Source organism: Desmodus rotundus, chromosome 6 (genome assembly GCF_022682495.2).
Source record: "Desmodus rotundus isolate HL8 chromosome 6, HLdesRot8A.1, whole genome shotgun sequence".
Lineage (NCBI taxonomy): Eukaryota > Metazoa > Chordata > Mammalia > Chiroptera > Phyllostomidae > Desmodus > Desmodus rotundus.
Genome location: NC_071392.1, coordinates 10,167,192 through 10,680,422, shown reverse-complemented (window position 1 = coordinate 10,680,422; position 513,231 = coordinate 10,167,192). Strand labels below are relative to the sequence as shown.

The 513,231-nt window shown below is 45.6% G+C and overlaps 5 protein-coding genes and 1 non-coding gene across 9 annotated transcripts; 4 read left to right on the top strand and 2 right to left on the bottom strand.

Annotated features, from left to right (window-relative positions):
• The first annotated feature begins 31,263 nt into the window (after nt 1-31,263).
• CHN2 (chimerin 2) lies at nt 31,264-284,546 on the top strand. Of its 2 annotated transcripts, XM_053926776.2 has the most exons (14): nt 31,264-31,400; nt 35,781-35,937; nt 165,213-165,251; nt 174,267-174,322; nt 195,407-195,438; nt 198,217-198,330; nt 200,271-200,556; nt 252,494-252,571; nt 267,666-267,750; nt 270,706-270,879; nt 274,642-274,719; nt 276,894-277,031; nt 278,654-278,759; nt 281,366-284,546. In XM_053926776.2, exons 2-14 carry the CDS (start codon nt 35,934-35,936, stop codon nt 281,535-281,537), a joined length of 1,362 nt encoding a protein of 453 aa, XP_053782751.1. In that variant the 5' UTR covers nt 31,264-31,400; nt 35,781-35,933; the 3' UTR covers nt 281,538-284,546. The 2 variants fall into 2 exon arrangements, with proteins under 2 accessions (XP_053782751.1, XP_024418642.2); XM_024562874.3 differs by lacking the exon at nt 35,781-35,937 and having other exon boundaries at nt 31,267-31,400; nt 281,366-284,545.
• An 8,044-nt stretch (nt 284,547-292,590) lies between these two features.
• On the top strand, nt 292,591-296,193 carry PRR15 (proline rich 15). The gene is made up of 2 exons (XM_024563038.4): nt 292,591-293,245; nt 295,006-296,193. Exon 2 carries the CDS (start codon nt 295,152-295,154, stop codon nt 295,575-295,577), a length of 426 nt encoding a protein of 141 aa, XP_024418806.1. The 5' UTR covers nt 292,591-293,245; nt 295,006-295,151; the 3' UTR covers nt 295,578-296,193.
• A 72,259-nt stretch (nt 296,194-368,452) lies between these two features.
• On the top strand, nt 368,453-440,974 carry WIPF3 (WAS/WASL interacting protein family member 3). 3 transcript variants are annotated; one of them, XM_053926936.2, is made up of 9 exons: nt 368,460-369,163; nt 392,439-392,588; nt 420,961-421,093; nt 423,174-423,305; nt 428,287-429,051; nt 430,759-430,908; nt 431,833-431,934; nt 436,561-436,637; nt 438,769-440,974. In XM_053926936.2, exons 2-9 carry the CDS (start codon nt 392,496-392,498, stop codon nt 438,790-438,792), a joined length of 1,476 nt encoding a protein of 491 aa, XP_053782911.1. In that variant the 5' UTR covers nt 368,460-369,163; nt 392,439-392,495; the 3' UTR covers nt 438,793-440,974. The 3 variants fall into 3 exon arrangements, with proteins under 3 accessions (XP_053782910.1, XP_053782909.1, XP_053782911.1); XM_053926935.2 differs by lacking the exons at nt 436,561-436,637; nt 438,769-440,974 and adding an exon at nt 436,372-436,522 and having other exon boundaries at nt 368,453-369,163; XM_053926934.2 differs by lacking the exon at nt 436,561-436,637 and having other exon boundaries at nt 368,457-369,163.
• Nucleotides 440,975-441,958: 984 nt separating this feature from the next.
• On the bottom strand, nt 441,959-495,660 carry SCRN1 (secernin 1). Its single transcript, XM_053926903.2, has 8 exons — nt 495,211-495,660; nt 474,722-474,881; nt 463,433-463,614; nt 458,124-458,326; nt 456,105-456,299; nt 453,812-453,977; nt 448,248-448,428; nt 441,959-445,854 (listed from the first exon to the last, which is right to left on the bottom strand). Exons 2-8 carry the CDS (start codon nt 474,878-474,880, stop codon nt 445,696-445,698), a joined length of 1,245 nt encoding a protein of 414 aa, XP_053782878.1. The 5' UTR covers nt 474,881; nt 495,211-495,660; the 3' UTR covers nt 441,959-445,695.
• LOC112307038 (U6 spliceosomal RNA) lies at nt 487,177-487,279 on the top strand. Its single transcript, XR_002975007.2, has one exon. It is a non-coding gene; the product is annotated as a U6 spliceosomal RNA (small nuclear RNA).
• Nucleotides 495,661-501,315: 5,655 nt separating the features above from the next.
• On the bottom strand, nt 501,316-513,011 carry FKBP14 (FKBP prolyl isomerase 14). The gene is made up of 4 exons (XM_024563040.3): nt 512,645-513,011; nt 510,035-510,186; nt 506,857-506,984; nt 501,316-504,490 (listed from the first exon to the last, which is right to left on the bottom strand). Exons 1-4 carry the CDS (start codon nt 512,839-512,841, stop codon nt 504,332-504,334), a joined length of 636 nt encoding a protein of 211 aa, XP_024418808.2. The 5' UTR covers nt 512,842-513,011; the 3' UTR covers nt 501,316-504,331.
• Between the last annotated feature and the right edge of the window lie 220 nt (nt 513,012-513,231).

Sequence of the window (513,231 nt, the reverse complement as noted above, 5' to 3'; positions counted from 1 at the left end):
TTTTGACAACGGAATGTGGACAAATGCTGTTACCATCCTAGGAATCGAAAGGCTTTGCAGCTTCTGTTTCGAGACCACCACCATGTGACTACCACGCCAAGAAGCCAGTGCGGCCCCAGGAGAGTGAGGGGTTCCATGCAGGAGAACATCCCAGAGACAGCAGCAGCCCCCGGGGCGAGAAGCCTTTGCCACTTCCCAGTTCAGCAGCCCCTCCAGCTGAGTGCAGCTGCCTGAGTGAGCCCAGGTGAAATTGGCAGCCGAGAGGCCCAACCAATCAGAGGGAAAAAAACCCAAATCACTGTTGTTTCTAGCCACTTTCGTTAGTTATACAACCAAGGCCACCTTTAGCACTGACTCTGTGACCTGAAACAAACTACTTACCGTCCCTGTGTCTCAGTTTTTCCTGCATACGCACTTTATTGGGCTGAGACGAGGACTATAGGAGAAGCTACATGCAGATCGCTGGCCCCGAGCATATGCAGCCACCACTGGTCACCGTGACACATCGTCATACCCGTCTCTTTACGGAGAGACGTATGTGGGTGGGAAAAACATTTCCTTTAAGACCAGCATCAGCCCACCCTTGTTAAACCATTAAATAAACTAGGTATAACCTTCCCCCATTGACAAATAGACTTTCATTATGAACCAAAAGGCCAAGTTCAAATTCCTGGATGATCTACACCTAGTAAATATGGTGGTGCACGAAAGCTGGTTGCCAGCCCCTGGTCTGCAGCCACCCCTACTTTTCCAGCAAAGCTCCAGCCCCAGTGGGGAACCTCAGTCCACCTCCCGGAAGCAGCCATGGCCCTGCCTACCTCTTTGGCCTAGGAACGTGCACACCAATTGCACTGTCATCTGCTATGGGAGTATAGACATTGCAGGCGACCCTGCTGGTGTGCAGGCCCTTGAAGGAGGCCTGGTGCCATTTGGGGAGGCAGGCTGGGGATCCTGGGTACTCAGAACAAGGTTTGGTGAGGCATGGTTTTGGGGGCAGGGTGAACACTGGGCGCAGCTCCACAGTTACCTCAATCTCTGGGGAGGAGTGGGCCAGAGGGGGTGCCGGCCAAGATGCGGGTGCTGGGCAATGGCCCCTTTGGCCTAAGCGCAAGGACAGCTACTGGCCAAGGAATACCTGCACCCAAAACGCAGCCACTTAAAATGAAAACCAAACCGGGTTTTACAGTACCAATGAGACGAATCGTTCGTCAGTGTACTTACGCAAAAGCAAGGTGCTGCAGAAGTCTTACTGAGCTTTTCATAACTTCAGAGGTGAATGCTGCAGCTTACAAAAAGCATCATTTGAAAGTTTAATTAAATGTATTTTACACTTACTTAGTGTTGTGCATGTTGGGTAACACATCAAAACATTTTTTTGTTTCAGTTTCCAAGTGAAAAATGGCATACCTTGACTGAAAGAAAAAAAATACAATTACATTTATTCAACTAATTAAAACCTAAGAGTCAAAAGAAGGAAGCTTTCAAATGACAGTTTTGAAAGTTGGTAGCATTTATACTTCTGAAATAATTAAAGCTTAAAGCTGCACTAATATATTTGGGACACCCAAGTGTGTGTGTGGCTCACCTTTATTTCAATGTTTAATATTAGAAGCACTTGGGGGCTTTATGCGGAAGTTTATGATGTTTTTGTGACCAGAAATAGGCTGTAGGAACTTAATTCTTGTTTCTATCAATTAGCCTATGGTAAAATTGGTTTCATAATACTTTGTGTCTCTTCGGGCCTGGTTTCCAGGAACCTAGAGACAACATTAAGTAAGGACTTAGTGTAGTCAGAATGAAAATCTTATTTCTTACTATGAGATGTGGTCAAAATAGCTTGAAAGCTACTGCACTGGAGGCCTTCTAAATTTTTTTAGAAAGATAGATATATTTCTTATTTTTCTTTCCACGAGTATAATACATGATTATTATAGAAATGGGAGGATATGCAAAAAGATCAGATGAAAATCCCGCTGTGACCAAATGATGTATTTCTGTCTAATCTTTTATCTATACAAATATGTGTAGCAAACAAAATTGGAATCATATTATATGGAATTATTTATCCTGCTTTTAGCAGTTAGCATTATATCCCAATTATTTTCACCGGTTATTAATTCAAAACCATAATCTTAATGACTGCGTAATGTTCAATCATAGGAATGTACTAGAATTTATTCAACCATTTTCCAACATCTGATCATTTGGGTTGCTTCCAATTTTTCCTTATTAATTCACTAAGAAATATCCTCTTGTAAAATATTATGTGCATCTGATTACTTCCTTAGGAAAGAAACATCTGGAATGCAGAATTACTGATTCAGAGGGTCTTTGGAAGGTTATCTAGGTTCAAAGACGAGAACTGTTCACAAAGCATTTTACTTTGCTGGGTGCAAGCTTGCGGGGTGGTGGCTGAGCTGGGGGTGGGGTGGCAACTGTGGGGAGGAGCGGAGTCGGCAGAGTCCAGTCAAAACAAGCCCTGCGAAAGACGGTGAGGGCTTGGCCCAAGTGTGTGGTAGGCAGGCTCTCTATTAGCCCTAACAAAATATTACAAACTGGGGGATTTGAAACAACAGAAATTTCTTCTCTTGCAGCCCTGGAGAAGTCTGAAACCAAGGTGTTGGCTGTGTTGATCTCCCTGCAGAGGCTCTGGGGGGAGCCCTTCCTTAGCCTTACCCAGCCCCGCCAAGTCCCTGGCCTTCCTTTGCCTTGAAGTTGCATCACTCCAACCTCTGTCTTTACATGGCTTTTCTCTCTGGGTATGTCTCCGCATGTCTTCTCTCCACCTTAGGCCCCCAGGCATCGCATTTAGGGCCTACCCGAACCCAGTCTGACCTCATCCTAACTCATTGCATCTGCAAAGACCCTATTTCCAAACCAGGTCCGGTTTTGAGGTTCTGGTGGGCACGAATTTTGAGGAAGACACTATTCAAAGAATATACAATATTGACAGGTATTTAGATGCACTGAGAGGATTTGGGGACAGATAAACGTGGGTTGGACAAAGAGGATTAGTCTATAGATTTTCATTAAATAATACTCGTCCTATCTTTCTTAACATCTGTTCTCCAGTGGACTGTGGCTTCTGAAGAAGCACATCTGGAGAAGCCATGGGCAGATTCTGTTCAGAGGCCATGCCACAGGGCGGGAGGTCACCTGCATGGTGTGCTCCCAGCCTGACTGCGCAGACACCATTGGCGGCAGCATGGGAGACACGATTTTGGTCTTTCGTAAGAGGCACCTGTACAGTTTGCCCTTGAATAACAGAGGGTGAGGTGTGCCAACCCTACTCACTGCATGCAGCCAAAAATGCCCATATAACTTTTGACTCTCCAGAAACTTGTCATCTTTTGGTGTCAGGGGGGCATGGGTCCTAGGACCCCCAGAGACACCAAATCTGTGGATGTTCAAATCCCCTGCGTAAAATGGTGTAGAACGGTGCATACAGTTGGTCCTCCACATCCAGAGATTTTCAACTTCAGACCGAAAATACTGTTTTCAATCTGTGGTTGGTTGAATATGTAGATGTGACACCCGGGGTCACAGAAGGTGGATTGTATATTTATTGAAAAAAATGCCCATATAAACGGACCCACGCAGTTCACAGTTATGTTGTTCAAGGGTCCATTGCATTTTTTCTCAGCATTACTAGCCAATTTTGGCATAGTTGGCCAAATAGTTCTAATACTTTAAAAAGTATTTCTTTAAATACTTTATGGTCTCCCCAAGTGACCATAACTACAGCAAACTGTTGAAGGATCAAAATATATAACTTATGGAGGAAAATCCAATTTCTGGAAATAATATTTTTAGTCCCTTTTTTTTGTACTGCAAGTAGTCAAAGACAGGCAAAAGAATGGCTTTGCAAAAAGATTGGTTAAGTCTTCCTCTCTGATTGGCTCTCTGAAAACAAAGCTTTGAAATTGTCAGCTTGAGTAACCCAGATGGTCTCTGGTTCCACCAATCCTCCTTGTGTTCTCTACACTTAGGTATTCGGGGATGTTCTTCTTGAAACCCTGGTGGTTCAGAGAAAGAGTTGGATTTGCATTTAGATCTAGAACCTGCCATCTGGTGACTTCAAGCAAGTTACCTGATTGTAGATTTCCCATCCATTTACGGTAAAAGAACATTAGCTACCTTGCAGTGTGATTACAAGGGTGAAATGAGAAAATGGACCTAAAGTGCTTGTCATTCAGCATGGGCTAAATAAATGGTAGCTATACTAATGATCATGGCAGTCTGTGAGATTTCAGGCCATGACTGTCATTCTTTTGAACGGTGTCACCCAAGATACTGAATTGCATCCTCTCCTCCGTTTTTTTCCATTGTATTTAGACACCACAGTAAAGCATGCCGTTGGCTCACCCGTGGCCACAGCTTTTCAGTGTGCCTCATATTCCAGTTAAGATGCAGAGAACAACTGTTTACATGTCTTGACCAGGTAAGTACAATTCCAATCGTCTACGTTTGGAGATTTGATTTTGCATTCACATGCTTACAGAAAGACATTGTGCTATGCAAAAGGGAGAGGAGAGTGAATCCAGCTGAGGAGACCCCGCATCTGCTCTGCACCTTGACCGCAGCTTTGAGAAGTAGGCGGAGAAGGTGGTGACCCTGCTGTAAGACAGATGCGTGCCCTGATACCCTTATGGAGGGGCTTTAGTCTCCTTACACTTAGAAAGGAAGGGCCACCTCCTAAGACTCGCCGAGGGCTGCAGACTCGGGAAGTTGTGGATAATTACATGGTAATTATTTAGAATAAGTGCTTTCACTCCCAGCATGATTATCCTTCCCTGGGTTGCTTGCCTCTGTGTGCCTGCTTGATGTAGCGAAACAATGTCCAAATTAATCTTAGTCTTTGTAAGTGAACCTCTTCTTCTCTGAAGATCCAGCACCCTTCGACAGCAGGTGTTAAGCCTTTCTTACAAAAGACATATTTTCAGTTTTCGTTGGATATAAAGAAAGCCAGGATACAAGACTTTGGTGGATTGAGGGTGAATTATAGGTTTAATATAGACTTGGCCTCTCAGGACAGCAGAGCTAACCCTGTGTAAGACTGTGAGGAATAATCACAGCAAAACTTTGCCGGGCTTCAAGGTTTGCTGCACGCTTTTCATATACATCATCTCTTAATTTTCATATGAGCCCTGCAAGGTGTTATCATGAGCCTGCCTGTGCGCCCTGATTAAGGGCACAGCATGGTTTTAGGAGTCGACTGATAGGGGTTTGAATCCCAGCTCAGCCACTCATTAGCTGTGTGACCTTTGCCAGGTTAATTGTCTTTCTAAGCCTTAGCCTTCTCCTATATGGAAAGAGGACAGCCCTACAGGGGCTGACCTGAGCATTTAAGGAAACCACATGTAAAACAGGTAGCACAACGCCTGGCCCATAGCAAGCAGGCCATTCATTTGTTGAAGGCAAGAAATTTATAAATGATAAACGGAGATCAAAGAAACTAAGAAGGTGAAATGACATGTGATGTCTCCTCTTTGTCTTTTATTCCAGTTTTATTTTCCTCTAATTCAAATAGTGGTTTGTCCAGGTGCTCTATTTGCTAATGAAACATTATGCCTATGACTAAGTGCATTGTTCAAAGCAGAGTTGACCTAGGAAAGTGACTCTACTTTTCTGGTCCTATAGCCTCTTGTGGGCTTCAAGAACGTCAGGAACGAAGCAATATCACCACATAAAGAATACAGATAAAATAGGCGAATAGTAGACTTCAGCAGGAATGCTGAAGTGATTACATAAAACCACTTGTTGCTTTTCTATGCATGGCGGTTCAGGCTAACTGTGGGGACCTTCCTTCTCAAGTGACTTCTCTGGATTTAATGGACTCCCCCTTGAATTTGGGGTGGTTACACTGCAGAACGCAATGGTTGGAAAGAGGATGCACTAGACCAAGTCCCAGGTCTCTTCCTTCTCTATTACCTGTCCCTGTCTACCGCCTGTCTCTCAACCTTGGTTTCCCCACCTGAAAGCGAAGGCTGTAACAACCCATCTACGCTAAACACCCTCACTACCCATCTCACCCCAGAGTGTGGCGATGACTAAATGGGCTGAGGACTGTGATGCAGTAGGTAAATGACAGAGCGTATGTCGTGTGTGGCACAGTGATCACCAAAGTTATGTCATTTGCCTGTGCTTAGTCTGTTCCCTTCCACCCCTCCCGGACATCTGTCAGCAGGAAGAGTAGAAAAGGAGCAATCCTGTCCCCTTCTCAGAAGAACTCAGCACCACATTCTGAAATTCTGGGCTTCTTTGCACTAGGACGATCAGAAAAGCCAAGAACTTAATTTTTCCTCTTTTTGTACACCAATTACTAATGTCTTCCAGAAATTTTTTGACCAAAGCAAGCACACAAAACAAAATACAGTCAACCTCGTTATCTGCAGTTCCATACTTGCAAATTCATGTCCATGGATAACAGGGCCTTCTGAATTCCTCACCCAAATGTCTACAAGCCCACTTCCAGAGCCAGGAAAGAGGGTCCAGAAGCAGCCACGTGCTTTTTCCTCCAGAGCAGACCAAGTAGTCACCCTTTGCAACGGGTTAGGAAACTTACTTTTACATTCAACCTTGGGGTTCCCCCCCCCCTTTAACTCTAAAGAGGGTGATAGGGTAGAACAATGAAGCATGCTGAGATGGAAGAGAGTTTAGGTAACCTATACAAGGTTATTCCTAGACCTCAGAGAGAGGCAATCTGGAAATCATGTATTTCCTTTGAGTTTGTTTGACAGGGAAATCTTTTATATCTTCTCTTCCCAGACTAGACTATTTTTTCCTCTGTAAATTCTCACATGGCATGTCACCTTCCTTGCAAATCAGTTGCAATGTTATTATATCTCAGTATTAGTTTCCATGTTCTAAAAGTGACCAAACAAATCATCATGATTAAATGCCATGAATTAAGCTTGTTACTTCTCTAAAGCTGATATGGAGGATACATTTGAATTAGAAAATTATCAGTCTAAGCCACTGTATCACCAAGTCACCTCCAAAATATGTATAAGGCTCTACCTCTGAAAAAAAGAAGTTCAATTCTATCTAAAGACAATGATCTAATTAAATAACCAGCCACAGCTCATCTGACTTCATTTGGGTTGAAATTTTGCCCTGAGGCATCCGAGAGTAAGACATCTCTTATAAAGGTCATCGGTGAGAGAACCTTTGCATTTTTTCCTTTAGATGTCTATAAGCTCTAATTAAACATGCATTTAGTGATGTGATTTTTGATCAGGGAGCTTTTTGCTAGTACAGAAGTGACTATTACTGTCTGGCATACCTTACCCAAGGCATCATGTTAAATTTTCAGATTTATCTGTTCTGCGTAGCTAAAGACAAAATCCACGAAGCCGTAATTTTGATTTAAAGCTAATAATTATTTTATACATCTCGGGAAGGATGCTGCCCTGTGTTCTCAAGATAAAATCTTGTGGCTGCCAGTAGCTGACACCTCGAATTTTAACACGAGAAAGGACATCTAGCAAACATCAAAACCAAAGTTACCCTTACAGCTTCATTCTCTTTTCACACAGCTGTGCGCTCTCCCCACTGTTGCTGCCAGCAGGCAGAAATCTCACCTATGGAAAGGAAGCCAGCATCCGCATGGTGCTGACAAATCGAAGGGAAATGAAAAGGCTTGATGGTTGCTGAATTTTACCCCTCTTTCTTTCCAAAAGAAGAATCATGAAGAGCTTCCTTTTCTCCCACATAACATCCTAATCACCCACATATGCAGTCTACACAGCAGCTACCCACAACTCTGTCTGGGAAGGGGAAAAAAATGAGATGTGGTCCCTCCCCCACTCCCACCCCGCCACACCCAGGGGAACCTGTCGCTAGTGAACCCTTAATCTCCGAGACTGCTGTGGGACTGAACAGTGCTACCCCAGTCAGTGCCCAGGCCCTGCGGGTGTACGGAGCCGCACAGCTTGTGGTAAACTGCTATCCATTGTTCTCTATATTTAGAACTTCTCTAGAGAAATGCATTATCTCAGTCACTAAGCTGAAAGCTGCTTAAAGTTGGTTTTGCACATTTATTCAGTTCGCTCTATGCACCCTTCACTCGCCTTGCTTAAAAAATAATTCAGGTTGACACACAACTACTGAATAGTTTGCAGAAGTGCAAACTATTGAAATATCACCTCATGGAAAATTGACTATGATTTGCATTTTGCTAATCCTGGAGCAGGTCAAAATGTTATTGCTCTCTCTTCTCAATAGTGTTTCATTGAAGGTAAATGCTACTCCCTTCCAACAGTGAAAAGCCACTCGATGACCTGAATAAGATCTGGTGATAGGAAGCGTATTTTCAGTAATACTGAACTCATTTTTCTGCCAGAACAAATTAGTCAGTAGCTATCGAGTATGTCACAGAGGTTTTCGAGAGGCACTTAGGAAGATGCTAAAAAAAAAATCTTTTTATGTAGATTATTAGAAATGTCATGGTGCTAATGTAAAACGCTATGATAATCTTTCTGTTTTACTCTTCCCTGCTATAATACCATTTCTCATTTACAATTCTGGTCCTACAAGGGAAGGTGCCTTTTGAAAATGGTTCCAAAAAGAAACAGAAAGAAAATTTTACAATTTAACTCACAAAAGGCAGGATGGAGGGGAAATCAAATGATGGAGGCAAAGATGCAATTGAATGTTTTTCTGAGTTCCTGTCTCTGTGGAAAACTAAGTAAGAAAAGGGGAGCAGGCTGGATTCATAGGAAGCTTTCCTTAGACTAGCGTATGTTAAAAATAGGAGTTCCTGAATGAATGAATGGCTAAATGGATGGATGGATGAATAGATGGATGAATGGATAAATGAACAAAGGAGTGAATGGCTATGACCAGGGATTTTCTTCCTTCACTACCCTTTGGCATTTTCAGGAAAAGCAGTTTACAGCTCACCCATGACCTCTTGGCACCAAGTTTGCACCAGCATGTAAGAGAGCACACAATTGCTACCTTTCTGGGCAGTTGAGGAGATCGAGTAAGATGATGTGAATGAAGAATCCATCAAAGTTTACCAGTGAGGGAAAAACGCTCTCCCACACCGCCTCCACGACCCATTTTCTGGAGTGGAGAGTTGACTGTGCGCTTTAGGGACAATATATGCATGTCCTCCAACTCTCTGTCATAACTGGAGTTATCAGGCATGGCCATGGAGTCGACAGTTTAATATCAAAGTGTTCCCTCGGGTTTTGCTCGGCCCTCTTGGCTTCTACTCAAACGTCAAAAAGATTATTAGAAGCAGTATTTGTGATATCATCCTGTTTTAAATGTTTACAGATGCTTAACTCTTAGAAGATACTTTCAACATTCCAACAGTTTTTAATTCTAAGTGTGAACCTTCCTTTGGGGGCTTTTGTTTTGTTCTGATAGTAAAAACTACCAGAGGAATGTGACTTAAACCTGATTTCCATATGAGATATTCTCCAGCAATCAACTATGTGGTTATTTCATGAGCAAACACACTTTACCTGAGGGAATGTGCTGGAAGAGAAAATCAAAACCAAGCTGCCCATGTGCAATTCCATTAAATCATTAGAATCATTAGGTAGCTCTTCATTGTTTGCGAGCTTTGTTCTCGTGCTGGGCCGCAGGGCGTGAGGAGCTGTCCCAGAGCTGATGAGAAGAGCCTCCTGCAGACACCTGCAAGCAGAGTTCTTAACGTCCAGGGACTGCAGACGGCAGACCTGCGCTGGATCTTGGGCGTCATTCTCTTCAGCTGCCTCAATGTGCAGAAGAGGAAACTGAGCGCAGAAGAGGTTAAATGGGTTTTCCAACGTCCACAGCGGGGTAGAGGAGGAGTCAAGGTTAAGCGCCAGATCTCTACAGCATCCAGACACACAGGCCGATCTGGTCCTGAGGGTGGGCAGAATTACTCTGGACTGATGTGCTTTGGCTGGTGGAATCGGAAAACTACCTGGGTTGATAGTTGCTTCGGATAGAATAATCACCTATTCCTTTTTAAAAAGTAGAGCATGTGAAGCGGGTTTTATCTAGTGACAGATCATGTCTCGTCATCGATCTTGGTCCCAGGTGGTGTGACGTGCATTTTGTCTGTATGTCATACAGACAAACTGCCAACGACTGCTACCTTCAGACTAACAATTTAGAAACAATTTAGCAATTCGAAATCATTAATTCACCTTTTGAAAATGCAATTTGGCCACAATAAATGTCTCCTTTAAAGGAGCAGAACATGAAACCTGTGAATGGCTTGATGAAACTGATTATTTAGAATTTAAGAAGCTGGAAGCTGGAAGGGATCACGCAGGTTAGCTAAACCAGCCCTTTGTTTTACAAAAAGAAAAAGAAGAAAAAGGAAACTGAGGCCCATTGAGCTTGCGATGAGTGGCACAGCTGGGATGTGCGGGAGAGCATACAGACTGCTCTCCTGCCCTGTACAAGTGAGAAGGCCCACTCAGAGAGCGTCCGGAGAGAATCGGAGTGCCTTCGTCCGGGTCAGGAAAGACCTGTTAATGAGACAATAAGCAAAAATAAAATTAAGGGGATTTATCTTGAATTACATCAAAGTCTCCGTTTGGTGTCAGATGTAAAATGGCAAAGAAATATGACGTCCACATCAGTGGGAACTGGGGAGACGAGCATTCAGATGTTCTCACCTTTGTTTGAAAGGGAAGCAATGGCTCGCTTCCCAGATGTGTGAGGACCTCTCTCTCAGGGAAGGGTTGCGGGGGTGCCCATGTTTCTAGAGGGCTAGAGGCAGGGAAGGTACCAAAAATGCAGTCCCTCTGGAGTGAGAAACGGGGTGTCTAATCTTAGGCACATTCTTCCCACGGGTGTTCTCAAGGCTCTCCTTCACCTCCTTCAAGATTTTGCTCAATTTTCCCCTTCTCAGAGAGACGTCCCGACCACCCTACTGCACCTAGCCCACAGTGCGCATCCCAGGACTACCAATCCCGTTTACCCTGCTCTATCTACTTTCCACAGCACTTGGCATCTGCTAACTTACTGCGTAATTTGCTTATTGTTATGCTGAACTGAAGGTCATGGGAACATGCAATTTCTGTGGGTTTTGCTCACTAATGTTTGCACATGCCCGGGACAGTGGCTGACATATAATAGGTTCTCAATAAATATTTGTAGGAGTTAATAAATGGTCGCCCCATGACGTTCTTTGGGCTGTTGAAAGTGCACACCTTTTTCTACTCCTCAGCAGTGGTCACCGTCTTCTGCCTGGACATGTCCTGTCCGTAAGCACACAGTAAGGTGGATAGCTGGGCCACATCATTACCTTGTCTTGCAGAAAGATAAAAATTGTTTCCTTTTGGCTCTCTAATAATGAAAGCTCACTTTCTTAGTACTTGTGTGATTTCTCAGCCCTCGTAAATATGTTTGCATGTTTCAATCCTACTCTGTTTGCTACCTCCTGTACTCGGTTTTCCTACAATGTGTATTAAGCACACACAATGTGAGAAATTGGTGCCAGGCATTAGTGACTGCAGGCAAGCAGTCCCTCCTGGAACTTATTAGACTAGTTCCTCTAACTCCCTGATAGCCCCGCTGTCAATTCTTCTGCACTTCTCAGGTGCCGACAAGGTTACTTGTTTATCCATCAGTCATTCCCATTCCCACGTGCCTTCTCAGTTTAGTCTGGGCAACAGCGTGCGAGGAGCTGAGTCATGTTTGACTCTGGTCAGTCATGGCAACCCCTCTTTTTCCCCTTTGTCAGTGGCTAGCCTACTAGCCGCCGGTAACCCCGTCCTGGTCAGTGAACTGTAGTAAGAATTCTAGTGGAAGGCTTGGGATAGGTGTTTTTTGTTTTTTTTTTTTTCCCCTGTTAAAAGCTAGGGAAAGTGCAGCAATCATCATTCCAAGTCCCAACCCCTTGCTTCTTAATTTGGATGGTGTGCTGTGGGAATGTGATGTCCAGTGCTGTGGTAGCCATCTCATGACCGTGAGGAAATATCATCACGTGTGCATTACAGATGGCAGAGACGAAGGGCTGAAGGCACCTGGGATCTCAATGAGATTGTTGAGCCAACAAAATCCACTCTGAGACCATTCTATCTCCTGACTTACTGATCACATCCAAATGATACTTCTTTTTTTTTTTACAGTATAAAATTTTTATATTTAGAATTAGCCAGGTGGACCCAGTTTAGATGATCCCTATTTTATTGGCAGCATCCAAAGCATCCTAGTCTGGAGCCAATTGAACATATGCCTTCTTCTCTCCATCAGGCCTGATCAGGGTGTTGACCTCGGCCACGTCAGCTCTCCTGGCCCCTTATTCCATGGTTGTCTGGCAGGGATGTATGCTGGTTGTCCCTTTGATGCTTGTATTTGACCTTGTCAAATCCAGAGGTCCCAGACTTCCTGCTGAATCCCATTCAGCAGGAGCCTTACAGCATAGAGGGGTTTCTCTGAGCTCTTAAACCTGGGTCTAATGTGTTTTGGGGGCCACCTTATGTTTAACAGCTGATTGCTTGTGGCACTATTGAAACTCTTCCTTTATTTTAACATCTGATATGTTTCATACAATCTTTATTACCAGAGCAACTCCAGGGAAGAGCAAATCTTCAAACACAAGATTTTAACATGCCTCCTGTATTTGTCAGGGGTCAAGGGAGAGAAAGGGAGAGAAAGGGAGAGATTATGAGGAATTGGTTCATGCAGTTATGGAGGCTGAGAAGTCCCACGACCTGCGTCTGTAAATTAGAGACCCAGAGAAGCTGGTGGTATATTTTAGTCCAAGTCCAAAGGCCTGAGAACCAGGGGAGCCAATGTTATAAACCCCAGTCCCCAGGCAGAAGATGAGATGAGCTGCCCTAGCTCAAGCAGTGAGGCAGGAAAAAAGGGACAAATTCCTCCACCTTTTGTTCTATTCAGGATTTCAAGATGTTACAGGACTAAAGGGGTCCATTTGCTTGTGCTCATCAACACCCGATAAGGCATGAACAGGAGCTTGCAGCCAAGAAAACAAGGGTTTAGTTTTAGGAAGCAGCCAATGCCCAGAATCACAGGTGAGCTGATGCTCAAAGATCTGGCTCCCTGCTGGCTTCCAGGGGATGGGTTACTGACAGGGATCCCGGCCCGCAGGATCCGGGGTTGTGGCAGCAATAGACAAATACACACGGACTACAGAAATCCTGTGGAGTAAAAGGGACGGCATGGCCACTCTCTAAGTGAGAGAGGGGGAGAGGGCTAGACAGAGCCCAAGAGAGAGACAGCCGACCTGCACCTGGACAGGCTTTTATTGCTTTTCTGGGCACATTACATTGAGGATGGTCCTCATTTACTATGCACAGATTCACCACAGGTGATTACCTTTTATGGACAACAAAGGACAGAATACTGCTAATTACTTCAAAGAAAAGGATGTTACAGCTCAAGGGGGAAACTGCTCACATTCCATACTTGGGAGGTTTAGCACAGACTTTAGGAAGTTAAAGATACTCTCAGTAAACATTTGCTGCCTCAGGGTGAGGGATTTTTAGCAAGAGCAAGTCTCATAGCAGTCTACGTACAATGCAGGCCTGATTTCCCATGGGAGAACCTGTCCACCTGTCCGTGGGCATGGGTCCTGTCCACCAACCTCGCTCCCAACTGGCTTTCCCGAGTTGGGGCTGGGCCACATTTCCCACGCTTAGAACGGTTCCCCATAGGTTACACAGGAGAAAAATCGCTAATCGTGGTGACTAAGGTAGGTAGGGCTATGGTCAGGGACATGGTCTCTCCTGATTGGTTGGCACTGGGGTAGGGGGTGACTGAACAATGCATCTGGTCCTGATGTCAGCCATGGAGAGCTTCGTCAGTTTCACTGCTTTCTGGGCCTGGAGTTGAAATACAACTGAGGCCTAAATGTTGTCTCTAGTTCCACCAAATCTCTGTCTCTGGGGTCAGCAGACCCAAAGCTTTGTTCTTAAGATGAGTAGATGCGGATCGGAACCTCGTTCTGAAGGCTTAATGATTAAGGGGGTGGACATGCAAGGGAGAGGGAGGCAGGTAAGTCGGGGTGCTGGATGAGGCCAGTTTGAATCAAAAGGAAACAAAGGAGAAAGGTCTATTTAAAAAATGAAGTTTCTCCCTGTTTACAAAGGGATTGGATGATGCTCAGTCACGCTTGAGAGGGCAACCTCCTGAATCCACCCATTCAAATTCGATCCTAATCTGGAAACACCTTCTCAGACAGACACACCCAGAACCAGTTTCATCCGGGCAGCCATTGGCCCACTCAAATTGACACATAAAATAACCCTCACACCTTCCTTCAGGCAATGTTCCTTTTATCTGTATTGCTAATAAAACGTGTTCTATTTGATCTTGAAGGCTTGCCCTTCCTTTAATTAATTTTGGCTACTATAAATGGTATTGTTTATTGTTCACTCATATTGTTCATATTTTCTCCAATTGTTCCTCTGATGGCTCATTTAAGTAACTTGCCCCTACCCTCACTTTACATACTGGTTTTTGCATAGTCAGTGAATATTTTGCAGAAAGGCAAACTATTACATGACAAACATATGTCATCTAGTATGAGTTCCGGAGCTCAAGGAATGCTTCTGAGTGACTTTCTGTAATGTCTAACCTCAGGCAAAACCAACTTACACTGCTCTGTGACTCTCCTGATCACACTGTTCTAATGCACACGGAGCCACATTCCTCTTACTGAAAACAACTGTTTACGAGGTGTGTCAATCAAGATGAAAGGTGCGGAGCACAGTGAACTGCTGGTTTGGTTCTCCCTTCTGACTCCTGACTGCATCACCCGCTGCTTACACATGCACTGTTCCTTCTCCTGAAGTAAGTGGTGCTGACACCACCTCATAAGCTTCCTGCTGCCTTCTTTCTGCCCCATTCTAGGAAACCAAAAAGCCCTTAGGAGCGCCCAAGGGATTTCACAGGTCTGTGAGAACTACCTGTTAATTGGGCTTGGTTATTCTGTGGGGATATCATCCAACATAATACATACCTAATGGAATAACCACAGCATTAGCCAGTTCAGAGCCCCAGGGCTGAGCTTGCCGAAGAAAGCACCACACCCCGAATAAGCAAACAGGGTGGGGATCCCAGAGGTGGATGCATTTACCCAGAATGCTCCTCAGTGCAGCCCCAAGGTTTTTATTGGGGGTCTTCTATGTATAGAGTGTAAGGTCAGAGACTTTTTCCGCATTTGGGCAGGAAAGACAAGCTCTATAACCTTAATTGATGCTATTTAATCAAATACCACAGACTAAATATCAGCCAAGAGACAAACAATTCAGAGCGGAGACCTAGTTGTAGTTGAATCCAGGCATGTGATGAAATTCGTAAAACTATCAGTGTGTCCCCAGATAATATACTTATATTTTCCCACATAAACACATGCCAACAAGGACTAGGCCTTAGTCTCAAGCCAATATCAAGTTCAAATGCTAATACTACCATTTTAAAGATGGCCATTCCTTGATTTGGAAAGTAAGAATGTGGTTCTTTTTGTCAAGGGCCATTGTCTCCAGGGTGTGTATTGTGACAAATAGACAGGAAAACGAAAAGGTTCTGTACACCGACAGTGCAGAATAACCAACTGGTGTGACTCCTTTTCCAGTCACAGTTATTAAGATTTCTTTTTAAGGTACAGATGTCCGATCAGAACCAGTCTTCTGGATGAAGGGAGTGATACTCCTTTGAACTATAATTTAAGGGGTACCCATAAAAGGATGCTCAGTCCAAAATGTCTTCTCCACATCCATATCACAGTGCCTGATACTCACTATACACCCTTGGGAGCTAGGGTGTCTCCCAAGTTTCCGTCTCTCATTGTTTCAATGAGAAAGGTAACGCGTGAGCATGTTAGTCAACACTCTCATCTTGTGTAGGATTTTCCATGGCTTCCTGTGCCCTTCCAGAGTCCTAGGGGTTTGAGTGGAAGACAGGAGTGGGGAGGACACAGCTAAAACCTGAGGTTTTCCTCGGGAAGGTCTAAAGGTGAAGATACCTCGGAGGAGGAGGCCTGTTACGTTCCAGGCATCATGCTTGAGGCCATCAAGATAATTCCTAGAATATTCCTGGCAAGCTAAGGACACTGGTATTTTAACAGCCAAGCCTCTGACAGTGGCCAGGAATAAAACCAAACTTAAACAAAAGTTCGTTGTTGTTGTTTTAAGTTACATAAGTAAAAAGTCTAGGCTATGTGTTCCCAGGGGTAACGGGATCTGGGCTTGACCTATGCATTCATAATCTCTTACCTTTCTTTCTTCTGAGTTATCTTTATTCTCAGGCAGATTCTCTCCTCTACACGGGATCTTCAGGTTTCCTTGGCCCCTACTTTGGTTTGCCAACTCAAGAGGGAAAATATACTCTCTCGCCCAGCATTCTTATCAATCCCAAATGGAGCTTATAACAGACTTGGACTGGCCCTGCTCAGCCCTGTATTCACCTCTGTAGTGGTGCTTCCTGGACCATCACGAGGACACATGAAAGCACTGGAATACCTGGGTAGAGTTGGTACAGACAGAAGCACCCAGGGAGCAATAAGAGACATGAAGATAGGCGGATGTTAGTTTCCTAGTGGCGCTGTAACAAATCACCATACATCTAATGGCTTTAAGCAACACAGGTAGATGACTTCATAGTCCTGTGGGTCATAAGTCTGATATGGTCTTACCAAGTTAAAATCAAGGTGTCTGTCTGTAGGGATGTACTTTTTCTCAAGGCTCCAGGGAAGAGTCTGTTTCCTTGCTTATGCAGGGGTGTTGGTAGAACTTCGTTCTGTGTGGTCGTAGGACTGAGGTCTTCATTTCTTTGCTGCCTGTTGGTCATGGTCCCTCTCAGCTTCCAGAGGCTGCCTGCATTGCTCTATCCTGGCATCTTTCATCTTCAGTCAGCAACAGTGAATCAAGTCCCTATCTTGTTTTGAATCTCTCCTGCCTCTTCTTCCATTGGATTTGTCTGCCTGTAGCTGGGAAAGGGTCTTCGATTTTAAGTACTTATTTGATTATATTGGACCCACTTGGATAATCTAGAATAATCTCATTTTAAGATCTATAACTTTCATCACATCGACAAAGTCCTTTTGGCCATGCAAAGTAACATATTTACAGATTCTAGGGATAAGGACTGTATGATTAACCCTTGCTTTTTACTCAACTCTGTGCTTTCACTCCCATTGGACAAGTTCTTGGTTGAATAACCTGTTCCCAGGATGAGGGTCACTAACACAGACAATGAATCAGTGAATCACAGGTGTCCAGCTGGTGCACATCACGTGATAACACCTGAGTGGGAAGAATGGACCCCAGTGGGACCTGCCTGACTCTGCTTCAGCTCCCCTCCCCTCACTCCCATTTCCCAGCCTCAAGAGAAACTTCACGTCCACACTCCCCCATAGGAATTTTTCCCCTCTAGAATTCCCACCAACTCCCTATGTGGATCGCTGGCTTAACCAGAGTTGTTGAGATGGGTTTTGAGTCAGGAGCCTGCCATCCCCTCAGGTTGCCGGCATTTAAAATAAGCCACTTTCCTTCTTACTAGCACCTGTCCATGAGTTTGGCTTTCATGGTGGCAGGCAGGCCAGCCTGTGGGGACATTTTTTTCTGGTTTCAGGATAAAGACATGTTTAGGGGCTCATTTTCTGGCCTGCCAGAAAGAGATGGGAAAATGTCAAAAACTACTGAATCCATCATTTTTAAAGAGTGAAGCAGTTTTAACTGAAGCAAACCCTCATATACATCTCCTCCAAGGGGAACTTAAAAGCCAACTTGGGAGGAAGCCCCTCAATTCCTATATTCTTGACTGCAAAGAATAATCACCTTTATCTGAGAAGGCTGTTCTCAACTGAGTACTCAGTGTGGGCCGTGCAGGCGAAAACACTCATGGAATGAGAAGCAGGAAGGAAACAAGTAACTATCTAGTAGCCAGATCAGCCAACTCAGATGTAGGGTCAGCTAGATCATGCTAATATCCTTGGATAATGTTGCCACCTTAATGGAACCCGAGAATTCCTGCAGTGATCCGGTCCTTTACTGAAACATCTTACTGTAGATCCTTAAAACTCAGCCCCACATTCTCTTCAGGATCCAGTCCCATTGAGATGTCTGTACCACAAGTACTATAGGCATATTGGCTGGTATCTGTTAGATGATTTGTTGTAGCTAGTTGATCAACTCTGGGCCCAGGAATCCTCTGACCTCTAGCCTTAGGCTAACCACTGGTTGTAAGCTTGGTGTCTCAAGTTTACCTTAGTATGCTGCAACAGCAATCTGTTTCTCAGTCTGTCTATCTATCCATCTCTCTCTCTCTCTATCCTATCATCATGTAACCACATATTCAACATTTGCGAAAAAACCTTTTTTTTGTCAAAAAGAACCAAGCTTTCAGATTCAAGAAAACTCTCAAAATCAATTTTATTTCTCTTGCACTTGGAAAATTAATTTTATATTATTTATGTTAACACCCTCCAGATAAATTGAAGTGTTTGAGTATTTATGAAAAGCTTAGTAAAGTCAGTCTTTTACATGAATGGATTCCATTTTTAAATGTTAACAATTTTCACATTAATCATTGCTTTTTGACTATGCAACCATCTAATCAACAACTGCAAGAATCATTAACAAGAAAAAAGTGAATTATTAAAATGTTAACCTTGTAAATCATTTTTTAACTTTTGTTTATGGCTATCTGAGAGGAGCTTTTCTGCTGTATATCATCCCAAAAGTGCTGAGCTAGAGAGTTTTCTCTTTTTTTAAATGCATGCCTAGGCTTACAGAAAAATACGGAAAGTTCTCTGAGGCCAGCAAAATAAGACAGCAGGAACCCAGAGAGGCAGTGGGCCCTGCAGCTGGCATCGATCGCCCTGAAGGCTCTGCCAGGTGCTCATGACTTTGAGCGTTGGCCCTACGTTCAGTGACCATGCACTTGATCCTTCATGGTGCTTGTGAAGTGAAAGGTGGTATGGTTAAGTATACACTGAAAATTCCACTCTCTCTTGGGGTGGGGAATGCCTTGAGATAATGTCACTCCCATCCTAACAACAAGGAGATGCTTAACAGTGTACAAAACCGTAGGCTCATCAGAGAGCTGAGGTCACATGACCAGGAAATGAAATTTCAAAGAGTAAAAAGTGCCCCCTAGTGAGAGTCAAGGCCCATGAATTTTATTTTATTTTTTTATGTTTGATGGTGCATCGGAACAAGAGGCAGCTGTCATAGAGTGGGGAAGAAGAAATTTTTTAAAAATTTCTAAAGGCTGAGTATGTACTAGTATATCAGTTTAGAATAACTGGGGGCTCCAGACACAAGGGAAGTTTCTACCCACTCCCAAGCTCTTCTCCGTGGTCTGCAAGATCAAAAGGCTGGAGAGAGCCCCTCTTGGTAGCACGGGTGCAGGAGTCACGGCCGCTGTGCCCTGATGCCCCTCTCACAGGAAGCAGAAATTTTAAGCTGGCGGCAAGAAGCAGCAAAGCTTCTGGCGTCCTGCATTGCTGCAGAGGTAGAAGCAAAGCCATCTCTGTGTAGGAAGGACAGCACACTCTTCTTCCCACATTCGGTGTTCAGGCAAAGATGTACTGTTTCTGGGGAAAGGATAGAAGCAAAAGCCCCCCACCCTGGGGAGAGACGGTGAAAGTCTTTGCGCCCAAATGCTGCACCAAGGGAGAGTAAATATTCCCTAGTACTGGGGAAGAGGCAGGAAACGATCTTGACAAGGGAACCTGTCCCTGCAGTCCAGCTCATCCGCCTCGCAGGGCACAGAGCAGGATGGGACAGGGTGGAGGCTGGGCTTGGGAGAAGCAGAAAGAAAATACCCAGCATAAGGTTAAAAATTGTGAGAGACAATCAAAATTATGGAACAAGAGGCTGTGGAAAACAACCCAACAGACTTGAACAATAATGAAATGAAATCATAAAAATGAAAAATCAAAGTTACACATTCAACTCAATTGATAAACAGCAGATGGGATACATGACTATTTAGCTGATGGATACCCAGCAGGAGAGAAAACTAGTGTGGAGTACGCCATGTCTGGGAACCTCTCACGCTGCGCAGCCGCTGGCCCTGCCATCAACACGGCCAACGTACAGCAGGCCAGCTCACAGAAGGAGGCGGGAAGCCACCTACCATGTATGTGCCAGGGTTTCCATTCCAGCATAATTCACAAAAAGTGGAAACTGCGGAACAATTTAAATTTCAATGAACAGAGGAGTCGTGAATTAAATGATCGCCATTTTAAAATCACATTAAGAATTTGTGATGGCGTGAGGAAATATTCATACAACTTCACTCCAAAATGGAGGTAGCTTTCTGTCTCCAATTATACAAATAACATAAAAGCATTTAAACAATTGCACAACATAGAAAAAGTAAAGTAGTCAGAGTCATTTCAACACACGAAGACAGGCACTTCTGATAGAGTCTTCACAAAGCTTTTCCACGTGTACGTTCAGAGTCCTACATAGGGTAAACGGCCAAAAGCAGACTGCTAAACTGCTCATCCCCACCAGGAGAAAAAAAGGCAACAAATTAGCAAAGTACTTATTCATGCTTCTGGCAATGGAGATGATTTTTTTTCTTTCGCTTATCCCTTTTTTTGCCTCATGTCTACAGATAGCATGATTACTTTGTAAGAAAAGCATCTTAAGTAACATAAATGCTGTACATGATTTGATATTGAGCTAACTTATGACTTTCTTTCATTGCTTTGAACACAGACTATAAAAAATAGACACATTCCTTTTGCAACATGAGAAATAACACTCATTAATCACTTTGCCATATTCCTCTTAATGAAGACTTGCAAATGCACGTGCGAACAAGCTGAACCTCTATTACGAGACTGTGACAGGGAGCTCCGCGGAGAAGAAGGCAATGACAGCGTTTGAAACACAGGGGGGCAGAGAAAGCTTAGCGGCGGGGGAAGATTTTTATTTCGAACACCTTACAAAAATTGTCCGAAGTTGACAGTGTTCTAACAATAGCACAATAAGATCACAAACAGCGTCAGGAGACAAAAGCAAGTCACAGTGACTTGACACGTGGAGCACGGCAGGTAAGAATGAGGATGTACACGTTGTAATACTGTTCAGACTTCCCCTGAGTCCGCCAGATCATCACATTCAAATGCTGCTCCATTTCAGCCACTGGGGCCTACGCCTCAGCCTACTCTCATCCAGTATCGCTCAGTTCCACATTCAAAGACTTTGTCCACACGATTCTATACATGCACATGTCTAGAAATACAAATTGAGTAAACTCAGCATTCCCCAAGATCATTAACGTTCCAGGGACAAGGCCTGAATGTCCCCATAAGGTTCTTGATGTAACGGTCCCAAAGAGAATTGGAGCTAGACTTACAGAAAAGTAAATGCCTCGGACAGGGCAGAAGAGAATGTCAGACAGCGTCCTCCGGTGGTAATTCTGTTCCTGCTCCGCTGTGTGGAAAAGCAGGACAGCCCGCTGCTGTAAACGGCTGGGGAAACCAGAACAGAGAGAAACGCTCAGTTGGATTCTACAAACATTTTTGTAATGTTATTATAGAAAAGGTCTGGGGAGTTAGGGAAGGGAGGTGTAAAAAAATGGCAAAACACCACCACTGCCTTCCAGAACCTTCCCATTGTCTGAGAGAGCCAAGTAGAAAGATGAGACCAAAACATGGTGGAGGTTCCTAAATGGCTGGATCGGTGGTATAAACACAGGGAGAGGAGGATAAAAGGACAGTCTCCGAGAGAGGGGCTGTGGTCACTATTAGAGTGGCCATGCAAAGCAGCGGCTGTGGACCGGCACCAGCAGGAGCTGGTGAGAGATGCAGACACTCGGCCACCACCCCCGGAACTCCTGAATCAGGATCTCTGAGGGCAGGGCCCGGTTTTCACGGCTGTCCAGGCAGGGGTTGGTGGCGCTACAGCTGGAGATGCAGCATTGCTGTGAAGTACGGACACTTGTGATGTAAGCAGACACGATCCTTCCTGCTGTTCATTTGATAACACACAGCTTTAAAACCAATGATCATTGTGTGCATGCTCACTAGGGGAAAATTAGAAAATCTGGAGGAATAGAAAACCCTTATGAATTATTAGTCACAGTTCTCCAGTGAAACAGAACCAATAAGATATATACATACACATATACACATATATTCGTATTAACATCAATGCACATTGGCTCCCACCTACTCCTTTATATGTGGAGGCTCATGGAGGCTGGTAAGTCCCAGGTCTGCAGTGTGAGACAGCACGCTAGAGACCTAGAAAAGCTGATGGTTTATTTCCAGGCCACGGGCAGGAAAAGAGTTGATGTCCCAGTCTGAAGGCTGTCAGGAAGAATTCTCTCTCACTGAGCAGAGGGCCAGTATTTTTGGCCTAGTCAGACCTTCAACTGATTGGGTGGGGCCCACCCACATCAGGGAGAACAGTCTGCTTTACTTGGTTCGCTGATTTAAATGTTAATCTCATCCAAAAACACCTTCACAGAAACACCCAGTACAATGTTTTGCTAAATATATGGGCACCCCATGGCCCAGTCAAGTTGATACATACAATTAAACATCATACCTGAATGAACCTTGGTAAACATTTTGATCCATTTAACTTGCCACCTGCTGAAATTCAACCTTGGGGAATGGGAATGCATGTAATTGAGGACAAACTAGTTTGGGTGCAAAGAGTCAGCTAAACTGCCATTATAGCTCTCTGCTCTGCCACCATGGGAAGCAGAAGACAGGTGTGTTCACCTCTGATACCACCTCTTTCTGTCCAAGGGAACAAGGGTTTCATTTTCATATATTCATCTCACACAAGAAGTTGAGGGTTTTCTTTCCCCAAAGCAATTTTTCTGGCTGTGGTGTGAAATATATCTCTGGCATAAACATCACCCTTCGACTCCATCTGAGCTGAAAATCCCACTTCTAATCTTCTTTCTGATTGAGAAACGGTAGAGGGGATATGTGGGGAACATCTGCCTGGCTGACAGCTGGCTGCTCCTCTGGGAGCGGCCCTAAAGTAAGTGCAGATTGTTTATGCTTATCCATCGAGAAGTATATTTTTAAAATCATAATGTGGACTATAATTTGAAACAGAACTGCCCCTCCGCTGATTGGAAAATTTTGTCGTGACGTTAGGTTATAGGCTATTTTCTCACATCATGATGGCTGTGCTTACAGAATCTTATAAAAGCTCTGACAAGAATTTGATTCTCTCTCCTTCCTTTGTGACCAGAGAGTCCTGGAAAATCACGGGGCAGCGTGGACCCTCGCCGTTCCCAGTCGACTCCTTCGACAGTATAATCTCTAAATTTCATTTGTCCCAGAAGTGGTTTCCAAACCGAATCAGCACATCGGAGTCGCCTGGGAGTTAGAGAGATACTGCTGTTTGGTTCCCATCCACGGAGATTTCGATCTGATTGTTCTGGGGATGCCATCTGGGCTCTGGGTTTCTAAAAGCCTTTGGGTGACTCTTATGTGCAGCCAGAGTTGTGAACCATTGCCTTAGGGACCTTGTTATTGCCAAGTGTGGCGATGTGACATCGGTATCACCTGGGAGGTTGTTAGAAATGCAGAATTGGGGCCTGACCCACACCTGCTGAATCCGAACCTGTGTTTTAACAAGACTGCCAGCTATTCTGTAGACCCATTAAAGGTTGCACATTGCCCTGTCCTATGAATTGGTTTTCCTCTTGGTATTAAAATCAACCTTTGAAATAGGGAACCTCACTCAGGTAAAAATAGTTATTTGGGTTAATGAATTCTAACAGGTGTTCAAAGCACCTTTTGATTAAGTCAAGAAGTGAAAGTTCTGTTTATGGAACTTCCCGAATCTGGAAGCTGGGTAGGGCAGAGTCATGACCTGGAGCTTTCTGGGTTCCTTGAAATCCCGTCACCTGGGTAAATGCCTTCTTAGTCACCCTAACACTGCACCTGTCCCTGCCTAGGCCCCTGGAGTCAGAACACAAGTCCTGTGTGCTCTCCAGAGCCTGGCCTGCAAAAAGGTCTGCGTTTTAGGCAAGGAAATGACAGTGTCCTTCTAGGTCCAAGTAGGAAAACATGTAAGGAACATAAGACGTCATTTCTCATTCAAGAAAAGGCTGCAACAGGAAAATGTTTGCCAAAAAGGTAGGAAAAAACCTTCAAGCAAAAACTAAAGGGTAAATTTTCTTTTATCATATTATGAAAAGTGTCAGCCGAAGCTGGGGTCGGATGGATACCTGTGGTCCTGATAAGTTATTTACCCTCTCGTTTTTTGGTTTTGTAACCAAATACAGTGACAACGAGAATACCTACCACTAGGGGCGTCGTGCATGTTAATTAAGATGCAACCTAAGTTTTCTGGCCTCGGTTTCCCGAAAGGAAAAGGAGTTCCTGATTCTCACCTCATCATTGCTGTGAGTACATGATGGTGTGTGCCGAGTGCCTGGCTCACAGTGAATGATTAGCACACGGAAGGTGATTTTTCTGTATCACTAGTGGCAGGAAGCGCGCCGAGAGTGGTGATAAAATTAACGGCAGCAGTAATCGTCATCCAGCGTTGGTTTTCTCCCCTTTTTCTCCTACGGGGCCAAGTTTGGCAGAGAGATGGAGTAACCTGCCGACACTCTTTCACAGGATCCTACTTTCAAATTCTACAAGGACTCTTATCCATGCGGGCTTGGGGGAATGTCCCAACGGAGGCATTACCTACTTGTGTGTATGGTGTGTGTGCCAGCACACGTGTGTGTGTGTGTCAGAGAGAGGGAGAGGGGGAGTGAGAGGGAGGGGGAGAGAGAAACTTGAGTGTACCTTTTCATATTCCACACCCTACTCCTCGGAGATTCTGAAACACTCTGCCGGCCCAGCCACATCAACTTGCTCCCCAGGAGCTGCTACAATTATAAAATACTTGCTGTGATTAATATTATTGAATACACTAATGCCATTGTCTTTTACATTTAAAAAATGAGGTATTATCTTCATTTTAAGGAGACTGAGAATGAGAAAAAGTTAAGTTCCCAGTCCAAGGTCACCAGGTGGTATGTGGCAGAGTCGGACTTTGAACTGGGACTTGTCTGCAAAACCCAGGCCTCTCTCCTATGTCCTAGTACAGGTGACATAACAGAGGGTTGGCAGGTAGAGATGAAATTACTTTTGCATCAGACTACTATTCTTCCAGACTACTCTGGGAATGGGGAAGTAAGCGCACTGTGCTTTGCTCTAAGGAACGGACTCACAGCTTCTAACTGGGCTTTTGTGCGGCAGACATTGTATCACATGTACTGTTTCATTCGGTCCTCACAAACTCTGGGAAGTTGGTGTTATTAACCCCATTTAAAAGATCAGGAAACGAAGATTAAGTAACTTGCTCAAGGTCACATAGTGACTAAATGATGAACTAGAACTGAACAAGGTCTGTCTGACTCCATAGATACACTTTTCCGAAATCACTTCTTCGTGCCTGGTTTTACAAACAAATCTACAATACAGGATGGGGCAAGAGTAGGTTTACAGTTGTGAGTACAGACTTTATTCTTTTTTTAATAAATCCTTACCCAAGGGCATGCTTATTGATCTTAGAGAGAGGGGAGGGGAGGGAGAGATAGAGAAAGAGAGGGAAAGAATCGATGTGAGAGAGAAATGTCGATAGGTTGCCTCTCTTCTGTACCCCGACCAGGGACAAACCTACAACCCAGGCATGTGCCCTGACCAGAAATTGAACCCATGACCTTTTGGGTTATAGGAGGACACTCCACCAACTGAGCCACACTGGCCAGGGTGATTTTTGTATTATGTGTGAAATATTGTATTATTTGCCATAAGAATGACTGTGAACCTACTTTTTGCCCCACCTTGTATTTGCAAAAGGCCAACATGTGTTTCTAAAGCAGAAGATTGGCCCAGATATTGTGTCAGTTGGCTTTCCTACAATGCCATTTACCCTCCCTTCTTAAAAAGATTTAAAAAAAAAGGTTTTCCTTTTTCGTTGTTGTCGAATCTATAGCCGCCACAGGCAAAGGAATGAAAATAATGATTCAGGACTTTTTCGGGGGGGTGAAGGCGCAGAACATTCAGAGTATTCACTTGGTTCCCTGAGCTGACAAGCTCAGCCTGTGAATGGGAAGATTCTAGTTATCCAGAAATAGACTTTGAGGCTTAATTTGGGAGGGGTTTTTTGTGTTTTTTTTTAAAACCCACTGAAATGGACAATACCTACCTGTATAATTTCTAAGTAGAGGCCATTTCTGAGCCTTGTCCCAGCGGAAATGTGTTCGTCTCAGCAAGGTGGGCAGGGATCAAACTTTGCTGAGTGAATTAATGAATGCATAAATGAACAGACAGCAGAGAGTCAAGCCATTGGACACTTTTGTGGAAGTGAATTCGGATAATGCGAGAGAAGCCAGAGGGGCCCGGAGACCTGATAAACAAACTCACCACCGCACACTTTGCCCAGAGCAGACTTACTGCTCTCTTCACTTTAGTTTATCCTAGGTTTCTCTCAGATTGTTGAGGGAAGAACAGATTTTTGTAATCCCGAACGTCAGGGAGCAAAGCCAGAAGATGCAATATGCCGAAGACAGCATATTCAATGAGTTTCTGAACTCTACCTCAAGTCCCTGAACTCTGATATTCTTTTTCTTCAGGAAGAAGTACCCTCCTTTATTTCTCTCTGTCTGGCTGGTTTTCGAGTCAAAGAGATTGTAGCTGATGGCGAGGCATAGGTATGCATGGGTGTGGGTGTCTGATCCCTGCAAGTTAAGTGGCCAAACAGGAAACTCAGGGCAATACCCCTGGACCCTCCACAAGTCAGAGATGTAGGAACACCTGTGCTTGTTGCGTGTGTGGCCACTAGGGGGCCCCAGCAGCAGGCGATGTGAGCTGGGAATTGGGTAGCTGAGGCGGCCTCCCTTTGTCTGCACCCCAGGTGTGGGCTCCTTTTGTTCAGAGGCAGGGCTGCTGCTTGCGGTGACTGAGCTGTCTGCTGGGTAACCCCACCCCGGATCGTCTGCCCACCTAGTTGAGGGGAAAGGAGTCTTTCTCAGCTTCTGCCTCTAGTTACGCCTGACGTTATCTCAAAGAGCCAATGTTTTCTCTTGAGTGGGACTAGGCATCTTTGTGTTTAGAAACACGGCTGAAACTACAAAGGGAAATATTTCTCACTCCAACAAAGAGTGTATCGATGTTGAGAAATTGATGGCGAAAGGACCAGTTTTCAGGGGAGAGTGGAGTATTTGCCATAAAATATTTAAAGCTAGTTGACAAACAGCCCCACTAGTCTCCTGTGAATGCCAGCCACTGGATTAATCTTGAAAGTAAGGAATATTTCATTCTGTGCTTAGCACAGAGGAAAGGCGCGACCTTCACAAACACCCCAGAGGGCCTGAGCCCTGGGAGCCCAGCTCCGGCCACAGTCCCTGCATTCACCCTGCGGTGTTTTCACGTCTGCTTTTAAGCTTCAAAGGAACAGCGAAGCAAAAATAAACAAATTACAGGAGCATTACAGCTACTCTGTAAACAATAAGTGCGGGGAGCTGGAACAGCCGGGGATGGGGGTGGGGAGTGGGGATTGCAAACGTGCACACCAGCAAAATTTTATTCTTCTGTTTTCACCATTTGTCTGTGTTGTTGTTCACAGCAAAGGAGTGTCCTGACACACACACCAACTTGTTTGTGCCCCGGCTCTGTTACTCAGATGTGACATGTTATTGGCTTCCTTCAGGGCCACGTATGGAGTACCTTCTGAGCACCTACTGTGTGCAACCGTGGTCGAGAACACAAAGGCTGGTCAGACAAGGATTCGGCCCCCTGGAAGCTTTTAATGGAGTAGGGGGATAAAGTATGTTCCCAAGTTACCAGTAAAATGAGACAGCATCTGCCAATTGCAAGCAGAGAAAGCACGAGGGGGATTCAACAGGAGAGCTGCTGCCTTGGGGACCAGGGAAGATGCTCCTCGAAGGTGCCTTCCACTTGAACCTCACAATAACAGAGGGTGCCTGGCAGGGAGGATTCGGGAAAGGGCTGGAGCTGCCAGCCTCAGGTGGGATGGGCACAGTGACCAGGGGTTGCATTTGTGAAGGAGAGAACAGGACGTACGTTTGGAAAGGGAAGGGTGGAAGACTCTAAATGCTAAATTGGTCTGAGAGCTAAAGCCAATTGTAATTTCCAATCCTAAATAGACCAAATTATCAACACAACTTCTTTCATCTCATAAGCCTTTTAATATTTGAAGAAAAAAGGTATAAATGTCTTAAAAAATTCTTTTTGAAGAGACTTAAGATCTTTGTAGCACCTATATGCCCTTTTCCATCAGCAAATAGGCATTACCGAGAATTAATGCCATACATGAATGAGTAAAGTATGTGAGCTATTTTTTTTACTGTTTCTTTTGGAAAAATGCTTTGGGCGGTCCACACACAGGCTCCTGAGCCTTTGGGGAAGGGGGTTAGATATTTCTTCAGCCACCTCCTGCTCATTTACTGATATTAAACGTCTGCGAGGAGCGGCAAGAGCTTTATGCCTCTGAATCCAAGGAAAAGATAGTAAGCAATCAGCCTGCTTAGTTTTCCCCATTGGTTACGGCTTCAAAAATCCAAATTGCAGAGCAACCTTCAGATTTTAGTTCCAAACCTGGAGCTTTTCACGTGTTCTTCAAAATAATGGACTTCGGAGTTGCCATCCACCCCTACCCACAAACTAAGCCTCTCCAGTCATCCCATTTCTTTTTAACAATTACATTTGTTATCTTTATGTCCTTCTTCTGGCCCTTGGACCCAGTGGGAAAACATTCGTCTGTTTTATTCTACACCTGCACATCACAGGGTGCCTTGGTGGTGCCTTCACAGCAAGCACCCCTCTTTCCCTCCCCTTCATCTATCAACTGGGGGTAATAAAAATAATCCACTTCACAGGGCCATACTGTACTTTCTCTAACTAACAACGCGACAGCTCTGTAAAGGTAACTGTTGCCACCCAGACTGCAGAAATAGAATCTGGCATCCCTTTGTGAGACTTCTGAGATGGGTAATGAAACCTGTTGCTCAATTTGGGCCAAGAAAGATATTAACACCGGGCCAAAGATTAGACATTTCCCCCTCGTAGAATGAGTCACTGCTGATTATTTATCTCCAGTTGCAATGGAGAAAGCAAAAGTGCAAACTGTGGATTCAGCCTAAACTATGTCAGGCACACTGTGGCATTACAATGATCAACCCATTTAACCTTCCCAACACCCTGCGTAAGAGGACTGGTTGCAGGTGGAGAAACTAGGGCTCAGTGGGTGTAGATAATTTGCTCAAGATCCCATAGTTAATGAGAGGCAGAACCAGAGTTTGAAACCAGATGTCGTTTTCTTTAAAATGCAGATGGTGACAACCAGGTGACAGCCAAGTTATATTGTTGCCCATCTAAAGATCTGGAGGGACACATCGATTTCTTGTCACACGAGTAGATGTTGTCTTTGATCAGAAGAACTCTGGGAAAACAGGAAGTTCCATTCAGATAGAGAGGTCAAGGTTGTGGTGGGCCATGTGTTCCCGAATGGCCGGCTCCAGCTTAGGTTGCATCAGGGCTGCATGGCACAAAAAAAGAAAGATGGGGGAGGGGGGACAGTGAGGAGGGTCAGGAGGATTCAGTCCAAAGTGACTGCAGTGTGTGCATGAGCTCTCAACTATTCGCCAAGCTGCATTAAAAAAAAAAAAAAAAAAAGCCGTATTGGGAAGATAGACTGGGATGGCATCCTGGAGGGAATTTTTAAAGAATACTTTAAATCAACTAGAAAATGTGACATGGGTGCACAGTGTGATTATTCAACATTTATTATTCACTGTGTGTTAGGTGCTTGGTTGATGTGACCCCCTAGGTCTGGCTGCTGCTGTTCCTGTGTCACTCCTAATAATTTTTAAACTGACTATGTCCTTTTAACCGTATTTTTCAAAATTGAACTTCCCCAATGTGAACACTCTCCACTTTGCTACATAATGAGAGTACTTTCATTCCTTTAATGTTTGCTTTTCCCTTTGATCTAACAATTTCTGTTCAAATTTCACAGTTTTCTGTTGCTTCGGGATTGAAAGAACCCATTACCCTGCTGGGAGCTTGAAATAGACTTAAAAAAAAATCTGCATGGTATTTCCTCCCAGTGAAATTAATTTAGGTTTAAATACAGGGGGAAAGGGACACACCTCATGCTCCAGTCTCTGCCTGGCTCGTACACCTGAGCAGTCAGTTCCTCATTCTGAAAAGCACAGTCAGACCTGTGGATAGCCAGTCTCCTGTCTTTGTGCAGATCCTTTGCAAGACAAAGTCAAAGAACCTCCTTCTCTTTGACACTCCGCTTTGTGTGGGCATGAGGACATATTTGGACCGTCTCTATTTCTATGAAGGCCAACCTCATATACCCCATGGACCCGTCACGCACTGCCCATGGCTGGGGTACTTAAGTGCAGCTGGATTATTTTGCTGTGTGTTTTGAGGGTGTTTTAGAAAACTTACCTTCTTGCAGGACTGGGACCATCAGCTCCAGAGCAACAAAGGACAATTTGAAGGGCAGGGGAAGAAGCGCTCCACAGTCGCTTGGCATCCCAGGCCCCCTTCTGCCTAACAACGTGTCCTTAGTGACCCCGCCTTCGCCCTCCCTTTTCCACCCCAGCCCTCTCACTGCTCTCCTTAGTCTGGCCAGGCGCAGAGAGCCCCAACACCTTCCCCCCACTCCTCACTGCCAGTCGCCTTCAAACCCTTGGAGCGGCGCCGCGCGCTCGCCCCGCTCCCCCCGGCGGCCTCCCCAGCGCTTAGGGAACCTGCTCCCTGGTCCAATGTCCTCCCGCCCGCTGCACGCGGTCTCCCCCTCCAGCCCCCGACGCAGGAGCTGTCAAGCCCGCCGCAGCTGAACGAGCCCCCGAACTCCCGCGTCTCCTCTCCTTCCTTTGTGTGCGCGCGAGCGGAGTTGGGGCGGAGGGAAAAGGGGGAGGTCGCTCTGTCTGTCCGTCTCCCGCTGGCTTTGCCCCGGCTGCTTCAAGTGCCTCTGGGAAGGCAGGAGCCGAGGGGAGGGTGCGGGTAGCTGGCGGGGTGACTCGGGGACGCCCCGGAGCCCTGGTCCCGGCTGTGCGCTGTGAAGTGCTAACCGCAGCTGGGGCTCGGCTGAAGTCACTAGCGGTCCGCTCTGCCCGCCCCTTGGCCTCCCTCCGCTCCCACCTACCTACCGCCCAACACCCGGAGAAAAGCGGTGCAAAGGCGCGGAGAGGGACGGAAACCACAAATAAATAGCGGCGGCGGCAGCGCGTCATCTGGCGGAGCAGGAAGTGCAGGCAGAGTCCGGAGGCTGGTGCTCTCTGCGCGTCCCCAGGACTTTGCCATGGGCTGGGGGCCGCGGAGGCTGGGAGCAGCCGGGCGAGGGCAGCGCAGGCTGCATCCGCACCGGGGCTGAGCGTGCAGCGACGCGCGGGGCGCGCGGAGATGGCAGCGTCCAGCAACTCCAGCCTGTCCGGCTCCTCGGTGTCCTCCGGTGAGTTTCAGCCTGCGGGGCGCGGCTGCCGCGCTGGGTCTCTCGCCCGCGCCCTGGGATGGATAGAACCTACCTGTGGCCGCCCTGCCCGCTCTACCAGAGTGAGAGCAGGCGTCCGGCGTGGCACTTGTTTATTCTGCCAGCACCCTCGGTGCCACAGCACCTCCGTGCCTGACATCTGACAGCGCAGAGGTGGGCGAGCGGTGGCGCCCGTAGTATGCGGACACGGGCGTTCTGGGGAATTGGGGAGCAGCATGGAGAAGCGAAAGGAGCAGGGCAGGCTCTCACTTTTCTGGCGCAGCTGGAACAGGGGCTGGCGGAGCGTGAAAGGTTGGGGTGACGCTGGGCGCCCCGACCCGCTTGCAATTTCGCTCCACTACGCTAGATGCCCAAATTCAAGGCAAAGGGGAGCAAACCCTCGCTCCTCGCAGACTTGATTTTCTTTGTTTGTTTCAGAAATTAGCTCCGTGGAGAGACACGCTTGGGGCATGGGTTTGAGATGGAAGTGATGAAGGGATTGTGTCCTTCTGGTCCTGATTGAAGCCAGTTAGGGAACGGGAGGTCGAGCCCAGCCTCTGACAATTTGCCTGGTTATACAAGTGTGTGTGTGTGTGTGTGTGTGTGTGTGTGTGTGAGAGAGAGAGAGAGAGAGAGAGAGAGAGAGAGAGAGAGGGAGATTGAGATTGATTTTCCCTGTGTGGCCTCTTGGAATACGCTCTGTAATTTCACTTTCCAGGCATACATTCCCCCCCCCCCCCGCCCCCAAGTGCAACTGAGCAAAGGAAGGGCTTCTTTCAGCTTTTCTATGGTTGATCAGCGGGTCTAATTGAAGAGAAAAAAAATTCTAATGAACCTGAAGGAGCAGAAATCAATAGAAGCACCCCCACTGGTTTCTGAGTATGACAGGCTTCTAGTCACAATGATGCATTAGGTAGAATTCTTCTACCTCTTTGGTCACTGTAAACTTTAATGACAAACCGTCAAGGGATATCTGATAAGACATTTAGTGTCCTATACCGTATTCAGGGCTCTTGAAGTCCCAATGGAAATACTCAGGATATTAATATTGTATCAATTCCTATTGTGTATTATTTTTTATTACCCAAAATTAAACTCAAAGAAAGAAACATCTTGTTGGAGACATCGAACAGCCAGCCAGGCATCCAGGAACCATGTCTGTAGATGTGTGACTAATTAAATCATAAATGCAAGGTGAATTCGACTACGGTTCCATTGTGATGTGCCACAAGAGGATCACTTGAAAGCCATCTGTTACCTTTTTTGGCAGGTTGAGTTCCAGGGAAACGGCACTTCCTTGCTTGATCACTGCCAACTAACCAAGAGCACAGTGCTGTTAGGCGTACAGATAGTTCAGGTTTCTCGTAGTGGCAGCCAATGGGACAGAACCGTCATATCTTATTAAGAACAGCAACAAGTTGACCGCCTGTGGTTTTAATTCTGAGAACTCAGCAAATGCTACAGCTTATTTTTAGCATCCTCAACCCACTGCTGCTGCCTTTCGGTTCATTTTGGTTGACTAACATTGAATTTGAAATACAGTGCTGTTGGCTCTCGATTAGCATATGGTTTATCCCTCCTCTCAAAACTTCCCACTTGGAAAATCAACTCAAGAGGGAGAGGTGGCGAAAGGAGAGAAGAATGGAGAAAGGGCCAGAAAGCAGTTGTTTTGCCTGACTCACTGATGGCATGAATTACAGGTGATGTAGCATCTGAATTTTCAGGCCTTGGTGTAGCATAAGAAATCTCATTGAAAAACCTAACTCAGCCTTAGGAAGAACACGTGGGTTTGAAGCAGCAGTACTTACAGGCTTTAAATGATGGTAATTGCTTTGCAGACAGGCTAGAGATGCTTGCGATGGTTCTCTTTCTTGCTCAGCTACCACTGTTTTAAATCCTAATGGAAACTGAAGAGATATGTGAAAGCTGAAATTCAGAGAGTGGGCACGCATATATTATTTGATGTGAATCAACCTGGGCACAAGCTTACATTGTCTATTTCACCAATTAATCAGGCACTTTGTCTTGAAAAATAATGAGAACTGTAGTTCTCTTTTTAAACACACTTCTCAAGGTGTGAATCATGAATAATTCAGATGACACGAGCAATTCACACCTGCGAGAGGTGTTGGGCAGGAAAGAATAGAGCCTGTTTGTGGTGGCAGCTGGGTTCTCCCAGGCAAAGGTCAGAATCTGAGCGATGAGGGCACTCCATCAACCAGTCACCATTTTGGAGGGCCTACTATGTACCAGGCAGTAAGTCATAAACCTCAGCTTCAAGAAGGGTAAGCATGAAAAATAATTTGGGGATCCTCCTACCTCTGAAGTTCTGTGATTATTGTCCTTGAGTTCTGGTTCCACCAGTTGGGTAACTCGGGGTGAATTATTTAACTTCTTTGAACCTCGATTTTCCACAAATGAGGCAAATGCTAATAATAGGACCTGCTTCTTAGGAGTATTATTGGGATTAAATGAGATGATGTGTGTAGAGCATTTAACACAGGGTGTACTTGATGTGAATAAACTTTGCTCCTTGGAGGAATGAAAAAAAAAAAACTGGCTCAGACGTTAGGTGCAGAAATAAGTCCAACACACGTAAAATCTGCCTCTTATAGTGCATGTTATATTTGATCTTGAGTTTTGGGCTCCATTAAACAAGCATTTATTCAGTGTCTGTTAGGTTTCAGGCATAGCCCCAAGTGTTGGGAATGGAAAGGTGAATCAAGATCCTTTCCCTCACCCTCCAGCAGCAGGGGTGGACAGGCCGATATCAATCTGTGTTCCAGCCGGATGAGGTGAAGTATGTGGAGGAGAGAGCAGGGAAGAGAGGGTGACCTCAGTTTAGAGGGGTCAGTGGAGGTGACCTATGATTCAGCCTTGAAGCATGAGTAGGATTTTTCCAGAAAGCAGAAAAGGGGGGAGGCATTTCAGGAAGAGGAAAAAGCTTAGGCAAGGGCCTGGAGATGAAGTTCATGACCTAGTTTTCAACTTCCTTTCTTAGGGCTATTGATCTTTCTCCCCCCAGCGATTCCTGTTCTCTGCACGGTTAAGCTTGCAGGGCCACGAGCAGCACGGCGCACAGAGCTGCCGGCCACTCCCTGCTGCTGCTGATGTAGGAGGCTTCCTTTCCGTTCCAGTACCAGTGGGTTTACTAACACAGCTTTGGACACCTTAGGACGCATTTGGACAATTGAGCGCTGAAAAATGGTTGGTTCCGTAGTGACCAGCCTAGGGGGAGGTGAACTCGAACAGCACGGTTAAAGCTCTCTCAGAGAGGTAGCTGTGGAAGATTTAGGTTGGGCTGTGTTCGCCCAAAGAGTAAAGATCTAATCATTTCTTTGGTATTGAGCCCCGAATCTGGCTTCCCTGAGAACAGGTTCACACTTGCCACTGTGGAACCGCACAACACACGTGTGTCATTTTGTCTGTGTCACCAAGCGAGACACAACGAATGAAATAATCAGGTTAAAATTAATTTTGAGATACATTTTTAGAGAACTCTTTAGAAATTTTCTTCTGGAATATTCAATTACATGTACAAGAAATCGCTTTGCCTTTGTTTTAATGATAACTGCTGGTAATTAAATTTCACAATCACCTAGATTGGCAGGAAGGTTTGATTACCTTTATTTTTAGTCCCTATTTTTAAGCCTTTAATCTAGCCTGTGATTATATTCTGAAGTAAACTGTGGTTGATTTGCAAAAATAGTTTTCTTAATCATCATGGCGTATAGTTGCTTTTATAATTGAAATAAAAACTTCTTGCATAGAGTAATGTGATGGCCAAATGGATAATTGCACAAAGAAAACAACTCAAGTAAAGTAATAAGTAAAGAAGCTATGAGATGTTTTCCCATAACTGAACTATACAAAAATATATATATATGTATATATTAAAGGGACCTCCGGATAAGAAGTTGTTAAGATTTTGAGAACATAAACACACTGTATTATAGCATTGAAATCAAGGTAGACTTTTTCAATTAAAATGCAAATGAAGAAGGGTAAAAACCAGTATTAGGTGCAGTTATCAAAACTTACGTGGGAAAAGAACATTCCTGAATGGACTGAAGGAGTTCCTTCACCAGATTCTATGCAACAGTAACGTGGGCTAAGAAAATACAGTTGTCCCTTGGTACCGACTGGGGATTCCAGGACCCCTGTGGGTACCAATTCAAGGATGCTCAGTCCCTCATATAAAATGGTGTAGGTCAGCGCATACAGGCAGTCCTCCACATCCATGGATACAGAGGCCTGGCTGGACTGCATGGGTGTTGATCCTAGAGATGAAACATAGGAATTTTCATTCTGTATTATTGGAGGGCCACAACCGGTGACATACACAAATCTTTATATTTCTAGGTGCAGAAGGTAAACCCGAAGTATAAAAATGCTACCAGTACTTACATATGTGTAATCAGAAGCTCCATGTATCCAACACTACAAAACAGAGGGTGTCTTTGTTGAAACAGGAGTCTGCTTCTGGACATTTGGATTCTTCAGAACTATTCAGTTATGTGTAAGAGTGATTTCTTTACCTGTGTTTTAGTGATACCTACTGGTAACTTAATATCATAATCACCTCGAGTGGCCAGAATGTTTGATTACCAAGAAAAAAACATGATTTCAATAAAAAACTCAAATAAGAAAAATCACAGAGCTAAAGTGAACCGCTGAGAGAAATCGTTCACTCAGATGCACAGTATTGCTCCTTACAGTCTTCCTGGTGACCTTTCCACACCTCGTGTTAACTTATTAGAGTTTCGCTGTCCATTTGAGGTAACGCAGATGAACCCGAGGACATAGAATCAGAGGAGAGGAGGTCTTTCTTCAACACGACAGCATGTCTGTTGTGTTTGCTGAGGGCCCACTGACCTGTGTACTTTTGCAAAAGTGCCAGATTCCCCCCACTGCCACCAACCCTATGGAGTGTTTTGAATGGCCCTGTCACTTGGTAAGCTTTTAGAGGGCATGGAAAGCAGGTATCTTCTGAGGCCAGTCCGTGCAGGGTTGAACTGGATGCTGCGTCCTCTGAGCTGCCACCTGGGGCCTGGCCCCAGTGTCAGTCCTGCTGGGGGCCACCTGCTCTTCCGTGGGGTCTCCTGTTTTGGGACAATGGTAAAAATAACCAGATGCTGTGTTTGGAAAACCTGCACATGAGCTATGTCACACTGGTGTGTTCTGCAAAAGAGTTTTCTGCCAGAAAATTGAGATTTCTGCCAATTAGTTAGATATAAAGAGCGAGCCGTGGACCTAGTGATGAACTTATGATTAATAGCATCTGTCTACCACCCACCAATAATTTCTCTTTGATGAAGATATTTGCATTCTATGGCTCCTGAAATATGTCACTTAATTTCTAAAATGAATGGCTTGCCTTCCTTCCTTCCTTCCTTCCTTCCTTCCTTCGTTCCTACCATCCTTCCTTCTTTCCTTTTTCCTTCTTTCCTTTTTTTCCTTTTGCCTCCCTCCTTCCTTTTCTCTTTTCCTTTTCTCACCTGCTATTATGTTGGTCAAATGTCTATTAGAGATTTCTTTTTCATAAATCCTGCATTTGGTCTACTTTACTGTTAATAATTTCCAACTCTCGAAAGCACCTTCTGGCTTCTCCTTCCTTTTTCTCAGTGGGAGAGGAAGCCGGTAGTCTGTTTCTCACCTGGCTTCCAGTCAGAGGGTTAAGGTGGATACCTGAACCTCAGGTGTGGCTGGTTGGTGTGATAAAACACACTCATGTATCTCAAAGTTACTAACAAAAGCAGAGGTTTATTTAAAGTCTCCATGGCGAGAGGAAAACGCGGTCGGGAATGTGCTGGCCCCACACGCGGAGCCCCTGTGGCTGTCTGCTGGGGTCTGAGGCTGCAGACCTGGCATGGGTGCGCTGCCAAGTGTTGATCAAACTTTTTCAACTGCGCACCCAGGGAGAGCCATCCGCCAGCTGCTTGCGCAAAGAGCCTGCTTTCCCCTCATTTATTATTAATCGGACATCTTTGTGGGGGCCACTCTTTGACGATAGCCTTTACCGTATGGTCTCATTATAGCACTGCCTTGCTTCAACAATATGGCCTATCAAAGTCACCCACCTGCAGCCCATTCCCTATAGAACCTCGGCAGTGTACAGCGTTCTTTTAAATCATCCAACGTCTACGTTCCCATAGACACTCTCTAATAAAGGTGTGCAGTGAATAATAGCCTTATTTAAAATACTGTGATCACTTCACGGGCCTGAGGTTCCGTTGGTTAGAGGTCTGCAATTGAGATATCCCCTACACACTGTGCAGGCTGCCAGTCACCCCTTGCCTTGGCGGGCCTGCAGGGGAGAGCACTTCTCCGAGAGGAGAAGCTGGATGCCAGGAGCAGCCTGGCAGAATCAGCTAGATCTGTGGAAACAGTTTGCTTCCTCGAGCTGGTGAGCCATCCCATGTTCTGAAATGTGTTTTCATCAGAGGTCGCAGTAAGAGTCAGGAGAAGATCTGGACACTTAAGCCTTTAGCCAGAGCATTGAACATCAAAGGCCTTCACCAAGGCCTTTGAACCCTCAGAGCCCTCACACCCTTAACTGGGGCCCTTGAGCTCTTAACCAAGGCTCCCACACCCTTAACACAGGCACTTACACCAGACACTTCGCCAAGCCCTGCAACTAGCTAGCTGTGTGGTCTTGGATGAAACTAGCCTCTCTGAGCCTCAAACACCTCTCTGCAAACTGCGGCTGTGACAGCCTGTTTCCTGGGGTGGATGCGAGTGCTAACAGAGGTGACTGAAGCACGGCTTCCCACAGACTTGGCCTGCATGTCTCCTCACAGATGCCACTCCTCTCCCTTCCCTTCCTCCTTCCCTTAGCATCTCTGAGCCCCAGCGCATGTGGCTATAAACCAGAAACAGCCATATCTGACGAATTTATTCCACAGGGTTGCCATTCTCGAAGCACTGTTTGGGAAAATGCTTACAAGCTGTGAAAGCAACTAGCAGTGCTGAATGGCTGCTTCGTGTCATTCTGTTTACATCGTCGCATGGGATTCTCACAATATTTCTCTGAGGTTGACATTATATCCTGTTTGGCAAACAAAGAAATAGGTTCAGAAAGGGCTTGGATTTAAGGTGCTAAGATTAAAATATCTTCTTAATTTCAAAGACCATTCTTTTCCTTCCTAAGGGGTTAGTTTGTTTCTTTCTCTGTTGTGAAAGTTTTTGACATCAAAGTTGAAGGCTGAGCTAGATGTTCCTGGTTAACAGAGAAAACACAGTGATGCAGTTGGTGCTCAGGGCCAGAAGTTATTCAGATGCTCGCTCAGCCCGACCAAGGCTTATTCTCTCCAGTGTTGTGACCTGGCAGGTGTTACCAAGTTATTGCTCTGCCGAGAGAACACCTAGGGCATCAGACTTGTGGGAAACTCTACTTAATAGTATTGCCAGGTGAAGGGTGCATAGGTGTTCATTGCACCACTCTTTTTAAGATTTTATTTACTTTTAGAGAGAGGGGAAGGGAGGAAGAAAGAGAGGGAAAGATACATTGATGTGAGAAAGAAACATTGATCGCTTCTTCTCACTCACACTCTGACTGGGGACCAAATCTGCAACCTAAGCATGTGCCCTGACCAGGAATCTAACTGGCGGCCTTTCAGTTTGCAGGGTGATGCCCAACCAACTGAGCCACACCAGTCAGGGCTGCACTATTCTTGCAATGAAAATTTTACTGAAAATTGCTTAAATGAAAGAAAAAACACAAGGGGGGAAAAGAATGGCAGTACTTTGCATTCAGTTGACTGTCTTCACAGGAGTTTGAACAGGACTCCATTGTGGGTGAGCACATGGAGTCTCGCCATCACCAGATGAAACTCCCAGACTCTGAGTGTTCAGGCAGCAGAGTATATGTTTTTTAGCTTCCATCCTAAGTGGAAAAGTAAAGGAACCGAAGTTACGGAAGGAGTTCAGATAGACCTCACACAATTCCTACCTAAGAATTATTTTTCTCCGAGCTGGATTGACTCTACATTTCCTTGTCAGGTTAGCATGAGGTGGGACCTTGGAGGTTGCTTGGTGGATTCCAACCTTGTACAAGTAAGAAACTCAGGGCCCAGGGAACCCCAGGCGCTGGCCAGAGCCATTCAGCTAGTCGGTGGCGGGGCTGCAGCTGGACCTGTTTTCTAGGACCCACGCTCTCAGAACATTAATTCTCCATTTCTCTTCCTGGCTCATGCAACAGAGGAGCATCATCCTTCGAGAATTTCTTGCAGACATTTTTCCTGTCTGACTTCATAGAGGCTATTCTGCTTAATTATTTAATGTCTTTAAAAAATAAGTCATAAAGTGCTTTGTATTTTAAATGGGCCTTACATCTCAAGGCTGCTGGGCCGATGGAGGCACGAAGACTCCTGTGACCTAGGGCCTGCTGTCCCCCTGTATTCAGCTGTGCTGTTCAGTATGGTAGCCACTAGCCACATGTAGCCATTTCAATTTAAATTTAACCAGTTCAGTTCCCCAACGGCCATAGACACATTTCAAGTACTCAATTGTACATGTGGCCAGTGGCTGCTGTATCAGACCATCAGAAATAGAACATTCCCATCATTTTGCAGAAGATTCTGTTGGGCAGCTCTGGTGTACAGGGTTAGTAGCTCTAAGACTGGGACCTACTGGTGTAAAATTAATACACTAAGGATGGGAAATTTGATAGAATGTTCTCCCAATTCCTGTGTTTGCTCCTCGTGCTGCTTAGGTTATATTTTACTGATTTTGCAAATCTGCTTTTCTTTTACAAAAGTAATTTTTCATAACTTTGAGGGAAACTGTGGAATGACAGTTGGAGGATGCAGTTGGGGAGAGTAATTAAAATGTTTATAAACTTTCCTAATTCTGAAATTTGATTCAAGCTTTAAAAAAAGGTCTATAGTTTCCCTACTGGTGGCCCCATTTCTTTATGAAATAACCCCCAGTGAGCTGTAATTTCACCCTTAAAGAGGAAAAAATGCCCATGTCCAGAAGAAGTTTGGATCTTATCATTGCATCTCTTCCAAAACAACATCAAGAAAACGGGAGAACTGTGAATATGTGGACTGAGGTTGCTAGAGGCATATCCACGCCATACTATTGGAAAGAGATTTTCTCCCAACTTGGCTATCAGCAAATCATTGGCCTCGACGTTGTTTGCTCCTGCCAAAGGCCCACATATGGGGCAAAGCAAATGCACACTGCTTTTAGAAAATAAAGTTAGCATTTGGAATTTCAGCACTTTTAATTGGGGGAAAATGCATGCAAATGAGATGCAAGAACATGACAGTTCCCAAGAAAAGGAAGCTGCCTCCTCCTTGAACTTCTGTTATCATCGCAAGTGCAACAAAAAAGTTGGAAAGGTAGGAGGGATTGCCGATGTGTCTAGCAGCTGTTGAGAAAGAGGTGGATGCCGAGGCTGTTGGGCTCAGAAACCAGGACCGTCAGAGGACTGTGGCACGCATGGCGTGTTCACTATTGCCATAACTCAGATCATACATTTAGGGCAGTTTGAATCACAGGATCACTTGGCTGATACCCTTATGCAATGCTGTCTCATCGATGGCCCAGCCCCGGATTTCACGGCACCCCGTCATTGCCCTTTGTACCCTCAGTCCTGGCCGACCGCTATCTTCTTCACGGCAGCAGGACCTAGCACTTCCTTATGATTTCGGTCAACGCCACACTAACATCCTGAACTGTTTTTCTTACGTAATTTTGCTGCCAAAGAATAAACCTGACGGATCAATGTTAGGATGTCAAGTAAACAGGAAGCAAGGCCTGTGGTTTTGTGCGTAAATCTTCTGTGGCGTCTACCAGGGTGTGGGGTCTGCCCCACTGAACCGCAAGGGGCTGCTTCTCCAGCCTTAGGCCCGCACTGCCCAGTACGGTAGCCAGATGGGCCCTGAAGCCCCGGAAGTGTGGCGAGTCCGAGCGGAGATGTGCTTCAGGGTGAACCACACCCCCGAGTCGAAGACTTAGTACAAAACAAAAAGGCAATTCCAAATATTACAGTGACTGTATGTTGAAATGATAACACTTGTTGGATAGTAGGGCAAAGAAAATTAGTTAAAACTTTATTTCACCTCTTTAAAATGTTTAATGTAACTATTAGAAATATTTAAAATTACCTATGTGACTCATATTATATTTGCATTCGAGAGCACAGGTCTGGATGACTATAGTGAGAATGTTCTAGCCTTTATCACAGACTCCATCCTACAGAACCTGCTGATTCACCGACCAGTGGCTCCCACGGTTGCAGCCCTGTCCACTTTCCTAGACGGGCGGAACCTTACCCTCCCTCTGCCGAGGCCCAGTTCAGCCTCACTTCTCAGGTCCCTGTTTGTTTTAGGCCCAGACATTAGAGCTGTCTGTCATTTTCCTGGGTCTGTATAAGGAAGTCAAAATGAAATCCTATAGAGAGGGACCAGTTGGGGCTTTTATCAGATTCTTACTTATATAGGCTTGGTGCTTTGCTTTTGTTTTTTGCTTCAGCATAATTCTAGACTTTCCATATTTACTTGTTAGATTTAGGTACACCCTTCCCTCCAAAGAAAGCCTGAAGTCCTGCAATGCTACGAAGTTGGAGAGAGACGCTGAGAGAATAAGGAGCTCATTTTTCTCCTGATCTGTGCAAAGAATTTCTGTGTGATAGTCTTGGCACCAAGGCTTCTTGATGTGAATATGTGTATGTGTAGACACTTACACGCATGTGTTTGTGTGCAGGCATGCATGTGTCTGTTTTCGTGTGTTTCTCTATATATGTATACACAGAAAGCAGAAGTGGATTAGGTTTCAAACAGAAGTTATTTCTAACCAAATATATTACATATAAATTAATACCAAGGGAAATGAAAAGTCAAGCCCAGCATTCCTTTTAGTAATATAAGAATTCATTTGGGATTGTGCTAATGATATGTAGTTATTAATACACATAATTTGGCTGCCTAATATTGATTTAAGTTGCTCATTGAAATTCACTTTATTATAGGAAAAATTAGCCATTCTGTTTTACAGTGTTCGTCCCTGTAGACCGTGAGACGGTTAAACCATGGTTATTGGGTAAATAATACAATTTCTCTGACTTTCATATGCAAAGAGAACATTACTATGTCTCCTTCAGGAAGTGCCCTGTAAATTGTTAGCCTCTGGTTGAGACCTGCTGAGTTGAAGCCAGGTGTCCCCTCTGTTATCTCCCCAGCTGGTGACCAACGTCCAGGATTGAAGGTGCTCTTGGCCACCAGGGCACATTTTTCTTCTGTGTGACGTTAATATGCCTGAGGGTTGAACCTTGTCCTCGTGAGAGCCCTTTTTCCCTTAAAAATATGAATTCTGCCTTGGAGGAAAAGGCAGTTCCTGGGGACTTTGCAAACTCTCTTGGTAGAGAATCGGATTCAGATCCGGAACGGAACCACAGAAAATCCCAGGCAGGTACAAACAGAAGACAGGATTTTGAATTAGACAATGTAGTTTGGCATAAGAACATGGTAGTTGCCACAGCACCTATTTGGTTCTATATTCCAACCTCAGTAATAGCACTAAAGGGTATTTTATAAAAATGCACAGCAGCCTGTCAGGAAGAGGCGCCCAGCACACGTCTTATCTTTCGTAAATCGTCAAGTGTAAATCTGTCATTCAGGAATCCATGGGAACATGTTTCCAAGTCCGTACGTTGTTTGAGCTGGTGCCCCCTCTTTGGGTGTTAAGTTCCATTCATTTTCTGTCCCCAGAGTGGCCTGCTGTTTCTTTCTATCGCGTTACATTTAATTCTCTGAAACTTACTTCCAACATTGGTGTGGGGGGTTTGTACATGTGGGTTCATCTGACCCCTGGGCTTCCAGGTCAGGCTTGTGGGACCTGTGCTGGGGAGTTGGGGACCTGCTGGCTGTGCTCGCTTGAGCCTCTCTGCATTTCCATTTTCCCATCTGAAAAACGGCATAATAGTACTTGTTGAGAGAATCAAATGGGGTAGTGTCTGTGAAAGAAACTTGCAAATTGAAAACCTGTGAACAAAATATAAAAATGTCTGGTCTCGTGAAGTTCCCCTCCTAATGGAGATGCTCCGCAGGTTCCTTTCTGGGTGATCCATGACCACTCAGACTTCACCATCTTCTAGGACCACTGCAAAAATCTCCCCTAAGTACAGCCCTTTGCTGTTGTTGCCCAGCCTTTCAGAACCTGGAAGTGTAACCCCACCAGTTTGGAATTTCCCTGCTGAGAGCCAGACTCCACCACGCATCCCACATTCCCATCAACATGTAAAATTAGCCAGACAAATCCCTCACCCAAAGGGACACCACTGCTTGTACTTCCCAAGCCAGAGGGGTGGCTCTTCTTAAATTATACTTAATGATGTAACATTCAATATATGTAAATGAGTATCTGTGACACATACATGTTATGAAGTGCAGTAACATCACTCATAAAAAAAAAAGCAAATAAAAAGCTGCCACCTAGCCTAGGATCATTATCTACCCTTGCATCTTCCCAGATACTTTGCTCCCTTGCCTTTCGCATCTTCCCAAAATAACTGCTACTTTAAAATATCTGCTTGTTACTCCCTTGGTTTCTCTTCTCTCTTCACATAATTTTATCGCTACAATACATGTCTCATGAGAACAGACGTTTTTGTATGTTTTGTGTTCTGCCGAACCCTAGTGCCTAGAGTAGTGTCTGGCATGCAGTAGGCACTCAATAACTGAGTGTTGAGTGGGTGAGTGTGTTTCTGTCTCAAGCACTCCATTGTGGGAATGAGGCTACAGCCCCTCCTTTAGTCTGGTATGTAAATCAGTTCCGTAAGGACCCCATCGCTGATTCACATTAGTCACGTGTCTTTAATGATTTTTAGAAAATCAGTTTTTTAAAATTATGATACGGATTATTTGTACTTTGTTGCAGTTGGAGACTCCTAATAAAGTCACATGGGCTTTTGGGGACCAGGACTTCTTTTTAAACTTGATTTGTAGTTCATGAGCACTTTTCAAGAGTAAATAATGAACACTTAAGGAAGAAAGAAGTAAAACTAGAGCCCAACAGAGAGAGCTTCAGAGAAAGTTTTGAAAAGCGAGACAGTACACGTAGCACCATGGGGCTGCGCCTTGCAAACATTAAGCTAAGAGCGAGAAGACAGTCACAGAAGACCACATGGCGTGCGATTCCACTCACGTGAGATGGCCAGAAGAGGCCGGTCACAGAGACGGGAAGTAGATGGGCTGCTTCCTAGGGCTGGGAGGCTGGGAGGGAAACCCGGGTGATGGCTAATGGCTGTGGGTTCCTTTTGGTGATGAATTGTTCTAAGATTGGTTGTGGCGATGGTTGCACATGTCTATGAATAGACCAAAAGGCACTGAATTGTGCACTTTTAAACAGGTGACTTGTTGGGTATGTGAATTCTATCTCAATAAAGCTGTTATTTAAGAGGCAAAAAAAGAAAAATATTGATATAGTAGGAATGAGACGGTGAAAAGGCCGTACAGGGAGCAGACAGGAAAAGCACCCGCAGATCAAGTCCTTCCTGGACCGGACGTAATCAGACAAGCCACACTCACTCCACAGTCCTTGGTATCTCGATCAATACATGGGGGTACCCCTCCTTTCCCCATTTCTGCTTCCACATTTGTCTTCTGCTGCTGCCAGCCCCTGACGTCCTGAGGAGGTTCCATGGAGACGTGTTTCTATGGCTGGCTTGTAGGGTCAGCTCAGCCTTCCCCAGCTTCCCCCAATGGCTGCCAAATCCTGGTGCTGGACAAAGCAATGAATGCATTTCTCATGACTAGTTAATTAGATTTTTATGCAGCTTTTCAAGCCCTGGGAACAAGTCTTATGCACTCACCGTGGAATGTAAGTCATCCGGGCACCAAGTTTCCGTCTGCGTATCTGGTGTTGCTGCGTGTTATTGGCACAGCGGTTCTTCTTTGCTGCCTTGGTATGGCCCACCCGATGGATGCATGTGCAGACCTTGCCAGGGGTGTCATCTGCTGCCACTTTTGGTGTTTCTAATCAAAGAGCTGACACCCTTTGAGCGTGTCAGATGACAGTATGGCACTGTGAATGCTTTGTTAGAAAGACTGAAGTATCACGCAGGTACAGCTGTCTTGAATGTTCTCGTGGTGTTTACTTTGATCCTGAACTAGTAAAGAAAAATGCACTCGATCAGACCTTAAATATGAATATTATAAATGAAACTTTCTAAAACCACATAAAGTTCACTATAATGAATCCCATCCATAGACATTTTTAAAAGACCTACGGGTTTTGAGCGCCGGGTTGGTGTGGAATGCCCCTTCCCCCCAGGTTTGGAGTCTTCTAGAGCAAGACACACTTTCTGTAGATTGGAGGCTGATCTGGCCCTGGTGGGGAGCTTGTGGAGATCAAGACTGGTGTCTTCGGGGAGCACAGTCCCCTGGGTGGCTGCTTTTATGGGCAGATGTCAATCTTCAACGTCCTGTATGCATTTATAGGGTGGCTGGCTCCCCCTCGCACTGTTCAGAAGGCCCGTCTGCCTTCTGTCAGTGACAATGAAGATAAGTACCCCCCAAAATACAGGTCATTACCCATTTGTGGGAGTAGGAAGGCAAGGCAAGTACAGAACTGTCTTCCTTAGTTCTTCCTTAGGCTCCCATTTGCAGTATTTTCCTGGCACCCAGAGGAGGAAGTGGATATGGGTGACATTGGATGTGTTGTGTCCTCCGTCAGGGGAAATCTGGCTGTCCCAGGTTTCCTAGGACAACAGCACACATGGGCAAGGCATTGGGCCTTGTGCTGGCCTCTGCATCTGCCCCAACACCACACTCCCGGTGTGGATTCTGTCCCTGGGTTCTCCCACTTCCTAATGTCACAGGCTGAGCTTTCCCTAACAAAAGATGCACTGTCCCTGAGGCCTGATGTTCACGTGGCTGTTCTCATGCTGACACCAACATGCAAAACACATTGACATCTCCTCACTTCCTGACCAGAGCATTCCAGGGTGTAATTATCATATGCGGTAGGATTCTTCTACCGCAAATACGGAAAACCCTAAGAAGTGGGAGATCGGAACGCCATACACAGAGACATCTGATGCTGTCTGCTTCCCTGCAGTTCTCCGGGCTCTGCCCTCTCGGTGGAAGGGCCTTGTTCCCACACAAGAAAAGTGGAGAGTGAGAAAACTGTTCTCAGAAGTGCCCCATCCCCCCAGCAGATTTCTCCTGGCCTCACTGGCCACAGTTTCGTCACACGATCATCTGTGAACCAATCACTGGCAGGGGAATAGGATGTCCATGATGTACTCAGTCTCGTCATGACTTCCTTCCTGTAATGGGAGTGATGTCAGAGTCTCGGAAGGGGTGAGCACCCCTGACTGCTTCAGGTTCTGTGAAGGAGGAAGGAGGACCCAAGAGCGTGCCCCACAGGTATGTCATGAATGTCCTCACCCCTGGATTCTCTAAAGCCACCACAGAAACACTGTGCATTCTAAGAAACCTGGCTTCTGCTGGGCGAAGGACTCTCAGTCCAGTGGAGAACCAAGCAATTGCCCCCCACTCCCTCTGTGATAACATTCACTCCCTGACAAAAATAGTTTTGCTTCCCTTCCGAATCAAGGCGACGGACAGCTTTTCCTGATGTGTTGTTTTCACTGCTTAGCGCTTTAAGGTTTGAAGCACTTTCTTTTATGGTTATGGAAAGATACAGAGCCATCCATTCAACATTAGACAGATTCTTTCATTCTAACGGAAAGTAGGACAGTGGGGTTGGGAGGTTTTGATTCTTGACTGATTTTAACATGCTCAGGTCCTGGTGTCAGAATTGTTTCATAAGAAATTCACGGAATAATGGTAGATGATTCAGCCACTCCTGGTTGCTATGGCAAGGAATTTTTAAAGCTTTGATTTGTGAGGAATAGTGATGATCATTAGCAGCTCTTTGTTTTTGAAACAGAGAGCCCTGCAAATGGCCACGGCCTGAGTGGAATAAATGATTGGCAACCCACTGGAGAAAGAATCTCAGGGTCTAGATAAGCAAAGAGGACAGGCAGAACTCTTTGGAAAGTAGGTTCCTGCTGTTCATTTTTATGGCGGGATTTTTATTTGAAGATTATTGGACAAGGAGTCCTGTGACTCAGGGCTATGCTAGTTTCAGCTCAGGATTTGCTGTTCACATGGCCTGGGGCAAGTGACACTATCACTGTGCAACTTTTGAGCCTCATCTGTAGAATTATTAGGTAGCGCCGGATCATCCCTGAGGGACTTGAAATTTTATGAGTTTCTGGCTCAGCCTGTTTTCTCTTGCCAATTTATGGTGCCTTGCTGCCACCCCAAGGGAACGACCCTCCCTCCCCGCACACACACTTCTCATACCAATTATCTTTGGCACCATTGGTTCTAGGTGCCAGGTCTGTAAGATGTGAAGAGCTGCTATTGGGGGCCTGTGCGACACCCACCTTTCCAATGTCACTCTAAACAAGCCCAGGGATAGCTCACCTCGCTCTAGGGCAGTTTTATACAAGCACCTTGGAATATGACTCACACTAAGAAACATATTTTACATCACAGCCCAACAGAGACACACACACATCATGTACACACATGTAGTCCAATGGGTATTTATTCAGTATTTACCAGTGAGCAAAACAGACAAAAATTCTGGTCCTCATGGGGTTTCTGAATATAGAGACAATAAACAAAAGAAACAATTTGTAATTTATTTATGTATATAAAGTATGTGCATCACTATTATGTGTGATAATGATGTATATAACTTATAATTTCTATAATAAATGAAAAAGCAGTAAGTTCTAAGGAGACAATAAAGGAAGGAGGGAGGGAGGAAATGCAGGGGTTCTTCTGAACATTAAATTGTGTGGTCAGGGAAGGCCTTATGGAGAAGAGGCCATTCGATGGCGAGGGAGCCAGCATGCAGACATCAGGAGAAAGAGCATCCCAGACAGAGGGAACAGCAATGACGAAAGCTCAGATGCCAGAGTGTGCCTGGCATGTTCCAGGCAATAGAAACGAGGCCCGTGGGACTGACATGAGTAAGGGGTGAATTGAGCTGAGCAGTAAAGAAGGGGCACATCACAATGGGCCTTGGAGGCCACTGTAAATGCTCTGGTTTCTACACTGAGGGAGAAACCTTGGCCCTGGAAGGTTCTAGAAGAGTGCCATGATCTAATGTCTGTTTTCACAGAGCCGCTCTGGCTAGCCACAAATACGGCATGTGCACACAGGCCTCTTGAAAGAGAGGGACTCTTTAAAAAAAAAATACCGCTTACTGGATATGATTACTGTTATCTCATGCACACACTCATGCGCAAACCCATGTGCGCGCGCACACACAGGCACTGGTTCCCCCTTTTTAGCTCAATCAGCAAGGTCTCTGTGCATTAATCTGAGAAAGGAAACACAAGTGACTTTAATGGAATGAAGCTGTGGTCATGCTTTCTCGCTCCTGATTCTGAAGAAGGTATTTCTAAGCCCCGCCAAAACCCTCATTGAAGAATTATTTTCTTACTTTCAAAAACAAGTCATTCAATCCTATTCCCTTTTGGCCCTTTTATTTCTCCATCAGTATGGCCTCCTTTTCTGTGGCTCTTGACCGATCAATGGTATGCACGTTGAGAGAAATGGCCTGGGTCTTAGTGTCTTCCTACCACCCAGGCGCTGAAATTGGTCCCGGTACACAGTAGTCCTCAAACTTTTGTTTTTACTTCCGTTTTTAAATGCAGAATTGGAGTACCGCCTCCTTGGCCCTCTGGCCCATCACTCCTTTGGCCATATGTTGGCCAAACCTCATTGCGACCTGACTTTTCTAGGAAGCTTCGTCCCTACCAGGATGGAAAACTTCCTGGGTCAGTATTGATGACTCCTGGGCAGCGGTGCTCAAGTTAATCTCGCTTCTTCCAGAGCAGTTTTTGTCCCTTCTGTCCCCTGAGCTTGTTGTTATTCTCAGTCAGCAGGGCATGATGTTTGTCTTCCTGGGCTGTCTGCCCTAACTGCCACCAATTCATTGACCAGAGACTGGTTTCACATGGGCTGCATTACCAAAAGCATCGTCACTTGTGAACGTGTCTAAGGGTCATGATTTCAGATGTAGGTTAAGTAAATATGGTTATGTTTGAGTATATAGTATATCCTCACCCAGTGTGAGTATCCCTTTACTATTATTCACCCAAATATTTTATGTGAAACATTGGGAAGGGAGGTGGCAATACTCTGAGCCTTATTCTTCTCATCCTTGCTCTCTCCGTCCTTTCCCCCTTCTCTCTTCCGTAAACACTGAGTGCCTACTTGGTACTGCCAGCATGGGTGCCCCTTGGAGGGACATAAAGAGATAGAAAGCAACCCCTTTGTAACTGATTGTTCAGAGTCTGTCCCAAGGGCATCAACACCCCATAAAGACAGGGAGCCTCAGGTCACCAGCCAGGAGTAGGGGGCCTGCACATCCTAGCTTTTCATCAGCACCTTTCAGATGAATGACTGAAAGGAGACATAAACCTCACCAAAAAGGAGTTTACTGTCCAAAGGCCTATAATGACTGTGGACTTCCTGGAACTTTGTAGCACTTATAAAGTTTTTTATCAGTTATAAATATTTATAGTTCAAAAGTCTTCTCTTAAATTGTTACTCCTTTGGAACACTATCTTCTGCGATTTTGGTCCCTTCTTGAAGATGCCAGAATTTTCACACGGGGGGTCCTTCCAAAGGGCGGCACAGGTAGGGCCTCTTGACGGAAAACAAGAAGGCTGAACGGGAGGCCAGGCCCTTCACTCTCTGCCTCTCCTGGCCCGTGGCGTTCTAGCTAGAGGAGCACTCCCAGCTTCTCTGTTCTCTCTGGTTCTGCAAATGTCACAATCTCAGAGGCCTCCCGGATGTCCTGATTACGGGTTTTGTTTCGCCTGGAGGCAGGCCTGTCGTTGTAATTCCTTACCATGAGGAAAGCGTTTTTAAAACCAGCACATGAGTCCAAGTCTGTTATCCAAAGTTTTTTTCTTCTCTCTGAGTTACAATTTTACCTTCCTGCTGTGCCAGGAGACTGTTGCTACCTGGTTAAACAGGAATTTGAAATAATTGTTGCTCTGTTATTCCAGGGCAAGGATTTGCTCTGGTGGAAAGTAATGTGTGTGTGTGTGTGTGTGTGTGTGTGTGTGTGTGTGTGAGAATGTGAATGTCTATGTATGTGGGTGTGCCCGTGAGTTGCTGAGTGTATACATGTATGTGTCTGTTGTGTCTGTGTGCCAGTGTATATGTGTGACTTTGTGGTATGTGGGACAGAAATGTGTGTATTTGTGTCATAAGGTAGATTCAGTTTCCAGGGGAAAGAAAGCTTTCAGAGGGCCCTAGCCTGTGGGACAAATTTTTAGCTACTATCTTTTCTTTTAGTTTTAAATTACTTATCATATCCTTGAGTGACTGATTCTAAACATGAAAGATCCTTTTGAGAGAGTCGAGATGATATCATTGAATATTTTAATGGTTACATATAATTAATCTTATTATATAAACCAATTATTTTTAATCCCCAGTTGGAATTTATAACCAAGCCTAAGTAATTCTTCCTTGTAACGACTGACAAGCCATAGAGTCAAAATCTCAGAAAAGCAGCTATTTGGGGGGTTGGAACATTTTTTTTTTAAATAGGCATTTTAGTTGCTGAGAGAGTCCTTGTAGATTTCCTTCAACATTAAAAAAGCAAGAGGAAGAGGAAATTACAATTAATAGTCTTAAAATTCCAATTAATCCCTCCAATAGTGATTAATTTCCAGAGACATGGAGCCTCTGCCGTGTGTCTGAGAGAACGAGAAAGACAATTAGGATTGGGGAAACTGGTAAAGGACGCTCGGGTGGCTGGGATCCCCGGCAGCCTGACTGGCTGCGCTAGGATTCACATCATAATAGACAAGGCTGGAAGCCTGCCCAGAGCTCTGTCTAGCGCTGGCTGTTCTTCATGGGACAGCAAACACATCCATTTGGAAACCCACTGACCACGTTTCCCAAAACCGTCTTTTGCCTCTTCATGGAAAAGCTCAAGTGAGATCCGTTGTCCAGTTAGAGGGCTTTCTTTGTCACCTTTCAGCTCATCTTTTGGCTGGGATGTTGGCCTCTGCCCTGCTTTGTGCCTGCTTCACTCTTGGGGCTCCCTCCTCTCCTTGCCAATCAAGATCCCAGCAAGCTGGTTCAAGTCTAAGGTAGTGGATGCTTTAAATTTCTGAGGCCACTGGTGCAGCCTGGAAATCACAAGGACAACTGATGCATCAATGTGTTCCTCTATAAAGGCAAAATAATACCATTGCCATGTTGGGGGGGGTGTAATTTATTGAGGATGGAATAAATTGAAACAAAGGGAAAATTAGCATGTCCTCATAGAGCTGGCTATTCTTATGAAAATTATACTTATTTTAGCATTGAAATGCTAAATTCAAATTAGAGTGGATTTAGCGTTAAGTCACTTGGAACTTACTTCATGTACCTGACGTTTTAATTACATGGTAAGGAAGATGGTGTTAAACTTTTACAGTAGTGTGGCTTTTTCCCTGCTTTCTCTCCCCAGTCCAGTACTTATTGCGGGGGCTGGGGGGACCCTGCAGAGAATGAGGAGTAAACATCACAGTCCCTTGAACTTCTAAATAATATGCAGCACTACACAGAAATAATGTAAGTGAACTCACCATTTGCGGTCAGCTGGAAAACTTAACTTTCAGAGGGATGTGACCAGCTATACTGACCTAGAAAACTAAATAAGCAGTTTGCAAAATCTGGTTGATGCATATAATTATTTTTATATTATCTCAGGCTGTGCCTTGCAAAGAGCAAACCACAGTAGTTATCCGACCTATTGCGCTGCCACTGCCTTTTCGCCAACGCAGTAATTATGGAAGACTCAGCATGTTTTCCCCTAACTGCGTGGGGGACAGGCCTTCACTTCAGTAGCGCCGGTGCTGGAAGCTGCTCAAGTGCTCTGTCCTGTCTCAGTCACAGTGGAAGAGAAGCCTGCGGTCGGGACCAGCGGCAACCTTTACGGCCTGGGAGGGCCAGTGGGAAAGGCAAAGAGTTTGGCACTTTTATCCGCTGAAACAATGTCTTGAAAATGGTGATATATCAGATAGTGTTAATGAACATAGCAGGTTAATCTTCAAAATGGGAGAGTCCTAACAATGCCTTTCCTTTGAATGTAAATATTTAGTGGGCATATAGGTTACAGGATGTCTTGAGGCTCCAAGGCTCTTGAAGTTCTTCCTTCAGTTCCTTGGAGCGAGTGAGAATGATTTCCTTTAGACTGTATGTATGCATGACTCTCAGGGTATCTGCATGAAAGACACATTTCTGATCATTCGCTGTCTCAGCTTCATCCCCGGGGGGTAGGCGGAATGCGGTTGGTCACCTGAGTGTGAATTAACGCTCCGGAGTGCAGGAAGGTGTGTGTCTCTGCTTGGAGCCGAAGGAACAGGCAGTAAGCAGTTCAATCAGGACACCCTGGACAGCTTATCATCCTGATTAGCCAGCGTTGCAATTAGAAGACATTTAATTTTCATTTAAAACATGAAAGTGACTGGTGAAGTTTAGATATTATGAGAAGTAGGCTTAGCCTGTAGTTTTAACCCTCTTCATCTTAATTAAAAAGTAGGCAACTCAAGGGAAGCAATGAATGGAAATTAATTACAAAGCTGTAGAGGTGACTTTAGTCTTATTCGGGATAGTGACACCCCTCCCACCTACCCGGCACCCTGACCCCTGCCAGCAGAGCAGCACCTTCTGTTCTCAGCTGCAGAGTCGGAGCTGGTCCTTCTTATGTTTGTGCCGAGCAGAAGTCGTGCTCGGTGGAGGCAGGCAGAGGACTGCTGCAATCACACAGTAATGCTGTGAAAAGGTAACGTCCTATTAAGATACACTTTTTAAAGTCAAGTTGTAATACAGGCAGGTAGATATAACCCATCTACTCAGGCCTTCCCATGAAACACTGATGTGTCATTACTTCTGTTCCCCGAATTAACCGCTTTCTGGCTTTCTCACCATAGGTTCATTTTGTCTGTTTTGAATTTTATGTGCATAGCACCCCGCACGCATTATGCACTTCTCTACTGTTGGCTATCTAGAGCATTCACTCAACATTATGTCTTGAGATTCATCGCTATGTTGCATCTACCAGTGGTTCATTCGGTGTCACTGTTGCAGAATACTCCAATTTCTACATATGTGCATCTGCTTACACATTCTGCTGTTCATGGCTCTTGGGTTGTCTGCTGTTGGTCCTCCTACAAAAACTTCTGCTATGCGTATTCTTGCATGTGCACGTATGAACACTGTCTGCTAGGTACGTGTCTGCATGTGGAATTGTTAGGTCTTGGGCTATGTATATAGTCAATTACAAGATACCACCAAATGGTTTTCCAGAGTACTTTTGCGAGTTCGTACTTCCACCCAGCAGTGTATGAAAACTCCAGTTGTGACCTATCAATACCAATCCCAGACCCCTTTGCTTGGTGACTTAAAACCCTGTTGACTTGGTTCTCTAAAACTCGCTGGGCAGTAAAATCCATGCTTTTCTATTTCAAGAACCAGAAGCTTTTCATCAAGGAAAAGGTAATTACATTTGACTAGACTGTTAAAACCACTGCAGCAGCTGAAGCAGCAAATAAGCCCAAGGGGGAGAGAGTTCCCAGGGATGGCCCCAAGTCACATCACCCTAAGGGCCAAGTAACTGAAAGAGAACAATTAGGTGGAATCGCTGTCCCAATTAAGAAGTCCTTACGTCTTTTTTTTTTTTAATTATTTTTCAGTGACAGTTGACCTTCAGTATTCTGTGAGTTTCAGGTGTACAGCATAGTGGTTAGACATTTATATAACCTCCAAAGTCGTTGCCCTGATAAGTCTCCCACCCACCTGACACCATACCCAGCCATTACAGTATTACAGACTCTATTCCCTAGGCTGTACTTACACCCCCATGACTATTTGTAACTACCAACTCATACTTCTTAGTCCCTTCCCCTTTCTCACCCCTTCCCCTTTCTCACCCCGGCCCCCAGCTCCGTCCCATCTGGCAACCATCAGTCTGTTCTCTGTATCCATGAGAGTTAGTGTTCTGCTTGTTTGTTTATTTTGTTTTATGGATTCCACATATAAGTGAAATTATATGGTATTCATCTTCCTCTGTCTGACTTACTTCGTTCAGCATAATACCCTCTCCGTCCATCCGTGTTGTTGCAAATGATAAGGTTGCATTCTTCTTTTTTTCTAATAGTTCATTTTTTATTGTATTTTTTTCCATTATCATACCCTCTTCCACCTTCGCCCACTCCCCTCCCCCCTGCAATCACCACACTTCCTTCTTAATCATTAACTTAATTCTTTTTTTCCACTGGAAATTTTCCAGTTCTGAAAAACTATGAAGCGATTCCTGATTAGATGACGCTAAATGTGAACTCAGTAAATACAATAAAAACGATAGGCATTTAGGCCATGGTCAGATACCACTAAGTTTTAACTAAAGTATAATATATACCTCAGTAACATGACTTAATTATGATAATAAGAAACCTCACAATGCAATTTTTTTTTCTGTTTGTTGAATGCACAGGCTGTGTTTATTTCTAACACCCTGCATTGCTTAAGGAAAAGTCACAGAAAGAACATGGGAAGCCATTTCTGTTGTTAGTAACTTTACATGATCCCAAGTCACTTCATGTCTTTGTCTCAGTTTTAAGTACGTGCAAGAACTGGGGAACATTGTGTCTTTGCTGTTTACCAAAATGGTTATTGTGAGAAGCAATAGAAATGCCCACCACAGCTAAGCCATATGGAGATTTAGAGTGAAAGCATTTTCCACATATCTCCACATCTATATTTAAAATAATATTAGCATTGGGAAAGTGCTACTCAAAAGCAAAGTGTTTTTTTCACATGATAGTCTTATTTGTTACGCATGTTATGTCAGAGGCAGGCCCAGTGCCGTATAGTCTATAAGTACATCTTGCTCATTCTCCTTTGCCTTAGCAGAAAGGAATGGAGAGGATGATTCATAATGAGTAAAACACATATCATCTCCTGGAGATAGAAAATGAGGATAAAGGCAGATTTCCATTTGGGAGAATTTATTTTGGCTTTGGAAGTAATTTAAAATGGCTATTCCCTCTGCTGGCAGTTGTAGCCTGCCTGAGTTGACACCTCCATTTTCAATCACAGCAAGATTGCTTTTAGTTGCTGGGAATTGCCAAAGCCAGAGCTCTGAAATCCTGAAACGGAGCCCTTTTCAAACTCCTTCTAGATTCAAAGCAGATGGAATAAGAATATGATCTTCTTTGCTGATTATCATCATACACTTTACTCGTTATTTACATTAATCCATAATTTGTCTAACTCAAGAGGGGAGAGATAGGGCCTAATTATCATATAACACAGTAGGACATGGCAGATTAGCCCAAAAAAGATGTTAGCTATCAAATATGCAAAATGTATCATAAAGTAGCGGTTGCACTTTTATATACGAGATCTAAGAAAGACATTATTATGTATTATGTTCCTAGATCAGTCAACCAACTCCAATACATGGAGAACCCGTGTATGGGCGTGCTGGTTTGCCTTCTGCCTGGCCAGTCTGTATGGAGATATGCACATATATGTTTAGAGCAAAATCTCCCAAGATTCTCTGTGTAAAACTGAGTGAGAGTCTTGCATCTCTTTTGCTTGCCTATCCTAATTTTCCATAACATGGAAATTCTAGCCCAGGAGCACTGCAAAGCTGGTGATCCTTGCTACATCTGCAGGGCAGAACGAGACTGAAGCTGATCACCTGCTGTGAGCTCTTTGAGTCCCATTTTAAGGAGTCTCCACGCATCACTGGAAAAGGTGACTTAGCTCCCATGGGGGACAGTTATAACTATTGAGTGGGTGTTATAGTCCCTGAGCTTTAACTGTAGTTAAACTGTAGTTAAAGTATTATCTCAGATGTTTCTTACAAGCCGTGGGATTAGGGCTTTATTAATAAAACTCCCCAAACAGTATTTGCTCTGTGTCATTCTACTTGAGATGATAAATAGGGTAGAATTAAACTAACACTGAAAGATTACTTATCTTATAATTAAGAACATCAGATAAGAATGAATTTTGAATTTATAGCAGTTTCTGGGTTGGCCAGGGAGCCATATTAAATAGCTTCTCTTTTTTAAAAACTATCTTTTGAGACATAAATTCTCTGTGTGTGGGGTGGGGGGGAACATAGAACAATGAGCTGTCTTCTCTCAATAGATTGCCCATAGTGTTCCAAATGCTATGAAAAATGAAGGGAAATTTAACATTTTTAAATGATCTTTCAGAACTCTATTATTATGAGTGGGGAAGATAAACTAAAGTGCTGAAGCATTTAGACTTTTTGGAAACTTCCATGACATAAGCTAGGTAAATCTGGGAAGGGCCAGCCCACAGAGCATGGCCGCCTGAAAGACAAGTAGGAGTCATTGATTTGCGCCGTCAGCCTGAAAGGCACTGCATGCAATGTGACTTCTAGAAAAGAAAACTGGACAATATTTCCTGACATGAAGACAGTTGCTATCTTAGTTTTTCCTTGCAAATGTCACAGAGGTTTATCCTGTTTATTAACTATCCACAGTGGCCCTGGCATCAGTGTGGGTCTATCTGTGTATTTTAAGATACTGGCTCAAACATCGTATGTTCTTAAGTAAAGCAGAGTTGAACAATCCCTCAATGCTGTTAAAGTATAAAAATCAGTTCATACAAATCAGAACCAAATTCAGACCAATTTTACCTATATGTTTAGGTGTGATTTTCAGGTTTTCTCTGGAATTATCCAGGGGGATATTAATTTTGCATTTACCTTTCTCCATGTATGCCCAAAATAATTAACGTGAAGAAGATAATTTTATTGTAAGGATAGAGATGAGATATTGATGACCCAAAGTTTCTTCGTTTCCCCTAACGTGAATTTCTTAAACGGGTCTTTACTTTTCTCCTCTACCAAGTGCAGAATGTAGGAGGCTGCAGGAGGCCGTGAAATGTGCAGAGGGTACTCGAGTTTTCAGAAGCAAGCTGTATTGCCTGCCTACGAGCAGTGTCAACCGTTTCGCACTGATGAAAGGAGTGATAGGGGTTCCGCTCTCTCACTCCTTAGATCTGCGATGAGATGTGACACAATGCCGGCGTTTGTTGGACTTTCTAGCACCGCACACCGTCAGGGCTCAGTTCAGCGTTAGGACAGATTGTGACTGTTGGCGGAGTCAGTGGGTCTTGTTTCCCCATCGGCTCCCATGACAGCATCCCACGGCAGCAGCAGCTTCTGAGGCAATGTCTCCATGCCTTGCTGGGTGGGCACTGTAGCCCACATCAAACCCTCAACTTCTCTATTTTCATACTTTTTTGACTTGGAGTCCCTTTCCCAACTCAGAGCTCTCCTTTCCACCGCGAGCCACTTACATTCTATTAAGATGCTCTTTGTCCCATAAAGATGGAGCTATTAGTTCCTTCCCAAGGGTTGTCTACTGTCCAGTGTGATTCCCAATTCTTGTGGCAAAAGTCCCAGTTTTCTCATGGGTACCCACTTGTTCTAACTCCCTCACCCGTACAAGCCTGGAGCTTCTGAGGGTGGCTTGTGCCTCCAGCTTTGCTGAGAAGATCTTCAGGAATTGGGCCAGAAAGGGTGCATGACTCCATGGGAACTGTCAACTGTTGGCTCTGGCTTTTGCTTGCCAGATTTAAATGGTATCATCTTGTGCTCATCACCGGGGACCCGAGACAGACCGCACTGCTGTGGTCACAGGGCTGAGAGATGGACAGCTGAGTGCTGATTCAGGCTGTCTGGACCTGAATCCGGTGTGGTCAAAGTTCCACCTGGTCTTTTAGCTGCAACAGCTTTTTTGCTTTTTTATTTTTTTTTAGCTTGAATCTGTTGGTATTAGGGCTTCTGTCATCTGTCACTGGCAACAGATATGACCCTAAGTAATATAAGCCTGGCATCTACAGTCCAAGTTCAAAGGAATTTCACTTCTTCTTTGTTTTATCTTGGGTGTTCCTATGAATACATCAAGGCTGCAAATGCTTTATTCACCCATGGGTGCCAGCACCCACCAAGATTATTGTTGAATTTGAGGCCTCAGGTTGTACAATAAATCAATTTTCAACTTTCTCTCTATATTTAAATGCTAAACATGGTATCAAGTTGCTTAAAACAAGGGTATGACCAAGTCTTTGCTTCTAATTCACAGAAAACCTACTTAAATATATATACACACAAAAAGTAAATATATTGATGTACATATGTGTGTGCATATATATACACATGTACGGTAATATAAATATATACACGTGTGTGCATGTGTTATACCAGAAGAATGAGTAGGCCAATACATTTTATTCATTTCACTTGTGACATTTAAAAAACCAGCTTTCCCACTGGGCAATAACAGGAAGTAAAAACACCAAGGGAGAGAATTTGACGTGATCAAAGTCCAAGATGATTTGGCTGCAGGCACAGTAGTAAAGGGGGGTGGTTTGTCTCCTATGACCCCAGGTTTCAAGCAGGCCAATCCACCCACATACCTCAGGGCGAGGTGCCAGGTGAGTGAGTCTCTGGCCCCGGTGCCCTGTTCTCCTTCCTGAACTCTCATTTCACGCCCACTCTTCTTCTCGCTCCCGCTCTGGGCCAGGTTGGCCTGATTTCCAGGCAGAGTGACGTGCTTCCTTTCCAGCCCAATGGCTCAAGGGAGGAATCGATATCCAGCTTTAACCCTGAAAGCTCTCAGGGCCCCTAGCCTGGTCTGACCAGTTCCTGTCTACCTCTTGGCCTCCCCCGGGGCTGGGGAGGCCCCTTCAGTCTTCCTCCCAAGAGGCAGGTGGGGTGAGGAAGAAGGTTGAGATGAAAGAGTTAACAGAAAAAGGACACAGAGAGTGTGGTCCCACGCACATCTTTACCTTTTTAGCATAACATTTCCCATTGGCAGAAAAGATGAAGGAGCCAAGCATATGGCATATGCTTCCCAGTGCACCAGATTGTAATATTATACACTTGGATAGTACAGCCATAAACATATGTAAACATTGGGATGTTTTGCTACAAAGGGGAAAAAAAAAGCCCCAATGATGTATCATCCTAATGAGCTGATTACGGAGATCAATTAATTATATTCTCAAGATCTAGATACAAAGGATGGCACCCACTCCAGAGACATGCTACAGTAAGGACGATAGTATTTCCCATTGGGGTTGAGTGTCACTGTTTGCTGCAGCTGGTTTTTAGAGATGAGAATCCTAGGACTGGAAGACCCCTTAGATCAGGGATGGGAAAACTACAGCCTACTGGCCAAATCCCGCCTGCCACCTGTTGCGGTAAATACAGTGTTACTGGAACCCAGCCACACCCAAGCACTTAAGTATCGTCTGTGGCCTTCACACACACCGGCAGGACTGAGTGCTTCGGATAGTGATTATAGGTCTACTTTACTTTAGGAGGCAATCTAAAGTCATTTGTCTATTTTCTCGGGAAAGTATTTGCCCAGTGAGTAAAGATTTTTAGGGATGAAGAGTACATTGTCTCACTGTATTCCAACTCTTAGTTACCGACAATTCTTTGTAAAGATAACTAACCTAAATTTTTCACAATAGAATATAAACCCAATTTCTTTTCTTTTATCTTTAGTTCAGTTATTTTTGTCTTAGCTGCTCGACGAAAGATTTTCATAGATTTAAAAACCATCGAATGGCTCACATTGGCTTTCCCCTCCTTTTAACATTTCTCAACCGTGACTCTTTTTGACTTGTCTATGAAATCTCTTCCATTCCTTGTAATGACATTTCTTTATTATACTGAGAACTGGACATTTTCCTGATAATATTTACCTAGTACGAAGTACATGTAGGTGTGTAACCAGTTTGCATCTCAAAGCCTCCTGTGAGGCCAGCTAGTATGTCTGTGATGTGCATTTTGTGGTTGAGAAGCAGTGAGGCTCAGCAGGTTAAGTGTCCGGCCCGGGGTGGCGCAGGCAGGAGTTGATGAACCTCTTCTAGTTTACCTTGCTTCCTAACGAGCCGGCAGGAGGACAGGTAACCGTTCCAGTAAGCCGGATCACACGTGCCTGGCACAATGCAGTGCTTGCTTCGGAAGGAATATTCTGTCCTTCACTGGGTGTCTGCGCTCTCAACTTCAACTCAAAGTTGGTTGTATGTGGAGCCAGCGAGAAGTGGGTCTTTGCTATTTGAATATTGTCACTGTTCTTTGGCCACAGCAAACAGGTTATGTGTTAGCAGAAGGGCTGGAGACGAGTGTGGTTAAATTAACCAAACTCCATCACCGGTGGGAGAAAAGGTGTGTGCTTTGGGGGACAAGGGTGTGCAATGACGTCATCCTTCTATACAAAGGGCAATAGTGTCTACACGTCTTTTCTTTGTTTGCTTTCCTCTGCTGATGTCCCGAATTTAGTAGTCTCGTTTGCCAAAATTACCTTGATTTTGCAGTCTACCTTTCCAGATATTCTCTGCTATCTTTCCTCAACACCATTTGGTGTTCACATGAAATTCTTCTCTCATGTTAAGCAACAGGAAAAAACAAGTATCTCAATAACAATATGTAGGCCTCAGCCAGGTGCAAATACGGCCCAGGGGCACTGCCGTGGGAGTAGGAAAACACAGTCCTGACTGCACTTGGGGGGATGTTTTCCAACTTATTTATTTTAGCCCTTTAGATGTTTCTTCGGAGACCAAATTAGAGCTCTGGAACTCCCTTTAGCACTTTAGGTTATTGGTTACAGGATTTAAGGGAGATGTAAGCTGCTTCTTGAACATTCTGCATTTTTAGTTAAATTTAAGTGTTTCCTCTTTTCCTCGTGCGTTGCTGGTTGTTCACCTTCTTATCACAGTGCGCAATCAGTCTCCTAGGTGCACAGACCGTCTTACTAATTGAGTTCCTTGTGGTGTGTCTTTAGTTATTGCAGCTTAAGTATTTATTTTTATTACAATAATTTTAGTCAATCATGTGAAGCGTAAACCACTTGTCCTTACACAAACAACAGCAGCTTTTCCCTCCAGCATCTTCGTTTCTGAATCCCGTAATGTCTAGTGATTGTGTGAGGAGCAGAAAGGATGCAGAGGCCAGAGGGGAGATTCGGCTTTGGGCTTGTAAACGGGTTGGTAAACCTAGGATGTTTTAGGAGGACGTCCCTGGGAAAGAATAGGTTCAGGACCTTGCTATCAATTTTATTGTCAGAATTTGAGTGAGATGGGACTTTAGGAATTTCTCTTGCCTTAAAGCCCTTTCTTCCATGCTTCCTTTAAAAGCTACTTCAAAAAAAACAAAAACAAAAACAAAACCCAACCTTTCCTTTGTTTCCCTAAACTTTTTCCTAGTTTTGTGACCAGCTCTTATTCTCTCACCTTGTCAGATTTTTTCTCACCCTTTTACACGTACAGCCAGGAAATGTCCCCAATTACTCTCCCACATCTGGGCTGCTTTCTCCCTCAGTGAAACAATATACTCCGCTCTCCTGTTCAGTTGTTTTTACTCCTGTAGAAATCCATTCAACAGATACGATTTCCATGTCTGAGAAGCAGTGCCCCTTAAACTTTGCAGACTTAATTTCAGGTCTGCAGACAACACGGGTGACCTGACATTTATTTCTATCTGAGAAGGGAAGGCATCCTCTTCCTATGGCTGGGGTGTGGCAGAGGCCGCCCTTCCCACCCGAGCTGAGCGCGAACATACCCCCTGCCTGTCCACTCACGTTCGCTGGAGTTGCCCAAGGTCCCCTGGGTGCAGGATGCCGTTAATCTGCAGGCTTCTTTCTAAACTGGAATTGATACACCCTCTGAAAACTTCAGTTATTTTTATGGCACATGTTATCTTAAAGGAACAGTGGTGACAATGACTGTTCATGGACTGTTGTCATTGAATCACCCCCATGTGTCTATAATGTAATCCAGTCTTTTTAACATTCCTCATTATAACTTACCTTAATTTCCATTATCCTTTTTTAATGTTTGGGGGTTTTTTTGTTTGAAGGTTTTCATTATTTCTACAACTTATGTTGTTTGGTTTACCCAGTTAATGTTCTTTTTTCTTCAAGTTTCCTCAATGTTCCGTTAAAGAACAAAGTAATCATGGAGATTTAGAGCTTGGGTTCCAGAGGCTGGGTGGCTGCGTTTCAACCCCAACCTGCCACCAAACTGGTTGTGCCAACTGTCTCTTGGTGCCTCGGGTTCCATTTCTCTAAAATGATGGGGTGGTTGCAAGATTAAGGGGGTTGAGTGATACCGCATGTTTGGAAAGGAGCCTGGGAGGTAGTTAGTGCTCTACAATGGCAGCTATTCGCACCATCTCCGTTGTAATCTTCGGAGAGTAAGGACTGAGTGAAAACCAGCTCATCCTCAGAATCCCTTACAAAACCTTGCTCTAGAAGTGGGTACTCAAAGAACACACTAAGAACTTGGTAGGCAGAATAGTATCCTCCCCCACCCCAAGATGTCCACATCCTAATCTCTGGAACCTGTGATTCCTTATATCACACGGCAAGAGGGACTTAAGGTTGCGGGTGGAATTAAGGTTGCTGGCAGCCTGGAGGAGCTGGAAAGGGCAAGGAAATGGATTGTCTTTTCCCTGGAGCCTCCAGAAGAAAAACGTCCCTGCCAACACCTTGGCTTTAGCCCATGGACACCTGTTTCAGGCTTCTGAGCTTCAGAACTGTCATATAATAAATTCGTGTTGTTCTAAGCAACCCAGTATCAGTAATTTGTTAGAGCAGCAGTCGGAAGCTAATACAGTGACCATCGGACTAAATAAAGATTAATTATTTGAGGCAATGACACCAGAGAAAGACACGAATGTAAGAAACGATGTTATCAAGACATACAGGCTGGAGCCGTTTCTTAGAGCAGTGGATTTTAAGCCTTTCTTTGTCAGACTTATTCCATTAAGACCTCTCAGATGCACATCAATTAGTTTTGCATCAAATTGTGTGGGGTCCACAACCCGCCCTGAAGCCCCCCATCAAGTGGGCTTTATATGCCCCTAGGTCTACATGGGATTTGGGAAGGCAGCCGTTGTCAGGCTGTCAGGGATGAGCCCAGGAAAACCCACCACTGCCCTGCCAGACTGTCCGGTGCTCAGAGGTTCTCTGAGTGGCTGAAGGCTCTGGGAATGAACTTCAATGCTGTCAGGAAATTAAGAAACAGGGGCCCCTTTTAGTCACATTGGAAGTTTAGAACCTTATTATATATTTCCCAGTCTCTGGTGACAGCACTGTGTCACAAGTCACATGATCCTTCTATACTTACATTCTCCATTTTTAGGAAAGATTTCTCACTAGCAGAGTAAGCACACTGGTATTTAAAAAGTGTTTGAAAGCTGAGGTCACGTTAGAGTGATGGTTACTCTTACTACAGCGTCTGTCCAAGGCCTCATTCGCTTCGCAGCAGCCATGAAGACAGATTTGTCTCCGTATCCATGGAAGTGCTAAGTTTTAGGAGAGAGCATAGGCGCTCTGACTGCTAGTAGGATTTCATTCATTCATTCGATAAGGGGTTTTTTTTTTAGTATTTTTTAATCTTTTTATCCCCCTTATACCCTCTTCAACCTCCCTCCACCCCTCTCCACCCTCCCCTGCCAGCGTCACCACACTGTGGTCTGTGTCTGTAAGTTTTCTTTTTCCCCCATTTGCTCAATCTCTCTATCACACCCCACCTGAGCTAAGGCCAACTAAATTCCAGGCATAGCACGATGGTGGAGGGATGCCAGTGATAGAGAAGTTGGCCATACACCCTGTTCTCCAGGAGCCTACGGTCTTCTTCTGATCTTTGTTAAAAGGTAGAGACCCCTTGCAGGTATGGTTTAAATGTCTCAGCCACTCTGCCCTTTATACTGCATGAGTTTATCAGATCAGGTCTTGAAAATAAGCTTTCTGGGGAGGAGAGTAGGTTAGAAGAAGTACAATAAGAGCCTGGGGGTGGGGGAGGAAGAGTAGGAATTCTGTAAGAAGTAAGAGCAGCCTGGGGCCAGTGAGTAATACCTTGACTCATCTTGGATTTCTCTTCCAGTGGGTCAAGACTATTTAGAAGTCCCTGTAAAGAGTGTGTAAGTGACAGAGAGGGTGTGGGAGGGCCACAGGCGGTCCGTGTGACTGCCCAGACCTGGTTGGAGGTCTATCTTTGTGACTCAGCGCATTCCTGGTTTGCACTGATAGACTGGCATTTTTAGCAGGGCTCTTTTCAAGGTTACTCCGTTGCAGCCTGTGAAGAGCGGTCACTGTATGAGCTGGGACTTCACCAACAACTTCAAAACCTTAGCCTGGCTCCTGGAACACCTAGGACATTCTCAACCAGGATTTCACGAAGGCCTAGAGGTGGGAATGAGAGACAGTCATGCATTCGTTTCCTATTGCTGTTGTAACAAATCACCACAAATCTAGTGGCTTAAAACAACACCACCTTACCATCTTCTAGTTCTCGGTGGTCCTAACTCTAAAACAGGCTGGCAGAGCCGAGTGACTTCGGACGGCCCTAGGGGAGAATCTTTCTTCTTGCTTTCTCAGCCTCTAGCGGCTGCCCACCTTGCATGACTCCTGTCTCTGCAGCACTCCGGCCTGGGTCTTCCCTTTTCCCCTCCTGCCTCCCTCCTCTGACGGCTCTTCCGGTTATATTGCGCCACCCCCCCACCACCCCACCCCGGGTAATCTAGGATAATCTCCCCATCTCAGAATCCTTAACTTAATCACATCTACAAAATCCCTTTTGCCCTGTTAAGTAACAGATTCACTGATTCCAGGGATTAAGACGGGACATCTCGGGGGCCATTATCCTGCCCACGACAAGGGGTCGAGGGTAACAGTACCCAAACAGCCCAAGGGCTTCCCTACACGCTTTCCTCACGACACCTCAGCCCCATGCGGTTTTGCAGCCAGATAAACCTTTATAATCCCAAGATGGCACATTTTCCATTTTCCAATATAATGTACGTGAAAGAAAATGTTCTGATGTGATTAGAATTAGCAATGCCTTATCTCAGCTTTGGCTCAGTGGGGAGTAGGTGGAAACCTGCCGATTTCCAGGCTCAGTGCCTTGCCTCTGCAGGTCTGTAAATTCCTCCTCAGATTCCTGACTCTTCCAGTAACTCCCCCTCCCATTGCCTTTCAGCGTGTGCCTGGGACCGCACTTTTGGACGGACACGACAGGCCATTTCAACCTGTGTTTGCCTAAAGCTGTCCTAAAACTTTCAGCTTTGTGTTCTCAGAGTTAGGCGTCATCCTGAAGCTTTATATATTTTTTATCCAGATAACTTCAAAAGTCTGGTGGAAAAGAGAAAGAAGAAAAATTACCTCCGTGGAGCCAGGGCCTTTGCCAAAAACTTTTCCGGGTTCCTTTCTGCCTAATAACTACACTCCAGGTGAAAGCCAAGAGGAAAGCAGGTCTCACGGCCAAGCCTGAGAGTAGGAGGTCCGCCGGGAGCCGAGAGATTGGGCTGTGGGGCTGGAAGCCTCAGGACTAGGACGTGAAAGTTCCAAAGCCAGAGAAGCAAAAGATGCGAAAAGGAGGCCAGTGGGAGAAAGAGGGGCTGAATAAAGTGTGGTGCCGATCAGACACGGCCTGTGCATGAGCAGTCCGAGGCCCAGTGTCGTTTGCGTAGGATTCCGAGGGGCCTGGGCAGGAGCTAGCAGCAGCAGGCGGCCTTCTTACTGCACAGCAGTGCATGTTATCACCACTCCAGCATTTGAACCTCCGTCACTCACGCACAACGCACTTTTAAAATGAAAGCTTGAGGCCTATTGTGTGTATTATCCTCGAATGGAATGTTGTCGGGCAGACTACCAAATATTTTTTCCCACTGGGAATGATCAGATGTAAGTATGCTATTAAAGTATAGACTATGTATAAAGGCACTTATTTACCAAATATTTGTTGATCATCCAATATTTATTGAACTCTGCGCCGAGGGTTCTTCTAGGCGCTGGAGATACAGTGCTGAACATGACACATTGGAGCCCTGTCTTTGAGGAGCTTATATTCTAGCTGGGAGTGAGTGACGGACAGCAACAAAAACAGGTGACGTTCGGGGAAGGAAAGCTAGGCAAGAACGGGATGTGCAGTCTTGAGGGGGGTTGAGCTGAGCCGGGTGACCAGGGAGGGCCTTCCTGCCACAGAGACATTTTAGTTAAGTGTGAAGGAGGTGGGGGGCGATTAGTGCATACCTGTGGGGGAGGAGCATCCTAGACAGGGGGCGGCAAGCCCAAAGACCCTGAAGTGGGGTGTGCGGGGAGCATTCAAAGAGGCCTGTGCGGCTGGAGTCTCGTGAGCAGGGGAGGGGTGGTAAGAGATGAAGGTGGCTGTGTGAGTGGAGGGTGGTTCACAGGTCATGGGACAGCTTGTCGATCTCACCAGGGGCTCTGTCACTCTAATGACTGGGAAATTGTTGGGAGATGCTGAGCAGTACAAGGACGTGCCCTGGCTTTTATTTCCACATGAACGTTCTGGCCTCTGTGTTGAGAACGGACCGCAGGGCAGACAGGCAGAATTAAGGGCAGCATGTAGCAGGGTATGCCAATAACCTAGGAGAAAAATGATGGCGTGGGCCAGAGTGATAGCAGTGGGGTTGGTGACACAGGGTTGAATTCTGGGGAAGTTTTGAAGATAGAGCTCAAACAGGATTGGCTGACAGACAAGACAGGGGAGTGAAAGAAGGTAGAGTCAGGGGTGACATCGAAGCTGTTGTCCTGAGCAACTGGGAGAATGGATGGAGGCACGTGAACTGCGATGGGTAAGATGGCAGGAAGAGCAGGCTTGGAATCGATGGTTCAGTGTGGACAGACTCATTAGACATGTCGAGCAGGCAGCTGGATGTATAGGTCTGCAATTCAGAAGGGAGGTTCTGGCTGCAGGTATAAATTTATATTTATGCAAATGCATACCATAAAGCCATCAGTTCTGGTCTCCATGGTCACACTTCCTAAAAATCTTTCATTCTAGCCTCTTCTTGTCATTGGTTTTCCCAGCAACCCCCAACTTTGGCCTAAGTAACTAAGATCTTATGAAAAGCTCTTGTCCCCTTGTTTTGAAGTGTTTTTCCTTATATTCCAGTCTCATTCCTTCACTTCCCATCTCCTTCTCTCAATGCTTGAACTCCCTCGTTGAGCCTCGCCCGGAAGTTGCAGACTCAGTTGCACAGTGCCCAGGCAGTTAAAGTAATTGAGCACGCTGGGGAGTGTGGTGAACTGCAGAACACATGCCCCACCTACAGAGGGCAGCACCGTTTGGCTCCCTCCACGTACTCCTATCAGGGAGGGAGACCCCACTGTTGCCTGTTGTTCTAAAAATTAAGCCAGAAATCTAGATTTTTAAATGGGAAGTTCTCCTAATTTTTCAACGTTGGCAACTAACTCACACATTTTTCAAGACTGTGGGCCAAACAAAATATATCTGGGGACCAAATCCAGTCCGCAGGCAGCCAGCCTTTTACCACTGAGGAGCTGTTGGGCAGGCCGACTGGCTGGGCTTGGGGTTTGGCCCCTGGACAGAACCTCTTGGATTGCCCGCTTTGGTTTCCCCTAGTGGAGGCAAAGGACCCAAATCACCCACCCTAGGGAGGTTCCCAAGGGACATTGTTTCCAGAGCCTGGCTTCTAAGGGTCTTGCTTTTCTGGAAAGGAAGACAAGCCAGCTTCCCTAGGACCTCCCCGAAGAATATTTTGTGTCCTGGTCTCCTTTATGCTCTTCTCCCCTGATACTGCATCGCACTTCAAAAGTGGAATGAGTATTGATTCCATTTCATAGGCGCGCGAGAGGTAGAGACTATTGAATCAGTACCCATGTCTTAAATGCTTGATGGTGGAAGAAGATTGCAAAATAGCAGCGGAATGACAATTTGAAGGAGAAAGTAAATCTCAGGGCAGGCAGAAGCCACTGTATGTTTTCTCAACAATTATATATATTGAATATTTGCTAGGTGCCAGTTCTTTTACTATGTGCTTTGTGTACAGAAAAAGAATAAATCATGGTCTGCTCCTGAAAGAGTCACAGTAGAGGAGACAAATATGAAAAGAAGAAAAGGTAGCGGTGTGAAAGAGCCACAGAGCAAAGGCCAGGAGTGCAGGGAGGGGCAAAAATTGTTTTTAAAAAAAAGGGCATTCTGGAGGCAGGGATAGCTGGGCCAAGTTTTGCAAAATGAAGAGGTAGACGGTTGGGGCAAAGCATTCTAGAAAAATAAGTAGCACGTGCAAGGTTTCAGGGGATGGAGCAACAAGTAGTTAAGGACCTTTAGCCGTTGCAAGATCTTAAAGTGAGGTGGAAAGGTCAAAGGCTGGTATGAGGGGACAGGGTAGGAGAGTGCCAGGAGCCAGGTCCTGAAGGGCTTTGTCACAGTGGAGGAAAGAGAGACCAGTGTTTTCCCACCTTCACTTGTGGATTGCTGTGACAAGCAGGATCTTGGTTGAGAGGCAAACAATGAAAATCCCATCTCTTCCAACAAAATTTATGCCAAGAGGAGAGCTGCTATCAATTTGAAGCCACTTAAAAGGGGAATTGATATAATCTTCATTAGTTCCCTTACGACTTTGTGCTGTTCATTTGAGACATGGACTGTAATGATAATATCAAGCTCTTATATGGTGTTTACTCCACTAGGCACTGGCCCCAGGGCTCTGTGTGTGGATGCATTCATACAACTCCCTGAATTCTCAAAACCTCCCGAAGAAGTGGTCAGTCCCGATGTAGTGAAGTGACTTGTCCAAGGTCATGTAGCTTGTAAGTGACGGAGGAGGAACTTAGGCAGGCTGCCACTAGAATCCTCAGCCTTGACTATTCTGCACACTCTAGTCTGCCATGCATGGCCTTTCTCACCAGAGGCTTCGAAGGCAGACAGCAAATGTCCAAGAACCAGAGACGGGGCTTCTGTGTGTGTATCCAACCATCTTGCTGGCATTGGTTGGGAGTAACAATTACAAATGCAAGTAGTCAGAGAACCTGTCTTAATTCAAAGGGCAGTGAGAGCTTCCCATTTACTAGGGCTGCTTCTGCTCGTTGCTGGTTTTGATGCCACTAACATATTTATCTGAAATAGTGCAGCCCATGGCTGCATCATTCCAGGCCATCAGTAATTCGTCTTGGTGGAAACAGAATAGGTCTCTCAGGACTTTCAGTGATTCCCTTCAAGAACTCTGGAGGGCTGGGTTCAGGTGGGAAGACCCTCTAAAGAGAGTAAGTATCCATTGTGTTCAAAAAGCACTGCATTTCTCTTTGATGCTTATTGTGCATTAGTTAAGAGCATTCTGGGATGAAGAAAGGCCTAAGTTTAAATGCTGAAATCCTGAAGTGAGATTCTTTAATTATCTGGAAAAATCTGCAGCACTGCCTTATCTTCTTTTAAAAAAGAAGGGCCGTGGGGGGGGGGGGGGCGGGGAGGACGAAGGGAAGAAAAGAAGTGAAAGAATCAGATGGTGTTTCTGTGAAGAAAGCAGTAATTGCTGTTCCCAGGGTGAGTGCTTGTCTTTTTATAGCATGGCGGCTTTTTTTTCCCTTTTGGAAATGGACTCCAGACCTTCCACACGTGTTAAAAATGTTCCCATGTACAGAAAAACAAATTCATTTTCATCAATGACTTTATTGTTTACATAATCAACAAACAAGCATGGAAATAAATATCACTGAGGGATATCTGTAAAAATTTTAAGTAGACATATCTTGTGTTTTCTGTGAAGTGGCTTAGTTATTTTAAAAGTTCCACTGTAATCTAATAAGTCAATTACTATTTTTACTATATGGTAAGGGGAGGAAATTACTTTTCAGAGAACAAAACTGTTTTTTGTTAAATGCTATAGATAAACACAAAATCCAAAAACAACAGCCTTTAAAAATGTGCTACTGCACTGGCTGGGGTGGCTCAGTGGGATGAGTGCCGGCCTGTGAACCAAAGGGTTGCCAGTTCGATTCCCAGTCGGGGCACATGCCTGGGTTGGGTTGTGGGCCAGATCCCCAGCTGGAGGCATGTGAGAGGCAACCACACATTGGTGTTTCTTTCCCTCTCTTTCTCCCTCCCTTCCCTTCTCTCTAAAAATAAAGAAAGAAAATCTTCTTAAAAAATGTACTGTTCATGTCCATGTGTCTAATTTTTCATAGACCAAATCCCATTTCTGGCATTTTCCACACTTGAGTCCACTGCGGTCTGCCTAACACACGTGCGTGCACTTCACTATGGGCTGCAGGTGTAATTCTGAAAAGTTATATACAAAGCAGAGTTTCCTAAGTTGAATCATTTTAAATGCACTCACATAAAAAGGTCTCCTTGCTTGAAGGGGGTTTTATGGGAGTCCTTCTGGGAAATGAATGAAACATTTCAGTATCCCTATTTCAGATTTCAGTATTAGTTTACCCTAAAGTAGGCATGCTTGTATTTGCAAGTAACATATTTTTACATTGTGTATGTTATGCAGATTCTTAGTTAGAAGGGTCTTAAAATACTCCAGACATTTACTTGCAATATATGTGCAGGTAGGAGTTAATCACTCGTTGGGTTGGAACAAATTACAACAGAGAGACAGTCAGAATTTCCCTGAGCCTCCAGGCTAGCGAGGAAAGCAGATCCCAAATTCCCACCTTCGTTGTTAGTGTGCTTGCTAGTCTATGCTTTCCATCCAAAATCACAGAATTGACATGTCTGAAGTTAATTGCATTTCATCGCTGTCACAGGTCTATTTTTAGATGCCTAAAGTGCACCCAGGTCGAACTACCCAGGCAGGGTCCAGCGGGATCTGAACATTCAGTGCCTCTTTTTTAAAAAGAAGTTGCCCCGAGGAACAGCACACTGGATTGTTCTATTGTTAACACTAAGGAGGGAACTTCCTGATTTTTTTTTCTTCATTTTTATTTAGTGGTTTCTAAACTCGAAAGGAAACTTTGAATGGTGCTTAATTTTAAGACTATGGGTTAATATATTATTTTCTTTCCCACACCCTCTTTCCCTGCCATATCGTAAGTGGTGTGTTTGCTTATTTATGCTCTTGTGCTCTCATTTCCGAGGCTGGGATTTCCCCTTCTTCTTGGTGGTAACGTTGATGCAGAAGAGAAACTGCTGGGGAGAGAAGGCAGCCCAGAGAGCAGAGGTGGCTGTGGCTAACCACTCTCATTGGCTGGAGACGAAAAACGTCTGAGACTATGGAGGACAGATTCACCTCTCACACAGAGGGACACAGTACCCAAGGGATGGAGTCCTCCCGGGTCATTTCCGTTATCCTCTGTAAGAATTCCAAAGCAAGCATTTTTTTTTAATTTTATTTTTCAGTTACAGTTGCATTCCACATTATTTTGTATTAGTTTCAGGTGTACAACATCGGGGTTAGACAATCATGTACTTTATAAAGTGTTGCCTCTGATATTTCCAGTACCCACCTGGCACCACCCATACTTATTACAACATCACTGACTATATGCCCTGTGCTGTACTTTACATCCCCGTGACTACCTCTTAATCCTTCCACCTTTTTCATCCAGCCCTCCAAGCCCTGTCCCCGCTGTTCTTGTATTAAGGCAGCAAGGATGAGTCTGACAGGTTGGCTGATAGATTTCACCTCCAGACTCAGCGCAGCCAACTGGCAGAGACCAGAAGGCCGTGTTGAGGAAGGTGAGGCCTGCACTCGGTAGGGAAGAGTGCCCTGATCAATTAGAAATGTCTGCCTTGGGTGAGGGATAAGGATCAGCATATACCTCATATGCCATATATTGTCATCTCCCTGCGATGGGTGTTCCAGCTCCTGATTAACAATTAGGAAACTAGCTTGTTCATCCCAGTTCTGTCCCTAATGCACAGTGTAACTTTGAGCAAGTTACCTTCCCTTGGCCTTGCTTTCCTGGTCTCTCAAGAGGAGTGGACTGCATCAACATTCCAGGTCTCAGCTTGACCCCAGGCCAGGCACTCAAGGCTGTCCATTGGCTGTAAATGCTGAATCTTCATCTTGGCCTGAGGTCTCTTTCAGTCTGACCTTAAATTACTCTTCAGGCCATGTCTTACTGGCCGGGCCAGATACCCATGGTTTCTCAAACATGCTCCACACTTTTCTATCTTGATCTCTTTTCTTTAGTAATCTCCCTAAATGTAGTGCCTCTGCCTTCCCCGCTTCTCTGCTCATCAAAATCCTACTCAGTTTTTTGGATTCTGACCCTCATAAAACCCTCTCCCGTGTAAAACCTTTCATACTCGGCAGCCTATTCCATCCGGCTATGCATTTGCCGAGTTGCCTGCAGATCCTGCCCCGAATTCGTGACAGGCAAGATCTGTGTTTCATTCATTCACTGTCTGTAGATGCTCTTCAATGTCTAACTAGGCTAGCAAATTGTAGTAAACATTTCTTTAAAGAGAAAAACAAACCCAAGGACCAGTGGTAGAAATAAAGTGGCAGGGAGAGTCATTCAAGTCAACACGTACTTCGTTCCTGTGCAATTCGAGCAAAACAGGATGGCAGGTATTTCAGGGGACAAGTAAGAGTGAGAAATAGTCTCTGTCTTCAAGGAGCTTGTGGCACCATCATCATCATCATATCTTCCGTGTATTTAATGCATATTCTTTACCACATCCTTTGCCTACATCCTAAATTCTTAGAACAACCCTGCAAGGAATTACCACTTCTATTTTACCGGTAAGAAAGCAAGGCCCAGAGAGTTTAAGGGATTTGTCCAAGGCCACAGAGCTGACATAAGGAGATGACTGGCTTCAGAACCTGTGCTAATCGTTGTGTATGATGTTGCCCCTCTAGCGAGCTGTCTATGACAAGGACGGGCAGTTCCCGGAGCACACTCTACTTCCTCCTCTTCCAACCTTTGCTCTGCTCTTCAGGTCACTTGGAATGCTCGCCACTCCCTCCCCTGTAAGCTCCTGGAAATCGCTCTCCATGCTTCAGATACATCTCAGATATCTCCCTTGTGAAGTTGTTCCTGCCTCACCATTGACACTGGGCCCCTGATACGTGGGACTCTCTACTCATGTGTAAAGTGAATGCAATGATGCCAATTTCATCTCTTTCTTTTATTTCAAAGGTTCTAAGGGTACAGTAAGACCATATAATGAAAAGTGACCAGAGAATTCTGTTCCATTTGGCAAATGTCTGTTCAGCACTTGGCAAGGCCTCGGAAGCAGACAGAGGGAGACTCTGCCAGCATTAGAACAACTGTTCTCTGCTTTACAGGAGGCCAGCTGTGGTGACACCCACGATGAGGTCACCGTCTGGGATTCAGGTTGCGTGGAGAGAATGACTTCTTGCCTTGGGCAGAAGCAGAGAGGTTCCCAGAGTTCTCTTGTCCTCTTCCTGGTCCTGGTCCAAGCAGCCCGGAGGGGACTGGGGAGATAAGCGCTGGGGAGGAGCTGCAGAGTCTCAGAAGGAACTTATTTGCTGGGAGTGGCAAAACCAGAGTAGGTTTCTGGAAGAGTGTCAGAGCCTGTTCCATCTACCCAGGGGTGAAGGGTCAAAGTCAGGCCAATTTTCACCTACTTTATAGTCATTGATCTTCTTGTGAGTAAGTGGTGAGGCTGGTATATGGTCTCTATGTCTTCCACTGGGCCAATGATCCACTGCTTGCCAGCGCTGTGGATGCAAATGCAAACTGGCCAAAAAGCAGCTCACATAACTTGAGTACAGCATCACATATCACGTCTGGGTGATGATGGTAGGGTATACTCGTGCTGCTAGTGACCAGGGGAAGGAGCAGTCTCTTGTGCCTAGGAGTGTCTGAGAGAATGCCAAAGAACTGGTGACACTCTTGCCTGGACCTGAAAGATGAATCGGTCCAGGTGAAAACGGGATTGGGGAGGGGTGGGCTAGGGAACTCCAGGAAGAGGGAACAGCAAATTCAGAGACAGCGCAGGCGAGCATAGCGGGAGCTGGTGAGTGCTGGCCTGTGGTTTGGTAAGAACACAAATTCAGGATTTTCTCTTTCAAATATTGCTGATATTTATGCAAATAGCGCCGTCACCCAAAGATGCCAGAACAGGCGTCTCCTCCCTGAAACATCAGGCGCCCAGGCCTGCTGTCACAGCCTTCTTCCTCCCTCTCCATTATTTATGAAAGTGGCTGCCAACTCCCTCCGGAGAACAAGTGCCCGTTTGTCCTGTGACCACATGCTTCCCCAGCCTTCTGCCCAAGGCCAGCCTGCCCTGCTTCCTGCGCTCAGCTTGCCAGCAGCATGCTGGCTGCTGCACTGCATGCAGGGGCGCCTCTCATTGGACCCTGCCTGCTCGGGGCCTAGACGGACCCAGAATGTGTTTGTTCTCCCCCTTATAAGGATTGCCAGCCCCCGAGTTACAGAAAAAACAAACAAACAAAAGCCATCCTGCCCCAGATAGTGCATCACAAGTCCTGACCTTTTACTAGCCAGTCTTGACCTTCATTGTGTCGCAGCCTGAGCCACTGAGACAGGAGTGTTGACACTGTTCTATTGTTTCCTCTGCCAGCTTTCCCTTTCTGTGGCTTTGCTTTCCAATGAAAACAAAGCAAAACAAAAGTCAAACAAACGCCAAATCCTTCCCAACTCTTAATCCTCAGGTGGTCAATGTTACGGGTTTTTTTCTGTCGTTGTCTTTAGTGAAGACGTGATTTTTATGGAAAAAGCGCTATTGCGTGCGGGCCCATGTGCGTGCCCTACCTCATTCAGGCCTCTGTGCCTGAGAGGAACCAGTGCCCTTGTCTGCAAGAGCAGAGCCAGCAGGGGGGAGCATGGGGGGCTGGAGGGCTCAGGCCCTGTCCATTGCAGCGAAAGTACAGTCACGGGATCTGACTTTGGTGCAGATGATGGGAGGGAGTCTGGCCGGGCACCTGGGTGGTGAGGTCTGGAGGGTCTGGGGATACAGCAGTAGAGCAGGCAGTGGTGATATCAGCAAGAAGAGACACTGGTACCCAACCCAAGGCCTGAGCTCCAGGATGGCCACCTGGAGCACTGGGCCCTGTAGTCAGACCTGCCTCCAGGTGACTCGCCTACAAATTTGTATCTTTCTTCTGTCTCCAGCTCACTAGCCAAGGCTCCCCCAGTTGTCTCTAGTGTCTGTTTGTCCCTCTCCCCTTCTGCTGTTGTGATTTGAGTGCAGGCCCACGTCTCCCCCAGATTACCATCTTTGGCCTCTTGATGGGTTAATTCCCTGCCTGGAGTCTCTTGTCATCGCATCTGCCTTTTGGACCATGGCCAGATGTCCTTCCCCGACACGGTCTGATCATATTATTCACTCACCCCCAGGTCTTCGGTGGTCCCTACACTCTGAAGCCTGTGGTCTGGCTCGCCTCTCACACCACTTCCTGTCCCATTCTCCATGAGGATGGACCGCTTCTTGGGCTCTGGATATTTCTGGAGACCCCCCCTCTCATCTCCTCGTCCAGTGACTCTCCTAGGGCGATTGCTACACACAATGTCTCAGGCTCTACCTTGAGGACTCTCACCAGTACATTGGGGGCTGGAGTATGAACACTTCATGTTTGAAACTCTGGTCCCTGTGACTGTGGATGAGCCAGGTTTGGGGACCAGAGCCTTCATCATACCTCCCCTGGTGTGTTCCCTTTCATCACCAGAACTCTACCTGGCCTTCGGCATCCAGATCGGATTTCTCTTCCTCCTCGAAGAGCTGCATGAGCTCAGCAGTCAGAATGATTCTTCACCCCATAGGTTGGTGCCGTGACCCTTCTGCCCTATGCTGTTCATCTTCCCCCGGCTTAATTATAATTTGCTCGAATACAGGGGTACATTTTATCCACCCCTGTGTATTTTACAGCTTCCAGGAAACCAACTTATATTTCACAACTGCTTGGATGTGAAAGAGATGCAATCAAATAACCCAGTAAAAGTATATAGATATTTTCACTTATGCGATGTTTCATATCCACAAGAAAAAAAAGGAAGCTGTCTCAGTATTGGTAGTGGCATAGATACCTACAATCAACTCTGTTTTCTAAATATTTAGAAAGGAGATTTTAAACAAGTAGCACTTGTCATTGTTAAACCTTGTACAAGAGTTCTTCCCTCCCACTGGCTTGCCTGATGGAGAGAGTACAAGGCTTTTCTGAACGTGCCTATATTGCCAAGGCTTCACTGATGTAACCTGATATATAATGTAAGGTTTATGATTTTATTGTCCACCTGTAATTTCTTTTCCTGTGATATTTGCTTTTTGTTCACCAGTAGAAATACCAGTTAGCTCACCAGTTAGCTTATTCTCTTAACAGACATAGTTTTAGGACTTTCTGTGAGATGAAAGGAAGACTTGAGGAGTCATCTGTTTATAGCTTTTATAGCAACACCTTTATTGATGTGGTCCCATTTTTTAATATCCTTTTATCTGCATTGCAAAAAATGAAATTATATATCCATTACCAAAATTAGGTAGGAGATTTATTAGATTAGAAGTGCTTTCGTCCTAATCTTTAAGTGACCAAAAGGTTCTTCTTTGATAATTCTATAAGAGAGTTAAAATTCCTTTTGATTTCAAAATGTTACAGGCAGGAGACTAACCTAGTTATAGGTTTCTCTGACATAAGGTGGGCGTGTTTCAGGGAACCCAGCAACGCCAACAGAGATTTCTGATTCGGAAAGGAGACACGAGCCCCACATGAATTGTGGCATGACTCATTAAGGGGTATAAAAATACTTTACAAGTAACGCAACATTTGAGACGTCAAACTCTGATTACCTTTTAAACCTTAAGATGCTTCCTCCTATGAAGATTCTCCCTGCTCCCCCTCACCTTTTTACTTCTGCATGCATGAAACTTCTTTACAATTTAGTACCATTTTTATTGCACATTCATTACAGGCAAGGCTGTCAAAATTAAACAAAAATACTAAAACTAATCAACAAACATTTCTTATGTATCTACTGTGCAGGATGCTTTGCAAAGGGTTGTGATTTCACGTAAAGTACCTCTGATAAGACCACTTTTAGGGATGTTACAGGAATGAGATGTAGTATTGATAAACACCTACCACAGTGACTGCTGGTTGAATGCTAGGTAGTGTTTGTGTAGCATGAGTGTAGAATTTCAGAGAAAATGAGTTAAGACAACCAGACATAGCAGTGATGTCTGGCTAAGCAGAGGCTTCACTCTCCCCTCAGGGTTCTAAGACTCACATGAAGAGAAATATGTCAGTCTGTGTAAACTGTGGAGGTTTATTTTCAACTCTGGAAAGTGAAGCCAAAATTGGAACTAGTAAGGTTTTCATCATAAAAATAGAACCTAATTATATATAAATCCAGACAATACTTAGACTTAGTATGTGGACCTTTAAGATAATTGTTATCTTAAAGATTCAAGCAATGAAAATTAGGTGACAGTGGCTTGTTTTATTTGCTCTTTGAAGGTGCTGAATTTTGTATCTATCTCAGGAATCTTCCATGCTGTAGACAGAGGGTTAAACACAAACTCATTTTCTTCACCCACCTAGACAGCTGTAGAAGCACCCTGAGTAAAGGCTCTGGCAGTGGGTTGAATAGTGGCCCTCCCCTGTCTGCCAAATTCGCATCTACCCGGAACCTCAGAAGGTGACCTGGTTTGGGAATAGAGTCTTTGTGGACGTAATAGTGAGATGAGAGCCTACTGATTAGCATGGTTCCTAAATCCACTCTGACCGGTGTCCTTGCAAAAAGAGTAGACACAGAGAGGCACAGGACAGAGGCCACATGAAGATGGAGGCAGAGATCGGAATGATGCTGCCACAGCGAAGGAACACCAAGGATTGGCCTCAACCACCAGAGGTCGAGAGAGGCAAGGAAGGATTCCTCCCTAGAGCCTCCAGAGGAGCATGAACCTGTTGGCACATTGAATTTGGACTTCTAGCCTCTAGCTCTGTGAAAGAATAAAGTCCTATTCTTCTAAGCCAGCACATTTGTGGTTGTAACACAGCCACTTATCATCAGTCCACTTGATGCACTGATGTAGTATTTTCTGTTCTTAGAGCTGGCATAGTAAAACCTATCCCACAAGTTTACATGAAGATTACATGGCATAGTCTATGTACAAGTATTTGATAATGCTTTTTGTCTCAAATTATGTTCTTAGGCACCAAAGTGCTACCCCTTGTGTAACGTGAGATTTTAGCTTGTATAGGACCATCCAAAAAATGTAAGTGGCATCTTTGAGGCAATTTCCCATCATGGGAAATATTTAAGTAGTCTTAGTCATGCAGAATGTTGAAGACAGTGTATCAGTTAGAGATTATGTTTGAGTCCAAGTAACAAAAACCCTGCTACAGTGGCTTAACCAAATAGGGATTAACCAACAAAGTTCTCACATGAGATTTCCTGAATTATGCCTCCTGGGCTACGATGGAAGCCCCAGGATGCTGTCAAGAACTGAGGCTCCTTCTCTCTTTCTTCCTCACCATCGTTACATGTCCTTCATTCTTGCTGCCTGAATGGGCTGCCCTCCCTCCTGCTCCACATGCTCATTCCATTAGGAAGAAGGTGGCCCAAATTAAGAAAGCAAAAATTTTCCAGAAATCCTCAGCACATTCAATTGAATTCTCATTAGTGAGAACTGGGTCACATGACCTCTCCTACATGTGAGGATGTCTAGGAAATTTGGTTTTGAGCTGGGCTCATTGCTGCTGCCCTGACATTGTGTTGTGAGGAAGCAGAGGACAATGGATTTCAGGTAGCTAATTAACAGCGTCTGCCATCAAGGGGTTCTGAAGTAGGCATGACATTGGACTAGATGAGCCCTTCCAACCATAAGACGCTGTTAATAGATCACATCCTACTCTCAGGGTGTTAACAGTTTATATTGGAGGCAGGTTCTGGAGTTGGCTCTGTGGGTTTGCATTCCAGATCATCCTGATCGTGGATGACTGACTGATCCTCTCTAGGCCTTAGTTCCTTCATCTGTAAAACCTGGATGCTAACATCCACTTCAGACTGTTATTTTGAGGATGATATGAATTAAATATTCAGAATGTTAATTACAATGCCTGGCACTGGTAGATGCTAAATAAATGTAGCTGTTCTTTTTCTACTAGATGGTAAGCTCCACGAAGGCAGGGACGGTGCCTCGCGTGTTCTCCGTGACCACCTCGGTGCCTACTGCATCGTCATTCTTTAACAGATTTTGTTAAGTGAATGGGTGGACGGGACCACCAGGGCTAATGCCCATAGAGAGTGCTCAGAATAACTGAGATTTGTCACTTCTCACATGAGGTTTTCGTGCATGTATCTGAAGCACCTTCTGTAAATCTGAGGTGGGGATACTCTGCATTAAAAGAGAAGAATGAAGGAGTAAGGATAAGGAGTTGCCTTGATTGGTGGTTTTAGTTGCATACTTTTGTTTGCTTGTTTCAATTTTAGCCATTTTAGTGGGTAGGTGGTGGATTCTCAAAATGCTTATTATTTGCACTAATGATGTTGAAGAGCTTCTTATATGCTTATTAGTCAATTGTGTGCCCTCTTATGTAAAGTACTTCCTGAATATTTTACTGATTTTTAATTGGATTATATAACTTATTTCTGATTTTTTGGATTTCTTGATGTGTTCAGCATACAAGTGCTTTCTTGGATATATGTATTACAAATAGGTTCTCCCTCTCTTTGCCTTGCCTTTTCATATTCTAATGATTAAATTCAAATGCAAATTCAAATTTCTTCAGACCATAAAAAAAAAAAAAGAAACCACTCTAACAAATTTAAGCTGAAAATGGTTTATTATAAGGTACCAAGAACTTTAAAGAACCAGCACCGTCTGGCAGTAACTCCATTGCCATCACCACTGACACTCAGCTTTGGTGCCACCAGGCACTGGACATAAGAATCTCTGCCATAGCTGTTCTGGACAAATCACACACACCAGATGTATAGGAAACCAATCTCCCTGTAAAACGACTGCTCAACACTGCCTCCTCCCAAATCTCCTGTTATTGGGTCTGCCCAGTGTCTAGGTCACGTGTTAGACCAGTAGCTGCAAGGGAACCTGGGAAATGTAGTTTTTAGCCTTTTAGTCTCTGTAGTCCAGGCAGGTTTACTGAAAGGGGATTGGGAAATGCCTCAGCTAGCTTAATGCACAGTGTCTAGCACAGCAGTCATTTTGAATAGCTATGTGCAATTGTCCCATCCAGACAGCCGATAGGCCACAGAGGATTGAGGCCTGTGGGGGAGGAACTGGAAGACCAGAGGAACCTAGGAAAGAGTTCAGACCCACAGGCCCCAGGAGCCTGCAGAGCAGGCACCCAGACATTGACAGTGTGTTGCAGATTGGAGGGCATGGTCATCGGGGGAGAGGAGGGCAGATATAGCTTCCCTAGCATGCAGGGGTGACTTGTGTGCAGAGGGAGACCTGCTTCACCATTGCCTTTTCCAAGTCAGTGTCCCATGTGCTCAGCTGCTGATAGACGTGTGGCTCCAGCCAGGGCCAGCAGGTTCACCTCACTGCCCAGCCTGCCCCATCCATTCCAACAAAGCAGGGAAGACAAATGAGTGCTTTATGGGCCAGCTGTGCAGTTGTGGCTCCTGTGGCCTGGTCTGCATGGCCCTCCAGCTGGTCCTAAAACTTAGGCTGTGGGAAGGACTAATCAGGAGGTGAGGAAGAGGAAGAGCAACTTCCACACCAAAGAGCTTTAGGCCTGTGCCTCCCAAGCATAACGTTGGGAGGAAGAAGCTGAGTGATCTTTAGAAAATAAAACAAAGCAAAACAGAAACTTGGTTGGGGGTGTGCTTCTCCTTGCTCTTCTTCCCTTTTGCTGTTCTTTTCAGTTTAAGTTGTGTTTTGTAGGCTGTGTGATGTAGGCAAGATGATGGCAAGTTGGGTAATTCAAGTTCAGAAAGGATCTGTTAGAGAAAAAATACCACCAAAAAAAACCCCAAACAAAAGAACAACCACCCAGCCGTGATTTATTCCCTGCTCTACCTTTTATTTATTCTTCTTTGTAGGTCTTGTCGAGGATTTGACTGATTTACTGACATCAGTTTTTTTCTCTGCACACTGCATCTATCTCAGGTATACCTTCTGTAAAGACAGAATCTATAAATGCAAACTTGCAGTATGCAAAAACCATTTTCTGATTCAGTTTAGTGCTATTAAATGCAATCAGAAGGTACCAAGCATCTTACTGGAACTGTCTTCCAAGTGTAACCTAATCCAATTTACCTTTCCTTTGGTATTTAAGTTCCTGACAGCTGGAACAGACATTTCTCAGAGCAGTTCGGCTTGTAACAGGTGCCTTTTTCATTCTCTGCTTTGTTCATCTCCTGTTAACAGCTGGGTGTGATGTTCCCGTGAGCCTGACCCACTGAGTTATGGTCAGTTCTAGACATTGAGATGCAGTCGTATCAGAAATGATCACTTGATCCCAGTGTCACGAGTGTGTCAGCTGTGTGTTGGGTGAGCAAATGAGACACAGCCCTGTCCTCCAGCCCACGGCAACGTCTCGCTCTATTTTAGAATCACAGAATCATGGGATCATGTGAGAACACTTTATCTCTAATAAACCTGGAGTTCAATGACTCATACCCACATGATTTTAGTGGTTTTTTTCCTCAGTTGAAAGTGTTCTTTTTTAAGAAGAAGTTAGCACATAAACATTCAAAAGGAGGGGTAAAGTCATTTTCCATTCTTTCAGTTTGAACACAATTACAATATTTTAACTCTCACCATTCGGTTTTGAAGTTATGTCTTGCAGCATGCCTCTGGGTGATTTAATTATCTGCTTCTGATCTCATCGCAAAGAAATGGTGGAAGCCTGGGGGGAAATCTCTTCATTCCCTGCTATCTTCTGCTAAGAAGCTGGTGCTCGTGGATCATTTGCTCCAGGAATTATTTTAAAGCCCATTTTCTATTTAACATAAATTATAGTTGCATTAGGCTGATCTGGCAAAGATGCTCTTTGATGATCTTTTTTGAGCTGGACAGGTGAGCTCCAGTGTAGGGAAACTGCAACATAAGTCAATGCTGTGGCCTCTGAAGATGAACTGACACCCCTTGACACAACTCTAATCAAAAGACTTTCTAATAATAGGGAGTTCTGGCTGCAAACCCCTTTTTCACTGGGGAAAAAAAGCCAAAGGAGTAGATGTGCTATTTCTGGGAGCCAAAGCCACCCAGGTAGGGATGGGTTTTCTTCAAATACATCCCAAGTAAAAGAAGTAGATTTCCTTGAGAGCCTTTGATGATAAAGGCTGGGACTGCCAACTGGCCTTGCCATTCAAAGCCTGCTCTGCTTTCCCAGGCTGTCTGGCCTGAAACTCAGATGCCCGAGCCTTTGTTTATTCATCTGTTGTCTTTTCACGCATCTTCTTTGACCACATCTGAGCGCCATGAATGAGTGACGGCCAACCCTCACTGAAGTCTCTAAGTGTGGTCCAGCCCAGCCCTAACTTCCATTTGCCGTGGTTATATCACTGTCTCCTCCTCTGTATATCTTTAAATCACCACGTTGATGGCATGCTGTCATCTTAAATACAACGCGTGTAAACAGACCTCATAGCCTGTCTCACCGTCCATCTCAATGGTCTGCGCAGTGGTGGCAATAGCCCTGTTCTGCTTGTCCCTCATGCTCCAACTCTTCTGTTCCTTGTCCTTCACCAGCCTCTCTGAGTTTTTCTTCCTTCTCACTGGGAACAAAATATGTTTATAGTCTTCTCTATTTTTGCTTTATTGAGGTTTGACCGCCATAGAGCATTATGCTAGTTTTAGCTATACAACATAATGATTCGAGAATTTAAGGGCTTTTAATTTAAAACTTAAGTACTTTATGAAATTTGTTCTTTTATAAAGTAGTGTCAGTGTGATAGAGTCACTTTCCCTCACTGGCACTATTTTTATGCTCAAATTCATGGGATTCAGTCACCATGCAGAGAGGGACACCAGTTATGCTTTGGAAGCTCTTTCTGCCACTGAGAGAAGACCATTGGAACAAGGTAGGGGAGGGGAGGCCTGCACAAGTGGTGACCCTCTGACATGGGATCAGCACCCAGGGCTCCCAGCCTCCATCCCTGGATGTTGGTCTGTCAACCAGCTTTCCTTATAAAAAGCACAGCCATTGGCTGGCTCTGAATCTCAACTTTTCCCTCTTACCGCCCTTAGCCTTCAAGAGTTTGGGGTTTTGTTTTCAGGTGAACATTTTATTCAGCAGCACAGTTTCCCAGCTGGGTAATTTTAGACACCAGACTTGTTCTATCTGGTGATGTAATGTGGTTTCTCCCAATGGCAGAGGCAAGAGGAAACATATCCTTTGTTCCACTCATCATGTTTGATTCTGACAAATGTAACTTACAATGTCAGCTAGAAATAATCCCCAATTAATAAACCACTTTGCAATTGTATTCTACTTTTCCTTCTAATACACTCTGAGAGAAAAGTTAGAACATGATTTCTTTCAAATCATTTTTTATTAATGCTCAGATATGTTGTCTCCATTTTCCCACCACCACTTTCCCTCACCCCACCCACCTCCACCTCCCACCCTCAATCCTACCCCCTTTGGCTTTGTCCACGTGTCCTTTACACATGTTCATTGATGACCCTTTCCTTTCTTATCCCCTATTATTTCCCTCCTCCCTCCCCTCTGGTTACTATCAGTTTGTTCTTAATTTCAAAGAACATGATTTCTTAATGTGGACATCTGAAATGACCCATTCTAAGAAAACTCAAAGAGAAATTCTGCAGGAAATATTGATCCCTCTTACCCAACCCCCACAGCCAATCAATTATCAATTATAATAGCAGATGTCCTTCATGAAATGTCTTCAGAAACTCTCTATCCAGCTGGCCTTTTCCTTTTCTTATGGTTTATACGTCATCTCAGTATTCTCTCAACATCTCATTCATGAAGACAGAAACAGAGGCCCAAGGGGTTTAGAAACTTGCTCAAGGTCAGATAGCTCACTTGATACCAGGCCTGGATCTGAGCTCCGGTCCTCAGGCTGCAGAGCTGCTGTCTGTACTACATTCACTGTCTCCCCAGCTTGAAGAAGCTCTGTCACGTCTGCCTTTGCTAGTTCTTCCACACCATCTCCACACCCAATGACAGCAGGTAGGAGCATCACTACTTCTCACCGAGAGGACTGTGATTTCCTCCCAGCAGGGCTTGGTCTCCGGGTGTTCCCTTTTGTAACCTGGAGTTCCCACTTACCACTTGAGCTCAATTTCCCTAAAGAGCCACAAGTATCATTCCTCCACTCCCATATTTTTGGGGAGTATCTGCCAAAATATACAGTGATATATTTTTCCTCTCAAAAAATTATTCCTTAGAACATAGCACTTTTAAAAAAAATTGAGTCCCTACAAAGTCTTTTGCTGTAACTAAAACTATGGTTCAGTTATTTTCTTTGAACCACAAACGCTGTTCGGGCAAGAAACATTGGCTTGAAGTTACCTGGAGCAAATACCAGCATTGGATGCTCAGAGAGGTCATCTAACGGGGTGACTGTAAAAAGGAAGCAAGTTTGCACAGCTTCCGTGATTATTCCTGGGCGCTGCCCTCATAGAAGTGCGCATTAGATGTCATTGTACACAAGCCTTTCCCTGTTATTTTGAAAAGCAGTGAAGTGGTGATCACTTATTTTGTGGAGCTCATGAATACTTATCTTCAATCAAACATAAGCTGGTGCCATGTTCTATGAATGCACTGTGGGGGCTGGCGTAACACTTCCAGTGAAAGCATCGCACACAGATTCTGAAGTGCTTTGTCTCAAGTTGCCTACCTGTGGAGATGGTGCGCCCCGGAAGTCTGTTAAATGATTCAGAAAGGGACGCTAATGGTGGCCAAGATACTGTTGACAGAGACGTCAAGAGTTGAATAAAATTGTTGCAAAAAAGGAACTAAAAAAGCAATATTTCTAAATATATTATCTAATACAATGTGATTTTGAGTATGCAAATATAAGTTAAATATTATAAGTGGGAAAGTTAACTATTTCATTTTTAGCCATAAAAGTTTCTGTATTCAAACTGACTGAAAAACCTTTCTCCTTGGTTTGTCATCGAGAGAAAGGGCAGTTCCTTTCTTTTTAGGGTCACCTTATGGTCCTCACTGAACAGTGTGCTACTCACAGAAAATCAGATACAGGCCCTGGGCACAAATGACCCTGGAGAGAAGTGTAACAGCCGCTGTGGCCACAAAACGTCATCAAATCTAGTGGCATACAACCAGCATTTTGTTGGGTTCATGGATTCTGTGGATCAGGAATTCTAGAAAGGTACAAAAGGGACAACTTGGTTCTACTCCTTGATATTTGGGGCCTCAGCTGGGAAGGCTTGAAGGCTCAGCTGAAACCATTTATGGGTGACTTTGCTCACTGGCACTGGGCTTCCTCACAGCATGGCGGCCGTACAGTGGTCAGACTGCTCACGTGATGTCTCAGGGCTCCCAGCACACAGTTCCATCGAACAAAGTAGAAGTTGCCTTGCGTTTTTCTGACCTGGCTTTTTTTCTGATGAGACTACCCATTGTTACTCCTGCTTTTTAGTGACAAGCCAGTCATAAGTCTGTCCAGATACAGGGGGAGGAGACCTAGACTGCACCCCTCAGGGCTAGGGGAGGAGCATAAATATCACACTGAAAGAGATCACGCTGGATGAGAAACAGTGCTGTGGCCATTTCTGGAAAATACGATCTGCCCCAAATGATTTTGGCAGGCCCATACCTAGGAAACATAGAACAAGTGCTATCAAGTTCAAGGAAAATTATTTCTAGATAAGGCTTGGGCAAGGGAGAGAGGGTAGGATGGGGACATTTGGAAAAGTAGTAGTAAGAACAGGATACAGAATTAATGAGAACAAGGCAACTGGATGACAATGTGGGGTTAGGGAGAGAGTTGGCTGGATGTTTTGGAGTCTGGATGTTGGGGAAGCGGGTGTGCCTCACACAAACAGGGAACAGCGGCAGACAGGCGTATGTGGGAAGGAGGAGGCTGAGATCAGAGAAGGAGGTCCAGTAGGTGTTCATGCCAGCACATACAGTGTCTAAAACCCCATGTCCTCCAGGCAGCCTCTGCACACATCGCTGCCCTGACATACCTGTGACACACATACCTCTTGTGGTTCATCCTAATGGCTGCTTCCGTGGGGCTTTCTGGCCTTGCCCCCCCCCATACCTCTCCCGTGGTATCTCCCCCAGGCCTGTGTTCCAGCAGAGGGTGCTTGGCTGTTTCACGGGTCTTGCTGCTCTGCTCTTAAACCATCTCCAACTCCATTATTTGAGCCATGCATAGCATTTGACTCTCACCACCCTCTTCTGAAACTCTCCCATCCCTTGACTTCAGTCGTCTTTCCCCCTACCTCCCTGGGATGGCTCCTTTGTTTTTTAGCTGGCTTATTATTTGTTGGTGGTCCCTGGGCTTCCTCTGTGGCTATTGCTCCACTGAATTCTGCGCTCAGCACCTGAAAATGGTCTTCTAGTGGACCGTGGGTCCCTGCAAAGGGATGTAAATTTTGTGAGCATGTGTGAGTAGTTACACATGTCTAGGATATGATCTGTAGCTTCATCACATTTTCAAAGTGGTCTCTGATTCAAGAAAAATGAAAATGCTGAGACCCACTGCTTTCTGCATATTTATTCCATGGCTTCAAATTGATATTCAGCCCCTATCACTCCCTTAAACTCTAAGATCCCTCCTTGGCCACACTTGAGGCTTTTTATGGAAGCTTAAAGAAATACTGATGATCAGGGCTCAACCTGAGACCAATTGAATCAGAATCCTGGGCAGGGAGTACAAGGGGTAATACATTTCAAAGGAAGTGTTAACCCTGCTTTGTCAGTCACAGAGATAACCCCCTGGTTAATACTTTAAACTACTTTGTCTTTATTGGGCTAAAATAGGTTACACCACCTTAAAGACAGCCGAATTATATCAGGATTAGACTGTCAGTTTAGATGTCAAAGATCTAGATTTCCTTTTGAAATCAGTGTAGAGAATAGATTGAATATAATTGTTTTCTTTGGGTTGACTTTATTTAGCTCCCTCTTTCTCCTTTGCTTAATTGCTGCTTTTATTTTTGTCTGTTAAAGTGAGCCTTCCTTACAAAACAAGAAAGTAGGTTTTTGTGGGTAGTTTGCAGTCTCACAAAATGGAAAGATTCCCGGAGATGGATGGGGAAGATGGTCGTACATTGGTGTGGGTGTGCCCAATGCCACTGAACTGCACGCTTAAACATGGTTAAGATGGTACAGCTGATGGAATATGTATTTTACCACCATCTTAAAAAATAATAAAACATTTAAATATGACAATTGTTAACAGCAAAAAAATAAAAAGGCGATTAGATTTAGATGGAATGAATCAGTGGCCTTTTTAAAGGAGAGTGTTGTTGCCCAGCACAAATTCAATCCATTGAGAAATAACACCAAAACTATTTCTCTCAAATCTCAGTGAAATCAAGAGGGTGGAAAGTAGCTGTTATGGAGAATTCCACACATAGGCAAAAAGTACTAGAAAAATCCGTTTCTGCCCAATTCAATTGATGGTAACTAGGCCTTAACTTTTCTGTCCCCCTTTAATACTTATTTCCAAGACAAAACATTAAAAATCCCATATTTGATACAGCTCTAGTAATATAAGGACCAACATAATTCCCGAAGACATTCAGCTACAGTGGATACATTTAAAGAGTGAGCAAGAAATCGCACAGTAGACTGGATTCCCTGTAGTTTGAGTGGTGTGATGGATAAACTCACAGAATTTGGAGCCAGAATACCTGGCTTTTAATCCAAACTCCACTGTCAATTATCAGTGTGATCTGGGGGCTGTACTCAGTTTCCTCGCCCATCACATGGGTACCATCCTCACAGAATTACATGAGCTAATGCACATAAAGCACTCAGGACAGAGCCCAGAGCTTTTATTCCCCATCACACTGAGAGTCAGGTGGTTCTGATTCAGCAAACGTTGTCTGAGTGTTGATGGCACATGGCTGAAGAGTCACAAAACAGCGTGAAACAGACTCTCCTTTGAGAACCCCCAAGATGCCACTCCCTCCCCTTCTCTGAGGTGTCATGGCTATTTTGTCTGCAGACGGAGTTCCTGATGCTCCCCCAGTTCTGTCAGTTTTTCCTGTCTCCACAGCCTATTCATTCATTTATTCAGCTTCATGTTTTCTGAAGCCCCGAGTTGCCTCCTGACTGTGCCGTGTCCCTGCTTCCTCTGGGTGCCCTCTGGAAGCTGCACTGTGTGGGGCCCCCCACGTCCTTTCAGCCTTATACTGACAGAACATGTTCATGTTCGTCCCAGTAAATGAATTTTTGAGTCTTAGGGTTTCTGACTGAAGTTGGTTATTCCTCTTCTCATCCACTGATGGTTTGAAAGAAAGTTCAAATAAAGGATGGGCTGTAGGTCATGATAGCGTGAAAGGATTTGCAGAATGATAGTGATCTTACCAAAAGATGTCTCAGAACCTCACTGAAATTCCATGGTGACAAAAGAGAGCAAAAGTAAAAGAAGTTGTGGAGTAACTGGGACACAAGGCAAGAATGAAAGCAGTGCTGAGGAAGCCACCATTTCCATCCGGGGAAGAGGAGGCAGCAGTCACAGAGGTGAAATCACACTGACAACGTGATACCAAAGAAGAGGGCATGATTTTTAATTGGATTGTTTGTGAAATACTACTCAGCCAGAAAAAAGGAGGAAATCTTACATCTTACTTTTTGTGACTGCATGGAAGGACCTGGAGAGTGTTATGCTAAGTGAAATAAGCCAGTCGGAGAAAGACAAATACTATATGATTTCACTTACATGTGGAATCCAATGAACAACATAAACTAACCAAGAAAATAGAAACAGACTCATAGGCACAGAAAACAGACTGATGGCTATCAGAGGGAGGGGGTTTAGGGAGCTGGGTGAAAAAGGTGAAAGAATTAAGCAAAACCAAACAAGCACCCAAGCTCATAGACACGGGGGAGCAAAGAGCAAGACAGAAGAGGGCAAAACTTTTGCTTGCTCTTCTGGACTACACTGACCAAACTCACTGTCGTGAAATCCCTTGAAACATGATCTGTTCTGAGTTTTACTTCTACTCCCTTAAGGATCCTGGCTGTGATGCAAAACAGGCTGTTAATTAACAGAGATTTATAAACTTCTTGAGAGATGTGAGTAGGCAGTGGAGACTCCTAGAGCAAAGACGAGATGATTAAATAAAAACCTTCTCTGACTAGGGTAGATGTATGTATTGTACCTGCCTTATCATTCTCCAGATTCAGTGCTTTCCTTCGGATGGGAGGAGACTTCACAAGATAAATGAGACAAGGGGAGCCTCTGGGTCCAAGACTGCAGTAGACTGGCCCTCCCTGTAGCAGGCAGGGAGGAGAATCCTGCAGTCTGGGTGGTGAGTGACAGCCGAAGAATAGAGAAGTTTGATGCCAGCTATACTAAATACAAAGGATATCTTTTGCCCTAGTGGATGAGTATAAAACCATAAAGAAAAGACTTAAGTTTTGAGTCAACTTATAAAATCTGTTTTAAATGGTAAAAAGTTGACTGCGTCATGAGTGAAGCCTCACCTCAAAAAGGCCCAACTCAGATATTCTTCATGGTTGTGTAACATATTGCCCAAGGGACTGCCCAGAACTGTGTGTCTTCTACAAAGCCAACAGCCAATGCACTTATGGTCTGAGATCTCCAAGCAGAGTTTCCTAGGAAACGGAGCCACTGTTAGGCCTTCCCCACTGAGTACCCACCAGAAGGCCTGGTCCAAAGAGGGAGACTCAGTATTTCCTTCTTTCCTACCTTTTCCTCTCCCCCCTCTCTCTATCCCTCAGAAGTGTCTAAAGAATGGATGATCCAAATAAGACACTGCATGGGCGATATTATTACCTGGAAATAGAAAGAATGTATTTGCTAAATCATGAATTGACCATATTGTCTGTCAGATGGACCTACAAGAAAAGTTTTTGAAATTGTCCATGTTTGGGAAAAAAATCCATGACCTGTGTTTCCAATAATGGTCATTTCAGTGTGTAGTGGGATGGTGGGGGACAGTAGGGGTGGGGGGACTCCAGCATTTATTGACCATTTGCATGCAACAGATTGTGTGCAAGTTTGAAATGCATTACTTAATGCTAATGAGCCCTCTCCTGTGGCAGGCATTCCCCCATTTCACAGTTGAGGGAACCGAGGTTTGGGAAGGACTCTGCTTTACTCAGGGTCACTTAGCCAGGGAGCATGGCAGTAGGTTTTGAGCCCAGGTCCACTCCTCGATTCTTTCCACTACAGCCCATCTTCAGCATGAGTGACAGGTCTGTTCTGAGCACTTCCCGCCTTCCCCCTCCCTCCCATTGCTTCCTACCCAAACTGCTGCCCACATAACAACAACAAGAACTAGACTCCCTTCCAGAAAGCCTTCACCACTCCCAGCAGCGACATCCCTTACACCCAGCCTGGGCCTCAGTGACAATCTTTTGAAAAGCAACAAATCGACTGTTTGGCCCTTCTGTGTTTCAGATGAAAAGCTAAAGTCATTTTTTGTTTGAAGCCCTGCCCATTTCTTAATGGAAAGACTCAATATGGATCAGAGAGCTTCTTTCCCTTTGATGCATTCCTACCTGGCTCAAGCTCCACCCCCCGCCTCAGTTTCCATGGCCCTTAGAACACTTGTACTTATTTGGCATTTCTCACCAGTGCCTTCTGGTCCTTCCTGTATTTCTCCCTGGATGACATGTCATTGAGATGCTCTTTGCAAACAACCAGGACCTTCTGTACCATGGGCACTAAGTGCACATTTCTCAATGCTTTATTAAAGGATACCAAAGCAAACTACTTGTCTCCAGGGAGAAACTTGAGGCGCGTGGGTCCAAGCATCCAAAATAGGGCACTGCTACCCTTTTGCATTTTCTCTAGTTCTCCAGGGCTTGGGATGTCACTGTGTCCCTGTTCTGGGAACCTGGTGTTCATTGCCTACGAGAACAGTTTCAGCTGAGTCAAGCCACAGAGCCCTCCCCATGCCACAGGACAGGAGAGACCTAAGCATTCTGGTCTGTGTGCCAGGACTACCCAGCCCGTGGTCTGGCTGCTCTGTAATTCGGATGACTGTCCTTGAAGCAGGACAGCCAAAGCAGCATCCTGCCGGTAACGGTAATGAGATTTTGTAGCAAAGTCCCCAGTCAGGCAGGGCAAAGAGGGATTCCGCCAAGTTATTGATTGGTGTTGTGTTGAGAAGCTTGCATGTTTTATGCTGAAACCTTTTTCTTCTTTCTTCCCTGCATATTTCTCCTCTGTTTGTTATCAGACAGAAGTCCTTTTGAGTATCTTCTTTATTTTATTTGCTCAGTTAAAACCTTAGAATTGGCCCTGGCCAGCGTAGCTCAGTGGATTGAGAGTGGGCTGTGAACCAAAGGGTCACCAGTTAGATTCCCAGTCAGGGCACATATCCAGTGGGAGTCAAACACTGATATTTCTCTCCCTCTCTTTCTCCCTCCCTCCCCCTCTTTAAAAATAAATAAATAAAATCTTTAAAAAAAAACCCTAGAATTAAAGATTGGGAAATAATTATGCATATTTAACATATGCAATTGGCTCAAATGTTTCATCCATCTTGATAACATAGAGGGAAATAAAAATTATTTGTTGATGTGTCAGTCATTTGTAATATTTTTTCATCTTTTGTGTTTCATGCCATGTAAAAAAAAATAGTGTCTTCCTGTGTACCAGCATTGCCTAAAGAATGTTTTTTAAATAAAAATTATTCACTGCTCCATACATTTTCATTTCCTCTTAGTCTTTGCATTTGGAAGATAGTACTCTCTAGGCAGCTTGGAAGATAATAACAGAGGTGAGAATGTGTGGATGCTTCTGCACCAGTCCCCAGGGCGGGCTTTCCCAGGGTGGAATGCCGTGGGGAGCCCATCTGGCTGGGGAAATTGGGAGCTGCCAGCCCGTAATCTTCTGTGCTAAATTGGGGCTGGGGCCACAGATGGCAGCACAACAGCTGGGCTGCTGGGAGTCAGTCCCCGCACATGGCTTTGCTCCCCACAGCCATCTGCAGGGCCCGCCCCCTAAGCAGGATGCCTGGCGGACGGGAGTCTGAACTTCCTCCTGGTGGCTTAAAGGAAGCACCTTGATTCACTCAGCTGGGCTGCAGTTGGATAATCAGGAGTTAGCTTTTTATAGATGGCATTGGCTTGGGCTTTTTAGTCTTAAATTTTTTAGAGACCAGTTCTTGAGATGACACACAGGACCATAAATTAAAAGGACTGAGGATATCAGCCAAATGGAGAAAACAGTCCTCTGTCAGGGCCCTGAGCCTTGTGGCTCCTGTTCTTGTTCTGTTCCACTCGGTGCCTGTTAAACTTCACACCAAAACCATTTCAACAGCTTCCCGGCCCTCCTTCGTGCCCTGGCTCGTCAGATGGGGTAATCCCACCTGTCTTACCTACTTCACAGGATTGTTCTGGGGATCAGAGAAGCTAACGTAAGTGCTCGGTTCTCTGTCAAACCATTTAAATGCAGTGCACGGAAGGATTAAGAAACAGTCTCTGGTGTGTGTCTCTGTCTCTAATCCTCTTCCTCTCCTGAATTATGGCCTCAATCATAAATACTTCCTGAGAAGAACAATCACTATCATTTGCTCAGTACTCTTTATGTGCCAGGCACTGAGTGAAATGCTTTACCGGCATTGTTTTATTTACTCCTCATGGCAACCTTGCTGGCTGGTGCTCTGACAGCTTCTGGCCCCCTGAGCACTGGGCTCCGAAACCCTGTTGCTCTTCTGGAAAAGCCCATGCACCTCCCTTCAGGCTGCTTTCTACGTGAAGGAGCCACATTCTTCATTTTCAAATGGGACACTTTTAAAATGATTTAAAATTTTATCAGTTGAATCATTTTTTCGATGTTTGAGTGTGCCGTAAGACCAGAAAGCATGCAATCGTGGTTATGGTGGAGGGGGGGAGGGGAAGGGGGAAGAGAGAGAGATCATGCTGGAAAACAGAAAGGGAGAGTAGGGGAGGGAGGGAAAAAAAGAGAGAATGTACGACAGAGAGAAAAAGATACAAATTTCTGGGTGTGTGTGATAGGAAAGTGATTTTCTAATATTTTATATGCAGATAATTCTTAAGAGCATACAAGTAATTAGTTAATGGGCTTTTGATGTTCATAGTGCTGCAGGAGATGTCCAAGTACATGATCTTGATAATCCTCATAAAAGATGCTTAAAGTGAGACAGTTCCCAGAATTTCAAAATTCCGCTGAACAGAAATGTTTGTGGCGGAGGTGGGGCGGAAGAGGGATGGGGAGTGGAGTGAGAAGGGGAAGGAGGTAAGTGAAAGGGCTTCAGAGAACACTTTCTGCACAGGTGTCCTTTTAGTCGTCTCCTTTGTCCTCATGTATCAAGTGCAATTGAACTTGGGCGGCCACAGGCCCCTTGCCTGACTCGGCAGCAGGCAGACAAGCTTCAGCCATGGCTGCTGCCTGCGTGGAGTGAAAACCCTGTGGTTGCTTCTGGCTGTGTTGAATAAGCAGATGATGATTAGCAGCCCATTTTCACATAGAACTTTATGACTCCAGAGCCGATTTTAAAGATGAAGCATTTTGCAATTCAAAAATGTTCCAAGTCCCTTTCCACTTCTCAGAGGGCCCCTGGGCTGGGTGTCCATTTGGCTGGATGCCTCCAAGAGCCTCGAAGGTAAATCCTTCCTGGGATCAGCACATCACCAAGTCAGGCATGAAGGTTGTAGTTTGGTAGGAAATGAGGTTCTTTCTGCTGCAGCCAACAATTGAATTCAAGGTTAAGAAATCAAATTTATAAAGAAGAAACCAAAAGCAGCTCTTCTTGCAGAATCAATTCTTGTACTTCAGACATTGGTTATCCAGTCTTGTGAATTATTTAGGGTATTTGTTTCTATGCTTTCTTTAGCGGCTTTGCTTTTCCATATTGCACACTTTCATTGCCTCTAGAAAACTGGCGAGGTAGGAGACATGAATTAAAACTCATCCGATTGTTATGCTGCTAATGAGCAGCTCCTGCAGGGTAGGTAGGGAGCATTTGTTATGAATCTTTGCACTTCTCCCCACCAGCACTTTCCACAGGTGTCCAGGAGGAGCTCAGTGGTTGTCGATAGGTGGATTGGATTGAAGTGAATATTTTACCGTGATTTTCAGGAGAGAGATGGAGACGGGCCTCCAGCTTTGTTTGTAAGGAAGGGTCCTGAGGTCCCTGCAGAGAAAGTGGTCCTGACTGTGGCATTGGTGTCAGTCATAGTGTTTTACATACACAGAGGGAAACATTTGATCTTTATGGCAATGGCCACTGATGGATGGGCGGGCATCTCCTGCCCCTCATCATGGACACAGGGCTCCCTCCCAGTCTCTGTAGCCCAGGCTCAGTGTTGTCTCTGACCCCCCGGGTCTAGATCCAGCTCCCTCCTGTTGTCACTGCACAGATGTGCAGTCCCGGCCCGAGCCCTGGTCCTGGCATTTGTTGATTGTTAATTGATGGTCCAGGCAGAGCAGCAGTCCTCACATGTCTCTGGACAATGTGTGATTGAGAACGGAGGCTGAGAAAAGCCACTCTCAGTGCCTTGCCAGAGAGAACTAGCACTGTGAACCTCTTGGGCCTGTGCCATGGGCAGAACAAAGACATTTCGATAGTAAGGATTTGGACCAAGGCAGGTGATAAGGCGACTAAGGAGAGAACCTACACCCAGGTCCAAGGAAGTAATGGGTGAGTCTCTAGCAGGTGAATACGTGGCTGCTGAGCTGGAGAAGGAAGAAACGCTCCCCTTGAGGGAGAAATAGAGTTACCAGAGGCTTCCAGGTCAGTGTTTCTCAAGCTTTTGGGGCTCAGGACCTCATTATCTTCCTAAAATTATGGAGGGCCCCAAATGCTTTCATGTGGGTTAGAGCAATATTTACCATAGTAGAAATTAAAACTGAGAAATATGATTTCAGTAGAAATTAAAACTAGAAAAATAATTTATGAGTTTATTTCAAACAATATGCCAATTATATTTTAATGTAAATTATTTTTTTTTAAATCTGTTTTTCAGAAATAATTAGTGAGAATAGTCTCATTATTTTACTTGCTGCAAATTTCTTTAATGCCTGGCTTAATGAGAGATGGTTGGGTCCTCTTATCTGCTTGTTCATTCAGTCTGTTGCCACATCCTATGTTATATATCTTCTGGAAGACTCAACTGTACACTTGAGAGAGAATGAGAGTGAATAAGTCAAATAACATCTTAGCATTTTATGGAAATAGCTTTGACCTCTCAGACCCCAGGGACACCCAGGGTTCCCCAGACCATCCTTTGAGAGCTGCCTCCCCAGGTGTAAAGTCCTCCAAACTTGCCTTTCTCTGTGCTTGATATGCAACCCTCTCATACGATGACATTTCTATATTAGCAGAAAGGGGGTATGGTGAGCCAAGCCGGTAATCCTTTTGAAAGCTTTGCCATTTGAACAGCGCACACGAACATTCCACAGGCATCACAGAGACAGGCTAGAAGACTGATTTTGAATGACCTGTTGGTCAGTCTGGCCAAGTTCTTGCTCATTGACTAGCAAACAAGATAATCCAGGGCATGAGACAGTCGCCTTTCTATGCTTTTTAAATGTGAACCTGAAATTGCAGGAGCTCCCCTTAGCCTGGACAACACAGACTTTCCCCCGCTCTCCACAGTTTCCGAAAGCTTTCTAATAGAGCAGCAGCTGCTCCACAGCCTCTCTGAGCCTCGTGTTTCCAGGGCCCTGGGGTCGCCTAAATCTGCTTTCCAAGTGACCAATAATGAGGCAGCCGACATGGCTGGTACCTCCTGGGCAGTACGGACTCATCTCACTGCATTGTAACTCCACTCGTCCACACTAATCAGGACAGTGACAGAGCAGTGACACTAGCAAGATGGATGTGAATGGAAGCCACGCTTCATAAAAGGTTGTGACGTAGCTTCACTCGGGCCCAGCCTGGGCCCGCAAAGGAAGGGCAGTGGCCACAGGCAGTATGTAGCCAAGGTGAAGATCAAAGGCTAAGATGAAACAAAGCACATGTTTATGTTGTTCTAAAGCAGCAGCCTCCTTTTTAAAGCGGCCAGGGAAATCTTCAGCTTCATTCTCTGTCCTTTGGGAAAACTACACGCATCAGCGCTCTGGCCTCCCCTCAACCGGCAGAGGGATGGTCTCTGTAGATTCTGTTACAATCACACAATTTTACAGAGAGAGTTTTATAGACAGCTTGACATCATCCAGGGTGGAGGAAAGGGTGTGTGTGTGTGTCTGTGTAAGCAAGGTGCAGTGTAGGGACAGTGCCACCATTGCAAAGGCCCATGGGTGTTGTCTCTCCTCGTCCCCTACCAACCCCAGCTGTAGCAGTACCACCCTATGGTGGAATGATCCAGTTCTCCTTATCTCTGTGATTCCTGTCGCCTCGGGTAGTTACTTAACCTCTCTGTATCTCACTTTCCCCTTCTGGAAAAATGAGCATAAAATAACATGTATCTCATGGGTTGTTTTGAAAATTGAAAGATATGTACACAGAAGCTTCCTAAAACAGTGTACAATGCATAGAAAACACAAAATAATTGTTAGTAATAATAATAACGGCAATAATAATGACTATTATTATTTGACATCTCTGAAACTCAGTTCCTATACCTCAAAAGCATATTTTCCAGGTCGGTGTGGGGATTAAGGTAGAGAATATATGGTTGAGTCCAGGAGAAAATGTCAAGGGCCATGAAACGTAAGGAACTATATTTGGGGGGCAAGTCAACAGAACAAGACAGTTTTTATTCTGTGGTGTTTTCCCATGTGTGAAACCTCAGGTCTTGAGCAGTAACACGTGATTTTTCTGCCATCCTGAAACTAGGGTGGTTAATTTTGATGAAGTGAATATATATAGTAACAACCAGAGAAACAGCAATATAATCACAACCAGTAACAATAATTAGTACCTAGGGAGTGTTTATCTTGAGCCAGCAATGAGCTAAGTACTTTACACGTAATATATTGTCTCACTTCTCAGCACAGTCCTTTGATGAAGGTGCTGTTATCATTCCCAGTTTGCAGATGAGGAAAATGAGGTTGAGAATTCACCAAGGGCCACTCAGGTAGCACACGGCCAGGCCAGGACTGAGCCCAGGCACGCTGGTTCCCCACTCAGTTCTTGGCCAGTGGAGTAGCAGGGCTGAAGGTGGCAGCAGTGGACGCAGACACATCCTAGTATGAGTTCAACAGGCTACAGAGTCATGCTCTGCAGGCAAAAGAATGATATCTTTTGTGTTCTTTAGATAAGATAAAAGATATGAGGTTTGATCATCAGTATTTGGGGAGAGGAAGTGGCTGTCTCTTTGGTGAGTAAATTGCTGATCCCACCTAATGTAGAGATTGAAACCAGAGTGGAGTTTTGCAATGGGGGATCAGACGCAAGACTCTAAGAGCTCCCCAAGGAGCAGCCAAGAGGGACAGTGTCAGGAGGAGTCTGGGACAGAAATCCATAAGGATTCTCAAAGGACCCCGAGACCCTGGGAAAAAGCATGCAGGATCTAACCCAATGGGCGAGCCCCAGGCATGAGGTGGAACCTTTGAGGGCAGAGAGAGGCAGGTTTCTCTGTGACTGGAAGCAATCCCACGGGTCACGGATATGTTTTCCCTGTCTCAGCCCAGCACAGTTTGATGGAATAAGATTATGCCACAGCACAGACACACTGACTTCTCGTGGGGATTCTGTATAATCCAGGAGCATAGAACGGGAGCTTTAGAGTCAGAGAGACCTGAGTTCAGATCTCAGTTCTGCCACTTAAAAGCTGTATGGCTGTGAGAGTACTTAATTCTCTCAACATTCATAGGATGGTTGTACAGATTGAATAAGAAATTACATGTGAAGAAATCACTCAGCACTTTATAAGCCCCCACTAAGTGGAAACGATTTGTATCGTTGTTACTCTTATAATGAGAACGTCCCACTGGCCGGTCACTGGGTTTTCTAGCTGTGTTGAGTGGTTGACCCTCACCCATTGTTTGACCCCCAGCTATTGTAGAACATAATACATGACCCCAGTTTTAGGCACAGGGCTCCATGGGTATGTGCCTGGGGTGGTGCTAAGCTTTCCTTCCTTACACATGTATTATGTTTAGGATGCTATTAGCCAGGCTTTTCTGGAACTGGTCTCTTAACTTGATCCCGTTCTAGCCCAAGCCATAAACCAGTATGCAGTCACGCCCCTGGGTCAGTCAGCTAATGCTGTGGCCAACTGAGGAGGTTTACCATTTCCTAATTTGGTGAGTCACCAAACCCTGCTAGGGCTCCTAGGCACTCTGGTCCTGCATTTGAGGGGCCACTCATCCTTGTACCAGAGGAGAGAGGTTACTAATTCTCACAAGAGCCAGGCCGGTTTGTGAAGTGCAGGGACCGCCTTTCCTGACCAGTGCAGGTCATAAGCTGAGCCAAGAGTCCCAGAGATTTTGCTGCATGCATGCCCTTCACTTCTTAATCGAATGGTCAAGGTACAGAAATTGTTGGAGCATCTCTAGAGGCCAGCTTGAGTACCCAACGAAGAAATTCTCTGTGCATAGCAGACCAGAGCCCTCCTGTGTTACCTGGGTACCAGTTTGGAAGAGTATGGTAGACTCTCAAACCCAGACTGGCACAGAGGCAGAGCCAAGGTGGGCAGGAAGCAGGCACCCATAGCTGTGCCACAGCCCCAGTGTGTGATCCAAGCAGCAGGATTTGCGGTATGGTGTGCAGGTCTCTAACAAGCATTTCCCAGGAGCTACCAGAGGATTGCAAAGACTCTGGCATCCAGAATGTGAGCCAGGGCCAGAAATGGGGAGTCCCAGGAGTAGGGGAGATGTGGGCAGAGTGTAGCCATGGGGCATCTCTTGGGCTCTCCTGGACCTACCCCTGCCCACACCAGCTGGAATTCAGGTCATTGCACATGTGCAGTGACTTTTCCCAGCAGCACCTTCAAGTCGTGGCTCAGTTTCTGACATGAACATCTCTCTTTGGGCACCACATGTGGCAGCCCCGAGAGCTTGTCCAGCTCCTCCAACTGCTGCTTGCTCTAAGCCAGGATGAGGTCAGCAGCCTCTCAGCCCATCTCTTGCCCATCCCCTGTTCTAGCTACCATTTATGAAATGCGGTCATATGCCAGGCACACTGCTGAGCGTTCTACATGCATTCTTCCTCTTAATCCTCCTATCAACCCTAGGCTGTCGGTGTTGTTATGCCCATTTTGTAGATGGAGAAACTGAGGTGTAGAAGGCTTGAGCTGTTCAGGTCAGATAGCTAGTAAGTGACAGAGTCAGGATGCAAAGTAGGCCTTTCTGTTCCCAACGCCCAAGCTCTGAACCACCCTTCTCGGTGACTTAGCCAGCTGAGATGGAAACTGATTCTGTGGTTTGTTTAGCCGGTTCTCAGAGAGGCTGCACAGGCTGGACCAGTGGTTTGCAACCTTGGCCACACACTTGCACCACCTGGGAAGCTTTAGAAAGTACTCCTGCCTGGCTCTTGCCACCAGAGATTCTTATTTCAGTTGGGCTGAAGTACACCCCGGGCATTTCCTGAATCAATGGTTGGCAAACTTTTTTTGTAAAGTCCAGATAAAACACACTGAAGGCTTTGCAGGCCATGTGGTCTTTGTCACAGCTACTCAACTCTGCCTTCATAGACCAAAAGAAGCCATGGACAACATGTGAACAAATGATCATGGCTGTGTTTCAATAAAAGTTTATTTATGAAAATAGGTGGCTGGCTGGAATGGGCCCGTAAGCCATAGTTTGCCCATGACTGATCTAGTCAGGCAGCTCATTCACAGGTTCTGCCATCGCCAGTGAGAGCTCATCTTGCTTCTATGGATCTGGCTTCGGTGATGTCTTGGGAGGGAACCCCCCGGGTCCCTCTAGACCCTCCAATTCTCTGAGCCTTCACAGGCTCAGTGGTGTTGGCCCAGTCACTGTGGCCGAGCTTCTCCGACGGGCTCTTTTTGGTCGAGAACTCCACTCACCCCCTGGGTCTGAAATCCTGCCATGAACCATCACCTGTTTGGCAGGGGTCCCGTCTGGCTCGCTTGTCCTTATCCATGAGGAGTTAAAATTACCCCCCTTGGTCTTGGCTGGCAGCCAGGTCCTCTGTAATTAGGAGGAATATCTGGACCCGCAAGGCTGCCACCTGTCTGGTAGGAGGACTGCCCTGTGTGAGCATGCCTCCCCTTGCTGGCAGCCCCCCAAGGCTTGTTTCCTTTCGGAGCCTTCCCCTGGGGAGGTCTGGACCCTAGCCCCTCCTCACCCAGAGTCACATTTCCTTCCCTACCCTTGTGCTTGTAGCTTGAGTAATAGTATCTTTTTGCTGGAGGAATTCAGTATATCAATTAAATTTCTTTGATGGGATATCAATGTAGCATTTCTGAAATTGTGGCTTGTGATTACAGACGTTCCTCTCTACTTGTGGTGGGATTACATCCCAATAAACCCATTGTAAGTTGAAAATGCCTTAAGTTGAAATCAGCTCCTTTAATAATTAATGTTTATCACAATTGATTATCATATCTTAGCACTCCAAATTAAAAGACTGAAAATCTGTGTTAAAAAATGCATTTAACACACGTAACCTGCCAAACACGATAGCTCAGCCTCACTTAAGTGTGTTCAGAACACTCACAAGTGTCCTGCACTTGGGCACTTACCTTGAGTTTCGTGTCAAGAATCATCGCTTTTCTTTTCTTCTCTCCGGAAGCTGGAGACACGGACCAGTGTTTTGCAGATGTCAGGGGGTGAGAACGTAAAGCACAACATCTAAAACAGCTGACCACAGGGGGCACTGTAGAGCATGGAGTGCTGGCCCACGTGATCATGGGGCTGACTGGGGCTTATGCTCACTGCCTCTGCCCAGCATCATGGGAGAGGGTAGCCCCGCTTATCACTAGCCCAGAAAAGAGATCACAATTCAGATTTGAAATGTGGTTTCTATTGAACGTGTATCATTTATGCATCATCATAATGTCAAAAAAGGGAAAGCAGAGCATCCTAAGTTGCAGACTCTCCATATTTACAAAGTCAAAAGGGCAACTGGAAAATGAGCTGCTGAAAGGCTTGTGGTGATTGGAATGATGCCCCAACCCACTAAAAATATAAAAACTAAAGCATGTGTTTCATTCCTTATCTTCCCTCGTATGTCAGCTGTCCTTGGTAATGGGGTGTAGAGACACCACGAAAACGCCAGACTGAAAGGACACTTAGTGTAGGTGGCACCTGAGATATTAACAGTTTATGTACACAAAGTGTCTTTCTAGTTAGTTGTTCACACATCAGAATGCATTTGTCCAGCAAACACTTATTGAGACCCTAATTTGTCCACATGTCAGGGACACAGGATAAGGCTTGCGTCCTTGCTTGAGAGAGACTGTCACACAGACAAATAACTACAAAACCTTATCAGAAGAGCTGTCAGAGAGGCGGGTGCTCAGCTCTCTGGGTGGATAGGTGGGAGTGGAAGGCTTCCGGGAAAGGCTTTCCCAAGGGGCGGGAGGTGCGTTGTTTGCATAAGGTTCCCCACCTGGAACACAGGAGGACAGGCATTCGTGGGTCTGCATGCCCAAGGCAGGAATGTGGTGTGGTTTCGGGATTCGAGCGGTTCACGGGGCAGAGTGGGGGAGCTGAGTCCGGGAAGTGGCAGAGGGACTTGTGAACCAGTCTGGAGGCCCCAGCTTTAATGGCTGGCATGGGCCAATAGAAGGCTTTTGAGTGGGGGAGTAACACAATCCAGTTTCCGTTTTAGGAAGGTCTTCTGGTAGTGGTGGGGATCCTGAATCGGGGTGGGGAGTAAGGAAGGAAGTGGGGTTGTTGGAAAAATAAAGCGCTCCTGAACTAAGAACGTGGAAACTAGGGTGGAAAGGAGTGGGAAGTATGATTACACATAGGGGGCAGAATTGATTGGGTAATGAAGGCAAGTGAGGAGGAGCTTGTTGTGATTAAAAATACAGAAGAAGGGCGGTGGCTTAGAGGGAAGCTAAGGAAGTAGGTTTGGGTCGGTTGGGTTTGCAGGGTCTAAGGAACATACAGTTGGAGTTACCCACTAGGCTGTGGGTATTGGGGGCTGGAATTCGAGAGGGAGGGTGGAGGTAAAAATGATGCATAGGTGGTAATTAAATCCATGGAAGCGAATGAGTTCACCCCAAGAGCATGGGAAGGGAAATGGGAAGGGGAAGCGATGGAAGGGGAGGGGAGGAGAAGGGAGGGGAACAGTTCTACAGCAGAAACCCAACGGCACACCAGCACTTAAGGCACTGAGTGGAGGGAGAGCCAGCAGAGCTGAGAGCCTTTCTGGGCGCATCAGTGACGACGGGGACAGCAGTGACTAGAGCGCAGGGACCGAGTTACACCTGAGACTAAAATAAGATGGACAACCGGATGAGCTATAGTATATTTTGAACACCCTGTGAACCTTGCCATTATTCCTACCATTCAGGATATGAGATTCCATTCGTTTGTTCCTTCATTTATTAATTGAGCAAATATTCTACTGAGCACAAGGCACTCTACTGGGCACAGGGTGGAGACCTGGTTCTTCTGCTCTGTTGCTTACAGCTTAGAAGAGAAGACAGATGTCTGGCAATAAACTTGGAAACAGATGTTTTCATGAAAACAGTGATGCAGTTACATGGAAAAGGTGACCCCTTAGATCCCTGCCCAGCTGCGGCCTCTAAGAGATGTGTATCAGCTGTGAGTTTGATGTGGGGAGGTGCCTTGCATCTTATCTCCCCTTAAGCACAGAGGGCCTCGGGGCAGTGCTGTGTCCTGGCCCACACACCTTGTGATGCCACAGTCTATTGACTATCAGAGGGCGACGGCTGATGGCTTCTGCTGCCTGGGCGCTGGGGGTGGCTGGGGTGGCAGGGATGCTCCCTGGACTAGCTCCCCACCTCTTCCATCAGCCTTGAAGAGGAGGCTGGGTTGACTCACTGCCGCACAATGGAACAGGTCGGAATGGGAGCTCTGATGTCACTGGGTTTTCAGCGGGCACTGAAGATGTAACTGGTAATGGGTGTCAGCTCATTTGTCTGTACAAGCCGTCTGCACCGTACTGTGTTCATTAGGGCTGCTTCTTGTGTTTGTTTTGAAAACTCTGTTTCACGTTGGAGTTAGGTGGTAGGCAGGAGAAAAAACACTAATTAAGTCTCTTATTGAGACAGCGCCTCAGTTCAGTCAACAGATTGCTAGTGAGACAACTCCTCAGCTCTACTCAAGAGTCTTCCCCTGTGTACCTACTGTGTGCAGGCATGGGCTGAAATGCGTCGTATTTGGAAATCCTGCTGACAGCCACAGCTGTGTTGGCTCTTTACGTTGACTTCGGCAGACCGAAATTGCTTTGCCTTTATCTCCCTGTGCTAGCCTCTCATTACGGTTTCATTGGCAAACTAGATTGCAAACCAGGAGTGATTCACATTGAACCATAGAAGGGTTCCTGAAAATTGTTTTTGAAAATGAATTGTTATAAAATGAATAATGTTTTAACCATGCTAGGGGATTTTTCTATTAAAAGGAAATTCTGATGCTGAATTGTTTTGAAAGGCGAAACACTATTTTCTAATTTATCTGTTTGGTAAAGGAGAATGTTTAACCTAAAGGGAAAATAAGTCAAAATTTAATAACTGTAGGAATTGGAAAAAAAAACATTTTTAAGAGCTCACGAGTAGTGAATACTAACAAAAAGAACCCGTGCTATGATGATCACATGACAGAACGTTAGCTGATCTGAAGGAAAGGCATAGTCTTATTTGCTGGGCTGATAATAGCAAATCTTGCCAGTGTAAAAACTAAGAATAATAAGAGAAGCAATAGAGAAAGGAGAAAAAGATTGGGGAAAAAAACAGAGAATAGGAAGGGAAATGGCAGGTGGTGGACACCCAGGTGGCAGAGGAGATTAAAGCCAAACAGTGAAAGTGGCAGCAGATAGGGCAGCTGGCCCATAGGACAGAAAACAGAAGCCTCCTCTCCACGAACCTGGGTACTTGACCCACTTTAGCAGCTCCTGCCTGTGAACACATTGACTGTAGGGTGTCTGACCCCCACTGGCTTCAGTCATTCCTAAGGATACCTTGTATTCCTGCACAACAGCACCTTACAGTTCTCCCTGGGTGCTAACCCGGTGCCAGGTTCCTGTTGTAACTGCTGTGGGTATTAACTCCCTGAGTGCCTGACTGTCTACTAACTCATTATCCCCACTTTATAGATGACATAACTGAGTTACAGAGGGGCCAAGCAGGCTGCCCAGTATCAGAATAGGAGTAGAGAAGCTACATGTGGCTGGCAGAATTCTAAGATAGCCCCCCTAGTTCCTGCCTCTTGTGTACACACCCTGGGGGATCCCCGGCCCTCCAGTGTTGACAGGACTTGTGAAGACGATGGGATTTCACTCTGCTTAACTAGGTTACATTATACAGCAAGGAAGAAGGGACTTTGAAGATATATGCAAGGTTCCACATCACTTGATTTGGAGCTATTCAAAAGGGAGGTTTTCCTGGGAGGGCCTGACCTAATCAGTGAGCCTTCTATAAGAGGGTCCAGACCTTCCCTGAAGGAAGAGAATCAAAGCAAGGGATTATCTGCTGACCTTAAAGAACCCAACAGCCATTTCTGAAAGCTTATGGAGGGGGTCACATGGCAAGAATCTCTGAGAGTGGCCTTAGGAGCTAAAAGGGGTCCCTGGCCAACGGCTCCCAAGGAAGTAAGGAGCTCAGTCACTAGCCTCATCAGGGAAATGAATTCTGCCAGTTGGGAAGAAGACCCAGAGCTGAAGGGAGGAACACGTCCAGCTGACACCTTGCTTCCAGTCTTGCGAGGCCCTGCCCTGAGCAGCCCTCTAGTAGCTGTGTGCTGGTAAGTGCTTCTTGTCTAAGCCACTAGGGTTGTGTGAATTTCCTAGGCAACGATAAGAAACTAATACACTATGATTTGAACCCCGTGAATCTGGTGGCAGCGTTCATGTTTCCCCACCACTCCAGTCTGCATCTTAGGAGAAGTCCCACCTCAAAACTATTCGTTCCTGGAACTTCAAGGTCAAAGAGGATGTGCTCCAATAAACCCAATAAACCATCTGATCTTTATATTTCCCTCTACAGTATCCTTGTCATCTCCTGACCTCTGTGTGAATGCCTCCCTAAGCTTTTCTTTCCACCCGGGCACCGTTCCTTTGGAAAGTCTTCTTTCCGTTACATTAAAATCTGCTCCCCGGTGCGTCCCGTTGTTGGTCTAGGTTCAGCCACAGGTGATAACACAGAACAAATGCAACCCTTCTTTCGCGGGACAGCTTATCATATCATTAAAGATAGTCCTAGTGTTTCATATGAGCCTACTTTCCAGGCAAAACATCTCCATGACCTAAGGAGAGTTTCCAGTCCCTTCCCCATACTGAGCTTCAGGTTGCCTGGGTTTCTCTCAGAGTAAGGCCAGGAAATGAGCATTGAGCCCTTGGCGTGGTCTGCTTCCCATAAAACGCAGCATGCCAGACAAACCACAGTCTGCTTGTTCCATTTCCACCAAGGAGGCATTAGCCCACATTAGTGTTCTGGCAACCACAGCACCGAGTTGACTCATACCACAAGTACAGTCAACCAAAGCTCTCTGCACACACCCGACGGCTGCTCAGGTGCGTCTCCACAGTCACAGACGTGTGTGTGTTTATTTTAACCTGGACGTGGGCTTAACTTTCCTCACGTTCCGTCTCATCAGGGATCTGGCATGTATCTTGCCTGGTCCAGATTGTGTCACCAACAGTATTGCTGTCCTTCCCCGCATCACCTCAGCTCTCAGTTTGATCAGTAGGCCATAAATATCCTCACTGAGGTTACTGACAGCATTTTGGAAGTGGACAGGGCTGAGGTCAGAGCCCTCTGGCACCGTGTTGATGGCCCACGTCCGGGGTTTGGGTCCTTCAAACATCACAAATCCAACCAATTGTATCACCCATTGGCTGTCATCCAACTCATGAAGGTACCCTCAGAAATGTAATGAAATATTTCCTGGAGTCCAGGTATGGGGTGTTGAGCCCAGTTCCCTGACCCCCGAGCCAGGAGGTCACCGTATGTCTCCTCCAGGCTGTACATCACACCCACCCATCTGCAGTGTGGTCCCCCTTAGACAAACAACATTTCCTCTTGCGACTCCACTCTCTGTCAACTTCTTATTTCCACTCGGATTTCCAAGGGAAAAGATCAAGACTATTTAGAGGATAAGAGTAAACTTTGGGGTACCTAAAAGGTGGAGGTGGGACTCATCTTTATTTCAGAGGACGAGCCCATCCTGTGTTTTATAAGAAGTGGGGTAGGGGCTCTGGTGCGAAAATCAGGACAAACTGAGGGGCGTGCAGTTAACAAGGTCTGCATGTGGGGATGGGGTGGGGAGGGAGATGGAGTGATAACGCTGAGGATGGTTCTGTATGTGCCACCGGGTGAAGGTAAACGCCAGTGTCTTCTGCAGCATCAGCCCTTTTTTTGCCTGTCCTTTTGTCCTTCCTCTGACAGCCACGTGCCTCACAAGGCAAGGTGAAAACTCAGACGTACCTTGGAGAGTGGGGGCCATGGTCCTCAGCAGCACCAGGAACAGCCTCTGCTCTGTATGGGATCTTGGGAAGGGTGAGCTCCAATATCCACCCAAACGTGAAGACTCTCTGATTCTACAGTTCACTGAGAAATCATAAAACTGATGTGAATGGTCTCGGCAGAGGTAGTCCATGATTTCACAATTGTCCTATCTTGGCTCATTTCTTTCACATACCTTTCCCTTTTTTAAAAAATGAAAGTTGCCACAAGTCTTACCAAATGTGTATAATACCTGAAGACCAAGAGCTTCTATTGGATTATTGAGAAAAGTACTTTAATTATCACAGTGAACTTTGACAATGTAGTGTTCACCCACCATTTTTGCCGCCCAGTGTTCATTCACTGTCTTTAGTAACTATTCCAGTTTTTCTGCAGGAGGAGGTCTACTCACCTCTATTTCTGTCCATTTATTCTGGTGGAGTTGACTCCACATTCTTCTCCATGCAGATGTGTGACCTAGGTTTGGCCAATCAGAACATTCCATTCCTGAAGGATTTGTTCAAGCCAATGAGATCCAGAGAGACTTTTAAACTACAAATTTTGGAAAAGAAACCCATGGTCTTTTTTGCTCAACTTGAAACTGTCAGGTTTTGAGGCTCAGGCTGTTGTAGCTATCTGCTTCGAGGAGGGGAGAATCTCAAAGAGAATGGAAACAGATGAAAAGGAGATCAAAAAAAAGTACAAAACTAGATTCTGGTGATATGAGGAGGCAGTGATTAAAATCTAGACTCTGGAGCCAGATTGTTTGAGTCTGAAATGCTCTGTCATCTACTAACAAGGTCATTCAAGACAAGGTCACTCAAGACAGTTGGTCTGTGCACATCAGTTTCCTTATCTGGGAAGTGAGAATCATTATATCTGCCTGCGGAGTTGTTGTGGGAATTAGGTGAGTCATGTGAGGTGCCCAGAACAGGATCCAGCCTTCAGTATGGACCACACAACCGTCAGTCATCATTTGAGCTCTGTGTGCAGCCATGCCTGAAATGAGACTCACTTCCTGATGTTTCCGTTCTAAGAACAATGTATTTATTCTCTTTTTGTGTCAGCCAATTTTGTTGTGTTGTCTTCCCCCTTAACCCAAAGAGTCGCAACTGGTAGATTCAGTGAAATCGAACGCTTATTCAGTTTTAAGTTTTGACTTTTTCCATGAGACTAAGATAAAAAAATAATCCCAAGTCAGATATTTTTTCCCTCATTTAACCAGAGATGACTATGATGTTGGAACAGCCTAATTCCTTCTCCTTTTCATCTTCTTGGATGCATTTGTTTCCAGGCTACTTTTCAGAATTTCTTTTAAAATGCTGCATGTCATTATTACTAAGAAAACTCGGAACATTGTCATTAGATTTTCATAGCGAGCTTATGTTTTACCTCCTTTATCCCAAATCATAAAATATTCTAAAATGTCGATATAATAGAAAATACTCATTTAGGGTAGAGGGTAGCTGGCTGGGGCTATGGGTGCAAACATAGAACGGGGAGCAAATCAGAAAAGCTGGGGCTCAACCTTGACCTCAGCACCTACCCCATTTGTGGTCTTGGACAAGTCGTTCTCTTCGGAGCCTGGTCTGTAAAACAGGCAACATGACACCTGACATCCCTTCCTTATGGATTTTGAACTCATAAAAACTTCCTTATGCACCTTAAACAATATCTTTAACTTTCTCTGCGGTTGAAATGGTGGCAAGAAAATTAGAAAAAAAATAAATCTTAATGAGGTCCATCTGTATTTTGTGATTATCTTAGAATTTATAGTATATATTCCAAGGTTTTCCCTCTGTTTTTCTTTTGTATCTGAGAGGTTTCGTTTTGTCTTTTTCCTGTTTTCTTCTCTCTAAAGAAAGATGGTCTTCTCCCCAAGTCCTCACTGTCCTTGATACTCAACAAGGATCTTGGCCACTTCAGCTGAGAAGGGCAGCAGAGGCCCTGGGCCTCTAGCGAGCTTTAATTAGCAGGCAGCACGGAGAGAGGAACAATAAGGAGCCAGAATAGAAAACAAACAGTAAACTAGAGAGAACAGGGACAAAGACACAGACACAAAGCAAATGACTAGAATTAGCTCAGGGGGCTGGGAAGAGAAAAGCCAGAAGTATGTTATTCTGCCTTTTCTTGGAATGTAAAGCCAGGCTTGACATGTAGTGGGCACTAGGTGGGTATTTGTGGAGTCGGGGAGCGAGGAGGCGAGTGACGAATAGATGTGAGCGAGCATTTGGCTATGTGTGGAGACACTTCATCCTGCCAATGCAACTAGCCCAGGGACAGCCGAGGAAGAAAATAACAAAAGAAAACGCAGGGTACCAATGTACCGAGGCAGAACGCATTTTCCAGTGCAGACGCGAAAGTATCGGAGCTCTCGAATGAGGAACGTGGTGACATTTGAGAAAGCCTCTAAGCTTCCTGCTAAACCAAACCGATGCATTTGTTTTTGAAATGTGGTGTTTATTTGCAAGGAAGCATTCATCTCATGCCCCACTCTTTGGCTTTTAGGTTGGACTTAATTAAAAAAGCTGTAGCATCTTTGAGTCCAATTTCCTCCTTTCACATAGCATCTGTCCCTGACAGCTTGTGTGAGGCTCAGCCACTTGTTGAGGCTGAGGCTAGGGGAGGAAATGACAGGGGAGCGGCGAGGTGGACAGACGCCTCTTGTTGGAGGTGGCACTCTGCTTCTGCACGGCCCAGTCACATGCTTCGGAAGCTTCTGGGTTTAGGCAAGGCAACAGATGTCCCCGAGAGGGGATGCTGGCAGCCCCACAAGGGCCAGCAGGACGGAGGATAGGCATGAGTGAGCTAATGGGAGAGCTTTTGCTTGTGCCCTCTGCTCAGAAGTGAAAAACAGGCCAAAATCTGATAGGAGCAAATTCGAGAGCTGAACAGAGGGTGGGGGCATAGAGGAAACACTTGGAATGAACTTTACCCAGAGGGAAAACCTGACTGTTTCCTAAGACAAACATGCCCTATGCTTTCCCTATTCAAATAGATAGCAAGGAGGAGGAAAGTGCATCCTGGGGTTGGCTTTGCCTGTAGATATGGCCCTGTTTTGCTTTGCAAAGCGTAGCTACTCATTTATGCCTTTTACCTGGAGGTTTGGTTTTGAGTGTGACTAAGAAAGAGAACCGAAGCTTTCTCCCCTTGGGTCTGTCACTCTCATTTATCAAGACAGGCCTGTCAGTAAACCCAGGCAAACCTGCAACCCATTTGGAACAACTAATTAAGTCTGTGGTAAGCAAGGTCTTACAGAGGGAGCATGCACTTAACCCATTTTCTGTCTGGTGTTTTTAGGGGTGCTTTTAAAGTAGTTTGTTTGAAGAAGTTCAAGGGAGAAGAATGTAGTTCTTTGGAGACTTTATTCTTAGTTTACAGAAATCTTTTGAAATTGCTTCGGCCCTTATATTGAGTATTGCTCCTGGTATTATTACCTGGAAATTCCCTAACCGCTGTGCTGTGTTATAACACAAGGCTCAAGCCTCATTCAACCCAGTAAGTGCTGGGGGTTTGTTCCCTTTCTGGGGTTTTGCTTGTTTCCCCTTTGGGCCCCCACTCTCTCTGTCCCCAAAGATGTTCTGGCTGCATTTTGTTGCTGGACAGTCCCAGTTGCTTTGACGCAAAGACAACCAACCTTGTGACTCATCCCACTTGTAGTACACGCGTGTAGTTCAAGCCTTGTTCTTTGTGGTTCCGTGGGTACTTGAATCTCTGCTGCTGTTCCCATGGTCTTGCCCGAAGAATACAGTCAGCCTGACTGCTGAGCAGATTGTCACAGATCCATGGGAGAAGGCCATCTCTAGGCCACACTATGGCTTACACACCAACATCCCAACATGTCTAGAAAGCAAGTAAGGTCAGGAACCATATGGACGCATTTGGCCTGGCAGACTTTCAGTGAGACGTGGGTGCCACCAAGAATCATGTTTGGTCGCTTTTACTGACCCATCTCCACTTACACCAGTAATAAGAGGTGCCTGTGGACAAATCAGAACGAAGTGCAGATGAGCAAAAAGGACAAGCTCCCTGAAAAAACTACAGTAGAAATAATCATATAAATCTTTTGATGTATATACTTCTAATTTTCTTCTATGTGCATACATACATGTAAAGATACAGTTTCTTTTTATAAAAACATGGTCAGACCATTCATATTAATTTTATTTCAAAATTCACTGTGTCCACATTTCCCTGTCTTTAAGTACTTGACATCATTTTTCATGGCTACACATAGTTTAATTGCATGGATGGAACTTGTATTTTTTAACCAGTCGCCTCTTGCTAAACATTTAGGTTGATTCAAGTTTTCCTTTCAAATAGACCATGCTGTGATGAACATTCTTGTAGCTCAGCCATTATGTATCTTTGACTGTTTCTTTAGCACAGAATTCTAGAAGTTTGTTTGGACAGCCACTTGCCATGATTCTTATAGGAACCTGTCTCACATATGTGTCCTTTAGGATGGCATAGAACACCCGGGTGACAAAAGTTAGCAGCTACTGCTTCCCGAATCAGACCTAAGATAAAGAAAGAGAAGAAAGGGATTTCCGCCTTCTACTCTCTGGGACATTTTTGTGCATATTATTTCCTGTTATAAACTTGAAAGGAAGGAACTGGGACCCTCCTTATATATTGGTTGTTCCGAGCCCTCAGTATTGGATTAAATATGTTTAACACAGGCCTTGTGAATGACCAGGAACGGACATTTCTTATAACGACACTTCCACCTGGCTATGCATGTACCTCCTTTATCTGTAAGAATGTAACTCTGTGTTGTGGGAGGCAGAGGAGTGAGAGGAAGAACAGTTCTCTTAGTTCTTCTCTGTGTTGGATAGCAATGCATGTATTTGATACGCCGAGGAGAGCTGCTATAAAATGCAGACCAATAGTGTTTCGCTGGAGAATAGGAAACAGTGACGATGGAGTGGTCTGAGCAACCTTTCAATCCATTTATCAAAAGAGCTTCTAATGGAATTCTCATTTCAAGGGAGGTCAAGCACTAATAAATATTGAGAAAAGAAAGTTAAAAGGACATCAAGTTAATATTTTACTATCCAGTCTTTGATCGTGGAAAGCTTGAAATATTTTGCCACACACATTTTGTGATTTATTGATTCATTCCTGACAATTGGCTTATTGGAACAGACACAGATGCCTAGCTTTTAACTACTGCTTCAATTTCTATAATGCTTTACGGTGCCAGCGGATTTTTATGTATTCTCTGGCATCATTTATTGATATCGCCACAGTTCTAGAATAGTCCTTGCTAGTTAAAAACTGGATTATTGTCAGTGAAAGCAGCTCTAATGTTATTGATGTCTGGGTTAAATGCTGTAATAACATCTCTTGGTTTTGTTGTATTCATTTGGAGGGAAAACAGTAAGCCCTGTGCTTCATGGGCTCTCCCACACTTTCCTATATTCAAAATACATTAAGAATCTGATCATTTTCCCACCTCCATTGCTACCACTCTGGTCCCTGAAAAAAAAAGCCCCAAAACATCTCGTCTCCATCCCAAATTATTGTAGTAACCTCCTAACTGGCCTCCCAGTTTCCTCCTTTGCCTCCCTGTATTCTGAACCCAGAAGCCAAAGGGAGTTCCTAAAAAGTAGGTGAATGTAAGTCAGATCAGGACCTGGCCGGGTAGCTCGGTGGGTTACAGTGCCATCCCGACACGCCAAGGTTGTGGGTTCGATCCCCAGTCAAAGCACATACAGGAATCAACCAATGAATGCATCAATATGTGGAACAACAAATCTCTGTCTCTCTCTCTCTCTGCCCCCCTCCCTCCTTCTCCTTTTAAATTAAAAATAATGTACATCAGATCATGGTCCATCCCCTCCTTGCTCAGACCCTGCGTGACTCACCCTCATCTTTCTCCTCCCGTTCTTTCCATTCTTTCCCTTTTTAGCTGCCCAACCCCCTCCCCCAGCAGCTTTATTGAGATAAAATTGACCAATAACACTGTGCAAGTTTAAGGTCTACAACATGGTGATTGTATATACATGTATATTGTGAAATGATTACCGCAATGTTAGTAACACTTATGACATCACAGTTACCTTGTGTGTGTGTGTGTGTGTGTGTGTGTGTGTGTGTGTGGACATTTAAGATCCACTCTCTTAGCAAGTTTTCAGTATACACTACAGGATGGTAACTATGGTCACTATGCTGTTGGTTTCCATGAGTTTGACTTTTTTTAGATCTCACATATCAATGAGATAAGTAGCACTTTTTGTTCTGTCTGACTTATTTCACTCAGCATAATGCCCTCAAGATTCATCCACACTGTCGAGAATGCCAGGGTTTTCTTTTTATGGCTGACTAATATTCCATTGAGTATCGATAAACCACATTTTCTTTATCCATTCGTCCGTCAGGGGACACTTCAGTTGTTTCCATATCTTAGCTACTGTGAATAATGCTACAAGTAGGGGGCAGACATCTCTTCAAGATAGTGATTTTGTTTTATTTTTCAGCTATATACCCAGAAATGGAATTGCTGGATCACATGGCACTTTTATTTTTAATTTTTGAGGAATCTTCATTTTGTTTTCCATAGTTACAGTACCAGTTTACATTCTCACCAATAGTAGACAAAGGTTTCTTTTTTGCTACATCCTCACCAACACTTTTCTGCTTTTTGATGACAGCCATTCTAACAGGTGTGAGGTGAAATCTGGTTGTGGCTTCGATTTGCATTTCCCTGATGACATGGAGCTTTCTCATGTACCTGTTGGCCATTTTCATGCCTTCCTTGGAAACACATCTGTTCCGGTCCTTTGCTCATTTTATAATCACATGATTTGCCTTTCTGCTATTGAGTTGTGTAAGTTCCTTATATAAAAACAACTTCCTGCCAGCATTTTCTTGTCCGGTGATGACTGTTTCTCTACTCCCTCTTCAGCAAAACACTTCGTTGTCCATTTTTTTTTTGTTCCCACTCTGCCTCGAATTCCTGAGGCTCATCTCTCCAACTAACGCCTCCAGGCGGAGTCACCAGCAACCTCTACAGCATTAACTTCCAGACTCCATTCTCAGTCCCCACCTTACTCGGCCTCTTTGCCGCATCTGCTCATGTTGATCACTAGCTTCCTCCACCACGACACATTTTCTTCTCTCTGCTCCCACAATCCGCACTCTACTAACAGTCCTCCTGCTCCAGACTCCCGATTGCTGCTACTTCTCTGTCCTTACACCTCCCTGCTCTCCCGCTCCTTCCCTCGGCTCCAGGCCCACTGGTCTTCTTGTGATTTCTCAGCCATGCCAGGTGCATGTCAGGGACTTCGCACTTGCTCTTTCTGCTGCCACAGATGCTCTTCTCCTACATATCTGCTTGGATCTCCCCACTTCTCTTCCTTCAGGTGTTAGCTCAATGTCGCCGGTGCTACCTATGTCTTCTTCCTGCTCCTTTTCCCTGCAGCACAGCTCGTCATCTGGCTTGCTGTTTTCCTTGTTTCATTTATTGTCAGTCTCCACCCACTAGACTGTAAGCTCCATGGGAGTTGAGGGGTGATCTTTTGTGTTTTCTACCATATCCCTGATGCCTAGAACAGAGCCTGGGGCAAGATAGGTGCTCAATAGATATTTGTTAAATGAATGATGAACGTTCTTGATATTGTTAGTAATGTGCTTGGAGAGATTCTTCAGTGGAACCACTTGAGTCTCATCCCTTATAGAAATTTAAATGATTTGTAGTTTTCTTATAATTATCTGCCTTGGGAAAAACAAGGGTGTTTTGGAAGGTTGTTTACAAGGGTGAACAAGGGTGTTTAAGGAAGGCAAAATCATGCCTTCCTTATTTTGCCAGCCTTTCTGTGTACACAGAAACACTACTTCAAAACTTTAATTCCAAGTATAATCTTTAGAGTCGGTCTCATAAGCACTTCAAGAAGGTGCCATCTTTGTGTCAAACTGAAAGACAAGGGCAGAAGCAGAGAAGTTGCAGAGAGCTTGCTTTAATGGGCCTTGTGTTGACTCAGGCACATTGGAAGTGCAGGTTGAGAGAGCACTGAGACCTCCTGCCTGTCTTTGGCGCCTCCAACTGAAGTGGAAACCCCAAAGGTTACAAGGTCCAATTCCCCATGAATACTGGGGTACATGCACACACCTGTGTTATTCCCCTCCCTGCCTCTTCCCAAGTATTGTTTTCTTTTTCCAAAAATACCTTCTCCTCTATTTGTGCCTGCTGATTCCCATCAAGGACCAGCACAAATGCAGACTTGTGTGCAAAGCCTGCCAGTCAGCCTGGACTCCCCCATGGACTGTGTTGCTAGAATAGCCAGCTGCCATATACCTCCACTTAGCTGTGAACATGGAGACACAGACACACACAGACACACACATAGGTGCAATACACAGGCACACACGGGCTTACAATAGCACATACATGCATACTGAGAGCAAGGGTTGTATTTTACTTTTCTGGTGTTTTCTACATGTAGACATGCCTTGGACAATGAAGGCACTCAATAGAGTTAGAATTGTGGTAAAATGGACACAAACCCTTTTTCATCAGGTTTAAGGTCATTCCTATAATTCCCCTTCTGCTGGGTATTTCCCTTTTTCTCCTGTTTTCTGCCCAGTTGGACACCCTGAAGAGAAAGCACTTGTGCACCACACCCAAGCCTCCTACTTCACCCAGAGCACCCCGCGCTTGTCCGTGTGCCCTCGGACAAGTCTGCAGACAGAGGCTGGAGGGTGGTCCTATTCTTGTTTGGCAGAGGAGAAAACAGGGTAAGCAACTTCCACAGATGGTCCTACAACACAGAGCTGGATTTCAACCTCCGCATTTCTGAAATGCTAGTTTAGGGGCCTAAAAATGTTATGGTGTCTATACCATGCCAGTTCTTGATCAGACACTACACAAGCAGAAATCTCTGGAGTTAAGAAAAATAGATGAAACCACAGCAATCCATTCATGGTTAGGGAGGATTCTTGAGGCTTTTTCTACCAATATTGCACCTGGTTGCTTAGATGAATCCCAGGGATACTCGCTATTGAGCTTACGTACCCGTCTCTTCTCATGACATTTGTTGTACGGCCAGGAAAAGTGAACACCAGAGAAGCAGACTACTGACTCATGCAGATCTGGCCTCCTTACCATCACTGCCTTTGCCAGCAGAAAGGATTAGGCAGATTAGCAACGGGCCGGCCTGGAGCCAGCAGGGTCTTGTGGGAGGCCTCACTGATGTCTGAGTCGTTGGCCATGGGGTCCCAGAGGAGGCAAAGTTGGCCTGATCTTGGCTGAGCTGTCCATGAGCTCTGCGTGCTGGAAATAGTCCATGTGGAAGAAAAATGTGTTGGGAGTGAGAAGCCCACATTTAGAATTACTCTAAAAAGGGGAGGGTCTGTTCCTGTTGAATCACCTTCTTAAAAATCTAGTTATACCAAATGTGTTTCATTAAACGTAGCCTAAAGTGCTGTATTTGTAAGGATTCCCAATGATGTTGTGTAAATAATCTGTATTTTGCCAAGCGCTATGGAGTATAACAAGAGAGAGCTGTTGGGCACTGCAGAGGGGCTGAGAGGTGCCACCATGAGAGCACTTGTCTAATGGATGCTAACTCTGGCCTGCAGGTGTGTGCCTCCCACGGGGCTGGGCTTCTTTCCATTGCACACTTCAGAAAAATGCTTCTTTCCATGGTTTCTGTGTCCTCCATTGAAAAAGTGAGGGATGAAAGAGATAAAGTGCTCTAAATCTATTTAGCAGCCCCAAGAGGCATAATGGGGGGCAGGTATTTAGGGAGGTTCTGATGAGTTACCTTGCAGAGGTACATAGTGACTTATAACACATCCACCCTCCTTGCGATACTCTGCCACTAGCCTGATTTTGTGCCCAAAGGTGCCTCTGAGACAGAATCTGGACTGGAGATGAGATTTGTGCTTGGGAGCCCTGAAAACCCAGGGGGGTGCGCCATTAATGGCTCCTCTGGATTAAGAAGGGGCATCTATCTCTAGAATATTCTTAAATTTAAAAGCCAGAAAGTATCTCAATTGCAATGGATTCTTATTTTAGCTGATGTAAGGAAGACCATTAAGCTTTCTACATATATCCTCAAAGGAATCTTAAAAGCTACTGTGGCAGATCACTATAGTAATGGTCCCTAAATAAGTCAGACTTCCTGTGTTCACACACAAAAGGGAAGGGGCCTCTGTCCTAGAGAACATCTCTAGTAGTGATTTGTGGGGATGCCCGTTACCACGAGAGAACACACTCACTCTTGTTTCAGCTGAAGGCTTGTTTATCATGTGTGTTTGACATGATTCACATAAATGAAGACATTCCTGAGCTCACAGGTAGTGCTGTCCAGAGACCATAGCGAAGGGTGCACCGCCAGGCTGAGCTTCATTTTTGTGAATGCTTTATATTTTTCTAGCACTTTCAGGACTTCCTGTCTCCCTGATACAGCAACACTGGTTTTGTCTCTTGCTAGCTTTGCTTCCTTTTGACCAGATGTCGAATGAGGTTGGAGCCATCACCGTTTTTAGTAGACTTGAGATCATAGAAGGCAGACAGGGGAAGCATGGCATGTATTTAATGTATTTAATTATTATTGCACATAACTCAAAATTCTGGCTTTTTGTAAGCATAAAGTGAGGTTGTTGATACTTCTGGATACAGCATGATAATTCCTGTATTTCGTTGAGATTTTATTAGGTAGGAGGCATGGGGGACTGAGATACACACACAAATAACTGATACACAGAGCAGAAAGTGACAAGCATTTTAAGAGACAAATCAAGACCTCTCCTTGAGAGTATAGATGAGAGCCTGAGTCTCTGAGAAGGAGAAATGGAGGAGGTGGAGAAAACAGCAGGAGAGAAGACTTGGAGGAAGGAATACAGACGGAAGCCAGTGGGAGTAGGTTTCCCGAAGACTCGAAAACTCGGGGCACAAGAGGGACAGGAGCACAAGTTAGGCCAGAAACAAAGGTGGGGGTCAGATTACGGAATGTCTTGCATGTCAAGTTAGGGAGGGTGCGCTTGCGAGGGGATGCGATGGTAAGGAGTGATGAGCGAGACTGGAGGCAAGACACCGAAACAAAAGTTGATGACATCTTGAACCAGAGCATTTCTAGAAAACAGAGAAGAGTGTGTGGCAAGAAATACCCTGAAAGGAGAAGAGACAGGAACTGGGCATTGATGAAATATGAGAAACCAGGGTGAGCTGGTGAGAGGAAGTAGGAAGAAGGTCAGGTCAGGTGGCTCGCTGGGGCACGCAGGCTCTCCCTGGGCCTTTGGCATTGGCTCTGAATGGATCATCTCCAGGAAACAGTGCCCCTTTACTCTCTTTCTCAACGTTGAGTGATGCAGCGTCATATTTTGAGCCAACAAAATAATATGATGAGTTAAAATGGTAGAGTTAAAAAGACAAGAAAGGAGTGATTCATTTTTCAGACATGAAGAGTTTCTCCTTTTCAAACACCACCAAAACATGAAACTCTGTAGTAGATAAATTAGCAGGTAATGATTTGAATAACAAAAGGAATCTTTTCCAAAAGCTTTTCTTCAGGGAGTCTTTAATTAGTAAGCACCTTGTCTTCACTCACTTAAAGTATGTGTTGTCTGGAGGCATTTGATGAAACACAGGAGCAAGCTTGTTGCATAAAGCATGATATTCCTTAGAGCTACACATTACCCATCTCCTGTGTCACCTTTGGGTTGCACGGGAGTCCTTCACCTGTTCCTATGATGTGCTGCAGCATTAGGGGCTGCCTCAGTCATTTGCCCAGGCACAACATGAGACACCCGCCTCCGCCGCCCGGCATCTCACCCTCTCCCTCAGAGAGCAGTGCCCCTGCTTTCCCATTTCGCAGTTCTTCTGGAGAGTTTCCTTGATCCACTCCTCTCTGGGCTCTGCCTGGGGGTGGGTGGGGGCTGGGGCCACCTCTCAGGGACCCTCCAGCCTTTAACACCTTTCTACCGCCTTCCTACTGGTCTGCTGCCTTCCCTCTGCCAATGGACTTTATCAGAGCCTCTGCTTACTTAATACCCATTCTCTCACATCTTTAGCCCATTCCAGGACCCAGGATTTTGAAATAGAAAAGAATCGATTTCTTTGTTTTCCACCATTAAGCTGTGTCATCCCTTCTCTCAAAGGTGATGAAAGCAGTCGTCCTGGCTGATGGAATGAGCAAGGGTCACTGGGCATAGGGACAAAATACAAAACAAAAAGCCACCTGGGTTAGTATTTCAAAAGATTCTCCTAACTGTAATGCTTCAAATCCATGGTTTAACAGAAGTTCAGGGACAGTAGAGGACATAAATTAGTGAACCAAACAAAATCCCCAGGTGACTAAAACCTTGTCCCTTGGTGTCCCTGGGAGATTTATACCATGCAAGGCATAACTGAGAGCTAAGAAACCAAGAATGACTGACGGAGCAAATATAAAAACATTCCAAGAGGCTTAGCCAAGCACCATGCATAGTGAGGGATACCTTATAACTCAACAGAGGGGAAGGTTGTAAAATGTGAGCAAGTGAAGAATAACTTTCTGGATTAATCTGCTTTGGAAATCAGATTTTCATGTTTTAGGGTAAAATGGAATATTCTTATAAAATACTGTGAAAATGGAGCCATTTTACTCTCAGTGTTGGCTGAGCCCCTGATACAGCAAATGCATCTTTTCAAGGCTCGAGAAAGACCCCGCAAGGGAGTGGAAAGTCACACACACAAGCCTCTCTGTGACTGCTGACCCCTCCCCTACACTGCAGGTGCAGCAAGGTGAAGAATTAGAATTTCAGAACAACCTGTGTGCTGGACTCAAAACGTCGTCCTCTCCAATAAAGATAGGAAGTGAGCCTGCCTCTGTCTTCAAGCCCGCGGTCCACATTTTGGAGGACGCAGCAGGGTCTGACTCACTGCTTGCGAACCTCAAGGGCAGGTTGCTCTCAGGCCATCATCTTGGAGGCCCGTTGTCAGGGGATTTAGAATTTGTCAGGGCAGAGGATGCTTATACGCAGGGTTTTCTTCAATGAAGACTATAAATGTATTTTCCCTTCCTTATGATTTTCTTAATTAAATTTTCTTTTCTCTAGCTTACTTGATTGTAAGATACATACAATGTATGTGTTAATCAACTATTTATGTTCTCAGCTAGGCTTCTGGTCAACAGCAGGCTATTAGTAGTTAAGTTCTGGGGGAGTGGAAAGTTCTCGCTCAGATTTTCAAAGGTGTTGGGGGTTGGTGTGCTGCTGTTGTTAGCCCCGAGCTGTTCGGTGGTACTTTAAACAGTTGTACTTAGGCCACCTAAGTCATCTTTTAGCAGAAATCCAGTAAGACCTTTCCCACCTCTCTTTCCCCTCCACCCAGCTCTGGAGGAACCTGGCACCTCAGCAGGCAAGATGAAGGAAGAAGGAGAAAAGGGCAGGAGAGGAAAAAGACTTCTGCCACCTCTGGCAGCCAGCCAGGCACAGCCTGAGCCCGGAAATGGGGGAAGCTGTAACTTTGGATAGGGTTTCATACGTCATTATGCTGGACCCAACATATCAATTACCCCGTGCTGTGTTTTGTGAGCGGGGTTGCTGGCAAACTCACTCCCTAGAAGCAATCTGACAGATGTGGTGTTCACCCTGAATTTCTTTCAGGGCAAGGGAAGAGTTAACTAGAATAAAGGTAAAGTTTGAACAATGGGAAACAAAAATAAAGTAGCTTATAGTCCTTGAATTTTGCTTGTTCAGAATAATAGTTACATATATTAAGGTTTCAAAGAGATACAAAATATCTGTATCCAACAAATATTATTGAGCTCATACTATGCTCAGCAATCCTGTTAGGAGCCCCAGAAGGAACACATAAAAAGAACCCCCTTTATCTGCAGTTCCTTTTCCCCGTGCTGAAAATCATAGAATAATTATTCAACTCCCAGCATTTCCACATGGGTAGTTTCTTCTGTGACAAAGATAAATTTTGGGGTTTTTTTTTCTGTTTTGTCAGTTACCCTGATTTATTACAAAGCTTGTGATTCATAAGAAAAAAAATTGCATTTGTTAAATCTTAGATGCATGATAAAATGGAAGTGGAGTCTATAGACGGATAATTTTTGGAGATCCAGTAATCAAAGCAATTGTAGTTAGCTATTTGGTTTGCACTGCACAGAATGTAAAGTCTGATAAAGTTTACTGGTGGAGCAAGCCACATGGCCTACCCAGAAAGTAACTCTTCACAGCCAGATTTTATTCTTCTGGATAAGAAAGCACATCCATATCATGTGGGTCTCTGTTGACTGACTTCCCTTCATTTCCCCCTTCCTCCTCTGGTTCCTGTGCAATTCTTCCCCATTTCCCTTCCCCTCCTATATCGATTCTCCTCTTTCTTTGTCCTTTCTCTTTTTTCTCTCCCTTTTCCTCTACCCCCACCTCCTCAAATCATTTTAGAAACATACTTGAATCTTATTGTGTATGAGATTTCTGTGTTTGTATCTGAACGGTTCATAGCTACTTGGGAAAAATGCAAAATCGGTTTCAAGCAAACATCTCAGAATGTTTCCGGTACTGTGATTTGCTTTCGATCCCGTTGTGAGTGAGGCCTCCTTTAGGATTTGGTTGGAGGCTAGTATGTAAGTATTCATTGATTTTGTCGGTAGCACACAACGAGAGCCAATAAATCTTTGGTCCCCAAAATAGCTGCGTCTTAAGAAGCAGATTTGAAAGCATCATATTGCTTTATCAGTTTCCTGGGAGGGTGTTTCACACTGAAAAACTGTAGTCAGGTAAGCCTTTCCTGGGAAGTTAATCATTAGTATCTCCTGAAAATGGAACTACTGGCATCGTGTAAAGGAAAGAAGAATGTTCTGATTAATTAATTTGTTCAATAACAACAACAACAAAAAAGAGAGAGTCTACAAAACCAAAAGTGTAGAAGGAGGGATGGTGATGGGAAGACAAAAGCCCCGTATGCTGTATCACTAAAGAGAGTGTGGATTGCCAGGGAAGTGAGTATAAAGCGGGGACTTAGCAGGAAAGGTGATCCTGGTGCTACGAGAAAGAACAACGTGGTAGACCAGATGCTGCGTGAACAGCTCCATCCTTGACCTGTGACAGATCCAACCTCCACGAGCAACCATCCATGGAATCTTGTGTCCGAGGTGATTTTCCAAGTGTTTTGTTCATTATTTAATGTCATGGCAGACCACTTAATCCAGGATAATTGATATGTCAGAATAGCTCCCAACTCCCTCCTGTCCCAGTAGCTTTGTTAGCTTCCTTGAGGAATGACAGGGGAATGTAATCAGGCCAGCTCCAGTGGAATTGCTCTGGGCGATTTGCATTCTGCCGAGTTGCCAGATTTCTGTCCTCAACACAACAATGAGCTTCTCCCTCCAGAGGTCTGAAGCGAGTGTATAATCATTAGTCCTCTGTGTCTTAGATGTGGTTGGTGATGTTCAGGCCCCCTCAGTCTTAAGAATATAATTCTATTGTGATGACATTTTTAAAGAGTCAGCCCTAAACCCACATTGTGGAGGCAGCAGGAAAGGGGTGTACCCAGAGACGTCATACTAATCAATGCTCACTGTCTCTCTTTCGACTAATTCGTTTGACCAGGTCTAGGAAACTGAGACTTGAGCAGCCCAGTTTTTTTCATTCTAATTGCCCTCAATCCAGAATCACTCAAATAATTGGGGCTGGGGGGAGGGGGTGGGGGGCTGCCTGCAACCTCTTTTACACATTTTGAAAAACCTAATTAAAAAATCTAAATTAAGATCATTATTTGTAACTGCAACCTGTCCATGTGTTGTTACATGGCAAAGGGGAAGTGAGGCTGCTGATGGAATTAAATTTGCTAATCAACTCACCTCCAGAAAGGGGGATTATCCTGGATTATCTGGGTGGGTCCAATGTAATCAGGAAAGCCTTTTTAAGTAAAAGAGGGAAGCAAGGATGGTAGAGTCAGAGAAAGATCTGAGCATGTTCTGTGGTTGGCGTCTGAAGACAGAGGAAGGGGCCATGAGCCAAGCATGCTGGCTGCTTCTAGGAAAAGGCAAGGAAACAGACTCTTCCCTAGAACCTCCCGAAGGAACCCAGTCCTGCAGACACCTTGATTGCAGCCCAAAGCGGCCCTTTTGAAATTTGACCTCCTCAACTATATGCTAATAAATTTATGTTGTTTTAAGCAATTAAATTTGTGGTAATTTATTATAGCAGCAATAGGAAACTAATACACTTAGTGTTACATCCTTTGGATTTTGGTCATTTAAGTAAACCACTGCATGGTAGCTACGGGGTACCCTGGCCTACAAATAACTGTATTGGAGGAGTTGTAAAAGTATGGAGGAAATAGAGTAAGCCCGAGCTCCTTGCCGTTGTCTCCAAGTATCTCCCTTAGCTGCCCCTCCTGTCACTCCAGCCTGACCTCATATTATTTCTTCACTCACCTGGCTCCAGCCCCTCCAGCTTTCTGTCTGTTTCTCAGACTTCCTGCCTTGGCCGTTGGTTCATGCTGTTTCCTCTGCCTTAAATCCCTTATTCCAGGTCTCCCCACAGCTGACTTTTTTGCATCCTTCAGACCTTAATGCATCTCACCCTCCTCTGTTATTCAGAATATGTGTCACTCACAACTCCAAATCTCACAGCCCAGTGTGGTTGGTGTTTGTGGGTGTGAAGCAGAGGTAAAAATGGGGACTCGCCCGTGTTCCACACGGCCACCAACCCATTCCATCGCACGACCCCTCTATTCTCTTGGCCTTCTCGGAACCCTCTACAGGATCATCCACTCTAACCTGATGAGAAATAAGGAATGTGTGGAGGATTGCTTAGATCAGGCCTGAAAGTAGGAACCATCACTTGTGCCCCCAGCCCACGTGAGCCCACCTAGATGCGAGGGGCTGCACATGCAGCCTTCCTGTGTGCCCAGGAGGAGAATTCGCCCTCTGGATGGCTAGTGGCTCTGTTGTGCCTCTTCTCAGAGAAGCCTCTTATAACCACCCTAAGCAGGTCTGCCTTGTTATTCTCATGGTGGCCTCTTCCATCCCACAGCACTTCCTCCTTCATGGTTTATTTGCCTTTTTGTTAATTATGTTTTCCCCACAGTCCAGGGCTGCGTAAGGACGGGATTTTCTGTTTTGCTCATGACTGTATGCATGATACCTGGCAATGCCGTGTCTTGCACAGTATAGATTACCAATCAGTAATAATCAATGTGTGCTAATGGCTGAGCCAATGATCCAATGAATGAATGAATAGAAAACAGCTTATTGAGAGAGTGTCCACTATTATGGCAAAGACAGGACAAATAGCTCATGGCCTTTTACAATAATAAATTTGAAGAAGTACCCAAAATCTTTCTTTAAAGTTAAAAATAGTTGAGCTTGGACAAAGGTTCAAAAAGTGTTTGGTATGGCGCTGTTCTTATTTGATTTTAGCCCAATTTAACTTAAGTTCAGTTCTCCAGATGAGTGGATTGGGGAGGAGCAGCGTTCTTTTAAAATTGCTCCTCTGTATTTCTGACCTGGGTGTGGACCCCTTCAGACTCACTCCTCATTTGTCTGCCCCTTTTCTGCTCTCAGAAGCTAAACCATTTGCTCTTTCCACCTTCCTCTATCAATATGTTCATAGTGGCCCAGGAGACTGAAGAATGCCATCTCAGATGACTGAGTTTTGGGTTTTTTTTTTTTACCTCAACTCCCCTTTTTCTTCTCATTGTCACTCTCCTATCTTGGCTCAGCCTGTGCTAGAAGTGTATGCCAGGATGATAAGCCAAATGCTCAACCCAAGGCTTCCCTGCTCACCCCAGCTGGACACAGCAGAGGCCTACCCAACTGGGCTCACTGGCGCTGCTCTGGCTCTGGCATGGCCCTGGACTGGCTGGGCTATATTGACTGCAGCAGAGTGAGGGGCCAGAGTGCTGATTCCTGGAACCACTAGCCAAGCAGGATGGCCCTCCCTCAAATGGGATTCTCCCTCCCCATTCTGTCTCCCATGGGCCAGGCACATGGCATTTACAGGGTGGGGGGACCAAGGGCTGGTGGTCAGGGTAGTTCCTGTGACGAGTACTATCAACCACTTTGTGCATTCACTTCACTTTCTTGCCTCATTTCAGTGTTATTATGCAGATAAAACACATGAACACGAACACTAAAACCAAGCATGTGTGCAAAGATGTATCAACAGAAATGTTCAGTAATAGAAAAATATGGAAGCGACTTAAATGTTCACATAAGGGAATAGCTAAAAATAAATTATGATGCATCCATATAACGAAATACTTGAACATCATTAAAACTGATCATGTAAGAGAATAGTAAATGACTTACCAGCGTGTTCACATTTAATTTTTTTTAAATCCGGAGATAAAGCAGTGGACACTGTATGGTACCATTTTGCAATTAAAAGATTTTTTTAATCTATAATATATAAATAATACAAAGGATAAAGATCCAAACGGGGTGGTTATTGTGGGAAATGGGGAGATAAGTGAATTTTTCTCTTATTCTTAGTGCCCAGTGGTATTTTTTAAATTTTTCTGTAATGAAAACATTTTTGATTGAAACAGGACATAAAAATATAAAATGTTATTTTACAAATTAGATGACAAAATCCTAAAAAACCCTTGTCTATAAAACATGACTCCTGACAGAAAACTTAGAGAACAAAACAAGCCCCTGAAGGGCAACCAGATGCTCAACGCCCTGCGTTTCTGCCTCTGTCCCCCACCCTCATCCCAGATCCTTTCTCTCACTTTCCCTCCTCCACTCGGAAGAAGTGGTGCAGGGTCCTTAGCATCTGTGGTCTTCACTCCCTCCATCACATTCCCAGCCCTATTGCTTTGGTTTAGCCCTCTGTCGTCTTCTGGAGGGACGTCAGGCCTCCAGCCTTTGCTCACACTGTTACCCATTGTACTGTCTTGTCCTTCCCATGACCTGGCAAATGGGGTGCAGCTCAGGAGATGCAGCTCAAAGGACACGTGTTCTCTTGGAGTCTCTCCTGACACTCTCCTGGACAAGGGTCCAGAACTGACCCTTATTCTTTGTTCCGAACCCTCTCGTAGAAGCTTAACATCTCTATTGCACCTGATCGAGGTGTGATCGACATGTAAAAGCTGCATATGTTCAATACATATAACTCAATGGGCTTGTGAGTAAGTATACTCCTGGGAAACCCTCCCCACCATCAAGGCCATAGTCATTCGAACCCATCACCTCTCAAAGTTTCCTCTGCCCCCTTTGTCATTATTCTCTTTTTTATTAAAAGTTTTGACCCTCACTTTGTACCAGGTATTTTTCACTTCCTCTATAAGAATTCATACAATCCTTGCAAAATCCCCACGAGCACTGTCGCCCCTCATTACCAGTGAGAGAACTGAGGCACAGAGAGGATAAGTAACCTGTCCAAGGCATCACAGGTAGAAACTGGAAGAAGGGGGTCCAACGTAGGTCATGTGGCTCTAGTATCTCTGCCCTTAACCTATGTATGTGCTGCTGCTGCTTATACTCCTGTGGCCTTGCACATGTCTCTCTACCCTACCACGTTGTGGCGGAAGAGCCACGTCTTAAATGGGTCTTTATTTCTTGGATGCCAAGCCTGGGGGCTGGCACATATCGATCTCATCATAAATATTGACATGACTATTTACGCAATAAGTGTCTATCGAGCACCCACTGCAGGCCAGGCATTGTTTTAAACACCTGAAACATTGTACATAAGTAATGCAACAGATCGAGATTCCTGTCTGCAGCGGGAGTGCAACGGTGACAGAGTCCAGTAAAAATGTCAATGACAGTTGGGTAAATAATTCAGGTATTATTTAGATGACATTTTTACTTTTTTCATATCTGGGCCTCACTAAATTACATTTTAAATTTGGGATATAATTTGAGGCAACTACAGTGCTGGAAATTAATACAATCCTTCATTTGTCATACCACAGCTCTGCAACTGATCAAATGTAAGTGATGCTTCTCGATGCTTTGAAACATATTTTTTTGAAACTTCAATGCATATCTGAAAATATATTCTTTCTCTCATGCTTGATCCTCTTCTTTCTTGCTCATCTCTTTTTACTTTTTTTCTTTTCTCCCCCTATTCTCCTGTGAAACAGGTTCAATGCCCCCTGCTGCTTCCTCCCTCACTCCACTTCTTCATTTCCTTTTCCCTTTACTTTGCCAATTTCCTATTTTTGAACAGTTGATCAAAACTCATACAGACAATATGATTCTCTTTTTCAACCCGTATGGTAAAGGTGGTGAGCGATTAATCTGACCAAAATGTGTGTCTTCAAGGACTGTGGATCTCATCTGAGGGCAGAAGAAAGAAAAGCGGCTAACTTTAGAGGTCAGAGCAACCTCGTGGTATAGAAATTATTTTCACTTTATTAATAACAAAGCATACTCAAAAGGATTAATTGTCTAAAGTCACCAAAGTAATAAAGAATGTGTAGAAAAACATGTTCTTCAACATCGTGTTGCTTACCCCCTTATATAGATAGAAGGGAATACTGAAAAAATATTCCCTTCTCCTGCTTGAAGAATGCTTTTTTCTGGGGTCTCATTCATTAAAATGAAATGGAAGTATTAAGAAACTCAGACTGTTCCCAAATAATGGCATTATTTTAAAACAAATGGAGTCTTACAGGAATATAAATAACCGATTATACTTGCAAAACACTGACTTAAAAATGTACCACCAGAATATGCTATTTCTTCATTTATTTCCTCCCCACACTCCAATCTCCACGATGGAAATTACTCATTCCATTGATCCTAAATTCTAATGGGCATCGTGTGACCAAAGAAAGCCTCTGCATTTATCAATAGTGTCCCTGCACCCCGAGCAATTATGCAGCCCTGGTTTCCAGAACATTATCTTTTGTAGGTATTATTTACATCAAACTCTGTCCCCAAATATGGTCGATATTCCTGTAACTCTGTTAGTCCACTTGGTTCTCTAGCCGTTCACAGTTGGACTTGAGCCGGGCTGAATCAGCTCACATCTCCAAGGACCTGCTCACTGCCGAGCCCAAGTCTTTCCCCCAGCCTAGCGCTCCTCAGCCCTCCTCAGATCCATACAGTTCCTGGGGTAAGGCTTATGTTCGGATTTCCCCCAGGAACAGATTGTCACACTTTAAGAAAGGTCGGAGGAGAAATACCCAAAGCCCCAGCCTCTGGGTTAGCCAATGTGAACCCAAACTGGGAGACTCCCCTAAAGTAGAGGGACCCTGGAAAGGTGGGGAAATCTTCGCAAAGCAGACATGCAAATGATTTGGTGGCTGCGCTCCCAGAGGTGTCAAGTCACTCTCAGAAAACCACAGACACTCCCTTAGTCCCCCACTGCTCCCTGCCATCCTCTGCTGAGCACCCCACCAAGTGCTAAGGGAGGAACGTGCCTCATGTGAGGGAACCGCTGCGCTCTGGCAAAGCAACCCATTTAGAAAAACGCTGTCCTTAGGACCATAGTACTTGGCTGAGCTGGAAGGGGAAGGTTAAACTTCCTGAGCACGAGACCATTCATTCCTGTGGTGCTTCACTCGGGGAAAATTTCTCCGAGAAACTCTCATTGATGCCTTCATCCTTGATCTCTCCTTCCTCTCCACACCCTTATTCCTCTATGTTGGGGACTTAAGTAGTTTTGGGGGCATAACTCACCATGAGGGGTTGTTATTTATAGAAATTGTACACAATGTAGGAGCGAGTCAGAGTCTCAACATTCTGTCCAGCGGGTGCCATTCCCTGTTTTACTATAGAGTCATTCTGCCCAGTGCCTTCTTGGAACCCCCTTTTCCATCTCTTATGCTTAGTGCTCATCAATAGATAAACTGTTAATTAATGTTAATTAGTGTTAGCCTGGGACAATACGATGCAGCAATTCCACTTGGGGGTATATACCCAAAAGAATGGAAAGCAGGACCTCACCGAGGTGTTTGTACACTCGTGTCTGTAGCAGCATTATTTACAATAGCCAAAAGGTGGGAGCAGTCTGGACCCATCAGCATATGACTTGATAAACAAGCTATATGAGCTATATACACACAGTGGAATAGTATGCAGCCTTCAAAAGGAAGACTATTCTGATACCTGCTATAACATGGATGAACCCTGAGGACGTTATGCTAAGTGAAATAAGCCAGTCACAAAAAGACACATACTGTGCCACTCCACTTCTGTGAGGTGTCTGGAGCAGTGACATTCACAAACACAGGAAGCAGAATTCTGGTTGCCAGGGGCTGGGGGGGGAGAGGGAATGAGGAGTTGGTGTTTGATGGGTACAGAGTTTTAGTTTTACAAAGTGAAAAGAATTTTGGAGATTGGCTATACAACAACATGAATGTATTTAATCAACACTACTAAACTGTACAATTGAACATGGTTAAGATGATACATTTTATGGTCTGTGTATTTTAATCCAGTGAAAAATAAAATGAAATTGGAAACTATTAACATAGGAAGAGGAAGGGGAAAGTTATACCACCAATTTAAAAAATTCTAAAAACTCACTGTCAATTATTTGCCAGTGATGAGTATATATAGTATCCTGGAGCTAAGAGCCAGGAAGGATAATAAAGACCAACCCAGTGTGATTCTTGTCCCCAGGGAGATGTTGGTATGGTCTGGGAGATGAGACACGTGCAGAATATTAACTCAGTGAAAATTCCCAGTTTTTGTTAGGTGGGAGGTAGAGCACTTGAGATGACCATTTAAGGTGAACTAGAAGGATAGATAGGAATCTAATGCCAAGTAGAAATATTTTGCCTGCTCTTGCACTGAAGGATAACTTATTAAGGCTTTACTGTCTTTCATTTTTCTGGATTCTTAGAAACTGCTTTGAGACGGAAGAATCCCAGGTATTCCCTCCATAAAGTGTCACTTGATTAAGTCAACACTGGGAGTTTATGTTGGCAAGAGATTCTAATCCACCAGCCCCTCAGAGCTCATTACAATTTTAAACACCAGCACTCTCAATAGAGAGCTCAACCTTACTGTAATTTCATATTCAGTTGTACAAGTATTGTACAGTTTCCTGAATTCGTGTGAAATTAGGATTTTTATCGTGTTCTTACTTTTTCACACATTTCTACTTTTTTGATACCCTGGAAGCAAATGTTGTAGGTGAGGTACCTGATACATGTATGCTTTTAAGTCAAGAACCTTTGTATAGTTGTGAAATGCTTTACTTTTTGATGGGTATATCTGAAAAAGAGAATATGTCCAAATTGCCTGCCAAAGCGTGCTTGTTTTGATCTGCTTCGTCTTTCTCACCTTTGGCAGGCTAGCACAAAGATTGCCATTTCTCTCCTGTCTGATCCTAGGAAGAAGCTTGCTGAATCATAAGAGTCCTAACTTCAGGCTGAAGGTGAAAACAGTTCCTTCAGGGAATAACGTATAGGTACAGTCTGCAGAGTTAAGCTGATAAACGATGACATTGCATTAGGAGGTTACAATAATAGGATCGCCTTAAATTAAGCTCTCGGGATGAGTAAAATAAACCTATTACTGTGAGGTTCACCTCAGCCTAGTAAAATGCCTGGCATACCAGAGGTTCTGGAAAAATGTCAAGTTGATGCCATAAAAAATGGGGTATTCTGATAATATAGTGATATATTTGAGAGCTATTATATATAATTCACTTTTTTCATTCAACAAATATTTATCAACTTCTCACTTTATGTTGGGCACTATCCTAGGATACTTGCATTATGAAACTTCTAACAATTTGAACACACAGAAGGCTATGACATTCAACACCATTCAGTCAGTGTAGCACAAAGGCCACCTGTGGGTGGACGAGGCAGACTGGATCCGGGCTACTCATGCGACGGGCAAGTTTTCCCAATGAACGGGACCCAGTGCACAGCTGCCAGTGTGCCCCTCGGATCACATGAGCTCCTGGCCACACTCAGCTCCAAAATTCTGTAACTCTTAATGTTCCTTTGATGATTTAGAAGATGCAGGGTCTTTCAGGTCCCCAGAGTTGTCAATATGAAAATCGTTACTATTAAGCCCATTTTATTTTACCTTTCTGATCATTTAGACCAGGGGTGTCAAACTCATTTTCACCGAGGGCCACAGCAGCCTCGCGGTTGCCTTCAAAGGGCCAGATGTAATTTTAGGACTGTATAAATGTAACTACTCCTTAACTAGGGGCAAGGAGCTCAGTGCTGCTGCTGGGTAGAAACAAGATGCCGGGCCGAATAAAACAAGGTGGAGGGCCGAATTCGGCCACAGGACTTGTGTTTGCCACCTGTACTTTAGACTTTGGATAAAAAGGAATTTTGGCCATATATAAACATATATATATATTCCAGCAGAAGTAATGCCTGCTTGAGGGTAATTTGTAAGGTAATAATAAGGGTACAATAATTTATAGTTTTAATTTGAACATTTTACCTTAAATGTCATATGGTGTACTTGAGTGTGATATTGTTACATTACAGAATTGCAGAATTGATTTTTTAATAAAAGATTTTGGAATAAAAAAGGGGCGCTATTTGTGCCAGATGCTGTGCACGTGTGTGCACATATATAATAAAGTCAGGTTGCTATGGTCTGCATATTTGTGTTCCCCCTACCACCAGCAAATTCACCTGTTGTAACCCTGACATCAGTGAGATGGCATTCGGAGGGGGGACTTGGGTCATGAGGGTAGAGCCCTCATGGACGGGATGGCTGCCCTTCTGAAAGAGGCCCCCGTGGAGCTCCCCTGCCCCGTCTGGTGTATGAGGACACAATGAGAGGTCTGCAGCCCTGACACAGACCCTCGCCTGACCATGCTGGCGTCCTGTGCCGGGACTGACAGTCTCTAGAACTGTGAAAAATGAATTTCTGTTGTTTATAAGCTACCCCATCTGGGATATTTTGTTATAGCAGCCCGAAGGGATTGAGACACAGGTATTACAAGTTATTAGGTATAAATTGACATACCTTTGTAATCATTTTCTTCTATCATTTCAGGTTAGGCGACTTGCTTCTCTTCACTAGAGATAAATAGAGAGAGAGAACAATTTGCATAGTATGAGTTGACTGTAGTGCATTTTACTACTCTTAGTAGTGAAAAAGCCTGGTTAGAATCACACATTCACCGTGACACCTATTTTCTGATGCTATGCAATCCTTAGAAATTGTTGGGGAAGACGCAATTATCCAAAATGCTGGGTTACTTGGTGTGTAGTTGCCTACTATGGCACTTTAATACTGATGGCTAGTTTCCAGGCAGAGTGGAATGTAGCCAGAGCTGCTGCTCCTATGTGATACCAAACTTTTCTGAACTCATACAAAGAAATGTGATTTTTGCCACAACGTTAGGGTTATACTTACAACTTGCCAAAGCAAATAGCTCAGCTTTCATGGAGTATGAAGTTTCTCCAGCTAACCTTGGTATATTCTTTGTGTGTGCCGGGGAGAAGTTACTTGTGTGTTTTGGGGGGCGGGGGGAGGGGAATCATGTGACCCCTGGAGCTCTGTAAGCGATTATTTGCTCTGCTAATAAAAAAGTGTTTTGTTGCTATAAAAAGGGGTGTCGGTAGCCTGAAAATAGGTTTCGATTTGGACATTGTACTAGAGTTCTGGGAAAACATACTGTTCTTTTGAATTTCTAAACAATAATAATTTGTTTAAGACATTTGCACAGTCATGATAAGTCACACATCTTGATAAGAAAGCCTTGCACTGGCAGAGCATCTGTAGAACGACCACTACACAGACAGCGAGCACGGTTATGCTTAAATTAAATTAAGTAGGCACCCAGGGATAGGCGTAGAGAGAGAAGGAAGAAGTAACTGAAGCAGCAAATAGTCTGAGGCCCAGAAATGGAAATGTGTGTATATTCTGCAAATTTAAAAGTCATTTGGTGTCATGAACTATTTTATTGATATCTTGGGAGTTTTGAAGAAGCGCAATGAAAATGTAATGAAACAACTATGGAAAGAAACCGATATATGCATCAAAATTGAGGAGGGAATCTCTTTGTCTATGGCACTTTGGAACCAAAGGGTATAGGAACCTAGACTTTGGCTACTCGAAGTGTGGTCTGTGGACCAGGAACATTCAGCATCCTGGGAACTCGATAGACATCAGAAGGCAAAGCCCTATTCTAGCCCTGCTGAGCCAGAATCTGCATCACACAAAGTCTCCAGGTGACGTACATGCATGTTGAAGTTGAAGACACACTGCCCTGCAGTGGTTGTAAAGTTCATTCATTCATTTATTCATTCACTCGCCAAATATTTTTTGGAGCCTCTTCCCGGAGCCCGACATTGATTAAACAATAGGAGGTGGAGATGGTGACAAATAAGAGTAAGACACAGGCCCTGTACTCAAAGAGCACATTGGAGTGGCCCGTATGAGATATTAAGAGTTACTAGGACTTGTGCTTGACTGTGGGACGCCAGGGTCAGGAACGTGGTGATGGCCCAGTGTCAGCCCCAAGCACCTGAGGTCGGCAGTGTGTGTACAGCAGACTGGGAGGTAAAAGAGGGTGTCTAGCCTGGCAGCATTGAATTTTAAGGCAGCTGTGGAATTGCAGGTGGAAATGTCTAGTAGGCGGTTGGAGTTCAGAGTTGGGGTCATCAAAGAAAGGCTGCAAACCAAATCTTGCCCTCCCTTTGTTTTTGCAAATAAAGTTTTATTGGAACACAGCCACACTCATGGTTTACATATTGTCTGTGGCTGCTTTCACATTCAAAAGGCAGGGTTGTTGAGTAGGTGCACCAGTGACCACATGGCTCACAAAGCTTAAAATATTTTCTTTCCAGCCTTGTCCAGGGAAAGTTTGCTGGCTCCTTCCCTAGAACCTACTGGAAAGGTCTGGGTTAGAGGCATCTGTCTGGAATTCATAACAGCCAAGAGGGTGGATGAGACCATCCTGGGAGGATGCACAGTGAGGAGAGAAAAGGGCAAGGTCATGGCCCCAACACAGACACGACCTCATGTGCTTCCTGCGTCTCGGGTGGTTCCCCGGCCATTCAAATTCTTTTATTTTTTTTCCTGATAACTTTTGTAATAGTTATTATTTTCTGCCTTGGCCCTTGTAAATTCATTAAGCCAAGAAGCCTGCACTGGTTCCGTGAGCCATTCTGTGTGTATACTATAACCCTACTAATTTAGCAGTTTCTGTATAGTGACAACTTACACCTTTCAGTGAAAGCTGCGAGTAACATAATAGGTTGGGCATCATTAACAGTGAAGAACCTCATCTCCTTGTGAAATAGAAGGGAAGAATCTTCTTTCCTCAAAATTGTTTTGCCTGATTCCAGTGGCTGTCAGGGCTGTACAGAGACAGCTACAGCTCCTGCAAAAGCCCTGTCCCTGTCATGTGGTACCAAAACAGTGGGGACCACAGGCTGACATGTCCCCAGGCTTTGCCCCGTTGTGAGGCTGCCATTGCCCTCAGGTTCCTGAGAAGAGGGTGAGACTGAGGGTCGCTGAGAAGGGGAAGCAGGATGCTTCTAGAGCAGGAAATGGTTTAGGGCATACAAACGGAAGTGTGTGTTTGAAATCTGAAAGTGTAAAAGCCGCTCAGTGCCATATACTCTTGTGCGCTTCTCAGGAGGGGTGCGGAGGTCTTTGTGCATGGCATGTTTTCCTGGAATCCCCAATGAGAAGAAAAGGATCCGGACCTCCGTTCCTAGCCCACCTTTATTAGAAAAGTAACACAGCTCATGCTAAGTCCTGGGCTCCAAGGTGAGATTGAGTGGTTTCTGCAGGTTGAGGTGGGGAGGGGAAAACAGGGAGCCAGAAGTCAGCCCAGCACCTTCATGCTGGGTGCAGAAGTTCAACTGTCACCTTAGTTTTCTACTGGCATGAAAGTGTTCTCTGCATCCTCTGGTGCCCAGCACGGTGGGTGGTGCCTTCACAGCATCCTCTAGTTTCCCATCCTGGTAGACACCCTTCGGATATAACCTTGCTGCTGAAATTGTTGTTTTTGATTTGAAGCAAAGGGCTTACTTCTGAGAAACTCTCGTAGCTTGTCTGATGACCCTAGAAGATAGCACTGGGGCAGCATGAGATTGTAGTCTGCATCAGAGGCACTGCGTCTGTGTGCGTTTCTCTACAGTGCCTGCGAGGGCCTGTGCACGACACCACGGGGTTGGGTTTACAGAGCCGGCTGCGGCTCATCAGAGCAGCTCTTTACTCTGCAACCGAATGGCACCAAGCTCTTGGTCACCTCTTGCTCGTCCAGTATGAATGAGCCAGTATTGCAATGCCCAGTTCCTTTGTGTGGCCGCCCCTCCCCCACGCTCACCAGCCCCTGTCTTTAGGTTATTTCTGCATTTCTGTCACTCTCAACTAAAGAGCAGAGTGTTGATGAGTGGGTTAAGGATCAATATTTAGCAAGTTATGATGAGTAATGGTGAGCATCTTTTAGTGTGTCTGTTGGCCATCTGTAGGTCCTCTTTGAAGAAATGTCTCTTTGTGTCCTGTCCATTTTTAAATCAGATTTTTTTAATGTTGAGCTATATGAGTTCTTCACATGTTTTTGATATTAACCCCTCTTCAAGTATATCATTTGCAAATATCTCCTCCCATTCAATAGGTTGCCATTCCATTTTGTTGGTGGTTTCCTTTGTGGTGCAAAAGATTTTTAGCTTGATGCAGGCCCATTTGTTTATTTTTACTTTGATCATCTTTGCCCTAGGAGACATATCCAAAAAAGATATTGCTAAGACCAATGTCAAAGAAGTTATTGCCTGTTTTTCCTTGTAGGAGTTTCATGGTTTCAGATCCATTTAAGTCTTTAATCCATATTGAGTTTGTTTTTGTGTTTGGTGTAAGAAAGTGATCTAAGTTTCATTTTTTATGTATCTGTCCAATTCTCCCATTACCTGTTATTGAAGAGACTGTCTTTATCTCATTGTGTATTCTTGCCTTCTTTATCATAGATTAATATCAATTATAATTAAAAAATAAATCAAAACAAGAAACGAAGTCAGAGTGAAGTAAATGGTTAGAAGCTTAGCATCATGTGAGTGGAAGAGGTAGGATTTAAGCACTGGTTTCAGCAATCCATCCCACAGGCTCTGTTAGAGTTCACCTGAGTTTGTAGCTATAATTTCCACATTTTTCAGTGTTTACACCCCCCTTTTACTACTGGCAATAAATTAAGAAAAGTTTAAACAACGAAAAAACTTTAGCGCCCTGCCCAGGTAACTAGGTTGGCTGGAGCGTCATCCCCATGTGCCCGGGTTGTGGTCCAATCTCTGGTTGGGGCCTATACAGGGGGCAACCAATGAGTACGTGAATGAGTGGAGCAACAAACCAATATTTCTCTTTCTCTCTCTCTTCCTCTCACCCTAAAAAAAAAGGTTAGTGAGGAATGGGGCTCAGCATTTCAACATTTTACACACTGAACACTTCCTGTCCTCTTAGTGGGTTTGTCCTATGGAAGTAATGGAGGTTTAGGGAAGTTAAATAATTTGCAAAGTGATAGAGCTGCGTTAAAATGACATCTTGTGTATCAGACTAGAAGCAAGACTCCTAAACATCATGTCAATCAACAGTGTGAACTTGGCATGCTGAAGATTTGAGTCCCAGCACCCCTACACGGTGCCTCAGATTTTTGCAGTTTCTGCCCCAAAGGAAGACATCCATTTGTCACTTCCCTCCCCTATGGTTCAGACACACTGTGAACCAGGGGTGACAGAACCCTGTGGCTTAGAACAACAAGGCCGTCCTCCCAAAGGTTAACCAAGATAGCTTTTGCCCGGCATCCCTGCCAGTGTGTGACTGTACATTTTCTGCAACTTTATTCTAAAGAAACTTCTCTTTTTTGAAAGAAAGTCAAGTAAATATTAAAGGAACATCAAAACCAAGAGAGCAACTTCTAGAATATGGCCACTTTCCTCACTAACATCTAACAGCCAGGGGGATCCCAGACCCCAGTTGAAAGAGTAATATTAATGACTACTCCCAAATTTTTACTAGTTATAAAAAACTGTCTTGCCCATTTCCCTGGGGTCCTGTTCTCTTTCTTCCAGTGCTCTCTGATTTGCTCCCTCCAGGCCGAGAAAGACTCAATCTGTTGGATGTTTGCCCTCTCCCTCCAGCCTGCAATGCACAGCTTTTTCCTGTCACCTCACATCCCGTGTGCAGGGGGCCATCTGCTGAATCCATAGGGACCACAATGGTTCCATCATAACTTCTCCAACGCCACAATCTAAGCGCTTAAAATGAGACCCACTGCTGAGAGCAGTTAGGTAAATTTCTCAGGGGACAAAGTGGCTTCTTTTAAAGCTTGCTTGAGAATAATATTACTTTACCGTTATCTCTTTTACGAAACCATCTAGGGGAGATCCTTACAGATCATTAGCAGTTCCAGCGCAATGCTCCACTGGTGGAAAATTGTGGACTTTTTCTGCAGAAATTATGTTTCTGGGTTCTCTGTGCATTTCATTTATGCATGCTTTCCTAATTTCGCCTTCTGGAGTGGACAGCCCAACATCTGGAATAGAGAGGGGATTGACTTTGACCACCAAGCTAAGGGCTTCCTGCGCTCTGGAACGTGGACAGTGCAGTGGCCGTGAAGCACACACCGGGGGCCAAGGACTCGTAGGTTAGCTCAGCGATTTCCAACCGTGTGCTGCAAGAGTTTTTAAAACACACAACACCTGACTGTTTAGTCAGGGGCACTGGCCTCTTTTCCCTTAGATGGTCAAATAAAAAATGATAAGAGCCAACACAACAGTAGCAGTCCAGTGTAAGTGAATCAAAAAATATACCTATTTTCTATCAGATTGGCAAAAAAATATCTTTTTTGGTGTGCCACAGAATTTTAGTAATTAGTTTATGTGTGCCATGAGATGAAAAAGGTTGAAAATTGCTGGATTAGCTGATGTAGTCCCCACAACTCTCCTCTGAAAGAGGAGGTGCTCCTATGATGCCCATTTTGTAGATGGGGAAACCAGGCACAGAGCTGTTGATTAACTGGCCCAAAGTCACACAGTTCATAGGCAGTAGATATGGGATTTGAACCCAGGATTGGAACTACTGGACTAGTTTCAGAGGCTGCTCCCACTGCCTTCTATACCTCCTAACACAAAGACAAGGAAGGTGTAGCCCTTCCTTTACACGTCTCACAGATGACTCAGAGAGGCATTTGCCAATCCAACTGAAGGCATACTGCGTTAAACACCACAGTAGAAACATCAAATAGAGTGTTCTTAAGCCCCGGATATTTTCCTGTGGTGTTAAAAAGCCATTTTTAGAATGGCTTTTCATCCCAGAGAATTATCAACCCCTCAGATAATTGAGGAAAATGAGGTAAAGTGAGAAGAAGTGTTCTATCCAAGCCATCTTCTCCTTACAATTTGCCACTGAAAAGGGTCAAATGGCTTTTCTTACCTTGCTTCCTAACAGCTCTGCCTGTCTCCATCAGTGAGTCCCTGCCTTTCCTGGAGCCAAAAGTTCTCATCCGTGCCTGATTACTTTTGCTGTCAAATGCTTTTTAACGGGGACAGCGCCATGCAGAAAGGTGCAATGTGACTTTTCCCATTAAAATAGAGATTGGGAAAGAACCAGATTCCAAATCCCAGATTCCCATCAGGATGGAGCACCCATTGCCAAATCTTCTCAAGTTGCCCCAGCTATAACACAGGCAAAATAAAACATGCTTCCTCCTCCTCCTCCTCACCTGGTGGGAGTATTTTGAAGATAAAAGGCAATAATTGATGTGAAAATGCACTGGTTCCATAGATGAAAGCTCGGTGTAGTCCTAACCTGTCATTAAACCAGCTTTATTGGGATTTCGATAGGGTTCTGTGGCTCATAGAACTAGGTCTTTCGGCTGGTAGCGTGAAGTCTCAGGGCTTTCATGTTCCAGAAAAGGTGTGTTTGCTGTAAATAAAGTCGAGTTAACACTATTCAAGTCGGGCACAGCTTAGAGTCAGGGATGGACGTGCCCCCATTTGGGAAGCACTGTCGGCCATGCTTGAAAGCCTCCTGTGATGGGGACCTCTCTGCCCCCTGACCTGGAGACCGTTAGAACGTGCCTCCCTTGGACTGGTACTAATTCTGTTTCTCTGCAGTCTCGAACTACGGACACACCTCATTTTATTGCACTTCGCTGTATTGTGATTCACAGATACTGTCTTTTCTTACAAATTGGAGGCCGGACTGTCCACCAGCAAAAGATTATGATTTGTTTTATTGTGATACCTACTTTATTGCCGTGGTCAGGAACCGAACCCGCACCATCTCTGGGGTCTGCCTGTACACTGAACACGTCCACATCTGGCCCTTCAGCTGTTTGAAGACATACGCCACACTCACCCAGGGACATCGCTAACCCAGCTTCCTTCAACCGTGTCTCACATGATGAGGTTTTATTTTTTTAAAACTTTATTTATTTTTAGAGAGAGGGGAAGGGAAGGAGAAAGAGAGGGAGAGAAACATCGATGTGAGAGACAAACATTGTTTGCCTCCTACATGTGCCCCAACCGGGACTAAACCAGCAACCTAGGCATGTGCCCTGACCAGGAATCGAACCCGTGACCTTTTGCTTTGTGGTTCGACACCCAACCAACTGAGCCACATTGGTCAGGGCCATGATGGGGTTTTAAATACTCTCATTCTACTCATTCTCCTCCAGATATATATATATCATAGTTCCTCACCAGTCCTGTAGAGTGTGGCCCAGAGCCACACATACCTCTCCAGGTGGTCTGACCAAAGCAGATGGCCCCTTATCACTCTGTTAGCACAGCCTGAGGTCAGAGTCTCCTTGCAGCTTCCTCACACCGTGGTAACAGCTACTGAAGTTCCACTGATTCCCTCTCTGCGTCTGTGTCACAGGTACCCCTGCTAAGTTGTGTGTCCTCAACACTGGCAATGATTTTTTTTTTTAATTTTTGGCAAAATGTTACATTGATCTTTCTTAAGTGAAATTCTATTGAATTTGGTGCCAGGTTATACAGATCTTTTAAAATCCACATTTTTCCATCTAAAGTATTAGCTACCCATCCCAGGTGGTAATTCAAGCTTCTGAGTCTTCATTCCAGAAAGAATGAAGGCCATACTTTTTGAAACTATGTTACGTGCAATTAGATTTCTTGTATATAGACAGTTTTGATAAGAATGCTTGCTTTTGGTTAAACCATTAATGAAAATATTGCCTAGGATAAGGCCAAGAAATATTTTTCTATCAGCTAATTTGTGGCATTTGTAATTGTCAGTCATCAAGTTATTTATCTGGTTACTGTCCTGTGTTTTATAACCTTGCCCCAAAATTCTTTGCAGAAATCCCTCCTGTTGGCTTCATTTTCTCTGATACCCCAAGCTTGCGACTTTATTCTGGAAAGAAATGACTGGCATTAGTATGGTTCAAGTTGTTCTTAGTGGGACTGGGCTGGCTCCTATGGCAGCACCATTATCAATTTCCTGTACAATGCATCCCATCTATAATTTCTGGGATCTTTGTCCAGCTCAACCACCTATTTCTCAGAGAACTTTCCTTTTCTCTCCTTGAAAATGTAGAGATGGTTGCCTAGCGCCTTGCTCCTGACTGACTCTCACGGAGCACATCTTTCTCAAAGACTGTTCATTCAGTTGCAGATTTCCTCCAAGCTCTCAGTGCAGTTAGTCCCGGTGTAGCAGCTAGGTGATCTGTCCTACCCCCACCTCGGATTGTTTCCTTTTTGTAATTTGTGATTTGTCCTTTGCAATCCAAAGGCCGGTCTCCTTGGCAAGGAAGCCAGTGGCATTTGGCAAAGGAGTTGCGCCTCTTTTTGATGTAAGTCAGCATCACACCATGGATAGCAGGCAGTTGACTCAGGCCTTCTTTGATGTTCTGGCTCTGAGCCACACTCAATTCCTTTCAATGCTACTTTCTGTTTTTAAGGGACACTTACGAAAATGGAAATGCCTCTGAAAAGTGTTGCTAAGCTGACTAAGCCTCTGCAGCTTTAGGGATGAGGGCAGCTTTTAAGGGAAAACACCCTTAGCTGCTCACTTACGGCTGGCTGAAATATTTGACCTTCCTAGGACACTACTTGGCCAAAGCCTGTTTCATTTTGCGGGGAATGTTCCATTCCTGAAGTAGTGCTTGCAGGAACTAAAGGGAGAAGAGGTGTAGCAGAGAGAGATGTGGGTTGGAAGTTAGGAGACCTGAGTCATATTCCCAGGATCTGCTTCTCAATAGGCTCAGAGACCTTAGTATCTATCTCTATGGAACGAGAAGTTTCGATTATCTTAAATTCCCCTGTACTGTCATTCCCAGCATGATTCTGTGATACTTTATCTTAATCCAACCTTATCTTTTCCATCATAATTAGCTCTGTATCCTGTATGCAAGTTATGCTACTTCTCTGGATCTTCATTTCCTCAATTATAAAGAGAGAGGAATGATTAATTCTTAGGTTTTCTAAATGAGCGTGGCTCACAGAAGCCTGGGGAGAAGCAGGATGGGGTGTGGAAGAGGAACTTCCTGTCCCCCTTCCTCCCTGTTCAGCCAGAACAACTCAATACTTACCAACTGGTCTTCAGCATAAGCTTACATTCTGAGAAAGGTTGTGGTTGTTGATGCTTTGTTTTGTTTTTTCCTACTATTGAATGTACCTTAGTGCACGTCCCTATGGTATAATACCATAAGTGACTCTGGAGCTCCCATCTAGCTGAAAAACTCAAATTAAGCTCCTTGAGAGCAGAGATCAAGACTTGTCATTTTATCTTCATTACCCTTCATAGAATCTGAAGTATAGTAGATCTTCAGCAAATGCTTGTTACATAAATATCTAAGGATACTGATGATCATTATTAATGAGCCCTTATTCCATGCTGGCACTCAGTGCTTTAGTGGGTTACCATGATTAACCCTAAATTAAACCTATGCGGTAGATAGTATTTTTGTCCCGTGTGGCAGATGCCTCAGTGGAAGGACTAAGGCTTGAGTTGAGAAAAGGCAATTGGACATACAGTGGTACCTCGGTACTCATCGTTAATTCATCCAGAATCCGTGATGAGTGCCGAAAGTGACGGGTGCCGAGCTGTTCAGCAGCTATTGTGAGACCGATGTGTCGACCTCTGTTTCAGCAAGAGAGAGGCTTGCCGAGTGCTGAGAGAGCACTGAGTGCTGAAACTTTTTTTTCCTCGTCAAAATGCAACAAATACAGGGTTTGAGGAGTTCTGAAGCCCATGACTACTGAGGTATGACTGTGTATTAAAACCAAGGCTTTTAATCACCTTTGAACTTGGCCTTGTTTCTGTCCATAGGATAGACATACTAAGTAAGACCAAGGAAGAGGAAGCTGAAAAGCCAGGCCCACGGAGGCGGGGGGGGGGGGGGTCAATCTGAAGATAATACTGAGGTGTGGGAGTCGGGAGAGGGATGCAAGGAATGTAAGAAAAGGCTCAGATGTGAGGGAGAAGATTAATTCCATCGATGTGCGTTCCCCCGGCAGTAGCATCAGCACCACCCAAGTCCTTTTCAGAAATCTGAATTCTCAGGCCCGATCCCAGACCTTCTGAATTGGAAAAGCTGGAGGCGAGGCGCCGAAGTTTGTGTGTTTAATGAGCTCTCCAGGGAGCTCTGATGCACGCTCACATGTCAGCGAACCGCTGCTGTGGACCAGCTTCAGGGACTCTGGTTCTACCTCAAAGTATAGTGGACTTTCTGGTGTTCTCGCTGTGGGAATAAAGTTCTCAATCTACACCACTATTTCCCTCTTTGATATTTTTAAGATGAGGCTAGAAAAGAAGTTTGCTTGGACTAAGGGACTATCAGACTCCTTTCTACCTTCTCTTCAGCCTGTAACCTGAGGCCCATCGCTTAACTCTTGGTTCTTGGCCTGTAAAATGCGGTAATGATGGCTCGCCCCTTTACTTCGACAGCCAGAGAAACGTGTAATTAGTGGTTGCGCGGGCCCAGAGCGCCGTATAAATACTGTATGTTCGGGACCAGTTTATGACCTCAAATGCCGCCTACAACCTAACACCTCTCTGCTGAATTGTCGATTTTCAAGTTTATTTCAAAGTTTGATATTGGCACTTATTTTTTATTCATCCTTCAGCCCAAAATTAAGTGTGTGTATGTGCTTGCTTCAACCTTCCAGGGAAAGTGGGTAAGAAAAACAAAATAGAAAATCAGGACCGTCTGAGAAAATAACCTCTCATGCATAATATCTGATGGGCCGTCAGACGTGGGTTCTATCAGAATGGCTTCTGCAGAAATTTTGAACAGGAAGTAGAGAGAGAGAGAGAGACCTCGTAGGCATATAGATGCCCGAGGTAACACTGGCTCTTTGAGATTCCAAGCCAAGACTATTTAAAGACAGTTTATCTTGTGCAAAATTTTCATTTCTGCTCATCTTTCTAAGCGTAACCCCCCCTTTACCTACTTGGGACCTAGAAGTCTGAATAATATTTTCTATGTGGTCATTCTTCATTTGACTTAGGCAAATAGTTCCTTTTTAGGCAAGACTGCTTGTCCTATGTATACACTCATTTTAGATTAGATTTACAAGGGTACGGGCTAGCTTGTTTTACTCTAGTGTAAAATTTTTTCTTTCCCCTTAATCTTAAGAAGATGAATGGCCAAAAAGACCCAGATGGAGACTCACACCAAAAAAAGCATCTCATTTGAGAGTTTGACTCGGGTTGAATTTATATGGAGGATACAAATTTGGATATATAAGCAAAGATATGTGTGTAAAAGAGTCTTTTATACCAACAGTGTGGTAGGAAGAAAAAATTAAAAAACGTGAACCAACTGTAGTTTTTATTTTGTATATTATAACTGTAATATTGGAGCATAATTACTGGACAGGGAATAAAACCTTCATGCTTTCATTATCACTTCCTTACATTTTAAGTTATAAACTATTACTGAATTAAAAAATATAAAAAACAACAAGAAAGGGATCACTTAGACCCTGAATCAACTCACTTATTCATAAACCGAGTTTCAAATAAACAGGGTTTGTTCTCCACGTGACTTATGCGGGGAGTCAAATGCTTATAACAGCCTAACATAACACGTTGAGACATGTTTTCATCATTGGAAATAAGAAAGAAACGCAGCCATCTGCTAATGGAGACAAAAGTTCTGCAATAAAACTAGCAGCTGCTGTCATTTCTGAGGACACATTTCTCCATGCCTGGAGAGCCAGCCATGGTGCTTACACGTCACTCAGGGTGCCATTAATTCATGTGGATTACCTGGGAAGTCCTGTTTGCCCCGCAAGGGAGGAATCTGTTTAGAAGTTGGTCTAACTTTACACCTGCCTGGGGCTATTCGTTGCAGACTGAAATGTTTCCTTTTCAAGTCCAAATCAGTGGCAGTGAATTGGACAACTGGTTCCCCCTGCAAGGGGCAGAAAGAGAGAAGAGAAAGAGAAAGAGGCTGCCGTCTTTGAAAAGACACTGGCCAAACCCAGGAATGGCTTCTTCCTGCACCAAGGCTTCGTGGCGATTTGCTCCGCACTACAGTGAGAAGACATCGTAGCAAGTCTGGTCAGCTGTGAGGGTGGACAACAAGTGGAAAGGGAAAGTTAACTCCCCATCTTCCACGCTGGCACATAAGCCTCCAGAGGAGTCAAGAAGACTGGTCAACCTCCTCATAGAAGATGGTCTGGCCAGAGATGTTTTCTGATTACCTACCTTCTCTGGGCTTGTCTTTTCTTATTAAGCATAAATTATTTGTTTCAACATTTCCGAAATGGCTCTAAGAAGGTCGATACCAATGTGGCGAGGAAAGGGAATATCCTTTAGTGCCCTTCCCATGGCGCGTACTTCCTGTCAGCTCAGTAATAATTCACGTATAGCATCTGTTTAAGCTGCAGAAACGTATCAGGAAATATGTGCATTTAATCATTGTTTGCATGATTCTGAAGCCTTTTAGTATTGTAATGTTTAGTCGGCAAACCTCTGCCATAAAGAATGTTGTTTGATTGAATTAGGTAATGTAAAGGTTCCCCCTTGTAATTTTTAAAACAGGAACTGTTGCTCTATGTGTATAAAAGAGAAGAAATGTTTTTAGAGGAGAAATGTTTGTCTTCAGGGATCTGGATGACAGTTTCCTGGGGTTCTTCTTTTTTCTGAACTCCCAGAGCCTTCACTGTCTTGGCTATTCATTTCTCACCTTTCAGCGTCTGCTTTCATTCTCCTTTTTTTGCCCTAACCTGGCCAGACTATAAACTCTTTGAAGGTAAGCATCATCTTCTATATTTCTTTATTTCTCGGTAGCTTGTCAGGCAGTTGTAACAAAATCATATGTGTGTGATCACATTTCGTGACCGAACCCATTTCGTGAGTGGGTTCCAACTCATTCTACTTGACTAACATGAAGTCATCTGGAAATGAGTATGTTTGCCAGTCTCTGTTCTAAACGGCCCTGACCTCATTCAGCGCAATGGGCTGTGGTCAATTACTTCGGCTGTGGGCTGCTGAGGGATAAGACGGTCTGGGTATTACACCTAAAGAGCCTGATCTGAGCCAGTGTTACTGGACTGAAGGTTCGGATTGGGACATTTCCGTGTGAGTATAGTGGGGAATTGTTACCACTTTGAGAACCTCCCTCAATTCGAGAACATAAGAAAGAGAGGGTAGCCCTCTTAGATGGATAGTTATTTATTCATTCTAATTAACAAAGGCTTAATGAAGGTGGCCTTTCTGAAACTCGTTTCTGGAATTTAAGTTTGGTCCCAGGTTGACCTTTAAGAAGCTAACTCATGTTCTTGGTTGGTTGGTTGTGTGTGTCTGAAAAACAGAGGAATCAATTTAGTATCTAAGGCGTATCATTTAAATTCCTAGAAACCCCATAATTGTAGGTTTGTGGCATGCATATTATATGCAGAAAAGAAAAATAGTCCAATAAAGTATGAGGCCCTGCTATGCTGAGAATACATCACAAAAGAGTAAAGGGGGGGGGGTGTCGGTGATGTTATCATTTTTATTTTTAGAAAAACCAAGGGCTCAGATGAGAGCTTCCTTACATTGGCTCAGCTTAGAAGGGGTATGTGGTATAGGATGGGAAGTTTATTATAGATGTGAAATTATGCAGTACATATCAAGGGTAAATGTTTATTCTTTTTCTAAATTTAACCCACCAACATTTAAATGTTGCAGTTGGAAGTGAACTTGCTGGTTGGGACTGTGTGCTTGAAATTCTGCCTTCATCACCATGTGGATCAGAGGCTGAGCTGTGGAAACTGTGGAAAGATACCCAGGGCCCGTCCTCCCCTTTGGGCAGCATAGTTGGCTCCAGTTTATAAAAAGCGAGTCAGAAGTCTCTGTGAAAATAAGTGACCTTAGTCTTGTTCAGGTCTCGTTTCGGGGTGTTTTAGCCTTTTTCTATGGTCTGGGGGATGCTAGATTTCTGTCAGGGACCTGGCAGGGGACAGAAGGCACACTCAGCCAGAATGTGGAAGAGAAGTTATGAAGGGACTCATTTCCAGAGGTGTAAATTGGCCAAGAGAACCAAGAGATTCTGAAGCATCTAAGGGTTGCCCCCTGTGGGAAGCTGCGCCCTCTCCTGGGCCTGCAGCGGCAACGGGAGGAACCCGTGTTCCTGGAGTCTGGGGACAGTCAGAGACCCAGGACAGGAGTGGTACAGTGGTAGTCGCGGAGGGCCACACCCGCTGCCTGTACTGCAGCAGCAGAGCGGGCAGAGACTGAAGACCCCAGAGCCTCTCTCCCCCATGCCCACGCCTCCCATGGACTGAACCCAATCGGAACCCAGGAGCGAGGGAGTCAGTGCGGTTTGCAGGAGTTAACCTCCCCTGCACACACATCGGGAGCCCCCCGCCCCCCCCCCCCCCCCCCCCCCGCCCCGAGAGGCAGAGAGCACTCTGGTCAGAGTCCATTCTTCCTTCGAAACAGGGGTTAGCAGCACAGTGAGTTTTCATTGGATTGGCTGGGGGAGAGGGCACGTACGTGGTGGCAGAAAGAAGAGAAGGAAAAATCCGTTAAAGGAGAAAATGAACAGCCACCAGGGGTAGTGGTCCGGAGCACTTGTGCTGGAGCAGGGCTCCCCAGGTATGGCCCCCAGCACCAGCTGCGCTGTCTGGGGCGAATTTCTCCCGCAGGCTCCATCTGCATTTTTTAAAGGAGGGATCATGTCTACCTGGTGAGGCTTTGGGGGCGGGAGCTGAAATGAAATGCTAAGTGTAAAGTTCTTGGCCTGTTACATAGCACGGAGGAAATAGAGCTGCTAGCTGCTAATCCACCTGACAGAGAGGAAGCTCAGTCTTGGCTCTGGTCCTGTCTCAGGAGACATCTTTCCTTCTGCACCAGGAGCAGAATGTGGGTGAGGATAAGGCGTGAGTATTCGTGTTCATTAAATGGGAGTGTGGGCTGCCGTGGGCTGAGTAGCACCCACTCTCCCCTCTCTCCTTAGAGCTGAATGTGGGACTTGCTTATGTCTCAGACGGAGCTAGCTTGTGGGGCAGGGAAATAGGAGGCAGAGAAAGTAACTAAAGAAGAATGTGTGCTTGTTCCTCCCAAGCCAGGGTTTGGCCAGGGTACTCAGGGCAACAGCAGTGGTGGGTGGGTGGGGGGATAGCGAGCTGACACGCCCTGGCCCTGTGTGCACATTCTCCACCGCCATCCCACACCAGGTCCCGACCCAGTCTCTTCTGAGCCTGCAGTCTCCGTAGCTTCATGTTGGGACTGTCGCTGAAGGAGTTACGGGGCCCTGCTCAGAATCAGGCTCGGCAACAAAACCACTCTTCACACAAGAGGTGACAGAGTGAGTGGAAGAGATGCAAGCAACTAAGAGCAGATCAAGAAGAAATTGGGGTTTCTTGAGGAAAGAAAAAGATGCCCTTTAAGAATCTCAAGGGGGACCTGAGTCTTCTAAGGTAGCTGGCTTTCCATGATTTTGTGTAGTTTTTAAAATCAAAACTGGAAACAAGTTGGATGAACAGGATGGAGCTAGCAGACTTGGGAATTAAGGGCAGAATTCTGTTCTAAATTTATGAAATCCTGGCATGGTTTTCTACTGAACACATTCTATTTCTACCACTCGCCTTTTCCTGGCTGATTTTTTCTCTAGCCCCAGACTTCTTTCGGGCTTTTCCATTTATGCCTCCCCCCCGGCCCCCCAAGCCCACCGACGAGCCAGCGGCTGCCGAGGCAGGGCCTTTAATAGCAATGATCTCTGTATTTTCAGCAGTCGGGGATAAGATCAGGGAGGAGATGAGGGTGTGTGAGCTGGTGAGACAGGACTAGGTGATGCTAAAAATACACCGCGCTATGGGGCTGGCAGTCCTTGACATTTGGAAGATTACCTGCTTTTGACAATCAGCAGATTTGACCACCCTGCTATAAGGAAGAATTAAAACCCATCTAAAAAGCCACGTGATAAATACATTTAATCTCAGTTACTATTTCACCACACAAGATGAGCATGCAAAATTTCGACAGATCGAGTTGTGACCATTTGATATCATAAAACCACAAGAGCGAGGAATTAGAAACATTCTTCTTGTAATTCTATTTGGAAAGAAATGGCTGCAGAAAATGTCCATCAGATTGCATGTTTGTCACGTAACTGTCCCCTAAGTGTAGGGTCAAAAAAGATTAGGGTCAAAGGACTGGAGTGGAATGAGAATGTCCAGTGCGGAAACAGCCCAGTATGTGCCCACAGGAAGCCTGTGCGTGGAGGTAACTGTATGCATATTGGCTATATATCCCCAACGCAGTATTGATGCCTTGAGTCATTTACCCTGGATGACAGATAAGTTATCTTAATCAGTGGACACCTTTACTCTACATTACTGTCATAGCTTTGAAAATGGCAGTGATACAAAATGCATTTAGAAAGGTATCTGAAATTCCATAATAAAAACCTCACGGGGTGGTCGAGGTCAGAGTGTGTCCTCTTTCTGGAACCATCTATCCAGTGCAGTGGTGCTCCCAGGAGGGGAACAGCAGGGCACTCCAGCACTCTCTGTCTCTATGACTAAAGCCTATTGGAGTGTAACCGATGAATTCTGAAAGTAGAACCAATGCTGAAAAAGCCGAAGGTTGCCAATGAAAACCCTACAGACAGCTCTTGCTGAAGGCTGAGCCTCTTGACCTAGCGAATTATCACTGGTTTGGTTCAAGTGGTCTGTTAGCGCCCGGAGGAACACTCGCTTCCTGCCAGAGGGTACGAAGCCTCAGCCGTGAGAAGCTCCCCTGAGTGCCTGGACCCAGATATTGGGGATAAAGGACTTTTTACTGTGTTATTTCAGGGCCCTAAATCTAGTCATTTCTGGCTGCTTTCTTTGCTTTTTCCTTTCCCAGTTTCTTGGGTTCTGACAGCCAAATTGTAGCCACACTAGTTAGTGGTTGGTATCGGAGTGCAGCTCTGTCAGGTACGGTGCCCTGGAAATCCTGGCTAGGGAGGAGACTTCTAACACGCTCGATTGTTCTTTTCCTTTTCCTTTTTAATCCCATCAGCCAGCTTGTGACTGGTCACCTGGACCTTGCAAACAGAAATGCTTCGCCTCGCTGGAACTTTGCACTGACTTGCACCGAAAATATGGTGCTGAAATAGACATCCTGGAGGAGAATCTGATTTTTTCTGTACTGTGCTAGTAATGATCACTTAGTTGGCCAATCACGCAAGCATTTATTGAGCACCTGGAGTGTACAAAGCTCCACTGTGAGAGGTGCTGAAGGGAGGAAAGCTACAGGGGCATATTGGGGTTTGGAGACACTAGATTAGCTTTCTACTGAGGTTCATGCCTTGCTTTCATTGAGCTGAAGGCCAGAGAGCACTCACTGGGAGCAACAGTGGTGGGGCTTCCACCCTGAGCAGCAAGGGTTAATAGGGCTCCTGCCTAGCAGACAAGGCCAGCAGACAGGTTGCCCTTGAAGAATTTCCCTGTGACCCACTCACTTCTCAGCCCTTGACCCCACCTGACAGATCGCAAGCTGCCCCTCCACCCAAAGTCTGCCCGTCCCTCTTTTCTCTGTCTGTGCGTTACAGACAGGGTTTTGTTAGGGCCCAGACTCCCAATGGAAACAATTAGCTAGTCTTTGCGAGAAAACACTCTGTCAGAAATGCTCAGTGCACAAACCAACAAGTCTCCTTCCTCCTCAAAATGCTTGAAGTGAACCCAATGTCACAGCTTGTTCCTTGTAACCTCTACCTGGCTTCCCTCCCCGTGACACAGAGCCCAGCAAACTCCTACTCATCCTTCACCGCCCAGCTCCAGCGGCACCTCCTCTGCGCAGACTTCCCCCTCACCCCACCAGGGCCCTGGTTCCTGCCTTTGGGCACCCACGGTTCTCACACGCACCCCTCGCATGCACTCTGTTCAGTTACATTCCCTCTGGAAGCGGGAGCAGCTTGAGGCCATCCTTTCCTACTCACCCATATGTGCCCGGCGTCTAACTTGGGCTCAGGAACAGAGAGGCAGGTAAATCTTTGTAAAGAGACAAATTAGGAAATTGACAAGTGATCTTTTATGAAGGCACAGGTGTGTAAATATCCAATTCCTCCTTATGACAATGCTGCTGAAAATAGATAAACAGAGGTTACACGTACAAACAGCCTCAGCCAGGAGGGTAATATCAAGGAAAGATTTGTTTTAGTATTTGGTCTTTGATTCTGGAAGCAGGAACTTTCACATACTGCGATTAGGAAGATAAAGGTACCCCTGTGCAAACAACCAGAGGACACGAGTCTCCCACAGGCAGATGGCACAGCTGTCCCCAGGGCTGCGAAGGGGCAAGCTGAGATAACAGCGGGGCGTGAAGGGGGCTATTCTTCTTGTTCTGTTACATAATATAAATACTTTCTCTTTCAGGAATCCTTGGGACCCCTTGTCGCATGCCTTATTCTTGACCCTTTAATTATAGAATGGCTGATGCTGTCACCGCCCTGCCACAGGGGAGACAGGAAGACTTTCCTTCCTGCATACCTTTGTTCAAGCCTTTGGCACAAAAGCAATAAATACACACTCAGGCAGGAGTTTAATACTGAGCTTTAAATTAGCATCTTGCAGGTCATGAAGGATCAGTTTGAGTCTTCACCCTTGTTTTTCCTGCTTCCTGTGCTGTTTTTGTTGCCTTGTGGTGTGTGGTTGGTGAGATTTCCGAAGTGTTGCTAATGCATGAGTTTGTGATCGTTAGAAATATCATCTCTGCAAGAAGTTATTTTTAAAGCAAGTGGTAAGAAACCAGAGAGCACAGAAAAACCAAACTTGAGGCTCTTCAAGTCCCAGCACCAGCGGCAGCCCCGCTAGACAACCTGGCGAGGCCCCATCAATGTTCACTTGGCTTATAGGATTAGGCAAGCTTTAGGCTGGTTAGAGATAAAGACAGAAGTGGTTTTATCTTGGATCTGAGTGAACAGGTTTGACATGGTGAAGCAAATGTACGTAATTCCTGGGATGACATACAATGAGATAGGTCAGCCTTCCCAGCATGACCATTGGGTGAACATATTGTTTTTATAGGGTACTAGTTGGTCAGCTCTGAGCAAGGTATGATCCCCTTTGGGCCTCTGGTTTGATATCTGTAAAACGGTGCTGTTTGAATATCCCACGTGATAATACATATGAAGGCCCATGATGTGGCAGGGCTTAGTAGGAGAGGCAGGATTTTATAATAGAAAAGGCATGATTTTCAGAATTGGACAGACCTAGAAACAAATACTCATCTCTGCTACTTACTAACTTGGTGATTCTGAGCAACTTCACTATTTTCAGTTTACTCGTACAATGCTTGCTATGAATATTAAATGAGATGGCATGTATAAGCCTGAAGAACACAGAGTAAGGAAAGCTTGCCAATAGAAGTTAACACATACGTACTTATATTTATGATACATGCCTCAAATTATGTTTCAGAAAGGAGGGTGTCCTCTTACATTTTATTTGTATACAACATCTCTCATATTGTTGGGTTTCTCTTTCGGTTACCTTATTTTCAACCCCCCGTTAGCTACTTTCTGGAAAAGACACACTAGACCTGGAATTACCTTAATGAATGATAGTTTTGCCCCCTTGTAGAGGTGCCTGAGTGGAATTCTTTTTTAAAAGGAAGCTACAAAACTTAACCCAGAATAGTCATAATTACAAATGTTAAGTGGAATCGTAAATGATCCATCCTTTCAAAGGTCATTTTCTTCTTTCAAATACCCTAAAAGGGCATACAGTAGAGACCAAGGCTCCCTGCCTCTGCTGACCATCCTGGGACAGACACAGCTCCGGCAGGTTCTCGCAGAGCCGCCTGTGCTGCGCCTGCCCTTAAAACTTCGCGTCTTCGAGAGCTTTCCACATCGGGCGCCTCATTCCTTTCAGCACCTTCTAAACCGACTCTTGAATGATCACTTTATTATTTAATTTGTGTTTTACATTAATTAATAATTTTAGCTTTGCAGTTTACAGTCGATTTTTAAAAATTGTTCAGTTACAGTTGACATTCAATATTATATTAGTTTCAGGTGTACAGCATAGTGGTTCGACATTTGTATAACTTGCGGAGCGATCCCCCCATAAGTCTACTTCCCACCTGGCACCATACATACCTATTGTGATACTATTCACTATGTTTCTATGCTGTACTTCACATTCCCGTGACTACTTTGTAACTACTAGTTTGTAAGTTTTAATCCCTGCACCTTTCCCACCCGCACCCCACCTCCCCCCTCCCCTCTGGCAGCCATCAGTTTCTTCTTTGTATCTGCAGTTGTATTTGCTAATATATGCAAGCTATGGACCAGGGCATGCTTGGAGCTGTCTCATTGACAGCTCGGGACTGTTTTTCTATGGTTGACTTTTTATGGAAGTATAGTTGTCATACCATATTATATGAGTTTCAGGTGTACAACATAGTTATTCAACCTAAAGATCCCTCCAAGAAGCAGTATCGCCGGTGGTTATGTTGCGCAGGCCACCTGCAGGAAGATGACAAGCCAGCTGCTGTCATGCCATGTGAACAGGTGTCAGTGGCTGGAGAACACGCTCAGCAACAGCGTCACGCCTGGGTGCTAAAATGTTTTTGATCTGGAAAGGCTGAGGAGAAAGCCAGTGTGATGTGCCTTGGGAAAAACTGTCTTAGACAACTCAAAAAGTGACAAAGATACACAGAGAGGATTTAAATTAAGTTGTTCCACTAAATGTGTGTGAATTGATGAAAGCGCCATCTCTAAATTTGTGTGTTATTTTATACTGGATTTTAATTATGCATGTATAAATGAATTAAATATTATGAGGAGATACCTATGATTTCATTGATATTCCTAAAGGTTTGTGTATTGAAAAGCCATTCTGGGAGGATTGTCTTATTAGGGAAATAGAGGCTGCATTCTGCTGCGGGTTGTTTGGGGTCCCGCTCCCCTCCGCCAGCATTTAGCAGTCCTATTCTAAACAAATAGGAATCAGACAAAGTAAAGCAGGCATGGGCTAAAATGTTACCTTTATTAGGGAGGGCAGACAGGAGGGTTGTTAGCTAGGTACTTGCTAAAGCCATCGAACCCTGGAATTAAACAGGCTTATCTGTACCCCAGGTACTGCAGGGCTGAACCACTGTTTGTTGCCAGACTGGTGTCTAGTTGGTAAGCTAGGCCTAAGCATGGGCTGAATATTTCTTTTGATAATGAAACTGGGGAAGAGTCATACATAGTACCCTTGAGGAAGAAGGGCAGGGATAGATGGATGGATGGAGAAAGGGACAGAGAGATGGAGGGAGAAGGGAAGGGAAGGAAGACCATAGGAGAGGGAAGGAAGGAAGGAGGGAGGGAGGGGGTATTTCAGGTAGTGAGGTTTTAGTTAGTTAGTTAGTTAGTTATTTGTTTATTTTTATTCTAAAAAAAGCAGAACACTGAATAATGTCGTGGCTTTTCCTACCCCTCTAGACCTGTTTCTACACTGAGGCAGACCAGAAAAAAGAAAGAGCCAAACATCTCACTTTAGCTTCTGCACTGTTGATTCCTCTATGGGACCAAGGCCACAGGGAGAAGACCCCACTGGTGCTGAAGCAAACCAGATCTGGATTTGAATTCTACTTTTCCACTAACTGTGCGACTGTGGGCAAATGACTTCATCTCTTTGAGTTTTAGTTTCTTTCATCTCTAGGAGATAAAAATACATACCTTACCTGACCTCCACTATATGCTTCCTTAGCACACTGAACTTTGTCTATCACCAAACCTTCCATAGTTTATTGTAATAGTTTAATGTTTATTTGCCTTCATTGCTAGACTGAAGACACTTTGAAAGCAGGGACTGAGTTTGCCTTGCTCACGGCTATACCTTTATCATGTAGCAAAGTGCCTGACCTGTAAATGTTTGCTGAAAGGGTGGATGGATGGATGGATGGATGGATGGGTGGGTGGGTGGGTGGCTGGATGGATGGTTGGGTGGATCAGTGGATGGATGGGGAGAAATACGGATGAATGAATGGAAGGGTGTATGAGTGGGGGGTGGGTAGATGGGTGAGTGGATAGGTGGATGGTTGGATGGGTGGAAGGGTAGATGAATGGAGAGAAGAATGGGTGAATGGATAGATGGAGGGATAGATGGGTAGGTATGTGGAGAGATGATTCAGGATAATTGTAAAAACTAGAGATAATGTCTATGTATCACATACCAGGCATTTTTTAATTCCTTTCCAATTTGATAGAAGGCCTCACTTTCTCTCCTATCTCTGCACTAGGATCCCCTCTATTTGACTCTGAATATAATGCAGCCAACAAAACCGTCTTTCTTTGCCAGTATTTCCATTGCCAGGACCATGATTTATGAGCTGTTTTCACGAGCGCTATCTGTCACTGCCACAGCCACTGTACACCCGAGGAGACGCAAATGCCCACAGTAAGCTCAAGACACAGAAAGAAAGACATAGGAAAAGAAAGGGCCTTCTCTAAACGGCAGGACTAGACAGCTGGCTGGAAGTACACCTAAGTTGTCTTCTCTAAGGAAGAAGACATCTCTTTTTTCAGGAAGGAGATGAATAAAAGAATAATTAGCAGGAAATGCTGAGTGAAATAATCTCTTTCCTCTCCATTACTGTGGCACTTTTCAAGATAACCTTGCTATAGAATGTGCCTTTCTACCTTACGTTAGGCTCACACGCCAGGAGTCAGATGTTCAGCAGGCAGGCAGGCAGTGCTTGCCGAATGAATGAATGGGTTGAAGTCTTTATTTCCTCTCCTGACTGATTCCCTGCGGTTAGTGTCGGCATCTTGTCTTTATATCTACACCCGTGTCTAGTGCAATATTTGATGCCAAGGAAGCTGTAAGCTCTAGGTAAATATTTGTTGGATGAATAAATGAATGCCCGAAAAGCTTTTGGAAGAAAGCCAGGAAGACATTCCTCTGATGAAAAGAATTTGTAAGGAGGCAGGCCAATGCTGGAAGGGAGAGTAGGGGGCGGGGGCGGGGGGGGAAGAGAAACAGTGCTCTGGGCTGAATGAATGGAAGTGGTAGGTGTGTGTTTTAACGAAGTAGCAGTGGAGGAAGTGTGTGGATGATAACAGAGGAAATGATCTTCCAGGCAAGCAGCTCCATCATGTTGGGAGGAACCCACAGGTTGTAGAAACGTAGGACCAGGAAGCTAAGAGGGAGAGGGCCCTCGAAGAGAAGGAGACCCAGGACCTGGGGCAAGGGGTTTGTCAAGGAATAATGACATCCAAATTAGAGTGCCTGTTTTTCATCAGTCTCGATGCCTTGTCCCCCTTTATCAGAAAGAGATGCTCACCTCCATGTCACTCCCCAAAGAGTTGTTTACACCCACGAGTTCTGTTTTCACAACTTCCATTCACCCTTCATCTCACTTCTCTGTGGCTTCCACCCACCCACCCTCCATCGCAGAGCCGTGGAACTCTCCTCGTTGCTGAAGCAGTGGGGCCATGTGCTTGTCTCTCATCACATGGACAGGTTCTGAAACTGATCACCACTTCTCCCTTTTCAATTGTCTCTCACCTTGCCTTTCATCTCACCTCATCTCACACTTTCTCTCTTATCGCTCTGGTATCTACTCATTCTCATCTCCTTCTCAGCCCTTAACTGTTGGTGCTTCTTGGGAGTTGAGTCAAAGGTCTTCTTTCTTCGCCCTGAACACCTATCCTGGATCACGTCATCTACTCCAGTGGCTACAGTCACCATCAGTGTGTTAGGGCTTCCATTTCTAGATCTCCAGCCCAGATCTCTCTTCTGAGCCCTGAGCCTCTTAGAGGTGTTCACTTGGCTGTCCCATAGACCTCTCTTTCCAACAGGAAAAAGCCAAGCACCTTGCCATCTGCCAAACCTGCTTCTCCTCTGGTTTGTCCTGTTTCTATGGGTAACATCACTATCTATGCAGTTGCTGATACCCAAAACCATTTTTCTTCTGTCTAGGCCAGAATTCATTTTCTCTCCTATCCTTCTCTGTTCATACTCAGTTTGTCACCAAGTCCTATAAATTCTATCTCCTCAATGTCTTCCAAATCCATCCCACTGGCTCCATCTCCAATGCCACCATTTGAGTTCAGACGACCAGTGTCACCAGCCTGGGGTACTGCCCAGCTCCCTGATTGGTAACCCCCCATCTTCCCTCCCTCCTGTGTTCTCTTCCTCCATCCAGTCTTACACAGCAACTGGATTGATCTTTCTAAACTACAACTGGATGCTGTGTCCTCCTTGCTTACATTTCTTTTTCCTTCTAGAGCAAAAGTAAGCCCTTCACATGGTTTTAAATCCCTTAATTCTCTGCCCCCTTCTTGCCTGTCTAATTTTTTTTAATTTATTTATTTCTTTATTTATAGAGGAAAAGGGAGGGAGAAAGAAAGAGAGAGAAACATCAATGTGTAGTTGCCTTTCTTGCGCCCCCCCACTGAGGTCTTGGCCTGCAACCCAGGCATGTGCCCTGACTGGGAATTGAACCAACGACCCTTGGTTCTCAAGCCAGCACTCAATCCACTGAGCCACACCAGCCAGGGCAGCCTCCCTAATTTAATTCCTAGCCACTCTGAAACCTACACACACACACACGTGTGCACACATGCACATACATACAATATAGTCTCTCTGTTTCAGCCAGCAGGCCAAAACACTTCTAGCCCTCAATGCCATGTTTTACCTTGCTTTTGGCTCTGACAGGCCACACGTCAGTCTGTGAATGATGCTTCCTGAGCCCATTTGCCCACAAAGGCACCCTTGCCTTTGGCCACTGCAGTAATGCCCGAGTGACAGAATACCTCTTTGACTAAGCTTAATGTCCTGGAAGCTACTCATGCTTTTCAGACTGCGGGGACCACAGGCCTTGCTGTTAGACTCCACTTCTCCGAAACTACTCTTGAAGAAGCCTTGGACAAGGCTGCTCCAGGCCAGAGGTAACTGGCCGAGGCAGGGGGAGGGGCCCAGTTGCCCCAGACCCCACTCAGCCATCCAAACTTTGGGAAGTTCTGCCATGGACATTCCTCTTATACACCCTATTGCCTCCTTACTTGTTTATATCCCTCAACAGAATGCACCTTTTGAGTCAGGGAGCAATACCTGTCTTTCACTTGCCTACTCTTTATTGAGCACCTATTATATCCTGGAATAAAACAGCCAGGGTCATCCAGTTGCTCTGTTTGTGCCCAGCCATGCACCTGCTTTTTCCTAATTTATAAAAGGTACTCTGTAGGCTAAGGGAGACCCAGACATCAGAAAACAAGATAAATGAGGTTCTTGCTATCACAGTGCTCTCTGTCTAGCCTGGGGAGACAAAATACAAACAAAGAAATATATAAGCACAAAGCTAAAACATCCAGACAGTGAAAAAGCTCTGCAAAGCATCAAAGAGGGTCTCTGGAAGACAGCTTTAGGGCGGATGGTCCGGGGAGTGTCTCTGAGCAGCCAGAATGCTGAAGCTGATACCCAGATGGTAAGGAAGCTAGCCATGTGGAAATCAGAGGCAAGAGACTCTGAGATCTCCAAGACTGACCTTGTGTATGCAGGGACCCAAAGAAAGGCCACATTGGTTCAGGTATAGTGGGCAAGAGGGGAGACAAACTAGGTGTCCAGGGAGAGGTGGCCAGGGGCTAGATCATGCAGAGCTTCGTAAGCCTACCTGCCTTGCTCACTCAGGCGTACACAGGGCCTGACTCATTGTATTTATTCAATAAATACCTTTGGAGGGGAACAATCTCATGATGCCTCTGCACACAGTGTAAGTGGCCCAGAACAGAAGCTCCATGTGGCCCCGGTGCCCTCTAGTGACCATAAACTCCAGCCAAGACCCCTTGATGGCTTCATTGCCTTTAGAAAAATCTCAGCTGAGCCTGGTCCTTGGGGCCCAGCCTGAGGTCCCAGGAGTAGTTTCTGGAATTTGTCTTGTGAACTACTCTCTGCACAGAGGACTAAATCAGTTATAAAATCCCCGTTAGGAGATCTGCAATCAGATGCATGTCAGGCCTTCAGTCCCTGCCCAAGCAGCGGTTTCCAAGGAGAATACATGGATGTGTAATTTCTCGGGGGGAGCCTGGGGACCCTGCAGAGGTGACAAACACTGGAACACACTTCTGTATTCCTTAGCTAGTGCGACAGCGGGAAAGCTCCGTAACAACCTTAACAACTCACTATTCTGCCTCTGTGAGGATGACCTCCAGGCCATGTCATACTCAGGTGGGGCACCCTGGGACTGGAACACCCCGACAAGACCACAGCCACAGGCCACATGCTCTGGCCCCTCCCGTACTTCCGAAGACCCAAGCCTGGGCGTAGGTATGGGTCTAGGACACGCCGCAGTGTATGCACCAATACAACACACTCCTCATGCTGGGGGTGCTCACTTTCCTTTGGATTCCAACCCATTTGGACCCATCAAGCTGATCACCCAACATATCCTGAACTGTCACCTCTTTGTGAGGCAGTCCCTTGCCTGATTGAAAACCTGTTTCCACCCAACTTCCCTGGAAAAAAGCCACGAACTGCAGCCCACTTGCAAATGTGTGCATCCGTAGATCAAAAGTGACGGCAGAGACCTGGCTCTTCTGGAGAAGGGACGGCAGAGCAGAGACCCCGTCCTTGTACCTGATCCCCAACCCATCCCTCCGGTACATTGTGCCGCTTCATTTGAAATATTCTTCAAGATGGGTCATCTCCAACTTCCGTGGTAGATCATTCTCCAAACTGGTGAATCTCTTACTCGTCTCCTTTTCCAAAGCTCTGGCACGTATTTTTCTGTTCCTCTAGTCATACTCCACTGAGCCATGTGAAGGAATCTGGCTCTCCTAATGTTTACAGGTATTTCCTCTTTGGTTGTCACTTACCCAAGTGTAGCACATGGCGTTCTCTAATTTTTCTTCATTAATCAGTCTCCACATTCCTTCACACCTGCTCCTCAGGTGGTTCCAGCAAATCGACATATTTCTAGAGCTGGAAATGTCTGGGAGAACAGAGCCTCCAGCCGCGACCACCAGGCCCGCAAGGCACCGGGGGGTTTTCACCTCACTGGGAGGCCACGATGTCCGTCCACAGTTTCCCTCCCAGGAGCCTCTGCGCCTCCTTTGCCCTCTCTGCACGTCCATACTTAGTCTCTCTGTGCACTTGCAAATTCAGTCTTACAGGCATCAGAAATTCAACTCTATTCTGATAGCAGCCCGTGTTGTGAGGGCGGCGTAACAGGCCCGCTTTCATTCACACTGTTGAGAGGCCCGACTGATACCTCTTTTTGAAGGCCATTTAACGATCGGTTTTAAAATAAAAAATGCACCGACCCTTCACCCAGCAGTTCCACTTCTCAGAATCTATATTATACACGTAACATATCAGTGCAGCATTGTTTCCAAGAATTGAAAAATTGCCTAAATGTCCCCCGGTTGGAAATCATGACATAAATGAATTACATCCATTTTGGTGTATTTATAGAATGGAAGATCAAGCCACAGTTTGAAACAACAACAACACAGGTCTAATGTGTACTCACATGGAAAATTGCCTAAGAAATATCATTAAGTTCCAAAGTAAATTGCAGAACAGTATATACAATTATGAAGCCATTTATAGGGCAAATCTGGAAGGATTCACATAAATCTATTAATGGTAATTTTCTAGAACATACATTTATTTAACTGGGCTTTTTCTATTTTTCAACGTTTAGTGCATCTTTTATGTTTAGTAAAACAATCGAGGTAGTAAATTAGTTTTGCCACGCTCTGGGTCTTCATCACAGAACAGGTGCCCGCTGTTGCCCCTTCTGTCCTCTCTGGGGGCCTTGGACACTGAAGAGCTTTTCTGTGTCCTGAGCCCAGAATTCTTTATCTTCCCCCACAGCTCAGAGTGGCTGCTCTGTCTCTTCAGGGCTTATACTTTAGCACATACGGTTTACTCAAGAAACCCTATGGTCTATTTTATGGAAAATTTTTTGGTGAAAAAGCTTTTCACCACAACTTTTAACTTTTTGTTTTGTACGTTCAGGTTCTTCATGGATTTTTACATTTAAGTGGCCTTATTTCCTGTTCTTACAAAGTTTTGATCATTTTCTAAGCATCTTTTTTCCCTTCGCCCCCTCTGCAATGAGAGGAGACCCCTGCTCCCCAGCCTGCTTAGAGTTTCTCATTAACGTTTCTTTCACAGAATTTTCAAAAGAGAGCCATGGGAGGCAGGCATGGCCCTTTGCCCGTCTCTTCTCTGGGCCTCCCTTGGCTCTTCCTGCAGTAACCCTGGGCGCATTGAGTGTGTCATTATGAGAAAATATAACGTAGTTTTACATTTCATTTTTAAGGTGGTGATTTATTTAGGCAGCCTGTTAAAAAGAAACCACTTAGCACTCCCATTAACTTATCTCTCTTGCATTTAAATTTTTATACAAACAATATGAACAGAAACATTTAAAATGCAGGTGAGCAAAGAAGAAAAAATAGAACTCACTTCTATTTTCACCATCAGGTGTAGCAACTGGTAATAATTGGCTTTACAGCCTCATAGATCATTTCTATGTATATAAATATTTATCTTTTCTTAAAAAAGACATGTTTAATCAATTATTTTGCAATCTGATTTGTTTGATACGTAATGTAGCATGAATATTTTTCTATGTCATTAAAATTGATAACATAAATAGCAAACAGAGTTTATTAGAGGCCAGACACCAGAGCATTTTATATATGTTAACCCACCCTATCTTCACGACATACTATATGTTGGGTAGTACTATTACTTCCATGTTACAGGCAAAAAAACTGAGGCACAGAGAGAGGACGTAACTTGCCTAAGGCCACACAGCTGATGAGTGACAGAGCTGGTTTTGAACCCAGATGGTCTAGCTCCAGAGACCACGCCCTTGACCACGAAGCTCTGATCCACACCATCATTTTCGTGGTTATAGTATATAATCATTTACGTAACCACTCCCTTTTCCAGTGGCTGTTAGATTCACTATTACACACAAAGCGTGTTCGCATGTTCATCATTGCTCACGTGTTCAGTTACGACCTTAGTTGAAATTCCATGAACAGAATTGCTGTATCACAGAGTTTACATAGTTTTCCAAGTTTGGATACATATTAGTCAACATTTTTAAGCAATATATTTTCTAAACCTTTTTAGCCCTTATAATGCATTGTTTCTTTCAAAAAATGTGTAACTGTCTTCTGGGTTGAATAATCATTTTTTTCTCAGAACATAGAGCTTCTGTTCTACCTCCTCTCCCTTCTTTCTGCATTATACCCATTTTCTCAAGTGTTTAACAAAATAATGCAGCTTCCCAAAGCATCAGGCCCGATGCTTTGGCACTGCCAGCGTCTTGCATCTCCTGGACTTGAGCCATTAGATGGGGGTATATGCAGAGATGGGATTCAGTTAATTTGATTTGATGTCAATTTCTATGCTGTTCATTTTCTTTCTTTCCTCTCTATTTTGTTTTTTCTTTCACGTTTCATGAGAATTGAAGTAACAAATCTGCCATATATTTTTTTCTTGATTTCAATGTATGTAAATTAGGGCAGCCTGCCTGTCAAGGATGACGGATGTGTCAGAGGCCTGGAAGGCGGGGCTCCCTGCTCTAGTCCCACCTCTGCCTCTCACTTGTTTTATGGCCTTGAGAAAGCTCTTAATCACCTGCCTTTCCTTTTCCCCATTTGTCAAATGAGGAAGGGGAACTAAATGACCTAGAAAACCTATTTCAGGTTTTTTTTAAAAAGAAGCATCAGGCCATCCAAGAGTAAACTAGATTTTTGAAAAATTTTGTGTGAAACTGGGGCAAATGTGCATGTTGGTGGGGCAGTGCTGGGGCAGCTGAAGATTTGTTTCAACACATTAAAAATATTTCGTGCCTTGTCACTTGACCAAGGTCTCCTGCCCATGCACTTCGGTGGTTCAGGAAGCATGTCTCTAAGACCCAGATAATTATAGTTCTTCCACTGAAGCATGACAAATGGCCTCTCGCTCCGAATTCCTTATGGGAAAGAAGAACCTTCCATGACAACAGCGCCGGCACTTAATTACAGGCTCCAGATCCAGATGCGAGATTGGAGATAGTCATTGGCTGCCGTCAAGGGGGAGGAGACAAGGGCATGAGGTCACCTGGGAAGAGCCAGGACAGGGTGAGGTAGCTGTGACAACATTTGTGGGGCTTCACTGGGAACTTGCTGTTTGCCAGCTTCTGTCCCAAGAACTTTATATACATCATCTCACTTAATTTCCACAATGACCCTAAGAGGTGATGAGGTAGGTGCTTTATTTTTTTCTGTTTCATAAAGATGAGTACTGGGAGGCTCTTTAAAGAAGCTAAAGGACCTGCTTCAAGTTAGTTGTCAAAGGTGAGAGTTGAACCCGAAAGTGCATTCATTTATTTAACACACACTTTGTGAATGTCTGGTGTGTGCCAGGTCCCCTCCTAAGGGCTGGGGATGCACAAGCGAATGAGACAAAGTTCCTGCTTCGGTGAAGTTTGGCTTATGGTGGGATGAGACCAGAAACAACAAGTCAACGAATAAATAAGTTCAGATGGCACTGAGTGCTGTGACGGGGAGGGACAGGGAAGCCCCCGGAGGTGGCATTTGAGCTGAGTCCTACGTGATGGAGCACGTCAACCTGACAGAGATCTGCTGGAGAGCTTTTTACGTGGAGGGTCCACGGAGAAAAGGCAGGGGCCCGGAAGAGCATGTCTTGTTCTAGGGAAGGGAAGTGCGGTTGATGATAGATGAAAAAGGGGAAAATGTCTGCAATGAAGTCGGGAGGTGGACCAAGACCAGATGACACAGGGCCTTGAAGGCCACAGTATGATGTTTGTGCTTTATTCCAAAAGCAGAGGAGCGACATTGGAGAATTTAAGCTAGGGAGCATTGTATTCTCTAGTCTGTATAGGCAGTGTTCTTCGCCTCTCTGTCACGCTGCCAACCAGGAGCAACCGAAGGTGATTGACTGTTTACCCGCAGCCTAAACGGAAGTCAGAAAGTGAGGAGCCAGTGTTTCAGTTGCAACAAAAGTCTAGGCTTTTTACAGAACAACGTGACTGAAATGGACGGTGACAGGCCATCTCTTCGGAACTTCTGACTCTATGTAAGGAGACCTTAGGAATTCCAAGTTGAGCATCTGAACTATGTTTTAAAACCTACATAAAGGAGACTGCTTCTTATTTGGGGACCTTCCCCCAACATGCAGAGAGTTGTACCCTAGGTTTGGAACATTCTTGACCATTCTTGGTCAGGGGGTTGGGCTCACATCATGGAGTAAATCTCAGCCAAATTAACAAGACATGGCAGCTTTGGGTACATGCCACCTCAGGGATTCACATTCCTAGGCAATTTGATACGTGTGTGTTTGTGGATCTTTATCTTTGAAAAATGTTTTCGGAGGTGCCATCAACAATTTAACATATAATATCTGGCTTTTGGGTAAGATGACATTGTATGGAGAGTTCTAGAATTTAATATAAACTTGGCAACTTAATTTATTTTCTTTGAATGTTCTTTATAAAGAAACACTCATGTTAACCCATTAAAATCGGTTCATGTAAGGCCTGGCCAGGTGGCTCAGTTTGTTGGAGCATTGTCCCACACACCAAAAGGTTGCGGGTTCAATTCCCAGGCAGGGCACTTACCTGGGCTGAGGGCTCCATTCCTGGTTGGGACGTGTACAGAATGCAACTGATCAATGTTCCTCTCTCACACTGATGCTTCTCTCTGTCTCTCTCTCTCTCCCTTCCTCTCTCCCTAAAATCAATAAACATATCTTTGGGTGAGGATTTAAAAAATTGCTTTTTCTAAAATATAGGATAAGAGTAATTGCTTTTATTGCTTAAAAACTCATTATTTTAAGATACTGTCTATTACTTTGATGCAAGTATTAGGAATTTTGCTTTATTCAGCAAACTAAGTTTGAATAACAACCTAAACCTTTATTAATGCACTGTTTGCGTGTGGGTGTGGTTCTCCGTCAGTACTTTCTGACAGTGCCAGCCTAACAGTACAGATTAATTTGAATGAAACTACCTCTGGAAGCATTTAGTTGTGTCTGTGTTAGGGAGGGCTCCAGGGAGCAAGATATTAATTGTGGGAGAATTTAATTTAAGCTACACATGTGTAATTGAGTAGGATTTGGGGATGTTCATCACTTTTGAATGAGGTTTTATTTATAAATAACATATTTGTTTCTCAGGAGGGGAAAAATTCTCAAACTCTCTTATGCATGAGGTTTGCAGAGTTCTGTTCCTCATGAAACTAGCGCAGGATGGTAGTACAAGGACAAGGGCAGTGTCGAGGTGGCTGGGTGTGGCTGAGGGCTGGCCGGGAGACAAAGGCAGAGCTTCTAGCTAAGGGTGCTTAAGGTTTCCGCAGACCTACAGTCTGTGATTTGGGGGAAAAGATTTTTCCCCCTGGTGGTTTAAGCTGGAGTGTGTCCTCCCAGGCCTCAGCTGCAAGCTCAGAAGGACGCTAATAACGCCATCAGAACTGTAAATTCAGCAGTCAGCACGGGGGCTGCTGAGTCAACTGAACAAGCAGATTTTCTCCCATCATCTGTGCGTTCGCTCGCTGGATCACATGTGCACCCTCTCCATCTCATGGCGACTCTTCCACCCCGACACTCCCGATTGCAGAGAGGTTTTCTGGAAACCTCCTACACCCTGGATTGGAGTAAATCTGAGGAGGTGATGCGATTCCAGGTGAATCGTCAGAGTCTGCACTGTCAGGCCACATCTTTTCGGAGTGGGCCGAGTTGCAGGACTTCCCCGATTTAATATTTAACACACTTGCCACTTTGCGTCTTGCCCTCAAGGCTTAATAAATGGGCTAAAGGCCTGATTGGAAGCTGTGAGATAAATTATATGTTTATTATGCCATGTTAAGTAAATACTGTTTGAAAGGATTACTAGAGGGTACAATCAAGTTAATTGCTTTAAAAATCTTTTTTGATTTACGGGGCTCTAGGAAGATTGATTCTGTCACACTACGCGACCAGAAGACAGTGGTGTTGGGCCCGCCAGGGCTGCCTCGCACATTGCGTCCCTCCTGCCTGGACTGTCCCAGAAATGAGTGCAGGGCCCCTGACACCAAATGCAAGCATGGCTGACAGACTGTTGTTCCTCCAGAGAAGACACATGCTGACAGTTTGACGTTCAGGCTGACGGTTTGATTTCTTTCTTTTCATTCCAGATGCTGAAGAGTACCAGCCTCCAATATGGAAATCCTACCGTGAGTACCTGCGGCGGGAACCCCCCACCCCAGAAGTCTTTAGCAGGCCTGCCCTGTGAAGAGCTCTCGCCAGGGGTTTAGTGCACACAAGCAGCCCCATCTCACAGCGCCGAAAACCCACGTCTTTGTTTTTCCACTGAGGAGACACACTGGTCACAGAGGTCTGGGAAATGACCTGCTCTCCTGGCCAGGACCCGCAAGAGCGGGCTGCCTGTGACCCACTTCAGGGATGCTGAAAAATATGTTTTTTTAAAAAAGATGCCTTTGATTTTGATCCTTCCTTCCTTCCTTCCTTCCTTCCTTCCTTCCTTCCTTCCTTCCTTCCTTTCTTCCTTTCTTTCTTTCTCTTTCTCTTTTCTTTTGCACAGTTGGTCAGCCAGGGTAAATGTGTTGAGTTCTGTGAATTATGTTCCTGGCCAATATCACATGGCTATAAGATCATAGGACATTTACCACAAGCAAATTAGCAGATAGCAAAGAATAATGTTTGGCCACCAAAGGTGACTCCCCAGAAGCAGAGGTCATTGTCTGGTCATCAGTCACCTTTCAGCTTTCTGTTCTTAATATCCTCTACCCGACTACATACTTCTCTGGTGAGAGGGGGAAGGAGTGTGGTAGCTGGAAACCCACTGTGCTGAGAGCCTGGGGACAGAGGTCCTTGTTCAGGGCCTGCTTCTAGACAGCAGTAAAAAATAATTATTACTATAGTTATGGATGTTGCTGGTGTTTCTACTGCCCGAGGAGACCTGCCGTGGGCCAGCCACTGTGCTAGCTACGTGCCCGAACTCTTAAATTCTCACTGCAGCCCAGAGCAATGGGCTCCATCATTGCCCCCCATTTCACTCACATACAGGGAACCGCAGCCTCAGGGAGCTTCAGGAACTTTGTGAAGGTTTACAAAAAGCCTTGGAGTGACATTCAGCATGGAAGCCAGGAGCAAGCCTGACCACAGCCTGCCGGTTTCCAAGACTTTTTTTCTTTCTATTTAAAATTATATATATACACATACACACATACGCGGACACATAATATACTTATGTATTTATGTTACAAAAGCAATAGAAAGCTGCATAAAAGACAACCATCAGAGAAATACATCAAGCTGAGAGTAAGGATTTCCCATAATCCACAAACCAGCCCTCTCCCTATAGTTCTCTCCTCTTTCCCAGGAGCTGACCCATTGCCAAGTGTGAAAGGTGTAGCCTTCCAAGTATTTCAAATACCCTGCCCAACACGAAGGCATTTCTGTTGTTGATGCTTCCCTTTGTAAAAAATGGGTTTATATTATACTTGGTGTCCTTCACCTTTCTTGTTTCACTTTGCAAATATCTTCTATCTTTCGTGTCAGCATATAAACAGCATTTCATTCTTCATTACAGGAGTCTGTTCCTCCATCTGTGAAATAAAGGGCTTGTGCTGGGTCTCTAAGGGCCCTTCCAACCTACTGTTCTGCTTTCTGATCTCCTATTTTAAAAGCCAGTGCTAATGACTCAGTAATTGGATGTTTTTGTTTGTTTGTTTCCTAATGGAGTGTGAAGTGCTCTGACAGTAAATCAACAGAATATCTGTGTGAGAGGTATTGGGTGTTCCATGACTTACCTTGCTGCCTTGCACACTGGCTTGCATACATTAACTACCTAATAAATATTTGTTGAGTGAATGCCCTGGCAGAGAGGTTTACTGAAGCGAAAAGATGGCATTGGCTCAATTTCATTTCACCTTTGGCTGAGAGACCTGGGGCCACCCCACATAGCCCTTGAAAACACTCTGTGTCCTAAGGAAAGTAAAACGTCCTTAGTGACTGCATGCTCGCAATATCAACTTTACCATAGAGTATTTATTTTAAGTTTGGTTTTTGGATCTAACCAAGTTTGTTTGTTTTTTTTTTTTAATTTGCTCCAGAATCATAAAAGTGTATATGCAGAAGGGGTGGTTGTGGCTACTTAATATAAAGCTAATGACATTGAAGAGGTTCCTCTCTATTGTACGCAACCAGCAGTCGGCCAGGCTCACTTGAGGGAGTCTAGCGATGTGGGATTCCGAAATGGAGGGGAGTTCGCTGTCAGCAGTGCCGTCCATGGCATCAAAACCTCATTGGCCAGAGGCCTACAGAGCACCACCAGAAAGAACTCCCTTTTGTTTGTCCTGATCCATAAATTGTTTCAGTGTGGGCCTTGGACCACTTATCAACTCATCTGACAATGCTATGCCCAAGTTCATGCTTCTCCATCTTATTCCCAAGATTAGCATCCACTCATTTGGTCTTTCAGCAAACATGCAGTGAGCACCTTTTGAATATTCGGATGAGTATTAGGAATCAACAATGAACAAAATGTGGTCCATACTTGCCTCCAATTTACAGTCTCGTAAGAGAGACAGATGTACACCAATCAATTTAAACACAAATGGATTTTAAGAACAATGTACACTCCTCTACCTCCTGAAATTAGAGAGGACTCTATAGAAGGGGTTAAATTTGCAGGTAGGTCTTGAAAGATAAATAGGGGAGGGGATGTGAGGGCTTGAAGAACTCCATGAGATACATTTTAATCTTCAGATACACTAAAATTATAGCAGTTTCCTGATCTGAAAATCCAGCACACCTATCAGAATATGAAATTTGTTTTGTTTTAAATAACTTCTTGGTAAATACATTCTGAATCTCAGGAATCACCAAACCTTTCTCTTTAAAATACTCACAAAGCATCCTTTGAGAGATTCATTTTAAATATCAATGTCAAACTCACTAGCATATTATTTATGAAAGCCACATTTCTTGATCACACATATTTTTTAAAACTCAGGAGATTATTCAGTATTTTGAAATCTCTCATATTTACTGGATGCCATACATTTTCACCTGTTATAGGACTTGGTTTAAAAATTAATTATTTGAAATGATTCCAGAAGTATGTAGACCTGTTTTTGCTCTCACCTGTCACCTATTGTTGGCCATTAACTTTGACTTATCTGCTATCAGATTCTTATTATGAAGCATTAATCTTAAGCATGATATTTTTCCTAAAAGAAAATCAGTCCACTTCATAATGATCCACTTTAAGAAGCTGTTTCTAAGTCTTAATACTATGCTCTTAATTGCAATGCTCTTGGTTGCAAGTAACAGAATATTCCAATCAACCACAGTGACCGACGGAAATGAAAAGTCCAGAGAAAGTGGCTTCAGGCATGATGTGTTCCAACCACTCAAAGGGGCATTACCAGAACCCCGTGTGCATCTCTTCCTCTCCAGGCTCTCCTTTCCTGGGAGGCTCCACTATTAGCAGGCCCCTTCGTGGTTCCTGGAGAGCTGCCAGCAGCACCCGGGCTACCACTGTGATTTAAGAGCAGCAGGCGGAGAGGCAGTCTACTTTCTTCACACTCCAAGAGGAGTGTTAGAGTTGAGTCTCAGCCCTGACTGGCTTGAGTCTCCAATCCTGACCACACCACTGTGGTCAGAGCTGGGACATGCTACCTGCCCTGAACCCATCAAACTCAGGGGGAGATCAGTCCTGGATAATCCACGTGACTGGAAAATTTGGAGTACTGTTGGAACAGGGAAGATGGATATGCATGTTGGGAAGACAACCACCGATGTCTGACTTAGAAATTTAGAAGAGTAAGGAACCTTAGAAATCACCTCTCAATATTTTACATAGAGTAGATTGTTCATGCATTCGTTTTTTCATTCATTCTTTCATCAAATGCATATTAAGTCTTTGCCTGAAGCCAGACAGCAGGCTTGGAACTGTGCAGCCACAAGTATGTATAAGACTGAGTCTTGTCTCAAAGAACCAGGATGCCCCATGATGTCCCTTAAGTTCCTTCTCTTCCTCTCTCCCTTTCTTAAGAGCTAATGCTATCCCTTACTGGGCTGACCCATAGGATTAATCTTGTCCCAGAGTATCATGTAACTGCAGCTAGTTCTTAATTCTCAAGACCAAACCCCAAAATGTTAATGAAGTAACTGTGAGGAAAGCTATTGCTTTGAATTCTCAAGAGAGTAAAGGTATTTTTAAGTTTGCTTAAAAAAAAAAAAAAAAGAGCCACGTTCTAAACTTTCAACCAGAGCTATACAAAGTGCATGCTTTCATCAGATAAGTTCAAAAGCCCACCTCCATGGGTACGCTTTGAAAGATTCTACTTTTTAGAAGGCCGAGTGCCAATTAAGTGGCAGATGCTGCGGGTGACAGCTGTCCGAGGACACCGTCCTGTGCAGAAGGTCAAGCAGTCGTAGCTCGTGCATATTTTTCAACAAGGGAGTTTGGAACTTCAAACCCTTTGTCCACAGAGCCCCGGCATCAGACTCGTGTGGGGAGCATGTTTATAATCACCGTGCTTCGGCCCTGCCCTAGACTGTGGAATCAGAAGAGTCAGGGAGGGGGCCTGCGATTTACCTTGCCCTGCAGGTGCTTCCTGGGCACACCTGTGCCTGAGACCCCCTGCTTCCAGTGTGCACACAGGCTCCTCCTCGGGCTTCTCACAGTGCCATCGGATAGGAAAAGTGCTCCATCCCCCAAAGACCGGTCCTTCTGTTGGCCAGATGCTGCCTTCACACAGCAGGGTGGAGGCGGGGTCAAGCCAAGAAGACATCGAAGGAGCTATTGTTCTTACTCACACCATGAGTTTGTTTCCGTGAAAACTGGGAAGACGGGCAGTGAGCAGGGTGGTACTGGCTCAGTGTCAGAAGCCAGTGACTAGCTTCAACTCCTGGCTCCCATGCCTTCTTTAGAAACAAGCAGCTGTTAGAGGACGCCCCTGCAGGGTCTCTTAGGTGACAGTGGGTCTACACTGGGCTTCACTGTCACCCAGCCCACAGGCTTCCATTTGGCATCCACGGGGACTGGGTGGATTCTGTTTCCAGAGGAGGGCAAGTCAAGTTTCCTTACTGAAGGAAAAGTAAAACATTCTGTCGATGAGCTCTGGATTTCTCAATCGGCTTCAAGCTTCTGGGGGGTGCCGAGAATCCCATTTATCACCTCCACGTTCCTCAGTGACACCCCCTACCCCACGTTCACCAAACAGTTTATTCCAGTGCTGAGCATTCTCTCCAATGCTGCAGAGGGCCCAGGGCTGGGCAGCAGAAGCATCCATCGCACTGCCTCTTAGCTCAGAGAATCGCCCAAGAAGTGACATATAGTATTGCACTTTGCTTGTGAAATGTATTAGTTGAACAAAGAAAATTCTAGAAATGACTCTTTAAGGCAACGTCGCACTTCAGTTTTATGAAATGTGCCTCAGAGACTTTTTCACGGATGTTTGTTTTGTTACAGCTAATCCTGAAAAGAAAGGACTGTGGCTCTCACTTGAAGCTAACATGGGTTTTAGGGCCCCCTTATTTTATATGGCTGCTATTGCCATTGCTTGCTATCTCATTATCTGTATGTAATACAGATGGCAGGCAGGCTTCTTGCCTATTCGTCCATCTCTACTGCTTGGAACAGCACCAAGCAGATCTCGTGGGCCCTGAGCTCTGCTCCCTGAGACATGGCAATCAGGTGCTGATGTGACCGATCGGAGACCAGGAGGGAGAGGTGGCATCCCTGGCTTGAGGGGTTTGCAGAGACCCCCTCCACATCACCCCTGGCTTGGACTATTTCCATTGTGAGACTGGAGAGCAACAGCATTTCTCTTTATTAAATCTCCGAGGGTCCCAGCTATAGGCTTTGCCTGGTGACACAGCAGAGAAACTGTCCAGAATATTCCTTCACTTGTATCCTGTGTGACTGTTAACGGCATCTCCATCTCTCAGCCATTCAGTTTGTGATCAGGTCCTGTCCGTCCTCCTCTGCAGTCAACTCACCGTCCCTTCTGCCTTTCTGCCAGTGTTAGCTTCACTCCCACCTTCCCCATCGCCTTTCTGTCCACCTAAAACACTGTCCTCTCCCACTTCCCTGCCTCCCCACTCTGACCCTTCTTCCGTGAGGCACAGAGCAGTGGCCTCCCCTCCCCCTGTGCACTGAACTGTCCCACACAGCTTTGAAAAGGACATTCGGGGCCCCTTGCCGGATTGGCAGAGTGGGTATCATCAGGGATGATGGATTCTGGAATCTGTATTTTTATAGCAGCTGGTGAGGCTAAAAAATGCACACCGTGGAATCTGGAAAGTGGCTTTTAAATTTTGATTCCATCATATCATCTGTGTGAACTTGAGCTTGTTCAAAGGGTAGCATCTTTACTGCTTTATCAGTGAGAGGGGGATGACAGGTATCCCGGGGGTTGGTTGGGAAGATTAAATGAGAATGTGTAGATGAAGGTGTCTGACACACAGTAGGTGTCCAGGAAATGTCAGCTTCTATTATTCTGAATAGTCTTATTGTTATTATCATTATTCAGAAACAGACCTGGTCATGTCACCTCCCTGCTCAACACACGTCACTGCCTCCCCATTGCAGACAGAAGAACATCCCTGTCCCTTAGCGTGGCTTTCAGGGTTGCGTGGCACATGGCCTCCTCCCACATCTGCCCATCCTGGTGCAACAGACACTGTGGACTATCACCGGCCAATCAGCACATTATTTCCTTTCCCTTCGGGGGCTCTTTCCTCTATCTGTAACCCCTTCTCTGTTCTGTACCTCTGATCCTTCAAGGAGAGCTGTGTTTCTCCTCCATTGAAGTGCCTGGCCCACCCTGGTTTTATTTTTCCACATGCGCCTCCCTCACTGGATCAGAATCTCCCTGAAGGCGTGGACTGTGAACCGTTAGTCACTGGATGCGGTTCATTTGTTCACCAAATATGCATTAAGTACCTTCCATGTGCCAAGTGCTGTTCTGGGCTGGGGGTGCCGCGATGCGCAAAGCCCCTGCCCTCAAGGGGCTTACCCTATAGTCAAGGGAGAGGATATGCAAAAGCAATAGTGTTAATGGTGAGGAGTACCGGGGAGAAACATGAAACAGTGTAAGGGAGCAGAGGGATGGGATGGAATGTTATCCCCAAGCAGGCAAGCCAGGGAAGACTGGGACGGAGAATGAGAGCCGATCTTGGGAAAGACCCATCCAGGCGGTATGAACAGCAAGGGCAAAGGCCCTAAGGCATAAGAAACTAAACCAGGGTTTTAGGATCAAACGGAGACATTTTAGCTGATGCCCTGGGCCAAACAGGTAATTTCTCTACACTTGTTTCCTCACTACAAAACGAGAATGGCAATGATACAATGTTGTTTTCTCTGAGTTCTCCGGATGTTTTCATCAAAACAGTTTCTGGCACGTGACAGGCACTCAGGATGCTGGTTTCCGTCTCCTTTCCCTCCTTCTCCATTCATCCTCAAAACCTCCACATAATGCTGACGATGGTTCCTGGCCTATAGCAGATGTTCAGATATTTTCTGATATAATTTGCAAAGGCACACTTAGCTAAAAATGCTTCTCTTGTAACATATGTACTTCCTGTGTCCCCTTGAAGGGAGATGTTAAAAACGGTGTCCACAAAGCTGTTGGCGCCATGCCCCCCCCGACCCCGCCCAGAACTGTTGGTTTCAAGAGGCACTGACAGTGGGCAGAGAAGAGGGGCAGGATTCTCTGGATAGGGTTCTGCAATTGCCCTGGCCTCTGCACTCATTAACAACATCCTGCTAAAAAAGCAGTTAGTGGGGGGGACTCCAGAGCAGTAAAGGAGGCCCTCTCGTGACTTAAGGAGAGCCGAGCCCCTACTGAGCAAGTCCGCAACGTGGCCACAGTTAGTTCTGTATCTTTGGCCAACTCTTCCTCATGTTCCCTCTTTAACAAGAAGCCTTCTCTGACTCTCTCTCCATACATGGGTACTCAAGCATCGTCATCAGCAAGGGGCAACTGAAGCTCAGACATGTGGCACATTAAACACCGACCAGAGGGTCACATGGGTTCCTCTCTGTGTCGAAGTTGGGGAGTCTACCCTGAGCCAGGCAAGAAAGTGACCACGCTGTGCTGAAGATCTTGGGGAGCTGTGATGACAGAACCTATCCCATTGCTTCCATCCCTGTTTCTGCACAGTCCTCTCCCCTTCAGTTACATTTTCTTCTTCTTTTTTTTAGACCTCAGGTTAAACCAGAAATTTCTGCTTCTGTTTTTGCATTTTCTAGACTTTATATGGTCGCGTTTTTAACTTTTCAAAGATTTATACCATCTAAAATTAATTCTTCCCTCTCAAGATTCTGAAGATAACATCCACTGTGTTTGTTTTTAACTTCTGTTTCCATGGAAGTAGAACCCATTAGGTACCTGCACAGGCTGGTTTTCCTCTACAAGAAATAAGCAGGCTAGCTGAGCAGCAAAAATCATTTGTTATCGTCTGAAAAAAAGTACAAAGAGGAGCCTGATAAATTGTACTTTCCTATTTAATTACCTGCTTTCCTCCATGCCCAAGACTGAAAGTCTGTCTTTAAAGCAGGATATAAGAGAGTTATTATTTAAGATATGAAAGGACCCAAGAGAAAGGAATGACAATGGGTGGGAAATAGTCAAACAGATGAGAATCCATGGTGATGGGCAGGACAGAAAGGAAACTCGTGAAAAAAGCCATGACTTGGGCCTCCATTCACTCACAGAGTCGGTTGCGTCTTTGTCCGCAACGGTAGCATTTCAGAGAATGACACTCCTTTTCAGTGCCCGCCTCTCCCTGCTGTGTCCGGCACTATCAGCATTTAATTCAGGAAGCCTCCTATATGATCTTTCCCCTTAGATACTCAAGAGTAGAATTTTCATCTTTACAACGGGAGAATTTTAGTCGTTATCTAGTCTTCCAAGAAAGCCATAAAATGAACAATGCCAGGAACAATTAGGAAACTAAATTGGCCTTATAAGAATAAAAAAATCAATTTTGCCAGTTTACATCCACAGCAACTAATTTCCATATAAATGATCTGACTTTATTCAGTCTAAAAATGGGCTTGTCTGCTCTTTGTTTTTTTGTTTTGTTTTGTTTGTTTGTTTGAAATATTTGCCATTTTGGAGATGTACATAGATGGAACTATTTGAAGGCATGGTGGTATGTGTTGCCATTTTCTAATCATAATTAACTTTTTCTGTTGTTGTTTCTGGCAGTGTATCAGTTACAGCAAGAGGCCCCGCGTCCCAAGAGGATCGTTTGTTCTGGGGAGGTCAGTGCTCAGCTATTTCCAATACACCTTGTTAAATATGATGAATGTCAGCGCCAGGCTGTTTTTGGAGGGCTGTCGGGTTTCCTGGGAGTGGATTTCTATTAACGTTTGTTACAGTGTCACCAAATTGAACATCTTAATCTATATTTTGAAGACAGGTGTTATTTTAAAAATACTAACTTGGAATCAAACGTCTCGCGTTTTTAACCAATGCAGGGGCAGAGTGTGCATCTGTTATAAACTCCCCCAAAACATGTCTGTTGGTTGTTTTCCTTGTTCCTGCTATTTTGATTCTTTTATCTTTTATCTTTTTTTTTTTTTTTATGGAGCGCTTCCAACAGAGAAAAGACAGAGAATAATAAATTTCTGGGCACTGGCAGCACCTATATGTGGCAAACCTTTACACTTCGTTATAACGAGTTGACATTTAAAAAAGAAATCCCTGCAAGAAAAGTGACTTTTATTCTTGGAGAAAAGTGACTTTTATTCTTGGAGATAAGCTTGAGCAATATGTCCACTCGTAGAACAGCTGACCAGCCCCCCAAACTCTCCCTAGCAGCTCCTTCCCTAATCAGTCTCTTATCATCTGGGATGCCTGCAGGGTTTGAAAGGCAATACTCAGGCTTGATTTTTCTGTATGGACCAGTTTCTTCAACAGCCAAACTAATATCTTTCCAACAATGGTCCAAGGGCCCTTGCTTATTTTTGTTATTATGACTTTGATTAAATGGAGAGTAGCAGATACCTTCAAAAGGGTCACGTCTGCCTTATGGGAGGTGGGGGTTGGGGGCTCCAGTTCCAACACTCGAGAGATTCATTCTTGAACATCAGTTCTTGGGGGCAGACTGGCCGGGTCTGGTATTGAACCTGCCTCAGACTTAGGTGCCCACACCCAGAGCCAACTCTCACCAGTTAATGAATGTGTCCGCATAAAATTTTACTTCTGTTGAGGGGCATTAAATCTCACCAAGTAATCTGAATTTTAATGCAGAATAAACACTCTCATCCCAGGAATATAGCTGGAGGGGAGAAGATGTCTGACCCTTAAGCAAATCTCCAGGATGAAGTTACATTTTTATTTGGTCGTCTGATCTTGTCCTGTCACTAACCCTGCTGACTGGTGTCCCTTCGTCGTTCCATAATATCCAAATAAGAAAAGAAGAGCATAAATACAGAAATCTTAGCAAGATGCCTTAATTAGGGTGTTTTGGGGGAGAATTAAGAAACAAGTTGTTAAAAATTCCTTCAGTCCCTAGCAGCTCTAAATACTTTACATTAGTATTTCTCCATCAGAAATAACATAGCCATGTGTAGGGAACTAGAAGAGTTTAAACGTCTCCATGAAGAAAGTGTTTGTAAATTTATTGTACAGCTAAGGTCCCTTCCTGGGAGTATAAATAAAAAGTCGCCAGGCAAGGTTAGGTACCAGAAACCCAAGGGTGTAGTAAATATCCGTGTGTTCGTTTATTCAACAAATATATACGGCAGCCTGCTCTGCTCCGACTTTGCTCTAGGTGCTGGGAATGCAGCAGAGAGTTTGGCAATGGGTACTTGGAGTGTCATATGAAAAGAGAACAAAATCGGGATGTATGTAATAAAGCTGTATTTAAGAGTTTACTTCTGTGTGTGAGTGTGTGTGTGTGTGTGTGTGTAAAGAGAGAAAGGGAGAGAGAAGAGAGGAAGAAGGAAAGAGAAAGAGAGAGAGAGAGAGGCATCTTTGTGTCTCCGAATCCTTGAAACCATGCCAGTAGTCCTAGAAGCAGGTGTGATGTTACAGTGGAAATGGGTGGATTCAGATTAGCTTCATGGGAGCTCTTCCTAGGGTTCAGTTGAGACTCCAGACATCCAGCGGGCTGAAGGTCCACCTTAGCTCTCTTTAATGATACGTACTTGCGTGGGAAGCAAACGCCACCGATGCCTTAGCAAAGCAGAGCTGTGTGCACAGCCACCACGGGCTCTGAGGGAAGGGCCTGGTGTGTGTGCAGCTTCTTTACTCTCTTGTCTGTCTGTTAAACCAAACTTCCCGCCTGATAAAGGAACATGACCTTTATCAATGTGACTCAGTAACAAGCTATGCCTGGTCCTGGTCGGTGCCAGATGCACAGCTAGCTCGCCTCCAGAAATTCCACATCCCATTTCCGCCACGACACCGAGCCTGAAATGGATATCCGTTAGCTCCGTTAGCTCCGTTCCCTCGGCGGGCAGCACGGGGCCCATCCAGCCAGGCAGGTGTCAGGCAACAAAGGGTAGAGTGTTCTAGACGACCAGGTGCTGCTTAGATGAGTGCCAGCAGGAGTGGCTTCAGTTCCCTTTGTCCTCCTGTGTGACATTAACTGCAAATAATTCCTGCCCAGATTGCCCGGCCTCTCAGGACGTGGCCTCCTTGAGTAAAGGCACGACCTCCTCTTGGATGTGGGAGAAACCATCGATCCTGCCGCAGACGATGTTTGAGCAAACGCCTCTGCCTGGTCACACACCCTCCTGCTCGGGGGACGTGCCTAATGAAGACAGAAAGCCTTTCGGTTTGAGTGTGTGGCCAGGGAGATGGAAGCTTTAGTACCACGTTTACATAAAGGCTATTTCTTTTAATCAATGCGCTAGGATTTTCTACATCTTTGCCGTCTCACCCCTTAGCTGGCTATTGAACCTATGTTTTCCTTTATACACAGTCCGCTCTCAGTCTTAGTCCTCAGCGCCACCCCTGCCCCTGGCAAGCCTGCCCAGCTGTGTTACTCCAACACACCCAACCTCTTTTGTTTCTCTGATGACTGATAACCTCCCAGCTCTGGGCCTCTCTCTAGCTAGGATCCTCCCACTGGGTGTGATAAATCCCCACCCGAGGGCCCCAAGTGAGTCTGCAGTCACAGAGACCTGGACACCATCACCCCAGGGTACAGACGACGGCCAATCTGGCTTGAAAGCTGGGTGTCGATCAACAGCTACCAACTACCTACTGGTCTTTGCTGGGTAACTGGGTGTGTCAAGGGTATACACTGATTCCACAGGCAAAATGCAACAAGCTCCACACACCCAGGCCGGGGAGCCGGCTGCAGAGTTAGCAGGACTGTTTCTGAATCTTTGCTCTAGCCCTTTCTGGGTCCCTGACTCAGAGCCAAGCGCCTACTGTCTCAGAGGAATTAAGGTCAGACATCTACCTGGCAGGGTGCTAGAAGTGGAATATATGCATCAAGTGTGGAGAATGGCGCCCGGCACTTAACACACCTGGCCCCTAACAGGTGCTTGGCATTCACAGTTCATAGAGGGCTCAGAAACCTGTGAACAGGTTCTGAGACAGACACTAGGGGCAGAGTCAGAGCAACAACAGCGTTTTTCTGAATGTGAGCACAGAAAAGGGTAGTGATCAAGGACAAAGCAAGATGCCTGGGTGGGGAGTTAGACCACCAGGGGAAAAGGTTCTGAGGATGGGGAACAGAAGGTACAGGCAGCTGAACAACGGCTCTGGCGCTGGTGCAGCCAGGTAGGGTCAGGTCCCGCAATAACTGTTCATTGTTTTCTTGAGATTCATTGCTGTAAATTAATTGAGCAGCCGTGGCACCTGGCACTCCACTGGCATTTCCTGAGTGCTCCTTGCCAAGAGCTTCAAAACATCATCCAGTGTGAAAAATTCTCACCTGCCCTTTCGTCAACGATCAATCAGTCATCCCGTAAGCGTTTATTAATTACCACGTGTGTCTGGGTGGTCTGCCAGGAACTGTGCAGAACACTGATGCCCGAATTTGTATCTCTAGCTGAGACCTCTCCCCTGGGCTCCGAGCACCTCACTCTATCTACTTGACCTTGTCACGCAGCTGTCCCATGGGCCACCTCGAGCCTAACATTCAAAATAGAACATGACCCCACTCTATTACATGGCTCCTAACGTCAGCAACTGGGATGCCTCTCTTCCTCCCCCTCCCCCTTTTCTCTTAGCAATCATCAAATTTACCTCCAAGTATATCTAGCATTTGCCCTCTCTCTTCCATCTCCCTGACTGACATGTAGTTTGGGCCATGAGCATTTCTTGCCTGGATTATTGCAGGTCAGCAGTCTCTTGCCTTATCTTTCTGCTTCCACTCTTGGTACTTACCCTGCAGCCCAGTCTCTCTCTCTCTCACACACACACACACACACACGCACACACACACATACTCCATTCACCACACACGCGCACACACACATACTCCATTCACCACACAGAAGCCCAAGTCATCATTGTTAAATACAAATCCAACAAGCAGTTGTCACTGCTCTTTATTTTTTTTTTAAGATTTTATGTATTTTTAGAGAGAGAGGAAGGGAAGGAGAAAGAGGGAGAGGAACATCAATGTACAGTTGCCTCTTGCACACCCCCTACTGGGGACCTGGCTTGCAACCCAGGCACGTGCCCTGACAGGGAATTGAACCAGTGACCCTTTGGTTTGCAGGCCCACGCTCAATCCACTGAGCTACATCAGCCAGGGTGCTCTTTAAGTACAAGCAAGACCTCTAGCTATGCCTGTGAGCCATGGTTGGCTCCTGCCTTTATTTGTCACCGCCTTGTCTAGACCGTTCTTCTCAGCGTGCCGCCTCTCAGCCCAACTAGCTTTTGCTCTTATTCCTCAAACATATTGCAGTGCTGCTACCTCAGGGCCTTTGCATTTGCTCTTGGCCTGGATGGCCTTTCGTCTGGTCAGGTTTTCTTCATGTCCAGGCTTCAGATCAAACTTCACCTAAGAACAGAAGCCCTTCCCAAACCCCATAAAAACCAGCACCTACAGAACTCCTCTGTCACATCACCCCGTGTATTTTGCTCATAGAACTTAATACGCTCTCCAATATACTTTCTTGTCATATTTGGTTGTTTACTTGTTGCTTGCGCATTTCCCCTTAGGAGAATACAAGCGCCAGAGACTTGATTGGTCCCAATAATAAGTCCTCCCTTCCCTAGCATTGAGCACCGTGCCAAGGGGCCAAGGGCAATTGGCATATACGTGGTAAAATGATGGGGGAAAAAAAAGGATAGAAACTGCTAACATAAGAAATTTAGAATTCTCAAACCATTACTAATACATATCAGATTTCCTCAATGCTGTTATTAGGCTAGTGAGTTGGGCTTTTGGCAGTCAAGCTTCTTACTTAAACACTGACTAAGATTGTTTCCTGGAACAGTCCAAATTTCTGTTTGGCCTTTTGGAAAGGCCGAATGTCAAGATTCACTTGCATGGCTGATGTAAAGTCAAGTTGTACTAGAGTCACCTAAAGCATACACAGAAATTCTGTTGTGGCTATAAATGATTTTGCCGTCTTTTGCCTTCCTTATTCAATATTGCTGTAGCGGACATGAGATTATAAAAAGCAATTTCTAAAAAGGGAAATCAATTACATGCGATTATTTTAAATCGCTCTCCATTTTATGCAGCTTCACTTCCCTGCCATAGAATAATCTACTTTTGAAAAGCTTTTTTTGTTTGTTTTGTTTTTAGTGCAGAAGTGGACTGTAGAACTGAGGTCTCTGGCCCTCGAGAGCAGAACCAGCATCCTTTCTTGAAGGTCAGAGGTTAAGCCCAGTACAGGTGATAGTGGCCTAAACTGCAGCAATATCTCATTTTACCTCCTAGTGAATTGTACTCATTTTTTAAATACCACTTTAAATGCCCTCTCTTACTGTGCATTCTCCCTAGTTTTTGGTTTTCCTAAATATCTACCCAATTCACTCTCTTCTACCTTTACTTGTAAAAACTGCTCTTTTAAGCCTGACAACAGTATGTCATTTTATCATTATTCTTTAAGAATGCTGGTTCATTTTGCCTAGACTGCAATGTCTTGTAGTCACGTAGGCTTTGGGCATGTCTTGAAGATCTTCACAAGCCCCACTGATTGATGTGCCCTTCTCCACTGACTCAGTACACACTGGACCACAGAGTTAACGTCACCTCCTGACTTGGGGTGCTGAGCACATGATGCAACATACAGATGATGCGCCAAAAAATCGTGCACCCGAAACCTACATAATTTTCTTAACCAAAGTCACCCCAAAACATTCAATTAATAAAATGAAATCAAGTAAACTCCGAGGGGATTTCCACTATTGTATAATCCTCTGCCCTTTCTTTTATCCATTGAAAATAAGTGTTTTTAAACAAATGTGCATTTGAGGGAACATGAAAACTGCTGATTCTAAATATTGAGACATGCTATTCTCTCAAGTAATGACCTTGACCCTATAAGCCACAAACGAAACTCCAGCCCATTGCCTTTTAATTGGCGTTCACGGGTAGGAATCAGAAGGCTATTTCTTCCCTGGTAAGAAATATTTCTCTTCATCATAGACTTTCTCCACTGGTCTACCCCCACCCCGCCCCCGTGCTACTGACGCAGCCTGGAGTAAACGATTTTCCCGTCACTATTTCCCCCAGGCTTTCATGTCCCTTCCTGATGCAGGCAGCTTTTTGCTTTGTCCTGAGCTGGACTGGCTTTGGTTGTAGAGACCTCCTGTACTAAAGGGGGAACCCTAGCAAAACCCACGTGAGAAAAACGAGTGTAGACATTTCTTTCACTGGAGGAAAGTTTTGTGGTTTTATATTTTTACATTCTGTTGACAAGTGCCGTGACCTACCAAAATGCAGGACCCTCCCCAGGAGAATGGCCTCTCTTGGGCATACTCTGAACAACTTCTAATGTAATGTAGACTTTGCGTGTGTGCACCCAGACAATGCTGAGTCATTTCCAAGGTGACGTGAGCAGGGGGTAAGGGCTCTTGGGGACAGGCTGCTTTAGAATTCAGAGGCTCCGAGCCTCTGAATCGAGGGACAGGTAGCCTGAGGTGGGCAGGGCCACCAAAACCCAGAAGTGGAAGTTTTCTCCCTAAAACAGAATAAGGGAAAAGAAGGGGACATTAAACAGTAGTGGATAATAAGTACAGTGTCTTGAGGCACTTTTTTCATCTCTCTGGGTGATTTTTATTTCTTAAATTCTAACTTGAAGATGTATATTTCCTTATGTAATTACTAGAGATAAACTACTGGGCAGTTAGTTGTTTTAGTAAAACACAACCACCACCACCAATAGCCTCGTGGATTACGACACATGCTCCGTTATCCTTGGCTGGCCTCTGATGCCATCCCCCGAGGTACCATCACTCACTGATGGGGTGGGAGTGGGCGCTGGTCCAGACTTGGACACAGTGGTGAGGAGGAGGTGTTGGTGTTTGAAGGGCCAACCTCACACCTCCAAACCGGAAGCAAACACCACACTCCCACAGTGACTGCTGTGTGAGCTCCCTAGAGTACCTGCTCTGTGACTCAGAGAGGTCAGGTTCAATAAAAGTTCAGGTGTGACCAGGACCATCCGGGAAAAGAATGAGGTGCTGGGCTCACTAGTGAGGTTTGAAAGACATGCTTCACATTTTACTTCCCTGGTTAAACGCTAACTAAGAAATAATGCTGATAAAAAGCAGGTTACACTTTGCTCCAGGCAAGCCATGTCTCCTAGGGTAATGGGACCTGGCTGACCAAGCAGTGAGACATTTGAGAACAGAGTTATAACCTTGACTTTCCATCAGAAAAATGTAAATGGTGCAATCTCAGACCAGCCCAGTTTTAATATGACTACCCTGAGTGATATTGCCTGATGATTTACTTGTCATCAGCCTTTTAATTGCAATGAGAACTGACACATAGGGAGTCCTTATGTGCCCTGAGCACCAGGTTAAGAGCTTTACATATGTTAGTCTTCAGAACAGTCCCATGGGACTCTTGTTGTACCTCTTGTTTCACAAAAGAAAATGAGACAAGCAGCACAGGACAGGTATAGCCACAGTCAAACCCAGAGCAAACCCAGGACTGGGCTTCTAACCCAGTGATTCTCAAAAGTGCTTCCAGGACTAGAAGCTATGGAATCACCTGGGAACATGTCAGAGATGCAGGTTCTCTGGCCCACCCCGACCTGCTGAAGCACAGACTCAGAGTTGGGGCCCAGCAACCTGGGTGTTAAGAAGCCCTGCCGGTGACCCTGACCGCTGCGCAAGTGCGAGGACCACTGTCGGAACCACTGCTCTCACTCCTTCTGCTTTCTGTTTCCGACTCCCTCCCCTGGGCCCTCAGGTAGAAGAATCAAGACGTTTGTCTGCTGATGAATCTTACTGTTTGCCCTGCGCAGTGCTAGGCTTTTCCTGGACTTCCCAGTATGGGATGCCAAGTCATCCCATAGACGCACAGGACATTTTTCTAGATGTACTTCCTCCTCGATGTTATTTTCCACCCTTTACCAATATTTGCCTTTGCTTTCCTTCTTCGCTCTGTCCAGCTTTCCCACACCCTCGTACGTTGCAGAGGCCAACTATGAATCCTTGTACAAATATGGTCAGTGCTTAATTTATCCTGGTTTCCTACACCCACCTTCCAGTTTGTTATACTTCATTGTGTTGTGTTTGCATTACTAATTAACAAAAATATTCAAATTCAGTTATAAAATGATTCATACCCATGTTTGTTCGTATTCAGTAGATACTATGATGAGCTGCAGCTTTTTAAAGAGGTTCTCTTTATCTTGTGACTGTTCACACATCCTTGCTAGATGTATTTTTGCTTATAATGGACCTTTGTATAAATAAAAATACCAAATCTATTGTCATCATGTCAGGAATATTTTAAATTATATTACTCTTCTCCAAGTGCTCATCCCTTCATTCAGTGGGTCATCTGTGTACTTAATGAGCATTTCTCAGTTCAGGGGGGTAGGTGACCTATTTGCTAATAAAAGTCAGGCCAGGCCAGGTGCTCTCCTGGTCCCGCCTCCTTGCCTCAGTCTACCACTCCCCTCATCGTCTCCAGGCTGACACTGACTGAGCCGTTGGCAATCAGTTGCCTTTGGCTCTATCCCTTCACAAATCATTGTCTCTCTTGACATTAGCTCTAATATACTGTGTCTCCTTGTCTTGTTGGACAAAATAGCAAGCTTTGCTTGAGCGATGGTATCTCTTTCTTCCTTCTTATTTACATGGACAATGTCATCTCTCCATCTACTGTAGAAGGAAATTAAATAGCCTTGGCACAGCCCAACAAAGGCATATTGGTTGCCATCCAGCATGCTGTGTCCTCCTAGGTAATTACACATCGATTTTTTGACGAACAGTTCTTGTATCTCCCTGGTCTATCTCCCAAGTCTGTAATTACACTTTGCTGGTTGTCCCTTTGCTCTGCTGTGGTCCTCAGGGTTCCATGACTTCTCAAAGACCATGCTTAATCACGCTGGAGCAACCACTTTCTACGTGAGGGTGCGGGCCGGATCCTCTAGTGTTTCGGTATTCTCAGTTGTGTAACAAAATAATTCAACCACTTTCTGCCTTAGTTCATTTTCATTTTTTAAGCTGGCATCGTTACGCCGTAGATGAAAAATTAATGATTTTTTTCTCCCGGTGCAGTAAGAGATGGAAGGGCACAGACACAAAGAGATGATTTGACCCGCCATTAAATGAAAAGACATTTGGGGCATTGGCAAGCTCTCAGTTCTGAGCTAACTATAAGACATTCTGATTTTTGAGAATGGACTCACGTTTGTTCGTCTAGAAGGCTTTGGCACACGATAGCCTGCCGACTACTTTCGTGAGTAAAATTTTATTAGAACACAGCAATGCTCATTCCTTTGCATGTTGTCTACGGCCGCTTTCCTGCTCCCAGTGGCAGCAAGCTGAGCACTTGAGACAGGTCCTCAAAGTCCTAAGTGCAGGGTGAGGCAAGAGTAGGTGTGCAGTGCTGAGTATGCGAAACGGAGTTTATTCTTGCATTGTTCTTTATTAATCATTGTACCATTTTCCAGATGAACGACCATAAGCCTGCTTTGCCCCACCCTGTGTTTACTATCTAACCCTCGCCAGAAAGTTTGCTGACCCCTAGCCGTGCGCTAAAGTAACTTTGAAGAGGGAGTTGATACATGTAAAGCTCAGAGTAGTGCCTGGCATTTATATATTGGAAGTATTGGTCCTTAATTTTTATCTTTTCCAAAGCACTAGATAAATGTTGGGGGGGGGGGAATTTTAGACCTTTAATTTAGGTTGAATGTGATCCCAAGGCATTTTAAGAAGTGCTTTGGCCTTCATATTTCACCTGTGAATTGATGAAAGAGGCCAAGGCAGGTACAACAAGCAGGTGTTCCTTCAACTGCTTTGTCACTGTCACTGTCTCCCTGTCCAGAAACAGCGGCCTGTTAGGAAAGGTGGCATAGCACTCCATAAGCAGGAAATGAAAGAGGTAGGTGGAATCTGTTTATTTGGGAACACATCTGAACATGTAAACTAAACTCCCTTTCATTTCAAGAACAAAGCTGGTGTTACTCTCCTATTAAAAGTCCACATGGTATTGAATTCAGATTAATGATGTGTACGCCGAAAGAGTGCTATGTCTGGTCCTTACTGTGAAATACTCCAAAACAAAAAGTTGATTCGTGGGTGTCTAGAGGGATGAATAGGTATTCCATAAAGCAGATATAGTAAATGTTACAGAATGTAGGTGGTATGGATACAGGTGTTTGCAGTAAAAGTCTTTAATTCTTTCTGCTGTATGAAAATGGTCATAACAAAAAGTCAGGAAGGAAGAGCAAAGATTGTTCTTGTGTGTAAGCAGCCTGTGTTCTGGCCGAGGGAATGAAAACCGTCCTCTGGATGCACAGCCCCAAGCGGCCAGAGGGTGTCCCGAGGACAATGCTGCTAGAAGCACCCTAAGTCTAGCTCAAGAATTTCTAACAAGGAATGATTTGTCAGAAGAAGAATTTGAGAACAAAGACAAACATTAATAAGGCACTTTCACTCTTATTTATTGCGATGTTGGGAATTATTTTCGGAGTGCCTGTTACAGAATTGCTACATTAGACAATATTTTTAAAGAATAGAGGAGAGGATTCTGGATCTTACAGCACCAGAAACTGGGTTTCAACCCTAAATCTGGGGCTAGCCCTGCGTAGGACTGTGGGCAAATGAATTTACCACGCTGAGTTGCAGCCTTCTCAGCTGCAAGAAGGAGGCAAAGACATGTATTCCATCTTCCCGGAGGAGGAATAAATGGTAAAGCATTCTAAAAGCCACGGAGATCTCTCCGGACATTGAGTCCTCGTTGGGAGCGATATTACCCCGAAGGCAGGGAAATTTGTTTTTGAGGGGCGGGCAAAAAACATCATACTTATTTAATGTATAAAGCACAGGTATACATGTAGAACATAAACAGATACACAGTCTATCTATAGTGTTAACATTTTATTGGGGAGAGATGGTTAGGGAGGGAAAAAAGTATGTAAAAGGGTCTGTAGGAGGCCATAATGCAAATACAATTGAGAACATTTCTTTAGACAATCTTTAATTTCTATCATCCCCCACCAAGTCCTGTTCCCCTTTCTTTTTCTCTTGGTACTGTAGATTAATTTTTTTTAGATGTTATTTATTTATTTTTAGAGAGGGGAAGGGAGGGAGAAAGAGAGGGAGAGAAGCAACAGTGTGTGGTTGCCTCTAGTGCACCCCACCCCTCTACTCGGGGCCTGGTCTGCAACCCAGGCATGTGCCCTGACTGGGAATCGAACTGGTGACCTTTTGGTTCTCAGGCTGGCACTCAATCCACTGAGCCACACCAGCCAGGGCCGTAGATTAATTTTATTCATCAGTCTGAGTTCAGATATTTGAATACTTACATTGAACACTTACATTTGAATACTCTTACATTTCTAAAAAAGGGAAGGAAAAAAACTGGGGAGAAGAATGAGAATGATGGCTGTTTTTTGCCTTTTTCAAAGTATGGAGTATCACTTAACCCCAAAACCATTAAGCTTTACAGGAAGGAATTTACTGACAAGAATGAGGAATTAAATGAGTGTACTCACCCAATCTCTTTTTTCCCCTGGAAACTTAATGGTAGCATTTCTTTTCTCTTGATTTGATTTGATTCTATTGGGTACTTCAAGCTCTTTCAGTCTGAGAGGTATGTAGAGAATTTAAAGAGAGTTCCAAGGAGAATAATGAAGATGAATTAAGAATTAACAAGGTTTATATAGTGTGAGGAAGAACAGGCCACCAGGTGGAACAGAGGTGGCTTTTAATGGTGGAAACCTTATCTTATAGAGAATGTTCTTAGGTTCTCCTTGGCACTGAAGACCAAAGAAAGGGTGAAAGTGTATTTTTAAGCAAGAAGAATATGAGTTAGAGATTAAGGTAAAAGTTCTGTCTGAGATTAAATTCTGGATTTTGATTCTTTTCTATGACTTTTTTAAAATAAGGTGCTTGTCTATAAGAAGTATCAGGAGGATGGACAGATGGACCAACCCCATTTGATTCTCCTGCCTGGTGAGAAACCAGCCAGGCGCCCCAGCCAATATGGCCTCTGTGGGCTTTGGTTTGATGAGAGGAAAGAGCCATTGTACCTGGAACTGTGGCCTCAGGGTGCCAGAGGGTGATTACAAAACGTTAGGCAAGAAAGTGCCAGGGCAGAGCCAGAGTAGTACCCCTAACTGAGTTGTCCAGTCAAGGAGAGCCTGAGGTGGGTGCTGGGAGCCAACCCATGGAGCCAAGGAATCAGTGCCAAGGAAGATGCAGTGATGAAGCCTGGTCAACGTGAGCTCCTGGGAAGATGCTCCGGGCCAGCTGGAGAGGTGCTGGTGCTGCCCTTGGCTAAGCTTTGGGTTGTTTCTGGAAGCCTACTGTGTGAATGGATCAAAGCCACGTAGGGCTCCTAGGAAGACGATCGTTCTTCTCTCCATGTTTTGAAACTGCTGCCCAAAGTTGTGGTTCCCGGTCCTGGGTGTGTGTCAGAATCCCCTATGGAGCGAGCTACACCTTCCAGCCCTGCCGGCTCCAGCCCTGGAGATCGGGACTTAATGGGAATGCCACTCAGGAGTCTGTTGTGAACAACAGAAACTAAATCTGGCTAAATTTATGTTTAAAAAAGAGACAGAGGTTGGTTGGAAGGCTCTGAAGAAATTTGCTGGACAGAGAGGAAAGCTGAACAGGCAGGGGCTTTGGGAAGGGAGTGTGGAGCAGGCATCTCCGGGGTCCAGGAAGCAGGACGATGCACGTCTGGGCAGCAGAGTGCGATGATTAGGGGCCCGTGCTTTAGGAAAGCAGAGCCTGCTTTTCCACTCTGCTGCTCTGTGCCTCCGTTGGCCCTTTGGAAATGGGTATGATCAATCGTACCTATTGAGTAGTCATGAGGATTGAATGGGTTAATATATGTAAAGAAAGTTCTTAGAACAATGCTTGGCCCATATTACATTTTTAAATAATTATTGGCAACTACAATTGTTGCTGTTACCCTCTGCCATGTGCATGAATCAACTCTAACAGTTTCTCTTAATAGTTTTTCTTCTGCAAATTCAAGGGATAGAGCAGCCCAGTGGCTTATGTTGGCTCACATGTTCATGCCTTGCTAGAGAATTTGCAGGGCCTTGATTAGCAGAGTCACTGACTACAAGGCGAGGTCATTCCCTGTTGTCTACAGACTTCACTCTTTGGAAATAACAGGAACCTGGGAGGGGAGCTGGTTTTGTCATCTGTCTTAAAGACATAAAGCATCAGGTGTGAGCCGCCAGGACTGCCAAGATTTTCAGGGAGGCCCCCTTTGAAATTTCATTAAGCCCAGAAAGGAGGTGTAGGCCCATTAGCAGATCTGTCTTTCAAATAATCTATTACTATCATTAAAGCTGAGCTCTCTACAAGATATGCTGTTGAGTGCCGGGCAACAGAGATGAAAAGAGAGGAGTCCTTCCCTGTAGGAGCACATGTTTAGATATCACAAAGACTAACCATCCCAATCCCGGTAAGCTCATGGCCCTGACTCAGGCTTTATAAAGTTCAGGAAATAATACTTGAGCTGGTGGGAGGCAGCCAGGAAAGATTTTCCCAAGATGGCATTGTTTTACTTCTTATTTTTAAGATCAGTGAGATTTTGCCAAGTTCGGGCATAGATGGTTGGAGAGCAAGTATTAGAATTCCAAACAGAAGAAATACCCTGCCCAGAGAATGGCTTACATGTATGTGTGACCAGGAGTGTTTCAGGAACGACAAGGAGGTCTGTAGTAGGAACATAAAGAATTAGGGAATGAGGATGTGGCCAGGGCAAGAGTGTGTGTGCTAACAACGTATTCTGGATTCACAAGCAAAGCCATGTTGGGAAGATCCTGTACACCCTTCATTTATTCATTCAGTGAATATTTATTGAGCACTTTCTATGTGCCAGCTCTGTTCTAGATTCAACAGTAAGCACAACACAAAAATCTCTGCCATTGTGTAATTTTCATTTGAATGGGAGACAAAAAATAAATCCCACAAGTAAAATATGTAATATCTCAGATGATGGTCAATGTAGTGGAAAAAAATAAGCCAGAGAAGAGAGATGGGACATACCAAGGAGAGGAAGTACCACTTTTAAGTAGAGTAGTCTGGAAAGGTCCCACAAAGTTATATAGGTTTGACCACATGGCAATGGGGAGTCAGCGAACAATTTTGAGCGATGAGCAACACGATGAGACTTGCATGTTTGGACCTCAGTGTGAAAGAAAAATCAGAGGGTGATAAAAGTACAGACAGGGAGACCTGGGGAAAGCCTATTTCAGGGGTCCAGGTGAATACATAGCCCAGGAAACATGGAGAGAAAGAGACCACTTCAAGAGTAATTAAGAAATTACATACAATGAAAAAGACTTCCTGGCAGATTGCCAGTGGGGGTGGGAGAAAGGAAGGAATCTGGAATGACAGTTTCTAGTTTGGGCACCGGGTGGGTGATGCCCTGGGCCGTACCACTCACAGGGACGAGGAGTGAAAGAGGCTGGTCACTGGTTGTGATGGACAGATCTTCCTGTAACAGTCAACCCACCAGGTCTCCAGAATGGGCACGCTGAGGGGTTCAACAATTTGGAGATCAGCACATCTGTTACAGCAGAATGAATGTTTTCCATGAGTGCGTCATCTCCCTTGTCCCTTGGACAATGTCCCTTCCTCTTGGTGTGGGAGAAGATTGTGGGCTTTGGTTTGGATTCCATCTCCATGCTTCTGTGAGATCTTCAAGTACTGTGGTCATGGGGACCTTCATCTCCTCAATGCAGAATGTCAGTCCCTATGTGACTTGCCTGTTGGGAAAACTAGGAGCACACACTGAAGGCACATGTTAAATGTTGGCTCCTCCTCTGCTCCTCCTGGGTCCTGTCCTCACCCGGGTTCTGGATCAGGGTCAGCAGGTATGAATTTGGAGAGAAGCAGAACCGGGAACAAAGGGCAAAATGTGCGCGGCGTGGGTATTTGCACGAGTGTGCGTCCGAGTGCAGTTGCCCTTCCATTATTTTTCAAATCCAAATTAGGGAAATTCACCTTCTTGTATGATGGTTCTGTGTCTACTTTTTTATAAATGAAACCTAGGAAATCAGGATATCACTGCGTTATTGGGCAGCCATTCAGACGGTTCTTTAGCACCCGGGGTATCCTTGGTGACCTGGGGTAGCCATGAGTGGTAGAAACTTTGTTTCCAACTCAGGGATCAAGGCAAACTTTCAAAGCAATATGCTGCGAGGTATGGAGTTCCATAGCAGGAAGGGATTTGAACACGAGTCCCTGTGTGTGTGTATTGTGGTTGATTACACCCAAGAAATAACTTTTTCTTTAGCATCTTTTATAGTTTACATTGTTTACAGATTTTCCAAGGGGAAACTCCCTTATTAAACTTACTAAGATATGATGAGTCTACTCAGTTTTGTATTTATCCAAGTAGTTGTAGGTATTTCTGTCTTAAAAGCTACTTTTTAAAATTATCAATATTATAAAAAATATTTTCTCTTACCTTCCTTTTACTCCATTTTATGTATTTAAAGTATTTGTTGCTTGTTTGAATTTTGGTCCAAAAACAATGTTTTTCTTTAAATCTTCCCTGGGAATACCCAGGACTGCAAAGTTCCTTTAGTCTAAAGCAGTCTTTCTCAGCCTCAGCTCTGTCGACTCTTTGGGTGGGACAGTTCCTCATTTGGGGAGGCTGTCCCGGGCACTGGAGGGCACTTACCAACCAGCGCTCTGGGACCTTACGTTCCACGTGCCTGCAGCACCTTCCCTGGTTGTGACAATGAAAACTGTAGATGTTGCCTAGTCCCCCCAGGGAACAAAAGCACCTCCCCTCCCGGTAGAGAACCACTGGTCTAAGAAAAGTCTTCTTTGTGTTTGCTCCCCTAAGGTATCACGATTTGAAAACCAATAATCCCTGGAAAAATCTGAGGGCAGGGGCAAAGAGAGCAGAGAACAAACCAGTCAATGGGAACTGCCTTGGTCCTGCTCACCTGTACGTTAGCAGGATGGCGACCGGAGGTTACAAAGGGCCTGGCTTGTGTGCGTTTACAGAGCTTCGCAAAGCCGTCGGGAACCTTGTCAGGAGATTTACTGCAAAAGACTGGCCCGTAGAATTTTGGGTGATATATTCCAATCAAGACAGAAGGAATTCACCTCATTAGTGCCCCTTCAGAATTCTGGAAACCTTAAAGTAGTGCCATGAGGAAAAATAAGGCCTTAGATTCTCGATGGAGAGAAACAGGAGATTTTAAAGTTTGCTTCATTTTCATTCTATGCTACACGCTTTGACTCCAAGGATGTGCATTTCAGTCCTTGCATTTTCCTTTTTTTCAATAGAGGACTTTGATTTCTAATTAGAAGGGAATTAGCCATATTTACTTTTTTGGATGAAATCACCCCAGTATCACCAATACAAAGCCCCCCATCAAAAGCCTTTTCTCCGTATTTGATCTGTATCTGAGAAAATCCAGACGTCTAGCTGCCCTGTGTAGGAGGGTGCTAAATTGGGTTTTTAAATTACTTCTGTTAAGTAAAAACTTAACATACACCAGCTGCTGAGAGATTATAAAAGCTTTGTTTTTTTTAATCATTGGAAACCTTGTTTTCAGAGGACTCACAATATTCTTTAAGTGTCTTTGTGTGGGATATGGAAGAATTTGCGTTTCTAGGCAACGATAATCTGACTATAAAGCAAATTCATTTAAGGGTTGCGTTTCCCGTTTGTCACTCTGCAGCTCTCACCCTACTGCTTCTTTCAAGGTTTGCAAAATGCTGGGAATTCTTTCTAAAATTAGGAGAATACACCAGAAGAGGAACCAGGTAGCGTGGAATACAGGTACTTCTAAATATCAGAGAAATAGTTAAAAGACCCAAAATATTCCCCCATGTAGGTAAACTTATCCCAAGTTCTCACTTGTTAACTCATTGATAGAATTCAGTTCATGAAAAGAGTTTTTAAGCTGTTCAATCCTAGTAAAGAAAACTCAAGGACAATTCGGACAATCAAATATTTAAGCAAAGTGTAGAATTTGGCTCAAATATTCCATAGCCAATGGAGTAACTGACATTGGCTGATACGTGCCCTGCAGAAGCAGGAAGCACGGGAGTGAGGAGGGTATGTGTGCTGGTCTGAAGCCAGTTAGTAGCTCTGTGGCCTCACGCTAATGACTTAGTGGCTCTCTGCAAAAGACTAGCGCTCACTTACCTCCCAGTGTTGTTTGGAGACTTAAACAAGATAAAGACGGGGAACCCTGGCACAGAGTTGGTCCTCGGTGAATGTGAACCTATTACCACGGCATTCCAAGCCTCAGCGTTTTTATATGCATTATCTCATGGAATCTTCGAAACAGCCTTATTAAAATAGGACATTTTTATATCTCCAGTTTTATTGGAAATTGAGGAAAATGAGATGCAAAGAAGTTTAATAAGCTACTCAGGGTCACACAGCAATTGCATTGACAGCGGGGCTCCGCATTCACAACCCTTGTCTCGTTCTGCAGACGCACAGTGAGCTCAGGCGTGCCTTGCCCTGCGGACCCTTGCTGTTGCAAACAGGGGGCTTGTGCTCTAACAACTTACGAAATGTTTTAGCCCCAGCCCTTCTCCCTGGTAAAAACCTGCCAAAACCAGTTCTCGTGCACCTGGCAGCTTCTCAGCCTCTAGGGTGCAAATGACCCCCTTCCAAGTGCCGGTTCTGTATTTCAGACAAGCTTCAAGTCATGCCAACGCCGCTGGGCCCGCACCACCCTCTGAGCAGCTAGAGGCCGCTAGAAGGGGCGAGGGGGGCCTCACCCATATCTCAGCATTCTCCTGATTGACCTTGTGTTTGAGTATATTGGACATAGAGCCACAATTTTCCTCACGTTGTCCCCCGGGGATTTAGCCTGTTAGTAGTGTTTAGGCTGCCCGGTACTTGGGGGCACTACCAACTCAAATGTTTCACATCTTCCATAGTATTATTTCATTGTTTATTTTTATTACAGTACATGCTCCGCGTAGAAGCAAATAAAATTCCGATGCTATTCAGCAGTCGACTGCACATGACCCTACCTGTTAACGATGCCATTAAGTGTTCACAATGATGTTATTGGTGTTTATTTTACATGAATATTATGCAGAAATTCTTATGCAGATTGTTATATAGCTATTCAAAAGCATGTTAGTAATATTTGGGGAACTGATAGTTTGGACTGCTTCGTCTGGATTTAAGGACACCTTGAAAAAATGTGGATGTTCTAGGACTTAAAGTAAGCTCCTGGAGTGGTTCAAAGCATAGCGAAGTGTGGAGATTGAGACTGTGTAGACTCCTGTGAGCAAAAAGTTTGGGAAAAGGAAGAGGGTTCTTGTTTGTTTAGTTTTTCTCCCAGCCATTATTTCCCTTTCACCTTAACCAGGATCGCTGCTCAACCAAGGGAAAGAGTAGCAGGGAACCAAGGGAAAGATTGCTATGGAAACAGCCCCCCGCCCAGGGGAGCTGCTAGACGGCCACCGCCTCTGTCTTCGCCTTCTCATACTCTTTCCACCGTTCGACTCCCCCTACGTAGGGCTGCCAGACTTGGAAGAGACAAAAACAGGCTGTGTAGTTACATTTGAATTTCTAACAAACGAAGAATAATGTTTTAGTGCACGAGTATGTCTGGTGCACTATTTGGGACCTGCTCCAGGTGCAGTCCGTCCCACACAATGCCCTGCTCTTGTTTTAATTCCTCATGGTTTTCATGTGGGGATTTGTCCCTCAATGAGATCCAACTGTCCTGTAGGCAGGGTCTTACTGGGTATCCTTAAAGGCACCATAAATATTGACTTCCCTATTTGGGGACCTATGTTAGATTTCCCAAGTACTTCCCCCTGCTGCAAGTGCAGAACACTCCCCCCCCACCCCCCACCCCGCCCAGGTCCTTAGACCTTTCCTCTCACACCTGGGAGGCCACTTCTTCACCAGCAATGACAGGGCTTTGCACCGAGTCCTCAGGATCGTTAGCGTGCCATCTATTCTTGCGATTGATTGATGAACTAAACGCAATTTGTTGTCTTAAGGGTCAAATAAATTCAACATTTGTTAACTAGTTACCTGCATGCCAGAAGTCAGTGGTAGGTTCTATCTGCCGTGCAACCCATCTGGGAAGTTACATTAGTCTTCCCTGTTGGGGAGATAAGAGGAGAGCAAAGGGAAATGGGGTATACCAGAAGCTACACCCACATTTGCAAATGTGTGTCCTGGGTCAGACAAAAGGATGGAAATGAATTTGTCCTTATAGATAGGGAATCACTTTAAAACTTGGAATACTGACTCTCAAAGAATAGAGAGATGTGTTGCCCACTGTACAGCGGCCCCTCCACTGGCTTATCTAATCCTACACTTCCTCTCTGCCAGGCTGATGTTGCAGTCACGTACCTACAGTAGCATAAAAGTAAGAAAGAATTTTGCAAGCTATCAGAATGATAGAAATGACAGAGTGTTCACCTCCTAGGAAAAAGCTTTCCAGCACGGAGAGTAATGGTACACATCAGGTAACAAGGTGACTTTTACACACTTTGGGCTTCTGTTAATGATATTTCTTTTAGATCTTCCTTTGTAAATGATTCAAGGCAGGCTTTAAACCTTAAAGATTGAGAGTTCTGAATGCCCCTTTCTCGGTTCATTGCTTTTCAAGTGTGAAAAGCACAGATGAGTGAGCACATATTTAGAAGTGCCTAGATGAGTAGTGTTGTGCTGGCCGGGCTTGTCCAAGCAGGCTTGTGGATGGGGTCCTCAGATTCCTGGCTCCCCCTTTCGGAGCCTTTTCCTCTAGCCCGTAGCTCCCTACAGCCCACGAAGTTCCCTTGCATCCTTTGGAGAGTGGACGCGGGCCAGGAAACTGCTCAGTCCCTTGAAATCCCACCTCTTTGCCTACCTGTGACCCCTGCAGGGACAACTCTCCATGTGACTGTAGACAGAAATTACTATAAACAAAACAACTGCAGACTCGGGTTCGACTCTAGGAAATAAACACCAGCTCGCTGTCCTAACCATCAATGAAAATTCATCACTTAATGTGGCTCCATGGTGTTTTCGGTGTCCCTGGCGTTAGACTAGAACAAAATCTGAATGTGAGAATTCATGTTCATTTCTCCCCATGAACACCAGAAACAAAGTTCTTGTGAAAGTAGATTATTCCGTACGGATGAAAATTTGATGTGATATCCCCAAGGCAGAAGTTGTGATTGGCACATCTTTCCTGGAATGCTTGTGATGTTCGGTGGAGTCATAAATCTTGTCCTCTGTGTCTGGTGTCAGGAAAATTTTTAGCTCATTAACCACTTGTTGAAAAAGTAAGAATGTTAGACTATTAGTTTTATCTGGAGAGAGAGCAAAGTAAAGTTATTTTTAATCCAGGTGAACTCCTCATTTTTATTGTAAATACATGAAGAAACAAGTGGATGGAGATTAAAATAAATGCTCGTGTTTTATTCATGCTAAAAATATTTATTTTATTCTTCAGGATGAAGCCTTGTAATATCTTTATAAATTCCTTAATATTAAAATAAGCATCAATTTGTTTCCTTTGAAAATTCTTTTATTAGGCGATTGGGTTTGGGTGAGGAATGAGCCAAATGCTTAGAGAAATATGATGATTCTAGAACATTCCTATTCCAGACAGTGAAATGTGTTCATTAACTCTGTAATTCATGGGCCTCTGATTTGGGAAACAAAAACTGTAATAAAATTACTACCAGAACTCTAGCTCTATCTATTGGAGTAGCGTTTTTATCTATCTGATTTGAATTCAAATGCATTATTAATATTTTTCTTCTTTTTAATATAGGTGGAAAACAGACCAAAATATTATGGAAGAGAGTATGTATTATGCTATTCTTTGTTTTAATAATGTAATAAGTAGTCACTTCATATGTCATCTAAATGTACATATTAAAATTTTTCTAACATAGGATCTTCATCAAATACCCATTGTGTGAGAGTTTAACAATAACGATAAATGCAGTCAGGCCCCTTTGTATTGCACTTTCTTTATAATGCTCAGGCGCTTGGCTTCTCTGGCTGTGGGTGGGAGACTAGCTCCTGCTACACTTCTCTCCACAAAAGAGCCACTGAGCCTCTGTTCTCAGCCCCTGAGTGCTGGGCAAGTGTGTGAAATGTAAAACAGCATTTTCCACAACTGAGACTTTGTATTCTATTTCATTTGCTATCTCAGTATTCTATAACCCTTTAGGGTGTCAAAGATCGCAAACTGTAGCTGAACTCCTTCCTTTCATGTACCCCAGGAAATGCAATACTCAAGAAAGTCACCCCCATGTCCCTGCAGCCTCATAAAACCAAAATGATCATTTCTCTTGGCTTGGCTTACTTAGCCAAATTGCCTTAATACCATCATTATTATTTCCTCCAGTTTCTTCTTGTTTTGCTTTACCTTCTCGGAAACCTTCTGCAAAGCGAACGCACGTTATTATTCGGTCTTTAAGTCCGTGGCCTGGAAATCAGCTGGCAGGGGCAGGCAGGACGATCAGAGAGGGGCAGCCATCAACTCAACTCACGTTTCTTCCGCAGCCAACCTGCAGGGCGTTAGAGTCAAAGCCTCTTTCAAGTCCACCTCCCAAGCTCTCCCAGCCAATGCAAAGCCTTCTTCCTCAATTCCCTTACCCATCACAGCTTCATCTTCGTGATTAATGACCCTCTTATTTGTCCCAGCCCCCGGCCACTTCTTAATTGCCATGGCTGCGTTTTGGACCCTTTCTTCCTGACCCTGGGAATTGAGCGGGCACCTCTGGAGTACCTGCGGGAACGCTGGCCTCCGCTCTCGCCCATTCCCGTGGCCCTAACATCCCTAATGTCTAGCTTAGTTAGTTATATGCCTTTTTTTCCCTTTTAATATGCTGATCTGGATTTTGCTCACAGAAAGCACAATTAATAAAACAAGAGAAAATGAAACCTACATATACTTCCCACACTGTCGTACATGAATTCCAAAGGAACTCCATTTATTGTGCAGTTTTTTTGCATAAAAATATTGTTGAGTAACTCTCTTTTTCTCATCCTCTAACCCCAAACCATTTAAATTCTATAGTGGGAGGGGACCCAGGAAACATTTTTCTTAACCATGGAAAAGAAACATGTATTAGAGGGCAATTCGCTTCAAAACTTCAGAGTCTGGGTTTCCCTTCCTTTTTTCAAAATGAAAGGGTTTGTTTGTTGCATCCATTCAAAAAGTAACACATGCACTATTCAGGAAGCATATTTTTTTTTTCCTGGAAGGAAACACAAAACAACTGTTGACAATGTTACCTTTAGGGAAAGAGAATGTTTACTTCTGTACTGTTTACATGTTTATTTTGTTTATGTCTTTAATTTAACTTTTGAATTTTGAATTTTCCCACTTTACATAGGTATTATTTTTATTCTTAAAAAGTTGGTAAATTAATACCTTCTAATTTGAGAAAATTAGGAACTACAGGAATCTAGACCTTGCAAAACGCGCCCTGCCCCGCCCCCCCATACACACACTGAGCAAGACCGTGGGGAATTTTTTTCCCTTCACCTCTTTCTTTCCAGTCTCTGGGCACACTTGCTTTTCACAAATTGGGATCATAAGATATACACATCATAGATATTTTTAAATCCATGACTGGGTCTTCAGATTCACAAAACCATAATTTTCTTTTTTTGAACAATTGAGTGTATTTGGTTCTTGACACTTTACATCGGCTGCTGGCCATTTTAAACATGGTGATCCAAGAGAATTAAAAGTTACTACTTTTAGGTTAACTACCTGTTTGAGATTTTCTTCCACCCCTGAAAGTGACATGGGATAGGAGCATCAGATCCCTGTGCCCTCCTCTGTGTGCCTCGTCCTGCAGTGGTCGCCCCCTGCCCTGCCCCACCCTGGCCCGTGGTCACATGGTCAGACTGTGTCCTGAATATCCCAGCCTCCACACTCTTGTGGCACCAGCTTTGCCCCTTTTGGCTCCAGTGCGGGAAACTTCCTAATGTCCAATGTCCTCCCCACACTCCCCGTCTTTTCTTCGCATTCCTGGGGGAAAGCAAAACAAAACTTTCTCAACAACTTCCCTCTCTCCATTCTCCCTTTCCCCTTCCAGGAAGGAACATCATTCAAACACATCACTAAACTATTGCTCTCAAAATTTAAAGAAATGGAAGAACGTTGATTATAGCTGGCTATTTTTCCAGAGAATGAGCCTCTAAAATTAACACCCCACACCTGAAGTAAGCAGGGTGATAATCAATAAGAGGTTATTTGCAATCGGGATAATATATAGTTCTCTGTGTTACAGCAGAGATCTAAACTGGTAATTGCTCTTTTGTTATTCCCGATGGTTTAAAAAGAGGCCATAACCTGGCATTTTGTTTCCACCTTAATTCTCAGTTTGGGCACAGAGACAGGTAGACTGCCTTTGTTCATCACGTTTGACTTCCTGAATGCTTGTTCTCTGCTTGGGTGCGTGCTGAGAGGCAGGGCCAAGTGTATCTTTAAGATACCCGGCAGTCACTCCAGTTTCCTTCCAAGGGGGGGGCAGAGATTCTGGGTGGCCCAGCCATCTCTTTGTGGTCCATGCTTTGGGTGGGGTCTGTTCGGAACAACATGGTCTCCTGTGTCCTCAGGTTTCACGGGATCATTTCCCGGGAGCAGGCTGACGAGCTGCTCGGAGGCGTGGAGGGCGCCTACATTCTCAGAGAAAGCCAGCGCCAGCCGGGATGCTACACGTTAGCTCTAAGGTGAGCCCGACTTCGCCCACTGTTGCACTCGCCTTACAAGTGACTTCACTCATTTTTCCCCCACTTTAAAATTGCTGTAAAATACACATAGCATGACATTTACCATTTTGACCACTTTTTGAAATGTACTATCAGTGGTTTTAAGTATATTCTCAATGTTGTACAACCGTCTCCACTACCCATTTTGGGACTTTTTATCCTCCTGAACAGAAACTCTGAACCTATTAAGCAATTACTTCACATCCCACCCACTTATTTTTTGTCTTCACTTGGTTTAAAAAGCACCAGCCACGGGTTAGAGGCCGCTGCATTTCCTGGGCCACGGGCGTTATCAGTAGGCTGGACACTAGGTTCTGCACACACACCAGCAGGCTGGTGCTCCTGTGGCCAATCTGCTTGAGACATGGAGCCAGCCGAGGGGCCCCGGCAGTTCTTGTGAAAAGTCCCCGCCTTGTTTTTGGCGTTCTCTCAGGGATCACAATGACCCAAGGGACTCCCTGTGCACTCACGATGCTCCGTCTCCATGCCAGCAAGCAATAGCGGCCGAGTTCTCACAAGCCTTTTACCACAAAATCCCAAGTATCAAAAATCACAGTACCTGAAAGGCAGGGCATTCGCTGCCCTTCTGTAACCTGGGTCAAGTATTTTATGTCATTTGATCCTCACAACAGTCCTCGGAGGTTTGGGAAGGTATCCAAAAAATCCATTTTATGAACTCTTCAGAGCTGGAAAGACCCCAATCCATCGAGGGAATGGTATCCATAGAAACATGTCCCTGCCCAGCCCACAAAGGTGTGTTCAGTGCACCATCTCTATTGTGTCTGTGGAAAGAGACTTTCCAAGTTGCAAGCGGGGCTGGCTAGTTGCATGTCTTCCGTGATGTCCTTATAGGGAAGTACTTCAAAAGCTATCAAGTGCATTAGGTATGCACAGAATTTGCCTACCAGCACCCCAGCCGCAGGAGCTGGCAGTCCCAGTGGGGAACCAGGCAGGAGCTACAAGCTATAGGACAGAGGCCAAGAGGGGCAGCCAGTATTAAAGGGAGAGGATGCTGGAAGTTGGATCCCTGGGACGCTGGCAGTGGTGGCTCAGGCAGGGGGCTTGGCACAGTCCCCTCATTTCCCTTCAGCTGGACTAGCTGGGCTGGGAGGCACGAGGGCTCCACCGGTGGAGGTCAAAGCTGTAACAAGAAGGGGACATCAGGGCCAGTGGTGGCTGCTTCCCTTGCAGAGGTAATTGCCCAGGTTGGGGAAGGGATTGTGGGGCATCGCTAGTTCCCATTAAGAAACTTTATAAGTAGGATATGTTTGTAAATCAGTTGCTACCAGCACACCGTGACTTTTATAAATGAGAATGATAGGGACCTGATGGCCTTAGTGATTTCTAGGATTAAATGACACCATATGACAGGCTGGGGCAAATCCCATCTTTGCCTCTTTCTGGGGTATAGCCTCAAGCAGGTAGCCCATCTCTTCAAGTCTCACTTTTCCCAGGTATAAAACAGGGATACTGATTATACTTGTCTCACAGGGTCTCTATGAAAACTGAGTGGAGCCCTGACTGGTGTAGCTCAATGGATTGAGTGCGGGCCTGCAAACCAAAGGGTCGCCAGTTCGATTCCCAGTCAGGGCACATGCCTGAATTGCAGGCCAGGTCCCCAGTTGGGAACATCAGAGAGGCAGCCACACGTTGATGTTTCTCTCCCTCTCTTTCTCCCTCCCTTCCCCTCTCTCTAAAAAGAAATAAATAAAATCTTTTAAAATAAACACACTCACTTAAAAAAAAGAAAGAAAGAAAGAAAACTAAATGGAGGAAAATCCAGGTCAAGTGCTCAGCCCAGTGCCTTGCATGCAGTACACGCTCAGAACAATGCTGGCGGCTACTGTTCTCCCCCAGTCCCATTTCTGACCCTGCTGTGATGCCCCGCTCTCTCGCGGCAGGTTTGGAAACCAGACCTTAAACTACAGGCTCTTCTACGACGGAAAACACTTTGTGGGCGAGAAGAGGTTTGAATCAATTCACGACCTGGTCACAGATGGCTTGATAACACTGTACATAGAAACAAAAGCCTCCGAATACATTTCCAAAATGACAACGAACCCTATCTACGAGCACATCGGCTATGCCACTCTGCTCCGAGAAAAGGTTTCCCGAAGGCTGAGTAGGTCTAAAAACGAGTCCAGGAAAATGAGCGTCACAAACGAAGAACACGCCACAGTCGATAAGGTAGGATGCGCGTGGGACAGAAACCGTCGCTCTGTTTTTAATCGATGCTGAAAAACCAGGTGGCTAGTTATATATATGACTTGCCAAAATGTGGGAGGAAACCCACCCCCACTGGAAGAATTCTAGAATACTAGTGTTATAAGGGACCTTAGAAATCTTCCACTTCGACCCCCTCATTTTACAGACGAGGAAACCGAGGCCCAGAGGTGTGCAGTGATTTGCCCCGACTCATACAGTCAGGTCCAGCACTACCACAAATAATAATTCCAAATGACTCCATTCGGAATTTGAAAAGGAAAAAAAAAAACCTCCAGTAATGTGTTCAGATGAAAAGAGTCACTTGTTTTAATTGCCAGTAGAGGCCGTGCTGGCTCCGCCTCGGGCGCCCCCCGCTGGCCAAGCGTTCATGTGCTGTTTGCGTGGGCTTCTCTTAGGGCTGGGGACCCTGCGGCTCCGCAGGCCAGGGAGGTGGCCTTTCCTGGGTCACAGGTTTTACTGACAGAGATGGGAGACTTGTCGGTGATGACGGCTATCTCTGGGAGACTTAGAGGCACAGGCTGTCTTTTCCCCCAAAGCAAGAGCGATAAGCCCAGGGAGGATGAAAAACTCCTCCGTGGAGCTGTTAGAGGTGGGCAGGTCGGGCGGGAGGCGGTGGAAGATCTGATTTTCCTCTCCGGTAAGTTAAGTTGCGGTGCGTTTGGAAGAGGCCACCACAGTGTGCTGGCAGATTTTTTGGATGTGTCCCTTCAGGAACCATCTGCTTTGCCTGATCTTCTCTGTTTTCCACTGAAAGAAAGTGACAGCCGGCCACGCCAGTCAGCCCCCACTGGGTCTGTGCTGAGCGCAGCTCCCAGGCGAGCTGGGATGGGGCACATATAAATGAATGGGGCAGGACCCTGAGCACTGCCTCTTCTGGTGGTCGCTAATCCTTGATTAAACCGGCACAGCGCCCCTCCTCCCCAGGGGTCCATTGTTAGCGGGAAGCAAGGGAAGCAAGGGTTGGGCTTGGGCTTTGGCTTTGGCTTTGGCAATGGAGATGCACCAGGAAGCACATGAGGAAGGGGGGCGCAGGGGACAGCCCAGTCCTGTTAGCAGACAAGGGGATGATTTTAATTGATTTGCTAATTGAGTTTGAGAGCCTTGGAGAACCTTCCCCAGAATCACATCAGTTGAGCAGCTGGCCCATGAAAAAATCATTTGCCTTTTTTTTTATAACTCCAGTGTCTCTAAAGCACCTGTTTATTCTTTTACAAGTAATTGATTTGGGAAATGGTGGGGTTTCTGATTGTTTACCTTTTAATGAAAGAGAATGAGGACTGGAGTCCCAACTTTCAGAATTTGTTCCAGTTCTGGCAAGAGCCATTTTTCAGTCTGTTTGCAAAATCTGTTCCAAAGTAATTTAGAACAGAAAGTCTGCACACTGACCTCCCCGGCCATGACAAATCAGAAGATGAATTGTAAAATAAACCTCTGAAGCAGAGTTGATATTTCTGAATCGGAGAGTAATGCCGCCCAAAGAGCAATCTGTTACAACCGCAAACTGCACGCGAGGATGTTTCCAGGGAGAGAGAGGCGTGTGGAGTGTGGATTTGGGATGAGAGTTCGGAGCCTGGGCATTGGAATCCTTGTTTCTAGATCCTTGTTCTCCCCCGAGAGGCAGTTTTGGTCAATGACACCCATATCTCTAGATGATACTTCTGTAAGGAAACTCGTGTGACGAAATACGTCCTTCACTACAAACCATCTTGTCCTGTGTTTACTTATTACATTTAAATGTTGGAGGAAATGAATCGTCAGATTACAGAGCCCTCTGAATGAGCCACCAGGAAAAGGTACGGAAGTGTTGGAGGAAGGAGTCCAAACTCAGTGAAGAGTTTGCTGGACCGGAGTCCAGGGTGCAGATTTTCTTGGCCACGAATGATGTACAATGTATGGCTTTCCTGGGGGACACTCTGAACGCTGGGTCTGGTCACTTGCTGGGGGTCACTCATTTTATTAGTGGGTTTGTTAAGTAAGTTGGAACAGATACATCTATTTCTCTGACCTGTATTGACAAGCAGGGTTATTAAAAGTCTCAGTCTTGCCAGAAATTCTATTTCCCTGAAGGGCAGGTCAGTGGGCCGTTGCCATGGAGGCAGGGACCAGAAAAGAGGTGGCAGAGACTTGAATGGATTGACCGAGAAGTGCCTGGGGCTCCTGTCTGCCCCGGTGTTGGTGTGTCTTGAAGGTTTTAATGTTTGGTATGTGTAGGTTTCCTAAGATTTCTCAAATCCAGACAGCCCTGCATTTCATTTTCCAGTGTTCTTAAACTCGGTTTGCCCATTTATTTATCGGTCATTTCTGAATGAATCCAGAGAAACCGGGTTATCTGTAAATCCAAGAATACTAACAGTGTTAATTGGCAGAAAAGTTATTACCTACTCCATTGGATTTGAGTGGTTTCCCGACTTATCTCCTGTCAAGGTGGTTAGCAGTGAACTTGACTTTAATAACTGTCGCTGAGGCAGAGAGATGGGGAGGGTGCGAAAAAGGAAAAAGTTGTGCTAGTTAGCCAATAGCGTTCTGTTTTCTTCCAGATTCTTCGTATAATTGATTTTGAAAACATTATAGTATGCAAGAGCCATCACTTGGAACATTTCATTAGAATGGTTGTTGCCCAGTGTGGTTTCATTTATAAAATTCATTTCAAAATTTACTCCATGGATGGGGTATGTGCTGATCTCCAGAAAGGGCGTGATCAGCACTGTAAGAACACCAGTATTTAACATTTGTTCAGACACTCGTGGTTCGTGAACAGACCTTGCATCTGTGAAACGATTGCCCTTTCATCCTTGGAACAACCTCACAAGCACGTGGGACAGGAATCCCCATCCCCATTGTGTTGGGAACCCCGGCTTTCCAGCTCCCAGTTCAGAGCTTCTTGAGTCTACAGAGCAGCTAGGCCTCCATTGGTTCTTATTACTGAAAGCAAAATCCTCGCTTCTGACCATCCAAGGCCAATTTGTGCTAAATACCACGTGGTAATTATATGATCTGCTTTGGGAAATACACTGCTGTTCCCAGCTATCCAAACTAAACTGTTGTGTAAGGTATAGCCTACTGAATCATATATACGGGACAACAATGTTTCCAACGACACGTTTCTATTAAATAAATCTGGTTCTCCGTGGTAAATTGCGTTTGATTTACGGGAGAAAAGCCATCTGCACCCCTGATATAATAAAAGCTCATTTGAGAATATGTTTTCTTACCAGTTTATTTATTTTACTATTGTTTGTCATTTTCAAAGTTAGAAAATAACCTCAATGCCCATCGGCGGGGGACTTCTGAGGTCAGTGATGATACAGCTGTGTAGAGCACAGGAAAGAGTGAGGAGACTCAGGTGGGCTGGAACGGAAAGAGGATCTGGGGTTATTCAGGGACAAAAGGAACTCACAACAGAGGGTGTGTAGTATGGCTTTCTTGTACATGTCTTTTTCTGGCCAAATCACAAACTACCCGCTGGAGGATGTAAGAGCTAGTTCTGTTGGTTGCTGTGGGAGGGAGGGGCGTCTGAGGGGTAAGTGGGTGAAGGGGACACCTCCCGAGACTGTCGCACACTCTGAATTCCAAACCGTGATGAATGCAGTGCCCTGTTCCCAAACAAAATAAGAAGAAAGAATGGGTTATGTCTTCAGTTCACACACGTTAAAGCAAACCCTCAGCAAACATCTTCTCTGCCCCACATCTCTCTCTCATACACACACGCGGACATGTGCACACAGAGCAGCGTGAGTTCCAACCCCCGGGACCCTGGGCCCAGGCTGTCTTTCTCATCCCGGCTCACTGGCCCCCCCGCCCATCCTGATGGCTTTCTTCTCCCACTTGTCCATGGGGCGTTAGCACAGAGTCTCTGTTTAACAGCCTTTTACCAGAGGTTGGGGGCTGGATGAGGCGCGTGATAGCACAGGACCAAAAGGACCCAGTAAAGAGTGCCATGTGACGGTCCCTGGAAATTAGCTGGCTGTTGCTTCCTCACTGGCCTTGCCCCTCACCCACCGATGGTCCCTTCAGCTGTGCTCCCCTGGGACCCTTCCCAGCCCCCCCCCCCCCGTTTTCCACGCCCCTCCCTCACCCCAACTCACCTCTCTCGAGCTGCCAAGGACCAACTCCCAGGGTCCCCTTGCCTCCCTCTGGCAACAAGGAAGCCTCTTAGGCTTCTGCCTGCCCCGCCGTGGGAACAGGAGTGCCTTCAGCCTGGTGGGGCATCCGCCTGTACAGATGAGCTGTTCGGGGAGAACTGATCCTTCCTCAACCTACCATGTTTTTCTCTTTTGAAATAATTATTTTCTTTACATCCGGGGCGATCCTTTCATTGTTTACTTCACTATGTCCACCCTCTGAACCCACTGGCCCGCCAGAGCCCTTTGCCTAATCCCGATACTAGATTTTCGGCCTTTGTCCTGGAGCAGCAGGGCGTGCCGGCTGACTGAGAGCTCAGCCACTGTGGGTCGTGCTCAGGCTGGGGCTGCCCTGGAAGCAGACCTGCCCCAAGGGTCTGGTGCCTCCTGATTTGGGGAGGTGCCCTGGGAGCAGGAGGGAGAGGCTGGGAGAGGGAGCAGGCAGGGGAAGCAAGTAGCGATGCATGTTATTGAGCCGGGGCCCCTCCCAGGACCGGAATGGTGCCTAAGAGCAACTGAAGGAGAGCTTGCTTATCCACCGCCTCCTGTCCTCTGTTGGCTGAGGGGGCTGCGAGCTGTTAAGTCTTTCCCACACCAGGCTGCACATGCAGAGCCAGCTGGGCGCCCACGGCATCCTGGGCGGAAAGTTCGAGAGGGCAAGTGCTGCAGCAGGTGGCGAGGGGCACGGGAGAAAGTGGCCGAAACACCCACCACCGCCCAGCCTGCCTTCCGCTGCTGGCCTCCCTTACTGTCCTGTGGTCCCCAGACATCCTGTGCCCCTCACATCCACCCTCTGTGCCCGCTGTCTGAAGTGCCCCGCTCCTGTGATCTGCTGGCCCCTGTTCACCCTTTAGAGTCCAGCAGAGCCTCTTTCGTAGAGCCCGCTGGCACTCACCCTGCCTCGCCCGCCCTGAAGGAAGCGCTGCCCCAGCTCACAGCTACCCCCGAGGCTCACACCTAACCTTCAGGATAACTTAACCTGCTGCCTCGTAGGTGGTCCTCCAAGAGTGGCCCTCGGGGACCAGCAGCATCAGCATCCCCTGGGAGGCTGATTGGACATGCACCTCTGGATCAGGACCTCTGGGGGCAGCACCTGGTGGTCTGCCTCCAGGTGGCTCCTCGTGTGCCCAAGTTTGAGAGCCTGTGGTTCAGCTACCTCTCTCGTTCCCCAGGAGTTGACCATTTGGAGGCCCAGGTCACTCCTCAGACTATTCCTGAGTCTGAAGCCCAGCACACAAGGGCCTCGGTAGAGTAAACACCACCAAGTGAAGAGCAGATGGGTGACTTAGAAAATGGAGCAGATTGCCTCACAGTCACCCTAAGGAATAGTGCGTCTCTGATACACCCCGGTGGCGTGTCAGCATCTCCTACCCCTGCTCTCTGAGCAGCTGCACCCTCCCCCCGCTAAAATCTGACTCCCCACGGCATCGTGAGAAGCTAGGGCCTGGGGAGAAGAGGGTCTTGGAGGCCACCTTGTGCAGCCCAGGTGTTTTACACACCAGGAAACCAAGGCACCCTGCTCAGTAGTGTGGAGCATTTCAAAGACATCTAGAGGCCACGAAGGCTCAGAAAGGAGAAAAATGTGCTCAAGTAACCTGCCAGTCACAAGTTCTCTTAAACTGAAAGTCTTCAAGGAATGCAAGTTGTATCTATAGGACTCGGGAGTGAATGACTGAAAAGTGAGAAATGAATTCAGATGGTGGTTCATCTAGAAGGTGTCCCAGCCGTCCAGACCAGCAGGAATCGGAAGTATCACTCACTGGGGTTTTGAGGAGAGTCTGATTAACAAGGGACTTCTCCCAGGGCCTGGCAGTGGTGGACACAGTGTCCTCCCCAGAGCTGAAGGGACCAGAGGAAGACACCGGGGTCACTAGAGTCTGATGAGAGCTGGGATGGAGGCTCCCATAAAAGGGGAGCTCCCCAGGAGGGGGCTGTCACAGGACAGGGACCCCACAGTCAAGTGAGGTTCCCGCCCTGCAGCCAGTGACCAGCTGCCCCACCCAAGACCTCCTGCTTATATCTCCCATTGGACTAACCCCCTCCCCCTGGAAGCCAGAGGACAGAGGCATCAGGGATACAGTCCTTAGAGGTCCGTCTCCCCACCAGGGGTGAAAGCAGGACAGAGAATGAATTGGGGAGAGGGGCTCCGTGGCAGAGAACAGCCAAGGCAGGGAGTAACGAGAACAAAAATGTGTGCCGCGCAATTCGACTGCACTGTGTGTTAGCCTTATTCTAACATCAAGTTCATCAGGTCGGAAGCCACTCGTGCATGTTCAGGCATTCATGCAAGCTGTCAGGGAGGAAGCTCTTCTCCCGGATGGCCCCTCAGTGTGCTGTGGCGGAAGGGATCTTGGTCCTGGGGGCTGGAGGGCTGTTGTGACTTCATTAAGGACAGTTGATTGACCAAGCAGAGGCGCTGCATTCATTTGCCAAAGAGCGAGCCCGAACTGTTCACGTAGAAAGCAGTGAGCCGCTGAAAAAGACCTGCTCCCATTACAGGGCCCGGCAAACCTGTGGATGAGCCCCTCAGGAGGTCCCTTGGAAATGATATGTAACTGACATAACCAGCCTTTTCTCGGGAGTCAGGGACAAATGAAGACGGGCATAACTTGGCTAGTAGGAGTGACAGGTACAGTAATGACTCTGGCCATCCATCTTCAGCTGCACACAGAGTCGTAAAGGCGAATGGGATGTAATGCTGTAAGAATGGATTTGAACTTAGATTACATTTGCTCATGCAACCAGGTTTCCCCGAGCAGTTATCTGAGATCACAATCCCCTGATGGGGCGGGATTTATCACGCAGTGTGAAAAACAGCTCATGGTGAGGCCAGGTTCTCAAACTGGCTGCAGGTTAGAATCATCCAGGGAGCTTTTAAAAAATACCATTGGTTGCTCCTCCTGATTTATTGAATCGAAGGGGCCCCAATCCCCGCCCCGCATGACATTCAGGCAGCTTTATTTTGAAGGTTCTCTGGTTGATTCTAATGGTCTCAGCCTCTGGTTAGAGGAAAGGTCGGATGGGGAAGTGAGGTTACCAGGTACTTGGGGGAGCGTCGTTGTTTAAAGATGCCTGTTTCACCTTCTCTAATGCCTTTTCTGTTTATGGGAATCTTTTATGTTCTCATTTAGACCCTGGCATTCTTTCCCTACCTCTGCCTACACACAAGTCCTCCGTGAAAATACTGTACACTCTGGTGAGTCTGGTTACCTGAATTGACTCAGAGGCTTGCTTTACTCCTTTTTTCTGGCTGCTTCTCCCGGACTATTGGCTCAAGTTTAAATGATGAGGGGAAATTAACTGGAATAGGATTAAGAGAATATACTGATGGAACAAGGGAACAGGAGTGTCTCTTCCTTAGGGGCCAGCTGGTGGGTCTTAATGACATTTGTAGGACTATGGTTTTCACCCTGCACTGCCCACTGGAATATACTGGGGGGTTTTCAAAAACACAGATGACTAGCTACACCAGCCCTCACCCACCCTGGCTGCTGAAAATCAGACTTCACGCCTTGAGATAAGGCCTGGGCATCTGGATTTTAGGTGCTGCAGTGATACTGATATGTACCTGATGCTGAGACTCCCTGCTATAGAAGAATAATTAAAGATGACTTATCTTTTATCAGAAAGCTGCTCTTTTTACCAATCCCCCACTATCAGTGGTCTCAAGGCTAGAGCTTTACACAAACAAAAAGAAAGTTATCTTAATACATTCAGTGTGTGTCTGAATAAAATAGGCCAAACCCTCCTTGTTGGTTTCCCTCCAAAATCTCTCCAGAAACGGAATTTTGAGACCGGCAGCACTTGCCTGTCTTTTCTATGAAAGCAGTGCCATCTAGTGGTCGAAAGGCGAGTTACATGCGACAATCTCAAAGGACCACAGATGTGGGAGTAATGAGCAGGAACAAATTTGCAGCAATGAATCCATCGAATCCTCCCGCTTCCTCGGGTTTTATAGCACAGATCACGCTGTGCAATGGCTAGGGGGTGTCTCTTTTGTATTTCATGCTCATTCTTTGCATAAGCAGGTGGGCAGCTCTGCCAGCCTGGCTGCTTGGCGGTAAATATGGTCTCGATGATCTGATTCACTGGCGTTCTGGTCCAGAGGTGCCCAGACTTCTTGGCATCAGAGCCCTTTTATTCTTTGTGAGATTACCGATACCCCAAATAGCTTTTATTTATGTGGGTTACAGCTATTGGTATTTACTGTATAGAAGGTAAAATGGAGAAAACATTAAATATTTATTCTTTTAAATGTGACAGTAATAATTCCATTAGGTGTTTGTGTAAATAACATATTTTGTGAAAAAATAAGTCCATTTTCTGAAATGGAAAAAAACCCAGTAAGAATAGTGGCATTGTTTTGCATCTTTGTAAATCTCTTTAGTGTCTGGCTTACTACCCAACAGCTGGGTTCCCACATCTGCTTCTGTATTCAATCTGTGCTGACATACTGTTTGGTTTGAGGTATAGGGAGATGCTCCATCCTCACACAGGTGTGCCACTGGAAAAAGAAGAATGTTTCTTATAGCCTTTTTAGGTAACTGTGATTGTTACTATTTTCTACCACAGAACAACCACTTAAACAACACTTAAAGGCGAGTTTCAATGCCAATCAGTGGAAGAGACAATTAGTAAAAGTAGTTTTTGACACCGCGGCCTCTCTGACAGGATCTTGGGGTCCCCTGAACATTGGTGGGCCACACTTTGAGAAGCGGTGCTCTAGGTGGACATTTGATGGGTGAAAAGCGCACTCTTGGGAGAAGCTTACATTTGTATGTCTTCAGGGAGGTGTTTGGGAAGAAGTGTTGTGCCATTTCTTGTCACCTTTGACTGCGGGAGGTAAATGCCTCTGTCCCCTGGGACTGCTGTCTACCTGTAGAGACCACAGTGTTTGCCCTGATTATGGCTGCAGAGCTCTTCCCGAGCCCCCTAGAACCTAGCTACCCTCTTCTAGAAATGGCATCGGAGCCACCATCCCTCCTTCTCTCAGTGTACGTGCTTCTGATGGAGTCAACCTGTCCACGGACCCCAGAGGTGGGTCTGTGGCTCGAGGCTAACCCAGGGGGTCACATTTCCCCAGCTACTGTGGGTGTTTCCAGGATAGGCCTACGGTCAAGTCAGAGCCAATGAAACCAGTAGGTTCTCACTGTGAGTCAAGGAAAGGCGGCCTTTTGCCCTTTTCCTGCGGGGCTGGATTCAACAGGAAGTAGGTCTGGATGGCTGAAGCCTTCTGGTTCCCACATAGAGCAGAGAAGTGCAGCCTGGAAATGGAGAGAAACTGAGTCCTGAGGACTGTGAGCCTCTGCGGAAGCTGCCCTGGGGCCTGCTGCCCTCTGCCAGATGGTGTGGTGAGGTTAGTCTATTCATTCCCATTGGCCTTTTCACATGGCAGCGGGAATGTTTGCGTTCCGTGGAGACACCTGCAGTCTTAATAATCAGAACACTCTGACTCACCCCACCCCCATGACGCCCTCCACCCCCTTCCCCTGCACTCACTGCTCACCTTACCCCTCACCATGGTTGAGAAAGCTCAGGTATTCCAAGTAGGGTTCATTTTCATTTTAATTGACCAGCCCACGCTCTCCCTCTTTAACATGGAAATGTCAAATTAGAAAAAGGGACATCTAGAGTTTACTAAAACAAGTAGGCATGTAGTACCTAGATTACCAGGCAGACATGGGAAGCACCCCAAAACCACTTCCGGTGTGCGTCTCACCATCTTTGTCCCCTGGCTCTAAGGAAGTGTGTTTTTAGACTCTTAATAATAATATTCACATAATGAAGATGAAGGCAGTATGTTAAAGCATCCTATGAAATCTGATCCACCAGATTTTTCTCTATTCATGATATTGCCATAAAACCTCTTTTTAAAAAAAAAAAAAAAAATGGAAAGAAACATCGCCCCATCTGCAGGGTTGGGTCTGGCCGGGGATCCCGCGTGAGACCTCCCAGGTTATCAGTAAAACAGATGACAGACGTTGGAAACCTGCAGACCGTGCAGAAAGAAAGGTCAGAATCCTGTCTGCAGTCTTCGTGCATTAAAGCTTCGTCTGTACGGGTTTGTGGGCTTCCCCGGTCCACTGTGGGGAAGAGGTGGGTTTTGTTTTCTGAATGATTTCCATTGACATTCACGGAAATGGGATTGTCAAGGCTACAGAGCAGGTTACTTGTTTTCGTGGGCACGGGAACAGGTTGCAGACCCCGCATGACTCATGTCTCCATCAGGAGCGGTCTGGCTGGGTTTTATGGTGATCGTGTATTAATATACCGGCTGCTTTTGTCTCTCCTTACACAGAATCACTTTGAAGTTTCCAGAAAGTTAATATTTCACTTTGTACCTAGTCCTCACTTAGGAAGCTAATGGAGCCCAACCATCTGAAGAGTGAGTTAAAGTTTACAAATGCAGCTTTTACTGTTCTTATGTGATTTGGTGGCTTAAAAAATTATGAAGGACTCAAATCACTGTCATTTGCAAAAGATCCTTCTTTAATATTCAAATTGACAGTCAGAAATAAGACACAAGATTATGAGGAATGCAAGACCCAACACGCCCTTAACTGAATAAGAGCAGTTATATTTTATCACAGAATACATAAATCCATGTAAAGCAATTGATTAGATAAGGGGCTTTTATTATTTTGAATCCTGAGTGATTTGTGACTTTAAGAAAGTTATAATTACAAAAAAAAAATCTCACTTTACCAGCCATGGCATACTTTGTCATCCATCATAAACCTACGTTATTTTACTCCACTTCACAGCAATCTTTACGTTTCAGTTTCCTGTGCTTTACCAGCAAGGAAGCTTGGGAGGCCCAGTGATTTGCCCAGGGTCATAGTACTAGTAGCTGCAGGTCCTGTCTCTAGTAACTCATTTAACTCCAAAGCTGCTGCCCCTCCCACCCTACCGCACTGACGAGGAAACAGATTTGCTTTGTGTTTAAGTAAAAGCTTCTAAACAAAACAGCACAAAGGGAATTGTCTTCCTCCTCAAATACCAGGACCCAGGCCTCTCTGTGGGAGGATTCGAACCAGCTTCTGCTCCTGACTAATTTGTTCTAATGCAGAAATACCTATGGCTACGGGTGTGAGTGACAGACAAGCATGCCTACCTCTGTGATTTCTACAGGAAAATCCCTGTGCGCATCTTTAGCCAGGGGCTATATGAATTTTAAAAGGATTTGGCAATAATGTAAAGCTCCAAATACCTTCACTAAATCCCAAAGTGAGAGCTATGAAATGCATGTCTTGTGCAACATGCCTGTATCTCACTTACCCAACTATGAAGGAACAAATGGGGAAGAAAGGACATTAAAACCACAGTTATCCTCGTGAGCATTAGAAAGTAGCACATGACCTGGTCCCCACCCCCATCCCTGCCCCCTAGGTAGCTGTGAAACACCAGCTGAACTCTGGGATTCTAAAGTGATGTTCATGGAGTTTTTAAGTCACTGGATGTTTGTCTTCCAGTAAGTTAAAAGTAAAATTCCACGAGGTTACTAGCACTCACTGAACTTACCCACGATCACCCAGCTGGTGAGTGAGCTGGAACCCGGCCCCGGCCACCCTGACTTGAAAGGCTGTTCAAGAGCTTTCTGGCTACCTGAGAGTAGACACCTTGAGGTGGCTTGCCAGCTCTTTCATGATGCTGTCCCCTTGCCCCGTCGCCCCGCACACAGATGCACACATCTCTTTGCCCTCCCCCAGCTGTGTGCCAGAGTCGGCCATACTGTGGTCATTTTCTGAGCACACCAGCTGGTTTCACTCCCGCAGCCTTTACCTAGCATCTTCCAGCTCTTTGCCGTGTTCCTCCCGTCCTCTCACCCCGCCAGCCCCCTGCTCTGACTGAGGGAGCCCTACCTGTCTTTATAGGCCATGCATTCATCTTTCTAGAACTTATGTCTCTAGCAGCAACTCAAGCTTTCAGACGTAAGAGCCAAAGTTCTCAGCCTGCTTCGGACGGCCAGGCATTCCTGACCTGCAAAGTCCTCCTCGCCCCGAAACAGTCTACCTGGACGTGTCTTCCTTTGGTCACCCCTCTGTGGCTTAGGTATAACTCTGACTGCACACTGGGGGGCTGTACAGGATGGTTCATTCACTCATTCACTCATTCGTTCATTTTTTAAATCACAATCATATTGCAGTGTTCACACATAATAAAACAATAGTTCCTTAATGTCATGTTTGACTGTTCCTAATTGTCTCAAAATATCTTATTTACAATTGAGTTGTTTGACACAAGATTCAAACAAGGTCGCTTTGATTTGGTGGCTGTCTCTTCAGGCTCTCCATCATTCATTCTTAACTGTTAATAATTAATAATAATTAAATATTCATTGAGCACCTTGTCTGTGCCAAGGACTCTTCTTTGCAAAGCTGGCCAGTCAGACATACAGCGACCAGCTGGGGGTGGGCCAGTGTCACAAGCACAGTTGGGGAACCCTGGGTCTTTGCTAGAGAATTAAGGATGATCCCCTTCCTTTTTCAAGAGGACCGTTAGAGCATTTCTAGCCTTGGTTTATGAGCCAAGACACTGCCCTTTCTTTTGTTCTGGTGCTAAGTTGGGTACAGTTCTCATTTCCTACAGCCAAAAGAGCTCTAATGGAGTCCCAAGGGAAAGCAGGCCCATGTCTGGTCAAGAAGAGCCATCTAGAGCTGGGAGGCAGGCGGGCAGAGGCTGGTCACAGGGCAGTGTAGACTCTTGGCAGATGAGAGGGTCAGTAGGGGACGGGCGGCTGAAGGGAAGGGTGAGCTTGAGGAGGGCCCTTAAAGCAGGCTGGGGCATCGGGACTTGATGCCTAAAAGCGTGAGGAGCTGCCAGAGGATCGGTGGTGGCGTGGAGGATGGATTGGAGGGTGGACGGGAGTGGAGAGAAACCAGGGCCCTGAGGGGGCAGATGCAGCAAGTCTGAGGCATCTACATTTTTAGTTTCAGAAGCCAATAGCTGTTGGCAAGTGTTAAAAAGCCCACCTTTTCTATTTTCAAATGATGACACTATTACCAAAGCTAATTATCATCCTCCTCTTCTTAATTTCAGAAAGCCTAGGTTTGGTAATCGGTGTTCACAAGTTGTTCCAAGTTTGGGGTGTAAGGCGAGAGTTAAAAGCTTATTAGTGCTATTCTGCACACGCATTGGCTACCGCAGAACCTCATCAAACCAATGGGCTCATCTGTGCAAGACATGACCTGCTACCCTCCAAAGCCCTCTGCCAGCGTCCCTTAAATACACACTCCGAAGAAGTGTTTGTTAAGTGAATTAACGTTTGTATTCTTCCCTCGTTTCATCTCCACCAGCGAAGAAAGGGAATGGATGCCTTTCTTAGAAGAGCTGTGGACTTGAAAAATAATATTGAATTTGGTAATAAAATAAAAACATTCATTAACCTGGGCTCCACAAGACCTAACCTTTAATTGCTGCAAAAAAAATTACCTACTAATTAAATAGTTTAGAGGATATTGAAATGGAAGTGATTACTACTTAAGAGAGCAAAGGTTTTCTTCCGACTCAGTGAGAGCACGCAGCTAAAAGTGCAGTGGGAAGAGGTCAGCCATGTTTGGACTGCCAATCGCGTTTTCTGTAGCCTGCTGGGTCTCACCTTCCAGCATGCCCGAGCGTCCCCAGGAAGGTTTGTTCATACACAGCTCTCCTGCCCAACCCCCATCACTGCTGACACAGGACATCTGGGCTGGGGCCGGGCTTCCTGGGAGAGGAGGGGGCTGCTGGTCCAGGGCCCACCCGTTGAAACCACAGGTCCCATCAGTAGATTCCTTCATGGGTCCAGTCAGTAGAGTAGGGTGGTTTTAACTATGTAAGGCCACTCTGGAACAGGGCAAATGTGATAGTTGATTGATTCTATATATAATTATTATATATTATGATATATTTTAGATAATATATTATAGACAATTATATATACTATATCATATTATATAGAATAATCATATATAATTAACTCTGGAACTAGGGCAGAATAGTAGTCGATTGGTATGTTATATATTACATACCATCCACTAACTATATATTGGTAGTATATTGTCTATAACATATAATGTTACACATTATTAATGAACCGTTGTGTCGCCCTAGCATCAGAGTGAAGTATTACAATGTTGCATGTGTGTGTGTGTGTGTGTGTGTAGGCATTGGGTTGGCCAGCATTTCCAGCAGTGTCCATCCCTGCTCCCCTAGAATGTAAGCAAACTGCACGGTAGGTGTTAAGTGTTCATTGCTTCTGTGTGACCTGCTCCCTCCTGTGACGGCCTAGGTACAGGACAGAGGTTGAGAGCGTGGGCTCCAGGGCCGGTGGCTGTGTGGCCCTTGACAAGCCACCTAACTCCCTGTGTCTCGGTTTCCACGGGTGGCAGTAACCCTAACCACCTGCCCGGGAGGTCGGGAGCAGCGGCTGTGTGAGGTGATGGTGCGGGAGCAGTCCCTGACCGGAGATGGGCTTATATAAGATGAACCTGTGTTTCTCCCTGCACCCTGCGCCCTGAGCCCACTGTGCACCTTCCCACCACGCCACCGGGTCGTACCTCACTGTGTGAGCCCCTGTGCCAGGGCACTCCCACCCTCCTACAGGCTCCTGCCCCGCCACTCCCCCACCCTGCCCCCATCTCTGCGACATTGAGGTACTAGGTTCCCTTCATCCCCTGAGATGCAGAGCAAGTCATTGACCCAAGGAAGGAATTGTCAGGCTCCCCGTGGCCTCTCCTGAAGCCTCCTCCCCACTTCTGTGTGCCCCTTAGCATGTCACCTGCACCTTCTTTAGAGCCCTGGCTGCACCCTGCTGGGGCTTGTTCCTTGTTGGTCCCCCTGCAGGGCTGTGGACCACACAGGCTGCAGGCCTGTGCCTCACGCTGTGGAATCATGGACCTCTGTGCCTGCGAGGCTCTGAATGTTTGTTCCCGCGCTAAAGGAAGGCAAGGAAGAGACGGAAGGATGGGTGGAAGGAAAGGGTTGTCCCAAGGTGCTCATTGTCTGAGTAACAATGCTGTAACTTTTTGAACTAGGGGAAAATCCATTCTGTAAAACCTAGAAATGATTTAGGTTGAACCACATGAAACTGTTGATTTTTTTTAATTTATTTATTTTTAGAGAAAGGGGAAGGGAGGGGGAAAGAGAGAGGAGAGAAACATCAAGGTGAAAGAGAAACATTAATCAGTTGCCTCCCGTGCGCCCCCAACCAAAGCCCTGGCCCACAACCCAGGCATGTGCCCTGACCGGGAATTGAACCGGTGACCTTTGCTTTGCTGGACAACACCCAACCCACTGAGCCTCACCAGCCAGGGCAAAACTGTTAATCTTTCATAGATTTTTTTTTTCCCTACAAAAAAAGGCAATTTCATATGGTTCAAATTAATAGCTATTTAATATGAGTGCTTTTGAACCCTGGTGAGCATGACAAAGTTGCACGTGCTCAGAGCCCACTTGGCGCTATGACTACCCATCAGTAGTCTGGGACAAGCATGCTGATGGAGTAAAGCCCGGGATTCTGAAGGGCTGGACAGGAGGGTTTATCAGAGCAATGGTATGCATCGGCACTAGGTGGCAGGTCTTTTTAAATTTTCTGAGCTCTGGTGACTATTACACCATTCGTGGGTGTGTGTGTGTGTTTGTGTGGGTGTGTGTGTGTGTGTGAGAGAGAGAGAGAGAGAGAGAGATGTCTGTAGAAAACTCCAAATTGGCTGTCAAGGACAGACAGCCTGAGGTTTGTCTGTTAGAGTTAGCTCGTTTGAAATGATCTCCCCCGTTCTATACCCAGCACAGTGTTCTGAACCTGCCACCGAATTAAAACTCAATCTAGAGGCGCAGATGGGCCCAACACCTTTCTTGGCCTTTCAACAAAGGTCAACCTGGGTGCATTTCTCTTGCATAGGAATCTTCCTGCCGTTGTCACCAGGGGCTGGTCCACTGCCAGCCTGAGGACCTGCTGCAGAGCCGGTGCTCAGGGCTGGACAGGAGAGCTTCATTCTGCTCAAGGGCGGGCTCCCCAAGTTCTCGATGAGCCGCTCCCCCCATCTGCCTGCCTTTGGGCTATTTTGCTGCTTCTTAGACATGTTGCCAGAGACAAGGCTTTGGAAGGGAGGGGAAGTCAGGACAGAGCTGGTAAAGGTTTTGTACGCAGAGGAAGTTGAGGCCAGTGGTTAAGAACTCCCTGGGTTTCAGGTAGGGTGCTCCCTGCTCCCTAACCACACAAAAGGGACGTGACTGTTGAGACAACCAGAGTGTGTTAGTGACCGTGCCTCTTCCAGCTTTATTTCGTCATCTCCAGAGGAGAAGGTCTCCCAGTGACTAATTTTGGCAAGAACATTTAAGCTCAGAGAAGGTGAGCCGAAGATTAAAAATAACCCTTTGAGGAAAAAATGCTCAGAAATGTATATGGATAGAATGTATGCAGATCCCAGTGAAGGCAGGTACATGCCTGTGAGTCTGAACTGCACAGGAAGGTGATGGGGAAGGTAAGCGAAGGAGGTGAGTCCAACACCTGGCCCATGGTCTGTATGCGAACATCTCTCATCATTGCCACGGCCACCTTAAAAAGAAAAGAGCTTGGACTTTGGATGGTAAATACACAATGCAATATACAGATAATGCATTACAGAATTATATACCTAAGACCTATGTAATTGTATTACCCAATGTCATTCCAATAAATTTAATAAAAAATAAAAGGAAAAGCAAACCAAAGTGTCGCTGAGTTGCAGTCCAGGTCCCCAGTTGGGGGTGTACGAGAGGCAACCACACATTGATGTTTCTCTCCCTCTCTTTCTCCCTCCCTTCCCCTCGCTCTAAAAATAAAAATAAATAAATAACCTTTAAAAATATATAAAAAAGAAAACAGCTATTTAAAAACTGGCCATTGTTCTGATCTTTTCTTTTAGAAGAGAAGACCTAAAGAGCTTCGGGAAAGTAGAAGTCTTTTTAAACTGAAGCTCTGTCTGGTGAGCAGAATGCAGAGCGTCCAGTGTTGGGTGGTCAATAACACAGAGACTGCTGAATAGGGCTGTGTTTTATGCCACGTATGGACATAAAATTCCCTCCTGTGGCTGAAAAAATATGCAGTGTTCTCCTCTGAAACGTCTATATCCAACTTCTTTTAAATCAGTGAGTATTAAAGGTCAGACTTCATGTTCTATTTGTATTAGTTTCCCAAGTGAGGATTTTTTTAAGTGACTTTCTCTTTGGGGATATATTTGTTAGTGTTTATTTTAAACATGTTTTCAGCCCTTCCTTGCTGTAGTTGATGTGTTTTCAAAAGAATGGTGCACCGTTAAGACCGTTAGGGACAGAGAGGTACAATTAAGAGCACGGACTGAAGAGGAACCTCAGTTCCAGGGTCAGCTCTGTCTCTTCAGTCTGTGTGGCCTGGGGTGCGTCATCTAACCTCTTCCAGCCAGAGCGTCCCCTTGAGTGACACTGTGTATGTGAAGTACATTCAGGTGCAGCCGCTGGCACCTGCCAGGTCTGCTGCAAATCCCAGCCACTAGCACATGCGAGTTGAGAAGGCAGTTCCGGAAGCTCACTAAAAAGTGAGGTCTCTGACTGAGTGGTGTTCCCCACGTGGCTAAGGTCAAATCTGACAGGTGTTTCCAGGTCTAACAGATGGCCTGTCTCTCTGGCCATTGGCATAATGCAACGGACTCTTCACTGCTGGAGAAATAGTCCAGCTGAGATTTTCCTCCATTGATTAAAAAAAAAATACGAGGAGGGGTAGGATGCTTCACATCGTTACTGATGTTTTCAAAAAGGAACATTTCCTGCGAAAACCCAAAGCCATTAGGAACTGCTTGCTTTACACCTATAAGCGCTTTGGAATCTTGCAGTGTTTTCATGAGATGTTAAGGCTGTTACGTGTGGCCAAAGAAATGTGTATTTGGCAAAGAAAAATAGCTTCCTTTTGGGCAGGACTTCTCAGTAGTGTCCTGCAGGCCAGGAATCTCCCAAAAGGATCAGAGAATTAGTAGTTCCCACCTCATTTGCCCACAGGACACTCTCAGGGCTGAGCACCTCTCGAGATTGGTGTTCTGAGAGTACACTTTGAGGAAAATGGGACCAAAGGAAATGGAAACTAGAGGAAAGATTTCCATGTTTAAGGGTCTGCTTGGTAAATTACACTGTTATGGTTCCCTTTTACCTATTTGCCTTGTTAATTCCACTCCCTTTGTCAGCCTGCCACAGGCCATGTTCTTGACTTTGACCTGTCCATACAAGGCCACAGCTATCAATGTATTGTACAGAATGTTATGGCAATGATCTTGGTACTGAAATAGGAGCACCAAGGAGACGCCTTAAGTTTCCAGGATCATAGAACTTCGATACGCGGAATGGAGAGAAGAAGGCAGTGATACTGGCATTTATTTTATGTTTGCTATGTATCATGTTACATAAAAAATGTGGCCCTACATGTGTATCACAAATGCCTTGTCTAGTGTTTTCCAAGAGCAATAATATTTGGCTAAACAAGATGCAAACAGCTTCAAAAAATTTCAGAAGTGTAACACGAGCTTACTTTGCCTTAGTAGTTGAGAATTTGGCAGAGACTTATCTGAAGGAGCAGAGCATTTGGCCAAAGTAAAAGACAGGCTATCAGTCTTCTTAGAACCCAACCCAATCAGGTGATTAAACACGAGTGAAATGTTCTGTAAACATTCCTGACCCCTTTTGAAACCAACAGTGAGGGACGGCTGGAGCTAGATTGAGAGCTTCTTTTTGTTTTGATGTTTTGGTTTGGTTTTGGTTTGGTTTTCCTTTGACATCTTGTACCACTCATATAACATCTGCTTTATAAGGTGAGAAATTGATAGTCTTTGACAACTTACATAACGGCTCGGCCATCTTACACTTTTTGGAACTAAGCAGGACTCACACACACACACACACACACACACACACACTCCTATCTCAGGGTTCCGTTGCCTAGAGTGTGCAATTAACTGCTATAACACTAAAACTTTGAGATCAAAACTTGGGTGTTATTAGCATAGGCTTAGATAAAATTGCAGGGTGGATATTTGATTTTTAAATTTGTTGTGACTAGATTAAATTTATATGTTTACATTAAACATAAATGTGAAAATTTATATGTAACAGTAACGCTGTGAGTGCACGCTCATCTAGTTCAAACCCTTGCATAAGTAGCATGTTGTGTGATGATTCACAACTGTGACCTTGGTGTTGTATGTTTTGTGCTGTAATTTATTGGACTTAGGTATAAGACCTCAGTTAGAAAGATAAGCATGCTGTTCCTGGGAGAAAGTAAATCCACTTTGTGATTCTCCCCTTTATTATTTCTATTTTGCTTAAAAAGAAGCAAACATTGCATAGGATATATAGTTTAATGTTTTCTTAGGGTTTAAAGGTGGCAATTCTTTGTAAGTAACAGGGTTCAGCTAACAGATTTCAACCTTCAGGTCGCTGCTTGTTTCCTTGACAGAAAGGACAAGGTGGGTGGTTTCAGGATGGGTTGGGGCAATGGTTTCATCGCAGACCCAGCCTCTTTCTATTCCTCATCTACCAACATCACCAGATGGCCTTGCCTCTCCACCTGGTCAACAAGTGCCCAGTAAGATCACTGTTTCATCACAGGCATCACATGACAATGCCCAAAGCAGAGAGCAAGGGACATGACAGAAAAAAAAGAGACTTCTCCACTCCTCCCTTCACAGGAGAAAATGTCTTCCCAGCAGACTTCCCATCACGTCTCACTGGCCAGGACAGATCCCAGGCCTGCCCATAGACCAAAGGGAACGCAAAGGAACTGGCTTGGACCAGTCTTGATCGATTTCCTGAATCGGAGCACATTGCTGCCCAAACCAGATCAGGGCCCTGTTGACAACTGAGAAGAAGGGTAGCCAGCCCAAGTGTGTGGGGTGTTTGAAACAGGCACAACACACACAGCAGGTGATCACAATGCGCCTGCCCAGTCACCATCCTTACGACCAGGGAGTGTTCTCCTGCGATAGCACCTCTGTCATGGCCCCTGACTCTTCTAGCCACGTGCCACTGACAGAAAGCCCTACCCATCCCTTTTGATCTCCAAGCACAGTCATTTTTAATAACTAGGATTCCCAGTTCTGAATAATGGTAGAAAATCCAAAGATAGGATAGCGCTACGTGTCTCCGTCCAGCCGTGGCAGACATAGAAGGTGCCTACTGCCTGGCAGACTATTACCAGCCTCTCTCCCTCCTCTCTCGTTCGCCAGCCCACCGCCCACAGGGTAGGCGTGCAGGGACAGGGGGGCTCTTATTTCACTGGTATCATAGAAGCCTCCACACTCCCTGGGCCTAGTAGGTGCATCTGGGGGCTCTTAGGAGGCTGCCCCACTGGGTCCCCCTACTGCCGTTACTGTGACACAGGTCACGCCAGAGTGACCATGTAACTCGTCCTCCAAACCAGACAGTGAAAGTGAGAGAATGGGGTGGGGGCAGGGGAATGGCCATCATGTTTCCAGGCCAGCAGTCCAGAACTGGGACCATCCAGTCTTGGGGGCCATCGAGGGGAACGGTCACATGTTCACCCCAGCAGTGCACATGCGCCCCCAGCGGACACCTCCCCCTTGTCCCTGCTCCTCCTCTGTCCCTCCACAAAGAACCCTCTTTTCTTTCTTTCTTTCTTTCTTTTTTTTTGTTCTTAAAATATGGATTGTTTTCATTTTATCTTATAAAGGTGAAATTTTACTATTTTATATTTCTTCTCTTGAGGAAAATTAGCTTTGGGGGAAAGCACCATTAACGTTTCTTTATGACTTTTTTCAATTTTGGTTTACGTTCAGTGTGATTCTGTGGTAGTTTCGGGTGTGCGGCATATGTTGTACGCTAATACTCAGCTGTCACGTGCTTGACAGAGTGGTCTCCCCGATATTTCCAGCACCCACCTGCCCCCGTACATAGTTATTACAATACTGTTGACTGTGTTCCCTGCGCTGTCCTTTCCATCCCTGTGACTGCTCTGTAACCACCAGTCTGTACTTCTCAATCCCTTCCCCTTTTTGCCCAGTCCCTCCCCACTCCCACCCCCACCCCCAACTCTCTTTTTGAGTTCCCTTAGCCTTGCAGGTGATCCCGAAGGCCTGAATTTGAAAAAGCCCTAGACAACCCTCCTTGCTGCGTGACCCACTCTGGTCCGAAGGTAACACTTACCCATGGCCCACTGAGTTGGGTGGAAATGCTGTTTCCTCCAAATCCAGCCTTCTAACCCCACCCCGTGGGCCCGTGGCCACAGGGTCTCACACTGAGGCTGCCCAGTTGGGTGGCCATCAGTCACAGAACCCTATGTGACATGACTGCAGGACGCATGGGTTTGGGGCCCATGGCTGACTTGGCCAAAACTCTCCCCAGGAACCCTTCCCCAGCGTTCCAACATCAGCACCCCGTCTTTGCACCCTGAGGGTCTGAGTGTGGGGTCCGAGAGTTGCGTGCCCTGGCTCCTCTGGCACTCTGCCTTTAGGTGGTTTGCCTGGCTTTGAAATTCCATCTCGGTTCCTAAAGAGCAACATTCAGGAATAACATCCTGAGCCAGAAGCATGACTTCTGTGTTGGGCTGTAACGCTCTGCTGTCCCAAAGGCCGCTGCAGCGGCAGGGCTGCAAGTCTGTCCGTGAATGGCCCCAGGCTTACAAGTTTCCTAGTCTAGTGTTCGCTCTTCGCTTCCGGCTGTCAGCTCTGAACTCCCACCACCGGCACTGCCTCTCCCCATAAATTCATTGTGTCTAGTCTGCTGGCCAGGGCAACCCAGAAAGAAATGAAGCTTTTCAAGAGCAGCCAAGTAAAGGGTTCTCATGCAGAAATCCACGTGTTTACTCATCCACCACGTCAGAAGTCTGGCGCATCTCATTCCTCAGAGGTGCCCTCTCCTGCCTCTTCCTTTGTGCTCGGGATACATGAAGCTGTTGGAACTCTAACCACCAGAGAATCAAGGCAGAATTGCAACACAGTGCCTTGCCCAAGATGCAAATAGGTCCACAAGAATGTTGCTAACATCCTCGTGTACATAAGCGTGCGTGGATAAATTCGTTCTGCTCTTCAGCCTGGGAGCCTATCAGAGCCGATGGGAAGGCTGCCTGTACGAATGTGGGTCTGGGAGTGTGGCCACTGTATGTGCTGGAAGGAGCCAACATTATTAGTAATACTTAAGGAAATATGATAGACTTCTCTGTGCCCATCCGCCAACCAGACCAATATTTAACTGATATTTTTAAACTGGAGAGCAGCAGACCAAAAGTATATATAAAATCATATTCCCGAGAATATTTTGGATTAGCTGTGCATCGTGGGTAATCCTCACTTATCTCTTGTTTTTGTTCGTAAGGAGGGTATTTTCAGCAGCTATACCTGGCCTTTCGGACTATAATTATGTTTTTCTCTTGAGCTATAATTTGGCTGCTGCCACCAGAAGAGAAAGGCTTGTGTGGAGTCAGAGCCGACGCCCGGGAGGCTGGCTGACAGCTCTGTGCTCCTCGTGTGTAGAGAGACGGCCCCAAAAGCGGTTCCGGGAAAGAGCTGCCGCTCCTGCACAGACCGAGGAGGAGCCAGCCCGTTCGGGGGCTGTGCTTCATTTAGTGCCATTTCTCCGACGCGGTGTGACATCGGCAAGTGTTTAGTGTGCACCTCTAGCCATGAGTGCTGGGTGCTGCGTGCTGCGGGGGTGGATTTTTTTAAGTGTACTTTGGTGAGAAAGTGATTCGAACACAAAGGAGTCAAGTTCAAGCAATAGTTAACTTATGGTCGGTGGTGATAGTAAGGTCTGGACACCCAAGAAGGGCCTTTGGGGTATCGAGGAAAGTCTTGCAAGTGAAATGAGATTTGAAAGGTGTGTGGCGAGCTTTTTGGAGAATCACTTCCAGCAGGAAATTCCAGAAACTTTCCCATTAACCCAATCTAGTGGCTAGTGGCCTACATTCTGAATAAGTAGCTGTATATTTCAGGGATAAGGCCACTGAGACACAATGTTAGCATCTGAGTTCTGGGTTTCCTGTGTCTGGTCCTTTTACTTATAGGCACATGATACCTTCTTTTATCAAAGGATAGGATTGTGATACCTTTTTCCTTGTTTTCTAAGCTTTCCATATTTTCCTCCCTCAGAACATTAACAGCTTCTGATATGCCCAGAACTTCACAATATCATGTGCAATTTGGGCCTTGGATTTTTTAGCTCTAAGCGACTCCTTAGAAGCGTATCAGTGGTGTCTCAGGTCGGAGATGGTCCCCAGTGAGTGGAGGACGTCCCAACTCTCCCTCCGGAAGCACATCACAGCTTTATCTGAACTCTTTTACTAGTTTGTGCTTCAGCCTGTCTACGCCCTGCCACACCACTTCCCTGCCTAAACGCATCCTCCGCCAGCCTGATGTGAGCCAGGCTCCCGGACATATCCTGTAAGATGCTCCACGACGCAAGGCACGCCTGCCAGTCTCCTTTACCTTCTCGTTTCCAGCCATACTCATGTGATGGGTCACCCCCCAACTCACCTCCAAGTCTTTGCCAGTTCTGTTCCCTTTGCCTGGAGTACTCTCCTGGACTCATTCTCACTGCCTGGCTCTCTCCTTCTCAGCCTTCCGCTCACAGATGAGTCATCACTTGACTGGGGGGAGTCAGGGAAGGCTCTGCGCTCCCAGAGCCCTCGATGCCTCCCCCACATTAGTTATCATAGTTCTAGATACTATGTATTGTGATTGTATGAATATGGAGCATAATTAACAACTATAGTATACAGTAATTGAAAATATTATGTGGATATACAGTTTTTAAAATATAGTTACATATTACGTAGATGTAATTATATTGTAATTGCTGGTTAACGTCCAGAGAGCAGAAACCAGTCCTCATGTTCAGCGCAGGGCCTGGGCTGGGGGTTTGAGAATCAGAGGCGCCAGACTGAGAGAGTGCTGGGTAGCACTATTTTTTTTTTAAGTACATTTTTTGATCTATACATTACCAGTCCAGGTCCTGGAAGTTACCACTGAAACCCAGCCATGGGGGCTTCCTGCTATAAGAAAGACAATAATTTTTACAAAGTTAAGTTTTTTCTGATAAGCTTAGAGAATAAACTTACAGGGGAATGATGAAACAATTTATTTTTGTCTGAGAGAAGCAGACAACTCGAGAAGTATAGGAAAAAGGGGAGTCTCCGAACAATGACTTTTTATGAGAATTATATAAACCCCGTGAGTGTCTGAAAAATAGACTGTGTGTCAGGAAACTGGTTTAAAAGGGAGATCAAAGGAAGCACATCTGAAGTTGCCCTTAAATCAATAGAAATGATCACATTTCTTGTGGGAGGGAGTAAGTCAGAATCTGTCCTTAGGCCTGAGAACTTTGTTTTGTAAATAAAGTTTTATTGGAACACAGTCACACCCATTTGAATAGGCTACGATTTCAGTATAGACTATGGCAATTTTCTTCCCACACTGGCAGAGCTGAGTAGCCCCAGCAGGACAGAGTCTCTAAAATACTTACTGTTAGTACTTTCCAGTGGCTGGCGCTTGGCCTAGAAGTGAATGAGACAACAGCTGACCCTTGAACAGCGTGGGGATAAGAGCGCCAACCCCCACCCCCTACAGATGTAAATCACTTATAACTTTCGACTCCCCAGAACTTAACTGCCAATAGCCTGCTGTTGCCTGGAAGCCTCAGCGATAACATAAACAGTCAATTAACATATTTTGTATGTTGCCTTTTATTCTTACAACAAAGTAAGCTAGAGAAAATAAAATGTTATTAAGGAATCATAAGGAAGAGAAAATGCATTTACGGTATTTATTTTTTAAAAATCCACCTATAAGTGGACCGGGCAGTTCAGACTTGCATAGTGCAAGGCTCAGCTGTACCTGCTTCATTCCGCATCCCTTGCGGGGCTCTGTAATGTGTTGGGCACAGCAGCTGGCATCTCCATGTAACCCACATAAACATTGGCTTGATGGATGGTATGGTGGTGAGGCACCGAGGAGCCAACCCTGGGCTGTAGGTGAAGCTACAGCTTCACCACCAAAGGCAGGACCACAGATGTTCATGGTCTGTGGGACAGTTTGGGCAGAGGCCAAGGAGAGAGAGAAGAACTACAGGTGGGTGGTGACTTAGTGTTCACCCTGCTCTAAAGAAAACCACTCTCGGGGGATGTTTATATGACTTCCTTTTCTCTGGCTCCAAAGAAAACAGGCACAGGCCAAGCTCAATTTGTGGTCAGTATTTCATTTTGAGTTTCACGAAGTGGCTTCCAGAACCCTCCATAGCAGATGTGGTAGAGGTTTAAGAAATCCAAGGTGTGTATTTTACATTCACTTGACAGATGTCTTTAAGCAGAGAGGAAGGTTCGTTCTGTTTGCAAGGCACACCTCCATTTGCCTGTGAGCATGAATCACCAGTCTCCTCGCTCAGCATCAAGGAACTGGAGAGAAAACACCGAAGGAAGGTGGCAAGGGCAAGTAGGTCGTTAAGGATGTTCGGTGGGTGGAATAATGGCCCCAGAGTAATCAAGTCCACCCCTGGAACCTGTAAATGTCACCTCGTTTGGAAAAAGAGTCTTTGCAGATATGATTACATTAAGGGTACTGAGATGAGGAGATTATCCTGAATTATCCAGATATGTCTTCTTTTTTCTTTTTTCCCAAATCCTCACCCAATGGTATGTTTATTGACTTTAGAGAAGAAAGGAGAGAGAGAGAGAAAGAGAGCACACATCAATCAGTTGCCTCCCATATATGCCCAGACTGGGGATCAAACCTGCAACCTTTGGGAGTACGGGACAATGCTCCAACCAACTGAGCCACCTCAGGGCTGGTCAGGTGTGTCTTTATAAGAGAGAGGCAGAAGGAAATTTCACAGACAGGCAGAGAGGAGAAGAGAGTGTGAAGGCGGAGCCCAGAGAGATCAGAAGGAGCTGGAGTGCGGTGGCCACAAGCCAAAGTCTCTCAGCAGCCACAAGAGGCTGGAAAAGGCAACTTACAGATTCTCTTCTAAAGGCCCCAAAGGGAGCACAACCCTTGACTGCAGCCCAGAGGAACTGAGTTCAGACTTCTGGTCTGCATATTCTCTATATGAGAGAATATATTTGCATTGTCTTAACCCACCAAGTTTGGAGTCATTTGTTGCAGCAGCCACAGAAAACTGATAGAGACCTATTCATCCAATGAACAATGTGTGCGTTACTTCACTGCTTTGTGTGCCATAATAAAGGAGAGAGGGAAAGAGAGAGAAGCAACAGGCCACACTTTTTCACTATCCATACAAGCAGGGAAGATGATAAGTGGTACAAGGTACAGAACAGGGTGGGTGGAGCCTGTGGGTTGGAGGGGGAGTCAGCAAAAGGATGGCTGGAGGAGCGGAAGGGAAGGAATTCCCCGAAGCTTTAGATACTAGGGAGCTTCGTGGCTCAGCCAGCTTCCTCTCTGCTTTATTTTTCTCCATAGTACATAGCCTACGTACTATGCCTATTGTCTATATTTACTTATTTGCTTAATGTATGTCTCTCCCTACATGGGGACGTAATCTCCACAGGGACAGAGATTTTTGTCTATTATGTTTACTGTGTCCCCAACTCTGAGAACAGGGCCTGAAACATAACAGGTGCTCAGTAAATAGTTACCGTATATTTCGGACTATAAGATGCACCCCCCCCCAAAATTTAGGAGGAAAATAGGGGTGGGTCTTATAGTCCAAATGTAGCTTACATTTACATTGGTGAAATATTATGTTATTAAATATTTTACCACATTTTTTTGCTTCAATTTTTTTTTCCTATTTCCTCCTCTAAAACCTAGGTGCATCTTATGGTCCGAAAAATACGGTACTCATTACATAAGTGAAATCAAAGCAGGTATGGCTCTGGGTTCATTGCAAGCTTGTAACTTTATTGGGGCCAAAGGTTAAACCCTGGTTAAGGCGGCGTGCACACAGCTGTCTGTGGGAGACTTTGTTTCCAGTCCGGGGGAGATAAGGACAGAAGCACAGAGGCCTCCGGAAGGACATCGCGGTGCATTTTTTTAAAGATTTTAATTTTTTTTTTTTAGAGAGAGGGGAAGGAAGGGAGAGAGAGAGGAAGAAAAACAACAAATGGTTGCCTCTCACACACCCCCAGCTGGGGACCTGGCCCACAACTCAGGCATGTGCCCTGACTGGGAATCGAACCGGCGACTTTTCAATTCACAAGCTGACACTCAGTCCTCTGAGCCACACCAGCCACGGCTCAGTGCGCTTTTAAAATCCATTGATTTAAAAAACAGTGTTGTTGATAAAAAGCTACTATAAATTCGAGAATGTTTTTCCATGTATTTGAATTTGTATTAATTAAAACATATTTGCCTCCTTTTAAAATAGTCACGTACATTAGGGAGAAGCAAGTAATTGGAGGGGGGCTGTATTTGTTCCAAATACCGCAAATCTCATTTTATTGCATTTTGCTTTATTGCGCTCCGCAGATACTGTGGTTTTTACAAATTGAAAGTAAGACCCTCCACCAGCAAAAAGATTACGATTCACAGAAGGCTCAGATGATAGTTAGCATTTCTTAATGATAAAATATTTTTAATATTATTGTTTAGACATAATGTTATTGCACACTTAATAGACTACCATTTGTTGTACACATAAATTTTCTAAGCATTGGGAAACCACAAGTTTCATGTGGATCACTTTGTTGTGATACTCGCTTTATTGAGGTGATCTGGAACTGAACCTGTAATATCTCCAAGGTCTGCCTGTAGAGATGATTCTCCAGCCATATGTAGTAGCCGTGAACTCCTAGAAGTCCGTAGCCTGAGGGTTCAGAGTTGTAATCCCACCCAAGGGAGAAAAGGAGGGTGTAAAGGCATTCTGTGATTGGGCCAGGGCCTTATAACCTAATTATAAGGGCCAAACCCAGGACTTACACCTCCTGAATCCTATCCCCGTACTGTTTCAGTGACCACAGACGGCACATCTCTATGGACTCCCTAGGGGTCATCTCCTAGGCAACCAGGTGTGTGCTCATAGACCTGAATCTTGCTGGAGGAGGGGTCTCACCATGAGGGCCACACCTCTGATGGAGGACAGTGGGGTAGTTAGGACAGGCCTGGGCACTGGGCCAGCTTCATGGCGCGAGGCCAGGGCTGCTTCACAGAGGCCAGTGTTTGGAAGGCCTTTACATGATTTAATCCTCTGCTATCACCTTCTTAAAATTCTTAATAATTTTTGAAAGAGGGGCAAATATTTGCATTGTGCATGAGGCCCTGCAAATTATGTAACCTGTTGTGCTGAGCAAGACCATATGAATTGAACAGCATTTTATTTCTAGTTTGCTTCTGCTCTCATTCTTGAGATTCAGCCCTCATTATTGTTCCTTGGGATCTGGCAGATCAGCTCTGGGATAAGGAGTCTTGGTACAGCCAGGCTGGGGCTTGGGTGAGACAAGGGAGGGGCCTTGGGTGCCAAATTTAAGGAGATGCTCTCTCTCAGCATTGTGCAAATGCAAGGTCGGCACCTGAGAGGAAGTTGCCCTTACATTCTGCCCCTCGCTGGCCTCACCCTGGCCCCACTCTGCAGTACACCTGGCCTTACCTGGACTCCACCTGAACTACACCTGCAGTATCCTATACTCTCCTGCCCTCTTTGTCTTTAGAAATGAGTGCGTGACTCTATAATCACTGAATTTTCATCAACTAGATCAAGTGGCATATGGAAACCTATCCAACTGACTTTTCTTTAGATTTTTCTGGAAGTGTTTTTACTCATTCAGTCTTTGTGTCTTTGAGGGAGAATTACCTGCCATCTCTGCAGGACTGGCCGCGGTCGGCTGGCGCGCACTCTACCATGTATGTGTAATTCAGAATAAAGCTGAATTGTCAATACCATGAGACACTTTTGGGAAGAGTAAAAGACTATATGGCACTGGTGGTCACATTCATGGTGTCGCCAGAGAGAAAGACCAGTGTGGTGAGAAGTTAGAACACCTTGGTTCTGCCCCGAGCCCACTGTGTGATGTGGGGCAATGCTCTGTGCTGTCTCTGCCTCAGTTTCCTCGCCCGTCTAATAGCAGTGATGACGGATGATAATGCCGCCTCTCTGCCCCATTCTTATTGGGAGGAGACGACACATCTGAACACCCTTGGCAAATCATCAAATGCTAGCTGGCTGTTGGCACTATAATTCCATTTTTGGAGGGGAATTTTTTGCAAGATGGATCCATTCTGAGTCGCCCCCTGTTCTTCACCAAGATTAGCAGTGCGTTTCACAGGATTTGACTGAGGCCTTGGGACGGGCCTTGCTGAGGAGAAGAAGCAGCCGCCAAAGCCAGGCTCAGCCAGACAAGAGAAGAGGGAAAGGCCCGCAGAAGCTACGGTTCCACAGGGGAGGAACCGAGCCCACTGCCCTTGATCTCCCTTTTCCTGGGGCAGGCATCAGAGCAATTTTATTAGTGCCGAGATAATCAAAGTACTTTGGCACTAGGCAGTCTGGATTTGGGCGCCTGCTGCTCACAGGAAGTATCCAGGGATGCAAGCTCTCAGCACCTGGGGATCTTGAGACCCAAGAAATTTACCTGGAGGGAGGACACCACTTGTCCCATGGGAAGAGGAGCTTGGGCACAGCCTCTCCAGCCGTGAGAGAGAGTGAGGGCCCCGCCCCCATAGCTTTTTAACCAGGCAGTCCAGGGCGAGCACCAAAGGGCACTTTTAGGCACTTTGCTCCTCCTGGCACAGGAGCACCGTGACGTCTTAGAAACAGAGCCTATCTGCTCAGCCCAGCGGTAAAACCTTCCTAGGTCACGTCGGGGTTGGTTTGTGGTGGGTCTAGATCTGAGAGAGAGCAGGGTCTACGCAGGCCAAATCCAGATCCATCTGTTAATGAACTATTTTAAGAGGATTCTGTATAATTTTGAAAGACGCACTTGGCCTATTTGGTCTAAAATGCAATCAGAGTTGATTCCTTTAACCCGCCTTGTTCCTACTTGCCCCTTGCCCACCCCACATGCCACCTGACTCATCCTGTCCTCCCCGGCCTGAACAGGCACCCTGCGTGAGTATCACTGTCGGTACATAGTCCAGGTGGTGATGGGGGGGGAGCCACAGAAGGAGACACATGACAATAGCATAATATAAATTTTGCACAACATGCTCTGGGAGTTTAGTAGTGGAGCAATTAATTTAATCAGTGAGAGGGTCAGAGACCCTTCAGAAGATGACATTTGAACTATATCATAAAGGATAAGTAAGATATTTTAGGGCAAAAAAAGGGGAGAAGGGAATGCTAAGTAGAGAAAACAGGGAGCAAAGATGTGGTACTTGGGATGAGATGATGACTATAAAGTGTTGAGAACATAGCACACAGTAGGTGCTCAGTAAGTGGCAGTAGTAGTTGTAATATGTTCAAGGAATTTCAAATACCCCGTATGGCTAGAATACAGGAAGGGAGGTTCTGGAAATTAAATGAGGTAATTTGAGATCTTTTCATGAAGGGCCTTGAACCATGTGCTAAGGGAGTTATGTCTTTTATTTGCAGCACACTTTAGCCAACTAATCCACCTGCTTTGTTGTTCGTTGGCGATCAACACTGTCTCCATGGGGATGGCTAAGGTTGGGACACATTAACAAAACAACCGCCAGTGTCAGTGGGTTAAGGCATCAAACGTTCATTTCTTACCCACACTCCATGCTCATCACAGTGTTTGCCTACTTTATCCTCTTTCTATGACCCCCATCGCTTCCCCTTCTGCTCAAAAGTGACACCCATCACTCCTTCCATTTCATTGGCTAACACAGGTCACATGGCCACACCTCGCTTCAGAAGGAACAGGGCAATGCAGTCCTGCCACATGGGAATGGGGACCTGACCATGTATGTTTGTCAAAATTCAGAAATGTATGCCCCATATGAGTGAAGTTTACAGCGTGTGAATTCTGTGTCACCAACCTGAGCTTAAAAAGCACTTCAGTGCATTTTCAAACGTCCGGCTTTATTAAAATCATGATCCAAGCAGCCACTTAAAATGTGCTTTGATTTCTAAAAAGTAATTTTGTTGATCCTTTTAAAGACACCATAACCAGTGGTTACAACCAGGTTTTAATGTTCAACAACCAGGAATATTTGCCCTCTGGGAGAGGGGAGGGAATCCTGATATTTGCCTATGTAAATGCTCCTACCGTGGCTGATTTCAAGTTACCAATGTGATGTCATTGAGTCAAGCTAGGAAGAGATACACACATTTCGAGCCAATCCCAGCACACCACTAAAAATATTAAAGTATGCTCTAGTTGACATTATAATAAGCAGCAAGCTAATGTCTGTCTTCTTGATGTTCCAGGAATGTCTTAAACACACTCCCAGTTTGCTAGTAATGCAGAATCAGTAATAATACTAGTAAAAATAAAAATCATAGTAATAATAATAATAATGCCAATCATGTCCTGGAGTTCCCATCACAGTTGAGGGTATTCTGAAAGGTTAAAGAAAATGCCCAAAGTCACCCAGCTGGCTGGTGGCAAAACCGGAGCCAACACCCAGGTTCCCTGACTCCCTACTCTATGCCCACCTGTGGTTTCCCCACAACAGCAGGGACTGTGGGAGGCCAGGGTTGAATGTGTACCATCACTCCTAGCTCACTGTCAGTAGCCATCCCACAAGTATGGTTTTTAACAGCTCAAACATTCAGCTGAGCCAGCCTGTAGTGAACAGGTGGCAGGGCCCCGAGGGTGGGGAAGGGGTCAGGTGTGATTTGATAGCTACTGGGTCCGAATAATGCATTTGACCTGGGAGGGCAAAGGGATACCTCGTCTGAGGGCTGTGCTCACCCCAGCCCGCAGAGGAGCCGGTTTTCACAGTCAGCCCTGGCTTTTCGCTGCCCAGCCCTCGGCACACCCATGAGAAGAACAATAACAACAGCCATGTATGTGCTCAGACCACGAGGGATTTCCCGTCTGAACCTAACTTTGGGGTGGCCGAGAGCAGTCTTTGGCAGAATGAGTTTATGCTGCAGGGTAGAGTCAAAACCAACAGTAATAATGATGACATAATAATGACTAGTTGAGGGCAAAGCCAGACTTACCCCCAAATATATTTCAAACCTGTGTGACTCTCTCTGATCACACACTTTACTTTTTAATATGTATTTATTTACTTATTTTAGAGAGTGGGGAAGGGAGGGTGAAAGAGAGGGAGAGAAACATCAATGTGCGAGAGAAACATTGATTGGTTGTCTCTTTGCATGTGCCCCAACCAGGGACCGAACCCACAACCCAAGCATGTGCCCTGACCGGGAATCACACAGGCAATCTTAAACTTTGCAGGACAATGTCCCACCTACTGAGTCACACTGGTCAGGGCTCTGGTCACATATGCATTTTAAATGTCTTTTTCCCCTTTCTCAATCTAACAAGCTCTTGCCCTTCAACGTCTATCAATGTCACTTCTTCAATGAAGACTTTTCTGACCTTGATCTTGGAGTACCCCCCCATAATGTGTTATTTCTTCTACTCTGCTCCCAGTACACTTGGCACCTACCTTTACTACAGTTCCTTCACGGCTTTTGTGATTATTTGTTCAGATGGCTGTGTTCTCAACTAGATCAAATATTTTCCCCTTGACGTGAAGGCCCAGCTCTTACTCACCTTGAGTGTACTGCACGCCCCACAGTGCCTGGCCTGGCCCGCCGTAGACACCAAAGAGAGAGGACAGCAGAGAGAGGAAGGATCATTCTGGGCTCAGAGCAATGTCTCTGAGAAAAGGGAACTCTCCTGGCCTGTTTGTGTTGAGTTACCAAATGGCTGCGTACTCTCCAGGCAACAGGTCTCAACCTTACTGAGTGAGCATCCCCAAGGCTATTTAACAAGCAGAGTCCTGCCTCCCACCCCCCACACCCCCACCCCAGTTCTGATGTAGAGGTCTGACAGGGCGCAGAAGTCTGTGTTTTCACTAGCTCTCTGGCGGCTATTCTGTGCAGATGGTCTGCAGGACCCTTTGCAAAGCACTGGTCAGATACTTCCAGGAATGCAGACCAGGTAGGGGCTGGAGGAGGGTGCAGACTCGAGTCAGAAGTACCTACCAGGCTGTACAGAGCACTCCGCAGCCTGCACTGTTTCTCCCAAATCACAGGGAGCTGAAGGTCCCAGGTGTCCCACAACCGTCCCTCCACACTGAGGCCACACTCCCACAGAAGCAGCACCAGTGACCCTCTGTTTACTAGAGTGTCTGACAGCCTTTTGGCACACAAAGGGCGCAGCTAAATGCTCTCAGGTATGGTTCATTATTCGATTATTCTGGGCTTTGGAACAGCCACACTGGGACCTGGTGCTAGCGATGGTCAGGCTCAGGGGCACAAGACGTGGCCCTGGACTCAGAGATCCCCCACCAAGCAGCAAAGCCAGTGCCACTCTCAGAGTACTTCCTGGGCTGACCTTGGGCCTCCTGCAGACCAGCCCTGCTCCCTGGCCTGAGCAGGAAGAACAGTGTCCTCTCCTAAATCACACACACCCTTGAAGCTGCCACACACACCTGCACGAACACCGCCTCTTTCCTGGAGGCTGAATAATAACAGGGTTGTCACCTCCTTGGAAAGAGCCATTCCCAGCATTCCCCACACCCGCAGGCGTTCTCTAAGCTCTCCGAGCCCCAGCAGACCCCACCTGAGTGGCTCTCAGACCAAACTCTGGAAACATCGGACAAGCACTCAGCTGTCCTTGTCACGCTTGTTCACATAACAAAGCATATTTTTTCCCAGAGGACGGTCATTTTATATTCCTACTCATTCCGTTAGTATGATCATGCCCACATGGGGTGTAATTGATTCCAATTTTCACTCCGAGGTAGCTCCGGGTTACAACCACGAATCTCTCGCCTTGGAAGATGTGCTCCTTTTATTTAGCATTTAAATGAGTATCAGGAGGGAAACACGAGAAGTAATTACGAGGGGAAACCAAGTGTTGAAAGGGGCAGCTTTTGAAGGGCTCGGTATCCTGACCCCATGATGCACGGTCTGTGGGAAGCCAGCCGCATAAACCCTGGGGGTCTGACAGTGAGGAATTGTGCAGCCGGGCTGGGGATCTGGCCTTTTGCTCCGGGCCGGGGTTATTCTAATGCAATGCTTGCCCCTGACTCAGTCGCCTGTGTCTATGAATTAGCACGTGTTTTTAAAAATCTTACTCTGTCTGAGGTTTCCAAGCAGGTAGTGGTCATGCCACAATTGCACTTCCCCAGTCCTCTTTAAAAACCAATTTTGGCGTGTTGTATTCGTGGGTCCCTCGTCAACCCGCCGGAGTGTGGGCCCCGGTTATTACATGTTGCAGAAGCGGTGCTGTGTTTTGTTTTGTTTTGTTTTTCATTCTGGCTCAATTTCAAACTTTCCCAATGAAGTGCAGATCCAAACGAGTACGTTGTTCTCACAGCCTATGATTAGGGGTGTTTGTTGCATGATGGAAGTGTAAGTCTCCATTTATTTTTAGATGCTGAAGATTCTAGAAGAAGTGGGATATGCTGGTTCTATTTGAATCTGTAAACAATGAGGCAGGTTGCCCAACTGAGTAATTAGTTCACTGAGGGCGTGTCTCTGGAGCTGATGGTACAACACCTCCCCCCACCCCATATGCATGCCACAGACATAGGATGCTAACGTGGGTTGTCCCCCTTTTGTACTGCCATGGCTTTAATATTATGTAATTATCTGGTTACTTAACCCACCCCTGGCCCCCATTTGGACCTTCTCAAATGTATCTGTGGTCCCAGGTCGTGTGTGTGAACATTTGAAGATGGGAAGGAGCTTGGCTAAGTCTGCATTTTGCGAGTAAGGAAACGGAGGCCCTAACACATAAGATTATAGTAAATCCTCACTTGACCTCATCAACAGCTTCTTGGACGCTGAGACTTTAAGCAAAACGATGTATTTATTATACAACGAGTTATTCAAAACCAATTTGACCACAGGCTAACAGGTATTCAGTTCCAACAGCCTATTTTGGGTCACAGAAACATTACCAAACCTCTAAGTAAACACTCAAAACATTTCTAAATCCAAACATTGAAATAAATGAGAGTTATACATAGATTTAAGAAACATGAATAATAACAATTAAGAGAATGACTTTCCAACCCGATGATTCCAGCTCAGGGTTGTGGGTGATCAGAGCCTCTCCTGGCAGCTCAGGGTGCAAGATGGGGCCGCATGCTGGCCTGGACACCCCCACCACAGGGCCGCGCACACACATGCCCACCCTCAGTTCTTTGGGATGTGGGAGGAAACCCATGCAGACCAGGGGGCTACAAGCCAACTGCACACACACAGGGGCTCCATCTGGGGATTGATTTTTTTTCTTATCAACGTTATATCAAAATGTTGAATGAAACAACATTATTTGAGGACCTGCTGTAGTTGATCAAGATCCCAGCAGTAAAGACAAAAACAAAAAACAAAAAAAAACCCCATAAGTGCATGTGTAATAAGCAGGAGATTTTTCAATCAAATCAAAATATTTATCAAATAGCTCCTATCGAAATTCTCAGTTCCCCTCAATCACTTGGATATGTGAACGCACGTGCTTTCGGAGTGGCAAACCCATCCAAGCAGATAAGTTTTGCCTCGGCCTCCCCTTGGCTGATCTCACCTGCGAAGTTCTTTGTGCAGTGACCTGAGCTTGTGACGAAATATCAGAACTCAGGAATGGACAGGTGTCACGCCCAGAGGACACGTTTGTGAAATTCAACCAGTTTAAAACTCTGCGGCCTTGAATTTGACAATGATTCTTTCACAAAAACATCTCCCCTGCTTTTGAATTAAGTTACACTGAACTAGGAGGGGCCAGTCCCTTGTTCCCTTTCATGTGGTTTCAGATTTTCTCAGGAGCCCTTCAGTGTCTCCCCTAGCCTGGCTCCTGCCAGGAGCGAGGCGGGCCAAGGGGGTCAGACTCCCCTGCTCCGAAGCCCCTGAAAGGCTCAGGTCCATGACTTTTAATTTTTTAAAAATGGATTCTCTGATGTCTTTTCAAAGATCCTCAGGTTTGGGGGAAGAACCGTCATATTTCTTCCCGCATGTGTTTTTATCATTTCTTTTTCAGGTGGCATTAATTCTCTTTCTCTCGCTCTACTTTCCCCTCCTCTGATTTCCCATGGAATTTGGAATTTTTTTCTTTGTTCCATTGGAAGGGGAGCACAACCCTCGATAAATCAGGGTGAGGTGATCCTGCCTGATCCCCTGCACAGCACACCTCACACAAATCACCCTCTTCCAGCTGCCCTCCCCCACCGCCCCCACCGCCCCCATGGTCAGCGACAAGTTCTTCATTAGGTGACGGAGAGGCTGTGCTGGCCCCAGGGCACAATGAAACAGCCGGTCCACTGGGCGATGGGAGCAGAATTTCTCAAAAATGTCAAGGTTGTCGGTGTTGCTCTTGTTATTCCCTCTTTCTTATTTTTGGGTCTAAGTCTAATAATCTAAAGCTCTGGGGAGATGTCCTGTAGCTCCAAATGTCACAATTGCAGGTTTTCCTCAAGGTCGATAATGATTTACTTAGCATCACCTTGGCTTTGGGCCTTCTCGTTAGAGCACCAGTGAAGCTTAGGTTCCCAAACCTTTCCAGGTGTGGCTTCTTTGGACACGGTCATGCCCTGACAACTGAAGGAAGCAAATGGCTGCTGGTGGCAGGTGGATGAAGTAGAAGGAACCGTGGGTTGGGATTCCAGAAGCTTCATTCCTGGCTGCTGCTTTGCTCCCAACTTGCTTAGGAACCAGGGACAAATTGCTCTACTTCTGTGGGCCTCAGTTTCCCTCTCTGTAAGATGAGAGGGTGGCACAGATTACCAGACACAGTCATTGTTCCCATCCCCCTGCGTTCCCTTTTACTTTGTACTGTAGCATAAATCATTCTCATTCTCACGTAGGACAACTAAAACCATACGCCTTCCTCTCTGTGCCTGGCCAAAGTAATACATTGCAGGGGTAACCGTATGTTTTACGCAGACTGCGAAGTGTATGTTTTCCAATAAGCCCTCAGTTTACTCATTTATTGATTTATTCTCTGAGAAATATGTACTGAATGCTACGCAGACAGAAATATTTACTGAATGTGCTGAAGACAGGGGTAGAGTGATGGGCAAGACAGACACAGCCACGTAGAACACAGGTTCAAAGTCGAAAGGAAAAAAGTTGCATAAAGACCGTTCACGCTAAGTCAGACACAAAGGAAAGCTCTCTGGAGAAGGTGGCAGGAGGCCCAGGGGAGGCTGAAAGGATGACTAGTGCTGAGCAAGGTGAATGGAGAATGATGTTGGCGGAAATGGACTCTATTCTGAGGAGGTCCGAGTATACAGCGGAGGCCTCAGATTACTGGGGTCTTATGCACATACATATACGAACTCACAAGTTACGTTATACTGAGCAGAAGAGTTTCTTCTCAGGCAATACAGGGTTGTCTTCTTGGTACAATGCCAAGTGGGGAGGTTAGTAAAGCCTATGAAGTGGGTAGGAGAGACTCTCAGGCATGACATGCAGCGAAGCCCTGCTCCGTCGCCCGTCCTCAGCTGCGGACACTTCCCCTCGCCAACAGACTGCCTGATGGAAGAACGTGTTATGTGAGTTTAGGTGCCTAGAGCCCAGCACGGTGAACAATACTCAGTAGGTGTTCGCTTTAATGTTGGTTGTTTGATGAATTTGTTGGTTGATTAGTGTGTTAGGTGGATGGATAGATGGGTGGGTGGGTGGGTGGGTGGATGGATGGATGGATGGATGAATAGATGGGAGAAAGGAGATATAAAGTATCTAATTATGTATTTTTATTGTCCTATACATAGAAGTACCTTGTTTTTCATATACACTAATACACATTTGTGTCTGTGAATTCCCACTCACTTTAATACTATACTTGGAACTATTTTTCTCCAATGGAAAAATACCACTGTGCCACCTGTGTTTTCTCCGTGAGGAGCAAGTAAAACACAAGTGGTTGTGCACAAAACCCACCACCACGTGTGGTGCTGCTGGCAGCCAGGCTGGCGAGCCAGAGCGGTGGCGTCCCCCTGAGCTTCCTCCCGCCCCGAAGGTGTAGTCCTTGTCCTTAGCACCTTGGCAGTCGGTCTGGGGGCTTTTGCCAGAATACAGCAGTTTTCTGGAAGGACGCAGGGCGTCTGGCAAGTGGGCAGTTTCCTGTGGATTCACACTGTTTAAGACACGTCACTTGGGGCTAACAGACTGTTTCCTATCCATCGGGAGTTTTGGAAAACACAGGAGGTAGATGCCAGGACCTGTGTCAGGGCCCGGAGATCGTAGGGCTTCAGACTCACCGGCACCAGGGGGCTGAGAGGTCCGGGTGTGGAATGCTGGGGCTCAGATGACACCCTGGGCCCAGTCCAGTGAGACAAGCTAGCAACTCCAGCGACCCACAAGAACCAGCACATCGTGTCCAGTTCTGCTGCCGCACACCCCTGGGGCGGAGTGCCTCGAGGTCGTGCTCCCTGCCCCGCTGGCCTGGAACCCAGGTCCCCAAGAGCACTTCCGGCCATCAGCTGTGGCCGGCTGTCCTGTGCTCCCCTGCCTCACATTGCCTTTTCTATTGGCCCTGGGTGACTCACCTCGAGGACGAGAAAGAACACAGAACAACCGTCCCCACTCGCTACAATGTCACCCAACGCCAGTTGGCACAACCAGTACCAGACTTCGTATGCACGCATCACTCAGGATCCAGCAGGACTGGTCACTAAGCTTATTTAAGGAGAAGTTGCTATTAATAATTATCACAGGTAACCTCCATCGGACCCGTGTTGTGTTTTTGGCACTGCAAACTATGTGTATTTTTTGTTTTAATTCTCAGAACAATCCTGAAGTCAAGCGTCAAGTATGAGTTTTCCAAACACTAGTTCTAATAGGTACTCATTGGCCTTATGTGGTTACAATTAAGTTTGGAAAGTGCTGATACTTCTAAACAGTATTGTAAACGGTAATTCCAAGGAAGGGGTCTATAGAGAATTTCTCAAACTTAGCATAGAACAACTGGCAACTTAAGGAACAGCAGTGTGACACCTGAGTGGGGGGTAGTATAGAAGTGGGTCGGCCCAGAATGTGCTGTGTGTGCTGGGGGTGGTCTAAGAGTCATTGGGACATAGGCGTACATCTAAACCATCATAGCTGCACTGGGTGTGACCGACCATCTTTGAAAACACTTACTCGTGACAGACCATGGACAGCCCCGTGACTCCTGGAAGTAGCTGTTGGTTTGTTTTTAGAAGTGTGTCATTTGTTCCACGCTGTCCCAAAAAGTCTGCTGTCACCAGGAGCAAGGAGCTCTGTGGCCTGCGAACACCCAGGGCTCTGTGCAAGGAGAGGGAGGTCAGAGTGAAGACTGTGAGCCCTTTCGGATGTTCAGAGGCTGCCCTGATGCTGTTCAGCGGTTCTCCACACTCCCGAGAGCCTGGAAAGCTCCCCCCAGGGTGCAATGCTGGGACCAAAGCTACCAGCATAGTTTCATCCCGGGGCCTCTATAAGCAACAGCTCCTCCCTCCATTCTGCTAGCTTTGCATACATGCAGACCCTAACCTACACCCCTTTTCTCTTTTTTCCTTCTGACCCCATCGAAACATTTCAGGAGACAAGCCTGCTTTTGCGGCGCGACACCTCTTCAGTGTCAGCTCGGGCTTGCTCTGCCCCACGCCTCTGAAGACCTGCCACGTGTGGTTAAAATACTTCCAGCTTATGTAGCTCTCTGATCAAATTTAAATGACTGTATGTTTTTTCACTGTGATAGGTCAGAAAAGACATTTTTTTCATATCACAGGAAGTAAGGGTAGTCTTAGTGAAACTCGGTTGTCAACAGCTTCTTAAGATCAGGCCTTACTTTGAAAACATCACCTGCATAATCATTAAAGTTAATTTATTCATTAAATTATATATGCATACACACATATAAAATGATGCCAAGCCTGGATCTGAGCAATTTACAACTTACGACTTAGATTGCACATTTAATTATCGAGAGGTACCTGCTATTATTATCCACACTTCACATTTGAGGCAATGAGGCATAAAGAGGTTAAGTAACCTGGGGTAAAGTCACTCAGCGGGGAAGGGCTGGGGCAGGAATCGGAACCCAGACAACTTAGCTGCAGAGTCTTTACTCCTAACAAGGAATTCTTAGCAAACAAGAACCTCTCACCATTTCGCTGCCCTTTCTATGACCCGTGGGGTTTGGTAAGCACAGAGCATTTTCAACTGAAACAGCCCGTGGCCAACTACAGTGTTAGTTTCTCACACAACCCTTCCAAGGGTGGCTGGAAACGTTAAGGTATTGATCAAAATTGTTTTAAAAAGAAGGTATATTCCCTTTTTACTATTAAAAGACTGAAGTTAAAAAATTAAACTAAAAAATACTGAGTTATTTAAAGCAGAAGCTCCTCTATCCCCAATCATTGTTGAAATATCACAAAAAATCTCAATTCTCATAGCTATATTATATATGCTAAGACGTAATTTTCTGGGTTTGAATAAATTTATTTAGACAAAATCCATGTTATATGAACATGATCTTTATTCTTTATTCTTTTATCTCCTGACTCTAACAAATAGTAATATATATGATAGAAACAGTATTTTTATTTTAAAGCTTTTATTTCTCTTGGCTCAAGGTCAAAATCTCCCCAGAGATTTCACCGAAATCATGTTTTTACATGAAATAGTGCTCTCTTTTACATTTTGGAAGAACTGTAATTTACATCAGCAAAGGCCATCAAATGACATGGTTTAGACCCCACACCAAGTAAATCCTTCCTTACTGCCTGCTAGATTGAGTTTTCATTTCCAATAATGTTACTTAATCACTTATTTTGCATATCTGAGTTTCTTTAAATATGTTGTAGCTGTGAGACGCAGACCACGAAAGACTCTGGTGCTTTAAATTCACCCAGTTTCTAGTTATGTTTAAAACTCACCCAATTTTTCCTCTAAGGTGAAAACTTCCTAGTACAGAACAGAATTGATGCAAACCAGGAAATAAGATGTTTTTCTCTGTGGCAAAGTTCAGCTTTTTTTTTTCCTCATTCCAATTATCAAAGTAATACTATTAAAATAATTTTGAAAGATAAAGAAAATAGAGGCACTTGTCTATTTTATACAGTGATTTCCTACGCATTGGGATTTTAAGTAGATTTGTAAGCTTAACACATTTATAATTTTGTATCTTGCTTTTTTCACGTCGCGTATTACAGCCGTCTTACTGTACGTTCTTCACGAGCATCATTTCTGGTTACCACATGAGTGTCCTACTTACTTCGCTATTTCCTGATCTAGGGCGTGCGCAATGTATCCCATTTTTAATGTTAGAAATAATGCCGCGATGGATGCCTTTCTGTGTTTAGCATCATTTCCTTAGGATGGATGCGGAGAAATCAAATTATGGAATCTTAAAGGACATGAATGTTTTGAAACCCTTGATACACATGGCCAAATTACTCTCTGAGATGATTTTAACAATGTACACTGTCTGGCAATTTCCTACCTATTTGATGTACTTGGTAGGGGGTGAGTGCGCATGTGTGGATGTGTGTGTGACTTTAACTCGTGCAGCCTGGGCGAGCTGGACATGGACCAGATCTGTTGTTGCGTGGCGGAAAGAGCTTGGACCTGCAGCCCAAGGACCTGGCTTTTCGTCCTGACTCTACCTGATGGGCTGTGAGAACCCAGGCAATTAACTTACTCTTCTCCCCTTTGTAAAATGGGGAGAGGGGCCAGACCAGACCAGACCAGACACATTCATTTACTTGTAAACTTCTGAGTGCTCTCGATGGTTCTTGGTGTCACAATGATTGGAAAATGTAAATGCAAGGTCCTGTACTCAGGGTCTACCAGGGGACAGTCATGTGGAGGCAGCATCACATGGAGTTCAGGAGCACGGCCTATGGAAGCAGCTGGTCCAGCTCGTTAGTTGTGCAAGCTTGAGTAGTGAGAGCTACCCTAGCTCCGGTCTCCTCGCATACGAAGTCATGGTCCTAACGCCTGTGTCACAGACAGGACTGTCATGCAGAATAAACAAGACAACGGTTCACGTGCCTGGCGCAATGTGTGCATAGCAGTTGTTGGGGGCGTTTCCCCCCTTTGTGGCTGACGGGATTCTAATACATTTGGTCAGCTTTAAGTGCTAGGGAGCCTGTGCGCTAGGGAGCCTGTGCGCTGAGGCCTGGCTTCACAAAGAATGGCATGTGTTCAAAAAGCGTCCTGGGTTCTAAGCATGGAAACCACGCAGGGGCCCAGAAACAGGCACAGCGACATGGGGCAGTGTGCATGGAGAAAACAGCTGGTTGTGTTGATTTTCTTCTTTCAAGAAAGATGCCCCTTATTCCAACTGCTGACTGAAGAATGTGTAAGCTGGCAGCTTGAGGCTCTGCCTGGTGCCTTGTGCCCTGCAAAGTGCCAGACTGCTGTGTGCCAAGAAAATGTGTCTTGGCAAATGTACAGCCTTGGGCAGAGACTCCTCAGGCTCAGCTGAGTGAGCGACAGTGGCAGGGAGTAAGGGAGGAGTACTCGTGGGGTCTAGAGACAGTGGGGTGCCTCGAGCCAGAAACTGACCATCTTTGACGTCTGTAATAAAAGCCATCAGTCAATCATTGGGGGGCATCTAGTTCTCTGGCCAGAGGCGGGGAGGCACGTGACAACAAGGGAAGTACAAAGAAATAGAGATGAATACGGAATCTGAGATGAGAGGAGCAGAGGGTGAGAAGGACAGCGACAGCTGGGAACCTGTCCTAGCTGCGGCTCCCTGAAAGGGTACGTTGTTTACTTGGGTCTTAGTTTTACAAACGTCTCCCTAAAATATCGTAAAGCAGTTTTTTAAGAGGCTTGACCCGACACATGGTCTTCTCTCTCAAAAATAACCCGACCACGCTTTCTTAAACTCAGCATGTAAGAAATTTGACTAACACTTTTAACGTTCTTATTTAAGGAAGTGGATTACTTCACTAGGATGTAAGTTCTGTTTTCCCTCTTCCAAAAACTGCACACAGAATCAAAACCAAAAAAAAAAAAAAGGCAAACAACCTCATGTTGGAATGTGTGGGGTGCTCACTGCCACCGAAAACGTCTTTTCCTGTAACGTGGATTATCTTTTGTTTCTACATCTCAGCAGCCTGTCAGCAACATCAGCAATTAGCCGCCGTGGTCGACGTCAGTCTCAGTACAACAGCTGGAGAAAGGGTATGTCAAGGACCACAGGAGAACATTGCAATCAACCCAAGAAGGGTCAGATTATTTGCTTCTAAATAAGGCCATCTGGTCCATTTTGGAGACCACACAGGCCCTTCATTCTGGGATGAATGCTGAGTGTTGGGGATGAGGGGAAGTGAATCGTAGGAGAGGCAGCGAGGCCAGTGCTTGGGCCCTTTTGTGTCTCTGGATTGAGAGTGGCCATCTGTCCCTGGAGAAGAATTGAAGTGACAGCTGGGCACGTTGTGCCATAGGAGACAAAGGTCTGTCCTCCTCGGACCAGACCGCAGCAAGTTTGGAGGTCACCAGGAGTTTTAGGAGTCAGCCAGGTCAGCCGGGGATACCTGAGGCTTTAATGGACTCATAAAGTGAGCCAGAATGATTCAGCTTCCATGAGCGCATTGGTGGGAAAGGTGGCAAGGCCCCACCCCGGTCTCTCATTTCAGCAGTCATGGGAATGAGTCTGTAGTGCAGCCTATCTCTTGTCATCCTCCTCCTCTTTCAGGACTGGAAACCACAAGGAAAGACTACAGCAGCCACTAAGGAGGCAGTTTCTAGGAGGAGCAAGGAAGATTTATTTGGCAGGATAAAGAGGCACTCAGAGCACCTAGGATCAAACAGGCTGGGCTCAGGTGCATGATAACAAAACTAGCCCTTTGATTATCATTCAGTAATTTGGGCTTATGTCTCTTGGTATTCATAGTTTTTTCACTCGCCAGCAGGAAAAGAGCCAGATCTAGGGTACCACAGCAAGACCAGAAGGGAAGTCACCCTGCCCCTCTCTCTATATGTGTATTTTTTTGACACTGAAGTAAGTAGAAAGCATACACTCAGTACACCCACATCCAGCCATGAAAAGTACTTGTGACCCACCGAGAGGGACTATAAAAGGGAAAAGCAGGTTTCCCTCATTGTCCTGAGTTGAGTGAATGCCTGTAGCATTTTCCTGTGTCTCTGGGCAGGAAAAAATGTTTTGTGGCTTCAGGAAAAAAACGTGCAGCCCAGCCTCATCACCCAGCCCCACAACCCCAGACATGCGTGTGGGATGTGCCGGGAGGGACCAAGGGGAGAAATGTGGCCGTGCTGACTGTTTTTAAAATTAGAAGTCATTTTGATGGCAGACAAGGGAAATAAGAGACTGCAATAAAGCTGGTGTGTTTACTTTTGGGACAACAAAACGTTCCTGAGTGCCAAGCTGGTGTTGGCCTCCTGCTAGTCACTGGAGATGTAGTCAGTGCAGGAACTGTGGGGAGAGCACCATTCTAAAAGTGTGTAGAAAGTCCCATAGGAAGAGGGCGGGGGGAGTCCTTGTGTCAGTGGCCACCACGACATTTGCTGCCACTGAAGTGCCAGGGATTTCCATAGAGAGGCAATCAGGAGAAGATTCTGTTCCCCAGGACACACCTGTTAGGCCCTAGTTTCCTACTGTGTAAACTGGGAATGACACCTGCTCTCCCTCCCTCCGAGAGGGAAGGTGTGTCCTATAACGTACTCCATAGAATAACGTAATGTGCTATGTACTTTCAGGATTACTCTAGTCCCAAACCTGGCCGTGCCCCTGGGGCAGGGTCCCCCTGTTTCCAGTGCCTCCCTCTTGGGGTACCAGAAATGTGCTCACCTGGTCGAAAGGAAACCCTGAAGGGCATGGCCCCCGGATTTTATATCAGAGACTCACTAGAGTAAACTGATGAGATAATAGCTAGTGAGGATGATCAGCTCTGCAGAGGTTCTTTGACCTCAGGGGACTTTATAGCGGTGGACATTCATTCAGAAAAATTTACTAAGTGTCCACTTTGTACCAGGCTCCAAGTATGACCCTCGGCTCTTAAATATGACACATACTGTCTGACTTCATAAAGCTAGCAGTCCAGTGGGGGTCATAGGTCATCATTTGTGAGTCCTACGGCTAGATTATGGTTATAAATTCTCGAGGTAACAGGAAGAGGAGGGTGGGAGGAGAGGCTGGACCACACTGGCCCCTGTAGGACATGGTATGGATTTTTGCCTTTAGATTAAGAATCTATGGAGGTTTTCAGTGGCATGATGGGAAGTGAGGGTGGGGTGGGCATGAATAGAGGTGCGATCACATTTTGAAAATATATTGATTCCTTCGTTTTGGAAGGAGCATTGACCGTGTTCACACTTCCGTCTTCCCTAACCGTCCCCAGAACCGAAGCCCTTGAGATGAGTGTCAGGGCTTCCAGTGCCCAGAGCTCCTCGGAATGGAATCCCCCGGAGGGTGCCTTCCGAGGCCGGAGCCCATCCCCAGAAGTTTGAATGCAGTTGGTCTGAGGCGGGCAGTGCTTGAGCGTGGTGTGTGCGTGTTTCTTCCTTTGTTCGCTTTTTCCCCTTAGGTGATTCTAAGGGTCTCAAGGCTGAGACCCACAGGTTCAATGCAAAGCACAAAACGGGCTCCCAAAGTACGGTCCCTGGACCGGCAGCCTCGGTGTCACCTAGAACTTGTCAGGCATCCAGATTCCTGGGCCTCATCTCCCACCAACTGAGCCAGAGACCCTGGGGCTGGGGCCTGGCAGTCCGGGGTTCAACAAGCCTTCTGGGGATGCTGAGGCTGGCCGGGGCACGAGAAGACTAGCGATCAAGGGTTGCAGGCACTAGCCCCTGAGTCGGGATCGGGTTCTGGGCCTAGCTGCAGAGTAGCCCCATGGTGGGGAGGCGGGGGCCCGGGTGCAGATCACTGAGCTTCTCTGACCCCTCGGTTTCTTCACCTATAAAAAGAGCAGGTGGGGTTAGGCGAGTTCGAAGTTTACCTGTGATGGTAAGAACCTATCATCTGTGCACACTGAATCTATCTGTTTTTATAATGTACTTTTAAAATTTTATATGTTTATACAGTGGAACCAAAACATAATCATTGTAGAAGCTCAAAAAAAAAAATACAGAAAAGAAAGAGGAAAATAAATGTCAGTTAAAATTCTTCCACCCAGAGATAACTGTTGCCTACCTCCGACAGTTTGGTCTGTTCTGATATTTCTGCATGCATCTATTTACAAAATTGAGGATCCCACCCTCTGTGGCTCAGAAGCCTATTTGTCACCTAACATGATATCAGGGACATGTCATCATTTTGGTTAGTGTCTACCTATTATTCCATTACGTGTTTATACCAGAATTTATCAAGCATGTTCCCTGTCTTGGATGTTTAAGCCTTTTCTCATTTCTTGTTATTGGTACGATGAATACCTATTATCTATCTATCCATCTAATCCTGTCCGAGGATGTTCTTAAGAAAATCCCACAAAGAGAATCATGGGGTCAACACACATGAGGCATTTGACACACTGCCGACCTCTTTTCCAAGACAGGACCCCCTCCATACAAAGCAGCAGTGGATTCGAGCTCTCTCCCCGTGACTCCCTGGTGACTCCCCTTCCCCGTGCTGCCACAAGGCGGCACATGCCTGCGGCTGCAGCGTGGCATTTGTAGCAGATGTATGGCTTGGGCCTTTGGCACCTGAGTGGGCCTCAGACTCCAGAGGCAGAGAAGTGAGCAGACCCTGAGGAGCACGAGGACTAGGGTAGGGATGTTGGGGCAACCCTACCTGGAGACTGAGGATGACATTCTCAGTGAGTCCTCCCTAAAACGCAGAACTGGAATTGACTCGAAGTCTGCAGGTGAATGGAGATTGATGGTCGACACCCTTTTCTGGAAATGGGCACTAATAAGGCGAATGTCGGGACCCCCCAGCTGTGGGCCTGACTGAGCCAGGTGGAGAAAAGGCCATGGTTAGATTGACTTCTGAGATCCCCTCTTGGCTCTGGCACAAGGTTACTGATGTCAGCCCAGGGGGAAGCTACTCCTCTTGCTCCCACTGCCTCTTTTTCCTGGGCACTTGACGTGTATGTGGTCCCCCCGTGTCCTCCTGCTCACTGACCCATCCTCACCTGTGGGTCTTCAGCTGACCACCTTGCCCTTCCTTCGTGTTACCTGATTTCCTTCTTGGACTCGGGATCTGAATCAGCAAAAGAATAGTGAGAAGCCAAAGAAAATAGAATCCCAAACCTTATTTATAAATAAGGAAGAGGGAAGTGGTGAGGTTATTTCACCATTTATTTATAGCCCCACTTTCTTCCAAAAGTATCCTAAGTAGGGCCTGCTTTGGAAGAGGTGCCAGGGAGAACAAAAGTCTCCTCCGTAAAAACCCGACCAGGGAACACCAGCCTTGTGGGCTGTTAACAGGGTGGCAAAGGGCAAGAGAACAATTCTGGCATCCGACCCCTGGACGTTCTTAACCTAAATGTTATTTGGATGAGAGGCAGTTTAGACAGTGGTTAAAAGCGTGCATGCAGTGCACACCCCAAAGAACCCACAGCAGGTGTTCAGACAAAAACTTGTTCAAAAATGTTCTCAGCAGCACTAGCAATAGGCAAAAAGAGAAAACAGCCCAAGTGTCTGTCAACTGATGAATGGATGAGCAGACTGTGTTCTGTCCATGCAATGGATTATCATGCAGCAATAAAAATGCATGAAGCGCTGATACCTGGTACAGCGTGGGTGAACCTTGAAAACATGCGAAGGCAAAGAAGTCAGACAGACGTGAACGGCCCTGTGTTGTATGACTGCATTTATTAAGACATATTCGGAATAGGCACATTCAGAGATAGAAGGTAGATCAGTGGTTTCCAGGGGCTGGAGGGAGAGGGGAAGGAATGGGGAGGGACCATTTAATGGGTCTCAGGTTTTATTGGTGGAAATGTTTTGAAACTAGATACTGGTAATGATAGCAAAACTTGGTGAATGTGCCTAGTGCCACTGATTTGCTGAATTGTACACTTTAAAATGGTTAAAAGAGTGAATGTTATGTTACATGTATTTTATCACAGTAAAAAAAAAAAAAAGTGAAGAAACTTGTTCTAGATGGGAGCCCGAGCTCTAATCTCAGCGCTACCATGCACTAGCTGTGTCACCCTGGGCAAGTCACTGAAACCCTCGGTTCCCATTTCCTCATCTATAAAGTGGGGGTAATTCTAACAGGACCTGCCTCATAGGGTTACAGATCTTAAATGAGTCACATGAGCAGAGTGCTTTGCTCAATAGCTGGCACACGGGAAGCAAGCTGGAAATTTCTGTGCCATCCGTTTCACCCGGGTATTCTTAGCTGGCAGCGACTTTGCCTCGAAGGAGAGTGTTTGCAATGTCTCGGGGGATTTTTGATTATCACAGTCAGGGGGCTCAACAGCATGCAGTGAGCAGAGGCCGGGGGTACCGCTGAACACCCTATCATGCACAGCCTCCCACGACAATTGAGAATCCCTGATTTAAACAGCGCCTGTAGGGAAATGTGTTTCATCTAATGAATGTTTAGATTTAAAAAATGGGTCAGATAGAAAAGTTTGTTAGAAAAACAACTGTCAGCAAAAGTGTGAACCGTCCACGTGTATAAGATAACGGAGGAGTCATTGTAGGGATGTAGAGGGAAGCAAGGCACTGTCCGTGAGAAGGCCAGCGAAGGGAGAGCTCTGTGTGATGGAGTTAATAAAGAGGGAAGTTTTCACCAAGAGACCTTTGTAATCATTTTTCCTTTACAAAGAGGGTGATCCGGGGTCACCCACAATGCTGCTCCCTCAGTGCCCACACTGTTGGTTCCCCGTAGAGAGGCATCTTCAGAGAACTATGTATAGTTCCTTCACAAGCCTGAATGTGTCTTGTGTTTGGGGAAATTCTATTGCACAGATATCTGAAAAAGAAATCACTGTCACCGATAGAAATAAGAAATGACTTGTTATAAGGAAAGGCATGGACACAAGAGAAAATATTAAACCTCCTTGTATTCAAGCACCCATATACCAAGAGGAAAAGGATTCCTTTGGGCCTACTTTCCAATTAAAGAGATATTTTATCAGAGTCTAAAACCATGAGGCCTCATTCAGGTCACAGAATCTGTTCTTACACAGAATGGTTCGACCTCAGAAGGTCTCTTGATTTGCTAGCTGTGATGGTTCGAGGAGGGACCCTTATTCCTTCTCTCTGTCTTTTTGCCTTTAGGCTAAGGGATAGAAGCCTTTCTAGGTCTGCCATGCCTTCACTCAGCCACTGTGCGTGGCAGATGTCCGTCAGGATTGGGCGGTGGGGAGGACGACTAAGGAGTCTGGGGGGCCCATCAGCAGGGCAGGTCCCTGAAGGTTCAGGTCCTTGGAAGCTAAAGCATGGTAATGGGAGATGGTAGGATGGGCCAGGAGATCCCATCCCATACACCCGTGCACACCTTTCTTCACATCGCTGGCTCCCTAGACAGTACAGGCACTTCCTATGCTCATTCAGCGCCTACTATGGCAAGGACTTTCATTGGACACTCTTGCAGGGGAAACCTAGGTGAATTATACACAAGCATGTCCCAGTGAGTTCTCAGTGTAGCAGGGGAATCAGACCTGCTATGAATCACTCTAATACAAGATAGAAAGTGCTAAGTACAAGAAGGAACATGTGGGAAAATACTATGGAACTTCAGAGGAGAGAGTTTGCTTCCAGTGGGGAGTTGGGAGAAGGCTTTTTGGAGAGGGGCACAGACACTTTTGTTGGGACATGAACGTTGGCAAAACGTAGACATGTTGGAATGAGGCTGGAATATGCTATAGGACAGAGCAAGCTACTGAGTTGAGAAGGTGAGTACGTCAGAGAAGAGGTGTTTTGGATTTGCGGAGGGGAGTGTAGGGAACTAGATGAGCTGGGTAGGTTGGGGCGATCCAGGACGTGGTTAAGTCGTGGAGACTCACTGGCATTTTCTGAGCACGCGGAGGGTGAGTGGACTAAGAAGACTCTTGTGCAGGTGTGTGGGGGTGTACTGGAGAGCCGTGAAGGGGCTTGGTTATCGCGAGGCAAGCGTGGTAAGGTGGGGAAGACTGGGCCAATCCTCCAGATAAGCATTTGGCAGCACCGGATGGTGGATATGGCACCGCTGGCTTACTGAAGCACCAGGACTTGATGTTCGGGGGCCTGGGTGCTGGACGCACACGTCCTGGGTTCCCACCCAGGCTCCGCTGCCGTAACCAGCGACATGTCCTTGGGCAAATTGCTTCACCTTTCAGTGCCTCGATATCTTTATCTGGAAAATGGGAATAAAAGTCTTGTTCTTCAAACACATGAGCTTGAGCTGAATCAGTAAGTGCACACAACACATTCTAAATATCATCGGGCACAATGCAAGTTATTGCACTCGATAGCGCAATGAGAAAATCGGCTGTTACTGTGGAAGGTAACAAGAGGATGAAGTGGGAGGATTCGCTTCTGAACCGAGCTGGAATGACAGCGATTGCCAGGAGTAAAGAATTACACAAGGAAATGATCGATCTTTTGTTACTCTCCACAAAGCCGCTTGGAGGGGCTGGAACATGGACCCATGATTCAATAACGGGTGGAATGAAATTCACAGACCATCCGTCCAGGTAATGGTCCAGCCGCCTAGGTTCTTCTCGCTTTGTAGATACAAAGGCATTGACTTCACTGTCTGGCATTAGCTGCACTAAGGTTTGCCAACAGATCAGGAGCTCTCCCAAGATGTAATGATTTTCTTACTTCCATTAATGGAGAGATCTGGGACCAAAAATCTCTGGTTCCAAGAGAGCCTATCAAACAGGTGATGCCTTTTGAAGAGCAAGGAAGGCTTTCTTTAGGCTTGTGCACTAATAAAATGAACATCGAAGTTGTTTTATTTCAAGGAAAAGCAACTGTGACATTTCAGTTTTGGTTTTGGTCTTGGTTTGGGTTAAGGAATGTTGTCTGTGGGTTTTAGGGGGTTCTGTAGCAAGCAGGGAGAAGTGACTGGGGAGATCCTGGAGCAGACATCCTACGTCTCGTTTAGAAATTTTGGCTGTAGAGCTCAGGGCTGAAATGGTACGCCCTTCCGTGTCCCACTGCGTGCTCAGGCTGTTCTAATTTAAAGCATGCATATGAATAAAAATTGAACTTTCAAGTGCTGGGGCAGATTAAAAAAAGAAGAAGAAGAAGACTTGGGCTTGATCCCTATAAGATTTAACAATCATCAGGGTTTAAAGGTTTAATCTCTGGAGTTCAGCCCAGAATGGGGATTGGAGTCCCAAAATAATTGGATGCAGCCTCAGGCTTTGAACATCAGAGCTAGCTGTGTGTGTGTGATCTGCAAGCAAGCAGGAGGGATCTCTCCTGGGCAATGTGCTGGGGCAGGGGGACCAGAGCTGCCTGCCCCTGCCTCCGCCATTGACTCCTCAGTGGCTGACTGGCGAGAGCATCTGGGGGTTGCTGTGCGCATGAATGTGTGCTATTGTTCCAGGCACACGTCGGCCTTAAGAAATAGCACAAAACAGGCCCGTCCTTATTCAGAGGCAGAGCCCCCTCCATCACTCCAACCGGCCCTTCCAGGTCACATGCCTGAGGCCTCTGCAGACAGGACAGAGGCAGCTGCCTCGAATCTGCTGCCGAACATCAGCCATTAGCCGCGGTTCCCCAAACCTGACAGCCGGAGCTTCCCGGGCTCTGCAGGGGACAATATGTTCTCGGAGGAACTGTGGCTGGAAAATGAGAAAAAGTGTGCTGTTGTTCGGAAGCCTAAGCAGGGCAGGAAACGCCAGGAGCTGCTGGCCGTGGCTTTGGGGGTGAAGGTGGGACTCAAAGGCAGCTTTCTTTGGCCCCCTCTCAAACTCTTTGCCTGTCCACAGATCTCCTCCCTGGTCAGGAGGGCCGCCCTCACGCACAACGACAACCACTGCAACTATGAGAAGACACACAAGTTTAAGGTAAGCAAACCTCTGCCCTCTTGCTTCTGTTCTCCAGGGGCCGGCGGGCAAGTGCAGTATAACCTGGTCTCTGACTGTAAAGTAATGAGGCAGCAAATTCCCCCACTTTCCACGTGTAGCTACTTGCTTTGGATCAGACCACGCTGGGGCCTCAGAAAGCTGTTTGCTTGGTGCTGATGCCTAGAAACACCTATATGTATAGTAATGTAGTTCTGGAGAGTGGGACCCCCTTCTGCTTCAGATTCCCAGGTCCAGGGAAAGAAAAACAGAGCATGCCCAGTCTGTGGCAGTCGGAGACCTCCTGGCCTCGCTGAGCAGTACTTTTCCACGCAGGGTGGCAGTCAGAGCGTTGCTGTCTCCAAGCAAGGGAACACAGTCACCCGGTTCACATTCGGGGTTTTGTCTTTTGTTTTCAGAGATGCTAACTCCTTTGGTTTATGTGTAGACAGCTGTGAAAGCAAATGATGACAGGCGACACCATCCAGTCGCTTTTGTTTATGTGCCGGGAGCAGGGAGCTCCCGGGGCCTTGCCACAGTCCCTCCGGTGGCAGCCTTGACCCTGCTCACCAGACCAAACAGAAAGATATGGAAAGTTGGTGGGAGTTTTAGTGGCTTTTCCCATGTGTATTTATAAACTGGAAAGACTGCTATCTTCATTTCAGGAGAGCCCTGGTAGAAACCGCCTGCAAAAAAAAAAAAAAAAAAAAAAAAGGTCAGAAAATGACGGCTTATTTCCTTTGCCCTAATGGGTTTTCCAAGCATGGCTCCGGGAGGAGAGGCTGAGTTACCCTGCTTGAGAGGCTTCTCAGTGCAGGAGAGATGGGATGGAGTGAGAGGTCTGACCCCAGCAAACGGGCTGACAGTTTGGAAGCTGGAGAGGGAGGAGAGCCAGGATGGAAAGGCGAGGCAGGAACAGCACAGTGTGAATTGCCTTCTTTTTTTAAACTCTCCTTTCCTTTAGAGCCAGTAGCCCAAGGGGCTGTTGGAACCGGGATGGCCCTTTGTTAGAGCTGGCCAGGGAAACCTCTTTTGTTCTGTTGCTCTCTGGTCTGCCAGGAGGACAAATGTGTGTCTATGAAATATACATTCGTGTTGGTTTGGTTCGTTTGGCTTGCTTCTGTTTTTAGAAAGCAAGCAGCTCAGGCATTTGCATGCTATAATTGAACTGAGGAATGGAATATTTCAGCCCTCCATATTTAGCGTGAGGATGAAGATTGCGTTATATGGCTCTTGACATTTCTCCCACCACCGAACAGTGACAGGTCTAATTTGGTGCATAAACAGCCTTAATTTTTTTTTCTTTCCTGTTTTCTCTCTTCACCCTCATTAATGTTTTTTGCCTTAAGTGCGTGTTTTTCTGACTTGGGGCAGAAGTCCTGATCTTTTACATCTTGCAGGGGGTGGAAGGATGGGTCTTCTTGAAGTTTTAAATTCTTTTTCTTCCTCCCCAAAATTCCAATTCTTCTGGCTTTAAGATACAATTGGAAGGACAGCCTCTCTCTCTCTCTTAACTATATATATATTTGATTGATACATTCAAAACTCATTTCAGTGTTTTAGTCTTAGACTTGCGAGTGGGAAATGACATTTTAAACAAAAAGGTGGTTGAATCTGCTCTGGCTGGTGTGGCTCAATGGATTAAGTGCCAGCCTGCAAGCCAACGGGTCACCAGTTTGGTTCCTAGTCAGGACACTTGCCTGGGACAATGCCTGGGTTGCAGGACAGGTCCCCAGTTGGGAAATGTGCGAGAGGCAACCGATCAATGTTTCTTTCACACATTGATGTTTCTCTCCCTCTCTTTCCCTCCCTTCCCCTCTCTCTAAAAAATAAATAAAATCTTTTAAAAAGAGAGTTGTTTAAAAAAAAAGATAGTTGAATCTTATTTTCTTAAACAGTTCTATTGCTAACATAATCTATATTAACCATTTATCACTGAAAAACACCAACAGCTTTTTAAATGTTTGCTGAAAAAGTCAGTGTCTGCTCGATGTGCCCACTTCTTACTTGCAGCCACAGAGAGAAGGAAAAGCAGGGCGCAGACCAGTTGCTGGAGAGGACACTCCCGTCAGACAGGAGCCCTTCTCCTCCACGTTTTAAATAGACATCTTTGAGACACAGCAGATCCTAGAGTTGTCGTCCTTGGCTTTCAATGGTCCTGCTGGTACCACTGTCCTTTAGGATGAGTGGCTAGAGCTGGAGGGGGTAGTTCCCTGTCACTCCTTGCCTGTCCTACCCCTATTCAGCCTCTCTTCACACCCCACCCCCCCCCCCGCCCATTGACTTTGGAAGAAACTTTGAAAGCTGGGGTTTTTAGTAACATCCCTCTGAACAAAACTGAAGAGAGAAAACACTTGGCAAAGGCCCCTGCTGTCTGCTTGGACATTGTGTGAAATAAAGGCATAAAATACAAAGTTTTTATTTATGTTGACTTCTAATAGGCTTTATTCTAGATCTTTCTTAATTTGCAATTCAAGAGTATTCTGTGCATGGCATAAAGTGTTCAATAAAAGATACAAATAATCCCACTGTCTTGCTTATCAGCAACTCAGCCTCACTAGGCCCTGTCTGTGTTCTGGTCCAGAGGCTTCTGACCAGAGGTTCCAATCTGCCAGCCCATCTTAATGCCTCACACACAAGATTCTTTGGCCCCAGGCAAGACTACCTCCCCTGCTAAAAAGCCAACTCCTGGCTCTCACCAGGTACCTCGCAAGAGGGATGAGTAGAAACTCCCAAGACGGCAGGTGCAAGGTGGAAGCCCCCTCCATGCCCTCAGAAAGGCCCCAGTCATTGCTCCTGAGAGCATGTCTAGGAAAAGGCAAAATTCTGCTCTGGAAACAAAAACTTTTGGGAGCAAATTCCAGTTTTGCCTCATTCCATGCAATAATTATGTACTTTTCCACACTGTATGCAGATGCAGTTGTTGCTATTTTAATCCCTCAGTTCTCTGGAGTTACTGGCACATCCTAGGAACGAAAAGGAATTGGTTAAGGTAATGATGAGATTAACAGACTCCTCTCTAAAGTGAGAACTGTTTCTTAAAGAGAAAAACCACTCCATTACTTAACTCACACTACATCTGCATCTCTGTTTATCTAGTTGACTTAATGAGGCCCTCTCCTATAGATGGAGCAGCTTGCTTTTAGTTGGTCTACCCTAGTAACGCCTTGTGGCACAGCACTAGAAACCCTCAGACCGGCAGGCCCCAGGGCCCCCAGAGTCTGGATAACTGTTGTTCCTCCCCATTTAGCACAGTGATGGGGTAGCTGTGGCCAGCTTCCCACTCTGCCCATGACTTGATCTTTGGCCAAGAGCTTCATTCTCCCAGTGTCAGTTTCCTCATCTGCAAAATGGGAGTGTGGTAAAGTTTAAAGAATGCCCATACATCACTTACGGGCCTGGGCACCCAGTAAGTTTAGCTTCTATCATTATTTTAGTATTCATCTGTTTGTGTCTGTCAGTTCTCTTGTGTTTTCGTGTTTAGCTTCCACTGTCTCTGTATGTCTTATTTTCTGTCCTCACTTCAACACGCCTTTCTTTTTCTGTCATCTCTTCCTTCCTCGCTCATTAACCACATGTAGCAGAAAAGTGAAAGAGCATTCTAGGCAATGCAGACGGCGGGAGAGGAAACTTGGAGTCAGAGATGAGCCGAGGGGGACGGGGTGCAGGGAGGCCCCCACGTGGGAGACGAAGTGCTCACATCGCATCTCTGCAGTCAGCCGGGGTGGTCCGCTCCTGGAGGACCCGTGACCCTCGGCGTGATCTCCGCTCTGCCCACTCCTGTTCTCAGCCTTCCCTGTTCTGCACATGTGTGCACCTCACTGGCTCCTTCTGCCAAATTCTCTGGAGTGTGTCTGGAACAGGCCCTCCCCGAGAGCAGGCGTGGGTACGTATCATTTGGAAGCATGTGCGGCAGATAACTCGGGGCCCTGCCTACCTCCCCGCATCCGCGCCCCATAGTTATCCCGTCCCTGGCTTGTTGCACATGTGTCACTTGTACTTGAGTCCTCCAGGCAGCAGGCCCTTGCCAGGGTCACCAGACTGTGCCAGAGAGATGGTACCCCTATCGAAATGTGTTAGGCCAGCTCTTATTCCCCATTTGGCCAGAGGGTCTGGCTGTACAGCCAGCGCTGAGCAGTATCTTCCACATGAGGAACCTGAGGCTGGGGCAGACACAGCCCCGGTTACTCTTCTTGTTCCGGCTGCCTTTCATGGTGACTCTCACACGTGGCCCCGCCCAGATAAAAGCTCAATGACTGCCCAGTTTACCCTTTTCTGTCCCCCACGCTGGACAGATGGGGCCCGCCCCAGCCGCATCCTGTCCCACGGAGCACCGTGTGAGCACGGGGCTCAGCGAGCATGTTCCTCTGACGGGCCTGCCCTCCCCATCAGGTCCTGGGGGCAGGGTTGGTTCAGGAGGCTAGAGGGTGTCCCGGGGCTACCGCTGTGACACCTGTGCAGGGAGTGACAGCACCGCCACTGCCCACTCAGGCTTTTCAGGCTCATTCACGGTGTCTGGGCCTACCCCTGGTTTTCATTCTTATCAGCCTGCAGGTCATTTGCTGTGGAACGAGCCATTTCTGCCTTCCACATTGCAAACCCCTCTCTTTTTCTCATCCTCCTTGACCTCATAAAGGAGTGTCAGCCCTCCGTCCCCAATCATTTGCCTGCCTTACATTGGCACAGGTAGAAACCGGCTTCAGAAATGGCTACGGTTCTATTTTGTTTCTTTTGTTTAATAATCAGAAGAGGCTGTTTGGACAGAAACAAATCTGGAGCAACGCAAAAGGAAAGGCATACTTCCTCGCCTTGAATGTAAAACAAGGACTCACAGGGAGGCTGGAATAAATGGGCTTGCAAATGTGGCCTTTGTGAGGAAAATACGGTTTCTGATCCCAAGGACTATGAAGAAGTGGCATTTTTTATCTATCTCCTACTGTAGCCTGACTCCACCATTAGAATTATCGGAAACTCCTTGTTTTCAAGTAACAGAACCCCTGGAAACTATCATAGGCTAAACACGAGGCCATTGTGCCGGAGAGTCTCGTAGACCCCCAGGGACTGCTCAGAACTCAGGCAGGGAGAAAACAGGAACTGGGAGCGTGCCTGGACCCCGTTTCTCTTTCTCTTCTCCCTCCCTCTCCCCCTCCCAGCCACTTCACTGCTCTCTGCTCTCTGGGTATCAGCCTCAATGTTCTCTCCCTGCACAAAAATGTCTTAGGCCACATGGTCCACAAAATATGACTGATGACAGCTCCCTGGTTTGTATGGCACCAAACCAGCCACAAAATCCCAGCTGCAAACTTCCAGAGCGAGAATCAGCAGAGCAGCTTGACTTGGACCAGGCATCCGCTGCGCCTGGTTAACTCTGGCTGTGAAACTCGCCCCTGTAAACCCGCAGCTGGGGCGCCAGGATGCCGCCGGGGCAGGGGCAGACAGTGCCCAGGCTGTGGGTAAGAGAAAGGCCTCCTCTTGCACGGATGGCCTGCAGATGTCCATTATAAGCCTTTCCTCCTTGTGCTGAAGAATCCCCTCAAAGTTTCGTATCAGTGCCTAACTCTTTCCACTGGGTTCTGTTTGAAGTAAATCAAGAAGTGACTCTGAGCCTAGATAGTCTTATTCGTATGACTGTCTGGAGCCTAGGTGTTCCGCCGCACAAGGTAGCTTGGCCTCTGTGAGGGTCCAAGGAAGAGGCTCTATTCTTTCCGTTCCACATTTTGCAAAGTATACCTGTCACTGTTGTGCCATTTTGGAGCCAGGACCAGCCCTCAGCAAAACGGGAAGAAAGTGAGGTTTGTCTCTGGCAAACTCTTCCCCCTCTACCCCAATTGCTTCTCTTGCCCCCGCCTCGTTGCTCTTTTCTGCCGAGTTACCCCAGTGATGCCCCACCCGCCGCTGAAACCTGGGAGCCCTGGACTCAAGATCTGAGCTTCTCATTCTCCACCCCATTCCTCAAGGCTCTGCATTCTGCCAATAGGCTGCACAGTATCATTAATTTTAAATATCACCTGATTCCCGACAAACCGACCTGGTTTCCTCATAAACCCTTTCTTCTGTGACGCACCGAGATTTACTGTTGCTCCTTAAATTGAGAATGTACTGAGGTAGTACCTACTCAGTTTGAAAAGGGTGTGTGCATGAAAATGGCAGCTGAATGAAACTAGGGGTCCCATTTTAAATGGGTCCTCTGGAGAACAGCAGCACAAATGCTTTTATTCTGTGGAGTTTCATTCATGACGGGGATTTGGGGCGAGTGAAGAAACAACTTTTGGACAAGGTTCTCACATAGGTGAGTGAGTGCCTTCTCTCTGCCAGGGTCTGACTCAAAGCTGATCTTGTGCCTCCCTGGCATGTTGTGATGTAAACACAGGGACGCTGTCACCGTAAATCCTTTACAAACCAGCAGAAGAGGAGAGGCTTTGCTAGCAAACCCAACGGGATGCCTTGCTTCAGCCACATCCCAAAGAAGTGGCTTGGTCCCCAACCGTCCCACAAACACAAGCCATCGATTAACAAGTCCGACCCATCTCAAGCGCTCGGCTGTGATTAATTTTACAGTGACTTTCTCTATTCCAAAGAGCGTACAATTCAAAGGAACTATTCTGAATGACTGAATGACTTATTCTGGCATTTTTAGTCCAAAGAAACAGTCCTTTTGTGTTTTGTTGGGAGGAGAAAAGTACCAGTGATTGCTGTACGTATTAGTTGGGTATATTTGACAGTTCTGATAAGAGGCAACTATTTAGACATGTCATTTTTATTCATCAAACATGGACTGGGGGCCAATTACATGCCAGGCACTGCCAGGTACAAGGCAGACAGAGGTGGCATGAGAATGGGAGCTCTTCCTCTAGTGGGTGGCTCTCACCCAGCGTGGTTTTGCTCCCAGGGGACATATGGCAATGTCTGGAGACACTTCTGATTCTCGTGGCTGGGTTTTCTGGTGGCGTCTGGCAGAGGCCAGGGATTCTTCTAAACATGCCACAACGCCCAGGCTGCGGGGGGGGGAGCCCACCCCCCCCCAGCCCGCCACAGGGAGGTATCTGGCCCCAGTGGCCATAGTGCCAAGATGGAGAAAGCTTGAAACAGACAATGGCGGGGAGGGGCTGGGGGTTTTTGAGTAGGGAAGTGTCAAAAAAAATTCGGTACTAATGCCCTTTTATACCTGAAAGGAAGTTAACTACCCAAAGATGTCACTTTATACAATGGAGCAATTCCCCATGTGGCAGTCAGTGTTTTAGAAGGCAAATTCTATTTTACATGTTCTAGAACAGCAGCTGAATAGACGAATCTGGGGGTCCCTGGTGCTGAGGCTGAGAAACGGGCTCTCTCGCTACCTCTGCTCAGCCCGCCCCTCAGGGCAGCCTGGAGTCACATGCCCGGTGATTCCTCCTCGGCTTATTTTTCTCACATCTGAAAAGGTTCACCTCAAGGTCAGTATTTCATCTGATCTTGCAAGAGGAAAAAGTCCCAAGTTTAACCTAATTTCTCACATGAGTTCAATGTCACATGATTCTGGAAAAAGCAGTAGATTAGAGGAAAAACCCTCTGCTGAGACTGGAGGCCAAGAGCTGCTGGCCACAGCCAGGCTTCCTGCCTGCCTTCTCCTCGGATAGCTCTGGTCGCCTCCTATACCAGCTGACCCCCAGAGCCAGCGACTTGTAGCTGGACGTGACTTTAGCCACCTCCAGCCCCCTGATCTATGCATATAAAGCAGCTAAGAAGAACTACCTTTGACCCAGAGTCCTTTTTAAATCAAAGTAAAAGAATAAAGTTTTCACTTTGAATATAAATAATAAAAATGACAAACTGAGGTGATATGGTTTTAGTCTACATCAGTGATTCTCTCCCAGGGTTACTTTGTCCCCAGGGACACATGGGACAATGTCTGCAGACATGGGTGGTGTTTCCAGCCAAGGGGTGCTTCCGGCAGCGGGTGAGTGGAGGCCAAGGACGCAGCTGAACATTCTACAATACTGTGCACAAGACTGACCCAGCCCCAAACGTGAATAGTGCCAAAGCTGAGAAACCCTGATGTATAGTGATAAGAAAAAGCAAAATTTCTCCACTGCAGCACATCACAAACAGCACTTTCATCTTCTTACAGTCTAGAACTTGGGCTGAGGCTGATTATGCACTTGGAAGCCATCAACAATGACCCATGAAAACATACTTGTTATGAAACCGCCAGGGACTCCTGCCTTCCCGACTGGGTGGATGTGAGACAAATAACACCCTCATTTAGAACGTGTCAAGTCAGGAGACACTCGCTTAACGCCTGAGCTTTTCCTTGACAATTCCTCTTGCTCTTGTTTTTGTAAAATGTCCATTCCTGGGCTATTTGTCAAACATACTTTATCTCCTGCAATATCATCTCTTTCTTTTTGGAGTGGCTTTCGAATTCCAGGCAGATCATGCCCAGTATAATAGTCTTGGACAGACATTCTTCCTGTCTGGGGTATTTTCTTCCTGTCTGGGGTATTTTAGGTACTGCCCTAGAGTTTCCAAAGTGTTCTCTCTCTCTCTTTTTTTTTTTTTTTTTTTTTGCTGAAAAGATATTCTTGAAAATCAATAAACTTCAGAGAATGGAAAAAGCTAATTAGTGACTTTTCAAGGTATGGGGTATTTCACTGGAACAGTTGACATCATAACTCAGAGCAAGTGCCTCAGCATCTGCATGCCGTCGACTATTCAGTCCTTGGGGGCCCAGAAGAAAACTGAACACTCTATCAGCCGTGAAAACAAACAGTGGTCCATCACAAAGAGGAAAGTAGGCAGTCGGCCTAAGATAATGTTTAAGTAACTTTACGTTCCCCTTGGCCCCCGTCTTGTTTGACTTCTGGGGGAATGTGTGGCCACTCGGAATTACTTGCTCTTCAGAAATGTCTGCCTGCATTTGTGCGGCTGGAGAAATGAGAGCCCAGGCAGTGGGGACACACTGAAGAGAAAGGATGTTGGTAAATATGTGTGGGGCTAATAAGCATGAAAGGCAATTTTAATATATTGAATTATTTTTTAAAATATTGACAAAAAGTGAAATTTCAGGAAAATCTATGATTAGTGTATCCTTTGTTTCCTGGGTCTTTTGTGGGCCAGTTTTTATTTTGTCAATGTGTAGTAAACATTGTAGCTACTTTCCTAATTTCTGACTATTGCATTTTTAGTTTTACCCCAAAGGATGGAGGTATTTCCCATGCAATTTCTTTATGAACTAGTGATGTTTCAGAGAAGAATTTGGTCACTTTTTGTTTGTTTGTTTGACCTATAAGAAAAGAACATCTTTCAAAAATGAAGCCCACCTTCACTGGCTTTTGGCTATGCTGTTTTCTCTTTGGAATGTTCCCCCCCAAATACTCTGCCTCCCTAGTCAACACCATCACTTCCCCAGCAGCTCAGTCTTTCCCAGTCTGGTGAACTCCTACCCATCCTTCAAAACCCAGTTCAAATATCACTTTCCCCAGCCTCCCCTGGAAGAATTTGTTGTTCTCTCCATTATATTATGATAGGGTACTAATTTATATTATCCATTTATTCTTGTAGATGAGATCCTTGTATGTGGGGAGGTCTGGGCCCCTCTGACCTATACTGACTTTGTACATCTGTGAACTTCTACAGTGCCAGGGTCAAATTGGACAGTCAGTGTGTAAATGTTGAATAAATGAGTAAATCATGAATGAGAGGGTGGACAAGTGCACAAAAGAGAAAATAATTCATCTCTCTGGCATCCTTTCCCCCACTACTGTGTAATGCCAGTTCTGGGATAGACCCCATCTCCATATATGTGAGACTCGGTTTCTGGCCTGTCCACTCGACCCCACTGGGCGGCTTGTCCATCCTGCGTGGTGCTTTACTTTGTGTAACTATAGAAGTCTTAATATATGGTCAGAAGTGTTTTATATATTCTTCTACTTATTCAAAATTATCATGGCTATTCTTTCCTGCTGCATTCTTCCATATGGAATTTAGGGTTATCTTGCCAACTTTTGTGAAAAGCACCATGGAAACTTTTATTGAAATTATATTAGGTTCATAGATTCATTCGGAGGATAATTAACCTATTTATAACATGGGGCATTGCTATATATAAATATAGAATGTCTCCTTATTTATGTTCGTAATGTCATTTATTTATTTTCTAGTTATTTTAGTTTTTAATGCTGTTGTAATGGAGTTTTTTATTTTTATTATTTAATAAAATGTTATTATTTCTGTTACTGATTTCGTCCCATTGCCCTTTTATGAAGCAAACTTGATGGCCTTGTTTCTTCCTCCAGTCATATATTGGTTTTTTTGTTTGTTTTTTGTTGTTGTCTTGTTTTACTATGCTGGCGTAACTCTGCAGAATAGTGCTCCAGAGCAACATGTATAACAAGCAGCCTTATATTTTTGCTGACTTTAAAGGAAAGTATCCTAATGTTTCACCTTTAAATGTGATGTTTATTATGTGTATAACATAGATGCCTTCAATCAACTATTTTTAGGAGAGGTCCCTCTCTTCCTAGTATGTTAATACTATTATTATGAATAAATGTTGAATTTATTCATAGTTTATTAATGTTGTATTTGATTGTTGGTGCTCTAATTTTTAAAACAGTTTCTCTTGTGTTTATTGTAGTAAATTCTAGTTTTATGGTGACTACCTTAAATTCGTGAAATAAAGTCCCCTTGGTCAGGACACTTTTTAAACATAATGTTACATTCAGGAGGATCTTTTTCTTCTGAATTTTTACATTTATATTCATAATTAAAACTGATCTATAGTTTTACTGTCATATATTGTTCTTACATAGTTTTTAAGTCAAGGTCGTATTAGCTTCATAATTTCCCTCTTCTGCTCTGCAGTAGTCTGTATTAGCTACACATAATTTGATTCTTAAAAATTTGATAAAACTCAAAAAGGCATTTGGGATCAGTGACTATTTGAGGGCTAATGTTTTAGTGCAAATTTAATTATTTAAAGGGCACAATTTAATTTAGGTTTTCTATATTATTTTGACTCATTTTTGATCATTTATAGTCTTTAAAGAGTAAGTATTTCATTTTGTGGAAATAAAGTTAGACCACAAGGTTTTTGTTTTATATCTTTACTGCATCTGCCTTTATGTCCTCTCCTACCATCTGTGCATTTTCTTTTGATCGATCTTGCCCAAGTTTTGCCTATTTTGTAAATCTTATTTAAAGTCACCTTTGAGGGTTTTTTATCCTTTTTATTTTTTCTATTTCATCCTATTCTACAAAATATCTGTTTGTTTTGGTCTACTCTATTATTTTTAACTTCATAAATAATATACTTAGCTTATTAATTTTCAACCTTTCATTTCTAACGCATATATTATTCCTTAGTATGTCTTTGAGTGCGTATCTGTGAATGGAAACTCTTAGAGTTTGCCTGAAGACAAACTCCATTTCACCCTTGCTGCTGAATGCTAATTAGCTAGGTATAGCAGCAGTTAGGTTCTGTAAGCTCCCTTGAGCACTTGGATGAAATTATTCCATAATCTACTGGCCTCTTTTTGCTGAGGAGAAGTCTGTTTTCATTCTAATTGCTGTCCTTTCGCAGGCCCCTTGTTTTAGGAATTTGCTTGTCTTTTAGTAGTCTGCAGTTTCACTTATAATTCTTGTAGGTTTAGATTATTTTTTATTTATTGTGTTTGAAATTCATTTAGCTTTTCTAAATCTGGAGACTTTGTGTCTTTTACTAATTCTGGAAAATTTTCAAGTGTTTTCTTTTTGAAAATCGCTTTCTTACATGCTCTAAACCTCGTCATCTCTCAGCCTTTTAGCATCATCACTCTTTGCTTCTCTCCCTCTTGCATCTCAGGTCTCTTCTAACAGCCCTAATGATCTCATCCACAGGTCCACATGCCCTGCTGCCTCCCATCTTTTATTTTTAGAAAATCCTTTCTTGACCCCATATCTACCTGGAGCTGCCTTGTTGCTGTGCTGGATATTATGGCCAAACTTGATGAATTGGCCTTCACATTTCTCCATTCCATACCTCCCATTTGGTCCTCAGTTCACTTGAGTATGACTTCTGTCTTCACCGATCCAAAGAGATTGCTTTTGCCAAGGTTGCTAATGCCTTCCATGTGTCTGCATCAGTATTCAGTCCACGTTTAACTTGACCTCTTTCCAGCATTCAATATGGCTGACCACTTCTTCCCTAAAACTCTTCACCTCTTGGCTTCTGAAACACTTTATTCTCTTGGTTTCCTCTAAATGTTGCAGCATCAAGGGCCTGGGCGCTGTTTTCTTTATTTTCTTCTCTGTATCCCTAATACTTTTTATACATTTGCATGATTTTAAATACCATTTATTTGTCAGGATGGCCAAATACATTCCTCCTGCCCTCACGCCTCCTCTGAGCTATTGAATTATGTGTGAATTTTTGCTTAACCCTAACACTTGGAATATCAGTGTCATTTAACGTTAAACTGTTCAACACTGATCTTCTGAATTTTCTTCTTCCTAAAAGAGTGTCTTCCCACCCTGGCTGGTATGGTTCAGGGGATTGAATGCTGGCCTACGAATCAAAGGGTTGCCGGTTCAATTCCCAGTCAGGGCACATGCCTTTGCAGTGGGCCAGGTCCCCAGTAAGGGGCATGTGAGAGTCAGTCACACATTGATGTTTCTCTTTCTCTCTTTCTCCTTCCCTTCCCCATTCTCCAAAAATAACTAAATAAAATCTTAAGAAAAGAAAAAAAGTATCTTCCCTATTTCCACAAATGTCATCGCCATCCACCTGGTTTCTAATGCTACAATCTGGGCATCTTTCTTGATTCTTCTCTCCTTCAAAGACCCACATTTGTTCTATTATCGAGTCCTGTAAATTCTATCATCCAGATGTCTCAAATCCATCTGCTTCTGCATCTTGATCTTGGCCTCTATTATTTCTCAAATACAAACTACCACCTAGCTTCTGAATATCTTCCACTATTAACCCTCTCCCATCCATTTTAACACAGTGGATTAAAATGCCATTTGTAAAAAATCATCTTCCTACTAAAAGTTCTTCCAACACTTCCTTTTGGAACTAGGTTAAAACCCAATCCATGCTCATTAATAAAGTCTTCAAGGCCCTTTCCTACTGTAGCCTTTATCCCAGTTCCGCTCCCCCTCACTCTGGTGTTCTGGCCACCTGGCCTTCCTGTTCCTCAGTCACACCCAACTCTTTTGCTTCGGCAGGGCCTCTACAGATTCCTTCTGCCTGGATGCTTCCCCTCCCCCTCCTCACCAGACTGTCTCCTTCCCTTCCTTCTAGTAACTTGAGGTCCCCTTCCAAGGGAGGTCCTTCCAGATTATCCTGGATGACACTGGGCTTCTCTTAGTCTCTCTCTAGTACCAGCCTCATTTTTCTTCTTTGACAATCCTTTTCATACCTGTTTTTGTGGGAGAGGGATTATATTACTTTACATATTATTGAATTGATTGTATAATTTAGATAGCATGTTAACAATAAATATGGTTAACCAGCCATCTCTTTAGCACATTTCTAGTAAAATACTAAGAAACCTTTGACGGCTGAATGTAGGAAACGTTCAGCTTTCAATAGCGCACTTTACTGAGGAATTCTTTTAATACCAAGTTCCATCTGAGTGGGCCTCTGAGTGGACTGGAGCTGTGGCATTTGGACCTGTGACACACACACACTGCTTCGGGTGGATTCTCTGCATTCCTCCAAGAAGTGCTTTGCTGCTTTTGTGTCATTTCCTCGCAGCGTGGTTCTCCATCTTAGTAAAATCAATTCTGAGATTTTTTTTCCCATTGATTTTCAAAACACAAGTAGTATAATGAGCAGTGTACCTGTGATAAACTGAAATAAATACCAAAAGGCTATTGTAACTTAGTTTCATTGCATAGAAACTATGGTCGTAAAGTGCTATTGTAGATTCGTGAACTGGCTTACTCTCCCTGCCTTTCCGAATCCGTGAGTTCCATTAAGAGGGCACTAAGTCTGTTTTATTTAGTACTTCATATATACCCAATTGCTAGCATGTACAAATAAATAAAGGTCTCAGAGTGATTTGTTTTGTTTTGTTTAAGTAGAGCTCTGATGAGCATCTTTTCAAATTGTGACCATAGTTGTCATCCTGATATTTTCATAAATAAAAGTAGTCTCCAGGCCCCCAGTCTGTTAAAAAACAATACTGTCTGCATTTTTTCATTCATTAATGGAGGCTCGAAACATTGAAGTTCCTTATGTAATGTCTTATGATATTTTAATTTTGTAAAAATCCAAAGCATTTTCCACACAGATTTGTATGGGTTTGGGTTTACCACGGCCACATTTGCTGTCAAGGCATTGACTAGCTCTGCTTCTTGAAACTCATTGGTGCTAGAGAACATGTATTTTTGTTTTGCTTTAAATTATGACTTCATACATGGTCCTTCCCTGGAGGAGCTGTAGCTGAATAACTAGGGGTAAGACCACCGTTACTCCATGATGTTTAAAATAGTTAACTGGCCGGGGCACCAACAATGAGACTGGCTCTTCACCGCCAGCCAGAAGGGGCTTCCTGAATACAGACCCTGCGCTTTCAGCCAACTGCCTAACTTTGTTAATGCCTTTTTGCAAGTGGCTAAGAGCCCTGGGACTTTTTAATTATCCCATAATCACGTCTTATTGATACCTGCCTGGGTATCTACAGATGGGGCCACTTTGGTGAAAGGGACACAGTAATTGAGTTCTGACTTCCAGAACTTGCTGAGCTAAATACAGATCATAGGGACGGCTTGGGCTCCCTTGGGTTTGTCCACACCGTGCCTGGTTGGCGGGGGTCGGGCAGCGGGGAGTGGTGAGAGTCTCCTTCCTTAGCAGCTGGCGTGGCCCTGTAACCCTACCGTTTCTCCACATTCCTTTCGGACTCGGGCCCTGGGCATGGGAGATCCGTGCAGAGATTTCAAAGAACACAGCACATCTCTGATTTCTCCAGTCTGTTCGTCACTCTGCCTCACAGGAATGGAATGACCCAGCGAGGGACACTCACTCCCGCTAAGGCCTTTGCGTCTTGACCTCACGTATCTGTTTCAGGTCTGAGGCCACCCTCCTCCAGACAACTCTGACTTTTCTGACACTTTTCTTCTTCTTGGATCGCAGGTGCACACATTCCGAGGCCCGCACTGGTGTGAATACTGTGCCAACTTCATGTGGGGGCTCATTGCCCAAGGGGTCCGGTGCTCAGGTAGACCTGAAACTTTCTGTGTCCTTTTCCATTTATAGAAAGTGCCACCATGTTCGCTGGAGGGTGACTCTCGAGACAGCTAGGAAATAGGCCCAGATTAGCTCAAAAGTCTAGCCTCCTGGAAGGTTCGAGGCATCTTTCTAGGTATTTGCTAGAATGCAAAGGAATAGCTCACATTTATGCAAGAAAAGAAAAACCCAAGCATATACATTTCCATAGGCACTTACTTGCTTCCCAAAATAGGCAGTATTCCTTAAAAGAAAAAGAAATTAATTCCGATGGACTTGCATAGATAGAAAAGCCACATTTCCTTTCCATCCCCACTTTACTGCAGAAGAAAGGGCATAAAGGTAACAGCACTGGTGAACATTGACCACATACCAGGCACAGAGCTAAGCACTTTCCATTGATCATGCCAATTGGCCTCACCAGGAGACCTTGCGGGCGATGCAATTATTCTCCCCATTAAATAGTTAAAGAAACTGAGGCTTACAGAGGATTGTTCATTGCCCTTGGCCATATGGTAAGTGCTGGAACATTGACTGGACTCCAGAGCCCCTGCTCGGTATTTTCCTGCCATCAGATAACAATGAAAGCTACACACCTTGATTTGCTATCACCTGTTTTCAAAGCGTTTTGAAGCCCCAGGTGTTTTTCCACCTAGCACTGGACGCACACACCCATTGCTAACAACACATCTTGTTGAGATGCATCTAACCAAAATAGCAAGGAATTGCCAAACGAGTGTGTAACTGGGCTTCCTCCATCATCTTGCCATGCTTTTTCTGGCAAGCAGTTCTGGCTGGCAGCAAGAATGGCGTCCCGTGATACATCAATTGGGTTTCCACCAACACCATGAATGATTTTTTCCTTGCTAGGGTGTGATTTAAAAGCAGATGTCTTATGAAGCATTTAAAATAAAATAAGCTAATGGCAATACATTGCCATGATCTGTTTTCCCATGCTGCCCATTTTGGTTCACAGGATCATGGGACCTTATATCTTTTCTCTACTCGAAAGTGGAAACCTTAGCTCCCACTGTGTAGCTACAGCAATCACCCACTGATGGTGAGGCCTGCGAGGTGCAAGTCAGTGCTAGTGTGTATCTGTTCATTAACTCTACCTGCCCCCATGCCTCATGCATGAGACAAGCACTTGACCAGGCTCAAAGCAGTCTTCCCAGAAACGTTCCAGAAAGACTTGCTGACCAAGAGTTACAATGTATCTCCAGCTCAACCTCTAAGCAACGTGGTAGAATATCTGAAATCCTCCGTGGTCATTAGTTCAGCCTGCCTGATTACACCTACCAAAAATACCCCTAATTGCTGTTATTATCCAATTTCAGCAAGAAATTGGTCCAAAGTCAACATTATGAAAACAGAACTCTGCGATTCGGATTAGCTATGAATGGCAACTTTTTCCAGGATAAAAGAGTTTGGGTTTTGGGTTTTTTTTTTTTAATAAAACATTATGAGGCTATACTCTTAGTAATTTCCAAGGGCTTCCATGTCGCCTCATATGTCCTCTGAGCAGCAGTAAACCTGAAAACTGATCATCAGAGGTTAAAAGAACAATCATTGCCTGTCAACTCTGTCACGTGAGTGTCCTCACGACAACCCTAGGGGTGGGTGCTGTTCTTGTCCTCATTGTATAAAAGAGGGTCCGACTCTTGTTTTATAAAACACAAGCTCCAAGCAAGAAAACCAACCAATTCTGTTTAGTTCAGTGGGCCCAGTTTTATATCCACAAAATAGATCCATCGACTATTGCGGAAGCTGTTTTTGAGCCTTGGTGAAGATCACATGTTGGTAACGCTAAGACGAGTCAGGTCTGCATTTTCCTTTGGAAGGAGGCCATACAGAGAGAACTCGGCCATTTCCATTATATAAACATCCTTGACTGAGTTTCAAAAATCATTTTTTGGTGATTTTACAAAAGTTTAGATGCTGTCACATCTTTGGTATGGTTAAGTGCTTTTCTGTGAAGCAGCTGATTATCATATGTATCAGGTGTGCAGCGTACATTTACGAGTCTGCCAGCATATATGTGGTTGTTATTGGTATTCTTTATACACAGAAAAACAAGGAACAGTAGAAGGCACTTTGAGCACACAGCACATCAACTTTGAGCAACTGCAGCATTAAATTTTTACCTCCCAGAACGTAGACGGTGCCTTGTGACTGTTAGAGAAATTCCGTCCGCGGATCCTGACAGCCAGCAAGGCTTCGCCGTGCTTCCCATGTGTTCACTGAACTCCAGGGTACCTTTTCAGCCTGGGGCCTGGCTAGGAGCTTTATAAATAATGACTTTAATCATCACATTACATGGCATTGTTCGACATTGTAAACCCTCAGGAACTCCCGCTGGTGTCCAGTTAGATATTATTTCCACTCACAGGTGTCAAAATAAGACAAGTAGAAGGAAATGGCCCACCCCGAGTGCCCACAAGGAGGAGGGGAGAGGGGATTGCAGGCCATTCCCCAGGGAAGGGCAAGAAGAAGCTCATGGACAGTGGTCACCCAGAGAGAGAAATCTCGTCCCCCATGAGAGCAGCATCAAGGACTTCAGGGAAACAACCCAGCAAACGTCCCAGGCACCTTTGTGAGCCACGACTAGCTGTGGGCATCCACATCCAGAAGCCCACGTGTGGACACAAAGGTTCCGGTCCCCAAAGGGAAAAAACGTGCAAACAGCCTGGCTCATCACCAAACCATCTCGGTGAGGTTACAGTCCATCAGCAGAGAGAGTTTAACGAGGACAACACAACCGTGTAAGCGTTGCATGAGTACACTCAGCTGTCACACTCACCTTGGGGAGAGGCCCGTCTCTGAGTGGGATGGATGCTGCAGAGATATGGCAAACCCTTGTTTTCACTTTTATTTTTGGTGACATATAATTTGTGTTGGGCTTCGGCAAAAGGGCCGGGCGAGTCTAATGTGGCTTCTTTGTTTGTAGACTGTGGATTGAACGTACACAAACAGTGTTCCAAGCACGTTCCCAACGACTGTCAACCCGACCTCAAGAGGATCAAGAAGGTGTACTGTTGCGACCTCACAACCCTGGTGAAGGCTCACAACACTCAGAGGCCCATGGTGGTAGACATCTGCATTCGGGAAATTGAAGCAAGAGGTTTGGAAAAGACTCCTTAGTTATACTGATTTTATGTGTCCAGTTGCCAAGGAAACTAGCTTACGATTGCTGAATTGCCTTTCCACTCTTGATGTTGGAAAAGTGGTCCGCGCAGGCACACGAGCACACATATGCACGCACACCCACACAAACTAAATCACTTTCTGCTTCATGCATAAGCCATGCTTGTGTGCAATGCATTCATGCCTGCACTCAACGCATGCTCGCTCGGGATTTGCTATGTGCCACACATTCAGAATATAAAAGTCACAGTTCTCACCTTCAAGAAAGTCATACTCAAGTATGCAGAATCAGAGGGGCCACTGAATAATGTGTGGGTGCGTGTATTCAAACACTGGGCAGTCACAGAGGAAGAAATATTCGCCTTATCTGAGGACAGTTCAGAAAGGGCTTATGGAAGAGAAGAGATTTGAATCGAGTCTTAAAAGGTGCTCCTATTAAGTAAGTAAAGAAATTGTGGATTGACATACATTTCCCACCGTAGTATTGGTTCTCTTTATTTCAAAGAGGAGCGTTGAAGATTAAAAATATCTATGCCTCAAAAGATCGAGGAGGCAACGAAGATAGAAACATTTCAAAGAAAAGGTTCTTTATGTTATGTGTGAGTCACCTTTCCTTCCTCGGCGCTGGGTTTGGCCACTCTTCAGCCTTACGGTATCAAAATGTTCAGGGATGTGGTGGATCACGCCTGGCTGGGGAGAACTTGGATCGCGGGATGTAACTTGGAAAATTGGGCCATGTAAAAAGCCCAAAGGCCTTCACCATTTTTACCATATATGTACTCTGCTATATAGTTAGTATCCATTATTGCATCCAAATTGGCTTACAGTATTCTGCAGGTATTTATGCATTGGCCAGCCATCCCAATCTTTCCAAAACAAAATGAAAGAGGACATTTTAGCTTGATATCCCAGGACTTTTAGAGATAGGAAATCATTCCCTTTTCATGCAGGAGGAAAAGTATAGTCATTGTGTTCCCTTAAAACTTGCTCCTCTAATCTCAGATGGTAGGAAGTACCTCCTACCCGTTGGCTGCTGTGGCTGTCGGTGCTTAGTGGGTGCTTCAGGATGTGGTGAGGTGTTCGTGCAAGGGCTGAGCTGGGCCAGAGCTGAGGGGGGTGCTCTGCCTCTGCATGAGAGGCTGTGGAAAGTAGCCCGAGGTCCTGCCGCTTAGAAGGCTCTGCAAGTTGGGCTCAGATCCCCAGCCTCTCCGGAGCCTGCAGTCAAGACCATGCTTCTCTGGAGAAGCTGGGATCATCCCATAGCAATCCTCATCAGAGGCAACTGATAATCCGAGCCAAGGAACCACCATGTCTGATGCCTAACGCACCCAGGGGGAGCACAGCACTAAGCACAACCAGTCCAAGACCTGTAATAGCACAAATTAGGAATGTATGCCAGGGAGTCACAGCAAAGGGATTGGAGCTGCAGGCATTAGCTCCACATGAGTAGAACCAGAGAATGGGCTGGAAGGAAGTCACAGGGCACATCCATTCCCAGCTTGGTTGCCAACATCTTACCCCACCTTCCATCCCCAGCAAATGCCTTCGTGTTCTCCTCATGCTCTTTTATGGCCATTTGTTTTGGCATGATGTGGTAGAATGGAAAGATCGTGGGCTTGAAGTTAGGTTCCCAGCACGGTCTCATAGTAGTGGTAGTAGGGCAAGTGGCTTACTCCATTTGAATACCTAATTCTTCACCTACAAAGTGAACAGAATCACTCATACAACCTAAAGTGGCTGGAGGATTGAAATAAGTTGATCCATATTAATGACCTAGTACAGGGCCCAACATATAGGACTCAACCTGTGTTACTCCTTTTTGCCTTTTCTTGGAATGACCAAACCCCTAACCCCACCCCCAAACCTGTCTATCTGACCAACTCACTCACCCTGTATGTTTCGGTACTGCCACTGGGGTCCCAAATAATAGTGACTTCAACAGGACAAAAATCTATTTCTCTCTCCACTAACAGTCCAGGGCTGGAAGGGCAGCTCCCCAGAGGCAGGCTCCCCCATGGCCACCACGATCTCACCCGCCTACCAACCAGAAGGGCAGAAAGGCAGGCTCTCTCCCTTCAAGTGTACAACCCAGGCCTGTCTGCATCACTTCTGCTCTCTTCACATCGCCACAATTTAATGGCTGTTGCAATGGACATTGTTCTAAAAATCAAAGGTTTATTACAACAGAGGAATGGGGGAACTGATATTGGAAGGAGAGCCGACAGCCCCTGCTGCTCCAGCAAACTCCATTCTTCCTTCATGACTTCCTTCCAAGACAGCTCCTCACGGAGACCTCCCCAGGCCCCTTCTGCCCGCAGGCCGGGCTAGGGGTCACTGCGCTGTGCTCCCACGTGCCACCATGTGCTCACCTCTGTTGCAGTGCAGGTGACAACCATACTGGGGGGCGCTCACCTGCACCACCAACCAGAACAGGGTCACCCAAGAGCTCATCTTGTGGGCCACCTCAATTGATGAGTGGCGGCGACCTGGACAACTGTACTGAGAGAAATCCCGGGGCTGAATGAGGCTGAGTGGGCGAAAGAGCTGAGGTCAGTTGAGAAGTCCTGGTGGTGCCCGGACGGAGGAGGGGCGGCACGATGCCTGCATCTGTTGTCTCAGGTGCAGACCACATGCAGTCCCTCCTGCGGCAGACAGCACACTCCATGTGCCAAATGAAAAGCAGGAGTGTGTGCTAGCAGTGGGCAGTTGGACACGACATAGCGCCGTAGCACTTCAGGCTCTGTGTTGGCTGGTTCTGCTGGAGCTATAGTTTGGTAGCAGCTCACGTTCACATACTGGGCCTCACATCTAGTCCTGCATTCCTTCCGATACTTCTGGGACCCTTGCTAGGCCTTTGGACGTGTTTTAATGAATCAGTAAGTTCCAGCAGAAACTGCATCTTTTTCTTCTGTAGCGATCAAGTTTCCAGAATCATTCATTAGAATTTTATTTTCCTGCATCTGTTTGTATGGTCATTTATTTGAAGGTATAGCAATTCAATCAATCACATTTAAACATTTAACATATTGTCGTATTTATGGTTAAACATAAAAAGCTATACATTTAGATTTTTTTATTTTTGCATTTTTCAATTACACTTGACATTCAATATTATATTAGTTTCAGGTGTGCAGCACAGTGACTAGATACTTACACAACTTATGAAGTGACCCCCCGATAAGTCTAGTACCTCACCTGGCACCACACATAGTTATTACAATATTATTGACTGTATTCCTTAGGCTGCACTTGACATCCCCGTGACTATTTTAGAATTGTAAAAGGGCTATAAAATTAGGTTTGTTTCAACAAAATCAGGATACTATGTGTCACAAATACACACACACTGATGAGTGTGCCCATGCAGCATGGCACATGGATACAATGGGGCTGGTGAGAAAGCTAGCTTTCTGAAGCATGAAATCACGTCCAGCAATCTGATGAGCAAAAAGCAGGAGGCTGATGAAAAACATAAACACGGGTTCGCTGTGCCAAGCCAGGCAGGGAGAAGGCCAGATCGCTGAGCTCTCCCCTGCAGCACAAGCTAACGAAGACGGATGTGGGCGGAAACGGGGACAGCCGAGCCCACCGTCTGATGTAACGGGGTGCATGTAATACAGGAGAGCGCTGATGACATGGGCTCATTTCCTGAGAACACACCGTGTAGATGTGAAATTAGTGTTGTTTTCAGATGTTGCGAGAAAATAAAGTTAAAGTCTCTCTGTCTGGTTTTTAATAGGATTAAAGTCGGAAGGTCTTTACAGAGTCTCCGGGTTCACCGAACACATCGAGGACGTCAAGATGGCGTTTGACAGAGGTGGGCTTACCCGTCCTTGAAGGCCAGATGACTGCCCCTTCGTGCCCTGTCTTTTGGAGCCAGATGTTGATCCTGCTGGGCCTGAGGTTCAGGGCCACTGAGAGCTGTTCTTCAGGATGCCAAGGAATAATGGTTTACGCATCTTCTAGTTCGCTGCCTCTCCGGGGAAGGTTTTTGGTTTTCCTTTTTTAAGTGTGGACAAGTGACCACACAAGGAAATGAGTTTAAAATACTGCTTGAATGGATGGGCAGCCAGCATTTGGTGCACTAAGATTCTTGAATTGTGCTCTGGCCGGGTGGCTCAGCTGGTAGGAGCTTTGTGCCATTCATCAGAATTTGCAGGTTTGATCCCTGGTCAGGGCTCATATAAGAGGCAACCAATAGGTGGGTCGATGTTTCTCTGTCTGTCTGTCTGTCTCTCTCTCTCTCTCTCTCTTCCCCCGCCCCACCTCTTCCCCTCTCTCTAAAATCAATAACCATATCCTCAGGTAAGGATGTTTTTAAGTTATTTTTAAAAAGATTCTTGAGTTGGTTGCCCAGCCATTGTGGTCAGCCCACATGGCAAGGCAATGCCCTCTGTGTCCCCCATCTCAGGGCCCCCTTGACTCTCCTCCTCCCAAAGCTCTAAACAAGAGAGCCTAAGGGTGCCCCATGCAGGGAAGTCAGGGGAGCCAGTAGAAGTTCAGGAAGTGACTCCTTTCGTTTTTTATGACAGTGTCATTTGCTTTCTAGGCCATATTATCTCTCGCGAACTTGTTAAAAATACAGATCACCAAGACCCACTCTGGGGGCTCATTCAGAAAACTGGATGAGCCTAAAATTCTGTATTTCTCATGAATGAACCAATTCATGCAGTGCAGCCAGTGGTGGGCTGGAACCTAAGCCCACTAGATAGAACCTCCACTCTCTAGGCTAGTGGACAAGGTCTCTGATGCTCTGGCTGCCTTCTCTGTTCAAGCTCAGGGCCAGTCCCTCCTCCCTGCACCCCCTGCGCCCCAGCAACACTGAAATACACCCTACCAGTTCTCATGAACAAGCACCTCGGCCCACGTGGCTCTGTCCGTCTAGAACGTGCTCACTTCTCTGCCCGGCAAACACTCCCTGTTAATCAGGTGTCCGCTCCTCGTTCCTCTTGCATGAATCCTGCCCGATCACCCCAAGCTGACCTGAGAGTGCCGTTCCCTTTCCTATGCCCCCTCCCCTGTTCCCACATGTCTCCAGCATAGCAGTCTCCCAACGTCCTTGTCGTTGTTGAGTTGCCCGACCGATTCCCAATCTGACTGGAGCTATTTGAAGGGAGTAGGCCTTTTCTTCTTTCACTCACTGGGGCTTAACAGTGCCTGGCGCATGGCAGACCCTCGGCAAATGTTTGTTAAATATGTAAAGGGATCATACAGTGTATCGGCTGTACTCTTTTCTGTACATCAGGTTTTTTCTTCTCAGAACCAAATTGCCTGAAGCATTTGTTCTTCCTGTCAATTTGTAAAAGAAAATGTTAATAGTCCCTATACGATAGAAACCAAACAATATTACCGTATGTGACAATTAAATTGGACTGATATTTACTAATGATGAAATGAAAAGTCAAAAATGTCTGGAGAATGCCTGTAAAACCGGTAAGGAATGTGTCATTACCTGTGCATGAGGGAAGGTCCGAGTTTCCCACGTTCAAGTCCTAGGGCCTGGGGAGGAAGAACCAAGCTAAAGGAAACTTCAGCAAGCCTGAAAGAGACCTCAGAAACTAGAGATACTCAACAATCGTTATGCGTATATCCTCTCCAAATGCAAGTCCAAAGAACACTGGTGGAAATATTTAACAGCCTCTTGATTATTTTATTACAAATTTGGTTGTTACTATATTCTATCATGAATCTGGTCACAATCCAGAGTATGAATTTTGTACTAAATTTCTATTTAGCACATTACCAGGTGCCTGGGACCCAAAGAGCCATTTTAAGTCTACTTCACTACCCTCTTGGCTACACTGACCCTCTGATGTCAAACTGCTCTCAGCAAACCTCTTTGTGTGACTTCCTGCATCTCACTGATAGTAGAAGTAGTCAGCTGAGACTTGGAAGGGAGCACTCATTGTTGGATTTTTTTTCTTTCTGGGCATGCTTTAACGTGGTAAAATAAGGTCCTAATTAGGAGTTGGACCACTGGCTGTCTTTCAGATGGTGAGAAGGCAGACATATCTGCCAGCACCTACCCAGACATCAACATCATCACCGGAGCCCTCAAACTGTACTTCAGAGACCTGCCCATTCCCATCATCACCTACGACACCTATTCCAAATTCATAGAAGCCGCAAGTAAGTCTCGGGAACTAATTTTTTATTTGTATTACATTTTTAAGTACAATGCTCTTGAATTCAAGCAAATTAAAACCCAGGCCTGTTTCAATTATTGCGTGAGCGGCTTGCTTTGCCAAGTGCAGGACCAATGGTGCTGTGAATAGAAAAGCAGGCCTCTGCCCCAGCTGGTTGACCCGGTACCAGGACCCTCTGCTGACGGGGAGCTGGAGGCCGGGCAGCCTGTCTCTCCCCGTCGTTCCTTCTGGGCTGGGAACCAGCACACGCAGGCCTGCCCTGCTGTATGCTGAAAGCAAGAGTGTTTCTGTCGTAAAAACACATTAGGTGTTCTTCAGTGAGGACTGTAGGGATTCACTGCTCTCATCCGTTAGGTAGCATCCTGTTGCCAATCGATTAAAGCCATGCCCCGAGTTTGGCCCATCGATGCTGTCCAAAAGTAATAATAGGCCCGGAATATACTATGCCAAGTGCTAGGCTAGGAACTCTCACAGATGTCTTCAGTTTTATGTACCTGATGAAGCAAATAGGATTATAATCCCATTTTACAGGGAAGAAGAGCGAGGCTCACAGTTCTAGGAACATCAGCCCTGGTCATCCTCCAGCCCACGGTTGCTCATTCTGCGTCTGGCACTCGGGCCCACTGTTGTCAAGAGAGAGGACCATAGTGTGAAGGGGCAGGGGGCTAGGGAGACTACACTTGGCCTTGGAACATAGTGAGAAAGGGGTTCAGATGCTGGGGTGCATGATATAGATGTCTAGCCCACTTTGAGGAAGTTTCATAAAAACGTCATCTTGAAAGGTATGTGTCACCAAATGTAGCAATGAGTCGGGGAAATGCACAGGCAGGCGGGGAGTAGTGAGCTTTGCAGGTGCCCTTTGCAGAAGAGGTGTGGCCTTGCCTCCTGGGAAGGGCATTCCTTCTCTTCCTGGGTCCCGGTGGTTCTGTGTAGAGAAGGTTCTAGCAGCAGACTACCCTCCACCCCAGGAGGAAGGATGGGAGAGCTTTCTTTGGGTGGCTGCCAGAGACCTAAACAGCAGAAGCCTGCACACGCCCTCCCACTGACCAGGTGCCTAGCGCCCACTTCCCAACCTGGACCCTACACCAGGGTTAACCATGCAACACCTTGGTGAGAAGTGCCATTAATGCAGGCTGACTTTGGCTCACCGGTAGTGCCCTTGCCTTGGAAAGTTACTCAGTTCTGGAGGTCTGCCAGGAGAGACTTATTAGATAACTTCAAGGAAACGCTACTGACTAAGATCTGGTTTAAATGAAAGCTTGTGATGGTGAGATTTCTGGCACATCCACCACTGAGAAGCAGCTGGCCGAAGCCCAGTTCATGCATGTGCCACTGGTAAGCATGTGCAGGCTCCTGGAGGGCAGGGACCGTGTCCAGCCTCCCGCCACCCACCCAGTGGGTATTCAGTATGCACATGGTCCCCAGCCTTAAACCCTTTCTGGAGTGAGTGAGGCAGGATGCCAGTTCATTACTCTAAGTGAAATGTTGCCTGAAATTGCATGAACTTACCAGACGTCCCCTCCACCTGTAGCCTAACTTCTTACTTCTCCGTAAACTTTAATGCCGTGGGGCCGCGCTGATACTCCTGATGTGTGATCTTCCCAGAAATCTCCAATGCCGATGAGAGGCTGGAAGCGGTCCACGAAGTGCTGATGCTGCTGCCTCCTGCCCACTACGAGACCCTCCGGTACCTAATGATCCACCTCAAGAAGTAAGCTCGCACCTGCTGACACCCCCTTCACGGCAAACCCACTGCCCCCAGCAGGGACTGCTTTAGGAAGAGTCGCAACCTTCCTCCCCACCCCATGGAGCGGACAGCCACTCCTTCAACGTGAACGAGGCCGCCTTCTCCAGGCCAGCCCCATTCCCAACAGCTAGAACATTCACTGTGTCAGGAGCTTCCCCTTGCCCTTGGCCTGTGTTAGCTCTGTGAAGCCGGGAACACTAGGGCCCTCACGTCACACGGGAGGTTGCTGACCCTTAGGGACCTTAAACAGCAGATGTGTAGTGGTGAAGTGAGGCCAAGGTTGAAACCCGGGCAGTCCGATCCAGGGCCTGCTGGTGGACGCTGCTTCCGCATCTGCATCACCTTCCTCCCACACCAGCCCAGCGCCCTCTGTTCTATTCTCCCACCGCTGCTCGTTCCCCAGTCCCAGGATCCTCAGAGTGCTTCCTCTGGGCAAGCCCATTCCCACCCCGATCTCTTGTTTCTCTTGATGTACTAGTTATCTATCACTGAGGAACAAATTGCCCCAAAACTTTGCAGCTTCAAACAGTGAGCATTTATTATCCCACAGTCTCTGTGATCAGAAATCCAGAGGTGGCTCGGCTGGCTGCCTCTGGTTCAAGGTCTAGCGCAAGGTTGCAGTCAAACTGACCGCCAGGCTGCGGCCTCATCTGAAGGCTCGACTAGGGGAACAGCCACTTCCACACTCACTCACGTGGTTGTTGGCAGGGTCCGGTTCCCCTGAGGCTGTTGGACGGGGTGGGGGGGGGCTGCCTTTCTTGCCGACTGCTCTTTGGAGGCCACCCTGAGTAGCCTGCCGTGTAGCTCTCCCCACAGGCAACTCACAACATGGCAGCTGGCTTCCCTCGGGGCAAGCAAGCACGGGGGCCCTATTGCTTTTGCTAATTCTACTTACTAGAAGCAAGTCACTAGATGCACCCATAGGGAAGGATGTGCATAGGCGTATGAATTCCAGGAGGCAGGATCACGGGGGTGATTTCAGATGGGGTGTCAGCCAGCGAGGGCTACAGAGAATATCCGCATGAGAACGCATAGGGCAGATGGACATGCCTCAGTGTCCCAGACCGCTAGAGGCTCCGGGTCCTGACCCAGGGGCCCCTCTCCTTTACTGCACGTACATAATGAGGGCAGTGCGTTGGTCCTCGAGATGTTGGATGGGTCAGGGCACTTCTGTGCACCTTCTTCTGTGTTTTCGCAAGATAAAACAGGCCGAACGTTGTCTATACGGACCAGCTGTCAGATCCATCCAGTCAGCGGAAGGAAGCAAGTCAAGAATACTCTGTAAACACAAGTCCCCAACCCCCCCGCGCCGCCTTATACAACATAGAAATACTGTTGCTCAAATTCACATCTTCAGCTCAGAAGATTTCTATTTCGATTAGTTTATTGAATTGAAGAAGACAAGTAATTTTCGGATAAGTAATAGACTGAATGTCAGCCTGATTTTTAATTAGCTATAAATTATTTCTTTTGGTGTCCAGTAACTGTTGTAGTTTGGAAGACAAAGTACCATTATCAGGGAAAAAAGCTGGATATGTCCCGGCTGAATCTTAAATGCCAACGATCTAGCATTTTTATTTTGGAGGGTTTGCGAGCCCCACTGTTTGGCCAGGCATGGCGCCTGCCTTAATGGGGAGAGGTGAGCAGTTTTAGTGAAGAATGTCCATGTTCCTGCCTCCTCCTTCACTGTGCAACATGAAAATATGCCAGCTGGATGGAACCTTCCTAAAATACCACTAAGTGGCTCGTCTTAATTAGCTCTGAGAAACCTAAACACATTTTACTGTACTTTTTCTTCTTTGAAGAACCTTCTAGATCTATTATAAACATCCTAAAACCTACATTTCTTAAAGCAGGAATCTGGAAGGTTGTAATTGTATTCCACTAGAAGATATCTGGCCAACTTTAGAATCTGAATTTTATTCTTTAAGGCTTTGCCATTCTTATCTGGATGTCGAAATGATGATTTTCAATTCCAACAATAATTACCGCTCCAGACCCCATCCTGTGGGAACTGGAAATAACGTCCAACTGCTTTCCTGTTTGGCTGCATGCCAGCCACCCCCATCCTGTGATAATGGCCTGGCTGTCCCTAAACTTGTGGCAGCCCCGTTCTACAAGTAACCTTTCTCCTCCAGCCGTAGCCCTGACAGCAGACAGGGCATCTGCCCTCCACTTCCAGAAGACCAGAAGGAAGCAACGAGAGCGAAAAAGACTTCCATCCCAGCCTAGCCTAAAATCTCTGTGCACTGTGGGTCTGCCCCTTCAGATCAATGTTCTCTCAATGACAGTTTCATGTTTATTTGGTGAGAAGGACTGACTTTCTCATTTTAAAGATTGGGTTTATACCGCATTCATTTAGTAAGTCACTTGCACTGGCTGAGACAATGCCCACAATCTAAAGAGAAAAGCCAGAAAATTATCTTTTTAAAAATACTTTTCTGTAATTCTGATTTTCAATTTTCTTTCACAACAACCCAAGCCAGAGTTCTTGGGGGCACAGGTACATCATCAGCATGTAAATTTGTCCACAAGTCGATGTGATATCTCTGTATATGTTTGGTTTGCAGGGTGACACAGAATGAGAAGGACAATTTCATGAATGCTGAAAACCTGGGGATCGTGTTTGGGCCCACCCTGATGAGGCCCCCTGAGGACAGCATGCTGACCACGCTCCATGACATGCGGTACCAAAAGCTGATTGTGCAGATTTTAATAGAAAACGAAGATGTTTTGTTCTAATCCACCAGGGAAATGAGCTGAACAGCCCCAGCCCCACAGAAGTTCATAAGGCTAAAGGCATAAAAACTTTACTTGCACTTGGTTTGTTTTTCAAACAAGTGACAGAATTTCCTGGACCGCAGTGGATGGCCAAGTTGGCTACTGTGTCTCATAGACACTCGCCGCCTCCACGTGGGATCGAGGGCGAGGGTAAGAAAAAGCGCTCCCCTGGGGGTTTGCTGTGCCTCGGATGTGTGTCTGTTTTGCTGGAAGAGTGATTAATAAATCTTTCTTTAACTTATTAAAAAAACAATGTAGACCTTTAAACTTCAGACTTATTGGTAATAAAAGGGAACTTAATTCATAGAGGTACTTGATACAGTTATACCTTTTCCACTTACAAAAAGAAGACAATTCTATATGTTCAATGTTAAATGAAACTTATATTGTAAAATGTATTTTTATTTTAGCTGCAAGAATGTTACTTTATTTTAGCAAATAGAACTCAATGCGGTGCATTGATTACTGCCGTGTGTACCTTGTCCTGCCTTCTTGCTGTGACCCCTGGAAGAGTTTACCACGAATGCAGTATTATCTCGGCATACCTCTGTCCTTATCAGTGCTTTTCAAGGAAATTTCACCTGCCACCTGTGTCCCTGCTGTTGCTAGTTTTTGCTGTTAGGCACTGGCATTTTGCTATCGTATGGTATGTGTTTATAGCAATTGTAGAGTGGTCTGAGACGTCACAAATTTTCTTTCCGCCAACATTTTGTAAAGTCCCAAAGTCTTTTTGGGATTGGTCATAGTCTTTCCTTCTTATGTGTGTATGTCCCAAAATATGCAGAAAGTGGTCATTTTACATAAAATAATATGGGAACACTGGCTGTATCGGGGTGGTATAAAAAGTTAGCATTTTTTTCTCCATTCTGTTGATGCCAGGTTGTATTGTTGCCACATTTCTGTATTTATAAAAAGAAAACATGCAGAATAATTGTTGATTTTTTTCATTTTTGTTTTATAAACAAGCCTATTTTTAAAAGTAAGAACAAATAAGTTTGGTTTTGATGAATATGTGTTCCTCTTTGATGAAAGCAGCTCTGTGTGGATAATAATTTAATATGATTTTATTACTACACTTCTGATCGGTTCTATTTATCTTAGCATGAGCTTTCACACCAAGATTTCTATATTTTGTAACATAGGTAAAATATTTAAAACATCAAAAGCTGTAAATCTAGATTTCTTTTTTCTTCAGCCCAGCTGCAAGGTCTTCTCTCCCTTCTCCCCCGACTGTCTGAGATGATTTATGTGACTACTCTCTAGTCTCGTTCTGGAGTGACCAGAAGAAAATTCCTCTGTGACAAGGGGGTTGAAAGGAGATGCAGCACAATTGTCCTGAGGGCCCCGGGGGTCTGCGGATGGGCCCCACGGGCACGTGGGGGGCCCTGCTATGATGGCTCCTCCCAGCTGTACAGGTTTGTCTGTTGTAGCTCATGTACTTCTTGATACTGTCAAAAATTATCTGGAAATGGTTTTATTTTGTGAAGTGAACGATACTTTGTAATTTATGATAGTGTACATGGAAGGAAAAGCATTAAATGTATTAAATTCTTCTGTCTATCATTTCGGAGTACGCATGAGACTCGGTGTTGGGCAGTGGAGGGGGTGAGGGTCTATGAGGCTGATCTGGGAGTGTTGCTCCCAGGTGAATTTTGGCAATAAAGTGTCTATTCTCACCCAAACACAGTGAGAACACAAACATCCCACTGAGTCCCCAGCTCGCTGCCCCACTCCCTCTGCCAGCTTCCTCCTGGAGAGATGGCCTACCTGCACCTCCCGTACAGCCTGTCGTGTTTATGTCATTCACTGGGAGATTTTGAGCAAATCACTCTAGGCCACTTGCAGGAGAACAGAACAAAAGTTTTATAGCTAGAAAGCCTCAAGTTTGAATCCCAGCTTTGCCTGTTATCCATTGCATACATATGACCTTGGAAATGTATTTGGTCATCTGGAAAACCAGGGAAAACATGCTGGTTGTGATGTCTTAGAGGACATGATGATCTAAAGTAATGGGAAATGGTTATTTCTTATTGTTGTCATCATTTTAAGAGTGATGGCTTAGAAGGAGAAAGGATAGAACAGGGCGGGTGGGGAAGGAAGACATGTAAGAGGACAAGGATTTGCCCGGGGTTAAATCTGAGTCCAGGTAATTACAGGGGGCATTGTAACAGGGCCCTAGCATGCCTGATGAGGGTCACCTGACTCCTGTTCTTGAACACAATGGCAACACTTGATCCCCCGGAGCTTGCCTTAGTCTCAGCCTGCTCCCCCAGGGCTACCTCCCCGCCCTCCGGCAGCCTGGCTGGCTCCTCTTACCTGCCTCGAAATTGCTGCCATTGGAATGACTCTGCCCTTAGACCTGAAGGCAGTCGGCACTGTTTGCAGACACCCGCTGCTGAGGTGGCCCCGAGTGGAGTGTGGGGGGCCCACGGGGCGGGTGTGGCAGGGCAGACGTGTGGTTCCGGCCAGGAGCCGCTTTTCTTCAGAGCAGCAATTGTGTTTTAGTTTTGATGACATTCACCTTAATCGTGTTTTCTTGTGTGCATCGTGTTTTTAGCCATGTCTAAGAACCATTCACCTTAGTCCTAGGTCCTGAAGATGCTCTCTATTGTATTATAAGCGTTTTATAATTGTACATTTAAAATCCACAATCCCTTTTTAATTACATACAGTAGGTTGTGTGTTGAGATCAAGGTTAGTTTGTGCCTGGGGAGGTCACATTGTCTTGGGGGAGGGAAAGGGACTCTTTGGAATAAGGGTGAAAGGAGGTCCCGGGAGGACAGCTGCATGCCAGGCATGGAGCCCCGCCATCCAGACTGGAACCGCGGCACTGAAGCGACAACCACATGGAGGCCCGTGCCTTCTGCTGCTGCACCACCAGTGTGAGCCACCCAGAAGGAGGAGACCCCAAAACCCACCGCCAGGTGTCCCCAGGAGGAGGCAGTGCAGCGGGCCACAGAGACACCCACACACACTGAAGGAGAAGAGGTCCGGGAGTGATAATTTTAGGAAAACTGAAATGGAACCCATATATCCCTGATATGATTGGACCTACAAAGAATGTACCAAGAAGCCTTTGGAAGTTGTAGGAAGAATTGGAAATAAGAACAAAGGTAAGCAAATTAAAAGTGGACCATTATTAACTGCAGGAAAAGACAAAAAAAAAAAAAAACAACCAAGAAAGCAAAAATAATTATGGGTACACTACAGTGCTTGGCCCAAACACTACTGACATAGGCACACAGTGTAAGCACAGAATGGTCAGGTAAACACAGGCTGCAACAAAACACTAGTGGGAATGTTGAGGAGGCGAAGCAGAAGGCGTGAGGTGTAGGAGAACTAAGTCTGCAGACACAATACTGGGAAGTTAACCGAGAAGGCCTCATATTGGTAAATCAAAAGAAGTATGATACACATACTGTTTAGGATTCTGGAGCTGCATCAATGCCGAGAACGAAAAAACGAAATTGTTGAAAGTGGTTGGGGAGGACTGAGGGGAGGAATATGGTAAGAAACCTCTGTAATTTGCTGGAAGCCCTGTAATAACATTTGACTTTTAAGCTACGTGCATATGTTATTTTTTAATAAAATAGAAACTCATTTGGGGGGAGGAAGGCATGGTGCCCTATTGTCTAAGACAGCAGAGACTTGTTGCTCCTGTCTTTTCCCTCCTTCAGTTATGACTTAGGGATGCAGGATACAGGTTATGTATTAAGGTTCCAGGAACTAAGGGGACAGTGCCCATTAAACATTATTTCTTGGCTTGTGCCTGCGCCACAGTCTGGTAGTGACCTTACTTCCAAGGATTTTGTCTTATGATTTGTTAATCCTTTCTGGTAACATTGCTTTCAAGCTTAACCGAGCACACTTCCTCCTCCAACGAGAGGTAATACAATTTCAGTGCTGAAAGAATAAAGTGCATTCTTGAATCACATACAGAAAACTTCAGTTTGATTCAGTTTGGCCATTAAGTGTGTCCCTGAAAAAAGTTGGATTCGTGGCACATGGTTGCATATGAAATGATCTAAAGTAGCAGATAAAAAAAAAAAAGAAAGACAGAAATGGTCTAGTATATTTTTTACGTTACGGTCTTAGGGGAATAAAACCTGGATTCAACCTACAATAGCGACAGGGATCCCGAAGACCCTCGACCATTACTTTCAAAAAGCACTTGCAGGTGACTGATTTATGGAGTCTGTTCACTTAATTATCCCGCCCAGCCAGTGAAAGACATTAGTCAAGGAGAGACTAATATTTACTGAATGCCTATTATGTGTCAGGCTCAGTGCTAGGGGCTTTAATAAATGTATTGTCTGCTTTAACCTTGGCAACCACCCGCAGACGTAGGTAGTATTTTCCTCACTTTACATTTAACGAAACCAGAGCCTAAAGCTATTAAGTAATTTCCCAAAGCCAAACAGTAATTCAAACCAACCATCAAGTCTTTTCACAAGAAATGTATATAATTACAATTCCCGGCATCAATTGGAGCTTTGACTGCCCTGTGATTCCACAGGGCTTGCCTACAGGTGGGGCAAGAGGAGGTGTACAGTCGCTTGTCCAGGAAAACAAGGCAATAGTTAAGAAATAACAATACGAGGATAAAGTCTGTGTTTCGTGTACTCACAGCGGTAACCCTCCCTTCCCCGCTCCCTTCGGCAACCAGGCGTGGGGTAGCATTGTTCTAAGGGGGAAACCTGGGAAACAATGACCAGCTCAGTTTTTAAATTATGACTTCCTCTTTTGATGCAATAGGCTTGATACCGACAAACATTTGGTGATCTAATCATTAACTAACAACCAATATGAGATTCAAACAGCAATATTAGAAGGACACTGTGTTAGAGACAGAGTGACTCAAACTGAATCAAAATAACTCCACCTCCAGGTGTCGTGACCTTGAGGAAATTGTTCAAACTTTCTAAGAGAAAAGCGTAGGATTTATAGCGTCTACCTCTCTGGTTGCTATGCCATTACCAAAGAGGAAAGGGCCTTGCTTTGGAGGAAGCCCATGATACCCTGAGAAGTCCGTGGTAAGAGTTTTTATTTTACCGTTCCTGTAAAAAGGGTTATAGCCACAACAGAAGCAGTTTCTCTGACTATGTAAATAAAATCACATTAAGTGAATCAACCCGAATGTTCTCTGACAGAGTGTATGGTGAGAGATTTACCTGTGTTGGCACTGATTCGAGCTGTCTCCACAGTGTGGTGTACTTCCCCCGGCAGCCTGTGACGTAGGACAGCAGCTATTTCTTATGGATTTCAACTATGTAAGTTTGACATTGGCCTTGAGGTAGGTGAGGAAACCAAAGATTCACTTCCTGCATCAAGTTACCCTATCATCAGATATCCATCTGCCTTCTACCGGACCTCATGGCATGATGAGCTCACACGTCCACAATCCACAAGAGAGAAAAATATAACTTGGCAAATGGAGCAGAACCGAGTCAACCCTTTGAAAGGGGAAATTAACAACTGCAGATGGCAGGTCACCTTTGAAAGGAGCTAGTTTACCCCAGCCCCGACCTGGAACCAGGTGACGAGCCAGAGAACATTACCTCTGAGGGTTAACGAATGACTTCTATTTACATCAATGATTTTCTAACAAACAATAAAGTTGAATTATCTTTGTTTCCTGAGGGAATCAAGATGTGCTGTGGGGTCTTTTTTTTTTTTTAATCCTCACCTGAGGATATGTTTTTATTGGTTTCGAGAGAGAGGAAGGGGGAAGGAGAGACATCAACATGAGAAACATTAATCCATTGCCTCCTATATGTGCCCTGACTGGGGATCGAACCCGCAACCTTTTGGTGCACAGGATGATGCCCCAACCAACTAAGCCACAAGCCAGGGCATGCTGTGGGGTCTCATTCCAAGATGCCATGTCCTCTGGATCATTTATTTATTATCTCAGTAAAATATTTAATGAAGTCACGGCAGCCATCCTCTGTCATTACGTGATTCCTCCCCATCCACCATCACCTAACTCCGTCTCCTTCAAATATCACAGCATAATAATGTTCTTCCAATACTCAAACAGCAAAAACAAACATTTGTCCGATAATTTGGTCCACCTACTGGACTCACATCTCAGAATTAAAGAAAATCAAGCTATTATTACAAGTAATGATGGATCAGAGTATTATTTCATTGCCACTTTTATTACATTGACTTGGTTTACAAGTCAATCCTATTCCAAGTCAAAGCATTCATACCTGTACATTGGATGGTCAGTCACTCAACAATCCTGAAAACGATTATTGCTGGGCAACCTGCCAGGTCCCGAAGATTCATGAGTGACACATCCTCAAGATCCTGGAGAGAGATGTGGCACAAGGGTAAGTTGGGTCCCTGGACTCTGAGACCAGTCTTCTTGGAGTCACATGCTGGCTCTGATGCTGGCTCTGAAGCTGTGTGACCTTGGGCAAGTGACTTAAGTTTGTAATATCTCCACTACCTCATCATTATAATATTATTATAATAATAATAGTGCCAATTTCAGGGGGCTTTTAGGAAGATTAAATGAGTTAATATTTATAAAGCGATCAGAACTGTACATGGTACATAGGAAGTATTGTGTAGCAAATAAATAGAAAACTATAGTCTAATCAGGGGACAAACGCCGCACCAAGCAAACAATTCATGATATAAAACCCGCCCACTCCTGTCAGTGGCAGGCTAAATTATGTGGATGAAATCTCCCACTGAAAACAACTGGGCACCAAAACAACTTCAGTTTTGCTAGTCTCCTGGAGCAAAAGGGACAGAATTTTAAGCTGAGGGTTCACCCCAAGGAGAGTGATGAATAGAAGATTCTTCTCTTGTTCAGTGTAGGCCCCAAAGGGTCAGACCCTCAAGGTTACCACTGCTCAGAGGTCAGGTAAGCCTATACCCCGCCCCCAGGTGTGCATAGACAGGTAGGTTACCTGGGGACAGAAAAGATGGTGGGGGGGAGGGCAGAGCAGGAAAGAACAAAGGGGCTTGTCCACAGAGGCTGTGACGAAGGGCAGGCGCTCACTTGGGTCTCTTGTTTTCATTGTCCCAAAACATCCTCCAGCCGTGAACTTGTGGTGGGTGGTCCTGTCTGGCAGTACTCCTAAACTTTTCAAAATCCTTTCTAGATTGAATTAGCTTTGTCTTAGGTCTTAGATTTTCCTACAAGTAATTTTTAAGAAAAATGAGCATACAATAATATCCAAGAATACCAAGAAACAAGACTGCAAAGGGAGTAGGACTAGGGAGTTAGGAAGAGTCAGCTGGGGTTGACTGAACTTCAGAGAGAGGCTGCACTGGACAGATCGGCCTGGCTTAAGTCAAGTGTAAAACTGAGATAATTAGTAATATTTTGTAACTATGACTGTTGTACTTCTAGATATGCATTCTATTAACCTGGCATGGTACAGGATGAGATGCTACAAAAATAGATTCCAATTTCAGGCATATGTGCTAAAAGTTACATATTGTTAGTCAATGTTACCTCAATAAAAAATACATTTTATAAACTAAGTCTAACAACACTGATGCAAATATACAGAAAGGAGAAAAGAAATGTTAAACTAACAGTACATTGGTGACTACAGAGGAGAAGGCCACGGATCATACATATCTAATTGTCAAAGAATGGCATCCAGGAAAGGAAGGGCTGAAGGAAGGGAGGGAAGAAGGGAAAGGAGAGACGGGTGAGGCAGAAAGGAGTAAATATGAAAATAGGGGCTAAAAGGACTCACACCCAAATATTAATCAGTTATGCAATACTAGGTTTGCTAGCATTGCAAATGCCAAATATAACCCCTAACGTTTTTGTTTTAATTTCTAGTATGCAAACCCTGCTCTCTAGAAATTCATTCCGTATTGTCTTTGAGTGTAATCATTTATTCCACTTGAAGGGTCACCTGAAAAAGAAGTATTTGATAAAAAAAAAAAAAGAAAAAAAGAAAAGAAGAACTAAAGTGTCTTTACTCAAACCATCTATACGTTTTTGAAAGACAGAAAATGACAAGAGGAAATATTATTAAGAAATATAAGCACTGCCCAGTGTGAGCAAAGTCTGTAAAAGTCACCCACTACCCACTGGACGGGTGGATTGACGTTAAGTGTGTCCACACCGTAGACGTCCGGCTTGCCAGCCCAGAAGTGCAGGAGCAGCTCACGTCCTCTTCACAGAGCCAGGCAGTGGGGCTCCTAGTTCCCCAGAAGCAGAGGACAACTGCACCTGTCTAATACTAACCCTCTTCGCGTGAGCTTGCTTTTTGCTTTGGATTGTTTGTTTTGTTTTATTTTTAACATGGGGGTGGTTATGACAATTTTTATAGATCAAAACTGTTCTAGATTCAAAAAATAAAGAAAAATAGTCTTAGCTGTTTTGATTTAAAGCTCTGCCTTTAAAAGTCAAATTTCTGTGCTATGTCCGATAATCTGATGATTCTCACCTTTTGAACTCACCCAGCACGTTAGCCATGCACTGACCACACACTTCCGTCTCCCTATTCCTTTAACTCCATGCCTTATTGTACGATGCATTCCCTGCCTCTAAAAACCTCATAACTTAAACTTGTCACTAAATCCTCCTTCCATAAAGAACTTTTTAGATTGGTCAGCAAAAACTGTGACAACATGACATTTTTTCCCCACTTGAGCAATATCATTTTGGGGGGTTTTTTGCTATAACTCAGACTGTATCAAGAAGGATTTTTTTTTTTTTTGCGATAGTAAGAGAAAACTGTTTAAATCTGTCACTCATACAAATATGTATTATCTCACTGAACGAGCAGTGTGGAGGGTTCTTTCAGGTGCTAGTTGGTAACATCAAGGACCCAGACGCTTCTCGCACTCCCGTGCCATCATCCTTAGCACACTGGTTTTTATTCCCATGCCTGTTGCCTCCCAGTTGCAAGACGGCAGCTGCAGCCCCAGACATCACATCCTCACCCTGTGCTTAAATGTAAGACCCAAGGGTATAGCAAAAGCTGTTCTCTCAGAAGGTTCTGTCTTTTATCCAGGGAAGAAACATTTCCAGAAGTCTTCTCTATAGCCCCAGAAGTCAGAACTGGAGCACATGGATGCTCCTCGTTACCAGGAAGGCTATGAAAGTGTCTCCCTTTTAAGCCTCTAGTTAAAGCCAGGCTCCCCGTTTGTATGAAGTAAATGAAATAGTGCCCTGCGGTTTCTACCTCCAAAATCTCTTTTGCGTACATCCAATTCTCTTCCCTCACTAGTGACACCACTCTAACCCAAGCTGTCGAAATACCCCACCAAACCTCCTCCAACAGTTCCTACCTGGTTTCCCTGCAGGTCCTTCTCGTCCTTGCTACCATACCCTCTCGACAACTACAGTGCTATTTTCAAGGCAAATCTTATCATGTCATTCCCTCTTCAGTGGATTCTGTGAAAACCTCTTACCGTGAGTGACAAGGTCCTGAATGGCCTGGTCACAACACCCCCCTTTCCAGCTTCACCTCCTGCAGCTTCAGTTCACGCTGTGCACTCAGGTGACACTGGCCTTTTCTTTGCTCCTCAAAAACCCTAAGCTCCTGCCCACCTTGAGGCTTCTGCACACGCTGTTCCCTCTGTCTGGAACGCTCACCCATTCTCTACCTCCCTGGTCCCTGCTGCTGATTTTTCTCTTGCTTTCGTGTCACCATTTAAATTTTATTGTATGCAAGGCTTATTGGGAAGGTGTTATCATTAGGTTAACACAACATAACAGAAATATCAAATGTGTTCGATATAAATAGGGGGGATGGGAGAAAATGAATGTTTTTCATTTCAGCAGTTAGTAGATGATCATTTATTAAGGAAACATTGTTACATCTTGCCCCTTTGTTACATCTCGCTAGATGAGGAGCCGGCCATTTGGCAATACTAATTTTTTTTTTCCTTAAATGTCTTTCAGACATTGGGTCAACAATGTAGCCACCCAGCTCCACAACTTCCTAGGGTGTGGAATACCTTCCTCCTTGGTCCACTGACTTCTGTACAGAGATGGCACCATGATGACTTGGCCCGTCCTTCCCTCGCAGCTGGCAGCCTGTCTAATGCTGGCAGCCAGTGTTAGCATCAAACGCTGACCTCCTAAAACAAATCTCAATAATATATGAAAATGTATCACTTCCAAATACACATTGCTGTGCCTGTCATTCAAAGATCCAAGAATGCTAAACTAAGCAGTTAACCATATATTCATATTTTTATCATATTTCATGCATTGAAATACTCTGTACAAATTTCTTTCTACTAATTCTGTCTTTTGCTGCTTTTATACTTTCAGGAAGCCCCCAGAACAGAGATGCTCAGCCATCGGTTGCTGCATGCTCAGCCTTCAGAGGAATTATACATGAGCTCATGGGCCACCAAAGTAGTTCTTTGGAAAAAATAGAGCATCCTGGAAGATGAGGCAGCCGGCACATCTCCTTTCGTTAGTGACAATGCCCTAAAGCCTCTTGAACTTTGACGTATTTCACTGCAGCGCCTCTGGGCTGGGTCTGTACATGCCAGGTGGAGTGGCTGTGCTCGGGAAGAGACCGGAGGGAAGTCACATTCTCAGGTAGTGTCGTAAAGAGCCCAAGGCAGGCAGGTTGTGACGGGGCAGCTGGAGTCAGACTTCCTGGATGAGATCGAATTCTGCCTCTTACCAGCCTTGCGACCCTGGGCAACCACTGAAGCTTTCCGGGCTAGGGTCTCCGTGCCAGTCAAGTGAGGATATTAATAGTATCTACCTCCTAGGGTTGCTGTGAGTAATAAGTGCGTTAATCCACAGAAGCGCTTGGAACAGCGCCGGCTGGCACACAGCGAACTTGTTAATATCACGGCCTTTCAACTAAGCGCTTTAGACTGCAACATTGTGCCCCTCTACGAAGCCGCTCCAGTGAGTTAACAAAATGCGATCGCAGCTGAGTGGCCACGGTTGGGGGCCCCAGGAGGAAGGGGAAAAAGAAATCAGAGTAGGGGAAGAGGGGGAGCTATGGTGACATTTATCCACCGGAGCCCACCTACGGCCACGGTCTCCCGGCCTCCGTTTCTTCTTCTAGGAAGAGTTGGACCCGCAAGCAGCGCGGAGTACAGCCTTTCTCCAATCAGACACCGCAAGGCTGTCGCCACGCCTGCGACCTGGTCCAATCTCGTCCCTCGGAGGGCGGAAACGCAAAGTTCCTACTGCACCTGTGGCAGCGGTGACCGCCTCCTGGGTTACCCCACCCCTTTGCTGCCAGAGGTTCAGGTTTCTCCAATCACTTGGCGAATGACCAGCAGGTGGGCAGATGTCTTTCCCGCGTGGACTGACGCGTAGGAAGAGTCAAAGCATCAAAGTGAGCGGCTGAGATCCCATTTCCTGGCGGCTCCCGGGCGGCGCTGGCAGGGCAGAGGGACGCTCCCGAAACTGAACGGCTACAAACCGAGAGCGCAGCCCTGGATATTCACCTGGGGTGGCGAGCGTAGCCCCTCCAGCCGGAGCCCACCACACTGCGAGCCCAGGGCCGCCGCTGCAGCCAGCAGAAGTTGGAGATCTCCAGCAGCAATCGGCTTGGCTGGGCTGCTACCATACCTTCCAGAAAGAAGCCGACCTCCCAAGGACCAGGCAGAGGGACACCGCGCCGGCTTCCACGTTGTCCCGAGGGCACCCCTTTCGCGTTCTCTCTGGCGAGCGGGGCGCGAATCAGCAGGGTGCTGAGCAGGTGAGTGATCAGGCTGGTTCTACAACCGCCCAGACAGAGCCCGTTCTGGATGTTACCCCCTGGGGTGGGGGGCGGCTCCCCCCGGTGCCCGAGAAGTTGCGAGCTGCTGGCGCTCTGTGTAACTTCGAGCAATTTGCAAACTTTTCCTTGAGAAATTCGTGCAAAGCCCTTCAATACACACGAGCTGACTGCAGAGAAGTGTAGGGTAGAGACAGAAAGTAGCATCAGGACACCCCACCACCACCAGCCGTGAGGAACTTGGGGGTGCTTTTCCGATCTGTAGGGGAGCAGGGTGTTTGCACAGCCAACGGCAAACTGCCTGAGGGTGTGGGTACGGAAAGAACTTTTGGCCATTTTTTTTCTATTGTTTTCGAGTAGCTGCAGGAGTGTGCCCTCGGGGCGTCCTGAGGAGGAGGCGGTACCACGGTCTCGGCTCGCAGCGAAGGCCAGGCCGTCACGCCACCTCGCGTAGGCGCTCAGTTTTCCTCCTGGGTTCTGGGACCACAACCTCCAACAGCAAAGTCCGCTGAAGTTTTGCAGCGCTCAGGCAAATCCCGGGAACGCGGGGCGCGTGGGGTGGGAAGGATTCCGGGGGAACGCGGGAAATGAGCCGCGGCGCTGGCGAATCTTGTGCGTTCTTGGAAGTAGTGCTGGACAGACCCAGCACGGACAGTGGGCAGAGGACTCTGGCTGCCGAGATTATTAGGACCCCAAGTGCTGGCAACACCCTTGTCGCTCCGTAGAGTGCGCTTTTGAAAGCTGGGAAGACGCAAACTGGTTTGGAGCTCCTGGGCGCTTTCTCCTTGCAGGAGGGAATTGCGCAAGGAAAAGAACAGAAGCCTTTAATTTGTAACTAAAATTCCCCAGACTTAGTTGCTTAGTATAAACAACAGACTCGGGGCGTATCTTAATACAGAACTAAGGGAAGAAGACATTTGCCGCTTGGCCTCGTCGCCACCACCATGGGGGGTGGGGGGTGGCTTCGAAGAGACGCAGGATTGGTCTCTGGGGATAAAAGGAAGAACAGGCTAGCGGGTTCCCAGGGACGTTCAGTGTAGTCACACTCCTCTGAAAGTCACGAGACAGAAGTTATGTCGAAAGCAGAATTTGTGTTTTCATTTGGTAAACGCAGAATTTAAAAGAAACACAATAAAACACCGTGAGCTTGTCCCTCGCTCTGCCTGGGTTGTAAAGTACCCTAAAGAATCACATCAAAAAGGGTCCTGGGACAGAAGTCCATGGAGCAAAAGCCTCGGACAGGCATCTAATATTCACTGGTTACCTACAGTGGGCACGCACTTGCTTCTGGGTCCCCTCCTCCCAGGTGCTCATCCAAGGTCCAGGTGCCGTTCTGGACCAGGTGGGTCACCTGGGGTCGTCCGTCCACAGTCAGGCCGAGTGACAGGACAGGCCATTTTCCCTCCCAGACCCAGTTAATCCAGATGCCTTGGAATGTCCCCTGGGTGGCCCTCGGGCGCTGACCACTGCTGTTCTGTCTCCAGTTGAGGCCGAGGAGTGCCAGGACTCAGTCTTGTGACCAGACGGTGGCGCCCTGGCAGCCACTCACCTGCCTGTGCCCTTGCAGGCGCAGTGGCGCGTTTTGAGGGCTACATACACATCTCTGGGTTCCCGGCTCCGAGCGCGAAGACCCTGGCAGATCTGGTGTTGCCCTGAGCGAAAGAGAAGAAATGGGGTTGAAGAGTCGGAGGCGTGACTTCGACAAACCCAGTAACCAAGTTTTGTTTCCTTCCCGAGCACAGACCGCTGCCTCGGATCCCACCCCGCTGCCTGGTTGCGTGAAGCGGAGCAGGAGCAGAGGGGACGCCTGAGACCACCGAGACAGAGAGACCGCTGTGGCCGAGGCCCTTACCCACACGTGGTGTGCAGGGCCCCTCAGCGGTGGGCCATGGCCGACAGCAGCGCCACGGGCAGCTCTGGCCCTTGGTGGAAATCGCTAACGAACAGCAAGAAGAAAAGCAAGGACGCTACAGTGGGGATGCAGCCTGCAGCCCAGCCTGCCCCCGGGGAGCCTGCACCGCCCGCACCGCCTGCGCCGCCAGCACTGTCAGCACCTCCCGCACCGCCGAGCCTGGACTGGACTAACAGCTCCCAGGAGAATCAACATCCCAATCTCCTCTCGAGCACGGGCGAGCCCCACAAGCCAGACAAGTTCTGCGTGGAGAAATCGGGCCACAGCCGCCGCAACTTGAAGATCTCGCGCTCTGGGCGCTTTAAGGAGAAGAGGAAAGTTCGCGCCACTCTGCTCCCTGAGGGAGCCAGGTCCCAGGAGGAGGCGGGCTCCCCTGGTGACCCCCAGGACGACAAGCAGTAGCCAGAGCTGACTGCCTCTCTTCCCACCATGCCTCCCCAACCCCCAGTTCTAAACCCAAGAATTCTGGCCTGCTCCTGCACGTGGTGTCTCATCCCACCAGATTCAGACGATCCACCCAAGCAAGGCCTCCGCGATTTCATTTTCCTGCGAATGGAAGTGTCACTTGAGTTGTTAATATTTCATGACTCAAGGATGCATGAAATATTTATTTGCGGTAAGAGAGGACACCCGCTACAGAGAAAGTTGCCGTAATTATTATCTTCAGAAAGCTACTCTGTGGTCCCCACCCCTTGTGTCACCTGTGGGAGCGAGAGAGGCGCTTCTCTAAGAGATGGCAGCTCACCTGGAGTGGGGCAGCCCCTCCAGAGGAAGCTGGGCCCTAATTAAGAAATTAAGAACTTGCTGTTGGAGAGCGATCACAGCGCTGTTTTTAATGCCTGAGAAATGCACTTTAGAAATACTGCTGTAGGCTCACACCTTGAGGGAGGGGATGGGAGAGAGCTGGAAACGTTCTAAGTAGAAGCATGTTAAGTCAGGCAAGATTGCTTTTAATGCTGACCTACAAAACTGTCCTGCCTATTTTAGTGTGGACTATTAAACTTGTTGCACTGTAAGACTTAAGGTGACTTTTGTACTTTTTCCATTGCAAGACTGAAGCCCATCATACTTAAAAGCAGGCATGCAAAGACCCAGGGAACAGAATTAATCATTTGCCACTCAGTGTACTAACAGCTGCTCTTGGGAAGCTGCAGGGAGAACATTTCTAGAAACCAGCAACACCCAGAGAGGAACCATTTAAGTGCATATCCCTATTTACTAACCAAATTCCAGGAAGGGAGGGAGCGGTGCCCTTTCATTATTCCTAAATTCTCCTTTTACTTCACTACATCTTCATACATAAGTCCCAATGCTAGGAATCATTCTTTTCAGTCTCCTTGTGCACCTGAAAATAAACAGAAGGGCTGAACTCTTAGTTTGTGCAAAGCCAGCTTCGTTTCCCATGCCTTTGTTTCCAAAGCTTATTTCTTCAGTCTGACGTATGCATTTATCAAGTTTCAAAGCCTTTAGATCGAACAACCTGAAGATTCTTAACAAAAATCTACCTGTTTGCTTTTGTCGTGAACTTCAAGAACGAGAGGAAATGAATACCACTTGCTTTCAGCAACTTACAGAGAGTTATTGTAGTTGGTAAGGGCCACTGGAATCTTTTCCCACCACTATTCAATTCATTTACAAACACCCAGAAATGCATAGCAGGGAGATTATAATGATCAAAGTGTCTATCTTTTTTTTTCAGATAATTATAAACAAGAACTTGATTGGAGCTTCTAAATTTGTTATAGAGAGGCAGTTTTCTGTTTCTCTCAAATTTGTAGTTTATGAAATAGCAAACCATGTTGGTTGTCTGAAGAGATTTAACAAAGACACGACATGATGAAAATGGCTAAAATAGATTTAAATTAGTGAGTCAAGCTTGGATGCCAGCGGAATAATAGGGTTTATCATTAGAGACATGGGTTTCCACATACCAAAGACGTATTCCAAAGAAAATTGCTTATATGGGGATTACACTTTACATTAAGAGAGAGAGTAGAGAGCCCTTTCTAAAAAAAAAAAAATCACAAAAAGACTTTTTTGATGTACATTTAAAACTGAAAAAGTAGGTGACCCAAGTCTCATGAGGGTGAGCTGCCTGGAGGAGAAAGACTTTGCATCAGTTTTAAGTGGGCCTACCATCTCCTGCCTCTGATGAAGTACTAGGGGAGAGGTTCCCTGTGAGGGAGGAAATGGGGGGCACTGGGAATGCATAGAGCAGAAATGGTTAAATTAGGCTTCAGAACATCTTTATCAAGTATTTTAAATTCATTCTGTAGAGAGTAATAAAGTTTAGACTAAATAACTATTCAAGAGACTTTTCCCACAACAGATAGGTCTGGACCCATTTATAAAATTCAGTCTGCAATTGCGTGATTTTAAAATCTTACACTCTTTAATCCATAGATTTAAAAAACTTTTTTCTTTAAAATTCCTTTAGATCCATAAAACACTGGCATTTTCCCAGGTTCTGTATCTTGTTCGGGAGCCCATTCAAGGCTATAATTGCCGCAGGTAATCAATAGCAGACATATAGCAGTGGAACTTATTTACAAGGCATTTTTACCCCCCCGTTCTGAAAGAATTTGAGACCACGATAATGGCATCTATGACAGTGAGCACAATTCACAATCCGCAACTGAGGTTTGTAATTTCATAGTTCCGAAGCCGTCCAAACCATGCAGTAGGAGTGCATTGATTTAATCGCAACTCGGCCACCTCAGCAAGCAAGCAATCGCCCTGGCCGCTATGGCTCGGTTCAGTGTCGTCCTGTAACTGAAAGGTTGCGTGTGTGTTTCCCCGTCAGGGGACACACCTGACGGGGTTGCAGGTTCAGTCCTTGAGCCAGCCCAGGCACGTACAGGAGGCAACCAATCCACACTTCTCTCTCCCATTGGTTTCTCTCTCCCCCTTCCTCTCTGAAAGCAATGAAAAAAAAAAAAAGTCCTGGGGTGAGGATAAAAAAATAAAAAAGGAAACCAAGCAAAATCGGTGAGATAAAAGGGTCATGAGTAAGATGAAATAATTTGACCGAGTGTCTTGCTGGGATTTACGTGATGTCGAGATGATCAATCACATCCCCATAATATGTATACAGATTTTTAAAAATTTTAATCTTGAGATCATTTCTGAGTAAAGGGAAAGGGTTGAATTAAATTTGGAGTTAATTAGATCAGAGACTTTTGTTTTCTTCAGACCCCCTTACCAATGAAATTCCATCTAATGGTTAAATTTCATTGAATGGTTTGGGAAGCCATTAAAGAATTTTAATGCCATGTTTCTAAGTGACACTTTTTAAACGGGACGGAAATGTAGTGGTGTGCTTGCTAAACCCTCTCCTAACCGTCATGGTTCCACGCACAGGTGGTCTTTGCCTCACTGACTCTCCTTGCAAAGTCAGTGGCGAAGCAGTGACTCGTTTTACGGGTCACCTGAAAGCCCCTTCGTGTTGCTGCCGCTATTGCTCACCCCGTTTTGATGTGCATTCAAGAGCAAAGACTCTATTTTGCATATCCAGGTAAGAGATTCTGCTTCAGTACAACACTTGGAAGTCCCTCTTTCTGCTGTGAAACATGAGGTGAACCCGTCAACGCTGGTCTTGCTGAGTCGTTAGGTGGGAAATGGAAACCTAAAGAACAGTAGCATTGGTTAAAGCTTTGTCAGAAATAGTCCTGCTGAGGTGCTCAGAAGAGAATTTGCGTACCCCCAAACAAATAATTAAAATGAACAGGAAGAATTTCAAATAAAAGTTGAATTGAAAAATAAAAGAATGGAACCACCATTCAGTTACCACAGGGGACTTTTTACTAAAAGAGAGAGAGAATATTATTTGTCCCTACATGAAAAGTGTCAGCTGGACTGGGAGCAAATACAAAAATCTAGCTTGTTAACTCTAGTAAGGGACACTGATCTTTGAAAAGTCTATTTTATCAGTGGAGGATTTTATTATAATTATACAGAAAATGAAGGAGATTCTTTCTCGGGATAAGCTTGAGTTTACCTCCATGGCAAGTAGAAAGTGGGACTGAGGTATTTCATACCCTTGGGTGTCAGCCGTATCTTAGATTAGAAACAAGTACGCAGGCCAGGGCATGCTTTGTCATCAATAAGCTGGCTGTGCTATGATAGCATTGTCCTATTCACCTGTTCTTCGTACTCCCTTGCTCCATTGTCACCGGGAATCTGCATCTCCATTAACCTCAGAGACACGGAAAAGGCGGTGCCCAGGAGGCACAGGGGCATTGCCCAACCCCTGCGGGCACTGAATATGGACAGCCACTTTGTCCTCCATGGGCTTAAGATCTGGAATGTGAGATAAATAGCATTAATGGTGAGAGAACACAATCACTAAGGAGTTATGCTGTAAGGAAAGGCACAGGCCTTCCCATCTCTACGGAAATAGCCATAGCCATTGACCAGGACAAGCAAGACCGACACAGGATGTGAGCGATACTTCAAGTATTCACAGCAAGGAATTTAGTGTTGCATCCAAATCAAATCATGCTGCCGATGATGTAATGGGTGGTCTCAGAATTATAACAGTTATTGATACAACCTCATGCAATAAAAATATTTATGAATGAAGTGTGTAACAAGACAGTTCACCTATGAGACAAAAATTTCCAGCCCTAAAATGAGAAAGGTTCTTGTTGAAGAAGCAGAAGGGCCCTGGTCCAGGCAGGGGCTGGTCAAATAGGGATTACGGGAGCATCTTGGAACTCTGGGCCTTTTTCGAAGGGATTTTCTTTGGGTTACAAGTACCCTGGATTATTCATTTCTTTCTAGTGCTAGTCAACAAGTGTATCTGCTGGTTTATACCCCACACTAATGTTTTCCATGTCGCTTGCTCACAGTTCTCTCTCTGACTTGCTTTTGGATGAGGCTTAGCTGATCTGTGAGCCCATTTCTTCTGGGAAAGGAGGGCATGGAGTATATATTCCCACTTCAAAATCGTCCAGCATTAGTCTGCTGTTTTGAGGGACTGGTTGTAGAGGCTAGTTCATGTAATGCTTCTTGTTTACTATAAAACACAAAGTTTTGTAAGTCCAGCACTGACAGGGAGGCAGACTGGAGGGAGGCCTAGAAGTATAAAGTACAATAAGGCCACCTCCTTATGCCATGGCGGGTGCTTCCGCCACCACACTGCCATCTGGCCCAACAGTCAGGGTAATTCTGCTATCTGGTAGCACCAAGCCTCATTATTCGTGTTTAGAATCAAGTTGCAGTAAGGATACCTCATTATAGTATATTAGTGTTCAAAAAGTGTGCTTTCACAACTATTACCTCATTTGTTCTTCAAAACTATCCCTAAAAGCCCCCGAATCCTGCCACTCCACCTGATTCTCTACTCTTCTTTGAACTCAATTTTCCATCCTGACAGGTGCGGCTCAGTTGGTTGGGCAAAGTGAAAGGTGGCTGGTTCGACTCCCGGTCAGGGCACATGCCTGGGTTGCTTGCGGGTTCAGTCTCTGAGAGGCAGCTGAAGATTGTTTCTCCCCCTTTCTTTCTCCCTCCCTTCCCATAAAAATAAATAAGCAATATCTTTAAACTCAATTTTTCCATTCCCATTGGTGTTGTCCTGGGTCAGGAATTCATCACCTCCAGACACGGGGTCCTGGAGACACCATTTCTGAACTCTTCTTCACACTCTGCTTGCAACAGTGCAGGGTAAGGCCACACCCCTCCGCAATGGCTCCCCTGTGATTGTCCGGCCGTCCACATGATTGACAATTCCCTGAGAGTGGCTATGCCTCTGAAGGCTTCTGTCTGCCGGTCCTGCTGCCTCTGCTTGGCATATGCTTCCCACCACCTGCCTGGCAAAGCCTCAGTCAACCTTTGAGATTCATGAGTCTCCTCCCACATAAGTGTCACGGTCCTCCGTCCCCAGGCAGAGCCAATGACTCTGCTGGGAAACACCTAGGAGCAGTATCTTCAAGCCTGCGTTCCCCACCACCACCGACCGTATTATATGTCTAGGATCCTGTGTCTCTCTGCCCTTTGAGTCAGGGAACTTGGGAAAATTCAAGAGGCAGTGTTCATTTTTCATGCTCCTTCGTGAACTCCCAGCTAATCTACAAGGACATGGGTCCTCCTGGGAGCCTGTGTAGCTAGCAAACAGCTCCTGGTAGGGCCATAATCTTTTATCCTGTAGAGAAGCAGGCTCTGTCTGGTTAGTAGAGAAATTTCTGAGAGTTGTGAATCAGAGTCCAATCAGGAAAGAGAAAACACACAGTAATTTGAACAGGGAGCATTTAATACAAAGCATTATTACCTGATCAGAGGCTGAAGCAATGAGGGATTGGCTAGGAAAACATAAAAGGAACACTAAAGAATACAGGAATGGACATACGGGGCAGCCACTACCCCGGAGCTGAGATAGAGTGCTCAGGGAAGACCCCTTCTCACCTCCAACCCTCTAGACCTTATAGGAAAGGGCATGGCTGTGATCCACTGACTGGTGGGAACATGCTGGAAATTCACCTACTAGAACTGGAAACCGTGTGCCACTGAGCACTAAAACACTAGTCACTAAATTCTTGGTGATTCATGGATAAAAATATAGGAAATATCACTGTGTTTCTACATTGTGGGGGGCAATTGATGTTTCTGCAGGCTGGGCTACGTCAGTTTCAAGAGGGCGATTGCTTGTGCTGCCACAGCAGCTGCCAGTCCAGGGACAGCTGGAACTATGCCCCGAAGGCGAAGGGACCGAGTCAGGACAGACTGCCTGGCCTGCCTGGAAGCTCAGGTTCTAAACTCACTTTTCTAAGCAGTAGTTGTGTGGTCTCGGGAAAATTACTAATCTGCTCTAGACTTCCATTTTCTCATGTGTAAAATGAGAAGATTGGACATTTCAAATTAACAAATTCTATCATACTAACGTCTGTGTAAGAGAAGCAGGGTCTGCCTACCTTAACATTCAGAAATACACCATATCTCCAACACACGTGACAAACTCCAGAGTAGGGTGGCAATTGGCACAGGGCCCCTCACCACTGACATCAGTCTTCCTGAGCTGTGATCAGGTCCACTGATGTCAGCTCCTCTAGCTAACCTGAAGTTCTCTCCCATGGTCCCAGCACAAGTAGGGATATAACTCCTATGCTTGCTCTACAGTTTAACTGGGTTAGCATCGGTTGCTCCAGAAAGACCCCCAAGACAGAGTTAGGTGCCGCTTGTGTGTGTTCATGCGGTGCAGCACGCTGCGCAGACTCCGGCCACAGCCTGCCCCCCGCACAGCATCTCCGCCGCCAGGCGATACGCTCTTTAAGGAGAGGGATCCTGACTTGCCCTGGCACTCATCAAGTACGCATGGGTCTACTGAGGGTCTAAGTCAAATGTCTTGCAGAAGTGGAATAGTACAGTAGTTAAGACAGTGGGCTGTGAAGCCAGATGGGTTAGATTTAAGTCTCGGCTTTTTCATTTACTATCTGTGAGCCTATGTGAGTTATACAGCCCAGCTATTCTTTAATTAATTAATTTGTTTTTGTTTTGTTTTGTTTTGTTTGTGAGGATTTTTGGTTTGTTTTTGGTTTTTTCCCATTTTATAGAGATATAATTGACATATAACTTTGTATTAGTTTAAGGTGTACGACATAATGATTTGATATATGCTTATATTGCAAAATGATTACCACAGTAAGCTTAGTTAACACCCAGCACCTCACATTCGCTGTGTATAATGTGCACTTTTCTTGCCCAAATTGTTGAGAGAAAAGTAAGGGTGTGCATTATATAAGGGTAGTACCTGAAATACCTTGTATCTGCTCTTGTGTTTTGTAATTATTAGCTACATAAAATTTCTTGTACCATTATATGTTCAAAATAAACACTAAAATTCCTTTATAACACAAAAAACAAATATAAATATAAATAATAAATCTAAATATTTAGACATGTATATATCTAATATAAATAAATAATGGAATTAAAAAATTAAATGAAAGATTTTTTTTCCTGAAATTTTGGGCCAAAAATGTGGGTCTGCATTATACATGGCAAAATAAGGTAGTTAGAAATATTTTTTTCTTATGATGAGACTTTTAAGACCTACTCTCGGCTTCTGGTCAAGATGGCGACACAGACACACAAGGCTCGCCTCTTTGCACAGCCGCACCAAGTTACACCTGAACGACAGAGCAACCGTCACTCAGGAGCATCAGAGATCCAGTTGAATGGAAGTCTGACAACTATGGAGGTGAGGAAAGCACCTCCACCCACACTGGTCAGAAGGGGTGGACAAGGAACAGCTGGTCCCACACCCACATGGATAAAAATTCAGGAGGGATATCTTGGGAGCAAGGAGTCCCAGACCCACATCAGGCCCCCCAGCCCAGGGTTCCAGTGCCAGGAAGATAAGTCCCTGCAACAGGGGGCTGAGAAAACCAGTGGGGATTGAGTTGGTGGAGGAGGCTGCTGGAGCCCTAAGCGGTTCCTCTTGGGGAACCCTCACACGGACTCACCTACTCAGACTCGCTCCCTCTGTGCTCCAGCACTGGGGTGGCAGCTTGAAGGGCACCAGCGGTATATATAGAGAGACTGAAGTACCTGGAATCGGGGCAAGCAGAGGTCATTGTCCCTTTGCTGAGCCCTCCCCCAACAGAACTGATAGGCGGGTGCCATATCTGAGACTCCATCAACTTGGCTAACACTGTGTGACCCACCTTGGAGATCTACAGAGGCTTTACCCCACCCAAATTATGGGCCCACCCAAGCTGCTTCTCAAAAGAATGGCTGGTCTTGGCTCCTAAATCCTATCAAACAAGCAACAGCTGGCTTCAGTGAGCCCTAGCAGCAGCCAGATTAGAGTCACCACTTGGCTTCACCTGGGAATCTCCAAGCCTAGCACAAGTAATAGCCATCTCAGATTGCTTTGCAGCTCAGGCAGGGTGCCCTGAGCAAAACACAGGTGGGGGCTGACCTTGACCTTCACCACCAGGGAAACCCCAGGGCCAACCCACCCAGTGGACAGCTACAGACCATGTTGGAGCACCACCACCCTGCCCCTGCACAGCTGATCTTCCATAGGGGGCAGAGATTGGTGGTCAGTGGTCAGAACCAGTCATTGCATCTGACTGGCCTGGGTAAATGACTCCCATTGACCTGCCAACAGCAACCAAGGCTCAACTACAAGAGGAGGGTGTAGTCAGCCCACACAAAGGGTGCACCTCGAGTACCCAGCTTGGGTGATAGGGGAGACCATGTCACTGGACCCCACAGGATACCTAATACATTAGAGCACACTACTAAGACACAGAGTCAAAGCAGCTCTACCTAATACACAGACACAAACACAGGGAGGCTGCTAAAAATAGGAGACAAAGAAACATGGCCCCAATGAAAGAATAGATCAAAACTCCAGAAAATGAGCTAAACAAAAGGGAGATAAGCAACCTATCAGACGCAGAGTTCAAAAAACTATTTACAAGGATGCTCAAGAAACTTAGTGAGGACCTCAGCAGCATAAAAAGACCCAGTCAGAAACAAAGTATACACTAATTGAAATAAAGAACAATTTACAGGGAAACAATAATAGAATGGATGAAGCCAAGAATCGAATCAATAATTGGGACATAAGGAAGCAAAATACAACCACACAGAAAAACAAGAAGGAAAAAGAATCGAAAAAATTGAGGACAGTGTAATCAGTTTCTGGGACACCTTTAAGAGGTCCAACTTTCAAATAGACAATACAGTATTGTTAACTATAGTCACACATTGTAAATTACGTTCCCTGGACTGATTTAATCCTATGACTGGAAGGTTGTATTTTTTGTCTCCCTTCATCTTTTCTATCCCCCACCCAGCCCCACCAATCACCCTACCCCTGCCTCTGGCAACCTCCAATCTGTTCCCTATTTCTTTGAGGGTTTTTTTTTTTTTTAATTTCAGGTAAAAGTGAGATAATACAGAATTCATCTTCCTCTGTTTGACATTTCACTGTGCTTTAACATCTTCATTTTAAAAAAATTGTATCCACATTCATTGGTTTCTTACGAAGTTAGCATGGCAAATATACAGAACTGACCTTCATATGTGGTAAGGCCTTAACAAATATTAGCCATTGTTATTCTCAGGCCAACTCACTCTGATAAGTGACCACAATCTGAAACAGCGGTTGTCTTTATCGTTGTTTCCAGGTTAGAAGGAGATGAGTCATAGATACAATGCACCTGTTTATCTAAAAGGAGAAGTTGTTCTCAGTATTCAACTACCATCTTCTTGCAAGCTTCAAAGTTATAATTTTGCTGATTTTTTCCTTTTTGTGTTACTAATACAAATTCCTCACCAATTCTTTGAAGAATACTAAATAAATTTTCTCATTACCTCACTATCTAGAGAAGGCACTTCTGAGTATATTTTCTTCTAGTAATTTGTTTATGTACATATTATATGCGTGCATCTGTACATGTTTAAAAATCCTAGGATAAAGCTTTATTTTTAATTTTTTTCCATTTGCACCCACTTACCATGACTGACCCTCATTCTCAGATGAGAATGGGTGAAGGATGGTGGGAGGGAGGGGTTAGCATCAACCTGAAATAATTGAGGCATGGTGGTCACTTTGTCCCTTTTGAGATCAAACCCTAAGAAGGCTTTCTGATACACTTAACCCTGTTGACAAATCTCCCTACCTGCCCATTTCTTCTTAGCAGCTGTGACTCAACCTGCTCCTGAATCTCTCCTCCTCTCTCACTTCCGTGTTCCCAATTGTTCAGGCCAGAAAACTGCAAGTCCTTCTTGGTTCCTCCTTCTTTCTCACTCACTCCCACACTTCATCAAAATGATCAGTCTGTTCTGTATTTTAAATAACGCTTTTCAAATCTGTTCACCTTTTTCCAAGCCACCGGTTTGGAAATGGAATCCAAGCCACCGGTCTCTCTCACCTGGTCCCACCCTGCTCACCAGTCATCTCTGTGTCCACTCCTGACCCCACCACAGCCTGCTCCCAGGCCACCACTGACCTGAACTTTTAAAAAGTTAGATCTCACCCTGACAAGCGTGGCTCAGTGGGTTGGGCTTAGTCCCACAAAGTGAAAGGTCATGGGGTCAGCTCATGTCAGGGCACAGGCCTGGACTGTGGGCCTGGTCCCTAGTCAGGGGCTTGAGAGAGGCAGCTGATTGATTTCCTCTCCTTCTCTTTCTCCCTCCCTTCCCCTCTCTTTAAGAATAAATAAATAAAATCTTCTTTTTTTAAAGTTAGATCTCAAAACTTTTTAAAATGGAAAGCTGACCCAAGCATCTCCTCCCTCTGTTCTACACCCTCCGATGAAACAATAGCCTCAATATAAAATCAGAAACCATCAAAAGTGCTTTAAGGGCCTGGCCAGGCACCACCTGTACCCATTCCTCCAGGTCTCTCTCCCTGACACCCACTGTCCCTTCCAACCAAAGCATGCTGCTTCAGGTCACTGAGCACCATTCTTTCTTCTACCTCTGTGTCTTACAACACGTCCTCCCCGCCTGGAAACCCTTCAGGGGACCAGGTTTTCCAAGGCTGAGAACTCGATGAACTTCCTTGGATATGCCCTCTGGAGATGTGCAGTGCCTTTGAGGACACTCCTGCTTGAGCAACCATGGGAATGGAACGCAGTGGACTTAACTTCGATCCCTGGCTGTTTTCCTTGCGAGTAAGTGGAGGTGACCATAACATTTCAGGGTGTTCTTCTGTGAACTAAGTGCAGATAAAAGCATATCCCTTAGAGGTAAACTGCATAGCCCAGAGGAAGCCCTCACCAAGAGCAGCTGTTCTCACAGAGAATGGGCTGAGCTGGGCTGGAAGGAATGAACTCAGTGGTTTTCTGCACAAACTAAGCGCAGGTTCCGGGGAAATCTCATGAAGTCTGCATTTTAGAAAACTGTGGTTGTGTCCTTGTTTTAAAAACTCAAGGACAGGTGGACATGGGGAAGGGTCTAGGGGGTGGAGGAATAGAGAGAACCACAGGTCCAGGCCCGGCGATGACGAAGGAGAATAGGATTCTGTGCTGTCACCTTTATGTTCAAGGACATTCCCAGAAGCTCGTGTTATCTAGTGAATGCATCTGAAGTGTTGCAAGGATCCCCAAGGCAGAGGTAAATTGGGAAATGAAGAGGCACTTAGCTTGGTGGGGAAATACAGTGTAAAGTTCAGGATACCTAGGCATGGCTTAGGGTACCTATGGTAACACCACTTTGTCAACAATGAAAGTTCTAAAGTCCTGCAAATGGCCATTCTTCCTGCCTTTCCGATTCCAGAGACTGGTGAAAGACAAGGAAACAGCTTCATCCCCATGAGCCCCATGGCTTTCTCAAGCTGTCCACTGCTGTAGTAACACAGGTGGGGACTCTGCATGGGACACCTTGGCAGGAGTGACAATGGTGGGAATTTAAGGCAAGGCTCAGGTAGCTCACTGGCAATGCCCTGCAGCGTTTCTGTGCCTCTGTCACTTGGTGGACCACCCTTTGCCAGAAGTCTGACCCCGTCTGAGTTTGCAGAAGGGTGTGTTTTGGCTGAAGGCAGCTGCTCATATCTCCATGCTTGGACATAGTATTCTGTTTCTTTGACATTGAGGCCAACTCTCAGGAATTAGATGGGGAGATTGAGCAGGGGAAACATAGGCAACCACAGAGCAGAAGCTGTAGCCTGATGAGGGTCCCAACAGGCATAAGGGTTCTGAGAGGAAGTGTCCCACCTTCCCCTGGGCCATTGTAGTAAGAACACAAGGACTATGGCCACTCCTGACCCAGCCCAGATCAAAGGCACGAGGATGACTTGGAGGGAAAGAGGCAGTTCTTTCCAGTCTAACAAGGCAGAGAGCTTTTCAGAAATGAAGGGTAGAGGTACCCTTTGCACCCCTTCATTGTGGGGACAACCACAATTAAATAAGACAACCAAAAATATCACTTGTCTTATTTTTGCAATATTTGAATTTGTGTGGTCCATAAGTTAAGTGTAAACAACAACTATGTATTGAATAGTTGTTGAGTGTATGAGCCTTGGGGCAATACGTAAAGAAGGCACAGATGTTTTCAGTAGTTCACACTCTATCATTTTAAGCCCTGGGTATTTGCTTCAATATGCTCCTTAGTGATGAACATCAAAGGGTGGTGCTCCACCCTTCGAAGGAAATGCTGAAAACTGTCGTAAAAACCAAGGTCAGGAAGGGAGCAGAGAAACCCTCACTGGAATGGAAGATGAGTGCTATTTGAAAAGAATGGTGGACAAGGGCCATGAAGGGGCACTTGAGTTGTGGGACCCCCATGAGGACTTTGGGGGCATACAGTACTGAGCTCTCTTTGTTAACAGTCACATTCCTCAGGCTCCTATTGCAAAATTTTTGGTTTGTATCCAATATTTTTCTCTTTAAGACAATGCTATATAGAATAATTTGAATGTTATATAGACCATTTTACACCTGTGTGAATTTTTTCTTTTGTGAAATAAAATCCTGGAAGTAGGCATGCTGGATCAAAGAATATAGACTTCACAACTTTCTGATAGACAAGTTTTACAGATATTGGCAAATGGCCACCGTAAGTGTTGTACCAATTTATACTTCACCAGCGATGTGTGAATGTGGCTGTTTTACTGGGTTGCATACCTGGAACTAATATAATATTGTATGTCAACTGTATTTTAAAAACACAAAATTATTTTTTTTAAAGTGACTGTTTCTCCATAGCTTCACCAATCAAACTTTGGGATTCTACCTATGTGATAGGTTACAAGTGGTAAATATTCAAAGTAGTTTTAGTTTGCATTTCTCTTATTATGAGCAAACTTGAGCTTCTTTTGGAACAATGCATTTCCATATCTTTAATCTAAATTCTCTGTTCATATCTTGTGTCCATTTTTCTATTATTGGTTTAATTGTTCTTTAATCATGAGACATATGCTAGTCTTGTTTCTCTAACTAGATTGCTTTTAACTACATTTTACATGACATTATTGAGCTATCATATTTTTAAAATATATTTTATTGGTTATGCTATTACAGTCATCCCACTTTCTCCCCTTTACTTCCCTCTGCCCTGCTCCCCTCCTCCCACCTGCATTCCCTCCTACCCCTCTTAATTCATTTTCATGGGTCATACATATAAGTTCTTTGGCTTCCACATTTCCTGTACTATTCTTAACCTCCCTCTGTTTATTTTCTACCTACCATTTATGCTTCTTATTCCCTGTACCTTTCCCTCCATTCTCTCCCCTTTACCTCCCCAATAACCCTCCATGTGATCTCCATTTCTGTGGTTCTGTTCCTGTTCTAGTTGGTTGCTTAGTTTGTTTTTGTTTTTGTTTTTTTAAGTTTCATTGTTGATAGCTGTGTGTGTTGTCATTTTAGTGTTCATATGTTTGATCTTCTTTTTCTTAAATAAGTCCCTTTAAAATTTCATATAATAAGGGCTTGGTGATGATGAACTCCTTTAACTTGACCTTATCTGGGAAGCACTTTATCTGTCCTTCCATTCTAAATGATAGCTTTGCTGGATTGAGCAATCTTGGATGTAGGTCCTTGCCTTTCATGACTTTGAATACTTTTTCCAGCCCCTTTTTGCCTGCAAGGTTTCTTTTGAGAAATCTGTTGATAGTCTAATGGGCACTCCTTTGTAGGTAAGTGTCTCCTTTTCTCTTGCTGCTTTTAAGATTCTTTCCTTATCTTTAATCTTGGGTAATGTAATTATGATGTGCTTTGGTGTGTTCCTCCTTGGGTCCAACTTCTTTGGGACACTGAGCTTCCTGGACTCCCTGGAAGTCTATTTCCTTCACCAGATTGGGGAAGTTCTCCTTCATTATTTTTTTCAAATATGTTTTAAGTGTCTTGTTCTTCCTCTTCTCCTTCTGGTACCCCTATGATTTGGATGTTGGAACGTTTAAAGTTGTCCCAGAGGTTCCTAAGCCTCTTCTCGTTTTTTTGAATTCTTGTTTCTTCATTCTGTTCTGGTCGACTGTTTCTTTCTTCCTTCTGCTCCAAACTGTTGATTTGAGTCTGGTTTCCTTCCCTTCACTGTTGGTTCCCTGTACATTTCCATTATTTCACCTTTCATTGCCTTCACTCTTTCCTCTATTTTGCAACCATGCTCAACCAATTCTGGGAGCATCCTGATTACCAGTGTTTTGAACTCTGCAACTGACAGATTGGTTATCTCTTCATTGCCTTATTGTATTTTTTCTGGGGCTTTGATCTGTTCTTTCATTTGGGCCATTTTTCGTCTTGGGGAGCCTTACATAGTAAGGGGCGGAGCCTTAGGTATTCGCCAGGGCGGGGCAATCACATCACTGCGTTGTGACGCTATATGTGGGGGAGGGGTCTGAGAAGGAACAGTGCTGCTTGCTCAGCTCTCTGACGGCTTTCAGTCACTTCCTCCACTACTCACCAGCAAATTGGGCTCTTCTGGTGCTGATTTCCGGGTAGGTGGTTTTGTGTACATTCTAGAACCCCATGGGTCTCTCCAAAGAACTCTCCTGTGAGGCTAGGAGTCTCCCGCCACCTCAACCCCCACAGGTTTTTTCAATCAGAGGTTTTGGGGCTTTATTTCCCCGCACTGGAACTCTGGGTTGTGTGGTCTGTCTGGATCCCCACTTGTTTCTCCCAGTTTACCACATGTACATGTGGGACTGTCCACTCCATTAGCTGCTGCCTCACCACACATCCTCTCTACCCTGGCTGCCCGTCTCCGCCCCTCCTACCGGTCTGGATGAATGTTTCTTCTTTAACTCCTTGGTTGTTGGCCGTCCATACAGTTCAACTTCCTGGCAGTTTTGGTTGGTTTTTGTTTTTAAATTTGTTGTTGTCCTTCTTTTGGTTGTGCGAGGAGACACAGTATGTCTACCTATGCCTCCATCTTGGCTGGAAGTAGAGCTATCGTATTTTTTAACATACTTGTGTTACGTTGGTTTTTTGTCTGTTTTTAGTATTTATTGTGAATCTCCAAAGAGCCTATTTCTTAATAACACAGCCATGGATTGCATTTGCTTCTTGTTCTATTCTAGTGTGAGGCTAGTCATAATTCACCAACAATAACTAGTGGGCTTACTGAATAAGTGAGAACAGAACTAGGTATTATCTGGAGGTTGTGATCTTACCTGTCATGGGTTGAATTTCGGCCTACCAAAAGATTGTCCTAACCCTCAGAATTTATTGACCCTATTTGGAAAAGGGATCTTGCAGATTCATAAGTTAAGGATCTTAAGGTGTGGTCATGCTGGATGATCCAGGTGGGCCCTATAGCCAATAGAGCCCTCATAAGAGACGCACAGAGGAAAGACAGACGGCAAAGAGGAGAAGCCATGTGGAGAGGGAGGCAGAGTTGGAGTTAGGCAGCCACCACTCAAGGACACCTGGAGCCACTGGGAGCTGGGAGAGGCAAGGGAGGATCCTCTCCTACAGCCTCCAGGGGACATGCAGACCTGCCGACAACTCAGGTTCAGACTTTAGGCCTCTGGAACTGTGTCAGAATAAATTTGTGTAGTTTCAAGCCACCACATTTATGGTAATTTGTTATGGCAGCCACAAGACATGAACAGTTCTTCACTCCTTTGCTTTCTGTCTGCCACATTCAGTAAAGAACTGTCATTCAGCTGATGGAGGGTTAGAGGAGGGAAGGAACGAAGGAGACACGAGAGCAGAGGAGAGGAGGGAAAATGCAGGGTTGGGGCTACTGGGGTGGAGACTGAGAGTGAGGCAGGGAAAAGGAGGAAGAGAGAGAAAATATGAAACAAAAGAAGAGGAAAATGAAGTAAGGGTGGGAGGTCATCTGCTCAGATATTTGGCCTTTTCCTTCATCCTCATCTTTCTCCACACAGTGTCTCTTCCTCCTCCCCCCCATTCTCTCCCAACTCATTCAGGCATTCTGCTGCACTAAGCAATTTTTTGGGTCCCATCCCACGTTTCTGGTTTCTAGTTTGCAGGCATGAGTGATGGGGTTTGTAGCCTGAGCAGAGGCATGTGCTCACCCAGAAAGCTCCCCCTCTACCACCCATCAGTCGCCCTAAGGAGACACCTGGGATCCAGACCATTTAGCATTCAGCATCTCCTGGGCCCAGGCAGGGCACACCAAACCTCCAGTGTCTCGAGCACCCACTTGGAATGCTTCTGCGGTCACATCAGCCCACTTTATTTGCCTCCCACAAGACAAGGGAGTGAAACAAAGGAAGCAGCCCAGAATTGCCAAGTGTGCCCTCTGAAAAAATTCCAAAGGAGGGAAGAGGTTGTGATTACTTTGCTGTTTATCTTAGCTGGTTTTACTGAAGGGCTTTAGGCATCTCTGTGCTGCCTCTAGAGGTTGCCAGCAGTAGTGTTCCCCTAAAGGACCTCATTGTTCATAAATTCCCCCACCCATTTTTTGAAATTTTCTGTTGTTCATTGCTAGTAAATAGAAATATGATTTTTTTTAAATATTGACCTTTTGGGGTGACTGAGTATTAGGCCCATCACTCTTCACTAACCCCACAGAAAAGTAGCATTTTCATCTTGTCTAGGTTCCTTTGTGATTACCTTGAGAACTTGTCTTTTGCATTTTCTATATTGTAACTGGAAGGGACAGTCTCTGTTCCCCTTTATTTTTAATAACTCTCCTTTTGAAATCTCCAGCGATTCTGGTTAAACATGGCAGATTAACAATTTTACCTCCTATCTCTTCCAAAGTCCTACTAGTAGGGCTGTAAAGCAGTGTAAGGGAATAAACTCATACTAGTAGGGGAGGAAAATATGTATTTGTTCATCAGAAACTGTCACAGATTTCTGGGAGACCAGAAGACAGTAGGATGGTATTCATGAATAACGACAGCCGAAGTGATTTTAAGTACTTTCTCAGAATTCATGCTCTCAGGGTTCTCCTCCCTATAACATCACTGGGAGATGCTCTCAGGTCAGACATACACAGAGGATTGGCGAAGGAAATAATGACGGTTCATCAGAACAAAAGCAAGACAGGACATAATGAAATAACATCTTTAAAAAGTTGAAAGAAAAAAATACTGAGAGCTGACCACAAGCCCAGATAAAGGGATGGGTCCTGATTAGAACCTCAAACAGCCACAGTTATCTCATTACCCTTGCCAGGGACTAGTTCAGAAACCCACACTGAAACCGAGCCACACAGAGCGTTTCCTTGCTGTCTGTTACTGGTGCAGTAGTGAGCCCGTGAGTTGTATTCTGTTGGCGGAGGAGAGCCTCTTTGTGCCCCTGCCAGAACCTAGGCGAGAAATCCTGCTGCTCCAATTGCTATTGGAAGCCCCCGTATGACCCCCGGCTGAAGGTGACATTGTGCTGTGGATGCTGATACTAGGTCCTTCACAACACTATGTTGTAGGAAATAATTAATTTCCTTATTTCCTCAAACTAGGTGTATTCGGGATTTCTCTTACCTGTAGCCAAAAAAGCCATGCTCATTGACACACTGTCTTAGGGCTCTTGCACCATTTTTCTTCCTGCTGCTTAAAATGCTCTTTCTCTAAGCTTGTTGTAGCTGGTTCGTGCTTGCCCTGCAGATCTCAGCTTAAATATCACTCCTGCACTGACTGCTTAATCTGAAATAGCCATTGTCCTTATCATCCTGCGGGAGTGCTTTGATTAGCACTTATCTCCACATCTCCACATTTTTGTTTAGTTAAATGCCTGCCCCTCCCCACCAGCCAGTACACTGGTAAACACAGGGCTTTGTCACACTCCTTGCTGTATCCCGATTGCCTAGCGTTTGATCTGGCCCATAGTAAGTACCCAGTAAATATGTGATGAATGAAAGAAGATGTAGCAAGAAAACAAGTAAAAGCACTCCTCTCTGGAATAGTTTAAAGAAGTTGATTTTCAAAATATCTTAGAGTCAATAGAGGCATTTGAGATCACGTGGTCTGGGGGTTGTCAACCTTTATTTCTCTGAAGGATGTAGCACCAGCTGAGGCTGTGAGTCTCAACAGGAGGGGCTGCTCCCCTTCACAGGGGAAACTCTCAGCATGGGAGGCTGGTAGAGAAGAGCCTACCTAAGAGTTCAGGGTTTGAGAAACGCTTCCAGGTGATAAGCCTTTTCTAGGAACATATGTTCACACTCTCCTCTTCCTAAGCTCCTTCCACGCCCTCTCCCAAAACGCCTTTAAAAAACACCTCCTGCTCCTTCTCCTTCATTTTAGAGACTGTGGTCCTGAAAGGTTAATGACCTGTCCTGTGTCGAGCAGTGAGTGGCACAGCTGAGTTAGAAACAGCATCACTGTCCTATGGGATCGAACAAAGAACATTGAGAGCACACAACTCTAAACCTCCCTGTCTCTAGAGGAGAGCTTTGCACAAAGGTTGGAGGAGTATAGCGTAGTGGTGAAGAGCAGGGACTTGGGAGCCAGACCATCTTGGGCTCAAATCCTGCTGTGGGGCCTTGGACAAGTCATTAACCTCCTTAAATTTCATTTCTTCATAGGCAAGTTCTGGATTTACTTGACTATCCATAACCCCCTCAACTCAGCTTATCAATACTAAATGTTAATTTCCCTCACTCCAAATCCAGCTCCTAATTTTATTAAATGTTCCCAATTTTATTACATGCCAACTGCATCTCGCAGAAACCTAAGACAGATACTTAACAATTCCTTTCTCCCTTGACTCCCACATTGGAAGCCAACTTATCTACATTCCAAATGTCTCTCAGATCAAATCACATTTTATTCATTCCCATTGTCACAGCCTTACAGTCAGGCTAGCATCTTTTTTTTTTTTTTTTTTTTTGTGGCCAAATAACTGTAAGTTTACTAACTTGCTTGGTGTTCCAATGGTCTTGCATGAGCAGACCATTGGATGACCCCCTCATGCATCTCCCCAGTAGTGGTGTGGCCTTTCTGATGCACATATCTGATCAGGGCTTACCAGTAACCCTCTCTGCTCCCAAGTTTCCGCTCCTCCACGTGGCTCGCATGAGCAGCCCAATCTTTCCTCCTCAACCTGTGTTTCTTTACATCCATCTGTCCTCTCTGCTCCTGCCACACTGAAGCTTTCTCAGTCCCTTAATTGGGCCATGCACATCGTACCCTCTAGCTATTTCTTCATCTTCATTCCTCTCTAGGAAATACTCTTGGCCTTCTTTTTGTGGACAATTCACCGTTTTTATGTCTGTTTTAATATCAGTTCATTCAGGAAATCTTGAGTGACACACACCTTCTCTTTATGCCTCAATATGTGGGCCAGACCTCTCCCCAGTATGTGCTTCTCTAACACCAGTACTTGTCCCATCGCAGCCCTTAGTTGTTGGTCTGTCTACACCCGGTCACTAACTCTAACCTCTGCAAGGTCAGGGACTGTCCTTTATATGTTTACTGTTGGATTTCAGGTGCCTAGCATACCTGAGACACATATGGCTGTTTAACAAATGTTAGCAATTGTCGTCATCGTGATTGTTATCACTGTCATTATCACCATCATCATCATCAAATAAAGTCATGGTTTACTTAAGATGCTAAGCATGATATCTGGGAGATAGTAATACATAGTAGTTTTCATTATTTAATATTCTTCTCCATTTTCTTCTTCAAAATTTAATATTTCTGAGCGCTGATATTAGAATTCAAAGCAAAACACAATTACATCTCTTTGGTCTTATGATAAAATAACAAGTAATAAAAATATAAACCACTTAACATCCACACGTAGACATGAAGTGCTAATGAGGTTTTCTCCCCCGAGTCAGTGGTGTTCTTGAGGAGGAGCAAAGACGTAGCTGGCAGTTCTCTGTTGACTCGATATTGTAAAGGTCAAAGATTACTTTATGTATTTAAAAAGTTCTTTCTGTGAACAAATCATTTAAACAACAACCACGCCTTAATTATCTCAAAAACAGATACATTCTTAGTTGATGAACAGCTTCTAAGAGACATCCTTATCTTTCTTAATACGTGTCAGTTGAACACAGTATTGAATGGCAAAGGTCTTCCTGGATTGTAAGAATGTGTTCCCTCTTCTACAACATTGAGAGAGGCAGTTAAACAAAATTTTATTTTCTTTAGACCAGTTCTAGAAATATACTTAAAACAAATATTTTCTATAGGGGATAAAAACTTGAAAGAACTAGTAATTTCTCTTCTGTTTGAGTAGATTCTGGGAGGAATTATAGATTTGGGCTTCACAGTGAATGGCATAGGAGTTTCTTTTCCTAATTAGCCAAATTAAATGATAAAATACATCATAAAAGCACTATTTCTATAAAAACTATTTAGTTTATTTTACAGGAAAAATAACATACACTGGCTATTAAGAGAACTTTTGTTTTTTATGAATTCAGTTCTGTGAAGTAAGGTTACAGGGATATACGGTCTTGTTCTTCCATACTTGGCATTCTAAGTAACTAAAATCTTAGTCTCTGCATGTCAAGACTCCCAGGAAATACTACTAATCTACATCATATATTTATAGGTATATTCCAATGTGATGAACTGTAAACTAAGAAAAGTCTGAATGTACACATAGATGGCTTAGGGGCAGAAATTACTTTTATTACCAAAATACTCTACAAAACCATTTGCCAAAAATATTCTTGAATTCAGAACTACCTTAGTGTTTGTAGGTGAAGATAAGATGAAAGAGAGAAGTTCCCAAAATGAGTGAAAGGAAGACACAAAAATTGAAGGTAAATTTGTAAGTAAGCAGAAATGGTTGACTATGGAAATGGTAAGCTGCAATGGAATATTACGTGGCTGTAAACGAGAAGCAACTCTTACCCTTAGCAACAGCATGGGTGGACCTGGAGAATATTATGCTAAGTGAAATAAGCCAGTCAGAGAAAAAGAAATACCGTATGATCTTGCTCATATGTGGAATCTAATGAACAAAATAAACTGATGAACAAAATAGGACCAGAGGCCTGGATCCAAGAAACAGGCTGACAGATCTCAGAGGGGAGTGGAGAGGGGGTCTGCAAGAGACTAGCCAAAGAACTTATATGGATATATGCAGAGCCCATGGACACAAACAACAAAGTGGTAAAGTGTGGGTGGTCAAGGTCAGGGTGGGCAGAGCAGTGGCTGGGTTGGAGGGGTAAAGTGGAAGAAAATGGGGGACAGCTGTAACAGTGTCAACAATTTTTAAAAGTAAATTAAATTATCAAAAAAGGAGTGGTAAGCTATAGAAAAATCTGATCAGCTTTGCAAACTTTGACTTATATAGGAAATAATATAAACCCTAATAAAAGAAAACATACAATTCTCTGCATAGCAGATGACATGTTTAGAAGATTTTGCCCTTCAAAAAAAAATTTTAGTCAGGATAAACTATAAACAGATATAAACAAATGACATTAACTAAATTGGTTCATAGAAATGTCACAATGTTAATTAAACTAATAGTTTGCTTCTACCTTAAGTTGTTTATGAGGGGTATTAAGGAGCTTATACAAATAACAAAAACAATAAAATAAACATTTAGCCACCAGAGCAAACTAAATTACAGCCATATAGTAGATTACTTAATAAACATGTTCTCATTTTATTTTATAATTGCTTATTGAAAGAAAAAGGAAAGCTCCAACCTCCTGGCTGTGGGGGGGGGGGGGGTGCTACTCCAGGGGTGGGCCAGGAGTAGCTGTGGGGGAGGAAGGGGAGGAGACTGTATGGTCCCTACCAGGTCTCTAGAATAACTAAAATACATGATGACAATTAACTCATTTTGCCACACATAATTTCTCACATGATAAAATATAAATTTCTTCTACACCTTTGAGTTAGATAGAAAAACATTTCTCTGGTGCTGACATTTCTGTCATTTAAAATGTTGAGCACATTTTTAAAGAATAAAATTTGATAAGATATCAAATTATTAACTTACTTTGAACACCGAGTTTGTATCAAACTTTGGGCGAGCGCACATCTGGTGGCTAAACGCTGGGGACCGCATCTTCTTTTCTGTGTGCCTGCGACATAACAGAGGCTCAATAATGTTCACTGAATGCTTGAATTAACAAATAAACAATACCTGTCATCTCCGAAGGTAGGAGGAAAACTAACATACAGGGGTGTGCAAAAGTAGGCTTACAGTTGTTTGTAATAAATAGTACAAAAATAAATAAATAATAATACAAGAATAAACTCTGCTTTTTGTATTCACAACTGTAAACCTGCTTTGCCCAGCCCTGTATTCTTCAGCTGGCCCCAACTGGAAGGGATCCAATGGGATGTATTGTGTTCTCATGTATTTTTCAGGGTCTAAAATAGAAATCTTTCTAATGCAGGATGATCCAAAAAAACTCAAGATTATCTTGAGTATTCCAGCGAAAGCATAGAGCCTAGGAATTTTTTACCTAAAACCGACTCTAAAGAATAGTTTGTCCAATTTCAACCTTTGCAAATAAGGAAATCGGGGCCTGGGTGTGACAAGGGACATAGGCAATTGACGTTATCTATGGAAATAATACCCCAGTTCCCAGCTAAGGGCTCTTTCCACCAGACAGGCTGCTTTTTATCATTTTATTATGGAGATGATCAAATAAGAAATGACAACTTTGTCTTATATTTTTTTCATGTTTTAGCTGATTTCCTTCCCAAATTTGAGCTGAAATAGGTAGGATCTAGTCAAATGCGGAGAATAGGAAGATGCTGGGAAGTCCTAGAAGCTGACTGCCTCAGTTAGAGATCAGTGAGGCTGACAACCGTCTTGCTCCACCTCACAGGGTAGCAGGGAGGGGGAGTGGGTCTGCGAGGATTTGGGTTTGGTTTCCGCAAAAGGGGGTGTCCGTGTTTGTCAGGATCTAACTCAGTTTGGGTTGGTATTGGTTAGGTTGACATGGCAACGGCATTTGAACAGAATATTATGTCCAAAAGCCCATTTATCAGCTAGATAAGGAATTCTTGGACAGATTGCTGGAGTGAAAAGTTGCTTGGAATGTAGTCGTTCTGAGTAAGTGATTTTGCAATTACCTTTGCACACGGTTAGAGCCGCATGCAGCCCCTCTTCCGAGGACGGGCTGAGCGACGTTTCCATGCTGTGCGACGAAGTTATTGCTGGTCAAAAATATCGCCGGGGGGATAAGAGATCAGTTACAGAGCCTTTAAGCCCTCATTTAGAAAAACGTACTTATTAGAATGATTATCTTTCTCCAAGTATCATTTCTCACTGAATAATATCGAATTAAGTTTTCAGGAGCTCAGTGAATTAGGATGAGACACTACCCAAATACACACGCGTATTATATACATTATATACTATAGACATAAACATGCAGGTGATTTCTGTTATTCACAGGTGATATGTTCTAGAAGTCACCGCAAACACTGACTTAGCAAATACTGAACCATGGCTCCTGGGGAAAATACAGAGTTCCTGTATGCCTCTTGTCACCACACTTCCGTGAACCGATCAACATGTAACTTTGTTTTGTGTGTCTTTCTGTGTAGGGAAACCTCTTTAACACACACTGTTGCTTCATTAACACAGAACCCCTTTCCATCAGCACTAAAACTCGCGCCCGGAAGGAGTTGCTCTGACCACACGCGTTTTTCTTTATAGGACACGGCACGACCTTCTGGTGCTCAGGGTCACTAGACGGCCCTTCAGGTACTCGGGGGCCACTTTAAATAGCAAAGTCCCCAACAAAAGCACATAAATGGGAGCAATGCGGCACTGAATAGACCACGGAAAGGACACGTGTTTGCAGTAGGACGGCTGAAACAAGAAGGCCTGTCACTGTGTTTGAACACAGCTGGGAAAGTGCGCGGCAGGGGGCTCAGATTTCCCACTGCTCTGTGCCTGTCTGTGAATGGCCGCCAGAGTGCAATGAGCGTGGGTTTAGGGGTACGCACGGATTTTTAACACAACTCCTAGTGTGGATGCCGTGAATACTGAGGGCCAACTGAACACACGTACTACTTACATACATGTATGTATATGTACATCCAGGTGACCTACAAAGACTGGGCCAGTGTTGTTGGCCTTGTGATGATTTGCAGCCACAGCATCATTTCTAAAACGTAATAGGGGCATGTGTTCCTACATAGCAGGTTCAATATTTGGGCACCGCCACATTTTGGGGTGTTTTCTGGTGTATTAGACAGCTAGCTATATAGTTTCTATTCTTATTACTTCTGCAGAGTCTCAGAGCTACACCTTTTTTGCTTTTTGAGCCTTTTGAGTTTCAAAAGCTCCTCTCTCTCTCTCTCTCTCTCTCTCTCTCTCAGGCTTCAGATGAGAAAATTCTAAGGTTTCTGTATTTGAAACCTCGACGCCTTCCCTGCCTTTCTGGAGGTGGGAGGAGAGTGAGTGTACAGCCTGGTGTGGTGGGCAGGGACCAGGGCGTGTACTGTTGCTTGGCGGGAGTCCATGTAAACAGGGAGGAGTATATAGACTGTAGATCCATTTATTACCTGGCTGTATTTATTTCCTGTGTTATCTTCATCTGTCAAGTGAAGAAAACAATGTCCTGGTCACAGTGGTGCTGTGAGAAGTAGAAATACTGTATGTTAACTCCTGTGCATGTTGTTCTCGTTGTCGTTGAGAGGAGCAATAAGAATCATGTTCACACTAAACATGGAGAATATAGCACATTCAGTCCCGAAGGGATTCAATGGCAGTTTAGCAAAGTGAACATCTCCCTCGATCTCACTAGATTCTGGATGTGTCTTGGTTTGGAAGTGCAGCATGTCTGTCATGAGTCCTTGTCACCTTGTCCTGCTAAGCTTGAGCCTGTGGCAGGACCACCCTCTCCAACACACTGTATGCCAGTCACTCTGGGCTCTCAAAGACATCAGCTATTCCAGAAGTATTAACTGGCGCCACACCCTCTGCACGGCTCTGGGGTCCATGTGAATGGCTCCACAAATGAGAGGTCATCTTAGGTCAAAGCCGAGGCCGAGGCATGCTCAGTGCTCTTGCGGCTGCTTCTGGGCCCCTTCCCTCTGTCCTTTACCTTTAACTGTACCCGTTGCGTCCCCATCACCAACACCCCCCCCAAGCTAGTGATTCTCATCTGCTATTGCTACAGCTTCAAGAACAGAACACTTTGAGGCTGAGAAGTTAGAATAGGAAAAGAAGGTCACCTGAAAAAATAAATCGCAGAAATCAGGACAGAAATATACATAGTAGACATGTTAGTATAGATTGCATATCGAATACATGTATAATATGTAGAGATCTATGCATTTGCTATAAATATCAAAAACTAAAAGGGGAGTAAAATGACTCAAAGTCCCATTTTCCTATACAAAAATGAGAGGGATCCACAAAATTCCCCGGCAGCCTTGCACAGGCAGGAGTTTCCTATCACCGGAGGTGATCGGCAAAGACCAGGTGACAACTTGCCAGGCCTGCAGCAGTGAGTGTTGGCTCGGGGCCTCCTCGAATAGGTCATCAGTCATGGAGCGCCTGTGGGGCCGCAGTCACTGCGGGAGGCTGGGATCTTTGCTTTTGCGGAGCTGATTGTCCAGGGCAGCAATTTTCAACCAAGCCTCGGCAGGCACACGGGTGTGCTGCAAGAACTTTTAAAACATGCAATACCTGACTATTTAGTCCGGGGCACTGACCTCTTTTTCCATGGATTGTCAAATTAAAAAATGACAACAGCCAACACAACGATGGCTGTCTGGTGTGAATGAATCAAATTGTACCTATGTTTTTGTCAGATCAGCAAAAAATGTATTCTTTGCTGTGTCACAGAATTGTAGTAATTAATTACCATAATGTGTGCTATGAGAGGAATGAGAGGAAAAAGGTTGAAAATCACTGTTCTAGAGGCATCATTTAGGTGACTTGTTTTTAGAAGACTTCCAGTATCTTCCAATTACATTCAGGAATTCTGTAATTCTGTGTCTCGATATTCAGGGCTGACACTGAGCAGACATCACTAGGAAGACCCCACTGGCTCTTAAAATAGTGAAAAAATAATGCATTATATACAATTTTAATTTCTGTTTTAGTTTTACTTACCATATAATCCATGTTTCCATCATTAAACATCCTTTGAAATATAATTTGTAATGACTACACGATAATTTATTAGTTGAAATTTGTTAAACAACTTAGCTATTTCCAAGTTCTTAGTGTTACAAAGACACCCCACGGAAAAATGGACAAATGACACGAACCAGGATCTCATAGAATTTGAAGTGAAAATGTCCTTCAAACACAAAAAGATATTCAAATTTATGAATATTAAAGAACTACAAATTAAGCGATAATAATACAGTTTTCACTTATAAATTGAAAAGCATTCAAGACACTCAAAAATGCCTCATGTTGGTGAGGACAAAGAAATAAACATTCCCCAAAACTGGATAGAAGTGTAAATTAATATAGCACCTTCTAAGGGCTTTATGGCAATTGCAGTATTGTTTGTAATATTGAAAATTGAAACAACCCAGATGTCCATTAATAGGAGATTAATCAGACAAATTATAGTAAATGAATACAAAAGAATATGATGGAGTCTTTAGAAAGTATGAGATAGATTATATATATGAGGTCTGTCCAGAAGAAGCCCAGCCTTTGTTAGTATAATGAGAATAATTTGTGTGACATCTATGTAACCTGGCAGCCAAGGAGACTGGACTGGAATGTCCATGTGTGGACAATGACGACTTCACTGTGCTAGTCAGTGGGCGTGGTAGATGCTGTTGAGTGAGCATGTATACTGTGTGGCCATCACATTCAAAATGACTGAGCGAGTAGAGCAACAAATCTGCATCAGATTTTGGTTTGAACATGAACATTCCTCCGAGGAAACTATTCGGATGATTCAGAAGGCCACAGCTGTGGGCAACTGGTGACTGGCAGCTTCATCACAACAACACACCTGCTCATGCATCACGTCTTGTGCAGAGTTTTTGGTGAAACACCAAATCCTCCAGGTGACTCAGCCACCTGTAGCCCAGATTTGGTGCCCTGTGACATCTGGCTTTTCCCAAAACTAAATTACCTTCAAAAGGGAAGAGATTTCAGACCATTAATGAGATTCAGGAAAATACGACAGGACAGCTGATGGAGACTGGGAGAGAACTGTGTGAGGTCCCAAGGTGCTTATTTTGAAGGGGACTGAGATGTCATTGTCCTATATACAATGTTTCTTGTATCTTGTATCTTCTTCAATAAATATCTCTATTTTTCATATTACATGGCTGGATAGCTTCTGGACAGACCTCGTATGCTGACATGGAGAGATGCCAGAATATACTTATGTATGATAAAGTTAAAAATTTAAAGGATAATGAAAAATACTTTGCACTCTATGCACCTACTCTCTCTAGTGCAGGGGACGGGTTAGTTCCTGGAAGTAGGAGCTCTCGCAGAGTCAGCTGGTCAGGGCATTTCAGCCCTGCCCTTAGGGAGCTGCATTTCTTACATTCCACATTGGTAATTGTGCTTCCCTGCTCCTTAAATTCCCTGAAATAATTACATGATTCCAGCTACAGTTTATTAACTCTCGGTCCTTTCTTCCAGGCTAACATATTACTTATGACGGTCTTCATGATGTCAAAGAGGTTCCGTAATCACTAACTACCTGTTAAGCTTTATCCCCTGTTTTCCTGACTCTTTTTATTAAAGTACCTTGAAAGTCCATAGCACTTGCATTTGAACATGTAGCGTGATTCTCTTCTTTTGTTTCTCTGGGCCAGGTGCAGAAACAGTAAACATGGGCAAGTGTATAAGCTTTTACTACAATTATTAAGCACCTTTACTAGTCAATTGTAGGTTAAACTTCCTTCCAGAATTCCAAATACATAGCAGGAAGAGAAGCCACAGAAGCATAAATAATTGTGTAATTGTGTAACAATTATGATAGACCCCTGGGGCTCTCATTGGCTAAGAGCATGGAGCACAAACACTCATTGGCCAAAAATGTACAATTGAATCTGCTCTGCTGGCTCTTTGGGCTCAGAGTGTAAAACAGTAAAGAACACAGAGAGAATATACAGCTGTATACTGTAATGGATTTATGTACACTTTGGATAATATTTAAGAGACAAATAATGCTATTTCAAATCATCATCATTAGGGCGGATTAAATGAAATCTCTTTCTATAAGCCCATTTTTGTAAAAAGAAAAAAGTATTATGTTTGTAATCATGTTAATATATACAAAGAAAACTATTTGGAGAAAAGTACACTGATTAATTACCAATACTTATGTCTGGAATATAAGAATATGAGACACTTGTTACATTATATGTCAATGTGCTATTTAAATGTTTTATAGTGAGCGCGATTACTTTTAAAAGCACAAAAAAGTAACAGTTTTTTAAAAAATTTCAGTAAGCAATTTTCTATAAACCTTTGTTCTTATTTCTGATTATTTCCTCATGATAACCTCCTAAGAGCACAATCCTTTGGCCAAATGTACGCACTCTTGTTAGGCTCCTGAAACCAATTTCCTCACCAGTTTACTGAGTGATGTGATCTTTTAGGAGGTTGACCGTTTTCCACTTCTGTAAGCAGTTATTTATTCATTCATTCATTCGTGCATCCAACAAATACTTATCAAGTGATTCCTCCGTGCCTGCTACCCTGCCTAGAGCTAAGTTTACCGCAGTAAGCAATGCAGCTTTGACCTCTACCGCCTTAGGTCATATAGGTGTCGAATAGTATGGTTTTTCCACACCCCCAAGCAATTTCATGGCAATGGCTGGGTGTTCTACAATTCCATTCGATTCAATTCTGCCGTTTTTCTCTCTGGAAGTAGCATCAGATCCTACAAGCTAAGGGCTCAGTCTTTGAAGATGCCCCTCCCCCTTCAGATGCCGCTCACAAGTCTAGGTTAATCACCTGTGCCTCTGGCCTATAGTCCAGAGCTTCCAACCACTCCTTCGTTGGGTTCATTTAATTTGCTAGAGTGGCTCATAGGACTCAGGAAACCAATTCCCTCACTAGTGTACTGATTTATTATAAAGGGTGTAACTCAGGAACAGCCGGATGGAAAAGGTGCTTAGGGAAAGGTATGGAGCAAGGGCCTGGAGACTTCGTGCTCTCTCTGGACATACTACTCTCCCTGAATCTCCACATGTTCACCAACCCAGCAGCTCTTCAGACCCCATCCCATTGGGATTTTATGAAGGATTTACTACATAAGCATGATTAAGTCCTTGGCCATTGGTAATTGAGTTTAATCTCCAGCCCCTCTCTTTTCCTTGAAGGCTGCAGCAGGGGTGGGAATGGAGACTGATTCCAACGCTGTAATCCTGTGGTTGGTTCCCCTGGCAATGAGCCCTAATCCTTAGGCTACCTAACAGCTTTCCAAAATCATCTGACATAACAAAGGAAACTTATTACTCTCCTCACCTAAGAAATCCCAAGGGATTTAGGAGCTCTGTGCCAGAAACCAGGATGAAAACCAAATATGTATTTATTATAAATTACAATATCACAGGTGTTAATCAAATAGATATGTAACCAAAAAAAAACCTGCGATAAAGGTTTGAAGGGAAGTAAAAGGTGGTGTGAGAGCCCATTGGTGGAGGAGAAGGAGTCTTTTTCCAAAAGACTTCAACTGAAGTCAACTGATTAGCTAAGACCCACCCACACTATGGAGGACAATCTATTTGTAGTCTACTGATCTAAATGTTAATCCCATCCTCCCCCACCCCCCAAAAAAACTTCAGAAAACATCTGTGAAGTTTGATGAAATACCTGCATACCATGGCCTAGCTTGATAACACATAAACTTAGTCATCAAAATTCTTAGAATTCAAAACACCTTTGCCATTATGGATTTGGGTTCCTTTTCAATATAAACCCTTCTTGTCTACATATGTGGAGAATTTGTCACATCAGAAGTTTGCTTTCAATCATGTTGAATTATTATTTCTATTTTCATCAATCTTTCTTCCTCACTCAGAAACACTAATAACCCCTGAATTCAATTTCTTCACACTAACCTTCATATTTGTTATCTCTACCTTGGGCGTTCAGATCATTTTTCCTTTTTCTCTTCATTCTTAGAGGGCATCTGAAGCTTACTCTTTCCATTACTGGTTTGATTTTTCCCTCTTTTCAATTCTGCTCGTTGCTGCCTTAAAGTGAATTTTAATTCTTTAAAATTTGTTTAAATATAATTCTTTCTTATCCTAACCAATTGTGCCTTTTTCTGCTCAGTGCCTATCATTGTCTTCTCATCTGGGTCCACTCGCTTGCATGCCTTTCTAGACCTATTTCCTAAAGACCCTGTCAACAGTTTTCTAGGGATTTCTCCTGTTTCTTTTCGTATATTATTTTCAAAGCTGGTTCAATTTAAAGATACATCAGAAACCTGCCCCCTTTTTCTTATGCAGCCATGTGTTTTTACAGGCCCCATTTTCCATACTCATTTATCTTTGAACTGTGGGGAGATCTATTCAGGTCCAGTCTTCACCAGAGGTCAGATGTTTGTTGCTGTTCATAGCTTCTGCCCAGTTTCTCACACCTTGTGTGCATTTGCCTTGTGTGGCTCTGCAGGATGGCTGGCTACCTCCTGGCTTTTGTCCCTACTCTTGCTGTTCATCTCAGAAGGCAATTGCTATGCAATGGAGAGACAGTTGCCCAAGTTTCTTGTTGGGAAAGACCGATTTTCTGAGTTGGAGAACAAAGAACAGGGACCTGACTTGAAGTAATTTCCTGCTTCATTTCTGGCAGGCTGGCTTGCTGATCCAGACAGCATAGCTCCAGGGGCCTTGCAGTTAGCGCACACTTTGGCCATTTGGGCAATACTGAGACTAGCAGGCCTAGTTTTGGGTTGTTTTCTAAGTTGCTATGGGTAATGGAGCAAGATTGCATCAGGAACTTCCAGGTATCTTAAGTCACCGTGTCTTTTCCTTTGTTTTGAAAGACTGTTATCTGCTGTCCTCACATCTGTCCTGGACCCCTCCAGCAACCTGAAAGAGCACCTTGGAATTTCTGGGTTTTGCAATCACAGATTAAATATTGGCAGTTTCGGCTTTTCTTCAATTATCCCCATCATATGTGATACACAGAAAGCTGCCACTTTCCTGGGGCACAGATTTGTCTGCTGCCAGGCTGGGGCAGGGGAGCGAGGGACTCGACCACTGCACAGACTGGCTGACTGTCCAGCGCTCACACACCCCAAGCACTTAGTGTCTGCTACTGGCTAATGTGCAGCCAGCATTGCCACAGAAATGCTTTTTTAAATCATATTTCTTTGGGGGGGGGACAGGGAAAGTGCCAGTAAGTGAGAGAATAAAATTGTAGATCGTTGAAATGGACTGTGATACAAAGTATTCCAGGAGAATATGGGAAGGAAACGTGCATGAGAAAACCCAGAGCCTGCGTCACCATCTTTAGGCAGGAAAGCAAATGGGAGGCCCAGATCAGCACCAAGGGTCCGCTGGCCTGCGGCAGCAGAGATCAGTTAAGTTCTTGATTAGGTCCTCTGAGGGGCGGTTGTGAGAGCCAGAAGGATTTAGATCCAGTTCCATGATTGAGGAACTAAGCCTGCAGAAAAGAAGCCTGTGAAATTAGTAGTTTTCAGCACTTCTCATAGCAACCACTTATTGAGCCCTTGCTAAGGGCCAGCTATGTATTAAGCACATTATATACGTTATTTCACCCTCAAAATCAATCCATCAGGTGTGTATTATTATCTCCTGTTAAACATTTTTTTTTAAGGATCAAGTAACTTAAGCATCTTTGCAAGGTCACTCAGCCTGTAAGGGGCCGAGTGGAGATTTGAGCAGTTCTCACCATAGTGCCTTGTGGCCTTCCTCTGGTGTACAAACAAGGCTCCTTAAATTATATTTGATTCACTTACGGGAAAAATCTGTAATGGGGGCTTCAACTTATCTCTAGGTCCAATGAGAGGTGAATCAAATGCAGTGCTTCTTGAAAATAGTTTGTCCTACCAGGCTACTTTGGAACAGAACTAAGGAGTCAGCCAAGGACCAGAATTAGCACATCTCCCACAGGACTCAGAGCCAAGTCCTTCCCTTTGCTTATCCCTTAGAGAGCTGCACCGAACTGTTGGCTCTAAGATGTGTAGGATTATCGAGCTGGGAGCGCATTTGGAGGGCTTCAGACACAGCCATTTCATTTTATGGGTGAGAGAACTGAGGGACAGAATCATTAAGGAGCCTATGCGAGGCCACCGATGTTTGGTGCAAGAGCTAAGAATAGAATTGCAACCTCTTGCCAGGGCTTCTCTCAATACTGGGCTAACAGTTAGGAAAAGCAAGCTTTTGTTTTGTTCTACTTTGACATTTTCATAAAACCTGCATGACCCATTAAGAACTAATTGCTTAGTTCCTCTTTGCCTCCCTGAGCAAGAGTCTACCGGAACTACTTTCCGATCTCACAAAAAGTCAACGTAAAGCAATGTAAGTTGAATGCCCTCTTGAAAACCAGGTGTGTGTCGAAGAAAAAGAAATTCTTCCACAGCTCTGAAAAGGAGCACACGCCTATAGCACGCAGGGTGAGTCAGAGGGCGTGGGAGAGAGCAGAAACGGAGCTGATAAACACTGGGAAACCAAACCAGGAAGCCAAACCAAGCGAACGCCCCGAGTCTCCGAGTCTCCTAGTTCGTTTTGCTCAGGGACAAAGGCCAGTAGGCATCTGGTGCCTCCAGGCTGCTTTTCATCCCCCGCAAGGAAGAGGTCAGGCACAGAAGAGCAAAGCGCCCGGTGCTGAGAACGTGGTGTCCGCGCCGCCCGCGGCTGCCTCCCCCTGCTTGGCCCTGCTGGGGGCTCGCGGGGGTCTGCTCTGTCACATTCCTGACATCTGGTCGGTCACATCACTGCTGCAGGCAGGAATTCCTCAGATTAATGCTGACTTGTCTGGTCAAGCCGCATGATCAATATCTCCCTGTATTTCCCAGGACAAAGTCCCTGCTCTTTATACAGCACCCAAGACCTGCAGTCACCCAGGCCTCCGTCCAGCTGGCTGACCTCTAGTTTTCCCCTCCATGAGTCCTCATTCTGTCACCTGCCTTCTCAGGGTGCCCCTACCTTTACTCTAGCTACCTAAAATTCTCATTGTCTCCTTTCCCTCTTCCCCATGTTCTCTGTCCTTCCCAAACCTTCAGACCCTTCATGAAGGGTCTGAACATCCTTGGCCCCCTAGTGAGCGACTTCTGGGGCTGCCAATGCTGACAGAGATGATCACATGCATCAAGGGCGCCCAGGCTGGGCACTGTGCCCAGGGCTTCCCCCTGGGTTATCTCATTCACTGATGCACCAACCCTGTGTGCTAAGCATCAGTTTCTCGGCAAGTGACCCCGACTCCAGCTGGATTAACACTTGAAAGAGTTATTGTCTCACTTAAATGAAAAGTCCAGGCAAAGATATGGCTTCAGTAATGTCACCAAGAGACAGTCTTTCTTCACGTCTTGGCCCAGCTTCTACAGAATGGCTCCTTTCTGAGGCTCAGACTGGGGATGCGGGACTCCCAGGTTCTCAACCCTAAACACCCCAGTCCAGCAGAAGGCAGCCGGGGTCTTTCCCAGAATTCCCAGCGAGATCTCATGCTGTCTCCTGTTATGAATAGGGGATTTGGCCATCTCTGAATGTTGGGACCCAGGGAACGAGACCTGTGATTGGCTTTGCCCAGTCTCGCATGTCCTGCCCTTGCCCTGTCCCAGCACACGGGCCAAAGCTGGGGAAGAAATGGCCTGTGAAAGGAAACTAGAGTTACTGGAAAACCAAACACCACACATGTAGGGGCCATGAAACATTTCGAGACTGGAAGAATTTCTGCACACTGAAAATAAGTTATATCTTGCTTGTCTAGACAGCAGGGGGACTCACTTTACTAAGTGAGTTTGAATGACAGTAACCATTTGGACGTCGGCCACCAGCAGGTATTTTCTGGAGTTTTCTTTAGTCAGACCAGAAGATGGAAAACGTGAACTCTGTTTCCAAGTCAACTCACAAAACATTGTTTGAAATCTGCTGAAATAAGATTAATTTTATTGTTGGAATGAGTGAAAATATCGACCTAACATGTGCTTCAAAAAATTATTCGACTAGGAATCTGAGTAGATTTTACTTATTTGTTCCAGTCCACTCGGGTGAGATGGTATCTGAGTGCCTGCTGAACATATGTTTCCGATGGAATGTGGCTAGTGAGCCTGCTGTCATGGTTATCAAGCAAATTCGCACGCCTTGGGCTCTGTCGGATACCCTTGCCTGCCACAGCTAGTCCTGTTTTCCATGTTTCTGAGAAACAAGGTAACATCAGAAAGGACTCTAAGGGTCAACAGGGAGAACTTCTTGCTCAGGCACAACCCACACACCCACACCCAACATCCCAACAGGTAATCATTTAACCTTGGCCTGACTCCTCCTAGTGACAGGCAGCTCCCGGTCTTGAAGAATTAACCTCAAGCCTAAAAACTTGACATGTATCATGCATAGCTTCTCCCTCAGAATTATCAGAGTGGAAAACAACAGCGATGGCTACCTCCCCTCAAACTCCAGACCTTCCCGTAACCCTGAGCGATGTTCTTACTTATCTCGCCCCTGCAGCTCAGGGAGGAGAAGCTCTCTTGAGCAGTGCAAAGGTAACTGGGTGCGGTGCTGGACTTTGTCCAGGCTCTGTGTATCTCCCGTATTTATCTGTGGACTGGACAGTCAGGTACAGCCGCCTGCTCTGGGGACACGGACCTCAAAGCCTCCTGGTTTGCCAAGGAAAGGAGGTGTCTCTTCTGCAGTACAAAAAGAAATGTCCTCCCCCTGCTTTTAGTGAAACATTCACTTAATCCCCCTCTTCGTCTCCCAGCCTCTCACTGTCTTCCACCCCCAACTCTCTCTATCTTAGTGACCTTCCCATTTTGCTTTTCTTTCCTTCTCCTTGTCTCTCTTTGTCCTTCTTACTACCCCTCTCTTTCCATGGGCCAGATTCCATACCACTTATCTGGCAGGTTGAGGTGGACGGTGCGCCTTGCTAGTAGAGGAATGTCAGTCCAAATAATTTATTTTCAATAGCTGGGCTTAAGCTGGGAGGAGCAGGATCCACAGATTAGATCACCAGCACTTCGGTAAACACCGAGGGGGTGAGATGGTAGTAAATTCCTGGATGCCTTTCAGAGGGTAGAAAGAGGATACTCCAAATTAGTGCCATCTAGTGGTTTGGTGGAGTAAGGTCTTCCAGCAGATTCCTTCCCAGTGTCCAGGGCAAAAGGGAAGGGGAAGTCAACGTATTGCTCACTCACTGTGCAGCATTGTGTTGAGCGAGGCACTACTTGTCATCTTGTTTAATCCTCACAACAGCCTTGTATGGTAGGCGTTACAGTCTCTCTGAGAGAGGCGCCATGAGGTCAAGTGCCCTGTGGGGCTGGGATCCTAACCCTCACCTGCCTGATGCCAAAGCCAATACCCTGTCCACGACACACCCCAGGGACGCTGTAAGGTGCGTAATTCAGCCTGTAGGATTTGGACACCAGCATTTTGTAAGAGTAATACTGACTTTTTCATGATTTTGAGTAGATATTTTAATTTAGTTAGTTTTCTGTGTTTTTTATTTTTTAGACTTTAGATCTTTAGATTTGGTAGATTTTTTGTCTAGAAGAAAAGGATTTTATAAAGTTAAAATTGAACAGTCATACACATTTTAGATACATGGCTTTCTATTTCGGTAGTTGAACCCCATGGAATTTGTGAGACCACTTGTATCTATAATAAAGACTGTACCTCCCCTCATTCTCTGGTTTTCAAGCGGGAAGAGTGTTATCATCTCAGGTCCCGGAATTGTGTTAAGTTCCTTTTTCATCGACAATGGAAAGAATACACTATCTCCACTATTGTGGTTTTTTGAGACTACTAAGTTCAATTAAATGTCAAGATTTACTGCAAAATAATGAACCAAATGGGGGAAATAAAAGTTGGTTGTTTCTGATGAAATCTCATTGAAATTTATTCAATTGAAACAGTGTAAGTCTTTCATGTAAATCCACAGAAACTAGAGACCACTTCCTAAGACCTCTTGGTTTATCAAGGAAAAGAGGCATCTATTTTGGCTTGCACTGTTGGAGTCCAAGGTCATAGCCGTCGCTGAACTACGACGCATGAGATTCACTGCTCCAGGGGACAGGCCTGAGTGTAAGAGGTTGAGAAGGGGCCCTGTGCACTTTCTACTGGCCATCAGGGTCTCTCCCAGGCCTTCAACTTGGGGGCCTGTCTCTCTGTGAATGCGTAGACAAGCAATCTCCTGCCCACGCCTGCTGCCCAGCCCTGAGGGGTGGCAGACAGGTCCTGTCTCCCACACAGCATCCCAGCAAGCCCTGCTTGACCCCTCAGTACATCTTTATGACTGATGTCCCCTTTCCCACTAGGGTGGGAAGAGAGGCCTTCCTCCGTGTGCGTTTGTCAGAAGAGCAGAGCACTGGGAGAGGCCTGTGGCTTTATTTGGAAAGTCGCTTCACTGTCGGTCATGTGAAATGATTCGCGTGGATGAACTTCTTTGGGGCTTTCAGTTTCCTGGGACTCCCCTCCCGAGTAATAAGAAGAGTCTTGGAGAGGACTTTGGCATGTAATGAATGGGGGTGACTGGGTAACTCTCTTTTCCTAAATCCCTTTGAAATTCAGCCTTGATGTAGCAGTGGTCCTGTGATGCCTCACTTCATATTAACTGTGATATTTGAAAGGAAGCTCTCCAATTTCTTATTAGAGCATCAGAAAGAGAGAGAGAGAGAATCCAATGATAATAATCCAATGGATGCATGATGTAAAAAAAAAAAAAAAGACTCTGCAGGAATAAGCATAAAGAAAATATCCCAAACCTCCTTCCGCCCTCCAGGCAGCGATCCCTGAGAGATTATGGTGAGGATTCACCAAGACCACTGCATCTCCCTGGACAGCTGGGGTATCCGCTGGTGGGGAAACCTGTGGGCAACTCTTGGGAAAATCCTCCACTGTGGAAGAGGCAGTGAAAGAGAGAGGGAAGGGGAAGAATGGAGAGGGGTGGGAGACATAGGGAATGGAAAGAGAAAGAGTGGGAGAGGGGCAGAATGGGAGAGGAAGGGGGTGAGAAAGAAGAGAAAAAGAAAGACATAAAAGAGGAAGTGAATGAGAGAAAGAGAGATTATTAAGAAGAAAAGAGAGAAAGGAGAGAACCAAAAGCCCAGGGCATCACCTGCCCAGGCCCAGGTGAGGAGGAGCCAGTCTCCCTGAGCAGACCTGTCCGCAGCATCCCCAGCAGGGCCCAGCGCCCTACTTGCATAGTAATGAAGTCTCTGTGGCTGGGAGTCTCTGTGTGGACTGGGCTGGTCTCTGGTTTCACGGCCTGGCTGGCCAAGCCTGGCCACTGGGGGCTGCCTGGAGCAAGCATGTCACCTGGCACCTGCTGTGGTGACCTTCCCTTATTCTGTCTGAGGGCTGATATGCCCCCAGGGCGGCAGGATGGATGGTCTGTGGGAAGGCAGCGAGAAAGCCCCCCAGATAGGGACTTGGGTTTCCAGCTGAACTGTTAGTGTCGTGAGAACCTCATCACACTCACTGCACTACAGGAGGAGTGTCGGGTGTCCACCCCTGGGAGGACAGTGAAGAGGGGAGACGCAATTGTGAAGCTGGCTAAAGAAAAGCTTCTGTGCTTTGCCGGCTCTGTTTTCTTCTGACCAATAAGAACTCCTTTCCCGCTTTCATCTGCTTTGGCCGGACTGGGGACAGATGCTGCTGTGTGGTGGTGCCCAGGACACGGGAACTTTTCTCTTCTCGTCTTTCTTCTCACGCCTCATCCCCACCAATTTGCAAGAAAGGTTGGTTCCAGCCTTTTAAAGCTTTTTGAAAACCTGGAGTTGACTATGAATCAGAGAGCACAAAAGACACGAATAGGGAGAGAGATTAAATAGAAGCAGAGGTTTGGAGTTTTTTTTTTAAGGTCAGAAGACACAGTTTATTTACATTTCAGGTATCAGCTAGCAGCATAGCAAATAAAGCAAGATGAAAGAAGGCAAATTTTCTGCCCCCTATGTTTTCCTTGCCCACTTAATCCCAAGCAACTATCCCACCAGAATCTTAGCATTTCTAAGCTGGAAGAAACCGCAGAGATCATCTCTTTGAACCTTCCATTTTCAGGATATAAAAAATGAGGCCAGTGAATTAAATTCTTTCCCAGGCTGGGCAGCTTTGTCACAGGGCCTGTCACTCAGAGGGACAGTCCTGGAGTCCCACGGAGCCAGCCAGCTGAATGGGTCAGTGTGGCGGTGACAATGGGGGTGAATTCCTAGAGACCCCTTTCTGCCTTTTGATGCAGACAAAGGGAAGAAGGGAAGGGCTAGACCTATTCACTATGGGCTTTTGTATTTAATAGTAGAACATCATGGGAATCTGCCCACACAGTTTTAGTTGAACCGTGTTAGTTTACCCACACTGTACTACCTGGTTGCTAGTGGAGGTACAAGGAAAAAAGGGGAGGTGCCCATGATTTGTAAACCCTCTGTGGGAAAGAAGGCTCTGGCACCAGTTTCTGCCCTCAGAGAAGCTGCCCAACATTTCTGGCCTCAGTTTCCTCATCTGTAAGGCCAAGGCCATTGGAATTCCTACGGGGGCGGTACCTCTTTAAAGTGGCTTTAACCCAGGACATGGCATTATACCTGTCACATAAACACTACACACTTAGTCTTGGTGCTGTCACTTTTATCTGTGTCGTTAGGCCCATTTTTACTTCCTGTGATCAATTGGTGCTTGATGAATGAAGGAATGAGTGGATTTTAACATTCCTAAGGCCACGTCATTCCCAGCTACACGTTACTGTTTCCTTTTACTCACCATGAATATAACTACTATTCTGCTTTTAATATTTTGTCACAGGGAAATGTGGCCTATGACAAAAATCCTTATCAAATGGGAAAGGGGTAGAGATCAATTCAGCCTCCACCAGCTCCTGTGTCACCAGGAGTAAAAATGACAATGACATTCAAAGCCCCACAGGATCTGCAATGCCCCCCCCTCCATCACCCACCACTCTTCCCCTTCACTCCCTCTATCGAAGTCACTCCAGCTCCTTGGGGACCTCAAGCAGGCTCCCACCTCAGGGCCTTTGCACTTGCTGCACCCTCCGCCAGGAATTCTATTGCTCTTCTCTCTCACCTTCGCCTGTTACCATCTCAGTCCTGCCTCCCAGGCACATCAGATTGAAATGGTTCCACCTGATCCCTGCCTTCCCCACTTCATTTTCCACTGCCGATCTCACTTCTAGCTGATATCCTAGCTATTTCCCTCGTTTATGGTGTTGTTGGTTATGTGTCTGTCCCACCTTCACCTCTCTCAAGGTCAGGGAGTTTGCCCATTTTGTCACTGCCATGTCCTGAGCACCCATATCTGTGTTGAGCAGACAGGAAGCACTCAGTATATATTTGTGCAATTACTGAATCTTGATCCTTATACATTCCAATCCTTCGTGCATCAGGTTGCTAAATCACTAAATAAATCACATTTATTAAGCACGTTCTAGGAACCAGTTCTAAGTACTTCACATGTGTTCATTCATACTTTAAGGCCTGTGAATTCAGAGCCTTGTGAATTAAGGTTTACCATTTCCCTCTCCTTGTCGGGGTCCTCTGAACATGGGTGGATCCTAGGGGCAGTCTCTGAGGCCCTTCTCTCCCATAACAAGACTCACCTCCTAAGGGATCCCCTCTAGTCTGTGGCCTCAAACATCTTCTATGCTTTGAGTACTACTAAATGACTGTCTCCCACCCAAGACCTCCCCGCTAAACCCCAGACTCCTTTAGTCCCACTGCCTACTCAACACTCCTCTTCGGATGTCTAATAAGGATCTGACTTACATCTAAGTGTGAATACCTGGGCTGTACCTCCCACCATTGAGTCGTCTCCCTCTCTGAAAATGGCGGTTCCAGTCTTTTAGCTTTGGGGCCAAAATGTGGCGGTCATCCTTAATGCCTCTCTTTCCTCAGACCTACATCCAGGGTTCTCCAATGTAGCAAATAAAAATACAGGATGCCCAGTTAAATTTGAATTTCAGACCAAAAATATACAGTGTTTTAGCATAAGTAGATCCCAAGCAAATCCAAGCAAATTCTTATGCTAAAATATCATTTCCTAGTGATCTGAAATTCAAATTTAATTGGGCATCCTGTGTTTTATCTGATATCCAACCAAAAGGTTCTTCGTATCTTCAAAATTGAACCCAGAACCACCCACTTTTCCTCACTGCTGCCGCTGCCACCTTAGTCCAGCCCAGGATTTTTGTAACAGCCCCTAACTGGTCCCTTTGCTAGCCCACCTTTGCCCGCTGCACCCATCTCCTGCAGCAACTGGAGTGATCATTTTAAAAGGAAAGTCAACTCATGTCACTCGTCTGCTGAAACCACCAGTGGCCTCCCATCTGGCCAAGTTAAAGTTCAAAGTCCTTCCACAGCTAAACACCCATCATGCTTCCCACCCCTTCCTTCCTCCCTGATCTCATCTCTCGACTCCTCTCCAGGCTCAGTCCGCTGCAGCTGCGCTGGTCTCCTTAACATCTCTTCAGCAAAACGGTCTCCCCCGCTCAGAGCCTTCGCAGCAGCTCCGCTGTTCCCTCTGCCTGAATCCCTCACTCCAGACTTCTCCATGGTTCCTTCATCCCACTCGAGTCTCTGCTCCCCAACCACTCTCTTTAAAAGAACGCTCTCCTAGCCATTGTCTTCCTTCTAATTTTATTTTTAAATATTTATTTTTAGCACATATCCCCCCAACGTAGGAGTATCTTTACTATCCCAGCATATAACTGGTGTAAAAGGGATTTTGTCTCTTTTATTCACTGTTGAACCCTGGTGTTGAATGAGTACTGGCATGTAGCAGATGCTCAATAAATAGCTGTTGAATGAACGAACCCTCCTTTACAGGGGGGAAACTGAGGCAAGGGGATGCTCATTACCTTACCTGAAGTCAAAAAATGCTCAAGACCCTCTACCCTTGTCAGTGTTTTCAGTGCGAGATTGTGTTTGCTCTTCTCAGACTCTCCTTGAATTAAGAATGGACAGTCTTTAACCCCATATAATGGATGAGGAAGCTGAATTTTACCATCATCATCCTCAAAGTACCCCCAGGCTGTCCCACAGGTCTAAATCCCACGTATGGGCTCTTTTCACTTTCTTCAATCTCCAAACATGTTTTTAGTCTTGTATTTTTCAAACCATACATCCTTCACACGTCAAAGATGAGGGTTGTGAGTCTAATAAATTTGTGCCACCAAAGGAGCCAGCATCATGCACCTCCTTTGTATCTCCAGTAACTTGAAATCCCTTCTCCCCATTTGGGGATTCCTTATGTCTCAGACAGTGAACTCCCTGGGGATGCTGGCTTTTGTCCAGTGAAAGAAAAACTGCTCTCAGAACTGACATTCTAAGATTCTTTCTCAGTTAGTAAATTCGTGATCTTTTTGCTTTTCCTTATTCATTCTATCAAACATTTATTGCATCTACCAAGTAGGATGAGCAGCCACCAGTTCACCCAGGCCTGAGGCATTTCCCAGGGCAGACTTCCAGTGCTAAAACCTGAAAAAGTTTTGGGCAAACCAGGATGAGTTGGTCATCCTAATAAAATAGGGAGTTTTGTTTGTCTGTTTGTGTTTTAATACTACTGTGACAGGCGAATAACAACCCTCCAAAATCTTCATCCCCCAAACCTGTGAATGTGGTACCTTATATGGCAAAGGGGACATTAAAGATGTCATTAAACTTAAGGATCTCAAGATGGGGAAATTACCCTTATCCTGGATTATCCAGGTGCACCCAGGATAGCCACAGGGGTTCTTATAAGAGGGAAGTAGAAAGGTCAAAATCAGAGGAAGCAAGGTCATGACACAGTAGAGAGACGGAAGACAACGTGACGACAGAACCAGAGTGATGAGTTTTGAAGGTGGAGGAAGGGGCCACAAGCCAAGGACTGTGGGTCACCTCTAGAAGGGGAGGAAACAGATCCTCCTCTGACACCTCCAGAAGGAACACAGCCCTGCCAACACCTTCGTTTTTAGATTTCTAACCTCCAGAATTATAGGATAATAAATTCCTGATGGTTTAATCCACTAAGCTTGTGGTGACTTGTTCTGGAAGCAACAGGAGACTAACAGAGTTGGTTACCCTACTCACAGGGCAAAGCTCTGGGCTGAAAGCTGGGGCTGTAAAGATGACTCACACAGAGTCATTGGCCTGAGGGAGCCCTGGGGCCTCATGTGGAAGGCAGACTTAAACCGAAAGTGCCCTCACATTGTGGGTGTTGTAAACAACTTGTATGTTAGCTTAGGTCTCGGCAGACAATGGAGGTGGTCAATCTTATCTCTGTGTGGGGTCAAATGAAGCTTGTAAGTTTACATGTCTTTAGTTTTATCTACTATAGGAATGTATAGCTTCATATTTCTTTAGGCTTGTCTCTTTGAGATCTTTAATTTAAAAGAAGCATGTGAAAACCTAAAACTATAAATCTTCAAGAAGAAAACATGGGAGAAAATTATGGATCTTGGACTACACAAAGATTTATTAAATACAATAAAAAATGACCCAGAAAAGAAAATAATAATAAATTAAACTATGAAAATTAAAACCTCATGTCCCTCAAAAAGCAATGTTAAGAAGATGAAAGAGAAGCCACAGATTGGGAGAAACTATTTTCCAAACACAAGTGATAAATGATTTGCATCTATAGTATGTAAATAATTTTCCTCACTCAATATGGGAAAACAAACAACCCTTCTTTACATGGGCAAAAGATTTGAACAGACATGTCACCCAGAAACACTCTAGAATGGAAATGGATCAGTGGCTGCCAGGGGCTGGAGAGGAGGGATTGGCTACAGAAGGACATGAGGAAACGTTTGAAGGTGATGGAAGTGTCGTGGACCTTGTTTGTGGTGATGGGTTTACAGTGACATGTATTTGTCACATTACTCACAGAACTGTACTGTAAAAACAGTGAATTTTACCGTATGTAAATCAGACCACCAGAAGCCTCACCTTGAAGAATGAGGCAGTTGAGAGATGGAAAGAAGCTATGGTTGAAAAGTTGTATTTTGAAGCATTTGCCCCTTTCTTGCCCCAAAGGTGGTGCCCTGTCCTGAAGAGGGACACACCGGTCTGTTTGCTCACTGTGTGGCAGGACATGGGAATAGTCAGGGCTACATTTTCACTTAGGCGTGCCCTTCCTCTATTAAAGAAATGGTAAGAATTATACTTACGACTATGTTGATATAACCTTTTTCTTGGAAATTTCAAACTCTTTTGTGGGCCCCTAGAAGTGTCATAGGCACTGGGCTGGATGGGAAAGTTGGCCCTGGGTGTAACCCAGGCCTGCCTGCTGGGAAGGAAACTGCAGCCTAATCATTTCCTACGAGCGAATGGCCCGAGTAAAAATTAGGCGTTCAGTTCCCAGGGCTCTCATTGATTTGCCAACAGTTCCAAACAGGCCAGTTAACCTCTTAGGGTCTCAGTTCCCCTATTGCAGGATTCACTCATGAAAATAATTATGTCAGTTTAGGCATGCGAGGGTGTGCCTGTGCGTATGCCCGGAGCACTCTATGCAAGGGTATTCATTACTAATTTGACTTTTTTTTTTGTCTCTGAGAGATGGTGTTTTGATTCACTTTTACATTTTTCTTGGTGCTTTCTGTGTGGCTTTGGTTCTTTATTTTAATTTTATATTTTACTTTTATAATCAGAAAAATAAACTGTGCTCACACTGAAATACAGATCCACACCCCACAAAGCTCATTATATTCTGAGTATTTCTCATGTCACTAATTACAATTTTGAATGATTATTAACTGTTTTGAAAATTAAATTAAAATAGATCATTTAAAATAATATGTCTATGGCTGTAGTATATTTATATAAGGTTTTTCTAGCATTGATCATTAAAGTCCTTTCAAACTTTTGATAAATTAATAAACAATGTCTTGATGTATAAGGCCTTGCATAGTTCATTAGGATATAAAGAAAAATTTACTGAAACAAGGTAAAATTTGACCAAATTGCTCTATCCAATGATTGAACAGGGTCTTTATCAAGGTATATTTGTGTATTATCTTTTTTAAAAATCTTTGCTATTTGATAATTAGAAAGAAACAATCTTGTTTTCATTTAGATTTGTTTAGTCCCTACAGAAGCTGGACATTTTAATATACTATTTACTATTTTTTAAATATTAAACTTACAAATTGCATTTTCATGTCCTTTGTTAATTTTAATTTAATTTGGGGAAAGGAGTTCTTGTTAACTTATGTGAAATCTTTCTATAATAAGGCCACTGCTATAGTGAATTTGTAAATGTCATCTAATTTTATATTTTTATTTTGTTTGTAGGGGTTGTAAAATACATACACAGAAATAATATGTGCTTTGTATGATCAAGTCCATTACTAATTTTTCTTTTGTGATGCTTTTCCATTGGTTTTTATGCCTGAAATGTTCTTTCCCATTCCAAACTCAGTTATTTCTTTTCTTTGTTTCATAGCTTAATCATCAACACCTAATTTTTTAGTTCATCTAGAGTTCATTGCAATAAAAGATGAATAATATAAAAGGAAGACCTAAATTATTTTTTCCTAAATGGTTAACCAACAATCGAAATACTAAATTATGAGTCTACTAAAACCTGCTGTCTAATTGTTGCACCAGGTACAAAGTTCTCTCTTCCAGAATAATTTGAAGCCGTGTGTAGTTCACAGCTTGCTAGAAGCAGTGTACCTGGCCTCGCCTGGTTTGGCACCTGTATCACCTTCCTGCTCTTGGCCACGGTGATCCAAGTTCGCTGTGTTTCTCTACATTGCAGCCCTTGAGGAGAAACAGAGAGAAAGGTGTTGGCCTGGGTGAAATGACCGTGACTACCGCATAGAGTTGTCCCTGTGAGACAGAGTAGAGACCGATGCTTGCTCATCTGTGAAGGCCCCACACCTCTGGAGCCTCACGATTCATGGAAACTTTTGCATCGTTTCAGAAAGTCTTTGGGGGGGGGGGGGGTGCTGACTGTGATAAGTCAGCTTTCTCACCACCCATCAGCCTTCTTGACCCAGAAGTCTAATAACTATTCTCTTACTGAAATTACTTATTTTTTATGAGTCAACCCTTTAGCGAGATCTTCATGCCTGCTGATCCACTTATTCTGTAATAAATGTATAATGTATATAAAATAGGTAAAGCGTCTGATAGTGCTTTGCTTCATGATTCATAAGCTTGGGTGTTTTTTTAACCTGGTATTTTTGCTTAAAAGATAAGTACAGTTTAATCCTTGCAGCCATTGTAACCTAAGGCTGATTATAGCAAATGGACAAAAAGAAGACTTTCCAAATCAAAATAATAATATGCTTTATTTCCCATGACCCTCTCTTACCCCTCCAAAAAACCTCTTCACCATAAACTTTTCCCAAACTGTATTTCTTGTGAAAAAAAAAAAAAGTGCTGTTGTCATGCAGGACTAATTCTTCATGTGTCTTCAGTAACTGTATTCCATTCCAGAACATTTTGCCAAAAATAACCCATTAGTGGCAGCCACAGCACTGTCTCAGCAGGATCCCCTATACAATACGGCTATTTCTATTTTGAGAATAGAGCAATCTCTCCTTCGTGGATTAATCTTTTAATGGAATTTATTCTGCACTGGTTAGCAAAATAACTTCACTCAGCTCTAACCCACCCTCTGTCAGTAATTACGGATAAACATGTTTTAATGCACTTCTGAATATTCTACACTAATTCACTCTTCAATCACAAATAAGCACCTGAACCAGCCCGCCCTTGGAGCGGTGGAATCCGGATTTAAAACGACACACGTAACTGTGGGACACTTGCTTCACTTAACAATTCAGTGACTCAAATTCGCCTTCCAAAGCAGCAGAAGATAAAACAGCTGACGGCTCTCCTGACGTGTCAGATCAGTGACGTGTTTTCTTCTGCCGGCCACTAAGTGGTAAGAAGCTTACCTGACGTAGAACAGCTGCTTCAGCGACTCCCTCTGACAATATGTCCTATCCTGGATAAGGGTCCTACCCAGGGCTCTTACTAATCTGATTTTTTTAAATCAAACTTTAAACTTGATTTTTTTCTCCTACTCTGACTCAAAGTGCGTCTCTGTGACTCCACCCACCCCCTGCCTAGCACGTGGATCGCGGCCTCTATTCCCGAGCCTGTCTGTTCGTCCTCCCATCCTGTCTGGCTCATCTAAACTCAACACCAGCGGTGCTCAAGAGGCCGGAAATGGTGCTAATGGATACGCTTTCAAAGCCATGAGGCATGTTTGAGTGAGATGAGGATTTGTTTTTTAAGATGTTATTGCATTTATTTTCAAAGTAGATATGTTTATTTTCCATTATTTAGGAAAGATAGAAAATGCAAAGCGTTTCTCCAACAAAAGGCGTACTGCAGTGTTGGTGTTAAAAGTAAGGCTGTAGCGCTAGACTCGGGCAAATTTCGTTTTCTCGATCCAGGGAGGAATTTTGCATTAGACGCCGTTGTTCTGGTTGGCGATACAGAAATGCTTAGTTGTTTTTCAGGTTACATTTGGGATCATGGACACAGTCCTGAGAAAAGCTTGGAGTAGCCCTGCTCAGAGTATGGCCCCCACACTGGGGCTGCCCCCGCAGGGGTAAGTATAGAATCCGATACAATCCTCAGGGTCGTCAAGGATGCGAAACTCTCATAAATTGCTAGAGGGAATGCACGAAGGTACGGCCACTGTGGGAAACAGCAGGGTGGCTTCTTAGAAAGTTCAGAAACCTGTACACTCACCCACCAGCCCAGCTCTCCTTCTCGGAGGTAGTTACTCAAAAAAGATAACACATATGTCCACACGAAGACTGGTATGTGGCAGCATTATTTATAATAGCCAGAAAGCGGAAGCAAGCCAGGTTTCTCTCTGCCAGTAAGTGGATAAACAAATCGCGATCTATCCACATAGTGGAATATTACACAGCAAGAAGAGAGAAATGAAATAATAACACATGCAACCTCATGGATGAACATCCACAGTATTGTTTTCGGTGAAAGGAGTCAAACGCGGAAGACTGCATACTGTGTGACTCCATCTCTGTGAAATTCTGAGGGCAAAACTAGAGCGACAGCTGGCAGGTTAGTGGGGGGCTGGGGCTGGGGCTCGGGTGGAGGGAATCCGTTGGAAAGGAACAAGAGGGAACTTTCAGGAGGATGGGGCTGTTGAATCTAACTTTGGTGGAAGTTAAATAACTGTATGCAACCACCAAAATTCATCAAACATACAGTTAAAGTGAAATGAATGTTATTGTATACACATTATACCTCAATAAAATGGAAGGAAGAAAGGAAGGAAAGGAGGGAGGAAGTGGGGAGGGAGAAGAGCCAAGAACAGGAAATCTTCATTTTGAAAGTAAATGAAATAGTTTGAGGGAAGAAATAAAATTTCAGTAGCTCCCCAGTGCCCCAAAAGGGAAATTTTGAGCCACAACCAATAAGCCTGAAGTGGAAGTACGTTTATTTTATGTTAATCACAGTGGATGTTTTGGGAGTCCTTTGTAACTTGAGCATGGAGGGACAGAAGAACACCCGCATCCAGTCTTGCTACATCACGTCGGCGGCAGAGTCAGGGAGCATCTTTAGACCCGGGCTCTAACCGGATCTTCGCAACGATGTGCTACCCACACCTCCAGATCGAGCCTTCAGAGCGAGGTCCACGTCTCTGAAGACAAAATGTCATTCTTACCATAACATTTACTTCATGTTTCTCTTTTTGCCAGCACCTCAGAGAACAGTATCAACAGCTTAATGTTTACATCCATGAATCAAGGCTGTTTCCATAGCAACGCCTCTACTTCTCCGGAACTGCAATTTTATGTCAATTTACTATTAATGGAAGATGAAACAAAAGAAAGCAAACAGAGCAGAGAAACCTTAGTACCTGAGACTGGCAAACAAAACAGGGAAGAAGGGAAGGAAATGTGACATCTGCTAGGCTCTTAATACTTGGAGTTGTGTGCACCAACCGCTCAGCAGAGTCTTTGAGCTAAAATGGCCTTTAAAAGCTATCTGGAACCCTTCATTATCAAGTCCAGGAACCTGGTCCCAGAAGAGGTAAGGAATTTAATGGAAATCACTTGGCTGATAAGGGGCAGAGCCAAGACCATGGGATACACGATTAAAGCCTGTGGCTCTTTTTATGCCCAACCTGCTGTCTCTCACCTGTTAGCTCCAGCAGCTGAGGCCCCATTAAACACTTTTTCTGTGCAATCCATCGTACTGAATACCAAGAGTTCCACTACCGGGTCTACCAACAAGGAAACAAGGCCATTGATGATGGCTAAGCAAGGCCACTGTTGCCTGTCACTGAGGAGTAAAATCAGATGCCAGGTAGCAGATATGCACCAGTCAGGATGCAATGGCAGGAACCCGAGAAGACCGCCGCCCCAGGATTTGATGCAGAACAGGAGTTCATATATGGAATGAGATGCATAGGAAATTAGTGGGAGGGCTGGAGGACCGGGCTGTAGACTAGGTCTCCAAGGATGATGCTCAGAACGTGGCAGAACCACCCACTAGGGAAGCCTTCACATCTGTCCCAACCAGGAAGGTAGAGAATCAAGAGGCTGTCACTGGAACTGCTGAGTACAAGAGAATGCAATTCTGCCCACAATTTTTTAATGGTGTTCTAAGAAGAAAGTGTAACAGGACGAAGGAAAGGAAGGAAGAAGGGAGGGAGGGAGGAAGAGAGGAAGGGAGGGAGAAAGCCAATGCAGATAAGATTCAGGATTAAGTAGCTGGTACCCAGAAGCCACTGCCACTCCCACCATCCACGTGTCTGGAGATTGGACACTGAACCACTTTCGGGTGGAAGGAAACACTGCATTCAAAAGCCTTTGTAACATCAGAAACAGCCCCCAAAGCAACTGGAAGATGCCTCCACCGCATTACCACCTTCGAATTTCCAATGAATGCATCTCATTGGCAGGGCTGGTTTTGCACCCAGAAACTTACCTGTAGGAAAGTATGTAAATTTAGTTTGCTTTAAAAGCTTTCCAATTTCTGTTGTACTGGAAGGTGCATTAAAATGAGGACAAAATGAATGCTGAGTATCAGTTGACTATTCAGGTGAAGAAATCCACTAATCCAGTTGAACGATAGACATTAGTATGAATTCATAACAACTGAAACATTGCATTGAAAAGTAGGAAAATACCTTGCCTGGTGAAAGTGGGGTAAACGAGCACCCTAAGACACTGCCAGTGGGAGCGAGTGGGAAGTGAAGCAGCCACGTTCAAGAGCATTAACGTCAGAGAGAATCAATTAAACGCTTTAAATCACACAGCCATGACACAACCATCCCGCTAAACTTTTCCTAACCCAGAGGAACAAGGGCACAGGAGAAAAACGCCACCTATAAATTCTTCACTCAAAGATAATCACTGTTACCCTTTGGTGCATTTATCTCCAGATAACTTTTATGTTTTTTAAAAACTAGTGTACTATGAACACAATGCCTTCCCTTGATTTGTAACCGTCCTGTCTCTGGCCTGGTCATAACCTCCTACTATCACCAGGTTCTCATCCATTAATATTTTTTCCTCTGCTCTGAAAATTTCTGTAACATCTTCTAGTTATTTATTATATGTTATAACAATTAACACTTATTCTGAGTGCTATGAGCTATAATTCTCACAAAAACGTGATGAGTTCTTCAATTGTTCCCATTTTACAGATGATAAAGAAACCGGGGCTTAGGGAAGAGACTTTCCTCAGCGACGTGGTGACGTCCAATCCCTTTTTGGCTAGGAGGCTGGGATGCAGCTGGCCTAGAGAGTGTCTCCTCCTTGAAGATGCCAATATTCAAAAATCAAGAAATCCCTACAAAGTCCTGAGTTGAACAGAGAGCCAAGAGTGTAAATCAGAGAAGGCTGAGAGCTCAGAAGCCATGAAACCGAGCCAGGGACCTGCAGACTGTGGAGATGAGAGCAGGTATGCATGCTGGAAGGGATGGAAGTTTCTGGGCTAACACCTGGGGCAGTGAGGCCCCTCATGTCCATGCTAGTTTGCCCAGACGGGGAGCGGGCAGTCAGGATCTGGGCAGACCAATCCATTCCAATGTACGTCTTAGTACAGAAGCCAAGCAAAGGCACCCTTTATTTACTCAGGTCATTGCTGTCACGGAATTGTTACAGCACATTAATTGGTCTGCCCTCTCCTGAAATAGCCAGCAGAGCTGGTTGTCAAAGTCAGTGCGTTCACTTTTCCTGGGTGCTCTAGAATAAACAAAGCCATTTCCTCCTGCCCACTATGATGCGCTATTTCTGATGGGGCAATCATGACCTCTGACCCGTGGACTTGGGCATCTAGAGAGTGATTATTTTATTTAGTTAAGAGTTTTAAAGAAATGCTCCTAATTGCATACTGCACCATTGTCCTAGGTCTCTGCTTCTCAGGTATATTTGCCTTACAGTTACCATTGAAAGGATAAAATCAAATTCAAAGATGTGGTAACATGGCTTTCTATCAAACAGAAAAAGTCAAGAGGATGTTGAAGAGGGTAAGGTGCTACTCATTTAAATATGATTTTTTTTATTTTTATAGACAGCAACAAGATAGCCTAAGAGCCTTTTAACGTGTTTTTCTCAGTATTCCCAGACAGAAAAATCTGTTTTGTACAAGTGGCAGCAGAGGGCGCTCTTCTTACAGGTTAGTTTTTATCAGAACTGGAAGGAAAACAATTGTTAAAATGCCTTTGTGTATGGACATGACCTGAGGGGGACAAATGCTGCTGGGAAGGAGGTGCAGGGTGGAGGGGAATAGAGGGGAGAAAAAATGGAACAACTGTAATGGTATAATTAACAAAATACACTTAAAAATGCCTTCGTGCATGTTAACAAGTTTGAATATATATATTCAGGAGGAGCCATATATATAAAATGTTCATTTATTATATAGTGATATAGAGATAAATGTATTTATATATGTAAAATATAAATGAATATATTTAAATGATTTGTATTTGCAGTATAGATGTATAAATAAATAACTTAAATATATGTATATATAATATATATATTTAGGAGGAGACATAAACTTTTTAACACACACACATATGTACAAAAGCAACAGACACCAACTCAGGCTATGCATACATAGCATATAGTATATAGTATATATACACATATATGTTATTTGATGGGAAGCCCAAGTTGAGAACCACTTTCCTTTCAGATGTTCTCAATGGATATTATTAAACTTCAAAAAGCAATCCCTAAGACTTTCATGTCAGAAATCCATTTGGAATAGTGTCTGCTCCTCCCTCTCCAAGGAACAAACTGTGTAGGTGAGGACGCCTCATGGAAGGTTCCAGATCCTTCTGTTATTGGTCTGTGATGCATACATTATAGGACCGGTTCACTTTAGTGCACAAGTAAATGCTCCCCTCTGGCCGTGAGGAAAAACTTTCCTGAGGCGCCCACCCTGCACTTGCACGAACCGAGAGCAAGCACCTCCTTAGATGTTGCACCCTGTGCAGTGTGAGACTCTCCCCCACATAGATAACATAGCTTAGAGTATCAGTAGAAATACCAGTTGTCACCTCTTCTCTTGAATGGATTTTTCCTAGACTCCCCTTTCACCTAACAGAGCAGACACTGGAGGGCCCAAGGTTAACGCAGATGGCTCAGTTCTGACGCCCTGACTCCCGTGCAGCTACTAAAACCCAAAGGGGTGGGTTTCCAGGACTGCAAAGTGCTCCCAGTTCAAATGTGGCTTCAGCACTAGCTTACTGGTCTAGTTCCCTGCTTTTTATTTTTGCCCCTGGAGATTTCCCTGGTTTTGCCTAGTTGTTCATTTTCAATTACGTATTTTATCCAGAACTTCTAGGTGTTCTGTGAAGAAAAGGGTTTTTTTAGGATGTCTGGTTTATGTGTTATTGCAAAATAGAGTCCCAAACTGCATTCTCTAGCTCGCCCCTGGAGATTCACATTGCATATCCATCAGCACATTCTGAGGCCCTAAAACAAATAAAGCAATGAAGCCTTGTTTAAATCAGTGTTCCTTGACGTTTTTTTCTTTGACCCTGAAACCCTTTGTTCAAATAACACCTATCCTTCAGAGCTAGTGACTCCTGGAACGCTCTGCAGGAAACAGGGCTGATGATTTGAACAGTGATAATAGTGAGAGAGTCTGTCTGGTAGCAAACAGAAGCCCTTCTTGACAAGCTTGGGGAATGGCCAAGGAAAACTTTGCAAACTAATTGTCTTTGCATTCCTGAGGAGTTTGGGGGAGTTCGTGTTTGGTCCTACATGAAATCCAAAAACACTGTGTACTTTCACTCCTGTCTTGGCCCACAAACAGAGCCAACCTTATCTCTCCTGGTACAGGAAGGCAAGGAAGTATTTTCCATTCTAGCCCTTGTTTTCATGCCCCAAGTTCCCATGGTAGTATTCTGGGTGCTGACACCTTCCAAACCCAGTGTCCCGTGGTAGATTTGGTGGAGCAGTTGTGTAAAATCTTCTCTACGATCTTGGAGGAAGGGAACTCATTATATTTATTTTTAGATCACAGAATGTCTACTTTTCCGACAGCTCAGGAATAACCAATATTGAAATAGAACTTCACATAGAGCAACTCCTGGATAAGGGACAAAAGTTAAGCTAGTTCCCCAAAAGGTGAAAAAAGGCTTAAATGAGCTGCTTAAACAGACCAGAATTCCACACGATGTTCAACCGAGTGCCAGTGCATTAAACAAACATGTCACACGATCCTGTCATGCTGGAGCACAGGTAGTCCGGGTGCTTCGGGGACAAGAGTTTTCTGAACTGTGAAGTTGCATAATTAGGAAAATTAATTCTGTGAATATTTCGGGAACCCAGGTAGTATGGCATTGTTATGGAAATTGTAATAATGCAATGTTAAAATCCAATTCATACAGGAAAAAGAAGATTTCTCTAGGGAATATTTTTATTGTTTGGCTGGTTACAGTAAAAAATGTATCAGAAAACCTGAAAAAAACTGAATCTCTTCCTGCCTTAAGGTCTGCCTTTCAATTTTCTTCACTGCTGTTAAAACTACAGATTCAGTAGACAGGCTTCTGAAACAAATGACCCAGAGAAAAGAATGGCTGACTGATGGGCAGTATCGCCCTAGGTTACTAAAAGATGCTGTACTATAGACTCAAGAGGAAAGCCTGGGTAAAATGCTGAAAACTGTGACCTTGTCCTCCCCAGAGAATTCCTAACATTGGTCCCAGAGGCTGAGCATGTCACTGCCATCATTGAGGCTTGGGGCCTTGCAAAGGATCATATGTACCTCCCAGGAAAGTGGCAGTATTGGGTCCAAGGAAAAGGCAGAGATGGTCCTGCCCACCTCACAGAGAAAGAGAAACCAGACCTGTGGTCACATAGAGCCGACCTGAATCAACTTGGCGTTGACATTGTCTGCCCAGGAGACGAGAGATGGTTGTGTAGGGTCAAGGTAAGCAGTTATACCATGGTTAGATGGCATCGCCTCCTGTAACAATGTCTGAGATAGTAGGATATTGATAAAAATCCTCTGTGTCCAGTTCAACTTAGAGATGACATAGAGAGAGGTTTATACAATAAACCATTGCCCGAGACACCCACAAAAAGCTGCTCTCCATTCCTTACCCACATCTGGAATGAGACCAGAGAAAAACAATCCAGCCTCTGGTCTCACCATCTTCCTGCACCAGACGTGCTCACTTGCACCTCTAGTCTGAGCTGAGCCACACCATCTGGACTTTTCCCTCAGCAAATGCTTCACGGAGACAGTGGGGCATCCTCCTGCTCCCGGGCTGCCTTCACAGATCTAGAAAGGAGAGGGGGCCTGCTACATAGCAGTACATCGCAGTCATGTCTCCACCACTGAGGAGGAACATGGTGGAAGCACAACAAACTCAGTACAAAAATGTGCCAGAGCTGCCTGCGTTGTGGCAATCACCTGGAGATGTTATAATGTCTCAGGGGCAGAAAGCATCCAAATGTACATCTATGAAGCTGTTTCCAAACCAGACAGCCCCAGATGAAAAGACAGGAAGATACATTTGAAAGGTAAGTGGAAATATGAAGGAGAATTGCATAAAAACAAATTGTTCGAGAATAAAAGTTCAGACAAGAGGCCACAAAGATTTGGACAATCATCAAAGAAACTCTAACCAAGAATGGAGAAAAAGCTAAGAATCTCTTCCCAAATTTCAGGAAGACTATGAGAAAGAAGATGATAGGGAAGGCAAAGATTCAACATAACTACAAGGGTTTCGAGACAGGAAAGCGTGAGCAGAGTGATATATGAAACCAGGACATAAATGAAAGGACCAGCTTGGAGATGACAGTAGATGAGTGCAGTCAATGTGGAGAGAACACCTCCCACCCCTTTCTCTCTCTCACTCTGCATTCTGGCTGTACTGTCTTTTTGGTTTTTGTTGTTTTTTAAGATTTTGTTTATTTTTTTGTTTTTTATTTTATTTTATTTTTAAAAATTTTTATTGTTATTCAATTACAGTTGTATGCCTTTTCTCCCCATCCCTCCGCCCCACCCCAAGAGATTTTGTTTATTTTTTAGAGAGATGGGAAGGGAAGGAGACAGAGGGAGAGAAACATCGATGTGCGAGAGATACGTTGATCTGTTGCCTCTTGCACGGTCCCAACTGGGGACCTGGCCCACAACCCAGGCACGTGCCCTGACTGGGAATTGAACCTGCAGCCTTTCAGTTCACAGGCTGGCACTCAATCCACTGAGCCACACCAGCCAGGGCTCTGGCCATACTATTTTTGACTCTCCAAACACACCATGCTCTCTCACACCTTTGCACGCAGTTTCTGGCGAGTTTCTATTCAACTTCTCGTCTTTGCTTAGATATTTCTTCTTTGTGGAAGATTTCTGGAACCTATCAGTCTGGTTAGATGCCACCCCATGTCATTCTCTAGGACCCTATCTTTCTTTCTTTTTCAGAGAATTTTTGAGGTTATTTGAGCCAAACTGACAACAATTGCTGGGAAGCAAAATCACAAATTTCACAGATTGTGAAAATGCTCCAGAGAATGGTGGGTTTGCAGGTCATATACATTAGAATCAAAGGAGAAGATGTAAAGGGGTTACATGAAATCCATTGGTGTTAGATTAAAGGGGCAGGAGAAAGCAACGTGGGGAAACCAATGGGAGTGGATGAAAAGTAAAAGGGAGAGACACATACTTCTGGTGGGCACAGGGTAGTGAACAGTTAACATTTACATAGAGACGGTGTGCGGGAGACAGGCTAACAGCGAGGGGTCTGGTCTCGTGTTCTGGCAGGACATTGCGCCCTGGGCGGTCTGGAAAATAGGATCACAGACAGGTATGTCATCCTAGAGGCAAAAAGACATTAGGCAGGCTCGTTTATGGTGAAGATGAACCTTTGCCAAGGAAGCTGCGGGCCTAGACATGACTACCCACCATGGCCCACTTTTAGTTAGGACGTTTTATGTTCAGACCATCCTACGCAGTTACTTGAGGTCTCTGAGTTTGTAAGGCCACCGTGCAGGCCTCCCCTGAGCTCGTCAGGGTTAGTCTGTGGCCGCTTTTTTTAGGACCCTATCTTTTTATTGTAATGTTTTTCATCCCCGCCCCCCCTTTAGTTCATGTTCATGTTTTTTATTACTGGCCATCTCCCCGTCACAATGTAAGTGCTAGAAAGCCCCAATGCCTAGCTGAGTTCTTTCATACTCTACAGATATTTTGAGTGGATGAATGAATGAAGAGAAGTTCAACCATTCATCAGAGATACCTCTCCTATACGCTTTTTAGAAAAAGTTACTTGAAGACATACTTTAGCCCAACCAGCAAGAATGAAAACTGTGTAATTCAAAGGGAAGGTCTCCCCTTATTCATTCTGTGCCCCAGCTGCAGGAATCTGGTTGAGTTGTGTCTTTCCAAATGGACCCTGCATTCTCAGATGAGAGCTTGACCTTGTGTTGTTCCCGATAACTGGTCGTCCTCCTCCTCTCTTCCATTCCCTCTACAATGTTTCTTGGGCCATCATCTCCACCCAGCGAATCAGATGGAACCTCTTGACTTGTTGGATGACTATTTAAAACAGTAACTGCTGTTGTTCTTCCAGAACTTGCTAACAATGGCGAAGAAATACTTAACAGTCTTTTCCCCCCTTTATAGAAGCAGAATTGCATAGAACAACATAATGGACACTTTTATGGCTCAGCAATCTGAATAATGGTATTTTGGGTCTTTAAACTTATGTTAAATGATTCTGAGGAGTCTTTTAAATAGCAGAAGTCTAATACACTACCCAGGGGAAAATATCACCTGTCCCCAGCTCGCTCTTCATAGCTTCAGGATCTGCTGATACTCCGGGGTTAAGAGGGCTTTAAAGTACATGCAACAAGACTGTGACAATATGCTCTTGAGCATGTAAACATATGTAGAAAAGTATTTGAAGAAATACATTAATATCTGCAGTGATTATTGCTATGTATTGGGAATCTAGGAAATTGAAGTTTTTCTACTTTTCAGTATTTTTCAATGAGAATATTTTGTGATCATTAAAAGTGGACATATTTTTACAAAAATAAGAACAATGTACATATGTCCATAATGCTACCTGAGTGATAAAGAAATGTATAAAGAGGAAATGGCAGGAAGAAAGAACCAGAATCAAACAGTTTATGTATGACTTCCTTTCTGGTCTCTGGCTTTTTATATTTTCAAAATTTTCTGTATTAGCAGACAATATACTAATTTTTTTAATGTAAAAACATAATTTTGTTTTCTTAAATGAAACACAAATAATTAACACAAGGGAGTTAACACAAAAAGGCTCCAATGGTAAGCACAATTACTGCAGGGGGAAGGGGGAGTGGGCTGTGGACCGTGTGTTAGAAATGGCCTGATGGGAGACAGAACTTTTGCTGGGTCTTGAAGTTGGGCAGGTGTCGCTGGGCAAAGAGGAAGGGGGAGGGCCCTTCATGCCAGGACAGTGGCCTGCTCGCAGAGTGGAGGTAGAACATTCTTGCTGGAACAGAGAGCTCATACAGGGCAGTGGGGAGTGAGAAGTTGAGCTCTACTCAACTGGGGAGGGCTGTGGGCGTGCACTGAAGTATCTTGAGTTTTTCCTGCAGGCAAAAACATTTACACCCTAAATGCCCAAAACAGCCCAGGAAGTGATTTGCAATTACTCTCAGGTAGTTGCTTCTACCAACTGTTGGTCCAGTTTCCAAGTCAACAGGACTTTCATGGGTGCCATCCCATCCCCCTTGTGACCTATGTTCAACCTCTAGTTGCCTTCTCTTTAATGTTATTCTCCTCCACCCAAAGTTCTTGATTTCCTGTATCCACACAGCTTTCCCCTGCCCCACCTCCCACACTGAATTCCCTAACGTACAAAACCTACCCACGTTCTTCCTCCCATCCCCCACCCCGTCCAGGAACATGCTCTTCCTTTGATGTCATAGATGGCAGATAGAAGATTATTTAGTGATAGTTTTCATAATAAAGCAGAAATTACTTAATTTTAACATTTACTTTCCAGGAGTATTCACATCTTAAAAGAGGTGCTAACCTTTGTACTTAGAACAATGGATCTTCAAACTACCAAAGCCACCCATTTTATTTCCCAGAGCCAACAACTTTGGAAAAATTGTCAATCCTTTTATGTCCTTGTAAATTCAAGTTTTGAGCTATAAAAGCTGTACCTCAGTGAACCTCCAATGCCAGGAGTACTGGTTATAACAATTATGATATTCTCTTTTAATTACACAGATGGTCAAGGCAGGTGTGTGGGGGTTTGCAAAGAAACGCCTACAGTCTCTGGGGCCAGACAGAGCCAGGACTTCGTCTGACCTCTGGAATGGGGTCACGTACTTTCCATCCCACAGTCCACCTGTTCGGGGCATGCTCAGCCTGACCCCACACCCACGACCAGGAAGCAGGAGGAAGAAGGGAGCTGTGCATGGCACAGCGCTCCTTGAGCTGCAGGGGGTGCAGGGGGAGGTGATCTGTGAAAAGATGCGAGGGCTGGTTGTTATCAGTGCCCTTGGTACACAGGAGAGCTGTGTACACAGGGAGGAAGTCAGCTGTTTCGGAACCCAGGCAGGTTCCCAAGATGACAGCCTCTACTCTCCTCCCAATTTGATCTGACTCCTCCTGAAACTTGGAAACTGCTCCCCCTGCTTCTAGTTTCTTCACCCTCAGGGTACCTGCTGCAGCCAGATATGTAACAACAGTAATGATAATAATTACAACAACAACTATTACTATAACTAATCATCCAAGAAGAGTTATAAGACTTCGTATCTGTAAACTCAATTTTCCTTACAACCGCTGTTTTACAGACGCCAATGCTGAAGCCCAAAGAGTTTAAGTCATTGTCCAAGGCCACCCAGCCTTAACTGTTCACCTGTCAACAGAACCCCCCCCCCCCCCAATCACTTTGGTTTCTGGCTTCTTCTAGTCATGGCTGGAAAGAACATTCTGTGCTTGGAGTCTCGCACTAAACCCCATTAACAGCCCCTCTGCCACCTGCCTGAGTGTCCCCCGGGGTCAGAGCTTCTCAGTGAATCACTTTGCGGGGGGGTCTTGTTAACAGAAAGACTAATTCCCTAGGTCTGGGGTGGGGCCTGAGATTCTGCATTTTTACCAAGCTCCCAGGTGATGCCAATGCTGCTTGTCCGTGGCCGAACATTGATAAACAAACTCCACGCAGCACCTGACTCGGTAGAGCAGGCACCAGCTCTGTTTCCCTCTCTGCCAGTGGTGCCCACTTAGGGGGCAGCCCCCCAAGACAGGGCCGCTCCTGGATCTGCTCGATACACCTGTGGAAACCCTCTAGTTTTCAAAAAGTCTGCAATCCCAGTTGCTGCCTCATGCTTTCTCCTTCTGCTGCTTCATTCTGCCCCCATACCCGCCCCACTCCCTCCTTCACCCCCATTCCCCCTCCCCTTCCTATCTGTCCTCTTTCTGACCAGTAACAGCTTCAGCTGAGTACCCTTCCCTACAGTTCTTCTTGCTGGCCTTTTCCCTAAGCAAATGCACCACATGTTTCCCGCTACCCAGAGAGCCTGCAGCTGTAATCATCACATGTACACACAGTTTTCAGCCAGTCCGTAGGCTGCTCTCCGCTGTGGGATGTGCCTACGACACAAAGAAGAGAAACACGTGGGCAGAGAATGAGGAAACAGCTGAAAAGAACACTCTGTGCTTCATATTTCATTGACAAGCGTCCTTGATTATTCTTTGATTATTATAAGTATTATTCTTCTTCCCTGCCAGCACAAGAGAAAAGAAAGCATAGTGTTGAAGTTGAGGGGTATTAACAGCACTGGGGAGCCTCATGGGGTTCACAAAGAGGAGGGCTGCCACATTCATGGACCCCCGAGGCGCTGAGCACCGCTCCAAACGCCACCACTGCCTGCGGCTGGGCTGCCCACGCCTCATGGCCCCCAAGGCCACCTCAGGGGTTCCTCCCTCGCCACCATTCACCACTGTGACTCTGAAACTTTTTGATTTTATGTAACCTTTTGATAATCGGAATCTGATGAAAGGGAGTGCCTCTATGTGCATAATCACACAAGCAAACACCATCTTCTCAGGGGTTCAGGGCCTTGTCAAGGCACAGAAAGGGGACCCTAGATTGAAAACTACCCATTTGTTGTGGATTGCATGTTTGTGCCCCTGGCCCCTTAAGCTTATATGCTGAAGCCATTACCCCAACGTGATAGTATTTGGAGGTGGAGACTTCGGGAGGTTATGAGGTTTAAATGAGGTCATGGGGTCAAGTCCCTAGGATAGGACTGATGTCCCCGCAAGGGGAGGAAGGGCTCAGAGCTCTCTCTTTTGCCCTTGTAGAGATGCAGTGAGAAGTCAGCTATCTGCAGCCCACAAGAGGGTCCTCCCCAGAGCCCAACCCTGATGGCTCCCTGACTCTGAGATTTCCAGCCTCCAGACTGGGAGAAATGTAGGGTTCTGTAAGCCCCCAGTCTACAGTGTTCTGTTATACAGCCTGAACTGACTAAGACACCACCTAAGAGAAACACATTGGCGCTCAAGAAAGTGTCTAGAAATGAGAGGTAGAATTAGTGTAACAAACATTCACTGTGGAGTTAGAAGGCCTGGATTCCCAGGCCGGCCCTGCCACCACTAGGACTGTGAATTGGGCACCTTACGTAACCTCCCTGAAGGAGTAATGCTTTCCTCATGGGCTTGCAGCAAGGATTAATGAACTCAAGCACATGCAGCTATCTTCCAGGAAGCAGGCATGCAATAAATATTGGGTAATGTACTAGAATACAGCAGGGCTTCTAAAAGGGGTGACTGTCTCTCAGAGTAAGTGAGATCTATGTTTTTGGGGCCACGTGAAAGAGGCTGTTCCCTTGCCTGGTCCCATAGCTGCTGGCCAGTTGACAAGGGAGCCATCTGCCTCCCTGGACAGGGCCTGGGTGGGCCGGGGCAACGCAGCACCCCTTCCACGATACCCCTGGAAAATGCTCTGGTGGTCAAACTGCCCTCTGGAGCTTCAAGAAGCTGAAGGAGCCCAAGCAGCCCGAGAGGTTCGCTTACAAGCACTATTTGAAATCGTAAAAATGCAGCCTAAGGACAATTGTATTTCTATACTGAAGGGTTTTTTAAATACTTCAGATCAGAAAGTCAAGGCTTCAAAGAGCTTAATCGCTAGCTGTTTCCATTCCCCTCCTCTTCTGGCACTCTGGGAACACGTTCTGACCTCAAAGTGTGGGTGGAAATGCAGGAAGGATGCATTAGTGCAAGCTTTGAAACTTGCCCAGAGTGCTTCTGAAACTCTGCCAAATAACACATAACTTCCCTTCGAATCGCAACTTGAAAGTGATGCTGTAAGTTTTTGAATTAAGTAATTTCGGAATGTCTTAAACCATTTGACAGGTATTCCTAGAAAGAGAGGTTGTGTCAATTAAATGAGAAAAATGTACTGGAGGTGACTCATAGACTTAAAGATGAAAGCAAAACCAATCAAGCTTCTAGAAGAAAATAGAGACTATTTCATGGTCTTGAGATAAGCAAAGGTTTCTTAAACAGAATGTACAGAAAACTAATTATAAAAGAAAAATATTGATAAAGAACATTTCTCTTTAGCATTAGGAACTTTCTGTTTGTCAAAAGATACCACTAAGAGTTAAAAGGCAAACAATGAAATAGGAGAAGATATTTGTAATATATGTGTGTCTGACTAAGAATTCCCATGGTGATAAACGATTCCTAAAAATTAAGTTTTAAAAGAAAAATCAACATTTTAAGTGGTCAAACAACCTGACCAGGCACTTCCTAAAGGAAGATAACCCAGTGGCCCATGGGTAGTGTACATAAAAGGTGTTCATCATCATCAGTCATCAGAGAAGTGGAAGTGAGAAATCACAGCGATAAACTATGTTCCTCACCCACTAGAATGGCTAAAATAAAAGACTGACAGTACCAAGTGCTAGAGAGGACGTGGAGCAACCGGAAACCCCTCTCCTCCTGGTGGGAACGTAAATTGGTTCAAACCCCTATGAAGAGGAGAGTCCTGAGACAGAAGAAGACACTTAGAGATAGGGATAAAAATTAAACGAACTATGGTTGGGGAGGTGAATGTCAAATCTCTCATACCCTGGAGCCCATTTGAGGCCACCCTTAGTGGTGCCTGTGGGGATCCCAGCTGGCCTTTACACAGTTCTCTCCCGGTTATGATTCTTTCTTTCTTGCCACTGGGTTTAGAGCTCTAGATCTGGCACCACTGACCTGGCTACAGCATCACCAATACCGCCCCTCCTTCGAACAATGTGTTCTTACTTCAGGGAGACAAACAAAGAAATAGAGATGGAGCTGACAGATTTACTGCCTATTGCTACAAAACGCAAACCTAAGCAGCCCTTCCTCATGAGGACTTGGTCTTACTTGTCAACAGATACTCACACTTACCATAGACCGAAATGTAGTCTTTTACTGCAATTACTGTTTACGTAGCATGAGTGCTTGTGATTCTCATCTTATTTAGTAAATTATTCTTGATCCTTTTCCCCACCCCTTCCTTGGCTGGCCACTCTGTTGTGTTCCTGGTGCCTGATTACTCCGCCCCCTCCCGAAACCCAGCCCTCCTGCTGTGACCTTCCCAACTAACAATACTCACAGTTCCATGAATTCCTCATTCAGACGGTGGCATCATTTGCCAAGAACAATTCGGGATATTGGATCAGAGCCTCCTATCACAGCCTGCGAAAATGTTCTCTGCTTGGAGTTGGAGATGGTTTTGGAGATTCACAGTTACATCCAGGCTAATCTCAATTTTCTTTAGATTTAGTGCAGAGTGCAGTGAAGTTTGGGTGGGTTGTTTCACTGGGTGGAGCCTAATATTTGCTTCCATGTGTTGCATTCAAGTGGTCGGAGGAAGGATAGATTTGCACGCAGGACTATTGCTAGGAAATTTATACCTGAGGCACTCAGGAATTTTTTTTTTTCCTGTTTATAAACTGATCTCCATCAATAGTTGGACGCTGCAGTACAAAGTGGAAGTATCTTTTGTTTTGTTCTAATCAGGATTACATGGATGAGTCATCCCCCTGTGGCACCTCATCAACTGATCAGCAGCCAGTTGGGAAGAGACAAGGGAAAGGCCTCTCTGATGTGGATCCAAACACATTAAATAAATTTCCCCCATTCTGAGAAGGAATCATCCCTTTTAGAAGTCCCCACTGCATCCCAAGCCACAGTGCTACATTCCTCTAATACTTACTGCATGCCCAATTCCAGCACTTGGCGTGTTATCCCACTTCTTGCCTCCTCAGCACCCACTGCCCACTCCCAGCACCCCACTCCTTCCCTGTGCGCAGAGCTCTGATTTTGCTCCTGGGGATATTCAGCAATGGATCTGCACCGAGCACAAGGTCTTATCCCGCTGGCCTGTGATGGGTCTAGAGACAGCCATGTGACCCAGTTCATCCAATGAGATGTAAGCAGATATCTGCTAGGTGGAGCCTCTGGAAAAGTGGCTGCTTTCCTTATAAAAAGGAACAGGTTTGGTTATCATGGCCCTGTTTGCCTTTCGGCCTCTACTTTCCTCTTTCCTGCTTCTTCCTGCCTGGAACACGAATGTGATACTACAAATGCAGTACCATTTGGAACCGGCCAGGAGGAGAAAGGCACAGACATCAGCCTTGCATCAACATCAGGTAAATGCCTGCCTCCCACTTCTTGTTACGTGGGAAAAATCAACATCCACCAGGTTTAGCCCCTCCAGTTGGTCTTTGCTGCTTGCAGCCAAGGGCACTACTAGCAGATACCCTCCTTTACCACGGTGAGGCATTAGTACGGACTGAGCAGCTTCTGTACACCAGGGACTGGGCTGTTTAAATGTGTTGGCTCATTAGCTCCTCAGATAACCCTATGAAGTCGCTCTTAGCCTGTCTGTCTGCAGACGAGGGCCCTGAGTTCAAAGTGTGACTCCAGTGGCAAGCTCTTGTCACCCCACTACACTGGCTGCCACCTGTTGGGTAAAGCAGATGGAAACTTGCCCTGTTTGAGCTAAACTATAAGCTTTTTGGTAGTTTGAAGTAAGGGCATTTGGTGGGTTGGTTGTGTTTGTTTTTTTTTCTTTTTGCTGATACCCTTAAGACAGTGTTCTACGAAGTGCTGGTCTGGAAGAGTTTTGCTATTCTACCACACTTCTGGTTTATTTGTTCAAAAGTCAGGTAGACGAATGAATGCCAATAAAAGTAGGCAAAGCCACAGGCATTCCTCCTGAGGAAAAATGATGCAATTATTACAAATAGAATTATTCTTGTCATCAACCCCAGAAATCCAGATAAGGAAGAGACTTTCGAAAGGTCTCATGTATGGTACTAGGGCGTGAACACAGGACTTGTGATTTCAAGGCCCATGTCCTTTCCCCCCTGAGCCCACCCAGCGAGAGGAGTCTGGGGCAGAGCTTTCAAAACCCTTTCTGAAGCTATTGTGCCAATGCAGGGAAGTGGGACCTGCTTTGTAGCGTGAGGCTCCCCTAGGCCAAGCTGCTAAGCTTCTGTGGGGCTTATTCCCTGGGCAACCTCAGTCCCCTCTTAAGGAGAAAGGGAAGGGATTTTTCATGGACTAATGAGATTTTCACCTTCTGTCTAAGTTTATTAAATCTGAAAACCTCTCAATTTTAGTGCAGCGATTGATTTTTCCCCACCTCCTCTCTCAGGGCTTTTTAAACATTACTTTACCATATAGAAAATGTTTTGAAATGCACTTGAGGAGAAGGGAAGAGAGAGACCTCTTCCATTTCTGGGCTGGAGAAAGAGTGGCAGCCAACCAGAGTACATTAAGGCATGTATAATAACCTAAATGCTTGTATAACCTAAATGATTTCTCCAAAGAGCTCCTGGAAACCGGTGTGGTGGGAAATGGAGAATCCCATCATGACTCAAACTGAAAATGAACCATGATTGCATCTTCTGAGGGCAGCCAAGCAGTAATATTAGCAAAATAAAGATGGATTTCAGAGTGGGGCGTCTCGGCTGAGGTCCCCTTAGGGGGGACAGCAGGACACCCAGGAAGAAAGAGAAAGGTCAGAGTCTTTGTCTTCTTGCGTCTTCACGCAGAATGGTGCGAGCCAGTTCCTGTGACCCTAGGGGTCCCTAAGAGGCACCAGGACACACCCTACACTCAAGTAGCCCTGGCAAGGGTCCAGTTTGAGGGACAAAAGACACCACATTGGGCAGCGCTTAAAACCCAGACTCTAAGGAACATTTTCTTTTTCAAATCCATATGGAGACACAATCCAGATTTTCACCCTCAGCCTCTGCCTTTCTCTGTTTTGCTCCCAGATCACTACAAAGGGGAAAAATCCGGCTCCTCCGGCGGGATGTGCTGTCAGCGCTCTAAGCTCAAATGATGCTTTGTTTTGCTTTTCTTTCTCCCCTCTGTCTTGTCCTCTGGTTTATATTAAACCTGGTGTTATCCAAGGGCTTTAGCATGTCCTGAGTTTTATACCTGGTGCAAAATGTGGACAATTTCAATGTGTCTGATGCACTTGTGCGGGAATCATCAGAATCTGGCCCACAGACACATCCCGAAGACGTCACTGTTGTGGTCAAGCACCTTTACCAATTTGCCACAGTCAGCTTGACTCAATGAAACTTCATCCTGGAGGGGTAGCGAGTGAGGAGCAGAGAAGACTTCTGGACCAATTGATTTCAACTTTCTCAAGCCACCAAGTTCGTATGTTTTTGAATCATTATTTACAAATCCACATCTCCCCCCAACAACCATAAATGTGTTATTAATATGAAGCCTAGAAGTTTCCATCTTAATTGCCAAGTATAATAAATGAGAAAGGATCCCACCAAGGCCCATCCCGACAAGATGTCAGATTCCTGGCCATAAAGAGAAGGTCTCAGGTAAGTTCACAAACAAAGGATCAGGGCTAAGACTAGCAATGGACTTGGCAATGGCGCCATTGGGGGCTAGAAGACAGTGAAGCTGTGCCATCAAAATTTCAAGGGATGTCGTTTTCATCCTAGACTGCCATACCTGGAAAAACTAACACACACGTGTGTAAAGTCTCAACTACTAAAGAATGTGCCAGGGAAGAAGCCAACAAAGAAGAGAATGTGGCTTCCAGGAAACAATATCCAGCGTGGGAGGAAGAGTGCGGAAACTCCCAGGATGGCAGCTGCGTAGGGGGCCCGAGGAGCAACCAGCCCAGTTCGCACTGGGAGCATGGAATGGATAGATTATCTCAAATTTGTACCAAGAACCTGCAAGGAGTGTAAGAAAACTTAGCAGTAGATAAAAAGAAAACTAAACAAATATCACAATAAGGCAATTACAGAAGCTGAGTTCTTATCTACCATGGTAGAAGCTAGAAGTCTAAAACAGATTAACTGAGCAATAGCACTCATACATATTGTTAAAAATATGGGCATAGATTAAAAAAAAAAAAAAACTAAGAGTCAAGAATAATTGCCTCTGCAGAAGAAAGTGGAAAGTGGAGTAAAGAAATTCTATTTTTCACATAAGCCTTTAGCACTAAACTTATGAACTCTATCACTTTGAGTTTAAAAGTGAGTTTTTAAAATACACAACCAAATAACCATGTTTTTGTTCTGTGATGATATTATCCAAACTACTTTAGTGGGGTCCTTCATTGAAATTATTGAGAAATGAAATACTAAATGAAATAAACTAATAGATTAATCTGGATTAATTTTCTCTTTATTAGGGATTCAACACTTCTATCAACTGATCCTATAGATTCTGGAAATTAAAGTTTCTATGTTCAGAGCCTGTCTATCCCAATCTCAGCACCTGGGAGAAATGCCATTTTATCTTAGCAAGGTCAAGAGCACACACACACAGCGTTCTGTCCATGTTTCACTGATTCGATTTGAAGGCTTTGGAAGAAAAAATCCACTGGAATGGTTTATAAGTATTAGACTGTTCAATTCCTGGGTCCTTAGGAACCCAGTTTCCTTGCTGATGGGGGAAAAAGGCCAAAACGCATTAATGAGATAAATTGTGGAGGGAAAGAATCTGTCGAACTGAATCAGGGAAGAAGACAGCTAACATAACATCTCTCCAAAGATATGCATTATTTGAAAACTCACTCTGCAGGTTTGTCACTGAGAAATCCAGCTACTCAAAGCATCTTCCCGGGCTGATGAAGACAGAAGAACGTGCAGGCACAGTGTTATTCCACATGTGCCAAAGCACCCGGACTTGACCTTTCTTCTTTCCCTCTCTGAAAGAGGAGTTGGTAGAAGAACCCCAGGAAGCTGTTCCCCCTTGTAGATAACAACTAGAAGACAGTTAATGGCCTCGAAAGTGTGTATGACAGAGGTGAGCAAAATCAGAGCCACATCAAGCCTTTCTCCTTGATTCCACTGGCTAAGTTAGCCGTGACCCCAAGCAGCAAACACAGCAGGCAGGTCAGATTCTGCAATAGCTGAGCTCCATGCCTTTGTTCTCTTTGATTTGACCCCTGGTAAAATGACTTTTTATTTTTGCAGACTTTTTATTTTGCAGACAGATGCAGACTTTTCATTCATTACAGGCTGCCAGCCCTCACTCTCACTCCAAATAAACACTGGATTTTTAAGCCCAGTTGCCCTCAAGAATGACATCACTTCCAGGCTGGCCCATCAAATGAGGAGTGAACTGTGGCAAAGCTTCAGACACCTGGGTTCCTCCGTTCTTAACTTTGGACTATGGACACGGAATTTTGCTTATGGTATACTGTTAAGTGAAAAAAGCAGAGCGTGTGGATACATATGTAATATATACGGATGGGAGTGCATGTGTTTCAGAGAAATACATCAAAATATCATCTGTGCTTATCAGTACTACAGAATATACATGGGTGATCTGCAAACTTCCTTCTTTGTAATTTTCTGTGTTTCCCAAATTCTTTTGATGAGGAGACAAGAACATATATCACTTTATCGTTAAAAACAAAATAAGAGAAACTTTGAATAAAACTTTTTTTACTCTTTAAAGCACAAAAAGATGCGTCACCTGCCTGCCACTTGTGGTCTTCATTCGCCTACACCTGGGAGACCCTGCTGAGAGACAGTATAGGGTGGCCGCTCAGAGCACAGGCCGGAGAGTGGGCCTTAGTGTTACTTTCAATGCCTGGAGAGATACTGAGAGTCACACCCTGAATTTCCCGTGTACTTTTTCTGGGCTGGATCACATGGCCTTCGGTATCCTAATCTGGCTTCCCAGCTGCATTTTCATCCCAGCCTCCTCCCTTCCCCCCCCCCCCCCCCCCCCCCCCCCCCCGTCTTCACTATGTGCCTCCTGGCTATTCGCCTGAAGAGCCACAAAGAAGGATAAATACTGTGAGCTGATGAAGATGCACTTTGATTTATGATCATCCCTTCTCCAGTGGTTACAGGATGCAGCCTTTCATTCTGACTAAGCCGTAGAGCACCCGTAGACAATGTCGTGAGACGAGCACGCAGGTCTCTTTTCCAACAGGACGCAACGTCTTCCTTCAGCTGTATGTTGTCTCCAATCGAGAAATATCCAGCATTGGGAAAAAAGTAGAAATATCGTACCGGTCTTCTTAAAGACAGGGAATAAAGCTAATAGCTGTAAAAAGAGGAAGACTCAGCTTTCTCTTTCTGAGAATTGAGTAACCAAGGCCTGGCTGTGTCATCTGGTTTGCTGGCTATTCAGATAATGGAACTGTCACTCTCCTTTGTTGCCATTAAGTGGTTTAACACCGCGTCACATACCACCCCTTGTTATCATCGTAATGTGTCCAACGCCAGGACTCCCCGAGAACGGTCAGCTCTTCATTACCCTTGCCAACAGGGTGTCTCTGTCCAGGCATTGCGAACACAGCCAGCCCACATTGGCAGACAAATGTAAAGTCTATTTAACCTTGAGCTACTTTTCTGTTTTCACATTGGGAATGTGTGTGGCTGTTTGTTAGGAAGTCTGCATCCCTTTAAATAAGACAACAAAGCTACAAAGTTGCAGTCTGACTCAGGAATTGCTCAGGAACGGTCTTTCTTATTCTATCCCTGCTCCAAACTGCTCCATGATGTCAGGTTTAGCCAAAGTCCTTTCTCACCCAGAGAGAAATAAAGCCTCCACTTCCCCTGCCTTATGGCCTCCAAGCAGAAGTTTTCCTGGGCAGATGAGCAAAAGAAGGCTAAAGATTTTTAGTTAATTAATTAATCAATTACACACTTACTGAATGCTACTTACTGCATGATGCCTACTGCACTAGGTGCCGGTAGCACTGGGACAATGACACCCTTTCTACCCTTGAGGATACAGTGGTCCCTTGTATCTCTGGGGGATACTTCCCAAGACCCCTGTGGATGCTGAAACTGGATGGTACCAAGCGCTATATATACTGTTTTTCCTTTACATACATCCTTATGATAAAGTTTAATTCATAAGTTAGATACAGTAAGAGATTAACAATAACTACAATAAAGTAGAACAATTCTAACAACATGCTATGATAAGAGTCACATGAGTGCGGTCCCTTTCTCAAAATATCTTCCTGTACTGTCCTCCCCCTTCTTGTGAGGACGTGAGATGCCCCGATGCCGTGTGACGAGATGAAGGGACATGCTGAGAACGGGTTGCAACTTAAAACGCATGGACTGTTTATTTCTGGATTTTCCATTTAATATTTTTGGGCTGTGGTTGACTGCTGGTAACTGAAACCACAGAAAGTGAAATTATTGGGGGGTGGGAGGCGGTGCTGCTGTATCCGTGAATGACCCCACAGCTGTGACAGAACGTTTTAAGTGCCCCAGGGCAAGCAGAGGGAGAGTGTGAAATATTCAGAAGAGGGGCCCCCATCTCCTGGAGGGCTCAGAAATCGGTCCTAGAGAAGGTGAGCACTGGTCTTGAGGGATGAGGAGGAGTTCTCCTGGTAACTGGAAGGAACGGTATTCTAAGATGTGGGAATGATCTGGGGTTCCTAGTCCTTCGGGGTGGCTGGAGAGGAAGGTGAGGCATGGAATCTGATGCAGGAGGGGCAGGTCTTGAAGAGCTTTATAGGCATTATTAAGTTAGTTAGGTTCTGTCTTGAGATCCAGCAGGACCGACTGAAGGATTGCAAGCAAGCAAGTTAGATGATTAAATTTTCACTTTAGGAAGATCGCTGAGGATGCAGAGTAGAGAACAGTTGGGAGGAGTGGGTAGAACCCTGGAGCCAGACACACCAGTTTGGAGATGATGGCAGCACACCAGGCCTGAACTAAAACAGCAACAAGAGGGAACAACCAGGCAAAGAAGGTGTCTGGGAGGCAGAATGTGTAGGGCTTTGTAGTGGGCCAGATGTTGGTGGTGGAAGTCAAGGAAAAAGTTAGGGTCACCCAGGTTTTTGGCTTGAGAGAAGCCGTGACTGTTAGTACCATTAACAGACAGAAGTAGTCCAGAAAAAAGATAAATTCCATTTTTAAAGGCTTGCAGCATGGCACGACAGCTCTCACCGGGATGGAAGCTGCCCCCGGCACAACTAAGCTGAAGTGGCCGTGAGTCATCCATCCACAGGAGCGTTCACCCTCCAGGCACTGCCCCAGGCGCTGCGCTGGGTGGTGAGAGCCGAGAGCAGAGCCAAGTGCCAGGCGTCTGTGTCCTTGCACAGTTCCACCCCCCACCTCCATACCAGCCTTGAAACTTCGCAAGCTCAAGAGCTTCTGAGCTTCCATTTCGTCATCTCAGATATGGGGACCAAACCCCCGGTTATGAGGACAATCATTGTGATAACACCGGAGAAAGCCCTTGCTTGGTAAACTGTCATCACTATAGGATCGCGGCAAATAACAATTTCAACAGAGAAGCTGGAAGCAATTCGCCTTGTGGCTAATGCATATTGGTTACTGCGGACTTGTGAAAAAGCCAGGTGGAGAATAACTAACCTCAGAAATGTCACAGACCTGGATAGAAGTGACGAGGGCACTCAGAAGGTCTAGCACCCTCTTCTTCCCGCACTACAGTGGCAAAGGTGACCGTTTTGTGGATGAAGGAAATACTCTGAAATAGCATGAGGAAGTTTGTAAAGTGGAGAACAGTTATCAGTAACGTTTCTCACTTTAAATAATAATTTTCTTTCAGCTGGTGTTTCTAGTAACTGCAGCTTAATTTAAGATGGTAAAGTTTCCTAAATTTCTATGACCCTTCTCAGTAAAACTAAGTTGCTTTCAATTTTATGAGTTTCATAGAATTCACCTCTTGGTAAACTACAATGACTTGGTAATCTACAATGAAACTACAGCAGACCTTTCTGCACCTGTTTTGTAGACAAAATAATCAAGGCTTTGCCCTGGCTGGTGTGGCTCAGTGAATTGAGTGCCAGCCTGCAAACCAAAAGGTCGGCAGTTCAATTCCCAATTGGGACACATGCCCGGGTTGCAGCCGGTCCCCGTCTGGGGGTGAGTGAGAGGCAACCTATCGATGTATCTCTCATACATCAATGTTTCCCTCCCTCTGTCCCTCGCTTCTCTTCTCTCTAAAAATAAATAAAATCTTTTTAAAAAAAAGAATTAAGGTTTTAAGGGTCTATCAAGCTACCGAAATAGCAAACATCACACAGCTAGTTGGCGACAGCTTGAATCCACATCTTTTGTCTCCAAGATCAAGGTTTTTAACACTATTTTATGTTATGTACTTAGAAGGATCACAGGCTTTGACACTTTGTGAAATATTGTTCAGCAAACCCCTTGTCGGTGTCTCAAAGAACAGGTCTAGGAAGGTATTTCAGAGAATTCCTTGCTCTGTTTCCAACTCCAGTGTCCCCAGAAATAAGACGCCAATGGCAGAGTGACTTTGCAGCGACAGGAAATACTGGGCACCCAGAGCTTTCAGCCCCAGTGCCCTCGCTTTCCTCACTCACCACTTCCCAAGCCTTTCCAGCCCGTAGCACTTTTCCACCAATTATTTGCTCTGTCCCTTAGGATAACAGCCTTTCCATTCAACTAGCTCCTCCTTAGGCCACTCAACAGAAGACCTGATGGGAAAGGAGCTCTGTGGGCTCACGGAAAGGTCTCCTCTGCTAATTTATCTTTTCCTCCTTTTTGTGTTAGAGTGCTAACAGTTACCGGTTTGATGAGAACGAACATTAGGGATCCAGAGGAGAGTGTTAACATTTCAGCCAGCCCCGGGGTTGGGGGGGGCAGGGGGTTGCACAGATGGTTTGTTTTTTAAGTAGTGATCCCCTGTGCAAAGTGATTTGTGAGTTTTAGGTTGGGCACAGTGTTTCAGATTTCACGCCCATGACCTGGGGTTGTAAAGGGAAAGGCAGGAGGAGCAAAGAAGAAACAGGTGGGAAGCACGCGCCTCGCTGGGTTCCACCGGCTACACAAATACCCTTCTTCACCGAAATCAAACAGAAGCCCACGTTCTTGACGACACAGGACTGAAAGACATGAGGAGTGAGTTCATTATCACTGCTGTAACCATAAGCCGACACATTGTCAGGCTGTAAACACGAGTAATTAAGGAAACAGCTAAGGGCCGCTTGGGGAACCTACTTCGAGGGCAGCTGCCACAGAGCCTGAACCTGGAGACAGGTTGGAACCCTTGTGTAAGATCCTCCCTGCTGACGCCAGTGACTCCCCCACGGTGTCCCCACGTGCTTCGCACAAGCCTCCACTCCGGCCCAGGCGCTGCCTCTCCCGCCAGCGCGCGCTGAGGGCCCTGCAGGGCGCCTGGCTCATAGTACCAGCCGCTCAAACATCGCAGGGCTGAGCGAACCCTCCACGGACAACCTCCCGGCTCCTCCTCCTCTAGCCGGAGAGCGCAGGACAAGGGGGAAACGGAATCCTCACCGAACCTTCGCAGTGCCTAGAGGAATACAGCCAGCCTGGGACACAGGCTGCCCGCATCCTCCAGGGGCTTGAACGGGAAGTGGGAAAGGGATTTTCTGGTCAAACCCAGGACTTCGGGCTGATCAGACTTGTTTCAGTTTCCAACTACAGTCCGCTTCCTCGCCCCGTGGGCCGCGTCTGGAACAGCCCACCTCCCCAAGGCCACCCCCGCATTCGGGTAATTCACGCTCATCTTTCAGATCCCATCGACGTCAGCTCGTCCGGTGGCCTCCCCGACCTCCCCGCAGCCCGGATCAGGAGCCGCGTCTGTGGCCGCCCCCTCTTGGTTCTGGGCTGTAGTAGCCCAGGGGTCGGTTTCCCTCTCTAGACCGTGAACTCAGCGGGCGCGAGAGGCGATCCTGCCCTCTCTCTAGTCCCCACCTCTCATGGCACCGCCTGGAGCACAGGAAGGGTTCCAGATACTTCGGAATAAATTGAAGGCGTGGGGTGTCCCCGGAGCGGGGTGCTGGGCCGTGTGTCTCCCGCACCACAGCCCCTCCTAGGCCTCACTCTCTCCGCGGCTCAGACTTGGGACTCTCCGGCAGAGGCGCCCGTGGCTGGGACCCGCCTCCTTGATCCCGAGCGACCCCGCCCTCCCGCGGCGCGTCCCTGGCTGGAGCTCCGGGGCGGCGGCTCCAGGGCAAGAGCCCACGGAGCAGGTGGGGGCGACAGCCCCGCCTCCGCGTCCCGGCAGCACCAGAGCTGGCGGCCGGGGAGCGAGCGGGGCGCACCGAGCACAGCACAGAGCGCAGCCCGGAGCGCAGCGCGGCCGCAGCGGCGTCGCCGGGAGCTCGGGCGCTGCGGGACGGAGCCCGGAGCCTGCAGGCGGCGGCAGGGACGTCGGCCGCAGCTCCAGTTCTGTCCGACCCCAGGCACGGCCAGCGGCAGGTAGCGGCTCCACGCGCGTGTCCGGTCGGTGACTGAGGGTGGGGGGAAGGGCCATCGCGGCGGCTGCTCGGCCGGTCCCGGGGCGGAGTGACCCTCGGCGGGGACAGGGATACCCCGCGCGTGCCCGTGCCCGGTGGGCCTTCCCCCGGGGCCGTCGAAGAGGTGCCGCGCTGCTACGGAGCCCGACACCCTCCGCCCGCCCCTCTCTGCCTCGCGGGCCGGCGGTAACGGGATCGCGGAAGGAAGAGGTTACTGCGGGGTTGTCGGGTGGCTTCCCGCGACCCGACTGTCCAGTGAGCGGCCCCTAGCGCCAAGGCCGGCCGGCCTGACCCCTTCCCGAGCTCTCCCTTCCTGCCTTCTCCGTGTCACCCCCAGAACAAAAGGCTGGGGTCTCGCTGAGGCGGGGGCTGTCGCGGGAACGCTGGGGCGCAGTAAAGAACTAGGAAATCGCGGAACTGGAGGTGGCTTTGGGGACACAGAAACAGCCCCCCATAAGGAACCCGGTCTGGAGATGGGAAGTGACTTGCCCAAGGTCACAGAGCTCCTGGTGACCGGGCTGGGGCCGGGGCGCAGGTCTCGAGACTCCCCTCCCGGGGATCCAGAAATTTAGATGTGGCCACGAATGGGCTTTAAGGTCCTATGGAGGAGTTGGGAGGAGGTGGCCGAGACCCTCCTCTCTCCCACCCCTCAATGCACCCCGCAGGTGGCAGGGGCAGCAGGTTTGGGGGAGAGGGCACTGCGGGTCTCGGTGTGTGTGGGGAGCCCAGCCCGGCCCCCGTGGGCGGGCAGGCACTGGCTCGCAGGAACAGTGCCTTCTGGACGAGGCGTGCCAGCCGCGTGGTGGTGCCTGCGGCGGGAGCGGGGGCGACACGGGGACCGAGTGTGCGCTGCTCCCCGGAGGGAAGTTCTGCCAGGACGGGGCGGGGTGTGGGGTGGGGAGCGCTGCTCCCGCCCCCTCACCCCTACCCCTGTCCCAGGACGCAGGGCCAGCATCCCTGACACCGTGTTCTGTGACCCGCTGTGTTTGGAAGGAAAGTTACTCCGCAGCAGGAAGTTGGGCTGTCATTTCGCGTCTCTGAACCTCAGGTCTTGGCTGCAAAAGGAGGGCCTCGGTTCGACACGACCTGTGTGATTTAGAAAGTTCAGGCCCCTCTCCTCCTTTCCAGAATCTTCCCTCTCTTCAGAGGAAGGATTGGAAGTACATTCCTTGTGGTCAGCAATAATAGTTATCACTGGGACTCCAGCCTTCCCTGAGTATTTTTTCTTCAGCTTTAGACAAAGCTAATTGTGGCGATGGATGTCAGAGGAGGGGTTGCCTTTGGGCCTGGCAGTGACCTTGACAGGGCTGGGGGGCACTCCAGGGGTGCTGGGAGAACTCCCCACCTCCACCTTAGTAGTGGTCCCACAAGTGTACACATGTCAACATTTATGAAGTTATTCCCCAGAAATGTGTGCACGTGATTAGGTAAGTTTTTCCTCCATAAGAAAGTAAATAAAAATTGAATGCCCAAGTCTACTCTCTGTGGCAGCCCCCAGATGAGCACAGCTTTCCAGCCCATGCCTTTTAGAGATACATTTAAAAGCCACAGAAACCAAATCAGGGGGAAATAAAAGGAGAGGGAACAGAAGAACTTTGGGGAATTACAGGAAATGTAGTAGACACTGCAGGGGTCGGGGTGGGGGGGGGGGTGACCAAATGCCTTAGCATGCATCACCTCACATGATACAACGTAACTGTGGCCATGCCTTTTCACAGCTGAGAAAACAAAAGGTCACCCGGTTACATGCCTTGCTCAGAGGAGGCCGAGTTCAGCACCTGGGTGCCCAGACCTCGAATCCTTCACATGGAGTCAGGGCAGAGCCATCAGGCGGCAGAGACTTGAAGGCTGGCTCCCTGCCATGTCCCCATTTTGTTCCTTTCCAGGAGTCTCTTGTTTTCATATAATTGTGAGTGTGCGATGGTGTCGCACAGCCTGAAGTTAGCCAGCAGCAGAAGGGATGGAGGCAGCGTGTGTCTAAGAACATACAGTTTTAGGAACGGGAGGAAGCCAGCTGGTCCAGCCTGGCAACGCTCTTTTTAGGAGATTTATTGTTCAGAAAGCATATAGTACAGGTTGTGATTTTACAGTCTCTAACACACACACACACACAGAGAATAAATTAAGTAGCCTAGAAAAGGTCTGAGAAACCAAAATGTAACTAACTCTAGAAGAGAACATGTAGCATTTTCACCAGGAACAGTCAACTTCCCTACACTCTAGGATTTATAACTATAAGTTCATTAATGCTTAACTTCAAAATAACTACAAAAGTAACTCAGCAAACATTGTTATAAACACCCATGAAGTTTGGTGCAGAAGTATTTGGAACTTTAGGGTACAGTAACATAATACCTACAGGGGAATCTTGAGAAATGGGTCCTCACGTGTGGTCTTCTAGCCATTCTCTGCTTCTGCCTACAATTCAGAGTCTGGAGAAGTAGGACCGTGTTGGTTCTACCAGCCAGTTTCCTGTGGCAGAGTTGAACGTTTGTCTTACTCTTGGAATTATAACGTTTGGTTTGAAAATCCGGATGAAGTGGGGCAACTGACGAGGTCTCTCTGGACGAAGGCGCGCAGCCGAGCGCCGCCATGCGTGACGATGCGTGACCGTGTTATCTTTAGGAGAGTCTTGCCTTGTCGCCGCGGTGTTCCTGCCATCTGGCTGCTGGGATATTTAGAAAAGAGCCGTACTGTTTGACTGACTGCTGAGAGCATGACAAAACAGACTTGGAGAGCAGCTCTTCCATGTGAGCTAGGGTTGATGAGGCAATGATTAATTCCTTTTTCTTCAGTGCGCAACCGAAGAGACGCAGGGTTCCCAGCTGATGCAGGGCAGGTGTGCGCATATGTTTTGTCCGTGGCTTCAGGCAGCAACACACTGGAAACTCCCCCTTTACAGTAGACCTGTTCCTTAGACCTGTTCAAGCGGGAACCTGACCCGTTCCCTTATGCAGCTGGGGAATCGTGCCGTGCACCACAGTGGTGGCGTGCCAAAGAGATACAGTGAAGCGGAACAAGTGTGGCACAAGAGCCCGGCGAGCCTCTTGGGGGCCAGGCGCTGTGGAGGATGATTTTCAAGTGTATCTTGAAGGAATACTCATCCTGTGTGGGCGATGTATTCCCGCAAGACACTGATTCTGAGACGGTGCCATCCAGAAATGAGTGCCAGGCTGCTAGTGGACTGTAAGTCAGCTCCTGGGAGGAGGTAGGAAGAGGCAGGAGCCAGCCTCTGTCCTTGAGCTTCTGAGGCCACGTGTGTGCAAGTGCATGTGTGTGTCAGAGCAAACCACCCAGGCTGCCATGCACTCAGCCAAAGGCTCACGGGTACTGAACCCCTCGCGTGCCGGGCTAGGCTATGAGCTTTATACTATGTGTAAAATCACGAAACGGCCCTATCAGGGAGTTGATTCTTCTTGCTCACATTATCGGCTGGGACACAGAGGCCGAGAGCTAATCTGCTCTAAGAATGATCAGGTCACACCCTGCTCTGGTCTGCCGTCAGCCCACTCTGAACCCCAAGGTGCCCTTCACCTGTCTGACTTGCCCTTATTGCACCCGAGCTCCTGGGGGGCAGGTACGGGGTCCACTTCACCTCTGTTCCTAGCACCTGGGCCATGCCTGGCCATAATAAGTACTGAATGAATGAGTGAGTGAATGAATATTTTTATGACCCAAGATCAAAAGCCAATTATTTTTGGATTACCAGTCCTTTTGATTTTTCCTGCCTCATTCTGTCTGTTGATATGGATTCTCAAGCATCATCGTATGGACAAGGTGTATAATAGATCCTCCTTTAAAGAAGAAAAATGCTAAGCTCAGGCCTCTACTTCTTTTAGAAATTAAATATTTATTGTTTCTTCTTTTGTATGATTTATGTAATTCAGACTACCTGGGTTTGAATCTTGCTTCTGTCACTTGTCGTGTGGTTTTGGACACATTACCTAACTTCCCTGTGACTCAGCTTTCTCTTCTGCGAGACGGACATCACCACAATGGCACTTACCTCATATCAGGGCAAAGAAGGTCGGTTCAGCACTACGACAGTGCCTCGCTCATAGCAAGGTTCAATAAACTAGGGATTGCTTGTTATTATTATTATCTGATGCTTTAAAAAATCGTTTGCCTTAAATGTTCCCTGTTCCATAAAGCATGTGAGGAGCTTACAAAAACAGGTAGTAAACAACATAAAATTCTTAGATAATGAAACTGGAGCCAAGAGAACACACAGACTAGAAAATGAGACACAACCAGAGCTGTTCTAGAGAACAAGACTGTATCTGAAGACATAGGTATTCCCCAGAGATGCGTTTACTTGCAGGTCTAACTGGTTTCTAGAAATGGGATTAAAAATCTGTCAGAGCTTCCCAGTAGCCAAAACAAGGGGGAAAATACAAATAGTTGTTACTCGACCCACAGTGACCACCAGATAAAAACAGATCAGTTACCCAGCTTTTCCTGGTCCTGAAAACTGGGATAACTTCCCCCGATGGGTCTTCAAAGCAGTCACTGTCGCCATAGAGATCTAAGTCCTCAACCTGGTCCCTGCCTGAGGACAATGGAAACTTTGTGGAAGAAGGCAACAACGAAGTGTTCGCTACAATGTTACTGACTATAGGTCCGGAGATGTAATCCCAGACCCCAGCCCTGACCTCACTAAAAGCTCTCCTGCGAGGGGCCAGAAATCCGTGGTGCAAGGACGTGCTACTTCCTGTTTTTCTATGCACCTGAGAGAGTAGAAAGATTCTCTTTCTAAAGGTTATCATTCTTGTGAGAATCAGGTGAACAATTCTATTTTAAGAGCACGTGCGCTGGTTGAAGCCGCTGAAATGAGCCAGATTGGTTCCCTGATCCAGACAAAGTCCGAAGGGAGTCATCACGCACACACACACTCATTAGTAGACGCGTGTGTGCTGGGGAGTTTTCTTCTTCCTGGTAGTCCCATAAGTTCCCTTCAGCTGCCGTTTTATCACACCGTTTGGAGAAAGAAAACCCCAGTGCTCTCTACTATCTCTTAAGCCCCTTACTGCTTTCAGTATGTCTTCGTGGTAAGAATAAATAATATTTTATTTTAAAACTATTTTTAGTAATTGAAATAATGATCTTTTATATGTATATATGTATCTATATACATACACATGCACTAAAGATTTGGATATGTTGTGTATATATGTATATGACTTGCATCAGGATCGCATTCAGCAGCCAAAACAAAACAATGTACCCGTCAGAATCTGGCTTAAACAGATACAAGTTTAGTTGCACTGTGGAACTGGACTCCCAAGAAAAGCAGTCGAGGGCCAGTGCAAGAGGTCAAACGATGCCATCAGAGGATCACCTTAGCCTGTAGGACCTCATGCTAAATCCGGTTGCCTCGTGGCCACAAAATGGCTGCTGTGTCTCTGTGCTTACCTCTGTAGTATGGGCAGAAAGAAAAGGAAGGTGTAAAAGCCAAAGAGTGAGGGTCCTTGTATTGGGGAGGTGCTGCTGTTTTAATTCAGCCCTCCTTGGGGACTTCCACCTCATCTCATTGGCCAGGATGGTGTCACACGGTTACTCTAAATGCCTAACAGTCTGAGAAATCAAATATTTTTAGCTGAGCAAATTGCAACTGCTGCCACCCCTCCCCAAAATTAGGGCTTCTGCTATGAGAAAGAAGAGGGAATGGTGGTTGAGTCAGCGACCAGCAGCAGAATCGGCCACCTGACTGACTTCCATCATGAGCAATCCATGTCCCTGACTTTATTAGACAATACAGCAGGTGACTCAGTACCTTAAAATGTTATAATTTCCCAGTTCTCTATCCAGTCAGCATTGGAGAATGGTACACACCCGGCTGCCTTATGTCAAGATTCCCGCATCGCTAGCACCAGCCCTGCTTTTCTAAATTTCAGATCTAAATTTCCATTTGCCTAAAGCACCTCATGTGCTTCAGATTAAACTCACTTTTCCCTGCCCGTTCGCCCCCACACTGTCTCCTGTCTTCTTTATTTTACACTAGATTGTCTTGGCAAGGAGTCTTGGGGTTACCCCGGCCTCTTCCTCCCCCCTTATCCCAGACATTCAAACCAACATCCCCCTTGGCCCTATCCCATGGCCTGTCCTAATGCAAATAAATACCCATCTTCCATCCTGCGGATTGGCCCACCTATTTGCTGCTGCTTCTCCCTGTAATTCATTTGCCACATGTGATGCCCACAGTGCTACTGTCTTTAAAGCAAGAATATCTAATGCCATTCCTTCCTTTAAAAGACTACAAAATAAGGCTCAAACGCCTTGACAACCTGGCTCTGTGAGCACATGCTCATTGTCACCAGTTGCCACACGTACGCACACGGCACAGCTTTCTCTGCCCCCCACAACCCCCTTCAGGGAGGCCTGGCGCAGAGCTCTCCTTGCTTTTCACTTGTCCATAACCCAGGGAAGCAATTAAGTACTTATTTATGCATGTTTCCAAAGAATTTTGTGCTTCTATTAATATATTTTGTTCTGGATTCTGTTTTGCCGGATGTTAATCATGCTGCACCAGATTTTTTTAAGAATAAAATAAAATAACAGCCTTCTGAGATTAATGCACATACCCTGAACTTCACTCTTTGGAGGCATCCAATTCAGTGGTTTTTAGAATATTCAGAGTCACACAACCACAGCACCCTCTAATTCCAGACCATTTTCCTCACCCCCAAAGAAACCCGTTAGCAGTCACTTCCCATCCCTCTCCACGTGGCCCCACCCTCAGCCCTGACAAATCTACCCTTTATTTCTACGGATTTACCTATTCTGGACATTTTCTGTAAAAGGAGTCATGCAGTATGTGGCCTTTTGTGACTGGCTTCTTTCACCGAGCGTGACGTTTGGAGTTTATCCATGTTGTACTGTGTTTCAGCACTTCTTTCCTTTTGGTTGCTGAATACTATTCCACGTGACGGCCGTACTGCAGTTTCTGCATTCGCTGCTACCCTGACGGACATTTGAGTGCTTTCTAGATTTGGGCCCTTAGGAACAACCCTGCCATAAACACTCATGTGGAAGTTTCTGTGTGGGCGTTCGTTTTCATTTCTCAGAGTGGAATTGCTGGGTCTGATGATAACTGTTTAGCATTTCGAGGAACTTCCAAACTTTCCAACAGGGTTGTACCATTTGCCTTCCACCAGCGGTGTGTGAGGGATCGGCACCAGTTTTTTGTGTCTATCCTGGATATGGTTTCAATCTTTTCATTTCAGAGTCTTAAACATCCTTTTGTTTTAGTGTGTTTCTTATGAAGAAGATAGAGCTGATTTTTAAAGCAGTTTGAGTATTTCTGTCTTTTAGTAAGGGCGTTTAATACTGTGTTTAATAGTTATCGTGACTGACGTACCAGAACCTATTTTGTCCTGTTATATACTGTATGCTTTATCGTTACCTTTTTCTTTTTCCTTGTTTGCCTTTTCCTAGAAAAGCGCCCGCAACATAGTAACTTCCCATACATAAGAGCCTGGCACATAGTAACTTTCCGTACCTAAGAATGTAAACTATGGTTTGCGGACAGGAGCCATGTGTCCGTAGATTTACTTAGTCATCAAATACATGCACATTGATCACCGCGATCCCTGTGCCTGGTTGTGCTGCACGACTAGCAGAGTGTGTAACACAGAGAAGCAGCTCAGCAAATGTTCACTTGCCGGCTCCGCGCGGTCTGATGCGCTTATCAGAACAGCGACCCGGGCACGCAGGTTGGGGTCAGTTCACTGGGGCTGGGTACGGTTCTGTGATGTCCCAACTGTTTGACCTTGGGTGCATTACTGTATATCGTCGTTTCTTCATCTGTGAAATGGGATAATATCATCTGTCATGTCGAGTTGTTTCAGGGGATGAAAAACAATTAATGTAGACAACAATCGAAGTTCCTAGCACAGGTGATTCCCTTAGTGCGTGTGAATTATCGATGCGTTGGTAAACCGTTCCACAGAGCCTCTGCCAGCCGTGTACGCCAGTGTTAAAACATCGAGTGCGTTTACCCAGGGAATAAACTTACGGTAAAAAATGACATTGGCCCCTTTGTGATGTGTCTGGCATAAGTTATCGCTGCCCTACTAGAGCAGGGGACATTTTTTCCTCATATGCTAGAACCAAGCAAAAGGACTAAGGGTGTACTTTGTACCGCCTTTTAATGACAGAAATAGATTTTAAATCTGTAGTATTGCTTAAAGCCGTTGCTTTTTCTAACACCCTTTTAAACTTTTAAATGAGACATTTTTCTTCAGTCGTGCTGCTTGCTCTCCAGCAAATGACGGAGCTTCAGAAGTAGGTAATGTAACTGCCCCAAAACAAGGCAAGCAGGAGAACATTTTTCCCGAATTTAAAATGCATTTCCCCACATTTTAACAGCTTTTGCAGGACTCTTCCCCCCGCCCCACCCAAATGTGTACTGCCTAAGGTTTTAGAAGTTCACCTGCAGACTGACAGGGGTCAGTGACGGCTGGAACCAGCGCACAAACGGTTCATGCCTCATGGACAGTCCTGCACTAAAACTGTCCCCCGCTGTGTGCTGACTGCGTGTTAAGAGAGGATCAAACCTTCGGAGTTGTGGGTTGGTGTGAAGAGAAGGCTTTTACTCTGCCCTTGCTATTTTCTGAGCACCTGGGTCAGTCACCTCGGACACTCGTGGGTGGCTGTAGGGGTGATGGTCAGCCGTCTTGGAGGTCTGCGTGCAGGGCCAGCCCTGGGAGGCCTGGGGTCAGCTCTCAGTACCGTTCCTTACGGGCTCGGCCGCTGGTCACTGAGCGAATGCTCGAGACAAAGTTATATTTTTCTTTATTCATTTGTATTTACTTTTTAGATGTGGAGAGGTCTCCTACTTCATATTGTGCAACACATTTTTTAAAATATTGCTTCACAATAGTCCCCAAAAGGCAACCCAGAACTTTTATTTTTTAAATTGGTCTTCAAACAGGTAATAATGCAGGCATACTTCAAACGCGTGAGAAGGACATGCAAGTCTTTCTCATACCCCAGTCTCAGACCCTCTGGTTATACATCCTTCCAGAGATATTTCAGGCATGTATACACACAAGCATGTATGCGTATATGCATCTCATATATATTGTTCACGTAATGGGACCTGGAGATCCTTCCACAGCGGCGCGAGTAGGACTACCGTGTTCTTTCCAACAGCCACCTGGTGTGCCACGAAAAGGTATGAACCGTAATTTCGTAACCAGTTCCCAGCCAATGGCTATATAGGTTCTACCCAGCCCTTTGCTATTAAAAAGAATGCTGCAATACACATTATTTCTCACAACTGTATCAGCGAGATAAATTCCTAGAATTAAAAGGCGTATTTTTAATTTTTGATACATTTGCTTATCACCCTTCACGGAAAATAACATTAATTTATATTGCCACCAGTAACTACGAGGGTCTGGCCCCTGCGCTCTCTCCACCCCGCCTTCATCGCGTCTTGGTCTTGGCCTGTGGAAGTGAGAACCAGTGTCTGAGCGTGGTTCTGACTCGCGCCCTCGTTCCGAGTAAGGTTGAAAGGCCGCTTGTGCTTCCTCCTCTGTGAACGGTTTGCCCGTTGTTCATTTTTCTGCCGTGTGACTGATCGTTATTAGGGCTTTGTGGCAACACCTTAAACAAGAAGTGAAGGAAAAGGGCCATTTTGCTGTAATTTTTATTGTGCTGTAATTTTTCCCTGGTTTGTGATAGGACTTTCTTTGTTAGTGTAATCGTCCCCCAATTTGTGGTATGGCTTTTGGCTTTGTTTATTGTGGTTTTAGGTCTGTATGTATGTGCTTATTTTTGCAGAAACCTTTCCCTTTATGGCTTTTAGAAAGACTTTTCTGACTTTGAGAACTTAAAAAAATCCTATATTTTGTTCTAGTAGGATTCTAATGTCCTTCTTTAAAAAATTAGAATTTTTATCCCTTTGGAATATATTTTAATCTAAGACACGAGATCCTTACATGGTTATCTAACTTTTTCCCCAGATTGCTACCCAATTTTCTCAATAACTTTAATTAATAGCGTATCTTTTCCACTTATATGCAGCATCTTTCTTTTTATCGCAGCCAGATTTTCCAAAAATTAGGTCAATTTCTAAACTCTTTGTTCCATTCACCTCACTGCTTCTCCATATAATAGTACCAAATTTTTAAAATAAATGTGGCTTTATAATTTATTTAATATCCAGTGACTTTAGTTTTCCATGTGAACTTTAAAATCACCCTGTCCAGTTCTTCTTAAAAAAGTTATTTTCATTGTGATCACATTAAATTTATAAATATAAAGAACATGAGTAGTTGTGTGATATTTAGTTTTCCTAACTAAGAATAAAATATAGTTTTCAATGTCTTCACTGTGTCTCAGTAAAGTTTTAAAGTTTTTTCATGTCATTTCATATTTTGTTAAACTTACACTTAGGTAGGTTTTTAACAAGTTGCTATTGTAAATACAATTGGTTCTTCATTATATTTTCTAACAGTAGTTGTTTATATGCAGGAGTACTTCTGAATTTTGTTTATTGGTTTTGAAGAGCCACCTTTTCACATTCTCTCATTGTTTGAAATAACTTTTCTGTTGATTCTCTCAGGTTTTCCATGTGTATTGCCATATCATCTTGAAAAAAAATGATCATCGAACCTCCTTTCCGAGTATTACATATTTTATTTCTTTCTCTTACCTAATTAAAATGACTGCCACCTTTAGGATAATGATACACAGCAGTGGCAGTGGGGACAGCCTTGTCTTGTCCCTGACTTTCATTGGAATTTATTCTTTCCTCATTTACCGTGATGTATTTTGAGCTGTAAACATAACAGGAGAGGATCTTATGATTGTTTTCTTTTGTGCTTGTGCTATGGTGAATTCATCAGTAGATTTTCTAGCACTGAAACATCCTTGCATTTAATTACTACTTAGCTGATACGCATTATTTTTAATGTGTTGCTGAATTCTGTTTACTTATACTTACTGTTTTTTCCCTCAACATTCATAAATGAGATTGATCAGTAGTTTTGTTTAGTTTGTTCTGTTTTTCTCAAGTTTGGGGCTAACCGCTACATGGTAATTGACCGCTCCTTAGAGGATGGGTAGAATTCAGCCTGAAACCTGTCTGGACTTCATGCTTCTTAGGGGTTTATCTCTGACAACTTCTGCTTTTTCTTCTGTTTAGATTTCTCCATGTCTTGGCCAGTTTAATAATTCATATTTTCCTAGAAGGTTATCCATTTTGATCCAAGATTTCTGATTTCTTTGTCTAGATTTAAGTGAAATTTCTTCATATCTTCCATTGCTATCATTTATTTTCCCGTTTTCATGCCTTATTTTGTATGTTTTGTGCTTTCTCTTTCTCTCTTCCTCATTTTTGATTAGGTTAGATAATTACTTAGATTTTTTTTCTGTCTTTCAAAGAATACGTTTTTGGATTTATTAGTTTTGTTGGCAGTGAAATGGTACCAGAATGTTACTGGCGATTGGACCTCAGCTCAGCAAACTTGGTACTTGAGTTCTGGCTAACAAAAAATTCAGAGCCAACACTCAAACTCTAAGAGAAAGTTTACTTAAAAAGTCAAAAAGGTAGAAGTGAGCCGTAGAAGAAATGGGCTCAGGAAACAAGTTACAGAGGAAATAAAAAGCTACAAAATCCCTTGGAATTTAGGAGAAAGAGAGAGTCAAGGGAAGCGTTCCTGGGTGAAGGCAGTGGGGAGAGGCACTGGTGCGCTCCATAGAGAGAGCCTCATTGGGTTCTTTGGCTTGAAGGCTTTTATCTGGCCCCCAAAGGATTTCAGGGGAGAGTCCAGTGAACGATCCAAATGGAATGCGAATCAGTGTTCCAGGTGTAATCTTTCAGGGCCTTGGTCTCCACTGATTGGTTGGTACAGTGTGTGGGGGGTGGTCATTAGTCAATGCAGCTGATCCTGATGTCAGCCATGGAGTCTCTGTCTGGTTTTGCTGCCTTTCCGGGCCTGGAGCCCAAACACGACTGAGGCCTGGATGCATTTGATGCAGGTCAGAACCTCACTGTCCTGGGGGCTCCATGCCTGAGGGCTATGCTGTGGCCCCCTTGTCCGTTCTGTCTCAGGGTATCTAACCTGCAGGACCAGTGATATGCTGGGGAAGGAAAGGGCTCCCTGGGGGCGAGGTCCTTGTTTTCCTAGTTTTGTCTGTCGTTAGGTACTTGGGGCTTCCACCCTGGCCCTGAATCCTTGCTCCGCTCGGGTCTAACCACAGTTTCATCAGTTATCTTTTTTCTAATTTCCAACTCTCTGGGTTTTTTTTTTTTTTTTACTTCACCATTAAATGCTGATTCCTTTCTTCTGCTTCTTTAGTTTTATGATATTGTTTTATACTTCTTGAGAGTTTTGAATTCTTTGTTTTAGAAACGTAATTTCATACAGCTATGACTTTCGCTCTGAATCACGCTTTAGCTGTTTCCATAGGTTCTGGTTTGTGATGTTTTCATTGTCTTTATTTTCTAGGTATTCTTTAATTCAGGTATTTATATCCTCTTTGTTCAGCGTTATATAAATCTACTTTTTATCCCAAAGTGAATTTACATTTCTGAGTTTCCCTTTCCTTGTTATCTTGAAATGGTTTCCAAAAAAGAGAGAACAGAGATATTTTCACCCCACCATCTGCAAAGCAGAAATCCTTGAACTCAGCTTTACTTTGAAATGCGTTTTCTAATTTAAAAGACTAAAAAGACTCCTCTCTGCTGCTCTTTAACGCGTGTTTCCTTTTTCCTTTCCAAGAAGCCACCCTATCTTTAATTAAGGAAATTGCATTTGAAAGAACTTAGCTTTTTGGATAGGATCATACATTCTTTTTCTTTAATCCTTATCTCAAAGCTGTCTGCTTTTGGTCCCCACTTTCATGCAAATCGGGAAAGAAGACAAGTTTGTACCTTTTTGTAAATGGAGAAGTAGATGGGCATTAAAGTGAGAATTGGAGATGGGTTCTCCCAGCTGGCCAACTACAATCGTTCCTCTCTGACTCCATCATTTCTAACAGGTGAAGCTTTTCTAGCGAGCACTGTTCATTTGGGGACCCCAGACATCCAGAGTCTATTCCCACACTGATAATGGCGTCTACTGTTGCACGGGAATTTCCCCTACAGTTCCCTTCTTCTTTTAGCTTGTAATATTTTTCTTTAATCGTCATTAAGATTATTTCATCTGCAGACTCACCCAGAACTTACATCCTGTTCTGCTGCTGAGGTGTGTCTCCATCTTTTGCCTGAGTAGTTGGCCTGAGGATCCCTGATATACAGGGTCTGGCAAAAGTGAGGCTTGCCTGAGTGCGGTTGGTAGGGTATGGGAATGTCTCACACGGAGATGAACAGCAATTTGGATATTTCACCCAAAATGTCACATGGTACGCTTGACTGTGATATTGTTATGTCACAGAATTACATGCTTATGACTTTGTAATAAAAATGGGGCACTATTTATGCTGGACCCTGTATATGTTTTCTCTTTATTCCCATAGCAATATCAAGGCAATGGTGTTTGGTGATACCAAGATACCTAAGACATAGTCTCTACCTTTGAATCATTCAGTAAGCTGTGGTTGAGTGACAGGAGGCAAACAGGCACATGAAAAGAAAATTGCTGGAGTGCCTAGTGCCATAATAAAATTGTGAACAAAGTACTACAGGATTAGGTGTCTGTGCCAAGGGAGGAGGAGCTCTGTGCAGAGAAGCTGGCGCCTGAGCGTGTTGTAGAGGATTAGAAGGAATTTTCCAGGTGGAGAAGGCCCTCACATACAGCCTGAATGGCATGGACAGAGACATGGAGCCGTAAAGGAAAAGTATGTAAGGGAATACGACAAGTGTGGTGTGTGCAAAGGATAGGACACGTACTGGAGCGTAAGATTAGAACTTGACTCCGTAAAGAGCCTTGAAAGGAGTAGATGTCACACTGGGGAGTGATGCCCTGTCGTCTGAGAGGTGAGACCTCCGGCCAGTTGACCAGATGTGACTGCCAGTGAGTTGCGCTTGCTGTCATAGGAAGGACTCTGCCTGGTGGCAGAGAAGAGGGTGGCTCCTTGCAGCAGGTTGTTTTGATAGAATGGGCAGTTAGACATGAGCAGAGTAAAGATGATAAGCCAGGTACAGAAGGTCACCAGGGAGGAAAGCAGAGGGTACCTAGCAACAGGCAAAACTGAGAACACAAGACTTTGCCCCCCAGGGTGACCTTTCCTCCCCTAGCATATCACTGGTCATGGGGTTTAGACCCCCTGACCTTTCATATCGCTAGTCATGTGATTCAGACCCTCCCCTGACCTTTCCTCCCCTGGCATGTCACTGGTCATATGGTAGACCCCCTTAGAGGAGGAGCAGGGGCTGGAGAATAGCCTCATATCACTCCCTCGCACGACCACTCCCTTAAGCATAAAACTCTCAAGACAAAGGGGTTCTGAACCATGTCCATTAATCTTAGGAACAGAGTCTGCTGACCACAGTCAGAGTTTGGGTCAAACTAGAGATGACATCTAGGCCTCAGTCGTGTTTCAGTGCCAGGCCCAGAAACCTTCTCTTTTCCGTAAGTGCCAAGGGCCCCCCCCTGTTGTTTTTGTTTGTGGTTTTTGGGTTTGTTTGTTTGTTTGTTGCCTGTGTAACTCATTTCCTGCACCCATACAGCCCAGCTGGCTCACCTTTTCTACCTCTGTGACTTTCTAAATAAACGCTCTTTTATAATTTGAGTTCATGGCTCTGAATTTTTTTGTTGCCCAACTCAAGCACCGAAGTTGCTGAACCAAGGTCTGATAACATTCTGGTGATGTTTCGCCACTAACCATTTGAGATTCTAGCAGAACTTCAAACTGGGTGAGGGACAGAAGGTGCCAGACTCTCCTCGGTCCTTGTCTGACCCAAGCTGTTGCTGTAGGAATCAGGTGAAAATACTGAAACCCCCAGGAAGTCTCAGACAGAAAACTTGGAAAGAAGGGTTTCTGTCCTGTAGACTTGCACCATGTGCCACCTCTGGTCTGTCCGTGATTTCCTCAGTGATGTCAGAACAGCACTTCCGGGAGTAGTTACAATCCTAAGTGAAAAGTCACCACCTGGGTCTTAGAGAGTAAAACATGGCCCTTCTCATAAAATCTGACATCATAAAATAAGGGGATGGTACTTAATTCTGTAAAATGACTCATTTTTATCACATTGATTATGGGTTATCATTGAATAATAAACTCCTTTTGTATATGCAAAGCATACCTCGACTTTCCAAAATTAGAGATGCCATTTTTCAGAAGCATAGCTGTTATGTAAAATGAAGCTTACTTATAAATGTGTGATTAATATCATGTATTTTTAATAAGCCTAGTTCTTATTTTAGCTAATTCAAAGGCAGCAAAAAAATTAAAAGACAGGAAATCAATATTTTCTCCTTTCACCCTTGGGATCCACACACAAAATTTTCATGGCATTTAGCTGTAATATAAATACCTAAGTCTATGATAAATATTACCAATATTTCCCATTTCCCTTCATCAAATACTGGGCAAATATTATAATGAATTCAGTGAATAATCCAAGAACAGATTTGTGTTTCAATAAGAATCTCATTTAGAAAAGCAATTTATGAGTTCATTGTAGGTGTGACTTACTAGGTTTCATATTAGATTGTGGTTAAAGTGTGTCTTCGTTTCAGAACTCACACAGACAGTGCTTGAGGCATTTCAGCAGCTAATTAACTTTAACATCCGGTTAGAGCTGAGCAGACTCAGCTTCAGCAGCCATTGGCAGGGCTGGTGTTTCTCAGTTGTCAGAAATTCTTCACATCACCTACGTGAGAGGTGAATGAGCACTCAGGTTGGTTTCTCTTTCGCTTTCGTGGCCGGTTCCAATTCTAAGTACGGTATGCCGATATCATGGAACCAGTCTGCCAAAATTAAATGAGTCTACAGAAATGAGCCTTTTTGGTAAAGGACATCACTGATGACTGTATGCGGCAGAGTTGCATCATCAAGTATATTCTAGAACAGGTCTTTGCAAACTTTAGGGGGCAAAAAAAATCACCTGTTGACAAGATACTCCTCATGATTCCGTTTCATGGGACATTTGGGGAACCCTGAGGATGTGGCAAATGTGGTCGAATTCTTGGTATCTGATATCAGTGGATATATCACAGCACGGGGAGGGGGGGAGCACCTTGTTGGAAGTCCCTGGAGTTCTTTTCATGGAACTGCCTCATGGACCCCGGACTCTGCTCCCTCCCCACTATGCTGTCCAGCCTTCTGCTGACAGGGCTCAGTGTTCCCAGGCTGCATAGGGGTGGCCGTGCATGGGTCAGGCATGATGAATATGAGAGGCAGAGGTGCTTGTGACCTTAATAAATTCCAAATCCTCTTCCCTGCAAAAAAAAAAAAAAGATTCTGATTCAGGCACAGGGTGGAGATGAGGCCTTTCTTACATGCTTCCCCATTCTAGAGCTGCTCCAAGCCAGCCCTCAGATGGGCAATGTGTTGGCCCCATTTGGATGCTCGTTAGGAATGCAGACTCTCAGGCCCCACCCCAGACCTAGGGAATCAGAACCTACATTTGAATGCCAGCTCCTCCATTGGTCCCCTGGCTGACTTTGGGTAACTTTCTGAACCTCTCTGTGCCTCGGTTTCCTCATCTGAAGAATGGGGATAATAATAGGATCTATCCAGTTGGAGTGTTTGGGGGCTTAAATAGGTTATGAAAAACTCTTAACAGCAGGGCCGGACACATACTAAGCGCTGTGTCTGAGTGGACTTATTTTACTATTAGCTGGAATACAAACATTAAGGATTTTTTTATCCTGTGCTTTGCATTTCCTCCTGCCCTGCCCCCTGCTTTTCTGCCAACATGTCTCCACCATTCCGAAAGGCTAAATATTTCCTGGACTTTACACCATTGAGGGGAGTGAGAGTAGCAACTTCCACTTAGCCTGTAAAGGAGGGTCTTCACCAGGAGAAATGGGCCGGGGCAGATCTTATAGGCAGGAAGTCCCAGGAGAGGGCTGGGCCCAGAGGATTCCCCTCTACTCAGTAAATGAAGAGGAAGTGACCACAGAAAGTGACCACTCCTAAATTGTTTTCATCATCAACTGTAGAGAGGAGGTTTTTTTTTTTAAGTTCTTTATTATTTTACTTACAGCTTTGGCAATTTTGCCACATGCTTTTCAAGAACTTTTTTTTTATTGTTCTTCAATTACAGTTGTCTGCATTTTCTCCCTACCCCTCCACCCAACCCCAGCCAAACCCACCTCCCTCCCCTGCCTCCACCCTCCCCCTTGGTTTTGTCCATGTGTCCTTTATAGTAGTTCCTGAAAACCCCTCTCCCCACTATCCCCTCCCCACTCCCCTCTGGCTATTGTTAGATTGTTCTTAACTTCAATGTCTCTGGTTATATTTTGTTTGCTTTTGTCTTTTGTTGATTATGTTCCAGTTAAGTGCCTTCTATGCTCACGGGCTTGTGGGTTGAGTTCCTTGCTGCAGGGTCCTTTGATCAATAAATGACGCATCTGTGGGTGACAGGACCCTGCTGAGACCTCAAAGGGAGAGATGGGCCACCTCCTGGGGCTCCTTCATCTCTATTAGCTCAGAGGTGAGAAATCTCTGCTCTTTTCCCTGATTTCATAGCCAAAGAAACAAGAGACCCAGTGGGACAGCGTGAAAACATGTGAAGTTAGGAGGCATGGAGAACCTTCCTTTCAGATTCCTATTGAAATGTATTTTTAGAACCAGCAAAAGATGCCTTTGCCCAATAGTAGCGGTAATCCTTCTTGCTTATATTTCTAAAATAGGCACATTTTCTACTTGTGAACAGCTGTAAGCTGACAAACTACTCTTGGGGGGAAAAGTATGAGAAGAACAAATAGTATGTAAAACTGCTTACTCTGAGTTATTTCTCTCTGCAGTGACTCCCAAAGCTCAGCTGCTGTATATACCTATGTAACTTTTTATATTAACAAACTAGGCAAGCCCAGTCCACACCTGTCACTGAATGGGCATAGACAGACTGATCAGATGGGGAAGGAAGAGGAGCAGAGGGGAGGAGGGAGAGTTCATACCTACCTGGAGTAGCCACAAGCTCCCCTCCCTTTCCCTCCCCCTCCCCCACCAGCTCCTGGGGAAGAATTTGCTCTATGGTAGTCTGTGGGTTCTGTGTGACCTGCAGACATGTTCAGCTGGTCCACTGTCTTTTTCTACAGTTTATTTTCCATTTTATTTTGTATCGGTTTCAAGTATACAGCTTAGTGGTGAGACAATTGTATACTTTACATAGTGTTCCCCTTGATATTGCCAGCATCCAGCTGGCACCGTACTGGTTGTTTTTTTCTTCAGAATGCTTTTGAATTAGCACCCACTCTTCACAACTGGATTTCACATTGAAATCTGGATCTGGGGTCTTCTGGGGGGAAACGGGACAATCTGGCTGGTCCTGGGCCCGTGTTCCCTCTGGTTGTCAGTCTCAGCCAGAGCTGAGGGGAAGCCTCCTGCCACCAACCCAGGCCATCTCTCCTGTTGTTGAAGACCCCTCCAGGCCCTGTCCATCCCCTGTCACCTCTGAGTCCATGGTCCCAAGTCATTTCCCCATCTGCAAAGGATGCTGGGAAAAGGAGATTCTGGCTTCTGGATGGAGGAGGCAGAACTTGTGAGAAGTTCTTTAGGCCCAGGAAAAGTGTGCAAAGATGCTGGGTGACGTCAGCAGGACAGATGTCCACACCTACCCAGGGAAGGAGACTTCTTGTAGAGGAGTTCCGTGTCACTGAAGCCCCTGGGTGATTCCAGCTGCTTCCTCCTCACTCCCACATACACAAAGCTTCGTCTCTGCTGAGATGCTGCTGCCTCCATCTAGGACACCTTCTTACCTGCTGGAGAACGCAGCAGCTCCTACCGAACACTTGATTGTTGTTCCTTACCTCCCGGTGTCTGAGTGTATGCTGGCATTCCTAGCTAGCACTGCACACCTCTCAGGGGTGCTTGTCTTACCCCACCCTGTATCAGAGGCATTTGTGGGCCTGGAGAGGGGGGCAGGGCGGTGGTGATAAATACAGCCTCCCAGCTAAGTGTCTGCTGCGCGTCAGGACCTGATTTCTCTCCTCCATAGACGCTCTTAGTGTTAAACCTGATAACAAACTAAGAATTAAGCATTATAGCTATTTTGCAAATAAAGAAAATGACACCAACCAAGGTCAAGTGTCTTGACCAAGGCCACACAACTGGGAAAAAGAGCAGAGGTGGAAGTAGAACCCAGGTCTATCTGACGCTGTCCCCTGTTTTCGGGGTCTCACATAGAAGTGGTATTAATTCTGTTCCCCTTGCCACCTCTAACAGTGCAAGAATAGCCAACCTACATCTCCACACTGATTTTCAGAGTTATTTCATGCATTAGGAGAAAATATCAAAGCCTTTGAGAGTAGCTTTTTTTTATCCATTTTTTTTTCATGCATTACAGAGCAAAATAACATTTTTCCATGTATCAGCAGAGCACAAAGCATCAGAGAGCTCCTGGGTACAGCCTGTGACTTCCTGGAGCTCTGCATTCTACTTAACTGTCAGATTTTAACAAATTCTTCTCTCAGCAATTGCTTAATTGTTATCCCTGTCAGGAAGAGCCCTTCACAGACATCGAGTACTGCACATAAAAATATCCTTTCATCTTAGAGTTTGAAAAATCTTTCCTGTGATTTCAGCAAGACAGAAGCCCAGCGACACCTAACTGTGCTCAGGTTTCTGAGGATACACTAGGCAGGGAGCAAGGATGCTAATAAAGTGCAGGGGGGGCAAGCGGAAGAATTGTACTTGTCTAGACGAGGTCCCTTTCACTGGAGGGTCCCAGAAATGTTTTTAAATCTTTACAAAGTGGAAGCAGAGAGTCAGTACAATGAAGAAATGAGGTTTGGGGTCAGAAAGGCCAGGGCTGGGGGTCTTTATGAAATGTAGGAGAATCTGCATAAGCTCTGTGAGACCGAAGTTGGTGATCTGCCATAGGCTGGAGTCTGCCACGGAGCTGTCGACGGGATTTGCTAAAACCGTGGCTCATGAGCACCTGAAGCAGGGCTGAGCACGTGGAGGGGGTTCAGAAATTACAGTCAGTCCTCCTTATTCACGGACTCCATAGTTCGCTAGTCACCTACTCGCTAAACTGTACTTGTAACCCCAAAGTCACTACTCACAGGCACTTTTGTGGCCATTCGAAGACACGTACAAAGTGGGGAGACACTTGAGTGGCCCGGCGCAGATGTTCCCAGCTGAGGCCCCACTAAGGGACGCTCTGCCTCCCTGTTTCGGCCCCCATGCTGTAAGCTAGCGCCCTTCACTCCTTCTGTTTAGCGCCGTGCTTTTCAACATGCGGTGCTTATTCTTGGTGATTGTGCCGTCTCCAAGTGTAACGTTCAAGTGCGGGCTGGTGTTCTTGAGTGCCGGAAGGCTGTGATGTGCCTCACGGAGAAGATCTGTATATTAGATAAGTTCTATTCCATCTCAAAGTATAGTACTGTTGGCGTGGGTTCAATGTTAATGTATCAACAATATATATATAAATAAGGTGTCTTTCAGCAAAAACACGTGTAAAACAAGAGTATGTATTACGGGGTGACAACAATCTCGTAACCAGATGTTCACGGGAACCTAACGCTGTGTGTCTCCTAGGAGCAATGGTTCGGGTCTCCTAACTCAGTGTTCATGGCCACTTTATAAAACATAGCAGCCTCAGATGATGACATTGGCTGTATTCTCTTTAGTTCCTGCGGCACGTAGGTTAAAGGGGAGTGGCTGTAACAAATTCACTCTGAACTGTTTGTGACTTAACACAGTAGAACTTTATTTCCCAGGTATTTAAAGTCTAATCAGATGTTTGGCAGATGGCCTTGAAATAGTGAGTCAGGAGCCCAGACTCTGACATCTTCTGGCTCTGCCCACTCCTAGGACTTTTGCGTCCAGCCAGTGGATGGAGGAAGAGACAGAAGTTGGTTGTGGGTAGGTCTTTATGGGCCAGCCTACAGGTGGAACACATCACTTCTGCCTTCTTTCCATTGGCCAGAGCTCAGTCACATGACCCCAACCAACTGCAAAGGAGGCTGGGAAATACTACCTTGCTGTGTGCTGAGGGGTTCCGTGAATAGTTCTGCCACAGTTCTCCATAAGGTTACTTCCTATGGTCACATTTTAAAAATGCTCGCCCAAGGAGATGTTTATTAATTTTAGATAGAGAGGAAGGGCAAGAGAAAAACATCAATCGGTTGCCTCCTGTATGTGCTCTGACTGGGGATCAAACCCACTACCTAGGCATGTGTCCTGACCAAGGACTGAACCCTTGACCTTTTGGTGTATAGGACAATGCTTCAACCAACTGAGCCACCCAACCAGGACTCTACGGTCATTTTTCCTTTGATAAATAGTGAACCCTTTAAGTAAGAAACATTTAAGTTTTTCAAGCTACTCTTTTAATCCCTTTCCAGTACATCACCAAGGAAAGCAGGTCTGTCTCCTCTCATCTGTCCTGGATAAAAGATGAAATCCTCATGTAATGAGACCTCTATACATATTTTCTCTCATTCTATTAATACTTCAGCCAACCCTTTAATCCCTCCTATAAATTGTTGACTGTAATTCTTTTTGCTACTGAATTAAGGATCAGCCAGCACCTGCTATGAAATAAAACATTAAAGTATAATTAACTGATTGTTTATATTTGTTCCAACTAAATTGTAGGCTCACCTCCAACTTGCTTTAGCCTTCAGCCAATAAAATGCCAGCTTTGTCTGACCTACGTTACTGAGTGTATTAGATCTTGTAATGAAACGCCACTGACATGACCGGGGAGAAGCAGCTACTGTACTACCCTCTGCATCTCTGCCCAGTTGTACTGTAGTTTTATACTGTGGACTCTGAGGGGTATTGTTATTTTCTCAGTCGTTCTGTTCTTGTTTTAGTATCAAGGGAGGGGGCAATCGCACAGTAATTATGAGGCTTTGTAATTTTGGGGGGATACTTCCTAAGAAAATTATGGTCTCTTACAATGATCAGCTCATGTACCTCCATGGGACTCTCCTGAAAACTCTCATGGACTCTTTCCACAAAACATTGAACTTACACATATATCTTATACCATTTAAAATTTTTGTACAATTGTAGGGGATTCTTAACCCTGCTGAAAATAAGGAAGTACTGATCTTAGGTGATTGCTATGGAAATTAATGAAATTGGCCTGTCACATAGCGGCCAACGAGAGCTAGCACGCATTAAATAAGCAAAATAGTAGACTCTGTTTGGAATAAAGTACCAGGTTACATCATTGCTTTTTGCTTCTAGGAGGTGTAAATATTAACATGGAATAATACAAATGCCAGAGGATTTTAAAGCTGAAGAAGCAGGCACAGGCCTTGTTCTGACCTAACAGTCACTGTTGAGATGGAAGAAACACAAATTCCCCCCTGCCTAAGTCTGATGTCTATTTCTGTTTCTGCCTACACTGTGTTTTTAGATTCTCATATGGTTTTCCTCCGTCTTGTAAACTGTGGGGTTTGCCTCCAGTGTGGGGTTTAAGCCTTTGTGGTGTGCCTTGGTATGGATTCTAAGACACACATGCACGCACACACATATACTACGCAGACACGTGCCACATTTATTTGGAATTCAGGTGTCCTACTGTGTTAACTGTTTGAAACATAACTGTATGTGCAGAATGGTGCCCAGGAGCAAACCAGATAGGAAGCTTCTGCAGAGAAGTGTCATGCCTCCACCCCGATGATTGTGTCGAAGCCACAGAGAGACAGCAAGAAAAATAAGAGCTGAAGGTAGGAAGCAGGAAAATGACCGATGACCTTTGGAAGCCTTGCCTGGGGGCTGGCATCATGAGTAACGTGGAGTCTGCAACATGTAGAAAAGGTTTACTTCCATTCCACTTGCTCTGCTTAGGAAAAGTGGAGTATGGACCAAATATGTTTTAAATTGCATCAGAAATGATAAAACTAAAAGTTTAATGCTAAGGAGGTAAAAATCAGTTATTTGGAAAAATCATGGAATGAGGTGTTGCTATTTATGTTTCTGTTCATTTTGATACATAAATAGCTGCATGTTATCAGTTTCATCACCCAATTCTCTCCAGAATCTGGCTGATCTTTCAGTCTCCAGCACTTGGCACCATGTCTGCCCCACAGTGGACACTCAGTATTTATTAAAATGAATGAATGAAACTATAATATCCATGTGTCTGCATGACATGTATTACCTGTGCGTGAATAAAGACATTCACGTTTAAAACCATCTCTTCTCCTTTTCAGAGCCGACACCATTCTCCTGGGACCATTCACAAGCAAGAGACACCAACGCTGTGACACATGCCAGTGCCACCGCCACCACCACCTCCTCCTCTGCCTCCACCTCCCCCACCTCTGGGGGCTCCTCCCCCTCCCCCACCATCAGCACCCCCGGTAAGACCAGTTTTTCTGTCTCATTTACTATCCAGCAGAAGCTACTTTGAATACACTTGAGCAGGAGGTTTTAAATGTTCAGAAGCAGCCACCACTGAGCTCCCCTCTGACTGGTGGCATCTTAGGCTGTTGGCTGCGGCGGCTCCAGGGTCTGGTTCCAAGAGGGGCTGGAGGGTTCTCTCTCTACCTCGCCCTTGGCGGCTCCCACCCTCTACCTCAGTGTCGTCTGTCTACAGATGGCTACATAATTCCTCTTCTAATTGCTGCTGCTGGAGACAGGCTTCCCGAGTCTCCCTAATCAACCCTTCCATCTCCCTGGGAACCTCCGGGGAGAGGCCGAGCCGAAGCACACAGCCAATGAGGCGTGCTGCAAAGTCAAGTTCCAATGTGTAATTGGATGGCGATAACGATAGCTTGGGCTTCAGTTGCCCGGTGCTGGGCCCCAGTCAGAGAAGTGTCATACGAAACGCCACAATGAAATATAAATCTCTAAATGAAATGTCTCTATCTACAGCAGATTGAATTCAGTCCATTTCAGTTCGTGTTGCCGGATGCTCTCTCTCGGATTAATGTCTGGTTTGTGCTTAGAAGGAGAGAGGCACGGAGGGAGGTTGTTTGGTTTCCGAACAGGAATTCTCTACCTTGGCCCCGCTGACGGGGGGTGCGGGTGGGGGGCAGACCATTGATCATTTTTGTTGTGTGAGGCTATTCTGTGCATTGCAGGATGTTTCGCCTCAGATAGAGAGGTCTCCTGTTTTCCGTGGAAGATGAAAGATACGGCTGTCACGCTGATATGGCGCGCAGAGGCAGGGCTGATAGGGATGCAAGGAGCCAAGTGAGCCGAGCCCAGGAGTTGAGCCTCACCTGCCATCCTCCCCCGCTGTGCACGCCTGTCCTCGGGTGTGCGGGTGATGCCTTCAGGGGGGAGGACTGGTTATGGAGGGAGGGCCTGAGGCCCCGGCACACGGCCGTGGGCCGAGGTGAGAGTGCATGCGAGTATGTCTGGGCTGTCACCCCTGTGACGACACCTTTGCACACAGACCGTGTCTGAAGTGCCAGGGACCTAGACCTGCCTGAAATTTGGTCCTGGCCCTTGAAGAGAGTGGAAAGAAAGCATGTAAGCTGAATTACATCTGAAAGCTCTCTGACCAGTGTATAGAGAGAGTAGGAGTAAGTGTTGAAATTCTGCGGCTGCACTTGACCCCACGAGGGATAAAGGAGATGGACAGTTTATAAGTAAAGGAAACATATATGACAGTGTCATACGTGTCTTACTCAGACTTGCTGGCACCAAGAAGTGCAACTTACAGTCGCCTCAAACACCACGATACACCCACACACTTAGCCAGAATAAGTAAACTTATCAAAACTCCTGTCACTGGGGATTTGGGGAAACAAGCCCTTTTTTAAAACATTGCTGGCGACACACAGATACCGGGGACTCAATGCTGAATGAGTCTTTCTGGAGTGTTCTCTGGCAGAAAGCAATGGACCTGAGCGTATCATACTTTTCCCCCCGGTAACCAAGTAATTTTAATTTTGAGACTGACTTAATAACTAACTCTAAAGGAATCAAAAGAAACCTTTCCAAGGATGTGTACAGCAATGCCATTTACCATATTTTTCCGTGTATGATGAGCACTTTATTACCCAAATTTTTGAGGTAAAAATAAGGATGCACATTATACATGGGTATAATGGTTACACACCATGGGTGTGACAGTGTATAATGCACACAAAAACATGGGCGTGCATTACACATGGGAGCACTTTTTACCTGGCAAAGTACAACATTCTAGTGAAAAAATTAGATCTTAACTGGTTTATGAGCACTAAATTACATGTGTTATGTCATGCTGTTAATTAAAAAATGCATTTTGCCATAGTGGTAATTAAAAATTACATTTATAATTGTGCTGATTATGAAAAGTGGACATGGAATGATGGATTTAAAACACAATGAAATTGGCCATATAATATATGTAATAAATAGAAAAGATCAGAAAAGAATTTTTAGTTCTGATAAAGTTTTTTGTTTCATTAGGGAATTCTTTTTTTGAAAGATGCTTAAGTAAATATACATAATTCTATATTTGCTTATTTTTTGCATTCCCCCCATTCCTTTTTTTTTTGCCATCTTTCTCATGGGGGAACAGATTAATTTAGGATAAAAATAGTCATGTAAATTTTAATATTTTAAAAAATATCTTTTTCTGCAACCTTGGAAAAATATTTACAGTGCATATTTAAGGCAAAGAATTAGCATCCTTACTGCATAAAGAGCTCTTACAGATTAATACATGCATAAAGGATGAATAGAACATTAGGCACAGGATATGAACAGGTGGAAGAATACAAACGTTTCAACATCACCACAATTGAATAAATATGAGTTAAAATAATGAGAAATCATTTTCATCTGCTAGTTCGGTGATAGTACTTTTTAAATGTTGGCTGGACTGTTAGGAACCAAGCACCCTTAGTGGGAGCAAAAATCAGTCTAATTGCCTAAAACACAATTTGTTAACATAAAACAAATCCCTTTAAAAAAATGGGTGTGCTCTATGACCCAGTTTCACTTAAGTAATTTTCCTTAAGTAACTAATTATAAATGTATGTAAGTAGTTAGCTATAAGATATTAATAAGAGCATTACTTTGTAATAGCAAGCAAAAAAAGAAAGAAAAGAAAATCTAAATTTTTAATACCGGGCAATTCAATAAATAAATGATTATGTAATCCACAAATGCTATACTAGGCAAACATTAAAAATCATATCAAAATCATTTTGTAACTTCCAGTATAATGATTAACTCAAGCAAAGGTCATCTATAAAAGCTAGAACCACTTCATGAAAAGTTTTAGGGGAATAGTATGGTCACAGAATTCCAAATATCACCCACAATTACTTCTAATGACAAAGGGAAACCATAGCCTTGAAATGGATCAAGCTGCCTTCGTCATGTGGCTCTGTTGGTTGGAGTGTTGTCCTGTGAACCGAAAGGTTATGGGTTTGATTCCTTGTCAGGGCACAGGCCTAGGCTGCGGGTCCAGTTCCCAGTTGGGGTGCGTTCAGGAGGCAATCTATCAATGTTTCTCTCTTACATTGATGTTTCTCTCTCTCTCTCCACCCCCCCTCTCGAAAAGCAATGAAAAAAAGGTCTTTGGGTTAGTGTTAATAATAATAATAATATAAAGTGGATCAAACCTATCTCTAATAGAATGACCTTACATCATAAGCCTTTTGCTGGGAGGCAACAAGAAAGAAATACCTAGCATCACCCTGTAGTATTCTGCCAAAAATGAATGTACTCACAAGCAAACAATTGGACACATCCCGAACATGGGACCTTCTCCATCTGAGACTGGCAAACCAGAATGGAGCCCATAGTCCAGTTTTTGTGCAGCCTGCAAACTAAGAATGGTTTTCACATTGTCAAATGGTTGAAAAAAATGAAAAGAAAAATAATGTTTAATGACATATGAAAATTATATGAAATTCAAATTTCAATTCATAAATAAAGTTTTGTTGGACTTCAGCCATGCTCATTCATTGACATATTATCTGTGGCCACTTTTATGGTAATGGCAGAACACCAATTAAACACCTTAGTATCCCCCACCCAAAATTCTATTCTTGTCGCTAGTCAACCTGCGTTTTTAAAATTAAGCTCTATTAGTAGTAGTAGTAGTAGTATATTTTGAATTTTATCAATACAACTTTTATGAAAATTTGGGGTTTTGGTGTTGTTTTATAGTACTTACATAAAATCCATGATTTTTCCTCTTGGCCCACAACGCCTAAAATATTTGGCCCTTTACGGAAAAAGTTTGCCAACACCTGTCCTACAAGACAGCTGGCTTCATTCAGCCTTCCTTCAGTCGCCAGCAGCCAGTGATCTTGCATCAGATCACGTGGCTCCCCTGCATCACTTTTCAAGGACTTCCCATCCCCCTCTAACCGCAGCCCACTCCGCCTTCACCATCTGGCCCCTGCCTACCTCTCAGACCTCGTACTGGGCCCCTCTCCTCATGTCTTCCACTTTAAGGCTTTAGCATAACTGTTCTGTCTGAGCAGGAGACTCTTCCTGCTCAGCTCAGCTCAGACGCCACATCCTCAGACCATCACTTCCTCAGACCCCACAGTAGGGCTTATAACATACACTTAAACCCCTCCTTCACAGCACTTACCAGTTTTTAATTTCGTTTTTATTTGACTGGGGTCCATATTTTATGGCTTGTGGTCTTTTCTGTCTGTAGGGCCAGGCTCATAGCAAGCACTCCCCTCGTTGAATGAATGAATGAATGAATGAGTAGATACATGCATGCGTGAATGAATAGCTATGTAAATAGGGCTCAGAGGTAGAGTTAAACCTCTTCATAACCAGTGTTCAGGACTTAAACATCGGTGCTCATGACCAGCAGGGCAGATTTTGTGTAATCTTTGCAAGGACAGGGGGCATTTTGTGTGATATGTCTGATCATCGGATCGGGCTTTGCCTTAGCTCCGGAATATCTGCAGCTTAGACCAGGGCTCAATGTTCTTTTGTTTCCTCCTCCTACCTCTTACTCTCCCCTGCCTGCCCCTCCCATCCCGGTCTCCTTCTCTTCTCTAACGAGCATCTTTTCTTTTTCCAAGAACGTGGGAGTCACCAAGAAGAAAGGCCAGTGGAGCCTGCTGATTTCTGGAGCAGGCTTAAAGCCAGACAGTCCTCCCCAACTTGTTTCACTATTTTTATTGCCCCCTAGTTCCCCTGTCTTTCGAGCTCTACTCCGTTTCTCAAGCATTTAAAATCCAATAGCAATACAAAAGTTGCCTGCATGGTGCATCGGCCCACTTATGATTAAATTATTACTGTTGCTTTGGTTACAGGATGTAACTCTCTTAAAAACTTAAAAAAGAGTACAATGGGTTTGATTTTTGAAATGCAGCAGAATTTTACTGAACTTTTGTTTTAAAATCAGCTTTGACCTGTCGGTTGTGTCCAAGAGGAGAGAATAAGCTTTTTCGCACAGCCTGTGACTTGTTTTCTCGTCACAGTCACGTGACACTGGCTACACAAGAGGAAGGAGATACATCTGCCTCTGACCAGCTGATAAACCCTTTGGAGCTGGGTTGCCCAGGCCGAGCCTTGCAGCAGGGGCGTGGCCACAACATGAGTTTATTTGAAAAGTAGATTCGTAAGTTTTTGTAGCATTATTTTTTAATGTTGCTGTTCCAGCCCAAACCTCCTAAGGAGGAAACCATTCTTTATTTAAAAACAAAAAGGAAACTGGCTTGATAACCATTTATTTACTATGAAAAGCAAAACTTCCAAGTAAGAAAACACTGTGCTTGCCATATATTTATTTCTGTCTGCCTCTTCCAGGCTGTCAAAGGTAGAAATGCTTACAGGAAATGACAATGAAGAGCATATGGTGGCCCCTGGCTGTTTGGTTCCCTCCTTACTGTTCGCCAGAGCCTCTGCATTCAGGCAACTCACTGAGATAATGTTTCTCCTTTTAGTCTAAGCATTGTGTGATTCACGGGCGAGGTGGACTTTCCGACGCGTCAGGAAACATCAGCAGTGGCTTATATTGGGAGGTTTCCCACTGTCGCCAGGAGGCGGGAGCTCATGTGGCATGCAAATACATGGCGCTCTGTGGAAGCAAATGTGTACAATGGAGTGGTATCTGAAATCCCATGAGAGCCTTTTTCAGGGTTTTGTATTTGCTGTGGTTTCAGAAAGAAAGCAGGGGAGTGACGGGGTGCTAGGTGGAAAGGGGCTTAGTAGAATTGCGTATTACCCTACACTCTGGAAGAGGTAATTTGCATGTTTACTGGTCCATTGGGAATAATGAGAGGCTTAAAAATCTTAAATACTGTCACTCATTTAGATTCTCCCAACGCCAGGGCTTTGATTAGCATGGCTAATAAGGGATCGGGACATTTACCCAGGGTTGACAGTGGCCAGTGGGACAAGGAGAAGGCTTTTGCATTAGGCCAAGCTGTTAGGATATGGTATTACATCTGTTCTCTGCTTAACGTTTGCAAAACTACACCTTTGTCTTCACATCAATTTAAAAACTTAACTCTCCCCCTCTTGCTTGCCTGGCCTGCACCTGCGTGCAGTCACTCTGCTTCAGTGAGAACCAGAGAGAGGTGTGGCAGGACCTGCCACTCACGCTCCCAAACAGCCATTCAGGACAGTATTTAAATATGTTTCTTTTTTCACAGCTGTGAGGTGGGAGGGGCCGCAGGAACAAAGAGGAAAGGCTCACGGTGGTGTGCTGGCGGCACATTGTGCACCCATCACTCCCAGGACTTGGCAAGAAAAGCCTGCCGGCGCTTGATAAAGAAAGGCCTTTATCAAATTTCATAGGAGCCCAGGAACATGAGCCACTCTTGCTCAGTGTCTGAGCCGGGGATGTGGCAGGAAGGTGCCCGGCGGTAGAAGGCCGAGGGGTGATGCCTGAAGACCTCGGCGGGCTCTAGCAATGACTACTAACCCACTCTTTCATTTACACAACTCTGCTGGCTCTCCAGTGTACATGAGGATTCCTAGTAAGCTGCCTGTGAACACCCCCTACCCCAGAGTGGTCTCTTCATGTAGGCACTGTCATGTGCAGGAAGGCCACCTTTTGGAGGTGGGACCTTTGGGGCCACGTACTCCTTCCCCCAAACTTGTCTCCCCATTCTTGCCATACAAGGGAAAAAACTACCACTGTCGGGCTGCTGCTGGCAACTATACATTCATCCCAGACCCTAGATAAAGCCGTAAGTAAGGAGGGAGGGGCATTGGGACCCTGGAAACGAGAACACGTCTCTGCAGTGGGGGCTTGACAGACAGTAAAAGGCACGTTTCCCAGACTGTTTAATGAAAAGACAGGTAACGTGACATGTAAAGCAAGTGGGCTACTTGTAGGTAGAGTGGTCCCAGCGAGGGAAAACGAAACAGTACTGTATGTGCCTGTCTGCCGATGCTCTCAGGTAAAGGCCGAAGGAATCAGAACACCTCTAACATCCTCTGGTTAGCTATGGGCCAGGGGGTGGGTGATTTCTGTTTTCTTTTTTATACGATTCTCTGTTCTCTCCAGTATCTACACAGAGCATTTATTACTTTATCTTTAGAGGAAAGGGTTTTCAGAATGAAAAAGGAATGATGGTTTACCGACTGGCTGAGTTGGATCGTGTGATAATATGCAATGATAACAGCAGGCACCTGCCGAATGGCTATTGTGTACCACCACTGCGCCAAGCGCTAGACGTGGATCATCTCGATTCCTCTTTACAACAATGCCATGACACGGGCATGAATAGGGCCATCTTACAGATGAGGGAACTGAGGCACAGGGAGGTTACTAAGGTGCCCAGTGTCACACAGCCGGAAGTGGGAGAGGCAGGAACCCTCCCCGGGCTCCGTGAGGGCATCACCGCTCTGTGCACTACTGCTTCCAATTGCGTGCACAGGTGGAATAAAAGGCACCGATGCCTCTAGCATCGGACACTCAGCTGCGCTTATTGTATGCTTTGCATTGTTCTAAGTGCTTAGCACATAAGTGAATTAATCTTCGGTTACCCTTAGAAGCTGGGACTGGGATTCTCTTAATGGACCAGTTGAGGCACAGGGCAGGACGTGACTCACCCTGGATCCCACAGCTAGACACTGGCAGAGCCATGGTTTGAATGCTGGCAGAACGGCACCAGAACCCCGATTATGAACCACGAAACCCCACCGTCCTTTCTGGTAGGCCTTGTCCCCACCCCTTGAACCTCTAAGCCAGGAAGTCGATGGTTTCCACTCCCACCCCCAGGTTTCTTCCTGTGTCGCCAGGGCCTCTTGCTAAGATTGTGCATTTCTTTTTTTTCCTTTAAGGTTCTATCATTTCTCCCCACTTGCCTATTGGGGGTTTTTTCCTCCTCTTTAGTAGAAAAGAAGACATTCTGCAAGTTGGCCTCTGAATAGAACCCATGGTTCAGCAGCACAGAGTCGGTGTCAAAGCAGCAGATGACAATGCCAAGGAAGTCAGTGTCCTTTGGTCTTTAGTTTACAGGTGGGCTGTTGATGGGCTTGGAAAAAATGGGGTCTCAGATGCTAGCAATGCTAGGGCGCAGTGGGGGCAGTAAATGCCTCTGAGCTCAGGGACCGAAAACTGTGTCTTTAACCTTGACTGAGCCATCAGGCAAATTCACTGAGCTTTTGCTGCACAGAAGTAGCCCGTCTGGTCTTGGCCTCTGAAGAGGTGAGAACCTGAATCCAGTGACCGCTGGACTAGTCATCGATCACTGCTCGGTCATGGAAATGCTGAGAATGCAATTGGTTCTCCCCGGACCACACTTCTGTACTTTGTGTTGCTTGGTCACTACAGATTTTTCTCACGTGGGACCCTTGACGTCTCATCTTTCAAGAGCTCTCCTGGCCTCCGAATGAATTACCATGCATCTCCCTCAGCTTGCTCCTGGGAGCCTCAGGTGCTGGCTCTGTCTCAGTGCTTTGAGATCTCCCCTGAGCAGATGGGTGGAGGAATGAAAGGGCCAGCGAGCAGTTCATGAGTGACGCTAGGTGGGAATCTGCGCCCAGGCCCACACTGGGTGTGAGGTGCACACTCGGTACCTAGCTCTGCTTCCCGCACTAGTAAGTTTAGTGAAGATATTATAATTCACAAGGCGAACCCTCTGTGAGCTAACCAGCCACGACATCACATCTGCCACCTGCCCTGAAAGCCAGGACACATTCTACCCTGGGTCCTGTCAGAACACATGCAAGTGGCAGTAAGGAGATTTTACAAACCAAATGCAGTTCTATCCGAAGGAACAAATTTCGGGATAGCAAACGTTAACACCCAGGTATTATTTTTAAAGCCATAAAATGCCCTTTGGCAAACTCTCCCCATGCCAATATGCAATAACTGTTTTCAAAGAGAATAGAGCTTGTACCTTTGCTTTACATAAAGTCATTTAAAATTCAGGGAAGGCAACACGGTATACCCATTTTGTATGGGTAGTAGCCCACTTCCATTTCCATGAGGTCTGTTCACCATCGAGGGGTTGGAAGGTGATTTCAGGCTGGTGAAAGCAGGACCCACCCGGGTGGCGCCCACTGTATTTGAAACACAAAGGTGTGAAGGTGCGCTTGTGCCCCCCCCCACCCCCCGCACGCGTTCAGGGCTCACTGTGCCACACTGGGTTTCAGTGGGGATGGCGGAACGATGCGGTGTGGTGTATTCACAGCAAAAACACGTGGGCTTTCAAGTCCTGCAGATTAGAAACTGGAGCCCTGCTGTGCCACGTGATGTCAAGCTAATGACTTGGTCCCTCTGAGCCTCAGTTTCCTCACCTGTTAATGCGAATAGTAATTGCCACCTCCTAGCACACCTGCCCTGAGAGTGGAAGCTCCGTGAAGACAGGGATTTTTGTCGGTTTTGCTCGCTGTGCATCCTCAGCACCGAGCAGCACCTGGCATGTTGCAGGCATTCTGCAAAAATGTGCTGAATGCGCGAATCGTGGGGTCATTGTGAAGGTCTAGTAATATAACTGAAGAAGCTGCGTTTACACTGTGCCGGCTTAGTCAGCAGTCACCACCGTTACTTCAGGAGCCAGGAACCAGTGGGGCAAGTAACCAGATCTGGGACTGATAGACTGAGGGCACAGGCCCCTGTGGTCAGTGCAGGGTGGGAAGTCACTCAGCAGAAGTCAAAGTCAAGGTTAGGAGCCTGGTTTATTCCAAGTCAGGCCAGTCATTGGAAAAGAGTCCAAAAACAGGTGGGCGGAGGTGACCACTGCAGGTTTTCAGGGTTCCAGACCCACTCGGCCTGGACCTGCCGCTGTAGCAGGACTCTGAGGAGCTGGATGGTTCTCTCCTCTGCCACGCCTCCTACCGAGTTCAGTGGCCTGGGTCTGCGGGGCAGCGGAGGTACCAGGAATCGGCCACCGATGAGAGCGATGAGCCCTCAGCTGAGGGTCGGAGGCGGTGAGCGAGGACAACGTGGCGACCCAGGGGTGTCCTTTGGGACCCATCCAGTGAAAATGGCAGCCTGGTGCAAATATCTTCAACATTTAGAGGGGGCTCTGCTGTCTCAGCGGCTCTTTGAGTTGTCATTTCACAAGCAGCTTCGGCAGCAGCAGACCCAGAGGCTGCCGAGGGGACGGGCACGTGTCTCTGGGAGGTTTATCGGTAATGCGCGTGCGTGCCAGAATTCTAGATCTCCTGGCCCGGAGCCCCTGCACGAGCAAAGGCAAGTGTCCTCTGGGCCTGGCTCCCGCTTTCTCTGCCTGGCTCTGCTGACTGGGAGAATTTGAGCACCGAGGGGGGATCAGTTGATATAAAGAAATTATAGTCAATTTTATTTAATGGTACTGTTGTTACATTTTAAAGAGCTCTTTTCTTGGATGTCATCCAATGTCAGATATCTGTTTTTCACAAGCAGAGAAACGCTGGTCAGGGTGCAGATAGAACAGGACCAGCTGTGAGTTGATGGTTGTTTGAGCGAGGATGGCACGTAGGTGCTCACTGTACACCCAACTTCTGGGTGTGTGAATTTTCCATCATAAAAAAATCTAATGGACATCAACAACCTCAAAATATGCAAAAGAGAGGCAACTTGGCAGAACCAAGGAGGGAGTTATATATATAGCATGGTTTCAGTAATTCAGGTGGATGTTTGAGGCTAAAATAGAAGCTTTTAATCTTAAAAACTAGGACCCAGGCAGGCACAGAACATCTGCTTGAGAAGCTCTGTGTTGCCTCCTTCCCCCATGGAATCTGGCTCCTATCTTTTCTAGCGACTAATGCTAAAATTTTTAGTGTGATCCCCCCTACAGAGGAGGTGTCATCTGCGGCCATTGAGTTGATTTATGGAATGTTTGGGTTTTTTCTCCTAAAACTGAGACATAATGCAAGTGACTTTGGAAGGGGATTCAGAGAAGCTGAGATGGGCCGCCACACTGTCCCATGCTACCTGATGTCTAAGTCAACCTCAAGGCCTAGTGTGAACAGCAGATAACAAACAGCAGCTTATGACACTGTTGCATTTACTGTTCTGGCCCTGGTACAAGGACATCTCGCCCTGTCTGGTGTTTTCCCCTCAGAAAAAGCACCAAGGACAGTTGTGGAAATTATTAAAGCAAAACTTGCCCAGCCAGCAACTCTCCTCAATGCCAAGGTCACCCAGATACGGAGGAATGTTCGCCTTCACCGTTTCTTCCTCTCTGACTAAATGCCTCTGGTGGTTGTTCGCTGAAGGATTACCAGAGGGCCGTGCTGGGAAAGGAATTTTAAAAACAACTTTGAGACAAAACCTTCGGGCGTGGAGATAGCTTGGAAAGTGTGCTATGGCTTTAAAAAATAATAAAAGAAAATAATTAAAATCTTGTGGGTTCATTAGCAGGTGAACAGTCATTTCCAAGAGGTCAGACCACGGGCCCTCAAGGGCATTTTTAAACCTCACAGCTGTGACACACAGGTTTCTGCCCTTTTGGCATTACAGGCGGTCACATTTTCTGAAACTATTATTGGATTGACTGGAAGGGAAAAGAGGGCAACCACGCCGGGGGTCAGATCTACGACAGGAGGGAGTGCAGCTGCCCCTCAGGGCTCGGCACACGGGGCAGAATGGCCCAGCGGGGCCCATTTCTTTGGCTCAAGGGCCCCTGGTGCAAACACAACTGAGGTCTGGTAAAGGAGTCCTTTTGTGCCCTTAATTCACAACTATTGCTAATAAAATATCCACCCAAGTGCATTGTTACATGCAACAGAAAAGGTTTTCTTTTAAAGAAGAAGGAGGAGGAGGAAGAAGAGGAGAAGGAGAAGAAGAGGAAGGAGGAGGAGGAGCCAATTGCTCAGGGAGACTCCCCAGAAACGTGGCATGTCATTTCTCACATCTTCAAAGGCCATTTGGACCCTCCTGGAGGAGCTTCCCACCCTCCCTTCCCCCTTGAGAATCACTGCAGAAAGCTAGGGGTAGCTGGGGAAAGTGGAGGCTCAGCGGCAGGCAGCACTGTGCCCACGGGGCACACACAGGCACCGCCCCCTGCAGTGGGAGCTCACCTGAGCTGGGAAGGGATGGTCGCAGCCTCCCGAGTCAGATGGGCCTGGCTCCAAGCTGCTCAGCTACTGGAACTGGGGAAAACCCTCTTAAGCCCTGTTTCCTTACCTGAGAAATGGAAATCACAATAAACGATGGGGTGGTGAAGAAGCGAATTCAAATGATCTTTGACAACTCGCAGGCAGTGCTGTTAGCGGCGGCCGGCCCACTCCCTGCATCCTGGGTTAGCGCCTCTGGGTGGGTTGCTCACTGTTCTCTCCAGGAGCACAGTACACCCTCCTGCGTCCCCTTCAGCTCTTCAGGCCCTGGCTTGCTGTCAGGGTCACTCATCTTCGTGGGATCTGATCAAGGCTGCCCACAGGTAGGTGTGACAGTGGAGGGTGGGGACACAGGGACCCACAATGTCCCTCTTCCCTGGGTCTCTCCAGAGCAAGGTGCCAGAGTCATCCTGAGACTGTCTCTTTGGCACTCCAGTTTTCCCACTTCCACTTCGAGTAACTTCCAGTAAGTTCTCAGCAGCATGCAAGCTCACACATCAGCTCCTCTTTCCCTTCTTGGTTATCTACCTCACAGTGCCCTCTGTGTGACCTTGGACTTCACCTCCCTTCACCTCTCAGGCTGCATGCACAGTGGGCACAGTCCTGCAGGGAGAGAGGTGGTGTTGATGACTTTCTTTTGTTTTGTTTTTCCTTTATTTTATTTTGTTGCTGGATAATGACTAAAGAGAAGATATTCTAAAACTTTAAACGTGTTTTTCAAGGGCTGCATTCTCGAGTATAAAATGTGGGGAGGCCAGGTAGGGGAAGGAAAGGGCACACAAACATACAACACCAGCCTCCTTGAGTGAATATGAGGAACCAACAGAGTGTTCCATATGGAAACTCAAAACTCACAAAAGTGCAGGCACTCTTGGTTTAGATGTGAAACAAATAGACATACGGCAGCTATACAAGGACACATTTTTCTGGAACGTGTTACTTTAAGGCCCAGATTCCAGGAGAACCAGAACCAGCTGAGAATCACCCAAGCACCCAGGTCCCTAAATTCTCTGCTTGATGCCCAGAACACTAACCCTCAGGGCCCCCCATACACTATAACTTAAGTATATTGTCCCTTCCTGGTGATAGGCCCCTTCCTCTCCTTACTAGAAGAATCCATGCATTTCACCAAACCTCTGATTCTCTTTGCTGCCAAATAATAGTTCCTGCCCCTGCCCTGCCATACCCTGAACTCAAGTATCCTGATGGCTGAGTTTCAGGCTGGGAGGACACGCATAGGAAAAAGAAGGGGTGCATCCAAAGTCACTTGTTGGCATGGAAACTCTTCCTTGGCAGTTATCATAGTGCCTTTGTATTATTCCTCCAAACAGTGATCCTCTCACATCACTATAAACAGCTTGACGATTTAACAGACACCTTCCCATCGAGTTTCATTTGGTCTCGCCTCACCCTCTGTGAGCTAGATGAGATTGCTGTCTTCATTTGAAGTTCCCCTAAAAGTACCCTGAGACAAGGGTTTGCATGCCAGTAGTTTATTTGGATTGTGATCTCGGAAACTGGGCAAGGGAGTGAGGAACTGAGAGAGAGGAAGGAGAGAAAGCGAGAGAAACTGGGGCTCCATCCTGCAGGGGACCCCGAGAAACTGTGTGAGCACAAAGGGCTGCGGATTTTAGCCACCAGCTCCTGTCACCCTCTGGCTCTCACTGCAGTCCTATGGGGCAGTTGTTCCCATCTAGGGAATTCCCTCTGGCAGAGACCAACAAGCAGTTGGCCCGCGTGGGAATGGATGGAAGTCAGCCCCTGGGATCGATCAGCGTGTGGCTCCTGCCATAGTCATGGTCCATTCGCAGGGTGAAACACTGAGGCCCAGAGAGGTGAAGTACTTGCTCCGAGTCACACAGCAGATAGGGTCTTTGCACTCTTTGGCCTGCGTTCTGCCCCTTGCACCATGTCACCTCCAGGGCTGTGGTTATGTCAGAGGTGGCTGGGACACCCCTAGGTCCCCAGGGAAGCCAGGCCTAGGGGGCCCGAGAACAGGACTGGCAGAGTGGCCTTCTCAGTGAGTGCTTCTCAGGTTTGGATTTCAGGTAGGGCTTCTTCACGTTTTGTGTGACAGCTGTGGCCCTTCTCGTAGAGCCAACACAGCGTCTGAGCCAGACTTCCTGTGTGCCTGTCCTGGAACCCTGTATCCTCGGGCAAATTACTTAACCTTCCTGTGCCTTAGTTCCGCTCTCCGTTAAAATACTCCCTGCTTCATTACGTTGTGAAGACTAAGTAAATGAGTACATGTAAAGTACTTAGCAGGCTCTGGAACCACACAAGTGGGCGTTAGTGGTGCTGGTGTGCACACGGCTGCTCTTTTTCCTTTTACAAACGTGTTCTTGGTTTTTGATCTCACATTGAAGTCATTGTAAAGCCAAAGCTCATATTTCATGGCTGCGCTCATGTCAGGGGAGCATCTCGCCAAGTTTAAACACTTTGCAGTTTGGATGATTTGTTTCTTGCCTGCCTTCACTGCCCGGTGAAGAGGAAGTCCCTAAGGAGGAAGATCAGCCAGGCTGGCCCTCCACGGAACCGCCTGGGGAGCTGCTCAAGAAATTTGCGTTTAATGAGTGAGAGAACATCCTCCCAGGGCTTCACTGGTGACACTGAGGCCGCGCATGTTACACAGTGAAGCCACCTGCTTGTGGTAACATCCACCTAAGAAGAATGTGAAAGGTGGCCCCAGGAACACACTCCTCCCGAATTTTCTCTGTATCTATAGAACACTATTCTGAGGCCCTGGAGAGAATTGTCAGCTGGGACTCAGTTCTTCAATCCTCAGTGAGATGAAATTGGAAACTAAAATATGGAGCGTGACATTCAGGATTAATGTCTACCAGTGGTTATTGCTATTGACACCATGGGGCAGCAGGTGGACTCATGTTAACATCTGTTTGACCTTGACACACTATTAAAATGGGTCAGGGTCAAATCGGCTGTCCTGTTTTACACATGAGGAACTCAGAGGCACTGACGTGTGCAGAGGACCCTGAGGTAGCCAGGTTGCTTGTTCACAGCTACCAAGCTCTTTTAGGTAAACATTGGAGGCGCCCAGCCCTGGGAGGTAGGTTATGGCTCCACAGCCTCGACCCCAAGTCACAGACCCAACTTGTTACACAGGCTGAATTGTGCCCCCCTTAAATTCATATGTTGAAGTCCTAATCCCCAGACCCCAAAAAGCCACGGATAGGGTCTTTAAAAAGGAAAGTAAGGTTAAATGAGGTCATCAGGATGGGCCTAATCCAATCGGACTGGTCTCCTTATAAGATGAGGAGCTCAGCACACAGACACACCCAGAGGGATGACCATGTGAAGGCAGGGAGAAGGTGGCCAGCCACCTGTAAACCAGGGACAGAGGCCACAGGAGAAACCAACCATGTCAACACCTTGATCTTGAACTTCTAGCCTCTAGGCCTGTAGGAAAATAAACTTCTCTTGTTTAGGCCACTCGGGCTGTGGTACTTGAAAGAACACACAGTACCTTTATTAGGCCAGTGCAGAAGCCACTCACCAGCTCCCCAGTGCAGTGATGCCCCAGCTTCTGTCCTCTCTGCTCTCCCGCCCCACCGCGAGGGGGGGACTTGGGGCCAACCACGTTCCAGAGTCAACCACCCCCAGACAGGATCCGCATCTTGGATCTTCACCCCCTGCTATGTAAGCACCTCCTTTCCCCCAGGTTTCTGTGCTTTTTTTGTTGTTTTATTCTTAGTTGTTCTGTTTTGTCTCATCTTGTCTACTGCTTAGAACAACAGATTTGCTGATTAGAAGGGGCCTTCTGCCTCCAAGACCTCGTTTACAGGCCTCTGCGGCCTTTGCTTCTAACAACACGAAGTGCTGAGTGTGCTGCGGAGATAATGCATTTCAGGATCGATGGACAGAGAACTTCTATTTCCAGACCCTTGTATGGAGGTTGCGTCTATCCCTTGCAACCCGAGATCGCTTTAGCATCAATTATGGGACGGCCTTTCAGCCATCACAGAGCAAGATGCTCTGCTCACATACCACGCAGCAGCTGCTGACTCCCTTCTTGGGACCTCATTGGGACTGATTCTGGCTGGAGCGATGGCGCTCAGTTGTGGCTGGAGTGGGCGGGTGAACCCGGGGTGAGCCCAGGAGGTCCTGTGTAGGCCTGCATTTGCCCAAGTGCAACACAGTTCAAAGTCTTTCACGGCACCACAGAAACCACAAGAAGTGGAAGTTCAGTTTTTTACAAATCATCTTACACCTTCCCTTTTTCTTGTCTCCTTTACATGTTCTCATTCTACCTTCCCTTTATTACCGGTTAAACTTGAATTTCAGTTAAACAACCAAATAGCTAAATTACTTAATGATGAAACCAAGTCATTGTTTTAGTATAAGTAGGGTGGAAATACATCATAATTACACTAAAAATTTTGGTGGTTTATCTAAAATTCGAATTTAACTGGTCATCCTGTACTTTATCTGGCAACCTATTTATCTGCCAATGCGTCTTCTCGGTGCTTCTCCTACACGTGTGTGTGCATGTAGGTGTAGATATAGGAATAGATACAGCTGTGTCTCTCACAGCCTTTGCTTCTCTGTCTCTTCCCTGTAAACCTGCCGCATGTCCTCCCCCCCTCATCCGCATGGACAGGGTGATTGTACACCCTTCTCCTTCCCCCTTTGTTCGTCCTTCCACATCCCTACCCCAATTATGTATCTTCCTTATCTCTCTTTAAAAGTATAGCTTTTCCCTCCCTAAATACTGGTCATACTTAAAATAACTTTGTTTCCTTCATGTTAATTTCACTTTAAAATTTTGAGAAGTAAAACACTTGATCATTAGTCTTCTCTTTAAAAATCAGTAAAAGCAGGTCGTTGTCAGCCTAGATATCCTAGTTTGAGTTTTGTTATTTTTATTTACATTTAGCTTGCCCTGTGGGATCACTGGCTCTTACTATAAAATGGGCTGATACTCTTGGACAGAAGGTGGAGGGGGCGGGATGCGTGTCATGTAAGAACCTTGTTCACCATAAGAAGCTTGAGGGAAAATGTTTTGTTGTTTTTTTACTTTCATCCCATTTCATTAGCAAATCTCTAAAAGCTACCTGTCAATAGGCATAAATTACTCTAATGTCTAGCAGTGGCCAGGGGGGAGTGGGGTGGGGACAGTGGGAAGAGGGGATTGCAGGAACTATTATAAAGGACACATGGACAAAATCAGGGGGGATGGTGGGGGTGGGTTCAGCTGGGGTGGGGGGGAGGGAAGGGGAGAAAAGGCATACAACTGTAATTGAATAACAATAAAAATTTTTTAAAAAGAAAAAGAAAGAAAAAAAAATTACTCTAATGTCTGTCTGTTTGCAAATCGTTATGCTAGGCTGTAAGGGTCCCAAATCAGTGAAGCCCATTGGCCTTGCCTCTCAGATTAGACACAGGAAAAGGGAAGAATACAAAGTAATAGGTATTCATTGCAGCCGAGTTTGTTGAGCCAGAGCTGAGTGGTAGCAGACCTTATAGTCTTTAAGGGGCCGGGTGGAAATGCCTGCCTTCCTCACTGGAGTGGGGACAGAGCCGGAGCCCCGCACGCCCCAGGCTCTCATCCAGGCACTGACATTCGTCCTCGTTGTGTACCTGAGCCGCCCCCTTGCCTGTCCCTGTCCCGGCACTGCAACACAGTGCAATAAAACTTGGTTTCCTCGTAAGCCAGCATTTCAGAAGCTAAACCAAGTTGTTTTTCTTTTAAAAACAACCATGGCACCATTTCTCCCAATCATTTGAGAAAAAATATAAATAAATTTATTTATTTCTTTTTATTTCATTATGCTCCACCTCGTTCCCCAAAACGCCGACGCAGCCATTGTGTAGAATGCCTCTTCCGCACACTTGTCCACAGACTTCGCTTCTGCAGATTTGGTTGGTTGTCTATCTGGTGTTTATCTCATTCATTTGTTAACAAAACAATCTAAGAGCTCTGCCCAGGCAACCACTAATTCAGTGATAAAACACACTTTCCAGACCGAGTTCTGGGGACCAGCCATTAGCCACTGGTGTTATCTGGGCCTTGGCCCATTCCTCAACCCCACCCTGTGACTTTAGGGACCAGAATGCCTTAATGTTATGAATTCTTTAACATGTTTCCATGTAAACACTAGAATGTATCTCTCTGTGTATATGGGATGGGATTTTTTAAAAGTAGACTTTATTTTTTAAAGCAGTTACAGCTTCCCACCAAAATTAAACAAAAAGTACAGTTTCCTCCTACCTCCTCCCTCCACACACGCACAGCCTCCCCCACCATCAGCTTCCATTTCTCTATTAAATCCTCTATTTTGTTAAAGATTCGTCATCTTTAAAACCATTCCTTCGATGGCATTGCTACTCAGAATGAACAGAACAAGTACCAAAGATTAGTGGCATTTTTAAAATGTGATTTAAAAAAATGTTTATGTATTAACTTTTTTAGAGTGTCTTACATTTACTATATATATAATGTAGTCATAGTTGCTGCCAGCACCCATACTGTTGGTTCTTAAAACGGAATTAAGTGAAGTAGAGACCAGAGTAGTAGCTGGCATGTCAGAGGCAGCGGATGTGTTTTCGACTCTGTTGATGCTCTGTTCTTTAAAAAGGGTCTTGTGACTTCTAGCAGCTCCATCATCGGAACAGCCCGCAGCCTGGAAGGGGCACATCTCTCACCACTGTTGCCCATAGCATGGTGGTCTTCAAATGCTCTTTCCCCTAGCCCCTCCCTACATAGGGTGGACTTCCCTGAGACACCCAGGAGGCTGAGACCCGTCGGTGCAAAGGAAGGACAGGAAGCGGGGCTGGATCCCCATTTGCAGAGAGCCGTGGTTGCGAACGGTTGCGTCAGCCTCCACCACGCTGCTTACAGACAGCTTCGAGCAGTGGGCCTAATTTTAGGTGTAAGATAAAAATAAAGTTGACAGAAATCACCTAAAAATAGCCCCCCTTTATTCCGTTACAATTCACTTCCTCAGATGATAGATAGGCCTGTTCTATTTAAGCACAGTTCTTTCCCTGTTGTAATTGTCGCAAAGCCGAGTTGACGGTCATTGAGAGCAAGGCCAGCCCACGTGCCCCTTGGATTCCTCGCAGCTGTCACGACCTTCAGTTTATTCCTGCTCTCCTCTGGACTTGCTGGCATTCGGCTAAACAGATGCTTCTGTATTTTTAAAGGAGGCTTTGAGGTGGCCCCATTTTATTAAAAATATACAGGCATGTCATCAATAAGAGTCTGTTGTGTGAGTCACGCTTCGAGTGCTCCCGCAGGCCCCTCTGTGACTGTCATGACAAAAATACTCGCTCTTATTTTTAACTCACGCTGCCTTTTCACATTAGAAGGCAAATTTTATTTTCATGAACTTTTTGGAGTTCTTGTTATATACGAGATAAGACTGTTTCTTTATTATATACGAGTGACGCGTGAACACGAAAAGTGGTGGAGGAACTAGAAAGGACGGAAGGAATTAGAGATACGTTTTGGAAGTAAAGCTCAGAGTAGGTAGGTTTGAGAAATTATAGGATGCCAAGGGTGTGACCTAGGCAGGTCTTGATTTTGAGCCAGGTTGACTAGAAGGATATTGCTAAGATCCATATCACAAGAGGAATAACAGGTGTGTGTATGTGTCTGTCTGTCTGTCTGTCTGCCTGTCTTTGGTGGGTGATATGGGGGAGATAACGAGTTTCTTTTGGTCGTGTTGAGTGTAACCTACCAGTGGGACACTTACATGGAGACGTTCAGCAGCCAGTCAGAAACACAGCCTGGGGCTGCCGACTGCTCACCCTGCAGTGACCTCTGGGTTGCACATGTGCCAGCAAGGTCCAAAGATAGACCGGGTGGATTCCAGATCTTTGTGCTCTGCTGGCACATTTCTGAGTCTTACCCAGCAAGTAGTGTGTGGAAGTGCCTGGCCTCCCCCTGCTCTATCCCTGAGCATAGGAAATGCACGATGAATATGTGCTGTGGATTGATGAAAGCAATGGGCTCAGTCTGGCAACGCTAGAAGGACTAGAAGAAGAGCATATACTTTTTCTGAAAGCGATGGCATGGAAACAATTTTCTGTGTTTATTTATATTTGACCTAGGTCCAAGGGTGATTACACAGTTATAAAGCATATATGCTGAGCAGCCCAAGTCTGGGGACCTAGGGGCCCAGCCCAGAGGGGTTTGGAAGCAGGTTCTAGAATGGGTGGGGATATCATCAGATCCAGCAGTGACACCCTTTCGGTGCTGCTCTTGGGCTACGCTGTGAGTCATAGTTTCTGTAGGATCCAGTCCAGTCCAGACCCAGAGGGTTCTGTTGGGTTCTCCATACAAAGGACCTACAAGAGGGACTGTGAGGAAAGGAAGGCCAGCTCCATTTACATTATTATCTGTAATAGGTGCCATCTTTTGGAAATATCTCGAACTCTCTAGAGATTTTGGAATTTCCCCCTCTTGGTTATTGCCCTGGGCTCCTTTCATCCTGGAGCAATGCTCCTCTTCCTTAGCTATTTCAGAGTCAGCCAAGGGAGGCCCTATGCAGGAAGACCGCAGAGGGGTGTGAAAGGAGAGAGATCGGGTGCTGCACCTGGAAAGAAAGAGGTGGACCAGCAGGCTTGGCCCACAGAGGCTCTGTGTTACCTGACGAGGGAGGTTCAGGTACAGGCTATTTACAGTTGGGGGTATCAGCCTCACGGCGTAGGGTTACTCTGTGCAGTTTCCATTTTAAGTGCTCCCCGCCCTCCCCTTGCCAGGATGGCTGCCGGCTCACGTTTAATGCGCTCCTCTGGCTGTCTCGGAGTCCATCACTCAGCCTTGGCACTCCTCTCTGGCCCTGGCAAAGGCCTGGCACTTGGCTCCTTGGGTCCCAGCCTTGTTAGAAGCAACACACACTCTCTCTCTCTCTCTCTGCCCACCCTTCCCTTTTCTTCTGATACCCTGCCCTGCTTCCTCCTTCCACCTCTGGCTGTCACACTCTTTGTGAGGCAATACCTACCATGGTCCCATGCCAGGGGGCAACTGGATCACCTCCTTCCCCCAGCTGCAGGCTTGCCATGTGTTTCCTGGGTGTTTCACCTTCACGATTTTCCTAGGTGGTGTTATTACTAAAAGGCTGTACAGCATGGTGGTTACGAGATGCCTGGCTCACTTCTCAGCTCTCCGCGTCCTGGTGGTAGATAGCCTGCTTCGCCCCATCTGTAAACTGGACATAATACTCATAACTATTACCTACGTCAAGGGGTTGTTCAAGTGCCCTTTAAACGAGTCAGTGCATGTAAAATACTTGGAATGGTGCCTGGCATACACAAAGTTCTTCTCATTTCTTTCATTATTGCCATCATTGTCATTGTCGCCCTTTGCAAGTTGCAGCCTCCTCACCCAGACTCCAAATCACCTGTGCGTGTGTGGTAAAGAGGAGGAACCAGGTCTCAGCATAAGTCGGTTATTTCAAATGGAATGGGGAAAGGAGTGCTGAGTTTCAAGCCTGGAATGAAAAGGAGGAACCCTTTCCCAGAAACAATCATACTGAAGTCACGAGCTGAACTGGATGTAGCTTGCGAATTAATCCGCTGGGAGGGTTGGGAGTGGGCAGGCCTGTTTCTTTTTGGTAGTACTTTTTGTCTAAAAGAAATATGAAACCTCAACCAGGTTTGAGACACTGTTTAAACTACGTATTATTTATTAGCAATTCCCAGCCTACTGCCAAGCCTTAACTCCCAATGATCCGATGTAGGTTTCAAAATCAGGCTTTCTCATGATTCCATTTTCATCTTAAAAGTCTAGGAATATTGGCCTCATCAGAAAAGAGAGAGTGGCACTGAGCTGAATTCACACTTCTAGGGACAGGGTAACCAAGGGTAAAGAGTGAGGGCAGTGAAAGGTCAAGGCCGCGGCAAAACAGAAGCAGCAGCTTCCCCTCCCACACCTGCATCTTCATCTGAGCCCACAGATGTCGGAGACCCCAGGGCTGAGCTACAGATGGAGTTCATGTCCACAACATACTGATAGATGGCTCGCGTGGTTTGAACAAAAGCAAGATACGCTGATACTAACAGGGAAATGGCTTTTAGTATCATTTATATATTGGAAACATCAGTACATATAAAACTAATATTTGGCGAGATCTGAGTAGTACGGGTGCTTTGCGGCTGGGTGTGGATCAAACAAGGAATAGATTTGTTAAAGAAGTTAAACGGACAAAAAGATTTTGTAAAGTAAACTCTTTAATGTAAACCTTTAAAAAAAGTAAACGCCTTAGCAGATACAGCACTGGGGATGCGGAGCGTTTCTGGAAGAGGCAGAAGCGGGAGCACAGGCTTGCGAGCAGAGGAGAAACAGGTGAGAAATCCATAGCAGCTCTAACTCCTCAGGAAACATAAAATTAGGTGGAAGGATTCCTGGGGGCAGCACGGCTGGGTTCCTTGACTTGGTGGAGAGCGGAGAGTCACCAAAGCATTTTGAGGAGGAGAGCCAGACAATGGGTGCTTTCAATACAACCGTGAGGGTGGCCTCAAAGACAGGTTAGGGTCCTGGTTGTGGAGACCAGCTTAGAGGCTCAGGTCCAGAAAATAAATAATGAGGAATGTATGTGTATATCCCTGTATGCATGCAATACGCATATACACACAAATGTAGATGTGTGTATACATGTATTCTATACATGGACATACATATGTTGTCATGCAAAAGTCCCACCCAGGTACTTACACACCCTGAGAACAGGATGCTGGCAGTCCTCTCCCTTCTAACCCAATGCCCGGCACAGAGACAGCACTCATATCTTAAATATTATTGGCTTATATTAGTAACCAAGGGGTTTGCTCTGCTGATGTGTCTTAGCTGCCCCTTCAGCTCCTGCTCTCTGCACTGTCCGTGAACTACTTACAACTCATTTTGCTCTGTAGCAGATTAAATAAGTGCACCCATGCACTTAAAGGCATGTTTTTGCCCAGTGTCTGATCAGCTGCTCATACACTGACCTCCTTTTCAATGAACAGCTCTGGAATAGCAGAATCCCCAGTCCCGGCCTCTGAAACCCACCCGCAGGCTCTGCTCAAACACATCTCAGATCCCTCTTCCACGTTGGAATCGGAATTGTCGCTGTTGCTAGAAATGAGTGCCAGCAGTACCGCTCGCCACACGGTGGAACTGCTTTATGAACTGGGGTGGGGGGAAAATGCTGGCGTTTATGGGTAAACTCCGGGTAGCGTGAGGAAATGCAGTCCACCCAGCAGATCGTATTAATGAGGACTTTGAATTTTTTTACCCCAAGTGAGATGGAAGACCACTGCGGGTTTTGAGCGGAGTTGCATGAACTGGGGGGGCTGGTGCTCTGCTAAGTGTGAGCATGTTGCTCTAGGAACAAGACAGGTCTCCTCGGCTGGCCTTCCAGGATCAGGAAGTTCCCTGGAAAGCAGCCAAGAGACCAGTGAGCATCTGTCTGCTCACTGATGAGCCCAGGCCGAAGTCCAGGGGTGAGCTCCAGCATCGAACGCTGAGGGAGTGGAAGTCTGGGCTGGTCTCTAAGGGCCTTGCCCAACTAGAAGGGATTTGAACACAGTTCTGTGGGTAGTGGGGAGCCAGCAGAGTTTTGTGGAGGGAAGGGACATCTCTGGCAGCTGTGCAGAGGAAGGCAAGACTGGGTGATGGATAGCCTGCAGCCCCATCAAAAAGGCCCTGGTTCTGCTTTACCTCCTGATAGGAGAGGTGGCAGTGGATGAGGCAGCTCTCTACTCTAGAAAACAACAAGTCTGTCGCTCAATAAACCAGGCTTTATAAAGGTTAGAGGGTCCGTTCTTTCTGCTCATGGATTGTAATCGCATATTTGCATTTCCAAAAATGAGACGTGGAACTGTTATATTGCAATATGCCTCATTCTGGGACAACTTGACTTCTGCACATTTGCAGCGCAGGGAACATGGTGTCAGGTGTGACACATGGTGTCAGGGTAGTAGTCTGAAAATACTCATGGGCTGTCTCTTGGATCCCGGGCTCCCTGTGTCAGCCTATGGACCATGCTGGCTGTCGGGGGGGATTCAGACCTGCTAATGCAAGGCAGGTGCCCTGGCTGCTGTCTGCCCCCAAGTTCAGAGGAGGCAGGAGGAGGCTGAGATCTGGGGCGATGAGCAGGCTGTGTGCCTGGAAACCTGAGGACTAATTTTAGGGATAACAGCCACATTGGAGAAACTATCTTTAGAGGATGCAAGGCTGAAATTGTTTGAAAATAATATGGCTTAGATCAGCCTTAAGACAAACAACCTGCTAGGTTTGGCTCAACCAGCTAGATTTTTATTAGTGCTTCGCACGGAAACCGGTATCAATCAGATGGGTGCAGTCATGGCCTTTGGTGGCAAAGTGGCAGATAACAGAAAGGCTGTGCACGTCAAGGTTTTGATCTGGGCCGAACTGACATCTGTCTTCCCAACCCGATGAAGTCGCTTGTTGGGATGACAAGTGGATATGCAAAAACATGTGTGATTTATCAGGGAAGGAGGCCAGGCAGCTCACTGCCGTTGGCTCTGTTAGCACTGCCATTCAGTGTTCCTATTCCTGATCTCGTTGGTTCGCTTCCGCTTTCCGGCCCTGGCAACCCCAGCAATGAGCTTATTTGCCTTAGTCTTCTGCTGCTTCACATCTTCTGAGGGGCAGGACTCTCCGTTTGAAGTTTGCTCTAGGAGAGCTGAGTCAGCAAAAGCCTTGTGCGGAACCCAACCAATTGTGGTCCTCGGTAACAATGCTAACAGCCGAGAACCTCAGGAGACTTGGAGGTGATGGCTGAGTTTATGGTTTGGGGAGGGCGGTAAGGCCTAAGGGGAGGAGGTGCATTTGGTGGATATATTTCTCATAGGAAAAGTGTCCGGGAATGGCTTTCTCTCCCTTGATCGTGTTTTTAGTAAAGTTGCCAATAATCGGGATTTGCATAGAATAAAAGCCAGTGAATATTTGGAAATCTCCTCTTCCCTGTTTCTGTATGCTGTGTAACCACAGTAACAAGACTTCTTAGGGTTGTAGGTTCTTAAGAACAGTTTTCGTTTAATTGTTAATAAGTATTGCAGATGACAGGAACGACTGTCACTGCTACTAGAGTGTTCCATGGCACATGATACATCCTTAGATGCCCTTTTGTACAAGCCGGTTAAGCCTGCATATACATGAACACCTTTAGCCATGAAGTTACTCATTCTTTTCTACCTCCCTGGAAGGACTGGAGGATACCGCATTAATACCAGGAGAGGGGAGCCCTCTAGTGGAAAACCATCAGGGCCCGTTGTGAGCAGGGAAGAGCCAAACAGTCACAGAAGGCTTGTTCAATTTAGCCCTAGAGTCGAGCTGTGTCCTGTAAACATGACGCGTCTTGCTGTGTCCTCCCGCTGATCTGGAAAGTGTCTATCAACAAATCTGTCATGTGGAATTGTCGGGAACATACTGCCCTGACCTGTGTGGCTCAGTGGGTTGGGCGTTGCCCCACAAAGCGGAAAGCTCGCTGGTTCGATTCCCAGTCAGGACACACGCCTGCGTTGTGGGTTTGGTCCCTGGTCAGGATGTGTACAAGAGACAACCTATCGATGTTTCTCTCTTGCATTGATGTTTCTCTCCCTCTCTTTCTCCCTCCCTTCCCCTCTCTCTAATAATGAATAAATCTTTAAAAAAACAAACCTATTGAGACCTGTGCTAAGTAGAGAATCTGTTTAAAAATCACTATCCCAAAGACATACAACTTCCTTCCTAGCCCCCACCTGAAAACTGAGATGGGCAAGGTCAGGGAGTCAGGGGATGAATTTTGATAAGACATAAAAAAAATCGAGTCTAAATTAGTTGAAAGGACCCTCCCCCAACCCCCACCATGTCGTGAGGGCAAGGTCTGCTCTTCTTATTACTTCTTTACTCGGAGGAATGCCCCTTTCCAGCCCAGCCTTCCTCAAGGCCACCACCCGAGTTGGGTCACGACCGACTTTATGACTCAGTGTTGTTTCCGTTGTAGCGAGGAAGACAGTGACAAGGCACGTTCTCCCTGTGCCCAACCCCGACACATGTCTGAGATTACAATGCCAGATTCTTAGAAGAATTGTCCTCTCCTCTTGGCCAGGGTCATGATATTTGTTGACCCTCTATTCCTGTCACTGATTGTTTATAAATAAGATTTTTAAATAAAGTTTAGAAATCTGAAAGCTTTACCGTTTAACTTACTGATGTTAATGTTCTACATGTAGGAGTTTTTAAGCCTGCCTTGCGGGAAACGCCCTGCTGTGCATGTGCGTTCTTACACCCATTCCTGAGAAAATACAGCTCTAGGATTGGGGTCCCCTGCCCAGGGCTCCTTTGTTGACCATCACTCAGGAGCCCCTCTCCTAAGGACTCTTCATGTCTCCAGGCGGTAAGAACCCACTTTGAAGCTTGTGCCCTGCAAGGATTCCTCACGCGGAAGAGCGAGCCGGGAAAATGCAGGCTCAGCACATTTTCACGGAGACCACAGCTGCCTTGGTTTCTAGCCTGTGTCGCGACAGAGTCTCTGACAGTCTAGTCAGCAAACCCGGCTTGTCCTTTTCTGAACAATGACAACAAAAATGCCCACAGCAAGGATTCGTGAATCCTGTCTGTGTTACAAGGACCTTCTGAGTCCCCTATCTCCCTTGCAGCCTGCTCGGCCGGACAAATGCGGCCATTTCTGGGTTCCCAGGGGTCTTCCTCTCCGGGGGACTCACATGGCCACATGCTGCAGGATAGAGTGGCTTTATTCCGTGCACGTGTGTCCTCTCTCCCTGTACATGCGCTTGCCCTGGAGGACAAGGCCAGTGTATTATGTATCCTGGGTCCAGTTCATTCATTCGCTCACTCCTTCACTCACCTGGTGAACAGTGTTTGAGCCCATCTGGGGCCAGTCCCTGTTCTGCTCTCTGGGGACGTACTGGTGAACAAAATGAGCGAGATCTGTTTCCCGACAGAGAGAAATGTGGGAGAGCACCCCTTAAACTCGTAAGCACAAGTGGAAAATCTGCACAGTGAACACAGGAATAAAAACATACACCTTGCGATACAAGTTACCAAGGAAAAAGAATACGGCATCCTGAGAGAGAGCACTGGGTGGTCTTATGTAGGCTGGGGGTCAGAAAAGGCCTCTGAGGTGCTGCCATTTGCAGGGGAAGCTGAAGGCACATGGTGTTTCATGCTTTGAGACGTGGTTAACCAGCTCCGAGGTCACGTGGTGCAAACCTTCTAACTTCGGGGGATCCTCCTGACTGTCTTCCAAGGCAGCCCCACCCCTCCCTTTATTTGCCACCAACCGACATGTGTTGTTTGGTGCCCCCTGGATCTGATAGTCCATGGAGACCCCTGCCGTGTCAGCTCAAGCCACAGTGGGAGTGAAACAGCTGGACCTCAGGGCTACTTGCGAGTTAGAATGAAGGTTATTCTCACAGATGTATTTATGACGCACTTTAGCAGTCTATAGGACACTTAGTGTAACCATGGCACATGACCTTGATTGCAAAGTACAAAGCACGTGGCCTTTGGAATTAAGCAGATCTGGGTTTGAACTCTGTGACCTTGAACAGACAATTTCGTAGTCTCAGGTTTCTCACCCGTACAATGAGGGCAAGCTCAGCAGACACTCACAAGGTTCTGTGAGGATCAGAGGGAAGTACTGGGCCCAGAGTGTAGGAGGCACTCACCCTCCCTCAAAATCCCTGGCCCTCCCTGTCTCCTTACTTTTAAGATGCCCCTGGGCCCCAGTTCTCCCCTGTGCTCCATGCTCACATGAAGACTACCATCCCTCCCTCCAAACCTGCTCTTCGAGGCTGAATTTGCTTCAGGTAGGAGACATAATGGGCCACCCAGCAGCAGGGAGGATGAGTATCAGGTGACTGAGTGCAACTTAGTGCCACTCAGAATAGCCCAGGGCAAGGCAGAGAGACAAGACCAACTCCCGGCATCAAGCTGAAGCCAGCAAAGGATTTGCTCCAGGAGTGGACACCAGGCAGGGCGATCACTCCAAACCTGGGAGCGGACCCAGAACACCCAGCCTGAGCCCAGGCCTGCAGGTGAGGCTTAGCTAGGAAGAGGAAGAGAATCAGTGATTTAGGCTTCCTTTAGGAAGCCTAAAGAGTCCATCCTAGATCCCCAGAGAGAGGGGTGTGAGCAGGGCAGGAGGTAAGTCTCCAGAGAGACTTGAAGGTAACTGCCCAGAGGTCAAGGTGAGATCGACCTTAGGAATGGGGCAGGGCAGGACAAGCGGATAAGGCAGAGAACTGTGGGAGGTAAACCTTACAACAGATAGGACATTGGGCTTATCGGCAGATGTTATTATATGTGATTATAATCAGCTCCCTCCTGCTCCCTTACAGGTAAATACAGACGCTTCCAGCTTGCGGAAGGCAGATCCCAAAGGTCGGAGTGCACTGTTGGCCGATATCCAGCAAGGAACTCGCCTACGGAAAGTCACGCAGATCAACGACCGCAGTGCCCCGCAGATCGAGAGTAAGTGAGTGCGTGGCCAGGACTGCCTCAAGCCATGGGAGGCCACGGGAGGCCACGGGAGGCCACGGGAAGCTCAGGCAGGCACCCCTGGCTTGCTCAGGGTGGGGGCCATGTCTGTTACCCGGAACAGAGTTGCAGTATCTCAGACCTGCTCGGTGTATAGGCCACGTGGGTGGAGACTCAGAGCTTCCCTTCTAGGTGTGCAGACAGTGTATAGGGTTCTTCTATCCTCACTCTTCAAATGCTAAAAAAACCCTCATGGTGAGATAACTTTTTAAATTGTGATAAAATTCACCATTTTAACCATTGAAAGTGTTCAATTCAGTGGCATTTAGATGTTCACAGTGTGGTGCAGCCATCACCTCCATCTCATTCCAAAACACTCATTCCAGCACCCCAGAAGGACCCTCCAGACCCATTGGCAGTCACTCCCCATTCCTCCCACCCCCCAGCCCCTGGCAAACATTAAATCTGCTCGCCATGTCTATGCATTTGTCTATTTGGGGACAGTTCATATAAGTGGAATCATACAATATGTGGCCTTTGGAACTGGCTCCCTTCACTGAGCATCACGTCTGCCAGCTTCACACATGTAGCAGGAGCCAGCGCTTCTCTCCTCTTTACCGCTGAGTAATATCTCATCGTAGGGCTGTACCACTTTGTGCTTTTCCATTGGGAGCGAACACTTAAACGTCACTGTGTCCACAGAGTCCTCAAACTCAATGAGAGAAAACATAAAGTCTCAACATTAAAAAATGCAAACATTTTGTTTTTCCGCAAAGAAAAAGATTTATTCGGAATTCCCTCAGAGGATCAAATGACTGCCGCTTCCTATGTCTTCTAGAACATGACAGGGAAAATGGAGTCTGTGCTTGGGTCAGATGACTTCTGGTGCTGCTACCAGACACACCAAGGAACCTCTTCGAGACTCAGTTTGCTCACCTGCAAAATGGGAGAGAGAATAATACCTGTTCTTTCTTGTATGTGTCCAGGTTGTGGAAGGTTGAAATAATATATGCAGAAGTATTGATTGTAAGGTATTATTATGTCTTCATATATTTTTAATGGTGAGCATGATGCTAATTCTCAAAGATAGTCCTAAAAATATAAGAATCTAGTATCTGTAATTGCGATATAGGTTAATACGCAAGGATAGACGAATTATTTTAAGAAATAATTCCCACTAGATTAGAAATTTGTTTCTGGTGAGACCCACTATCTAACTGAAGCCCAATGAACAGATAAGTCCATTTTATGGGAATACTCACTCACTAATCATTCCAATGAGCTGGTAATGGGTAATATTAACATTTAGAATACTCTGGCCATATTCATCCACCAGTGGGCACTGTGCCTTCATTTCTCCGTGCTCATTAGCTTCAGGTTGTGAAGATTTTTTTTGCCAGGAACCCTTGTTTAAGCTGAACGTCTTCTCCTGTTATGTAGTTGGTAAGCACACACATCTGAAAGGCTGGCATTGGTGACCCCCCTCCTCCGGGGCTCGTAGGCCCTCTCCTCCAGAGACGAAAAGGTGCAGGGAAGCGTGCGGGGCTCGGGGAGTGAGTGCTCAGGAAGGAAATGCTGAAGCACCAATCACTGCAGACCTCCCTTTCCCGCTTGCCATTCCAGGCCAGGCTGTGTGGACAAGAAGTTAAAATTACTGTCTGGATTAAATCTGCGGGTCTCCTCTGGCTAGTCCTCCCAGTGGAAAACAGGGCCAGTTCCACACCTGTCGTGTCTAGGTTTTCTCCTTTGAAAAGTGCTGCCAGTTCCTCCACTGGCATCTACTAAATGGCAGTGTGTGGGTCCCTTGGCTTAGGTCACTTTTCAGAGTGGTCAGCCACTGAGGGTTGGTTGTTTGGGAGGCCCAGAGAGGCAGCAGACAGGCCCGGGCATGAGTCTGCAGGGGGTCTAGGCAGAGGGTGTTTGGGAAAGATGCAATCTAGCAGTAACATCACAGGCCCTGCAGGTTGGAGGACCAGCAGGCGGACACAGGCATGGTCAGACCACGGCCCGGGGTGAGAATGGGCTGCTCAGCTCTACCCACGAGTCTTCATCAACTTGCCTCTTCTCTCCAAAGGTTCTAAAGGCGCCAACAAAGAAGGAGGAGGTTCTGCAAACTCTCAAGGAGGGAGCACGCCCCCAGCCCTGGGAGGTCTGTTTGCCGGTGGCTTTCCTGTTTTGCGTCCAGCAGGCCAGAGGGATGCAGCAGGTAAAAAGGAATCCAGAGCTAGCTATCTCGTGATTTTTTTTAAAGATTTATTTATTTTTAGAGAGAGGAGAAGGCAGAAAGGGAAGAAGAGAAACATCAATGTGTGGTTGCCTCTTGCACACCCCCTACAGGGGACCTGGCCTGCAACCCAGGCATGTGCCCCGACTGGGAATCAAACTGGTGACCCTTTGGTTCGCAGGCCGTCACTCAATCCACTGAGCCACACCAACCAGGGTACTATCTTGTGATCTTTATCTCCTTCACTTGGAGACCCAGCTGGTGAATCCTTCACACACCAGTGAGTGGCGTGTTTTCAGTGAACAGCTGTGTGGCAGGAGATCTTGCATTTGCAAACCTAAGCGCCGGAAATTTCCAAAGCCCAGGATTGTGCTCGAGGGATCTTTCAAATCATCCTTCTGTTTACGTCCTCCCATGGTAATAAATGAAGACTGACTGGCCACAGTGCGTAGTGTTTAGTGATGGTGTGATTGTGGCCCAGCCTGCAGAGTGCAGACAGGTATTCGTGACATCACTGTGGCCTCACTGGTGGGTGATGAGTGAGTCAGAAGGGTTCTTAGTCATTGTGTCATTGTGTCCGTTAGGTATTGCCGAGTCACAAAATACCCTAAAGCTCATCTACTCAGTTTATAATTCCTGGGTTGGCAATTTAAGGTGGTCTCAGCTGGGCGCCCTCTAGTGTCTACAGGTTGGTAGATGGCTTTGCAAATTTTATATTTCTTATATCTTTGGTGCCTCATCTGGGGCGACTGGCCTGAGCCATGTGTTCATTCAGTATGTAGCAGACTGTCCAGAGTTTGTTTTTATAGGGGTGGCAAGGTTCCAACAGAGAGGCTAGAAGCACACATATAAAGTCTCTGGAGGCTTAGATTTGGCGTTGGTACAGTTTTACTTCCTATTGCATCCTCTTTTCCAAAGCGAGTCACAAGGCCAGCCTGAGACAAAGGTGGGGAAACAGACTTCATCTCTCGGTGAGAGGAGCTGCAAGATCACATTGCAAAGGGTATAGAGTCAGGAATGAGTGCATTATCAAGGCCACTGTTGCGACCAGTCTACCACAGTCAGATGTTTGGAAAACATTGCATTAAAATTAGAAAAATGTGTCTTTATTATGTGCAAAAGGTGTTTTTCTTTTCTTTCTTTCTTTCTTTCTTTTTTTTTTTGGATAAACTCAAAGAATTTCATTAATCCAAGGAATATCAAGCCCAAAACATTCCTAATATAGAATCTTCTACCATGTGACTCTGCTAAATTTCTTGCTGGGGCTGTTTGACAGTTGTGGCTGTCACCTACTGATAAAGTCCAGCAAAGATAAGGGCTCTGGGATGTTTTGAGGTCCCACTGGAACCTCCTCAGAAGACATTTCCTGTCCTCGTTTTTGCTGAGGGTTCGTCAGACGAGAAAGTGCCAGGGTCGTCCTGAGGGCTGGCGTTCTTCTGTGCCTGCTTCTTTTTCAAACTTCCTGCCTGGGACCAAAGAAACCTTCTTGGGAATATAAAAATTCCACTAGCTTCTCTTCACAGAAATAACCCCAGTCAGATTGTAGCAGGGATCGGACAAAGGAAGCCAGCAGTATCCCTACTTGTCTCCAATAGGACACAGGTGTCAGATGTCGGAGCCACTACCTGCAGTCAACCACTGATCTCTGTAGAGGAGGTGGGAATCCACAGTGCAGTGACTAATGACGCCTGTCATAGGAGGGAAGTCAAGGACAGATCGATAGTAGATGCACGGCCTTAGTGCCATGTTGGAGTGAGACAGCCAAGGCTCTCTTCTCTCAGAACTCTCCCATCAGCCCCCTTCTCATTCACAGAAAAGGACTTCGCCCTTTGCTATCTCTCTGATCTTCTTGCCTACCACTCTTGCTGGCTCAAGCCCTGCACACCAGCCACACGCTACCCTCCTTGCTGTTCTTACATGAACCGGGCATATTGCTGCCACAGGGCCCTTGCACAAGCTGCTCCCAGGGCCTAAAACACATTTTCTCAGGTGTCTGCTTGGTTCACCATCTCCCTTCCTTCATGTCTCTGCTCAAGTGGCATCCAACCAACTTGGTGAGGCTTTACTCACCATCCATATAGAATGAGTCACCCTCTCATTCCGTGTCCCTTCTGTCTGGATTTATTTTTCTTTTATTATTACCACCATTGGACATAGTATATATTTACTCATTTATTTTCTGTCTTCCCCTCTAAATGTATGCTCCGTGAAGGCAGGAACTATGTTTTGATCACTGCCTTCAAAATGCCTGGCACACAGTAGGTGCGCAGTAAATACTCACGTACAGTGAAATGTGTGAGTGGGTAGTATGGCTGCTTAGAGCCATGAAGCCCAGAGAGCAGTGTCTAGTGATCACAATGCTTTTTAGGGGCCCATGAAAACGTTTGAATTTTTGTTAAAATCAGGGGGAAGAAAACATGAAGTTTTAGGGTCAAATATTATATTTGTCTTTACACCAGTGCAGTCACAAAATGTAGCTCTAAATATTTTTTTAAGGAAGGAAGAGGGTCTCCAGAAGTCATAATGTGGCCCTGACGTAGCACTCTCAGGGAGTGATCGTTAAAATAAGACACAATGAGTAAATGTCACCGGGTGGAAAGGAGTGTGTCATGAGACTTCTGTGCAACCCCAGGTCCTCGGGAAACATAAGAACATTGGGAGAGGCAGACAGACTTCATCTCTTGATAAGCCCCAGGCTCTACAAGCTGACACCTTTCCCATCAGCGAGACCTCCTGGATGCGCTCCAGCTGGCCTCTCCCCGCAGGATTCCGGGCCCCTTTCTGTGTTTCTGTTTGGGTTTCCAGGGCTAGCGCCTGTGCTCTGCGGAAGGCCTCCTCCCTTCCTTGCCTTGGCATGCTCCGCCGGAGCTCTCTGCCGGTGGGTGCCTGCCTGCTTGCTTCACCTGCCCCCACGTGTCAGCTGCTCTCTTTCCTGCTGGTCCCGCCTTAACTGCATGCTGCCAGCTCTCTGCGCGACCCCAGAGTGGGCCTGGACATAAGCCGAAGGAGGATTCGTGACACCCTTGCTTCTGCTGCCCGTGTTATGATAAAAATGGGTTTGTTGGCCCCTTTCTCATTTGGTTGGCTGCTTAGTGAGCGGAGGCTCCTGTCCTTGGAATGGACTCACTTTATAGGTTTTTGAATGTTGGGGACATGGGTGTCCTCAGTCACTTAAAAAGTTTGGGCCATCAGGGCCTGAGTCTGACCTTCAACTCTGTTATCCCTTTCAAGTCCATCCAGCAAGTGGGCCCTGGTTTAGGGAGCTGCCCGGGCTCTCCGCCTTCATCTCTGTGGACTACGGAAACAGGTTTGAGAAGTTGGAGGCAGGACTGCCTGAGCCTGACCCCTGCCCTTGACCTCACAGAATGTTGGATTTGTGGCTGGTAGAAGGCCAAGTGGGGGTTTCCCTTCTGGGCATGCTCAGCCAAGCTGCTCTGGCAATGCCTGCCTGAGACCCCCAGGGGGAAGTCAACCAGGATGGGCACATCCATACAAAAGCATCTCTTCCAGAACCACCTCAGAGAAAATCCTCAACAGAGGAGTGAAAATGTCACTGCCCTGCCTCCAAAACAGCCATTCCATAGCTGAGCCCCGTAACAAGTGGTGTTGTCCAGGTGGCTGTCCCACCATAGCCAGAGGGGGTCTTCTGTTTGCAAAGCCAGACACCGCAGCCCTACCCACTCAGCTTCCCCTGAGTCACCTCGGCCCACCGCTCCTTGCTTTGATTGGCCTGGCTTTTAGCATCAAGTACTTTGGGGTAGGGGGTTGGGAAAACACACTGGAGACTCATCGACTGACAAGCTCAGGCCACCAACAGAGGCTGGGGTGGTAACCTGGTGTAAAGGCTGTGGGTCCTACTCTACACACCCAGGAAGTTGGAGGTATGGGAAACAAGCATGTTTTCAAGGGTTTTCCGCATGTTTTCTCGGGGATTATAAAATGGAAGGGGGTGGAGACAGGGGAAAACATAGTCCCCAGAATTCCTCTTTGAAACAGCACTGTACTTGTTGGGAAGAAATATTTTTAATGCCTCCGAAATGGAGGCTCGCATGTGCAGTGATTACAGAACTTCTGTACAGGACACGGGGAGAGGGACCTTTCCCTCATTAGGCAGGCAGGGGCAAAAGGGAAAGAACTAACAGTGTGGCCAAGGGCGTGCAGCGTGACAAGGCCAGTCCCAGGGAGCACCCTCCTTACCAGTCTTCCATGAAAGCCACCAAACACAAATGCTTTGTAGGCAATCTGTCGTTGTTGAATTCACGAGGCACTGGATTTCAAGCTGGGATCGATGTGGTGGAGGATCTACCAGGTGAGGAAGCCAGGAGACCAGGAGACAGTGACCCCCCTAGAGACAGGCACACATCTTTGGGAAAGGGAGCTGGGAACTTCCAGAAGCCAAAGGAGTGGGAGGTTCAAGGTCATTGGAACTGGGTCCCCAAGTCAGGATCTTCCCACTGGCTTCAGAGCATGAAGCTTCTGCTCTCAATGCAGAAGCAAAGCCCTTGTTCACAAATGCTGGGAGTGAGGGATACCTCCCTCACTGGGAGATGCTGGTTGGCACCTGAGGACCCAAACTAGGACATGAGGGCTGATGGTCCCAGTAGGTAGGAGTGATGAGTGTGAGGTGACCTTGAGATGAGGAAGGGCAGGGGAGGTGGGAACAGTCCTGTGCCCTGGGCAGGGAGCCTGGGAGACTCTGGCAGATGAGGGCCACGGTGGAATGCAATAGGAAAGCTGGTGGCCTGACAGCACCATAATGCTGGCAAGGAGCTTGGGGCTGGTCCGGCTGACCCTCTAGTGTGGCAGCTGCTGCACCTGAGGCCTCTCGGTGAACGTGCAGGGAGAAAGCATCACCAGCAGGTCCACGACATCACGCTTGAGAGTCTTGACCACTGCTGCCCACACGCTTGGGGTTTCTCTTTCCTCTGTTGCTGCGCTAACTCAGAACTTGTCTCACTTACAGGTGGCAAGACAGGGCAGGCCCCTGGCTCCCGAGCGCCTTCTCCTCGGCTTCCCACCAAAACTATCAGCGGGCCGCTTAACCCCCCAGCATCTCCCAGGCTAGGCAATGCCTCCGAGGCACATGGTGCTGCCAGGACCATCCCTCCTCGCCCCAGTGTGCCAGCCCCACCTCCTCCCACCCCACCCCCACCTCCCCCGCCCTTACCCCCACCCCTGCCCTCTTCCTCCGCCATCAAAGCTCCCCTAGTGTCCCCACCTGGCTCACAGACCAAAGGTAATGCCCTGGGGGTGGCCCCCCCTCTGCCTTCTGCACCTCCCCCTCCACCACCTCCCCCAACCCCGCCCCCTCTTCCCCAGAACTCCATTCTCAGTGACAAGGCAGTGAAGCCTCAGCTAGCCCCCTTGCATTTGTCACCCATCCCACCCCCACTCCCTCTCCTCCCGCCTTGCGGGTACCCCGGACTCAATGCGGATACTGCCAGCCCTACCCAAGATGTTCCCGAGCCTCCAGCCCCGCCGCCACCACCGCCACCACCCCCACCACCACCGCTCCCACTTTACGCCTCATGTACCCCGAGGTCCTTGGTGCCTGCGCCCCCTATGCCAGGCGCTAACAACAGCAATGAAGCCCCACCCCCACTGCCCCCCAAGTCCCCCAGCTTCCAGGCTCAGCCACTGAAGCCCAGCGCACAGGCCTTGCCTGCTCCGCCCGCGCCTCCTGGGTCGCAGCCATTCCTGCAGAAGAAGAGGCCCGGCCGAGGCCCAGGTGAGCACAGCTGTCCTGGTCTGGGGTGGCCCGATGAGAGGACCGTTTGCTGTTGCCAGCCACTGAGGAGGTGCTGGGGCCACAGCCAGAGGCCTGCTCCTATGAGCCTCTGGGGAATACCTTGCGATGTCTTAACTTTGGATTTGGGGTTAGATCAGACCTAGTTATTCATTGCCCCTGTGGAGTGCAATAAGGATTTGTTGTGGGACTTCATGTTGGGGGCATTCATGTATTTCCCATATGAAAAATAACACATTTCCCGTAAGATTGTTATTTATATTAAATGAGGAAATGTGCCTGTAGCTGGGGCTCAGGTTATTTCCCCTCCTTCTCTCTCATCACATGGAGGGCAGATTTCCATCCAGAAGGGGGTCAGCAGCTCCTCAGCCCCTTTAGTCTGCTTGTGGGAGCAAGTAAATCCTAGTGGATCCTGGTACCAGAAAGAGAAGACCAGCAAGGGTAGGAAGGATGAGATTTTTTTCTTAAAAAGCTCAAAGGAAGCAGAGTGTGGGACACTGCCCACACACAGGCATGGGCCCACACACATGTCCTCCCGTGTCCCCACATGACCCCGCAGTCCTGGACTTGCTCAGGTTCCCACTGTGGCTCCATCACGAAGTACAAGGCCCATGCCCAGAGCTGGGGAGGGAGCCTGGCAGTGTGGACCTGGGCACAGAGCCAGGTGCCGGGCGGCTCTCCTTGTATCGGAAGGTGGGACTGTCACAATGCCTCTTTGGGCTGGACTCCAGGACACTCTCTATGGTTCTAATCCTTGGAGAATGCTTCCAGTTCTCGGAAGCAACCCCAGCCCCTTGAACTCCAGGCTGGGTATCTGGGTCCTGGTCTCGTGGGCGTAGTGTGGGTTGGAGATGTGACCAAGAGGTGACAGACTGGGGACACAGCTCAGAAGTGGGGAGTTAAGGGGGCAGGGGACCAGGGGCTCAGCGGGGCCCCAGTGGGCAGGTGGATTTACACGGGAAAGAGAAACTAGGGTCTGCGATGCAGCGGAGCGGGTGTGAGCAGAAACGGGCTGGAGCAAGCCCCCAACAGCTGTTCCTCTAGCCTCCCCCTGGGCCTCGCCTACAGACAGCTCAGGCACCAGTGGGAGCAAGCTAAATCCGCCACCAGCACCCCCTGTGAGATCACCCCCTTCTGAGCCGTGTCCCCAGTCTGTCACCTCTTGGTCACATCTCCAACCCACACTACGCCCACGAGACCAGGGCCCAGATACCCAGTCTGGAGTTCAAGGGGCTGGGGTTGCTTCTGAGAACTGGAAGCATTCTCCAAGGATTAGAACCATCTGAGAGAGTCCTGCAGTCCTTTCCTTTCTCTTCCCTTTCTGAGGACTCTGAAGTGGTTTCCCTTTTGGGGGCTGTGCCATCTGATGCTGAGGATTGTCATTGTCATTGAGATTATCACAGCAGCTAACATTTATTGAGCCCTTACTACATGCGCCTTGACTCAAATCAACTCATTTAACCCTCTCAGCACCTCTAGGAGGCATGTGTACTATTATCATTCCCATTTGACAGAGGAGAAAACGGAGGCACAGAGAGGTTGTGTCATTATCCCAGCAGAAGAACTGGATTCCGTTCCAAGTGGGTTGTCTCCGGAGGCTGCACTTTTACTCACCCCTCACAGAAGGTTATAGCATCTGCCATCCCCATTTATTCCTGTATCTGAATACTCTGTCATCTTCTCTGTCAGGTACCAGTGGGGGGAAGCTAAATCCACCGCCGGCTCCCCCTGCGAGATCACCCACCACAGAGCTTTCAAGCAGGAGCCAGCAGATCCCAGGCTGGACCCAGACACAGCAGCCCGGGGGGCAGCTGCGGAACGGGAGCCTGCACATCATGGGTAAGCAGGGCCACCAGCTGCCAGTGGGGAGGTGGTTCCTGGCCCCCAGCAGGAGCTTGCCAGCCCCAGGTGCGTGCTTTGCCAGAGCAGTGGACTCACAGTAGCATAGAACAAACCACAGGTTGTGTTAAATACAGTGTTTCCCTTGAGGCTTTCTGCAGGGTTCCAGAACCCACTCTTAACATTCTGATTGAGTTTCGAGAGGGAAGAAAACTAACTTTTAAACTGTGTGTCTGCCTCCCTGGAGAAATCCACACACAAGGCTGAAAGAACAGTGTGATTTAGACAAGCTGAACGGATGGACAGAAGGTCAGCAGGCAGGGGGACAGTTAGGGCAAAAATATGGAGATAGGACGGAAAGTCACATGGGGTCAGATGTGACCAGAAATCTTTGCATCCCTTTGTGGACTGAGCTACTGCCAGCCACAAATCCTAGATCACAAAGCAGGGACCTGCCCTATGAAAGGGCCACACGCCCCCTCTCCTCTTGTCATGGACAGCTCAGGACAGAACCCGTTTGCTTTGGGGGGCCCAGGCCTGCAACTGGACACAGGCCATGCTCCGCGTCAGCAGCCAGGCCCAGGACTCCTGTTCTGCCCGCTTCTCTGACCCGGGCCCTCCCAGCAGCTCAGGAGGGCTTCAGGCCACGGGGGCTTTGCCGTTCCTGATGCTGCCATGTTCCCCACCTGGTGCCCTGCATCGCCCTGTGGCTCTTTAGAAGCTTCCTGAAGATACTAGTGGATGTAAGGTGGGGTGGGTGATGGGGAGAGTGTTAATTTCACTCTTTCCCAGCTAAACAGTAAAAACTGCGAAGTGGAAAGTGGCCTCGCGGGGACTAGTCCTGCCACGGACACCCTGGCACCAGGCAGGCGAACCTTGGGTTGTCACAGTAACCATAGCAACTTTGCCATTTTCCACGTGCAGATGACTTCGAGTCTAAGTTCACGTTCCATTCCATGGAAGACTTTCCCCCTCCGGACGAATACAAACCATGCCAGAAGATTTACCCCAGCAAGACCCCCCGGAGTGAGTACCACCTGGCGAGGGCCCCTGGATTTCCCCGGCTCTCAGCAAGCGGTGCCTGGTGTGCACTGGACGGCTGCAGGCTGTCTGTCATCTCGTGTCCTGTGTCCTGAACGGCAGTGCCGTGCCATTGCTCCTGGAAGTCGCAGAACATGCATGTGCCCCAGGCCCCCAGGGTTCATTCAGAGGCTGTTACAGAATACGGGCTTTCAGTGTTTAGCATCAGACTTGGGTGAATTTACCACTTCCCCCTCCCCTCTCTGGGGCTTTTGACTAGGGATCCGAATGCCCCAAGGAAAGTGGGATGCAGGAACTTTGCATTAGTAGCCAGGGAAGAGCCCGAAAACCCCCAATGTGGAACTCTGGCAGACAGTGAAATGGAAAGTGTCCTCAAGCCAATGGTTCTCGGCCTCGGCTACACATCCGAATGACCTGAAGAACCTAAAAACCCTAAAGGCCAGGCTGCACCTGGACCAACTAAATTAGAACACCCAAGTAGGACTAGGGTGTTGGTAATTGTGAAAGCTGCCTGGTGATGCCAGAGTCCAGCTAAGGCTGAAAGTCTCAGCCTAGTGAGATCTGCCTCCCTCTGGTTTCATCGTGTGGCCAGGCTGCCTCTCAGCCCCAAGAGTGGCAGAGGGAGAGGCTGGTTGGCCTGCCCCTCAAGCCCAGAGGCTAGGGAGGCAAGTACTTCAGAAACACAGGCAGCAGAGGAAATCGAGGTGGGATGGGGACAGCACAGTGATGCTGCCTGTTAGTTAAAACATGAACCGGTTCTTGTCTGGTGCTGAGCCAGTCCGACTGGGCAGCAGCTGGTGAGATGGGATGGAGTCAACGGCATGGGGTGAGGGTCGGCTGTGTCCCTGCCCACAACCTGAGGCCCCCAGTCCCAGACTTCTGCAGACCAGCATGGAGAATGATACAGTCACCAGTGTCTGGGATTAGCCCCAGGCCAGGAACTCTGTGAGTCTCTTTCACGGGGACCGTGGGGAGGGCCCTTCCCTGGCATTCAGTTTCCTGCTGGTTTGCACCTGTCCGCCTTCCTGCCACAAACCTCCCTGCCCTCTGGTGCACCCAGACTGCACCGCGTGCATGCAGCCTCCTGGCCCCTGGAGGCTTTTCAGTTGCCGACCCTACGTTAAACCAGAGGCCAGCAAACGTTTTCTCTAAAGGGTCGGTGACAACATATTTGAGGCTTTGCAGGCCAAGTGGCCTCTGCCACTACTACCCAGTTCTGCTGTTTCCCCGGGGAAGTGGCCGCAGACAGTACGTGAATGAATGAGCATGGCCCTCTTCTCGTAACTCTTGATTTATAAACACAGGTGCTGGCTGGATTTGGTCTGCTGGCCGTATTTGGCTGACCTCTGCCCTAAACCAGCCCAGAAGAGAAGGTTCTTAAAAATCTTTCTGTATTGCAGCCTTTCCTAATAATGTGCCATGGAATCCTTCAATGTTCAGACTCAGGGAATTCTAATGTGAAGTTTCTGTGTTTGAGCCCATGGTGCCCAGGCTCATCCCTGAAAATACCAAAAAAAAAAAAGCTATGCCCCCCATAGCTCGCCAGGAGGGTGCAGCTGGCAGTCTGTGCTGTGTTCCTCTGGTCCCAGAGAAATGTTCAAATCAGTGCCCAGACCAAGATACAATCTCCTGATGCTGAGGTCGGTGCAGTGAAAACAGAAGAGGGAGGAGGAGGCAGAGGAGAGAAAACACAGGAAGTGAGCTGACCTCCTACAGAGCAGAAATGGCATTGGTAGTTGGCAGCCATAAAATACTTCCACAGCCTGCCAGCACAGTCGCATTCGCACATCCCCGCCATCCCTGCGAGCCCTAGGGTAGAACCTCGTTAACTATATTAGTGCAAGTCTGCTATGCGTCGTGCCTGTCCAGTTGCATTTCTCCTCGCAGTGTTCCTCCTGCTAGGCGGCAGTAAGCTGGTTCCCCCAGATGAGAGTTCTGCTCCGTGGTCTGGGAGACGACGACGTTCTTCTGGAGGAATGTGTTTGCACGCTCTCTTCGGGGCAGCTCTGCCTGCCTGCCTCCTGCCGCCTCCTTCTCTCTCCTTCTGACCAACACACCGCACACAGATACCCTGAGGCTTCCTTCCTTTTTTAACTTTTAACTATAAATACATAACATGAAATTCGCCAAAACTTTTTAAGTGCACACACAGTTCAGTAGTGTTAGGTACACGCACACCATGGTGCAAACACTCTCCAGAACCCCTTTCGTTCTGCAAAACTGAAACTCTGTCCTCATTCATCCTCAACTCTCCGTTCTCCCACCACCCCCAGCCCCCGGCAGCCACCCTTCTGCTTCTGGTTGTATGAGTTTCACTACTCTTGGTGCCTCATGCAAGTGGAATCTATTAGACTTTGGCTTTTTGAGACTGGTTTATTTCGCTTAGCGCCATGTCCTCCAGGTCCACCTGTATGCTAGCATGCGCCAGAGTTTTCTTCCCTTTTCAGGCTCCGTAATGTCCCGTTGTATGGGCGTGCCACGTTCGCTTTATCCCTCCATCCATCCATGGACACTCGGGGTGGGGGGGACTTCCGCCTTTTGGCTCTTGTGAAAATGCTGCTGTGAACGTGGGCGTACAATTATCTCTTTGAGACCCAGCTTTTAATTCTCCTGTGTGTGTACCCAGAAGTAGAATTGCTGGATCACAGGGAAAGCCTGCTTTTAATTTTTTGAGGAAACACTGTAGTATTTTCCATTTTCCATTCCCATCAACGCTGCATAAGGGGAGGTGCAGAGTTTGCCTTTGTTTTATGAAGAAAGCGATTCTTCTCCTTTAGCTCTGCTATTGTCTCCGGGGGTGTTTGTGAAAACCAGTGCCCACTGCTGACCTATAGGGAAGCCTGTTGTATTGCCCAGGGGTTCTCCAGTGGGGGGATTCTTCCCCCAGGGGACATTTCCTGTTGTTCAGGTGGTCTGGGGCACAAAGAATGTGCTACTGGCACCCAGTGGGTAGAGACCAGGGATGCTGTTGAACAGCCCACGGTGCACAGGCACGATCAGCCGGCCCCAAAGGAGCCACATTAAGAAACCCTGGCCAGGAGGGAGCCCTGTTTGTAGTAGCCTGGAGGATTTTAGACCTCACGGTGGTCGTTCCAAAGTCATACTCCCACCTGGAATTAGGTCGGGGCTTGTATCAGTGTCTTTTTACTTTGTATTTAGTTAATAACTGACTAAAAATCTAGCACTCCAGAACAATAATAAAAAAAAAGATATTAAAAAAAATCTAGCACTCCCCCCATCATTTACCTGAAAATATCTCATCCCAGAGCAAATGCACTCATCGATTCAAAAAGCATTTTAGTGAAAGTGCCAGTGCCCGTTGGATTCATGGTTATTAGCTATAGAGGCCATTCTGTGGGGTAGTTCCTCTTAAAAACCGGACCTTACCCGAACAGCTTCCTAGCATGGCTTCTGGGCTCACTGTAGAAAACTTGAAAAGGGTGTTTTAAGAGATTAAAGACAATCAGTTAACCCAGGAGGAATCCATTCGGGATATTATGTGTATGTTCATGAGTTTTAAAAATAGTTGAGGTCATTCTACTTATACGACTTCTGGCCTGCTTTTCGCTCCTCTCTTTCAATGTCACCCCAAATGATTTGTGCCTTTGTCAACAGTCACACAGCTGCTCATGACCCCATCACCTGACAATAAGCCTTAGATTTCCTGCGCGCTTTCACTGAACACAAGCTGTTACCAGGTTTCTCTAGGACAGATCACCCGTGCTGACTATTTCTGCTTTTCACGGTGCTTTGTAAGGAGCACGGTGCTTTGTAAGGAGCACGGCACCCCAGGCTGTTCAGAGGGCTCGGGGACACGGTTATTTAATTCCTAGACTGTGGCCCAAGCAGGACAGAAAGTGACACTCAGGGCGCCAATTGGGACACCTGATGCACGGGACAAGGTCTCGCAGGACCTTGGATTTAAGGTCTGGGGATTGGGATTTAAGACTTGGCTAGACCAACCACACCATACATCTGTGTGCACGCACACACACACAGAGGAAACGAGTCTGGAGGAATAAACAGCAAACTTGGAGCAGCGGGGACTCGGGGGTAGAGAATCGGGATGGGGGAGGAGGAGGCAGGGCAGAGCCACTTCCGGCTGGTTTTCTTTTTTCCTGTTATGTTCTCCTGTGTTCTTTGAGTTCGCATTTATGAGAATGTACTTATATACCACTTGCATAATGTCTAGCACTTTACGTTAGAGAATGAGTTGGGCCCTGGGGGAACAGAGCCCATTCTGCCCGCACACTTATCTGTCAGTCTCTCCTCACACAGAGGGTAGCGCAGGGGCGGCACATCCCCAGGGCTGGAGATGGCGGTCTGCCGGGATCTAAGACGCTCTCACGCCATTGGGATGCCAGGTCCTAGTGCCTTGTTTCCCTCCCCCGCATGTTGAACGTGACGCCTCCGTCGTCACAGCCCAGGACAGAGAAGCCGCGGTGGAAACACGCAGCCTGAGGCCAGCAGCCAGGAGGTTTCGTGTTGACGGGCTCAGGTTGCTCTGGGTCCCTGTGCGGCCGCGGCCAGTGCGGGGCTAGCCCGCTGCCTCTGAGATGTGCGCAGCGCTCCCGGGCCAACAGATGGTAAGATCGCCCCTGTGCCTTTCAGGCCGGACACCTGGTCCCTGGCTCCATGCCGAGGCTGCTGGGCAGAGCTCCGATGACATCAAAGGCAGGAATGCTCAGGTAACACGGCCCTCGTGTCCCCCAGAGATGTTGAGTGTGTGCTTTCTCCTAGCAGCCTCACGTTTTCCTGCACACTCCGTTTCCCCAGGGAAAGCCCCTTGGGGGTACTAAAGAGTGAGCAGGGTCCCCTGGAACGACGGCCACATACAGAACCCTGTGGACTCTGCGGCATTCCCTCCCCCTTCATTCTTCCCTCCTCTGTTGGCTGGAGGAGCCTGAGAAACTCTGTCGTGTTTACACATCTCTAGAACATGAGGTTTCTTGTCCTTGGGGGCTTTTGCCCCCCATCAACATTGTAATTTTTGTTTACATATAGAGCATTTTTATTTGAAATTTCTGGCTAACACAAGAATGGGTGAAACATAAAAAGAGCTGACAAAATATTGGAGAGAATTAAACTTAACATGTTGAGAACGATACAAAGTAGTTCTATTAGACATGGCGACTGAACAAGAAGACCCATGACTGCAAATTTAATGTATTTTTCAAGAAATTTTCTTTCAACTAAAGGGAAAGGATTCTGTTACCATGGTTTGGTATCACTCGATGTTCCAAATTTGGAACTCTTAAGTTTAATCCCATATAGACATCAACTTTACCATTTATTTTGGCCAGGTTTAGTCACAGGTCAAGTCCTGGTGGCCAGAGGAAAGTGGGAGCAGGGCCGGGTCCTATGTGATAAGACAAGAAATGCCCTCATTCTCTCGTGAGGCAACCTGGACAGAGCGTCTCCCAACCTGGGCAGAGATCACGACTCTCCCCGCACATGGTCGCGTCTCGTATTTAAAGTCCCCTTGTTTCTTTGCAAACACCCATTAGACCCTCCCCGTTTGGAGTTCTGTGTGACAGAGGGTGACCTGCTGTTACATTGGGCCCTTCTGCAGCTGTACGGAACCTCAAGGAAAGTCATGTGAGAAGGAAGGGACGAGGTCCCTGGAAGCTGGGATGGGCCCCTTGAAGGCGGACAGCACAGCCCCCTTTCCTAGCGCAGCTAACCCAGGAATTGCAATAACCATCCTCAGGTGGTCACAGGCTCAAAACTGGGCATGTGATTGCCTTGAGAAGGAGCTATGTATGAGCAGGACAGAAGACAAAACCGTGCGTAGGCATTTGCTCTGGGAGGTTAGCGCTGAGTTTTATTTTCTTCCTAGTCCATTTCTGCAATTCCTGAATTTTCCACCATGAACACCTGACTCCTGTGGTCAGAAACATATAGTCATCATCAAAATAATAATCCCTGCGTTGCGTAACTCTATACATTTTTCAGATAACTTGTGTATCTTATCTCATTTGACCCTTTCATTAACCCTGTGATAGAAGCTGGAGAGATGCTGTCAGTGCTATTTTTTTCTTTTTCAAATAAGAAAACAGAGCTCCAAGGAGTTAAGGAACTTGCCCAAAGTCACATGGCCAGACCTCTGAGTCCTTGTCCAGTGCTCCTTCCGCTGCAGGTCACCACTTCTCCTGGCACGTTAATGTTGCCCGGACAGGGGTCACCCTCACCTTCAAATGTGCAGGTGTGATCGGACGCTGCACAGGGTCTGGTCCCTGGCCTTGTGGCAGGCACACACCCGGATCACCGGGCCCATGAATGTCTAGTCAGGGATGGACTGGGAAGTCCGCCTTGGTCGTCCCAGAGCCAAGAGCTTCCTTATGTCTCACTGAACATCATCTTGACTCATTCTCACTTCAGTGAGACACAGAGCGATTGCCCAGAGAAATCACTGGGTTCCAGATGGAGCAACCCATGCCCCGGAGGGCGCTCTTTTATGGCTACAGGGCCCAAGTGACGGGCGCACACGTGGGAGCCCTGGGCTGGACATCGGAAGGCCTGGGCTCTTTGTCTCTTTTCCATTGCCTTGTCTTGGCATCTCCAGCAAGTTCTTTGCTTTTCTTGAGCTCCCTGCCCAGTGACTCTGCTGGTGCTTGATCCTGTCAATGTTTATAAGATGGCATTGGGTCCCCACGTGCCACGAACCCATGTCCCATTTCATCCCTTTCCCACCCGCGCCCCGCTGGGTGAAATCAGCTCCTTGCCCGTGATGGAGAACCTCTGTGCCCAGCCCCGGGTGGGCCATCTGCGTGCATGAGTCTTCTCACCCCACCTGGTCGTGTCGTCGTGTTTCCACAGTTATCTCTGAAGACTCTCCGGTGAGAAGACCGAGGAAGCCTGGCCTGCGAGCACCGGGACTCCGCATTGCGGGACAGGCCTGCCGGGAGACCGTGTCTGACCTCACCCCACTCGAGTCGTAACTCAGTTGACATACAAGCTCTGAATGGAGCATTTATTTATTGTACATACGTGGATTGCACAGGCTTTAAGTCAGTATCGTAGTCAACTTTTATTTTTTAAAAAACCACACTCACTGTTTCTCCCTTTTTAAAAATGCATCTTGGCATCCGTCTGTCCATGCAGACAGAGCCCTGTCCCCACCCCATAGTGTCCATCCCATGACTGTAAATATGCGCGCAGGCTGGCCCTTCCTGGATTCGGAACCGGTTTTAGAAGATCCCTTGGTTTGCAAGTAGTCCAAAGTCACAGTAGCCACCGCAGCTTCTCATTGGCATGATTTTATATTCTCAGCGTACAAACTGCAGAATCGAACCAAATAATGCCTTATAAATGACACAGCTCAGAGAGACTCGTGTGTCCCCACACCCAGACAAGGCCACACAGCCTCCAGCGAACGAGATGCAGCATCTCGTTCCCGTTTTGCAGTACAGGGATTTTTTTTTTCCTGCCTAATGTAAATATAATGAAAAGTCAAGGCAGGAGCGGGCTTGGCCCTTTTGTAATTGAATGACCCTACAAGTAGCCAACGCTCTGTTTACAGTGGCCTTCACGCCCAAGTCCCCGAGACTTTCCCTCTTGTCCCTTCCCAGTCCCGAGCCCCATCCTGGCAGCCAGGGTGAGGAGGGGTGAGCTTTATGAGATTTGGGTATTTTCCCTGCAAGTGAGAGACCTACGTAACTCATTATTAAATTACTAATTCTGTCTCAGAGGTCTCTTTTCTTATTCTCCCCTGAGTGCAGGATTTGTATGGAAAGATCAAGTGTAGACCAAAACATGATGAACTATCTGCCTCAAATATCTAGTGCCCCACCCCCAGCCTTGGGAAACGTGGAACCATCCGCCAGGAGAAACCCAGCTCCCTTCTGAGCCCAACAGTCTAACTGGTCTGAGAGGCCCTGGTCCCTGAGAGGGTACCTCTGGAGGGGGCAGGGAGGGGGAGAGTGGTGTCCAAGTGCAGCCAGCCCTGAACACGGAGCTGGTCAGGATGGGCTCTGACTGCTGCTCACGCCCTTTGTCTGGAGCTGCGAGGGAAGAAGGGAGGCGTGTTTTCGCTTGCCGCCTGACCCCAGATGCTCTGCATCCTTGGAGAGGAAGGCTGTGACGGGGGAAGGACAGAAAATGGAAGGAAACAGACTGGTCCCTGGTCTGTTATCAAAAAAGCTGTAGATTACAGGAAATCGGGGAGGGAGAGGCTGGAAGAGCTGTGCAAATGTTTCCTTTGGAGCCAGCCTCTCATGTGCTCACACCTCAAGGATATCACACCCAGCCGAAGCCATCCAGAAAAGGTAGACAGATCAGAGGGCTCTGGCAAACGCGTGGCTGTGACCGCATACACCTGCCTGTGGTCTGCAGTAAAGACCAAGAGGCCACCCAGCATCATTTTCGTGCTTCGTCCTTGCAGAGAGAAGCGCGTGAGCAAGGTCAAGTTCCCTTCTCTGGGGAATAAATCAAGCCAAACTGCAACAGCTAAATCAATGGAAAAGAAGTTTCTCCAGGGTACCAGCTCTGGGCATAGCTGATTTGTTTTGTGGGTTCTGGAAGGTTTCCGAAAGGTCAGAATTTCTTTATTATAATGGTATCCACTCCGCCTCCCTCTCAGTTGGACAGAATAATCACCAAGGATTTAATGACCATGAGTAAGAAGGCCCTAGAGAAAGGCAGTTCTACCTGAGAGCGCTCTGCCTGCCCCAGGGAGGTGTTTCCACGTCCATGCTCTGCACCGCTGGGGCAGAAATTAAAAATAAAACGATTCAAGGACAGAGAGAAGGAAGGAGCAGGAACCATACTTCGCAATTAGGGAGGAGTCTCAGGAATCTGGCATCGAGTCTCTCCTGGAGACCTGTCCCTGAGTTCAGGCCCTTTGAATGCTCAGGACGAAGGATGAGCCCTTGACCATAACCTCACACAGAGACGTCCGAGTCCCAGGCCCCCCCACGGACAGGACGCTGTCTCTGCCCCTGGGGTTTCACATGTGTTTTATATTTATGGACATTCCCTCTGCAGATTCATTTCTCGGTACCTAATAAACTGTCGTAAGTGGAAATGCTTCTGGTCGTTTCCTTGCTGAAACCTATCCATGGTGACCAGTGCTGAGCTCAGGAACCTCCGTACTGGTTTCCTCACATGTAACATGGAGACATAACCACATACCTGAGCATATAGTGCTGAGCATCCAGTGACGTAACACCCAAGCAAGCCCTTACCCCTTGGGTCCCAGCAGTCCCAGGAATGGGCCCGCCCCACATTCCGTGGTGCAAGCAGTTTGCCGATTCCTTCACCTACACCGCGCCCGGCAGCCACCATTCTGCTTTCTGTCTCTGAGTTTGACTTCTCTTGGTACCTCATATATATGGAATAATACAATATTTGCCTATTGGAGACTGCCTAACTTCACCCAGCATGCTGTCCTCAAGGTCCAGCCCTGTTGTGGCACGTGTCAAAATTTCCTTCCTCTTGAAGGCTGAATGATATTCCATTTTATGTACACACCCCGTTCCGTGCATTCACTCATCAGTCGATGCACACACTCTTTAATGACCTTTGCGGGTGTGTCCACCCTTTGGCTTTCTGGAGTAACACTGCTGTGAGCATGGGTGCGCACACATCCCTTTGAGAACATGCTTTGAATTCTTTGGGGTGTATGCTCGGAGGGGGGGATTACTGGATTATATGCTAATTTGATTTGTGACTTTCTTGAAGAACCTCCATACTGTTTCCCATCCCAGCTCCATTTGACATTCCCACCTAGTAATGTGCTAGGGCTCCCATTTCTCCACATCCTCACCAACACTGAAGATTTTCTGGTTTTTGATAGTAGCATCCCGATAGGCGGGATCTCATCGTGGTCTTGTATTTACTTGTAAAGAGTGAATTTATCCACAGAACGGTACAAAAATGGAGGCGACTGCTGAACTGATTGGGTTTTCTGAAGATTCGAGTCAGAAAAATATATCCCCTTTCACGCATTTTCTGTGTTGTGAATGATGCCCACATTTACGCATGAGACACAGGACAGAAGAGGCCAGCAGACATTCGGTACTTTTTTTTATTGTATGCGTGATGTATTTAGAGACAATTCCAAGGGCAAGCACTGGATGGGGAAGTTATCTGGTTTTAGATATTTGTACAAAAGGCTGTGAAGTCTACACGGTCAGTTCCCACGGAAGGAAACAAAGACTTTCCTTTGTATTACCCCTGCCAATAGCGTTTTCCAGCTCACAGGTTTGACTTCCCACAATAGGATCGCAGACATGTGCGTATTTATTCCCACGAGAAATCTGCGCGTGACATTTCGGGATGTCTGAAGTCAGTCAGATAAAAGCACATTTGACACAAACACAGGAGGGGAGCTGGGACTTGGCCCAACAGAATGAGGTGCCACAGCTACAGGGAAGCACAAGGGAGTTCTGGGACAGCGTGTGCCTATGACCTGCCACTCCTCCCTTTCTACAAGAACGGCCAGCTGGTGGGTTCCCCTCCCCCTTCCTCCATACGCTGCCTTCCTAAAGCTGAGAGCTCAGCTGAAGACCCTCCCCATCAACGCCTGTAGGTAGTGGCTTCATAACAAGCACACCGGTCCCAACTGGCTTCCCTGCCAGGCCGGACACAGCTGTGTCACACCTGTACCACTGTGGGATGCATCAGTTAGGGTGCAAAGTAGTTTGCCTGGTGGACAATTATTTTTTTACACCTAATAATTCACCCAATAGTGAAGGAACCTCACTGCTAACATCTAGTAGGCAGCTTAGCCTGTAAGAAAGACTTTCTAATAATAACACTGTGTCTTATGTTATTGGGCACTACAGAATCACCATAACTGCAAGTACGTCCTTACTCTACCTAAAGTTCCAAACCACCCCCAAGTACGAAAGAGCACTACTTCTGCTTTGTTGCTGTACTTTTCCTGGAGCCTCTGCCCCACCCTGTCCCTTAAGAGTCTGAGGGCCGTCCTCCTCTCTGGTAAATCCCTTCTACTAGGCGAGACTGACTAGCTCAGGCTTGGTTATGGGGTGTGGGAGTGGGGGAGACATCTATCCTTTACGGCCATGTCTTCTTTCTGCACGAAGCATGCATGGCACAACCACCTCCCCCCGGTTCGTAATGGACACACAAATGGTATTCCAGGAAGCTATTTACACCCTGACCTTTACACGTTATTTTCATAGTTCATCTTGAATATTCATTTTCTCCATATTGCCTTTAGAAAAGCAATCCCTGGTCAAGAAATTATCCACGTCATGATAAGCATTTTTCAGAAGCAGAGTCTGTTCGGAGCATTAATAAACAAGCATTCCCCCAACAGCCTGCTCAAATCCAACAACGTATTTCAAGCTGCTGATATAAGTCGATAAAAGTCACTGGAAGTGAGTACGGCTGCATCAGCAGATTCTTTGCTCTCTTGTCCTTCCCAGCGTACAAAGAATCTGTCCACTGCTTGCACATACAGCCGCCTTTCTGCCCGAGGGAAGCATCCCAGCCCTGTTTAACTGCGGCCAGGCTGCTGCGCCCTCTAGTGGTAACACGGGGGCATCACCACTGTGATGTACAGCTTTAGCCCAGACAACTCAGTGAGCATGGCCTTTCTCTGAAGTGCAGGGCCAAGGTCAATGCCCCCTCACAGAAGCAGCCATTGCGTTTCCCACCACACAATAAGGCTGGCTGGGTTCCCCGCGACCTTTGGCCCATAATAATGAAAACAGGCCTCTGTGTAATTCATTCTTACTAGATTCCTTTTGGTTAAACCCCGGATCCCCTTGGGTACCACAGATAGGTCAGGTCTGACAAAATGTTTCCATAACAAGGGGAGGTGATAGCTCGTTGTGACATTTTGGAGTGGCTTTCTGCATCATCTAGTTTTAGATAGCCACTCTGGAGGTGGGCCTAGGAGGGGGTGAGGTGCCTACGCCACACTGGAACCCCGCCCTTCCCCTGGTAGACAGACACTCTCAGAATAGCAGCTCCACACAGGAGGAGACCCTGAGTTCATCAACAGCGAAAGCCCAAACCAGGGCTCAGCGACTACAGGCCCCCCACGAGTGGCTACTGAGACCTCTGCTCAGCTCGAACAGCCTTCCTAGCCCTCACCACTGGCAGTCAGTCATTTTCCAAACAGAACTGACAGAACTACAGGGCAGCAAGCTCCCGGTTCCAGCAAGCTCCTGGTGTGCTCACACCTGCACTCTTAAAGTGGAGTTGGCAGAAAAAAAGATTTGTCCCGGTACAACCTGTGACCCTCAGGGTCCACATCTGCGTGTGGGACCCATGTCCCTTCCAGGTCCCATGGGCTCTGATATAGTGCTTCTGGGTAGGAGTCACTGGTAGTAATTAAACTGCTGCCTCCCACTAGCTGGTATGTTAACACGCTCTTCCCTTAATTGTCTCTTCCCCCTTTAAATTCCCAGAGTGGCTGAGAGTCTCAGTAGCTGGAGGTAAGCCTACCCCCCACCACCTGCCCAATTCGGCCACCCTCTGAGGGCAGCCGCTGGAGCATGCAGTAAAGGGGGGGCAGGGGGGTGGATAAAGGGAAGGACCAGGGACAGTCAGTTGCTCCCTATGCAGATTTCTGGGACATAACAGGCTGGGCAGGAAGGGTGGGGGCTGGCCTGTTACCCTGGAGCAAAATGCTTCTACATCCATCTGTCGCCTTTTTGCCCTCTGTGTCCCCAGCGCTGAGCCCATCTGGTCTTCCTCGCACGCTTCTCCATGCTCTGGTGGTAAGTCAAATCCCTCATGCAAACATGACGTGGGACACCAGTTGGTTTAATTAAAGTCTCTGCTGAGATAATGCTGTGGCTGCCAAGATTCCAGCTACTTTAACTAGACTCGAAACACTCAGAAGTTTCTCCTTTTCTTTTCCTCATTAACTGAGATCTCCGTAGCTTTGGGAGGTGGAACTATGCCACAGGGCCATTTCATTAACCCTAAACTAGATGGCAGTAACCAGACCCTCAGTCATTTCTACAGGAGGCCTCACCCACGTGGCGGGTGTGCTCGAAGCAGGGCAAGCCTGGTGCCTTCGGGTGACCCACTCAGGGCGCTCACAGGCATGGCTGCCCCTGACTGTCTAAAGTGCGCCGGTTCCAGCTGGCAAGGAGGATCAGCTCTCCCGCACGTGAAAGCAGTCTGTGCGTCCACGGCACACAAGACGGGTTCTGGAGGATCACGGGAATTGGGGTGGAGCGGGGACTGGACGGGACCCCTTTCTCCCATGGGCTGTGTCCCTCAGAATACACACCTGGAGACATTCTGCACTAGGGACCTGCACTCAGGTGGAGGGAGGCTGGGAAGCTGCTCCCTCGAGTGCACACACAAGACCCTGGGCCAGACAAAGAAAAGCCTCTTGTTAACATGAAAGAAATTGTTACCGGGAGAAAGAGTAAGACTTCAAAAGATTTTGCTTTCCCACACACTCAGCACTGTGGAGCCGGCCTTTCAAGGCCTGATGAACTCTCATCCTCCCCCGAGAAGGCTAATGGGTCCATTGTCATTGAAACACAATGATAGCAGCTTAAAATCCACGCTTAGTCCTACAGCCGAACAACAGGTGCACGGGGTGCATGTCACACCGCAGAGGAAGGGGACCACGGGGCAGAGGGGACGTTGTGAGATTCCAGGCAGAACACAAGTTCACAGTTGGATTTGGCTTCGGAAAAGGCGCCCGCAGCAGAACTTTCTCATTTTACTCAGACGGGAGAGCGGTTTGTTTTGCTGGTAATTTAGTAAGGTGGGAGACTTTAAATAAGAAGGGGGAAGGGAGCGCTTACTTCACTTAAAGAACTTGATCTCCGTGTCCACACAGTCATAGAAAAGGTCCCCCACCTCGGAGGGGTCCAGGGGCTCCGAGCTGGCCAGGATCTCTTCCATCGCCTCCAGGCCTTGCTTCTCCAGGTCCAGCATGGTCTTCCTCAGCTTGCGACCTTGCTCCTGAGGAAGGACAACAACAGTGGGGGCCGGGGAGTCATCGCAATGAACTCGGAAAGCCTCCCAGGGGGACAGCCAACCCCATCCATGTTTCCTATGTGACGGCCACGGGGATCCTTCCAGAAGGCCACTGTGGTTATGTGACCACTCTGCTCGGAACACTTACAAGGCTTCCGACCGCCTTCAGGATACAAACCTGAGTGACAGCCCGAGAAGGCCCGTTGTGACGTACAAGGCTCTGACTTGGCCACCTCTCGCCATGCCCCTACTCTTCAGCCACACCAAACTGACTGCATTGCTCCAACCCATACTGCTCTTCCCCACCACTACGAAGGCCAGCGTGCTGGCCCCCAGGGCCCGGCCAACCTGCACCCAGCTTCAGGCCTCTTCCAGAGCCTTTCCTCTGGGCTCCCCCCAGGCCAGGGTCTGTACGTCTGCCACGGTGGCCTTCCTGTCTTGTGAAGCTTTGTCTACTTGCCTGTGTCCCCATTCGATCCTGAGCTCCGGGGGACTGCAAACTAGGCTCAGCTCTATCCTCCAGTACCTTGGGCATCGCAGGCACTCCCAGTACATGTTTGTTGAATGAATGAATGGACCAATGATAGAACTTGATTTACAGTCACACCTCAGTACTTATGGGCTTCAAAACTCGTCAAACCCTGTCGCATTTTGATGAGAAAAAATGCATCATCACGTGTCACTTTCTCGGGACTCATCAGTTTTGGCACTCCTCACGAGTTCTGGAACAAAGGAACTACACGTACCACGGTACCAGTGTACTTTATTTCTAAGGCAAGGAGATCTCTTCTTCTAAGGGGGGATGACCGTGGAAAATTGGCATTTGCCCAATAAGTCCCGGAAGGGAGAAACTGTTGTCACCACCTATCCTTGACTCAAACTGATGGTCGTCTCTGAATTTCAAAGCCCGCCCAATCTCTCATCAGTCTCATCTCTGAAATTTTGCACAGAATAGCTCAGCACACACAGCCCTCCCTACCTCTGCCTGAGATCCACAAACCCTGCACCAGAAAGTGACATTTTCTCCTGGGGGCTTACTGTCCCCTGCCTGGAAAATGCACACTGGTGGGAGGCCACGTGCAGAGCCCCCAGCTGAACTCTGCGTAGAGCAGCAGCGGACCCACGGCTCCAGGGAAGGGTCGGTGGGAGGCCAGCTGTAAAACAATGGTGCGACTTTCACACGGTCAGAATGGCGCTTGCTGAGGCGTGGAAGTGCGAGGTCTTGGACATGTGAGCTGGCCTTTCTCAGAGGTGCTTGCTGAACCCACCGGGGTTGACGTCGGTGTCACCCTTCTTTTGCACAGCGCCCTGTGCTCACCCACTCCACACAGGGGCAGGCACCAGTTTACCTAAAAGCTGCCCCTTTGTTCAGGAGAAGCTGGACCTCGTCCAAGCTGTTGAAAAAATGCTTGGGGAGCAGATGAGCATCTAACAACCATGGTCCTTCCTCCTCCCTTCCCCAGAGTAGAGGCCGGGGCTCATGTGAATGTCTGTCTCTGACGGCTGCTGTGGGGCTGCCGTGTTTGAACTGATGCCTCGTGACTTCATGCACCAAAGCTTCGGCTGGGGCAGGGGCTCCGCCTTTTGAAGAATAACTTCTTTTTAACCAGAGACTTAAGAATCTTTCTTTTGTTGTCATAAGACATATCTACCATAAAATACAACCATTTTTAGTGTCCTGTGTCGTGGCATTAAGTACATTCACATTGTTATGCAGCCCTAACCATTTCCAGAACTGTTTCTGAAGAATCCGTTTTTTTGGTTTTTGGATTTTTTTAAGCCTCACCCAAGGACATTTTTTTTTTCATTGCTTTTAGAGAGAGCAAGGGAGAGAGGAAGGGAAAGCGAGAAACATTAATTGGTTGCCTGCCGTACATACCAGGACCAGGGACCATGTGCTCCTGGAACGGGGATCGAACCCAAAACCTGTCAGTTACAGGACAAAGCTCCAACCAACTGAGCCACACAGGCCAGGGTTGAAGAACTCAGTTTTTTTAAAACAACATCTTCAAAGTGTTATCATCATGTACGATTTCTGTACCCTCAAAAGTATACAAAGAAGTGCAAAAAGCAGAAAAGCAGTTGTCCCAACTAGAAGTGAACGGTTCGATAATTCCTGGGTAAACAGAAATGAAAGAGGACTATTCTTAGCGCACCGGGCTCTAGAATAACATCAAAAGCATAGGCTTGGTTTCATTCGGTTTCTTTCAGGAGACTGGGTGGGAAAACTAACACCCACATTCTGGGAAGGGCCTTGGGAGCCTGGATTTTGGGAGGAGACGTGCTAGAGAGGAGGAAAACAGTGAGCTCAGTCACCGTTCCCCCGGCAACTTTCTCGCTGACCCCGCCCCCCTCCATGGGCCCGCCCCCAGACTCACCTGGTCACTCGCGATGACAGCACGTGCCCACTCATGGGCCTTGTACAGTTCATGCCGACGGTCCGGTTTCTCCTGGAACCGAGGCTCCTTTCTGGCAGGGTCATCGCCCCCGAAGCAGGGAGACTGTACTTTGGGGACAAGTTTTACATCATCAACAAAGATGAAAGGCTTGAATATGGACCTGGAGAGAAAGGAGAGGTGCTTCAGCCAGACGGGGGATTGAGGACACCCGAGAGCTGTCCTTTCACTCAGCAAACATGTCCTGAGCCGACTCCGGGTGGGTGGAGGGTGGTGGCGAGCCATGAGTGGTGGGCGGGTGTGTGCAAAAGAGACCCAACTGCATAGTTTAGTAAATATTTTAATGAATCTAAGTGTCCCTTTCAAGCTGCAGTTTCTTATGTTTACAGTGAGGAGACATCTGAACAGACCTGCTTTGTTCCGGGAAGACCACTCGCCAGGCCCCTTCAGTTGGGTAAAGAAAGGCAAAGGGAAATGGGCACAATGGGTCCTCTGTTTCGGCTGGAGAGGGGTGCCTCTCTCCACCGTGGTTTGCTGGGCAGTGACCTCCTGGAAAGGAAAGCTCTGAGACCCCACCTTGCTCTCCACTTTTTTTTCTAGGTTCTACCTTATTTGAAATTTTTTGAAATATCTCTGACAGTCTCAGGGAGGGATCGGATTAACAGAGATGAGACAAAACGTTCCCAGAGGCCCTGGCCGGGCGGCAGTTGCTTGGAGCATCGTTCTGTTCACCGAGAGGTTGCGGGTCCAATGGTCCGTGTGCATATGGGAGGTAGCCAGTCTCTTTTTCCCCACCGCCCCCCTCAAAACAGGAACCACACACAAGGCCCCACTGGGATGAATATGCTAAACTTGGAGCCAATCAGGAAAGAATCTAGAATAACCAGTTTCTCTCACCCACAGGTGTCCCTCTGGTTCATCTATCTGTCATTCCAGCTTCACTGTGAGTCACTCCCATCATTTAGCCAAACTCACATCTGAATGCAGAGCCATCGGTAAAGGACATTCCCATTTAGAAGCAGTACTTTTGGAGCATGGGACAACCTTAGGGCTGGGTCCAGATGCTTGGGGAGGTTTTGAGAAGTCAAAAATGTAGGATAGGAGAGAGGAGAAAGATAGTGCTGGAAGAATTTGGAGTGAATTAGAGGGGGTTGCTATTTTGCCTCTGGCATATGTCCATGCAGGCTCTGTGTGCATAGCTATGGTGTCTGAGGCCCATAGTGTCATCTCCAATAACAAAAAACGTGCCACTTGTCCCCAGCATCTGAATTAAAGATATGAGATAGTCTCAGCGATCCAATGTAGCCTCTCAAGCTTAGTGCACTGGGAGAAAGAGGAAACCGCGCAGACACACACACACACACACACACCCCCCACGTCCCTTGCATTTCCCCAGCTCCTTGACACTAGAGTACATCAAACACCCTGTTTTCCTAGGACTTTTCTCCTATTTTCTATTTCTTGTTTTAATATATTTTATTTATTATGCTATTACAGTTGTCCCATTTTCCCCCTTTTATTCCCCTCTGCTCTGCACACCGCCTCCCCCCACTTTAGTTCATGTCATGGGTCATACATATAAGTTCTTTGACTTCTCCATCTCCTATACTATTCTTAACCTCCCCCTGTCTATTTTCTACCTACCATTTGGTACTTATTCCCTGTAACGTTTCTCCCTTTCTCCTCTTCCCATTCCCTGCTGATAACCCTCCATGTGATCTCCATTTCTGTGATTCTGTTCCTGTTCTAGTTGTTCTAGCTTAGTTTGTTTTTGCTTTTTAGGTTCATTTGATAGTTGTGAATTTGTTGTCATTTCACTGTTCATATTTTTTATCTTCTTCTTCTTCTTAGATAAGTCCCTTTAACATGTCACATAATAGGGGCTTGGTGATGAGGAACTCCTTCAACTTGACCTTTTCTGGGAAGCATTTTATCTGTCCTTCCATTCTAAATGAGAGCTTTGCTGGATAGAGTAATCTTGGGTGTAGGTCCTTGCCTTTCATGACTTGGAATACTTCTTTCCAGCCCCTTCTTGCCTGCAAGGTTTCTTTTGAGAAATCAGCTGATAGTCTAATGGGAACTCCTTTATAGGTAACTGTCTCCTTTTCTCTTGCTGCTTTTAAGATTCTTTCCTCATCTTTAATCTTGGGTAATGTAATTATGATGTGCTTTGGTGTGTTCCTCCTTGGGTCCAACTTCTTTGGGACTCTGAGCTTCCTGGACTTCCCAGAAGTCTATTTCCTTTGCCAGATTGGGGAAATTCTCCTTCATTATTTTTTCAAATAAGTTTTCAATTTCTTGCTCTTGCTCTTCTCCTTCTGGCACCCCTATGATTCAGATGTTGGAACGTTTAAAGGTGTCCCAGAGGTTCCTAAGCCTCTCCTCATTTTTTTGAATTCTTGTTTCTTCATCCTGTTTTGGTTGACTATTTCTTTCTTCCTTCTGCTCCAAACTGTTGATTTGAGTCCAGGTTTCCTTCCTTTCACTGTTGGCTCCCTGTACATTTTCCTTTATTTCACCTTTCATAACCTTCATTTCTTCCTCTATTTAGTGACCATACTCAGCCAATTCTGTGAGCATCCTGATTACCAGTGTTTTCAACTGTGCATCTGATAGGTTGGCTTATCTCTTCATCACTTAGTATTTTTTCTGGCAGTTTAATCTGTTCTTTCATTTGGGCCGTTTTTTTTTCTCTCTGTGCACCTGTTGCATAGTAAGGGGTAGAGCCTTAGGTGTTCACCAGGGTGGGGTAACCACGTGGCTGCGTTGTGATGCTTTATGTGGGGGAGGGGTCCGAGAGGGAACAAAGTTGCTTGCTCTGCTCTCTGACGGTTTTCAGTCACTTTCCCCGCTACCCACAAGCAAATTGGGCCCTTCTGGTGTTGATTCCCAGGTGGGTGTGTACGTTCTAGGCCCCTGTGGGTCTCTCCAATGAACTCTCCTGTGAGACTGGGAGTTTCTTCCGCTGCCACCTCAACCCCCACAGGTGTTTTCAATCAGAAGTTTGAGGCTTTATTTCCCCACTCGGGAGCCCTGGGTTGTGGATCTGTCTCGCTCCCCAGTTGTTCCTCCTGGTTTATCTGCATGTGAATGTGGGACCACCCGCTCCACCAGCTACTGCCTCGCCAGGTCCACCAACCACCCCCTTGCCACGAGTCCTCTCCGACCGGCTGCCAGTCTCCGTCCCTCATACAGGTCTGGACAAATGTTTCTTCTTTAACTCTTGGGTTGTTGGACTTCCATACAGTTTGATTTTCTGGCAGTTCTGGTTGTTTTTGTTTTTAAATTCGTTGTTGTCCTTTTTGGTTGTGCGAGGAGGCACAGTGTGTCTACCTATGCCTCCATCTTTGCATGAAAATCCACTTTCTATTTCATAGGTTGAAGTAAATGGCCTAACACTATTAAGGAAATGGGTTGGGAAATAATTTTTTAATATTTAAAATGGAAAATATTTAAATTCTCTCCCCCTCTTGGATTATCCATCCTGCATGTTGAGTATTTGTGTGTTTTCCCAGATCCCTGGTTCATGGTGTCTGCCAGTTTCTGTGGTGTAAATACACCTCCTGAGGCCCATTCCAAGCTACCAGTGGGACCTCACCGAGCGCAGAGTTGGGAAGGATGCCCATAATCAGCTGTCACTGGCTCCAGTGTGCTATGGGACACTGGATTTTCTAGTCTCCAAATGCAAAGGGGCCTCTCTACCCTTCTCTCTCTGATTCTTCACATCAGTGAAGCTTAAACAAGTAGCTTCCAACTGGGACGTGGTCTCCAAAGGTCAGAACCAGTGCACAAAAGCCAATCCAAGTCACTATACAGGTGATGGAGGCACCAGCTGACGCAATGAAGTATTGATAAGGTGGGATTTGCCTTTTTGATAAATTAATTAAAGGTCTCTTGCATCTCCCTCTAGCTCTTGGACTTCAACTTTTGCACCTCCTTCCAACTTTCAAACTTACCTAGTACCTAGTACTTGCTAGGAGGCAGGGAGGAAAGTAAGGGAGGTAAGGAGAAAAGAGAATGTGAACAAATTGTTACAAGAGAAGGATCTATAATTAATCCCGGGAGCAAAGGGTGGAGACGTGCGGGAGCGAGCGGCAACAGGATCTCGTCCTTGGTCCCTAACATGACTGGGAGGGGTGAACCAGGCAGTCTCACTCTTTGACCGTGACCTTTTGCAAGTGCCCTGCTCTTCCACTGCTTCCTCAACATGCCTCTCTCATGTTTTCAGCATGAACAGAGGCCACTAAACTGTCCCTGATTTTACTACTGAAAACCCCAAGAGTAGGTAGTGATGCTTCCTGCTGACAAAAGACAAAATGTGGAATATGGCCAATGACAGAGAAACACTGAAATGTTGAAATGGAAAAAAAAACAAACCCCAAAACCTGTAACAGCTCCGCAGTCACAGCAGGAAACGCAGGTCATTTAACCCAGAAGATAAAAGTGAATGCCTTCCGGAAAGCTCCTGGTCTTCTTTAAGGCCTTCCTAGTTAACTTGACCCATGGATAATCTACTTTTAAAGTTACTTGAAATCTTAGATTTTGGACATCCGAAGGCTACGCCCCAACCCGTTTCTCTCATTGTATTAGGCCATGCACTTCAGCCTAGGAAGCAGCATTCCTTTACCTTAGGGTCCCGACATCACAAAGGCCTGCCTTCTAAGCACTGGGAGAGCAGGCATCTGACACCAGGAAAAGGGGGGCTGGTACAGCCACTCTTCAGTTCAACCCACTTCTTCAAAGGCTCCTGCTCCCTAAAGGACAGGCCCCAAACCTTGGCAGAGCATTCCAGCTGCCTCCAACGCCCACATGTACCCACCCCCATGGGCCAGCAGCAAGTGCTCGCCAAGAGGCCTTGGAGTCACCAACATTGGGAGGTGAGCTTTCATGCTTCTATGCGTTTGCACGTGCTGTTCCCTCCACCCAGGATGTCTTTCCTGCTTTTTGTCCCTGACAAACTCCTACTCTTCCCACAATGCCCCATGCTCAGGAGTTCCTTCCTCTGCGAAGTGTTCCTCTTGGTCGTCTCCTTTGTGCCACCTCTTTCCTTGTACACATTTGGTCTCTAGTACCCAAAAGCACTACCTCTCTGCTGAAGTTCACGGGCAGAAAGCAACCCCTTAAAATACAATGTCTAAAAGTATTGGCTAGTGCACTCGAAGTTGCTTCCAGGTGCTTTGTCCTCTAACTCAGAAGTGGTGGTTGTTTTGATAAACCTTGGGCATTCCTGTAATCTCTCTGTCTCGCATCTGGTTTGGCTTTGCATCCCCCAAGTACATCACCATGCCTGGCCCATGAAAGATACTCAATATGTGTTTGCTGAATTTAAAACCATTGAATTCCACGATTTTGATGCGTGCTATGTGACTAAAGCCAAGAACACCCCTTAATCCGAGCTCTTTGTGCTGTGCTGGCCACATCGAGGCCGACTAAACAATGTGACTTGGCCGTACAAAAGGCAGCGCAGGAACCTAGTGTACGCTTGCTGGGTGCGCTTTCGGGGGTAGCTCGTGCTTTCTGCTTACACGACTGTGTCTCAGACGAACCTGGAAGGGTCTGGGGTCCCAGTGAAATAGTGGATGCACGGTGAGCTTCTGCTCTGCGGCAGGACAGACACTGCGCTGGCTGTGGTGAGGAAAGACTCGGAGTCTATGCAGATGCCACTGGCTTTGTCCCGTAAGACGTCAATCATAGTCTGCACAGTGATGCTTTCTGTAAAGAGAGAGAGGTCGCGGGAGAGCTGCTGACCAAAATCCATTCGGTCCTCTCCCTTTTTTTGTAATAGAACTCCTGAAATTAGAGCTGGGAACATAACTGCCTAACTACACACTGTATTTCCCAGCTTCCTTGGTGGCTTGGTGAGGCTACGGGATAAATCCTGACCAATGGGGGGCGAGCAGAAGTGACGTGTACAACTTCCTTGCCACATCCATAAAAATGGATGCTTGCCCTTCACTCTCCTTTGCTCCCTTCCTGGCTGGCAGATGCCAGCAAGTGGATCCCCAATGGAAGCCGGGTGTTGAGCAGGGTAACCTACCAGCCCTGGACTATCCAAGTACATCTGGACTACACCATGGGAGAGAAATATACTCCTATTTTCTTTAAGCCACAGCATTCCAGGGTGTCTTTGATCCAGCACTTAGCAATCCCTCCGCCAGCACAGTAACACAAGAGAATGACACCCATGAGAAGGTATGTGCAATGCATGCACAGCCCACCAAGCAAGCGTGCTCACACACCCTTACTGGTTAGAACCACTACTGCATTTGGGAAATGACCTCTCTGCAGAGGAAAACGTGCACAGAGAGGTATTTGGAACAGTCAGAGTCCTCACAACTCTCAGCTCTGACTGTAGATAAATAAACAAATCCTTGACCCCAGTTCTACTTTTTCTCCCTCTGGTTATAATTCATTAAAACACGATTCTTTCAGTCTGTGTTCCCAAAGCCGGCATCAGAGCATCCCTCAGGGAGAAGGTACCCTAACGTTCACTAGCACAACTCACATCCTCTTTGTAAATCTCTACTGACAACTCTAATGTCACTCCTAAAAATATTAACAGTATGTCCTTGATTTCTTCAACTACGCAGTGTTCAGATTTCATCATCGTCTCATACGTGAGTTTATTGTTGTGAGTCAGGATGCAATAAGTTGATAATGTCTCTTAAGCCTCTCTTAATCCCTGCCTGTCCCTAATCCCACTGACATTTTACATGTGGGACCATTCCTCCTGTACAGTGACCAGTCTGAACTTGGCAGCCGGCATCCCCATGGTGTTTTTTAATATGTTCACCCATTCTGTGTCTTTACTGCGAACTAGGAGCTAGATCGGCAGGCGCCATCTGATTTAGGTTTGATGTTTCGGTAGGACAACTTCATACTTGGTATTACATACTTTCATTAGGCAACTTTTTTAGATTAAGACTTTGAGGGGGGTTTTTTTCTGAGTTCCCATTTTTAATTATTTATAGATACTTTTGTACCTTCTTGCCCGGAATATACACATTAAGTTCTATAGCAAAAGTCTCAAAATGTTCTTCTAGATTAAGGCTCAGCAAACTTTCTTAAAGAACCAGATAAATATTTTAGGCTCATGGGCCATACAATCTCTGTTGTAACTCACCTGTTGCAACTGCTCACCTGCGCCCCTGTGGCACAGAAGCAGCCATAAATAAACAGGTGTGGCTGTGTTCGGTGAAATTTTAGTTACAAAACAGTGGCGGATGGCAGGTCGTGGTTTGCTGACCCCCATTCTAAATGATCAAATGTTTGACTTAACAAAACGCATGTCTCACGACAAATGTCAAATGTGGCCATTGAGGTTTGTTTGGAAGGGTTTCCACTCCGGCACAAAAGTAACAAGCTATCCAATCACAACACTTACCGAGATAATTGGGTGGGAGACAGAGGGCCCATGAAGAAAATTAAATTCAACAGTTAACTTAATACATGTTCACAGAACAAAGGACTGCAACAGGCAGCACAAGGAGATCCTGAGATGAGTAAAAGACAATGCCCCTGCCCTCAAGGCCCAGCAGGCTAATGGGCAGAGAAAATCGGATAGAAGTTAAGTCAAATACATAAATCTTGAGGTGTGAGAATGGTTGCAACAAGTATCACAACGGCAGCAAGAAACCTCCATGGATGAGACAGCATCGTGTAAGAATAAATGCAAGTTGTCATCTTGCCTGAACACCAAGGACGTTAGCACAAGTTGGTCTCTACATACGAGGTTTATCCTCTACTCCTCCTCTTTGCTCACCCTAAGTTCAGACAAGTTCTCTAAAATAGCTGCAAGACAAAAGGTATGAGAGAGGGAATCGTGAAGGAGGAACTCACCTTCTTGCTTTTCTAAGTTGTCTTTGCCTGCGCAGCAGTGTGGATGGCCATCAGCTGGAGAAAAAACTTTGGAAAAATTGAACTCGTCGTCTCCCGTCCACCAGCCTTGACTCTGAGCATAACCCCGGAGCTCGGGATGCTCTGCGTCGATCTTAGTGGTGAGTGAAAGCTGATTGCAAATGCACTTGACTCCCTCTGCAGAGAGCACAAAGCCCAGTTAGTTAGAAATACACTTCTAAAGACTGAACCAAGAAATGGAAACTTACAGGGAACCTCTCCCCTGCAGCCTGACTTTAACTGCAGGGATGAAACGAGTTCCATTTTTGAAGAGAGAAACAGACAATCCTTGTTCTTCTTCTGAGAAGCTCTCCCAGAAGGTTTGACCCATCCTGACCGGCATTATCACTTTGTAAATGAGCAACGGTCACTTGATCTTTAATTCCTAGTCAAAAGGAAACCCTTCCTTCTGGCTACATAAACCCCAAGCACATGCTACTTACAAGAAAAGTGAAAGGTCCTTTGAAAGAGGCAATGAGCTACTAACTAGACTTGTGAATGTAGCAACCAGAGAGAATCTTCCTCCCCAATTTAGTCTTGCTCTACCCAAAGAACACCATACAGCACCACCCTCTGCATATAAATACAAATATGATACTCCTTCATTCAGTGACTTTTTCAGGTCCCCATATTTAGACAAACAAAGTGACACTGATAATGAATAGTTTAAAAATAACAGAATGTACCTGGGAATAGAAGTGTGACACTTGTGCATGGGAGAAAAATCCATGGGAATTTCTTCTCATACAAATATAGTAAGTGTAGCTAAGGAAGTCTGGAATCAGACATGCCTGCTTTCTGAATACGCTCCAACTTGAAGAATGAGTGTTAAAGGACCAATCCCCCTGCGTGCTGGGAGCCTTGCTATGGCTTCTCCAAAGCCTGAGCGAGGACACCCTGGCCCTCAAACTTCAGGATGATTTTTAGGTCACTACAAAGTTATCACTTGTAGCTCAACATGTTTACTCATAGTTGCTGCTTCTTCCAGGGAGCACGCTGATCTTCTAAATTCTTGGAGAATGAAGTAGGGGGAGAGAGAGAGAGAGAGAGCCCAAACTCCAAGCTGCAATGAAGCCCTTATTGCCTGAACCTAGCTCCTGGAGGCAGGGCAGGGAGGGGCTGAGTTCTCATAGCCTCTCGGTTTCTCTGGTGTACTCTTCCAAAGTAAGCTTTCCTGGCTGATGCCCTTTGCCATTCATCTTTTCAGAGGACACCGTAAGTGTGAAATTATTTTTTTAATGAAAATAAAAAATAACTTTGGCCTGAATACATGATTTTTAAAATGTTTTTAAAAGATTTTATGTATTTATTTTTAGAGAGGGGAGAAGGGAGGGAGAGAAAGAGGGAGAGAAACATCGATGCACAGATTGCTCGCTTCTCACGTGCCCCCAGCTGGGGACCTGGCCCACACCCCAGGCGCATGCCCTGACTGGGAATCCAACCAGCAACCTTTCGGTTTGCTGGCCAGCGCTCAATCCGCTGAACCACACCAGCCAGGACACTAAGCGATTTTGACATTATCCACACTAAGATATTTTTTAAGTCTTATAAATAACTCCACAAACGTGATTTTCCTAGAGGACTGATTTATAATAGACATTTGCTTTCAAGAATGTTAGCATCTGCGGGCCAGAGTTCATTAAATCCTCCTGCAGTCACACTACTGCTGAGATTAGAGGACATGAAATCAATGAATCCAGGAATGGCTGGGGGTAAAATCTTTTCTCTAAAGACTTTATTTATTTCTTTTTAGAGAGAGGGGGAGGGAGGAAGAAAGACAGGGAGCTCAGTCAGGAAACCACAGCTAGATCGCACTGCCTCCGTGGGGTGGCCTTTTCCAGGGTACCACACACCTTGTCCACGGCAACCCTGACGGCTGACTGACGTAGGCCACAGAGAACAACAGGCTTGATTCCCAACTACTGCGGCGGACCTTCTGCTTCACCGTCCGCACCCACTCACCTGTGATTTTCTCAGCAGCCCAGTACTTCCCCACGGTCTCAAGCACCCAGGCCTCCTCACGATCCACAATCAGATAAGCACTCTGGAAGCTGTGGCAGGAGGCTGGGTCTTCATAATAATTCCCGCCTTGTCCATGCTCGTCCAACAAGGCGACGATGACATCAAGGGCTTCCTTAGCTGTTGACCCTCTTTCCAAACCAAGCCTGAAGGAAAGCAGAGGTACCCTCAATCATTTCGTGCCATGCGATCATTACCATAGTAACCAAAGACTGGGATGAGGCTGAGTTCTGAAGGGTGCCAACATGTGTAAGTATGTTAACTACGCAGGCCAATATTGAAACAAATGAGCAGCACTCTCGAGCATTCAGTTCAAAGTCGTGGGGGCATTCTCTGTCTTTGGGCAGCCCCCGCCCACACGGGCAGAAGAGTCAGGCCCCCAGTGGCTCAGCCACCTCCCTTTCTCCTTTCCAGCTCTGTCTCCCACACAGCTGTCAGAGCTGGCGGCTCAGCCCTTGTGCTTAGTAAGACCCTTTTGTTGGTTCATTCTCCCTCCTGCCTCTGGGCAAAAGGAACGCTCTGCCCAGGCCAGCCATGTTCTCTCTTATTCTCCACCAGGTATTTTGGTTCGTAATGAAGGTGTTTCATAGCCAGCCACTGTCTCCCGTGCATCTAACTGGCTCAGAGATCTCAGTAGGAACGGGCTGCTGGTTAGGACAAGATCAATACCAACCCTTTTTCATCTCTCCTGCTGCCTATCAGCCTACCGTCTGCTGGGGTGGCTTCCAGCTCCGGTTATCAGAAAGTGCTTATTTCCTCTAAAGTGAAACCCCAGTCTCCTCCCAGCCCTTCCAATTATCAGACCCCTTAAAGAGGGCACAGATCTTGCCCTCCATGTCACCCTGGGCAAGTTACACAGTGTATTTGAACTTCAATATCATGTCACCTATAAAATAAGTGCCTATATCATTGGGTCACTAGGAGGATGGGTTTTATGAGATAATGAACGTGAAACTATGTAGCACAAGCACCCAGGACCACGGAAGTGATCAGTAAGTTTTGAGAGGTGACACATCATGGCAGAAAAACAAACGACCGAGAAATGAAGGAGCCCAGCTTCCGGCTGTGGTTCTGCTACCCACAGGCCATATGATCGTCAGTAACGCAACCTTTCCAAACCTTGATTTTCTCATCTGTTACGTGGAAACAGTATGACTTCCCTCTCTGGCTGATCTGAAAGAGGATGGCACATGCTGAGTACTCAGGGAATGTCCATTTATTCATTTCTTCATTCAAATTAAATTCTGGCACCAGGAACAGGATCTTAGAACACAGGTGATGGACTGGCTGGCTACAAGGGTGGCACCGGCCAGTGCTTGGGAAAAATCACAACTGGAGGGGCAATCACTACTAAAACTCAGCCAGCCCGATTCCTCCTGAAGGACATTTATTTCACTGCACTGCCAGGAAGAAGAAAAGGTTACAGGCTACGGATTTATTCTTGTAGTAGGCTTCCTGTCATAGTCAGATAATTATTATATATCAATTCACTTGGCATTTCTCACCTTAAGCTTATTTAGGAAGACTTGGTGCCAAGGCAATGATTTGTGAAGCTGCACCCTCAGACCTTCAGAGAGCGATAAAAGGATAAACCCATTAGAAGACTGAAGTACGTGGGCTTTCTGGTGGTCAGTGCCAGCAGAAAGCAGCCAGGGAAGTAAACGCTCATCTTATCCTGCTGACCCAAAGCAGACAGATGTGCTACCAGCACCTCTCCTAACCTGCACCCAGGAGAGTCCCTTCCTCCTCCCCACAGGTCCCTGGCGGGCCTTGGTCACTCTGCCTCATGCATGCACTCCAGGCAGACCCCTGTCCCCAGGCCTTTGCAGGGCACCCCCTTGCCCATGCAAAAGTGCCAGGAGCGTGTAGATGCCTGGCCAGCATAATCCCCCACCTGTGGAGGCTGTGACTTCTCTTTTGCAGTTTCGAACTCAACTCTCCTGCTATTCTGCCTGTTCCCATTCTGCACTGAGACCCCTAGTACTTGTGCTCACCCTTCCATCAGGATGATTCCAATTTTATGCCTCATGCCAAGAAAAAAAGAGATACTCCTTTGTCCCACCCAACCATTCCCACCTGGTCTCCCTGCCATGGGATGGGGACAGGACAGCCTCTCCTCAGTCCCAGGGCCATGAGTGACAGTAGGGTTTACATTCCAGCTGAGACTGAGAGGTGCAGGTGCACCAGGGCCACGGCGACCCAGGGCCAGAGGTCACACGGCACCCAGAGGCCTGTTTCAGAGACTCTCACACGTTTCACTTCCTGGATGGGGCAGGTTCACGAGATTCAAAATGAAAACGGCACCTTTCTGGCCCCCACGCCTAATTCATGTTGGCTGCTGCACCTCACAATAGGCGTGACCAGGGCAGGGAAAGGGATGAAATTAACTGGACCAAGGTTAGTCTCGCTCTGACGTCTGCCTTCAGTGCGATTCTAGTCCTTCCAAAGTGGGCGGCTGGTCAAGGTTGTTCTCGGTCTCAGAATTCGTTGTTCTCGATTCGATTCTTATTTTAAACACTTGGGCAAACCCCTGCTGGGGACCCACGACTTTCTTACAGATATGTCAAGCTCGCGGTGCCCATTCCTGAAACATTAGCACATCTCACTAAAGAAGATGAGTCACATCTGCCCTTGTCCTGCTTGAAGCCCCTGTGTTTAGGAACACTTGCTTATCTTTCTGATACCCATGCCCCCATAGACGAGGGAGACCCCTGTCCCTTTGTGGCCCAATTAAGGCAAACTAAGTTATCACTAAAGTTACCATGGATATGTAATCACTCATGAAAATGGTCACTACCCCTTCCCTTCTGGGGGTGTGTTCTTAGGGGGATGCAGATGCAAATACACTTGGCCCTTGAGCAACCTGGGGACTAGGGGCACTGATGGTTGCACAGTCAAAAATCCGCACATAACTTGTGGCTCCCAAAACTTAACGACTAATAGCCAGCTGTTGACCGGAAGCCTTACTGATAGCATACGCGTAAAGTCGATTACCACACACTTTGTATGTTATATGTGTTATATACGGTATTCTTACAATAAAGTAAGCTGGAAAAAAGAAAACTGTTATTAAGAAAATTGTAAGGAAAGTACATTTGCAGTACTGATTGGGAAAAAAAGGATCCACGTATAAGTGGACCCACACAAAGTTCAATCCTATGTTGAGGGTCACCTGTGATCTTCCATTTTCCCCACACTCAAGGAGTCTGCGAGGCCTCTCCTGGGTTCACGACCTTTGGGACACTGACAGATCCCAGCCTTCAGCCACAGGGCTAAAAGCCAGAAGGAAATAGGTGAAGCTTAAGGGCTGCATTGATTTGGGGGAATGGGGTATGAACCCTTTTGCCTGATCTCTCTCGACATCCCTCAGCCTTGTCTTGAAGCGTTCCCACGTGCGTGCAGTCCGCGATGGTCTCTGAGCATCCCGCAGGGCTCGCTGGGGGCCATTCCCCGGGATTCTGTGCCATGCGTGTGGCTGCAGATCTCAAAGCCTTGAGACGCATCTCTCCTACTGCTATCTTAAATTGGTCTGAAAGCCTTGCATTGCCCTAGTTTTGTCTTCTTTCTGCCACCAGACTAAAATTTCTTTGAAGCTTTTGAGCTTCTTCATGTGCCAACACAGTCTAGCACAAAGCAGATATTCAATATTACAGATTGATAATCTTTAAAAGCTACATCAGAGGCTTTGAAGAAAAAACAAATTCTCTTCCGTCATCCCAGAGAAATCAACTGTTAAAACGGTCATCTCCATCAGTGCTATAAATCCCATACGAATATACAAACATAATGATAACTCAAAAGGCAAGGCTATGAGTGAAGCCTAGAAGGGGAATACTTTTCATTGTTAACACTTCATTTTCAGGAGTTCTGTAAAGTATGGTGGTACAAATATTGGGACAGCTGTCAAAACACAAGCTCGAAACTCATTGTTATTTTGTAGGTTTCATTCTATTAATTAAGAAAAAACTGATTGTAAATATGAGGCTTTTCCCTCTTCTCCAGCTCAGGGAACCTGCTCCTCTGAGTCTGCAAGAAGCAGGAAAAGTAAAGACGGTGAGAAAAGCATAATAAAGATAATGTGATACCAAGAGAGTGACTAACAGACCTACCCATCAGCTGGCAGAAGCTCTGGGCCACAGAGGTCTCTGTGGAACTGTGCAACTTCTCCCTACAAGGCCCACAAAATGGGAAAATCGCTATTCCTTTATATAGGAGGTTAGCTTTGGGAGGTCCGTTAGATGTCATCCAATCTAAGGGCTCACACTGGACAAATGCGGAAACTGTGGCCCAAAGAGGTGATATGACTTGGGGTATCTGCACCAAACACCAAGGGCCCCAGCTCCCTGCCCAGTCTCCTCTCAACACTGTCCATGACTCTACTGTGTTCCACTATCTCAGGAAAAAAAGAAATGTCGTTCCATTGGGAATGTCGTTCCATCCCAGCCTACCCTCTACTTTAGCCATTCATTCCAAACTCAGTCACTGATTACCCTTATGTGCCAGGCACACGGTTCCTGGTGCAGTGACACAGTCGTGAATGAGCAAAGACCCCGGTCCTGCTGGCCCCTCCTGCTAACACGGAGGCTGGAAGAGCCGGGAGCGGGAGAAAGCATGGCTGAGATGGAGAGGAGAAGTGGGAAAGTGGTCTCTGGTCTCCCGTCCTTTGTATTTTATGTGGTTTATATACATCCTTTTCCTCTTGTAGATTTCAGATATGTTTCAAATATCATAAACTTCACCCATTTAAAATACACAGTGTAGTAGTTTGTAGCATATTCACCACGTTGTGCAACTATCACCGCGGCCTACGTTTAGAACACGTCCCACCTCGAAAAGAAGCCCCGGATCGTCAGGAATCACTCCCGCTCTCCGCACAAGGGCTGATCTCCCTTCCGCTCCCCCGAGTCTGACTATTCTGGATAAGCTATAGAAATGGAATCCTCCATATGTGACCTCTGGTGTCTGGCTGCTCTCGGCGTAATTTTTTTGAGATTCATCATGTTGTGACATGTATCAGTACTTGATTTTTTTTGGCTGAATAATATTCCACTGTAATCTATTCTCTCTCTCTTCTTTTATTTTTTTGGCATCACCTCAAAGTTTATATCAAAAGACACACATCTTCTTTAGGAGGATTGTATTACAAAACATGAGGTTTGGAGGGAGACGAATCCTGCCCCCCGCCCCCAGCCCCACCCCCAGCCCCGCCCCCACCCGTCCTGGGCAGTGGTTTCAGAGTCATTGTGCAGTACCTGACCAGATCCATCCCCAGCAAGGCTTCCGTCTCGGCGGCTGGTTCTCTGGCATTGATGGCTTCATTGGCTATGCACACTCCATGTTCATTGGCTCCCATTTCTGCCCCCCAAAGCCAGGCGGGTCTGCTTAGCACAATGGCGTGGGTCTTGGGAACTTGGTCGATTGAAATGTAAGTACACTAAAAAATGAAGACAGGAAAGAAAGAGCCAACGCCTGTCAGGTACCACTTATTGTTCACACCTTGGTACTTACAGTGAACCACCACATGAGTCACAAACAGCCCAGCAACTAAAACTAAACTGAAATAAAATAAGTAATATAAAATGACTTGAGATCACCAGACTTAAAGGACACCCCACATCTCAGTGCAGCTCAAAGGTCTCCACAGTGACTTTCAGTCTTGCCGGTCACCAGTGTCTAGACTCGCTGGTTCAAGCCAGTCTGTCCATACGGAGCACATCTATGGCGGTCTCCCTGCGCCAGGCATCGGCCAATCCGAATATTCCATGACTAGTCATTTCAATAGACACAGACGAGCACCAGCAGTTCTAACAAACAGAGCTACTGATTCTCATTTGCAAAAACCCCTCTCTATCAGTGGCTTTCAAACATTGTTAATACTATGGAGCCCTATCTACAGAAGAAACTTGACCTAGAAGCCTGACATGGAAGACAGATAAAAGGGAAGATGCTTTGTCTGAAGATGGGAGGTCCCTAAGCCTCTCGCAATGATCCCTGGGACTCCTTGGAATGCAGTTCGACAATCTACATGATTGCTCTAGTGGTGGAAGAGAGTAAGATAATACCTCACACGTAGCTAATGCATTACACGCATGCTCTCTTACACGTTTGCTTCCCTGTCTGTCCCATTTGATCCCCACACTGAACCCAGGAGGTGGACACATGAGGAAACGTCACCAGGAGGTGAATTTCTAGCTGCTGTCAGAACTAGAGGGCACCCATGTAGGCCTGTGTATCTTACCTTCTTCAAGGGGCTTTGTCGCTTCCTGGAAAAAGTGAATGAGCTAATCTAGATCAAACTATTTCTTTCAAAGTCTGTTTAGTGTCAGAACTCTTGCTTCATGCAAACTCTTACATGGAAGCATGAAGACAATAAAACTGGTCAAGTTGTGCTGAGAGGCAAATGGAAGAACAGGTGTGGGACTGGGGTTAGGTATCTCAGCCTTACCTGCGGGTTCTTCCTTTTCCCTTCCCACCTGGGGAAAGCTCCACTGGGTAACTGACCCAGGTTATCCAAAGGGGCCTCCCAACACTGACACTCTATCAGCCTACAACACACTCTTTGGTGGATGCAGTAGGAAACTCGGGGCTATTCCTTATACACAGCGCTGCAGCTCTCAAGGGAGGGCTCTGTCAACCCCGCAGCCACTTACATTGTAAATGAGGAAGCTGAAAGCATTGGATCTATTGCAGCCTTAGATCTGTTTTTGACTCAAGACCCAATTGCAGTGGCTGAATGCAGCCCAGGAAGTTCTTCTGCATTGATTTTCCATAACCTCAGACCACAGGTAAGAGCTGAAATGCACACTCCTTGGTCACGTGACACCTGCATCTTTGCAAGCCATGGTAGATGTTGCTGTGCCCTGGGATGATGTTATTTCATTTGACAAATATTTGTAAACTGAAAGCTAATTAAATCTGGAGGTTGTCAAGACAACCTGGAGTTTATCATGGCAAATTGATACTAAAATATGCTCTGGAAATGTTTGCCCCTATTCAGTTGCCAAAAGTCATTTACTTTTAAAATGATTTAGAGCAAAACCTGGCGAAAGCAGTAAACAAACTGGGGTCCTCTGTGCTCATCTACATGTCATTGAAGTTTCTATCTTGGAATTGCCCTCTTTTACGTAAAAGTAATCCAGGCACTGGCCAACACTCTCCCAAGCCCCTGTACACACTGAGCTCCAGCGACCGAGTCTGTTTTGAAAGGAATGAGTAAGTAGGGAAGGAATCTCAGATTCTTAAGCACAGATTTATCCCAATATTTTTAAGGGCAGGAAAAAAAGTGAAAATAGAAAATGGGTTTACTACTTTGCCCTCAAAATCATTTTTGAATTTCAGCAATTGTTTATAGAGCACCAGCCACACACCAGGCATTCTGTGCTAAGTGCTGCTGGCAGATAAATCAAGGATCGGTCCACGCCCCATCCTTGTGGTCGGGAAAGAAGGAGAAGGCACAGGTGCCCATTACTGTGACCCCCAGGCCAGCTTCCGCAGGTGTCACCGAGGCCTGTCCACTTACCATGCACTGCATCTGCCCCCTGCTCCCCCTTGTACTTCTGATCAGCCCAATCCTGCTCTGCTTGTTCCTTTTCCCATTCTGTGCCGTTCTTCCCCCGCAAACACTGTCTGACCCAGTGATGTGGTGCAGGGGCTACGTATGTACGTTCTCTCCATGCCAGGAGATCTAGTTCACAGGTACATCCCAAGCCTGGCACATACTAGGCACTGATACACCATTTCCTGAATGGGTGAATGAATGAGTGAATGAATGAATCAGTCAGTAACAAAGGTCAGAGGGAGCATAGTAGAGATTCAAAGGCAAAAGGGAACACATCCAAGTGGTCAGAGGCTTTATCAATGAGGTGACATTTGAGTTCATCTAGAAAAATGGGCCGGACATCCAGGTGTTCCGGACAGAGGTAAGAGCCTGAGAAGAGCCAGACTGGGGTCGGGGTCGGGGTGCGGGCGGGGGTTGTCAAAGGTGTGCCATGGTGCAGGGAAGCCCTCACTGTCCCACTTAGGGGAACTGTTCTGATGTCACTGGGTCCCAGGACTGCAAGAGCTCAGTAAGTAATGACTGAGGAAAATGTTGAAAATTGAGTCAGAAAGAACATATGGTCTATGTGGGAGTTCACAATATATGCAGCCAGCTTGACACTCTCCAGGCCAAACTCAGAATGAGGAGGAAGGAAGGAGATCCCCAAGCAACCAGATGGACCGAATCAGTCTCTCCTAAGCACCAGGCTGAAAGCCATGGCCCAGATCCCCTCACAAGCTACAGAGCAGGGGGTGGGGAGATGGGGTGTGTGTGTCCCCAAACCTTAGAGAGCCGCTAACACCTGCCCCTCAGGCAGCTTTCTCATGAACTGACTGCAGAGGCTGGGGCCCAACCCAGGCCTTCGGTGGCCGCAGTTCCCCCACTCTCTGTTGTGTTTGAAATCTGACTCACCCCACCCAGGTCTGAGACGGAATGGGGAGGAGGGACGCGCATGTCTCCTATAGATGGGTAGATTTAAAATCCCACTTTGGGAGCAAACTTTGAAAATAAGGAACGTTTACACACGATGTAATTAGCTAAACCTTGTAAAGTCGGCCATCTAGAATGCGAACACCGCGGGCGGTCACTTTTTAAATGGCCTTCACATTTGCCACATTATTAATGAGGCAGAGAGTAAGTAGGATTCGAGGTAGCAGAGGTCTCACCAGGAAAAAAAATCCAAAAAAGTAAATGTGGCAAAAACATTTTAGCTGCCCCAGTCAAAATTCCTAGCCAAATTTCTATTAGAAAAGAAAAAGAAAAAAAAAAAAAACCATTCACCACTTAAAAGATTAATCTTTACAGGGAGAGTTGTGGCATCAGCTTTGGGTATTAAGCTGTGAAAGTGACAAGCGAATTGTCTTGCTGCCCCGTGTCCACTCCTCACCAGCCTTTAGTAAAACAAATCTGTCAGCGAGTATGGCTTCTGGGAGCCAAAGCCACACCGCGGTGGGAGAAAGCCCAGAGTGGGGAGGGTGGGGAGGGAGGCATGCTTCTAGCCGTCAGAACTGCCTAATTGCGGAAATTTTACTCAGAGGTACTGCCTGACTCGAGCTTGCCACACTCTCTGCTGGCTCCTGGGGACACATGCCAGGTTGGAGGATGAAAAGAGGGACCTCGACAGGGCTCTGGGGGCAAAGACAAAAGACAGTTCTTCTGCAGAGCAAGTCCTCCACTATTCTGTGTGATTGTCTCAGATGGGAAAAAGCAAAATCAGCTTCATGCTGTCTCCTGCCCCTTGCACATTCCAACGCACACTCTTTCTGGATATCACCCAGTGAAAGGAGGGCTAGAGGCACTCATACAATGGACGTTTCAACCCATGAAGCACAGCCATTGTGCCTCCCCTACTGTACGCAGGTGGGCGGCACCACCCTGGCACCACCAGCAAAAACCCCTGGGAAATGAGCTGATGAGTCAGACGGGCTTCTCAGGGCAGGAGGGGAAAAGGCAGGGCAAGTGGGATGCTTTAGAGAAATAGTTCTAGTTTTAGAAACATTCGCAACTCTATAGCAGCATTGCTAATTGTCACTGAGAGTTTTTGGTTGGTTGGTTGTTATTGTTGTTGGTTTTTTCTCATGTTTTTATCCCAGTGTCTTGCCCACTACTTGACTGGTTTTGAAAATGTGCACTTAAGATTCAGATGGGTCTTAATAATGACAAAAGATGTCAACCACATTTTAGAAGAACTGCTTTTTATTTCCCTAAAGCCTGCTCCTGGGAATGAAGAGAAGAAAATAAAGCAAACAAGAACAGATAAAAAAGGAAACAAAACTTGGAAGGGAGGAAATAATGGAGATGAGATTTATTATATAATAATAAGAGACACTTTCAAAAAACCATTGTGTGTCAAACCTGACTTGGTTATCAAGAATTCTGTCTCCTCCTCTAACAGAATGGTGGTTGCCAGAGGGGGAGGGGGAAGGAGGGAGGGGGAAGAGGGGACAAGGAGGGTAAAAGGCGTCACACATATATTGATGGACAGAGACTTGACTTTGGGTGGGGAGCGCACAATGCAATATACAGGTGAAGTACTGTAAACTTGAACTCCCGAAACTTACATAATGTTATTAACCAATGTCACCCCCATAATTTAACTTTCTCCACTAACTATCAGTGAAATAGTGTAATTGTTTTCTTGGGCACCAAGTATAAATAATGTACACTTTACTTAAAATCCACTGTTTTTCTGGAACATCATTTTAGTGGGATGCATATTTTTCCTAAATAGAAGGTTCAACAACATGAGAACAAAGCCATACCCAGCTGTGGGCACACACACACTCCCACGCACGCCCACGTACACGCACGTGCACAATGCAGGAAATCGTTCCTCTGCTTCCTCACACCCTCCCTGTGGGGAGGGGCAGGGCTTGAGGTGCACTTGGGATGAGTCCTGTGTTGCACAGGAGCACAGCCTCCTCCGGACCAAGGGGCTCTCACAATCCACCCTACTCTACAATCCGAAGAGGCATTGTTAAAAACCCAGAATCTACAGGACAAAGACTAAACAACATAAAATAAAATGCTCCCGTCTGCCAACTGTGCAGCTGAACGGAAACGTGCCGTGCAATTTTAGAAATTGAGGAACTCTGGGCTGGAGGACCTGATCTCTTATTCCTGCAGCTCAAGCAAAGTGAACTTGACATAGAGTAGATGATGGATGGATGGGCAGATCAGTGGCCAGACTGAGGGGAGGGCGAAGGGAGGTGAAGTAGACAAATCGGAAGGGAAGACCACCTGGGACCAGCTGGGAGGGTGGGTGGGTGAGTGGATGAGTAATCAGGACAACTTTCTGCACATGGTTATTCTCAGAAGACAAGTTTCTGGGATCTCACCACTCGAGTGTGACATTTCCAGGAAAACGGCAGAATATGCAATGTTTAAATGGGTTTTTGTGGGAAGTTCTCACTCTTCATAGTTAAAAAAATAATTTATATATGCTAATGAGGGCTGTTATGAAAGTCTCATGATAGTTCTTGTGGCTCACAGGCCTAAATATGGGAAAGAACCCATCATTCTGTACTTGGAACAAGTTACAGGTGTGACTGCAAGGGAATGAAAGGCGTGAGGCTAAGTTTGCAAAGCAGATTCAGAAGCACATGCTACAGAGAGGAGGAACCGAGATCTGGGATCACAGAGTCCCTCAACATTAATCAGTTCTTAAAAGAAAAACAACGCTGTCTGCACAATGTTCTCCTTAGAGTTTTTATCATCTTTCACGTGTCAGCTCACGTGTGCTTCACAAAAATCCCTGTCCCGGTGGGGTTATGATCTCCATCCGGAAAATGAGGAAACTGAGTCTCCAGGACCCAAGATGCAGTAAATGGGAAAGGCAACACTGGAACCCAGGAGCCTGTACCTGGGCCAGAGTTCATCCCACCAGGTTCAGGTGGTTATAAATTTCAATGGATTTATACTGGCAGAAGGTGCTACATGGTCATAGAAGGTTGGCAGGCAACAGGGAGGAAGAGAGGGATATCAGTGCTGGGGCTTCACAGGATGCATAGAAGTCCACCACATAGATGACCAGAGGGGAAAGGAGGACATTCTCAGGAAAGGATGGAAAAAGCAACAGCCCAGAGAAATACAAGTGTGCTGTTTGTTCTAGGAATGGCGAGCAGCCCAGCATAGCTGGGACCGACAGTGTAAGCTGTGAGAGGAAAACTAAGAATGACGATAGAAGTAGAAATTGCTTATGGAGGTCAAATACCACAAAAACCTCACCCTGCGACCCAGTGATCCTGTACAGAAGTGTATCCACTCTAGCTGCACATGGACAGAATGACCTGCGGGCAATGTTCTTTGCGGTGATACGTGCCAGACTAGCCAAGAGTCCAAGTGTCCACCAATCGAGGACTGATTAAATAAATTGTGGAATATCTCCACAATGGACTACTATCAGCTGTAAAAACATATATAACTTTTATATACAGATATTAAAGATCTCTTCAGAATGTTATTCAATGAAAAAAAAAGCAAATTGTAGCCCTTTTCTATAAGTTTAAAATTACATAGTTAAAAAATCAAGTTTCAGAATAGTGTATATAATGTGCTACTTTCATGAAAAAACTAAAGGCTAAGTATTCATATTTATGCCATTTGCATAAAGCACTGGGAGGGGATGCAAGAAACTCACAGAAAGGTTTACATAACGTGGGAATCCGAGTAGATCAGAAGAAGGGGGAGTAAGACTTCTCACTGTAAACTTTTTCTGTATCACTTAATCTTTGAACCACACCAATATATTACCTATCCAAATGTAAAATTAGCCCTGGCTGGTGTGGCTCAGTGGATTGAGCGCCAACCTGTGAACCAAAGGGTCGCTGGTTCGACTCCTGGTCCGGGCACATGCCTGGGTTGTGGGCCAGGTTCCTAGTTGAGGGGGAGGGTGTGAGAGGCAGCCAACTGATGTTTCTCTCTCATATCGATGTTTTTTTCCTTTTTTTCTCCCTCCCTTCCCCTCTCTCTGAAAATAAATAAATAAAATCTAAAAAAAATGTAAAATTACACTAAATGAAATCTTTACCCAAATGAATTAAAAATTTATGTCCACAAAAAATCCCTACACACAAATGCTTATAGCAACTTTATTCATTGCTGGCAAAACGTGGATGCAACGAAGAGACCCTTCCACAGATGGGGAAAAAATAAACACCCAGACACGGACTACTACTCAGCTCTGGGAAGAAATGCATCATCGAGACCTGTGAAAGACGACTCTGAAAAGGCCACACACCGTATGACTGCAACTACCTGGCATTCTAGGAAGGGCACAACTACGGGCACAGCGAGCGGGTCAGCGGTTGCCGGGGGCTGGGAAGGAAGGGATGGATAGTGGGGACACAAAGGGGTTTCAGGGCAGTGAAAATACTCTGGAGGACACTGTAATGGCGGCTACATGTCATGAGACATTTGTCCAAACCCTTAGGAGGCACAACACCCAGGGTGAACCTTAAAGTAAACTAGGGCAGGTGTCAGAGCCGGCTCATCCATGACAAAAAGTGTTCCACACTAAGACACGATGTTCGTAATCAGGGAAACCGGGAGGCGGGGGTGGGGGTGGTGAGGGGTTATATATAGGAACTCGCTGTACTTTCTGCTCATTTTTCTCTAAACCTAAAACTGCTCTAAAAAAGTAAGTCTCCGAGTTTGAAAGAGAGAAGAGAAAGGAAAAGCGAGCGGGGTGCCGGGGGGAAGAGTCCTGGATGGCGTACAAACCAGCCTGGACTCTCACTCACCCTGTAAACACAGCCCAGCAGTTTGAAACACGGCAGTGACAGAGCGGTGTTCCAGGGGGAAAAAGTCTGGTGACCCCAAGAGGGATGAGACTCCAGGACAAAGAGGCTGGGGCACCCGTAAGCAGATCATGGAAAGGAGAGGGGGTGGGTCTTAATGAGATGGGGGCGGTGGGGGAGATGGGGACACAGAAGAGGAAGCAACGGGACTCAGTGACAGCTGTCCCTGTGCACGTGGGGATGGGTGGGAACATTTCCCTCCCATTTCCAGATTAAACTGTGTAGCAAACAATGTAACTGTCAGAGGAAACAGAGCAAACGGGATGGGGAAAATGAACTTGGTTTCGGCAGGTGAGGTTATTTCAGCTGCACAATGTGAATGTGGAAATGTACAGAGGCAGCTCAAGACACAGGTATGCAACTCACAAAGAGGTCAGAGCTGCCTGAGACACTAGTTCTGGGGTGTATCAGACTACACTTACTTATGCAAGAGATACAATTTAACCCACAGTGTATCTGAGTACTAATATACCGGGGGTTAACTAGTGCAAAGAGTCTATTTCCTAAAAGGAAAGTAGCCATGAGACTGAAATGTTAATTAATTAGCCTGTCCCCCAAAAGGAAAACAGATTTTTCTAAAATATTTATTTCAGACATGTTTATACAATAGTCACCCCTATTCTGCAGGGGACACCTTCCAAGGCCCCCAGTGGGTGCCTGACAGAACTACATATACTACGTTTTTTTCTATACAGTCATACCTAGGACAAGTTTAACTTATAAATTAGGCACAGTAAAAGACTAACAACAATAACTAATGGTAAACTAGAACAATTAAAACAAACACTAATTCAAAGGACTATAAGCACCCCTATGTCCATTGCAGTGTTATTTACAGTCACCAAGATGTGGAAGTAGCCCAAGTGTCCATCAGTAGATAAGTGAATAAAACAACTATGGGACATTTACACAATGGAACACTACTCAGCCATAAAAAAGAAGAAAGATTTACCCTTTTGAGACAGCATGGATGGACCTGGAAAATATTATGCTAAATGAAATAGCCAGTCAGAAAAAGCCAAGTACTGTATGATTTCACTCATATGTGGAATCTAATGAACAAACTGAACTAACAAGCAAAACAGAGACAGACTCATAGATGGAGGGCAGGATGACAGCTAAGGCGGCGGGCAAGGGGTGGAGGGACTGAGCAAAAAGGAAAAAGGACTCATGGACATGGACAACAGTGCAATGGTTGTGGGGGCAGGGGAGTTTAAAGGGACTAAATGGTAATTGGAAAAAATACAATAAAAATTTATTTGGAAAAAATCAATATACTATAATAAAACTTATATGAATGTGGCCTCTCTCTCAAAATATCTTGTCGTACTATCCTCACCCTTCTTCTTGTGATGATGTGACATGATAAAATGCCTTATTAGGTTGAGAACTTTCACCTTTTTACTTAAAGGAAGCACTTTACAGCTTCCCCTTGACGCTTCCAAATTGCTAGCATCACTACGCTTGCTTGCACTTTGGGGTCATTATTAAGTAATATAAGGGTGACTTGAATACAAGCACTGGGACACCATGACAGTCTGAATCCAAGATGGCTACTAAGTGACTGAAAAGACCTGTAACAAAATGTAACGCCTATTCCTAGTTTAAAAAAAAAAGGAATTGATATATACTTTTTAACTTGATAGGGCTATGTAATTCTCAGTCCCAAAGCCAGAGTCTTACTTAACAGGGAAGCATTAGAGGCTGCCCTACTCAGCTCAGGCACAAAGGCAAAGATGCCCACCATCTCCACCACTATTAACATTGAACCCAAGCTATTGGCCAATCAGACAAGAAAATAACGGGAGATTCAAGAGAGAACAATCAAACCATATCTATTTTTCAGGTGTTATAACAATATACCTGGAAAACCCAAAAGAATTGATAACAAGAGCTGACATAACCAATGAAAGAATTTTAATAAGAGAGCAAAATGTAAAATTAACAAAATAACTACCATAAAAGTTTGACAACATACTCTGGGAATAGGAAAAGCGAGGGTTGTCTGTCACACCTGCTGGCAGGAATGCAAAGTGGTAGACCACCTACGGAAGGAAGTTTGATAATATCTAACAAGAGTACACACCTATTTACCCCAAGACCCAGCAATCACATTTTTAGGCACTGATCCCAAAGAACTACCAACAAAAACTGTTTTATTTAAGCACTCAAAATAGAAACTGATGGATAATTTTTTAACAATAAAAATATGTAAACCAAGACCAGACGCTGTGACAGATAAAGTTTTAGCACTGTTTGTAAATAGCAAAACACGGGAAAGCAACCCACATTTCCAGGAATATGGGACGGATTAAACTATGATACAACCAGAGAATGGAACACCATGCAGCTCTAAATGAGGAACGGAGACATCTCTGTATACCACGGGGAGTGATCTCCAAGATCGGGTTTCAGTTGATGAAAGAGAAGTGAAGGGAAGTGTACGCACAGGACAGGCGACCATTCATCCGAGAAAGGAGGAAAGGGCCTGGGTGGACACGCACAGCGTGTGTGTGTGTGTGTGTGTGTGTGTGTGTGTGTGTGTGTGTGGTTCGTGACTTACACAGGTCACTTTTTAACGAAAGAATCAACCCGAAAACTTTCCAAGCATGGTTACCAATGGGAGAAAAAGGAAATGGAGCGAAGGAGAAAAACAGAAGCTAGACTTCCAGGAACCTACAGGCATCCCTCCTTTTATTGTGCTGTGCTTCCCTGTGCTGCACACCTGTTGCTGTTTTTTGTTTGCGTTTTCAGTGGCAGTTGGCACACAATAGTATTTAGTTTCGGGTGTACAACACAGTGATTACATATTTATATAACTTTCAAACAGATCACCCCCGATCAACCTAGCACTCAACACATGTTCCGTTTTTCACAAAATGAAGGCCAGATACTCCACCAGCAAAAGACATCGGCTTGATTGTGCTGGTTTGAAACCAAACCTACAATGTGTCCAAAGTATCTGGCCTTCGTAACCATGTAAATATTTTACTTAATTACAAAATAAGGTCCATAGCAGCAAACACAGACTTCCCCGTATGACCCTGTTGTGAAGGTTATAAACTAACCTAATGGAAAGGGGAATCAACAGAGCTGGTGTGACAGCTCGGACCAGCGAGCAGCTCCCAGGGAAGATGTGAAGACGGCCGGGCCAGGCAAGCGGAAGAGAATGCGTGCTCGCCAAGGGACTGCAGCACATCACTTACCTCCACCTTGCTCCCCGGTTCGTGATGGGCAGCCGGGAAATACACAACCTCTTGCACTTCATCCCGGGGCCGAGCCGAATTTTTCCCAAACACCACCAGACCGTCCTTAGCACGTGGTGGGAAGGCCACCAAACAGCAGCTTGGAGGGGCTCCAGCCATGCTGAAAAGAGAGTGGAGGTCAGAGTCAGCGGGGAAGCGGGTCTAACGTGGAACATTCCAACCATGAGTTCTTGGAGCATATTTCATCAGGCGAAATGGTCTCAGTATTGAACTGTGTGCGGCTAGCTCATCAGGAGAGCCCAGCTGGCAAACGAAGGCGGGGTGCCTGGAGTAGAATTACAAAGCCACGGAGACCAGATAATGTTTAGGATTCCGTGGGATTAAACGAGCTCAGTCGGCAAGAGATGGCAGTGCCAGCCAAAAGTGCAGTGACGTCGGAGACAGGAAAGTAGGTTATTGTTCCAGGCAGAAAGCACACGCTCGCCGCAGTCTGTCACAGCAACAAAGAAAGAAATCCATACACCTTGTAACAGTGCCCACAGGGGTGCCTCAGATCTAGGGGTGCATGGCTGCCACATAATAGGTTTTGGAGTGATAGTGGAAATGGGTCTAAACTTAGGCTGAAAGAGACTCTGCTTTGTACATACTTTTACTCCACCTCCATGGCACAACACGCCAGCATGCCCTGGTTTCCCTCCCAGCCCTCCAGCTGGCTGGTTTTCTTCTACCTTCTCATTGAGCATCCTCACTGCTTGATCCTTCTTACCCCCTTTAATGCGCTCTTCTCTCTGGGGAAGCTCCTCCCTGCTCAAAGCTACCCTTGCCACTTGTGTGCCAGTGGCCCACGTATTTAATTGCAGCTCAGTTATCTCCCTGAGCTCCCAAGCCAACTGCCTACGGGATACCCAGAACAGATTTCGTCATCTTCCCCAAGCTGGTCCCATTTCCAAGGTTCCCATCGCATGACCAGCCCAGGAGAACATCGAGAACTCAGGAACTATCTTACCATCTGCTTCTCTTATTAGCTAACATGCCACCAAGTATGTTCAGTCTCCTAAATCTCCATGGAAACTGTCCACTTCTCTCCACCTCCACGACCCTCCCTCCCCCGCCCCGCACCAGCACCCTTACCTCTAGCCTGGATCACTGCAGTGGCCTCCTAAGGGGTGGCTTCATACCAGCTATTTTTCCCCCTCCAGAACATTCTCCACATTGCAGCCAAAGTGATCTGTTTATCAGGAAGATTTTTTTTTCATGTCATTTCTACTTAAAATCCTTTACAGATTTCCCACAGGTCTTTGAAGAAAGTCCAACGTCTGATCAAGCTCAGGCCCCCTCCCCAGCCTCATTTCTGGCCGCGCGCCCCTCCACTCTCTCATCTCTGGTACACAGGCCTTTCTCCTGTTCCTCCAGCTCACCCAGGGCCTTTGTACAGGCTGTACCTTCTTCTTGAACTCTCCTGTCCCTGCTCCCTGCACCAAAACCATCTGCCTTGTTAACTACTGCTCCTTCACACACTTGCTCAAATGCCATGCTAATTTATGATGCCAGATGATACAATCAAATCTGAAATATTGAGTAACTATTTTATTACCAACAATCAATACTTAGCCTTCCCCCTGCCCCCACCCCAGCCCACACCAAAGCCTAGGCAGTATGAAGGCAAGGACCGCGTGTCCTTTCGCACACACTGCTGTACACCCAGCTCTACACAACGTCTTCTGCAGGGTAGATTTTCAGTAAATAATGAACATTCAGTTCTCCTTTGTTAATAGTCTGACAAACTGAAGCTAACTCTACAACTCTCTCTCACCACCATGCCGCTGCACCTGCTAGATGAATGCCCTTCTTAGTTTTTGTGCATATCTGTCAAAATCTGATTCAAAATCCCTTTCTTTCAAAAAACCGTCTACAAAAAACTTGGTCATTTTCTCAGCATCCATAAGCACGACTGTATCCAGTGCATTGCAGGATAATGTGCATTTGCTGCTTGTAAATGTACTGCTTCCTCTCCAGATAAAGCTCCCTGAGGAAAGGAGCCCAGCTACCCAACTACAGTTGCTCTTTCCCCAACCCCCTGTGTTATAGGCACTCAACAAACCTTCTCTACTGAGCCAGCTATCATATCTGTGTCATTAGTTACCCAAGTTACATGTATTTTATTTTACAAATCCAAAATGTAAGTGAGAAATAAAGCAACGTGCTCAGAAAAGCAACTGGGATTCAGAACTCAGCTCCACTACCTAAACAAAACTGTGTGACCCTGAGCAAGTCACCTTACCTCTCTGAGCCTAGGTTTTCTCTTCTGCAGAAGTTCTGCCCCACAGGTTTACCATGGTATCGAAAGACATGATGCTGGAGAACATAGTTTGCAAACTGTTGAGGTTACATGAGTGTAAGATATTTTCTTTGGGTTTTGATTGTTCAAATCAAGCAGCATCTCCACATTTCTGTTCAGCAAGCCAACCAAAACCAACTCGCCTCACTCATAACTGGAGCTTATCAAATTGCAAAGTCAGCAACATTCTATGTTTAGAAACGTCTTTATGAGGGACCATGTTGCTTTGTCTCCATCCAGGTTACTTCAAGGCACCCGCCTTGCACGCCAGGGCTGTGGGCGTTCTTCCCTGCACTGTACACGGTAACTCTGCAAACAATGCCCTCCCGGCTCAGAGAACTGGCCCCTCGCCCCTTCGTGAGAAAGAAAAGGCAGGAAGACAGAGAGACTCCAGTTCTTTCTCCCCTTAACGTCTCCCATTTTCACAAAAACTGCATTATCTTCAGACTTCAGGGGTAGAGAGAACGAAACAAAGACCCTGTATGTGTAAGGAAGACCCACAATGATGATGAGATAAAATGCCTTTACAGAGGGCTCCTAGAACCCTGGGGTGGAAGGAATTACTGGCTGAGCCAGACAAAGTGAAACAGACCGCAAAGAAGACACCAGGAGAAAGGACACATTCACCTGGGCCTGCATGCCTCTCCTATGTAATATCACTTCCCTTCCTCCCTGTTGTTGGGCCGTTTCAAAAGTACTGCTCATCTATGCCTCAAAAGTATGCCTCACCTATGAGAAAACCTTACTCTATTTGATCCTTAAGAATAGAAGGAATCTACTGGTCTTACAGTTATGAGATGTATCGATAGGAAATAAATAAAACCCACAGGGATTTCAACAAGCACCCCCTCTTCAGCCAGGACATCTGCGTGGTCAGCTTGACCAAGTCACCTGGGTCACTTGACCACAAGGACATAGGCAACAGAAGCCCAGGGGTATATGGGCCAGGGAGGCTGCTTTTCCATGGAGTTTTGTGAATAGTTGGGAATGCCCGAAGGGAGCTGAATCTTAAGTTGTTGCTGGTTGTTTGTTTTTTTTAATGTGAGATGAACCAGCAAGCTGTGGGTCAGAACCAGCAGTTAATGAGCCAAGGCTAACTGCCCATTTATTTTCCCTGGATCACCATTCCACACTGAAGCTGCAGCGATGGCTTCACTGGATCCTTTCCTACTCTCTAGACCAGGGCTGCGCAAAAGGGCTTCCTGCAACGATAGGGACGTTTCACCTCCACCGTCCCATATGGTGGCCACTAGACCCATGTGGCTATTGAAGTGTAGTTAGTGTGATTAAAAAATGAACTTTTAATTTTATCACAAACTTTAATTAGTTTCAACGTAAATAGTCATACATGGGTAGTAGGAAGTCTCCGCATTATAACTTCCCAATAAACTGAGAAATGAAGATTTTCATACCGTGGCTTCCCATGATGCCACAAGTACTTACCCGTGAAATCCCCCGCTTAGTCTAATGACAAAATGTGCTGTCATCCATATAAAATGAGCTAGCAAAGAGGAAGCAGGACACTTCCAGAGAATGAAGAAAATAAATATTGCAAAGCAGCTACTCAACTCACTAAGGTGATCAGAGCCCTGGAGGCCAAGTCCATTTCCTTTGTGTAAACCTCATATTCCCAGCTCCGAGTACACGGTAAAGTTGTCCTTATTGCTTCCCAGAAAACCTGTGGGCACTTTTCAGGTCAATTCTTCCCTTTATCTCTGCCCTAAATGAACTTTTGATCCCTTCACTTCTCTTCAAACCTCTGACCACCTCCCCTACACTGGTATCTCAGTTCCTGTTCCACAAAGGACAGATGGCTGGGGAGGAAGACTGTTTCAGAGAGATAATATGCAGGTTTGAAGGCCCTGTGGCTGAGGAAAGGGGAAGGAGTCAATAAGTTAAAAAAAAAAAACAAAAAACAGTGAGGCTGAGGCTGGAGAGAATGAGGGACGAGCCTGGAGAGGCAGAGAGGCTGGTCCACCTTGGGTCACGGCAAGGATTTTAGTGTCTATCCCGTGATAAACACAAGCCACTGAAGGCCTTTAGGCCAGGTTTTAGGTCGGAAGCGGAGCCATTGCATACAAACAACTTTTCAAAGAAGTTGGCTGCGATAAGGAGGAGACAGTTCCTTGGATGGAGATAAAAAAATTGATAAGGAATCCCATTTCTATGTTTCTACCCTAACAAAATGGTCAGGAATATGGACAAGATTTGTGCATAAAACTATTCATTACAGAGGTATTAATACAGATAAAAACTGACTAAAAGTTAATTGCTCAGCATCAGAGAAATGGCTAAAATTTATGCTATTTTACATTACATGGTGAATTACTATAAAACCATTAAAAATATGTTTGTGAAGAGGTTTTAATTGTGCAGGAGAAATGGTTTGGAAAGAAGGCCCAAAATAAATTATCTTACTTTGGAAAAATATGCATGGAAATAGACTAGAAGGAAACATGCCCCAAATATTAACAATGGTCCTCTGACCATTGACTTCTATGCGTCTTTCTTCATATTGTTCTTTAATTTCCAGTTTTCCTACAAGTATTTGTACTTATATGACCACAAAAATCATTTCAAAAAAATAAACACAGAGGACATTACCAATTTTGGGATTTTATTTTTAAAGAAAAGATTGGCTCTACTTCATTGTCCTAACCCATCTCAAATTTCAGAACCGGCAAATTCTTATGGGAGTAATATTTACGATGAAATTTGTTTATTCGTCATTATTACAGCTATTCTCAGATGCTCTCTTTTACTTTTTTTTTTTATGGTGTGCCCAATTCAGGGAGTGACTGAAGGAGGAAGCAAATTTTCAGTACTATTATTCCCACAAATAGTGGGCAGGACTCCCACGATTGGCTCCTCAACAGGAAAAGAAAAACAAGGCCCCCAGGCAACCAGGTCCCTGCAGAGCCTCAGGTGAAACCCTTCTGAAAGTGATTCAAGGAAACTCAATTTTGTTCCTATTACTTATCAAAATAGTAGTTAACATACCAGGTACTCAAAGTAAAAAGTATATATGATATATATATATGATAGATTTATCATATAGTGTAGATCTATATAGTGTATAAACCATGCATTTTGAAATTTTTATTTACAGGATTTTTATAATCTGTTAAATTATGCATGCCTGACCCAAGAAACACTTGAAGTTTTTTCTCCTTTCCCCTTTAGAATGTACTACAGCATTATGAGATGCATATTCTCCTTCACACAGGAAAAATATAAACTAAAACTCACTTAACTCCCAATCACATGGTGCTAATGTAACAGGGTACAGCCAGGCAGTCCCCCAAAGAGGGATTTTTAATGGGGTCCAGAACTCATGGTATCCAGGAAATACTAAAAATTGGAATGTCCTCACCTCCATGAGTTTGAACTGGGGGTTGGGACACAAGGAGCAGGATCATTGAGAGTTGTTCTGCATAGCAACAGTTTTGCAAGTAACCTCAGGCAGGGTCATGTAACATATCTATAACTTTTAATGGATTTCATGGATATGTTAAGTAGCTGTGGCCATGCTTTGAGCCAGGGAGAGGAGAGTGACTTCAACCCATGATGTAACTGGGAGGCAACGCCTGGTTACAGCACCTGCATAAGAGCTTGCAGATGATTGGCTCCACGCCACAGGGCCACGCCTGTCCGGACTTACTATGGCAGCCCAGAAAAGCTGGGGAAATACAGGAATGCTGGCAGGTGTAGCCAATTGTGGGAGGAGTCGGAAGTGGGGCTGCAGAGGAAGATTGGCGCTGGGATTTAAACCCAGGCGTGGCAGCCATGCAAAGGAAAACTACGCAGCTTTGGCAAGGTTTGGGACCATGCGGCTTTGGGGCTCCCTTTGCCACGCAGCTTAGGTAGCCAGAAGGTAAGATGTAACAGCGATGCAGAGCTCTCTCTTAGCAGTTTGGAAGAATGCAGGAGAGACGCTGCAGGAAGGAAAGGGGTGAAAAGACTCTTGCTGGGGGGCCTTGAGGAGGTGCCACGTGGGTTTGGATTAAGAACTGGAGACCACAGCGGTGACACAGCTGATGGTGCTGGGAACCGAGGGAGGCCTGCCAGCTGAGCACGGATTACTGGGAAGAACCGGGGGCTACCTGAGCCACGGACTTCTATTTCTTTCCCTGAGATATGGTACCCTGGACCGGGCAGAGGTGGGAAGGAAGGACTGTGTGTGTTTGTGGGTATTTTAAGGGACTTTGGGATTTTAATGAAGACATTAAGTCATTACTCTTAAGTCTGTATAACTTTTAAATAAATAACTCCTTTCCTTTTCACCAATCTCTGACATTGAGAGCTATAATTCCCTGGTGTTGGACAAGGGGAACCCAGTACAGGGGGACCCCGGGAGAAGGGGGAAGTCCATTCAGTAATAGTATATCATTCCCCCCCTCCAAACACACAGGTCTGTTCAGTAAGTTTTTGGCGACTCTGGTGGGCCTGAGAATTGCCCATGGCAGACCAAACCCCTCAGGTGTGGGAGTGAGACTTCTGGATTTTCCCAGTCTCGGAGAATTTCTCTGTGCCCCTCCCAAGGGCGTTCGCCGCCTCATCACGCCCGGAAAGGTGAAAAGGAAACGGAACGGGGAAGGGAGCAGGGAAGTGAAATGGTTCAGTTGAAAACTTGTTTCTGAACACGGCTTTGGAATAATGGAGTTGTGGATAATTGTTTGGTTAGTATGCTGCTCCCGGGTTGCCCCTGGCTGCTCACTTACAGTTTTGGTGAGCCTAGGTGGCACTAAGGGAACCTGTACTCAGGTTTGGGGAGGAAGAGAACCCAGCTCTCTTCAGAAACAGACTAGTAGAAGCCTTCCGAAAATATACAAGCTTGGATCCATCCTCCCTAGAAGGTTGAATCTTGATAGGACAGCATTTTTATAAGTCAATCTGCCCCTGATATTCGCAGGAAGCTTCAGAAATTACAAATGGGCCCACAGACCGCCCCCCCCCCGGACCAACTCATGGATACATGACAGAGACCCCGTTCTAAGACCGGTTGTTACCGCTTTCTGGAAAAGCGCTGAATCACGGTGACTCATGAATGCACCTGCGCAGAAGATGCTTCCTGACCCCTGCTTCATTATAACAGCATTATAACAAGTTAACATTGTGCAACCCCCTTCTCCGGTGGCCAGTCAAGGAAAATCATGGAAGACCACATGCGCAGTAGCTTTAAAGTAATACAACTACTTGTACACGCACAATAAAAGCCCATTAAAACTAGCCAGGAAATATCCACCCTTTAAGAATAGAGTCCCTCCAGCCCCTGAGGTCAATCTGGGCTCAGAGTTGGCCTGCTCCCATGTTCTGTGGCGTGTACTGTCACTTAATAAATCTGCACTCTCTCTTTCTGCTATAAACTCTGTGTTCGTTCAATTCTTTGTCCCAATCACCAAGAACCTGGTTACCTGGGCCCGCCTGTCACACAAATGCAGAAAAAAATTGGATAAAATTTTTTCCATCATTTATATTTGGCTTCAAGACAGCATAACCACTTGAGAATGAATTTTCAATTGTAACCGATTCTACTGAAGCCAGCATTAAAATCAGGGGACAGAGCTTACCCAGAAATAAAGCCATGACTGATGGCTTTAAAAAAACAAACAAACAAACAAAAAACTTGTTTGTTCTGAACAATTCAAGGAGCAATTCTGAAGCCATTAGCTGAGCCTGGGGACTCTAGGCCTGAAACTGTCCCAGGTGTGTCGAAAGCAGTGCTCTCCAAACTGGATGTTGTGGCCTTTTCCCAGGTTATAAAATCAATTGAGTGGATAAGGTTTTTATTTAGTGGATAAAATCAGCACGTTTTTTAAGGGAAGCACTTTTTAGAAAAAAAATATTTGCACTTCACATGGTAAGGATAAGTGTTGGTCCAAGAAGCTTTAAGTTCGGGTATACACGTAAGTGTGTGTATGTGCTGGGTTGAAATACATCTCTCTCTCACTGTGGGTTTCGAGCAAAATTCTTTAAAGGCAACAGGCTTATTCTACTGAATAAGGCTTCTTTGTGCTAAATACCCATTAGGATTCTTGCCAGGTTAGCAATAAACTAACAGTTCCAATTAATGAAACACTCCAATTTAACTCCCCTAGATGGTTAAACTAACAGCCATTTCCTATGAAGTATTCGTTAGGAATATTTTAAAGTACATTTATCTGTTCGTTACGCTAAATGGAATAAGCCAGTCACAAAAGTACAAACACTGTGTAATTTCACTTACATGAGGTTCCAAGCCTATCAGATTCATAGAGATAAGAAAGTAGAATAGTAGTTACCAGGGGCTGGGGGAGGGGACGCAGGGGAATGGAGAGGTGTTGAACGGAAGCAGAATTTCATTCTGCAAGATGAAAAATTTCTGGAGATCTGTTGCACAACAATGTGAATGTACTTAACTGTACACTTAGAAATGTTTAAGATGGTAAAATTTATGTTTACATGTATTTTACCACAATGTTTTAATTTTTAAAAAAATTAAGTAGCCACGTGTGGCCAGAGGCTACAGCATGAGGCAGCGCAGCTTTGTGCTCTCAGCTGTCAGCCGAGGCAAATACCCTCAAGCTCAGTCCCTAACCACCCTTGTCCTCCTTATCAAACTCCGGGCAGGATCCAGGACTTGCTCTTGGGAACTAGACATCAGAACACCAGAGTCCCTGGAGTTCACAGCACAGGAGCTGCATCTGCCAACATGTGTCCCCCAACCAGAGACGGGGCTGGGTGCAGGCTTGGGGGCTGGACCACTGCACCCCTGTAACCAGGAGACCGCTCACAGAATGTCTGGATGAGGAGGGCGGAAGCTGCCTGGGAGAAAAGGTCTTTGTCTTCAAGTTCAGTGAGCAGTCATTGAGGGGTGTGAATGTTCTGAGCCAGCAGGGGCTTTCTTTGCCTGCGGCCCACACTGCCCGCCCCCCTGCCTTTTATCTCCCCAAAGCTACGGAGTCCCTAATCAGTCGCCTTATCCCGTGAAAAGAAAGCCTTAAGTTTCCTCAGAGGGAGAGATGACTGTCTTTATCAGCTTTCGGCTTATTAACTGTCTTGCAAAAAACTGAGACAAATGCCTTTTACTGGCACAAGGTAATGAAACCCAATATCCGACTAGGCTTCCTCACTCCAAACTCCCAGCTTTACTGAGCAGACCGCCCGAGTTTAAATCCAATGTCTGGGAACTATCAGCTTCCAGACAAGGCAAAGAAGAAATTATGTTTTCTATTTTGTTTATTGATAAATTCGTTTTTAAAAGTATTGATATTCCCACCGCTGAACTGAAAACAGGACACATGATAGTCATTTATAAATTGGTTTTTCTCTTATATACCTGCTATTGGGATAGTAAGGAATAAATAAGGCATGTGGGGAAGGAGTTATCTAAGTAAAAATTGGGTTGTAAACACCAGCTGATGAGAGCACATAAATTAGCCTGGACTCATCAAGCTCTACCTGAAAAAAAGATTCTACCAAGTATTGCCATTGAAGGCTCCAGAGAGCAGAGCACAAAGCTTTAGCAGTCTGGTAGAAAGTGTTAGAAGCCAGTGTATTCCAGCTTCTAACAGTCAAGGCCCAGAGTTAGGAACTATCTAAGGAAGGAAAGGCTGCATTAAGCAAGTAAGCAGGCTTCGGAGTCAGCCTGGGTTTGGAGCTCAGCCCCATGTCACCTTTCTATAACGGGATGATGACAGGGTTGTGGTGAGGTTTCAAGCAGAGGAAACTTGCAAATGCTTGTCAAGTGCTCAGAATGCCATCCGAGACCCAGTGAAAGCTCGGGTGCACAAGGGTAAGAGGAGGTACGTGACGAAGGCTGTTCCTTTGTCAAGGTCTGATCTGTTCTGACTTCAGAAATTTGGCTTTTCCTTGCAATGTCAAAATGTTCTTCCTCTCATCTTTTGAAGATTTTCTTCACTGTCACTTGATGTCTTTTAAGAGCTGCGAAACGTTCCCTTTCTCTAACATTAAGCACAACGCCTGCCTCTGACGCTCACACCTGCCTCTGATGCTCACACCTGCCTCTGATGCTCACACCTGCGGGCCTCAGGGCCAACCATCAGCAGGCACTCTTCCTAGCAGCAGGGGATGGGACCCAGGTGGCAGGCTGCACCTTTGTTTGGTAGGGCCCAGAGCATTGGCATAGACAGTGTTTATTTTTTAAATCTGAATATAGCAGCTAACATTTTAAAATCTAGAGAGTTGCCATATAAGTACTGGCTTCTCTTGGAAACTCAAAAGGTCTGGTTCCCCCAGTACAGTGAGCCTTGGAGCAGGGTGGTGGCTCCTCCCACATTCTTCTCCACCACCCACAATGGCCAGTGACAGTGCCCCCTCTCACCACGCTCGGGCTATTGCCTTTCCCCCACCTTTTTCAATATCAGGTCAATTGCACTCATGTCCAGTGCCTACTTGGCCCCATGGGCATGGGGACAAGCAAATGACACACTTCAGAAACAAACAGGCCTTTGCTGATATCCTAACTCCGCCCATCAGCTGTGAGAAACAGACGGGTTATGAACTGTCCCTGAGCCAGTTTCTGCACGTGGAAATGGGACTGATCCCCCATCTGCCATGTTTATCACATGCAAAGCACCTAGTCCTATGGCTGTATACAGTAGGCAGTCAATAAATACGCACTTTCCTCTCTCCTCCTACTCACTGGTTATGGGTTTGCCACTTTTCCACCAGTCCCTACTGTGCTCCTTGGCCCTCTCACCAATGGCTGGCACCCAGCACATCACTCACGTTCCGAAGTGTAACTAAAATATGCTTCAAGAATCAAACTGGCGTGAGGAAGCCCCTAGATCTAGCCATCGGTTTCAGAGAATACAAATGATACCAGGGGGATGCAATCAGCAAAGTCCAGACTGTAAGAAACTCACTAGGACAAATATGATTTCTTCAACAACTACATCAAAACCTGCAAAGAAAAAGATTAAGAGACAAAGTTACTTAACAGATACATCAGCCAATTGCAATGAATGGAACTTATTTGGATGCTGATTTTTAAAAACTTTATAAGATAATTGGGGAAATGTGAACAGTAATTGGTTATTTGATGATAGTACGGAATTATTGTTAATTGCTGAGCTATAAGGATGCTGTGGTTATGTCAGGAAAAAAAGCCCATTATTTTTTTTACAGGTATTAAAATATTTCCATGGGAAATGATAAAATGAAAGTAACGCAGGGTAAGAAGAAAGGGTGGGAGCTCAGATGAGAAAAGATTGTGTACTAACAGCTGAAGCTGGGTGACAAGTACATAGTGGTTTTTACTGTACTTTTCTCTCTGCTTTGGGGTATGGTTGAAATTTCTATAATCAAAAACTTTTTTTAAATATTTATTTTTAGAGGGGAAAGGAGGGTGAAAGAGAGGGAGAGATACATTGATAATTGCCTCTTGCATACCCCCAACTGGGGCCCTGGCTGGCAACCCAGGCCTGTGCCCTGACTGAGAATCAAACCTGTGACCTTTTGGTTCACAGGCCGGGCTCAGTCCACTGAGCCACACCAGCCAGGGCTATAATCAATAACTTTTAAAAAGTAAAGCCCATGATAAGCTGTTTAAAATTCTTTCAATGTTAGAAACAGCACTGGACTTACCTAATACAGCACGTGTTTTCTTGTAGCTACTCCTTGTGAGTACCTTATTTGGGTCTCAGGTGCCCCTTTGAAGGAGGATTATTGGGGCAGGAGGGATAGGGAGGAACTTCAGTTTCACTTGTAACATTAGTGCCCAGGGGGGAGAAGTGAGTTCTTAGCCCAATAAACCCCATTATGGCATTCACTGGCCTCAAAGGGCATCCATATTCTACCATCTTGCCTCTCAATTTTATTTTCAAGAAAACGATTTCCTTTTGCAATACTCTCTGCCATCACAGTGAAGGTGGATGAACCCCGTCCCTGGTTAACTTGAGAGAGCAGGGTTTCCTCGTCCCTAGTGTGACAGATAGGGGAGAGCAGGAGGCTGCGTTCTTCTTGGTCTCCGGCTTTAAAACTGGGAAATCAGACAGCAGGATAATCAGGAAGGTTTGGATTGTTAGTTGTGATTTAAATGCTGTGCTTTTTTTACTACTTTAAAGATATAACGTTGTATCCAACTTTTTAAAAATACCTTTTAGAAACAAAAAGTGTGGTCACTTCAGCAGCGCATTTACTAAAATTGGAACTATACAGAAATTAGCATGGCCCTGCACAAGGATGACATGCAAATTCATGAAGCGTTCCGTAGTTTTGCAAAGGATTGTAAGAAATTACTGTGAACAACCATATGCCAAGAAATTGGACAACCTCAGCAAAATGGATAAATTTCTAGAAACATACAATCTTCTAAAACTGAATCAGGAAGAAGCAGAAAACCTGAATAGACTGATAACTAGCAAAACTGACGGAGTAATCAAAAAACTACCGACACACAAAAGCCCCGGACCAGATGGCTTCACGGGCAAATTTTACCAAGCATTCAAAGAATAACTAACACCTACCCTTCTCAAACTATTCCAAAAAATTCAAGAAGAGGGAAGACTCTCAAACTCTTTTTACAAGATCTGTATTATCTTTATCCCAAAACCAGGTAAAGGCACAACAAAGAAAGAAAATTACAGGCCAATACCTCTGATGAACATCGATGCCAAAGTCCTCAACAAAATACTAGCAAACCAGATCCAACAATACATTAAAAAGATTATATACCATGATCCAGTGGGATTTATTCCAGGCATGCAAGGATGGTATAATATTCACAAATCAATAAATGCGATGCATCCCATTAACAAAAGACAAAAAAACACATGATCATATCAACAGATGCAGAAAGAGCATTTGATAAAGTCCAGCGCCCATTTATGATAAAAACGCTCAGCAAAGTAGGAATAGAGAGAGCATATCTCAAAATAATAAAGACCATATATGAAAAACATACTGCCAACATCATACTCAATGGGCAAAAACTATAAACATTTCCCTTAAGATCAGGAACAAGACAGGGATGTCTGTTTTCACCTCTCTTACAAGGACCTGAACAGACACTTCTCCAAGGAGGACATACAGAGGGCCCAGAGACATGTGAAAAGATGTTCAACATCACTAGCCATCAGAGAGATGCAAAACACAACCACAATGAGATATCACCTCACACCTGTCAGAATGGCCATCATTAATATATCGACAAACAGTAAGTGCTGGTGAGAATGTGGAGAAAAGGCAACCCTAGTACACTGTTGATGGGAATGCAGACTGGTGCAGCCACTGTGGAAAACAGTATAGAATTTCCTCAAAAAATTAAAAATGGAACTGCCTTATGACCCAGCAATTCCACTGCTGGGAATATACCCTAAGAATCCTGAAACACCAGTCCAAAAGAACTTACGCATCCCTACCTATGTTCACAGCAGCACTACTAACAATGGCCAAGTGTTGGAAACATCCCAAGTGCCCATCAGTAGATGAATGGATTAAAAAACTAGTACGTTTACCCAATGGAATACTACGCAGCAAAAAGAAAGAAGAAGGAATTCCTACCCTTTGAGACAGCACGGATGGAACTGGAGAGTATTACGCTAAATCAAATAGCCAGGCAGTGAAAGACAAATACCATATGATCTCACTTATAAGAGGAATCTAACAAACAAAATAAACTAAGGAGCGAAACAGAACCAGAGACATGGAAACAGGGAACAGACTGACAGCTGCCAGAGGAAAGGGGGAACAGGGGAATGGTGGAAAGAAGGGGAAGGGACTAGTCAAAGAACGTGTATGAATGACCCATGGACATGGACAACACTGTGGGGACGGACTGTGGGAGTCGGGGGGCCTGCACAGAGGAGGGCAAAGGGGGAAAAATTGGGACAACTGTAATAGAATAAACAAGAATAAATAAATAAATTGTCCTTCATTTAACATAGATGCAAGGAAAATCTTTTATCTCCCTTAAATAGAAAGTAAGAATTGGAACCAGAATAAAAGGAAAGTTAAATATCACTTCAAGTAGCCAAATATTTCTAAGTCAGTAAGACTGCTTGGAAATATCCTTTGGATCCTGATTGAAACGATCACAAACTGATGTGTTGTTTTGTTCCCCAAATACTGCAATCTCAGTGATTGGCAAGAAGAAATGAAAAGAAAGTCTATTTAAAAATTGCGAAACCAAAATTCCAGCTAATTAACCTTATGCAACTTTATCATAATAGACCACTACTGGTACATGTCCCTCCCCCCCCAAAGTATCATAAGAATCAAAAAATAAAACAAATTTATGATATGTAATTGGCTATCTATACATATCGTGGAGAGTTGAGAAATATATAGATACATGGGAATAAGCTGGGGTTATGAAGAGGTCACGCAAATTATACATGCTATCATTCAAATTATGTATATTATCTGGACTGAGGGTGCAAAAATATCTTAAGGAAATGCAAAAAAATTTTTAAGAGTAACAGTCTCTCTGGGTTGTAGAATCACAATATCTTGACCTCTATATATCTAGGCATTTTCAAATTTCCCACATGAAATATAGAATTTGTAATAATTTTTTTTAAAAAGGAAGAGTTACAACCACAATAATCTCTTATCCCCACTTACTGCTAATAAACACGGCCTTGCGCTGAGGCAGGCTCGGGTGTTGGGAGAACCCCAAAGCTTAGCCATGGCAAAATGAACTCATTTTACCTTTTGGACACATGTGACTCTGCCTCATTGTAAGATATGGTCACAATAAGAAATATGAATAAAGTGAAGTCTAATTTAATGATTCATGTGACAGCCTAATAGCTAAGGAAATGGAGAGTTTTCTATGCTCACATGGAAGGTTGTGTTCCAAAATCTCCATTTACTCATAGGATAAATTAGGGGGTAACTGATCACCTTGTAAATGTATTCTTCAAATCACTCCAGAATACATCTATAATGCAAAATATTCTCATATGAGTTCCCCAACTCTTCAATGTCAAAAAATTTTCATGGACACTCCCACATAACAGTCATTGCAGTTGGTTGGAAAAAATATGTAATGCGTACACACTATGAATTTAGTAACACTTTCACTGAATGTGCAGGTGCCAAGTAGCGATAGTCTTTGTACGTTTGAGAAATAGTCATACAGACAAGCATGGCTTATTGTTCAGTCCGCGTCCGTTCAACGTTGGGACACACGTGGATGCCAACAGCAGCTGCACAATCTCCACCACGCCCAGGGCTCTGTCCGTCACTGGCGCATTTCACATGTTACACCACATATAACAAAACCCTGGCTGCGTGTTATAGCTTTTGCAAGAGCTCTTTTATGGATTTTCAAATGAGGGAAACTATTCAACTTATAATTAGCTGTATACAACTATGCAACTACATATATATAGCTATGTACAGCTATTCAACTGTACATATAAAGCTGCAAACAGCTATTCAATCATATACACAGCTTTATAAAGCTATTCAAATATATGTACAACTGTATACAACAATTCAACTACATATATTTATGTACAACTATTCACCTATCTATACAACTATTCAACTATATGTGTATGTAAACATATATACAATTATTTAAAAATAAAGTGAGGGAAAGAGGAGAGATGAGCTGAATGGCCATTTCTCGTGATTACAACAGTTTTTTTTAATGCAGGAAAGAGTAGACAAACAGCACGAGCAGGATTCCCTTTTCACTCAAGCTGGCCAAATGAGGAAAATACAGTTGGATCAAGTTCATCGTAAGGAAGCGGTTTTCCAACACATGGCAGGTTGGAAGACAGCTTTTCATCCTTTGTAGCAATACGAAGAAAGAAAATGATTTGCATCACATTAATGAATTATGAATTTCAGGTGCAGTTCCTCTACTTACTAAGTTCTGTATCTGTAAAATATGGCCCTGCTGTCGACCATGTACTGTTATGGGGATTAAATGAGATAATAGTGCAAAGTATCAAAATAGGGAAACATTCAAAAAAGCTTTGTCCCCTTAACTTGTTCTTAAAGATCAGGGTTCTGGACGTGTCATGAAAACGGAGATACAGCAAGAAGATGTGTGAAACGGCAGGTGAGCGGTTAGCTGCCCACAGCATTCTCTGTGGGGAAGGTCTGGGGGCTACCAAGCAAGCCGCATCTAGGGTCCCTCTGTCCTCGCTTCCGACACTGCTGCCATCGCGCCCACCAATTTGGCAGGGTTGCTTTGAATTATGGCCTTCCTCTCCCTACCATCTGTTTTCCCTCCCGTCTAAAGAATGCATGGTCTATTCTCAGCTTTCCCCATTAATGCGATTTGATATGTGCCTGTTAACTCTGTAAGGTGGAATTCTAAAATAGCTTCCCATTCTTAAAATGGTGGCATACACTCTGTTCCTGTCAAAAAAAATTAGCTAAGCATTCGTTTCCTACAGAAGAAATAAAGTAGTGATAAGATCTTGCTGGTAACCAGAGGGTTACTTTATGTCTAGCAAAATGGACTTAAAAACTACTTTATAAGTGCCCATTTATGCCTCAGCCACTTGTTGTGTTACATTTTATTTTCTAAAGAAGCATTTACATATATATCTGAATATATTAGTATGTATATACATATATGTGTACATACACATTTTAAATCTCTAGCAAGCTCACATTATTGGACTTCTATTTTTATTTTTTTAAGCCTCACGCAAGGATATGTTTATTGATCTTAGAGATAAGAGGAAGGGGGTGAGAGAGACAAACATCGATGGGTGAGAAACATCAATTAGTTGCCCCCTGTTCGCACCCTGACCAGGGATCGAACCCGCAACACTTTTGTACAAGGAACAATGTTCCAACTAACTGAGTGCCTGGCCTGGGCTGGACTTTTAATTATTTTTAAAAATCTGATGACTTTAGTGCTTAGAAAGGACATTTTAACACATCTCATTTAATTCTCTCAGGTCACTGGGGCATTGCTAAATGCAATTTTAAAACACACTGAGGTTTTCCTTTGAGAGAAGCCAGCAGTATTCAGAAGGGCACATCGTTTTAATTAGGATTTTTGAGAAGTCTGCGGAATCGCACCAGCACGTGTTCTGAGCCCCTAAACACCTCCAAGCGCTTCGCTCAGCCCATGGAGAAATGGAGCTACAAACGCGTTTTCAAGGCCTTTATCATCTAGATTCTAGTGGCTGAGGTTGTTCTCAGGGCGTACTGACTGATTATGGCTGGACAAAGGGATCATGGGTGATTTTTAAAAAATAGCTTTGGCTTATCTGTATTTTTTACTGTCCGTCCAACAAACACAAATAACATGTTTATGTATTTTACAAACTAGTGATTTTTAATACCTTTGGCATATCGGGGGGATTTAAATGAATGAATCTTCACATTCATGCTCTAATGCAGTTTTTTTTTTAATGGTACATGTGGTACCAGCATCTGTCCTCACTTCCCCATATCCAGCCAGACCTAGCTTCTAACTGCTTCACCATCGCCCATTGTGCTCCCTGCTGCCTGCAACCAGCCCACTCTCCTTCTGCAGATCGCTGGGTTGGAGCTACGGAATACCCAGAAGGAGTTATTTCCCACATCCTCCCCACCTCTGCCAAAATACCAACCCATGCACAATTTCTAGTTTTGCTTTAGTAGATCCGGGGTCTCTGGTATGAGTCGGAGAACTCAAATTCAAATGACAGAAAAGACCTGTCTTCGGAGCTGCTTCAAAGTACTTTAAATTAGGCTTGTTATTTCCTTGTACTTAAAATTAGATACTACATCCAAAAGCTATTAAATGTCCAATTTTGGTTTCTTTCTTTTTTTTTTTTAATGGCCTATTGGTTCTCCACAAGCATCAGCCACTAATTTTTAACCAGAGAATGCATTTCTCACCTCAAAGATTATGACTAAAATAATGTTTTCAGAGTTTAAATATAGGAGCAGTTTAGTCACTGCAAAATGTGAAGAGGCACACGCAGCTTAAGAAGCTAAATTGCCTGAATTAGGAAACCTATAGACTTTTAAAATTCATGGTACAGTTTGTTTTCCGGTTGCTCTGCTTGCCACCCCCGTAATGACAGCTTTGCTCTTTTCCCCAGGCTTTCAAAGGTGGCATGTGGAACCCTGGCCTGGGGGAGTGACAACACCTGGATTTCAGTCTTCACCGCCAGTTGCCAACCAGCTACATGACCTTGGTTTGGGCTCGGTCCGTGCCCCCTGCTGGTTTGGGCTTCCCAGGCTGTAAAAGCTGGTTGACAACAGTGCTCTCTCTCACTGCTTCCAGCATTACCATTCCTGACCTTTGTGCTAATCTTCCTCCATCCCCTCATCCCCAAAACAAATGCATCTCCTCTGCCTAAGTGGGATGATGGGTGGCAGGACAGCAGTGAGATGGGGAAGAAAGGCTGTTTAAAAAAAAGAGAGAGAGAGAAATCCTAACAGGAGTCACCTTTCAAGAATCTCCCATCCCCTGGTGCCTTGGTGCTTGGTCACCGTGTTCAAGCGACTCCTGCCACAAAAACTGCTCTAAGAACCTGGTATTTATCATGTGCACTGTTCTCGGGTGATGCTGACATTCGAAACTCATCTCTCTCAAGAGCCAGTTGTTCTGTGAGTACAAAACAACACTGAAGTTATGCATCAAACAGACATCAGCAGCCACACAAATCCACTAGTGTAGTGGAACCTGGAGAAAATCAGATCAGAATCACAGAGAGTTTTTAATTAGGCCTTTGCACCAGCTTTTGATTACATTAGAGAAAATAAATAACAGCCCCCCAAACTTCCCACTTAACCCCTCCAGAGCCCTACAGTACCCTAAAATCTAGCCTGCTACAAAAATAACTCCCTACCATCCCCCCAGCCCCCGCCCAGGGCTGGCTGCAGTGCTGGCTGCAGGAGAGCCTTGCTTCCCGCCGCCCCCTCCCCCCCCCAATTCCCTCCCAGAGGCCTGAGTCAGGGGCAGCTCATGTTAGCCGTGGGCCGCGCTGCCTCTGGCTGGCCTGATTTTTCATGCTGCCATATTGAATTAACATAGGTTTTCTCAGGGTTGGATGCATCAGCTTTTCAGGCTTGGAACACAGTAGACGCACGCCCTACCGGGAAGCTTGCCACAGCCTAATTCCAGACACTTGCAAGACAGAGTGAAGCCGCAAATCCAGAAAGTGCATATTATTTAACAGAACCGTGACTCGGTTTTGAGTCGCAGCTCAAATGACAGCTTCCTTAGATGCACTTGGGTTTAGTGGACATTTTTAACCCTTATCGTCAGTTCTCTAAAGTTCAAGCGTTCCTCCTGCTTTGCAGATGACACTCATCTCAGTGTTGTCGCCAGTTAATCGACGCCTCGACAGACAGGAGAGGCGAGGACGCAAAAGCAAACTGAAGTGGATAATCGCCCAGAAATGCCTTAGTGTCTTTTACCAATAAGTGCCCCCTCCCCCCCACGTGCAATCGCGTGAATCTGCCCCGACATCCCTTCCTCCCAAGAATTGCTCCAGGCGTGGCTTGAGGACAAGTTGTGTCAAGTCCTGGCCAGTGTGGGGGAGAGAGAGCAACAGCCCGAGCGTCTGCCCTGCAGGAGAGGGAGTCCCGGTACCCTATTCGGGATCGCGCACAGGGTGGACTTGGGGACAGAGACCGGCCAGCGGCACCGGCCCCACCAGGCAGCCATGTTCCCGCGAGCCCACCCGCGCGGCAGGTGCGTTACCTCCGGGGAAGGTGCCAGGCCCGCTCCCGCGCCCCAGTGATCCCTGAACCCCGGGAGCGATCCAAGGGGTGGCGAGGGTGGGGGGCGCACAGGCACACACCCCAGCGGGGCAGCAACTTCGATATCAAGAATAGGAAACACAGGGAAAGCAGCCTGGGGAGTTTGATGAGAGTTAAAGGGAGATGGGGACAAGGATGGGGTTGGGGTGTGGACCGTTGGAGACAGGTTCCGACCAGGCTGCAGTCCTCGCGCCCAGGGTGGGGCGTCCCTCTTTTGCGCCCCCGCAGCCCATAAACCCCAGTCACTCCCAACCCCGGTTCGAGGCCACCAATCCCCTGTTCCCCCGGAGACCCTAGCCCGTCCCAGCTAGCACCGGCCAGGATTGGGCCCCGAGGAGCTCTACCCGCGGGTTCGGAGGGACAGCAGGAGGCGATGAGGCGCAGAAGACGGGGATGGCGGATGGGAGTGAAATCTGCGGGGAGAAGCGGCTGCCGAGGCCGTGCGCTCCGGGTCGTGCCCACCGAGGCTCACCTGCCAGGCGGCGGGCTCAGGGCGCGGCTCTGCGGTGCTGATGCTGCGGCCGCGGGCGCGACTACTGCAGCGACATCCGGGGCTGCAGCTGCAGGGGCGGAGGCGGCCGTCGGGCGCTTCCCCCTCCTCAGACTCCCGACGCTCGGGCCCGCCGCCCCCGCTCACAGTTGGCCCGGCTCACGTGACCGCGGGGTCCACCCCGCCTCCCCCCACCCGGGCCCGGGGCCGCGCAGCACCAGTCGTGCGGGGCCACCCGGGCTGCAGCGCCGCACTCGGCTTGGTGGGGCAGAGCGCCTGGCGGTAGGAGGAGTGGCCGACAGGGTGGATCTCGCAGCAAAAAGTGGCTCTTTGCTCGACTTTATTTCTTGGTCACCGCTGGGGTGGCAGCTGTCACTAAAGAGAAAACCAGGGCTTTAAGAAAGCCAGGTCCCGCTTTCTCCGGGCGCCTCTCCAGGACTCCGCCGTTCGGTTGCTACCCGCGGGCCTTGGTGCCTAAGTGATATTTCCCCTCGGAGAAACGAGTCCCGGACTTTGTTGACTCACATGTCCAAGCCTGTGCCACGTCAATATGCCAGACCCTATGCCCAGTACTTGGGCAATGGGCCCCAACGAGGTTAAGGATCTCACCCAAGGTCACATAAAAAGTGGCAAAGCCCAGATTCCATCCCTGGGTTAATAACACAGGTGACGAAGGTGTGCGTGTGTGCACGCACACGCTCGCTGGCATCAAGGTCATTGGTCCGGTCATGACCATCTATCTGTTAACAAAACACAGACTCTGCCTTTTATGAATTAATTAAAAAGACTATCCTGTAAAGAGAAAGTTCACAGGAAATCAAATGCAATACCACTCAGGCACATGAAAAGTTCTTCAAGCTCACTTACCTGCCAATACAAGGTAGCATTTTCCACCTGTCAGATAGGCCGAAATCAAAAAGTTGTATAACCTCCATGGAGGGCAATTTAACAAACACATAACAAATAACAAACACATATACAACCTTTGGAGGATTCCACTTCTGGAACTTATCCTGTAGGTACAACACAGGTGCGAAGTGGTATGAGTACAAGGTTATCCATTGCTACATGATTTGTGCTGGCAAAGACTGGAAGTGAACGTCCATCAAGAGGGACTATTCAGATAAATTACAGCACAATACAATGGAATGTTGTCCCGCTATTTAAAAAATGAGGAAGCTCTCAGTGAACTGACAGGAGAGATTTCCAACCTATACTAAAGCAGGGGAGGGAAGCCCTGTGCAAAAGATGGAGTGTGTTATCATTTGTGGGAATAAAAAGAATACACGTCTGTACTCTTATTTGCGAATGCATAGAATATCTTGGGAGGGATATATTAGAAACTAATAGTAGATGCCACCAGACTGGATGGAGGGAAGGAAAGGAGACTTTTTTGCCTGTCTTTTGAATGTTACGCTAATGATTGTGGTTTGCCACATGAGCGAATGGATAGTAGGAGAGGGCTGAAGGAATTGGGGCAGATAATTCTATAGAACAGAGCCTTGGTACCCATACTCTTGGAGCACAAAGGGACCTTATTGTGCATTTAATCCAACCAAGGGAACTGTAGCCCAGTGAGTTTAAATGGTATTAAATATTACTAGATGACTTGTTCTAGGATCTACTGAATTCAGAGTCTCTGAGGCTGGGGCCCGGAAACTTGCATTTTGTCACGCTATTAGTTTATTCTTTATATATATATATATGTTATTGATTATGCTATTACAGTTCTCCCATTTCCCTCCTTTTATTCCCCTCCGCCCTGCACACTGCCTCCCACCTGCATTCCCCCCCCCTTTAGTTCATGTCCATGGGCCGTACATATAAGTTCTTTGGCTTCTACATTTCCTATACTATTCGTAACCTCCCCCCCTCTATTTTCTACCTTTTATGCTACTTATTCTGTGTACCTTTATTCCACTCTCCCCCCCTCCCCAGCTGAAAACCCTCCATGTGATCTCCATTTCTGTGATTCTGTTCCTGCTCTAGTTGTTTGCTTAGTTTGTTTTTGTTTTTGTGGGTTTTTTAGATTCAGTTGTTAATAGTTATGAGTTTGTTGTCATTTTACTATTCATATTTTTTATCTTCTTCTTCTTAGATAAGTCCCTTTAACGTTTCATATAATAAGGGCTTGGTGATGATGAACTCCTTCAACTTGACCTTATCTGGGAAGCACTTTATCTGCCCTTTTATTTAAAATGAAAGCTTTGCTGAGTAGAATAATCTTGGATGTAGGTCCTTGCCTTTCATGACTTCGAATACTTCTTTCCAGCCCCTTCTTTCCTGCAAGGTTTCTTTTGAGAAAGCAGCTGATAGTCTAATGGGAACTCCCTTGTAGGTAACTGTCTCCTTTTCTCTTGCTGCTTTTAAGATTCTCTTTATCTTTATTCTTGGGTAATGTAATAACGATGTGCCTTGGTGTGTACTTCCTTGAGTCCAACTTCTTTGGGATTCTGAGCTTCCTGAACTTCCCAGAAGTCTATTTCCTTTGCCAGATTGGGGAAATTCTCCTTCATTATTTTTTCAAATAAGTTTTCAATTTCTTGCTCTTGCTCTTCTCCTTCTGGCACCCCTATGATTCAGATGTTGGAAGTTTAAAGGTGTCCCAGAGGTTCCTAAGCCTCTCCTCATTTTTTTGAATTCTTTTTTCTTCATTCTGTTCTGGTTGACTGTTTCTTTCTTCCTTCTGCTCCAAACTGTTGATTTGAGTCCCAGTTTCCTTCCCATCACTGTTGGTTCCCTGTACACTTTCCTTTATTTCACTTTTCATAGCCTTCATTTTTTCCTCTATTTAGTGACCATACTCAACCAATTCTGTGAGCATCCTGATTACCAGTGTTTTGAACTGTGCATCTAATAGGTTGGCTATCTCTTCATCACTTAGTTGTATTTTTTCTGGAGCTTTGATCTGTCCTTTCATTTGGGCTACTTTTTGTCCTTTTTTTCTTGGTGCGCCTGTTACAAAGTAATGGGTGGAGCCTTAGGTCTTCACCAAGGAGGGGCAACACACTCACTGTGTTGTGGCGCTGTCTGTGGGGGAAGGGTCCGAGAGGGAACAGTGCCCCCTGCTCAGCTCTCCACTGCTACCCACAAGAAAATTGGGCCCTTCTGGTGCTGATTCCCAGGTGGGTGGGTTTGTGTACGTTCTAGGACCCTGTGGGTCTCTCCAACAAACTCTCCTGTGAGGCTGGGAGTTTCTCCCACTGCCGCCTCACCCCCCACAGGTGTTTTCAATCAGAAGTTTGAGGCTTTATTTCCCCGCACTGGAACCCTGGGTTGCGTGGTCTGTCTCACTCCCCAGTTGTTCCTCCTGGTTTACCTGCACTCGAATGTGGGACTGCCTGCTCCGCCAGCTGCTGCCTTGCCCACCTGGTCTTCCAGTCACCGCCTTGCTGCTGTCCTCTCCACCCCAGCTGCCTGTCTCCACCCCTCCTACAGGTCTGGCTGAATGTTTTTTCTTCAACTCTTGGATTGTCAGACTTCCATACAGTTCAATGTTCTGTTAGTTCTCATTGTTTTTATTTTGAAATTTGTTGTTATCCTTCTTTTGGTTGTGCAAGAGGCACAGTGTGTCTACCTACGCCTCCATCTTGGCCAGAAGTCCCTAGTTGATTCTCTTGCACATTGAAGTCTGAGAGCCAGACCCAGTTTATGGGCACTCAGTAAGTCACTACTAGAAAACAAATCCAGTTCTATGCCTTCTTACTGCCATAATGTATCACTTTTCATGTAAACGATGATACCTGCACACCATGCTCCTCTATTGGTGGCAGCATGGAACACTGGCCCGGGAGCCTGCCAGGCTACCTGCTTGGCCTGAAACCTTTGAAGCCTAGTGACGTGTCTCTACACAACCACAGGGCTTCAGGGCCGGCAGCCAGGAACACGTGAAAATAGAGAGGCATCTGCTTTCCTCAAGAAGCTTGCGGAAGGCATGAAGAAGCTTGTTATATTATTATTATTAACATGTATTAAGCAGCAGCAATACACTTTGCCTCTGCTTTGTGTACAGGAGACAGACCGTGCTGCTATTGAAGCCTCACAAATAAGAGATAAGAGAAAGAACAGCCAAACAAACATAGAGAACATCAAGAAATATCAATAAGGATTTTAATCATTGATCTCTATCAATCACATGAAGTATAGGTGTGAGTAAATTACAAGGTTTCCGTGAGATACTTTGCAAGAGGAAAAAATCACCTAAAATAGCCTGCAATTATTACCTAGTCACTTATACTCCATCTAACCAGGTTCAGATATTTAAGAGCTAATAAATAAAAGTATACCAGATTTTCTGGTTTTTTCCACACAGAGAGGCAAAGATTTCTCTTTTTCCAGGAAAAAAGGGGATGGAGAATAGGGTGTGGTCATTTCAGCTTTTATGCATTGTCATGCAGAGATTCTCATAAAAACTCCCTCTAGTCACCTGTATCAGGGGAAAAGCACTATGGCAACATTGCTGGGTTTATTTACAAGCACTAATATGAAGATAAACTTAATGAGGAAACCATAAAGTTTTCGACCCTGACAGGTCTAAAAATTCCAGAACTGTATTTCTTCACACATCCCCCTAATTTGGATTAGATTAAGTACTTTCATAAATTTCTAGTTAATTCTTTTTTTATTTTTATTAAGGTATAATTAACATATTAGTTTCAGGTATACAACATAGTGATTCGATATTTGTATATATTACCAAATGATCATCACAGTAAGTCTAATTAAACATCCATTACCTCATTTTGCTTTTTTCCCATCACTCCCACCCACCCCACCCATCCACACCTCCCACCCTTGATCCTACCCCCCTTTGGCTTTGTCCATGTGTCCTTTATACATGTTCCTTGATGACCCTTACCCCCTTTTCCCCTCCCACCTCCCCTCTGGTCAGGGTCATTGTGTTTATTTCAATGATTCTGGTTATATTTTGTTTGCTTGTTTGTTTTGTTGATCAGGTCCCACTTAAAGGTGAGATCATATGGTATTTGTTTTTCACCACCTGGCTTATTTCACTTAGCATAATGTTCTCCAGTTCCATCCATGCTGCCACAAAGGGTGGAGCTCCTTCTTTCTCTCTGCTACATAGTATTCTATTGTGTAAATGAACCACAGTGTTTTGATCCACTCATTTACTGATGGGCACTTAGGTTGCTTCCAGCACTTGGCTATTGTAAATTGTGCTGCTATGAACATTGGGGTGCATAGGTTCTTTTGGATAGGTGTTTCAGGATTTCTAGGGTATAATCCCAGCAGTGGAATTGCTGGGTCAAAAGGCAGTCCTGTTCATAGTTTTCTGAGGAAATTCCATACTGTTTTCCACAGTGGCTGCACCAGTCTGCATTCCCACCAACAGTGCAATAGGGTTCCCTTTTCTCCACAACCTCACCAGCACTTGTTTGTTGATTTGCTTATGATGGCCATTCTGACAGGTGTGAAGTGGTATCTCAGTGTGGTTTTAATTTGCATCTCTGTGATGGCTAGTGATGCTGAGCATCTTTTCATGTCTCTGGGCCCTCTGTCCTCCTTGGAGCAGTGTCTGTTCAGGTCCTTTGCCCATTTTTTAAATTGGGTTGTTTGTATTCCTGGAGTGGAGCCATGTGAGTTCTTTATATATTTTGGAGATCAAACCCTTGTCTGAGGTATCTTTTGCAAATATATTTTCCCATATGGTTGGTTCCCTTTTCATTTTGCTGATGTTTTCTTTAGCCGTGCAGAAGCTTTTTATTTTGTTGAAGTCCCATTTGTTTACTCTTTTCTTTATGTCCTTTGCCCTAGGGGACATATCAGTGAAAATTTTGCTGTGTGGAATATCTGAGATATTCCTGACTATGTTCTCCTCTAGGACTTAAATTATAAGTGAAACAACATCACCCTAAAGTTAACTACAGGTTTTTGGAGGGGAAATCATGTACTAGAGAGAGTATTTCAATAACTATAGTGTAGAAAACATTGTATACATGTGGTATGTAGTTTACATGCAGTATATAGGACACCACATATGTACACACACACGAATATGCACATGCATACACATATATAATCTTTGGAAAAAAGAAAACTATTATTTTCTCCAAAATCTCTTGACCGTTTATTCTTCTAAAGGAGTGGGCTCTAAGTAATTCTGAAAAAATAACATAGAAGAATCATTTGGAAAAGCCAGGGGATTCTTTTTCTCTCCTAGTAGGGTTATTAATACAATGATACTTCACATTTTTAACAAAAAGGTGAGAAATGTATTTTTCCTGTAACATTGCACCAAGTTCTTTTTTCGCCTCTTGCAATTTCCAGACGACACTGAGAAGTCACCCATGCACTCAGTTCAGTGAGGAGAGCCAGCATGCTGGTATCTAAGTAGCCTTACAGAGGCAAGCAATATCCTGTATCATGGATAAGAGGAATAAAACTTCATTTCCACAAGGAAAGTTTCAAGTACCTAACTACCCACCAGAAAGAGAAATCATTTTCTTGTTTTTACAGCACCCCAGCATTTCGTTTAATTACATAAGGTACTTTATAGCACTAATTTACTCAGTGGGCATTAATTGTCGTAATACCCACTCGTGACTCATGATAAAATCCCACACCAAAACAAGAGTGGTAACTACCATGAAAACACAAACAAAAAGCCCGCACACACTTTCTCCAGTACCCAAAATTCACTATTAACTATTGCCCTCAATGCAGAAGGTTTAATGCTTATTTATTTCAAGACACTTTAAACCAAATCACAGCTTTCCTTACAAATGTATCTGAACAGATACATCAGGCACATTCAAAATGTCATTTTATGCACCCCCCACCCCCGCAAACTACCCATCCATCTTCTTCACTTGGTTTTGATATAAAACCTAGGAAACCAGTTAAGAAAATCAATAAAGGGCAGAAGAAATCGGTGAAGAATTTTCACGAAACCCATTATTTCCCAAATAAACTTTATTTTGAAAAGAATACCGTAACACAGCACTATAAATTTAGATGGCACACCTGGCAGAATTAATGAGTCAGAGTGTGTGCAAGCACAGTCACGGCTTGTGTCTGATTGTCCCCACACATGAAAAGGTGCAAAGAGACAACCAACCCACAAAGACGCGAACTTCAAGGCCGCCATCGCCACGGACATGTTTCCATTTCACACTTGCGTCTCAATGTTTTGTGGGAACTGATACAGAGTCACCCGAGATAAAGAAAGGTGCCACCTGAATGACCAAAATTCTTTTGACTTTCCTTGCTCTGCCATAGAGAGCATGGTCAGTAATGTTTCTACAAAGTAGCACCACGTGACAAGCTACTTCCTCCCTTTCCCCTCCTCACGCCTCATGAGGCTTTCTGGAGTGTGACTTCCACCTCCTCCAGGTGGAGGAAAATGGCAGTGATTTTAGGGGTTTTCTAGCTATACCTGATTTAATCAGAGAAAGGTGTTAGCGAGGAAAATATATAACCACTGGAAGTCTATCTATGATATGAGTTGTTCGTGATTCTTTAAAGAAAAAACAAAAAAATCTAAAGCTAAACAGGAATGAAAAGACTAAGATACACACCAGGAACTTCATGCCCCAGAAGGGTTTTAGTAAGGCAGTTCATTGCTGACCCCAAGATTATTCAACACAACCAGAGCCGTGTCTGGATCAAGGGGAGCATTCTAAGGCCCCAGAAATAGCCAGTAAAACATCTTTGAAGGATGAGGACCCAAAGACAAAAAACAGAGAAAAGCAAATTGAAGAGAAAATTAGAGCCAGTGAATACAATTTTTACTTTTCAGTAGTAAAGGGTAGTAGACAGATAAGGAACTTGGGGAGTGCAATATGGTTCAGCAAGTTACTTGTTGGCCTTAGTCACAACTAGCGACCTCTTTGAATGACAATTTCCTCATCTACAAAATAGGCACATTAGGATCCATCGGCTTTTTTTCATGGGCTTCAGATCGATGAGAATTAAAGTCAATGATATATTTGTGATCACTTTGTAAAGGACAAAAGACAATTCTTAGTAAATGGGGATTTGGATACTTTTTTTAAAGTTATTAAGGATAAAAGCCAGTTAAAGAAAACATAGTAAAATCATCAAATTTTTGACCCAGGATAGACCTTATTTGATAGCAGCTGCCGTGGGTCTTGCCTTTTTTCTCATGGGGCAATAAGAGAAAAATTTTGATTGGCTAACTAATCATGACACAGTGTTGTTATAGGATAACACACGAGTTACTGTTAATTAAAAACCAGGAAGGGCGATCTGTTAGCCTTAAAAAGTAAGCACTGACTGAATACAACTTTCTACCTCAACTACAATATTTTCACACATTTTATTAAGGAACAAACATAAATAATTCATTCTATTTACCATGAAAAGTCTGTAGCAATCAGGAACCAAACCTCCTACAGGGTGGGGCAACAGTGGGTTTACAGTTGTGAGTACGTGAAACACAGAGATTATTCTTGTGTTATTACTTGTTAGTTATTGTATTATTTTCCACACGAACAACTGTCAACCTGCTCCTGCCACACCCTGGACAGCTTCAGTCCCAGGCAGGACGTTCAATGTGTGCAGAGTTGTAAGTTGTTAACTTTAGCATCACACACTCCTCTGTAAAGCAGTTAACAAGTAGAGTTCAACAGCCATTTTCCTGTTTGTCCGAGCAGAAAGTCAAAGGCAGGAACAGACACACTGTTTCACTGGGACATGGAAACAGCAGGCTTTGGGCTACTGCAGAAGGCTTTGCAAATGTCAGTATCTAGCTTGGAGGAAACAAGGGAAGCAGAAACCGAGGGTACTGATTTACCCTACACTTGCACTTATGTTGGGCATGGTCCCAGTTGTAATATTTTAAAATTACAAGTAGGCCATAAGACTTCATATGTGAAAGTAGAAAATGGTCCAGAATTCTTCTTAGTCAAAGACAAGTACATTTTTTTCTTCACAATAACTTACCAGAAAGAAATGGGTATTTAGAAATCCAAGGGGTTCTTTAAATAACATTCAGAAAAATACATAAAAATAACAAAAAACGAAGAACAGAACAAAACAATGATAAAAAAAGAAGACTTTCTTTAAAGACGGTTGGCCTCTCTTTAAGGATGGATGCTATATAAAATAAGCAGACATATCTCTATAACTCATCATGTTTATATGTGAATTCTCTGGCAGATATAAATCCATCTTTGTCTTCATCTTCTTTGTCAAAAATATCCTCCACCAACACGTCATGATGACTGTCATTCACCACCGCGCCGTGCTTTTCAAACTCCTTCTTTAAATACACTTTAACCTACAAAGTAACAGGTCGCATTAATCATTCTGATTCACAAGATGCCCATATTGAGTCAATCAACATCACAGACTGGACTGGTAGCTCATTGAATGATACATAACAACTACGGAACAGTGACTTATGGTACATTTCTAATGATAGGAAAAGAATTACAAATACTTTTTGCCCCTAAAACCTCTTGCTATATCGCTCCATAGAGACACAGAACATTGCTCAGTGGCAATGACCCAGCTTCCAGCTGAAAAACGCCCAATTCAAGCCCACTACCCATTCTCGAGCTGAGTCTAAATAAAGCCAAGCACTTGAAAGGCTGCCATCTTTCAGTGCATTCCTAACAAAGGTCAGAATTCCAGACATTTGTCTTAAATCAGGTTACATGGTGGCATTTTTAATTTAAGTAAGTGTCTGGGAATAGTACATGCCGGGGACCTGGCTATGACCATGTCCCATGACCTACCTTCCAATCTCAGAAATTACGGCAAAACCCAGCCTGAGGAGCGGGGCTTAGACTAAAAGCCCCACTGCCGTTCAGGTATTTAAAGATAGAACGAAATACTGTTCCCAGTTAAACACTAGGTTCACCGTAATGGAATACAACCTGCATTTTAATTTTTAATCATATTCCTATTATTCCTCTTGTTAGATCAGCAATTCAAATCCTCTTGCCTCCTCCTACAACCAACATGCAATCATATAGTATATATTTATTTTTAAGATTAAGGTGATTTAATGAAGTTGTAGGTCTGCCCTGGCCGGGTTGCTCAGGGGGTGAGTTAGAGTGTTGTTTCCATACACCATGGGGGGTGCATGCAATACCCCCGGCAGGGCACACACAGGAAGAAACAAATGAACCCATAAATAAGTGGAACGACAAACTGATGTTTCTTTCTTTCTATTCCCCTTCCTCTCTCCCTGCAAAATATATTAGTAACTCAAAATTTAAATGAAAAAAAAAAGATGATGAAATTCTATAAATTAATGTAAAATGTATCTCCAGGGTGTATTGTGTGAATAAAGCAAGATGCTGAGTATTATGTATAATATACTAGTTTTTGTGTAAGAAAGGGGGAAATCGAGCATGTATTTGTGTTTGGTGGACTCTGCATAAAGAAATACTAGAAGGATGCATTATAAACTAATAAAACGATACAAAAAGGGGTGGATCACACAGTAAAAGATGTGGATGGGAGAAAGGCTTCTTGATAAACATCTTTTTAATTGGATTGATCTTTTGAACCATGTGAATAGGTTGTATATTCAGTATTTTTTGATTAAAGGAAATTAAAAATTTATCTTGGGTCAAAAAATGCCCTGTGACCGGTAACCGTATGAGGTGTTATAAATGTAGCAGCTGTGGATTGTGCCCCAGTGGTTCCTAACAACGTAGCCTGTTTAAGACTTAATCATTGGCTGGCCATTAAATCAAATTGATCAAAGCATAAAAATGGACTTGACTTCTGATCACCCAAGCCATAAAGGAAAGCATAGGTAGATTCAAAAAAAGGGGGGGTGGATAAATATCTGCCTTTACTTCTTCCCGCATAGCAGCGAGACTAAGGCAGGCGTGTGCAGCCGTGGCTGGGAAAGCCTAAATAAATGAAAGGACGAAGACTTCTTCCTTTTCCCTACTCAAACACCAGGACTTTGAGGGGGCTGCAAAAGGTCTCCTGCCCTGGAAAACCCCGGGTGCTAACCTGAACAAAACGGAGCACGTGAGTTCCTTGCTGCTGATTGTTAGGAAATCACTACAAAATGCATTTAACATCCAGTCTACAGGTTTAAACAAAAACTGTCCACAGGAGATATTTCTCAGGACATCTTATGTTTCTGATACAGGAACTCCAAAATGGGAACACTTTCAAAAATTCAGCGCAGTCCTGACCAGTGCGGCTCAGTTGTTTGGCATCATCTTACAAAGCAAAGGTTGCCGGTTCGATTCCTGGTCAGGGCACATGCTGGATTTCGGGTTCGGTCCTCAGATGGGGCACATATGAGAGGCAACCGATCGGTGTTTCTCTCACATCAGTGTTTCTCCCCCTCTCTTCCCCTCCCTCTAAAAACAAATAAGTAAAATCTTAAAAAAAAAACAAACCCTCAGGGCAAGGGCAGGATACGGTCAACCTTAAACATTAGGGAGAAAAAAAAAAAGCGAAAGAATAAATGGTGCGTTTTTAAGTCTCAATACAGTTCTCTCCAAAACAATGATTTCCTATGAAAAAGCCCATTTTCATACCATAGGCATTTTAAGAAGATTTAGAAATAACATTTTATTCAAATTAAAAATAAATTTGCTTGAAAAACACGTTTCTTGAAAAGTGAGCTGAAAGAAGGGAAGAGAGAAAGAGCAGGGGAAGAGCGGTCACCTCGTCCTTGGAGAGTTTCCAGTCGTCATTAAGATCCATTTCCTGGAAGGACTCGTGGGATCTCGGTCCGTTTCGGATCTCCAGGAGATGGATGTGGAATATCAGTGTACTCTCGGGGGGAATGTTACCTAACATGAAGAGCGAAGGGGCACCGTTTATCAACAGGTCCCAAAGTTTGGATGATAGAAAATTTACGGGACTGGACAAAGTATTCTTTTAATTGAACTAAATGAAGAGCCCTCCTAAGATTATCACGTGCAATGGAAATTGCTAACAATCATATTTTACTCAAACAATAGAAGAAAGGAGGAATAATCCAAACTCATAGATCAAAAGCAGTCTGTTCTTATTTTTGCGATTAAACAATTGTTTCACACACAAACACACAAGCCCAATGGCCTGGGTAGTACAATTTCAAACATAATTAAGTCAAGAATGACTCGAAGCGCTTTAGATATCTCAGAGTTATTAAGGTGGTTTACGAACTTGGGTCAGAAAGTCTTGACCTAGACACATGGAAACACTGCCACTGCCACCCCTGGAGGCAGCTGACAGCGCAGCGAGCTCTGCTATCACTTTGTCTGGGACTGCAGCTCACTTCTGCCCACCTCTAGGCCTCAGTTTCCCAATCTCTAAAATACTCATGGCAATAACGCCCACCTCCAGAGTCTGTTGGGAAGATGAAGGAAGGTAAGTCCATGCAAAGCACTTAGCATTGTGCTTGATAAATAGAAAGCTCTCAATATATGTTACTAACATAAAATTCTCTTGTAGGCTTTAAGAACAATTCAGAAAGGATTAACAATTCCAGAAAGTTGGAAAGTGCCCCCTCTGATACAGGACATGATACATAAGTGAAAGAACTTTCAGGAAAGGGGACAAATTAAAACACATTCCTGAGAAGGGAGATAAAAATCTTTAGAAGGAAAAAGAGCATTTTCAAAGCCCCGCAGACCTTTAAAAAAATTTTTTTTCTGGCAAGTATAGACAATTTTTTACCTGTCTCCTTATAACTATATTTGACGTACAGCTCTAGGTAAAATCACAAGCATTTCTTAGTCTCCCCATCCCACAGAGTTCCATGAAAGGGCTCTTGCAAGGGCCGAAGAGAACAAAACTTACGCTGCGTGCTGTGGCTCTGCCATTCCAGACCTAGACAGAGAAGGGGCATGCACGAGGTCCTCGAGAAAACTGGTGTCTTTCCAGAGGTGGCATGCAAACGAGGTGCTACAGGACTACAAAGTGAGTGTTAAATATTAGCAGGATTAGTTTCACAATGGTCGGTTTGAAGGAAATGGCTTAGCTTTAGATCTCTACTGGTTATAAAGTAAAATGCAGTTCCGAGGAGGATGGAGAAAGAGTGACAGACTAATACTGTATAAGTTTAAATACTAAAGGTGAGACAATAAAGACACAGGAAGGTGAAAGGATGCATTTGAACATCAGAGAACATCTTCTACATACTTGATTCTCTTAAGAGGATTGTCATTAAAATAAGGAGTGAATTTGGTTAGTAAATCCCATTCTACACATAAGATTTATATAGCAAGTCCAAGTTCCATTTTAGAATACACAGCACTTCATGTATGACACCTATTTTCTTCCTAGGAAACTGGGACTAGGGCTCCCACTTTGTAAATGGTTTAGACCTAGGGATGCTGTGAGGTCCATCTTCCTAGAGCAGCAGAGCGCTCCTTCGTGTGGTTCTAACGACTACTGAGAACTTGTTTCTCTTCATCATGTAGGTGTGCCCACTGCAGAGGTTCTGGAAGCGATGGAACCAGAAATAAAAACAATTCTCAGCCCCATTGTTACCATTCTTATTTATTTCTTTGTGATTCACTCTGTATGTGTATCACTTTTTTCTAATACTATCATAATATAATCTATACTTTTTCTACTTTTTAGTGTTATTTTCTACTTTTATATATGATATTATAGCATACATACTTTGGATATAATTATTTAAATCTTTGAAATGCCATTTTTAAGTAACTTGGCCATATTTTATCTTGCTAAACCCTTCTCATTATACACTTAAGTTGGTTCCAATTTTTTTCTTTCTTTTTGCCATTAGAAACAACACAGTAATGGACACCTCTATTCACAAAACTTTCTTCTGATACCTGATTACTCCTTTAGGTTAGATTACGATGAAGGCATCATAGGATACATGCACACCCTACGCTTCTGGCCTCTGGGAAATAGCCCCTCAGGAAGCGGCCCAGGCTCCCACTCAGACAGCAGGTAAACACACCTGCCCTGGAGCAAACAGCGCCTGGGATCCCGGGACCAGCTACCCCGCCTGCTCCTGTGCTCCTAAACCAGGGTGCGAAGCTCATTTTCCCCGGGGGCCACACCAGCCCTCAAAGGGTGGAATGTAATTTTAGGACTGTATTTCAACTCCTTAAAGAGAAGGAGTAGTTACATTTATACAGTTCTGAAATTACATTCCACCCTTTGAAGGCAACCATGAGGCTGATGTGGCCCCCGGGGGAAAATGAGTTTGACACCCGTGTCCTAAACTCATTTCAAGTCACTCCATTATTGTTTCACGTTAAATTACCAAAAACTTTATAAGTTTTGTTGCAGAAACTTCAGTGGAGTGTCACACAGCTCACACCCAACGCTGCAGGTAATGCCTTAGCTATCTACATTTCAAAACCGCAACTCTTCAAAGTGCTGGAGTAATCTCTCCTGGCATTGTGAAAATAAACGGGAGAGTTTCAGCAGGGGAGGACGAGAAAGTTCCGGAGGTGGAGAGCAGCGATGTTCGCACAACAATGTGAATGGACTTAATCCCACTGAACGGCACACTTAAAATTGCTTAAATGGTAAATGGTATGTTATGCATACTGTCTCTCTCTCGCTCTCTCTCTCTCTCACACACACACACACACACACATACACACAGAAAAGAAGCCATCATATTGGTGAACAATGTTAATAATGGAGTTGAAGTTTCCAGGATCTTTCTCATTGTAAGCTCAGTACACCATTTAGATATTATGGCTTTAATTAGCCATTTCAAATGACAATCAAGACATAACTATATTTTCCAAAGAAATACAAGTCCTGAATTTACTTCTAGGGGGGAAAATGCACAGTAGGCACACTAACCGCTGCTGCTCACTTAGAAAAGAACACTAGTGCTATAGAAAACTGTAGAAGTCATTACCTTTCCCTTCTTTCCCATAGCCCAGGGCGGGAGGGATGACTAGCTTCCTCTTCTCTCCCACACACATGCCCTGCAGGCCCTGGTCCCAACCTTTGAGCGCCTCCAGGATGCCCAGGGTAAACCAAATGGGCTGACCATTGTTATGTTTGTGACTACAATAGAAAGAAAACACATTAGTACATTTTAGTAACTTTTTTTTAAATTGCCGTGGTGCATTTTTTCCCTACCTATAGTGGTTGAATTTGGAAATGAACAAAAACAGCTACACACACACAAAAAAACAAATCAACTTTATAGTATAATTCAATTCACTGTCCGTATTTCTTGACGCAAATTTCAAACTGTTGACTCAGCTAGAGGAGTGCAAAGGACATAATAATAAAACCAATCAACAATTATTTGAGCATTTACCGTGTACCAGGTATTACCCCAAATATTTTGCCTCTTTTAACTCTAACAATGATCATATGAGGTAAGTGCCATTATTCCCTATTGTATAGATGAGGAAACTGAGGTTAAGTGTGCTAGTATTTGACCTAACTACAAAGTTCAAGGTCTTAACCCTAAAGTGATGCTCTCCCAGGAAGGCTACTGGGCACAGAAGAGAGAGAAAAATAGTTACAATTGGGTGAGTTTTGGAAGGAGGATGAGAAATTAAAAAGAATTTAAGACCCACACACGTAGCCATACCCACGTGGATGCTGTGAGAGTCAGGAGCATGGTGTCTTCTGGCCTATCTACAAACTCCCTCACATACAGCCTGCCGATGGCTTTGCTGGCGGGAAAGCCTGCTCTTCCGCCCTTTATCCCCACTCAGACCCTTGCCCCCTTCTCTCTGCAGGGGTCTACTGTGGGGTTATGCAGGAAAGCCTGGAGGGGTGGCCCCTCAAGGACTGAAGAAGAAGAGAATAGTCAGGGTATCCTGGCTCAAGAGTTGAAGGGAGGCCAGCCCAAGAAAACCCACCTGTGGAGCTGCTGGAGGCCTTGAGGGCCAGGTAGTGTCTGAGGCTCAGCTAGCTCCCTCCTGGTACAACACAGGAAGTGCTCTAGACAAGAGTATCTGGTAGGTAAGAAGGGAAACCAGTCTACTAGGCTTCATGGGTACCACAGTCACTCAGTCCAGGTGAAGGCCATTACTTCCTTTTCCCTTAATTTCTCCCCATGATCAAAGTAACAAAATGCCAACTGTAGAAAATCTTGGAAGGGTTGAAAAAATAAAAAGGAAAGAAACAATCTACCACCGAGCACTGACTATAGTGTTAGCACATTTCTTGTCACGAACTAAAGGATTTAAACCTTTATTTATTTACCTCGTAGGCCATGGGTCTAGAAATGGCAAGCATTCTTTATAAAATGACCACTTCATGGTTCTTCTCCGTGATTCTCAGGGTAGGCGGTTCCTGACCATTTACATGGAGGCTGCATGACAACAGTCCCCTCGTCAATTACTGGGCTTTAGTAGCAAACTGTTAGATAATGTCCCATGACTAACCTCACAGTCCACATGGGTTTTTGGGTCCGTGTCCTGAAAGTAAGCAGTCGATCTAAAACAGATCAAACTGAAAATAAGAATATAATTGGAAATTTAAAATGCAAATCACGATTACTCTTTGACATCCACTGTGGCAATGACCTTGACAACAGGAAGACAGGGTTACTGAGAATTCTATGGCAAGACGTCATTTTGAAACCTTTTGTAACAGAGCTCAGAAAAGAGAGCCAATCACTTCTCCGAAATCTTGCATCAGGACAGATCTGAATGCCCAGGTTTGACAGATGGATAGATAAATGAATGGACCGTGATGGAGAGAAGCCAAAGTTTTCAAATCCCCCTAGTATCAAGCACAGAGCCTAACATAAAGGAATGTTCAAAACAATACTTTTGGAATGCAATAAGTACAACCAATGCCTGATTGGAAATCATTACACTTGTAAAACTTTCGTATGTTGCAATTTGTTTACAGAACAGAAATAATGATAGTGTAACCACCTGAAAACCCTCCACTGTAGGCAAAGGATGAACCATCCATAACCACACCCATACCCATCAACTAAGTCTTTGAATTTCTAAAAAGAGACAAATGATGACATAAACCACTGTCCCCTGCCATGTCGTGTCAGAACAAAAGTTAAACAGGTCAAGGAATTAGCATTAACATATCCTACAACAGGCAAATAAACGATTGTGTAAGTTGCTCTGAAAAGTTTTAAGGCAATTTCACTGACACCAAATTAAAAATGGAACTCAGTCATTTTCCCTCAGGAATGGAGTTTGAGAATGAGAATTCCTTTAAGTTTTTTAAAATTTATCGTTTTATTATACCTCCAAATATTCTGCAGTATTTCAAAGATTCTAGGTCTAATGTTTACAATAAAAAATGAACAGCTTTATCTTAACTACATGTTTCCAATAAGACCTTCAAAAGTCTCCTTATATAAGATCGGTTTCAAACAATTTCCTTTCCCCAAAGAAGAAAATAAGATATTTCAAGTTTTGTTTTGTTTTGTTTTAAGAGTGGTAAAACTTGGTACACGCTGCCTTTCCTGCCGTTAAGCTGGCATTGATGGGTGGGTTCTTCATTGTTTTACCTGCGGGGTATAATTACTTACGTGGAGTGAAATAAAGAACCATCCTTTTCTAAATAGCCTTCATAGTGGACCAACATCAAATCCCCTCCTTTGGTCTTGCGATGGCAGATGAAGGGCTTCTGGATCACTTCAATCTTCACTTCTGGTTCAGGGATCAGAGCCCCGCTCAAAGAAGTGACTAACAGCGTCAGGATGGAGTTCCACAAGAAAAGCATCATGTTGCTGGAGCAGGAAAGAAGTTCCTACAAAAACAGAGAAAGGACCCCGGACCTCAAAGGGTTAAGAATGTAGTTGATGACTTAAGGACAACGGCCTCTGGCAAGTTCATGACTCCCTTCCTAGCAGACGTGGCAGGTTTACTATCTGCAACTTTCCCACGCACTGCCAACTCGCCTCTGAAGAGTTAAACCCAAATCCCGGGCCGGAATAGCGTTTACAGCGTGTACGGTCTCCCATTGGCTTTCAGTGCTGTCCCTCAGGCGCCTCTCAAGCCAATGATGCCGCAGGAATGTAATTTACGATCCGCCCGACCAGGAGTGGGCCAGCGGGCGAACCACCTGGAGTGGTCCTAGAGTCCAGCGGATTAAAGAATTCCACAACTTGGAATT

Bases quoted from the DNA above. Each gene is read 5' to 3' on its own strand.
- CHN2 (XM_024562874.3), top strand. From the start codon at position 31,352: ATGGCAGCGTCCAGCAACTCCAGCCTGTCCGGCTCCTCGGTGTCCTCC. The intron at 274,720-276,893 runs GTGGGCTTACCC...GCTGTCTTTCAG, and splicing joins CAAGATGGCGTTTGACAGAG to ATGGTGAGAAGGCAGACATA. The intron at 278,760-281,365 runs GTAAGCTCGCAC...TTTGGTTTGCAG, and splicing joins CTAATGATCCACCTCAAGAA to GGTGACACAGAATGAGAAGG.
- PRR15 (XM_024563038.4), top strand. From the start codon at position 295,152: ATGGCCGACAGCAGCGCCACGGGCAGCTCTGGCCCTTGGTGGAAATCG.
- WIPF3 (XM_053926934.2), top strand. From the start codon at position 392,496: ATGCCAGTGCCACCGCCACCACCACCTCCTCCTCTGCCTCCACCTCCC. The intron at 423,306-428,286 runs GTAAAAAGGAAT...TCTCACTTACAG, and splicing joins AGGCCAGAGGGATGCAGCAG to GTGGCAAGACAGGGCAGGCC. The intron at 429,052-430,758 runs GTGAGCACAGCT...CTTCTCTGTCAG, and splicing joins GAGGCCCGGCCGAGGCCCAG to GTACCAGTGGGGGGAAGCTA.
- SCRN1 (XM_053926903.2), bottom strand. From the start codon at position 474,880: ATGGCTGGAGCCCCTCCAAGCTGCTGTTTGGTGGCCTTCCCACCACGT. The intron at 456,300-458,123 runs GTGAGTGGGTGC...TGCTCTCTGCAG, and splicing joins GGCTGCTGAGAAAATCACAG to AGGGAGTCAAGTGCATTTGC. The intron at 448,429-453,811 runs GTTCGTCTGAGA...CTTTCTCTCCAG, and splicing joins GGGACCCCAGACCCTTCCAG to GTCCATATTCAAGCCTTTCA.
- FKBP14 (XM_024563040.3), bottom strand. From the start codon at position 512,841: ATGATGCTTTTCTTGTGGAACTCCATCCTGACGCTGTTAGTCACTTCT. The intron at 510,187-512,644 runs GTAAGTAATTAT...TTTCTATTGTAG, and splicing joins GGTTCTTTATTTCACTCCAC to TCACAAACATAACAATGGTC. The intron at 504,491-506,856 runs GTGACCGCTCTT...GTTACTTTGTAG, and splicing joins GGAAACTCTCCAAGGACGAG to GTTAAAGTGTATTTAAAGAA.